Source organism: Zophobas morio, unplaced genomic scaffold (assembly GCF_036711695.1).
Source record: "Zophobas morio isolate AGI-343-1 ecotype UQ-CSIRO unplaced genomic scaffold, CSIRO_AGI_Zmor_V1 ptg000005l, whole genome shotgun sequence".
Classification (NCBI taxonomy): domain Eukaryota; kingdom Metazoa; phylum Arthropoda; class Insecta; order Coleoptera; family Tenebrionidae; genus Zophobas; species Zophobas morio.
The window spans coordinates 5,394,842-5,956,088 of NW_026972110.1; the positions used below are offsets into that span (position 1 = coordinate 5,394,842).

Genomic DNA, 561,247 nt, shown 5'->3' on the forward strand with positions numbered 1-561,247 from the left:
TAGTCGTGTATCAGTTGGTCGCCGTCGTGTGTTCGGTTAACGTCTTTGATGATAGTAAACTTTTACAATTCAGACCGTAATGCTTTATGGTGCGACTGATGGAAAAGCCAAGTTGGCTCGCGAATTGTGAATCGAACGCTTTCTAAATCGCGCGATTCAGTGTGCGCGGACATTTACATCAGTGGTACAGCATCTCTGAGATCATGGTACCTTCAAGCCTCAAACTCACGATCGTGCCCGTGATAGGACCGGAAGAATACTGCAAGTTGAAGAACAAATTTTGGAACGCGTCGAAGAAAAGCCCGACATCAGTACTCGCGGACTTGCAACTGAAGTTGGAGTTTTACAGTTTGTAGTGCATTGTACATTAAAAGAACAAGGCCTACATCCATACCACGTTCAAAAAATTGGTCTAAAGAGTTTAGACAGTACTTCCCTCGCTGTCGGAAACGTGACGACGGCATGCCTATTATGTTTTTTTTCTCATTACATTTTTGTAGCGGAGCATTTTAAAAAACTTGCGATGACGTTATCAACATTTTTGCAAAGACACGTATATCAGTTTGGATAAATGTAGTGTAATACTAAAAAAATAGGGCTAGGCGGTTGAAATTTATGCGCTGCGTATGGATCACGGCAGACCTCAGTGGCTCGCAACCGATGTTACGTATCGCAAAGAAAATTATGAGAAAACTAACGTTAACTGAACGTTACTTGATGATTTTAGAATCCATATCCACGACATAATAATAATAATATTGTAGGAACAACCGTTCCCACAAAATCAGGTGTTCTACCTGAGGCAGGGGCGGCTTGTCCTATGAGGCAGGTGAGGCAGTGCCTCACCAATGAATTTTACGCCTTATTAGGATTTTTATTATTTTATACGGACACATTTCGGCCAATAATTTGTGTCTTTTTTCTAAAATTTTAAAAATAAATATAGAAAATTATATTCTTATTTTTATCTCGGTAGGTACTCGTTGCTCCCTTAATTAAACAGCGCGCTTAAACACTCGGCACAACATGTATTTTGTGACGCGAATGAGGCCGACTCGAAGCTTGCCTCTACAGCATATATAGAAATCATGTTGTTAATAGGCAAGCAACCTGCAATACACTTATAAGCGGTATGAGTTGAAAAAAGACAAAATTGAGGCTAGCCTCATTTCCGTGCTTGCAAAAGAGATGGACAACTATATTATTTGCGCGCGGGGAACGTGCGATTGCAATGCAGTCTGCATTCGCAGGAGTATTCAAAATTAGGCCGTTGATTGTTTTGCCACAAATCTGTGTGTGTATAAATTGATTCAAAATTTCGGTAACAGAATTTTGTCTTAAAAGTGCCTACGTTTGCGTGGGTCGCGTTAGTGCTTTGTGCTTGTCATAATTTGATTTCGGTAATCGTTATTTAAGATTACGAGTAAATCGGAATTTTTCTCTACTAACGTTAAATGACAATGGCAGTTCTGTTTTTTCTACTTTCACGTATGATGATAAATTGTATGTAGTTAAGGAATTAAAACCGCCGGTTCCTGATTTGAGTAAATCGTTAATTGAGCCATAAAAAATTTTTTTAAATAAATCCGTATTTATATTTTATATTTTTTTCATTTTGTTTTTTGTTATAAATCAAATTAGCTTTATTTTATGTTGTATTTGATCTTTTTCGATATGTTTCCTTTAAAGTTTATTTTAATTTTGTTTTTTGTTAGAAGTTATATTAGTTTTTTCTGACCACGCTTCCCTTTCCTTTTGTCCTGTCATTCTCATCCTTTCCTTGCAAGACCTCCTTACACCTTCACGTTGGTTCTTTGTGGACAGTTAAATGAGTTTACAAATTTGTTTATTTGACTAAATAGAAAATATTTAAGTAAACTTGATTTATTTATATTTTAGAGCGTTTTGTGCTGTGCCTCATCAATTTTTCAAGTCATGAGCCGCCCCTGACCTGAGGGCATTCGTAATATTTGTATAAATGTAAATATTTCCTATCCTTCGTTTACCTGCCCTACACTTCTTCATACTTTCTCTTTTCGCTTCTGGAACTTTCTAAACCCTTCTTTACCTACTTCCACCTCTTCAAATCCGAGCTTACCTGTGTACCATTTTAAACACCCTTCCTTCTTCTCCCTGGCACCCTCGAACAGTAAACAACGAAATAAAATCTAAAAACCGTACCGTCGCTTTTAAATCACCAACGATACCCGCAACTGGTGACCCCGACGTGATTGAAAGAAGAAAAAAACGTGAGTATTACCAGTGATCGCGACGAGTATTGTGCGGAATTTCGAGTGAAATAAAAACTATGGCGTCAAACGCGAATTCACCCGCGCCCCTGTCATCAGCCGAGTTGGAAAAATTAACCTGGATGGAAGACACCGTGGCGATCCTCCTACAGAGGCTGGCTGAAATAGAAGTCCCCCAGGTATCGCAGCCCCAGAACCGTTCGCCCTCAGACTCGCGGCAAGAGACATCGTCGCGTTCGCGTTCGCGATCGGGATCCCGTCATCGAACGAAAGGCGACAGCGGTATTTGCTATTACCACTGGCGTTTCGGCGACACGTCAAGAAGATGCGACAAGCCGTGTAGGTACAGTTCCCTACCGGCGGGAAACGCCGAGGGCAGTCGTTAAAGACGGCCATTGACGCCTGCCCCACCACCCCTACAACAACATCGAGCCGTTTATTCGTCACCGAGAGGACAACAGGCAAAAAATTCCTCATCGACACCGGCGCCGATCTCTGTGTGTTCCCGCATGCCCTGCTACCAAAACCGCGTACGAAGTCCGCATATGAACTTTCCGCGGCAAACGGCACCGTCATCGCAACGTACGGAACAATCACGTTGTCGTTGAATTTAGGCTTACGACGCGATTTTACGTGGAGATTTGTTGTCGCGGACGTGGTGAAACCCATTATCGGAGCCGACTTCCTGGCTCACTACGGACTCCTGGTGGACATAAGAAACCAGCGACTACACGATCAAATTACCCAACTCACTTCCATCGGAGAGGTGACTGAGTGTGAGATCCCGTCCGTAAAAACCATCGCCGGAAGTTCACCGTTCCACGAACTCCTCCAACGGTTTCCCGATGTCACACGTCCAGACGGAACCCCTAAGGCGGTGAAACATTCCACCCGCCACCACATCGTAACCACGCCGGGCCCTCCCATTGCGCAACGTCCCCGAAGACTCGCGCCCGACCGACTCCAGGCAGCAAGAAAAGAATTCGACGCCATGGTCCAGCTAGGAATTGCCCGCCCTTCCCAAAGTTCATGGTCTTCACCGCTTCACATGGTGCCCAAAAAGGGCGACGAATGGAGGCCATGCGGAGATTATCGTGCCCTCAACGCGAGAACCTGCCCCGACAGGTACCCGGTGAGGCACATCCAAGATTTTGCGCAATCCTTACACGGCAAAATCATATTTTCAACGATCGATCTGGTACGCGCATTCAACCAGATCCCGGTCGCAGAAGAAGACGTTCCGAAGACTGCCATTACCACCCCATTCGGCTTGTTTGAATTTCAATTCATGACGTTCGGCTTACGTAACGCAGCGCAGACGTTCCAGCGATTCATGGACGAGGTGTTGCAGGGTCTCGATTTTTGCTATGCATACATCGACGACATCCTCGTCGCATCCGCATCACCAGAAGAACACCTCCAGCACTTGGAAACTGTGTTTCAGCGTTTGAGAGAGTACGGCGTCATTATCAATCCCATGAAATGCGTCTTCGGCCAGCCAGAGGTCAAATTTTTAGGATATCTCGTTTCCGGCGCAGGTACACGTCCACTTCCAGAAAAGGTCGAAGCAATCCGCAGCTTCCCGCAGCCAAATACAATAAAAAAGTTGCGTCAGTTCTTGGGTATGTTGAATTTTTTCAGAAGATTCCTACCTAAGGCGGCAGAGACGCAAGCACCTTTGAACGACCTCCTCCAGGGCAACGTCAAAGGAAAAACTCCGGTCAACTGGACACCAGCAACGGTGGCCGCATTCGAGGCGTGCAAGGAGAGCCTCGCCGGAGCCACATTATTGGCACATCCCGAGCCAAACGCACCATTAGCTATTTTTTCGGACGCGTCAGATTTCGCCGTCGGAGCAGTCCTCCAGCAGAAGGTCGACGGTCACTGGCAACCGTTGGACTTCTTTTCCAAAAAACTGAGTCCCACCGAGTCAAACTACGGGGCTTATGATCGAGAACTACTAGCCATTTATATCGCAGTCAAACATTTTAGGCATATGGTAGAGGCGCGGTCTTTCACCATCTACACAGACCACAAGCCAATCACGTATGCCTTTCAGAAGAAGAATACCGAGTCCTCGCCCCGCCAAATACGACACCTGGACTTCATCAGTCAATTCACGACTGACATTCGCCACATAGCAGGGAACGAAAATGTTGTCGCAGATACTCTTTCTCGCATCGAGGCGGTGGAAACCTCGATTGATTTCCAAGCTCTGGCAGCAGCACAACAGCAGGATGAGGAACTCGAGAGATTTCGAACAGGTAATACAGGCCTGCAGCTCAAACTGGTACGAATCCCAGGCTGCGACGTATCGGTACTCTGCGACGTCTCCACGCGAACAGCGCGTCCTTACGTCACCGAGTCATTTCGCCGAGCTGCATTCGAGTCGATTCATCGTCTATCCCATCCAGGCGTTAAAGCCACCGTAAAACTGGTGACGCAACGTTACGTCTGGCCATCGGTCAAATCAGATTGTCGAGAATGGGCCCGCAACTGCGTAGAGTGTCAGCGTTCGAAAATCTCACGCCATGTCTCTTCGCCCATCGGTACATTCTCGCCACCATCAGCGAGGTTTGAGCACGTGCACTTGGACATAGTAATTATGCCACACTCAGAGAGTTATCGTTACTGCCTTACCATGGTAGATCGGTACACCCGCTGGCCAGAAGCCGTACCCATTAGCGACCAGGAAGCAGCAACCGTGGCACGAGCTTTTTACGACACATGGATCGCACGATTCGGCACCCCGCTACGAATAACCACCGACCAAGGTAGACAATTCGAGTCGTACCTATTTAAACAACTAAATTGTTTATTAGGAACCACTCATTTGAGAACTACAGCCTACCACCCCTCAGCCAACGGAATGGTTGAACGCCTACACCGACAGTTAAAAGCGGCAATCATGTGCCACCAGAATAATCGCTGGACTGAAGCCCTATCCACCGTCATGCTCGGCATTCGAGCGGCATGGAAAGAAGACTTCCAGGGTTCCTCCGCGGAGCTCGTATATGGCCAACCTCTCCGCCTGCCCGGTGAATTCCTAGGCATCCCACGCGACGAAAACAGCGCAGACAACAGCACCCCAAACTTCGTCAAAGAGTTACGTCAACACGTGCGTAACTTGAAGCCATGTGAGGGAACACGACATGGAACAAAGAAGACCTTCATTTTTAAAGATCTCGCCACGTCCGAACAAGTTTTTGTACGCCACGACGGTCCCAAGCAGCCGCTTCAACAGCCATACGACGGTCCGTACAGAGTCGTAAGGCGATCGGCGAAAACGTTCGTCGTCAACATCAAAGGTCGAGATGTCACCGTTTCAATAGATCGGCTCAAACCCGCGTACATACTCAGTGACGACACGCCCACGTCAGAGTTTGGCCGCGACACTACGAGGACGACGCCCACAACAGACGAACCAGCGCCCTTCGCAGATCAACCCCACGACGACGACGAGATGCCAGCTTCCACAACGACGAGGACCACGAGGTCAGGAAGACGGGTGCGCTTCCCTGAGCGCCTGCAAAGCGGTTTTTCATAAAAAAAAACACTAGCAGGGGGGTACTGTAGGAACAACCGTTCCCACAAAATCAGGTGTTCTACCTGAGGGCATTCGTAATATTTGTATAAATGTAAATATTTCCTATCCTTCGTTTACCTGCCCTACACTTCTTCATACTTTCTCTTTTCGCTTCTGGAACTTTCTAAACCCTTCTTTACCTACTTCCACCTCTTCAAATCCGAGCTTACCTGTGTACCATTTTAAACACCCTTCCTTCTTCTCCCTGGCACCCTCGAACAGTAAACAACGAAATAAAATCTAAAAACCGTACCGTCGCTTTTAAATCACCAACGATACCCACAACTACGATACCCACAATATTTTTAATAATTTTCAAATGTCGGTCTCGCTGAAAATAAAACTATTTCTGTAAATTATTAAAAATGATGCACAATTGGAAAGTGAGAAGCGAGTAAGGCAAGGATGCACCGGCCGCACTTCAGACGGGTAGATAGGATGAATAAATTTCGACCGCCCAGTTTTATTTATAAAGTACGACGTCCACTTTGCAATTTGACGTTTCCGGGCTAGGCTACCGTGGCAAAGCATAGCAAAAACGCATCTGTGCGTGATGTTCGACGTCCCGCATGCTGTTGAAAGCGCCAAGGTTATCAAAAAAGTTTATGAGTGCAAAAAAATTATTTACAACACATTATCAACGAGAATACATTACATCGGAAGAATGTTACGTAGACATTTGTTTGATTTGAATGAGTTTATCGCCCCAAAACAGATAACTAAAATTATTCATAAGCCTCCATTGAACAAAATAATATTCTGAATGTTATTATTATAATTCTTACCTTCTCATTATTTTATTGTTATAAAGACGAGCGTATTCTCACATTTTCCAGAAAATGGGGTGGCTCGTTCCTAATTTGATCAATAATAAATTGACTGATTCATTCATTTTTTTGAGTCACCTGTTTAAGCAAATCTAAAAAATATTTATGCAGTGATAAATCACATTTATAGACTCATCATACTTTGCACAATGCATATTTAAGATAGCATTTTTTCGGAAAAATTTTGGGGTGGCGTAATCAATTTTTTATCGGGGGATGAGCAAATATATTTTGATGAAAAATTTACCATGCCTATGATAATTTTAAAACATCTCCAAGATTTCAAAGCATTTCGTTTTGTACATAGTTCATGATTAAATCAATAAAATTAATTTACGCATTCATTAATTTTTTTGAGTCACCCTGTATATGCAAATCCAAAAAATATGAATGGAATGATAACTTACAAGTACAGACTCATCATATTTTGTACATTTTAGACAGGATTTATTCGGTAAACTTTTCAGGTGACGTCATCAATTTTTTGGAGGGGACAAGTAAATATATTTTGAATAAAAACTTATCATGCTTATCATAACTGTAAACCATCTGTAAGATTTCAAAACATTCGGTACCAAATTAAATGTCAAAATGTTGCTTCCTAATTTTGATTTTTTTTCCAAAAATCTGGACGTTACGGGTAAAATCTCAATTCGGAGTCATAAACTACATGTGTAAGACTATGTTATCTTATACAATTTAAAACCCATTTACTATGTACATAATGAACGATGTTGAAGTGATGTCATCACATTAGTGGTGGGAATGATTAGGCAAATTTTGGTTAGCGTTTTACCATCTACATGATATTCCTAATATACTTAAATACACAATTTCACAATTATCGGTCCAGTACTTTCGGAGATTATGTGTCTAATAAAAATCCGGGACGGCAGACAGACAGACAGACAGACAGACAGACGCAAACGGGAGATCTATTTCTTCGTCTTCTAGGGGTCATAACAGGTCGAGAAAATGCAAAAGTAGAGAGTCGGCCAACGGACTCGATTACAATACTTCCTTTGCTTACGCTCGGGAAGTAAAAGTGCAAGCTTTGGAGCCCTCTGATTTTCCATGTCGTGCAATTTACTGCGAATGGTTGTTACAGCAGTATCGTGAACGTCCTAACTTTTTAAGTTACATTATGTTTATGGATAAAGCAGGATTCATTCGCAATACTGTTTTCAACAGCCACAACACTCACATTTGGTCCGATGAAAATCCACATGCTCCTCAAGAACTACGTTTTCAGTGACGGTTTTCCATAAATGTGTGATCCGATATCGGTTAGATGAAACAGTTAGTTTATGAAAATCAACAATGTCCATAAACTATCGGAGAGCTTCAACGAGTGGAAGTGGCAGCCACTATACGGTTCGTGGAACTCCCGTAGTTCTTTTACGTATCGGTGCAAACATGTTGTGACGTGCTGACGCCTGTATTGCTAGTCAAGGACAACATTCTCAAGATTTATGGCAAAACGGTAGTAGCATTCTAAATTCCTTTTATTTTTGTTCTAATAAACAATGTGAGATCGTTGTGGGAAGGACCAAACATCCGTCAGGATAAAAAGATGATCACCATGAAGCATTACCAAAAATTGTTCCTTCTCAAGACCACCATTTATTTCTACAACTAATAATCTTTCGCAGTGACCTGTAAGAATGAATGAATACATGAATGAACGAATGATAACCAGCAAAAAGTTGGTTTGCTGTTAACTGAATCTGAAAACGTTTACATCGTTCTTATTCGAACGTTTTTCTACCTACTGTGGTCGATGGTGGTACATGGGGGTTTTGCCCCATTCGATTTTTAATTTGTTTTTTCTATATTTCCACATGTTACAACTATTGCATATATTTCGAAATCATCCTGTAGAATCTTTTGTGTAAAAGCCAATGACCATTGCCTTGATGAGAAAGAGAAACCACAGTCCTTGTAAATAATTCTGGCGGTGTCGGGTGTCGGTCGCTACTTGCCAAGAGATGCAAGGTGGATGCAGGGATGTGCACCTACCAGGGGAACACTAAAGTGATACACTAACTTTTAAAGCTGACAATAAAAGAATTAATATCACAAAAGTATTAACTTCCGTCAAATAATGTTTATTAACCGTCTATTTACGACTAAACATCTGCACAGGGGCGAAATAAGCCAAGTGGAGCACTAGATATTGAAAGTAAGACCAGATCATGGAGGTCGAATACTATCTCCGTGGGCCACATAGAAAATACCTACGTATATTTAGGATATTGTTCTATTATATTCTTACAAAATAAACCCATACGCCGCCCCGGTACGACACCTATTGATTCTAGTATGTACGGCGATGACTCATTGTCGGTGACGTCGGCCGGAGAAAGAGCTGAAAGCGGATGTCACGATGGGTGTTCCAGAACAAGCCTAGAACTGGTGACGGAGACCTTCGAGAAAGACCGCGCGGCTGTTTAAATGAGAACCACCGTCGAGAGCAGTTAGTGTAGTCCAGACAATGGGTGAAGTCTAGGCAAATCCATTCCAGTCGAGTCGGAGTTATTCTGTACATAATCGCTGTGTAATTAGGTGGTCGTGTAAGTTCGAGTTACTAAGAAGTAAATTGTTGAGTATAACCCACGCCGATTTTTAAATACCCGTTCAACGTAACCAGTATTTTATGTATCTATTATCTATGTACCAATTGCAAGCTGACTTGACCACTAATTAATCAATTTCGTTTCACATTGTTTATGACTTTTTTTAAAAGTTGAGTGAAAAGGGCCGCTAAAACAGATCTTGTTGATTATAAAATAAATTGCAAGTGGTTTATTTCGCTCAACTTTCTTTTCTTTTTTTATTGATAATTTTTTTTTCGACTGAAACTGACATAATTATCTATTTTAAGTGTGATGTTCAGGGTAATTCAGCTTAAATGACTCATCTACCCCTTTCTTGTAGGTACTCTAACATTATTCATTTACTTACTCCTTGATTAAAAATTTAATTTTCAAAATCCATAGGAATCCAAGTTTACTTTTCTTTTTTCAAATGTGGGTGCCACTGTCACATACATAAACATAAAATATTTTAAATCTATGATTTGTGGTGTCCCAATTTGAATTAAACATTTCGCACTGAGAAAAAAAAGCAATGACGCGATTAGTCAGTAATATAAATAGGCCACCGTGCATTTTCAGGGGAATGTCAATGTTTGACAATGCGAAATGGCACGTAGATAATTTGAGGGTTCGACCGACTCACGCCTTTTTTGGACGCATCGCTTCACTTCAGTTGTAATTAAGGTTTTTCTAAGCGGAAGTGTGTGAATTTTTCACGATAAGTTTGCAGTCACATCATCGTAATAGGTAACTCGTGTATTTGAATTAATCTATGATATTCAAACGTTGATTTGGAACATTTGATTTGGTTTCATTTCGAAAGCTAGGCAAGTTTTTTTGTAGTTGAGAACTAAGAGGTCTTCAGCTTGTCCAAAATGCACTTGGTCGCAGCTTTTATTTTGTGTCAGGATGCAAGAATAAATCGATTTTTGTCCTCCATATTCTGTGTTTTATTTAAGTGTGCTTTTTCAACTTTGGGTTTCAAGTTGTAGGCCACGACTGCGATAGCGCTGGCGATCGGGCGATAATGTGCAGCACTTCCGCAATGCCGAAGTCTGGTTATCACAGTACTGTGTCACAGTTTGTGTCGAGTTTTTTGGGGGAATAGTCAATGTTAGTGAGAATAATGATGTTTGTTTAATCAGAGATTATAATACTCGTATCTGGTTTAAGTCTGTAAAAGTGTGATTTCAATGTAATTTGGAGCCATTATTAGGATTACAATAAACGCACAAATGTATTGTTGGGTATCTATACTATTGTACAGTATTTTTGAATGTAGTGCCGCGACACCCTTTTTTGTTGGCGCGAAATTCAATCTCAGATAAGTACAGACTGTTTCATAAAATGTAATACAAAAAAAACAGATATCAATTACCACCTAATAAATGTGTATTTATTAAAAACTTCCACATAATAAATGTAACATTACACATACAAAACACATGATGTCAAGAGTTCAACCCTCTCGCCATTCACAACATCCTTCATGTATCCTAAAATAAACATTTTTTAATACTTTAATACCTGTGAGAAAATTTAACTGACTGAAAGTAGCAGTCTCTCAATTGCAGCTGAAACATCGCCAAACGTTGCTACCAGAGCCTGCAAATTAGCTTCTCTGTTAGTGAACCCCATGGCCATTAATTGCTCCAACTGAGCTTGATATTGCTGTTCTGGTGGTAAATTTTGCTGCTGATTCATACCAGCTACCATGCGAGCCATAAATTCGGCAAAGGTGTCTGTTGATGGCGTTGTACTTGGAGTAGTCCCTGCTGTAGTAGTGGTTGTAGTAGTACTAGTCACTGGTTCAGCTGTTGTGGTAGGATTTGTGGGAGGATTTAGCAAATTTGGTGCTGTTTGTCTCAACGTTTCCATGCCCTGCTGTATTTGCATAATTGCGTTAAGTGCCTGTGGATTTGTTAAAACATTTTGCATATCAGGATTCTGCAACTGCTGCAAAAATTGTGGCATCATATTTCGAATCTGTTCTTGTAGAGCTGGGTTTCCTGCTAAAAGAGGATTTTCCTGAAGTAGAGTATTTGCCATATTTGGATCAGCCGAGAGAGCTGCTAACATGGACTGTGTGTATGGTGCTGACAACATATTTTGCATTAAATCCGAATTTTCGAGCATCTGCTGCATAACGCTAGCCATTGATCTATTTTGAGAGCCAGAGTTGGCCTGGCTAGTCCATGGATTTGGTACTGAACGACTGTTCTGCTGATTTGAGCCAGTATTTTCAGCGAGTCCTGCAAATGGATTTTGTGTGAATTGTTCAGTTAAACTGGTCAGCATAGGTTCTTGAATATCTCGATACATTCTTTGTAGTGCATTATATCCTCCTGGAATGCTTTCTAGATTAGCCATTGCACGATCATTGCTTCTGAGCAGCTCTTGATATACAGATGGATTTCGAACTAATTCCATTGTCTGTCGTAAAACTTCTGGATTATTAAGCATGTGATTAATTTCAGGGTTTCGTTCTAATAACTCTTGCATTTGTGGGTTGCTAGTTATCAGTGTTCTCATACGTTCAGGATCACTCATCAAACTTTGAGTTAATGGATTGTCTAAATAAAACTGCAGAAGAGATGGATTGCTTTGGATTTCTCTTTGTAGACGTTGCTGTATCTCAACCAAATTTCCAGAATTCATTCCCATGGAACTTAACCCTACTAAACCACCCAAGTTGCCAAAAGATGCTTGAGCACCATCACCCTGAGGCCGTGTCGATGAACTCTGCACTGGAACTGTCTTAACTACCAAATGAACAGTTAATCCATCTCGAATATTATGCTGCAGTAAAGTATCATGATCTTTTAATATTTTTCCAGCAAAAATCAAATTTAATCGGGTCGGTTCAGCGTTAAATTTCGGTGAGATTAGTTCCTTGAAAGACTTTACGTCTAGAGATTCATCAACTTCAAATATCTCTTTTTGTTTTTGTGACTTCACAGTAATGCTGATTTTCTTTGGGTTCTTGCTTCCTTCTTCATCTTCATCAGGCAACTCCTTTTCAGCGGAGTTACTAGGTTTTTCCGGAGTTTGTGAATCGGTGGGATTTTCGTCAGCCATGAGTGCTAAAGCTTTTCCAAAATTTTGCCTATTCTAACAATTTGCTCGATTTTCACAATACTATCCGCTTTACAAACTTTAGAAACCCTTATTTTGACACATGTCGCTGGAAAATTTAAAAACTTCATTTACTAGGTGAAAGGAGGAAATTTTTTAGGGTAATAATTTTTACCACTGCATTGGACATTTCATGACGCGACAGAATGAGGTTAGGTCGTTGTTGTCAAAACACGAGAAATGTCATGTCATTTAACAGTTGATTATTAAAAAAACAAATATCCACAATAAACTACAATATTCAGCAAGATGAATGGTCAAGCAAAAAGTACTCCAGAATCGCAGCTTCAAAGTCAGTTAATAAACTTCTATCGATGCCAATTTGAAAATAATTTTTTTTTAGTTGCAATTGGAATTTTATTGGAATCCATTGTGGACAAAAGTCAACTTGTATATGAGACTGTGAATGGATCAATACGAAAGTTAGCTGAAAGACATCCAAACCAAGTACTAAACTCATGTTGCTACTTTTGCGAACGTAATCCGAAACCAACAAATGAACATATCTCTTCAATTTTAATGATAATGGAAAAAATTTGTGTTGAACATATCATTGAAATTGATGGTGATACAATCCTTTTAACAATAGATTTTTGTTTGCGGACCATGATAGAAAATATCAATTACGAACCAGTTATTCAAATGCCCGCATCTTGCGTTTTAGTTGCGTTGGGAAGAAAACATCATATTCAGGTTTTAGTAAACTTTTGACTTTTGTGTTATTATAAACAGAAAAATAATTTAGGTAATGGAGAGTTTACTTGGAAAATTAGAAATAGGTGTGTTGCCACATTATATGGTACCACATACTTTGGGAGCTCTAGCAAATGCAAATGCTCATGGTGTTGTTCCTTACCTTAAAAATATCCTTTCAATAATGTTGCCTCTTCTTGGAGGTGTAAAATTTGATCCACTCAAACAGGCCTTTGCTTATGGTAATATAAACATTAGGTGGCACTTGAAATTCTATTTTATAAAATTTTTTAGCTATAGGCAGTTTTTGTGAGGCATTGGTGGAATACACTTCAAACCTCGATCAAGTGCCTGATAATACAATAACCATTGAAAACTTCCAACTGGAAATAGGTATGTCATATGACATTTTGTTTGCATCATGGTTGCAGTCACGTGAACACAGAGTTATTGGAAGTGTCCTTAACGCTTTATCCGCTATTTTCCTTATACTAAGTGTAGAAAAAGTTACTCAGCAGACACCAAGGATTGTTCACACTTTATTAAATGTGTACAAAAAACAAGTAGACGCTTATAACGTTACAAAGTGTCTAGGATCCATTATCCAAAAGGCCGCAAATGTTAATGGAACATTATTGGAACCTCTGCTTCCAAACATATTGCAAGCATTATCCGACTTAGTGTGCGTTTCTCCAGATTATGCACAGCCTGACTTGTTAAGAAACCATTCTGAAGTATTAAGGTGTTATGAGTGTTTTGCTCTACACTTCACTGATAATACAATAGATCAGCTTATTAATCAGTTGAAAAATAATAATGAAAAAGAAAGAATTAAAGCTCTTCTCGTTATTACACATCTCACATCCTATTCTACTGAACATGCCATACAAAGAAGGTTTAAAGACATTATCAAGCATTTGAGTGAAATGTTAAATGATCCAAATATTAGGGTGAAAAAAGCCATAATGAAGATTATTGTTGCTTTTGCATGTAAAGGAGTTCTATTAAACAAAGGTAAAATATGGTGAACCTCCTGCTGAAAATTTGATGTTGGGAATTCACTTTTTTGTAGCATAGAATTACAATTTTAATAGTATTTTTACGTAAAAGTGTGAAATGTGCTTATAACGAGGTATTAGAAGGTAATTGTATTTCAAATTAAGTGCGGTAATGTAACTTATTATTACATTCATTTGGGTGAGATAAGTTAAATTTATCCCATTATCACTGATAAAGTATATTTATTGACCCATGTGTGTATATTATTATTCATTATTATTTGTTATTTTCGAGGTAAAACTGACGTAACTCATCCACATACACTGAGAGATGCCGTTTACTCACAATAAATTTCAAAAGTATAGAAACAGAGGAAGCGTGGTGTGGAGTTTCAGATTTGTTAAAGTATAGGTAAAGAAGCATTATGTAAAAAAAAATAATAAGAATATGAAGAAAAGGGAAAGGAAAACTTTAGATATTAACATTTAATAATAATTTGAAGACTTAAATTTAAAACTTTATTTTTATGCAATCACTGATATTTATGACACACTTCGGAAATTTAGGCATATTTAAATTTTTTTACGTGATACCAGCCTTACCACCATCAAATTTTTCAGCTTTTCTTTATCGATTTACTTCAGTTTTTGATATCTAACAACATTTGTAGAAATAAATCCCGACGGCCCAGACAAATACATGGAATTTCTTTTAAAACTCTGTTGCAAGCCTGGACATGTAAAAAATAATGATGTAGATAGTGGTGAATTATTTGAAATACAAAAATCCGCCGATAATACATTATGTATGTTAAGCACGTCAGTACCAGAATTAGAATCGACTTTATGGCATTTACTTATGCAGTGTTTTCTTGGACCATACTACGATGATGCCATAGTAGTTTTATTACGTTGTTTAACTCATCTAGCTTCTAGAAAATCTACCACTGAAGTTTGTGATGGTGCTTTTATGAGATGTATTACGCTGTTAGCCATCCCTTTACCAGGGTTTAGGGGAACTTTCGTCTTAAATTTTCTTAAAAACATCAAACCGTGCAATGTAGACAGATATAAAGGAGTGTGGGATTCAAAAATCCCTCAACTCGTCAAATACTTGGAACAGAATTACGATAATTTTCATCAGTTGGAGTGGCAAGACTTGGTTTTTGATTTTCTTGGTATACTTCTTGAAGCTGTGAAAGATCAGAAATTTAACGAATCCTTAATTTCGACTGCAAGAAAACAACTCGAAATGTACAATAACAACAGGTAACGGTCTAGTTTTTCTTCTTTTTCTTTTCTTAATGTTTTCTTTGTAGATATATCAACGCTTCTGATCCTTCAGTAAAACAAAGTGAAAAACATTTTCTTTTAAAATGCCTTGCAATGATACTTTGTCATTCTCAAGAAAAAGAAATCATTTTACAAACTTTGGACGATATTCTAGTGAATGCAAAACTAACAGATTATTCTGAATTACACGCTTGCGCAGAAGCTGTTGGAATATGTTCAAGAGTCCACTTGCAGTACGTTTTGGACAAACTGTCGATAATCAGGAAGGATGTTCTATTAAAAAAATCATCGAAATTTTTCCAGTTCTCTTTCATAAAAGATCAGAAACACGAATTAGGAATTGAAAGAGTAAGGTACGTGATAATCGCAAGTTATGCCGAAATTTGTAACGAAGCATCGACTGATAAACTTTTAAAAGTGATAGAATCCGAAATCCTAGATTTCGTGGTTAGTGAGTTAACCAGTGCCAAAGATTTTGCCATAAGGAAAGCCTGTTTACGTGCAATAGGTAGCGTTGCAGATGCGATGCACCCTAATAGAAATACTCTTCATATTCGTATGCTTGACAGAGATAAGGTGTTGCAGTTGGTTTCTTCAGAGATACACTTACATAACGGTCCTGAGTACATTGAATTATTCCCTGTGATATTACCTGTAATAACTTCTTTGGTGCGTTTGCCGTTACCATTGGAGTCAGATCAGCGGTTAAAATTATTGAAGTTGTGTTTTGATAATGTTTACAATGCCTCCGCAATTTATTGTAAAATCACTACAGATAATAACGACAATAATTATTATGGGGATCTAAAATTAGTACCTTTTGTAACTTCAAGTTTTACGAAATTGAACCAATTGGTACAAGAGTTGTTGATGCAGACTTTATCGCCCGCAACTCTTGATGAAATTGTCACTTTACTTGAGCCTTGGTTAGGACGTAGAAAAGCAGAACAGAGGCTCCCTGCAGCGGAAACTTTAAGAATGGTACTTCAGACGTATTTGGACAACATGAAATTTGCGTATGATTGTCCTACGACGTTCAGTCAGACTGGTTTTTTATTGTCTAAAATTGTGCCCAGAAGTACTGATCCAAATAAAAACATTAGGAAGGTGAGTTGTGTGTAGTACATTACGTACCAAAAAAGCAGCACCTAGAATAAGTTTTTTAAATGTTGAGTAACGAGTGTCGCAAATTTTTCGCTTAATTCGATATGTGATAAAAATCAAATTTAATGACATCCTAAACAGTTGGCAATAATTGTGTTGAACTTTTTAAATTTTTAAAATGTCATCAATTTTAGTGTAACATTAATTATATTTTCAAAATTTCGGAGAAATTAGATGAGCCTTTTTGAGATCCTTAATAAAATAAGCTGAGTAATTATTAGAAGTTATTAATTTTTTTTATACCTCTGTATAATTGTTTCTAACTTTTTTTGGTGTTAATAATGTAATTTCACTGTCCTAGTCTAATTAGTTGCACCTTTAATGCATAATTTATCAAAATTCAACAATATCGGTGGACTGCTTCTATGTGGTGCGCTGTTTTTGGCATTTTTTATGATGTATTGTAAATATCATAATGCACTGTTTAATTGAAACAAAACCATTTTAGGTCGCAACTGAGTCCTTGTGTCTTGTTCTCTGCATAGCATCCAGATATGAGGGTCACATGAGAGACCACGACAAACAACTGAGTAATTCTATGCAGCATATTCAACAGCAAATAGATTCTGATGAACCCAAATTGCTCTACAATTTAACAACAGATCTGGCACACATTATATGCGTGAATCTACCACAATTTCAACTAAACCATTTTGTAGATGGTCTAATGGACGCCTTGTTAGATTGTGAAACTTCAAGTTCGACCGGAAGCAGTGTAGTTTTAAACATGACTCTAAAGAGTAAAGGTAGCGAATTGCAAGGTCATGTTCACACTGTAATGGAGAAGTTAATAACCCAACTCGCCAAAATCCATTGTCCTCGAACCAAATCATCTACTTTAAGAAGTATTCTTAATTTCGCGACACATCATTCGAAAACCGTGTGTCAAATTCTTCTTAATCAACCGTTGCCTTTTGATGGATCAATATGTGACTGTTGGGCAGTTCTTTCCACTGATCAAACCCTAGTTTTAGATTTATTTGACAATTTAAAAAAAGTTTTGAAGCAGACACCGCTATATGACGAACAGGGTAACGGAGATATCAGAATAGCGACTCTACCACCGCTGCAAGCCATTCATGCTCTTCACGAACTTCTGAAAAATGTACAACTGAAGGATATCTGTAGACAGCATTTTCCTGAAATTTTTGCGCTATTACTAGTCACATTGGCTTCCTATATTGGCACTTCTGCCCCAGCAATAAAATCGAACAGTGACAAAAAAGAAAAATACGGTTTTGTTTTGAACAGGGAAGCCTATAAATTGAAACCCGCTAAAGTAGCTTTGGAAACTTTGAAATCGTTTTTGCACTGTTGCGATTATACACAGACCGCTGGTTGCTTAATGAATTTGATAAATATAGACTCTACTGAAGACTTGACGACTTTCTTGGATACTACATCGTCTCTTGTTGAGAATATTTGTTCAGAAAATCCGGAATCTTTGTCTTGGCTTGTGGCTTGTTTGGGTCCATATATTAGAGCCGAGCTGGAACCGCAAAGAGTGGCAGTAGTGGTTTTCTTTGCTTTTCTGTTAAAGCAGAAGGCAAACAATCAGACTGTACTTGCAGAAAATCTACTGGAAATGACACTGGATGTGCAAATGGATCAAAGTTGTTTGGTAAGGAAGATTGCTTTGCAGGGATTGGGATTCGCTGCTGAGTGTTTGAATCTGGATTTAGTGTCGAGACATTGTCAACCGATTTTAAGTGTCCTGATGAACAGTCTAGACTACAATAGTATTGGGTGAGTAGTATTAAAGTTATCTTTAATAAATATTTTCTCATACTGATTGCCTAGTTTACATTGAAAATTTGGTTCTGTATGTGTAGTTGTAAATGCATCCTTTGTGAAATTTCAAAATTATGTATTTTGATTTGTTCTAAGATAATACTGTACAAACAATAATAGCTCAGTTTCTTGATACTATTATCAAAAACCGGATGTATAATAAATTTCTTGATAATGAAAAAATATTTATTATACGAAAATACCAAGGATGTTTACAGAAGGCTGAGATTGATATCATTAAGCCTAATTGTGTTAATTTATGTTTAAAAATGTGGTATTTTAATTCGGTTTTTGTGTTTAGGTAAAATATTGGTAATAGAACAGGAAAGTGGCCTTTGTTGCGTAAAAAATTGTTATATTTGCGATATCCTGAGGTGTACTCCTATTTCTGAAGAACACTAGGAAATATGGAGATATTAAAAAATATATGTTCTTTCAAAATAACCGTTTTGGTTTGCTTCTTGAATAAATGCAACAAGAACACTTTGTTTTCATAACCGCCATTACATTTTTATGTCAATGAAAACATAAAATTTTCTAAATGTTTTCATAAAAAAATGTTTTCGTTTCCTTAGTTGAACAAAACTTTGTCGCTATAGATGTCCTTTTTAATTTCAGCAGTAGTATAAATTTTAGGGGCAGTGACATGAAAAAATCTATTTTGGCTGACTATATAACTAAAATACATAAGGAGTTGCTTCAAAGTAATTTTTAAATTTTTGGGTTTTCTAAACTTGCTAGTAGATCGTATCGAATAGAAACGAAAAGGAGTATAGAAACTTTGAGACGGGTTTAGTGTTGAATTAATGTAACAAAAAAATTAGAATATTTTTTATCAAAGTTCATTGTTACTGTTTGTTATTTATATCAATATGAGCTTGCATTTTTTACTTCCCAAGCGTAAGCTAAGGAAGTATAGTAATCGAGTCCATTGGACGAATAGCCACTTTTATATTTTCTCGACGTTTCATGACCCCTACAGTACGAAAAAAGTAATTTTCCGTTTCCGTCTGTTTGTCTGTCTGTCTGGTGTCTGTATCCATTTTTATTAGACACTAATCTCTGAAACTGCTGTACAGATTGTAGTCAAATTTTGTATGTATATTTGAAATATGTAGATGGTTAAATGCTGACCAAAATTTGGCTAATCATCCCCATGAACAATTTGATGACGTCATTTCAAAGAATTCTATGTTTATCTGATTTAATTGTTATTCAACGTTGTAGTCCTATAAGTGTGGTGTACGAATCCGCCTTGAATTTTTCACTAACCGTCCAAATTTTGGCAAAAACGGTATAAAAACATTTTAGCATTAGCGTAAGTTCGATTCCAAGCTTGGTCTTACGTTTATTTTTCTTTTTTTTTCTATTTCTCTCGCATTGTGTATTATCTATGTTTATGACGTCACAACAAATTTTTATTGAAGAAATTATCCTACTTTCTCGAAAACGTGAGAAGACTCTTTATTTAAAATATAAAACCTTCTGGAGGGCGCCAAATGTCTTTTTCGCGGGATCCCAACTGTTTTTTTTTAATATAAAACCTCTAGGGCCCCAAATGTATTTTATTAAGAATGTGAAACCTTCTCGGGGGTTCCAACGGTCTTTTTTAAAAATGTAAAACCTTCTCGGGGGTCCCAATTGTTTTTTTTTTTTTAATGTAAAACCTTCTCAGAAGCACCAAATGTTTTTTAGAATGTGAAACCTTCTCGGGGATCCCAACTGGTTTTTTTTAAGAAGGCGAAACCTTCTCGGGGGCCCTAAGTGTATTTTTTAAGAATGTAAAGCCTTCCTGGGCGCCCCAAATGTCTTGTTTTTAATCTGAAACCTTCTCGGGGGTTCCAACTGTCTTTTTTAACAATATAAAGCCTTGTCGGGGGCGCCAAATGTCTTTTTTAAGAATGTGAAACCTTCTCGGGGACCCCAAATGTCTTTTTTTATGAATGAGAAACCTTGTCGAGGCTCCCAACTGTCCTTTTCTAAAGAAGGCGAGACCTCCTCGGGGGCCCCAAATGTCTTTTTTTAAGAGGGTGAAAACTTCTTTCTTTTATTACACTGTGACCAGTACCTTCTATATTGTTTTTATTCCATAGAGGTTATCACGAAAAAGTAAAATTCTGCAAAATCAAATTTTATAATTTTTCAGAGAAGCAGTATTTGTTGGACTGTACTTCAGAAGCGAAGGAAGTTTGGACGAAATAACTTTCGACCAATTTTTTTAATTCGTTTTTGTGATATTTTCTTCTGAGAAGAATCAAATTTAGTACTACTTGTAACTAACTATATTTATCCAGTAAAACATGATTATCTTTCCAGGAACGAAAGCGATGTAATACTTGAAGGAATGTTAAGTTTTTCCAAACTCCTTACGATGTTAGAGGGTCGTAAATTCAGTACTTGTCAAGTAACGGCAGCTGTAAGAATAAAACCTTTGTTGGACCAAGAAGACGTACTACTAAGAAGAGCTTCCTTTCGCCTTTTGGGTGATTTAGCTGCATCTCTCAGCCCAGATGCAAATATAGAAGCATTTCGAGAGCAGGTTCAAGGCAATTTGATAACATTGATTCTCCACCTATGCGACCCAGATATGCACGTAATAAAAGCTTGCAAGTACACTTTACGTAAAGTAGCAATCTATTTGGAGAGCCCCAAAGTTAATTCAATGATTCAAGAACATTTAATTGACGAGGCAAACTTACACTATGTTGATTTCATTAAAGATCTGATAAAAATTATGGTAATATCAGGTTTTAAACTAAAGTTTCTGAACCTACTAGTTTACTGTTTTAGGCTGAAGAAATGCAAGAATTGTTCAATTTATTTGTTATGACAAGTTTATCATACTTGAAAAGTCCATGGGTTGAAATTCGAAGCAGTGCAGCACTCATGGTGGGTTTACTTTTTTCGCAGCTGAGTGCTGAAAGTAGGCATAGAATATCGTTGGATACAGTTTGTGATAAATTGATGCGATTAATTAGCGATGACCATGAAGAGGTGAGGATGAGGGCGGTACAGGCAATCGCGTACTTATTTTTAGATTAATTATAACTTTTTTATCTCTTTGACAAGATTCCTAGTAGGTAGTACGATGCTAGCATTCCATTTTTATATTTGTGGCGAATTTCACGATCATCATGTTTAAAGTAGACGCAGAGTTCTTCCTAAATTGTGATTGTATTGAATTTACGTCTTTTCATGATCGAATTGAATTTAGGTTTAAAAATAAGTTAAATTTAATTTCATGTTTTCAACGACTTGTTGTACTGCATTGCTAGTCATATCATAATAAACTTATCATGGAATATGTCTAGTGAACGTTAATGAGATTGGTCACGAGTATTTAGATTTACGGTTCCAAGGTTTGAAAATTGAAACCTATTTTTTGTGATACGTTTGAAATATACTATACCTTCTTATATAAGATACTTAACTCAGCAATGTACTAAACAGTAAAATAAAGTTATAAAGCATCAACAAAGAATTTTACTACACATCTGGGCTAGACTACTAGGATTTCTCAATGTTGTACCGTTTAGTAATGGCCTGTGTAACAGAAATGAATGGATGTACAACAGGCATATCGACTTTGGCAAGTGAGACATTGCCACAAAATCGAGGCTTATACCCCGCATATCCGGGTATTGGTGCATCATGTGCAAGTCGTAGTTTATCGTGTTTAATTAGTTCACTGATTTGTTGTTTTGTTTCTTCCGAAACGAGTCCTTTAACTCTGTCAAAGCAAGCACCACATCTTAAAGACGCTGTTAAGTATTAACATAAAAAAATATGGAAACTCACTTCACGGGTGGGTCTTTGTGTTGCCAAAATGTTTTTGTTGGATCAACAGTACTTTTAATTTGTTCATTTTCCCATGCTTTTCCTTTATTGTTAAATGAGTTAGGTAGAGGAGGCAACAGATCAACTTTAAGTTGTACCTGGGAAATGTCCTTTATAAAAATTACCCAAAAACTAACTTTTATTTATACAGGATCACCACTTATTTCCACTGTTGTATTTGGAATGTGTCGTTTTGTAGCTTGAACTTCCGATTCTTGTATTGCTTTCGTCCACTCTGAAGTGTACATGTGATCACATATTAGTTTTCGAATTTCTGGATCCTCAATGTCATCCATGCTTATTGCTGGAGACATGTAAATGCGAGGTCTGGTCTTAATTGCTTCTTCTTTATCGGCACTTTCCGGTATAACCTTATTTATTCCAAACAATTTTTAGCTAACTCAAATCAAAATACTGTGGAAGACTTACTGGTGTGGTAAAAGGTTCATATGGGTTGGTGTGGATAATTTCCTTACGTCTCCAAAGTAAATTAAAAGGAATATGAACATCTGGACGCCAGTGAGTAAATGTTTCATTATCTTGAAATATGTAGTCTCGCTTTGGCTTCCTTTTGTGTCCATCAAGATCATATAGAGTTTTTTTGCAAAGCGATGCAGGGATGTGACTTTCTACTGGCAGTTTTTTATAATCATTTTGGTACGTTGACTGAGGTTTAAAAATATCTAATTTGATTGTGTCGTCGTATTTATTCATTTTAATTAACACTTTTAAGTTTTAATCAAATAATGTAAAAATGTCATTAAAAATTTAATGCCACCTATGTTTACATGTACATTATGCCAAAAAATTCATGCTGTTGTGATGGCCTGATTTAGAGATGTAGTGTCCGATGTCCCTTAGCTCCCGGACCTGTGGAGGGCCGCTTTAGAAAGTAAGAAGGATAAATGAACTGTGACTTCGCTCCATTGTGTCAAGAGATAATGGAGAAATCACATTTCATTTTTCAATCTATATTATTAACGTATCAATTACGTTACATACAATACAGATTGACGAGTTCAAACGAAGTAACAGCTCGTTAAAGTAACACTTGTAACTTAAAAATGTGGTATAAAGAAACACGTAAAAGTACGTAAACGAGCAGGGTTGTGTACCTTGTTAATGTAATTAACGATGAATATGGAATGATTATGCAAACAACGAACGATAATAAATATTGTGAACGCATTCCGCCATTTTTTTCTTATAACGGATGACAATTTTTTGGGTTTTGTTGGGGCAAGTTGTATGCGCAGATCTGCAGGGATATGTATTGCGCAGCTGTTGCCATGTCAAATCACTGCATTTGTGAGTTTATTATGTCTTGTACATTTAAGAAAGTGGTAGAGTGCCAAGCATAACGAAAGGTGACATGGGCGGAGCTTCAGATGCGCGCCTATCTCTTACCAGTGGCGTAACTGATTTATCATAAAATGTAATTAAAGTAATAAATGCTTTGAGGACCCTATTAAACAAAATTCTTCTTGCTAATAAATACAAAGTAACAAAATAAATAAAAATAACTTTAAAAAATAGGAGACACAAAAGGCTGGCACCAGACATACGAAAGACGAAAAGTACGACAAATTAACGGCGCCACTGCCCTATGTTTCCATCCCCCGAGAGCTATGAATAGACTCGACCAACGTAACTTGCTTTACTGCGCAACCCACGTGATGGCCCTTTACGTTTTGATTGTCACTCTACGTTTTTACCTTTTGAGCGTAAGCTAAAGAATTATTGTAATCAAGTCCATCAGACGATTTTTTTCCAAAACTTCTTCACGTAATAGCATAAATTCATTCTGATATTTTATAAGTTCTTTTTAATGAAAATAAAGTACAAGATAATTTCTACTTATAAATTAAATTGCAAGAGCATCACTTTGCACTTCATGATTCAACTGAGTTTGTAAATTCGACAACTTGTCTTTCAGCATCGCTACCCCCATAATGACAATATTTTCAGGCTTCAGAGATCCTGCTGCTTCCACGTTAAAGTAGAATTTATTTGGTTTTAATTCCCAATTAAACTCGGCTTCGTCTGAAAAAAAAAAGTTTGCTGACGTCAAATGTTAAATATTACTTATACACACATTGATCATCATCTAATTCACTGTATTCACTCTTTGGCCATTCATCTGGTTTAGGAAAAAGTGTATGTCTCATCGAATTATCAGGATCATATTCAAACGCCACACCTGCAGTTGGATTCCACTTGGCATGTTCCTTTCCAAACCCTGAAAAATATTTTTGTTACTCCTTATTAATTAATACTAAACACAAACCTTTCTTAGCATATGCTTTAACTTTTAATTCTTGGCCTTTACGTAGCTTAATAATCAAAATTTCATCAGTGTCTCCATATTCAGAAGATTCATCGTCTCTATGTTTTGAAGTAGCGGGTATCACACGTGGATCGCTAGATTTTAAATCTGCAGTTGTAACGTGTCGTGTGTGATCATCTGTGCATTTCACATCCAACGTGAATTCAACACTACACTCATGACAAAAATCAGAGCAAATGCAATCCTACAGATTTTTTAAAACAATTAGATTTCAAATAAAATTTACATACTTACTCTGGGATACTGAAGGCGCTGAACAACATCGTCAGATATAAGGGGTATGAGACCTATTCTATGTGCTAAAAATTCATCACTTAGTACAGTTGAATTGGCTTCTAGTTTTACCCAATCGATGGCCAAAGTTGGTGTCTCCGCAATTAATACGCGACGTATGCTATTTGCAACACTAGAAATGAAATAATGCAAAATGTACTGGCCATTTTATCGAATACTTACCTTAAATCTGTGTCTTCTACATAGAATTTTACGTTATCGTCGGTTAAATCTGTGATGTGAACAGAGGGCTGATTAGCGTACGGCATAGTTTCCTTTCGTAGATGTACTTAAAATTCTATTTTACTGCTATATACACACATAAATATTTGTGGTACAAATCGTTAAAACAGCCGCTGATACAAATTCGTAACAACAAAACTAGGGAAACAAAATCTAACCTCACTCTGTCCCGTCTACGTCCTTTCAATTAAAACTGTGGTGATTTTTGTTACTTACGTTTGTGAACATGTAGCATTTAGTAATTTAATCTGTCACTTGTTGTCACTTGTCATTGTCATAAATGTCATTCGTGTTTGATGTATCGTGGTTTGTTTTTGTCTGAATTGTGATGTGATTATAATAAAATATAATAAAATTAATTCTGCTGGAACATCATACAGAATTAATTCAAGAGATAAACTAAGAAATTGGCGACATTTTTCAGTCCACTGGTATCAGAATATGATGGAAAATGATTCAACAACCCCCTACATCATTCAAATTGATGAGGTAATAAAAATGATTTATTTTTTACGAAGCAATCATTTTCGGCATTCCTCTTTTCGAATTTAGCCTTTCCAGACCATCCATTTATCAGAAGAACTCAATAATCTTGGAATAGAAATTGGTCCAAATACAGAACTTGCCACTTTAAGTATGATAAACAATCCTCAGATTGTGGTGGAATCTACAGAAATTGTACAAGAAACTGCGGAACCTGTTCAACAAAACTTCGGCGTTTTGAACCCAGAAGAACAACCATGTATTGTTCAAATAGTATATCCTCAAGATCTGTGTTTGGGTGTAAGGAAATAAATTGTAATAGTGTGTTGTAACTAACATCGGTTTTGTTGTTAGCCTAAACAAAATGCTGGTAAACGCGGACGGCCAAAGAAGAAGCAAGAGAAAACACAAGTTAGTAATGATGTTATATCTCCTCAGCCAGAAATTAAAAAAGATCCTCCAAAATCAGCAAGAACAAGGTCTGGGCGACTTGTAAAATTACCAAAATACATTGAAAAGGTACTTTGAGCAATCTCAATGTCATGTATCTAAATCACAGTTTTTTTAGGATTTTAAAAAGATTGAAACGACCACGCAACAGCATGATCTGCAGGTATCAGATTTTGAACGATTTGAGGAAAAAGAAAATTCAAAAGTGGAATTTCCTGAAGTTCAGACAAAAAAGCGAGTTATATCAGCCCAGTATAAATGTCCAAAATGTTTTAAAGCATACCTGGGTAAAAACAAGATGATTCAACATTTAAAAAAGTATCCAGATCATGGACCCCTTCCTGAAGGTTATCAAGAATTTAATTTTGATGTTTGGAATTACTTGTTTGATATTACTCAGAAGTGTAAATCAGGGCAGCGTGGTGTAAAATTTTGTGAAGAATTGAGTAATTTGTTACACAATGTGCAACTTTTGAAAAGTGCTCTGTTTAAAACTGTAACAGATAATAAAAATTCTGTACACATAGATAAAGTTTTGGGTAATGCTATAGGTTTACCACCTGGTAAATATAAATTTGATGAAAACGAATTATACAAAGACGTGACAGTTCTCAAACTGATTACAAATAGTGATTTTTTTAAACCAAATGTAAATAAACCGGTTGCTGATAGTACGATAACGAAAAATAAAAATGTTGAGGATGTGCAATTGGAACCTACAGAAACGAAAAAATTGAAACAAGAGTCTCGACAAGCAGATGCAAATTTTGCGTTGGCTAATGACAGTCAACAAAATGAAATTTGTAAACAAGATGATATCAAGAGTGCCAAATCAGATGAAAGTGTATACAATTTTTCTTCAAAGGCTGATCCAGGGGACAACAAACCATTGAAAATAGATGAAAATGAGATCACAGATGGTTTCTCAAAGAAAATGGAAGTAGATAATCAAATGTTATCATCTGATTTGTTAACAGATAACTTATTACTGCAGTCATTACCTAACCCAAGAACCTCTGTAGAAGACCTTATGTTGACTGGTGTTGATAATGGTTCTAATTTATTAGATAACAGTACTAGTTCAGATGAACTTATGAATGTTGATCAGTTTGTAAATGAAAGGTTTAAAAAAATTATTGGACCAGACTTGGAACTTGCTAATACATCCCTAAATTTAGATTTACCAAGTTTGGAACTTTTTCAGTTTCACACAAGTTGATATTAAAGGAGCAATTCACTCAGAGAAATGTGTTTTGAAATAATTAGAACTTTGAAGTACTTACTCTTTAGAAACAAATGTTTTTGGAGCACTTTGGTGTGTGAAACGTTTGTGGATCAGTCCATGTATGACGTCCATCATATGATGCAAAAATATTTTTCACCAAAAGAGTAAGTGCTAACAAACTAGTGTTGATTCAGTTATTTGAAAACAGGTTCTTTGAGAGAATTGCTCCATAATTAATGTAATGATAATAAGTCTTAAATTATCTAGAAGGAACCCCTATAACAGCTTTTTTTGTAAAATATATGAAAGAATATAGTGTCTGTGTTGATGTTACTTAATTTGTAACCAATACTTTAGAAAGTCACCAATAAAATCATTGTGGTATTATACTGTTATGTTTGATGTTAAACATAAAGTACTAAAGAATACTTATTGCAAAGTTAACTTATTCGCACGCTGGTAGCATATTTGCAGGTTTACGTTTGTGATAAAAATATGTATGTAGAAATTATACCTATATAACTAAAACCTAACGTTAAATAAATAATTTTTTCACATAAAAATGAAAAATTACTTTTCATTAATGTTTGGTGTCAATGTTGTGCATTGTGCGATACTTTTCCTAATCTTTTTAGGCTGTGACTGTGACTGGTAAATGCCATAATATTATGGTAATAATGCAATAACAACATTGTCAAAAGAATGAATTCAAATAGCTGCTTACTGAAGAGTCGCACAAAAGATGCTATTTAATATGTAAAATACCTGGTATTTCATCGATAAATTAAAAAAAAAAAAAGCAAATGGAATGCAGTGACGCTCAGATCATTGCTATTGCGACTTAAATTTTGCATAAATTTAAAATATATATAGATTAATAAATAATTTAAATACAAACTGATAAAAAAAAAACGTAATATTGCATATTTGAATAATTTAAATTGCAGCTTTTAACCGGCCGGTAATATTTGACAGATATCTTTAATGGAATTTTTAGGTTATTTTTTAAAGTGCGTGTCTGTGACGTGTAAGGTGGTGCCGCTGTTTTGTATATTTTTCGAAATGAAGAAAGTAAATTAACAGGAAAAATAGCACTGCCAAAATATCGTAAAATAAAAAAGGACGTACGCGAAACTTACTTTGGTATTTCAGTTTCATTATTTTTTTCACTTAACCTCAAAGTAAGCTGATAGCAAAATTTTCAATATTTATCACAAAAAGTCTCAATATTTTTGCAGAACTCAAGATGCTAGGCCTAGGAAAGAAGAGTTCCGTTGGTAACAACACCGAAAAGCAAGAAACTTTATTGACCTTATCGATTTTAACGTTAGCGGCTATTTTGTGTAAGCGGCAGTAATTTTCCTATTACAGTATGATTTATTAATATTATGTAGCTTTCGCCACTAGACTTTTTTCCGTTCTACGTTTTGAAAGTGTAATTCACGAATTTGATCCATACTTTAACTACCGAACAACAAAGTTTCTAGCTGAAGAAGGATTTTATTCTTTTCATAATTGGTTTGACGATCGAGCATGGTATCCTCTCGGCAGAATTATTGGTGGTACGTTAAAAATATGATAGATTTAGATAGTTTTATCTCAAGTGCGGACTTATCTTTAGGTACTATATATCCAGGTCTGATGGTCACGTCAGCTGCTCTTTATCATTTATGCTGGCTTTTAAATATCACAATTGATATTCGAAACGTTTGCGTATTTTTGGCTCCTTTATTTTCGTCTTTCACAACGATAATAACTTACTTGCTGACAAAAGAGGTTAAAAATGCAGGGGCGGGACTTGTTGCTGCAGCAATGGTATCAATTGTACCAGGTTATATCAGCAGATCAGTTGCTGGAAGTTACGACAATGAAGGGATAGCCATTTTTTGTATGCTACTTACATATTACACATGGATTAAAGCTGTTAAAACTGGAACGATTTTGTGGGGGACTTTAGCGGCACTTGCATATTTTTATATGGTAAATAACGAAAGTTTTGCTAAATTATTGGATTTTATGGTTTTATTATAGAGGTACCGAAATTTCTACCAAAAACAATTCTTGAAGTTAGTTAGTTTTATGTGCCATAAAGTCCAAATAGTTGTAGCGTTTTTAATGCAGTGTGATAGAAAATATTTTGAATCATAGTAGGCTTGCGCTAGCGTGCTACATTTGGCATCTCTGACTCATTGATAAATAATATAACACAAAGTAAAAGTAGCGATATTTAACTATCAGTGGAATGTATGTGATGGCAGATATTTTTGAAGTTGTTTTAATTTCATTTTGAAAAGAATTAGAATAATGCTTTATTATAGTGCGCTACTCACAGCCAACTCTCATTCAAAATAGATTCTTCATCTTCAACTTACTTTTACAGGTATCATCTTGGGGAGGATATGTATTTTTAATCAACTTAATCCCACTTCATGTGTTAACACTTATGATAACGGGTCGATTTTCACATAGAATTTATGTAGCTTATAGTACTTTATATTGTGTGGGAACGATATTGTCAATGCAGATATCTTTTGTTGGATTTCAACCTGTACAAAGTTCCGAACATATGCTGGTATGTGTAAAAACCAAAAACCGTACGATTAATTCCAATGTACACACACGTAACCAAGACCAGGCGTTCACACCGAGATATTCACTAAACTAAAATTTGTAAACAGAATATAAGATATCGTATGTTTTTAAAGATTGATTTTTTGATACATATTTAAAAAAAAAATAGTTTAATATTATTTTTTCGCTATTTAAGGTTTTATCACAATTTTATATTACAAATTTTGACAAATTATAATTCCAAAAGTAAAAAAAATCGGGTTTATTCAACATAAAAGTTAAATCTCCGAGGTGGGTTTGTGATTTTTTAAATAAGAAGTCAGACCCCGTTTAAACTAAGCCATGTTATGTTTATTTATCATCAGGGCTCAGCTCAGACACAGGGTGCAGGCCTTGGATTGCGAACATCAAGGCTGAGAATTTACGTTGACGATTATTGTTCTGAAAATTAAAAGGTCATAGTTTTTTTACTTCATCCATAGGTATTAAATTATTAAATATAACGACAAACAAACAAACTAAATACAACCGTAGGAGAACTCTTTCAATTTCCAAAAGAATTATCAGTTCATATTGGCAGATTCGGGAGCTATAAAGAAATCAAACAATGTATAATGTGTATGTGAATAGTTTGATAAATACCAGAAAATTGTGTACGTCTAAGAGTGTACCTCTCATTGTCTTAAATTGTTTGTTTTGGCGTTAGCAAACCCAAGCAGATAGACATATGTTTAAGTTCGTACGATACTCTGGTCACGTGTGTATAAAATGGAATTAATCTGGGGTGGTTATTTCACTCAAAAAAATTTTAGGCGTTGGGTGTCTTTGGATTGTGCCAAATCCATGCTTTTGTTGATTATCTAAGAAGTAAACTGACAAGGAATGATTTTGATGTGCTATTTTCCTTCTTGGTTTATACCGTGGGCATCTTATTTGTTGCTGTTTTTGGAGTACTAACTCTATCTGGCAAAATTTCGCCATGGACAGGACGTTTTTACTCCCTTTTAGATCCATCGTATGCGAAAAACCACATTCCAATCATTGCCAGTGTATCAGAACATCAACCAACGTCTTGGAGCTCGTTTTACTTTGATTTGCAAATCTTAGTTTTCCTCTTCCCCGCAGGACTTTACTTTTGTTTTACTCAGCTCACTGACGCAAACATCTTCATGATTCTTTACGGAGTTACCAGCATCTATTTTGCTGTAGGTGGAATAAAAGAAAATGAAGTAGGAACTCAATTTAACATTTTAGGGGGTTATGGTGCGCCTAATGCTGGTGTTGGCTCCCGTAATGTGTATTCTTAGCGGAATAGCTGTATCCCATTTACTTACAAAGTTCATGAAAAATACGGATTCTGTAAAGCCTACAGATCACAAAAAAAGCAAAAAGCTTGAATCTAACTACGTAATGAAGAATGAAATTTCCTTAGCTTTTGTTGGCGTTATTTGCTTGTTATTGGTTTCTTATACTTTCCATTGTACTTGGGTAACATCTGAAGCATACAGTTCACCGAGTATAGTACTTAGTGCTAGATCACATGATGGAGGACGGATAATATTTGATGATTTTCGTGAAGCGTACTATTGGTTAAAAATGAATACCCCTGAAGATGCAAGAATTATGTCTTGGTGGGATTACGGTTATCAGATAACTGCGATGGCAAATCGGACTATACTTGTGGACAACAATACTTGGAACAACACACATATAAGTCGTGTGGGGCAGGCTATGGCTAGTTCAGAAGAGAAAGCGTATGAAATCATGAGAGAACTAGATGTTGATTACGTTTTAGTAATTTTTGGAGGGTTAACCGGTTATTCGTCAGATGATATAAACAAATTTTTGTGGATGGTTAGAATTGGTAAGTACTTGGCATAGTTTTAGTACGACGTCACTGATCAAATGAAAACAGGGGGAAGCACTGACAGAGGAGCTCATATTAAAGAATGGGATTATTACTCTACCAGTGGAGAATTTAGAGTGGATAAGGAAGGTTCACAAACTTTACTAAACTGCCTCATGTACAAAATGTGTTACTATAGATTTGGTCAGGTCTACACGGAAGGTGAGACTCCATTTTGCATATTTTTTGTGTGAAATTAATTTTTCCTAGGTGGTAAGCCACCTGGTTATGATCGAGTTCGTGGTGCAGAAATTGGTAACAAAGATTTTGAACTGGATGTTTTGGAAGAAGCGTACACTACCGAGCACTGGCTAGTGCGTATATATAAGGTTAAAGATTTGCCTAATAGGGGAGTATAATTATTTTCAGTTGTGAACTTTTAACACTGCTACATTGTTTTTTTTTAATAATTAATAAAAAACGACTGATACAGTTTCATTTGCAATTTCATTTTTTTTAACGTCTAACCCAGTGATATACCGTTGGTGATTTTATAACTACGCATTATCTTCGTATGTATCTTCTGTTTCTTTAACGTACTCATCTCAGTTTTTTATTTTATTTTTTTTAAACAATGCGAAAAGACATGATCACGAAAGCAGCGAAACTAATGTTACGAAATAAACCCATGTAGCGCCTATGGGTTTTCTCGAGGGCTTTCTAGTATGTACGGCGACCGAGCGGCGTTTGACTAAAGAAAAGCCTGGAAGCGGAAGTCGCGATGGGTACTCCAGAAAAACCTCGATCGCGACTCATCTAGAAGGGAACGTATGGGTTTAAATAGAGGCCACCTTAGGGAACGATTCATTCAGTTAATGAGAGAATCCAGTTGCCCCGGAATTATTTCTGTACAGAATCGCTGTGTAATAGTCGTGTGGATCTGAGTTACTGAGAAATAAATTGTTAAGTTTTATCCACGCCGATTGTAATAATTAACGATCATCGTAATACTAATAAAGAGTCCAGAATTGCTTCCATTGAAATGGTATTTTACTAGAGTAACTAAATGGCGAATATTCGTTGTTCTCAGAATGAATCAATGCACGGCAAAGTACGCATATCTGGTTCAAGGTGCTCGTCATTTTACAAACACGACGACGAATACCTTGGCTTTTTGGTATTCGGCAAACATTTACTTGGTGTTCGCTGAATGCCGAATGTTTGGTGCCGCCTTTATACAATTAGATAGTCTGTACAGTTCATAAAATTGTCACGATACTCCATAAAATTGAAAAAGTGCTCAATAATATTTCTACCTTAAATACCCACTTTCTGATCGTGCAGAAAGAAGTTTTTGTGTAGGAATTTGTATGCAACTTCAAATAGTATGTTATTGTCGCAACAAAAGATGGATTATTAGAGGGAGTCCAGTTGTATTAATGTTTGTGATAAATTTTGCAATTTTTTGTGTGCATTCCGATTGAGGGCAGATGGACATTGTGCATAAATACATTGTACCACCGTTTAGTTGTACGGCCTTCGGCCATTCCGACGACATAGGGTAAATCAGCTTTTATTATAGAAAATGAAAGCAAACATCTGAGTTTACCTTTTGGATTACAGAACGTCCCAGCCACATTTCAAAGAATAATAAAGATTAAGAATACAAAATGTGGCGGACTGGAAATTCCTTTCCTAAGGAATCCCAGGGCTTCTGTATTATGATGACTGAAAACGCGAGCTCCGAAATCACTCAAATGTCCTAGCCAAGACCATTTATTACCTTCCACGGCCTCGCGTAAATATACAGCGTGTCATTGAAAGGCACGTACAAAATAAAATCGGCAATTGGTCTCGAACTATGGGTGCTAAAAGTTAAAAAAGGTTCAGGTAAAAATGTTGTTCAAGTTCGTTGTACGCCTCTGATAAAAAGATCATCTTGACAAAAGTTTTATTGTTACAGTTGATAGAATTTACTAAAATAAATTGATTTTACCTATTTATCTTTCAGTTTCAGTAGCGTCTAAAAAGGTTGGATAAGAGTTAATTTCCCCTTATAATTTTGATAACACAAAATAAGTTTTTCAGACTTCTTAGACTTCGCGAAGAACTGTCAATTTTGTTGTACGTACTTTCAATAACACCCTATATTTTCAGTTGCTCCATTTCCGCTCAAAGACGATTACTTTGTTTTACGAATTACGGGTAATGCATTTTTAACAGAATTGGATCTCATTATTCAGTCAGCCTATCTAAGGCCAAGTTAGTCGCGACGCCTAACTCTTCCCTAGATTAACAGGAAGTAGCACCTAGTGCACCCCAAGCCATCTTCTTCTAGTGGTTGAAGAGCATCGAGCTTCTCTGATTAAATTCACTTGCATGCACTGCATGCAGTTGCAGTATTTCCAGTCATTCCGCCAAAAATTAACATGTGAACAAAATTTTGAAAATCCGCGAAAAATTCGAAAAAGCGGCCATGAAGTGTGATCATCAACCAAAATGAAACCCTGCGTTGTGTTTTGAGATGGCGGAATGCGTTCTAATGCAAAATGGTCAACCGCAAAGGTGGAAAAGTGACCTTGAATTAACGACACAAAAATATGGCGTGAATAGTTTTATTAAGTTCTTTCTCTCTTTTTTTTTTAATTGGGCTGTATTTTCAAGCAACAAAAGATCGTGCTTTTCAAGTGCCAGATTACAAATTTCGATCACATAAACACAGCTTGTTCTCAAATGTACGCAATGCTCTAGTTTGCAACTTCTCATCTAAGGGGAATGAAAGGCAATGCCCAAATCATTACAGTGGCGTGTTGGCAGATTTTTATATTTTGGCAGTCGACCAAAAACTGTTTCTTTGCACTAACCATACCTATGCACAACCAAGCCGCGGTGTCCCCACAAGCGTCCGCTATGCCTTCTGTGTTTGCTGATGCCTGCGATAGCTACTTCAAGTTTTATTTCGCAACTATACTCCATCCACCGCGTGATACACGATACTGGTTACCCCCAGCAGAGTTTACCAGAAAGACACCATCCACATATCTTGCGTTGATGGAATCCGGTATTGCGAATAAACAGTCATAAGAATGACAGAAAAAAATTGTCAGTCTAGACGTGGGCTGATTTGCCAATTTGTTATGCTATCTTAACTGTAGTGGACTCAGGCTCTTCATTCGAACAAATGCTTTGAGCATAATATTTTGTTGAAGGTGTTTGCCAGATACATATTTATTAATATTACATACCTAAACTACAACATTTTGAAATGCATGGTAAACCTCTTCGTTGGAAACAGCAGACATTTTGGATTCCGTAGTTCAACTAGTTAGTGGTATATACCTCAAGGATCGGTACGTGGTCAATCTCTTTTGTTAGTTTACAATGGAATTTAAATTTTTCTGCAAGCAGCTCTTACTTTGTAGTGTACGCGGAAGAACTTAAAATTTATAACGACGGTTGCAATAATATTTTACTATAGCAAATGACGTATCAGTTGTCCATCAATGGGTGCAAAAACGGGGTCTACCATTAATAATAGAGGAGTGCATTGTGTGGCGGCTCTGCCAGATTGTTTCTAATTTTGTTTATTGTCCGACTTTTACATGATTTCGATGTCCGAGTATATTAGCGTGTACCCGTCGCAAAAAATATCCCTTAGGTCCTGGATCCGTGAAAGTTCGGGTTAAGGGTAAATCAGCAGTCGACAAGTTCGGTTTTTAGGTGGTCTATTAAAATGTAATAATATAGGTGAAACGGAAGACAACGAGACATCGGAGTATAAAACAAAGCAAAATCTGGATTAAAGTAACTGGATGTAAATACACAAATTATTACGGGCGTGTGGCGTCAAATTTTAAAAATAATTTATACGATGTGAACATTCATCAACAAAATATTTATAAACAAAACTTAACAAAGATTTATGAAAAACAAAAGACCTGGTGTGAAATAAACTTGTGCCAATAGAAATATTATGCGAGGTTAAAACTGTAGAGCATGAAATTTACGTTCAATTAAAATTACACAACAAAGAAAATTACTGAGGTTAAAATTGTGAGTTGGAGAAATATTGTATGAGGTGCAAATTTGCAAAGTTAACAAAATTTACATGAAATTAATATTTGCCACACTTTATCAACGATTCAAGCAAAGAGTTCACATTATGTCAAATTATATCATGATCTAAGTGATTGGTTACTTAAAAAAAAGCAATTTACTTTGAGAGTTTAGAATACCGCGAACTGGTTACTCCAACAGAACACATAATAAACTGACACAAAAATATCCAATCATTGTTGCGAGGAAAAAGCGTCTCGGTGATGTAATTTTATCGTTTTGAGGGAATACCTCGATGATGTGTATTTTAGGGTTGCGAGGAATAAGCCTCGTTGATGTTATCAATCTCTAGCGTTGCGAGGACATGCCTCGATGAAGTAATCAATCTGTAGCGTTGTGAGGGCATGCCCCCGGTGATGTAATCATAATAACGATGATAGCCGCCTAAGGGAAGAAATTATTTTAACTCCCCGCCAGTTTGCAGTATGAATTTTGTTAATTTAACTGCCGTAAATGAACTATTAGCAATCTTGTGCGAAGAATTAAGAAGTGTTATAATGTAATACTTACGCGTATGCATCCAGAAACCTATTCGTAATTTGTTAAACAAAGAGTTATTATTATCCTGACCAAGTGAATTTCATTAAATCTTCTAGTAAGTGGTTTATTTAAATAATCCTGATTGTTAAATTGTATTTGCACTAGCTGAGGATTAAGAAAAACTAACTTGATTGGTGAATTTACAAACAATAAAACAAATTAACAGCACGTGTTCCGCGTTGAACGAAAGTCTGCACTTTTTTTCGATTAAAAGGGCGAAAGAATTAGCCGCGCGGTTTGGGGAAAACTGTATCGTCACAATAGAAGTTACGATTGATTGTCGTTAAACAAAGGCTTACTCCCTTTTATTAACTACCGAACCAACTAATTTAAACTAGCTCTTACCACGTACGTGTTTAGATTCACAAACATACATTCAGACTGACGCTCCACCAACCCTCTAACTAAAATCCCTAGCGCTACCAACTGTCCAACTATCCAGCAAGCGTTACCGTGATTTTTTTTTCTTTCTCAAATTCAAATTATTCAAATGTGATTTCGCGCCGCTGTTAATTAATTTCAGTGCGAAAATTTTGATTTAAATTCGGTCATCACAATGGAAAGACGAGGAGTATTTGTTAATGTACCAACTAAAGAGATGCCCGATCGCTAAACTGAGCGCGTGGATGAGGAAAAAATTTGGGCAGCACCGCATAGAACAGACTGTCCCAGTACGGCACGGGAGGCTGACTACCAACTACAATCCGAAAAAGTTAATCTGACATGGAGTTAAATTAAATACGGCCCCGGCTATTTCAACATCCTATACATTATGCGACGTTTTAAGCCTAATTAAGTAACTAGGGCTGCTATCGCAGTCATCAAAATACTTTACAGTTATTTTATTTGACATACAATTCATTACTTTTTAATGTGTTGTAGTTATAAGCGGGTTTAACAGGTTGCTGCCTTTACATAATCGTATCTTGAATAGCAGCAGGCGCGGATCCAGGGGGGGGGGCAATGGGTGCAATTGCCCCCCCCCTGACACACGACCGAGGTACTTTATTTTGACCAATTTCAAAATTTTGAAATCATATTTCATTTTGTAAATATAGTACAACCTCTATAATCCGAACTCACGATTGTCTCAACACCCAGTAATCCGAACAGAGGCTATTTGAAGTCGATGCCTCTTTAATCCGAACAAAAACTCTGCAATCCGATCTGAACTTGAAAACATGCATCTGCTTCCAAAAATGACGTAAGATCTTTCTGCATATGTTGTATGGAATATTTTTAATTTTTTAAAAATTGCGATATTTCAAAGCACTGAATTAATTAACTAATTCTGGAAAAACGGATGAAGTTATCGGAGACCCGAAATCTACAAGAGAAAGTATTTGGTTAAATTTCGAAAATCGTCTAAAATGGGTCGAAATTTGCATGAGAAAAATTTCATTTTCGAAAAAATTTCCTAAAAGTTCTGAAAAAATTCAGAGATATATATACCGACGTGCTGATTCCAAAAATATACCATGTTTATGGTAACGGAGCAATATTTTCGGAAAATTCGAATTTTTCGAAATTTTTAAAAATTGCGATATTTCAACGATTCTGGAAAAATGGTTTAAGTTATTGAAGAAATGAAGCCAGAAGTGACTTCTGAGGTCCAAAATCTACAAGAAAATATATTTAGTTAAATTTCGAAAATCGTCGAGAATGGGTCGAAATTTGCATAATGGAGGTAATACGAATACATAATGGAAAATTTCATTTTTGAAAAATTCATCTAAAAATTCTGAAAAATTTCAGGGTATAGATCCCGGGGTGTTTATTCCAAAAGATAGCGTGTTTATGGTCACGGAGTACTATTTTTTTAGAATGTATCTATTATCCATTGTAGCTTAAGAATTTTTTTATTTTTGTTTAATAAAATTTAGGTTTATTTCTTGAAGTTTGTTTTCAGTTGTGTATGAAGTTGTTATTCAATTCCGTTTCAGATTTTTGGGAAAATTGTTGATCCGAACAAATCGTTAATCCGAACACACCTTTTTCCCAATTAATTAGGATTATCGAGGTTCTACTGTACACTTTACGTGTCACCCATGTTATGTGAAAATGAGTATACTAGCTAAAATTTTATAAATTTTTTTGTTTAGAACGAATTTCTGGTAGATAGGTAAAATTGCACAAAAATTGCCCCCCCCCTGAACGAAATCCTGTATCCGCCCCTGAATAGCAGTAATAAACAACAATCAGCTGGTAATAAATAATAGTAATAATTAATTGTGAAATAAAGCATCATTCGAAATTTAACAAACATGTCATCGAATCAAGAAAAGTTGCGTGAAAAAATGTTGTACACATGGGTTCGGTGTAAAGATGGTTCTGATCATGGGTGGTAACATGTATTGTGCTGTTATGCTGTTAAGATCTATTTTAAATCACTACCAGATTATCGTATTCTACAAAAAACCGAAAATCTATTAAATTATGAGTTTAAGACCTTAAAATTGATACGGATTGAAATATCGCAACAGCACCAAATTCAGGAAAATTGAGTTTAATATAAATTACCCTTAAAGTAAGAAAAGATTTTGACATGACGTAATCAAATTTTTGGAAGACATAATACATAGATCAATTTCGAAAATCTTAAAATACACCTTAAATGTCAAAATACGGTTCGTAAACTTCGAAAATCGTCTCCAGACAAAGGTGATCCTCTTACAGTTTTTCGTCGTGATAGCGTTTACACTAAAATTAAATTCCCTAGGAAAAATTAATAAGTAAATACATTATTATCATTGAAGAAAACGCTGTAATACAACCGTGGCTGTAACATACATGTGGAATTGATGTACTTCAGGCACAAGGGAAGTTCTGTCTAAACAACTTTACATGGTGTATTTTTTAACAATAGCGCCTTTAATTAGAAAACGTAGTTACTTCAAATTAATTAGTCGGCAAATTTGTTTATGGGTGTTAATTAATGGAACCATAATCTTAATAAGGGATTTACTTAATCTCCTTATACAACCAACAATACCATAAAAAATGATGGTGGTTGTAAAGATCGTTACACGACATGCGTACAAAAATCTCAAATAAATAGTAAGGTTACTAACAACCAAGTGCACTTCGGTTGTGTACGTTTGCGTGTGTCATCCTTGAATTTTAGTGCGGGAAATAAAATCGTATACATAAGAACAACAAAGTGATTCCTTTGAGTTATATAATTTTAATGCCTTGTCTGCTATAAATTCACGACTTGGATGTAAGTATGAGTATGTTTATTATTATAAGTTTTGGCAATGAAAATTTTTAATTCTATGAACAAGCAGTGACTGCTATTTTAATTTTCGTTTATGTAACACTCCTTCATCAGTGATCGCTGAAAGTAATCACAATTAAAGGACCAAACAACACTGATTTTCGTATGCTTATAAGAATTAGGTTAATAAGTATGTTATTGATTCGTTTGAATTATATTCTTATTCATTCTCTTTCGTATTAATAAAACTGCGAATTAAATCTAATGTAGAACCGGTCGGAAACAATGTTTATGCGATAACAGATTAATAATAATGGGCGGTAGTAGGTTTATGTGTGTAATTATGACCGTTATTTGTTTAGTTGATTTTTTTTTCTCTTAAAAATTAACACGTGTTCCTGCATATATTTTTTACCGTTATAGTTTTTAATACTTGTTCCTATAGTCACAAGGCTTATTTTATTTTTGTGTGCATGTAACTAACATATTCTAAATTCAATGTCAAGGACGAATCTGTGAAAATTTGCAGTGACTTTTCGATTTAGCCTTGAAATAAATTCCGGAAATAGCGTGTTGATAAAGAACAATCGGGCCGTTACTTAACCGATGGTACTGACGGGAGTCTCGGCCGATCCTCATTCACAAATACCTGATGCGATATGTATCATGGTTGAAATAATTAAAATTTCAAGGACATGGGTCAAAGATTTTTGCCGACTGTGAGGTTTTAATTACTTGTAAAAACATGACTGTCCACGTATTTTGCAGTTAATGCAAAAATGCGATGCAATTGAACATTGAACATGTATTTGCACTTTTTTTGCGACAAATACATTAATAAAGTACTTAACCATCGAAAAAAAAAGTAGAATTGGTTGTTTTAAAATTACAGTTGGCAATTTTGATAGTTGAACGTTGGATGGATTCGATTTTTGATTGTGATTATTTGATTAGTAGCAATGTAAGCGGATTGACATTTACGGGAAAGATGTTGGAGAAAAGTTGTGCCTTGAGCGATCTGGCAGTGATACTGATCTGACAGATGGTTCAATTTGATTTGGACTGCCTGTATATAAGGCTAGTCCGTGCATTTTACTCTTACGGTGTTTTCAATGCATTTTCAAAATGTAATACCTGCATTAGTAATTGACTTTTTGTTATGAAATTTTAAATATAACCCGTCCACAATTTTCTCTATAGGTATAACGTAAGGGCAGTTTTTATCACCACCTTTGAACAAAAACCATCTTTGTGTCGAGTAAGCTGCTTTTATTGTGTCTCATTTCCGACAAAACGTCTTTATGTTTTCGTTACGATTTATCGAGTTTTGTGAGTTAAAAACATTGGTGATAATCACGTCCCAAAATTTCCAAAAATGATTTAGATATTGATTTTTAAAGATACGTGATGAAATATTTCACCAAAATTTTATGATTTACCATGTGATTTACCACTTAACCACAAATATCATAAACCCTTCCTTGTCAGAGATTTATGATAAACTCCAGTCGATCGTTTCGAGCTTTACAATTACCATTATCCATGAAGGAGTGAACAGCAGTATTCAATAATGTTTTGACAAAAAATTGGTCCAAAATTATTTAGAAAGAACTTGGCTAGTTCCTGAAATACGGGTGAACAAAAACAGCTTCTTTGAAAAAATAAAAACTTTAATTTTGCGAATTTTATTTTTTGATGATAACCCTGTAAAAATTCAGATTGTTAAAGTACAGGTAAAGAAGTATTTTATGAATTAAAATAGTGTACTACTAATAACAGTACTATGTTCTCGGGAAATTTGGATGAGCCATTCTTGATTTAAATTTATAACATAAATTGCCTCATTCATTTTTTTTGAGACAGTATATAATTCCAAAAACAATGCAGACATTGATAAACCACAAGTATAGTCATAATATTTTAGAATTATAGATAGGATTAATTCGGTAATATTTTGTTTTCGTGTTCAAAGCTAACGGAACGGAACAAATCACATTACATAATGGTAAATTATTTGTCGTTGCAATGGAGTAATGTCAGAAAAAATAGTTAGTCAATAAAAAAATAATGCATCCAGAGGTTAATAATTAATTGAGATATAAATGGAAATAAATATCTTCAATTGTTATCACGTGTTGATTGCAATTTTGTCAAAGCTTTTGCCAACTTTATTTACTTGCTCGCTAATTAAATCTACACCGCTAGAACTCACTGTTGGAAAATAATTGCTTTTCTTAATTGGTTTTTATTTCCCGGGCGTAAGCAAAGGAAGTATTGTAATCGAGTCAGTCGGCCGACTCTCTACTTTTGCATTTTCTCGACGTATCATGATCCCTAGAGCATGAAGAAATGGTCTCCCGTTTCCGTCTGTCTGTCTGTCCGTCTGTCTGCCGTCCCGGATTTTTATAGACAGATAATCTCCGAAAGTACTCGACCGATTGTTGTGAAATTTTGTACTTATATTAAGAATATCATGTAGATGGTAAAACGCTCACCAAAATTTGTCTAATCATCCCCACCACTAATGCGATGACGTCACTTCAAAATTGTACATAGTAAATGGGTTTTAAATTGTATAAAATAACATAGTCTTACACATGTAGTTTATGACTCCGAATTGAGATTTTACCTGAAACGTCCAGATTTTTGGAAAAAAAATCAAAATTAGGAAACAACATGTTTACTTAAAAAAAATCGGATTCACATCCCATTTGTAGAGAAAAGTATAATTTACCAAGTGCTTTTTGATTTTCTGCTTTTTTACATTAAAATTTTCAAGTACGTTCTTGCATGGCAGGTAGCGATCGGCAAACCCAATGTAATTTACAACCATTGCGGTTTCTTATCAATAGAGTAGTTGTTGGCTTTTATAACTTGTAATGTAAATTATTTTAATGGTTCTAGAACGTTTATTTCTCAAAATTGTCCGCGCGTTTCGCCAATCATGTTGGCATTTCTGATAATTTAAAAAAAGTTTTTGATTTTTTTACTTTTGGGTTGTTTGTTAATTTTTAACAGTTGGGAACTTAATGTAACTATAAAATGAAAACTGGTTGTTTTCTTTCAATTGGTTCCATTATAGCGAAGTTTTACTCTTTGTTGTTTAAAATTAGCGTCAAGAGGAATATCTATCGTGAGTGAAAATTAATTGTGATCTTGTGTAATTGGTTAGTATGTCGCTACTTTAGAGGTAGCGCTCATTAACCAACACGTCTTCGTAATTTAAAGAACAATTTTATAAAAAGTGAGTCATAACTTTGATTATACTTTTTTGCGTTTTTTTGTACATATACAATGTGACTTAATTGACGTGTACATATATTACTTAAATACGCACAATTTGAAGCAAAGATGTAGTAAAAACTAATTTTTAATTTTCACAAATTGTTAATTTTACCTTTATGTGAACTGTTGAGGATTGTTACAAAATTAATTATAATTAAATAGTTGCATATCTCTGAAGTCGAGTATAACAATAATTACATTATCCAACAGTAAGAAAAATGAAATAGAAAAAGAAAAGTTAGATATCGAGTTTCATACCAAAGTAATGAAAAAATTATGAAAATAAAGCAGTATTTTATTTAACTGGTGAAAATTTTATTTTCATCATGATACTTCAAAATGTGGAAAGTTCGGAGGAAATTCCATCAAAGACTTTATTAACATTAGTATACGAAGGCCACGACAACCAAGGTGCAGTGTTTCTGTTGTAGACCCATGCATGCATAATTTTTGATTATTCAATTCACTAATTTAAAAAGTACATTATTGCATCGTTCGAGGCAAAAGCTTTTTTGCGTAAAACCTGTCCGTTTAAAGTTATTAAGTGCAAATGGGTGGAAAATATCTTTTTTTTTTTAACTATTTTCAACACTTATTGGTTATCCTGGAAATATTTTCACAGTTTTTCAATGTAATTATGACTAAATACAGTTGATCAGTAAGTTGTAACGCGTGTGTACATCATGAAAGAACAGCTTTTGCCTTATGTAACAGTCAGAATTTTTGTGATTAATAGGTGACTTGAAAAAACAGCTCAAAAAGGATTGTACAATAAAAAAAAAGCGGGTGATCGATAAAAATCGTTCTCAAGTTAGCTACTCTGCGTTGTGAATGAGAATGACAGCTTATCCAACTAGAGGACATTTGTTATTGATCATACTTTACAAAAACAATTTTTTAAGCATTTTTAAATATAAGTTGGTCACATAGCACAAGCAATGTTGTTAACACAGCAGAACTTCTGTCATGTTTCTGTTTTATCTCCATGTAAAATCGTCTACAAACTGTTATGACCAAAATTTCATGAAACTCTCGTAGACATATGTTTGCCTAAAAAATCTGCAATTCCGAAGAAGGGGCAGATATGTAAAAAATGTAAAATAATAAATTTAGAAAAGCAGTGTGTCTACCTGTATAAATATATACACAACAATAATATACAGGTTTCTATAAATGATTATATATACAGTGCATCTTTTTTAAAAGTGGCCATAGGGATTCCCATGTTAAATTTTATACCCCATGTTAACTTATGTTTGAGTAAAGATTCAGAGCTGAAATTTTTACTGGATGTAATTTGGGTTATCTTTTGTCGATTTTTATTAAAAGTCATGTTTTAAAATAAAGGATATTTCTTTAAAAAAATTGGTTTAAAGAGTTTAGACAGTACTTCCCTCGCTGTCGGAAACTTGACGACTGCATGCCTATTGTGTTTTTTTTCTCATTACATTTTTGTAGTGGGAATTAAAAAAAAAATGTGATGACGTCATCAACATTTTTGCAAGGACACGTATATCAGTTGGGATAGATGTAGTGTAATACTAAGAATAAAATTATTGTATTCCCAAATTTTCGGGAAAATGAATTGGGTCGTTTTGAATATTGATTTCTTATAATCAATAAAATAACGAAACAATTTACTCACGTATACGGCGCCGGTGTGTAATATCTAGAGAGCGGATTTCTGTCGGGCTAGGCAAGGCCAAACTCGGTACGGCTCGTACGGGATGCGAATTCATTGCGGTTGCGGACTGCACTTCGTTTATTTGAGATTAGAATAACGCTGTTTCGTTGCACTCTGCTGTTAATTCCCGTTCTCATTTACTTAGCCGTTTGATTAATAAATCGTTAATTATATTTATGGAATTAGTACCGATTAAATTCAGTGATTATCTATCACCCGGCGATCCAGCACGTCCCCCCCTATAATCGTGACGTAGCCCGACAGAAATCCGCTGTCTAGTAATATGAGGGGCAACTGAAAATCGTTTATGTATAAACATTCTTAATTTAAGATGACAAGCGTAACAGCATACGTGAGAGTCAAACAGAGAAACTGTAAACAAAACGACCATCGGTTTTATTGCTTCGACTTCCGCTTATTATATAAAACATTGGGTTTTATTTTAATTCTTGACGGTGAAATTCACAATTGGTTGATTATAAACATGTCTATTCCACATTCGTCGATGTAAATAAGCGTGCTACCCTTATGTTTCAACCGAGTTTTTCCTTTAACAAATTTTGTGTCTACCAAATTGGGTTGGTTGGGGTGTAATACTAATAATAAGTGTTGCCTTTAATTTAATCAATAAAATAAATTGACTTCATTAATTTTTTTGAACCACCTCTTAAGAAAATCTAAAAAATATGAATGGAATGATAAATCACAAGTACAAACTCATCATATTTTTTGCATTTTAGATAGGATTTATTCAGCAAAATTTAAGGGTGACGTCATCAATCTTTTTAGGAGGGATGAACAAATACATTTTGAACAAAAGTTTACCATGCTTATAATAACTTTAAAATATTCCCAAGATTTCAAAGCATTCAGTTTTGTAATTCCTGATTAAATCGATAAAATAAATTCACGCATTCATTAATTTTTTTGAGTCACCCTGCATATGCAAATCCAAAAATATAAATGGAATGATAAATCACAAGTACAGACTCATCATATTTTGTACATTCTAGATACGATTTATTCGGCAAACTTTTGAGCTGACGTCATCAGTTTTTTGTAGAAGATAACCAAATATATTTTGACTAAAAATTTATTATGCTCTTTATAACCTTAAAACATCTGCAAGATTTCAAAGCATTCGGTTTTGTAGTTCCTGATTAAATCAATAAAATATATTTACGCATTCATTAATTTTTTTGAGTCACCCTGTATATGCAAATCCAAAAAATATGAATGGAGTGATAAATTACAAGTACAGACTCATCATATTTTTACAGTTTAGATTAGATAGGATTTATTCGGTAAACTTTCGAGCTGACGTCATCAATTTTTTGGAGGGGATAAGCAAATATATTTTGACTAAACATTTATTATGCTCTTTATAACCTTAAAACATCTGCAAGATTTCAAAGCATTCGGTTTTGTAGTTTCTGAGTAAATCAGTAAAATAAATTTACGCATTCATTAATTTTTTTGAGTCACCCTGTATATGCAAATCCAAAAAATATGAATGGAGTGATAGATCACAAGTACAGACCCATCATATTTTGTACATTTTAGATATGATTTATTCCACAAACTTTTGAGCTGACGTCATCAAGTTTTTGGAGGGGATAAGCAAATATTTTTTGACTAAAGATTTATGATGCTCTTTATAGCCTTAAAACATCTGCAACATTTCAAAGCATTCTGGTTAGCAGATTAAAAATTAAATTTCAAAATGTTGTTTTATAATTTTGATTTTTTTTTCCAAAAATCTGGACGTTTCGGGTGAAAAGTCGATTCGGAGTTGTAAACTACATGTGTAGGACTATGTTATTTTATACAATTGAAAACCCATTTACTATGTACAATTTTGAAGTGACGTCATCGCATTAGTGGTGGGGATAATTAGACAAATTTTGGTGAGCGTTTTACCATCTACATGATATTCTTAATATAAGTACAAAATTTCACAACAATCGGTCGAGTACTTTCGGAGATTATCTGTCTAATAAAAATCCGGGACGGCAGACGGACAGACGGACAGACGGACGGACGGACAGACGGACGGACAGACGGACGGACAGACGGACAGACAGACGGAAATGGGAGACCTATTTCTTCGTCTTCTAGGGGTCATGAAAGATCGAGAAAACGTAAAAGTAGAGAGTCGGCCGACGGACTCGATTACAATACTTCCTTTGCTTACGCTCGGGAAGTAAAAATTAAAATATTTGGATATTTTTGTCGCAAATATTGTAGGCAGCCATGTAAAAACAGACATTTACCTGACTTTTCTAAACTTTGATTACTCGTTCGATTACTCTTTTTTTGTGACCGAAATTCGTCAACATGCCGCAGTACAGAATTTAAGAAAAAGTAGAAATAATCACTGATGGATACATTAAAGCCTTATCGACAACAGAGGAACTAGTCAAAATTTTGCTGCAGCATTCCCACATCGTTCCATACCCGGCAAGAGCACATTTTGAAAATTTTATGGCAGATTTGTAAACACAGGTTTTTTCGATCGTGGACATTAAAAACGCAATTTCAGTGAAATTATCTTTTATTATTTTCATTTATGTTTGAATTCCATCATTCTGTTTCTTTTCTAAAAACTGCAATAATAGATATTTATTTTATTAGGAGTTTAAGTGATACTTTATGTGGCGAGTATGGACGATTAAACGCCGAGCGATAGCGAGGCGAATTAAGTCCATACGAGTCACATGAAGGCACTTAAACTCCGAATGAAATACAATATTTTATTTTCAAACGATGAATCTTCTTTTGAAGTGATTATTTCCTATCTTCTTGCTTCACTAAGGAATTGCCTTGATTTCACTTACCATGGTTACTATGGTTGACAACCGCTATGATTTTCACTCCGGCGGAGTATAAATGTTGTATTTATTCGCCGGCGGAGTATAAGTAGTACTTATACGCCGCTCAAAAACGCTGTCATAGAAATGACACTTAAACCCCGGTAAGAGCGTCATATAAGTGTCAGTTATATGACGTTTGAAAATAAAGGTATTTACTTCCTCTTGTCTTGTTAAAGCTCGTTTACTGTCGTCTGAACTAACTCGGTAAATTAGCCTTTACACGCACCCTGCCTGTAAAACGTTACCGTGGCAGCTTTACAGGCACCGTGCCTGTAAAACGTTGTCATGACAGCACCGGAATCAAACACACATTCGCTGCGTTCGCCTTTTTCTTAATCTCACTAATACTGTGCTAATACTAACGTTAAAATCACCTTCAAACTCTTCACCTTCATCGAATTCCACAATTAACAGAGCTCAGAAATAAAATTAAACTATTTAAATTATTAATCGAATTTACAAATTGACAGTCCCGTTATTTTCAAACAATTCAATTTTCCATAGTTACCGGAGCAAACTATGAAAAATGACTATAATTTCTATGACTGTAATTTCAAGTAAAATTTCTAGAGATGCCAAAGTTGTTCATTTTCAGGATTTTCAGCAAGAGGAAGTAAAACGTTGTACGCGGCTCGCTTGCAACTAGCCTTTACTGGGGCTCACCGGATTACAGGACTCGCTCCTACGTCGCTCGCCCTGCAAACATTCCGGCTCGCCCGTAAAGGCTAATTTACTAAGCTTGCCACGTAAATAACTATTAATGGGTCAATTAAAATTAATATAAATTAAATGACAATATAATGACAAGTTAAAATGATAAGTCAGAACCGTTTATGATGTACCAAACATTTTTAATCAAAATCATTTTTATTTTTTAAGCAAAAATTAACAAAGTACTGCAAAAAGTGGTAGCGAAAGTTAAAGTAGAACCCTAAGGCTATTTTCTCCGCAAAAATCAAATTTTTAGTTTCCGAATTTACAATAGTAAATATTATATCTTGCAAATGTTTTAAAGTGATCTTAGGCATAGTAAACAGTTAATCCAAATTTATCCCTTTAATTTTTTAATCATATCAAGAATTTTAGAATCACTATGTTTTCCCGAAAATGTGAGTATGGTATTACATATTTAGTATTACACTCACCTATTCATCACAAAACTTTGTTACGCAAAAACTCACTTCAAAAGACGCATAGCATGCACCTTTACCTGTATTTTAATAAGTCCACACATCACACAATTTTATAATTTTTCGACTGTACTTTATAGGCGAGGGAAGTTCGGTTGAAATAACCTTTGAGCAATTTTTTTGATCCTTTGAACCGGATAGTCATTTTTTGGTCCTTCAAGTCGGATCGTGCAAAGATGGAAAATTATTGTTAGGTAGACAATTTAGTAAAACACATAGAAGGGACTGTTTTTCAAATTTATCATACATTAGAAAATTCATCATTTATAATATCTGGAACTTCTAACTTCAGTGTTTCCGAAGGCTTTATTCTAATGTATCAACTCTAGTTTACTATTTTAAACCCCATATCGTTTATAATAAATGACAAATAAATTACATGCTGAGTCACAATAACGCGTTCCGCGATATCTGGTGATTATATATGTAATTTTATGGATAGTGCCAAATGACATTTAATTCCGATATAGCAAAAAGGGAAAATAGAGTTTAGGTATTTTATAAATCTATATTATCAGTTTCATTTTTATTCCTTTGTTTTAATAATATATCAGACTCGTAATTACGAAAAAGTGACATCATATATATGAATATTACTTTTAATGACCAACCAGTAATTATAATATAACCCTAGTTTTTTGAAAGAAAAACAATTGCTACATATACTCGTAGTCATAACATCTAATAGGTATATTATGTTTTGTTATGCGAAGATTGCCCTTCGTTAACCGTCAGTTTTAAATGACTTTTTATAAAACATCCAAAAAGATAGTTTTGATTTTCATTTCTTCAGCGTAAGCTAAAGAAGTATCGTAATAGGATCCAATCGGCGAATGGCTACTTCCATATTTTCCCGACGTTTCATGACCCCAAGAGTACGAAAAAAAGTTCTCCCGTTTCTGTCTGTCTGTCCGTCCGATAATTTTTGAAACTACCGGAAATATTGTCAAATTCAATAGGAATATTGTGTAGATGGTAAAAAGCTAACCAAAATTAGTCTGATTATCCCCATCAACAATGTGAAGCCGTCATCTCCAAAATTTACAACAGTAAATGTTATTTATATTTATAAAGTAACATATACGACAATATAATTTTAATTAGATATGTACTTTTATTATTCTTTTTTGTCAATTCAAAATCATTTCGGGTATTTAATGACTGCACTTTAATTTGATGTTGAAGTTTGCTTGTACTTTTGTATTTTAGCGCTGATAAAAAATTAAAATTCCACTTTTTATCATTGGTTATATAGGTTAATTGTCATCGGAGATGTCCGATACATTGATGTATGGTCTGATAAAAAAAATCACGAAAATAGAAAATTTAACACAAACTGTCGAATAGTCTTTAATAATAATTATCCTGATGTTGCCAATCTTGTTGACGAAAAGAGTGAACACTTTGTGTTAAGTTTAGCAATTTCGAGGCTTTTTTATTGCTGCGACAAGCAGGTCAAGTTATTAAGTGGATTCCATGAAATTTGTATTGATAAATGTGATAAGTACTCATGTAGGAACAAAATGATTCCGCTTCCTATCAACTACTGATCATTATCTGTGAGTGGAAATCTTTTGAGAAGAAAACATCGATACTGATCATATCCTGTTGTACGGTGTTGTAGTATCGTGTTCTGTTTAACACTATTAAGGCATAAGTGTCAGTTTTGTAATTTAGTAATACATTTACAGTTCGCTGAAAACCAAAATGTTAATAGTCGTCTACTAAGTCGTTAAGGAAAACTGTGTAATAACAAAAATCAGTACTACTTTTTTACTTGGGTTCAAGCTTAAATGAAAAAAAAAAAAACTTGTAGACTTCATCAATTTTAAACGGAGAAAACACGTAATTATTTTTTTTGCTGAGTAATAGTTGCTTCAAGCATTAAAATTTGATTAGCATCGATTTAGTAACAGTTTTATTGTATGAATTTTTTAGCATGCCATTTATGAATTTGCAACTTATACGTATAAAAGAATTAAATGAGATAAAACATAAATTAACTATTAGTAACGATATAGCATTTCATTTACATCTCTATATTTATTTAAATTACAAATACGAGTATTAATTTAAAAAAATGAAACATGATGAAATTTTATAAAACCTAATGTATGTACATATAATAAAAAAATCTGACCTATCTTTGGTAATTTCCGAAATGCATTTCATTCTGAGTAAAGCTGAATACAAACATACATAAATTTCCATATTATAAAGCAATTACCTGGAGTTATTTTCATAAAATCAATAAAGTTCAAGGCGACACCTAATCCTTTTTGATCTATTAATCTGTAATCCAATATCTTAGAATGACCTAATACCAAAAGTATTGTTATCGGAGAACAATTGTTGGTAAGGGGAAAATGAACCAATCAGATCTTACTTTTGGTAAAAAATAACGAAAATCTTAATCTAAAGTAACGTGTTTACCCGTTTATCAATTTTTACCCTCCTCTTGGGTGCTATAAATTTCATTGATAAGTAAAACCGTGCCAGTATTGTATGCGCTTTAAAGGTGGGTAGATTAGATTGGCTTCATACTTTTTATAATAAATTTTTTACTTTGGTTATCTATTAATTTTATATTTTGTTTCAGACGTTTCTGCATGAGGCAGGGGGGTTTTAAAAGTATTCGTTTAATTGGGTTATGGACTCAGGTCTAAAACAAAGCAGGAAACCAAATCCGAGAGAAAATGCTTTCCCTTTATCAGCTGCTACCTTCTGGTAAGTTTTTTTTTTTAAGTTCCTTATTATTTTTTTGAATGAGACTTCTGAAAGTGAATAAAACACTGTAAGGAAATAGTGGAGGACAATACGACGACATTTAAAGTCACTTCCAATCCTGTTAATTTATTTTTGGGGCATTTTTATATTTTTGGAAAGTTAAAAGTTAACAACACGCTAAACTGATCGTTAGCGAACTGGTTAATCGTGCATTTTATTTACATTTTTGGTTATGATTAAGGAAGAAATTTTGATACATTTTTACTCTTACTTTAGGACTTTGTTATTATGTGACAGTGCAAGTAAAAATAAAATAAACGTACTTAACTTATTTATGAAAACAGGAGGGTGTATAGTCAGCGGTTGACATACGGAGCCGAATACACAGAAATTAATTTGCGTGGTTGATAAGCAAAGTGGTATTATCATATTTCATTATCAGATATTTTAATTATTGTTAACTTTGGAAAATGAATGCAATATGCCATTGATATGGGGTATTTCAAGCGTCCTTCAGTAAGTAGGCATCGGCAATTTTTTTATTTATTAAGTGCATATTTGGCAAATATGGTCGAATATTTCGTTGATACACAAAATCTATCTGCATATTTTGTTGATGATTGTGTGTCAACAAGTTGTTTTTGATGTTTCGTAAGTATGTCACTTACGAATTAAGTGGAAATCACAGATGATATCTCCCACGAGTAGCAAATCTAAATAAGTAGAAAACAGTAGCAACACGTGCTTGAATTGTTGTTACACCTATATTATTTGTGTCTAATTTTTAACTGATTCATTTTAGATATGATTAGTGATTAGGGGCAAATTTGATCAATTAATAATTTCGTTTGTTGTTAATTAGTACTACCCAAAAGAATTGAAAATTACAAACGAGTGTGACTTGGTTAATTTTAATTTTCAATGATTGAAGGCAAGTGGGCGAGTAAAATTTCCGTTTGTGTGTGTACCAATAATTGTTATTGTTAAGATATCGGAATTTTCTGAAGTAACCGTTGCACAATAATGTCATTGCACCTTTGTGTTTAAACGTAAACAACCCCTTATCAAATCAATTGTCTTATTTACAAGTACATTGTTGTATGTGTTATTGCTAATAATTTACATATCATACTAAAAGGGATTAAAAAACATTGAACAAAATGTGAGAAGTAAGAAGTATGAACTAGGTAATTAATACAAACTGCTGATATCTTTTATTAGACAGAAGAATCAATACTTAATTTATTCTTCGGACGTCAATATGACATAAATATAAGCACAATTAATTGGAAAAGACAGTTTAGAACACTAATGAAGGTATCGAGTATAATTACGCATGCGATAAAATGTAGTCGTTATGATTTTATTTAGTAATAAAAATCTAATGTTTTCATTAAGTTGAGTATGGGGTAAACTTTGGCTATCATATCGTTCAGTGATCTTCCACTAGTTTTCGAATGGAAAAATCAATAATACCTACTTGTGACTTAATGTGATAAAAATTTTAAGAACTCGAAAGATTTCATTTCGATTTTTTAAAAATGCATATTATTGTTTTTTCTCACTTTTGACCTAAATAATGCGTTACATACCATAAAAAATGTCCTTGTGATTTTTTTTACAAGGTATTGTAAAGTGTAAGCGACTTTATTGTTACATCATCATAATTAACTCGATCATGTTTTCGTAGATTATGTTTCCTAATCTCATGTAATCATTATTGTTGAGGTATTTATAATGTAATTAAGCCCAAATAACACGGCAGGTAAAAATTTCGGTTTATGTTTGGGTGCTCAAGTCAGTTTGAAACCAATATTTTTGTGAATTAAGATATAAAATACTGTCCATAATAATGACTTTTGGATGAACTTAAAATAATTCAAATTGATAATTGAGATTTTTTGCTAAAATAAAAAAAGAATACATTTTAGGAAGTAACTTGTTAGAAAAATGCGTGTGACGTATATCATATAGGATTGTTTTAAATTTTTATTTTTAAGAACTGTGATATGTATGGAACTGCAGTATCAAATTTAGCGTATATTTTCGGAGTTAAATTTAACAGGTATTTAAAAGACCAAAGTAACAAAAATTAATTGATGTGTATGTTTATTTAATTTATCTATTGATATTTATACATTTTTGTTAAAAAAATGCATTATTCAAGATAGTAAATTATCGGACAATGTGAATTATGACATACATGGCAATCGTTAAATAACATCAGTTGAATGTTATAATGATGGTATATTATATTTAATTGTTGGTAATTTACTGTGACAGATAACTGTCTAGTATTGGCTGTGTGATTAAACTGTCAAATCAAACTACGAAAAATAACTAACGTCACGTTTAAAACGCTTATACTGATAAATGATAAATTTCAGAGGACAGCTTTTTTTTGTATGTTATGTGTAATGTGTTTAGTATTAAGTTTTCATTTAAAAATTAATTACATTACATAATTTAGATTAACAGTCTTCAAGAAGTATGAAAGCGTGTTCTATAAATTAACGTTTGTAATTTTTAGAGTGGTTGCACAAAAATATTATATTTATAAGTGCTATATGTATTTTTATTAAAAAATATTAATTAATGTCATGCCCCGAACGAATGAACATCATTTATGACAATCAATTTTGATATGACGGAATTAATTCTACCGGCATTAAAAAGAGTAACTAATGAGCATTTTTTGAATTCAGTTCACGGCGCAATATGATGTAGCACAAAATGTTATCTTTATAAGTGCTATATGTATTTTTGTTAAGAAAATAGTAATTAATACCATGGCTTGAACGATTGGAACATCATTTATGGCGATTAATTTTGTATGACAGGGAATTAATTTTAACGTTATTGCATGTGCAATATATCTTTTTTTGGTGAAGCTAACAGTTTTACATTTTATCATTGGTGATTGTTTTAATAGTCAACTAAATCCTCCGTTTTTTCTTTTTAATTGACATTTGTTAAAACAGTAAATTGCGAGAAAACGCATTAAAAAAAAACATATTTTATTTTAATGTGTAGTATTTTGATATTTTGGTTCTAAGTCAATGTAATAAATACAAATAATAATTAAAAAAATGTACACTGTCTGTGAAATATTTCCCTAATTATCTGCTAGTAGAGTAAACATTAATCGCATTGTAACGATATAGATCGCGCGAGCAACATAATTTGTAACCGAGTCATCCTTGGAATTGAATCCGCATGTCTTCTCTGAAATGATACGTTTAACACTATGTCTAAAGCTACGTCATATAATCGTAATTTGCGGTATTAATCCAGGAAGTGATATTCATTTTACAGTAGGTACGAATGAAATGTTTTGATTTTTGAAATGAGTATTGCGGACGTATGACACAACGGATTGTATTTCTTACTGTACAGTTACCTATCTGACAGAAAAAATTAAATCTAGTTACTTTTTGTTACACGTTGATAGTTTAGTAGTAACTAACTCGCCCGCCAAACGAGAGACTTGTCTGATGATGTTCCTTAGTTCCAGAGATTTAATAAAATTGTAGCATTCCAATGATATGCCAGGAAAATATTAAACAAAATAAATATATTTTAACGCTGTAGTTCTGCATTTTCTATACTGTTTGATGTAGTTGTAATTTTAATTTCTTTTAAGCTCGAACACGAAGTAAAAATTTTGGAGAGTGATGTTCGATTATTTTTAGGTACACGATACCGACTTTCATTCAGGGCTTCAAGCGTGACTTAGAAGAGTCGGACTTGACTGATACCTTACCGGAACATAAGTCAAGTAAATTGGGAAACAAAATGGAAAAAGCTTGGAAAGCAGAAGAAATAAGAGCCGCGAAGGCTAGAAGTAAACCGTCGTTACAAAGAGTACTTTTTAAAGTTTTTGGTTTTGAGTTTGTTTTTTATGGTATTGTTTTAGCCTTGAGTGAAGCTATAAGGTGAGTTGAAACAGGCACTATATAATCATTCTGTATTCGTAAAATCTTTTTCTCATACAGTGGATAATATGAAATAATTTTGGTATTTAGATTGAACCAGCCATTATTTTTGGGAAATCTTCTTGCACACTTTACTCCCAAGAGAAATAATACTTTTCTCACCTCTGGTTTTCAGAACGGTATGACGCAAGAGATAACCGATGGATTCTCACAAAATCAAACTAAGGAGTAAATATTCATATAGTGTGTGAAGTAGTTCGATTAGGTGTAGTTTACTCTTCTCCTGTATTACGAGCCTTCTAGTTTTTTTTTCTTCGCCACTGTAAATAGCTCTTCCCCATCTTTATTTTGCACCCTTTTTATTTTTTTTGTATATATATTTTTAGTTTTGGCACGAAGTATTGCTTTATTTTAGCACCCGAATCTCCGTTATTTGTACATAGTTCCTTGCATGTTTTAAAAAATCAAACTTTAAAAACAATGCAGCTAACAAGTTTTTTCTTTTGTTTTTCCAGAGTTGCTCAGCCGTTAGCTCTAGGACAATTACTTAAATTTTACCAACCAGGCAATACCGAAATTTCACAAACTGATGCCTACTGGTATGCTGCCGGAGTCGTTTTATGTTCCTTGGTGAATATAGCTTTTACCCATCCTTACATGATGGGTGTACAACACCTCGGAATGAAGATGAGAATAGGATGTTGTTCACTTATCTACCGAAAATCTTTGAAATTAAGCAAAACCGCATTGGGACATACAACCGCTGGTCAAGTTGTTAATTTATTGTCCAACGACGTCAATAGATTTGATGTAGCTTTAATCTTTGCTCACCAGTTGTGGGTAGGACCAGTTGAAACCGTCGTGTGTACTTATTTAATGTACTTACAAGTTGGATATTCTGCCGTTATCGGTGTTGGGTTCCTTCTCATGTTCATACCTTTACAAAGTAAGTCGATAATTACAACAAATAACAGCTTGGATCGTAGCATAATGTTCGTGATGAAAGTGTACTGAGTCACGTAACAGGAACTTGATGTTGTCACGTCAAGATAACAGTCGTGGTTTAGCTGAAATTCCTTCAGAATTGTGATATGTACATGCTTCTGCACGATTGTTTCTGAGCACAGAGTAGTAATTTTGAATACCGTGACTGTATTATTATAGGGTCATTACGAAGGGAGGAGGTCAAGTTGAAGTAAATTTAAATAATGCCCGAGAGTTTTGTTTGATTGTTTAATTTCATGGTACCTTAACAGTATTAGAAAGATGGTAAAATACTAACAAATAACTTGTTCCTTAAACCCTCCAAAAAAATAGTGAGGTCATTATATATAGTTTTGCAAAGTCATTTTCGGTTATTCTAAAAATAGTTAGATTTGTATACCAAAATTTTACAATTATTTATCTAGAATGTGTAGATTCTAGTTCGTTAAAGTTTACTTATTCATCTTCAGATGTGTTTTCTAAAAATAAGCGAAGCAACGTTTTCTTAAGATAAACTAGGCGGGAAAAAATCGCAAACGGTTCCTGTAGTTCTCTGGGATTCTAAGAACACTTAAAGCTAATGTTAAAATTTATATCTGAAAAGTATTGTGTCCCCTCACCATAAAAAAATTGATAGCATTGTATTAAGAAATATTTTTTATCGAAAATGTGTTTTGGTGTACCTTTGTTAGTATTTTAGGCATATTCGTTTATTTTTTAGAAGGATTGACACAATACGTGATTATGTCAGTATCGGATCCCCACCAAAAAGTTGTTGACGTGATTTTAAAGACTTTAGAGACAATTTTTGTTAGGGTTTTATCATTTTCGTAACAATTTTAAGAATGGAAAAATTGGTCGAGGTTTATTTAGGCAGAACTTCCCTCGCTCCTGAAGCGTAATACCACCAAATCCCGCTTCTTTGAAAAATAATCAAATTAGATTTGCGATGTTTGTTTTGTATTAACTTCTATAACGTAAAAGCCAGCGGTATAAATAACACCCCCGCAGCCCCAATTGTGCAAATTGCACAAGTACGGGCAATGTAAATATATTTAAAGCAGACAACCAACGGGAATAATAACAAGCTTTAACTTCAACTTGTTTATACATCGGAAGAATGTCCCGTAGAAATTTGTTTGATTTGAATGAGTTTGTTGTTTCAAAACAGACGACTAAAATTATTAATTATGCCACAGTCGAACAGAATGTTCTGAATATTATTATTATTATTCTTATTAAATAAAGACGTGTTATCTCACCTTTTAGAGAAAATGGAGTGATTCGTTCGATGGACTCGATTAGTTCAGAAGTTTCGTACGTTGTTCATGTAATAAAATTTCCAATACAATAAGTAACAGGTGGAAATGAGTGTTCCATGAGCTGTGAAATACTAAAAAAACAGTAAATTGGAGATTTCTTCATATGTTAAATTTTTTTATACAAAAATTGAGTCAGGTACTTATCTTTTGGGTGCTAATTCATGTAACGTTATAAGATGTTGCAATCGTAGTGCGCATTGTGTATTGAGTGTCTCATTTTAAGTGTTATTGTTTTTATAGACGAGTTCTAAATTTTCGGCGATGAAATTTGATTAAGATAAATTGTTCAAAATGAAAAAATTTGTGCAATATTGTATTTTTGTACTTGTTTTTTTTTGCCGTTTTCAAGTGCAAAATTTTGCAAAATAAAATTTATTGAAGAATCTCTATAAATATTAGAGCGTATTTTTTTTTTAATTTTCTTTCTACCATTTTGGACCATTATTTTCCAAGATTTTCTCAATGCAACACGATATTTGTAGTGAGATGTGCAAACGCATTTATTGTTTTCACTACTCATTTATCATTTATGGTGTATGGGTTGGTAGACGTTGAAGGTCTACTTATGTTGACATATTCTCAAAAGCGGGTAGGATAAAAAAATAAAAAGCGGATCCTTAACAAAGAAACGAAAATAAAAAACAACTTAACTGGAAACTGTAAATTTTAAAATCTGCGAATTGTTTTATAGATTTTAAATGTTAATTAAATTCGAGATAAGTTGAAAGTTGGTATGACGTCATACATTGATCTTTTACTACTTAGCGCGAAAGGTGCTAAAGAAATGCGGTTTTCACTGTCCGGGGATATTTTTTATCAATTTTTTGATAAAAACTCAAATTTTGTGATTTTAAATTATCTAATTAAACAAAACATAAATTGTGGGCATTATTCAGATTCACTTTATTTTCTGGCCATGATGATCAGTTACAGAAAGTATTTATGTACAATAGAAAAACGACAACAAAACGACAAAAAATAAAAGAATCTATCTGTAAATCTAACATTAAATCACTACTTTTTCAGTATTTTTGGGGAAAACGATTTCCGTTTTTCGCCTACGAACTGCCTTAAGGACCGATGAGAGAGTTAGACTGATGAACGAAATCATATCCGGGATTCAGGTTATTAAGATGTATGCGTGGGAAAAACCATTCGCTAAGCTAGTGTCACTTGCCAGACGGTAATTCCCCATCGTGTTGTTTCATATAATTTGCACCTAACGGTTTATACTTTTCAGATACGAAATTAAATCCATTCGAATATCCTCTTACATGCGCGGTATTACTCTCTCCTTCATTATGTTTACCACCAGAATGTCAGTTTTTGCAAGCATCTTAGCGTATGTACTTTTCGGCTATGGAATTACCGCAGAGAAAGTGTTTGTTTTGACATCATTTTACAATATTTTACGGCAAACAATGACGGTATTTTTCCCACAAGGGATTGCTCAAATCGCAGAAGCGAGAGTCTCGATAGGTCGCCTGAACAAATTTATGCTTTATGATGAAACGCAGATAGCAAAAGAACTGAAAAAAGATCAACAAGAAAAATCAAAAAAAGGTGACAACACGATTACTAATGGAATAAGCACAACCCCGGTTGGTGAGATCGGGATATTCATGAAAAAAGCAACTGCAAAATGGAGCGAAGGGTCGACTGAAAATACTTTGAATAACATTGATTTGACAGCTACCCCTGGAAAACTGGTAGCTGTAATCGGACCCGTTGGAAGCGGAAAGAGTAGTTTATTTCATGCTATTTTAAAAGAGCTGACTTTATCCGAAGGTAGCCTTAGCGTAAACGGTACTATCAGCTATGCTTCGCAAGAGCCTTGGCTCTTTGCCGGAACTGTCAGACAGAACATTTTGTTTGGTCGCCCCATGGATAAAATGAGATATAAAACTGTGATAAAGAAATGTGCTTTAGAACGGGATTTCACTTTGTTGCCTTATGGAGATAAAACAATTGTGGGTGACAGAGGAGTCTCTCTTAGTGGAGGACAAAGAGCTAGAATTAATCTTGCGAGAGCGGTCTATAAACAAGCAGATATTTACTTATTAGACGATCCATTATCTGCTGTTGATACTCACGTTGGAAAACAATTATTTGAAAACTGTATTGCTGGATACTTGAAAAACAAAACCGTCATTTTAATTACTCATCAACTTCAATATTTGAAAGAAGTAGACCATATTATGTACTTAGATAATGGAAGCGCAAAGGCTCAAGGTAGCTTTAAAGAACTGCAGGCATCAGGTTTAGATTTCACTAAATTACTTGGAGAAACTTCTCAAGAAGATGAAGAAGAGAAAAAGCAAGAAGAATTAATTAGGCAAGGATCGATTAGGAGTATCGAGTCGGTGGAAGGGGAAGCCCCGAAACAAGTAGAAGAACAGAGAAGTAGTGGATCTGTGGGAGCTCACGTGTATTTCGGTTACTTTAAAGCTGGAGGAAATTGCTGTGTTATTTTTATCCTATTTGCCTTATTCATTCTGACTCAGATTTTTGCAAGCTTGTCAGATTACTTCATTACATATTGGTAAGTCAGTTTTTAAATTATGTTTCTGATTTAACTGCAAACTCATTTAGGGTGAATTTGGAACAAGAAGACGCGGAAAATGCTCAAATGGAACAAACAACTCTTTTAGATTCGGACGTAATGAATTTTACAAAACTTGACGTCACTGTGCGAGCCAACGATACCGATACTGATTTTTGGCATTTTTCACGTCAGACGTCTATTATTATTTATTCCGTTATTATAGGCGCACTGATTATAATAACACTAGTACGGTCTATTACGTTCTTCTCTGTTTGTATGAGAGCATCCACAAGACTGCATGACAATATGTTTGCGAGTATAACTCGTGCCACAATGAGATTTTTCAACACGAATAGTGCAGGAAGAATTCTTAATCGATTTTCAAAAGACATGGGTTCGATTGACGAACTTTTAACTTCAGCAATGATAGACTGTTTACAAATTGGCCTTGCACTTCTTGGAATTATAATTGTTGTAGCTATAGTTAGTCCGTGGTTAATGATACCGACAGTAATTGCTGGAATCATATTTTATTTTTTGAGAATCTTTTATATACGCACTAGCAGGAACGTTAAAAGACTGGAAGGAATTAGTAAGTGTTTTAAGTCCGACCAGATCTCTGTGATTAAACTTTTCAATTTACAGCCAGAAGTCCCGTTTTTTCACATTTAAACGCTTCGTTGCAAGGACTAACAACCATCAGGGCCTTTGGTGCTGAGGAAATTTTAGAAAAAGAGTTTGACAATCATCAAGACTTACACAGTTCTGCTTGGTTTAGTTTCATTTCTACGTCAAGAGCCTTTGGATATTCTCTGGATATCGTTTGCATGATTTACATAACATTGGTGACTTTCAGTTTTTTGGTGATAGGAAATGGTAAGTTTATAATTTTGTAAAGTGGCGACTGTAATGTGTTTTTCAGAACAATTTGGAGGAAATGTGGGTCTTGCCATCACCCAAGCTATCGGTTTAACCGGAATGTTCCAATGGGGTATGCGTCAGTCTACAGAACTTGAAAATCAAATGACTTCAGTCGAAAGAGTGTTAGAATACAACAACATAGAACACGAAGGCAGTTTGGAGTCGATTCCTGACAAGAAACCGCCTCCTTCCTGGCCGAGCGAAGGCAAAATCGAATTCGTTAACATATTTTTGCGTTACTTTCTCCAAGATCCACCCGTTTTGAAAAATTTAAGTTTTACTATCCTACCACAAGAGAAAGTTGGTATTGTCGGCCGCACTGGAGCTGGAAAGTCATCCTTAATCAATGCCATTTTCCAACTGACGGAAACAGATGGAGCTATTTTAATTGATGGAATAAATATCACTGAAATAGGATTACATGATTTGAGGTCAAATATTTCTATCATTCCCCAAGAACCTGTACTTTTCTCTGGAACAATGAGGAAAAATCTAGATCCATTTGATGACTATTCTGATGCAGATTTATGGAAGGCTTTGGAAGATGTAGAGTTGAAAGATGCTGTGGCAGATTTAGCAGCTGGTTTAAATTCGAAAATGTCAGAAGGTGGATCTAACTTTAGTGTGGGTCAAAGACAACTCGTTTGTTTGGCAAGAGCTATATTGCGCAACAATAAGATTCTTGTTTTGGATGAAGCTACAGCAAATATTGATCCTCAAACAGATGCTCTTATTCAAACCACGATTAGGAATAAGTTTTCGGATTGTACTGTACTTACGATTGCGCACAGATTGCACACAGTTATGGACTCTGATAAAATATTGGTTATGGATGCTGGTACTATGAAAGAGTTTGGCCATGCTTATAATTTGTTGCAAGATACAGATGGTATTCTCTATGGTATGGTACAACAAACGGGAAAAGCTATGTCCGAAACATTGTACAATGTTGCCAAAGAAAGTTTTAATAAACTACAACAGACATAAAAAAAATACGAAGTTGCCTAATGAAATTTAGTGAGAAATTGAGTCAGGGTTTATCAATCTATGTAAAGCTTATAAAATTATACTTTAATATTTTTGTATTTCTTACATTAAACTTATTTATTTATCTGAATACATTGCTGTTGTAAAATATTGTTTTCATTACCTTCCTGGACGTTATTTAAAATACAACATACCTGGTTATCACAGTACACTTGGTCCATAATTTACAATCAAGAAGTATGTACACTTTCCTCCACTACTTCATTTTTGGTCCAGACACCATCCCCACTGAAGTGGTGTTCTTTTTCAATAAAATATAGAGCTAAATTCAATTTATTTACTTGAGTTAATTTTTTCTTAGTTTGTAATTCATATTGTCTAATTTGTTTAAATGATTTTTTTATCTTTTCCCTGAAATCGTATAATTTAAGTCGTTTTCACTAGACAAAAGAAAAACTTACTTTGGATAGAGTAAAATGCATATTACGCTAAAGATAGAATTATTTGAAAACTTTTCACTCTCTAAGTAGTGGAAAGTATCTTCCATTGCAGTTAAAGGCACCTGCAGGTAGTAAGGATGTTTTTTTAATGTAAATTCAAAATCTTCAATATCTTTCTTAAAGATGCCTTTTAAAAAGGAATAGGTATCAGTGAAACTATTCTCATCTCTTCCTTCTCTAATATGATCATCAAATTTAATGTTGTCAATTCCTGTTTAAACAATAAAATTACACAATACAGAAGCATACTGCATGACTTTTTTACTGGTACATTTTTTCACACTTACCAAGGACACTTACTGTTGCACATTTTAACTGCAATTCTTTCAAAAATGTCAAACGAGATTTTGCACGATTATGATGTACAACAAGTTTGAGAATATTTGGATTGTACAACAGCACTTTAAAGTCAGCCACTCTTTGTAGTTCATTCAAACGGAATTCTACAGTCTCTGGAGAAAGATAGAATATATTCAGTCGTCTCGCTATTGCTTCATCACGAATATTGTGTTTCTACAAAATAATGTTTAGTAAAGACTGGACTTTTCATCTTGATAATCTCCCTCAAATACATACAATCTTATTTCGTTTTATACCTTCAATGTGTCATGTATTTTCTGAACGCTTGAAGCCGTTGTCGTCAGTAGTTTTGGATACATCCTTACTGCTTTCTTAGTAGATACACCTGCCAATACTGGAAATTTTTCTAAAATTTCTTTAAAATTTTTTGGATGGGTATGTAATATATATCCATATTTTAATATCTTTGCAAGTGGAAATCCTAATTCCTCTGCTTGATTAATATTGTCGCAAACATACTTTAAACTTTTTCGTTTGATTTGGGGGTGAATTTTAATGAACCTAAGAATTTCCTCGTCAGTTACTTGTAACCGCCACTCTACAACAGGGTATTTAATAAACAACAGCTACAGTAGTTTATACCTACTTAAATAATGACTTAACACTTTTAAATGAACATGACACCACAACTCTACAGAATCGTCATGATTAATTACAAGATTTTCTGCACGAGGATTTAAATGGGCCATAAAACTTTTTGTAACATTTGTGTTGTGGTCTATAAAACCATGCATTTTTAGTGTACGAACATCTTTTTGAGAAAGGGAGCGAAACCTTCAAAAACTATGCTTTTCAGAACAGTCCAAAAACCACAGAAACGTACATACTTTGATAAGCCTTTAATAGTAATGACTTTAAATCCTCCTTCGATCATGACGTTGTAATATTGATCTAATGTAGACGGATGTGCTCTAAGAATAGACGGGTTTTTTAAAATTTCTTTTTTACTAAAACCAAGTTTTTCGCAAAAATCGACCACTTTGACAATTGTCTCCGTTGGTTTCTCACTTAGCTTTTGCCGTTCTATAAATTCTTTTGCTCTATTCTGATTTAAGCCTTAAAGTAGAAGTAACAGTTCAATTACTTTATTTTTTCAAACTCACCAAAATATTTGGTAAATAGATGATAATTTGTTTCAAAATTTCCAACGAATCTTCTCGTGATTTTTAAGTCAGTTGCACACTTTTTGTATAACAAATTTTGTCCCAGTTTAAACATGATGTCTTTAATATTATTTATTTTTCAAGGTTTTGTTTTTACTACCTATCTTTACTTACATTTTAATAAAGACTTTTTATTTCTAATATCTTTGATTTTACATTTACAGAGGTTATGTTTGCTCAGGTTTTGGTTATGTTGTTTTGATGTCAAATTGTGAAACTTGTCATAGTTGTCAATATACGCATTTTTGTAAAGGTGCATTTACACTTGACGGTTGTCACGTGTCCTTCGGTTTCAAAAAATAAACAAACAAAAAAATTGACGGGCATTGAAAAAACTAATTTGCAGTTGAACTCACAGAACACTTATTTAGGTACTATTGAACTTTGTAAATGTCTTCAATGCAACTATGGTTTTTAATGAATTTTACGCCTTCTGTTCTTAGTTCTTGTAAAGTTAATTGGTTAAAATTAAAGTCACTAGATATATATTTAGTTTTCACACCTGTCTACTACCGTCGTCAGATTTAACATCTGAAATACGTAGGTTATAGAAAATGAAAACTGTCACAAAGTTTATTAATATAAAATAAAACTAATGCAAAATGTTCAAAATGTCTACTTTGATTTACTAAAAAAATTTCTGGAGTTACCGAATTGGAGACAGTTATAATTCTTTCTGTTAGATCTTCTCTAGTACGAATCAGCGTTTTGTATAAGTACAGTAGCGGTCATTTCTACGGAACCACTCGATAAAAAGTCAAGTTGGTAGCCCTGTCATCTAGTACTTTACGCCGAACGCGGTTGGTAGCGGTAGTTGATATGGCAATCGAAACTAGCACAACACGAATGTTTCGGTTGCCCTCAGATATGCCGCACTCTATCCCGTGCAGACTGTATGTTCTGTTCATCTGTTTATTAAAATAAAATATCTACATTGACAATGGGGCCATCTAACCTGTCAAATTTTTGACACATATCTTTTCCCCCAGAAACCCGTCAAGGTCACTTACACCAAACAAATTTTGAAAATTTACACTAGGGAGTGGTTCTATAGAAAAGATCGCGACTTTACGTACCTATTCGTTTTTGTTTATTCCCCACAAAAGAAAATCCAATGGTGTTAAATTAGGACTCCGAATACGCCAATGAAGAACTTCCTCTTAAGATCTTGCACCAGTGTAACGTGATAGGGATGAAATTGATTTGTTTTCATAGTTATACAAACTGATGCCTGTCTTTATGCCAATTTGTCGTAATAAAACTCTTTGACTTGGGTGAGGATTTTCTTAACTGAGATTGTTTTTCTTCATTTATTACTGTTTTAGGTCTTTTTCTAGACTGTTATGCCATTTTTCTCCTATTATTATCTCGAGTAGATACTCGAAAAAATTTATCCGTAGTATTTCTTCTGTGGGGGTAGTGCCGAGTTGGGGCTTACGTCAATTATTATAACTGACGTAAGTCCCGGCCACGGTTGTAGAATAGATAGGTTTGTACACTAATGGCTTGGGATGGCGACGCTTCTTTTCGATCCCTATATCTATGGAAAGGACACATACAGCTAGCGCCTCTACCTTGTCGAGCGGAAATCATTCTAGTTATTTTGGGGATTTTCGTTTACATTGCTTTATGAACAATGCAAAATTTGTAAATGACATTTGATCGGAGTCGATAAGTACGATTTCTTTTATTAATTACATCGGTTATAGACAGATGCCTATAGAGTTCTGTGTCCCTAAAACGTCAAAAACCAGGCGACGCGATCGGCAATTGGCGTCGCTGACCAGGGATATGCAAATGTATGCTAGTGTCTATCTAGTATCTATCTATTCTACAACCGTGGTCCCGGCTGAGCATACAAATTGGCCGCTGCTACGTCATTTCTTCAACGTTTTTCATAAATTACATTTTTTAACTTAATTTAATTTTTGACGTACAATTTTTCTACATAATATGTCATTATTCATTAACACACAAATTTGACTACTAAACCAAAGCAACTGCTTTGGTGAATCGTGCTGTCCTCGAGCCTAAATGTAGAAGACGTAGCCCTTCAAGGTTTATTTTTAGATATTTGACCATATTTTAGTTTACTGCTTAGTGATGAGAGAGATCGAGACTTTGAATATTTCCTATAAACGTCCCTCTTCTATCATAACATCATGATGATTAAAAACTACTAGAAATGACAACTTCGAAGTCGCTTTGCCCTCGTTTTTACGAGGATTCTTCGAATTTTTAGATCGTGTCTAAGGACTAAAAATGAATTCATTGTTATAACTCAGCAATAAAAGATATGGAAAAAGAATAAAAAAGTATCCATTTCCTTTAAAAAAATTGATGACGTCATATGAAAAAAGTATTAAAGAAATGTTTATTCAAAAACATTTGCAGAAATGCGGATAGGGTCCAAAAATAATAAATGTGTGAACCGGTATGTGTTTTCACTTTCCTCAGAAAGAATCCACCTAATCTTTCGATTAAGTATTTCAAAATGACTCAATTAATTTCCTGGAATTTGCGGAACAGAGGAACATTATGATAGTGCTATATTACGTAATTGTATTAAAATTAAAACTGATCAAATAACGACGCCACTACTAAAATATAATAAGTTTTTCCAAAATTTCCTTTGTTTTTATTTGTTGAGAGAGTATTTAGTAATATAGAACATTATACATATCTCATTAATTTGAAACAGAAAAAAAAATGATATGGCCCTTTGAGCACCAGGCCCTAAAATTGTTTTCAACTATACAGAGTGTTCTCTTTTTAAGACGTAACAGACAACTTGTTATTTTCAGTTGAATGCCCTATATATTTTTACATATTTTGATTGAATAACTTCTTCTTGCGCTTTATCATCATAGTTTGTTTTTGAAATTCTGATACGACATTGTTACGATATTCCAATCTTCTTGAAATTTTTCACAAAAAATCGCATTTTTTTTAATCCGTGTTACATTATTTATAATACACATAAAATTGAGTCTTAATGTACACAGTATTTATAAAAAATATATTACAATTTTCATGTACCGATATTTCAGTTTTTTTATATAGAACATCTGTATTTTATTGCTGCACCTTATTATAATTTTTGTTCTTTTTCTTTTTTGTTAAGTATTTTCTATACATAAAGCTTATTGGTTATTGCCAGTTTTTACTTGTTTAAGAGACATACCAACATATTGAAAGAAAGAGAACTAAAAATAGAGTAAGATCCAGTAAGAATAAAATACAGAGTACTATGTTTGAAAAAACTGAAATAACATAATCTAAAAATTGTAAGTTTTAAAGTTTGTTTAAACATTCTGTATGCTACAATTTGATTTAATTGAAATCTTTATTAATATCTCCATAAAATATTGCATGTCTTAAAAATAGCATTATTGCGTTTTTATCTGTGAAGCCTTGCATTGAAATCTAAGAAAACTGGAATAATGTTGCAATGCCGAATCAGAATTTCAAAAATAAATTATGGTTATAAAACCTAGGAAGAGGCGCTAATGGCAATATGTAAACATATATGGGGTGTTTTATTCTGTATTAAAAAAAAAAAACTAAGTTTTGTGTTTTGCCTCAAAAGCAAAAGACTTTGTAGAGTCGAAATAGTTATTTATGCAACAAGTGCAAAAAGTGACTGATTCTTGCACGTAATAATTGTCCGACGAGACCGAAGGTCGAGTTGGACAATACGTCAAGTGCAAGCACACTTTTGCACGTGTTGCATACAACATTTTTTCTACAATCGTGGGTATAATGCACCACTTAATAAAACTGGTGCATTATACCCACTGGAGACTTAAATAAAATTCTACAATAATCAAAAGGTATCAACATGCTGTCTTATGTTAGTTAGTCATGACTACTATGACAACCAAACAATGTTTCCAAAAAAAAAACAATTTGCAAAATAAAATAAAACGGCATAAATAAGTAGTGAGTGAGTTGACCCCAAAATGAGCGATTCGATCGAAAATGAAATTACCGAGATGGCCAATGCGGCAATATTTAATTTATTACCCGAGAAATCCCACAAAACAATATGATCTGACATACAACCGGTTCAAAGAATGGTGTGCGGACAAAAAAACTTGTGCAGTTAACAGAAACCGTGCTTCTGGCTTATTTTTCCAATCGGTCAATGAAGGTAAAGTCTTCTACCCTCTAGTCCGAATATTCCATGATACGTGCTTCCCTTTCGGTGAAAGAAAATATGGATATACATCAAATTTGACGTTGATTAGATTGACATTAGAGTGCAATAAAAATTTTCTTCCACTAGTGCAAGAAAGTGCCACTTTTTGCACTCTAAACCATTGACATATGAGTCATTTTTTACACGATTGTAGAAAAATATTATTATTACGTCGCGTGCAAGAATCAGTCACTTTTTGCACTTGTTGCATAAATAACTATAGTGTACGCTAGACAAAAAATTACACAATTTTATTCTATGACTCTTTTTTCCTATTTATAATAATTAATGAAATATCAAGGACCATGCACTTACTGACTCACCTGTATATGTGAAAAGACATAGTTGTTTCGGCTTATAGAAGAATTAAAACAGAATACCTGAAATATGTTAAATATTGGTTGCCTCACCATGGGCATTCGTGACATACATTCTTCCATTTAGTTTCACCATCTAAGAACTTTCTTCCACTTGGGACTTAGATTAAGTTTTGACTTAGTACACGGGTGCCCATTTTGGTGAGATGCATGAAGTTATAATAAGAGTTACTTGTATAAACTCCATTTTAACTTTATTAGAAAAGAAAAACTGTGTAATGCAGTGTATATAAATATTTTAAACTCTTAAAAGTTTTCTTTTCTAATAAAGTTAATTTTAATATGTGATGATCTAGTGATAGTATATCAGCCACATAAATGCAAAATACATATTTTACAATTGTTGATGTAACTACTTTAGTTTTTACAAAACTTTGAGTTTCCTATTTAGCAAAGACGTTCTTTATAAATCGATATTGGTGTTGGAATAAATTAGAATTCTTGTTATCGTAATCGTTTCCCGTAAGTAGCTACAAGTAGGAAAAGGGAGAAAAATTGTCACTTTAATGTTCATAAATTGGCAGTTGATAGAAAACGAGAAACTAGAATTAAAAATTTTTATTAATGGGATTCATATCAATAATTGGGTATAACAATGAAATCGTTCGAGAAAATCGAATAATGGGTTTAGCTACGGAGGTAAAATCGTAATGTTTACTGTGCTACCTTTGGCACTGCTTAACAAATAATTTAAAAATAAGGACTGTGATATGAAATTGGCAAACATGTTTTTTCTCTATCATAAGATTCGCGTTGATGTTACAAATAAACAAAAGTACATGTAATAAACACGATGGAATAATTATAAATATACCTATATAACAATATAGCAACAAATATTTTAATAACATATTTATATATTCGTAAAATTTGCTTCTATACCAATTATTAAATAATACAATATTTTTGTATGGAAATTGATTTTATCAACAAAAGGTGTATAAATTCTTAATTCGAATACTATCCGTAAGCAATAATGTACAGGTAAAATATCTTAAAGTATTTGGTCTCACTGATGGTGGGTTTTACTTTTTTTTGAGTTCAGCATCTATACGGAAATGTCAACAGATGAAGCAAACTTTGAAAGAATCTACTGCATCTAAAAGACTGCTCTAAAAAAGACTAATTAGCTAAAACTATGGACTAGGACGAGATAAAAGGTGATAATGTGATAAACATGGCAGTAATACTTTCACTTTAGAGCGTCGCAAACGTCCTTGATGCTTTCGGAAAATATGTCAAGCTCTTTAAGCTTAACATGCGTAGTACAGAACGAAAACGTTTTATGCACCGTGTCTTTTGTTCCAGATGTATTTTTGTTTTTACTTGTGTTATATTATTTCGTCACATATTTGAAAAACAAAAAAATTATTATTCTACTTTGGTTATTACAAATCTAGTACTTATTTTTTTTATTTTAGGCACTTTAATCTTTAGTATATTTGTCACAGTTACGATTATCTATTTTATGTTACAAATTAATTCGAATGTGCTTATTACTTGTTTATAAGTATGTAGTTATTTAAAGACATAATAAAGTACCAATTTTTTTAAGTATTGGATTACAGTTATAATTAAGTGCTTCAAACTATCTAGTTGATTAGGGAATTTCATAAATTTATAAACTCATGTTTTAAACAGTTGTATTTCGAATATACAAGCTTTTTATTTACAGAAATTGGTGTAAATAAATATGCAACACACCCAGAAGGTCTGAAACGAGGTCGATGTAGTACGCAATTTAAATTCACACATTTTAAGTATTATCCTGGAGGTTTGTTGTGAAAATAATTACCAGCCATTTAGAAAATAAATGTCTATTGTTGGTTCAAGTTTATATTGTTAGGGAACAGTTCTTCAGAAATTTTGAAAAAAAAAAAACGATAAATCGTAACACAATTTTTTTGTGTTGATAACCGTTTAAACAAGCCAGAGTAAAAGTTAAGAACCTTTAATGGCTTTGGACAATATTTAAACATTGATTTCATTGAATTTACATTCGGGGTCATCGTTGTGTTTTACGTCTTACATTAGCATTTAACAAATAGGGCTCATTTTGAAATGTTGGTGCAAAAGTACAGTGTTGAAGTAGGATTTACAAAAGAAGCATTGTTTAACATTCAGTACTACGTCACATAAGCAATTGTTTGAAATTAATTGCAGATCAGAAAGAATCAAAGATTCAGATGCGCATCATAACTTAGGATAAGTTTGGTCCCTGCACTCGGGCCGCCCTTGTGAAACTGGCATACGAAATCAAAATCGTTATGCCATTTCATAATTTTCTTTTTTACATGCATCCCGTTTAGATCTCATTCATCATAACTGAATTAATTCATTATAGTCTTTGTAATAATTATTATAATTAAAATTGATTAAGGTCATAGTACCATGTTTGTGTAAAGTACACAATGATTATCAGAGGAGCACGCTATATATATACTTCCAACAATTTACATCGAACCTGGTCACATCGCAGTAGAAGCAGTTGGTCTACAATAAAGTTATTGATTATTTTTGTTGTTGTTTTAATTATTGTTAGTTGTGTTAATCAATTTTGTATTATTATGTGTTGTAGGTATGGCTTGTCACACAATAATTTTAACTAAGATTTAAATATTATTGTTGTATTGAAACATCTTTGTTTAGTTTAACAGAATAATTGCGATTTTATCTTTAAGCAAGGTAAAAGAGATATTAATAAAAAAAATTGAAACGTAGGTCATTTTTAAATTATGCAAATATAAATTTATCGAAACCTGTTCCTTGTTGTTTAAGTTTGGGTCGACTTTTTTGATCCATGTAAGTGACTTTTTACATATTTTTGTTATATTTTTAGCAGCCACGAACTAAAAAGTAAAATATAGATCCATTTAAAAAGAAAGTTGTCTTCAACGAAATCCAAGTAGTATTTTACGAAGTTCCTAAATTCCAATTCCAATTCTCACCGACTTTAAAGACTGAATAATGTAAATTATACTTTTTCGTATGCTTTTTCTCGGTTGGTAGGTAATTTTTTTCGTTTTGAATCTTGAAAGTAATTTAGAAATAACGGGTCAAAACACATGATCCCTTTTTATATTATTCAGCACATAGATAAACGGTTTTCGTAAAGATATTTCAGCTTATAATAAATATGTAGACGGAAAAGTTCGGCATATTTAGAAGAACCAAAATTAAATTAAGTTTCCCGCCTGAAGCCATGTAATGGCGATGATTAATTTCAATTTAATTGGATTAACCATTATCTGGGGAGAGAATTATTATTAGAGTCCATAATGATGGTAGGGAACTGAATGGCGGATTTAATGTGTTATAATATTAGAAGCTGACTTCTTAATAAAAATTATCTCGGGACAATATTCTCTTTTACAGCGTCTTCTGCGGAAGTTAATTTAGACGGTTTAATGCATAAACGATTAAAATTTTTAAGAAGGTTTTAAAATTCCTTTAACGGGGATTTTTGACGTCAGTGTTGAATAATTCGGTAGTTTTGTGTGGTGTACAAGGTATGCTACAATTTCGTTTTAATGCATGGACGGGTAAAATTTTTAAGAAGGCGATTTTGAATTATTTTCACGTGTGAGAAGGGCGGGTTTTTGTCGATGTTAAATATTACGAGGAAGTAATATACTGTGTTCCTACATACTTTTCTGTAATAAACTGCGTTCATTTTATTAAAACAATTTAAAGAATACGTTTGCGCTATACAGTATTTTTATATATTTTTTAGTATTCCGTAGCACTTGCAAAAAAAAAGTGGCTGTAAGTTCTCACAAAGTAGTAAGCAGCACATTTGGGATGTAGAAAGTAATATACCCACGAGGCAACAAAAACAAGATTTTTTATCCATTAATGTGGAGTTACAGTTTAATAAGGTTACAAAATCGGTTTTTAGTGGTTTTAAGAAAAAACGTCCTATATTTTTCGGCGTCAGTTGGAAAGTTGCCACTATAGAATATAAAGGATATTTAGGAAAGAGAGTGACGTTACTGGAGATAAATTGGAAACAATATGAAATCAGTGGGTTAATTAATACCTTAAAATGAGTTTAATATTGGCAAAATTGCAGTTTTATACAGTTATTTCTCTGTGACAGTTTGCTAAGGTGGTTACTTCCTTTGGAAAGGTTCTGGAAATATTCCAACAAATCTTTATCTTTAGGTAATGAAAACTTGTGGAATATAAGAATAGAGAACTATTTTCTTTGACACAAGAATTTAAAAGTGGTTGTGAAAGTAAAGTGTTTCTTTTGTGTTTATTCAACAAACAAACTTTTAGAGAGTTCATAAATTATTCGCAGATATTTCTTTTTGACTGCCTACGTATCATTGAAATTTATAATATCTACATATTACAAAGTAGAAAAAATAAGATGGCTAAATTCGCAGAAAACCCAAGAAAGAAACTAGAAACTTACTCATCAATAGTAGGGGCCCCACTTTCGTGAAAGAGTATTAAAGTTCTAAAGTTTTCATTGCAAAATTAGTTTTACTGTATTATTTAAAAAAAAAATATAAAATTTCTTACGGTTTTTTTTGGTAGCCGTTTTTTAGACCGAAATAAACAATAGACCAGTAATTCAGAGCAACTAGGTATTCACGAAATAATTCACTTTTTTTGACACCTGGTATATTTAAAAGTACTGTATCTGTAAACAGACATCTTCGTTTGCTAATACTTGATTACATCTTCATTTCTGATGACAACACTAATTTGGCCAGATAATTCTTATTGGGTTTTTAATGTAATGAAATTGATAACAAAGACATTTTATAAAATTTCTTTGTTGTTTAAATTCATTTCTTAGAAATCTTGTTTTTTTAAGCAAACGTAACTGGAAACTCAGACAAATGAAACTTTGTAGTGACATTAGTTTTCAGTCTTTCTGGGTGTCCCTCGTAGCATTGTTTACAGACTGAGATAAAATATTGTATATTTTAACTGTAGGTAGATTGCAATAAAGGAACGGTTCCAATCCGGTCGCGAAAATAGAGTTCGAGTGTAAATACAGATATTGCTATTTGCTATAAAAAATCATACATAGTTAATACAGATAAAAAACAAAAGGCAGGCCATACTTTTGTTCTACGCGATGTGGACCGATGTAATAACGTGTTCCTCTGAAAACTTTTACACCATTTAATTATGTATAGAAACGCACCGTCGACTGACGCATTTATCGAATATCGATCGAAGCACCATGACAAATATAACACATATGTTTCACTCACAGGGTGGTGTGTACACTAAACTTAGGGAAAATTTACATAAATTTCTGGCAGTTATTTCGTGAACGTCCACCAACAATTTGGCAACAGTAAAAATTTCACTAAAAATCGTTTTTAAATGTCAAGTGGGATGCCGCCGTTACACAATATATTGAACGAACGCGTACGCTGGCGTTCTCAGTATGTGGTAAGGCAGCGCATTTTGTTGTTAAATGATGCTCTCCCTGTTCCTTTCGTTGTCTTCCAGGCTGCTGGTGGACCTGGAGCCGCATATCTGCATCTCGATTTCGGCGAGCCGGTTCTCCAGCTCCCACTGCTGTTGGTTCAGTTTTTCGCTCATCGCCGCGTTCTCCGTTTCCACGGTGTGCAGTCTCTCCCGCAGCCTCTTTATCTCTGATTCCAGCGCTTCGTGCGAGCCAAGAAGAGGCGACGCCGTCCCCGACACCAACTGCGTCATACTGTCGCAGTGCAACGTTGTGCCTGGAATCATGAATAAATTGCCGAATCAGCAGAGCTAAATATTAATTCGAGACATTCACAACTACATTACTTAATGATAACAACGTTGGTGGAAGATGAATTCTTGATAACGTTAACGGTTTCATTTTGCACCCTAGGGAAAACGCAATACAGCATGCTGGCGAATTACGCAGAGGATATTTTTCCTCGTAATTGCTTATTTATTGAGGAGAAAATACATTTGTAACATACTTCTTGCAAACATAAAGATTATTGTTATACATTTTTTAAAACTAATGCCAGAATAATGCAACTAAAATTAACGTAAGACGATTCACATTTATTACAACTTTGCTAAGAAAATAACATTATGATAATATGCTTCATAAGCGAAAAGTTCCGCGGAAAAACCTGGCAAGCAATAAATTTATGCTTTTGAGCTTTTTTGCTAGAAAGATATTCCTCGTTAGTGCCGGTTTTTTAACAGAAATTGCAGCGATGCAATACTGTCTTTTGTTATCAGAAAATAATGTGTTTTGTTATTTATAACTGCCGCAACCCGTAAATAACAAGCGCACACCGCTGATGTCGTTCTAAACGTGGCGTTATAACAATAACAATACGAGAACTGAGAGAGTACTGATTAATCACAACCGAGTGTGTTATAAATGTTAGACGTAAAGATTTCAGTTGCAGTAGTTGCAGCTAAGAGTGAGTTGTGCCGTTGGTTTTTACGTTTTTATGTTTCATAATTAGGGAAGTTAAAATTGTGTTATAAATAATGATGCATATTTTAATTAAACTGTGAGACATTTGCTTTTGCATTTGTACATGAATGAATTCTCTATTCAGCTAAAGTGCTTATGAAAACTGTAAATTAATCATTGGTTTTAATTTGAAAATCAAGATAGATGCCTCATGAGTCCTGATACTATTTTCTAAATAAAATGGAATAGATTGGAGATAACAAGAGAGTTGCTAAATTCTAAATAAAAGCAAAAAGGGTAGGAAAGTTGAATGTAAAAGGATTAACAAATTGACGAGAAGGTTTCCGAGAGGTGGACCCGAGTTAATCGTATAATAACACTGATACCTAACTTAAACAGAATGGATAGTAACGATTATACGACCGATGACACTGTCAAGGGACGACAACGAGAAGATGAAGAGGAGAAGAATTTCCACAAAAGCAAAAAAAAAAAACCACAAAAAACCTCTCAAAAAAGACCAGAATATAAAGAATGGATGAAACGATGAAATTATTTACTAATGAATTGAACCAAAGATGTGATATAAATCAACGATGACATAAGACATAAGAAACAGAAATACGTGGAAAAATAAGAAGGACAAAGGAGGAAAAGGTGAGGGGAGCAGTTAAAGGTTGGATTCACCAGCTTATCAAAAAGATATGGGTAACCGAAAGAATGCCTGAAGGCTACCTATACTAAAAAAAGGCGGTAAGCTACAATGTGTGAACTTCACAGAAACGGCGTTATTGGAAACATGTTACAAAGAATAAGTGCTCTAGAGAAGTACTGCTTAGCTGCTATGAGTACAAGAACGTTTTATATGTTCTTTTTGTGGACTTTAAACAAGTATACGACCTGATTAGCAGTAAACAGACAGAGCTGTAATTACCTCGAAAACTTATCAATCTCGTAAAAATGACCTTGGAGAAAATAAAATTTGTAGAATTAGCTCTTATCATTTCTGTAAGAAATGCGACTTTGTCGAAATAACTATAAACCAAATTTTTGTTAAAAAGTGCAGTCTGAGAGGGCTGTTAGCTTATTAAAATTTTCTAAATATGTGTTGTGTTTTGTGCTCCTTTAATTAATTACATTAATATCAAAGTTATACGGTATGAAATTTGTTATACGTATACAAATAAAAGGATTATTTTCGAAACAGTATCCTAATTAATTAATAGTTTTCCTCGGTAATGGATGAATAAATAAACTTGGAATCATCATCGTTTTACATACTCTTTTTTTCGTTTTTACTTCCCGAGCGTAGCTAAGGAAGTATGTACTGTAATCGAGTCGATCGGGCGTCTGGCTACTTTCATATTTTCTTGTAATGACCCCTAGAGTACGAAAAATGGGTCTTTCGTTTCCGTCTGTCTGTCTATCTGCCTGCCGTCTCTCCGTATTTTTATTAGATAAATAATCTCCGAAACTACTGGACCGATTCTTGTCAAATTTTGTATGTATAGAAGTTATCATAAAAGAAAAACCGCTAAATTAAATTTTATATACAGGGTGCCGCATCCAAGTCTGGACATAGGGAATTAACATGGCAAGTTGGTTTTTATTTTATAATATCTCCCCAGATCACTTTAAAGCTATTACTGAGTGATGCCTTTGTGGAGGTCGAAGGGGGCTATCGGCCAGTATTTTTTTCAAATCGTTGCATCGCGTTCATTTACTGTAAAAAGGTTTTAAAAATCGTATTTTGAAATTCGCGCCCGATCCGAGTTGTCGCGAAATGTTCCGTCGCAAGGTCGAAGTTCGGCGATCGCGTCTTCAGATTAGCCATGCAAAATGCAAATGTCAAAGTGAAATTAGAAATTATTCTCAGAAATCAACGAACAACTGAAACTGATTTATTTTATCCGGTGTGATGATTATTGTAGGACAAATTAAACGGAATAAATGCACAAATTGTTCCATTTATTATTCGTCATAGTGCGCGACCCCGTCAAACGATTCATCTCGAACTACACTCAGGCTGTATCCAAAAAGCCCGAGATGAAGACTTCGAGCAGCTGGTCTTCCTGTAAACCTCATCGACAGCATTCTGACATGTCCTGGGAGTCCCTTCGAGTCCTAGGAAGTATTTGCTGATCTAGCATATTGTCCTACTTCTGAGCATTCAATCCAGATTCGATGAAAAAAGGTGCAATGACATGATGTCTTAGAAGCCCCAGTCACACACTGACAGTTGCACGCCATTGATAACGATGGTCATCGACCACGTGAGGATTGTGTATTGCTCAAATTTGATCGTTCTGACGATTATATCTTCCCTTAAGACAAAAACAAATGTTCCTCAAAAACTCTCCATCAGCCTAGATTTTCTCAAGCGTTCCTTCGTAAAACTCCATACGTGAGTAGTCCTCAGGCTTTAATTTTTTGTCATGATGCTTTTTGAAACTCTTCTATCCCATTTGTTTAAGATCCCTAGAAGACGTCGTGCTCACCTGATAAGAATCAGAGCCAGTGAATTGTTTCTACCACGGATCGTACAGAGCTTGAGATAATCTGATTGGTGCCAATGACACGGCATCCCTTACAACAGTAACTAATTAGTAAAAGTTCTTAAATGCATAATTCAAATTGTGGCGCCAAACATGCACCTGTTAACACCACCTGATTTTATGTAATTTTTATTATCTTTGAAAATAAATGTAACTTTGTTTTGTGAAATATTATTTTTATTTTTGTTGTTGTTAATACAATAAACAAATAAAACAGTAATACAAAAGTTTCTGAATCCCAAAACACATTCGTAATACAGAAAAATATTTTAAAATGTTGATAAGTGAATGTTCTAGATTTCTCTCTCAAAAATTTCTTGTAACGAACATGTTTCCATGCGGCAAAAATTCCATCCCTGCTTAACGAATGTAAAATCAATTGACTTCTAATCTTTGGTGATTCAAAAAAAAGTGTGAAATTTATCCAAATTACCTCCTAATTAAATTAACCGTCGAAGAACAAGCAGGCCCTCTCTTTTTCATGTAATCGCAGCTGCTCGAAGTCTTCATCTCGGGCTTTTTGGATACGGCCTGAGTGTAGTTCGAGATGAATCGTTTGACGGGGTCGCGTACTATGACGAATGAATGGATCAATTTGTGCATTTATTCCGTTTAATTTGTCCTACAATAATCATCACACCGGATAAAATAAATCAGTTTGAGTTGTTCGTTGATTTCTGAGAATAATTTCTAATTTCACTTTGACATTTCGATTTTGCATGGCTAATCTGAAGACGCGATCGCCGAACGTCGACAGTGCGACGGAACATTTCGCGACAACTCGGATCGGGCGCGAATTTCAAAATACGATTTTTAAAACCTTTTTACAGTAAATGAGCGCGATGCAACGATTTGAAAAAATACTGGCCGATAGCCCTCTTCGACCTCCACAAAGCCATCACTCAATAATAGCTTTAAAGTGATCTGGGGAGATATTATAAAATAAAAACTAATTCCCATGTTAATTCCCTATATCCAGACTTGGATGCGGCACCCTGTATTTACCAAAGCGCGGTATTTGTTGGACTGTACTCTAAGCGCGCAGGAAGTTCTGTCGAAATACCCTTCGACCATTTTTTTAAGAATTCTCAAATAAAAATCTATAATTTCAGTATTTCTGACTGTCCGTAAGGATATTTTCAATTAAGATAGTTAACAGAGATTTTTTTCTGAATTTTCCACTACCGTAACTCCCCTTTTATTTTTGAATAAAATTTAGAAACGATTTCGCGCTTGCTATTAAATGAAAACAAATTGTAGTTTCAAATTCTCGTCGTAATGCCCTTCAAACACATGTTTGTATACAAAACAGTTTGTAATTTACAAGTGTACTTTTATGCAGAAAAACCTATTCATGTGATTGATGGGTCGAATAATAAAAACGTTTTCATTCATGAGTGAAAACGGATTTAACTTAGTATCCCATGATATAATTAAAAGAAAGATAAAGATAATAAAATATGGGTTGTACGAAATTTTAAAAATTTTGATTTGACCTTGAATATAATTAATACAAATATTTTGTTAATTGTTTATTTTATACTCTAATGGATGTGCTCTTTTGTAAAATTTATTTAAATAATTCAGGAAAATTATGACGAAGTGTTTGTTCTTCAGTTTACTTTACTTGGTATCTTGGTAAATTTGCTTATTAACAGCATATTAGATGTGTCTTTCGTAACCTGTTTCTATTTGTATGCCAATTTTTATTCGGCAAAATTGTAAGATGACATTATTATTTTTGGGGGTTAATTTTGATATTTACTTATTTTTAGAGTATTGGGTTTTTGCAATTTCAAAGTTAGTTTATAAAATGTTGTTATTCAATTTTGATTTTGTTCTCAAAAATCTGGATGACTAAGGTAAAAACTCAGCATGGAGCAGGAGTATCCTATTTTTAAAATTTAAATGATATTTACTGTTGCAAATTTTGGAGACGACGGCATCCCATTGTTGGTGGGATAACGAGACAATTTTTGGTTAGCGTGTTCTATCATCTATACAGTATTTCTAACATACGCATAAAATTTATCCAGTAGTTTCGGAGATTATCTGTCTAATAAAAACTGATAGAGACAACAGATAGATAGAGAGACAGACAGATAGGCAAATAGGCAGAAACAGGGACACACTTTTTCGTACTCTATGGGTTATAAAACATGGAGATAACTGGAAAGTAGCGATTCGTCAGATGGAAGTATTGCAATAGATATTTACGATATGTGTATCGTAATGCGGAATTTTACGATACGCGATGGAAAAATTGTCCAACGAGCCGAAGGCGAGTTGGATAATCCATCAAGTATCGTAAAGAAACATTACGATACAAATATTGTACAACGTTTTATCTACTTTCAATAATTTTCATAATAATTAACACAGATATTTTTGTAATTTTTTAAATTGTGTTTATGGAGAAAAAATAAGGCGGCTAAATTAGTAACCCTAGTTACTGATTTGTTTACGTTTTTCACAAGCGTTCAGTGAAAGCAATTTATGTGCAAAAATTAGTGATTCAGAGAATAATTTGCCTTCTGATATTGAAGTGGCTGCTCAATCTGCTATCTGCTATCGATACGTTAGTTCCTGGTAAATCTAAAGAACGTTACGAGATAGCGTACAAATATTTTGATGAATGGATGGAAGTTAAGAAAATTGGTGACGTTTCTGAACAAGGTGATGCATTCCTATTTTGCTGAACAAGCAGAGAAGTTAAAACCATCCTCCTTATGGTGACGATATTCCATGTTGCGAACTTGGGTGTTGATTACCAAGAATATTGATATTACTGAATATCATCAAGTTGTGGCTTTCTTCTCGGAAATCAGAAGGTTACCGACCCAGAAAATCGTTTATTTTTTCCAAAGAAGAGATAAATCAATTTATTAAGAAAATGAATGATAAGGATTTTTTATTTATGAAGGCAAATTGCAGCTCATATTAATAAAAAACAATCTCAAATTTATATAGTTTCAGGTTGTTTTAATAGTCGGAGTGTTTGGTGCTTGTCGACACGAGGAGTTGACAAATTTGACGACACGAGAAGTTAGAGCCGAAAAAGAATTTATCAAGATCACCTTACTGAATTCAAAAACTAAAATTATGTGGAATTTGCTATAAGGAGAGGAAATTTTCAGGGAATAATTAACATGTTGCTTGGTCATAGAGGCTGGAAGTCGGATGGCATGGCAGAAGGATATGTTGAAATATCTGTCGAAAATAAGAAAATAATTGCTACGAAAATAATGGGTTCTTCAGTTACTGTGGGTTCAACAAATTAGGTCACGGTGGAGAAGCCCAGCTTCAACATAGGAACAGCGTCTGGAGTTAACTTTATAAATGTTTCAAACTGTGTAATTTATGTTAATAAATGGTTTTGCAACTTTCTTTTCTAAAAGTCACTCTTTACCGCACTAGTGCGGTAATTGTTCCTTTACCGCACTTAGTGCGGTAAAAACTACCATTACAATATCAAAGAAAAACCTGTAATCTGGCACCTTACATAATGAAAGTAGATAAAATATATTACACTGCTTCCTTAGGTTAGGCTCAGGAAGTAAAAGATTATTTCGACAGAACTTTTCTCGTTCATAAAGTACAATAATACATCAAATTCAGCTGTTTAAAAAAATTAAAAGATTTCATTTTGGGAATTTTATTTTTTTATGACAATCATTATAAGTTAAAATAAAGATATATAAGTACGTATGTCATGTTTCAGTAAAGGTAAAGAAACGTGCTATGCATTTGTTTCATGTGAGTTTATTCCATTACAAAATTTTGTGTGACGTATATCAGTTTGGATAGATGCAGTGTAATAATACTAATAAAACTACTGTATTCCCAAATTTTCGGGAAAATAGAGTAAGTAATTTAATCACGTCTGCCATATGTAGCAGTAGAGTTGCAATTGAACTGAAAACCATTTATAAATAATCGTAATTTAAGACAAATAGCGATAGCGCTTGTCGAGATTATATACGTGAGAGTGAAACAGAGAAACTAAACTTAAAGACATTTTCTACGAATTGCAGTAACCGATTTCGATTTTCGTTGTTGTGATTCACACTTTGTTAATTATAACTTGTCTAGGTCTAGGGGAGGTTCAACATCCCGTGCCTCCCACCTAGCTACTGCCCTGTCTAAGGGTCATGAAACGTTGAGAAAATAATTATGAATGTACCGAGTCGCCCGATGTACTCCATTATTATACTTCCTTAGCTTACGCTCATTAAGTAAAAATGGTCTTTCAGTATTAATAAAACGGCTTGAAGTATTTATGTGTATACATCGGAAGAATGTCACGTAGAAATTAGTTTGATTTGTATAAGTTTGTCGTCAGAGGATTAAAATGATTAACTAAGCAAGCCACAATCGAACAAAATGTTCTGAATAATTAATAGTTAATTTGATCAATAAAAAATTAGAGAGTGATTAATTTCACTAAATTCATTTTATCTAATGAAACAAGGAACATATGCCATCCCTGCTGGTTTCAAACCGTTTGTGAAGCAAAAACTCTACCACTAAGCTACACCTGCTACAAGAGCGTTAGGTTTTATATATATTGGTAAAGAAGAAGGCGATTTAAACAATAAAAAAATAGCAATAATAAACAAAATCCAGAGATATTTGTAAAGTACAAGTACAGGATTTTATTATTTCATACAAAATCGGTAATGTTAATTATGCAATATAATGAGAGGACGTCATCAAATTGTTGCTGGAGATGATTATCCACATTTTGGTTAGCGTTTTACCATTTACACGATATTCCTAATACACATATAAAATTTGACAACAATTGGTCCAGTAGTTTCGGGGGTTATCTGTCTAATAAAAATCCGGATATGCGGCAGACAGACAGACAGACTGACAGACAGACGGAAACAGGAAACCTATTTCCTCGTACTGTAGGCGTCGAGAAAACGTAAAAGTAGAGAGTCAGCCCACGGACTCGATTACAATATTTCCTTCGCTTACGCTCGGGAAGTAAGAATTGGAGCTCCATTTCTTAGGTTAGTAGATTAGCATGAATTCTTCACATATAACTAGATTAAGAAAAATAATAAATAGAAAAACTAACACTATACATTTTCATAAGCACATCGTTTTGTTTCTATTTCACCCGGCGCCTCCACCATAACGGTTCTTGTTATTATTTATTATTATTGTCTTTCATCCTCTTTTAGAAAAATTACTAAGATACGTTTAGATGGGAACCCACAACTAAACAAACAATGTGACATTGAATTGGTGATTCGTATGTGGGTGTGTGTTTTCCTAGAAATTGTATATCTACGAGTAATTAATTTGATAAATTCGACTCAAAATATACCACCATCTTCCTAGTGAATATATTTTACTACATCATGATCTTGTTTACTTATATATATATATATATATATACGTGATAACGTATTCTCCTGTGGAAAATTTTTATTGTAGTAAAAGTAAACAGACGTCAGCACGGTCATTAAAAATTTTAGCACACCAAGACTTCTAAGAATTCATTACAAATATCCAAAATAAACTCTAAATTTGATGTTATAATTTGATGCTTTTTAAAGTAACTCCTATGTTTAAGCTGAAAAACGGGACGGATTATTACGCCATATGTAAAGCAACATATCGTACTAGCATTTGAGTGAGATTTATAGAACAATTTTAGAATGACGTCATTAATTTTTGGAACAAGAGAATAGACAAATTTTGTTTAGTGTTTTACAACCTTTGGCTAACTTTAACGTATGTATATAACTTTAAAATTCCAGAGTATCGATTGGTAGTTTTGGTTATTATTAAAATTTTATTAAATTGAGCGATTCTTTAACTTTCGAATCTACTTTTTTTAACGTTCGCTTTGGAATAATAATTCATGTCGTTGATATCACCGATTTTCAACTCTTGTAGGTTAGATATTACTGTTCTGCATTTGGCTGAAGCTACGAAAATAAAATTGTCGTGTGTGTGAAACTCCTTGGTAGACTAGTTTCTAAATTTCATTAATATGATTTTTAATATCGAAATAACGCGTCGCAGAATACCGTTTTGATTGGTATTGTGTGAAGAACTTTACCGAAATTTGAAATACGTAATAAAGTTTTTGGTGGCCCATTATTTAAAAGTTTTCGACAAGCAATAAATTAAGTAAGGGCGAAAATTGTTTTCTCTTCTAGCACACAGTTCATGCAGCTTAGAGAAAATATTCTACTGTTTGAAAGAGTCTAGGATTTCAAATTATTGAACGAGTTGCTGCTGTGTCTTTAATTATATACAGTGTTTGCGTACTCGGATCGTGCACTATCAGCTTACACTGTAACATGATATCTGATGTGTACTCACATCTCACCTCACACTACCAGTCTGTAAAGCTTGGTAAAGCAGGACTGCTGGACTGTGCGGTTAACTGCTTGTTGGCTTTCTAATTTATGGGAGCAAGGCTACTAATTGTTGTTGCTAAAATGATTAACCTCTGTAGACACTTTGCTAGACAAGATAGGAGGTTGGAATACATGCAGTGATAATTATTGAGTGACTGGTGATAGGTATTAGTGGTAATTGCCAATATTTATTTTTAAACAAACTTAAAAAGCAAAGTCGGTTTGGAACATAAGTCTCATTTATTAACTCAAGATGGTTCCGTATTTACGCGTACGATTGAATTTAGCAGGTTTATAATCTTCTTTTCTGCGTACTATTTTTTGAATAATTCCTCATATAATATTTACATGGATTTGTCCTACAAGCATTTTATACAAGTTTGCACTTTCTTCTATGCGAACTAAAAATGGGATATTTATTATATTAAAAGCAAAAACTGGTAATTCTTAGTTTTTCTACAACTGTGATTATTTTATTATTATTATGTCGTAGATGTACTCCCTTAAACTGAAACCATAACCTTTTTGTCACAATTGCCACAATATTAAAGTATGTTCACAGATATTTCCGTTTAATGATATGAAAATAAAAGTCTGAAATACCATAAAACAACAGTAAAATTTATGTTGTGGAAAGACTTAATATTAGCACCAGCATTTTTATCTTAATGATGCAAGCATAAAATTTCGACACATAAATAAAACTGCACGGTTACTAACTAGTATTGTCCTGGTTCTCTTTTACCTGGCTTCACACAATTTATTTAGAATGAATGCGGCCGATAGTTTAAAAGAGTTAAATTGCCAGACTTAATTGTCCTTATAGTTTCCATTCTTTTATCTTTTTGGTTATTATATCACTGTCTATTCTGTTGACATATTAGCCATACTATTTTTTTTCGACAAGGTACAACAAAATTTGCAATTTATCTGAGAACCCATAAAACTAATAGTTCTGAAATTTTGCACTGCTTTACGATGAACGTGTCTGTACCTAGTAAATGTGTAATCACAATTTCTTTTTGTCCTTATGAAAAACCTGATGACGTCATCATAAAATTTTGCAAAGTAAATCTCACTTGAAATTGCAAAATAACATGTCTTTATACTTCTTATTTCTAGCTTATTTTCAGATAAATACAACACGCTATAGAGCATTAAATTTTTAGACTAAGCTATAGAGCTTGTTTTAAAAATTTAATGAGCCAAGAAATGTATTTTATTGATTATATGAAAAATGACTTAAATAGTTTGATGACTGTTAAAGAACTATGCATAACAATTCAGATATTTGTTCCTTCTAACAAGTTGATGATGTCATCACAAAATTTTATTAAGAAAATATCACTTGTGATTTAATAGTCGACCCTTATTATTAGGGTGTTATAAAAAAGTGCCGAATCCAATTTTATAATTTACTAGCTGACCCCGTGAACTTCGTTTCACCTACAATTTAATTTTGAATCTGCAAAACCGAATGCTTTAAAATCTTACAGATGTTTTAAACATATGATAAGCATAATAAATTTTTATTCAAAATATATTTACTTATCCCCTCCAAAAAATTGATGACGTCAGCCCAAAATTTTGCCAAATGAATCCTCTCTAAAATGTCCAAGATAGGATGAGACTATACTTGTGATTTATCATTCCATTCATAATTTTTGGTTTTGCTTATAGGGGGTGTCTCAAAAAAATTAATCACTGAGTCAATTTATTTTATTGATTGAATCAAGAATTGCAAAACTGAATTTTGATATATTGCAGACGTTTTGAAGTTACTGTTTGACATGGTAGGTTTTTAATCAAAATATATCTGTTTATCAAGCCCAAAAACTTGATGACGTCATGTCAAGATTTTGCCGAACAAATCCTATCTAAAATGTGCAAAACATCATCAGTATATTTTCGTAATTTATTATTGCATTCATATTTTTTAGATTTGTTTTTATAGTGACTCCAAAAAATGTATGGATCAGTCAATTTATTTTAGAGAATAACTCAAGAGTTGAAGAAATGACTTCTTTGAGATCTTGCAGACGTTTTAAAATTATTGTAAGCATGGTAAATTGTTAAGAATATTTACTTATTCCCCCCAAAAAATTGATGGAATGGCCCACTCGATTTTCGCAGATAATTTTGGGAATACAATACAGTTATTTTTAGTATTACACTGCACCAATCCAAGGTGGTATACGTGTTGATCGTAAATGTTGATTAGGTCATCACAAAATTGTGTGAAGAAAAGACTCAACTCGAAAATGCTGAATATGTTTCATTATACTTTTGGTGCGAAGGAAGTTCTGTCGAAACAACGTTCGACAAAATTTTTAACAATGGTTGATATAAATAAAACTCAGTAGATGCTCATACTCGAAATACGAAGTATCTACTCGAATATCAAATCAAAATATCTCTAGTTTTTCTAGATGATGCTAATACTTCAGTGGGTAACAGTTGATGCTCAAGTAGTATCTCGATACAACAAAAACGGAAAACAGTGACACTGTTCAACCATCAAGGCAAAAATCGAGTCACCAAAATATCAGTTAGTATGGGGTAGACACCTTGAGTTGGGAATCTCTATAGTCAGTGTTAGAAAGAACGCACTGCACAATTTATGCATAAATAAAAGCTAATTCTCTTACGACTTCAGTTTTAATTTATCGGATTCCGTGATTCCTTCACTCGACAATGTTTAAATTTTGGGAAAATTTTCGAAACGATTGAAGTCGGTTGATCAGAGCTATACATTTGCATGATATAAATTAATAAATTTTAAACATAATTAATATCACTTATAATGTTTAAATATGATAAGCATAAATATATATGATAATTAAACCGAAACTCGTTGTCCTAAAAGCCCGAAATTATTAAAAACAAATCAATTTGTTTAAACATTATTAAATTATCCCCGAAAATGTGCATTTTCCCGGCCAAAACATGAAAAATAATTTTTGCAATCTCATCGTGACGTACGATGACGTCACTGTCACCTGAGCTACCTGTCCGAAGGTCACGTTTCGCGATCCTTTGTGTTCAGTATTAATTTCTGTTTGATGGCGGCAAGATCGTCGCTTCATTTTGGCGTAAAAGTGGAGCGTTTTAGCGAATTTCTACTTTATTATTAATAAATATTACGGAAAATATGTTGTGTTAGTGCTGTGAACGCGAACGAAAATGGATATTTTTCCGAAAAGTACCGAAAACGAGGTAAGTACGACTTCAGTTTTAATTTATCGGATTCCGTGATTCGTTTATTCGACAATGTTTAAGTTTTGGAAAAATTTTCGAAACGATTGAAGTTGGTGGGTCAAAGCTATACATTTTCGCGATATAATTAAATAAAATTTAAACATAATTAATATAATTCATAATGTTTAAATATGATAACTATTAATATATGATAATTAAACCGAAAACCATTTTCCTAAGAACACGAGGTTAGCAAAAACAAATTAGTTTGTTTAAACATTGTTAAATTAACCCCGAAAATGTACAATTTCTGATCTAAAATATGAAAAATAATTTTTGCAATCTCATCGTGACGTACGATGACGTCACTGTCACCTGAGCTACCTGTATAAACGTCACGTTTTTCGGTCCTTTGTGTTCAGTATTAATTTCTATTTGATGGCGGCAAGATCGTCGCTTCATTTTGGCGTAAAAGTGGAACGTTTTAGTGAATTTCTAGTTTATTATTAATACATATTACCGAAAATATGTTGTGTTAGTGCTGTGAACACGAACGAAAATGGATATTTTTCCGAAAAAGACGGAAAACAGGGTAAGTACGACTTCAGTTTTAATTTATCGGATTCCGTGATTCGTTCACTCGACTTGGTTTAAATTTTGGGGACATTTTCGAAACGATTGAAATCGGTTGATCAAAGCTATACATTTTCACGATATAAATAAATAAATTTTAAACATAATTAATATCATTTATAATGTTTAAATATGATAAGCATCAATATACGATAATTAAACCGAAACTCGTTTTCCTACAAACCCGAAATTATTAAAAACAAATCAATTTGTTTAAACAATGTTAAATTATCCCCGAAAATGTGCATTTTCCCGGCCAAAATATGAAAAATAATTTTTGCAGTCTCATGGTGACGTACGATGACGTCAATGTCACGTGAGCTACCTGTATAAAGGTCACGTTTTACGGTCCTTTATGTTTAGTATTAATTTCTGTTTGATGGCGGTAAGATCGTCGCGTCATTTTGGCGTAAAAGTGGAGCGTTTTAGCGAATTTCAATTTTATTATTAATACATATTAAGGAAAATTTGTTGTGTTAGTGCTGTGAACACGGACGAAAATGAATATTTTTCCGAAAAAGACCGAAAACAGGGTAAGTACGACTTCAGTTTTAATTTATCGGATTCCGTGATTCGTTTGGTCGACAATGTTTACATTTTGGATAAATTTTCGAAACGATTGAAGTTGGTGGGTCAAAGCTATACATTTTCGCGATATAATTAAATAAAATTTAAACATAATTAATAGAATTCATAATGTTCAAATATGATAACTATCAATATATGATAATTAAACCGCAATCCATCTTCCTAAGAACACGAGGTTAGCAAAAACAAATTAGTTTGTTTAAACATTGTTAAATTAACCCCGAAAATGTACAATTTCTGATCTAAAATATAAAAAATAATTTTTGCAATCTCATCGTGACGTACGATGATGTCACTGTCACGTGAGCTACCTGATAAAAGGCCAATTTTTCCATCCTGTGTTTAGTTTTGATTCCGGTCTGGTAGCAGCAACACTGGAGCTCCGTTTTGGCTTAAAAGTAGCACGTGTTCGCGAATTTCTAATTTATTGTTAATAAATATTAGCGAAAATGTTTTGTGTTACGTGCTGTGAACACGAAGGAAAGTGGATATTTTTCCAAAAATGCCCGATTTTTTTTGAAATATGTTGTTAATAACATGCATTCAGGACTGATAAAGTAGGGCTTTGGAATATACAAAGTGCAGCGTTCATAATTCACAAAATACCGTATGCATCATTTTTAAACTACGGCGTCCAAATTTACAAAATACGGTGTCCTTCACCCATGCTATCAAACCCTAGTCCTCTTTTTTAATGGCAAGACGCACTCCAGACCTCCTCGTATTGTTTGGTTCTTGCTGGGCAACAGCAACGAGCGAGCAGAGTCATCGCTCTTTGTTGGCAAACGTGGAGAAATTTGTATATTGTAACTTTTGTAATTGAAGCATTTTGTACTGTATATTGTATGTGTTACTAACTTAACTTGGGTCTTGCCAATTTAGCTCCAGTGGTGCAAATGCTTTGTTTTCACGGTGCATTTGCTTGGGTTTTAATTTTGCAACAGTGCATTCTTTGGTTCCGAGACTGAATTCTCCATGTCGTCAGACGCTTTGGCCTGGAGGGGTTCTTTTGGCCCTTAGACGCTGGGTTGCATCGTTCTTTGAGAATGAGGTAAGACGACCTTGGATTTATGCGGCTGCGTTCTCCCTTGGGCGTGTGAGCGCTGCGACCAATAGATTTCGTCCCGAGTTCCATCGGTGTGCTTGCTTGGGTTTTCATTTTGCAACATTCTCAATTTTTGGTGCAATTTCTTCCGGTGGTGTATTGGGTACTAACTTTGCATTTGTATTGTATCTGAATTGTATCTGTATCTGTAGTGTATTCTGTATTGTAGCTAGATTGTAGGTACCTGTATTGTATTTCCGTTGTATTGTACTGTATAACGTTCTATCCCTCATTAACAATTCCTAGCCCTCTCCTTTCCTAGCGAGATCTGCTCCAGACCTTCCCGTGGTTCTTGCTGAGCATCAACTATCGAGGACAGAAAATTCAAATTCAAAACCAGCAAAGTTTCACAAAAATCATGAAAATCGCTCGTTGGTGGCCAACGTGGAGCAAAAGAGACTTTTGTAACTCAACTAACTTTGTTAACTCTATATTCTTAAGGAAAAAAAAATATATTACATTTAATTTATCATTTATAAGGACAAATAGTCATTTGCCACGCCGATGCTCATTTTTAGATTAAAATCTCACAAAACGCGTAAATGTTCAATTTGTGTCCGGGGAGATACAATGTTTGCAAGTAGATACACAGTACATCGGGTAGATGCTCAGGTATATAAGAGTAATAATGAAGTAGGTACTTCGTACTTCGAATATGAGTATCTACTCAGTTTTATTCATACCGTCCAATGTCTCGCTTCAATGTTTGATTATGATGTTGATTATGAGCACAACGCTGATCAACTTCCGTATCCGAATTACTCTTGAAATAAATCATCGCGATTTGCACCTTAGGTAGTTCGTCGCACATTTGATTGACTTCGTGGACTTATGTCAGCTTGTCGTCTTCTCGGCATTGTAATGAACTTCATAAAACGACACAGAATTATTTTCACAGTGAATCAAATCTGTAAATTTTGTCTTGAGAATTTTAAAATATTGAAAACTTCAAATTAAATCCTCGAATAACGGTAAAGTTTGAAGTTTTGTCGAAACCAACAAAGTGAACATCGGTAAATAGAATGGCAGATCAAAATTAATAAGACACTTTCGCAATGTGTAACTAAATTCACTTTAACTAAGACTTTTCTTAAAATAAACGACGTTTTTTTTTTTACGAAAAAACAAAGAACGATTTGAAATGCAATAATACTTTTTTCACAATCGCACGGAAGAAATAGTTTTGTATGACACGTCAGTTAGGCGACAGGTCCGTCAGGAACGCCAACTATTCAAATTCATTCGAAGTGGCGATTCCTATGCAAAATTTTAAATTTTTTTTTATCTTTTAGCCGTCTTATTTTTTATAAATATTCTTACATATAAACCTTCTCCTGACGATAAGGAACACATAAAACACGTAAAAAAAAGAATCGTCCAATTCGGTGCAGTCGTTCTGAAGTTATGGGCGTACATACATTTCGGCGATTCATTTTTATTAATATAGATTAAGTGTGTTCTTTTTATTATTTGTGCTTCAAGGAGGAATAAAGATAACTTCGGATCAATTTTGCTGATAATTATAATTTGAGCTTATTTCAACACACTAAAAAAAGTATTACACAATCGAAAAAAAGTGGTCTAGTAGGTTGTGAAATTTATTTTTAAAACAATGATGTTGATAATCGCAACGCGTTTGCAATTACGGTGAAATAATTGTCAAATAGCTACAATGCCAACATCATTATTTTAAAAATAAATTTGAGGCTTTACTTTGATGATTAAGGAAAGACCGTTTGGTAATAAAATGAAAAAAATAAATATTTTAGTGTAGACAAAATTTTGGCTGAACAAATAGAATTTCAGGGAGGGAGAACAGTACTTTTCAAAATTATTAAGTCTATAGGTTACAAACCAGTATAGTAAACTGTACCTAAATCTTAGGTGAACAAAAACATATCGTTGGAGGTAAAATAACTTTTTTCAGAAAATTTCTTCGAATGCTAATTTCCTATGAAGATGTAACATTTGTGTACATCGATGAAACATGGGTTTACCCAAACGGTTCTTCCATTCGTCGTTGAGTACACGATTCAGATTTGAAAAGTAATCCCAACAAAACTACAAGTGACGTTTCAAGATTTACAATCTTGCGTGCGAGTTGTCATTTGGGTTTGTTATTAAGTTCTAAAAATAATGACAGAGTTTACCATAAACACTTTATCAAAAATTGGGTGGTTAATAAGCTTATTCCTGCTTTGAACAAGTTGCAACAAAAATGTGTGGTGGTAATGGGCAATGTACCATATCATTTGGTGTAGTTGGACAAACCACCCATATTTTGTCGCAGAAAAAGTCAAATGCAAGAGCGGTTGGGTAATCACAGTATTGAATTTCATCAAAATTTTTAGAAAAACAACAATGGGTTATAAGTCAACCTTTTAGAATTAACCAGAAAGACGGTCATGATGTCCTTAGATTACCCCATACCAATGTCAATACAACCTTAATGAAATGGCGCGGGGTTTTTGTAAATGTTACTATAACAAGCACACATATTTTCACCCTTGAGTGTGAATAGTAGCTAGCGGATGGAATTAAATTATTAGTAAGTGAAAATATCTAAAACTCTTAAGTACAGCAGCTAAGATTTACTTGTTTATACTTAGTAAATTTATTATACGGAAAGGTTTTACGCTTGCAGAACACCCATGAAGAAGAAAGGTATGATTCTTGTGAAAATTTACCAATTCCTGTAATTTTTAGTGAACAAAAACTTTGCCAAATTTTGCTTTATTTAATACTTAAATTGTGTTCTCATGGTGGGGTAACAGAATTTTTTGCTGCTGAAATGCACCTAGCATCAATTTTCTAGCAGTAGGTCTTCCATTAATGAATTTATTAGTTGTTACATTCGCCCTTCAGTTAAAAGAAAATAAGTTTTATATAATTAGACTGTAAATTTATGTTCTGAATAATTAATTAGTTTAAAAATAATCTTTCTTGATTATAATGGGTGTCTAATTAAAAATTTGGTCAAGAGACCAGTCTCTACTTTTTTTGTTTTTTTTTTTTCGTATGTCGTAGTGCTTGTCATCGTGTTCGAGACAGTTGTCTTTTCGATGTTAAATTCAGTTTAGAGGTTGTTAATTCACAACAGTCGATGTGACAAGCGGGTGATAGCTTTCAAAATTCATTTCGGAAACGACATACGGAAAGAAACAAAATCTGGTGACCAGACACTCGATATTTAAGCTGGCAAAAAAAATTAAGCTGGCTAAAACAATCCATAATTTTAAATAGATGACAACACAAATCTACGGAAAGAATGTTAGTCTTTCTAGAAACTTTAGCTTACTAATGTTGATTACCAACCAAGTAACCAAGCTTATATATCGAAACTTATCTTTTACATAAATAAAATAAAATAATTAAATTCCATAAACCTCAATAACTTTTTATTTAATAAGCTGTGTATTAAAATGAATACCACACAAGTGAGATATATCATTGAATGTATTTCACATGACAAAAATTGGTGACCTATCTAGTGCATTGGTTCTACAATCAGTTCTGAAGATATTGTATTGATACTGTATTAGGTATGACCTTCGAAATTCGTGTTATGAACTACTAAAATATGAAATACTGCGAGTTCAGGACGTTTTTGAAACTTGAATCGAGTGGGTATAAAACTAAAAAGTCTAAAATCCTTACTGCTGAAGCGATAAAGCAGTTTCTGAATAATGTACCCGATTGACAATATTTTTTCACAAAGGTAAATTTTTGCCTGACTGATTGCTGGAGAAGTAACTTTATAATAATTTTTTGTAGGTTGTAATAATATTTGGTTAGTATTTAAAAAACTGCACATCCAATAATTGTACTTTCATATTAAATAAATAAATTATAAAAAAGACTTTGTACTTATTTCTATAATTTGAAAATATCAAATGAAACGTCTAACTGATTAACCGCAAAATATGTGTAATATGATAATATTTATTTAGTTTCTTCTTTGCCGTTGTAGTCGTAGAAAAAATAAGCTGTACATTTTCGTTGTATAGTACGTAGAGAACTATTTTTTTTTTTCACGGGCGATAAGAACGTTTATTTTTGCTGCACCTGTATTTAGGAATAAATAAACTAGTCAGAATTTCATAAAATTTATCACATGTGGTATTAATGTTGTGAAGTTCATAGAAATGATCCCATTGTGTAGATACGACAAAATTAACTTTCCTAAAGTAAAAATTTTGCGTTGTTACAAATTCAAAATTTTTAAAATAATTATCCGAAGTTGAGAACGAAATATCAAAGGATGGGATGATAATTGTTTTCACTCACTACTGGGTAATCAGACAGCGAAGACTAAATAAATTTACAACGGTGCTGTGTTGATAGAAACTGGAAAAACTTGAGTAATTATTTAATATAACGGTATATATGTTATCCGAATGACTGTTGTGTGAAGAAACACTGAAATCCCCTAGAATTACTGTATGACACGAGTAACTAATGTTCCATTGACATCAAATAATTATCATTTCAATTCGTTTAATATGATTATGAACTGCGTAATAATGCAGCGTTTTAATATGAACGACTATCTGAGGGGCCTATTACATTTGGGGTTCCCTAAATTATTGTTCTGACCTGAACATAAAAAAAGGGTTGCTGCTTGTAGTGCAAAATTCTAGTAGCTCCTCCATGCTATTGGGGTTCCAGTAGATTCTGCCATTTGATTCTTGACTCGGGTCACTCTAGCACGATTTGCCACTGTTCACTCAGGCCACTGAAATGTCCAAATTCGTGGCAACCTAAACCACAATTAACAGTATGTCAGGCTGTTAAAATGTGAGTAACTTGCAGACCGGGTTTGTTGAATGCATTACGAATGATCGGCTAATATGGTTTATTAATTTTGCGTATTGGTTTCACACACATTGGTTTTCATTTTTGTTGTGGTTTACATTACATTTTTTAAAAGTGTCCATAGGGATTCCGTTATTAATTTTATATACCCAATGTTAATTTATTTTAGGGTACAAATCCAGATACAATCATTTGTTCGCAGAGTGTAAGCTTACAGTACAGGTGGTATTATAGCAAAACAAAAGTTTCGTGTGCTTCGGAGGCGAGGAAGATTTAGTCTAAATAACTTAGCTTCATTTCCATCGTTTCTGCCACAAAATGAAAAATATGTCTAAAAAATTAAAAATGATGTTATTTTGGACAAAAAAATAATATTTGCCTTGTTGGAGGTTGTGATATTTTTATTGAAATTCTTACAAACACCAACAAAAAACGAAATGCAATACGCAAATTACCTACACTCTTGGTTCGAAATGTTGTAAGAAGCTAGAAGCAATTATCATTCTTTGTTAGCCTTTAATATTAAAGAATTCGGTTTATTAATGTCGAAGGCTTTAGCCGCCAACAAAAAATGGTTCTATAATTTGATTTTACAACATTCTCAACGAAACGTTAGTTTAGTTTGACACTGAGTGTAGATTTCTCGAATGACTTGGTATTGGCAGTGGCAGTAAACAACATGATGCAAACTGTGTACTTCCGCTATCATTAATGTTAACATCCGAAAATAAAATTTTATCCTTATCAAAAAATTCTGTGACAACAATTCACAAACACCTGCACATTTTAATGCTCGTAAATCATTCTAATGTCCTTTAGGCACAATGAATGTTTCTGAAAGTTTCGTTAAAGCAGAAGATTTTTTTTCTGTAATTACCAAACAGCATATGAGTGTTTTAGTTTATGTGGTTGAGGCAGCTTCCACTTATAAATTTAGTGTATAACTATTATACAGAAATTATATTTCTGAGTTGGATATTATGTCTTTCATATATCCAATTACGGTTTCAACGTTTTTGCAGCTGTATAATACGCCAAATTAAAAAGCTTAGCCGACAGCTTTAACAAAAAAGCAACACTAATTTTGAAAGTTTTAAAGAAAATAAAATTTTAAATGACTACTGTAATACCGATAAAACTAAGCAAATAATTTAACTTTTTCAAGTAGCATTCTTTGATTAGTAGTACATATAACCGATAATGCAATTAATATATGAAGTTTGAAACTACATCGCATAAAAAAATTTTCTTTTAATTTTTACTCAAACTCACGTTAACCTGGGGTGTAAAATTTAACATGGAAATTGTTATGGTCATTTAAAAAATGTACTGTATAGAAATAAGCAATAGCACTTTCAAATAGATGGGATTTAGCTGAAATAAGGTGTGGCGATGGTTTCGAAATATAAAAAAACGTTCCTAAAAAATGTTGTGTTTTATAAGTTACGTTCTGTCACATTTTATAACCAGCTGTAAGCAACAGGTGTGAGTACTTGAGGTCAAATCTTTCGACAAATGTTCGAAGTGACGTCCATTGACTTAATCGCACGCTTCGATTCTACAAACTAATGCTCTTTGAAAACGTCAATAGTATTGGTTATCGGGATGATTTCCGTGGCGACGACGCGGCAAATTCTTCTATTAGTTCAGAAGTAGTTTCAACACGTGATGGATATAATGATGACTGTAAATGGTACGTTGATTTTATGAGTTAAATTTCAATTAAAAATGGTAGGGTACATTTACATAAAAATCTTATCAAATAATCAAATAATATTCAATCTAAATTGATAAGCAATGAGAATAAAAAAGTAAAGTCTAGATATTGCTATGCAGCATTTAAATTCCTTATTAATGTATATGTTTTACTAAATCGGTATTGTTCTGAGGCGAACAGTTGTTGTATACATCTACAGGGGTAAGTGCAGTAAAACATTATTTTAGTCAGACGCTTTTCCAGTAACTTCTTGTTTCATCTTAAACTGTGGGAATAGAAAGTGTCATCGGTAAATTGGATTAAACTTCAAGAGTCTCAGACAAAAAGAACAGATTGTTTAGGGACGAAGATGTTTGTAGCGAAAAATGAGAATTTATGGGATGCAAAGGATTTTATCAACAACAAGATACTAGCTTCTTACATTTTTTTAAATCTTAAGTTTTGTAAACGACACAGTAACCGTGAAAGTACAGATATAAAAAAGAATTGTTGATCAGTTGTGAAAAAGAAAACGTGCAAAATTTATTTTACTATTTTTTTAACGTATTACACCTTTAGCTATATACTGACACGAAAATTATGAATATGGGAAAAGTAGGTTTCAATAGATCATTTCGTGTTAATGTCTTTGGATTATGTTAGTGAAAATGGCAGCTCTCTTGTGTGTATCAGTTGATGTCATCAGATCTTTTCTTCAAAAATGTTTTTTTTATAAGTATTATTTCCAGTTGGTTGATGTTGGTGTTAAATAAATAAAAAAATAGAATATTGTCTATAAAATTTTGTACATATCCAGTGTACAAAGAAACTTGTTTTCCCTGCGGTTAAACCTACAGTTCCGACACTGAACACGTTGGCTCTAACGTGACTAATTTCGAAAGGATTGGCTTGGAGAACCGAACGAAATGGAAGTAACCGTACAATTTTCAAATAAAGGACCCAAATATTTTTCATAAGAATCGAATAGTTGTATATTCGTTTATTGTAAAAAGTAACTAATGTACCGCATAAGGCATTATTAAAAGTTTTATTTCCTACCGTTTTGTGTAAACATTATACAGAACACTCTGTTAATACATCATTATATAAAATTTTGTAAATTTTGGTGATAAGTGAAACAATGTTTCCTTGTTAAGTTTTTAAACTGAATTATAAAGATTTCCACATAAAAAGCACACATTTTGACTTTACTACTTTTAATGCAAAAAAAAACAACGATACTGTAAAACTACATGGAAGCTCTAATAAAATTTTAAATACTGTGCAAAAAATCGTTTGAAGCTAGGATGCTAAAATGTTTGTAGGTTAATGTAATTCTTTGACAAGCTAAACGAAGTATTTTAAGACATCTCTGAACTAATTATTTACTACAGCAATAAACATCACAAAACATATTTTCTTTGCAAAAGAATAACTTTCGTTGATAGAAATGGTAGTACATCAGTAATTCACTGAAGAAAAATTATGCCGAACAGATCAATTTTGTCAAATATTTAACAGCTTGTTAAACAAATCTCAATATAACACACTGCTGTAGTTACAGATGTAGATATACCAAAAATATTGAAAGGCGATTTAAATGTAGACAGCAATCTATCTGAATGTAATAGATTCTTCACAGCCCCAACTACTGCAAATTTATCTTTTACAAACTATGGCAGCTTTAGAGATGTAGGAGCTATAAATCCCAATACTCCGTGGCAATAGTATAAAATCTATGTTTGGGACATCCCCAATGTACCTTTTTGGCTTTATTTCTTTCCACTTTTCATGTATCAAATAAATCTATCTATCTTTTTTGGGGTTTCTAACATAAACTGAAGCGAATACATCTCACTGTGAAACGTATAGCGTAACTACTATAGTGTTTTGTTACAGTCATTGTATCGAAAAATCAGCTCAATAAAATGTGTGACAATTTTAGAATTTTTCATTTTATGCCTTCCATGTAATCTGTATAATCAAATTTTATAATTGTTCTAGCAAAATACATTTATTTAAAATTTTAGTGAAACACTGTGTAACATTGTTTTGTTGATTGTAGACTATTAACACATAAGAATTGGGATCAAAAGGATGATCTTAAAATTTATAGAATAACGTGTTTGTTTACCTATGGTCCAATAATATTCCTTCCCTATTAATTTTACTCATATCGTTGGTTATATATGTATATATAGGCTGAGTCACAAAGCAACGATATCTCATTAGCTACCTATTACAAATAGAAAAAATGTTAAAGAAGGTTAAAGTTGTATACGGTTCATTGAGTAGCACACACTAAAATGATTTTTGATTTTTCACTAGGAATATGGGATTTTATAGATATAGTTATTCCAATTGTCCTCTTGCCAGGTTAAGTTTGACTATAGAGAGTGTTTAAAGATTTTTTTTTAAATACTATAATAAAATTATTTCTTACTCTGTTTTTTATTCTCTTTAGTTTTTGTTAAGAATTTTCTTATCTAAATTAATAGTTTTTGCCAGTTTTCATTTTTTAAGACACACACCAACAGATCAAAACAAAGAGAATAAAAAGCAGGTAAGAAACAATATTAAAATACTATGAACTCTATTTAAAAATCGTAGTATTCTAAATTTTTACATAAATATTCTGTACATTAAAAGGTATAACGTAATTGATACCCTAATAAATCCTGTGAATTTGTTTATCTTTCCACAAAACACTGCAACACCGATATTAAAAATAACAATTTGTTAATTTTTTTACAAACCCATGCATTGCTTAAAAATTTAATGGAAATGGAAATAACGTGCTAACTTCGCAATGGAATTTCAAAAATAAAGTACAGTTATAAAGAAGAGGCCAATTAGAATATGTAAAAATATGTAGGTTGTTCCATTAAAAAAATAAGTTGTTGGTTATGTCTCAACAACGGGAATGTACAGTTGAAAATAATTTTATTGCAAATAGCAAAATTAATGGAGATATCACGACATGAGCGGGTTCAACATTTTTTAGAGCTTTTCATTCAAGAAAAAATACTACCACAATGTTCAATAATGCTATCACAATAATTAATTTGCAACGTACGTATCTATAAAAGACATATTGCTTGTTAAATATATTCACATATACTGTGTCAAAGTTCTCAATTATTACGCTTACCTGATCTTGCATGAGAAGCAGGTGTATGGTGATGACTTCTGCCGCTGCTTGTAGATCCTAGGGGACTATCTGGTACGGGTCTGGGCGGAGATCCCATTAAAGATCTAGGATAAGCTGGTGTATATCCTACGACAGCTGGAGGTACCCACATATCTTCTAGAGGAACTTTACCACGAGATTCCACAAGTCCAGGCGTGGATTGACTGCGACCCATGGCGGCTGTAAATATACATCGTAACTTTTAACAAAATATCGAACTTTGACAAGTAGTTAAAATTATGTGATTTTTATTTCCAAAACAGTTATTTAATCCTACGTAAGAGATCTTTGTAAATATAACTTCGCTTGTGCCAACGCAAATCGGGGAAGTTAGATGCATAAATAAACAGTCGTCATTAAATTATTCAGGTGACGAGCGATTCATTGAACGGGAACCCGGAAATTCTCCGAAATTTTAGCACTTTACACTAGTTGCCATGATGAAATTGGCAATTATTTAAATGCTGTTGACGAGACTTTCAGCTTATATTAAGTGCTGTGTTCATGTAGATAAAACAAGGCAACGGTAGGTGGTGTTTAAACTTTGGGTAATATGGGAAGAATGCACAATTATGATAATAAGTTAAGCTCATATGAGAATGGTTTGGAAGCCATCGCGAAGGTTCTGTTAGTCTAATTCAGATTTATTTTTAATGAGTCTTCTTGTCTCGCATAACTGTTGAGATTTTACGTGATATTAAAGTAGATTAGTGGTATTTTACTTCGGCATATTTTAAATCTAGATAGTGCACAATAAAAGTTGCTTATCTAGAAATGATTGACAATGAAATAATTCCACAAACTCGCGAATATGGGGGAAGTGAAGGATTCTAATCCAAGGCAGGAAAAATTTATAAGATTTGGATTTTAAAGGGTAACTAAATGACGAATCTAAAAGTTCTGGGAGCTTGTATTTAAAAGTTTTCGTATGCAACTAGAAGTTGTTGATCGAATTTGGAGCTTTGCAACGTTTAATTAAATACATAGAATATATAAGTATATGATTAAGAAGAATTAATTTGTCCAGGGGACTTGAAACGAAAATCTTGTGTTAAAAAACTACGATTCATGAGAGTTAGAGTTACCCATAACAACGTTAAAATATAATAAAATATGAAGCCAATAAAACATCTCTAGCCCTATCGAATCAGTCTTTTAAGCTGGCTAATCCTTCGTCACCGGTTCGTTCCACAAATAATTTTTTTATTTACGATTCTGTGGGAAGACACCTCAATAGTGGCGAGGATTATAAAGGCTACTGAAATTTCGTAATCAAGTTTAGTAATAAATCGACGAAAGAACTTTTGCCACACATGAGTGCATAGTATATACCTTATAAATAAATGATAATTACTGTTTTTGTAAAGTTAATGTAGCAGCATTTATTAGGTTTGGCGTATACCGTTGGCTGTAGTTACAGCATAGTTAATTATTATTCGTGATACTATACAGACAACAGCGGTTGATGTAATAAAATTACTGCATGCGAGATTATTTTGCACTGCGCTATTTTGCTGCCTATTTACATTAATATTAGAAATATCTAATAATGTGAGTTTTGCGGCAAGATACTCTATTATTCGGATTAAATAAGTAAGTATGTGGATAACGAATAAGGGGGCAAATGAGAAAAACCAATACTAGGGAATACCATGTTCATTCCAAATTTATTGCTTCCGGAAAGTAAGCTAGGGAAGTGGCTATTTTAATAGTAATGTCTAAGGTAATGTCATTTTTTCTCAATATTTCATATCTTATGTAATATGAACACCTCAGTTTCTTCTCGTTTTTGTAGATTTGTTGGTCATTTTATTAGGCAGATAATTTTCGAAATTACTGACTTATAAAAAAACAATATTTGTGAAGAATGAAATTTAAAAATTTGGAGTGCTCGTTTTGTATATGTAGATGTATTCGTTTTTTTTTCTATTCTAGTTATTTTCTAGTGCAGTAACTGGTATAGTGTTATGTTATACATTTTCAAATGTATGTTTATTTTTGATTATTTATAACAGAACTGTATGTTTTACGCTGGAAACATCTCTATATGGAATAATGGACACTTGTTTTTTTCTGTATACATAGTACACATATCCAGCGAATGTGCAGCCTGCTTAAATGTTTATAAGACTCATTCTCTTTAATTAAAAAAATAATTTAAAATAAATATTTAATTTTCGTTATTTTGTTTTGAAAAGATGTTATTGTACGTAGTTTGATTATACAAAGAAAACGAAATGATAACTAGTGTAATTGTGTGAAAAAGGTCAACGGATCAAAAATTAAAGAAAAGAATATTATAGAAATAGACAAAATAAGAAAAATAAGAATGGGAAAACGCAGAACAGAAAACCGGGTTAATTAAGAACCAACGTTACAAAGAGAGAAAGAATTTAAGGCTAATAGTATGAAAAGCTAAATGTCTAAATGACAAAGTATTAAAAAAAAAATCAGAATCAACGTAGTTTACGTTCCACTACTAGATCAGTTTCGAATGATATTTTCCTTCAAATCCTGAGTCGAGTTTAATTTGTATCGGATTTTGAAAAGTGCGTTAAGTGAGGTAGTTCTATCACCAAGTACGGTAAATCATTGTGAATTAGATAAATAGAATCTTAAATTGAGGTTAACCATTTAAATGTAAAACGGATTGTGACCTCCGAACAGACGCACCCTATTTCTAATCGGAACGAATATAAAAAGTGCTAGAAGTGATAAGACTGATAAGACTTGGCCAGGATATTTGAGCTCTTAACAAATAAAAATTTAACAGAAATGTCAAACGATAATGAACTGATACAAATGATGTACGGAAGAAATTAAGAACCTTAAAACAGGTAACAAACAATTTTTGATCCAAATAAAGTACAAGAGTATATTGAAAACGACCATTAAAGAATTAACAACTGGAACCAGATAAAAAGAAGAAAAAGAAATTGTAATTGTTGGATTAGAAACCGAAGATAAGGGATCTATTAAACACATCAAAGAACAGGTAGAACCTTTTATAAAATAGTGAAAGTCATGAAAGTAGGACGTAAAACAAATATGTGCGGTTAAGCTGGAAAAAATGAAAAAAAAAAATCGAAAAGGTAGAATTTGAGAAAACCGAGTGATCAAATTGTTTACCTTAAGACTAACCTAATTACGACTCAGGGAAGAATTCTTTCTGAAAGGAAAGAAAACACTAAAGACAATAAAGTTAATATGAGATACAAACATGAAAATATTTATTAATGACAAACAGTGAATTTGGGATGAAAAAGATGAGCTGGTAGAAGTAATAAGAAATGGAGATTCAAGTAGCAAGAGAAATTATCTAAAAAACTGGAATAGGGAAAAGGCAACCATAACAAGACAACGACTATGACAAAGAATAGGGACTTGAAAAGATTTTAATAAAATGAGAATGGGTTATATTAAGACAGAAAAAATAGTAATGAGAACTTGGAAGTACGCGGGCTTATATGAAAAAGGAGCAGTTCAAAACTTAATAAAAGAGGCAAAGAAATACATATAACATTGATCTGACCCTTCTGGTGGTTATACAAGAAACACATGTCAAAGAAACATCAACAACACAAACGAATGGTTATATAGTGGCGGGGGAGAAACAGGAAGATAAGGAGTGGACTATTTGGTAACGAATAATTTAAAAGAGAAAGTAATAAAAACCGATTTCAGTCCAGACGTATATTTAGACGTATTTAGAAATGAAAGCTGCACTTCACCAACTGAAGCAAAAATCGAGGATATAAACGACACTTTTAAGAAGAAACAGAAGAAACTTATACAAAATTGAATATTAGAACGATTGGAGTAGTACCTACTCCAATCGTTCTAATATTTAATATATATCTAATTTGTCCAGTTGTCTTCCAAGACATAAATGGACAAATAGGGAGGGAGGCCAGGCTTAAGCAACTGACGAGAGGTCAAAGCTTACAGTAACATGCTAACGACAATGGGAAGAAAATAGTAGAATTTTCAGAAGAGAAGCAACTAAGAATTATGGGTACTAGTTTAAAAAAAGGATATCTTTAAAGGTACATGGATCTTATCAAACGGAAAATATATCAATCAAACTGACCATGTGTTAATTAATACTTTGTAACATCCCACAAAAAAAAACCCTCAAAATATTTGAAATTGGGTAAAATTCGTTATGATGGTCGACGCGCTATCTCCGCCTTCATGTGAAACGAGTTGATTTCTACACCAAGTTATCACATGATGGTCTTGAAATGGCTGACTGAAGTGATTATCATGAACATGGCTAAGAATCATCCTGATTAAATCGTTTCACTCGTTTGGAAGATACGACGCCATAGACAAATACACAAAAGCTTCAAAATTAAAAATTGAGAAAGTGATTATCAAGCATAGTTTTGAACCATCCCTATTAAACTAGTTTTCAAACAAAAAAAAAATGTATTGAAATCTTCCTTTTGGGAGCTACGGTACCACAGGCAGACGCACCTACAGATAAAGGAGTTAAATTATAACACCCCTCTTTCTGCGTGGTCCAAGTTAATGGTCACTTCCTTTCAAGAATAAATTTGAAGCTAAAAACTTGTTAAAAGTAAAACAAAACCGGTTAGACAAAAACAGCACGATGTAACAGAATTACGAAATAGAAAAAAAATACGAAAAAAAAACATACATTTCAAGAAAAGGGGACGATTGTATCCAAAAGATGCTATAGAAGATGAAGGATAAGTACGAACTAGCTGAAGAGAATTCTTTCAGTGAAATATTAAATGGCGATACTGATGAGGAACTATATGAAATAGTGGCCGAAGATAATGAAGAAATAATAAGTAGTGGCCTAGTCAAAGAAGAAGTCAGGGAAATGATAGAAACATTAAAAAATAACAAAAGTGCGACGGAAAATAATATAACTGCAGAATAGATTAAATATGCCGGAGAATATAAATGCACAAACGCTGTATGAAATAATGAGAGATGATCCAGCTGAATGCAATAATTACAAGGGAATGGGTGTAGACTACAAAAGCTTAGCGGCTACTAATAAACGAAAGAAAGGAGAAACAAAGGGAGGCCAAGGAAAAATGGAGAGTACCAGTTATGACAGATCGGAGAGAAAAAGAATTCAAGATTTGGACAATAGCTAAGAATAGAAAATTATGCAGATAAATAACAAAGTTATGCGCCTATAAAGGCTTGGTGATAACCAGTTGCAACATAACTTCACTGAGAGATATAAAAATGCCTTAACTCCGGACTGGGGCCCATTGTCTTATGATTTTGGGGAACCAAAATTTAATCCGAGCTAGTAGAGTCAACAAAGATTTCTTTCTCACAGTGAATTTTAAGTGAGAATAAAATTATCTTGAAGACTCCTCAGAATCGCTAGCAGCTAGATTTCGTGATGACAAGTTACTGGTTTCAGGAATATCAGAATTTTTTTTATAAAAGTCGTGAAGTAGAACTAAGTCAATATTTTATTCCAGGATATTCATGCCTTAATTACCAATCTGGGAACTGATTACAGTAAAGGAAATTAGCTCTAGCAAAAGTCTAGTACAATGGTAAAAGGTTGGGGTCTATTGCAGAACGGCGATGATTGTATCGTAAGAATAGTGAGAATATCCCTATACTCGACATATTTAGGTCTTATAACCATTTTATTTCTCTAAATAAATATATCGTATGAGTCGCAAGAAAAACTTATTTTTCATATTTAGCACTCAAAAATAATACAAAATTAGTCATCAAAAACAGAATACCCCTTACAAAGTTTTATTTTTTGACCCAACCAAAACCTTTATTGGTTAATATACAGAAACAAAAAAAAAACTAAATTGCACCTAAAAGGTTTCTATAAAAAAAATAATAATAATGAAATGCACCTAAAAGGTATCGATTATTATCGTCATTATTGCTCCAACAGGTATTATGATTTTACCTGAATATGGTTAAATGATGAATTAAATTTAATACATTTAACAGGTCTCCAGGATTAGCGTATAATGATGTTCATTCATCGGTTTATGAACAATTCAACTCAAAGTAATACTGTTATGAAATGGAATGTTGAGGGAAATGTGGAAACGAGAGTTAGCCTTTCAGGTGTAATTGAACGTATACAATTTTCCCGCAGTCTTAAGACCTTTTCTTAAATACCATAAAGTGACATATGACGATTAATGTTCCTTGTGATTAATTATTATTTAATAAAATACGGTTTTCTATATGATTTTTTTGTAAAATCTGAAAAATGTTTTTTTAACATTCCAGGACTCTGGTGATGGAAGATTAGAATTTATCCTAGACTATTAAAATAAATTAATAAAACTCATTTAACAATAAATAATCAATGTGTCCAATTTAAAAGTTACAGACTAAAGAGTTAAACCACCTATATATTTTTACAGATTTCAATTCTGCACGAAAAAAGCAGAAACGATATCAGATGTAAGCGTTTTTCATCAGCAGTTTTCAAAACATTTGCATTTTTATAGAAATTTTTTCGTCTAATAATACTTAATTTCAAAAAAAAGTTGTAGAAATATTTCATAACTTTTGCTGGAACACACCGTATGGTTTCAAATTTTTTAAATTAAATGTTTAGTTATCTTTGGATATCTGCTTTGTCTAGAAGATAAATAAAGAAAATTTTGGTTAACATTTTACAATCATCACGATAGCAAGATATAGTTAGTACTTTCGAGAAATTAAACGGGAATTCCCCTGTTCGTATTATAGTTAGAAACTATCAAGCGCCAATACTTATTGCAACTAGGGCCCGGGAAACAAGAAAAAAAAATACACAAGGAGTAATATAAAATTAATAATAAAAGTCTCTCAAAAACAAATTTAGAAATATTGAAAATAAAAAATTGGTGACTATATATCTATAATAATTTACTGTTGTTATCTTCAAAGGTTGAACTAAATCTGACCCAGTCGCATTTATTTCCAATAAAAGTACAACTTACTGTGTGAGTCAGTAAATTTTTGTGTCAAATTAAAGTGCCGATTAATTTGTTCAATACTGTCTCAAGCGATAAATTCAATTCGAGTTATGTAACTTATTTTATCCAATTTCGTTATGAAAGCTAGGTTATTTCAAAATTGTTGACAGTTGTCAAAAGTCAATTTTTTCATGACTGTCACTTCATTTCATAACTCAGTTACGTAATGAGAATTCATTTCATAACTCGTTTAATTGATATGAAATAACTTCCCGGAGGTTCTCCGGGGAAGTTAAAAACTCAAAAGCAATACGTGTTTAGGGTTTATTATTTAAATTAAATACAAGAATGATTAGTGCAAGTACAATTCTTAAAAACAATTTGGCCTGGCTCTTTTGGTGCTTTCAAAATAGGCCAACATTACCTTTTCATTAATTGTGGCAATTGTTGGCACCACTCTTCAAATTTTTGTATGCTCCGTCTTACCTGCCTTTTAATTTACCAATATTAACGAATTTAATGCTACATTAGCACTTTCTTCAACGTCCGAAGGCAATTCACAGTCAGAATCGCTCACTTTACAAAGCCAATTGTCACTTTTGACTTTTGGTTCAAAACAATGATTCACTTGTTTTTCAGACGACTGCCTACTTACCCAATTGTCATATTTATACAGGTTTGTGATAACAAAATTAAAAACGCATTCAAATGGTCAAATTCAACAAAATCGGATAAAATTTTGTACATAATACGTTATGAAATGGGTATTGTTTGACTCGCCTAACTTGCAAAACTCCCTTCGGTCGTTTTGGCAAACTGTTAGGACTCGTCAAACAATATCCCACTTTTCATAACTAATTATGTAAATAACTATTACATTTTTTTACTGAATTTAGAATTATTGAAATATCTATTTTACGACACTTAATGTAAATTTTTGCTGTTTACTTTTTACACTGAAAGTGTAGTGTGTTGTATTAAAATTTAGAATTGGAATATTTCATTTAGCGTGGGAAAATCAACTCTATTGCCGGATTTATAGAGACCAAAAAAAATAGCATTGTAAAATTTATTGAAAAAAAAAATCCATAGAAAAGAACAAAAAATATTTTTGAAAATTAAAATTGAACCCTTTTCCCAACAAATTAATGTTAAAGTATTAAAATATTCCCCTTTATTTAATCTTTCGGTAGGTTCCTTCTATACCACGTTTTTAAAAAGCGGATTTTACCAAAATGTCCAAGAGTATAAGTCATTATTTTAAAGAAATCCCCAGTCGGAATTAACGGTTTTATCTTGCGGATACCAAGAATTTATAAACTCTGTTAGAGAACAGAACGATCGGTTGGTTGAGAGCGATTATAAGAGCTTTATATAGACAGGAAAACCCTCGGGGAGTCTTTTTAGAAATAAGATAAATTGAGATTTTCTTGAACTTTTTATCAATATTCTTTGCAGTAATCAGAAGCATGTGTGTGTAAAAAACCGTAATGATTTTTTTATTGTTGTTCTACTATAATAAAAAAACAAAGAACTAGGTTTGTTTTTATGTAACTCTAAGATTGTTCAGACGGTAGATTGCGGCATTAGCTGCGGGACATATTTTATATTATGCATGAAGTCCAAATTGGAGAGGCAAGGAAAACACTAAGGATTTTCCAAGTTTCATAGAATTATTTAACAATGTGTAACCTACAGCACAATACTTCCGTCATTGTTATATTTATGTTTATTGTGGAAATAAAAAAAAACCGCCGGAGTGGATGCTGCGTCGAAGTTGTTTACGTTAAGAACAGGTTCGCAATGTTCTAGTACTTAAAAAATTTAAAAACTACCCAACCACTTAATCTTAAACAGATAACAACACTCTTTAACACGATTCGCGATGATCGATGAGCTAAAACTCTTTACACAGTAATGAAAGTGCTTGAACAATCCTGGAATTGAGAGGCTGGGTCTAACACTTACCTTTCTCCAGAGGCGCCCTCTTATATTTCTCGAGTCTCTTGACGGCTATAGCTTCCAAACGAACTCTAGCTGCAGGATATTCTTTTAAAACGTCCCACATGTCCTTTTTACTCAATACAAATAAATCGCTGTAACCCACTGATCTCACGCTCGCTGTTCTTCTATTTCCTACGAAATTATTTAAAAGCGTTTAAAACAGTATCATGTTTTTATAGAGCTGTGATTCTTGAAAGAGAATGGAAAGATAAAGGTGGAAAAACATGCCAACATCGACTGTTTAAATGCGTTTTACTGCTGTGTTTCGTGTTTTGACATACAAAACTGATCTTGCTCTAATGTAGAAACACTGACCTTTATGTCTGAGATAAGCGGGATGCTGTCTTGTGTATATTGTGGTCGTACAATTTTACATTAATGATTCTGTGTCTAAAACTTTTGTACTTATTTTAAAAATATTTAACGCAACGCTACTGCCGTGTTTGGATTAAATACTATTTTGCATTGTGCGCTAGTTTTAAAATAAATGTGTCAGAGCTTAACATACTGAAAAAGTTAAATTTGATATGGAAATGCTCCACGATAAACATGACTGATTTTTTTAGGAAGCTGTACTCGTATTAACCCGCACAAAATAGTTAGAAAAATATTTTGTTAAACAAGATGATATTATTCTAACGGAAGTTTTTATACTGAAACTGTTCTGAGGAATTTCAATCTTTTAAATACCTTAAAATAGTTGGACAAGTGCCAGGAGATCCTCCGTAAAAGCTTCGATTAAGAATTTCAAACACGCTTGAGGATGACAGGGTGAAATGCAACAGAGGTGAATTGCAACGTTTAAATTTTCTTTTTATGGATGCAGTTCGATAAGGAATCTCGCATTAGTCGCATTTGTTCAAATTCTCAGAAACTTATATTTAAAAATCTCTCGCATTTCGAAACACCTGAAAGTTTAATTTAACTAGAATCCAACAATTCTGCTTCAAACTATTTTGCGTTAAGTAATTCAGTTCCGGTTTAACACTGGTTTAGTTTAATTATAAACGAATATTCGCCACGGAAATATTTGAGCAATTATATAGCAGTAAAACTAAACGAATAAAAAAAATCATTGAAAAGTACATTATTTGCTTGAACTTATCGAATGTTACATTACTTCACTATGGTCGACAACAATGGAGAACTATTGCTTTAAAATATATAGACATTTAGCTAATACATTCGAGTCACCAAATACTTTTGTTTTCTGGTCAACGAATATAGTGCCTACCGTGCTCATAATCTTTTCACGGTAAATTTTATTTATTGCCTAGTTACAGATGATTTACGATAACGTACCTTATGCGGTCGTTATATCGAATACAGCAAAATATTGTTCAGGATTTGAAAAAGATACAAATAATAAGACAATACAACAGAGGTTAGAGTCGTATTATTTATCCAAAGTTAAAACGAAAACACCCAGTTGAAATGCAATAATTACACAAAGAAGTGAAATTAAGAAATATCATTTAAAAATTTAGGAAGTATTTTTTTGAGTTCGGTTGCCATTTGATTGAAATTAAGTGACAACAGAGCTCTGTATTGAGAAATTATTGTGCTATACAATATTTAATTACTGAAGTAGCTAAAAGGCTTCCCCTCTACAATTGGGATCGTTTTTTCGTTTAAAAGAGAATTGTTGTTTTAAAAATGTTGATGACGCCATAATTGTCCTAATTTAGGTAGCATTTATTCTGAAATTCTCGAAATAAGCCTGTGCAGAAAGTTACTTCACGTGTGTGAGCACTTTTTTCATATTTTATATTTTTATAGAATTTGTTTTCTACTGCGATATTTTATGCACGTGATACAGGGTGTTAATAAATGATTTTCATCTAGTGGGCTATGACAGTCTGTCAATTAGTTGTCAAAATTTGAATCAAATTTTAACGTTTATTTGTTTAAATCACAAAGCATACGGGAAAATCGGTCTAGGACAATTCGGCGCGGCCGACTTGGCGCGGCCAACTTGGCGCGGCCGACTTGGCGCGAGACATTTTGGCGCAAAGCCAACTTGGCGCAGGGACACTTTGGCGCAAGCCATCTTGGCGCGGGCCATCTTGGCGCGAATGAACTCGCACCAAGAAAAATAGATATAAATATACAAAAATTGCATCCGTTGTTAGCATAACCTAATTTTTATAGTCACCAACGCGTGGAGGGGTAATGTCGACTTTTTAATGGACACACGGGCGCTTCGCGCCCGGCACCCCATTATAAACATACTCCTAAACGTGGAACTTCTTGCTCCGTGGATCATTTAGTTACTGGAATTTGTGCGGATGAAATTGTGTATTTGGTTCCCTACACTTGACATAAATAACGGGGTGCCAACCACAGTACGAACAATAACGATTTTTTATATTATATACAGACGTACTCGCGCCAAGATGGCTCGCGCCAAGATGGCTTGCGCCAAAGTGTCCCTGCGCCAAGTTGGCTTTGCGCCAAAATGGCTCGCGCCAAGTCGGCCGCGCCAAGTTGGCCGCGCCAAGTCGGCCGCGCCAAATAGTCCCATTCCGCGGGAAAATGTGGATCAGTGATAAATACCGAGTCTTTAAAATGTGTATATATTTCCATGAACATTATTAATTCATTATTTATTAAAAAAGTGTATTCTTGATGTTTAAAAAATGGACAGATCAGGATTAACGAGCAAAGCGTTTAATATAAACAAGTACAAAAACTACGCGTATACACAACACATAAGTTAAGTGTGTAAGAATTATTAACACAGTTTTACGGAATACATTTAATTATTAAATTTCATTTTTAAATGAACGTGCTTGTTGGCAGTTTATTTCATATTTAAAATGTTAAAATTATTTTTAATCGAATAAATTAGATGAAGGAAGAACTCTTAAATGCGTTTCTTTGTGCTTATTTAATTTCCCTGGTTTCCGTGATGTCCATTCAATAAAATGCTACGCCATCTTTTATTTTTCCGATGTTATGTTCTGCCCGAGGAAAAACCGGGCCAGACTGTCATAAAACAAGTGATGCGAAACAGCTCGTATTATATCTTTTTGTGTAGCGAGATGCATTTAAGAGTTCTCCTTTAAATCAGTTTTTTCACTACTTAGAAAATAATTTGCAAGGGTGGACAAATACAAGCCGGGCAGGATGTCATATTTCATTTCATGCAGAGGTTGAAGTACTGCACCCTCAATTATTTTGGGCCTGCCTGCTGATATTTACCAAGGTGTTTACCTGCCGTGCCCATATTCAGTATAGATATTTCCCCAAAATAACTTCCTGCTTTTAATGTTGCCAGTACCGTTCTACCATTATCGGCGACTACTTGCAGGCGACCTCGGTTCACTATGTACATTTCTTTGCCGACTTCGCCTGAAAGAAAATTGTTAGAATAAGTATAGCTGTCGTCGGTTTCAGACTAAAGGAAGCAAACGCCTAAGGTGCAAAAAGGGGTGTGCAACATTGTGAACAAGAACATATTTTACACTTTATCGTAGTGAAAAAAATAATTAAATAGAATGTTACGGAAACCTATAGGAACACAATCCTGAAAATAATTGCCACATAAACTTCTAATTTTAGCAACCTCTGCAAAGGGAGATCCTATATGAGTTTTTCTTCGTGCGATCTCGTAAAATCTGGAAAACAGGAGGAAAAAACGAACTTCTTGTAGATTTTTCTCCTTATTCAGACTAAACAATAGCGATCATTTTTAAATACTGGCTGAGTAAGTATAAGCAGATTATCCAGTATCATAATTTATTAAATATATGTGATTTTGAAAGTTCTCTACATATCATATCTTCGAACTTTAAAATCGGTTGTGAACTTATTTCTATATAAAGTTTTATTTAGAAATGTTAGATTTTACGTAGTATCTTTTATTTTGCATTTTGCTAACCTCAACGTAATTTGATACATCAGGATATCAAGCAACTGAAAAATTACTAAAATAAATGACAAAATCCACGTTTGTAATTGAAAATCTATAGTTACTCTGTGACATTTCCCAAGGGCAACTGCCAAGGGTATTTTTTCATTATTTACAAGGAGAAGCTATATGTTATTATACAGTATATATTTAGTTATATAAAAAAATATATTAGTAAATTAAAAATTATGGCAGAATGAGCGTCAATTTTTTATTAAACAAACTGTAAAGCCGCTCATGCTATATATCAATCTCAAACTAACATAAAAATATTTTTTGTTATAAAATTGTACAAACTGCCACCCTAAAAACATGGACCAGTGAATTTTACAATTTAAATATAAAGTTTGAAATTAAGATGGACCCAGCTTTTTAAAATATGCCATTTTTACCTCCCAAGCGTAAGCTAAAGAAGTATATTGTAATAGGGTGCATCCGACGTATGCCTACTTTCATGTTTTCTCTACGTTTCATGACACCTAGGATATAAAAAAATAGGTCCCCCGTTTCCATCTGTCTGTCGTCTGTCTTGTAGATAATTTCCGAAATTACTAGGCCGATTGTTGTCAAATTTTATATGTACGAGTAAGTATGTTAGTGATATGGTGTAGATGGTAAAACACTAATTAAAATTTGTCTAATCATCTCCACCAACAATTTGATGACGTCATCTTAAAATTTTACGTGGTAAATGCTATTTAAATTTTTTAAAGAAGTATATTCATGTGCTTCTGGTTTATTATTCCGCTTTAATTTTTATTACGATTATTTACTTTATAAAAAACTGTGTGCAATATTTGGCACGTGTTTTACTTTTCCGATATCTGTCTCGTGCTCGTAACAACCTCGTGGTTGAAGCGTTGGACTTGAGTTCTGCCTGCGTGAGCTGGAATCCCATCATCGTCAACATTTTCTTTCTACTTAAGACATTGAAATTGTTTGAATGTTTGACTTTAGGTGAGAGAGAAGTTCTGTCTAAACAACATTATTAGACGAATTGTTGGTTTGAGTATAACACATTGAAATATTCTAAAATATATGGACTGCGCTGTCATAATTAAAAATTTGTCCTTGCAACACCTAATATAATCAGAATTAACTCAAAAATTAACTTAATAGTTCAAGTTAGGTCTTCCGTTTCCGTCTATCTGTTTGCGGTGTGTCTATGTAGATTTTTATTATACAAATAATCTCTGAAAATTATTAAGCGATTGTTGTTAGGAATATCGTGCGATTTTCTACCTATTCCTGTACTTGTGGTTTATGAATCCGCCGGGCGGCGGATCGTTAGCGTGTCGTGTTCACAAGGTGAAGGTTGTGAGTTCAATTACCTAAGCGGCATTTTTTTTTCTTACACTATGACTAGTATTATCTGTATTGTTTTCACTTCACTTCACTTTACTGTGCTAATAATTATTGTACAAAAGATTCATTTCATTGATTAAATCAGAAACTGCAAAACCGAATGTTTTAAATTCTTGCAGACGTTTTAAGGTTATAATAATAATAATTTATTTGCCCAACGGTAACCCAGTTAGCGGGCAATTATATACAATAAAAGTATTACTAATTGATACAAGGAAAAAAAAACCTAAAAAACATAAACTTAAGTATCCATACACATTTTAATAACCTAATTATATAAAAATATCGCTATACAGTTCATTGGCCTGTCTAGATACTCTAACCATTGGAGAATTCTTTAACAAATTCGTTCTAGACTGAGATAGCACGAAAGTACAAGCATATCTAGCACTTAACCGAGGCACATGAAAGTTGACATATTCCAGAAGCTGAGAACTATCCAGTTTGTTGTGTATCAATTTCCACATAAAACGAGCACCATGAATCTTACGTCTGGCAGAGAGTGATTGTAATTCGTGAGTTTGCAATAAATAGTTGTAGTCAATATTGCGAACAGGATAAGTACCAGAGATTTTAAAACTTAGGAACTTCATAAGCCGACGTTGCACCCTCTCAAGAATAAGTTCATGCCGCAGATAACACGGCGACCAAACCACTGAGGCATACTCCAGTTTGCTCACAATGAACGCAAAGTAGAGCGATTTAATCAACTGTGGATTATCAAAGTACCTGGACACACGCATCAAAAAACCCAAGGATTTAAAAGCAGAAAGCGCCAGATTTTCAATATGTTCGACAAAACTAACTTCGGAGTCAAATAAAATGCCAAGATCTTTAACTTTATTCATTTTTAACAGACTTAGACCGTTTATCGTGTAGTGTGTAGGAAAATTATAGATTTTTCTTGTAAACGTTACATAAAACATTTATCAATATTTAAATTTAGACGATTTAGTAAACACCACTCACGAATCAAGTCAAGATTGTACTGCAAATGCTCTACATCATCACGACCAGCAATTGTTGTATAAATTTTTAGATCATCAGCGTAGGCTAGTTTCTTACAAGTAAGTGACGTGAGAAGATCATTAATAAAAATAATAAATAGTAGGGGTCCCAAGTTGGAACCCTGAGGTACACCAGATGATGCTGTATACGGATTTGATTTATACCCATTGTATAACACATAATTAACTCTGTTGCTTAGGTAAGATTGAATTAATTTCAAAAATCGTGGGGCCATGCCAAAAGAAGAGAGCTTATTGAGTAAGATACCATGATCAACGGTATCAAAGGCACTTGAAAAGTCAGTATACACAACATCTACTTGACCTTTTTTATCAAGTTCCTGAGATATAAATTGGGTAATTGTTGTGAGATTTGTAATAGTGGATCTACCCGACAGGAAACCATGCTGATCAGGCGACAGATATGACCGGGTATTCTTACATAAAGCTGTGTAGATTACTCTTTCAAAAACTTTAGCAAAGTTAGAAAGTGTAGAAATAGGACGATAATTCTGTATGTGAGTTATGTCACCTTTTTTGTGAACAGGTGTAATACGCGTATGCTTCCATATTTCAGGAAAAGTTCCTGTAGCAACTGATAAATTAATAATGACAGTAAGAGGGTATGCTAACACATATCTGGCATCACGCAATAAGAAACTCGGTATTTGATCATCACCTGCGGTGTTTTTATTAGGAAGACTTGACAAGATATCCAAGATAAGCTGTTCTGTAACCATTTGTAAATTAAAAGGTGGACAATAAGAAACAAGATCTTCAGCCACACTAGTATTCTGAAGATAAATACTAGAGAAATGATCGGCAAACGCATTCACTATCTCTAAGGGAGTATCATAGCAAACGTTATTTTTAAACATAGATCCAGGAATTCTGGTGTAGCCTTGTTTGATACGGATGAAGTCAAAAATTTTCTTTGGATTTTTCTTAATCGAGTCTTCCGTTTCTTGCATGTAAGATTTATAGGCTGACGAAATCAGCGATTTAGTTAGCAAACGAAGTCTCTTAAATTCATTAAGAAAATAAATATCTTTTGTATCTCTCCACTTTCGTCTGTAATATAGTTTAAGTTTTAGATATTGTTTGATTTCCTTTGTAAACCATGGGGGATATAATAATTTAGAACTTCTATGATATGGAACCGAATGCTCAAGTACAGAGTTCAAGATTTTGTAAAATTCTTGAGTGGCAAGATTTACCTCAGAAAATTTTTCTAAAACACTCCAATCTACATTTATTAAATCATTATATAATTTGACAAAATTAGCTTTTCGAAAATTAAGTTTACCGTCTTGAGATAGAGGAAAGGTAGTAAATTTCTGTGGAGAAAATACTTCAATATCAATAGCTAAGGCGTGATGATACAAATCTTCCGGAACAAACGGTTGTTGATCTTTGTTTACTTCAATCAGTAGAGGAATGTTTGACAATAGTAAGTCAAGTAATTTATCATGCGAGTTTAAGATTTTGTTGGATTGAATTAATTCTAGTGTATTACAGAAATGAGTAAGTAGTATAGCTTTAGGAGATGATGATTTTGCAGCAAATTCAGGGACATTAAAGTCACCAATTATTAGAACAGGCTTATTGACAAGTAATATTTCCAAATGTTCAAAAAGTAGTTCGCTGTCATTAACAGACAAATCCGGAGGGATATAAACTGATACTAGGAAAAAGGAAAAATTGTCCATAGTACATTTGCAAACAACCAAATCAACCAACGGGATCAATTTTAAGATATAAGTAACATCTAGAGACTCATACTTAATATGTTCACGAAGACCAACAAGGACACCACCCCCATCAGACTTGTGAACAGATGATAAGTTCCTGTCACATCTAATTACACCATATGAGGGTGGAAAGAGCTCCGCACATTTTACCGAATCATTCAGCCAAGACTCTGTTATAATTATAATATCATAAGATAATTGACAACAACTTGTATAAAACATATGAGTTTTAGATCTTAGTCCTCTAGCGTTTTGATAATAGATGTTAAATGATTTTGAAACATTATGGATTTGGTTGGGCTTGTTTAGTTTAAAGACGATGTAGATATTATGCGGGGAATTCCATTTTGGTATTTAATGCGTAAGTTTGTTTCACCATTACCTAAGCGATTATTTAATTCAGCTTTCATATTTTTATAAATCATTAACTGCATTGGAGTACGATCTGTCGAAACTGATATGTTGCTAAATTGTGACGTTCTTAATTTATAAGCATTCCGTAAGGCTACTGAAACTTTATCTACAGACGAGAGCAATATTTTGATAGGGCGACGATTACTTTTAGAGGGATCAAATTTTCCTAAACGGTAAAACGACAAGTTGTCTTCAGTGATGTTTAGAGTTTGAAGAATATTGGGCAGATGGTCTTTATCAGCATTTTCTTGGTCTTTGGCTGATGCACTATTTTCTTCACATCCAAAAATAATAATATTATTCTTACGCTTATCACGTTCTGCAACTTCCTGAATTACTTTTTCTGTATCCAATAACGAAACAGATGGGTTTATAGAAACCTGCCGTTCTTCTGAGTTATTTTTGATGTCAGCAATTTGGGCGGTAAGTTCATCACGTAGTTTTACGATATTTGCATTAAACTCAGCTTGCAATGATGTAATTAATGATTTTATATTCTTAAACTGATGAATACTGCCACTACAATCATTACAAACTATTTTGAGGGAGCGTGATTTGGCACGAGTCATTTTTATGTCGCTTTCAGATAATCCAGTACATGACAAATGAAGTGTCCCTTGGCAGCAATCACAAGGAACACTTGTTTTGGAAGTCCCGATAGGGGCATTGCAATTTAAACAGCTACTCATTATAAATATAGTTGATAAATATATAATATGTTATTATGATATGATATAAGGATAAAGGAAAAAACAAGAACAAGAACAGGGATACACAAGTTTCACACCCAGGGGCCTTTCAGGATGACTTTTAATAACACAAATAGGTAGGCCACGGTCAAGGTGACAGATATAAAGGCAAAGAAGGAAACGAGTCTTATCCGATGTACAAAAACAATTAGGTACTATCAGCTGTTTTAGTAATTCAAGTTATTTGAGTTCAGTTTCCAGTAATTTAATCCACAAGACTAGTACATAAAGATAATGTACCTGGAGAATACAATAAGGGCTTTCCACTGATACCAATTTCAATAATTACGTTTGTGTATCCCACTCAATAATTCACAATTAAACGCAATTAAACGCAGAACATGCACATGCACGGACACTTTCAACGATTTATCGTAAGCATGGTAAATTTATAATCAAAATATATTCTGTTTATCCCCTCCAAGAAATTGATGACGTCATCTCAAAATTTTGCCGTATAAATCCTGAGTCTATACTTGTGACTTATCACTGAATTTATATTTTTTAGAACTATTTATCCCGGGTGAAAAATTAATGAGTGGATAAACTTATTTTATGAGAATTTTTTAGGAATGGATCACTCAATTTTCCCGAAAATTTGGCAATACAATACCGTTATCATTTGCATTTATTGAAATTGATATATCTGTCTTTGCAAAAATGTTGATGACGTCATCGCAAAATTTTGTAAAGGATAACTCATTTGAAATATACCTGTAGGACACTTCTTTACATTTACGTTAACACTACATACATATATTTATTTTAATTTCTAGTTCTCATAAAAAAAATAAAATTCTCAAAATCAAATTTAATAATTTTTTGAAAGAGCTGGATATGTTCTTGTACTTCAGGGGCGAGAGAAGTTCTGTCGAAATAACCTTCGACCATTTTTTTTTAATGTAACGTTTATACGTTAAAATAAAGAGAAGAACGAATTATTAAACTAGAAATAATTTTGAATCTGCAAAGCCGAATGCTTTCAAATTTTGCAGACGTATGAAAATTATCGTCAGCATGGTAATTTTTAATTAAAATAGAAGAGCCTGTTCTGCTGCCATTTTCCAATAGCTAAGGGTTTTCTTCATATAATATTGTTGGGGTTATCAATTTTTCAGTGGGGGAAACAGTTTTAGTACATACAGTGTAACAGAAATATATAACAGTATTGTTTTCCCAGAATCTCGTGAAAATTAGATAAATCATTTTTGATTTCACGTTCATTCTTTTTTTGAAAACAATTCTAAAGAAGAGTGGATTGGAAAAGAACATGTATACAGTGTTAGTCACTAAGCTCTACTTGATTTCTCATTAAGTATTAAAAATATTAAAAACTTAAAGACTAAAGTATAGTTCTTTGAGGCGTACCACATTATTTAGTTTATTTTTTATGGAATACCCTATACATGTCTATATATTCTGATGGACCTCTTCTTAGGCTTTATAAGCACAGTGCACAGTTTATTTTTGCAATTCCGAAGCGACATCTTCACGTTATTCAAATTTTCTTGAATTTTTTAGCAATGGAAAAGTTTAGAAAAGATATTGCAATAGAGTTATTTTTAAAATCTGTGTTACAATAATATGTGAAGAGATAAGTAAAGGTACTCGCTTTGTTGTTGTATAAATAAAACTGAACCTCAATATACAGAGTGTATATAGAAACATTTACACATACCGATATAATGAAACAAAGAAAAAAATTAAAGTAAGATATAGTACTTCATCAAATTAAAAATGAGCCCCTATTTTCTTGAAAATAGATAATGCGCCCGGCGATATTTAATAATGATAAAATAATAATTAAAATTTGCGTTCCCGTGGCGCAGGGATTGGAGGGTGCTATTGACGCCGAAAAGAATCGAGGAATTTTTATGACTTTGTTTATCTAGTTGAAACCTCAAGAAACTCCAGATGTGTTGTTTACAACTTGTCACGTACTTAACAATGACACTTAGTGATTTCGAAAAACTGCACAACAAAAATGTGTCAGTCGTGCAGAGCTGTTACCATTTTATTTAATGTGTTTGCGTGACGAATAATTAGAGCACAACTTCTTGTGCCCTTGTACCTAATTTCAGTTGATTTGTACAACTGGTTCTCAAGATATTTGACCGTTTCCATACATATGTATAAAGGTTATCAGAAAACAAACATTTTTTATATGTTTTTAAAGAAGCAGAATTCGTTGGACTGTACTTCAAGGGCGAGGGAAGTTTTGTCGAAGTAACCTTGGACCAATTTTTTTTAGATCTAATAAGGTATCATGGACGCTTAGCGATTCACCCTGTATATACCTTACTACATATTTTACGTGACATATTTCCTCAAAGTAAATTTTGATTAGATATTATTGTTGTGTTCATGTTCAAATCGTATACACAATTAAATTTGCAGTTTCTAACATATTTAAGTCGCAAAATTTTGTTGAGCAGTTCTAAAATTTTTCCAGAAATATACGTGTATGGCTTAGAAATAAGGATGAACAATAAACCACTTAAACAGAAGCATACTATTTTACACATTTTAAATAGGATTTACTGTATACAGGGTAATCCTAAAGTTCACCTAAGGTTACACTACATATAATTTATCCAGGACTTTAGCAGATTACTTGTTTAATAATATCACCAGTAGACATAGGCAGATGACAAACAAACAGACACACGGAAACCGGAAATTTACTTCTTCATTTTATAAACACGAAACTTCGAAAAAACATGAAATTAGCTTACGCTCGGGAACAAAACATTCTTAATTGATTCTACTAATTTCTTTTCTTCTTCGACGATAACTAAAAGAATGTTTTTTGATTTATGTTTATTTGTCTGCGAACTGTCACAGAAAAATGTTTGTACAATTCTTAAAATGTATCTCAGAAATTGTAAATTTTTGTAGGAGACTTATTAGTCTTTTAATGTACGAAAATTGAGGACGTCTCAGCGGATTTCTGAATAGATCTTTATTGGAAATTACATACGTACTCTTGATTACATTGAAGAGGAAATCAGGTTCGATACTAATAACATGGGACCTGGTTTTATTTATTTTAGGGAGAGAAAGAATGTGCACTTTTTTATGTCGCGCTTTAGGGTGCACGGAAACCTGAAACCGACCCTGCATAACTGAAAATAATAAAATCAATCGAATGCTGTGATATTGGAACATACTTTTATAAGGTTTTGTTTTAGTTATTCCTCAGTTTGATTAGAAACTGAGTAGCAAATCAGTGACATTTACACATTAAGCGGTCAACGTTTTAAGCATAAAGGAGAAATTCATCATAAAGGTTAGCTTTATGTAGTGTTTACTTCAGCAAGGTCATTATAATGTTGTGGTTGTTTTTATTTGCCTTTAGCAACAACGGGTATAACAAGGTTTGAAAATGGGAATTAAAATTGAGTACTCGTGGTGGTATTATTATAATGTGTTTACGGTTATGTAGCACTTGTAGCGTGCGTAAATTTATTGAAGATATAAGTTAACATTTTCCGATTAAAAAGCACCGAGCAGGCAACGTTCGATATTTTCTGTTTAAACTATAACAGAACCAATTGCAATTAACAGAAAATTAGGGACAGTGCAAGTTTTGCATTCTTGATGAAGTGTATAAAATCAAAAAGTACTAAATTATTTAATAAAATTAAATAAATGATTTTATATGTTTACTTTTATAAGTTAAAGGAACTGAAGAAATTTACAGAAAATATATCTTTTTCGCAGGTTGAAGGTTTTGCTCTACACAGAAAAAAATTAATAACATGTATTTGAAAAATAACTTTCTGAAACGATGTCAGCTGTTTTTCAGTGAGAATAAACATATTCACTTTGAAAGGTATCCACAGCCGATGTAACATGACATAAACGTTACTGTGTTTTCTGAATTTCAGGGAAATTGGATGAGCCATGCTTGAAACAATCGATAAACCGAATCGGTTCGTATGGTAGCTTATTTAAAATATCCTGCGTATGCATAGATAAGATTTGTTGAATAATTTTTTGGGATAATGTCATTAGTTTTCCGCAGGAAAAGATTTAATAAATTTTAAAGTTAGATCAATATTAAATCTTTAATGTCGAAATATATTTATTCAGATTTGTGTTACGTAAGAGTCTTTACCTTTTGTAATATCAGTAAGTCGTTTTACTTTAATAATCAATTAATTAATTACGGTAATTATGGAAAAACTTAAGCAAATGATGAACATTTGTGACAAGCGACGAGTGATAATAATCAATTATCATTAAGCACTACAAGTACCATCTTTTATAATCAACTTATAGTTAATCAATAGTTTTGATTAAGAAAATCAATCAGTTCTTGAACAAATTGCATAAGCACTCATATTTGCGTTTAATTCAAAATTAAAAAAGTGAGCTTTAGGAAACAATGGCAAACACTTTTTATGCACTCATTTTTGTTGCGACAGCGTAATAAAGATTTTCTTTCAATAATAAGTTTTATTGAAAAACTTTCTTTGCAGTTTCCTGATTTGTTTTATTTTATGAAATTGCGTCTTGTGCTGATTTAAAAATCAATCCCTCTGAAACTTTGTCGCACGTAATTAAACCTACTATTAACATAAAATAACACAATACCCTGTTGTGTTTAGGTAATTAGAGTAATAAGCGGTTTACCCGGAACACGGTAGAGTATTCTCTACGGTCCCATCAGAAATTCATCTTGGCACAATAGAAGTTATAGCAGAAGTGGAAGTTTATGTTTGTACCCCCATAAATAAAAACGACTATTGACAGCAGTGAATTCTCTGATAAGGCACAAATTAAATATAAATCGAATTAGTTTGTGGTGATTGTTTCTTATTGATAATGTATATATTTATATAATATCAGAAATGAGTAAATATTTCTTCATTAATCTTAGTGAAATTATTCTCTTCTCCAAAAAAAAGCTGGAGTTTGAAAAGTGGCGTGACAGTGGCTGGTTGCATTGTTCGCAGTGTCCCCTAAACTGGCAGTTCACAACATCAGATTCAATCATAGAAGAGTTCGAGGCAATCTTGCCTTATCAAATTTGAGAAGCGGGTGCTCACCCAATTTGTCCGTAAGAAAACCCTGAATCCTTCTGTACTAGTAACCTATAACTACAAACCCATAAATCCTTCGTTCCTCTATCGCAAGATTTTGCTATACAGCAAAAACTTATCTCCGGCAGTGGCGATATCAGTTGGCGCTTGCCACACAAGCAGGCCGTCCTCAATCATAATGAGATATCTCAGAACTAACTGCATCGGATAGTACACACTTCACTTAATTTTTCTTAATATGGCATCTCCTGAGTACAGGGGAAGGCCCCCACGCTCACCTATTGTTCAAAACACATTCCCGAGTAAAGAACAGGCCATAATTACTAACGCTATAGAAGAAACTAAACTGGGTGATTATGTTACTGCTCTGGCCAACATCGTTGATCCCAAAACTATTCTTTTTGCCTCCCGTATGTCCAACAATCGTATATGTATCTACTTTTCGAGCACAAACATTGTTGATGATCTTGTCGCCAATCATTCAAATATTAAAATCAACGACCAAACCTTAAATATTCGGCGCTTAATAACTCCGACTCGCCGCATAATACTCTCTAATGTCTGCCCCTCCATACCCCATGAACTTTTGGAAAACTCTGTGGAACGGCTGGGCTTTAAATTAATGTCTCGTATGGCCTTCTTAAGGGCAGGCATCCCGGGCGATCAGTTTGCTCACATTTTAAGCTTCAGAAGACATGTTTATGTCAGTACGAATGATACAGTAGAGCTTCCATCATCCATACTCATTAACTTCGATGAGACGACTTACCGAATATTCACATCGTATGACGAATTGGTTTGCTTCTCCTGTAAAGTTGCTGGGCACATAGCTAACACATGTCCTAATAACATCCCCCAAGAAACAGCTACCTCGGTTGTCCCAGAAAATTCGCAAGAAGGGCAGATGTCAAGTAACGCAGGCTCTGTCGAAAGTCCGCTCAACCCTCCTAGTCTAGCAAAGGATCCCCTGCCAGCATTAAATACCCTTGCACCTGCTACCTCTGTCTTCCAAAGAATTATGGACACCAGTGATGCAGTTAACACTGTCCCTCAGCCTCCTAACAAACGGGCAGCTGACTCTTTATCTTGGTCGCCAGTGGAAGATATTTCTAGTCCACCTTTCCAAGGCCTCAATGCATCCCAATTAAATACTGCTCCAGAATTTTTAAAACCCACAAGGCCAGCTCAACAGTCCAAAAAAATCAAGAAAAGTTTATCTTCTGATAGTCTAACTTCAGATAATGGAAATTTGAGCAAAATAGCTGAACATCTTCAACCATTGAAACCAATTATGCAAGAGAATCCAGACCAATTCATTTTATCCTACGATCAACTTCAAATCTTTTTGGAAAATGTAACCGGCTCCGCAGACCCAATAGCAGTAGCTAAAGAATTTACTCAAGACATAGCAAAACTAATAGATATGCTTTACCAACTATATCCACATCTGACAAATCGTACGATGAAAACCCGTTTCACTAAGATTCGGAAGAAATTAAACCCACTAGTTAATCCCTCAGATGATGACGGCGAAGCAACCGATTCATCCCAGACATTTTAAGTTTCTCATAGCCCATTCATATTACAATGGAATTTAAACGGGTTTTATACCCGCCTTCCTCAATTGCAAGTTTTAATGTCTGAATGTCGTCCTTCTATCATGTGCTTACAGGAAACTAATTTTAAAAACAACCATTACTACTGCCATAAAGAATATACTTGTTTTTATAAAAACAGATTGCTGAGTTCTATAGCTAGTGGTGGAGTGGCTATATACGTAGATTCTTCCTATCAGGCAATGCAAATTCCACTACAAACTCGTCTTGAGGCGATTGCGATTGAAGTGACACTCAAGCAGTCATTCTCAATCTGTAACATATATTTGTCACCTTCAACGACATTTTCTCTCGAGGAATTAGAAAATATTTATCAGCAACTACCCCACCCGTGCATCATTGTAGGAGACTTCAATGCACATAACATTCTCTGGGGTTCTATCACAACATCTTCAAAAGGCACAATAGTTGAGGACTTCCTTGGCTCCACCAACATGGTCCTTTTAAATACTGGACAGGCCACTAGAATCAACATAGCTACAGGCACTACGTCGGCCTTAGATCTAGCATTTTGTGACCCCTCTTTGGCTCATATATTCAGTTGGAGCCCTTACTCATATCTATATGGAAGTGATCACTTGCCAATTAAGTTGGACCTGCTCTCACAACCTTCAAATCCGAATATTGCAGTTGGTCAGTTTAAGTCTAGATGGAATCTCCTGAGGGCTAATTGGAATGAATATCAAGCTGAAATCGATCAAAATTTAGGGTCGTTAAATACTAACATGAGTCCAGAGAGTGTTCTATCTCAACTCAATCACCTTATAGTCAGTGCCGCTCATAACCATATTGGAAAGACCAAATTAATACCAAGAAAAACTGTCCCTTGGTGGAACGTAGAATGTGCAGAAGCATTGCGAAAAAGCAAAAGAGCCTTCAATGTTTGGAAACGTAAAAAATCACAAGACTCTTTTATTGAATTCAAAAAACTCCGTGCACAAACACGTCTTATCATCAAAAGAGCCAAACAAAACTCCTGGATGAGCTTTGTTTCCACCCTTCACAGCAATACTCCTACCAAGGTAGTATGGGACAGAATTAAACGTATTAAGGGTAATACTTATCAACCGGGTCCTGCGCAGATAATTTCTCACGGTTCTGTTATTGATGACAATCAAGGCATAGCAAATCTTCTTGCACAAAAATTCGAGACGGCCTCAAGCAATGCAAACTGCACCCCCGCCTTTTTATCCCACAAAAACCAAGTGGAATCGTCTTTTGCGCCCCCCCAAATCGATTCAGTCCACCCACTCAACAATATTTTTTCCCTGGAAGAACTAGAGAATGCACTTCAAGCTTGTCCCAATTCTGCTGCAGGTCCAGATGACATACCTTTCATCTTTCTCCAAAATCTTCCTTGCACCGGAAAAGTTATCCTCCTAAATCTTTACAACGACATCTGGACTGGCCATTCCTTTCCTGAGCTCTGGTCAGAAGCTATTATTATTCCAATCTTAAAACCCAACAAACCTAAATTCGATGTTAACTCATACCGGCCCATTTCTCTTACTTGCACAATGTGTAAACTCATGGAGAAAATGATAAACCGGAGACTTGTATGGTATCTAGAAAAGGAACATCTTTTAAACATCCATCAAAGTGGCTTTAGAAAGCTTCGTTCCACAGCCGACAACATTATTAATCTCGAATCTGAAATTCGCGAAGCTTTCGCTAATAGACACAAAGTTCTGGCTGTTTTTTTTTGACATTGAAAAAGCCTATGATATGACTTGGCGGCATAAAATCTTAGACCAACTTCTTCGATGGGAACTCACTGGAAACATTTATTTTTTTTGTTTTTAACTTCTTACACAACCGTACTTTTTCAGTAAGGGTAAACAACACGTTATCGAGAAAAAAGAACTTACAAAACGGCATCCCTCAGGGCTCCGTCCTTAGTGTGACTCTCTTTCTCATAGCAATCAATGATATTCTCAAGGATGTAAACCACCCTGTAAAAGGTGGCCTCTTTGCTGACGATCTCATCCTCTACATAAAAGGAAAGGAACTCCAATCAATAACCAGTCTACTCCAAAGAGCCATACACACTGTCCAGGCCTGGTCCGAAAATAACGGAGTTCGATTTTCAGCCGAAAAAACGAAATGTGTCTGTTTCTCGCAGAAAAGCGGGCAATTACCTCCACCCCTCCAGCTTCAGGGAATAAATCTTGACTATGTTCCTCAAGCCAAGTTCCTAGGAGTGGTTTTTGATCAGCACCTCTCATGGAAACCGCATATAGATCACTTAAAGGCTACCTGTCTAAAAATTGTAGACCTTCTGAAAGTCCTCTCTCATCCTATTTGGGGAGCCGACACCCAAATCCTCCTTCGTATCTACAGAACATTACTACGACCCAAACTTGATTATGGAGCAGTGGCCTACTCAGCATGCAGTCCCAGGCTCCTTACACCTCTAATCACTCTTCAGAATTCTGCATTACGAATAGCCCTTGGGGCCTTCCGCACAAGCCCAGTTATCAGCCTCTATAGCATAGCAAAGGAACCGCCTCTTCTTTTCCGTTTCAAGTACCTTCAGTTATCCTTCGCAGCTAATACCTCTAGAAATCCCAGCAATCCTGTCCTCCAGCATGTATTTACCGATCGCCTGACTATACTATTTGATCGCAAACGACACCTAATCCCACCCATCTCAATTCGCCTTCAACAAGATCTGGTAACTCTCGGAATACCGTCCTTCCCCGCTATTCTTCCATACGAGTTCGCTACACCCCCGCCCTGGCTAATTCCATCTCTTCGACCAGACACCACTCTCCTCCAGTTCACCAAAACTAATACACCCGCTTCAGTGATCCAGACAGAATTTCATACCTTACAAGCAACCTGCTCAGATTCGACTTTTCTATACACGGACGCTTCGAAATCAGTCACAGGCGTCGTCGGTTCAGCCGTCGTTGGGCCTTCCGTACGCCGACTATTACGGCTACCATCTCCAGCTAGTGTGTTCACGGGCGAACTCTACGCTCTCCTCCAAGCCTGCAAGATTATCACCACGATGAGCGCCTCTAAATACTGCATTTGTACCGACTCTTTAGCCAGTCTAAGCGCACTGCGAAATATTTATTCAACCAATCCGTTGATCATGCAAATTTTTGAAGTGTGGACCATGCTCTCCAATAGCGGCAAAACCGTCCGTTTCATCTTTGTTCCATCTCACACTGGCATATCGGGAAACGAAGAAGCTGACAGGGCTGCTAAAGAAGCAGTCGAATCGGAATCTGCCGCAGAAATTTTGTTAGTCCCAGCACCTGACGCCAAAAGTTTATTTAAACAGGCTATCATTCAAAAGTGGCAAACAGACTGGACCTCTACGCCTACAGCATTGCAGCAGATTAAGCCAGAAGTTAACTGTATACTTCCACTTCCGCCAGATCGTCGTGATCAAGTCGTTTTAACGCGGTTGCGATTAGGACACACTCGGCTCATCCATGGATACCTGCTCAACCGCACCTCCCCAGCTACTTGCCAGCAATGCGGATGCCGTCAAACTGTCCAGCATCTCATCTGCGATTGTCCCCACTGGCAAACCCAACGCAACCATTTCCAAATATCACCCAACCTCGCCGAAGCGCTAGGAAGTACCATCCCGAACGTGGTCAACATCCTTCTGTTCCTTAAACATATTAAGCTGTTTGAATGCATATAGAAGGATTTTTCTTTTTACTAAGTGTGTTTTCCCTACCATGTAAGGTTGCTAATGACCTAGCTGTCGATGCGACCAAATGTACAAATAAAAAAAAAAAAAAAAAAAAAAAAAGCTGCATAAAATGTAATCGTTACATTATGGTCATTTAACTGAACGCAATTTTACTCTGTCCATCGTAATAGGAATTCCCCATGCTTTTTAAAATGCATGACACAACGCACTTTGCAGGGACAGAAATTGCAGAATAAACGTCTTTTATGAAATTAATATGTCATGGAAGTTTATTTGACCCTTTAAATCATTTAAACTGGTAAAAAGTGAAAAAAACACCACATTTCCGTTTCATTATTTCGCTGAACATACTATAAAAGCTTAAAATATCTCATTTCATGAATACTTCTTGCGGTGTACGATTTATTCAACTAAATTTTCTATAGTGGGTGCAGGCATTTCCCCCACAATGTACTGTGGTATACTTATTTAAGACATCTGCTTCAGATTAGAAATTTGATTGATTTGGTGATTTACCTTAATATATCAATAAAGAAACGCACAATATAAGAAAATATACGGAAAACCTCGTAACGCTAATTCTCTTACATTATATGGTTTATTTGGTTATTTAAACGAGCAAAACCTAGTTATCCTTATTTCCGTTCTCAGTTTCATTCCTTCGAAAAGGGAGCAGTAAATAGAATGTTTTTTTTATTAGATTGACGAATGCAATTATTTCCGAATGAAAATTCTCAGTTAAGCGGCGCTTGTATGATTTTCGTCTAGTAGTATTAAACTTTTAAGATTAGCCTTTATTTCTTAATTCCAATTTTTAAAAGATTTATTATTATCATATCCAAGATGTGAATGTAGCTAAAGAAGCTATGTTTTGCTATAACTTTTTACTTGTGTGGTTCTTACATAAGGTTAGATTCATAATTTGACAAGTGAAGTCTCAAAAATCGATTAAGAAATTTGTTTGAACAATTTCGACATTGGAACTTTTAATTAATAAAACAGCATAGAAAATAAAGTGAAAAAGTAAGTTGTTCACTTTAAAACATTCAGTTTAAAAGGAAAAACTTTACAGGCATTGATTAATTCCGGATTTTTAAATTTCGCAGATTTTACCCGCTACATTGGCATTCATTGGTCTTTGGCTAGCCTGAGTGCAACTGTCATAGTGCCATGCGTCTGCAGACGTCCAGCTAATAGAAATGGTGTCTTTTGACACTCTTGACAGATACAATTACAACAAAGTCCCTACAGTTATTACTAATACTTATTATAGGAACTTTGCAGTTACAAAGCTAACATTTAGGAAATTTTGTTTCATAAATTTACATCAACAGGTGGTGGATATTTAATTAACAAATAGACTTCAGCTGCCATAGAATATGTGCAGAATATTGTATTATAAATATCAAGATGGATATAAGTTTCATCTGTTTAGCTTGTGTTACAATAAAATATTAACTTTTTTAAAAGATTTTAAGTTTTTTTCATTTTTTAATTTTGAGGTAATTTTGAATGATATTATTTCAGTGACATTTGATATTTAAAGTGACATGTTAAAAATTTCAATTGGAGCATTTCTAATTTTAGACATGTCAAAGCTTTAGTATAGAGAGATTGACAAAAAAAATAGTCAAAGTTGTCTTAGATTAAAATACTTAATTATTTATTAAATTTCTAGTTAGCAGTATTAAAGTTTAAAGTTAAATATCCAACTATTTTTAGAACGTAAAAGGAATGAAACGGAATTAACAATAAACGAAACTTTGATTTACAATGGTGTTGAAAACGTTGTCCATCGTTTTCCAGACATAAGCGGACACGTCTCATTTCCAGTTCTTGAATTCTTCAGGTACGACAAACAGGAAAAATCGAGTTAAGTATGGAGACCCGCTTGACCATAAATTCGTATTAATTATCATTCTGTTATTGTAACATTTGTTGAAAAAATTTAAGGTGTGATTTGCTGTATGAGCAGTTGTATTGTCCTGTTGAAAGAATTCATAGTGTAGTTCTTCTTTATCTAGCTGTTCTACAAATGGTGTAAGAATTTCATTGACATATAAGTGAGAAAAAAAAGTTATATACGTCTTCTTGAAATAGTCACATAAAGACCAAATTTAATTAATTATCAGTGAAAAAGATGTCTAAAATTTCGTCGTTGTTGAGACTGTTCAAAAATCAATTATAATAATAATTTAATAATTTATGCGAGGCTGAAAGACGTTTGGTAGAATTTGGTGATACAGCTGAACTTTATAGAGAAATATTTTCAAGTTCTTTTTTAAAATGAATTGTCGATCCGTATGATAATTGTTGACTGAATTGATGTGGACGGAGTTTCTTCCATAATGTTTCTTACACTTTACATTAAAATTGGGCAATATTAATTTTTTTTGTTTGACATTTAGCTGTTGATAAAAATAAGCAAGGCACACGTTTTACTAAATAAAAGTTAATATTTATTAAGGATCTTTTGCAGAAGACATTGCAAAGTAGAAATGAAAAATAATGGTAGTGAATCTCCTAGTATATGTATTAATTTGAACTTTAAATATTAAAAGTAAGGTTTGTATCAGAAAATTCTATATAGCTTTTAATATCCTTAGTATTACACTGTGAAATGCGTGATGAATCCCCAAAAACGTAATTGTAGATGGCGCCACATAAAGGCTGGATTATTTATTTATTTAACATAGGGAATGTATGACGAGCTGACATGGAATATATGCTTTGGTGTATTTTAGAAGCTGTTTTGAAGTGGTTAGTGCCATTTTACTGTGTTTTCAGTCATGGTGATGGCGCTTTTGTGTAAGCAAAGGGTAAACAATTTAATGAATTAATAATGACGTTATGAGATTATGTTTATAGATTGTTTTCAAATTAGAAATTTATTATTAACAACCGTCTATTTTATTTTAACATAGCTAAAATTGTACAAATGGATGAAATATGAGCAGAATTTGGTGATGGCAAATGCGCCTGTTTCGGCAGGTATGGATACTGCAGATACCAACGTAAAGTAATTTTATTATTGTTCCTATTCTCAAATTTTTCATTAAAGTGGTGATACTTTAAGAGCTTAACACTTCTGAAGAATTTGTAGTGGCAATGCATTGCAAGAAGTTGGAAAACCGTGTCTGTGTAACAAACTACATTGGATATACACGCACAGGTTTTAATTCTTACTATAAAATTCTCCAATAAGAAACCAAGTATAAGTTCGTATTACTCTGTAGGCTGATAGAAAATGTTGATAGGGCCACGGTTCCTTAAAAACGAAGGAAAGAAGAAATCAAGAGCGTACAAAACTATTGAGGAAAGTCACAAAAAGCACAGAAATCAGAAACATTAAAGAACGCAGTGCTATAACATATAAAAAGTAAAAAAATCTCACACAAATGTAACAACAATACAACGGGAAAAGTTGCTATATGTGGCCATATTGTCTGCTGCTGGAATACAATGCTGACTGCATTTTAATGGAGGACAAACAGTATTTAAATTATGACTTCTGTGTGCTTGTGGGACCACAATAGCAGCAACAAAAATGGACGTTTCCAATTCAGAGGGTTATTTGAATTGAAAATGGTGATGTAGAATTTTTTGCCTGGCACGCAATATGCCAATGTGATGAAACAATCAGACTCTATTTTCTTTTTTTTTTATTTCATGCAGGAGCTATTAACATAGAGTCGTGTTTCAATGAATATTTATAAAAAGGATTTTTATTACTTGTAAGCTAGAGGCTTCCTGTATATTTTTATTTGGATTCAGTAACATTTCATTACATAAAATATGTCTAAACTATATTTCTGCATACCTGCTTGAGCGTTTATGGGAAATTGATCAAAATGGAATAAAAGAGATGCTAATTGTACCAAAAACCGTTGAAGATTTTAAAAAGTTGTCACTGTAGCTGTGACAATAACATACGGGATAAATCCTACATGTTTAAAAATAGTAAATGTTATCTCCATATGTATGTATATTAAGTAAACATGGAATGTTTTAGTAAAGGTATTTTTTTTTTGTTTTCGTTACTTTAAATTGTTTCAACTTGAATGTCGTGTCAAACTTTTCGGCACAAGATTTGTTACAATGAAAAACAATTTTTCTTTCTAGGCTTTTCAAATGTGAAGTTCTCTTTCATAAATATTTCCAAAGACACATCTATTACGATTACATTTCGACAAAATTTTGTTGGAACAAGTGTCTGTTTTTTTATAACAAAAGTTGACAATTTTAGAGCAAAACTAAACGAACCATATCACTGGAAATTGGAGAGCTCTTTTTCTTTTTTCTCGGTAAGTGGTTAGCGTGGTGTCTGAGACTGAAACTGATCTGAAAAACTGTGGAACCCTTTTACTCCCTGAGCGTATGTTAAGGAAATAATGTAATCGAGTCCATCGTGCGACTGGTTACTTTCATGATTTCTCGACGTTTTGTGACCCCTAGACTACGAAAAAATAGGTTTCCCGTTTCCGTCTGTCCTAGTGCTTTATGAAGCCGCCTTGATTTTTATGACAATTACTTTATAAAGATATTTTTCATGTAGCTGACATTTTGCTTATGTATCAACCTTGTCATCGAATTGTGTAGACGACGGATTGTCGGAGAAATCGAAGTTAAGGATGTACTGGTAATATGTTTTTTTCATTTGTTATCTGTTTTAAATAGGTATATTTGGCTTTGTCATTGTGTGGATTCCACCGTATTTCTACTTTGCAATGATATTTGAGAGGTAACTTTTCGATGTTTCAATTTTCGTGTTTTCAGGGTTGCTGCAACTGACATAAGTTTTCTGAAATATTGGTCTCTAATGATTTACGTGAAGTTACATTGTGTAAAGATAAGTACGTAAACAACTGCAAATTGTAAACCTAACGCGATGGCAATGTAAAGTGCCTAACAATTAACTGAGATTATATGAGCTTGATTATTAAAGATAAAATAAAAGTATTTACTGCAGTCGTTGGAACAGCATCTCCTGCGTAACATTAACGAGAAACCAGTAACCTATTTGAAAGAACAAACATTCATTATCGGACACATCCTTAAGCAAACTCAATAATACATTCGAAAGTAAAGAAAGTGAAATTAACGTAGTTTACACAGCCTCTAAAAAGTGAAGAAAAAAGAATGAAGGACGGATTTCAGGAATTGTATCCAATTGTATAGCTTTATCAGGAGAATATTAACGGCAAAAATATACGAAATAAAGTCGATAAATCTTCTTTTGGTGCACCCGAACAAAAATTATAATTGTATGTGGGTAGATTTCATAAATCAACCATAGTTGCGAAAGTCACGCAACATAAGGAAAAATGGTAAATAATTTTATTTATGTCATGAAATTGGATTCGAAAAGCTCCAACAAGTCTTTCCCTATTAGTATTGATCATGACCATTTTGGAGTCATTATGATTCATCTCAATAGCCAAGTGGAGCATCATTAAATATTTTCGTTTTTTCGTGAACGAAAATAATTAATAGAGAAAAAATAATTAGAAGTCTTTGGCGTTAATATGAAACAATAACTTGGATAATTACACCGGCGAGTTCATCTAAAAAATACACACCTCGTTAATTGAAGGAGTTATTAATTAAGGTTAAGTCATTGCGACAACCTTTTTTATAAACTTTCAGAATATTTGAAATATGTCTTGAAAATGGTGAAAATCAGTGTTTCTGTGTTTCTGAACTTGACTTGCGTTTGATGTAAGGATTCACCGTTTCCTTAATTTTACTGTTGTCAGCATCTACTTGGAGTCAACTTCTGTTGACCTACAGACCAATCTATTTTTGTAAGTGATCCCTCAAATAGGCTTTTTATTATAAATGTAACCAGAATTATATGTACTAATTCGAGTAAAACGATTTCTTTCAACTTTAATATTACATTAATATTAATCTTAAAGTAAATTTGATTATGATGAAAATATTTTAGTACTGATAATACCACCTGACAAGTTTGAATTTATAATAGTCACAATATAAAAAACGTAAAACAAAGTAAAAAACGATTTAAGCAATGCCACATGTACATCATAACTATTTTTCAAGTATATCTTGCTACTTTGGGACATAAATTTTCGTGACAGTGGTTATTGTTGAGCTTGGTTGTAACCAATCGTAGGATTTGGTAGCAGTTTCTTACAATTTTCTTGTCAAAAAATATACCAAAAAGTATGTCACTTATGAAATCCAGAAAAAATAAATTTTGGGTGGACGTGTGGACGTTGAAGGAGTGTGAGGGATTCCACCAACACTAAACTTAGCCCTCCCCATTTGGATCCATTTTGCCCCCTTGTCGTGTACTGTGTGTGGGTGGGTGTTTTGTGTAGGCTTTGTTATTGCATTAGTTGGCGTGTAATGCAACGCTGTTGATTTACGTTATCGTAACAACATGGGCGTAGGTTATTTTATTTATGATGTTTTACACATAAGGGCTTGCCGAAGGCCCTTCCACCGGAATCCACAGTTTTACGTCAATTTTAACTTAAACAATTTAGAAGTAATACTTCTTGAAAAATACCTACTCATTCAGCGCCTGTCAATTTTAAAAGGGACAATAGATTGAAATTATTTTTTGTATTCAGTGATGTTTTTGTCATTTTTCCATAATAGAGTGTGTATTACTGTTTTGTTATGTAATTTTCATGTTTATTTTTCTGAATAATTTCTTAGCCCAACATTTTTAATTACAACAGCTGAGCGACTGACGTATTTGAAAATATACTCGATATTGAATATGACCATATGATTTTTTTCTACTTTGTCTCCTTCGAAATTAAAGTTAACGAAAACACCTTCCATTTTATGAATCTAACGAAAAGAGTTAAAGTGTAACTACTTTCAAATGAAGCGTTTAAATTAAATTTTCTTTAATTTTTCTATTTGTTCAAAAGAGATAAAAGTAATTGATTAATAACCTTCTCTATCAATTTTTGTCAGTTTATACTTAAGAGACTTATAGTAGCTTAGTCTTACAATATCTAAGTATAAACTTAGTTATTTAGTAAATAAATAACTGACTGATTAGTTTATATAGTTTTTGTAGAAATGTTTCATTCTGAATATTCGATTTCGAAATAATGTGGATCTAACTGTAATTGTTCGCGACATGCATAGTTAACAGGGGGACTAGAGAAAAACATACGGTATTTTGAAAAGCTTCCATTCAAAATGATTAGATTTTATCTTTTTGCTGCTTAAACTAGTGATTAACACAAAACTATTAAAAGAACGAAAAAACGTACACTTATTCTGATTATACAAAAAAAAAAAAAAAAATTGAGTGAGTAGAATTCAAAAAAGGAAGTCATTTCAATCCAATCTAATTTAAATGTTAATAAATCCCATCATTTTCAAGATTAAATTAAAGTGATGGGTAAAGCCATTACCGTTTTAGAGAGACATTTCAGTAGAAACCTGTTCTAAGTTTAGTTGTAGAAAGGAGAAACCTCAAGACATAAACATAAAATGAAAATTATGTTACAACTTTTAAGTATGCATGCACGAAGGAGTTAAACTTTGCAAATTCCTAAATAACATCAAGTAGGGGTTAGTCAATAATCATCACTGTCGTCGTTGTTTTGAAAGTTTGGGAGTCTGTGAATATAATGCTAAACAGATTTACCCACTTTTGATAGATTACTACGTTAGATGAAATATTGAGATATACTGTAGTATAAAATCACCACATGAACGGATCTTATTTTTTATGCATTTACCTTTTCTGCAGATGTAATCCCCGGGGGAGAACAGGACCGGCCTCAACCTCAGCACTAATTCGCAAAGGAATCCGGCTTCCGTGTTCTGAAAAATCTCCACACGCTTAAGTGTATCTAGATGAACGTTGATTGCTATTTCAGCTTTAAGCTTATCTGGAAGACACGATACGGCTCTTTCTTCATCTGAACACTTTTGGGTGAGCCATAGATAATCAAACCATTTAATCACTTTCACCTGTAAATGGTTTGGTACTCTGCGCATTCTCATATACGTTTTCACACCATCCAGTTTCGCTGTAACAAAACAACATGTAATTAACAACCATATTTTACTTTCTGATTCATGCTGGGGATGTAAGCAAAGCAGGGGACTATCCTGAGTATTAATATTAGTTGCAAAATTACTTGATTTTCTCAAGCTTATAAGATCTAAAGAGGTATAAAAATGCAAACATCAGACAAAGCTGGATTGAATTCAAACGATACAAGAGAGCTATAGTCATAAAGGATTATTGGAAGACTGTGGTGTTGGCTTTAGTAAATTAAAATAATATTGATTTTTACAGTGGAGCTATATTGTATTGCATTAATGTAGTAATTTACTGAAACATGAATTTGTTATCATATGAATTTGCAATTCAAATGCGAAACAGCAGTTTTAAGATTATCAAAAACTCCTAATTGTATACTGACAGATGGTGAAGAACTTGGAAAAGAGGGATGCATCGTAAAGCTTTGTTGTTCTCATAAATTAGTCGATCGATTTTCATTAGGTTGAATCCCATAAAGTACACATTCATCTCAAGGACCTTTTCAACAACAATGACAGTGGTATTACAGTGGCATTAACTTGTTAACTTGCTTGGATTCAAAGGCCCCTAATTCCGAAATTAGGGTAATAAAATTTTATAAATGTTTTTTTCAAATGTTTTGAAATAATTTCTAAAGAAACAGTGAATAAAATATTTTGTAAAAAGTTAATCATGCTATGTTAAATGAAATGCTATTAAAATTTATAGAATTACCTGGAATTTGGTTAATTGTAAACGGCTGACAACTAAGATACAGCTAAATATTTTTAAAACTGAAGAGATTAGAATTTTTGATTTGAAGTCAAACTTCAAAAAATTGGAAAGGTTAAGTACGTATTTTAAATCTTTGAAGATTTGGCATATGTGCATTTGCACATGTTTATACATGTGCCGATATTTACCAAATGTTGGTGGTTGACCGTCTGAACCTTTACGGTAGTTTTGTTGTTGTTGTACTGTAGAATCTCGGTTCAAATTGTATTAATAATAAATCGAATTTTTGTTTCTCCAACTTTAATAGGATTTGTCAAAAAAAATGTTTATGTAAGTTACCAAATGTTTATGCCATTAAAAAAAAAATGTTGATGACGTCATTGTACAAAAATGGCTGGTTTCAAAATATAAATTTATCCGTCAAAAACGTTAGTTTAAAAAATTAAATTCGAGAACTTTTCAAGATGGATGTAATTATGTATATGTAAATTTTCACTGCATAAAACCACGAAATATCTTCAACTAAAATCACACACTGTATTTTTAATAAATGAGTGTGCTGTGACTGTTGTTGCCAGCAGTAAAAGGTGTTTTAAACTTATGATAGAACTGCACTGTGGAAGCCAATTTAAAATTCAAAGACATAAAATATATGGGCGTTTGTTTGGCACAACAGCAAAACGAACAAACGATTCTGGAACAAATAATTCTGTCAAGTCCAACCTACACAAAAATACTCAGAAGAAAATTATGATAAAATTGGTCAGTGCAATGCCAGACGAATAACTCAGTAAAGTATTATAAAAAGTTAAAAAAAACTTGCATGCACCTCGTTTGTTGCAGTGATAAATTGACATAAGAACGACACATGAGAACATTTAATGCTTTAAAGTTGAACTAAAGTACTTAGTAGTTAAGCATGTTTGCCTGGGGGCTTCCGAGGTTATATGTAAGATTAGCTGCGACAGTTGCTGCATTTTGTGGTTAACTGTGGAAACTGAAGAGTTTAATTTTGTAAAGATTTTACTTGTGATGCGCTGCCAGCACTGCTAGAAAAATGTATTTTCTCGTGTTTTGTAGCGTTAATTTTCCACTTAACCCATTGATTATATGATGTATTTTCTACTCTAAAAGTTAAAGCATTTTTCATTTATTTTGATTTTGATTAAGATACTGTGCTTAGGCAAACTTTATATGAATTTCTATATGAAATAATATTATAAAATGCTAAAATCTTAAGCTAGTCCGCTAGAGTATAAACTGTAGAATTAATTATAGTACAGCGTCAGTACATACAAGGTGACTGCGAAATACATGCAAAAAAAAAAATGGGGAATAGCTCACAATATGATTATGTCACTGGGTAAAATTCACGGTCCTAAGTAGTAGCAGTGTCTAGAAAAAATTATTTGAAATTCAATGTAAATTGTTGTACGCGCCGCTGGACTGTTTTGTGACCTACATAATTACTACAATGAATGGAACAGAGCGAGTCGGTTAAAGAACCAAAAAAGTTACTTTATCAGGCACTTTTTTAATCGCAACGTGAAAAACACGAAAAGGGCCAGTTAGCATCGAGCGGTCGGTGAAATCGGTTTATGGTGCAGTTTTCCCATGCAGATTGTGTCGATATGGTAATGGGTGCATCAGTGGTACAGCATCTCCGAGATCATGGTACCTTCAACCTCAAACTCACGATCGTGGCCGTGATAGGACAGAAAGAAGAAGTTGGATTTTCACAGCTTGTAGTGCATCCTACATTAAAAGAATACGGCCACATCCATACCATGTTGACAAAGTGCACGGTTTGGAGTCCACTGATTGTTCACGTTGTGTAACTCACTTTTTGTCCGATGGAACTCCACGTAGTCGTCAACAAGTACGATTTCAAGAGACGGTTTTCGATAAATGTGTATCAGTTGGATGAAACAGTTCGTTTGTGGAAATCAACAGTGTCCAGAAATTATCGAAGAGTTTCAACAAGTGAAAGTGACACCCGCTACTCCGGTGTTTTTTTACCTATCAACAAACCTCTTGCGACGCTCTGACGCCTGTATTGCTAGTCAAGGACAACATTTTCAACATTTCTTGTAAAAAGGTAGTAGCATTCTAAGTTGCTCTTATTTCTGTTCCAATAAACAACGTAAAATCGTTGTGACAAGGACCAAACATCCGTCAGAATCAAAATTATCAAAAAACTTTCACACTGACCTTTAACGATGAATGAGTAAATGAATGAACGAATGATAAGCAGCAAAAAGTCGGTTTTACTTTTAATTGAAACTGAAAGTGTTTAGGTCGTTTTTATTCGAACGTTTTTCCAACTCTGTTTACAAGGTGGCTCAGTGCCTTCGTATCGAGGGTGGTTCATGGGGGTTTTGCCCCATTCGATTTTTAATTTCTTTTTTCTATATTTCGGCTCTACTAGGGTGGGGGATGCCGTGGTTAAAATATTTGCACTTATTTCGCAGTCACCCTGTATACTATGATCTATATAATCATAAGCTCATGACATATTTGAAGTCTAGTAGATCTATATTATATTGATTTTTAGTACAGTCGTTTTTTAATTTTTAGTGACATCAATCTAAACAATGTGAGTAATTAGATTGAAATTAACGAAGTAATAATGTTATTTGTTAATGATAATTATGATAACACTACTAGTAAGCGAACTTCAGTATTTGATTTAAATACACTTTTGGATATAAGAACTTGGACAAAGGTCAACACAAAATACGAATGTACCTGAAAAATAAAGTAGCCAACGCAGCAACAGGGTTACGCTCGTGCTCGCAAAGTAAACTAAATTATTTATGTATTCTTCTTATTATTTATTGACGACAAAATTTTGCTTTCCATCAGAGGGAAAATTTACACACATGAACTGTGTTTCTTTCCCTTGTTTTAGTGTACCGAATACGAAAATGTCACTTAGGAAAAGGATAGATTTATGTTCTATTTTTGTTTATTTTATTTATAGTAAACTTGCTGAAATGAAACGGAATTGAAATGGACAGAATAAAATAATTTTTTTACTAGATACTGCGGTTCTGTTAAAACTATTGTTTCTATTGTTCGTTTAACTTAATGATTTGTTTTTATACAATTAATAATATTTTTTAAAATTAAGCACAGGTTTAATTTTTTTATTAATATTTAAGACGAGTTGTAACTATGGAATAACGAAACAATAGTGCTTCAAATTCGCACATTCATAAGGTTTTAAAGCAGACTGCTTTCACATAAGTTCATTTTACGAACCGTCTAAAAAAGTAATGTATTCTTGTTAAAGATCTGTTAACTGAATAAAATTTATAACTTTCAGAAAGATATTCTTTGAACGTGCTAATTGGCAAACGTTCATTTATTGGTCTTTTAACCACACACGAAATATAATTCCGAAAATTAAACTTTCAATAAACGCTTCGTCGTTTATTAAACTGAGGCATTTAAATTTTCGTCTGGTGTTGGCGACTAAAATATCGATTTTCTGAATTCATCTGATAATAAATTGTTTGCTTTTTAATATTTCGGAATGACTGAAAGTAATGTCGAAAATTTTAATTTTCAGAGGTATAATGAAGTTACTCCTGCCTCTCAATATTTGCGTGCATAAGATTGTTAGGACTGAAGTACGTCGACTTAATTGAAAAACGAAATTATATTTAGAATCTTTGTAAACAAGAAGATAATTAGAATTTTTTGGTTTGCATGGTAATTTGATTCGTCGCAGTAAGTTAAAATTAAAATCTGAAATACAGTTAGAGAAGTTTCAACTTGTTACCATTATAATTTAATTTCCCGAAAACGAGACCAAGGCTTGGAAAAAGTTTTACGTAGAGACGCAAACCACTATAATCAGCGAGTGTTTTGAAATCATATTTGCCCAAGTTATTTATTTATACTAAATACTTGTTTCTTTGTATAAGAATAACGGGTGTTCAATTGAAAAATCACTTAGAGAAGGTGTTAAAATTTCATTTGATACAAACGACATGTCTGTTCTTATAACATCCATTTGGCAGAAATATAACCTGTTACATGCTGTATGGTATAAGAATTTTAAAGATTCTTCAATAGAACACCCATTATAAACATTAAATACGCACGGGTACATTTCTTACATGCAGATAGTCTTCTGCTTTATGAAAAGATTGTTTGTTTTTACAATCAAATGTTTTATTCAAATTTATTCAAATTATATACTTACACCTTACTTAGCTTTTGAAATAATCGATCAAATAGATTACCTACCAATTCGTTAAATAGTTGTCTTAAAGGATTCATGACCTTAGTACATATAACTATCAAATTTAATAGGAATAAAAAAAATTTTGGGCATATAACTAATGCTACCGTTACCATAAGTTTTCAGAATTTTAATAAAGTTAAACGAGTTCTTTTTGACATAATAATAATGAATAAAATCGATTCTTGTATACACTTCTTTTATACATTAATTTCTCTGAGTCAAGAAGCATTCTAAAAAATTATAGCACATTATTAAATTAAACATTTTTCAAAATTACTGAAAAGTCATAATATAATTAAACAATAATAATAGGATTCAACAATTATTTATGTAATTTGTGCGAAAATTGGTTTTTCAGCGTATTACAGTTAAGTTTTGCGTAATGCTGCAGTGTTCAAATACGATTCGAGAGATTTAAAGACCCGCGAGTTGACATTTAACATTTTTTATGCAACGAGAGCAATAACAGACTTTTCTAAAACTAATTTATATTTTGATTATATTTTGTCATGTGAATTATAGTGCATTGTTTTTTTAATCTGTTTCATTTTGTATTACTCTAGAAATGTAACAGTTATATGTCCCGAATGTGGCCCGGAAATGCAGAAATTCATACATTTTGATTTTTGATAGGAAACACATGAGAAAATATCTTATGGTTTTTACTATTAGCATCTAAAACGAAATAGTTTGGAGTTTCTAACGGGATGATTATTATTTTTTGTTTAAATAATTTATTAGTAGGCACTGCTACACGTATTTCGGTACACAGTACCGTCTTCAGGCAGAAGAGTTTCCGAAGGTGGCCTCTATTTAAAGCCATACTTCCCTTTTAGAAATTCCGCTTCCAGGCTTTTCTTTAGCGAACGCCGCCCGGCCGATGAGTCATCATCGTCGTACGTACTAGAACCCATAGGCGTCGTACCGGGGCGTCGAATGGGTTTCTTTCGTAACAATATACATATCTTATAGAAGGATTTTTTTAAAGCCAGTGTAATTTAACCTTACCGCTTTCATTTTGTTAGAAACAGAAACACCATTATATGACATTTATAGAACAAAATTGCCATTTACAGGTTATAATAACTATAGTGTCTCACTCATTCGCGAAAACAAACTACGGAATTCGAAGACTTTGAACAACAAAAATATTTATATACATATAGTGTCAAGGAACTGCAATGTCAACATATCATTTTAAAAATAAATTTATATATATATAATATTTTATGATTCTGTGTAAGTTTTATTTAAGTTGTATATCTAACAATAGTTGTAGTAATTAGTTGTAATTATTTTCTGGTTTCGGATCCTATTCGTGAAGTAGGTTGTTACTATAACATTTATTATACAAAACGAATGCATTTTATTTTGTGTCTTTTTGTGATTAAATAATGATAACAGGGTTTTAAACCTTCGCTGATATGAGCAATACTAGTTTGTGTGGAAAGCATTTGAAAAAATCCCGTGGTGTACTTAATCACCGAAATAAAATCATGTTAAGTGGGGAAAGTTACAAATTAATGATTAATGGAGTAATTCGGAAAGACTGGTTGGTAAACGCTCTATCCGTTCTGTGTCTATTCATTCTCTTATCAAAGCATTTGCCACTACTTGAATAAGATTCCTAGCATGTAGAATACAATAATATTCTAGAAGTAGATACAGTTACTGACGAGCCGTCGGAGGACATCTACAAAAACATGAAATATTAAGCATGAAATTAAACAGCTGCCCTTGTTTTAGTAACGACAATCAAACTGCAAACGTTTGTTATTGTTTCGTTATTAAATGTTTGCCAACCGCCACAAAAACTGAATTGGAAACTTTTAATTCTTGTTGTTACTCGTATGTGCAAAAAGGTTGATTACTTTCATTTCAAAAGTATCGGGTTGTTAGGCTGTTGCTTGCTTGAAGGTGCTATTATTACAAAGCAAACCGTTGCTTTAGAGATTGTCCTGAAACATACTTAGATGTTCTCAAGGCACACTTATTAACGAAAGTAAATATAACAATAACAATAACATTCATGATGGTTTTTTATGGTTCAAAATAAGGATTGTAATAGGGTCACCAATATCTAATTTCATGTTTTCACTACGTTTCACAGCTTGTCTAGTACGAAACTGTCGGTCTCCCATTTCCCAGTTTGTTTGCTGTATGTCTGTCTGTCGTAATTTTATTATACAGATTAACTGTTATTTATTTTATATGTCTTTTAGAACGCTATTCCTATATGTAAGACACTAATCAAAGGCTTAATTAGGTAATTTTTAAACAGTTTGCGTCCTTGCTTTATGATATTGTAACAGACATCCTAGCCAAAGTACTTATTAATATTAAAAGCGAACCTAATATATAATTTAAAGCAATAAATAGTTGAAATAAATAACTCCTCTTGCTTTGAATTGAATTTTATGTCAATTTCTAACATGCTGTATGCGGGTGTTAGGTAATATTATCTCATACTCTACTAGCTAATCAAGAAAGTAAATTGTCTTAGAAAGTACGTATAAGGTATTAAAATGGTACAATTAAATTCGTGTTGGGTTTTGGTAAAGTGAAGTTCAAAAGTGTTTTAAAATTGTTTATCATCTAGTATTTTGTGCCATTTTTAAAACTGTCCAAAATCAAATCATCTTTAAGAGAATGGACGAAAAACAAAGACGTTTCTCAAATAGAAAACGGCGAATTATTCTGTAAAACCTGTGGCAAATTGTAAGTATAAATATAAATATTGCACAATTCAAATGGGAAAATTAGTTGTGAAATTTATCCTATAATTTCGCATAATAATATCTATATCAATTTTTGAAAAATAAATTAATAAATAAAATGTGTTGTCATAGATTTCATGCCAAAAATAGTGCCATGTTCTTCAACATGGAAGTACTGACATGCAGAAAACAAATCTTACTAAACATACCTGGCAAACTGTAATTTCCTCATTTCATAGTGAAGATCATAAGAAACATTTTTATGAATTATGCGGTGAATTTGTTGAGGCATAGATACCGTTGAAGAAACTTAACCACAAAACATTGCGCTTATTTTTGGACAGAAACTGCAAAAACAATATTCCTAAGGAATCAACTTTAAGAAAGAACTTGTCACAAGTTTACGATAACATAAGTATTGTGTGATTGCATAGAAATTTAAGATTAGGAAGATCCTAATTTTTGTTATGTTATTTATTTAGTTATTTTACATTGTACTTTTGTAGGTTAATAAAGTTAGAACAGATATTGGGATTCCCGATATTTGGATAGCAATAGATGAGACTACAAATTCTAATGGGCAATACGTTACAAACATTGTAGTGGGAAAATTATCTGTAGAGGCAGCTGGTATACCATATTTACTGGCATCGATTTAAATTAACTTCGACTTCCATTAGTGTTGAAATGGCGTAAATCAATCAGATTAGTTATATTTACCAGTGGACGGTTGCAAAGTTGCATTAACATTGTTGCATAATTAGGGAAAATTGCAACCTTGCTATGTGGTAAGTTAAGTAATGTGATGCAAGGCGAACTTAAATTTGGTTTGTGATCCAATTTCTGAAATTATAATGTTAATTCAAATATATTTTGTCCAACGAAATTCAAATGTGAAGAACTAAAACTGCTACTAATGGACGACACTGCATACATGGTTAAATGTGACAAACATCTGGAAATATTTTATCCAAACTTAATTCATGTAACATGGAATCAATATGAAGATTGCAATGGTTTAATTTGCAACGTAAAGACAGTATTTCTTAAAGCTTACTTGAGGATCCTAGCCTTCCGGGAAGCTTTACCGGATTGTCCATTGCCTCCAGAACCTGTTCCGACAAGATGGGGTTGATGGATTGAAGCGGCAATATGTTATAGCGATAATTTTGACGATATAAAAAAGGTTCATTTATAGCCATTCTTTATTCTGTTTTGTGTGATTCTAAATTAAATAAAACATTTTAGGTTATTTTGGAATTTGACTCCACAGTGTCGAAATGTCTCGCCGATGCTTAGTACTCTTTCCAACAAAAGCATTTCAAATATAATTTAGCTTATATAAAAACCCATTTTACCATCTTAGAAACAAGTATAACTAGATTACAGACTATTGGGTTGGCCTTAATTTAGTCTGTGGATATAGTAGAGCAATTATATAAACGATTGGAAGATACCATGGGGAGAATAGGTGAAATGGAATTTAAAAAGCTGCAAGATACTTTACAAAAAAAATCAAATTTTAAATATTCTCCTTTAACGTCGTGTGTTGTTGAGAGATCCATGTCTAGGTATAAAAATGTCCTAATAGACAAAAGGACAAATTTTTCTGCCAAAAATTTAGAGAAATATCTAATTTGTTATCCAAATTAACGAAGATTAGAATCGCTGATAATCTAAAATAATAAAGTAAATTTAGATCTGAAAGAAAACCAAACGTTGCGTAAAATTTATTTTTCTTAAAACTTGCCTATTTTGCCATTCTCGGACCTAAATCCACCGGGGCTATTTTGATTTTTTTTTTCGTAAAATCCGCTCTTAACTCATCAATTAGCATGATTTCTCACAAATCTTAATCTGGATACTCTGTTTACTGTAGTGAACATAGGTGCTACCGCAGGTTTCATACTAGATAACCCAACCGCTCAGTGTTCTCCTAATAGTTAGACTAGGAATTCTCACACTGATTGCTGCAAGTTCATTACTTGAGTTCGTACAGGTGACTTTTTTTCTCAAAACTTGTTGTCTAAGAAATGGCTCATCTCTAAAAGTTAGTGGTTGTTTTGAACATCGCTTTGGCTTTGACGGTAACATTACCTAACAACCTGCGAATAAATTAATAATGCAGAAACAGGTCTCAGTGCAAGCGAAACAAAGCATTACGTTTAAATTTTCGTCACTATGGATTACAAACGGGAAACATCACACGCACGAACAATTAGGTATACGAAAAATAAACAATTTACTGATGGAAATAAAAACAATAAAATCTGTTCTGACGTCAACGTATAAACAAGTGGGAGTGTCATAAAAAACATTCTCTGTTGCTTTTCATAATTATGGTGATTCTAAAATAAATAGATCGTGTCGAAAATCAGAAATATTTAGTCGAGTTAGTGAAATAATTTTACCTTACAATAATTGTCAGCAACATGTACGGTTTTGATGAAACTTTTTTTAAAATGTTTAATTAAATATATTATTTGAAATCAGAAACATTGCAGAGGATGCGCGTAGACATTTATTTATTATATTGTTTAAAAAATAACAATAAACAAATTTATAAAAAAATGTAGATATTTATTTATGATTTTTTTTTCGTGAAAATAAATGTTCTTTGGATATAAAATTTTCAATTAAAAAATTAATTTTAATTAGTTTAAACTTAAAATATTAATTTGGGAGAAACATTAAATATAGTATTTTTACGGCGAAAGTCAATACATTTCAAAATTTTTATGAACATTTACAATAGAAACGTTGTGTACGTTAATTATTTCGTGTAAACAAATTGAAGGTTCAATTCCAAGCGGGAATAGGAGAATACTGGTCAAACGCTTGGCCAGGTTTCCTCTATTCCAGCTCCAAACGTACTAAGTTAAGTATTCGTATCTTTTTCGAAGTGAACGTGGATATATATTTTGAGGTTATAAAGTGAATTCAATAGTGTTTTTAAAACAAATTTTTAGTGACTAAAATTAACAAAAAATTGAACGATTAACGGAAATGTATATATCAGTACAAAGAAAATTACTTATAACATAATGTGACTTGTTAAATTATTATTATAGTCAGTTATACGCGCCTTTAATGTGTTTACTAATTTCGAATAAAAAGTCAGTATCATAATCTATTATGCTTCAGCATTCGCTTTTATTTTATAGAAATACTTTCGGAATTTATTGTTCCTACGCTCGTCTCAAATGTGAAATATACTTTGTCGTTTTTGAAGTATATTATTACGAAATAAACCCATACGCCTATGGGTTCTAGTATGTACGGCGATGATGAGTCATCGTCGGTGACGGCGGACGAGCGGCGTTCGCTAAAGAAAAGCCTGGAAACGGAAGTTGCGATGGGTATTCCAGAAAGACCTCGATCACGCAACTATGAGTTTAAACAGAGCCCACCTTCGGGAACGAGAATTATTCAGTTAATGAGTCGAGCCCAGTCAAGTTGAGCCGGAATTATTTTGTACATAATCAGTGTGTAATCAGTCGTGTAAATTCGAGTTATTAAGAAATAAATTGTTGAGTTTACCCACGTAAATTTTTAATTAGGATCAACGTCACAATATATATATATATATTTTGACATATTGACTGAATAGTTCTCACAGTTGAGTACTTCAATTTCAGTATTTTTGATTATAGAGTTTTTTTTTTGTGTTTGTGTTAATTTTCCACGTGTAAATTTTCTACATCATGTATTGCGCTTATCATTAAACGAAAAAATATCTGAAATATTTCTTATTTCTTGTTTATTACAAGAATAACAACAACACAAAATTGTACATGCCATTAAAAATTTCGAAACTTATTTTATAACTTATAAATAAAAATGTCTACATTTAAAATTTTAGAATATAGATCGAAATGATCTCCATTTACTTCCTGGCAATAGTAAATACCTACGTTGCACAAAGTTTGCAAATGAATCTGTTAGGATCTTAAGAGGAATATCAACAATCACATTTAATATTTTTTCTTGGAGTTCTTCGATGCTTTGTGGTCTATTAACACAAACTCTATTTTTTACATAACCCCATAGAAAAAAATCAAGTGGGGTTAAATCGAGTGACTTAGCTGGCTACTCAACTGCTCCCCATCGGTGCTATTTTAGTGTTTTATTGAAATATTTTTAAATCTGGATGTAGAATAATTTATCATTTTATTTGCCGTTTTAGTTAAAAAGATACATGTGTTATAATTCTGAATTCAGAAATAAAATCTTCTATTCAAAAATTGACGATTTGACTAGTGGTGCTATTTAAAAAAAATCAAGTTAGCCTTGCGTCTGGAAAACAAATTTTAACAGAATGAGAAAAAATAGAGTTTGGGTATTTTTAAGTATAGTCCAAATTTCATGAAGATCCAACTATTCGTTCTCGAGATATTGAACTGCTTTTATAATTTTTAGCAACCCTGTATACAATATATAACCAACGACTTTTTCCCCTTTGCGTGTGAAGACGGAAAATGGTCGCATTTCGAAAAAATATAAGCATGCCTTTTCAAGTTACCAACTGGAACTGATTATATCTGAACATAAAATTGAGACTGAAACTGTTTTCTCGACGGGACTCAAGCCTCTGCCCCCAGCGGTTGTGTAGACCGCATCGCGCCTCTGATATATTGAAATACTTGCGCGCCATTAGAAAAATACTCCGAGGGTTGTTTCTTTTGATCTCCTGTCAATATTTATGAAGTGGGGTAGATGTTTATAGCGAGTTGGGCAAGAAGTCAATGTCATCGCGTAGCCCAGTTCCCGGAGTATGCGGTATGTGGGACGCGCGATGCTATTTTTAGAACTCCGGAGGCATCGATCGTTGGGGGGGCGGCTTGCGACTATTTCAGGAACATCCCCACTTTGCCCTCTGATGCAACATTACGTTGCACACATCCCTCATCACGTGCTCCACGTTTCGCCCTCGTTGTTCACCTGCAGTTGAGCTTGCGGTTTGCACACCAATAATAACTGTTTGGCTGCTGCGAGTGAGGCCTTCGCTACCGATTTGCTCCCTTAATAGGGGTTGCGTTTTGTGTGATTTTGCCGCATTGCACAACATCCATTTGCGGAAAAATGTCCTTCCGGTGGCGGCGCCGGCTATTGTCGAATTTAATAAAAGCCATTAGGGGATTTAGAATAAATTAAGTACCTTTCTGCGAACTGTTTTCCTGCTTGTACTCCGTTTTCGTATGATATTGTATGCAATATACACTCTTTGGATTTACAGTTAAATCTTATTAAGGATTATTTTATAAATTGCAACTGTAGCACAACTTGAAAACTGCCAGTGTTAACCAACTTACAAGAGTGTAAAGGATTCTGCATTGCCCTTGTTGGTTCAATAACAGACTGTTATATAACAGAATTATAATTCATTAATCAATCCTATAATGAACACTCAAATTTATGATGTATTAGTGATTTAATGGTGGGCATTTACTTATGCCTAGTACCGAGTGACCATTAATGATTGACGCAGATTTTTGTGTTCTGCATTATTGACAGCAATGCAAGTATGTCAGTTCACTGTAGTTCTTAATTTTGATATGAGCAGGCCTAACAAACGTGTTGAGAAGATGGCAGCCACTGACTTGCTGTCACAAATGTCTATTTGACAATGATATCATAAAATTTTAAATATTTTGCTAACCTAAAAAAAAAATACAAACATTTATAGTTACTCGGTATTTGGCGTGATTACTTCATTTAAAAGTTATATTTTTGTCATTAACTCATGCTATTTTAATTCTGTCTTTGTTAGTTTCGAACGCTGGATTAGACGACTAGTTGTGGGATAGATTCATACACTTCCTTTATAGGTAAAAGTTAAAATCTTACGGGATATCTCAAAAAATTAATGAACGAAGTAATATATTTTATTGATTAAATAATAAAAATATTACTATTATTATTACATTGTATCTACCCAGGTTGATATATTTGTTTCCACTAAAGATTTGGAGACGTTTTCACAAATTTTATCAAGACTTTCTCACTCGCTATTTTTTACTTGTAATTTAATAATAATGTATCCATTATTTAATTTAATGGACTTATCATACTCTCTTGTATCTCGGAACTAGCTTTTTTTGCTACTATTAGCACATATTGGGTGTTCAGTCATCAAGTTGTCCTTGATTTTTTGTAAACATTGTGTAGTATACCTCCAATTAACCTAAAATTGAATCGATGACAACTAACAATGTGGAAAAGTACAACTTAATTCCCTTTTTAACTTTCCGAGCATAAGCTAAGGAAGTATTGTAACCGAGTCCATTGGGGACTGCGTATTTTTACATTTTCTCGATATGTCATGATCATGAGTGTCATGACCTCTAGAGTACAAAAACAAACTGTTTAAAGAAAAGGAACGGAAAAAGTATGTTGTAAAAATACAATTTAACTATTATTATTTTTCAGATTTTGCAGTTGTTTTTTATATCAAAAATGTAAAAATGAGCTTTATTTGCTTCACTATTTAGTATTTGTAAACTATCGCAATTTTTCTAAAAAAAAAAAAAAAAAATAATTTTCTGACCAACATTGTTCACTAGTGCAACTTGATTTAAAATTTGACAAAATGAATGAAATCATTTCATGGGTCTGAAAAATAGATGTTTCATTACTTACGTAAGAAAATAAAGTGCAGAAAATGCTTTAAAAAAATATTATTTTACAAAAGCAAATGAAGCGTTTCAAAAGTAGTAAATATTGAACTTTAAAGAGTACTTTACTTTCTCAATTTTGTAGTAAAATAAAAAAAAAGTTTTCGTGAGGAATTTAAAAAAAAATATTTCTTTTCTATCAATTACTTCATGTTAATGGAATAATACACATGCAAAACTCGTTCCTTTATTTATAAATTAAATTCCGCTAATATAGGTTCATAAATAAAAAAAGTTATTCCAGGTGAACCCTTTTATTTAACTCACCTTGTACATGGTAAATGGGTTTTCAAGTATATAAAGTGACAGTGCTAAATGTGTAGTTTGTGAATTCGTGTTGAATTTTTTCCCGAGATATCCAGATTTTTGAAAAAAAAAATTAAAGTTCTATAATAACATTATGCAATTTAATTTTAAATATGCAAACCCGAATGCTTTAAAATGTTCCAGACATTTTAAAGTTATCGGAAATAAGGTAAATTCTTAATCAAAATACATTCGTTCATCCGCTGCAAAAAATTGATGACGTCATCTCAAAGTTTTACCGAATAAATCCTATTTAGAATGTGCAAAATATGATGAGTCTATATTTGTGATTTATCAATGCATATTTTCGAGAATTGCTTATACAGGGTGACTCAAAAAAATTAATGAGTGTGTCAATTTACTTTACTGATTGAATCAGAAACAGGCCCATTTTATTTCCCCTACAATTTGGCAATACAATATTGATATTATTAGTGTTACATTGCACCTATGCAAATAGATATATGTGTCTTTGCAAAAAATGTTGAGGACGTCATCACGAAATTTTGTGAAACTCATTTGAAGCATACTATAACACGCTGCTTTACAATTTCTTTAACATTACATCCATAGCTTTATTTGAATGTATGGTGGTTGTTTAAAAAAAAAATAAATAAAATTTGCAAAATCAAATTTTATACTTTTTCGTAAAAGCTGGAACGGGTAAGCGATATTGTATCGAAATAACCTTCCACCAGTTTTTTTATAATAAAACTTAAGATTTTCAACAACTTGTCAAATGTTAATTATACACTTTTATCAAAAAAAAAACAACGTTAAGTTGATGACTTCAATTGAACATCCGTTATAAGTAATATACAGGTTGGTGGTAAAGTAGAGAAGCAATATATAATTTTGCGGATAGAGAAATGAAGAAATGCGAAAGTATTTCCGAAAGTTTTACTTTCTACTCAAGAGGTTAGTTACATGAATTAGTACAGGGCCTCGGCGGATTGAAGTAGTTTTTTTCACTGGAACCGTACAGAGTGTTCTATAAAATTGACTAACAGATAACATTTGCCCTGTTGGTAAAGATTATTTAATAAACTGCAGAAAACCAGTGCAACAAAAATATTAGAGCTAGTATCCTTGTCCGAAATACGACATATTTTTAATTAAAACGCTTATATCAATAAATCTGTCCATAATAACCGAATTTTATTTCTAGGGATGAATGTAGGTGAGTAATGGGCTAGCTTTGACGTAAATTTGGGTTCAATTTCTTGTTTAACCACTACCGATTTTTGAAATTTTATAGACAATATCAAACATAGTCAGGAATATAGCAAGTTTATTTGTTTATGATGTGTAAAAAAGTATGTGATAAAAAAATTTCTGCTCTGATACACGTTATTTCTTAGCCATACTATATATAACTTTTAAACAAGAGCTGGGGCTGAGCAAAACCGTAAAACGTAAAAGTGTCAAAGCAAAATAATATTTAAAAAATTTCACACGTTAAATAAATCTCTCCACGTCCATTTTTGTCCAAACTACTTTGTACAACAGCAGAATTCCCTGTATAATCTGTGGAAACATCTTTATTATAGAAACTCAGAACTAAGAGAACAATGGATCCAGTGTACTATTTGTGAAAACTGAGCCCATCGACTTTGTATATAGATTAGAACAGGGGGGGTTGATATATGCGACGAATGGAAAGAAGGGATTGAAGAAGAATGAAGATAAGCCTTGATGCTTTTGTGTGTAAGTATGTTTCCGTTTATCCAGGGCTTTGGGCAAAAGGAGGGAATGTCAAGAATTTACTTCAGTTTTTACTTTGTTTATTTTGGTCAGGATATGTTTATGTTCATTATGAACAATTGCACTATATATTTACACGCGTTTTTAACTATCACCCTATTGTCAAAGTATGAAAAATATGGAACGTCGGTTACCGTTGCCCGGTTCTCCCCTACTGTTCAATCAACAGATGAAATATGCTTTAAGTATTTCCAATAAAAACCATTAAACTGTTTAGTTAGTAAGTGACAGGTGATTTTTAGTTCAGTAATTGTATTATACTGAAAATAAATTTTAATATTGAGTCATTTTAAGCTTGAGTTATCAACTAATAAGCTTAGAGTAACCAAAATTTTATGTGAATTGTAACGCAGTCAATAATGACATCCATCACAGATGATTCCTAAACTAGAGAACATTAGTATAATTCTGCTAAATAGTGATGTTATTTTCGACATAAGTTTAATTTATTGCTTTAACGAACCTAGCGCAACGGATTACGTCGAATAATCGCAGGTATTTGAATACGATCTCATTTGTTCTGTTTAATAAGTGTAAATTTTAATACAAAGACATTGTTTTCTATCGATTTCTACCGTCAGCATTTACAAACTGTCAAGCTTAATTATTAAGTTTGCAAACAACGGAAATATTAAAATTTGCAATATCTAGGTAATTAATTCGAAAAATCGGAACCAAAATCGTGATGCATTCATTTTTCATTTTCATTTAAACGTTACTAAGCATTAAGTGCACTTGAACGACATACTAGTTTCCTAGGCGTGTAACCATTTTTCTTCTTTGCTCTTTTCATTCGTGTCACGTTCAACTCGTTCACCTGCATTGGATTACCTGCATTCGAGCCTGTAATTTTCGTGCTACTAACAATATTATTTAACTCTGCACCGTAAACACATTGTTTGATTTAAAGTTTCAACAGGAATTTATTAACTGTGATGTTCCACACTGTATACTACGTTAATTTCCGGCAAAAATGTCCTACCGAAGGAGTTGGCTATTATCGAATTTAATAAAAGCCACTAAGGGATTTAGAATAAATTAAGTACCGCACTGTTAATTGCTGTTTAGTAGTTTCAGTATTAATTTAACTTTATGATTAACGGCGGATCTTGGGAGGTGCTATGTAGACGTCTTAGAGTCATTAGATGTTGCGATTCCATCTCGCAAACTGTTTATTGAATTAACTGGAAATTTGAGCGAGCTGGGCTTTGGTACTTTTGAGAAATATAATCAGTAGTTTTTTATCTTTTGAACAGACTTCCTACAACACCGATATTCCACTCTTTTCTTAGGTAATTTTTTCATATTTTATAATTTATAAGTTTTATAACTGTAGTTTTAGAACTTTCTTCTGCTGCAGTGCAATATTTATTGCGTTGGCTTTTTGCAGTCGTAGGTTAGCAGTTTAATATCTGTCAGAACATTTAATTTTCCTAAAATGTTGTCTGCAACGTTATGAATAATATTGGGTAGTACATATCGATATTTAACAATTGCTGCTGTCATAATTATAAAAAATTGCTCGAACAACTTCCCTCTTTTTTGCAGTACCTACAGCTTCTTTGAAAAATTATAACATTTAATTTAACGCGCGACGTTTGAGTTGTTACAAGCCGAAATCTCCCTGAGTGATCACTGTACGATCGAATAACCTTGCCGGAGCTCCGCTTGTATTAATATATAGGTAAACTTGTTACACAATTGCGATTTTTTTTTTGCGAAAATTGGGATGGGTTTAGGAAAACCTTAAAGTTTATTCATAAACCACAAGTATAAGAGTATGTTATTTTATAAGATTTAACTCTTTCAGGTACGAGAATTTTGCTAAGAAATAAACCCTAGAGGTACAAGAAATTTTTTTATTAAAAAAAACTTTATAAACTATTACGTATTCCTGTTAATACACAAAATATGAGGTAAAAACACTTTTTTTGGTTAATGCCCTAATGGTAAAGACGATATAGGGTTGTATCACCTTTGTACCACCATACGCTTATGACTATAACATTATTTTCTGTGATATGATTGGAAACAATGCTTGGATTTTCCCAGACATAGTGGTACGTTACAAACACTGCATTTCCAGTTAGTTCTTGTATCTTTAACTTTCGTACTGCAGAATGCACATCGTCTTCTTGTAGTACGTGTTGGTTGGTGAGTGCTTTCCGTTAGTCTTATATTCTCAGAAACAAGGGGTTTTTGTTTTTTTATTGGAATGGACAGCTCTACCGGCAAAGACACCTTTTTCACAAGAGTGTAGGCTACGAGACCTTTAATAATCTTTCTTCTAAAATTTTTCATAGTCATTTTTGTGTCAATACCTCGCAATTTGAACAGTATAAAAGCATTTACTACTGCCGCGTCGATAAAGAAGAAAAAAATCCTGTGCCACCATTTGTGACTTTTTCGATTAATACCATAGCAAGTACGCATTTGGTCAAATTTGTCTACAAAATTCATGTTTTTATTGTAATCTGTCAACATTACAGGACAGGGAACTTGTACGAAGCGTCCATCTTTTTCTTTTCTTTTGACTTCAGTACTAACTTCAGGATTATGATAATTAGACAGTAAATGTACTGATCTTTTATCTCGCCATTTCACTGCAGCTAAATTCGTGTTACTAGTAAACCATTGATGATCTCCACGACGTAACTCTTTGTCACATTTAAATGTAGGTAAATATTTTCTGGTGGAATTTACCGTAGCACAAGCATATATGTGAAGATTCCGTAAATCCTGCATCAGAGGAACCGAAGAGAAATAATTGTCAAAATACAGGTTATGATTTTTGTTTGTAATTTCAGAGCATAATGATTTAATTACGCGAGCACCTAAATTTTTTTCCACATCGTTTCCACTTTTACCTGTGTAAATTTCAAAATTCCAACAATAGCCTGTTTGGTCCGCTAACATCCAAACCTTGTAGCCCCTCTTCACTGGGTTTTTAGGCATATACTGTTTAATAGAACTTCTCCCTTTGAACTTAATCATGCCTTCGTCGACAGCTACATTTTGATGAAGGTGCAGACATTTCTTAAAATTAATCTTTAGAGACTCCAAAAATGGTCGTACTTTGTACAGCTTATCAAAATTGTCAGTATCTCGCCTTGGCATTACAGAATTATCATTTAAATGAAGGTGGGATAGAATCCAACCAAACCTGTGCAATGGCATTAGTTTACTGATGTAGGGATCATGAAGATCTGGTAATGTACTCCAGTGATCTCTATAAATCGAATATTTTTTGATGCCCATCAGAAGATTAATTCCCAAAAATGTTTTCATTTCATTTATATCAGTTTTTTTACATGTCTTTCCGGTAGATTGGAACTCTTGTTCTGCGTATAAATTAGTTTGAAATACGAGGTGACCAAGAATATCGTTAGTTACTAATAAATTAAAAAAATCAAATGGTGTTGGTTCAGTCACATCAAGAATAAATTGTGGTAGACCGCAAGGTTCAGTAAATGGAGGTGGTGGTTGAATATTGGTTAAATTTTTCCCCCAAGAAATGTATGTTAAATTTGTTGAATTAGCAAACCGAGATAGGGGAATTAAATCCTCTTCATCCCAATTATCATCTTCATCATCTGTAGCAGACAACACATATTCATTATTGTCAGCTATAACTTCATCGATTTCTTCTTCCGCATCACTATCGTTATCTGAATTAATATCGGAGGGAATAGAAGTACATTCGATATAACTAGATTCCACTTCTTCAAAAAATTCATCTTCTGTCATCCCCACCAAATTGAAGGGCAAAGCTGTTCTTGTGTTCATTATTGTACTGTGGTACAAATAATAAACGCTAAAATTTTGCAAACAAAAAATACATTTTAATACAAATAACTCAACAAATTCTAATCAGATTACCTCAATACGATGTGTCTGAATAAAATTCACCACTGCTAGGACAAGATTGTTCGATAAAAACCAATAAATTTTACCAATAAAGTGAGAGAAAATCACTGCGTGTGCATCGGTATAATCTGCATTTATTGAAACAAGAATAAACGTGAAAACAATAACGGATTGCGCGCCAATTTGAATTTACAGCGTAAACGTATGGTTTGCGCAAGTGGGACGCTTTTTAAACCTATGCAGAGATTCACAAATTCATTTCAAAAGTGTGGTACAATTTGTGTACCATCGTAGCTAATGGGTTAAAAAAAAAAGTGGTTTAATTCTTCGCCCACTGTACCTGAAAGAGTTAAATCCTATTTACTATAAACAATTTTGATGGGACCTCTTTATATTGTTGGTGGGAATGATTTATTACAATCTACATGATATTCCTAAAATACATATAAAATTTGGAAACAAACGGTAAACGGTCTAGTAGTTTCCGAGATTATCTGTTTCATAAAAATCAACACAGACAGACAGACAGACTACGACAGACAGGCAATACACAGCGACAAACAGATAGAAACTAAAGACTTATTTTTTCGTCATTAAACGTTCAAAAAACTGAAAGTAGCCGTTCGGCAGATGGATATTATTACAATTCCTCTTTTTGTAAGATCCCAGTTTTCTGACGTTAACAGTTAACAGTAGTAGTGTAACTGTGTTTGCACATCTATTTCTACGACAATATATGGCAACTAGATAATATATTTCTTTATTTAGATAATTTATATTATTTACAATTAAAACTAATGCAACACATACGAATATAAGTTTTTTATATCATTGTAATCGTAATTTAATGGTATATCAAAATCCTTTAAAAAAATGGTGAAAGATTATTTCCACATAACTTTCCAGACAGTGCAATCCAGCTTTTTCGAAAAATTATAAAATTTGATTTTGCGATTTTTTTTGTTTTTTTGTTTTATGAAAACTCCTACGAGTATAAATTAAAATCTATGTAAGGTTAAAAGTAAATGTAAAGAATCCTCTTACGCGTGTGTTCACAAATGAGTTTTTGCTTTACAAAATTTTGTGATGACGTCATATACATTTTTGCAAGGACATGTGAATCCATTAGGATAGATACAGTGTTATTCTAATAATAGCAGTTACGTATTCAGGAATTGGCTACATACCGAATGGATGGCGTAAAGATTATCTTTATACCTAAGTCAGGCTAACAAGATAACACCTTGGCTAAATCCTTTAGACCAATCAGGTTAACATCATTCTTGTTGAAAACGCTAGAAAACCTAAGCGAAAAAGAGATTCGAGCGGCCGCTTTAACCACACCTCTACATCCGAATCAACATGCCTACACCTCAGGAAGATCCATGGAAACGGGCGTCGATAAAGTTGTGAACCGTATAGTGTGGGCGATGGAGAACAAACCCTCCACCCTCGGAATGTTCTGGGGTATTGAAGGAGTATTCGATAAAACAATCTTCAAAAGCGTAGAACTGGCCCTACAGGAACACAACAATGAGTAGGTGGGTGACTGGTATGCTAAGAAATAGTGAGGTACCTGTCCTATGGGACACTGTCGTCGACAGCATGGTACGATGCCTCAATGATCTTGGCTATCACACATTGAGGTACGCAAATGAGCTAGTCATTTTGCTAACGGGAAAAAACGCAGATACATTATGTCAATTACAAACGTTTCAACTTTCGGACGAAGTCAAATACTTGGGAGTTGTATTGGACTGGCGACTGAACTGTAAGAAGCATTTAGATGAAAAAGTGGAAAAAGCAGGCTCGGATCTCTGGGAGTGTCATAGGGTGGTGGGAATGTCTTGAGGTTTAAACCCCAAAATCGCCTTCTGAATCTACACGGCAATATTCAGACGACCGATGCTGCGCTACGGAGCTTTATTAGTTTGGCGGTCCAGAGTAAAACAAAAAAACAACATACCTACAACTTGAACACATTCAGAGAATGGTGTGACTCAATGCTACAGGAGTAATGAGGACGTCTCTAAGGCTTTATTCTTTGGGAGTATGCAAGGAACGGGGCCGCATAACGAAGCACATCTTGATGGAGGCGTTCAACAAAATACCTCTGTTAAGGATGGATAGTGACCGAATGGACACAAAATTAATATATGTATGAGAAGGCACATAGAGTATCAATGAATGAGTAGTGGTTCAGGAACCGGTATTTACTCCGAACGCACAGATTAGTATATCTCTAGGTACTCATACTGTTGTCTTTCAAACATAATTGATGGGAATAATGCTGGAAGCTAGAATAGTTGCAGAGCTTGAAATCGGCAACAAATCAATACGCATACATGCTGACAGCAAGGCGACACTACTAGCGCTGGACAACGTGTGGTTCGGTCTGGGTTGGAAGTGCAGCCAAACGCTATAGTATGTAACGCACAATAATAGTGTAGAACTTTGTTGGATTAAAGAACACAGTGGCAATGAAGGAAATTAGAGGGCAGATGAGATGGCGAAACGAGCCGCAGACATGCTCTTCTGGGCACCCGAACCGGCAATTACTCCTTCGGTCACCCCCTCGGACGATCTCGTTCAGCAATATACCGATGGACACCATGAGCAGATATGGACGACGTCGAGCAGCAGTCGGCAGAGTAGAGCTTGTATACGCACTTCAGACCGTGAGCTGATGAACTTTTATCTCTCACTTACAAAAGACAAATTGCGTAAACTGGTAGGATTCCTTACAGCACATTACCAGTTTAAGGAACATCTACATACGATGGGGTAATAACAGACCCAATTAGTGGTGGATGCAATGAGGAAGAGGAAATATCTGAGCACATTCTTCGTGAGGGTCCAGTACTAGCAGTAAAGCCATACTAGGCGACATCTGGCTCCCACCCTCTGCATTACTCAAGTACATTCCACAAGTTAGGTGGCTTGACGAGTAGTGGTACTGAAGAACACCTTGGTATGGATCGGGGAACGTACAACGGGCCCAAAAGCGAGGCCCAAGTGCCGACTGACTACGGTCAGCCCCCATATTAGAATCCAGAATACAGATTCATAGAATAGTATTGTATCCCAAATTTTCGGAAAATTGGAGAGAGCCGTCCCTGATTTAATCAATAAAATAAACTGACTCATTCATTAAATTTTTTGTGTCACCCTGTATAAGCAATTCTAAAAAATATGAATGCAATGATGAATTACAAGTACAAACTCATCATATTTTATACTTTTTCGATAAGATTTTTTCGGCAAAATTTTGAGGAGACGTCATCATATTTTTGGAGGAGATAGACAAATATGTTTTGATTATAAATTTACCACGCTTACGATGAATGTAAAACGTCTACAAGATTTCAGAGCATTCGATTCTGCAATTTCTGTTTCAATGAATAAAATAAATTGACTCATACATTTTCTTTGAGTCAGTCTATACATGCAATTCTAAGAAATATAAATAATTGGAAAATGTTGTTATACAATTTTGAATTTTTTTTTTAATATGGTATAAAATAGTATTAGGAATCTAAGCTCTTTTGATTATAGCTCCCAACAAAACCAAATAAGTAATAATTGACATATAAAATCTTTCCTTAAGCATCGGCATCTATTCAAATTGATATACATGTCCTTGCAAAAATGTTGATGATGTTATTACAAAATTTTGTAAAGCATCAACTCATTTGAAACATACAGGTAGCATGCTTAATTAATAATTTTAGTCCTCTGTTTTGAGCAGACAAACTCAACAAACCAATTTATACGTTATAAGCGTGACATTCTTTCTTTCGATGTATAAATATAAAATATGGAAGTTAGGCATGTACGTTGATAATAAAACACTTTTGCCCGTTAGTTATCTGCTTTAAAATATATTTTATATTGTTCGCACGTTTGAGGACCGCGCTCCTTGGAATTTGCGTCCCAGAGGCGCAGAGCGTCATTTACGCTACTGGTTCTTATTTTATAGAGGTATAAATAGGTAAAAAAAAAAAAATAAAATAAAAGAAAGTCCACAAAAATAAATTTTATAATTTTTCAAAGAGGCAGGATTTGTTGAACTGTATTTCAAGTGCGTGGAAGTTCTGTCGGAATACCCTTCGACCGATTTTTATCTCTACTTAAAATTACTAACATCAGTGACGTTATTAAGAAAAGCTTATTTTAATAGTATCCTGATAATAACAGTTTACTCATGCTTTAAAATTGTATACTTACTTTTTATGTTAATGTATTTTATTTAAACACTTCAAAATTCAGAAATTCGATTTTTATTCTAAACAAAGGAAACTTAAACCTCAAGTTAGAAATTCTGGAAATCGTTAGTATTAGTGGTTAGAACCACCATGCGTATTTTGACTTGGTGTACATAATACTCAATGTTACTGTTTTCGTAGCTATTACTGTTTAGGAAATATAAATGTACCCAATAAAATTTTAGTGCCAATAATGAGATGGACAGTAGTACAATGGTAAGGAAGGAATTTGTCGGAAAACATTTAGCAGGCATTCGTTCGCAGGGTCGGATTTGTGCCAATTTAAGAATAAGTAAAATGCCGTGTCACCCGTTTTGTAATATTAAAAATAAAAATTGTGGATATTTTATTCGGACTACGTACTTATGTAAAACTTAGACCTGTATAGATGATTATTTTTATTCATTTCGCACATAAAATTACGTTGATTTTGGTCGGTGAGTAAGGATGTCTTCATCCGGACTTAGACTGTTCTTTTTTCTAACATTTGGTGAACACTTCCATGCGATAACTTTGAGTTGTAAATATGTATTGCCATGTTTCGAATTTTTTTGTGTTCCATGCGATATTTTTTCGTACCCAGCTCTAACGGAAGCTAGAGTTTAATCGTTTTAATATTTTTTTATTCTCTAATGAATGGCTAAAGGTATATATTTTATTTTCTGTGCCTACCTAAACGTAGTAAGTTTCAAACATCGCGTGCACCTTAATTGTGGAATCCACCGGGATGTGTCAGTCGTCCTAAGCGCTAGATGCTTTGTTGTGTATGAAATTGTCAACTTAAAAATTGATTTATCCACTAGTGACATAAATAAATATTTAGTCCTTTGTAAATGAGGTATCTGAGGAAAGTTTTGTAGGAATAAGCCAAGTATTAATATCTGTGTTATATTATGTAATTTGTTATTTGTTTTAACTGATAACGAAAATTATGTATCGAGTTTTTCCAATGCGGTTGCTGTTTTCATTTGGCTTCTTTCGCAGCTCACGTAAGCTAAACGAATTTTTAGTATTTAGTATGTGGGTAATAGTGTTGTTTGAAGTTTAAACGATATAGTAAATACAATTTCCGTTCCTGTGCGGTTTTTAAATTTTCCTAAATTCATGAGACTGGGGTAATAGGTAATAATTAGATTTAACGAACCACACCCTTAATAATGTTGGAAGTTAAAAATTCAATAAACGGGAAACAGGTATCCCAAAGGAGCATAAAATTTTGACGTTAATTGAATTTTTATTTTCGTTTCACAAATATTCAGGATTAAAAAAAGCGTTAAATATCCTTATAATCGTTATATTACATTTAGACTCGAATCTTATAATTTGAGGAAATCGCCAAGTGTATAAAATCGTTACGAACGCGCTGGGGAAGATAAAAATGGTGGGTATTTGGAGTTGTTTTCTGAAATAATCGAGAAATTAAGGAGCCTGTTAATGTTCTCCGCTGAAAAAAGCCTTCATTAAAACGTCGATTTCGTTCGGGGCACAAAGAAAACACTCGAAGCTATGTTATAAAAGAATCGTTTACGTGAATCGCTAGTTAAGTACAATAATGCAATTATTAATTTAATTGGATCGTTTATTTTGATTAATTTTAAAAACAGCGTGGAACGAGTTAATAAATTTTAAGTGAGCGCGGCTGTAAGGTGACATTTTTCACATTCAAGTTTTATTAATTGACCCGTCTTGCGGTTCCATGAGCTTCATTTTTACCACCCAACTGAAAATGGAGGAATGCCTTTGTTCTCGTTCATTCCATCTTTATATAAATTACGCACCTACGCTTTCGTTACCTACTGCAACACCCCTATTTTCGATAGACTAATTAGATTTCCCTAAGCGGAAAAGATTTTGAAGCTTATAAATCTGCATTACCATTCTTGAACCTTCGAATTTTTCTTTATCGATGAGTTTACGTTTACTGCGTCACCCCGATACTGGTAATGTACCGTATAAGAGATAAAACTGCTAAAATTATAAAATAGCCGTCTGTACCACCGAAGCGGAAAAATCTTTGAAAAAATTGTTGCTGGGATTAATCTTTTGAATATGCAGCACTCGGTAACCACTTAATTTAATATTCCGAAAAATAAGGCTGCAATTTTTCACGATCGTTTTAAGGAAACATACCATTATCGTGGTTTTTATGAAATTTATCGAAAATTTTCATTTCTCAAAGATTGTTTCACATATTCGTAAGACGGATTGAAGAATATGGGGGCTTGACTCTGGATTTTCCCAGGGGAAATATTTTATCCCTAGCAACGCACAATTTTGATAAACTCACGATTTTTTAGGCCAAATATCTCGAAGTGCCGCTATTCTGAGTTTCAGTTAACCTGTTTAATTCGGTGTTCGTTTCTATTTATTTCTGCATTTCAACCACTTAAAATCGACACAAATAAAACTGTTAAAGTTGATCTGTGCAAAAACGAACGCTAAACTGCCTTATCCCTAGCACATAACATAAAATTGACACTTCTTGCGTTTCAAGCAAGCGATTCAATTCTTGTAATTATACTAAAGTTTCATTTGAAAATGTCATTACAAATATGTAATTGTTTAATATAGCTATATATTATGTAGAATGTGTTTCAAGAATAATTTAATGTGATTTTACTAATATGTACTCTCTTTACTGAAAACACCACTTGCTCGATGACTTGGTAGGCATGTCCCAGCATGACAAATGCTTTAAAACACTATCTTGCCAAGTATTGTCTTACTTGACAATTATTGTCTTTATTATTTCCCCAGTGGAAGTTAATTATTGTAGTAAGATAATTTTAATGAATATCTAATTTCACGTTTCTTTGACGTGTCAGAGTTTATATATTTAGTACGAAAATGTAGGCTGCTCTGTATATCGATTAGCAATTTTTTCGACGTGAACGACGGATTTCTGCGACCAAAATTTATTTAGTTTCCCTTCTAGAAAGTTAATGCGGTCATCTTAAAAAGAATAAATACTTATTTTTCTATTCCCGTATCTAAAACCTTGTTTAGCGACACTAAACGATAGTTTAATAATCGGTGGCTTTGGGCTCATTAAACACGGGCCAAAGATGCGTTCGGGCTCATTAGTCATGTCTTGAGTGAGTTCGGCAGTTTTCGTGTTTACTAAATCCGAGTTGGCTAAAACAGTCTAAAATCGGGTTACTTTGAAAGTGACATTTATTTATTCTTGTCACTATTTGTTACATTAAACCGGTATCGGACATCGCTCAAAAAAATTCATTGTTTCATACGTGTTAATGAAAGTGGATGCAAACAACACTGAAAATGAAGATATTTTCATTGGCACTCCACGGGAAAGCAAAGAGACAGAACAAACAGCAACTGTAATAAAACTACGGTAAAGGATTTTTGCTTTGTTCGTGTACTTTCGAAAACTTGGATAATTATGGTTTTAATTCGAAGTCGTAGAAAAAGCATAGTATGTACCGTGTTTATAAACTTCTCTAGACACTCGTTTTTTGAATGCTCCATCGTGATTAAATAAACTCGTGTCTAAAAAACCGTTTATAAAATTTGTTACACATACATATGTATATGTATATACGTCGACAAAAGCAACGAGGAAGCGATTTATTTATCAATGATTATTTAAAGTTTTTGAAATTTTAGAAACACAGTGGTTGTTACTGTCAGTACACAATTCAAATCATCCTACTTCTTGTTCTTCCAATTCACAAAATTTTATTAAGAAAATATTATTTACATTTTTATAAATCTTTTTTAATTTTTTATATTGTTCGCATATGATGATTTAAAAATATAGATTTATGAACTAATTTACTGTATTGATGGTCTTGTTTGATTTTATTGAACAGTACTAATGTAACTGATCCTGATCAAAAGTCAATGATGTCTTAAAAAAAGTTTTTCGAAAGATCCATTGCTCTGAAATTTTAATTGTACAGTAAACCCTCGTTAACACGAACCCGTCGGGACCATGATCTTGACCAATTCGTGTTAACCGAATTCGCCATAACCGAAAATCACTTTTTGACATTTTATCACAAATATAACAAAAGCAACTTTTTTAACCTGAATTTGTTTTCGTATTAGATTTCTAACAATGCATAACCCAATTTTTGAATATTATTACTAGTACTACATACATATAAAATTTCATGGATCAATTTTCCTAAACAACTTTGTGAAAAAATTTGACGCAAATGATCCCAACACTATTTTTTTTATTTGAGATCGGGTTTTCAGAATGGTGGACTATGTAGATTTTGGAATGGTGAACTTTTTAGCTACTGCAGTTTGCATTTTCGTTTTAATATCAATGGATTTTTGGCCTCGTTTTGGTTTTTGCTATGCCATTTTGGACGTTAGCACATTGAACAATAAGAACGAACTGATTACAACTCGGTAAACCACACAGAGACATACTTTTGCGTTGTGCTTACTAGATACCCATTAAGATAAAGTAAATCGTATTTGAGCACGATGCAAAGAGTTTGCACTTTTTGTTCGCGTTAACCGAGTGATTTTATATGAGAATTATAACTTGGGGCCGAAAAAGTTGTTCGAGATTCGTATTAACCGAATCTCGTGTAAACCGAATTAAGTTGCATTCGTTTTATAAGTGGACTGTTTGGGACTTTGCTTCCAGTTCGTAATAACGAGGTGTTTGTCTTAACCGAGTTCGAAGTAACGAGGGTTTACTGTATCTTACGAATCTTATACCATTATAAATGCCGGTCAAAATTTTGAATTGAATGTTGTTAAATTCCGCACAAAATTCATAACTCCGTTAATTGACGTTTTCTTAAAATCTTCATTTTTATTTTTAAATTTTTTTTTTATGTAAAAATTTATTTTGTGTAATCAGCCGTTTATGCAGTGACGTCATCAATGATTTTTTACTTCCCGAGCGTAAGGTAAGCAAGTATTGAAATAGAATCTATCTCACGAATGGGTACTTTCATGTTTTCGATGTTTCATGAATCATGACCCCTAGTGTACGAAACAACAGGTATTCCATTTTCGTTTGTCCGTCTGTTTGTCTATCTGTGCGCCGTCTGTCCGCCGTCAGTGTCAATTTGTATTTGACAGATAATTTCCGAAACTACCGAACAGATTGTTGTCACATTTCATATGTTTTAGGAATATCGTGTAGAGGTAAAACGATAACCAAAATTTGTCCAGTCATCCCCAGTGACGCAAACTCAATTTTCGTTGCAACTCATTGTTACATTTTAAAAAATAATATTCCTATACTTGTGGTTTATTAACCCTCCGTGGGTTTTTACCTCAGGTGTCCAAATCTTCCCACAAGAATTCATATTGCTTCGCACCATTTTATATTAGAATAAGAACCCTACCATGTGATGGAATTGACTCATGGACCACCGTTTTTTCCTCGAAAATTAAAGAATACAGTAATGTTACGCTTGCCTATGTTTAATAATATTTAAACACTAATTATTGTAACAACAGGTACTTACCCAAAACAGTATTCAGAACGTTTTGCCCGATTGCAACATAATTATTTATTTTAATCGCCTCCTCCGCTTTGAAGGGATAAAATTATTCAAATTGTATTGACTGCATACTTCAATCTACTGCCGCTTATTCTGGTCAACGTCACATTCCTTCGATGTATAAGCAATCGAAGTTAAGCAGCGATTTAAATATATTTCGTATTGTCGGTACCTCTTCGGACTGCGCTCTACTCCGAGCGGAACACCCAGATTTTTTTGATATTTTCTGATGCAGAATAAAAAAACTACTTTCAGAAATTATCAACATGTTTATTTCTACTGATACAAAAAATACAAAAAAAATCACAAAAAGACACTTAATATTGTAAAATTACGTCATCTTTGAAAATACTAATAAATAACTATTTGGCAGTGATGTAATTGATCAACAAAATGTCTCAATGAATTATGTATCTGTTTTGGCATAGTACGGTTTATTTCTTCAGTTATACATTCTTCTAACTGTTGAAGATTTTTTGGTCGATTTTTATATACTTGACATTTTAAGGAATCCCAAAAGAAAAAATCTAGGCGCGATAGCTCTGTAGAACGGGTTGGCCATTCAATTGCCCCCCTGCGTCTTACCCAGCCTGCGGGAAAGAGTTCGTTCGAATAATCGGGGACATTACGTGTACAATATGGAGGAGTTCCAACCTGTTGGAACCAAAGGTTCGCGTGTGGATGATTAAGTCTGTTTGTATTTGGCAGTGCCGAAACTAGCTATAGGCCGAGTAGGCCCTTGCCTAGGGGCGCCAACGACAAGGGGCGCCAAATTCGTCCAAAAATTATGTTGTATAATTTTGAAAATTTCATTGTACCCTATAAACTTTTATTGGAAATAACGAAATGGACAGTAGTACAATAGCAAGAGATATTGACAAATTAAGTTGTCACGAGCCGATAATCCCCAGATGTTAGAAACCAGAATAATCCAAGTCCGGGCAGGGACCATCGTTATTCGTTACTCATGAACAGAAATGACCATTATTTTATGAGTACAACTACCTGGCAAATGTTCTCAGGCAAATTCGAGTGAACTGGTGTGAGCCATAAATATTCCTTACCATTGTACTACTGTCCGTCTCGTTATCGTCAATAAAATTTTATAGGGTGGAATGAAATTTCCAAAACTATACCAAGAGTTATGTCATATTATTCTTTTTTTATTTTGAACGGAAACTCAGAAACGTGTAACCGGTGCGATAGGTTTTTTAATGTTAATTTTATTTTGAACTTATATAAAATTTATACATATTATATTACCTATACGTATAATCTCGATTTTTTTTCTTTTTTATATTTTATCATAGTATCTGTTTTGCGTAGTTATTAAAAAATATAAATAAAACTGTTCGGTTAAATTGCATTTTTATGTGTAGAGGAGGGGCGCCTAACGCAAATTTCGCCTATACCTAAATATTCTTTGGTTTCGGCAATGGTATTTGGAAAGAGAGCTGCAAGTGCTGGTATAACTTCGTTCCTCAATAAATTTAAATAGTTGGGACCATTTAAGTTTTCCCTTATAAAAAATAGTCTTATTATGTGGTTTCCAACCAGACCAGCTCAGACATTCACTTTTTGAGAACTCACTATATGGCCTTTCACGATCCAGTGAGGGTGTTCGGTTGACCATTAATGAGAATTGTGCCTGTTAGGACCATTAGGATAAAACGTTGCTTCATCAGAAAAGACTATTTAATTCACCACATCAGGCTGGTGATTGATAAATTCTGCCATTATTTCACAAAAACGTAGTCTACGATCTGCATAATCCTCAGTCAACTCAGGCAATATGCATGTTAAAAGATTTCATTTTTTCAGATTTTAAAATTTTGTGAGCACATTTTGGGAGATCTCATGAACTTGTCCCAATTCCGTTGTAGATACGTGATGATTTTCTTGATTGTTAATAAAACATTAATTAGGCTGGTGGCTTCATCGATGCTGTTTTTGGACGTCCACTTCGTGCTAAGTTTTTTACTTGGCAAAATATAATAATAATAATATAATATAATATCTTTATTGTCCAACAGGGTGGCCCTAATGACAGGACAATCTAATATATATGACAAAAAATTAAAATAAACATTCAAGCATAAAATTAACTATTAAAAGAAAATTCAAATTAACAAAATATATCTTCTATATATTTGTCAGCACAACGACACATAGTGAAAACAGGTGCACGGCGTAAGATATTGGTTCTAGCGGTAGGGAGTCGAAAAGTATTTAGATATCTTGATGTAACCCTCGGAACATTAAACTGGACGGCAGATAACAGAAAAGGACAGTCAATTTTGTTGCGTATGAGTTTAGCCAAAAAACTAGCAGCATGTTGATCTCTACGCACTGAGAGAGAAGATATGTTATGCCGTTGTAAAAGACCATTCGTATCTGTTCCTCTATTTGGATACGTCCAATCTAGTTTGAATGACAAAAATTTCAAAAATTTTCTTTGTACTTTATCCAGAACCATATGTTGACACATATATATTGGATACCAAATTAAGGATGCATATTCCAGCTTGCTACGTACATAAACAAAGAAGAGAGTCTTAATTAAATTAATATTACTAAATAGTTTCGAAATCCGCATTACAAATCCCAAAGATTTATTCGCTGCGCTACAAACATTGGTGATATGTTGATCAAAAGTCAATTGGCTGTCAAATGTAACACCAAGATCCTTGAAAGTTGTTTTACGTTCCAAAGGTGTTCCTCCAATCTGATATATAAAATCAAAAAAGTGCTGTGTGCGGAAATAAGCTATAAAGCAACATTTGCTAATATTAATTGTAAGTTTGTTAAAATTACAGCATTCGACAATTTTGATGAGTTGAGCTTGTAGATGAAGAGCATCAGATAACTTTGAAATTTTAGAATACATTTTTAAATCGTCCGCATAAGCTAAAAAACAACATTCTAAGGATTCGAGAAGATCATTAATATATAAATTAAAAAGGAGGGGGCCAAGATTTGACCCTTGAGGGACACCTGAGGTCGAACAAAAAGGCAAAGAAATAAATCCATTATAAAATACATAATTCGTGCGATTAGTCAAGTATGATTTCATCAATTTAAGAAGGGAAGAAGAAAATCCAAGAAATGACTCGTACCTTTCAATTATTGTCCGTACTTTTACTGATGTGACGAACCGGATGACAGTGTTATATAAAGTGCGGACTTCTTCAAAAGAACGTTGACTGTCAGTATATCCACGGATCATTAAGACGTCAATTCCCTCTGATTCTGTAAGTTTTACAGCCATTTTTAAAATTATTAATAAATTAACAACAAAAGATAGTGACATCAATAATACTTGGATATGTCCCGTTTTCAAAGATGACGTCATTTTCCTTACATCAGGTGTTTTTTTTTTTGTGAATTTTTTTAGTTTCTTGCACCATGAGAAATACACAACTTGATAATTTCTGAAAGTAGTTTTGTATTGTGCATTACAAAATGTCAAAGAAATCTGGGGGACCCATAAAAAAAAGTAGCGACAAAAAAAAGGAAAAATCTTGTAATTAAGTATGTTTAATTATATGTATACTATTTCCAGCGATAGATTGGAAAATTTTGAATTCACAATCGCCAATCGGAGAATCCAAAATATACTAACATTATACGGTTAAAGCAGTTACAGAGTTGCAGTTTAAGTTGGCAACCAACGTTCCTTTTCCCGCGCAACGAATTTCCTACGCCTCTATGCCTACGCCAGTCGGCCGGTTTCGTTTAACCATGGCCGACTAGTATAAAGATTATGGCCTGTCCAAGAGGTACGATACGTGTTGCCATCTATTAATAATTACACTTAATAATTTAGCAAAATTTTAATTTGACTTGACATTATGGGACTTCAAAACGTGTAATGGTGGTTTGTTTGGGTATGAATGCCTTTGTGCCTTTCAAAAGGTGTTAATAATTCTTTTGTCGATTTTGAATTATTAATAGATGGCAGCACGTATGGTACCTTTGGCATTCCTTTGGACAGGCCATAATCTTTATATATTTGGATTCATGTATCTTTTGACACACGTGACCGAAGTATCATACAAGCTCAGACAGCACCTGCCATAAGAATCTTTGTTTTAAGGATTACAAAAACGAAGAGCCAGACAAATAGTATGTCTACCGAAATTAGGCCAAATTACGCTCTACGTCAGTTATTCTCTTCCACAAAATTCCTTGAATTAGAAAAAGATAAAATACATAATAAGTGCGTCCACATAGTGCGGCAGGCACTGAGGTAGTCAATCTAGTGACTGTTAATAATTCATCGATTTTTCATCAAACGTCACTGTCATTTTTGGTTTTACTCAGAGTGGTTAATCGCAGTTTTTCGTTGTTCTATTCAACTTTTCTATTCAGTTCTTCGTAAAGTTCGTTGGTTGTTAGGATTGTTGTTTCGTTGTCCTATTTTTTATGTTTTGTTATCTTATTTCTTGTTCGTGTTTGGTCTACAACATGACGGGCAAACGTTTGAGTTCCCGTGCCCAGGACATCGTGTCCAACTTTATAGAGTATGTTACTCTTGAGAAGGAAAACGGTGGTGCTTTAATCTCATTAAATGGTACAGAACGAGTAAGTAAAAACCACTTGAAGGTTCATGGTTAATAATTTCGCTCAAATTTTTAGCGAGTTGCAGATGCTCTAGGCGTTACTCGCCGAACGGTTTCGAAGATTAAAACTCGAAAAGAAAGACTGGGCGTCCTTCCCAGTCCGACAAAATCACGATCCAATCGGAATGCACCGAAACCAAAAGACCTGCCTGAGCCTACACATTTGTGTCATGTTGACGTTATGAACATTGTCATCTTTTTGATTAATTACTACAAAGTAACAGTTATTAGTTCGGACGTTAGCTTTTGGTCACGTGTGTAAAAAGATACATGAATCCAACTATACTAGTCGGCCATGGTTTAACCTGTGTTTTGGACGATTAGCTAATTGACGTTAATTTAAAATTTTGGTTCAAAAAGTTAAAACGTGTGTTTTTTTGCGTTTAGTGTTTATTTTTTTTTACTTGCTTTGATTTGTTAGGTATGATATTATAGACCTTTGTGCTGTTTTTTCTATAGTGGCTGAAGTTTGGACATTTTAGGTTAAGTTTTTTGTGTTAAAAAACGTTTCATATGGACTCCATGGAAAACATTACGAATAAAATTCATAATTACGCAAGAGTGAGTTGTTAATTTATTCTGGGCAATAATTATATACCATTATATTTTGTAGCCCTCTTCAACTCGGTGCAATTTGACTGATCTTGACAACATCGTGGCACAGAAAATGATTGCCAATGCGTATTCATTTTTCAAGAAGGAAAATTTTAATTTAAGATGCCCTACAGACGTTGTTACTTCAATATAAAGTACGTAATGTTACTCGAAGTGTATGTTCCAGTGTAGCTAATATTGTCTGTTGGAAATAAATTGTGTTATTATTAAAAGTAATTTTTTAGTTCAACATTGTTTTCAAATCTACTTATATTTCAAATAAAGCGCCTTTGGTACTACTTTTTATAGCGGTCTATTTGGTGACTTTTCTGTCAGCTAATCTATCGGTGGAAATACTATATATCCAAAGTAAATTTAAAAAAAACAAACCTTTTCAAATAAAAAAGTTATTCGACCGTTCCGGGACTTTATACTAACCCTGTATGTGCAACCAAAAAACTGAAATATGCATACGTTTTTACACAATACGCAGGGTATTCAACATTTATTACGATTTTAAGTGACAATCCAACTCGAAAATTCTTAACCAATGAAATGGCAGAATTGTTTGAAATTTGTCCAATGGCATTCACCGAAAAATTTTTTCAGTGAAAAAACATCCTTCTGTCAGGCAACAACACTGTTTTTCAGCGAAAAAATGTATGTCAAATTAATTTGTCATACATGTCAAATGAACTTTAATAAAAAATGATAATGAAACATACAAAATTACATTTTAAACCGAAATTACTGATTACTGATTAGAATAATAACAATTAAAGGTACAATTGTTATAAATCTTATTTTCCTTTTGATCTTCTTTTTTCTCAATGATTTTGTTGCCACTTTCGACAGCTGTAATATCTATCTTGTCTAAATGTTGTTACAATTTTGTTGTGGTGAGAACTGTCTAGCTGCAAGTAAGGACGGATAGATCCTGCCGAAGAGTGTCCTGTAATTTTTATTAATTGGTGTTCGCCAATTCCAGCTTTTGCAAGTTGACTAACAGCTGTCGAGCGTGCAGAGTGATTTGTGATTTTTTGGCGTTTTGTATTTAATCCCACTTTTTCAGCACTAGTTTTAAGCCATTTACTGAATTCGTTTACATCAACTGGTGAATTTTTGTACCAAGACGATGTTTTCCATGAAGGATTTTCTGCCAAAAATAAACGATCCGTTTTAATGGTCTTGCCTCTCCTTGCCAACATCTTCTCTAAAAGGCTAAAAAAGATTCTTCTAGAAAAATAAAATAAAAATGCTGTTATTGTACCTGACAGGGCACAAATCTGGATTTTCTCTATTCGATATTAACCATTTAGTTTCACATGGCACTCCCTTGCTGAGTCTTGGAAAAAATTGGATTGTATTCATAACGTCCAGTTAGATTACTAGAACTATCAACTTCGGGTTTAAAATAGTGAAGAAGACAATGCGCTCCTTCACCCCCGCGCCATGCTAATTCCTTTGCAGCAATTAAATAAAAATTTTTCTGTAACCCCGAAGGAGTATTTTCGTCCCAATGATTAATCATTTTCTTGTAATTTACTTCGTCAATAGCACATGAACTAATTTTCCTTTTTCCGGGGATAGCCTGCAGCTTTTTGCTTCTGGAGTCTCTAGCTTTACGTGCACTCTCAAAGTCGATATCCATGAATGGATTCATTGTTATATTAAACTTTTTGAAATACAACTGTTGCACCAATTTCGCAGTAGTATTCCAAATTGTTTTAAGAGTAGCTTCTTTGTATTCAGATCCGTCTTTTCTGTTGGCATTAAAGGCATAATCTTCCAAAATACTGGCCACCTCGTTCATTCCGACTGCTTTATTTAGAGGAAACTTCCGTATTTCACAGAATTCTGCTTCCAAATTGAATCTTGCGTCCTTGCAGTTTTTCGGCGCTGACTTTCTTTCACTGCATTTCGAATTTAAAACACAGTCTTGTTACCAAATCTTCCTCCCATAATTAAGAAAATCAACCAGCAGCACACACAAAATTTGATGCTTACAAATTTATTTACGTTTTGCCTTGTTGTTTTGTTACAATTTAGACTAGGTAAGTATGGTTATTCAAGTACTACGCTAACTATAAATTATGTGAATTATTGTCCGTAAAAAGCAAATAAAAATTTTCTCTTTGGATTGTCAAGCCGAATATAACTCGTGATCTGATTTTTTCTGCAAAATTTGTGCGAAAATTAACTCGTAGCTGTTGCTTTTGGAAAATCACACTCTTCTCCTTCGTCGACTCGTGTGATTTTCGTCGCAACAGCTACGGAATAGCTCACGGTACGAGTATGTCACTGTATAAAATCCACGGTCCGAAGTGGTAGCAGTGTCGAGAAAAAATTATTTGAAATTACATATAAATTGTTACACACGCCGCTGGTAGTGTTTCTTGACCTGCATAATTACTGCAATGAATGGCACAGAGCGACGAAGTTTAAGAACCAAAAAAATAGTGCAAAACCTGCAAAAAGACGATAAGGACAGTCGTGCATCAGTTACTTGCCGTAGATGGGTGTGTTCGGTTGTGTTTGACAGTGGTCGACGTGGTAATGCTGTATGGGGTGGAGGATGGGAACTTAAGCTTGGCCCGGGAATTGTGGATCGAACGCTTTCCAAATCGCGCGATTCCGTGTGCGCGAACATTTACGTCAGTGGTACAGCGTCTCCGAGATCATGGTACCTTCGAGCCTCAAACCCACGAGCGTGGCCGTGGTAGGATCGAAAGAATACTGCAGGCGGAAGAACACATTTTGGAACGCGTCGAAGAAGAACCCAAGATCAGCACTCGCCGACTTGCAGCTGAAGTTGGAGTTTCACAGTTTGTAGCGCATCGTACATTAAAAGAACAAGGCCTACATCCATACCACGTTCAAAAAGTGCAAGCATTGGAGCCCGCTGATTTTCCATGTTGTGTAATCTACTGCGAATGGTTGTTACCCAGAGTTTTTTTTACGTATCCGTGAAAACATGTTGCGCCGTGCTGAAACCTGTATTGCGAGTCAAGTACGACATTTTCAACATTTATTGTAAAAAGGTAGTAGTAGTCTAGTTCGTTCTTATTTTTGTTGCAATAAACCATGCGGAATCGTTGTGGCAAGGACCAAACATTCGTCAGAAGCAACAGTCTCCCTGCAGCATTACCAAAAATCGGTCCTTTTTAGGACCACCATTTGTCCTCCAACGAATAATCTTTCGCACTGACCTTTCACGATGAATGAATGCATGAATAAGGGAATCATAAGCAGCAAAAAGTCGGTTTTACTTTTAATTGAAACTGAAAGTGTTTACGTCGTTTTTATTCGAACGTTTTTCCAACTCTGTTTACAAGGTGGCTCAGTGCCTTCGTATCGAGGGTGGTTAATGGGGGTTTTGCCCCATTCGATTTTTAATTTGTTTTTTCTATATTTCGACTCTACTAGGGTGGGGGATGCCGTGGTTAAAATATTTGCATGTATTTCGCAGTCACCCTGTATTTGAAAAAATGTATTCCTATATTGGATAATTTTTTTCTGTTGAAAACATGAAAATATGCACATTTTTGCGAAATATGCGCGTTTTCTCTATACCTATATGTGAACAATGCAGTATGCATTTTGCATAGACACTTCAAAATATTTATAGAACAGAGTGTCTGAATGTTTTTTAATTAAGGCATAAAAACTAATAAAATATAGCATACGGTGTAAGTGTTTATTCTATATCTAAAAACCAGAACTGGAACTGATGATTGCTGACTCTCTTGTACAGATTTTGTTTAAATAAATATGAGTTTTTTATCTGTGTAATTTAAAATGTCACGTTAATGGTAAATCAGTGTATCGTATGTGTTGGAAGATAACTCACTTGTCAGAAAATGTCCAATAATAAGAAGAATGTAATGAAAATTTTGATCTATACTTCTCCATTTGACAAAAACAGTCCCAGTGCACTCGTATGTTTCACCATTCTGAAGTCGAATTTTAATTTACAAAGAGAGCTTTACTTATAGTGACGCTTCCATAAGACTAGTGTATCATTATCTAAATAGAGGTGTTTGAAGTGTGGGTTAGTGTCAGAGAATATTTTAGTATGTAGACAATTTATTAATACAAGAAAATGAAATCTTATATTCCCCAGAGATGTTTCAGGCTTAGGGGCATCGGTTAACAAATTTCGCTTACTGATGCCTGTTTAATAAATTTAATTAAAAGCAGATTGTAGGTACCAGTGCGGCTTTCAACAAATGACAATGCAGCTTCCGCGTTATTGATTTATTACAGGGATTTTTATTTTATTTACGTATACAGGGGACATTCATACATACAATTGAGAAGGAAATCTAAATAATTGAAGGTCCTCTTTTGAGAATATTTCTTACGTTTTAAATTTTATTAAAGTACATTCAGAGGGTCTTTCTTCTGAGAACAAATCTGAATGAAATCTTGGTACGGACCACTGCATTGGAATGAAATGGAGAGCTATGAGTGAAAAAAAGTGAGAAAATTCTGAACACGTAAAAGCTGAAGCTATGTGGGGGAGAGATTACAATTCGGTGGTGCCTTTTTTAGGTTGTTGAATATTAATAAAGGGTTGAAATTAACGGATTTTATCATAAAAAGTAGCAGTAAAAAATGCGATATGTTGCCAACACTGTACAGTAATGGAGGTTAAAAATCGCAATCAATAACGTTGACACAAAATGTGTGGAAGTTTTACTTTAATGAATCGGAATAACAATGATTAATATAAAAAGGGTCAACATGACAAGAGTGCAGTAAATGGAACACTTTAAAGAAATTTTTTATCTAACAAAATAAAATATTCTTTCACGAACCTACATTATACTTGTTGTTATTTTGTTTTGTGTAATTCGAGACTGGTGATTAAAGTTATCGAAGGTAATAATAAAAAATAATGACTGCCATTGTATAGAAATCCCTTATTACGCACTGCTTACTGATAACCAAAAATGCTGCATACCTATTTATGGCAAATACGTACATCTTTGACCATTCTTACTTTAAGAGAGCTCAGACTTTTTTATTTACTTCTAAAAATAAATAAAGCATTGAGGATAACACCATTATCAAGTTCCTTTTTATTATATTCGTATTCGCTTCAAAAGTTTGAAAATTATTGCACGGAAAAATTTCTCTAGAAAAACTCTCGCACATTAGATCGATAATAATTATGACCTCTCTTCATTAAAAGGACACAAAAGTGTTCATTAAAACCTTTACTGTTTTAAATGCAGTGCTATCAAAGCTTAATAAATGGTTTTCCAACGTAATTACTTAGCAAACGAAGGTCATTTACGCTGTAACTTTATGCGGAAAATTTTTCATAAAAGCTCCCTCGTACAGATTCGTTATAATTTTATGAGTGAAATGCAGTATTCATGGAATTCACTTAATATGACGCGTTTATTACTTTAAAGGTCATTTAATTTTATGTATTATAAACTTATATATGATATGTTTCACAAAACACATTGAAATAGAAACCACCTTTAACTTTTAGTATTTTAGGTCAACGAAACTTCAAGAGCAAAGCCAAAAATGTGCTATGGAATTCTTTTTTGTATAGCATTAACGATCCTAATATTTTAAGTAATTTTTAAGTCGGTTTCTGTGTTTCATATTATTTGACGCTATAAATTTAAATTATAATTATGACGTACATTTATTCTAATTTTATGCTGACTAATTTGAATACAATATCCACTTCGACCGGAATACAGCATAGTCACAAATATAACTGTGATCCAGTTTGACTGTTCGGTCCATTTTGACTCGATCATTCGATGTTCACTTAATGAAATTAACCAATTGGGTACACAAAAGCAATTTTTTGTAGGACCATTTATTACCTTCAGATGCTTCATTTGATGGAGTAACTGTTGTGAAAAACACCAAACAATTGTCCAGTTATTTAGTTAAGTTTACGGAACCTTGATTGATTGTTTTGCTGTTCGTCAGTCTCTGTCTGTCTGCACATTTTCTGTTTAGGCTCCAGAATAAAATTAACTTCATCATTCTTAGTCTTCCTGCTACACTAATTATGAGCTTTTGTTGAATGAAATAATGGATTGTAATTGATAATAACTGTTTTTTTCAAGGAAAATAGCAGTAAATCTTTTTCGTTCGTCGACAAATATCAGAAAAGTTTCTTTTCATTGGTTTTGATCTAACTTTTGCGAATGCGTAAGTAAATACAAGGGAAATTTCAATGTAGCCTGAAAAAGAATCTTTATCCTTTAGGGTACGATGGATAAACAACCTTTTAATAGAATCGCACTGGTGACAACGATAGCCATTCAAATGAATCCTCATGCTGACACTGTTGATTTAAGAGTTTTAACAAAACAAGGTTTTTATTCTACAGACTTTTACTTAATTATAATATTGGTGTCGTTAGTTTAATACTTAAGTATATTATCATTGCTGATAGCGGTAGCAAGCATAAGAATAGCCATAACTATCTTGGTAGATATGTGATCGATACATTAATACTGATAGTTTTATATAATTAAATAAAGAAATTTTGTAAACAAATAATCATTTTCGTAAGCAATTATTTTACATCACATATTTTTGTAAGTGTGCTGATGTACAATGAGTGCAAAAAAATTATGCCTAACATTTTTCGAACATACCTACACACAAGTTCATAAAACTATGTACGAAAAATTAGTGAAGCAAATTCTAATTTGGTTTGTAGATCTGGTATATCTTGCTATTAGGTAAACGCAAATTAACTGTCGAGCTTTTCGATTTACAAAAAGAAATAAATAGAAACTCCGCTACACATTTGTGTAAATTTTGCATGCTCGATTTATAGTGACTGTTACAGTTAAAATACACACTTTATACAAGTTACTACGGCAAAATTCAACATTGCTCAAACCACTGACGATACAAATGTAGAACTTGTATTATGCTTTCAGCACCTGAATGAAGTAGTACGTTTTAAAAATACTTTCATATATGCACGATATTTCTGCGACCGGTAACATAAGTTTCTTTTTAAAATAAATGTAAATTTTATTTATTTTTAACCATTCGTATCTACGAATTGCACATGATTTAACTTTTGGACGCAGTAAACTAAATTTATACCCATAAATAAAGGGTGATCAAAAATACTTTTAGCTCTAAGGAGTAAGTGCTCTGAAATGTTTTATGAAACGTGTATTTTATGTTACTTTTTCTACTTCGTACCTTTTTTCCCATTTTAAGATATAAAATTGGAATTTTTAACATTTTGGGGAATTTTGTCGTGAGTGGTGCGCAAAATAATTTGAAGTTTAAATTTTCAATAGTGGCATCCCAAGTGCATGTCAAATTGTCAACAATTTTTATTTTCCCAAGTGTGCCAATGCGCACGAGAGAAAATTAAGAGGCAATTTGATTTGGACGAGTGCATATTTTGCAGATTATTTCATGAAAAAAAAGTACATTTATCTTTGCAAAGTTTTGCATGACAACGTAAACAGTGAAAAGTAAAAATGCATTCCGGCGGGTTTGACGAAAGCTACTGGAGCAAAATCGGTGTGGAAATAAATAGTTTGACTCCAGTTAACATTAAAAAATCAAAATAATCTGCATGGAAGCAATTTGAACATTTTTGTGTGGCAAGAGGGTATGTTTTTCAAAGAAATACAACTGCATCGTAACTCGCTCTGACATTAAAAGATTTCATCTTCAATATGAGAGAGAGATTGGTGGTACAGAATATCTGGAAAACATAATCAAGACACTATGGATCACTGTCGCTAAAGGTCTGCAGTGTAATAGAAAAAATTCCGGGGTCGTCGTCTTCGTCTGTACAAGACAAACAGTTAGAAGGCAATAATTAATTAATTGTACATGTACTAATCATTGTACCCTTTAGAAATCAAACCTAAAAATTTGAAATTAGTTTTATTATTTTATCATTTTCAACTAAATGTCAAATCTGATCACTTTACACTAGTGCAAAATTATCGCTGAAATTCAATTCTTATTGGTCGTCATGCAGAAATGTAAAGATTTCATTGGATTAATTTCTTTGAAGGAAATAGTAACAATAATAAATTATTATTAACAATGTGTGAAGTTGAAGCTGGGCCCAGCAGTATTCAAATCTAGACTTGTATGGTTGCTTCAGAACTCTAGGCCTACTTAGTTGAAACATGTGGCATGGTTAGAGGTGAAAGTAATTTTCAGCAAAATATGATAGCAGGTACCTTATCTGGTATTAATCTAAGCACCTAAGACACATTCAGTATTACGATTAGTGTGCATAATCATTGTATAAATATTTCATGGTAAAATTTAATTAAAAATATCATTTCGTTCTTTTGACGTTTATTTAATATATTACTAGCTACCGGTAAACGTTGTTTTGCCATATAAATTATTTCTAGTGAATATTTTGGTAGTTAAATAAAAAATTAAATTAAAATAAATAAATAAATTATAATTAAATTAAATTACAAATTCTACATAAAAATTTGTAGTACAACAATGATTATATTCAACAGCCAACTTGCAACCCTATTGCGCCTCTGTGGATGAAAGTAAAGATACTAATATCGTTATTAAAAAATGGGGGTTAGTGGTAGAAGTGTGAAAATTTAGGATTATATGTATTTTTTGAAGCCAAATCCTAAAAAAATAAAAATAAGAAATTTTGTCTAAAAAATAAAGAAAACATTTTTTGGGTGGGCCACCCTTTCCACTTAGGGGTATCAAAAATAGTTTACAGTTTATTCTCAGACCTACCGAATATACACAAAAAATTTCATAAAAATCAGTCAAGCCGTTTCGGAGGAGTTCGGTAACAAACACTGTGACACGAGAATTTTATACAGGCTGACTGCGAAATACATGCAAAAAAAAAATGGGGAATAGGCCACAATATGATTATGTCACTGGCAAAAATTCACGGTCCTAAGTGGTAGCAGTGTCTAGAAAAAATTATTTGAAATTAAATGTATATTGTTATACGCGCCGCTGGTAATGTTTCGTGACCTACATAATTACTGCAATGAATGGCAGGCGGCTCGGTTTAAGAACCAAAAAAGTAACTTTATCAGGCACTTTTTTAGTCGCAACGTGAAAAACACGAAAAGGGCCAGTGATTATCGAGGGGTCGTTGAAATCGGTGTATGGTAGAGTTTTCCAATGCAGAGCGTGTCGATATGGTAATTTGTGTGGGCAAACATTTGAATCAGTGGTACAGCATCTCCGAGATCATGGTACCTTCAACCTCAAACTCACGATCGTGGTCGTGATGGGACAGAAAGAAGAAATTGGATTTTCGCAGCTTGTAGTGCATTCTACATTAAAAGAACACGATCACATCCATACCATGTTGACAAAGTGCACGGTTTGGAGCCCGCTGATTGTCCACGTTGTGTAACTCACTTTTTGTCCGATGGAACTCCACATACTCGTCAACAAGTACGATTTCAAGAGACGGTTTTCGAGAAACGCGTATTGGTTGGATGAAACAATTCGTTTGTGGAAATCAACAGTGTTCAGAAATTATCGAAGAGCTTCAAGAAGTGAAAGTGGCAGCCGCTACTCCGGTGTTTTTTTACCTATCAACAAACCTCTTGCGACGCTCTGACGCCTGTATTGCTAGTCAAGGACAACATTTTCAACATTTCTTGTAAAAAGGTAGTAGCATTCTAAGTTGCTCTTATTTCTGTTCCAATAAACAATGTAAAATCGTTGTGACAAGGACCAACCATCCGTCAGAATCAAAATTACCAAAAAACTTTCACACTGACCTTTAACGATGAATGAGTAAATGAATGAACGAATGATAAACAGCAAAAAGTCGGTTTTACTTTTCATTGAAACTGAAAGTGTTTAGGTCGTTTTTATTCCAACGTTTTTCCAATTCTGTTTACAAGGTGGCTCAGTGCCTTCGTATCGAGGGTGGTTCATGGGGGTTTTGCTCATTCGATTTTTAATTTGTTTTTTCTATATTTCGGCTCTACTAGGGTGGGGGATGCCATGGTTAAAATATTTGCAAATATTTCGCAGTCACCCTGTATATTAGAAGATTTGATCGTGACATTGTAATGACTACCATTCTTGATAACATAAATTACACAAGTTTTGTTTAAGCACTCACTTCGGGTGCTTTAATAGCCCGCTTATGAACGCGAAGCTGAAAAATTGTTTAAACTAGTTTAAAATTGTTTGTATGATTATAAAGTACGCAAGTATCTACACTTAAAAATTTTTCAGTTTTCAAGTGCTTATAATTTGCTTTTTTTTTTAAATCTATTGCATCCTAGGGTATAACAATTTCACGCTTTTTAAATTCCAAGAGGGATAAACTGTGTTCCAAAAAATAAAGTTTGCATGCATTTGTAGATCTGATTATTCGATAAATATTTTTTTATTTTTCGCAGCGATAAACGTCTTAATTTTAACGTACGTCACACAGTTCTACAAACTTCGGCAAACATAAACAGGTTGTTTTTCAAATGGCAAACCAATGAATAGAATATTACTGAAAAAACATCTCTAAATCGGTTTATACCGAGTGTTGATAAAGTTTAACACAAAATATGTAATTCCGTTAATTGACGTTTTCTTGGCAAATACTACATTTTTTTACCAATCGTTTTTGCACAGTGACGTCATTAACGATTTTTTTAATAGTAACCCCAACCTTAAATTTTGAAGAAATTCATAAAAAATATCATCTTTTTAAGTATCTTCTCTCGAAAATGTTATCACTTTCGTGCTAAAATGCGGCAGTACCCCATCTTGTTGAACCCAAGTTCGTTGCTTGGGGATATCACAATTTTTGGTTTTGAAAGATAGCTGCAAGAGCGGGAATACGGTCAAAATATGAGAAATCTAAACAGAGCGGCATTAACCTAAATTCTTGTGTCCAATGAAGATTATTTAGCGACTAGTATTGACAATTATGGTGATTTGTTGTTTCGTTTAAAGTAAAGGTACCCTCATCGAAAAGAGAATAATATTTTCGCCGCAACACTGGAAGTTTGTAGGGATGGTATTTTTCTTTTTTATAGAATTTGCTAACAAATACATAGATTTTCTTCAGATGACTGGATCGATTTAATAATGATCGTTATACACTAGTAAAAAATAGCATACAAACGCGTTGAAGACAATAAATTGTTAAAACTGGAATAAAAGGATACGAACGGAAAGTTTGGTAAAAATAAGATTAAGCTCGGATTGAGAAGATGCTTTATTCTTCAGAAGACTCCAGAAGCTCGAAAACTTACTGTCACTAAGCTTACGACAAGAGGAAAAAACACCAACCCATGACTATTGCGTTGGTATTGATTTTGAACAAAGGGACCGTCTATTAAAAGCTAGTTTTTGGCCGAATGTATTGTAGTGCATAGATCTAATTTTATTGTTAATCAAAATCCCGTATGCCTGTAGGAAATATTAATCTAAATATGATTAATACGAACAATAATAAGGTAATTTATATTCCAGCTGTTAAAAATAATGATGTAGTTTTTCACTACGAGGCAATACCGAAAAAATATAAATAATAATACGAAATGTTTAAAAAATAAAATATTACATAGAGGCATTTTTGAAAGATCCTCAACCTATTTGCAGTTATGTTTCCAAACCAGGAAAATTATAACATGCCCAACCAAAGAATTTGGTTTCAATAAAATTCTGCATTTGGTACTTGATGAGAGAATTTCTTGACAACATTTTTGAGAGAAGATAGATAGGGCGATGAGAACCCTTTGAATGACCCGTTTGTTTACCACATTTCATGTCCCTTGATTTTTTTGCGGAGGTATTTAAAATCTGAGGGATATATTAACAGATTAGATAATTTGGACGATTTCACAAACCGAATTCGAATAGAAATGAACAATAGCACTTCAGATACCATTGAACGACTGATACAAAGTGTTTAAACACGTGCTGGTCTTTACCAAATGGTTGATGGATGGCAGCTGGAACATTTACGGAAGTTTTGTTATTGTTGTATTGTAGAATTTCGATTCAAACTGTATTAATAAAATCGAATTTTTGTTTTTTCATGTGTAATAGGATTTTTCTCCAAAAAATGCTCTTCTAAGGTACCAACTTGTTTTTGTACGACCATTTAATTAAGAAAAAGATCTGTCCTAGAATTTTTCAAGAGAACTTTAATTAAAGGAGCTATGAATTTTGATCTGTCTGAGAATTTTTTTAAATATCGTCATCAATTTTTTAGGGGAGATGAATGAATAAAAGCTTGTCAATATTTAATGATCACTAAACAGTGTTAGATAGTGCCAACAGTTTTAAATAAGTCCGGCTTCTCCGGAAAATTATAAAATTTGTTTCTGTAAATTTCTGCCGATTTTAAGAAATATTTTCTTAACAATCACCTTTGTAAATGAGGCAAAAGTATATATTTTTACTTCGCAAGCGTAAGTTAAGGAAGTATAGTAATCAAGTCCATCGGACGAATGGCCACTTTTATTATATTTTCTCCATGTTTCATAACCCCTATAGTACGAAAAAAGTAGTCTCCCGTTTCCGTCCGTCTGTCGGTCTGTCTGTCTGTCTGTCTGTATCCATTTTTATTAGTCACGTAATCTCCGAAACTGCTAGACCGATTGTTGTCAAATTTTGTAGTATTTTAGAAATATAATATCATATAGATTGTTAAATGCTAGCCAAAATTTGGCTGATCATCCCCACCAAAAATTTGATGACGTCATCTCAATGAGCCGTATTTTAAAATGAGTTGAATGTTATACAAAAATATACTCCTATACTGTACGAATCCGCTTTCAGTTTTTTCGCTGAACGTTCAAATTTTCACAAAAACATTTGCAAGGTATAATAACGTTACATTACTAACACAGGACGAGATTATCAGTGGCGCAGTGGCTATATCGGTTGGAAGACGACCTGCGCCGGAACCGTACGATTTGCCGTCGTAGATAATACGCTATGACTACTTTTCTTTTGTGCTTTGACTAGTATTATCCATGCTGATGACGTCATCACAAATTTTTTATTGGCAAATTAAGAATGAGTCACCCCGTTCTCTCTAAAATGTGAAGAACACTCACGTCCTTATTTATTAATGATAAAATAAGAATTATAATATACAGAACATTTTGTTCGATTGTGGTCTAAATAATAATTTTAGTCTTCTTTCGAGAAGACAAACTCATTCAAATGAAGCTAATTTCTATGTGACATTCACTCGATGTCATAAACATAAATAAACACTTGAGCTTCAGATTGCTATTACCTAGTGCTGAATGACAAGGTGTGTTATTTATGCCCCTGGTTTTTCCTTTACAGGGGTTATCACAGAACGAAAATCGTAAAATCAAATTTCATAATTTTTTTAGAGCTGGGTTTCTCGGATTATACTTATAGACTGCGACCAATTTTTTATTGATCAAATTAAGAACCTCATTTTTTAGCTTTGCTTATACAGGGTCACTCAAAAAAATTAATGAATCAGTGAATTTATTTTATTGAATAAATCAAGAATTGCAAAACTGAATACTTTGAAATCTTGCAGACGTTTTAAAGTTATTGTAAGCATTGTAAATTGTTAATCAAAATCTGTCTGTTTATTCACCTCAAAAAAGTGATGACGTCATCTTAAAATTTTGCCGAATAAATTCTACCCAAAATGTGCAAAACATGATGAGTTTTTACTTGTGGTTATCCGGGAAAGTATGTGGTTTCTACATGATGGGGCGCCACCTCATTTTAGCCGTATGATACGGTAATTTTTAATGTTTTATTCCCTGAAAGATGGATCGGACGAGGTGGGGCTCAGCATTGGCCTGCCCGATCTCCCCAATTTGATTCTACTAGATTTTTTCTGTTTAGGTCACATGAAGTCGTTGGTTTATGCAGAAGAGGTCAGAACAGAAGATCACCTTAGGCAACGAATTCATTAAGCCACCAATATCATTCGTGGGGACCCAAAAATGCTCCAACGAGTGTAGGAGCAATGGATCCGTCGTGGCAGTGCTTGTGTCAGAATGAATGGGGCCCATTTTGAGTATTTGATTTAATAAGGTGTAAAAAATAAATAAAATTGCGAACAGTCGTATTTAATTTTCTCTTTTTGATAATATTTATTATTACATAGTGCGGTGGAGACACATAAAGTTCTGACTTAACTATACGTTTTAGAGCCAAATGTTTTTAGGCTTTTAGAATCAAAATAATGCATACCGTAACCTTTTAAAATCTGGCACAATAAACCCCAGTCACCTTGTATAATAAATTTTAGTGTAGATGAATAAATCATAAGTCAAAACAGAGGAAATTGAAATTCATCTGTAAGACTCCACAACAAAAACAACATAATGTTTGTTTCAGTATTTGGGGCACAGAAAAAATTGCTGTAATATTTTTTTAAGATTAGGATATGATTCAGTTTTTAGGTGGCGTGAATCAAGAAATACTTAAAATAACCTTCGCGTTTTGCAAAAACTTCAGACAGGGTGCGTAGTTTCTTACATAAATTGTAAAATTAAATTAAATCTGAAAATAACGACGGCATATTGAACCACCGATAGAGGAGCACGAACACATTTTAATTAAATTAATTAAAAATTAAATTAGACATTCATTAAAATGGCGGAAATAAAAATATGTTCAATTTAGGATACCACTTCAGTAACTAACTAATTACATTTTTTTAGTGACAAAAATTGAAAATTGTATTAGTGGTGAACTGAATGACTGTTATTTGAGTTTCTATTTCAAGGAATGCATTTCAGTCTCTGAATCTTTACTCCATAAATAGATCTGATGATCTGTGTCAAGGATCTTTTAAAAAGCAGAAGGAGAGTTGATTGGATAAAAGCAAGACGGCGCCACTATATTATCCCCTTGCCAATGAGGCAAATAGGGACAGCGGTGAATGAGTGGGAAAATATAACTAGAGGTCGATATCTCATGCTTACGTAGGGGTCATATCTAGAGATGCATTCAGGGTTTTACACGAATACATAAATGCAAGGTATGGTTTATAATGCTGTAAGTTATATCTTGTTGAAGCTGCAAGCAATCATCTATGAGAGTCGTTTTCTGTTTTACACTTGAGAAATTTTTAAATTCGTTATAAATATTCAGTTTAAATTTAGACATAAATCTTGATATAAACGATACAAATATAAATTAAGTTTTTAAAAGTAGTTCGTAATTGAAATCGGAATTTTATCCAAGTTTAGATTTTCATATGAATTGCGAAAATGGATTTATGCATTATGTAATGCTGGAAATTTAATGAATTTATTTATCTAACATTACAATTCATCATTGTCAATTCTTGGTGACTAAACTGATGAGTTTTCGATTAAACGTCAATCAAACGTTAATGATGAAAACAATATATGCGGTGAAAAAAAAGCAACGAAGCTAGGAGCGTTATTTTTAAGTTACTAACGCAGTGAAATAGTCCCCGAGGTAGGTGCTGCCGAGGCGAAGTTACGAATTTTGGACCATCGGGGTTAGCAACCAACCAATATACTTTTACTTGGTTGGAGAAAATTGATTTTCTTCATATACTTACTTCTGTTTACCCACGCACTAATAAAGATAAAAGACTGTATAAGAAAAAGCGGCATCGTAAATTTCCTAGCGCTGTGAAGTTGTGTATGCTATGTGGTTTTATGTAAAAAAGGTGAAATGCCGCTACTACATGACTGTAATTTAAGAATTTCATAGAAAAGATGACTTACTAAAAACCGAAATTAAAGTGTCACTATGCCTTCGTAAAATTGCCAGAAATTTCTTGTAGAACATATTCGATCATTTCCAAGTGAGTGTGCCAAGCATATTTGCTTTGCATATATGTTAGCGTTTATTTATATTCCATTTCTACCATGAACGTAAAGACAAAGCAGAGAAATGTTTCTGAAGATTTAGTGAGCAAAATTTGTTTAGGATTGTTGATTTACCATTTGAATATTGTTTCAACTTCAATATTTAATTTAATACTGAAACAAATATTTGACAGGACATAAAAGCATGGGGCGTATGCATTTCTGGAATTACAACCTTGTATTATCAGCAACAACAATAACTTAGTTATCTGAAGTCAATTATCCTGACATTTTGAATTATGTGATTTTAAATCTTAATGACTTACTTTCCTCTGAACTTGCTTGCCATCTACATCGTAAAAGTGTTATCTATTTTAAACATCTTGAGAATTTCAGGATGCTCTCTCATGTTGAGTGTTTCGCTAAGCTTTACAGTCACCTTTCGAGATACTTTACACCCCTTGGGACCAACTGCCCCTCGATAGACATATAGAAAGGATAGATTGATGTCTTTCTTACACAACGAGACGTTTTTATACCCACATAATGCCTTACATCAGGACGGTCCTTTGGAAATAATAGTCTTCACACTTTATAAAGCTGCTCCCTGTACATGTTTCTCGAAGAAGAAAATGAAATCTGAGAAAGAAATACCTTTGTAGGTGATGAAAACACGTTCCATTTATAAGAAAAATCTACTAACTGACAAATAAACAAGTAGTGATATTATTTATCCTCTACAGTCGACGTGGGATAAATTTGCTTCTTGCATTCGTTTTCGTAACTCCTTGTTGGTGTAAAAATTAAAATTGCGCTGTATCTAATTTCACGTGATACAAAAGACATTTCTTACATCCACGCGAAATTGTTAATATCTGTTAGAAGGAAAGGAGTTATGCTACTTTTATTAAAGAAATAACTGGCCACATTAATAAAAGGGAAAAGTGGATATTTTATGATCAAGCGGAAAACGTAATAAAACTTACTAAATAACTCCAAAGAAAAGAAAACTTTTACTCGTTTATTGCTGTTGTCTTGACATGTAAAAAAACGAGATTAATTTGCATTTACCAAAAAAAAAGCTATTCATCATTTTATTTTCAGCAAAGTTTTTTTATACTTATGTTCTCATTTGTAATGTACGTATTTCTTTGTTTATAGAAAAGGACATTGTCTACTGATTAATGACTACTTAATGTATATACCACCACTAAAACCCCCGGTATAAACGTATAACCAATTTAGAGTGAACTGACACCCTCATTTACGATCGCGTGATCGATGTTCAAACGTTAATTTGTGGCAAAATATTTTTCTTTCACATTTAGACATTCCACCAGGAACATAAGAAGTAAAAACATATAATGGAGAAAAAATTAAATTGAGTTGTCTGAGTTAATTTAATCAATCTAATGGAAGTTTTAGAAAATTGTTACTTTTCTTTTTACCATAGGGGTACTGTAAGCTATTTTTTGAAAACGTATTTACAAAAGAGTGACAAGTTAAAAATAATTCGTTTCTAAATTCATTTCTTTCGTCGGAAAATATTTGTGCGAGTACTTAGTTATTAAAAAGTCTTGGTTCGTATATCCCACGGTTAAGGATCAAAATATTAAAAGAAAATGATTAAAAAAAATGGATCAATGTAGGCCACTCTCCCCTATATCATCTCTTTTTTCACAAAAGCTCATTTAGGTTGTAAAAGTACCACTGCATCACGCTGTTCTCAATACACTAAAGAGTATTTTATGTCCAGAATCATTATAGTCATACTACCACAATAACTTTTCCTGGAAACATGCAAGTCACTTTAATAGATAAAATGTTCCGTCACCTCTCATCTAGAACTGTTGTGGATTGTTGTTATTTTTAGTAAGTATATAATAATATCATGTAACGCTAATTACAATTTTTCTGATAATTTCCACCATTTTGCATTTAAATTTTATAAAATAACACATGCACTTCTGAACTTGTGGTTTATGAATCTGCCTTAATTTTTTGCTTTAGAGACCTATATGTTTGAAATTGTATAACATCTTATAATTAACATTAACAACTGGAAATTGGGTGACAAATCGTTAATCATCTAATCGTTTTGTTGGATAAATCCTATTAGTCTATAGTTGTGAGCTATCAATGCATTCAAGTTTTATAGTTACTTATTGTACAAGGTGACTCAGAAAAGTTATGGAAAGAAGCAAATTATTTTATTGGACAAATCAAGAACTCCTCACCCCATTTTCTTGAAAATTTGACAGTACGGTACTGTTATTAGTAATCCATTGTACCCATCCAAACTGTTTGACGTCATCAGTTTTTTGGGGTTGATAAACGGATATATTTTGATTAAAAGTTGACCGTGCTTACAATAACTTCAAAACGTCTGCAAGATTTCAAAATATTCAGTTTTGCAATTCTTGATTTAATAATAAAATAAATTGACGCAGTCATTTTTTTTTTTTTTGAGACAAATCTAAAAAATGTTAATGCAGTGATAAATCACAAGTATAGACTCATCATATGTATTTTGCACATTTAAGATGGGATTTATTCAGCAAAATTTTGAGGTGACCTCATCAGTTTTTTATGGGGATGAGCAAATACATTTTGATGAAAAATTTACCATGCTTATGATAACTTTAAAACATCTCCAAGATTTCAAAGCATTCGGTTTTGCAGTTCCTGATTAAATCCACAAAATAAATTCACGCTTTCATTAATTTTTTGAATCACCCTGTATAAGCGAATCCAAAAAATATGAATGGAATAATAAACTACAAGTATAGATTCATCATATTTTGGACGTTTTAGATAGGATTTATTCGGCAAAATTTTGAGTTTTTTGCGTAGATTTGGGTACATCTCTTTAGTAAACATAATATGAATATGCAAAAGTCGTTAAACTATTGTTCACTGGCAATAACTGTACTTGTATAAATTTACAATATGTCTGTTATGTGGAACAAATACAGTTAAAAGAACAGAAATTCAATTTGACGAAAATGTTCTATAGCTAACTGGTAATTTTTACATGTTATATACTTCAACGACAAATTTAAAATGTTGAAGCAGGCGCTATCGAAATCGCACCGTCGTTGCTTTTTATTTTAAACACTTTTTTGGTTTTTACAACATAGTTCTAAACTAACAAAAACAGAGGTTAGCGTTAAAGGAACCAAAGGTCTAGAAAAAACTAGAATGCATTAAAAAACTAAGTCTATTTTCTAACGACAGAAACATGACAGAAAATGTTATAATATAATAATTTGTCTGCCTTTCAAGAACGTCATGAAAAGTAATGTTTTTAAATTTTTTTTGTAAATGTTGGTGCAATTTTACTTTACGTACATGATTTATCTACGTAATTACTTTTTATTTGTGCCCAGGAACAGCTTTATCATTGAACCACTAATTTAGGCTATTAATGCTCCAGTTTGAGATTTACTTTAACATTAAATCAACGTTTGCAGTACGTACTATTTATAGATACATACATCAGTTCTCAAAAACAAAAAAAAAGTACAGTATGGACCAATCAAACTAAAGAAGATTAAATCTTTTAAACGTGGAATAAAAAAGACAGAACTGAAATTTTTACAGGATCTAGATTCAAGTGCAATCAACCAAAAATCATAATTTTTTTTTATTCTTCAAAGGCTTCTTTTAGTTTACTCTTCCTATTAATTTTCTATTCACTCATACTCGTAAAGTTCATTATGATTGACAAAGTGTCTACATGTTGGCCTCATAGTGATTAATTAATAAGGAATTACAAAAATCTGTAGAAGCGGCAAGGAAATCACAGTTACTGATCTAAAATTTAATTAAAAAAAAATTAATTTGACTTCACATCGGTTGTAAAGACAGTTTTTATGGAAATTTAAAAAAATGCCAGTTGAATCACTTACAAAAAAAACATCGAATCTAAAATAATTAGATTTAGTGTAGTGTTGTTTTTGACACTTGTATGTATTTGTCGATTCTTTGATATGATAAAAATAATTTGTAAAGTCGCAGACAAAACTTAACGATAAAGAAACGTCATTAGCGTCAATTTTTCAGGAGACTCGTGTATTATAATAATACACATCGGCGTGGTTTTAGCCACAATTAAGTGTGGTAAAAATTTAGGTTAACACCATAATGTCACTTATTATACGTCAACTGAATGTTCATATCCTTATTATATCTGTCTCTTGTGTCACTCTGTTTTGACACTTAAATGCAGTGCCTATAGCTTCAAAATTTTGACAAATCAAGTCTAGGTTGTTATTGTTGTGAATCCACTTTGTCGCCAAGTTTTGTCTGCGCTTTTATTTATTAATTATCTCAGAAACAATTCACCGTTAGTGTGAATCCCTTTTGTTGTTAAGTTTTGTCTGCGATTTTAAGTAGGTATTAATATTTTATATCCAATAAATGAAGGCGTAATAAATAAAAACATCAAAGCGATTTGCTATCTCACTTCATTCAGTAATTAATTAATTGTTGAAAATATTAATCTTCTCTTTTAAAGTTGCTTCTAAATGTATTCATTCCAAAAAAAAATGTTTTTGTTCGTTTAATTAATGCTGCCCTCAAGGGAGTGCTAACAAATCGTTATTTTTTTTTCTTAAATTTGGTAGCACTAAAACGGCTTGTATAAAAAAGTAGCGATTAAAACAATGCCAAAGCGGCGTGCGGCGTAGCAAAAAAATACTGCATCTGACCGACTTCTAAGAGATATTTCCTAAAATTATACAGTGAATTTTCGACATTTACTTCACTTACTTCTAGTTACTTTTAAACTACGCCAAACCTTCTTTATAAAGCAGTCTTTTTAAAAATATTTTTTGAAAAGTATTTATAAATAGTCTTGTTAAAATTTTTTTGGTGTTTCCATTATGAAATATTCTATTCAGTATTTCTAAGGTCGTACTAAGTAAATGGCAATTTTTTTGGTTAATCCAATTTTTTTTTAGAAAGCATTCTAACGTTTACCGGGAAAAAATGTTTTTATGTTTTAAAGAAAATTCCTTTACAGTCAAATGAGGAACAGAAAAAAATGATGCTATTATGTTATGACTATGACTATAATACATTTTTAGTTTAGTGAAATCAAATGTATCCCTAAAGTTAACATAAAAGAAACAGCTAGTTCTACTAATCCGTTTTAACACTGCGAAGGATCGAATATCAACAAAATTTCAATATTTTTCCTTTAACGTTTCCTCAAATACACACAGTACATTTGTATGTATAATCCTCAAGAATCGGCAAAATTTTGGTGCGATCTTCAGTTAAAAATAATCAACTTTCACTCGCTACAGTAAGAAGCTTAGTTCTTGAACGAAAAATGGCTTTTCCCATTTCATTTTTCTTGTGGGGTGTTAAGTGTTTTAAATATTTTTTGCCAGCAGCTACTGCAAAGATTGATGATGACAACTTGTTGCTTTTAAAAATGTTGAATTTATAAATTTAAACCTAGCCACCTGAGACAAATCCTCAGAATTTAACACTTAAGCTTGAAGTCTGAAGCGGCTGATTATCACCAGGAATGGCAGGTAAGAATTATATCAAGCAACATGGATGCATTAATATTTATAACTTAATTAATTTTGAGCCTTTGCTGTTCGTAATTTTAATATGCACCAGTTATTAAAGTCATAAAATATTTGTACGTACAAAGTGAACGTAATTTTATAGATTTATATTTATTAAGAAGTGAAGATGTTATATTAGTTTCAATTTTTTTAATCTACTAAGAACTGCGAATGAGGATAATATAACTTCAGTAGCTTAAATCGAGGAAAGCTAGTTAATGTTGTAGCTGAAAGTGTACTTAACAAAATTAGATTTTGAGATTTTACCAGCACATCCTTTGAGTAAATACATATAGTTTAAAAACGCTGACTTATATTTTACTTGTCTATACTATGCTGTTGTATAACTTTAACTATTTTGACAACTATATTCTAGCATTTAAAACTTGATAGTAAAATATTATTATTCCATCTGTTACATCCAAGAAAATTTACACGAAGTTTGTTTAAAAACATTTTAACTACTTAATTATCATATTTAAGATTATTCGAAGATTTGTTCAGAAAATATGAAAAATATGGTTTAAAAATTTTCTTAAGATGTTTATTATTTATAAATTCTCTACATTTTCTCTACAATTCTCTACAAAACAGCTATGAATCTTCTTGATGTGTTTAAAATTTTCTTTAAATTCTAATATACCTATTTTTTAAATAATATCATTTAGTACCCAATGAAAAACACTACAATGAAGTATGAATTGAATAACATCCGGCACAGTAGTAACAGAAATTAGATAAATTGACTGATTCAGCACACACCATAAATTTTGAAAATTCTGATTACTATTAACAGCGGACGAGTGGCGTAATTTTGAATAAATTAATTAATTACAGAGTCGAGTGTAGATTTAACGCTGTAAACTTCGCCTCATAGAAGATTAATTGTCATAAACCGCTGAATAATTATATAAAATCAATACTCTGACAATAAAGTTTCCTGGCGTTTAACATGTCCATCTGATGTAATGACTAGCCTTATTGTCACAACATGTATCCAGACGTCAATAGATATCAGTTTATGATATAAATACAACGGCTAGGCGACTGCGCTCTCCTCAATATTATATACTGATCCTATGGAATTGTGGAGAGATGTCTGTCACCAAAAGATGTTCTTGATTGACTTTTCATCCAACATAAACGAGGTTAAGTAGAATTTTGGTGAAGGCGTGTGGACATGTGTTGATATGATAGCGTTCGTTGGTGATATCGTTCAGATCCTGAAATTTATATAAAATATTTCACTTTCTGTTTCAGCGATATAAAACAAACTTTACTTTTCTAACGTTTAGGGAAAATTATTGTTAATGAAATAGTTATACAAAATATACTGCAAATTATATAGGAATTTTTTTTATTTTTCATGGCAACGGGGATTTGCGATATCGCAAATCCAACTAGGAATTGTCCTGTCAAATTGCAGTGTTGCTATTTTTTCTAAAAATCTGGACGTCTAGAGTAAAAAATCACGATGTATTGTATCATAAGTGTAGGAGTACGTCATTTTATACAATTTAAATAACATTTACTATGACATATTTTGAGGTGACGTTATCTTATTGTTGGTGCGGATGATTACAACAAGTTTCGTTTGCATTTTACCATTTCCACGATATTTCTAATATATATATCGACACAGACGACAGACGGCAGACAGACAGACGGAAGCGGGAGATCACTGTCATGAAACATCGACAAAACACGAAAATATTCATTCGTCAGATGGACCATATTACAATATTAACTTAAGCTCAGAAACTAAAGAATCGCATTGAAATCGGTTCATACGTTTGGAAAATATTATACGAAAAGAGAGAGAGAGAGAAAGAGAGAATGCTTTACATTTATAACACTACTGGTTTAAATTTAATTAAAAACTTAAAAGTATTGAATATCCCTACAAGGTCTGACCATTTTTCTGTTCTTCTCCAATGATTCTTGACAACAGGGGCTTCACCCCATTACGATATAACTACGATAAGCAACAATCACGGAAACCAAAACTTATAATGGACTGAACCACGTGCAACCGATTCTTCATACGAAACGTTCTACCAAGCTATCCTAGATGTCAGTTATTCATTGGGGTTAAATCCATAAGAAGGTATCATCATTTTATTTCGTGGTTCGATGAAATTAATAGAATTTGATGTTGTAATTTATACATATTTATAATTTAGCTATGTAATTTAGGTAAATATTTTTTAGGTAGCTTTGTAGATTCAAATGTCATTACAAAATGATGGCTAAATTGCTAAATTCATTGCTATAAGACGTAATCTTGTACATAATAAAATTCTATATATTTCGGAGATATTATGTCTAATAAAAATCGGTACAGACGCCGACAGAGAGACATACAGACGGAAACGGGTGACCTATTTTTTTGTACTCTAGGAGTCATGAAACGTCGAAAAAACGCGAAAACATGAAAGTAGCTATTTGCCGGGGGATTCTATTACAATACTTATTTAAGAAATAAAACACTGCATGAGAGGATCGAACCGGTGAAGTAAATACCATACCCCTGAATATGAAAAAAAAATTGTTGCTGGGATGATTGCCATATACAAGATATTCTTGTCCGTACATATAAATAGACAACAATCGGTCCCATACTTTCGGAGATTATCTGTCTAATAAACATCGACCCAGACAACAAACAAATAAACAAACAGACATACAATAGACGGAGACGGGAGACCTATTTTTTCATACGATAGGTGTCATGAAACGTTAAGAAAACATGAAATTAACGGTTCGTCGGATAGAACCTATTCCTATTACAATACTTCCTTAGCATACGCTCAGGAAATAAAGATAACCAAATTAATTTATATCATGTCTTTCGACCCGCCAGTTCCCTCTTTTCTTTGTAGAGACGAAGTTTTCCAGAACTTTGTCATACATTGTTTGAACGGGATATTGGGAAATTTTTCCCTAAATTCATCCTAAGCGAGTATTCCTGCATACCGTTGAAGTTGTGTATATTTCAAATACAACTAAGCCATAAACGGTTCTGTTGTTCCTAATTTCTGTTTTTAATGTAATGATTGTTTCTCCAGGAAGATTAATGGTCATAAGAAAACAGTAAAGTAAGGTTAGAAGGGACGTCTCATGTAGCAGTAAAATTTGAATGCATGTTAAAAATCAGTTCATAAGGATTTGAGCCTTTTTGAGTGTTTATTTCAAATATTTGGTTTACAAAATTATCGGCAATTAAAATTAATTTTGTTAAAATTTTTGACGTAACTTTCAACATAACATTAAACTTATCGTGTGATCAATTGAAAAAGTTATCAAGTTGGCCTTGAATTTTTGTAAACATTGTGAAGTACAGGGTCATTATAAAATACTGTAGTCAACTCACCTATGAAAAACAATTGAAATTTTTCTCGTGCCGCTAATCACCAAAATGATTTCAACTCTTTTGAAATGTCACGAACGTCGAAACAAATCTATCAAATGTGTCAAAAATTGATATGCCAGGTTTGCGATTTAATTTCATTTTAAATAGACACGAAAAGACGCCAGGCCAGAGCATTAAGGGTTGCAGTGTTATCGAGCATTTGTGAACGCCACTGCAATACATTTCAGTTTCAAAAATTGTAAATTGTCAGAAAAACGTTTAAGGGCTTTGTCATGAATTACACCTTGGAAAGTCGATTGGAGTTGAACAGAATAAATCATCTGGTCTGTTTTGCAAAGAAGCAATAATTTTTCAAATAATGAAATCCAAAAAGTGAGGTTAAGTTTGTCGAAACCAATGAACACGGTAATTATTTAAAAAACTACATTTTTATAGGTACCCTGAAGGTAAAAATTGTGAAAAATCACGTAATGGACAATGGCAGAGCAAGTCTTATCACAGTTAACGAACACTATGAGTACCTAATAAGTTTTTGCAGTAAATAATTTTGCCAAAGGTGTGATCCCGCGAAAGTTCTGTTTGTAAATTGTAAGGAATCGTCAAAATATTGGTGCAGACATGGTTTGTGACCGGTGCTTTTCTCTTGAAAAAACACAACTGAAAGCCTTGATCTTCATCCCTACAATAGGTGAAAACTGCTATGTCCAAACATTACCTTCAGCTTTGCAGTTTCTAGATATCTGAAACATGCCAGATCTGCATAACAGGAATGTCAAAGAGGTTCTACCCAAAACACGCCCACATGGCCATCCTAATATCAAGATTTTTCAAAATTTCTATAACAAAAAAGATGAAAAAACCAATAAAATTTCAGGAGCATAGTGTTAAGAGTTCTGTAGATGATTATGAGATCTCTTGAAACAACAGAATGTTTAATAAAGACTTTTAACTTTCCTAATAGTAAAATTACAATTATTACTAAACAGCAAGTTGAAGTAAGTTTTAAATTAAGAGAATGCAAAATGTCGTTAAATCTGGCCATAATTCGCCGTATAGCGTCTTCAAAGATTCTTCATCAATGACAACAGAACATTTCACTAGATACTCGTTTTTAGACGCCTCCACAGAGTACACTCCATCCCCATCCTCATTTAACACCCCATTACGGTAATAGGCATGATGATTGCGCCAAAGAACTAAAAAAATCATTTGTAACACTGACCATAGTTATTCCTCTCTGTTCATTACCTGAGATTATTCCACAATGATCTGTAGTTTTGATAAAAACTGTTTTTTGAGACACTTATTAAAGTTCTAACAAAGGGGAAGACAGCAAAAATGAAAACAAGACAAGTCAATTAACGCACAAAGTGAGGGAAAACGTACCAGTACAAACGAAAAAATTATTGACATCTGACAGAATTTGATGAAGCGTTGAAACAGTGCAGCCGCTAGTGTCAACTAATGTGGCGTTAAAAATAAAAATTCCAATATTAGTGTAATCCTTTCCACAAAACTGAAAAAGGCGGCACAAAATGTCACCAAAATCATGGCCTTCTTCGACTACAATATTTTATAATGACCCTGTATGTCTACATTAACCTAATCGACGAAAGCTGACAACGTGGAAATGTCAATTATATACAACAGTGTGGTTTAATATATTCTTAATGTATTTTCTTCTGTCAAAAAAGCAACCTCAACTTGATTTTTTCAATTGAACACCCGTTATCGTTTTAGAGAATACATACGGGATGACTCGATTACAAATTATGTTGATCGCCGATATTAATAAAATATTTTTAGAAGCATGAGTAAGGAGTCGCGAAGAAATGCAATTAAAATGGAAATCTTATTCTCCAGAACCAAAAAAAGCTATAACGTGCCGGGAAACCTGTAACTGTTACAAGAATCCTACCTTTTTTATTTTTTACGATTTCAACTAGATTGCGTCTACTAACGTATAATTAATGTAATGACTAGTAATGAATAAGTTTTACTAAAAAGAGTCAAAGTGGCTATCATGACGAAGAAGTGAAAACGACTCCAACTGCGCTACGCTTCTAATTAAGGACAATATTTGATGTAGTTTTCACCTTAATCTTGTCGCACAGTAAATGTCAGTTACAGCCATTCGGTATCGTTTAAAATTATAATGCAAGGAATATTTCCATGTCACCAAACTTTACTTTTACATTTTCTGAAGTCAAAAAAAGTAATGGCATAGATATTCGAAGCCTGCAATCCTGTCACTTTTTACATTTTCATTTTTATTTAGATTCCGCTATTCAAACTGTGTAACTATGGGTGAGTTAAGATTCTTTTGAAAACAGTCGCGAGGATAGTGGAGCTGCATTCACTGATTAAAATAATAAATTAGTTTCCCATCCACTCTCATAATTTTGTTAATATATTATAATCTACGACTATTTTGTTATTTTAATTATAAGGCGTGATCATTGATCAACAAAAAACCTCCTCAGTTTGGAGTTAAACGACTATGTTCTAATTCTCGTCATCTGCTGAAATAGCGCGAGATATGAAAAATAGCTTGCTCGTTCAACATCAAACTGGGAGCGTTTTTTATTTTATTTTTTATTTATTGGTTATACGTTACTTGAAGATTATTTTAAATATGGTAAAACACTAAATCCAATTTGCATAATAGTGATCTGATAACTTCCTCTGAAACCACTGTCAAGTAAATCTCACTTTAAACGTCCACCATAAATGCTCAACTTTACCTACGGTTTCCGTCTGTCTGTCGTCCGTCTGTTGGTGATTTAACTAGGGTTCCGAAGCTTCAAAATTGATTACATTGAAATTTGAAATGCACCTTAAGATTGTCATGTGAATCATAAAAATTTAATGAAAATTTGTCTCACCATTCCCTCCAAAAAAATGTGTTTCCGACCTTTTGTTAAATATTTACTTAATTCACGCGTGAAATTTAATTTTTTTTATTTCTATCTAATACTAATAATAACGGTACTGTATTCCTAAATTTTCGGAAAAATAGAGTGAGTCGTTCTTGAATCTTGATTTAATCAATAAAATTAATCATTTCCGCCATGTGAAGTAGCAAAGGTGCAAAAAAGCATAAGTATTCGAAGTATTCGTAATTTAAGACAAATAGCGATAACGTTTGTCGAGATTGTACATGTGAAAATGAAACGAAGAAACTAAACTAATCGACATTTTCTACGAATTTCAATAACTGGATCACAATGTGATAGTCCAAACTTTTTTATTGTATCAACTTATTAATTCGCTTATTAAATAGAACATTGCATTTTATTTTGATTTTCGATGTTGTAATTCGCATTTGGTTAATTATAACTTGTCTAGGTCTAGGGAAGGCAAACATTTCTCCAGACGAGGCTGGCCTCCCCCTAGCTAAAGGACCAAGTTGCTCGATGGCCTAGATTACTGTATTTCTTTCGCTTACGCTTAATAAGTAAAAATTATTTCTTAGCAATAATAACAACGTGAAGTGTTTATGTTTAAAATCTACACGGAGGGCGAACAGACAGACCGAAACCGGATTGTAGAAGACATGACCCATCGAGAAAATATGAAAGTAACCAGCCGCCCGATGGACTCGAATACAATACTTCCTTAGCTTACGCTAATTTTATCAAGAAAATGGTTACTACGTGAAACATTCTCAGCATAGCAACAACTTCTCTGGTTAACTAACAATTTATCCCAACTATTATTGCGAAAATAGAAAAATATATGTAAATTTTCAGAAATTGTAGATATATAGAATCTGCATTTAAGGAACTTCCTTAAAATTTTTGGTGAGACAAATATTTATCAAAAATATGTTTTGAAATGTACTTTTGTGTGTATTTTAATGCATAATTTAAGTTTTTGCATTCGATTATGGAGGATAACCTAGAAAAAGTTAATGCGTTTTTGCAGGAGCGATCCATCTTAATCTGTAAAATTCCACACAGGTTTCTAATTTCCGTGTTTCTAACTATCGCCTATTCGTCAGCGACTTTTTAGAATTCAGTACCAAAGTATTAATATTATTTATGATCGTAGAAACTGCTCATATAACATTCCTGAAATTCTAGAAACACATTTATATCATAATTGCATTGTGGGCGGATTTATGTAGGTATACTTTATCTCATATAAAAATGCTATAACAATAATTATAAAACAAATTTTAAAATTCATTTCACAGAACTTGCCCCCCCTTGGGAAGCGCAGCAACGTCAGACTGTATTTTATTACATTCATTTTTTTTTGTAGGAATATGTACGATATGACAGAATTTATCGTTTATCTCAGAAATCATGGTAACGTTGTTAACCTTAATGAAAACCATTTCTTGGCGCATAATGCGGTGTTTGTTGTAGTATGAAGACAAGGGAAGTTCTACACAGCTTCACAGTTTTGTATATTTTTCTTAAAATAAATATGCTAAATATTAGTGTTACTACCGAGCATCTGTGTTATATCGCATTGTTTCATTTGATAGTTTTTTATTTATATACAGTATAACGAATCAGCGATCGAATTATTTCAAGTTATTCAGATTCCAAGAGATATCTACATCTACTTAAATATTATCTCTTAGATATATGTAATGGTTGCGAATTAAGTAGTTCAAAAATTACTGTAATGCAGTAAGGAGGAGTCATCAAACCAAATAACAAACTTGGTAATAAAATAGCTTAATCACTGATTTCATAATTAATATATCAGATTGTATTTGACACTGGAATGTATTATTTTTACTTAATTTTGCTACGTCTTCTCATCCGAACACACTTCTCTATTTAACTAAGTAGTAGGGCAATGTATTTGTTTCTACGCATAATTTTTAAACTGATCACATCTTCTGAACGACTCTCCTATTTGTCACCAGAGGTCTCCCCAACCTGGCAATTGTAATGTATGTTCGTGCACTTTTCGCACACCTAGCAAAAATTCAGGGCTCACTTCCTTAGCAAATGTACAACAAAACTATTTAGAACCCAGAGCAGCCCTTATGCACTGTAATCTTTTGCGTTAGGTACGGCTTTATATCTTCACATATTAATGCCATTTTTTCTTTTATACTTTCTGTATTTTCTGTTATACTGAGGAAGTCAGTATAATTCTTAACAAAGCAGAGTTGTTACCCATGTTGATTAGGTCATTTTGAAACCAAAATGACCTAGTCAACATGGGTAACAATACCAAAGGATATATTATCTCTTAATTATATATTTAAGACTTAATCCATATATCCTTGCTTTGTTCCCCTTTTTAGCCCAGTCCATCCTCTAGCGTATTCAATGCGACGGGCCAAACATGCCTACGGCAAGCTTATCGGTAATCAACAACATAGAAGAATTGCTAGACTGAAGACTCTGAAGACTGTTTTGAACCCATTTTTTTTTTATTTTGTGGTGTAATTGAACAGGCTTTTTTTTCATTTGGTGCGACACTTGTCAAAATCTGAGTTTTGTCAGTAATTATTGCATTCCTTGCAACACACTTATGGAATGTTCAGTTCTCACCACTCTGCATAAGCTTGACTGATAGAAGATACATATTGTAGATCACATTTCTATCTACCGTCTTTCTTTTAAAGCACCAAACGGACAAATTCAATCAAACACTTGATTTATCTGAATGCCTTCCTTCTCCTACTGCACTCACACTGCAGCTTTTCGCCACCATACAATACAATCACCTGATACAATCACCAGGTTATAGAATATACAGTTTATTAATATATCGTGTATTCATGTTACAGATTATGAAAAATGTGGATTCTAATTTGAGGCTCTAGAAAGTGTAAGAGAAAAGCACTCTCTTCTATTTTCTGCATAGAGCAACTTCCGCAGCTGCTTGTAAAAATCACTGTGTTGAAATTGTTTAGAGCTCTGTAGGACATACATTCGTTCTCAGATCTTGTAAAGTTGTAACATAAGCGTCTTGTATCGGAATTCTCAGGTGTTGTTGCGCATTCTGTTTTAACAAGCGGTTCTATATATATTATAAGTGCATATATTTTCACACTTGCAACAATATTTATTTAAACTCAAAATTGTGCGTGGAAATGAGTTTGTGCGCTATCACCTAGTTAAAAGAAGAAGACTGTTCGGATGAGAAAACTAGCACAATCAAAGTCGAATGTTATAAAATCGTTTCAGCTGTTTAATAAACCCAATTAATTGATCCACACCAGAGCCAATAAAATAAGTAAAATATTGACATTTGGAAGTATCTGTTCACAAGCATGTTAACAAGTTTTTTAAATTATATTTTCCAAACACGTTTTTGGAGAGAATTCTTTGTGCATTTTTGTGCCACAAAAATTTTATGCTAGACAAGTACATAAATATTTACAACATCTAAAATATTTTGTATATATTTTACGCAACAAAGTATAGATGTGTCATAAAACTTTTTTGCTGAAGTTGATCGACATAAAAGCATTGGATCCGCTTAATGGGTATGTGTAGTGCATATATACGCATGCACTATGCATATATGCATTTGTAGTATGAAAAGCTAAATATGTAACTGAATATTCTGTTTGCCTGTCTGTTAAAAAATACATACTAGACAAAAATAGATATTTACGAATTTTAAACGATCAACACCCACAAGACGAACTAAATTTACAATGTCTGTTATTTTAAAATTTATAACGAACTTCGCTTACAAACTACTGGGAGTTTATCCTAGACACATAAAAGTTTGAATTTCTAAAGTTATGGCAGCGTTTTGCATGAATATATTCCAAGTTTTTGTTATTTCTGCAATAAGACGAAGTCATTGGCCAAAGTTTCTGACCTCACCTTTGTGTATAATAATGCAGACGGTGGTCGTGTAGGGGATTGACAAAACAGTTAAACCAACAAACTCAGACATGCCTTTGCTTAAAAAAAGTCATTAGGGTTTGTTGCAACACAACTCTAGGAGTAATTAGTAAGACACGCAACATATGAGGTGAGGCTGTGCTACAATAATATGAAATATAAAAGCGACGTGTAGCTTCTATAAAAACTGACGTTTCACGTTCAAATTGCGGTTCAACTCCATTAGTATTATGTTAGGAAAAAACACGCACTTTGAACGAAATGCGCCAAGCTTTAATGATACCAGGGGAAAGCTATTGTCACACAACTATGTATAAGTAAAATGTCATACATCAACATAAAGGGAGGAGACAATAAATCGGGAAACGAATTTGGAAAACAAAGGCCTACTCACATATTGCCGAGTTATCTGCGAACATTACAGAAATATGATGGTGTAATTGTTAAAGTTGTTGTTTGGGTGCATTTTCATTATTACGACAATAATTGTCGAAATTATAACAACGCCGATTTTTTATAATATAGATTGTTTTCAAATAACTAGCAAATATAATTTTAAAATGAAAATATTCGTTTAATGCAATGTATTGCTTTGGAAAAATATGTATTTTAGATTCTGTAGTTTTACTTTAAAATAAATTTAGTAATGTGTAGAAATTTGTGAGTTAGACAGCGTTAATGTGATTGCATTAATTAACCAATGGTAAAATAACCTAGCATAATTAGGAAAATTATATAAAATGCGACAATTGCCAAAAATAATAAATATGCGTTATTTTATGGTAATTAATAAAAAATAGAAAACACAGTATACTAGCATTTTGGAAAACGTTCTTTAAAAATTTTTAAGTAATTACAGAAGTTGTATTGTATTTTAATAAAATTAAGATGTATATCGACGATGATGTCTATTTCTGTTTATTTTTGAAGAAAACAGGTTTAAAATAGTACCTTTTTGACAAGATGTTCGTAGTTATTTTCCAAATGAAAGAAAATCTTTTTGAATTTTAAACGTAATTTTATATAGCGATTAACGTTTACATGTTGGGCCACCAAAACTGAAAAATGAAAGTCGAGGAAACCAGTGACAGTCTAGTAATGGAAACGTAAATAATATAAAAGGCCGTCAAAGTATTTGTAACTTTTAATATTTAAATTGCTCCCAGTTTTACGTGTTTCACATTTTTATGATAATTATTATTAATTAGTATTAGTTATTCATTAGTATAACACAATAGTTTTAGCTGAAACTGATGAAATAATAATATCTATAATTGTTTGCTTTTCTCAGAAAAAAGGAGCATATAAAAAATGTATAAAAATAGTCTCTGTTTTCTTTTGTAAAAAATAACTAAGAAATTCCAGTACAATTTTTTCTTACATTTTATTAACAAAATAAAAAACGAATTTAATGAAGCTGGCGGAAATTCTATTTTTTTTATACTAGTACTGTAATTTTAGACGTTAGTAGCTTTATTTTTTAGGATGTAATAATTTTAGAATTCTAGTGCTTGTAAACTGATAACCCTGCAAAGCAGTGGATTTGTTTTTTAATATTTTCATTATATATCAGCAAAAATTATTTATCATTAATTTTGTGTCTGTAAAAAGTTTCTGAACGTACAAGTAATTCAAATTATTCTATAATCAATTTTACGATGTATTTGTCATTTATACCAGAATTTAATTAGGACTTTGCATCTAAGGTCTATGTAGGTTTTAACATGTGTTGGATATATGTAAATTTTATTTCAAGTAATAGTTTTTCATAAAACGATACGCAGTTTGGGTTAAAGTTACAAATACATCTGATACTGATGTTGGAGATATAAATTTAAAATTTTTTGGAAGAACTTATGGAGAACTATATTTTTATAACACATAAAAATTACAAGGGTTCAGGGATGACACGAAAAACTAGACATTCAATTTTTTTCGGAATTTAGTTTTACTAAAACATACTGAAGTCTATTTTATTAATCTGAAAGATTGTATTATAAAAATATCAGAAAATTTTGAGAAAATCTGTGTTAAAAGTAGTCTTACATTACATAATTTATTCCAAAATCAAAAATCCATCACCTGTTGAGTTGAGTTTAAAAAACCCTAGTTATATAGTTTAATTATTCTAATAAGACTGGCATTACAAAGCTTTGGAGTTTGTTGTCACGGATTGTCAGTTTGAAATTTAAAAATAGAAAGAAATTGTCATGAATGAATATTCCGTCCTCCATTAATTAAAATGAAATGAACACTTAAATTATTGCACACTAATATAAATTCCTAAAACTGACACTGGCAACGTTGCCATAAGTTGTATTTTCGAAGAAATTGCTGTGTTGATATATTTTTGATTTTCGAATAACATATATGTATGCCCATTTTCATGAATTACAAACTTATTCTAAGATTACTGTATTGTATTTTAATACAGTTGGAATGATCAAAAATTTCTGTAGCCTATTTATTACAAAATTTGTAAAATAATCGAATACATTTTTGATAAAATGTTACACGTAAAGAGTAGTGCAAGATTTGTCTTCATTTTTCAGAAAACCGAAAATGTTACATTAAATTTATACTGTCCCAAAATGGATTTTATTTTGTACATTTCTTTTGCCACAGTTATCTCCAAAGATAGTACATTAGAAGTACTTCTAACACATCAGCAGTGAATTATTTTTGAATTTTGATTTCAGCACCTGAATCTTATTTCAAAATAAATATAAGCAAAAATTGTAGTAAATAGCGTGCGATTGAAAATAAAATGAATTCAAGCATATCCTAAGGTGGCAATAAACAATAATATGGTTGAAGCCCCTATTAAATAGCTTAAATGTATTAAAAAAGCGACAAAAGCTAAGCATTAAAAAAATAGAACCAAATGGATATTTAGTGGATTAATTGTGCACAAGGTCCAAAATGCTGTTTTAGCTTTGGCTGATGAAATCAAGTCTCTCTGAAAATGTAATTATTCATTAGAAATGTATGCTATTTTAAAGACATTTTTTGGCTTCGTTAACGATTACTATTAAAAACAAATGTACTAAAACATTTAACAATTTTGGTACTGACTGATAATTATATAAAAGAACCAAAGGCTACTTATGGATTGAGCTGGATTATGGATTAATTTAACAATCTTGATTCTTGATGCGAAGTTAAAATCCCTCCAGAGTAAGTGGGATGCCAGTGGATGTATTTAAAAAGCGATGTTCCTTTAGTAAATATTAGCAGACCCATGCTTTCTCGTGAATTCCTTTGGTTACTCTCACTGTGCAATTATGAATTCCCCTTTCTTTTCCAACTGCTCTGTTATTGTTTGAATGAGTTTCTTTAATTAAATATCGAAGTTAATAAAAACTAACTACGATTAATTTTTGGCGGTTTTTGTGTATTTTGCAGATGTTAAGTCTATTTCGGGCTCATTTTCAGCTTGACACGAACCTTATAATTTTTATAAGATATTTACTAAACATGTCGCTTTGGAATATTTTAAGATTTTTTTTGTCCTTGAATAATTTTCGGAACGATTTTTTGTTGCAAAGGTACGGGGGGCTAAAAATAAAGTAAAACTCAAAACCGCCATTTCTATCGGAAATAGGCCTATGAGGTGTAGCGAATTTTTTTGGAAGAGTCACTACCAGGGTTCCTAGAAAATGTACCATCGGCAACGGAAATGTAATGTGTTTTATGTGAACAATGGTACACAAGCAAGTGTGGTTGCTCATGAATTTTAAACGAAACATATGGAGATCGCTGGATTGGTCGAGGTGGACCTGACTTATAGCCTCCTCGATCCCCAAACTTAAATGTCTTGGATCTTTATTTATGGGGTCATTTGAAAACATTAGTATACATTACTCCAGTGGAAATGTTTGAGAAACAACCTTGATATTTTTGGAAAAATTCAACAGTCAATGAGAAGATTGTTGCATGCATGCATCTTAGCTGGTGGTAGTCTTTACATGTAATATGAATTAATAAAGTATTGTTATTTTCGAAAAGCTTTTATCGCCCTATGACATCGAAATAAAGCCTCTTTCCGAAAATGATCGAAGGACAAAAAATACTAAAATAACCCAAGGAATAAATCCTTGAATGTTTGCCGCTTGTTTACTAAACATCCTGTATACGTAGTAGTTTAGATTTTTTAGCAAAAAACTTCTTGTGGGACGGGCAGGCAAACCAACAAACAAAATGAGTAGTATTTCTCTTGTGTTTAATAATAATTAATGGATCTTTATTAATAAAGATTCAATAATTATTGATTTTTTTTAAATGATGATAAATACTCGTATTATCTGAGAAATTAAGAATTACATATATTATTATATTTTTGCTGATATATGTGAAAAAAGCACTCTTAACATGAACGCTTACATTCAAATAATATGCTTTTAACAAAAAATAAAAATAGCTGGAAGCTCTTATTTTGAAAACAATATTAAGTATTTGAAGATGAAACTGTAAATAATGAAAATGCACCATCTCAAGTAAGTCAATATGTTTAAAATGCAAATACATTCAGTTTACAGCGACGACACCACACACATTGACAAAAAATGTGCGTAGGCTGGAGTTTCGTATCCCGAAAATACCACAAACCCATATAGTAGAAATTTAATACATTGGGTAGGTGGTTACACCCAAACAACTAACTTTGAAAAGGTGTAATAAAGCTAATCCGTTCGAAATAATTTTTTATTATCCGATTGAACAAAAAGCTTTTTTTCTACTTTTTGTGGGCTTGAGGAAACACCCAGCCGATAGATGATGATGCGATCGAGCGGATGCGGATACGTTCCACAAAGATGCTGATAATTTCACGGCTTTTTTCATATTCAAATTATTCTTTTGTAGATAAGCCAAAGACTGCGACCTTCTCTTTTGTTGTAGATTGGTTTCACTTCGTATTTCAATATGTAAATTGCATATGTGTTGTCGAACTGTAAAAGTTTGTGTTGTAAAATGTAGTTGATATCGTTAGTTTGAAAACCAGAACGAGAAGAAATGTTTTATTCGTATAGCTAGAATGCCAAATAAAAATGTTTTATTCGCTTGTTGAAGTCATCCAGAGAGCACAGCGAAACACTTGTTATGCAATTTGTATTAGTCAAATTGAATCAAACTTCTTACTTCTTGGTTTATTTAAGCGACAGCTAGGGTTATTTTATTCCAAATTACACAATATTTCATACTCAGCGAGTTTTCGCCGGGGAAAAAATTAAGGCTACCTAAAAACATGCTGAAATATACCGACGCTTTTTCATGCTTTTTATGACTCACATAAATTTTAAAATCTCTACACAGTTACATAACTACTCACTGATCTTAGATCCTGCAAAATTTAAGGTAAAATTTCAATCTTTGTTGATAGTAAATTTAATAACGAAAATAAAACCTGAAAAGATTGATTAATATGTATTAAATAAGATGTCTAAATGTACTCACACTATAATGTATTTATGTTTACCTGCAACAATTTTCCAGATAATTAAACTGAACAAATTAGCTTCAGCTAACTATGCTGTACCTTAGGATTCTATTCCTAATTTAATTGTTGAAATCTAGGCAAACTCTAATGCGTAACTCATCATTAAATATAAACATTTAAAAAACACATTAATGGATAACTTTTAAAATTTTTATCTAAATTCAGGTAATTAAAAAAAACATGTGTTACTTGTCACACAAATTTCTGGACTACTCTGGTAATTATTTAATAATGTCCACACTTGTCAGCAAAACAGTGTTCTTTAATACCTAGATCTTGATGAATTTATTAAGTGAAAACTTTAATTATTATTAAGGCTATTTTTAACACTGACAATTTTTTAACCATAGACATACGAGTTATTGAAAAAATTAAATAGGAATAACATTTTTTAATAAAATTTAACAATTTGTAAGTATTAGAACTTTTTTTTTCATTTTTGAAATTTTATTTTTTATGATTTTATTATTTCAACGCTCTACGAGTAGAATTACTCTGTAAATACCATAATATCAACACTGTAGAGCGTACGGTACGTAAGCTTAGGAGTGGAACGTTTGCTTTGTAACTAAAACACGCAGGTTTAATCTCAAGCACCTTTAGATTTTTTATTACTTCAAGAGCGGTTTATTTTAATTTTCCTGAAATGAGAAAAACAAAATACCGCCATGCAGTGTCTGCACTGCACTCCATATATTAAAATTAAATTGCTTGTCCTTACGGGAAATGAATAAATAAAAGCTAAGAAAAATATTTTATAATTTTTATAATGAAACTACGCAGTCGGTTAGATGTACTTACTATAGTATAATATCTTGCAGTTTGCAAAGGGCGAATCAAAAAGTCTGTCTGTCCCTTTCCTCTAGAACTTGATAAAATTTGTAAAATGAAATTTCACAGTTTATCTTGGAACTTGTACAACGAATTTCTTTGATGTTATGTTAAGATACAACACTAAATTAATGATTTCTTGAGACTGACAAAAATTTATTTAACTATTATAGCTCAGTTTTAAGGGTGTGGACAAAATTATGTGACGTAGTATACATAAAGTAAGGGTGACGTTGATTATATTTTCAATTTGAAATTCAAATGAAACAAAAAATTGTAGGTCAACAAAAATATGACATTTTAAGAAAGCAACGTTTTGAGCCCAATGTAAATGTTGACGTTAATTTATTTATTTTTTTGAAAACATACATTAATTCAAAATTGTTTAACACATACGAAAATTGTCGAGTTACAGTGGGGGCCAAAATAAAGTATAGGACACTTTTTTTCCCACGGTAACTTCCAAATTCAATTCAATCCAGTATACAGAACAAAATTTTTTGAAAAAAATTCTTTCAAGACGTGTCTTACTTTATTTTGTAACTGGGAAATGTAGATTTTGTTTTAAGTGAATATTTCCACGCCCTTAAAAAACAACTGTACTCGTAGTTAAATATTTTCTAAAAGTTGTGCTTTGAGATGCAAAGTTTGTAATTTAGAAATATATTTGGATATTATTAAAAGGTTTCAAAAAAGTATTTAAAAATATAATTCCAAAAAAAATGTGCACGACAATGATATCATTAACAAATATTTTTCAATATTTTCAACTCATGTTCAAACTTAAAATCTAAAAGAATTAATCGACAAATTAACTTATTGTATTTATCCGATAAATTGTTTCCAATTTAAACAAATGAATGCATATGTGAATAAAGAGTGGTTTATTTAACTATTCACCGCAATTTCAATGGATTTATTAATTATTCTCTTTATGTGAATATTAAATTTTACGCGAGTGCAAATTAAAACACACAAAAAACATAAATTTATTTTGTCGATATTTTTTAACGAGTACGATCAAAAACCATGCATATTTTGTTAACTAAATCACTGTTATCAGGTGTAAAAAACCACTTATTATAGTTCGTAACAACAGCTCAGTTTATCAAAAAATTGCACAAAAAACATAAATTTATTTTGTCGATATTTTTTAATGAGTACGGTCAAAAACCATGCATATTTTGTTATCTAAATCACTGTTATCAGGTGTAAAAAACCACTTATTATAGTTCGTAACAACAGCTCAGTTTATCAAAAAATTGCACAAAAAACATAAATTTATTTTGTCGATATTTTTTAATGAGTACGGTCAAAAACCATGCATATTTTGTTAACTAAATCACTGTTATCAGGTGTAAAAAACCACTTATTATAGTTCGTAACAACAGCTCTAGTTTATCAAAAAATTGCATTACTTATATTTACTAAACTTCTTATTTTCAGTTGCAAAAAATTTTTGAAATTACAACTGCTAACAAATAGTCCGACAAAATGGTAAGTGAAAATTATTGACTTTTAATAATTTACCTGATGTCATGCATATGACGAAACCAGCAACCTCGATAAAGATTGGTTGCCGCAGTAGGGTAGACCGTAATACTTTCAGTTTTACGGGTTCCGTTTATTTCCCGAGCGAAAGCTTTCGATCTGCTTACAAGAATTTTTCCTAGCTGAAGAGTAATGGTTCAACTGTGATCGGTTCAGCAAATATATAAAAAAAGTAAAATTATTTGCATAGAAATTTTTTCGTTACTGATGCATAACATGCTCCACCCAAGCAGAATGTATTTTTAAGTTTTTCAAGGTGTGATTAATAAGTTGTTTGGCCTTATATTTATAAATATATTTATTAATTCTGACAAGTTCAACGGAACATGTTCCTACGTTCCAAAAACTCCAGGTGAATTGTTTCTGAGATAATTAATAAGTAAAAACGCAGACAAATCGTAGCGACAAAGTGAATTCGCACCAATAACCTACACTTGATTTGTCAAAATTTCGAAGCTTTAGCCACTACACTTAAGTGTCAAAGCACAATGGCACAAGTGAATGGTATAATGTGGATTTGCACATTTGGCGAATAAGTGATATTATGGTGTTAATCTAAATTTTTATCACAATGAATTTTGACCAAACCACGTTTGAATATATAATATGTAATACGAATGTAATGAAAATTTTGAAACAAAAAAAAGTTTTGTCTGCGACTTTAAATCACTTTATTTATAGTTTGTTTTAACCTGTTGCCAAGCAAATTTGAAAATTAAAAGCATATAACACGATCAAGTTATAGGCGAATAAGTACATATTATCTCTTATCGCATATTTTTCAATACAGATTTATTTTTCTTTTGTATATTATTATATATATTTATAACAATATTGCACATTTTAACTCTAATTTTTGATGGAGACAGAAAAGCGTTGGTCAGTGTTTCGTCATCTTCACAATAATTACAATTTAAAAGTAATTAGTTCGGTAGTTTCGAAAATTATATACCTATTAAAATCGATAATAGATGATAGATACAGATGATACGAAAAAGGAAAAAATATAATTAAGATTCTCTCAACACGCCTCGTTACATTATTTCTAGCGCGAATAAATAAAGATTTGCATTTTATTGAAAACAAAATTAAATGAAATCTGTATAAGTGAGTTAATATTACAGCAACAATATTTTGGGTTTGATGTAAAGTAAGTCGTAGGCGTCTCATATTTGCTCCAGTACGTGCAAAATCAGTTTATTACATTGGAAAGTGGGTAGTTTTTCAAGCTCGCTTTTATAAAACGGTGAGCCTAAAACAAAATAAAATCTGTACAAAGGGACTGAACAACGTTTAAAATTTATTTACTAGACCTCTCCAGAAAATTAATAACGTCATCGCATGTAATCTACAATTATGTCAAAAAGTATGAAAATGTGCTATTTAAAATGATGTGTAAGTACGTTAGAGTTATACCTCGAAACAAAACAATTTTATAAACACAACTTAAATTTTTAATAAAGTACTATAGAAGCTAAAAGCAATTAAGCATTTGTTTATAATGCCTTATCTGGCGTGGTATAACACCATATGTATACATTTAAATATTGTAGATCTTCTTAGTGAATTCATCATTACTAGTTTTCTAGAAATTTTTAGTTTTGTTTAACTAGATAATTATGTGTTGATTGTTGTATTTTTACAAGTTTTACTTTTTAGAAAGAAATCTTAAACTGCGGCTAAAAATTCTTAACCTTAGATCTGAAATCTGATGTATGAAAATTTCATTTTACTTTATTTAAAGTTTAGTATTACGTTTACAAAATCAGTGGCAGCTGTATTAACGATGTACCTAACTGAAATTGTAATTAAGACACAGAGTAATTTTCTTCTAATTTGAGCTAAAAGATACTTGAAACTAATTTTCACAATTCGTGCTAGACGTCTAATTAGTTAGTTTCAGCCCGAATCACAGTTATTCTCTGATTAAATATTTGAAACGAGGTTAATACAAATAATTGATGTAGAACAATTTAAATGCAAGACTATAACTAATTCTGAAAAAATACTGAAAATAAAAAGGGGGGATTGTTTACAAGTCGGTTTTGTAGAAGACACGAATTTCTAACATGTAACTACACCATTGGGTAGAGAAAAAGAAATTAGTCATTAGACTTTAAATGTGAAAGGGTCTAAGTGCCAGCATCAGATATATTGAGTTAATGACTGAAAGATATTCGGAGCAGCTTTCTTTTGAATATACAAGAAGTTCAAATTGCATACATGCTTGTGACCTATTTTGAAATTTTCTGTTAATTTTTATCGGACGTTTAATATTGTTGTTGCCATTACTTCAACTATTGACAAGTTGTATTTTTCGAAAACAGATATTGAAATAAACAACCCTTAAAATTAGTTCAGAATAGGTCTAATTCAGCTAATATAAAAAATTTAAGAAGTGCAAAAGGGTCGTAGTACAAATAATTGGAGTGCACCAGCAAATTAAACGACGAAAAAAAAACTTAAAATGCATGATTAAATTTAGGCCTAATAGAAAACACGCAGCATTTTATGAACACCTAACCGAATAAAAAGTTTGCTACTTAGACACTTCCTTAAAATTATAATGTGTTCTGATAAAAGTGTTACAGTGTTGTTCCTTATATTTCTGTTACAATTAATATTATTCTTTGTATGCACATTATTTAAAAATAAATTACTAATATCATAACTTTAAAAACATAGATGTAGTTATAAAATATGGATTTTACTCAACTTTCATATTTTCAATTTGATGGTTTTCAGATGATGCAATAACTTTGAACAATGTGAAACGTATGAGTATTAATTTTTGTTTTTAAACAATTAAAAATTGTCAAAAAGAAAGGCGGTAAATCTGGAAACCTTATTTATTGTGTAATCAAAAATTATTCTATTCTAATCTTGGTCGGACATGAAAATCTGTGTTGGTGCTAGATTCAGGTCAAGCAGAACTTCGAAAATAATTAAGATTATTTTTCTACACTTTGGTTGTTTGTTTTTTTATTACATCCCGCGTGTAAAAGCGGAGAAAGTTTTGTAATAGGGTCCACCGGGAGACTAATTACTTTCGTGATTTCTCGACGTTTCATAACCCCCACAGTACGAAAAAGTGGGCTCCCGTCTCCGCTCTCTGTTTTGTTTTCATTGGGTGCATAACATCATGAGTCTATATTTGGCATTTATCATTGCCTTCATATTTTTAGAATTTTTTATATAGGGTGACTCAAAAAAATTAATGAATGAGTCAATTTATTTTATTGATTAAAGTAGGAACTGCAAAACCGAGTATTGTAAATTTTAACCAATATGTATATGTTTATCCCTCTCTTGATGACATCATCTCAAAATTTTAAAAAGTAAAATCCTATCGCAAATGTGCAAAATATGATATACTTGTAATTTATCATTACTGTCTTCATATTTTTGGAATTGGATATAAAGGATGACTTAAGAAGATTGTGAGTCTGAGCACTCTACTCTCTTTTTTCATTTCATTAAATAAATTTAATAAAATTAGTCACTCCCTAATTTTTTGTTGATCAAATTAAAAACGAGTCAGCCTATTTCCTCGAAAATGTGAGAATACACACATCTTTTTTAATAATGATTAAATAAGAATTTTAATAAATACACTGCGTTTCAAATAAAATGCACCACCTAGAAGGAGTAGGCGTAGAATGTTGAAATTTGGTGGAGAAGACTATTGCACGTAGACAAACATTTGATTAAAATTTCAAAGAAAAAATAAAATGTCTAACACAAGAAATGTTAATAATGTGTTAAAATTCCACGTGCACGAATACAAGACTGTATTCTTCTAGGCATGCTTAAAATGAGATGATCTATTGCCTGCTGGGGTATCTCATTCCAGGCATTTTGAATTTGTTGTAGACATTCTTCCAAAGTCTTTGGAGGATGTGGTAAATTGCGCAGCCTTCTATGCATTAAATCCTAAACATTTTCGATTGTTGATAAATCTGGTGATAGGGCAGACCAGGGTAAGAAGTTGACGTTATTTTCGTCAAACACTCTTTAAGTTAATATGGCCACATGAGGCCACGCATTATCTTGTTCAAAAGATGTTCTTCGACGGTTCGAGAGATAAGGAAAAAGAAATTGATTTAACACGTTAACGATGTAATGCCGGGCATTTAGCGTGCCTGGAATGAACACTAAGGGAGTACTTCAACAGATGTGTATACCATCCCATATCATTACTCCAGGTGTTAGAGCGATATGACATCTCTGTACAAATTCCAGATTTTACCTTTGGCCTCAAGGCCTTCGAACACGTATGCGTCCATCAGAGTGCCACAAACAAGACCTAGACTTGTTCCTAAACATTATGACATTCCACTATTACAGCCATTGCTGCCTGTCTTGGTACCAGTGAAGCCTGGTAGTTTTGTGTTCTTGTGGTAAGGGAAGTTTGCAGTTTGGACGATAAGATCTCAAGCCAAAGGAACGAATTTGGCGGTAGATGGTACTCCTCGGATTCTGTGCCCAATTGCTGTCATCCAGTCCATCCCGACTGATCGTTATGGTTACCAAGGGTACTGAATAACACTTCTTCTTAGCAAATGATCTTCGCGTTCTTGGGTGACTCTGAAACGGTCGGTACCCCTGCGACACATTTGTAGCTCTTCGTTGTTCCATTCTCGACTTGTTCTTAATATCGTAGAATCCGTTGGGCCGAGTCTTCTGGTGATTTCCCGAAATGGTAAACTAGCCTCATGCATCCCAATCATTCGCCCTCTTTCAATAGGTGTTATCTGTTGAAAATTACCTCGTGTGTGAACTCGTAGCATTTTTGCAAGCACAATAATGACAAATGTCAAGTAAAATTGCAAAAGAATCTTACTCAAGTATCTTTAAAACATAATCAAAAAATTAATAAAAATCGAATAACACTCGGTATATTATCTAAACAAGTAGTAGTTTTTCTTTCAAATTTTAATCAATTGTTTGTCTATATGCAACAGTCTTCTCCACCAAATTTCTACATTCTACGCCTACTCCTTCTAGGTGGTGCATTTTATATTTTGCCTTTTTGTTTTTATCATTTTATTAACCATCTTCTAAGTTTCTTGTTATGCAATGATGGATATGTATATATTAAGAAAAAAAAAGGCAATTATAAGCCCCGCCCACCCACCCTATCTCAATTCTGATGTTTTTTTTTATTCGTCGTAAGCCGATTGCAGGAGATTAATTGTAAAATATTTATTTTTTTACAAGAAATTACCATGTGAAATGTGTTTTTAAGTAATCGTGTTATACAAAGGAAACTAAATGTATTTACTTATTAATTAAAAAAGAAAATCAAAAGAGAAGCCCCACCCATCTGTCTTGATCTCAATCGTGATGAATTTTTCATTCGTTCTCAGACCGAAGGGCGGAGCGTAATTGCAAAATCGAGATTTTCCTATACAAATTTACCATTTTAAACAGGTTTTAAGTTTCTTGTTGTGAAAAGATGACTACACATATTAAGAAAAAAAGGAAAAATATAGTTAATGTAATTTATTATAAGATGTTTTGTGACTTTTTTCAAACAGGCCAATTTTGATGTTGAAACGTATTTTTTTATAGAAATCTCCAAGTCAAAAATAACCTCAAAAATGGGCTGAAATGTTAAAAAAAAATGTATTCAGAAGATTTTGTTTGATTGTGGCTTAATTAATAATTTTAATCCTCTGTTTTGAGGAGACAAACTCACTCAAATCAAACTAATTTCTATGTGACGTACTTCCGATGTGTAAACATAAACACTTCAAGTTATTGATGAAAGTCCGTTTTTACTTATTGAGAGTAAGCTAAGGAAGTATAAAAATCGGGTCCACCATTTTTTGCCTCCCCTAATCTTAGACAGGTTATAATTCACTAAATGTGAATTACAAGATCGAAAATTACTAAAATGTAGTTGTTTTATTGAAAAACCGGAAGTCGAAGTAATAAAAAAGGTTGGACTAATGCATTGTGATTCTCATGTGTACAATTTGGACAAGCGTTATCGCTATTTGTCTTAAATTACGAGTACTTATAAATGCTTTTTTTCACTAGCAGCCATGACGCATGCAAATGTCGACTCATTTAGAGGGAGCAAATTCAACTTTTGCGACCACCGGTTCAAAAAGAAAAATTGAGGTTATGTACGCAATGTTTGATGTGATTATTTCTTAAAAAATGAACAAATGTGTGCTACAAACATTACTTGAGTATACGCATGGTAGTTGGTAGACGGTAGAAGATAAAATGATTAACCCAGCGACAAGTATAAACGGTTTTCTTTGTGTTGAAGATTTAGATTAAGTTTGATTAGGAATCAAAACAAAATCATGTTGCGTCAAAAAATTTAACGTTTATTTTTTCAGTTTATTGTCTTATGATTTCTACTAGTGAAAAAAATAGTATATTAACCACGGTTGCAAAGCCACTTCTAGACCTCGCGCTTCAGAGCCCTCGACGCTGCGCGTCTCGGGTTCTAATTTGCGCTCGGTCTAGAATGCTTGGCTCTGCAACCTTGGCTAATAATATACTATTTTCGCTAGCAGCCATGAAGCATGCAAATGTCGACTCATTTAGAGGTAGCAAATTCAACTTTTGCGACCACAGGTTCAAAAAGAAGATTGAGGTTATGTACGCAATACTTGTAGTGAGTATTTCTTGAAAAATGAATAAATGTGTGCTACTAACATTACTTGAGTATACGTATGGTAGTTGGTAGAAGGTAGAAGATAAAATTATTAATTCAGCGACAAGTGTAAACAGTTTTCTTTGTGTTGAAGATTTAGATTAAGTTTGATTAGAGATCAAAACAAAATCATGTTGCGTCAAAAAATTGAACGTTTATTTTTTCAATTTATTGTCTTATGGTTTCTACTAGTGAAAAAAATAGTACATTAACCACGGTTGCAAAGCCACTTCTAGACCTCGCGCTTCAGAGCCCTCGACGCTGCGCGTCTCGGGTTCTAATTTGCGCTCGGTCTAGAATGCTTGGCTTTGCAACCTTGGCTAATAATATACTAATTTTCGCTAGCAGCCATGAAGCATGCAAATGTCGACTCATTTAGAGGTAGCAAATTCAACTTTTGCGACCACGGGTTCAAAAAGAAGATTGAGGTTATGCACGTAACATTTGATGTGATTATTTCTTAAAAAATGAATAAATGTGTACTATTAACATTACTTGAGTATACGCATGGTAGTTGGTAAACGGTGGGAGATGAAATGATTAATTCAGCGACAAGTGTAAACAGTTTTCTTTGTGTTGAAGATTTGGATTAAATTTGATTAGAAATCAAAACAAAATCATGTTGCGTCAAAAAATTGAACGTTTATTTTTTCAATTTATTGTGTTATGGTTTCTACTAGTGAAAAAAATAGTATATTAACCACGGTTGTAAAGCCACTTCTAGACCTCGCGCTTCAGAGCCCTCGACGCTGCGCGTCTCGGGTTCCAATTTGCGCTCGGTCTAGAATGGTTGGCTTTGCAACCTTGGCTAATAATATACTATTATTAAATTGTATCGTTATTTTATTCATTAAATCAAGTTTCAAGAACGACTCACTCCATTTTCCCGAAAATTTGCAGTACTGTTATTACTACTATTACATTGCAGCTATTGAAATAGATGTACGTGTCCTTGCAAAAATGTTGATGACGTCATCATAAAATCTTGTAATGGAGAAACTCACTTGACACAAACGCGTAGTACGCTTCTTTACCTTTACTTGAACATTACATCTCTCATCTTTATTTTAACTGATAAGGGTTATCATAAAAAAATAAAATTCGCAAAATCAAATTTTATAATTTTTCGGAACAACTTGACTTGATGTACTGTAAGTTGTGGAAGATGGAAGTTCCGTCGAAGTAATTTTCGACCAATTTTTTTGTAAGTACGTAATTACAAAATGTTTTAATAAAATGCGGAAATATTGAAACATTTAATACATTATGATTAGTTGTTTTAGAAGAATACAACAATAAATTGTTTAAAAGCTTCAAAATTCAATTCAATATTTTCAGAATATTTTCGTTGGAATCACACTTCCTATAAAATTCTTCAGTACTTTCGTTTAATCTAGATATAGAAAATTTAATCCAGCAACATTAAAATAATTAATAATAATTGTATTTTGGTAAGGAATACTTAAATGTGGTACCATCCACTGCGAATGTGAAAAAAATAGTACTAAATATATTGGACATAATTTGTAATCGAGCCACCCGTTAAATTGAATCCGCATGTTTCCTCTGAAACAATATATTTAACACTACATCTAAAGCTAACTCATATAAAAGTTTTTAACAAAATCTCTCTGTGACTTTAATGACTGTCATATGAAACATCCCTTATAAGGTAGAACCTTAACTTTCTTGTTTTCTTATTTGTTTTGCTTCCTGAAGAGACAATCTTTACATTAAAAATGTTCTTTTCAGAAATTTATTTGCGTATTTCTCTTTTTCCTTAAAAAATGCTGAGTAGTAGGGCCTATATGTATACTTTGAAGGTAATGATGGTAGTAATATTCAATGTAATCCTTTTTAAGTTAACCTAACTTGGGCAAATTCTATACCACAACTTCACGACGATGAAATTGAAGTACGTTATTTTCAACAAGACAGGACCATAGCGGATTCGGGTAGTTTTTTGATAACCGGATCATTGGTCGAAATATAGAATATCTGGCGTCTGTGATCTTGTGGTTTTACTCCTGCAGAGTTTTTTGTGGTGCTATTTAAAGAACAGTATTTATCGAACACCTGCCAATAATTTCGAGTAATGAAGGTGAAGATTAACAGAAAAAATTATTGACATAAACAATAATGCAGGCATATAAACGATAGAGTTAGACGAAGAGCTTATTTATGCGTACAAAAGATGAGCAATATTTTCAGCATTTACTGAAATTTAATTTTATTTATTTAATAAAATTAATGAATCCTTTATGAATTTGCCTTGTAATTTCAAAGTTATTTTATTAAAAATCTTATTAAAAAGTATCCCCTATTTTTGCCTTTATATTTCCGACAAGCTAATTTTTTTCAAGGAAGGATAGATATTTTATTCTCTGGTATGTATTGTTTAAACATTTGTGAGTGAACATTGTATTGTTGTACGTTTTGAAATAATAAGCTATATTATTATTATTATACAACAACAGGAGTAACACCTGACAAAAATGTTCGTTTACGCCATTTTATTTAAATCACACACGATCACGAAGACACGACTAATTTAATCCTCCGACACTAACCTAGCCTTTGGCCTCATAAACCTTTGAATCATTTCTCTTGAGGTGCCTAGCGTTGAAAGTTGAAACGTGCAGCTGTCTGCTCGGAATTCTGATGTGCTACATCGTAAATTAAAATGATTTCTGTTCACCCATAGGGTAAAAGTTAAAAGAAAAAAATATCGAACTGGAAAATCGCTACAAGCTTCGAAATTCGTTTCAAATTTGAATTCCGCCTGTAACTGATTTACATACGTGTCTCTGATTTCAGTTTATGTTTTATTAACTAACTTCTATTCTGATGCATCATATCCGGAAATGCGAGTTGCAATGAAACAACAACTAGCAAAGTAGTTGAATAGGTTTTTGTGTTTCTATGTATGAAATACTCCCGAGGATTATTAGTTGTATGTGGGTAAGGAGCACAGTACATATAATGAAATAGCTCTTATTATCTATTGGTTGTAGCGCAGCCTTGTTTTCATAGCTTATAAGCACGTTTTAATTAACAAGTGTTCTCATTCTCATTAGGGTAGAAATAATTATTGCTAACAGTCCAAACAAACGAACATATGTAACAAGAGTTTTTGTCGTGTTACGACATTTATACCTATCTTATTTGAAAAGTAGTCTTTAAGGGTTTCAAATCAACACATTTGAATTTTCTAAATATTAATTGAAAGCAACACACAGAAAGAAAATCATGTTTGTTAGTAAGACGTACTAGGTTCTGATAAAATGACCATTCCACACAAATAGATCCTCACGTCTTATGTTCATTCTAAAAAAAAAAAACTTCGTCAAAAAAAGATAGTTTGTAAAATTTATCTTCTTGAATTTCTTGTCAGGATCATCTTTACTCCGTATAGACAGAGTACAATTTCTTAGTGGTCATTTTATGCGAGTTATGTCTTTGAAAAACCTCAGCTCGAAGAGATAACTAGGTTAATGATTAACTGAGACATTGTTCAAACCTTTCCTTCAGGGCAACAACTTCATTACTAACATTAAGTCCCAGTAATGATTTGCGTTTGTTTACACCTCCCTTTGTTACAAATCTGTTCACGATACGCCTAATGTATTGAATTAAAGAAGTTTCAGCAAAGTTGTCATGTGGAAACTTTCCCATGTATTTTTGTTTACACGCATTATTACTTCAGTCCCTGTTTTGAAAGACACCTTTTCAATTATAAGACGAATGTGTTTTGTTCACAAAATGACCCATAGTTGATCTCGCTGTTTAAAAAAACACAAATACAAAGAAATCAGTTGGCTATAAAATTAATTAATTTTCGTAATCTTATCTGCGTAGCAACTCTATGCAACAAATCAGTCTTATGGAAGGCTATTTTTATTTTCAAAGTTCAGCGAGAATAAAAATTCAAAATAGGAAATCAGGAAAACAGGCAAACCATTGTAAATCAAGATAACCCTTCGAATTAACGATCGTATTAAAAAACAAAAACCAGAAATAACGCAACACACGAACGCAGAAAAATTAGATTTAATACTAATTTGAGCAATTAAATTAAATTCATTATTTTATTTTGTCATACAAAAATTCCACGTAGCAGTGTATTTTTTTTTTTTTTTTTGAAGAGAATCGACACATTTAACAGCTCTATAATCTGGGTGGAATTTTAAAATGTTAGTGAAAACAACGTTGGAATATGCATTAGTTTGCTAGTTTACAGTTTGTGCGAAACATATTTATCCTATTACTAGCAAAAAATACCAACCATTTATTTTTAAAATGCCAATTAATTGTGTAAACAAATTCATGATCCTCTTCATACCATGTTATCGTTTTTAAATAATTTCATAAGTCTCAAAAATAGATGCTTCATTACTTAGATACGTAAAAGCGTGTTTAAAAAATACAGCGCAGAAAATGCTTTAAGAAAACATTTTAGAAGTAGCAAGTTTATAAATTTATAAACATCATTTTTGACAAAAATGTACTTCACATCCCGGCGGGAGCCAAAATAGTTTACCTCCCGCCGGGAGGTAAAGTGATACTTTATGCCCTTAAATGAGGGAAGAAAGTCACCTTTTCTATATAGTGAGTAGAAAATAGTATATTATTAGCCAAGGTTGCAAAGCCAAGCATTCTAGACCGGGCGCAAATTAGAAGCCGAGACGCGCAGCCTCGAGGGCTCTGAAGCGCGAGGTCTAGAAGTGGCTTTGCAACCGTGGTTAATATACTATTTTTTTCACAAGTAGCCATGAAGCATGCGGACGTCGACTCATTTAGAGGTAGCAAATTCAACTTTTGCGACCATGGGTTCGAAAAGAAGATTGAGAATTAATAAATGTGTGCTATTAACATTACTTGAGTATACGCATGGTAGTTGGTAGACGGTGGGCGATAAAATGATTAATTCAGCGACAAGTGTAAACGGCTTTCTTTGTGTTGAAGATTTATATTAAGTTTGATTAGAAATCAAAACAAAATCATGTTGCGTCAAAAAATTGAACGTTTATTTTTTCAATTTATTGTCTTATGGTTTCTACTAGTGAAAAAAATATTTTATTTTTAAACGTCATATAACTGACACTTATATGACGCTCTTACCGGGGTTTAAGTGTCATTTCTATGACACCGTCTTTGAGCGGCGTATAAGTGCTACTTATACTCCGCCGGCGTATAAATAAAACATTTATACTCCGCCGGAGTATAAATATGTGAAAATCATAGTGGTTATCAACCATAGTAACCATGGTAATTGAAATCAAGGCAATTCCTTAATGAAGCAAGAAGATAGGAAATCATCATTTCAAAAGAAGATTAATCGTTTGAAAATAAAATATTGTATTTCATTCGGAGTTTAAGTGACTTCATGTGACTCGTATGGACTTAATTCGCCTCGCTATCGCTCGGCGTTTAATCGTCCATACTCGACACATAAAGTATCACTTAAACTCCTAATAAAATAAATATCTATTATGTCCGATTGCTCTATAAACGTTACTTTATTTTATAATTTAGCGGCCGTAATGTGGTACTTTATGGTACTAGTACAATAAAGACAACTTTATTTTACACTTGCTTTATTAAAGTTTTCGTGAATACAATCAAACTTACTAACTAAAATAATCTAGGCATGATCGCAATGTTTAATATTTACAACATAACTACTACCAGAAAACGTATATTGGATATTTTCCTTGTCGCATTTCACTGAATTTGTTTCTATTACTGCTTCTGCTTCTATTACTGCTTCTGCTTTTCCACAACTGAACATATCTTCAGCAACATCTTTTTCCGAAAGATTTTTGCTTAGAATTTTTTCCGCAACGTTAATTTTAGCAGTTTCATCAATATACCCCTCCGCTACAGTTGATGAAGGCCAGCCCCCATGTCTTTTCATACGAGGAAAGCTCTGTAGTGAAATACGCCAAAATATTCTCTTCCGACGTTGATTGGACGTTCTTTTTAGAGCACCACTTCCGATAAAGGTTGTAAGTTTCTTCGTATAAATGTCTTGATTTTGATGGTAGTACAGACTCTAACACTCCTAGCAATCTCTGTTATCTCACTTTCTGCTTGGTTCGATGTACTAGCTTGCATTTTTCAACTTTAAACGCAAACAGCAAAAATCAAAATAATTTTCACTTGTGTAAACAGACAATGAGTTACTGTAGTAACAATGAAAAAGTAGACTAGATTTTCAGAAATTTATTTTGCAATTGGTTTTCCTTAATTTTTATTTTTTTAAATTATAATAATTGTTGTAATCAGACATAAAGCCTTGTATGTAACGCGTACATAAACCGGCTTTATTGACGCGCCTTTTTTATCGACTCGGTCGCTACGCTCCCTCGTCTACTAAAATCGGCTTGTCAATAAAGACCTGGTTTATGTACTTGTTACATAAATAGCTATTATGGTACCCTTTAATCGAACGTCTTTCCCATCTTTAATTTGTGACACTTCGACTGTGCCCTCTAAAATATAATAAAAAATCAATTGTCAACAAAGTTAAATGCGTATTAGGCTGCATCAAATGTCTCCAAAATATTTATACAGTGCATCTTTTTTAAAAGTGGCCATAGGGATTCCCATGTTAAATTTTATACCCTATGTTAACTTATGTTTGAGTAAAGATTCAGAGCTGAAATTTTTACTGGATGTAACTTGGGTTATCTTTTGTCGATTTCATTAAAAATCATGTTTTAAATTAAAGGATATTTCTTTGAAAAAATTAAAAGATTAGTATATGTTTGTCGCTAATATTGTAGGCAGCCATGTAAAAACAGACATTTACCTGACGTTTCTAAACTTGATTACTCGTTCAATTACTGGTTTTCAGTAACCGAAATTCGTCAACATGCCGCAGTACACAATTAAAGAAAAAGTAGAAATGGTCACTGATGGATACATTAAAGCCTTATCGATAACAGAGAAACTCCGCAAAATTTTGCTGCAGCATTTCCACATCGTTCCATATCCAGCAAGAGCACATTTTGAAAATTTTGTGGCAGATTTATAAACACAGGTTTTTTCGATCTTTGGCATTAAAAACGCAATTTCAGTGAAATTATCTTTTATTATCTTCATTTATGTTTGAATTCCATCATTCTGTGTCTTTTCTAAAAACTGCACTTAAGCCTAGGTATTTAATGATTAACTCAAAATTATGCTGTCAAAAATGACCAGTTAAAATGATAAGTCAAAACCGTCTATGATGTACCAAACTTTTTTAATAAAAATAATTTTTATTTTTTAAAGCACAAATTAGCAAATTACTGCAAAAAGTGGTAGTGAAAATCAAAGTAGAACCCTAAGGTTATTTTCTCCGCAAAAATCATCTCTGGGTTTTCACCCTAACAAAAGTTAACATGGGGTCTAAAATTTAGCATAGGAATCCCTATGGCCACTTTTAAAAATGATGCACTGTATATGTCAATAATCACATTTATTTTATTATAACATATGTATACGACGAAAGCTTACAAAGCAAGTTCACAAAACACACCAACTATTTAAGGTGGACGCTACCTGAAGATGTTAGACATTCTTGTAGTTTAAGTTAGTTGGGCCTTTTATCTTTAAAGGTAAGAAACAAGTTGCAGTTTGTTTTATGTACAAACTTTTGAATTATTTCGTTGATGCTCCTGATGATTTAAGTCCAACTGAATTGTATGTCTCCGAGTATCAGGAAACAGATGTTTGAAACACAAGGTCGGAAAATGCATGTTTCCGAGTATGAGCGACATTGCGGAGTCCAGAGGCAGTCGCGCAATTTGTTTTAAAGATAAAAAATTATATTAAATTAATAAAAAAAAAACAACACTGCGACATAATGGACAAAAAATTAATGACATTAAAATTAACATAATTAACGTTAAATATTTATTAGGACTTTGCTCTTACTAAAAATAAAAAAACTGGTCAGAGGTTATTTCGACAGAACTTCCCTCGTTCCTGAAGTTTAATAAAACATTCAGCTTTTTCGAAAAATTATAAATTTATCAGAATTTAATTTTTTGGAAGAGAACCCCTCTAAGTTAAAATACAAATATGTATGCCATGTTAAAGTAAAAGTAAAGAATCCTGATACGCGTACCTATTGTTCATAAGAGTTTTTCTTTACAAAATTTTGTGATGACGTCATCAACATTTTTGCAAGGACACGTATATCAATGTGGGTAGGTGCAGTGTAATACTAATAATAATAGCATCGTATTCCTAAATTTTTGGGAAAATAAAACGAACCGTTTCTTATTTAATCAATAAAATAAATTGACTCATTCATTAATTTTTTTTGTGCTACCCTGTACAAGAAATTCAATGATAAATCACAAGTATAGACTCATCATATTTTGCACATTTCGATAGCCTTTACTCGACAAAATTTTGGGACGACGTCATCAATATTTTGGAGGGGATAAACAGAACTATTTTGATTAAAAATTTACCATATACTATAACTTTAAAATGTCTACAAGATTTCAAAAGATTCGATTTAGCAGTTTCTGATTTAATCAATAAAATAAATTAACTCATTCATTAATTTTCGTCACTTTGTGTAAGCAGTTCTAAAAATATGAATGTAATGATAAATTACAAATATAGATTCATTATATTTTGCACATTTTAAATAGGATTTATTTGACAAAATTTTGAAATGAGGTCATCAATTTGGGGGGGGGGGGGCTAAACAAATATATATTGATTAAAGTGTTTACGATTACTTTGAAACGTTTGCAAGATTTAAAAACATTTGGTTTTACAGTTCCTGATTTAATCAATAAAATAAATTGTCTCATTAATTAATTTTTTGAGTTACCTTGTATAAGCAATAATAAAAAGTATCAACCTTATGATATGATAAATAACAAGCTCATCATATTTTGCACATTTTAGACAGGAATTATTCGGGCAAAATTTTGAGATGACGTCATCAATTTTAGGTGGGTAAACAAATATATTTTGATTAAAATGTTTACGATTACATGTGCAAGATTTCAAAGCATTCAGTTTTGCAGATTCAAAAATAAATTTCAAAATGTTATACACAGTTGATTTTTTTTCCAAAAGTCTCCATGTCTCGGATAAAACTTAACACGGATTCATAAACTACATGTGTAGAAATATGTTATACAGTTTAAAACCAACGTACAATTTTGAGGTAGCGTCATCAAACCCGGTACGACTCGTGCGAGATGAAAATTCAGTTCAGATACGGGTTGCACTTCGTTTATTTTAGAATAGTATAACGCTGCTTTGTTGCATTCTGCTTTTAATTCCCGTTGCCATTTATATAGACGTTTTACTAATTGAGTTTTCGGTCATTTTATTTATGGAATAAGTTACGATTAAATTCGCAGATTATCGCCCGCTACTGATTCCCAACTATTCATGCGTCCCCACCTATAATCGTGACGTAGCCCGACAGAAATCTGCTCTCTAATGATTAAACAAAGTTTAGTTAGTGTTTTACCATCTACATGATAGACACATATAAAATTTGACAACAATCTGTCTGGTAGTTTCAGCGATTTATTTGTCTAACAAAAATTGACACAGAGGGCGGACAGACAGATAGACGGAAACGAGAGACTATTTAAAGTATTAGCTTCGCTAAGGATTTATGGTACTCAAGTCCATCGTGCAACTTGCCAGTTTCAGGTTTTCTCGGCGTTTCTTAAAAAGTGGCCTTCCGTTTCCGTCTGGCTGTCGTCTGTCTGTTTGTCTGTCTATCGGTCCATCGGTTTGTCTGTCTGTGTCAATTTTTATTAGATAGACAATCGGCAATCAAATTTGGCTAACCATGCCCACTAACAATTTGATGACAACATCTCAAAGGATTCTAGTTAAAAATGAGTTGGATGTTATACAATAATATACATTAAAATTTTCGCAAAAAAAAACACAAAATATAGTAACGGTAGAATAGTTGTTGCCCGCAGATCCGCTTGCGTGAATTTGACAATTAGGCAGAATATTTTTCAGACTCTGATATAGGGTTAAAGTAAATATTCAGTTCCCTCCTCTGGAAATTCGTCTAACTTAAAAACTCACGGGGCTCCCATACAAACTTTGACTCCCTATTTAACCCGTTTAGGCCTGGAATTTCCAAAAACCCTTTCTTAGTGAATGTCTGCATTACAAAAGGAACCCATTGTCCAAATTTCATGATTCTAACTTTAGCAGTTCAGGCTCTGCGTTGATGAATCAGTCAGTATGTCAGTCAGGACAAACACTTTTATAAGTATAGATTTTACCACTGACACAGGATATAAGCCAGCGTGGAGTGGACACTTAGTTTCGGGCATGTCGACATACGGTTGCAAGTTCGATGCCAAACTTGGCCGTTTCTTTTTTACTTCTCTTGCATTGATGATGTGCTGTGACTATACTATCTATGTTGATAACGTCATAACAAAATTTTGTTATGGAAAAACTCACTTGAAACGGCGGATACATGCTCCTTTATGCTTGCGGCCGCTAATGCTTGGTATTTGACCGTAGCAATCATCAAGTTCTTTAAAGGTACAAACATAAACACTCGAAGTTAAGCATGTTATTATTAAGAGGACATATTTTCCCGTTGGTTATATGCTTTGAATATATTTTACATTGTCCGTAGTTGTACGGACCGCGTCCCCTTGGAATTTGCGCCTCCACGGCATATTGGCGTTGGCACTTACTTTAATAATAATTTTTCAAAGAAGCGGGATTTATTGGACTGCTTCAGGCGCGAGAGAAGTTCTGTCGAAACAAATTTCGACCAATTTTTATTACAGGCATTTAACACAATAACTAAATAATAATTGATACTTTTCTTCTTTTCTAAAAGTATTTGTTTATATCTGTCACTAATTTTTGTACATCTTAAATTCCGGGTATATTCTCTGTATAAAATTCAACTTCTCATAATCATTATGTAAGTAAGATCTGAGCAGTTTGTAACATCAAAATATTGTTCTAGTACAGTTGAAAAAATACTACATACGTATTATAGTCGCTTTCTATATAACTTTATCCCAAACTTCTTAGAAATTTGTGCATGGCTTCATGTTACAATAATAACTGAAGGCTTAAAATATGTAAAGAGTAGAGGTATGAAACTTAAATAGTCATTAAGTTTGTTACATATTTAGTAGGTATAGAAACCAAGAAGTAAAAAGTTATTTGTCGTAATTACATTGACAAGATTTCGCTGTCTTTGTGTAAATTGAAATCGACTTTGTAAAGTTGTTAAATCTCTCGTTAGGATGCAACAGTAGCCGTGACGCTCGACCGCACTAGATATCTTTGTGGAAACGAGCAAGCACGTGACCTCAAGCAGGATCAAGAAAACAAACTTGTACTCACCCTGAAACTCCTTGCGCGCCGCGGAAACTGAGGTTACGATGTTGGCAACGTGACCCAACACTGTGGCGAAGAGCAGGAGACCGAACAACAGCTGGAAGATGACGAAGAGATACTCTCCTTTGTTCCTAGGCCTGGGCAAGTCCCCGATAGTCGTTAACGCTAACGTGCACCAGTAATAACTTTGCAAATAAGCTTTCACGTAGTCCGTACTTTCAGAGTCACTGTACACCCAGTTTTTAGAGCCGAAGCCGTCGTTCTTTAAAATGATATGGAACAGACAGCCGTTCCAGTGAAATATAACTAGGAGGTAGTGGATCAGGCTGGTGGATCTAAACAAGTTTGGATAGTTCGTGTGGCGTTCGGTACGATCCATGAACGCCCAAAAACGATATATTTTCACTAAACGGAACGAACGCAAAATTGAATTGAAACCTACGGATAAGTAGAGAAAGTCCAGAGGCAACAGGCACAAACAGTCTATATAGAATGTGGTGGAGTTCATGTAATGATGCCGCAACTTGGTCGAATCAGTTTGCAGCACTCCGTCTTCTAAATAGCCAGTCCGAAAATGGAACATGATGTCCACCAGGTAAAGGAAGTCTGCGAAGTAATCCAGACAAAACCACACTAGGATAGTGTTGGCTGAAAAAACGATTCATTATTACTACGGTCGCTTCATTCCACTTTCTCTAATTTAAATTAGTTTCATCACAACCTATAACATAAAATCAAAATGTTTATCGAAGGATCACGGTGGTAGAAGTAGAAGGATACTGTATTCTGGATAGCTCTATTTTAAGTTAAAATATTAGTGCTGTGTATACATGTTTCGACACTTTATTTACTACTTAATTAGCTAATACAATTTTAGGTCTACACAAAATTTATACTAGATATGGCTATAGATAATGCTGGGATTGTTTTTTGGTTTACCACGGATATTTCATTCACACTTTAATGAAAAAATATAGCACTAATTTTCAATATATTTTGTGCACTCAAGTAGGAGCACTTTAAAATTCTTGAAGATGTGCAAAATTCTGTTTTAATTATGTAAGTTCAGAATTGTATTTATCGTGTTGCTAAAGAAAAGTTTCCTCATATTTTAGAAATAGTGTATCAATGAATATAAAATTAAGAATTACGCTTAACTATACGAATTCTGTTTACTCTTAGAGAAAATGTAATAGTACAAAAGTTATTTTCTAAGCGCATGTATTAATTTTTAGCATTTCTGATATGTTTTTAACTATTGTAAAATAATATTGATTCAATCGAAATTATTACCTAACTTTAATTTCGTTAGCGAATGTTCTGTTTTGTTTTCGTTTCATAGCTTCTAAAACACGAATTAGTAAGTCTCCCGTCTCCTTCTGCCTGTCGTCTATGGAGGATTTTATTAGTAACCTCGCAAACTACTGGACTGATTGTTACGAAATTTTATAAATCTCACAATGTACAGAATAATATGCTGCGATACTTGCAATTTAGTAATCGTCCACATTCTTAAATTTGAGCTTCCAGGTTTTTGCAAAAAAGTCAATAATTTTACAAAAAAAAAAACAGCACTACAACCAACTTAGAATCACTTGAAGTCCATAGTGTGTTAGTTAATTTTGTGGTAGTTTAACTTAACAACACATTTTCAGGATCTCAGAATCACGAATCTGTACTTATTTTTGCTATACGCCGGCAAACAACTGACGTAGATTCCTTCGGCGCCTCCAACATTTTTACCAAAATTATAAAGTTGTCTAAATCGGCGGTGAAAAATCTTGTAAATTTGGTCAGAATCACAAGTTTGTGCTTATTTTTGCTGCATGATCAAAAACAACTGCAAAAATGCATATTAATATTCACCCGGCGCCTCCACCATTTTAGGAAAATATTAAAAAGGGTCAAATCGGCGCTTAAAGTTGTCCTTATCGGCGGCGAACAGCATCTCTCTTATCGTAAATTTTCCCAGGATTACGAATCTGTGCTTACTTTTGCTGCACCACCACAAACACTGTGAAAAATGCTGTGTTCAACCGGCGCCTCCAATTAAAAAAAATATATTAAAATTGGCCAAATCGACATATAAAATTTGATATATCGGCGCTAAAAGACGTTTTTATAATCGGAAATTCTCTCAGGTACACGAACCGGTGCTTATTTTTGCTGTATGTCCACAAACAACTAAAAAAAAAACACGCAGATTCGTCCGGCGCCTCCACCTTTTTTTTTTCAAATTAAATATGATGTGCTTCCAGGTGCAAAGTTATTTGGGCTTTAATAATGTATTTTGATTGTGATAATGGTTTATAAAGGATTAAAAAAATAATTGATGAATCATTTAATTTTATGGGCTAAATTATAAATAATTTACATAATTTTCCCAAAGTTGTATGAATATAGTACAATACAATACAGAAAAAAAGTAGTGTCACGTTTCATTATTTATCTGAAAAATTTAAGTTGTTTAATTATACTTCGAGAGCGAGGGAAGTTCTATGTAAATTACTTTAAGCCAGTTTTTAAACAATGATTCTAACGGGGTTGTCCTGCCTTTTATTAAATTGATTCAGATTTCAATATCTCTGTTACATGCATAAAATGTGTAAAAATTGAAACGATTGTTAAAATTCAGCTAAATAAAACCACATGAACATCACATTGTACCTTTTTTGATATCAGTTTAACGTTTTTTCTTAAACTGATCAATTGATGTACAAAATACAGGCAAAATCGTTCAAAGAAGTTACTTATTTATCGTATCTCCTATTTCCTCCAGATAAGAATTGAATTACGACATTTGTCACAATGTTGCAAAATTTTTGATTGGAAAGTTTCAAAAATGAGAATAAATCTTTCGTTTAAAACAGTTCCTTATTACGCTTAAATATTATTTAATTGTTTTGTTTATTAGCTGAAATTTTTGTATTTGCTGGTTCTTACTTTAAAAGAAAGGCGTTTTGTATTCCTGCAGTGCTTCTGTAGAAGAGAAAAACAACGTAATATTTATTCCAGAGAGTTTTGCCCAATTCTCTGTAAAAAAACATAGACATGGGAAATCAAGCTTAATGACAAGTTATACCTTTTTGTTATTTCTTCCGACGAGGGGTAGGAGGGAAGATGATTTAAATTTTTATAAAAATAATACCCGATTTATAGATAAAGCGAATCAAAGTTCTCAACGTATCACAGCAATGCAAGAACTCTTACCAGTGGACTTCCCACGAAGATTAGGATTTTGCAATTGGTTTGTGAATATGAACAACAGAAAATTGGCGCCAAAAATAATTTTTAGTGATGGCGTGTGGTTTCATCTCAATGGATACATAAACTCACAAAATATGGGAATTTGGAGTCATGGAAACTCAAATGAATTGGAAAAAATGGTATGTGGGCAGCAGTTACTCAAAGATGAATCATTGGACCACTAATCTTCCAAGGTAAACTATAAAAAATATCTATAACGGTTTTCTCTCATTTTTTTATTAGGTACACTAAATACTGCTAGATATCGGAATGAAATTTTAGAGCCCTTTGTCAACCAGTTATAAGATAATGAATTGTAGAACGGATCCTTTCAACAAGATGGAGGAGCTCCGATTCATTGTACAGTGAACAACTTAAATTTCTTAAGAAACTTCTTTGATTTCCGCATAATTAGTCGAAATACTGAAATCCCTTGGCGTCCTCGTTCCTGTGATTTGACAACTTGTGATTGTTTCTTGTGGCCTCATCTTAAAAACACAATTTTTCAAAAACGGCGGTTGCAAATCTGGAGGACTTACAGCAAAGATTTGGAAAAAATGCCTGTAGATTAATAACAATCCCATTATAATAGAAAATGTTTTCAGAAATTTTGAGAGGAGCGTTTTACGATGCACTGACGCAGAGGACAACATTTTCAACATTTATTGTAATATCAAAACTGTTTTTAATAAAATGTCATTCACTTGGCTTCTACAATCATCTCACTTTTTCATCTAATGAAATTAACGTTTTTCAGTAACTTTGCGTTTTTTGTTACTTTTTTCTATCATATAAAAAAAAACGTCAACTTCCAATTGAATATTCGTTATACTGTACCATGCCGAACATTTTTGGTTCAACTGTAATACCTCTTCAGCAATTTTTATGGTGGAGTTAATACAAATGACAGTTTTAATTGTTTGGTAGAACTACTTTTTTACTTTTAATTGATACAAGTTTCATAGTTTATCTATAATATATTTATTTGTTTTTGAGTGGATAAAATGCGTTTATTCACGTGTATCATACAAGATTTTTTCCAATTTCGCAAAATTTTTCAAAAAATTTATTGTTTAGGTAATCCATACATACATAAATATTAATTGTACTATTACTAATATGATCAACATTTAAAGAAGGTAAATTGCCTAAGCTGCCTGTACTTTCGTCACTTCAAATTCAAAGGATGTTCCTGGACTTTCATTAGGATTGTTTTACAGGAGGTGGACTATCAAGCGTTCTAAATTTTAGTTGAATATCCACACATCCATAGCAACGAAAATTTCAGTGGTAGTGCCAATTTTTAGATTTTTTACTTTATTCGTGTTGTCAATGACAATGTGAATAAAGTGTTGCTATAAACATTTTATTCATCCTTTCGATTAAACTATTGTTTTAATAGCGAGGTTTAACATACAAAATGAACATTTTATTAGTAGAAATTGGAAAAAATATTGAACAATACACGCAAGGTAACGGGTTTTTACTGGCTCCAGAAGATGACAGGCTCGCCTGCGGCTCGCCAGTCATATCCTTCTGTCCGCCAATAAAAACCCTTTCACTATGCTAATAATGTTAAATACTATTTCAATAATACAAATTTTACACAAAAAAATAAAATGAATATTTAATTGGGAAGTTATGATATAAGAAAGTGAGATCCCTTTTGTTAGTGTTTAACTGCTTAGTTATTACTTTTGTACTGATAGCTATGTTATAACATACGTGAATAATTTATATTTTCCTTCGAACAAAGTAGAAAAAGGTGATTATTTTCAATAAAAAATTACTGTAGGTATAGGTACACATACAGTGATTCATAGTGTGATTCTTTAATTTTAGTTTTACAAAGTGACGGGTTCTGGGTAATATAGAAAAACTAACCGCATCACTGAAAGTGATAATCCAAATTATTTAAATTTAATCACCAGCTCTTGAACGAGTGATACGTTGAGTTGCATTAAGTCTTTTGAATACTGCTGTGTCACACTTAACATTGTTTCACCACTAGTACTTATTGTTCGTCGTTGTTTCAATTTTTATGATTATGGGGAACACGAGAAAATTTTGCTACTTCCGAATCAAATAAATAGGATTGATTCCAAACTGGAAGATAGCTAACCTCTTATGATAATTGAAATTTCGTCGAAGATCTCGAACACTGGAAATTCTATAAAATATCACGTGCAGTTTTTTCGCAAAACTATATTTTAACAATGTCACCATAATAGAAACACTTTCAAAAATTAGGTCGTGGCGGTCTTGAACAATTTCAAAATTAAGATCCGATAATAACATGCACTAATTTTCCTCCTAACGGCAATATTGATTTACTTATGTATTAAGCGAAATGTAAATATGGTATAAAATTAAAATGTTATACATATCTGAAGTCGTTAAAACCGTGTGTAAAGTGTGTAAGAATGGCGATGAATAATTTTTGAAATCTTTTAAAAGCTTGTAGAAATAAAACACCACGATAAACTTACCATCAATTTCTCGAAAGGCAAAGCGGTAAATAATGACCCAAAAATTGTAAAGAAACGCTAAGGATACGACCATGGACCAATAGTAGCACAGTCTTCCCGCTGGATCAAAAACGAAAGACCAATTGGCAGACCCTGTACGTAACCTTGAGCTGTACGAGTCTCCTCTTCTAAATCCGTACCGGCTGGAACAGATAAGCCATTCTCAATGCAAAATGCAAAGTTTGGCAAGCAGTGTAAATCCTGCTACCCCGAATGCCAGCCATAAATTGCGCTTTAATGTGAAAGCCTAGCAAATCCCAGGTAGTTACTTACAATTTTATAGATATCATTAAACTTATATTCCACTTAGATTCATTTTAGAACAATATGGAAAGATTTCAGAAATTTATTACCGCGGCCTATCCGCAATCGAGAAAAAACGTTTCTAAAGTTTAAGCGTCAGCAAACGAAGAATAATTGAGGATAAAACTTACCTTTCTGTTCCGTTACAGCTGCTTGTTGAATTGAGATGATTGGTGGAAGGTGGATTAGTCCCGGCCGTGGAACCGGGAGCTGTCCTCCAAGCACCAAGGAGCGGCGCTTCCCCGGAACTGGCTAGGGTTACACTGGTAGGCAATTTCAATCGGCCTCTCAAGTCTTTTCTCCGAGCTTTTCTTGACAGATCCAATTCACTGGCGGCCGAACTAACATTCGCTGCTCTATTGATGTACGCCGTTGAGATGCTATCGTGAGACGATGAAAAGTAACGCTGTTGATGGTAGCTTTGAGGCTGACGGCTCTTTGACATTCCTAGTTTACAACCAACTAAGTCTGCAAATGAATAAAAAAACGCTTTCATTTAGTGGAGACGTTTGTCAAACGAGACAGACTTGTTGCAGTCTTTTACACTGACTCAAACAAAGAATTTAGGAGGGGGTGTGTCTCATTAGAAAGTCTTTTTCTTTGTACTATAATTTTCTTTGTAAGACTTTTTCTATTCACTTCTCTTTACGTTTAATTACGAAGTTACTGGATACTAAAAAGCGCCGTCTGTATATATTTTTTATTCTCGCCAAAGCTAAATGTCCCTAAAGTATGAAGCACGTTAAATATAATGAAATTCAAGTTGGAAATTTTAAAAAATTGTTGATGTTTATTTTTTTGGAGGTTTTGGAGGAACTCTTTAAATTTTATGTTTGTTGAGAGATGCATGTTATAACAACGTAAATTTAAAGTATAAAGCATAACATATTTTTTTACCTTTTATTGTTGTATAAAATAACAACTTTTTCGAAACATAATATTTTGTCAATGATGAAGAAAACTGATGACGTCGCCTCGAAAAATTATCAAATTGAATATTGAAAAACAAACTCCGACAGAAGTTATTATTAATATTATGATCATAACATATTTATTCCCATCAAACAGTATAATGTAATAACACTAATAACGTTCCGAAACTAATTCCAGCTGATAAACATGCCTGGAGAAGTATACGGTATTTGTTGTAGTTTAGAACCGAGGAAAATTTTACAGTTTTTTGAGTACATACAGTAATCGAATCCATCGGATGAGTTACCATTTTCATGTTTTCCCGACGTTTCATGACTCCTAGCGTACGAAAAAAATAATCTCCCGTTTCTCTCTGAAATCTGTGTTTACAAAATATTATGACTCTATACTTGTGGTTTATCACTCACTCATAGCTTCTAAAATTACTTATACAGGGTGAATCAATATATTGAATTGATTAAATCAAGAAGGACTCACTCCATTTTTTAGAAAATTTGGAAATACAGCGTACTGCTATTATTAGTATTACACTACATTTATCCAAATTGCTATGTGTCCTTGCGAAAAGGTTGATGACGTCATCACAAAATTTTATCATGGAAAAAGTTCACTTGAAACAAACGATTTTAGCTTTACTTTAACATTACACACATATCTTTATCCTAACTTATAAGGGCTATCATAAAAAAATGAAATTCGCAAAATCAAATCTTGTAAGTTTTCGAAAAATCTGGATTTTTTGTACTATACTTCAGAGGCGACGGAATTTCTGTTGAAATAACCTCCAACCAATTTTCCCAAATAATATATCAGCCGATTTATTTTATTCATTATGTCCAAAACGTCTATCCCGTGACGATATCAAAGTTGATGATATATTCATCTCTACCGGATAGTACGTAAATAACTTCATTCTATTTTAGAATCATAATCTTGTTTATAAGCACCCAAATGCGGGCATAAATTGGTTTTTATGGCATAAATCAGTCAAAAATTGCTAAGCAACTATTGATTATTCATTTACATTAATTAAATATTCAAACAAGGTTCGATATTCAACATTTTTGTTGAAGTTGAGAAAATATTTCATTAAATCATTCCCTGGCCGACTTATTCAAATTATTCTAAAATTTCTTTTAAATAAATGTTTTTCGCTTCTTCAGTTTGCCTTTTGAAAATCGGATTATTTAACAAATAAACAACGTGGTATACATAATAATATCAAAATAATAGCCACTATGTATTAAAGTTCGCATCGGCACGATTCACACAATCTTGCAGGAAATACTCAATATTTCCTTAAAAATATTTTAGAAACTAAAATAGAATAAAACGTTATATGTACCGCGGGCATAATTGTCGATTATGGCCCTCGGGAAATTAAAAGCCCTCCTCGTCGGGCTTTAAACATTCCCTCGTGCCATAATCTCCCTAATTATGCCCTCTATACATAAATAACTGTTATTGATTTTATATCAATTTTGCTTTTCTTTTTTATCAATAATTTTTTATAGTTTTACTGGCCCAAGCTTTGTAACCATGCAAACGTAATATTAGCATATATAGAGTTCACTGTTATATTTCCACACTTTGTGTTATATTAAAATATAGAATTTACGTTAAAAACAATTGACATTTAACAATAGGCAAACCACGTAGTGTGTTTGCCAAAATAAAATTCTAACATTAGCAAGTATATAGGTAAGTATAATTACAAATTTTTATGTTTTGTGTTCAAATATCGTGGAACTTATGAGTCTGTTGGTTTGGGTCACTTATACGACACATAACATAAAATTAAGTATGCCTGTGCATCATTTAAGACCTCTATATCAAAAGGTGGTCTTTTTCAACGGGTGCAAATTTTGTAGCCGTACTGCAAAAAAAATATCACAGCTGTATCAAATATAAATATCTTCAAATATAGGGTTAACTGGTTATTGTTAAAAAAAGTATAACTATTATAGTTTAAAAAAATTCCCTGATGACTAGCATTAACGTGACTTTAATTGTGTTTTTTTAAACATTATAATATATTATTTTTCTATGTCATTTTGTCAAACGGAATAATTATTATTGCAATATAGCACCTTCAAAAGACCAAATATATGGTTAGCATCGCCATCCCTATTCTACGTGATAGTGATAACACTGAACAGTAGAGAGTGTGCCATAGGATAAGAACCTGTTTTAAACATACACATACTACTGCCTTTGTTTTTAATATTGAGTGAGTATTTTTTTTTTGATATCAATTTTTGTGATTTTGAAATTTTATGACATACCTGATTGTGAAATCGAGATTTATGACACCAAATCAGTAACTGCCAACTGCCACCTTCTCAACCGTTTATTAGCCGTGGTCTTATCAAAACTGACAGGAACTGAGATCCTAGCATTGCAGTGCTACCAGTCATTCAGAATTGCCAACACAAAAATTTACTGCAATCATTAATAGTCAGCCGGTATTTCAAGTGAACAAATGGTCACTTTAAACACTGTATTAGACAATATCAGTGTTTCAAATCTACCAAACATTTACTAAATGAGTTGTATATGCTCTCTAAATGTGTGAATTTTCGTTGTCTATAATATACGGAAACATAAATAAATTTCCCACCAACTTGCCTGAAAAAGTTTTTTAATCTCTTGGTGAGAGAAAAATAAATCGTGTTTAGTTGAACTGTTCCTGGTTTTCTTCTGGAAAAAGAAAATTTTCACATACGTTTTAAAGTAATGTAACAACAACGGAGATTTGTCGCGTTAACTTGAAGATACAGTTAAGAAATGTTCCTAAGTGCATTGAATTGTAATCTGTGATTATTTCTATCGTATGAGATAAAAACTGTTTCATATTATATTTTTTTAGAAAAATTATTCCGATGCTATAAAACTCATATGTGTATTTTTGAAAAATATTGAAACTTTTATGCAAATTCTTTTCTGTTCTTTCGTTCTATTAGAACAACTGTTTGTTGAACTATTTTTAGAAACAATCATCAATTTTTCAAGACGTAGGAAGATTTTTGGAATTTGCATATTTCTTTGAGTTATATGACTCATATGTATCTAAAAATTTGAAGCAATTAAGTGAATGAGTTTTATTACCCCAAATCGTTGAACAATTTAGGGTTTTAATCAAAAATTTGTTACTCACTGATTTACTACAAAAAATTAGAAACTGTTGTTTAAGAAAACAATTTATTTGAAGGAATAAAAATTTTGTCAGCAAAATATTACAATTAAATTAAAACTATTCTTAAAATGATTGCTTTAGATAAGGTCTATTTTCATTTCAACAGTAATGACGGATATTAATATCTACTTAATTTTATACTAAAGCATACGCTAAATTATGATATAGGTACCATGACCAAATTGATCAAAAATAAACGAAAAAGGAAAGAAAGGATTAATTAACCAATAAACAACATAAGATAGTGTTTATTACAAAAAAAATTGAATGAAGTAAATAAAATTTCATGAAAAATATGCTTCCGTTTAAAATTTTGGTTAAAACTATTCTGTATTCTAAATTTAACACAGTAATGCTAGTAAACACTGGTAAGATAATAGCATAGTTATATTTATATTATCTTTATAAGCAGCGTGTATGTACCTGTTCAAGTTTAGAATTTCCTGGCACAAATATCATTATCTTTTATCTTCTCAAGCAACTTACAAGGTAAAATCAAACAAGTAACACAGATTATTTCGTAGAAATTTAAGTTTTTCACTAATACTAACTCAAACACAAATCGACATTCGAAACTGAAAATACCTTTAAAACTTTCAACACATACAGCAGCAGCATACAGGAGGCAGCACACTACAACAGTTTACAATTCGTTTTGCAGATGGTTTGTACTTAGATCCAGTGTTGGTTGGTTTTAATATGTATATTAAAAAAAAAATCACCGTCTTATAGACAGATCTCTACGCTACTTTAGTGTTACTTTTTTATATTTAACGTATTCAATTTATAATTGGGTATGTTTGTATTTTCTTTTGTTCTTCTTTGCTTTCAAGCTCACATGTCGGTGTATATTTACATTTTTTCAGCAGAAAATTGAACAGTTCATTTTATTTTAATGATTACATGTAACGGATATTTATTTTTCTATTTTAAAAACTATCCACCTACCTAATAGACTCTGCCGGGAAACAGATTTGAGGACCCGATGGACACTTTCTGAACTTGTTTTATGGGGGGCACCGGTGGTAGCTGTCGATTGTACGGGTGAACTTACATTCAAACACGTTCCACTACTGCTTAAACGTTCTCCTACCATGCATCCTCCAGTTGTGATAATACCTGAAATAAAAATTACCTAAAGGTAACTGGAAGAATTGCGTTTATACGAGAAAATATAGATGAAGATTAAGATCCAAAAATTGTGGGAACCGTAACATGTTTAATCGACAGACGAAATATATACATTGCACACGTTTTACGTTTTTTATTTATTCTTCTGAATGACCATTATCAACTACTAAAATTATGGTAGCAGATGATTACAATAAAAATGTTTGTAATTGCAAGAAATCAAATATTTTCTAATATCTTACATCTAAAAGTAATAAAGAATGTATAATAGTCAATCTTATCGAGAGAAATTTTGCTACCGTCGTAAATCAAAAATGTAACCCAACTAACTATGGCGCGTCAACATAATGTAACGTTAGGGAAAGCAAATTACCAAACATTTGATAAATCTGAAGCTATTTATTATTCTGTGCTGAATTTCTTCAGTTAAATTTTCTAACCCGTCTACGGTCTTATAGCGTAAAGGACTTGAAAGACAGTAATAAATAATGAACGTGAAATAAATATTACTGTTTTTTATGTTTTTATTTAAATTGCTGAAAGAAATCTTCGATGGCCGTAAATATGCTAATTAAAAAAAAATCTCTATTTTTCTATTTCATTATATGAATCAAGATTGAGTAGGTACTCTTGCTAATAATTTTTATTGTAGCACAAAATGCTATCGTCGCTCTTTCAATCCACACTTTAAAGGCGACAAAACAAGACAACCGCTTTCGTATAATATTAGAACCAAACAATTAACTCTACACAAATGACGTTTTGCAAAATGATAAAGGCCGACTTTATTAATGTGTTCAGGTTTTGCGAGTTTCGCCACAATAAATTCAGTCTCAAGTCTTTGCTGAATTACCCTTCCATATTGGACAATTATAATATTTAAGGAACTAACCGTAACTGTCGAAATAATTTTATTAATAAATTTTGAACCGACCACTAATTATTTAGCTGATAACGTTTTCATTAAATGAAATGCTTACTACTAAATGCCTGAAATTCCGTGTACTGAAATTACATCAGTTAATGACATACATATGTTACAACCAAAGTCTAAAGTAAGTTAGATCATATGAATGTAGCCTTGATGGAAAATGTTAAAATATTGGAGCACTTTACTTAGACCAAGAAATTCAAAATTGTCAGAGCAACTGGATAAAGTAGATTTGAGCCATTTTGATATGGGGACAGTCATAGAAGAAATGATTAAAATTTCAAAAAACCATTAACGTTATCTTACCCTTTTTACCTTTTGAAAACAACGTTTCGTCTAGCAGAATTTTGCTTTGCTAGTTGATTTGCGGTAGTTGTGTAGAAAATTTTAGGGCTATCGCGTAGAAAACAAAGTGAAAAATGCCAAGACGTCGTGAGCTGGTTCATTTTCATCAAATACAGGGAATAGCTGGCTCTCGAGATCTTGTGATTTTACTCCTGTAGTCTTTTTTGGGGCCTTGTTTAAAGAACACTATATTTTATAACGAACATCTAGCAATAAATGAAGAAGGACTTAAGGTTAAGAATAATAGGAGATGTCAACGACACAAACAATAATGCAAATATGTTGAGGAAGTGATCGATGGAATTAAACGAAAAGCTCACTTCTGTTTACAGCGAAATGAGCAACATTTTTAGCATTTACTACTGTAATTTAATCTTATTTATTTAATAAAGTTAATTAATCTTGTATCAATTTTCCGTGTAACTTCGCACTACTTATTTTATTGTATAATTATTATCATTAAAACTAAAAAACACGCTTTTATTTTATATTGTCATCCAAAATATTCATTTTTGTTCCCACGAGTAGCGGACAATTTAACGGTAAATGTCACACACGACTTTTATCACTACTGTCAAAAGTACGATTGCTCTAAATTTTGTGACATTATGGCAAAATTTAGAGAGCATAGTAGACCGCCACGGTCGTACCCGAACTGCGGTTCAAATTTTGCTCAAATATCAGGTAGTTAGGTATAGTGTATTTCAGAACTCCATTCCCTTAAGTCATAAACCGTCCGAAATGTTGACGGATTCCAGGGTTTCTCAACCGTCGGTCGGTTGAGAGATGATAATTGTCCAAAATCACTGCCACAATGGAACAAACGATTTGTTTTGTTATATTAATTGTAAATAGTAAATCAATAAGTTACCTTTAAAAAAATTGCTATCTCAGTTCCTCTTGTACATGTAAATGCAGTACTTCAAAAATTTTAACGTCACTGCTTTAAGCGCTGAGTGAATCGCTATACAACCATGCTGAAAGTACAGTATGGTTTTCTTACTTCAACTTGTTTGCCCTAAACTAAAAGACAAGGACACTCTTAGATTCAACGCTTACCTGCGAAAAGAAGGGAACAGATTGTTTTTTAACAAAAGAAGAGGTTTGTGGCTTAGACGAACGAAGTTATGAAATATACTATACATGGATACTTCTGACCGAATTGTGGCTCGTTCTTGAACTGCAGAGGTTCACTGGGATTATCAAATAAAAAATAATTAAATTTTTGGAAATAATTTTGTAAAATGTATCAGCTACGAATTAGAAAGTGAGTATCGTAATTTTAGTTTATTAGATTGTGTAAGAATCTACAAGCAGTACAATATATTCTTTTGCCTTTTTTTCTTAGTATGTGTAGTTTTTTTTTCACAAAAATAAACATGTTTAAAATGGTAAATTTGTATAGGGAAATATCGATTTTGGAGTTACGCTCCGCCCCTTGGTTTGACAACGAAAGAAAAATTTATTTAAATTGAGATTGAGGAAGGTATGGGTGGGGCTTAATCTTTCGTTTAATTTTTTTCTTAAGAATAACACTTTACAGAAAAACATTTTTAATTTCTGGTAGAGAAATAAGGATTTTGCAATTAAGCTCACGACGAATAAAAAAAATCATCATAATTGAGATAGTGTGGGTGAGCGGGGCTTATATTTTGCCTTTTTTTTAATATACGTAGTCATCTTTTCACAACCGGAAACTTACGGCATGTTTAAAATGGTAAATTTGTATAAAGGAATATCGATTTTGCAATTAGGCTCCGCCCCTCGGTTTGATAACGAATGAAAAATGTATTACTATTGACATAGGGCGGGTGGGCGGGGCTTATATTTTGCGTTTTTTTTTTTAATATACGTAGTCATCTTTTCACAACGAGAAAAATTTAAGAAATTATGTCTTTCGGAACTGCATCACGAGCAATAACATCTAACATCAATACAATTTTGTGTATCAACGGTTCGTTTTTTACACGTAACAGGATCGAAATGTAAACAAAGTGATTTTACTGACAGTAAATTTGAAAATAGATACACATAGTATGTTCATATTATTTACTAATAGTATATTAAAGAACGAGTTTCATAAGGCAAATATTGAGGCACGAATCCAAGTTTATAGAACGAGCGGCGAAGCCGCGAGTTATATAAAGGATGAGTGCCTCAATGGCCTTATGAACGAGTTATTTATACTATTTTTTCTACCGCACACGTTTTTTCCCAAAATTTAATTGAAATTTGCATTTTTTTTAATCTGGGGACTTTTGTCGTGGTTGGTGATGGGTTGGTCTGACACTAACCACGAAATATTTGAGGTTCGAATTTTCACAACAACAATTGTAATTCGAATCAATTCGAGTTTTTGTAATTTAAAATTGGTTAAAATGTCTTGCGAAGAAGTTACGCGTCCGGAAACGTGGGAAATTTTAAGTTTACATTTGCCACTGACATTCACCTGACGTTTCTCGTCATGGCTACCAATCTTACCGATCTAAATTACACCAGATCTATTAAAGAACGCCTTTCCGCTATTAACGAACTGCTGTGACGTCATTTGCGTGCGTTAATAGCTCTATTAGAAAACCAAAAAACGTGGGCGGTAGAAAATTTTTTATTAAGTTCTGGATTCAGAAAGTTGAGTTTTAAATAACAGTGTCCATCACTTACATACCTGATTAAAACAAGACACCAACTAAGATTTTTACCGTAGTTCGTTCAGGGATTATAAGGTAGTTATAAAATTTTGCACTGTAGTTTGGTCACGGATCAGAAATGCACCGCAATTCGGACAGACTAGATCCACTGCTCGATAGTACCAAATTATTGTATTGTTATCCAATTTACACACCGTTGCAAAGTTTCAAATCGATAGGATAATTAGAAGTAGGAAGTAGGTTAAAATGGACTTCCTAGATTTGTTTACATATATGCTATAATATTTATTTTGTAAAAAGTGTCCACCATTTGATAATACGTGCATACTCGTCATATCATGACTTTGTGAGCGACATACCTATTCGACTTAAAGTAAGATATTCAAAAGCAAGTTAATTTTAACATAAACTCAAACGGTACGATAAATAGCAACAAAACAATTCACAAAACTTAAATATTAGTAAAATATAATAAGTGAATTACAAGATCTCTTTTGACCCAAATATCCCAATTTTTGTCTGTTTGTATTGATGTTTACTTGAGGGATTTTCGTAATTTTATTATTACAACTTATACACTGAAGGAACTTTTCTCTCTTGAAGGACTGAAGGACCATCTTATACCTTTGACTTGAAAAACAGTAAAACAGAAATTTTCTTTTTAAATTTCAGTTTATGAATACACCTTCCTGAAGCTTTTAAATAACTATTTTACTAGTTTAAGTCAATTTGAGTAAGTCAGGCAAGTGAAACAGTTGCCTTCTACGTGACGCAAAGTTAGTTTCCTAGATAAGATTATTCCATATTTATGATTGGTGTGCAAAACTAACTGCCGTTCCCAAATTGGAATTGGAGAATAAAAATTAAATCAACAAGAAATGTAAAGAAAGTTAAACTGCATTAAAATTGATCTGCATCAAAAATTTACAGATGGTGAATGTTTAATCTTAAATAATAATAATGGTAATTGCACTTTTAAAAGCTGCAAATTTTAAATAATTGAAAAGTTCACACTTTTTAAATATAGATAAAGATATAATAATATATTTTTTTTGTAGTAACTTAGTAAGGACCTAAGTTCCATTACTACAACAGCGAATTTTCTAAAAATTACACACACACTATGGGCATTTTTATTGACTCTAGTGATTGCAAATAATTATGAACGTACTGTACATATTGGTAGTGGCCTGTTAGTACATAACACATACGTTATAATTATATTTGAAATTTCAGATCTTATTATATAATTGCATGTCCAAACATGTTAAAAATAACTCTTAATACAATCAATACTCCTACTCACACTCCCCATGATACTGGCTGAAATATGTAAATTTCATTTATTGCCACCTACGTCAAAACAGAGCTAATTCGATGAAATTAATGCTATATAATTGTAAAATCAGTATTTTGCATACTAGAACATAAACTCTGGATTATATCTTAAAAATGGGTGTTTTTTATTAGACCGTATCTGTCCACGCGATTTAAATTTTTTTGAACCACGAAATAAATACATAAAATAGCTTTCTACCACTGTGTATCAGTTAAACTAATTTAACAACTGAATAGACACGGTTAAATATTTGATTTAACACACTTTACACTTACTTGCAAAACTATTCCAGAATTTAATCAAAGAAACTTCACAAATTGCTAGGACTGAAAATACCATTTATTTATCTTCGTCACTTTAAAGTTTGCTCTTGTTTGTTACCTGTTGATGCTATTAAATACCGCTTAACGTTTGCTGAAACTTTTGGCAACTTTGGTTTTTTGAGACAAAATAATTTTGACGGGCTACTTCATGAGAGATGTTATCCGTATATATGTATCATACAATACGATTTCTAGAAAATTTTGACACTTATGAAAATGTCGCAGTATGAATAGTTTTTGAAGAAAATACTTTGCAAGATTTTTAATTTTTAAAAATAAACTAGGTTATTTCTCATCGACCTTTGAAAGTTATTTTTTACCAGATAATGAAACAACAACTTGAGGTTTTGTTGCTATAAAATATCATAATAATGATCTTTCTTCAGTTGGTCACCTAGAAGGCGCATTCCTTTGGTTAAGATTTTAGACTTTTTGATAATGCGTAAGTGAAATAATCAAAATGGTCCTGACGAATCTCAGACACACGTGAGAGCTTTCTCAAATATGCATATAACAGTCTTTGTCTTGCATTTTTTGTGCGTAAAGTTGAATAAATCGATTGAAGATTTACTTAACTGACGTGAATTTTGATAGACACGTTCACATCCTTTTCTGATTTAGAGGTATTTCATTGATTTCCAATGCTCCAAAGGGGAGACAGGATATGATAACTTGCGACAACTGGCAGAAAGCAACGCTGAATAATTGTAACCTTTGACATCTATGTGACGCTGCCAACTTTACAATGGTAAATAATAGGTGTCTGAAAACTTGAGAACCACTTTTTATTAGACGTAAGTAGTCTCTCATATTTCTTAGATTTTACAGTCAGTTAAAATTTATCGCAGTTATATATAAGTAAGTAAGATATAAATCGACACTTTTTAGAGACTATGGAATGATTTTAATTTAGCTTTAGTACTGTGTAAGTAATTTACAACATATTTAAGAGGATTAATAATTTTTCTACGCTGTTTTGATTAGATTTTCAAAACAATTATTGATTGTAACAATTTCTGTAGACAGTAGTTTATCAACAGTGTAGTATTCAGCAGTGAACCGAAAACGTAAATTTATAGAATAATGTTATTTTTGTTATTGGTGCACTCGGAGTAAGACTAAAGAGAAATTACGATTACAATTCTATTTTATAACAGAGTAAGTTCATTTCGCATAAGTTACTCCACGTTATTGCATTACTAGACAATAGATAATTAGCGAAATTACGTTGCCTACAACGTATGTTACGTTAACGTACACAATCTCCAATAGGGGCACTGCATGTTCTATGTTTGTATGGATATAACAGTTTTTTCTACGTAATTGTCTATTTAGCGAAACCACGTTCCGTAGAACGTACAGCACGCAAAACGTAGAAAAAACTGTTATATCTATGGAAACATAGAAAATGCAGTGTCCCTGTTGGCGATTCTGTACGTTAAAATACGTTGTAGGGAACGTAATTTCGCTAATTGTCTACTATTGTAGAACTTATTATTTATACGCATTAAAAGTCCTGAGAAAATACGAAAGAAAATTGATCGTCTTCGATCTCACTTTGTAATGGTAATTCGAATTATATTTCTCTGAGAAAACTTTACAAACCTGTAATATCTATTTACGTAACAAGTCAGGAAAGTGGCATTCGTGCCCCGCCGTTGCAACTGCCGAGGAAATTCATGAATAGATACAATCAAGTTTAAGAAGCTTTTGCAAATTGGTGCAGAATCAAGAATTAGAGGAATTACTGATATGCTTCTGGCTTATTTTCCAAAGAAAGCTGAAAATTACAAATCTTTAAGTCAACGTTATCCTTCAAAGAAAAACGCCTTAGCTAATTTCATATTCAACACGAAAATTTCATAACACATCAAAATCGACTACTTAATCCAAAGAGTTCTTGAATTCGGAGGTAAGTGAAAACAATTTTTTATTCAAAAATATCTCAACTGCAACTATTTCATATATTGAGAGGATTTAGAGATGCTTAGTTAATATCATAAGATCTAATGATGATTGTTTAAGGCTACAGGGTAGTTCAGATATTTGCATTACTTGGGATTGCATTAATGAACTCGAAATTAATAAAGATAAATACAGACATCATGAGTACTAGAAAGATCGATAAAATTACTTTTTCAAATCGACAATATGCCGTTACAAAAATGTAACCAATATAGAGATTTAGGAATGACAAGTGATTCTACTTTGTTTGTTGTCCCACATATCGAACAAATGGTTAATAGCTCTATACGAACTGTAGATTTTATTATAAGAAATGGAAAGATGTATTTAATACTAAAGTATTGTTTTATACTTTAGTGAGAAGCAAACTCGAATATTGTTCCATAATTTGGATGCGTCATTATCAAGTTAATATTAACATATTAACCTCATTGAAAATGTTTGTTTATCCACGTATAAATTTAAATTGTATGTTTCTATTAAAAGGTACCATTGTACTTATCATCATTTTAACAGTTCACTAATCGATGTTTAAAACAGTCTAATTCTGTAATACGTGACGATATAGACAAATTGTTTAACAACTATTACAATCCAAAATTTAAATGATAGTTATTAATGTACCAAGAGCGTTATTAGGGTTTTAATGCCTGAGGTCGAATGTGTGCAGCCAAGGGTCTTCCGGCCCGATCGGATATTACTAGTGACAATACGAACTTACTAAAAGACAACTAAACCACAGGGTTTTTTGTTGTTCTTGAAGGAAGTAGTTTTGTTAATATCGTCTTTATAGGACATTATTGCTTACACAAAACTGTACCGACGTCCCTTTGTGTACTCCGGAAATGGAAAGTATAGTGTCAACTCTTTAAAATGTTACCACTATTATTCATCCACCATCATTTAAGTTGTAAGTAAAATTCTTAATGATCATAAAAAGAGTGTCTTATTGAAAACTACACTCTAGACATTAAATTCATCAGTTATCATCGCTCTTTTATAGGAAATGGAAAACAAATTTCGGTTAACACTGCATTAATATATATCACGATATTTTAATCTAATACTCAAGTCGGATGAATACTGTGAAATACTCGGAAATATCCCACACAATTGAAAATATCTAGGATTTTCCCAGTATGTATATAAAAAAAAAGATAATAAAACCAACATCGTGAATTATAGACCATTGTCTGCAATTTTGCAAGTTACTGGAATGTGTTTTATATGCTTGTTTTTCGAGCTATATTCGTAAATGATATCCATTAATCAAGACGGTTTCATTGACGGAGGTTCCGCCGAAACAATTTTAATATCGATAACGCAAATTTTGTGTAATGAGTTAGACAATAATTGTCAGGTTGATGTCATTTATGGAGATTTTTCTAAAGCATTCGACAAAATTAATTATGGACTGTTGTTCAAAAAATTTGAATCCTTTTTTGGTTTTTCGTGTAACTTTTAATAAACATACATAGATGAAATCGTACTTAGACAACCGCCTTCTGTTTGTAGGTTAATCTTTGTCAATCGAAATATTTTATTCAAGAAACCGAAATTTCTCAGGGTTACAACTTGGGACCGTTTTTGTTTGCCGTATTTATTAATTATTTTTATATTTTAGCAGATAATTTAGAGACATTCAAGTGGATTATTTTATAGATGATACTGTCTTTGAAAGACCTCAGAATTCAATATTATTTTTATACAAAACCTCGCATGGACTTCAGGAGGGGATAAAGGTGAAGAGAAATAAACAAATTTTCCGTATCACTAGTCCTGAAACTACCATAGTAATCGGCTCACCACTAGCACGGATGTTGTATAATTATACTGAAATTGAATCTAGTATTGACATACTTTTTAATGTATTGCCATAACTGTGATTTTCTGATAAGAAAATTGTTAGAAGATTTTTTGTAAATACTATTATCTATAAATTTTGTTAATAACTTTCCGGCGTAACATTAAAAATAAATAGTTGTGAGCGGAAAAATTGAAAAACTTTTGGGATGAGAAACTTTGAGGAGAGATAACTCCAGTATTTTCGATCCAACAAAAAGAGACTTATTTATTATTAGGTTTCACACTTATGTTGTAAATAGGTTTTGGAGGGTGATACGACGGTTAGGAAAAAAGGTAGCGCATTAAATTAATTAAAATTCAGTTAGGTAATGGGGAAAAGGAAGATTTATGGGGAATGAAAATGAGATAAGAAGTAACACGGCAAAGATACAAGAGATTTTCTTTTGTTTATCGGCCAAAGAAATGTTTAGTTGCATTAATGGTGCGTGATATTTGTTTCACATTTCTGGGAAGTCTTAGAAATTTGGAAATTTCGCTGTAACTATTTGATTTAATCTTGTGTTATAAATAATATTAACTTTGAAAATTTGCTGAAGAATTCAGCATATGAATTAGACTTTGTACAAGATAAATTTATTTTGTTGAACATTTACGGACTACAGTAAAGAATTTATCTAAAAATGTTAAGTTTCGAAATGCAGAAGATGTGGATTGTGTAGAAATTAAGATAATAAAGGATTTTCGAAATTTGCCGTACGATTTTTTCTGCGCTGCCAACTCAAAATGGATTACCGATTTGTTGTATTTATTTGAAAAGTAGAAGCATCGTATTTACCAAAATTCGAAACTAGTGCTGTTACTTCATCAGATTTTCGATTCCAAATCAGATCCGGATGCGATTTGTATTTTCTTCTGCAAAATTCGTAGTTGAGATCTGAATCCACATTCAGAATTTTGAAGTGGGTTGGAATGCTAGAAACAATAATATGAATCCGGATCCCTACAAGGACTTGAATTGTTTACCATCCATAAATCTTTTGAGAATTACTTTTTTATTAGAGAATTCTGGAGTAGGTTTTGCAGAAACTTTCATTCTCGAAAATCTCGGATATAATCTCGATAAAACGAAAAACGTCGATACGAATCTTTATAAAGTCATATCCACGAACAGTGGAGAGTAGCACACCAGACACCTTTTCTAAACAGCATTTACTATTGACATATTATTGTCTTTCTTAAGAAAAATAAACATGCAGAAACAGTTAATGCGTGTCGACAAAAAATCACATCAGTTCTTGCACTTAATAAAAAAAATAAGAAGCAGAAAAATGCAGACCACTTTTAGTTTGCTTTTTTTTTTCAAATTAAATTTCTACAAAAATAATCAACACCAGTTTTTTGGAGGTCTAAGAAAGTGAAACAGTCGACGTTTCTGCATAGTTTCAACTACAATTGTTTTTGCCCATTTAAGACAGTAAGCCAGTTAGACGTTTTTAGGGTTTTCTTACAACAAGTCAACAAACAGAGCTAAAGCTCTTAGCTCCGTTATTTTAGCAGAATTAATTGCACGGTTATACAACGAAGCAGTATTAAGCGGAAGGCAAGGAGTTTAGGCTTGGAATAAATATTCTTTAGTTTGTTTTATACACTGTTGTATTCATCAGTCTTGAAAAAATAATAGTTTTCTACATAAAAAAAATAACAAAAACATGTTTAAGAAGCATTATGTGCTGAAACACGTCTCAGTCTCTTTTTTAACTGAAAGAAGAAATAGTGCTGTTTTATATTTACCGTGATAAAACGACTTATGTCTGCGGAAGTCTAAACTTTTCAGGTCAAGCCAGCGTATGCTTCAAATTTCAAAGTTAGGTAACTTTGGAGATTACCTACAAATTGCCATTAAAGAATGAGTTTCACATGCATATGCAGAGTTAACAAAATATCAGTAGAACTTGCTCCTCGTTCGTATTTTATGATCTGTGTAAATAAATCTCAAAAAAAACATGAAATTAGAAATTTTGAAAGGTACTACGTACAATATCTGTGTATCTGATTTAGCAGTCCGGGGCTAGCTAATATTCCATTTATATTATCCGAGTATTAATCCTGGTGAAACGCTAAAGCGAACCTCATTACATTATTCAAATTTACCATCTACAATGTTAAACAGAAACTAATTTTTATCGCGCCATATAGAGAGGAACACAAAGGGGACAGACATCGAGTACACAGTCGGTTCATAATAGCAATCTACTTAAAGTCCACAAACCCTCGATTATCCATAGAGGAGTTTCTCAGTTGTAGAGTTGGGAGCACAGTTAGCTGGCCCATTAACCCTTCAACCGTTGCTCTCTCCACTTCAATAATAAGTAGATTTAAGGAGCGATGTTCACGCATATCGTCGCATATGTAATAGTGCTCTAATATGCACGACCACAATAATTACCCAGCTATTAACTATCAACTACAGGTCAGAGAGTATCTGCACCACCGAATTTTCGTTACGCGAGTATGGAAAATTAATGAGAAAATGAACATGTCTGACCGCATCTGACGAGATCAAATTGTTACACAAAGAGCATGATCGTCTTCACATTTTGATTTATGACCATTAACCGCAAACGAGAAGAATAATATGTAGAATTAAGCGTCTCATCCATCCATTCTTCAGTGTAAATTTATTCACGCTGAAATGTCTCTACTATCAAGTTGAAAGTATAATCTAGTTTCAGAGCCATAATTAACATATCCTAGGGATGGTTACGCGAACAATGTATGTAAATTCGACTTCACTATTTACATGAATAAATTTGTAAGTTTAACTTTGAATTTTACATTTTATTTCATCATCTAACAAAAGAACAACATTTCTTTGGTTATTTAAAAATTATGATTAAAATTTCCGACGACGTCGTTCGGGAAAAATATAATTTAATTTACTGCTACATTAGGACGGAAGTCTTAACATTACTGCGGCGCTCACAAACTTTTCCGTTGTGTTGAAAATCAAGCTGTTTCATCAACAGTCCATATATTTTATCACGAATATTGCTTCTTGTTCCATGTTTGGGAAAATTAAAAGCAAGACATTTTTGACGCTTATTTACAATTCCAGGAATTGTTAACTTCGATTAACGTACAACATTTTTTCTCTTTTAGTATTTCCAAAGTGTTCTACGTGTACTTAAAATGTTGCTAATTTTTATTGTCAGGTCCTGGATTGACAGTTTTTAAATGAAGCTATTAGACGCATGTAAAAAAGTCAACGTGTGATGATTTGATGTTAAAAATACGTAATTGTACTAATTTATTAATGCTTCGGTATTTACCAGATTACGTTCGCACTTTCACCTTCTTCCTTTTGTTGTTTGTACTTGTACTTGATAAACGATGTTATTACTAAGACTGATAAAGTCTAAAACTTATCTATTCAAACTTCGAAACAAAAAGAATGAGAATTGAAGATGGATTTGCAAGGTAAAGAGTATCACTAAATAAAAGTAAACAGTTCATTAAAAACAATAATGGAATAATTCAATTTATATGCATAAGAAGTTTCTACATTTTCAAATATTGTGTCAGCATTCGTAATAAAACTTAGCTAATAGAACATGTATTGTCCTACTATAACGAAGTGTAGACAATGTTTATTTAGCTACTTAGTAATTAACAAATTACTAGAGATGTACCGACTGCAGTCGGCCGACTAGTCGGCTTTGTCAAAACCGGTTAAAATTAGTTTAATCGACCGAAAATTGGTGTCAAAGTGTAGATAATCTTCCGCTAGTTGCGATTCTGAAATCGCCGTCACGATATAGGTATGCTCCAATAAACACGCAGAGCGAATTCAAAATTTCCAAAAATTTTCCAAAAAAGTGGTTAAAATTGGTTAAGTATTATATAAACTGCCCTAAATTGTGCTATTCTTTATTTTTGTACTGAGTTACTACAAAAAATTAAATGTTAAAATTATCCAAAAAAATTTAACACATTTTTTGGAAAAAAAAGAAACTTCAGTTATTCCTTTTATTAAAATAAAACAAGTTTTTAAGGTAGTCAGAGAAATAGAATAAAAAAAACCCACTGTCTGTTGCATTTATAAACAGTCGGCCGACTGTAGTCGGCACATCTCTACAAATTACTCATTATTTTCTTTTTTTTCATGCTTGTTTTTTAATGTCGTAAAATATATTTGTTGAGCTATTAAACATACGTTAATTTATGTATAGTCCCTCTTTTTGGATCTGTTCTTGAATGAGAGAATTAGTATATCCTTTCCTGAGGTTAATGTTAATTAAAGTTAGTGTCACACTTGGAAAATAATTAAATTAGGTAGTGGCTTTATCTGTTGTATTTCTTTAATAATATACAGTTTTTTGCTTTTTGGTGGTATCAAATTTTTGAAGAAACCGTATGATAAATAAACGAATTCGTATCCAATTATCCGGACATATCGACACCAAAAATACAACGTTTTTTATTCCTACTATACTTGTTTCAGTTTTCTAGGTGTACGTAAGACAGGGCTTTGTTCAGCTGCCTAACAAAACTTTTTATTTTTCATCAAGACCTTACCTCGTTCTGAAATCAAAACGAAGCCACTCAGACGTGAATACTGCACTTCAGAACAGCGAGTTCGTACTTACATAGTCGTAGTTGTATACGAGACCTATACAAGTAATTTTACCCGCGATGTCAGCAAACATTCCCCCAGGAAACAAAATACAGTTGAAAATGTTGAATCGCTGCGCGAGCGCAAATTTGAGATCTTTATCACCTTAATTCTAGAGCAGACTAATTCGAAAAACGCTACGCTAGTTTCTAAGATTAATTAGTTCTGGATTCATGTATGTATTACAAAAATTATAAAGTTGTTACAAATAAATTTTCCACACGTTTATAACACAACAAATTTCTCATGATGATTGGATGTATTCCGTTTAATATTTCTGTATTAGAATCCGATCAGTGTTTGGTTAGGATAATTATGTCGCTTTCTTATATGTACTACACATCCACTGTGTTCTCAAAATTTGAAGTAAACTGCTAAATTATTTCGTATAATGTGTGGAAATATCCCCTGTACGCATCTTATAAACATTTAACTTTTTTTTTGGATGCTAAACTCAACTTTCTATAGACCACGATAAATTCTATGTCGTCGATATTTTGTACTATCTGTCGCAAAAATTGAAAAATCGCAGAAATTATCAACTTTTGATATAGAAAATACTTAAACTCACGTAAGTTTGAAAAATATTTGAACACCATACTCTTTTATATTGCTCTCGTGGTGGTGGTGTTTTGCTTGAAATAAAGAACAAATTTTCTGTTACGATGTTTGATATGTCAGTATTAGCGAGTAATATTCCATTGATATACATTATTGGATGTAAGATTAATTTATTGGCCTATTCTTTGTAAGTCTTTGTACTTTATTTACCTCCCCAGTTAGCAGTGAATGAATTTGAATTATTTATTAAAATTTTTTGAAACTTTCTATCGACACAAGCTTTGGGTAAAGTACTATTGGTAGGGGATTTTAATGTTTCAGGATTATATTCTAAATTGCATACAGACTCAAAGATATTCTTGATTTGTCAATTTTTAGCTTTTACAGACTCATCTGAAGTTAATAATGTAGTTAATATCAGCAATAACCTTCTAGACTGTACTATCCAATCTGACAGCTGTAAATACCGTGAAACTGGAATACCCTTTTGTAAGGGCTGATATTGAACTCTTATTATCTTCAAATGCGAGATTTCCTATATGTGAAACTAAGAAGACATACAATTTTAAGGTATGTGATTGTCATCAATTATTATATAAGGCTTTGTATGATACGAGTACTGATTGACCTCCTTTGTTTCAGATTAATGATATAAATATGGCATGTTTCCAATTCTACGATATATTAATGAACATTTTTGAGCAACATGTACCTAAATTTGGTGTGAGAAAATAGTATATTACATACCGAGGCGGAAAGTATTCCATTACTGTCGAGAGAACTATAGTTTACCGAGAGGCGCAGCCTCGAGGTGAACTAGTTCTCGAGACATAGGAATGGTACTGTTGCCGAGGTTTGTATGCTATTTTATTCACAATCGTTTTAATTGTAGTTTTAAAATAAAATAAAAATGTCCTAATTTAAAACTTTGATTTCTGTTTAATATGAGTCACTCAGCAGGCGTTGGAAAATACAAAAATTGACATAACTTGACAGTCTTCACCATAAGCTCTCCTTATAGTTATTTATAATCGCTGAATTCCATCTATCATTAATTACACATACGTAACGTTTTAAGGTCGAAAGTGACATTCATTTCCATCTCTTGGGTGGAAAGTGACAGTTACTTTCAGCTCTTGGGTGGAAAGTGACAGATAAGTGACATATGTCACTTTCCACCCTTGAGATTGAAGTGAAGTATGTAATAGCTCACTTCCAAACTTTTAAAAAGTTTGAAAGTTTCACATTACTGACCGATTGTGAATAAAATCTTTTCCTACATGGTTTCCAGGTGACTTAAAAACGTTGATATGAGTAAAGAAAGAGATTTTAAGAATATTAAGAGATACGGTGGGAGCAGGCAACTGTACGATGACTTAAGAGCAAGAATTAAGCGACAGAAGTTCGGTGCTTATTTGGAAAACGTCGAAACCTCTATAATGACTAATCCAAAAGACCTCTAGTCTTATATTCGACGAAAGAAAAATACTACCAAACTTTAGAATTTTGCAAGCTCAAGACCCGTCAATTTGGTACACTACGATTATAAAAACAATTGTCAGATAGAATTTTTGTAAATATAGGAAAACGAGATACTAGCTGTTATAAAGAGATTGTGCGGTGATATCCTATCTGAGCCAGATCAAGTTCCTGCATTTTTAATTTAGGATTGTGCTGCTATATTTATTGGGTCGTTATGTTACCTGTTCAATTTTTCATTGAATAGTTTTCCGTTTCCTCATGTATGGAAGATTTCGAGAATTGTGCCTGTTCTTAAACAAGGTGACCCAGCACTCATTCCTAACTATCGACAGATAGCAATTACCTCTACCTTCTCTAAAGTTTTTTAAGTACTTATATACAATTGTACCTCTCCCATGATCATGCAGTCTCTATCTCAATTTCAGCATGGCTTCATTGATGATAGGTCTACTGTATCTGATTTAGTTCACTTTGCACAATATGATTATTGTTTAGATAATAGATAAAGATAGATAAGTGGGCGTGATGTATGCGGAGCTTACTAAAGCGATTGATCGGATATGTCACGAGATTTTGATTTATAAATTGGATAAGTGGGGTTTTTCAAACAATCTTGTTAGATTTTTTATTTCTTATATTTACCAACGACGGGTGAGGATTGAATATAATGGTTTCTCCTTGAATTTTTTTTTTGCTATTTCCCGTGTTCATCAGGGGTCTGTCCTGGGCCCGTTGCTATTTCTAATCTACATTAATGAGGTTGTCGAAGTCATAAAACATTCCCAGGTTATGTTGTATGCTGATAATGTACAGATTTTTCGTACTATCGTATCATATGATGATTGTTTTAAACTACAAGTGGATATATGCAACTTGCTTCTATGGTGTCACCAAAATAATGTAACAGAGAGAAACGTAAGGTAATGACTTTCACAAAAAATAACATCTATTATAAGTATAAGAGCAATAACCATCCACTGCGAGTGGTTTTTGAACTTAGATTTAGATTTAGTCTCGCTGAACATATGTTTGTATATCCGTGATGGTACAGAAGTCACAAAAGGTATTGAGATTCATTGTAAGGAATTGTTCCGAGGTTAAGAATTTCACTGCTCTAAGAGCTTTATTCATCACTCTTGTTCGCTCCAATCTGGAGTATGCCCCGGTAGTATGGTCGCTATTATATGCTAATCATAGGAACAATATAGAAAAATCCAAAGAAGACTTTTAAAATATCTTTTTTATAGAAAACAAGGTAGATATCCCGTAAAGGGTAGTTAAAACAATATCTTACTGCATAATTTTGATATGCAGTCCCTTGAAATGAGGAGGTGCTTAGCGTCGGCTAGGTTTTGTATCAGGATTGTACAAATTGGCAATATTTCTTTAAAAAAATAATCTAGTATCAGATACTCAACATGGTTTCAGGAAAAATAAAGCTACACATACTGCACTTTCGGTGATAGTGGATTTTATTCATGATGCACTCAATGGGAGGAATGAGGCTGTTGCACTTTTGTTTGATTTAACTCGGACATACGATACGGTTGACCATAACTTTCCGTTAAAGAAGGCTTGGGGAATAAGAGGAGTTGCACATTCATGGATTAGGTCTTATTTGGAAAATCGCACCCAAAGTGTAAATATAGGGAACTGTACATCCAAGGACAGATCTATAAAAGTTGGGGTTCCTCAAGGGTCACTATTAGGACCTATTTTATTTATTATGTTCAGCAACGATTTATCTCTTGCAGGTGGTAAATATGGTAAAATAGTAACCTACGCGGATGATACAAGCATACTTGTATCGAGTGGCGTTGTCAAAAATTTAATTGATAGCTGTAATGTTGAATCTAAACAATTTCATAACTATTATAAAGTGAATGGACTTCATTTGAACAAAAAGAAAACCTGTTATATCCGTTTACTTCCTAAAAATGCTACAATTGATAACAGTCTGCTTCTACGTCTTGATAACTTGTCAATACGATCGACTGAATGTGTAAAAATATTAGGTTTAATTTTTGATTCTAACTGGACTTGGGTGCAAATATTAAGACAAAAGTTTGCTAGTTTCCAAAAGTTGGGCAAATACAAAGTAGCCACAATTTAAGAAATAATGAAAATTTACAAATGAATTTCTCAAGGTTGGAGATTGGTATGCAAAATGTAAATTATATCGGTGTACTCTGCTACAATAAAGTCAGAAAAGTGATCAAGGATTGTGACATAATGAGTATTAGTTTATTTAAGAAAAAGGTTCGTAGCCATTTAAGCAGTGGAGCGTATTATAGCATAGATTTATGAATTTTTTGTGTTCCCAATTTTGACTAGACCTATGTACTGTAGAAGTATTTGTGTCACAATAAACTTAAACTTAAACTTAAATTATAGGGCAAACATTGGCTTGAATTCACCTCTTAATGGGAAAGACCATGAATCGAGGTGCCAGGGTACGTGATGTCCACAACGATCATCAGAGGAATAAAATAAGGGGTTTTAAAAATGATTCTAAGGGCATAGTTGGCCATGGAATTAAAAAAAATCCCCCTTCACTGAAATTATGCCTTATTATGACAGTTTTTACTTGTCATTAATGTCATTCGTAACATGTCATTTAAAATCATCCTTTTTTGTTTTAACGTTTTTCAAGTGTGAATTACAGTAATTCTCGTTTATCCAAGCTCAAAACAACAAATCAGTCGTTTTCAAAACAGTGAAAATGGTTTATTCTGTTGAACAAGACACTTTCATTGTTATATCTTGTTATCGCAATGGGACATTCGTAAACGAAGAGTGTGTGTATCTGTAACCGCCTGTAAGCAAGAATATCTGACCAAATACCGTGGCTTAATAATTTAAAAAACATTGTTAGAAGTTCACATTAGGGATGACAAATATACTGAGCGACAAAAGTAAAAGAACATCAAGAACGAATGATGATTTTGAAATGAAATTTTATATACTCGTAGGCTAAGGGTTGTCAAAATAAGAATTGAGTAGAATTTGAATGATATCTTGTACGGTGAAGAAAAACTTATCATGGTATGTTTGGCTTATTTGATCATTTCCGGCAAGTTATTGTGTTTGACGTGTTTGTTACAAGGACTGGAGTGAGTCGGCGTCTAAATTTTAGGCAACTCTACGACTTAGAGTGGGGCCGAAGAGTGGGTCTTCGTGAAGAGGAATTATCGCGAAATTGTAGCTGGATTAAACAGCACCTTATCATCTATGGAAATTGTTATCACTATCAGGTTTGGTTCCAAGAAGGAACAACACAACGAGCCAGATATCCAGGGCGTTCCCTATAGCTAACAGCACGGCAGGAGCGTCATCAAAGATTGTTAGATATGAGGGGTCACTTTTCGATTACATGTTCAACTGTAGACAAATGGTTTGCAGAAGAAGAAAGACTGGTTCGTAACAACCAAGACCATCCACCCGAAAATAATTTTAATGACATCATTAGGTCAGTGTCTGAACGTGTCTGGAAATATAATCGTACCTACTTCTTTAGTGTACAAGAAAAAAATGTTTTTCGTAAAACTACTGGATCAATAACACTGAAATTCTAATCAATTATTGACAATCCTTAGTCTGTCTATAAAGTTTAATTACAAAATCAGGATTCCTTCATGGTGTTCTTTTAATTGTGATTTAGTATATACCTATGCTAAAATTAACAAAGTTTCATGGAAAAGCAATCTTGTGGAATAATGTGCACTACTTCTTCTGCACGCGATATGATAAGTTTATACTAGGAAGCTGAACGATTTAAATTTGTGCAGTTAGCCTGAGGTGCAACAAGCAAGCAGAGCTCATTTGAAAACATTGTTAATTTCGAAACTTCTAAACTAAAGCTAACTCTAGAAACGTATCATAATTTAACTAATGTAATACCTTGGAATACATCGACGCACGCTCTCGTATTGCAAACATTAATCGAGCATAGTGTTTATAAATTGAATGTAATCATATGATTACATTAATACGCTACACTCAACGTATCTGAAAACTAATTTGTCTTTGTACATAGAAGCAAATCGTTATACCGTTATAGCGTTATGTCATATACAATAATCATTAAGGTTGCACAAATACAAAGGTTGTACAAACGCGTAAATTATTATTTGTGATTTAACAGTAAATTTTTAAAACGCCAGACACTATTTCAGTGTCGTTTGTTGTAAAGTTTTATATTTTTCATATGTATTAACATCTAACGAAATGCTAAACTAGAAGTGGAAAGAAATAATATAATTTTTAACGGAAATTTGCTAGAATATTAGACTAGTACCTATTTTTAACCCTCGACTGAAAAATAGGGGTGTTATAATTTTGACCCTTTTGTCTCTCTCTCTGTGTGTGTCTGTGGCACATTAGTTCCCAAACGGATGAACCAATTTCAATGCGGCTTTTTTTTTCGAAAGCTGGTTCGATCGGAATGGTTTTTAGCTATGTTTGATGGTAATCAGAATCATGTAAGCTAGTTTTAACTTTGAAGCGTTTATCTGTCTGTAGATTTGTCTGTGGTGTCGTAGCTCCCAAACGGATGAACCGATTTCAATACGGTTTCTTTTGTTTGAAAGCCGGTTTAGTCGGAACGTTCTTAGGAGGGTGGTTTTGTGAATAACCCAGTTTGCATCGTTTTGGAGGATGAAAGAAGAAAAAGCAGTAATTGCATATGTAGACTTCAAATACATATATTTCCCATAGATAATTCTTCGTTTGAGAAATAATTGAATATTATATATTGTCAAGTCATGTTTTATAAAAAAAGAAAATTCCTTTTTCAAGGAAAAAGTGCGAAAGAAATCCATGAAAGATTTTTACTACATTGGGAGATTCATATTCTTCTTATGAAGCCATTCGCTTTTGAGTTAATGAGTTCAAACGCAGGAGAACATCCACTGAAGGCACATCACGTTCTGGAGGAGCAAAAACTGCAGTCATAGCAGAAATCATTGACAAAGTCATAATATAGTTTTGGCCAAGAGACGAGTGAAGGTGCCTGAGTTAGCCGAAGCTAGAAGTATCTCAACTTAGACAGTTCATTTCATTAATTTCCACAGCAGTGGTGGAGGAATCAGTTTACCTAATCAATTACAGACTTTTTATTTTTTTGTCGGGGATTTTTAAGTGTTACACTTGTATAAATCAATTTAAATTTATTTTATCGGACAGAACAAAATAATTGTGAACTTACGACAAAAATAAATTTAATAATTTCACAACAAATTCACAGTTGTCACGTTGTAACACTTGGTCATGGCTTCCTAGGCAAGCAACACACGTAACGAATTTAATGTACTTTTTCGTATTCCCGTTTTTTTCTCGTAATCGATGCCCTGGTTTATAATTCAGCTTGACATCGACTATGTTTTGTCACTCTCAGGCTATAATTTCAACTTCATCAACTAAAATGTCACCATAGAATGTCACCCTGATTTGTTTTTGTCAAACTGTTTGTTTTGTAAAAAGGTCTTCGAAAGTGCAAAAAATAGCGTATATACCACGGGATTGAAGTACGATTTAATCCCTCAAGTGGTTATTGCCCTCGCTAACGCTCGGGAAATAATCTCCACTTTCAGGATTAAATCGTACACTTCAGTCCCTTAATACACTGCGTTTCAAATAAAATGCACCACCTAGAAGGAGTAGGCGTAGAATGTTGAAATTTGGTGGAGAAGACTGTTGCATATAGACAAACATTTGATTAAAATTTGAATTAAAAACTACAACTTGTTTAGAAAATATACCGGGTGTTATTCGATTTTTATTAATTTTTTGATTATGTTTTAAAGACACTTGAGTAAGATTCTTTTGCAATTTGACTTGACATTTGTCATGATTGTGCTTGCAAAAATGCTACGAGTTCGCACACGAGGTAATTTTCAACAGATAACACCTATTGAAAGAGGGCGAATTATTGGGTTGTATGAGGCTGGTTTACCATTTCGGGAAATCACCAGAATACTAGGCCCAACGCATTCTACGATATTAAGAACAAGTCGAAAATGGAACAACGAAGAGCAACAAATGCGTCGCAGGAGTACCGACTGTTTCAGAGTCACTCAAGAACGCGAAGATCATTTGCTAAGAAGAAATGTTATTCAATACCCTTGGTAACCATAACGATCAGTCGGGATGGACTGGATGACAGCAATTGGGCACAGAATCCGAGGAGTACCACCTACAGCCAAATTCGTTCCTTTGGCTTGCGATCTTATGGTCCAAACTGTAAACTTCCCTTACCACAAGAACACAAAACTACCAGGCTTAACTGGTACCAACACAGGCAGCAATGGATGTAATAGTGGAATGTCATAATGTTTAGAAACAAGTCTAGGTTTTGTTTGTGGCACTCTGATGGACGCATACGTATTCGAAGGCCTCGAGACCAAACGTAAAATCTGGAATTTGCACAGAGACGTCATACCGCTCTAACACCTGGAGTAATGATATGAGGTGGTATACACATCTGTTGAAGTACCCCCTTAGTGTTCATTCCAGGCACGCTAAATGCCCGGCGTTACATCGATAACGTGTTAAATCAAATTCTTTTTCCTTACCTCTAGAACCGTCGAAGAACATCTTTTCAACAAGATAATGCGTGGCCTCATGTGGCCATATTTAGTTAAAGAGTGTTTGAAGAAAATAATGTCAACATCTTACCCTGGCCTGCCCGATTACCAGATTTATCAACAATCGAACATGTATAGGATGTAATGCATAGAAGGCTGCGCAATTTACCACATCCTCCAAAGACTTTGGAAGAATTGCTACAACAAATTCAAAATGCCTGGAATGAGATACCCCGACAGGCAATAGATCATCTCATTTTAAGCATGCCTAGAAGAATACAGTCTTGTATTCGCGCACGTGAAATTTTATCACATTATTAACATTTCTTGTGTTAGACATTTTATTTTTTCTTTGAAATTTTAATCAAATATTTGTCTATATGAAATAGTCTTCTCCACCAAATTTCAACATTCTACGCCTACTCCTTCTAGGTGGTGCATTTTTTTTGAAACGCAGTGTATATAATATACTACTTTACTTCCCTTACGTAAGCTGCTAGTATAATATTCTGCCAAATTTCACTCGAAATTTACGCTGGAAAGCTTATTAACACGACTCAATGTTTTTAACACGTAAATCCCTATAGCCAGCACTGAAAAAAGGGCCTTGTATTGTATATTATATACTCAATTACAGTGTGCAGAATTAAAAATTTCATCTTCTACTTTGTTCTATTGGCAGTGGGAAATTTATTCATTCAAATTATTGTTAATTAGTTAATTACTAACTTTATGTAATAGATAGGCATATAACGTAGCGCAATGGGAGATCATTTTGATTATTGTAACCTGTACCTGTATCTGCCGTGAATAAAATATGGTCAACATTGTATTCTGGTAAATTTTAAACCATTACAAGCCCAAGGATCAAAATGCCATACTTCGGCGTCGCTGCTATACATACTCGTAAACATTGAACAATAATGAATTAAAATAATAGAAAATTTGACAGATTTCAGTGTTTTAGCACAATAAAAACATATCTCCATTTTTTTTATAGAACACTGCGGCTATTATCAATTATTGTCATTCACCCTAAAAACAGTACACCTTTTTTTTATTTGAACGGTGCTCCAGTAGTGACCAAATCCATCATTAGATATTTACATCAACTTTCCCGTAAATCGTCATAAAACATAGTAAAATAAAAAATAAAACGGTCAATAAACGAAAGATAATGGAAATTATGAAGCATGGTTTATTTAAAACTGCATCAGGAAAGCATAAAATTTCTGATTAAAATCTAAATTACACAAGAATTTTACACATACTCGTTTTCGTTAAAGCAAAATACATTAGTTGACTAAACGTAACCATAAGGATATTACGATAAACATAATATTTTCCGTTTCAATAATAAAGTGGCACTTTAGATTCATACGATAGTACAGAAAAAGTGAAATTTATTTATCCGCCCAAAACGTTTTCCCCGCAAGCCTTTTTTTAACTTAGAGAACAGATAATAATCGTTCGAAGCTAAGTCAGTACTGTAGGGTGGGTGCTCAAGTTACTCGAAGTCACGGGCCCCTATAGTAGCTTGAGTAAGACATGCGGTATGAACGGGCGCATTGTCATGAAGCAATCGAACGCCTCTTGTTAATTTTCTCGGCCGTTTTTCGCAAATACGTTCTCGTAATTTATGCAGTAAGGAAGCATAAATTGTGATCATTTTTTTAGTAGCATATGAAAGACAAGCTTCAGCAAACACAAAAACCATCCTGTCCTTAATATCCTTTGGAGTAATTCCTTCTTTTGCTAAGACATTTATTACCGCTCGATGTTCAATTTTAAACAGGTATGATGAGTCCATAATTTTTCAGAATTTCCTCCTCAAATGTGTCAAAACTAATGGGCAGTGAGGCTTGAAATTTTACACACATACTACTGGGACCCTCTAGTCTTTTATGAGTTGTACAAATTTGCCGACGAGCAATCGCAAATATACCAGGCCGAGAATATTTTACGCTCACCTCGTATTAGACAGAATGCCTAATGCTCCAACCAAGGACTTGTAAGTGTCCATAATTTTCTTAAATAACAAACCTGATAATTCATTTTTGAATATGAAAAACTTTTTGTGAATGACATGGTGGCTTACATGTATTATGAGAAATAATAAATTCTTAATCTATTAACACTAACGTGACGGCTAAGATTACGAAATACATATTTAGTTTTTTTGAGACGTGTTCCATGCGAACAGTAAATTTGAAAGAGAAGTCAATATGCAATCCAAGAAATTTGACGTTATCCAATAACAGGTAGCGATGAAGACATGTTATTTGTATAAACAGAATATTGTGGAGTACTAATTTAAAATTGGTGTACTCCAATTTTTTCATGGTTCAGTGTTAAAGTGACAATTTTATTTAATGAAGTCATTTCAGGAACAACAAGCATGGGACAGTTCTTTCTGGATAGTACTCGATATTACACATGAAGTGTCATTTGCAAATCGCCAAAGATTACGCGTATTAATGAACAGATTTACATAAATTAATAAGGAAGAATGGATCCCAGGGGCATACCCATAGTTTCTCATTGTTTTCACCATCTTGATAAGTTATTACTACTCTTTGGGATCTAGCGGATAAATAAAGAGTTATGAAGTCGAGGGCTACAAATTCCAATACTGTTGGTTATAATATATTTGTACAATCTCTCATATGTTTTAAGCAATCCGAGAAAACACCCGAACTAAATGAATTATTATTATTGGCCGAAGCTAGTGGATCTACGATGAAGGTACTGACATCCCTTAGAATGTTAAAAGAGTGTATCATAACCAGCAGAGTTTTTGACACAGGTGATCATGATCAGTTTATCACACACGCTTTACTTCCAGTTCCTCATTTGAAAATACGAAAAAATTGGACACTGAATTTTTCAAATTCAAATTAAGCTTTTAGAATCTAATTGAATATTTGTTAATAGATCAAGCGGAGGAAAATAATTATTAAAATAATGTATCGACTGCCACTTTAGGATCAGAGACGAGCAAACTCGATTTGAATTTTGAATTGATTGGAACGCAATGTAAATCTATACTTTGTAAATATAACACAATGGTAAATACGACTGTTATAACATAAATTATACCCAAAAGATTAAAAAAAAATAATGCTGGTGTTCCTCCCCAATTATTTCGAATGTTATAGTACGGAACACTGCAGCAGAGAATCTTTTAGTCCTAAATCTCAAACTTTAAGATTCTGAGATTTACAAAGACAAATTTCAATGCATTAAGAGTAAATTTATTATTTTCCGTCTTTTGCACAAAAAAAGAGGTAAAAATAAAACTGAGATAAAGTATGTCCACCAAAGAAAACTTCTCAACAACTTTAAGTTCGTACTGACAAACATCTTAATGTTGTAGTATAGTAATAATATTAATATCAAGGCAGCTTTGTTTGTCTTAATTATAAATGATTTAATACATAAAAAAGTTCTTTTCAGCCCATTAGCTGATCTCAGAGTCATTAGGATTATAGCAACTATAAAATAAGATAGAGAAGGTAAGGATGGTTTCTGTGCAAATATGATCAGAAAAATTTGAATACTTATTTCGTAATAAAACTTCTAGCTATTACATTTTATACTGTTACGATTCGGTATAATATTTTTCTTTTTGATAAAAATCGATATTACAAAATCTGTCCGAACGGTGCCCGAACTCTCACCGAGGTCAACAGATACTCGAGCAAAACCTCAGAACGGACGTTCTACGATGATTTTGGTATTATGGCAACAGATTTTATCTATCTATTAATTATAAAGAATTTAAATATTTTATTGGTTTTTTTAGATGTAACAAAACTCAGATATGCTTAATGTAAGACAGAATTGTGCTCAAATCGCATTAAAACTATATGATAATCTGTACAAGATCTAATTCCAAGTTCGACATTTGACGCCCATCCGACTGAAGCTCAACACTCAAGATGAAACCGAGTAGCATTAAATTTTCTATCTAGAGCGAAAACACAGTTCTATAGTACATTTTAAAAGTAAAACTTCTTTTATTTTGATTTTTGAACGGTTATCAATTATCATACAGACCAATTAACTTTAAAATAAGCTATGTAGTGCTCGATTTGACCCTAACAAACTGAAACACAATACATAGTTTTTAAATTCAAAATATAATCTTATGATATATTTTATCTGATATTTTAGAGTTCTTATAATTCGAATGAACTCAAACTATAGAAGTAGCTGGTTTAAATTGTCGCGTTATTTTTACTGTTATTATTTAAGCACATTCCCTTGGTTCCCTTATTTGGTTTTGCTTAGCAATTAACTCTGCGTTTGAGATCTTAAACATTACTTGATCTTTGCCTCTCTAATAATAAAAATCTTACCTGAATCCAGTTCAGTAAGGGGTCTTAAATAATAATCGTAATTATGATAATATATTTAATGTACATATGTGCATTGGTGTAAATATGCATATCGGGCGAGCAATATAATTTGTAATCCACTCATGCTTGGAATTATGTCTTCTCTGAAATGATATGTTTAACTCTACATATAGAAGGGTTTTTAACAAAATTGATTTTAATTGCCGATAATTTTGTAAACCTAATACATATTTAAAATAGACACTCAAGAAGGCAAAAACTAAGATTTACATTAAAAGCAATTCTTTTCACTACTTTATTTGCGTATTTTGGCAGAAAGCGTTTATTATTAATTGAGTCGTATTTTCGCAAGGAAGAGAAGGTAAACGGTATGTGGTTTTGTACTAGGTTCAAGCGGCTTGAGATTAATTCTGGGAAGAATTTCCCAACAACAAAACGAGACAACTCCAGAGAATATTGGAAGTGTAAGCACACCCTACAACATCCATGGCTCATTTAGAGCATCAAATGGAATTATCATTTATAACTTGCCCAGCAATAATACGACAAGATATGGGCCTTCATGTGTGCAAGAATCACATGAAGTTGATTTTCCAGCTAAGGTTGACTATTATCAATGATTTTTACACATATTTGATGACTGGGTGTTGGAGAAAACCGTTTTTATAGAGAAAAGAAAAAAAACCTGACCTGACCTGACCTGATTTCATTTGAGTGGCTACATTAATTCTTAAAATATGAGAATATGGACCACAGAAAATCCAATTCACGTTTATGTTGAGACTCTACTTCTTCCTCCAAAAACTGGTGTTTGAAACGCAGTTAGTCAACAACAGATAGTAGGGCTTATATTCTTTGAAGACAATCATGGATGTAATAATCATGTGATTAACTGGCTTATTCAACCTAATCCTCTTCAAGGTTACCTAACCTCTGCTAAATATCAGAAAGAAAATTTGATGAAATGGAAATATATTATTTTCAACGTAGCTACAGCGCATTCGGCTAGGACCACAATAGCAATATTAAGGGAATTTTTTATCAACTGAATCATTAGTCAAAATTCAGAGAATATCTGGTCCCCAAGACGTTCCCCCCGCAGACTTCCGTGGAGGCCATATTTAAAGAACGTTATTTATCGAAGTGCATCTGTTAATAAATTGGGGGTATTAACGTTGAGAATAACAGAAGAAATAAATGACATAACAATAATGCAAAGATGTTGAGGAATGTGATCGATGGAGTTCAACGAAGAGCTCATTCAATATTTACTGTAATTTTATTTTATTTATTTGACACGTTCATTGCTCACTATTAATAAAATTAATTAATGTTATACAAATTTTCCTTGTAATTTTAGATTTATTTGATTAAAAATCTTATTAAAAAATGTCCGACATTTTGCTCTTACATTTGACATTCTTTGACATTTATAACCGACATGCTAAATCGTCGGAGGATGCCTCAATTACAAACTATGTAATATACATAATCAATAATTTTACTTTTTACTATATTAAATTTCTCTCTGTGTTATATGAATTTTGAGACTGTTGAAAGAATACCATTAAAAATCGGAGCAGGGCTCTTATGTATAAAAAACAATTAACATATGCGTTCAGTGCCTGAAAATTACCTGCAACTAAGGATAATTTTTGTAACTGTTGGTTACTACTATGAAAACGTTATTCTGTATTTCATGAAAAAAAAGTGGTACATATCCTCGTCCTGTGATTCTTAATAACCTTAATATTTTTCCGCGTTTTTAAAAATCCTGAAATATGTCCTGAAGATGATTTAAGATAATCCAGCCGTTATATTTACTTTATAAAGTGCTGAGTTTCACTTAATTTTAGTTCAAGCGAGTTCAATTCTTTTCCATCACCGTGCTTATAAACTCGAGAGACTACACAAAACGTCTGTCATAAATTTTAACTTTCTTTTGTTCTAGTTGACTTGAGATGGTTGAATTGCTTGCCGCTCATCTTGCACTCACTTTACTTGTGTTTGTAAAATTTTATCTAGATAAAACTTGCCAAGTGTCTTGATAATTAACAAAAAAGCGCACAAAATGTATTAAATCATATTATGTAAGTGACGTGTCTGATACAAAGTAGTCGTCCGCATTGTTACGATTTATTGCAGTTCTCGCTGTCTGCCACACTTCAGGAAACTGATATAATTGTAATGAAATTTACCAGTGGGCATTTTGAATGCCGGCCTTTCAATTATTCAAACTCATTCGCTGTGTACCCAAATCTGAACTTAAGATTTACTTGTATCATTGTGTAGCTGGCGCCTCCACCATAATAGTCGTATCACAGTAAAACAGTGCATTGGAGTGGGACGTTATATTCCAGCCGTTTCGTCCGACTACGACAGAAGTAAAACTTGTCAGAACTAAGAACTGATATTAATCAAGACGCACTGTACTTCCCACACAGACTGCGTGGCAACCCTCACAACAAACCTACGTCGATAAACAAAATAAACAAATAAATTTCTTTGATTTCAGACATTTTTAAAGTAATTACCACGATCTGCTGGATACCAAAGACAACCGATCCGCGCAATTATCATTTGAGTGAGACTTGTTCGTTTAGAAAGTTACCAACTTAAAAATGTTAACAGGATTTGTAATTTTTTTCAAAATAATGAGTTGAGATACGAAACTAAACTGAACTGTTAAATATGACTAAATCGTAAGAATATTCTTTGAAATTACAGTGTTATACAATCTTTGAAAGCCTTTTATTTTGAATAAAATCTTTACTTTCAAATCGGTTGCTTAATGTCAGAGTTGGTCATGATCCGTGGTCATGATCTAAGCAGTTCTCGACTGGTACTAAATGGTGTTTCACAGGGATGCGTTTTGAGGCCTCTATTATTGAATACTTGTACGGCTAACGTCAGAAAGTACCTTGTATCACCTATGCAGACGACGTCTAAATTTGCAACTCGTCTTGGAATCGTAATATGTATATTTGCAAATGATACTGAAGTTGTCGCAAAGTGGAATAAAAAATGGCTGATTCCTCTGAATACTACGAAATATACTAGTGGAGTACATACGAGTAGTATATTTTAGATAAGACTCCATTAGCCGGCGTTTAACAAGAACTTGACTGAACAGATCAGCCATATGGAAGGTATGGTGTATTTTAAGACAAATCTTAAAACAACTGCCAAGGGAAAGGTTTTCACGTAGACTCTACAAAACGATTTTAGTTAGAAATACAAATCTTTTGGAAGGTGGATTAAGACACACAACTGATTACCATACGGTGCTTGGTACTCTTGAATCCGCCTTCGTTATGCCAGAGACGAATAAGAGGAGACACTATTTTAAAGTTTATTAGATTAGCTCTAGTTGTCTGATACATTATGAACATGTTTATATTAAATTCTGAAAGGTGAATTATTAGTATTAATAATAATAATAAACTCATAGAGAAACAGAGAGAGCAACTGTAGAAATATAATGATGTGATGGGGAATACATACTAATTCAATATTCAAAAGCTCAGGCAGTGATACTAAAATCAAGAAAACAAAGATGCAAGTTTTTATTTTCAAATAAGCGCTTTTGTGTATTTTAAAACATCACATTCGCTAGAAAAAGTGGTCACAGCATTTATCAACAGTACAGGAGATTTCTTTCTACAATAATGTTGACACTTTAATGTTTGCTATGACCACAGTACAGAAGTGTCTTTTCATCGATTCTTCGATACGAAGTTTACAAGTTCTTCTATTCATTGAAAATATTTACCCTTGGACACCTATTCCCATGAAAATATCTCCCTCGTTTTTGACAAAATTAATTACAGAAAGTATAAATCGTACACCTGTAATGATGTCATAACTGCAGTAATCCTGCTTGGTTTACAAGTTCAGTACACGAAGCATTGTTTTTAAATTTGTTAATGCTATAGGCCGACCACGAAATTATCACTATATTGTTAAGGAATGGTCATCAAAATAGTGACATATTGCTTGGTGAAACATATTAATTCACTCGAACTAATTTTAGGCGAAATTTTTTTTTTACCAGTGTTGCATATAAAACTGGATTTAATGAAAATCTATATTTACATTTATCAATGTAATAAAAAGATAAAATTTCGCAATATTAAACAGATATTTTCAGTATCATTTATGCAAAAATTAAAAACAACATTTTTGTAGGAGCTCAGGTGAATCTTCTAATGCTAGATACAAAATTCTAGGAGGCTCTAAGTGGCTTAGAATGTATTGCCTGGAATGCTTTTAAAACATTCTCCTCGGTTTCGTGTCTCCAATTTTAACGTATAACCTCAAAACGGTTGTCGAAATATTTTCGGCTGTTCCCTACATGTTTCTTGTAGCGTAGTGGTCTGTCATTTACAGAAACATCTCAATTCGTTGTTAATTTTAAATGTGCTTTAAGATTACAATGACAATTTAATATGTACATATAAATTTGACTACTGAAATAGCTGGGTTTAACTGAAACTGACCAATCGCAGACAGCGTACAAATTCTCAGTGCGACGATATTGCACTCGTGGATTCTCGATAAGTGGCAATACAACAACTGAAAGTGTACGCAATACTTCAAAAGGATCGAAACACTGAGGAAAATTCAACAAACGGAAGTAAAGGTTATTCGATAGAAATTTCACGAGCGGTGGTGCTGTTAAATTCAGTCTTGTTTCTTGAAACATTTTAGGGCAAAAGTAAATTTTTACGAGCTATTTTAGCCCCCATATTCAGCACGTTTCATTTATCTTGCAATAAACTATGCACAAATGACAGTACGCTGAGTTAAGTATTTTTGTTGCATTGTCTTACTGAGTATAACCCTTTATCAGATTCCACTAAGTGGATGACTGTGACTTTAGTCGCAAACAGCAACTTTTTATGAATATAGGGTAAGCTTTTCCTAAAAGGATTTGATCACTCATTGTACTATATACCACAATAACAAAATCCAAATAAAAATTGTCAGGAAGTGTTAGAATTGTCTTTGGAACATTAAATTAATTTAAGTAATTAATCAGTTATACATATTTGCATATTTTCCAAATATAAAAAGCATTTAGGTAAAAGTTAAATCAATAAGCGATGTTTTCGTGTGAGTAAACTATCCAATTTCGACCAGTTATGAAAATTAGTATATTTTTCTGAAACATGTTTTATTGGACTTGAATTCCAGGACATCATATTTAGAGCATAAATGGTGTTCATATTTCAATAAAAGCTAAAAATTAACACTTTTTTGTTGCCCTTTCAACCTAAAATACACAAATCAATAAACTTGTTTTCAAAAACGCTACACAGTAAAAATTTGTTTTCGGATTTGTGTTTAATACAAAACAATCAGACTAAATCACCTCGTTTTAGTACAATGTAGTTTATTTGTTTTATTCAATTTTAACGTTTTTTCACTCTTAGATTTTTAAATCGCTCACAGAGAAATAAAAAACAGTTTCGGGAACATAAACGTTTTGTTCATCAAAATTTTCATATATTTTTTAGCAGTTTTGAAAGGTTTCTGAGGCAGTAAATCGCAAACTTGATTCTTTAGGTTCAATTTATGTAAAATTAAATGTTTAGTTCATTGTGATGTTATTTAGTCAAAACTGAATAGAATATTGTATACAACCAAGCAACTTAAGCTTATTATTCACTCGAAGAACTAGCCCACTCTCTTTCCGGGCTCGTGAGCTAAACGTCCTTCTCGGTAAATAAAAATTTGCTTAACTCCCTTGATGTATAAATAACTATTACACAACGCATGGAAGTACAAGAGTCATAACTACGGTGATTATTAATAAGTAAAGTCGTTTATAATAATATTAATAATAATAATAATAATAATATGTTCTTTATTGTCCAACAGATTTACCACTTACAGGACAATATTAATAACAATGTGTGTTTAACAAAATAAAGTTAAATAAAGAAAATTAACAATAAAAAAAGAAAAAAATATAACAAATTTCTGGGTGTCCCTAACAAAATACATCATTATATACATTATCTACAGCTTTACACATGACATGAATCGGTGAACGTTGTAAAACATTTGTTCTCGCCGTTGGCACTTGAAAACTTGCTTCATATCGTGATGCTAAACGTGGCACATAAAATGGTAATTTGGAAAGTAAAAATGCACAGTCAATCTTATTGTGTATTAACTTATAAGCAAATTTTGCACAGCACATTTCTCTCCTTTGTAATAATGACTTCATATTATGTCGACTTTGTAAATTTTGCTGATCAGTACCAATCTGTGGATAAACTCCATCAATTTTAAATGATAAATATTTTAAAAACCTTCTGTGAATTTTCTCTAAGGCCATAATATGAGATACATAAATAGGGTTCCATACAAGACTTGCATACTCAATTTTACTTAACACATATGCAAAATAAAGTTGTTTAATTAAAGTTAAGTCAGAAAAATGCCTACATGTTCTCATAACAAAACCTAATGATTTATACGCCGATGTGCAAACAACCTCTAGATGTGGAAGAAATGATAATTCGGAATCAAAAGTTACTCCTAGATCCTTCATGCAATTCTTTTGCTTAATAATATAATTTCCCAACACATAGGACGATTGAGTTGAAGTTTTTTTACGGCTGTATTTGACAAGAAAACATTTTTCCTTGTTCAATGGCAACTTAAACATGTCACACCAACTAATCATCAGATTGATATTATTCTGCAAGATATCTACATCAACTGCACTGCCAATGGAGTGATATAGTTTAATATCATCAGCGTATGCAAGGACTGGGCAACTAAATTGTTCGAGTAGATCATTAATAAATAGAATGAATAAAAGAGGACCAAGATTAGAGCCCTGCGGAACTCCGGAATTAACTGAGAATTTATAAGACACATAACCACTATAAGCAACGTAAGATGTTCTGTCTTTTAAATAAGAACGCATTAACAGCAATGAATCCTCCGACAATCCATACAAATCAAGCTTTTGCAGAAGAATACTATGTTGAATTGAATCAAAAGCTCGAGTGAAATCAGTGTAGACTACATCAGCTTGACCTCGAATATCAATTATTTCACTTAAATATTGCGTGATAGTGGCTAAATTACTAACTGTAGACCGACCACTAACGAAGCCATGCTGATAGGGAGAGATATATTTTTTCACATTATTGTAGATTGTTAAATATAGTGATTGTTCAAAAACTTTCGAAAAATTTGGCAATATAGAAATCTGTCTGTAATTTAACACATCTGAACTATCACCTTTCTTCAAAATTGGGCAAATCCAGGCGCATTTCCACTTTGATGGAAAGGTTGAAGTTTTAATGGCAAGGTTGAAAATAAGTGATAATGGTTCCGCAAATGCATATCTACAATCCCGAACAATGAAACTCGGGATTAGATTTTTTTATAATTCACTAGGAGATTATAATCCTAACTCACTAGTAAGTTATAATTTGAACTTATTTAACAATATCTACTCGAAGATTTAGAAATCTTCACATTAGAATGTGTTGGATAAAATTTTATATTAAACTCGTGTATTATGGCCCAAGAAAATTAGTTTCACACGATTTATACGCTGTATAACACACTAGTATAATAAGTAACTGTAAAACCGTTTTAGCAAATAAAGCCTACTTTAAACTTCAAATACCAACATTTAATAACCTTAGCCAACGTCACCGAAACTTTTGGCGGATTAATATTGTATAGTTTTAATCCGCGAAAAAGTAAATGTAGACGACGTCACAAAAAGACTCGTCTCTCGAAGCCGGGATGTTTATAGATAAGATAAATGATAAAAAGAGTGTTTTAACAGTTTAAGTTTCCTGCAGATTTCTTAAGATTTGTTGAAATTAACTTTTCACAACACGACAGTCACTTGCATTACACTGCTTTCTTTCATAGTCAACAGCGTCGTTACTTCATTTACACAATAGCCAATAACACTAAAGGTGGTGGGCAAATGATTAGATTTTGTTCGACTACCAGTAGGAAACTCTTCAAAAAGAGGTATATTTCAGAAACCTTTCACTGCATCATATTATCACATAAGATTAAACGAATCTTTTCCCACAGGCATTAAAATTGTACGTTTACCCTCAATTGGCGATACAAGCCTTCCTCATAGAGCACAATTCCACGGTTGGTTGGTCATAAACTGAAACTTTTAAAAAATCCTAACTACCTTGGCAATATCTTCAGGGACGGCAAGCCTGAACGTTACTTGAAGGAACTTACCGCGTTTCTCATGTTTCTATAAAATCCGTGCCCCTTGAGGATCTTATACGCAAAAAGATTCTGCAGTAACGTTTTTAGCCGACTGGAGAATTAACTATCAATTATTTACAAGATATGCTTGGCTTCGCTGTTGCCTTCCTGCTAACGTTCTGGTTAGTCCTTCACAAATTAACACTGAACTACGTGCGAACAAAATTTTTACAGTCTGGAAACTCTGTCTTCTTTATTTTTATGAGGTGGCTTTCCGCAAGATAAATTTTAAATTAAATTTTCAAATCGTCACCTTAGGATAAATAACTTATGGAATAAAATCAATACCTTAGACGTTAGCAATTTTTTATTAATACAGTAACTTTATTTCTAATTTTTATATGTAAGTAGTTGTGATGACGTTTCGAGTAGATCTATGTTAAAAGTTTATTTCTACCACATATGCATTTTAATAGCTGGCTGCTACGGGATTTGTAAGTGTCAGTAGAATCAAATCAAAAATTAGGAATAAACAACGCAATGTTTTTTTCTGTTTCTGCCATAAAATAGATATTAGAAAGGATTTTTATACTGTGGAGACTGAAAAAGAAAAATGGATTGTGAAAGAGTAGGTTGTGCGCTGGTATTTGAAATTAAATTTTTAAGTTAATCGAATCTGTCAGTCCAGTCTATTCCTGATCGAATATTCAAGCTTAGCTTAAACGTAAAACTCAAGATTCTGCGTAACCTAATGCGACTTCGGCTTTTCTTGTTTACTACTGGAACTATTATGGGCAGCAATTGAAGCTTGCTATCTCAAACAAAGTAGTATAAGGTGTATAAAATTTATGGGACCGCAAAAAAGAAGAAATCGATACCTGATCGTATAGGAAGAATATTTTATAGATAGAAGTATATTAAACGTTTAGAACAATATGTCTATTTCCGAATAAATAGCGGAAGTTAATACATATCGTGTACTGTTCTGGATTATTCTAAGTCTTGTATGAATATCGCGGTGAAAATTGTGTGCGTCAAGTTTTTACTAAAAAGCAATTTATAAGGGCTCTGAAATAGTAAATTGAAAAATTCCAATTACATAATAAACAATTTTGTTTTGGAAAACTATCTTCAACTATTCTTGTGCAATCGGAAGGAGGTCTGTTAATATTGAATTCTATTGCATGACATATAGAAATGTTGCAAAAGACTACATAGACCAATAGGCTGAACGAGAAATAACTTTTAACAGAGTTCGAAATAATTCTAATTTTTCAGCCATAGTTCACATAATTTGGAACTAGGTTCATTAAAAAAAATCGGGTCTATGGGATGGCAGGTTTTAAAAATTAAATAATTATATTAGTGAAATTGTAGAAATTTTCATTTTATCCGAGACATTAAAACAGCTTTAAAAATTATATTTTTGTAGTGTTGTTAACAAAATTAGTTACAATACTTCGCAGAACCAATCTTCAACTTAAAAAGTAGGCTAAGCTCAAGCAGATCTTCAGTATTTTTAAAATTTACAGTTCGTTCACCAAATATATTTTGTTTGTGGTTTTTTTTGTACAATGAAATATGTATTGTTGGTTAGACTTTACTTATAAAACATTAAAAAAACAAAATGAAGAAACTAGGAACGGATCTATATGGCGCAAACGTTTGCACACCACAAGACGAAAGCCCTGTTAGTATTTTAAATTTACGGTTCAAAAAGTTTAGAGAACTGTATCGGTAGCGTTAACTAAGAGTTTGTTAGTTAATGTCAGTATATCATGTTGACACATATAGAGCCGATTTACACAAGCTCAACTAAATAAATATTTGATTGCAATTAAATTTTTAATACGGGATTAAACTACCACGAAACCGACTCTAAGAAAACCAGATGTTGCTAAACATCCCCTGAAATAGGTGATTAACTTAATCTCAATTAAAATATTTATAAACTTGCCCTTAATCATTTAATTCTCACATTTATATCGCAAGTAAGAAAAATATGTCTTATGTATTAGGTACTAAAAAAGCAAGTAACTTATTAATACAGTTACCACCTTGTTTATAATCTATCATGAATGAAAATCCAAAGTGGTCAGAATAGTTTCTAAAAAACGTCTTTTCTTGTAAAAATTCGTGTTAAAATTTTTCCTCATATTCCAAATAAGAATATGTTTTTTAGATCAAAAGTCCTGTTGAAAAAAGTAAAATCTTTAATGTCAGTTGCATTGGCAAACATTTTGTCTATAAATATAATGTTTATAATGCACAACGATTTAATTTGAGGCTACAATTCTAATTTAATGATAACTTCTGCCATAATTCTATTTCCAGATGAACTTTTGATGGTTGAAGTTTATCCACATAATGAACACATGTAATGTTGGGTTGTGCAAAATTAATTACTCCCTGAAATGTTTATATGGATAGTTTCTGTTTTGCCTAGTGTAGAACCTCTACTAAATTTTCACCTTCAAAAATTACGTCATTCGCAGAACCTACGCAGTCCACAGCTAATTTGCACAATATACTGTTTTAATAACTCTGCGGTCATACAACAATTTAAACTCTCACCTTGGTGGAAAATTGCAATTTAATCGTAAACACGTAGGCGATGGTTTGGTTAAAATACCAATATTCCTTGAGTAATATAACGTAACCGCATTTTAAAAACATTTACAAGAAAAAAATTATTGACCACGAAGGAAATCTATGTTGCGGAAAGAATCTTCAACTCAAGTACTCTTAAAATGTTTCTCACAGTGACAAAATTTTCTTTTCGTATGAAACGCGGAGTGAGTTGGGAGATTCAAGATTCGAAGCACATTTCGCTTGTTAGTCTCGTTATCAGAGCATCAATAACAAAATACAGAAGTTTGTTCTATCTGGTAAAGAATCTTTCAATTTAAGCACGAGCTTCTTTATTGCGGGATTAAGTTAAATTCAATTTAATTTATTTTGTATTGATTTCCGCGCCGTTCATTTAAAGGAACATTGAATGTTGTAGTTAAATTCAAGTGCTCGAATTAATTTTCACTATTTTTAGATGATAGGTTATTGAACTATATATGGTTAATTTATAAGCTCAAAATTATTTGATATAAATATATTCGAAGCGTAGATCCATGTGTAATAATAATAATAGTTCATTTTTTAATACTGAATAATAGCATTATAAACAGTCCCTTCATTTGCAAAGTGCAGCTTTTTTACAGCTTTTATTAAATAAAGAAACTCTAACTCCCGCAACTTCACGGAACATTAAGCTCTGAAATCAACGCTGAAAACGTAGAGATTAGGTGCACTTTAAACGTAGATCCACGAAAATATATAGGTAGATTTTAGTGAATATCGTCTCTGCAGAACCCAGCTACACAGTTACAGATTAGTATTTTGAAAATTGGGTAATTGACTGATTTATATTAGTGCTCGAACCTTCTACAACGACGATAAAATCAATATACATATAATGTGTTCATAATTTTTAAGACAAATAGCATACAAATTTGCCATGTTGCGAAATTATGCATAAACAATTTCAACATTGTTCTATATTTAAATTGTGATGTCATTTGAATTAGGTTATTTCGTTCATACACACGACTAATTTATCGTTCAAATTATTGTTTAACTCTACTATTGTTTACTCTCTGAAAATTTTGCGTTTTTTAACACGAGTTGGAAAATATATTACACATTTCTTCGAAACGTCTGTGCTTATCATAATAATACTATTTTTGGTTTTTATTTTAGTTAGTTTTTCTTTATGGAATTCATTGTCTCATTCATCGTCGTCGTTGCTCTTATATGATAATGTTATGGTTTGCGACACAAGCCAACAGCTTGGACAAATTACCCTATCCCAAAGTGTTCAATCACTGTGCAATTTCTACTCTGCTGCACCATCACATTAATTCTGGAAAATTCATTTTAGGAGAAACAGTTTCAATTGTTCAAGCCACCTCATTTCCAGCTACTAAATCGTTAATAATGAAGACAAACGTGTCACAGATTGTGAAGGAAGCATTAAATAACTTTGTCGATAATTATTAAGGAGGTACACAAAGGAACAGAACCGTTGATCTAACGTCAAACTCCACATTAAAGATTTACTGTTTGCACAGGTAATTCAATACTGTACAAGCGCTGAAAAAATCTGACTCTGCAAACAACAAAGGATGTTTATTTTAAGATAAATTCTCTCTTTCGTTAAAACTTCGGTTAAAACCAAAGTGTACGATAAAATTAGAAACGTAATATATTGAACCTGTAGCTGAAAGTTATCATCGTGTTGCTTTAAAGTTTAAAAATTCACAGATTTTCAACTGACAGTACATATCAAGCATTTTCTTATTGGTCAATACTTTATTTAGATCACTTTAGATGAAGTATAATACATATTTTTGTCATGTTAGTACGGCTCCTTCTGGCGCTGTATTGAAAAAAAGTCGTCTCGTAGCTCATGAAATTAATTTTTAAAATAATGATGTTGGTAATTCAGTTAAACCGAGCAAGGAACACGTTGGTGTTGCCAATATCGTTATTTTAAATGTAGATTTCACTGGCTATTAGGACTTTTTTTTCGATCATATGGATTTGGGATATGTATACAGCCTGTTATTGAAAGGTACGTACAAAATAAAATCGGCAATTGGTCTCGAAGTATGGGTGCTAAAAATTAAAAAAAGTTTAGGTAAAAGTGTTCTCCTTTTACAAATAAAAATTATTAAAATTTATGTCCAAATTCGTTGTACGCCTCTGATCACCTTTCGTTTCTATAGCAACATTTAGTCTTGACAAAAATTTTATTGTTACAGTTGCTAGGATTTACTAAAATAAATTAATTTTACCTATTTATCCTTCAGTAGCGTCTAAAAAGGTTGGATAAGGGTTAATTTTTCCCTTATAATTTTGATAACAGAAAATAAGTTTTTCCGACTTCTTAGACTTCGCGAAGAACTGTCCATTTTGTTGTACGTACCTTTCAATAACACCCTGTATATACATTTTACATATGGAAAACCGTTTTATTAAAAATATCTACTTTACATAATTAAAAAAATATTACTAGATATACATATGATAGTATTGCTTGTCCACGTTATATACATATATTAGTAGGCATTCTCTCACTTCTTATCTTTTGTGAAATGAATTTTGCGTCTCTACAGGCTTTTCAAGTGTTTTCTCTTTGGAAGTGAAAATATACATAGGTATTTAAATTACGTAAAAAGTAATAAAACTGTTATTACTTTTCTGACTGAAACCGTAAGAAAATCAAATCTGCATTTAACTTTACATCAATTTCAGCAAAAATAGCAACAAAAATGTATACCAGATAAATGTGCTTTGGACGTTGTAGTACGCTGCGAATGACGCGACGTTATACACTACGATGTCACACTTCATAGTGAAAACTTTCTCAATTGTTGAGTCTTGTATTTCGAAATAATAAAGCCCTCAGAACACGGGGACTTAGTAGATGTCTGATCTTTATTAAGTCTGTACATGATCGTGTAACATAAAAAATTTAGTTGATCAAGGACTGTAACAACCAATTATAAATTTGATAATGCATGTCAAAACAGGTTGAGTTTCACGCAAAACAAGTATTTTTAGTACAAATAGATTTTACTGATGAAAATTATACACACTCAGGGGTAGTATACAAGGTCGTTAAAAAGTATAGAAGCAGTTGAATATCACGAGTACTGTGATGGGCGGTCCCTTTATAGAAATACTCAAATTCTATTTTCTACAATTTTTTCAAATTTTATACTTCATTGTTTTTAATAACACTACCTAAGCAGCAGACTGTCGTCTAATTCACGTCAATTTTTGATCATAACTCGTCGGCGACGTCATTCGCCCAAAAAATCAATTGAAACTGACGAGATTTGTATGACTTACTTCTGACGTCAATGAATGACGTCAAAAGGCCGTCCTTTCTTCGTCATTTTTTATAGATTATATTATCAATTAGATGTGGGTCGTCGTATTCTTTAAAAAGTGGCCTTCATAATGCTTGATTATATTTAGAGCAAAAAACACAACGGCTTAATTACACCAAAGACAAGTTTTTTCATTCTAATAATTTCTAATAAAATAATTATTTCTGAAAACTTTTTTACTCTGGAAGTGTTATTTTGTAAGTACCTGCTTGGCAAATTATAAATAGAACATCTGGGGTTGAGTGAAAAGACCCAACGACACAAACAAAGTCATAAAAATTCTTTGTCCATTGTCCCTAAAACGGGACAAGGTTTTGAAGAATTCCTTCGTCGAATTTTGATTTTATAAAGACGTTTATAAAGTGATGACGGTTACCAAAAAAATTCGAGAGTGATTAATATTCAGTTTTATTAAATTTATTCTTATCCGTATTTACTACACAATACATCAGGTGTTTGGGGTGTGCATTCGGACTTTCCCTTTTTTCGGTATTTATGTTTATTGCACTTCACAGAGAAGCATTCCAATATTTCCAGTTGGTTCTCAACCACCGAAACTTTCTCGTGTATCCGTTACTCACTTCATTTTTAACGCCGTTTTGTGCAAATTTATGCCATTCAGTGTGGGTTGTACTTATTTATAGTAGGTAAGTTAATATCTAATAAAGTAATCATTTTAATTTTTACGTGTTTCTGTTATTTTTGATAAGTGTACGTAGATATCAAAAACAGTTTTTTTCAGATAAGCTGGAAAGACCACCATTAATCACTGAAGATACTCCCATTGATTATGAAGAACTTACGGTGATTGTTTTTGAAAATGAGGCGCTATAAAATATTGCAAAGGTATGTTACTGCAATTTTTTATGAACTAATGCTAATGAACATAATTTTATTTTAGATTTGAAACAAATACAAAACACATGTGCGAAACAAAAGAAATGCTAAAGGAAACGAGTGAAAAAATCTCCAACATGGACACGTCATCAAATCTGACAACTGAAAAAGAAAACAAAAACAGAAATTATGCCGCCAAACCCACACCTAAGCAAATTTTGACGAATTACAAGATTATGTTTGCATATTACAACAAGCAGATTTCTTTGTAAGTTAAAAAAATACAATGAATTCATATATACATATATAACATTAATATTGGATATTATATACCGGTAGATGCCTGTAATACTACGATACTTTTTGGTAACTTACTATTTACACATACACATTTCGCTTCATTGTAAAAAGTATTGACAACGAGATTTTCCTGATAGGCTGTACGTTTTTGTCAATGCAACCATTTTACGATTATCCGTTAGATTCAAGTAAATTTAGCATTTTTAAAATACAGAATTTGTCTTCTGCTTTAAGCTGTAATCCCTTAAATTTAATAATAGTCAAATGCTTGCTATTGCCCATAGATGAAAAAATGATGGCATTTCCATTAATCCATGCACTGTATTGGGTTTTTCTTTTCAGTGCAATAAATTGAGGCAAACTTACAAAACTTAGGTTATTGATATGATTGTTAAAATAGAATTAATTATATATACTGTGGTTTTACAGTGCATTTTCAATAAAGTAACTTCAACAATGCGATTCAATTGTCTTTTCCCTTTATTCTAGTTTTTTTAAAATACTTTTTGTAAATACATTTGTTTGTGTTTTTAAGACTGATCTATATCGTAATTACCTGTATGTAGATTTGTTTGTGTTCTTAGGAGTGGTTTATCTTTAATTTGTTTAATTGACATATTTTTTATTTGTTTATTGCAGTTCATTGTTGGTTGTACAAAATTGTAGTAAATTTAATTTTTTTACACTAATTTGTTTTAACTTTAATTAATATATACTTTGTTTTGGGCTTTACTTGGTGATTATAACGAATTATAATATTTTATTTAAGCTAAACAATATAAAAAAATAAATTTGTTTATTGCATATTTTTTTCTAAAAATCAAAATATAAAAGACGTCTTAAAATGGACAATAAATGCCGTCTCTAGGACGTCAGTAAATCACGTCAATAATTCGTTACAAAATGACGACTCTAAGACGTCAGTACATCACGTCAATAGTTCGTGAGAAAACGACGTCATCTAGACGAGACATTTCACCGTCATTGGTACGTCAATATCACGTGAAATCTTTGGTCACTATGACGTAAATGATGACCATTTATTCACGTGAAAAAGACGACATCATGTTGCCTATATAGCAGTCAAATGTTCGTTTTTAAATGGCGCATTTTTTTATGAATTAAAAAATGTAATGTATGTAGTATTTTATTTTTTCCCAACATGGTATTAAACTGTCAAAATAAAAAACTGAAAATCAGAACATCGTAGCTAGCCTTGACAATACCACCACCTGTCATATTCCGGGCGTAGGACACTTTATTCAAAAATTATACTAGAGTCAAATCATTGTAAAAATGATAGAACTGAGGGTACATAAACTGAAATAAAGCTGTCAGTGTAACAAATTGATGTAAGTGCTGTTTCAAAATAATTTACAAAATATTCTAGGAATAACAATATTCCGATTTAATGATTTTAAATAGTCAATACATTGTTATGAAAGCTTTTTGAAAAATTTGAATAAAAAATTACATTATTGAAAAAAGATCAAATTAACATTTAAAAAAAATAATTTTACAACAAATGTTCGAAATGTGCTCCATTTACGTCCTAGCAATAGTAAATACGTTGCATAAAGTTTTCAAATGAAACTGTTAGAATATTATTGGGAGGAATATCAGCAATCACGTTTAATATTCTTTCTTGTAGTTCTTCGATGCTTTGTGATCTATTAATATATTTTTTTTACATAACCCCACAGAAAAAAGTCAAATGGAGTTAAATCAGATGACCTAGCTGGGTGCTCAACTGTTCCCCTTCGTCCTATCCACCTTCCAGGAAAAGATTCATTCAAGTAATGCCGTACTTGACGTCCGAAGTGAGGTTCCATCTTGTTGGAATCATATGGAGTCTGCAGGTGAATTTGTGTTTTCATAGTTGGGAAATATTTGTCTAAGTCGAGAAATAATATTTTGTTGTAAAAGTTAGAGGTATTTGTCAGACTGTATATGAGTCTCCTCCATCAAGTGTATTAGATCAGTATGGCGATTAACACGCTTATTCACACAAAAAGTCGACTCATCAGAAAATAATAATTGGTTTTTGAAGTTGCCATCCTGATCTAGTCTGTCTGCCATTATTTCGCAAAATTCGATTCTGCGGTCAATCATCCTCACTCAATTCTGATAGTAAATAAATTTTGTATGGATGATATTTTTCCCGGAGTATTTTTTGAAATGAGCCTCTACTCATTCTGGGGTTTAATGCCAACTACTCCAATGAAGTTTTTCAATTTTCAGTTACATCTAACACGATATTAAAAGAGTTCTTCTCATTTGTAATGTAACATTTTTTGGTCTTCTTTGACGATTTCTAAAATTACCAGTTTCGTTAAAACTGCGCAATGTTTTTGAAACCGTCGATCTAGAGACTTGTTCTCGATTGGGATGAGTTTCATTAAAAAGTGCTGCTACTTCAGTATTGCTTCTACGTCTGTGAGCATAGCCTATGAAAACGTAGTATTTTTATTGCAAATGAATTGCAGATTCATATCCATAGGTTTTCAGCATGGAAAGTCTAAATAACTGAATTTGGTCTATTACAGCGCCATCTATCAAGAATCGAAAACAATTTTTCAGACAAAATGTACGTACTTTTTGTGGTAGAATCCAAATCTGCACTAAAAAGTAAGGGTTCGTATTTAAGATTTCAAAGTTACCCTCCGCCCCACTTCCAAGGAGTATGACAAGGGGACTAATTTTATCACCAATATATTTCCCCCACGGAATGATATTGATTCTAAATATTTTTTTGTAGAATCCATATTTTTCAAGATATTTGAAAGTTTCAGGTTAAAAAAAACACCCTGTATATAATAAAATTTACTTAAAAAAATAATTTACAAATTTGTAATTCAGCAAACAAAAGACGTTTTTAATTCTGTGAACATTTTAGTGAGTAAATTCACTTTTTGTATCATTTACAAATTTTACAATTAAATATATTTGTACATTATGAAGAGAAACAGCACATGTCTCTTAGATTTTTCTGTTTTTATTTTATATTTAAAATTGTATAGCAATCACATATAACACTGCTAATTAAACAAAATCTGGCATTAGAAAAACAATCCATTATTATTTTGCAAGAATTCAAGGTAATGTACAATAACTTGCTTTGAGTAAGTAAAACCATTTAGTAAAATATAATGGTGGCAGACTAATTGTGGAGTGTGAATATTTCGCGTTCTTTCTTTTTAATACTGCAACAACCTTTCTTATGTGTCTTTATTGCGTTTACTACACTCCGTTTTATAGCTACTGCCATTTCATTGCTGAGTGAAGTACTGTATTATTTTATTTTTATTGTTGTCCTGTAATTAGGAATTTTTTCCTGTTGGACAATAAAGTATTATTATTATTATTAGTATTACTACTACACATAAATTGCATGAGGTACTGTTATTTATTGTTCTTATGTTTGTTTGTGGCTTTTCTTTTCATTAATCCGAGAAAATTTTTGTAATGCTCATTTAATTAAAACTAATAAAAACGAAACATCATAGCAACAGATTAAATAAATAATGAAATGCTATTTGTTGTGGGTAGATTAGATTTGTTATATCATTCGACTAAAAGCAATATTCCAAACGTAATGAGGGTTCCAATACAACTCCTATCTTATACATCCGACATCAATAAAATTGAAACATCTCTTCAGACAATTTTCTGTTATTTGATTCAGTACAAACCGTAACATCTGCTGTTTCAAAACTGCAACATCCAAACACCAATATAACATTATTAGCAAAATCCAAACAAACAAAATACAGAACTGTGGTTTCTTTCTGTTCTACATAACAGCCAAATTATAAATTGGTTTAAAAAGGGGTACACACACTATTAACCTATTCAGGTCATAGATAAAGAAAAAATTATTTATGTATTAATTAAAAATTCGACATTTATAAATATGGTCTATTTGGAAACATAAAAAACAGGCCTGTAGCATTTGCTGAAAAAATTTAAAAACCTAACGATCTCCTGTGCAAATATATTATGAAAAGATATTAAAAAATTACACACAGCAATTTATGTTGAAACCAAAACCACTGTAAAAAAAGCCAGCATTTCCAAACAAAAGAGCGTCAATACCATTTAGACATGAGATAAGCTTTTTAAAATACATAAATGGAGGACGAATAAATCGTAATCCAATGTATAAAAGAACACTCAACATGAATTCTATGACAATGTCTCCCCCATTTCTGTAATTTTTTATTTAACTTACATTCGAAAAGTACCTGTTGTAAAATATTTCATGTAGAAGATGGCTAATTTCAAGTTTTCTTGAGGCTTCATAACGCCTTAAATATGTCGCTTTCGTTTGTCTGTCGTCTGTCGTTTTTGATGATTTAATAGAGATAATCTTCGTACACACAGGACTAAAAATATTGAGAATATATTGCAGATGATAAAAAGCTACCCAAAACTGGTTTCATCATTTACAGCAAAAACTTGGTAGTATCACCTTTTTATTGTACGTCGACTGTTATTGTTGTATGCTATATAGTACAAATTAAACTAGTGAAATATAAATATTTTGATTACAGTATAGTTACTTATTAATCATTACCTTTTTTTACACATTTCTGACTATTTGAGTAGCTCATCCTCTAAAAATTCATTAACAGTGTAATAGTTATTTATTATACAAGCGGTTAAAGTGAATGTTTAATGAGCGGTCAGTTTAAGGCGAGAGCGGCGTATGCCGCGAGCGCCTTAAGACCGCGAGTTACACATTCATTTTAACCGCGAGTGTAATACAAACTTTTATTCAATTTTGACAACCCCAAGTCCCAAATTGTGAAAAAATTGGTGATTCAAAGTTCACATTCGAGAAACGTCAGAATTGACAGCGACCAAATAAAAGTTTTATATGCGTAGAATTTAGGTTACAATATCAGGTCTGTGTGTGTAGTATGTGACTCTGCCGACGGTGTTTGTTTATTTTAAACAAACTAAAATTATCGAGAAACTGCAAAATCATGCAAGATTCCAACGGCAAAACTTGCTCCCAAAAAGAGCAAATCAGAAAGTGTATCAAAAGTTCCTTAGATGGAACGAGCAGCAAGGCATTGGAGAAATTACAGAAATGGTATAACCATGGTTTTAAAACTGCAAAATAAAAATTTTATTTCGCTAGCGGTTTAAAAATTTTATGGTGCTACCGGATAAACCAAAGCTTTAGTGGCCTACTGACGGCAAAATAAACGTTTGTTTACATGTCAAAATTGAATAAAAGCATTTATCAACTAAAACGGCAAAAAATTGGTCCTAAATTGTTTTAAAGTTAAACATTGCGTAGATACATTTAATTTATTGTAGAATACTATTCCTATGTAATTAGGACTATATTCGTAGCAAGATGTTCTGTGCTTGGGAACCTCCAATAAATTATTGTCCCTAGTTGAATATTCATGATTAAAATTTATTTTCCGAAACTGGGAGATATTTGTTTTAACACATATTAAAATGTAACAAATAATTAGGGATAGTAACGTAAGCATATCCAATTATTTAAAAATATCTTTACAGCTACTTAGTTGTGGCAGTTACTCCTGTGACATATCGTGTGGCTCTCTTTTGCAATTTGAATATTCGTTGTGGTTCAATGCTTACACCCGAGGCCAAAATTCTATATGAGAGTAAAAACCGAATTTGGGCGATGTAATAGCTATTATGGTCGGAGAGCTCATGACACAATTACATAGTAATTTTACCGGGTAGTTTCGATAGAATAAGTATATGCTATATGAGTAAATAATGAACGGTCTGCCTGACCTATCTGGGAACACCAGGTACTGCACATAGAGGAAAGGCGCGAAAAAAATTTGCCAAAAAAGGCAACACAGACATTTCAATAATTGTCTTGGTTTACAATAAAAAAAATAAAAAAGGCCGACAGTCTGGAGGGGGGTTAATTTATAAAAAAAAAACACCGCAAAGTTCTATTTCTAAAAATCGTAAAACAAGTGTTTGATTCACGCTGAAAATTTAATAGCGTGTAATTATTTTATGTCTGACATATTAGTTCACAGTAATATATTAGTTCTGCTGCTTTAATAATATTTTAATAAGCTGTTTTATATATATTTTTCATATAGAGAGCGGACAATATGCAGCAAAATTTTGGGAAATATGATCATATGATATGCATCAAATTTATGCAAATATGCAGTAACTTTCTTAATATATGCAGAGATATGCAGGTGCATATGCTCTAAAAATTAAAAAAAAAACTTAACCGAACTAAATTTATTTACAAATTGTAAAAACAGGTTTCCCTTGCTTATTTTTAATTACAAAAAAATACATAAATCACATTGCAAAGTGTCTAATTAGATCTCGCTAACACATAAATCACATTTTTGAAGATAATATTCTTATACTAAAAAATCAATATAGGTAAACAGAACGAATTAAAAAATAGTAGTACTCGACTATTTAATTACTATTTTGGTAACAATTTATTTTTAAATAATTTTCGAAAAATTCTAACAAAAAGTTTTTCCAGTGATTCTAAAGTATGTATTTGTAAATAGAAAAGATGTAAAAATACTTAGGAAAAGATTTAATCCATAAATTAATTTGAGTTATCTTCGACATACTGACACACCTGTATCGCTTTAAATGTTTTCAATGCAAACTCACGATGAAAAATAATAGTATAACGTCCCTTCAACAACTATAAAACATACCGTTAATACACTTAAGTAACGAACAAAAATATTGGGAATGAACGGTTTTTCCAAAAGTATAGTAAACTCACTTGAGATACACCTAGTAAAATTTTTGACTTAAACGGTTTAAGCCAAACCATCCTCATAAGTCAAACTGGCTATTGTAAGGTTTATGGACCCAAACCGCAAGAATTATTACTGTCTATTGTTGCTATAATAGAGCTATAAAGTTTTACTAGGTATATGTCAACCGAGTTAAGTTATACAATAGCCAGTTTGACTTATAAGGGTAGTTTTACTTAAGCCGCTTAAGCCATAATAGTTTTACTAGGTGTATGTCAAATGAATTTAGTATAATTAGGGCCAGAATTTACCTGGAAGGATGGTTTAACACCCAGTGGTTTCTCCAAACTACCATAAATCCCAAACCTTTCCTAATTATTTGAAGCTCAGGACATTGATCAGGACAATATTTGCAATATGATTCATGAAATTTCGTCTTTCTAGAGAAATGCCGATAGAATGACAATCATTTTTTTTTTTCAAATTAACACAAAAATTGTAAAAAATGCAAAATATGCACCCGTAACGTGAAATATGCAGCAGAAGGCAAATATATGCAAATATGCAATTTTTTTATAGCTGTATTCATTTTTAATTAGCGTGATTCGTTGACATATTAAATATCAAGACTTATATGCAAAAAATAACGGATATGCAAATTTCATAAAATCCGCTCTCTATTCATTACATTCTTTACAGAAAATATTTTCAGCCTGAACTATTTTATCCTATATTTTAATTCTGTTGAAAGAGATTTCTATCCCATTACCAATCTACTTTCTATTTTTGATTTTTTTTTTGTGTTTTCGTTCAATCTAAATAAGAGGAAATGCATTTTCCAAATTATTTATAATGGTGTTATTAAATGCTTCATACTAAAAATCTACATGATGTTTTGAAACGCAGATATCCCAATCAGTATCAGATAATTGACAAAAAATGCAATAGCGCCATTTGTGTATTCAGTTAACTAAAATGATCTGTTAAGTTATACACATAATTATATACCTAATTCTTTAGATAAACATATTTAAAGATTTACGTAATTTATTCGACTGTTTAGAAACCAGTGTTCCGTTGCACAGATAATATCACGTAAGTAATTATCTAGGAAGATTTCTAATTCTTATAACTTATTTCTTAGGCTTTGATAATTTAAATGAACAATAGTAGGATAGTTTGATAATTTTGGTATATTGCTTTTACTAGACATGAATTTTTTCCTGTGATTCGGTTCTCCATTCGGCAAAGCATGTGTTTGGACGCGGCTAGTGGGTAAAGATTGAGAGTTTACCTTATCCTTATCACGTAGTTGATTTAGGGATTGCTTACCGTTGTAAGCACGGGCAGTTTCCATGTGCTTTAATTCCCTGCTTCTACCCTTGTGTGTTTTTGTAAAAAATGGTATTTTCTGATTTTTAGGCCCGACGACCTGCAGTCTTCGTTGAGTATTTCAGGAGTTGGCTTCAAATTTACGTTTAAGTAACTAAGTAGACATTGAACAGTTTCTCAGCAACTTTAAAGGGAAAAGGGCAGTTTTACTCGTATAAATTTGAGACATTTTTTTTTATATATGATTTTTTTTAAACCGTCTACGTCATCGGCATTTTCGATGCTTAATACAAAATTTGAACAAAGAGTTATTTATTGGTTTTCTCGAAGCTCACTTAGCTCCTGTGGCCTAATAATTTATAGTTATTTTATACTTTCTGAACTGGAAAAATTATTTTATTCAATTTTGACATATAAACAAACGTTTATTTTGCCGTCAGTAGGCCACTAAAGCTTTGGTTTATCCGGTAGCACCATAAAATTTTTAAACCGCTAGCGAAATAAAATTTTTATTTTGCTGTTTTAAAACCATGGTTACCATTTCTGTAATTTCTCCAGTGTCTTGCTGCTCTTTCCATCTGAGGAACTTTTGATACACTTTCTGATCTGGTCTTTTCTGGGAGCAAGTTTTGTCGTTAGAATCTTGCATGATTTTGCAATTTGTCGATAATTTTAGTTTGTTTAAAATAAACAAACACCGTCGCCAGAGTCACATACTACACACACACCTGATATTTGTACATTAAATTCTACGCATATAAAACTTTTATTTGGTCGCTGTCAATTCTGACGTTTCTCGAGTCTGAACTTTGAATCACCAATTTTTTCACAATTTGGGACTTGGGGTTGTCAAAATTGAATAAAATTTTGTATTACACTCGCGGTTAAAATGAATGTGTAACTCGCGGTCTTAAGGCGCTCGCGGCATACGCCGCTCTCGCCTTAAACTGACCGCTCATTAAACATTCACTTTAACCGCTTGTATAATAAATAACTATTACAAAGTACGTAACAAATTTCTTTGAAACCCTGGTAACTCAGTTTGTTGTATGAATAAGGTTTGACAGATACTTTAAAATTCAGTTAGAATAAGGCAGGAAAAATAGAGGATAGGACAAAACTATAATAATTATTAAATATCTCGAAAACTGTTTATTAAATTTATCTGAAATTTTGGTAGACTTATAAATAGTATGCAATATTTTCTAATTTCTGAGATTTAATTAAATATTTTTAATGGCCTTATAGTGTCATTCAACGTCATGGAGATGTGTGTTTTTATCTGAAAAAATATTTCTTGATTATAAACCAATTGCCGATGTTCAGATTATTGCGTCAATGTAAATTAACTACTGTTGCTTATTGTTATACGGCAAATTCAGTTTGTGGTAACACAAGGGTAAATTTAATCTACGAATAAAAAAACGGTGAATTTTTCTTTTAATTAATTAAATAAATAAGTAAAATCAAACGTTCGGCAACATTTATTTTTAAACAGATGTTCAAATACTAGCCATTTTCTTAGTTGCAACAACGAATAAATAAGATTTCTAGTGGTCTCAAATTCTAGAAGACACTAGTGTTTCTATTACTGTATGAGCTCCATTAAATTAATGAATCATTTAATGAAAGTTATTTAAGCTTTAGTTTATGCTTAAGAAGTGTTTCGAATTTTTAAATTTCATATTATTAACTGGCAACATTCATTAGTTTTAGTTGTGGTTAAATCGATGTAAAAGTGTTATTATTGTAAATTGTAAACCGTAAAGTTAGTGACATTACAAATACGTTAAAGAAAAGAGTTTCGCATAAACAGAAACTTTTGTTCACCCTCATCTCTTATCATTTTATGTCAAAGCGAAAGCTTATACTCATCGGGAATTAATAAAATCTCAAAAGGAGACATTAAAGAAAGCTTAAAGAAAGGTATCCATATTGCCTAGAATTTTCATAAGGAAATGTTGAAAATGATATATTACTTACAAACCTGACAGTTCACTGGAAAATGAGGATTTTTATCTCGAACCGAATGTTGAAATAATATAAATATTTTAATCTGAAATCCCAAAATATTAATACGCCTTAAAGAGATTTATGAAACCGAATTTCCATGAATATAATAGCCATACATATATCCGTTACTCTCGTTTTTTCCTCACAATGAGACGCTTCGACAAGACAGAAAATTCCAAAATTTGCAATTGTAGAAAGGGAAAAACCTGATACCCAACAAACGTGTGAATTTATTAACACATCCATACAAAAAAGATTAATTACTTAAATTCTGAAGAATTAGAAATTGAATCTAATTTAATTCATTCGCCCTTCAAGAAACATACTTTCAATTTTTTAGTTTTAGTTGTTTTCTATATTGTTTCGTGCTATAAATAAATCAAACGTAGCACTTTCTGGTGTATAGAGACCAGAAAGCAAACTATATCCACATTGGGATGTTGAACATAAAATTTTATAAATTTGTTTTTTATTTTCTCCGTAGAATTTCTAGGTAGTTATAGATTTATTCCGCCTATCCGTCTATCCTCTCATTTATTTCGATGTCTTCTTACCACAGTGATCTCAAAAATGTGGTGCAGTAGTTTATATCATCAGTTCTAGAAACTTTATGCGATACACTTTTGAAACTACTGTGTGTTAAAAAGTAAAATGTGTCAGAAGACTGAACTAAAAAGAGTCAATTTGCCAACTAAAATCTTCAGCTGCTCTTAAACCTTACAAACCTCTTCGTTTTCTCCACATAAAAGACTGACTACCGGCTATGATGGAATTATTTGATCGATGTAACACTTATATATACATAGGTACGTTATTTTTATTGAACAAAAATGTCTATTCAATGGAACCGAGTGGCAATAATGTCATTTTAATAATTTTCCTCCAAAACTTATCAGAATGTAGTCATTTTCAACAATGTTTCGTTTTAAAATCGATATTATAAAAAATGTTTCGTCCTCTTAGCTGCTCATGGATTGATTGAATTCCCTTAAATATTATGAAGCATTGAAAGAAAAAACGAGAGTGGGAGAGATAAGGGTATACACTAAAATAACTAGGTTCCTAATTTAACAACGTTTTGTGGAGACAAACCATCTTGTGATACTTTATTGAAAAGCCCTGATCACGGTTAATGTACCTAAGTGGTTATCATGATTTTTATACACTACATCCCGCTAAAACAAATAAATGAATGATCTACAATTATAACAAATTCATTATACGACTGAAAAACGTTGTAAAAATATATTATCTAAATTTTAAAAACTCAATTTGAAACAAATGGGAAATGATTTGTTATTATTTTAAGTAATTTGGCCATAATTATGTAGTTGTGGTTTCGCTATATTGCCGTCTTTTTTATTTTTCTTACTCTGTTTGTTGTTCTCAGCTACAAAGATTATGCGAACAAGAACATAATACAAGAATATTTCTCGAAAATTGAAGACATGGTGCCAGTGTGTCCACGTAATGTACGAAAATGTTTGTAACTTCTGGGATTTATCAGGGCAGTAAAATCTACCATAAAACAAATTAATTGATCCACCAGGTGCAAATGAACTCTATTTTATTACCTTTTCACGACCCATGGTAAGTTCTACCTTTCAACCGCTTTTATAGCTTTGAATTGCATTCATTTGGCTACTTTATTACACGGTAAATTTCATTTGATCAAACATTTTTAATGAAATCGGCAACTATGTAAGTTTCAGGATCTGTTGCATTACAATATATTCCAAAAGCTTTTTTCTCAAAAAAAACTATTCATTTGTTCCTCACTTGTAAACATCAATTTATCAAGTCACTGTACTGATCTTGAAAATCTATCTTAACTAGCTAGCCTGTAAAAATTTTACTGGCTAGTCAGTAAAATTTTACACCCGTGCTCATATATTTTGTACTATTATAATTTGTGTTTCCAAGGTAATACGTCTAAAGCTTATACGATTTTTTTTTCAAATGTCGAAATTTCTACATTTTTAATGGAAGTACAGTAGACGCCGCTTAATATGATCACGGTTAATGTTATCAACCGCTTAGTGTGATCAAAATGGCTTGGAACGGGCCCACGCAATATCAATGCATTACAGTTTTTCCGTTTATTGTGATCAATATTTCGCTTATTGTGATCAATCTCGCAATTCTTATATAAGCGAGAATTGCTTTTTTGGAGAAGTGAAACGATTGAAACTGGTATTGTGTTTTAATGAATATTCATTGCTTTCAAAAAGTACATTTGCTTATACTACTCACTTTGTAAAATCACAATCAGTGATAGTTTTACGCAATTAGTGCGTTTTCGTCTTTCGAACGAACGAATTTTTTCCGTTTTAAATTTGAGTACTTAAGTAAAAATGAGCAAGTTCAAATGACGAGATGTTAGCTTATCAGAGAAGTTGAAGAACTTAAGACAGTATGATCGCTCCCATGATGGATGAGCCAGCGTAAGGTCGCGGTTACTTTAAAAATTTCTCAGTCCTTACTTAACAAACTTTTATAAGAACCAAAGGAAATCGAGTGTTCCTTTTTCATAATGGTAACCAAAATTTAAAATAAATTCTAACGTTTATGTAAGTACCTTCATCTACAGCATAATAAACACTGTCTTGTTCATGATTTTGTTTTGTTTCGAGTTTTACTGTCTCTGCTGGTGGTTTTCGCTTATTATTATCAGTCGGTTAGTGTGATCAATTTGTCTGAGTCCCAAAGTGATCACATTAAGCGGCGTCCACTGTAGTTTATAATAGTTATTTACAAGTGACGAACAAATACAATCTTCACCAATACACGCAAGCTAACGGGTTTTACTGTCTCTAGCAAGTGACTGATTCGCCTTCGGCTCACCAGTCATATCCTGCTATCCACCAGTAAAAACCTTTTTACCATGCTAATAACGTTAATAGCTATTTATGTTAAACGTAAATAATGCACAACTTTATCGGACGCGCCCCTTTATGACCGAGCGACCTTGCTCGCGAGGCTAATAAAGGGGCAAGTCCTATGAAAGATATTATATTGTTCAGAAAGAAATCCATACGCCACCCCGCTACGACGCCTATGGGCCGTCGAGAGCTTTCTAGTAGGTACGCACGGTAATGACGGGTGACTCATCATTGTTGACGGCGGCTGAGCGGCGTTCGAAAAGCCTGGAAGCGGAAGTCGCAATGGGTATTCGAGAAAGACTTCGATCGCAGAAGAGGTTTCGGGAACGATTATTATTCAGCCAGTTGAGTCAAGAGAGTCGAGTCAACTGATCTTTTTTTTTAATACAACATGGTGATCCATGCACTCAAATGCCTTTGCAAAGTCCAAAGTCTCCGAAACAAACTGTGTTATGCGATTGTCAATCTCTGATTCAAAAAACCATGTTGGTAAGGAGAAATGATATGTTCGATGTTAAATAAATTTGGTTATAGAAACATGAACAAAAAATTTTGCACACACATTTACACACTACAAACATAGGTCGATAGTTATTTATTTGAATCACTTTTTTAAGAATCGGCGTCACACAAGCTTTCTTTCGTATTATGGGAAATTAATTCTTCTTATTTTCAAATTAAGTAAAGTATGTAAAGGTGTAACAAGTGTGCAGGCACAATCTCGTACCCCAAAATTCCGTAGGGCATCAACACCCGAAGTCAAAGTATGTTTGCTTCGTTTTAAAGAACATATAATCACTGTTTCACTTATATGTGATACTGTTACAACTGAACTTGATACATGTTAAATTTTTGGGGTTTATGTATTATTAAAGCCTGTAATAGTGTAGATTTAAAATATTAATGCGTTTACTTGTCAGGGGAATGAATTCTGCATCGTTGAGGTAGACATATCCGGATATTCTAGTTCTGTGCTTTCTATTATTTACAAAGGTCCAAAATGGCTTTAGATCATCAGGAATTGTATTTTCTGTATTAAATTCGTAATTTGTGTAATTTTGCTTTATAAAAAGTTTACATCTCGAGCGATTTTCTTCCTGATAATAATAGTGGTAGTAGAGTGTTTACAAGATTTATATTTAGCACAGATTTAATACGAATGAATTAAATTACATTTGAAGTAAATCGTGGTGGATACCTACCTAAGACCAAGTAAGCGAAGATTTATAACCAAAATTTGGCACAGTGAGATCAAATATTTCATATAACCTGTTGTGAAATGTTCTATCTTACAGTAAAAAGTTTCGAGGTAGTTTATCCAACTGTTTTATGAGACAAAAATTCAATATTATTAACAAGTGAGGTGAACTGCCCACAAGTGATGTAATATCATGTAACAACGTTACTACTACTACATCAAATGACAATACGATTTTTTAAGTTAAATGAGCTCTTAATTTGTGTTCATTTTATTCATACTTTGATGTAAAAGCTGGTACTATACGATAAAACGTAAACGTAAACGTAAAACTCGCGTTGTGAACTGAAAAGCTTCTAGTTTTTTATACGTTTCATGCTATATATAGTCTATAACTATTTTTCAGTGGTGACTGTTAATACAAAAGGTGAAACAATATTAATTCTGAAACATATCGTCAAAGATACAAAATAGTCCATCCATGCAGGCTTTAATAAGAATATTCCTTTTAGTGCTATGACGCAAACGAAAACAAAACACATACAAATGCGGTTGTTAAAAATTGTTAAATACTTACATATAGTAATAGTATACCTACAGTATTAAAAAACGAGCACATTTGTCAGTTAAGTTGATTATTATCTGTCAGCTGGTAAATGTTATTTCTATTCGAAAAAATCAATACTTTAAAGCTTAATATTAAAAAGTCAAATTATTAAAAATTCTTTCATTATTAAGTATATAAGTGGGCAAGACGGCCCATTTTGATACAAAATATTTGGGTGAGTATTTTTTGATATCTTTTTCTAGACATGAAAAAAAACAAAAACAATGATGAACGAAATTTAAAAACAATATAAAATCATGTTTACAATTTCCCTGACTTAAAAAACTTTCCGCACAAGTCTATACACTCGTACGTTCAAGACGGTTACGTAATAAATATGGCAAGTTTATTCCCCAAAGGCATACAGATCCTTAGAATTACATGATATATATAGTTTGCCGATATCAATACCAACAGATTTCAGTTCTAATTAAATTCAGAATATGTTTAGAATAATTACAATTTCACTTCATGCAGAAACACGGCTCCAAGAGAATTTCGACTGCTATAAAATGTCGATTTGAATGAGAGAATGTATTGTTATATTTCACGTCTAATGGTCGCAGATACCGAGTTTGAGTAGAAGCGAGAAATAAAACAGTAATTGTTCATCCTTCGTCATAAAACAACAAGTAGTAAGGTTGGTAGTAAAACGTTAACTAGGTAAACATTGTAGGCATGTTTTTACGATCATCGAATATAAATGTGGAAAGTGTACCTACCTAACCTGCGTTTTTAATTAAATTTTACGTCTGTGTAAAAGAAATATCGTAAAGTTCTACTGACACGATATTCTGCGAATTTTTATTATGGAGAATGTAAAATGGTAATTCGTATGCTGACGCATTATATCCTGCAAACTTTAGCTTATTTGGAGATGAACTAACTTATAAGTATAGATGAGATTGAACTCGTGTGAACCGAAGCGTTCCCGAGTTCATAAAATATAGAAAGTTATTTTACTCAATGGATTTACCGAAATGACACTTTCCTGTATGATACAAATTTCGTCAGATTATATACAGATAGATAAGCCAATATTGGAATTTATGTGCGCTACGAATATAAAATTGCAATAATACAAACCCTAAGGGTTAGCAATATGCTGCTAACCAACACAATCCAATGGTTTCATTTTTTTCTTCACGTGATTCGTCGTTTCTGATTTGACATCAAGTTTTCCACTGAAATCGAACACGGAGATATTCTGTAATTGTATTTTCTAAATTTCACACTCGAATACACTCGTCAGTCACACGAATGCTTTTATTTATTTTTAAAAATAAAATCATATTGAGTGAATTTCAATTTTGTTTCTTCCAGTTTTATTCCGGTGCTTTTAGTGGAAAGTTACTCTAACAAGGTTTATATCAAACGCATCGCTGATGCGGATCCTAATTACGTTCGGAATGAAATCGTACTACATTTTAAACTTTCTGCACCCTTCATGCGGATTTTACCGCAACATTTATCAATAAATGGAAAAAATTGTATAGTTACACTCTCCAAAAAACAAACATTGTATCCTCACAAAAACAATTAGTATTTTTACAGTATTTAATCTTACATATTTAATTCTTTATTATAGTTATTGTGATTAGGTTACTTCATTTTGTTAATGACAGTAGTCGTAGTTGAATCAAAGCTAAATGAACATACTTTAACTTTAAAATCGTTTATAGTATTTAATAATATTATCTTTTCATATAACAAGTATATATCTTTTCGGTCCGACTTTCTAGAACCCTCTCACTGCTTACTAACCCCGTTAAATCTGGCATCGATGTAGATATTAAAAATAAAACTGATTAGCTATATCCATCAAACTATCAAAGTCATGGAGTATTTCTTAAGAGAAAAGTTATTTGCTGAAGATTTTAATTTAAGGACGAACCCAAGGAAAAATTATTTCTTGGATTTCATCGCAGTTTTCCTTTCAAAAAAATTGATCTAAAATTATTTCGACACAACTTTCTTCGCCCCTGACGTATAAAACATTCAGGTTTCTCAAAATATGAAAAAATATGATATTGTAGGTACATATGTCTGCAGCGTTAAAGCAAAGGTAAGGAAGCGTGATACACCTTTGTTTCAAGTGATTTTATCCATTACAAAATTTTGTGATGAGGTCACCAACATTTTTGCAGGGACACGTAAATCTACTGCATTCCCAAATTTTTCGATAAATGGAGTGGGTTCTTAATTTAATCATTGCAATAATTTGTCTCATTCATTCATTTTTTTGGGTCATCTTGTGTAAGTAATCCTAAAATACTATGAGAGCATTGATATATAAAGCACAGGTTTATATTATTTCGCATATTTCAGAGAGGATGTATTCGGCAAAATTTTGAGATGACGTCATCAATTTTTTGCAAGAAAATAAACGAATAAATTTCGATTAACGATTTACCATAACTACAATAACCTTAAAACGTTTGCAAGATTTCAGAGCATTCGGTTTTGCTATTTCAAAGTTAAACCGCAAAATATGGTTATAAAATTTAGATTTTTTTCCCAAAAATGTAGATCTATAAAGTGAAAACTCAACACGGATTCATACCCCACAAATGCAGAAGTATCTTGTTTTATAAAATTAAAAACAAATATGCTATTGTAAATTTTGGAGATGACGTCATCCCTTTGGTGGTGGGGGTGATTAGCCAAATTTTGGTTATCGTTTTACCATCTACATATGTATATCCTTACTACAGTGAAAATTGAAGAAAACACTAACATTTAATATACATTGTTTGACATTACGTCTCATTATTATTTTCATTATTTCATTATTTTCATTAGTAGTTGCACACATGTTTCAGTAGCATTTCTTGGGCTTACCCCAGAAGTTCAGATCACATTGTTAATAATAATGATGATCATCTTTATTCGTATAAATTATGACTAAAAATAATTAATAAATATTTCAAAAACCGTTCCCAAATTTGTGAACCGATATTTTAACATTCCATTGATCCAACACGTTAACGATTAAAAATCACCCACTTGTTTCCTCGAATATCTCACAAACTATTTGATTGTGTGTGGCACGCTTAATTGATCTTTAATTGTCCTAATACTGTTAACATTGTTGGCAAAACGCGTCGGTATTTTGTGGGCAGTTTGGTATTTTTGATCTGTTGTCATGGCTGACAGATTTATTTATTTTTCCTTTTTTGTAGCGGAATGTTTTAATTAACGCTTTTGTAAATACTAATTTTCATTTCTATTTTGTTGTACTAAAACAAACTGGCAAATGTGTACAGTTATTTATAAAAAATTTTATAGGCTCTGCACACTCATGTTTTTTTTTGAAAAATTTGTTTAACGATTTTTTTAAATGGGGTTGCGACCTCGTATCGTTGTACTACTGGCCGCATCTAAAACAATCGACAAAGTAAAAGCAAACAAAGAAATTAAGAATATTATGAACGCGATGCAATATAGAATTTGGCAATTAAGAAGTAGATGTGAACGAAAGCCATATATGCGGAAATTGAACTTTGACATTTTCTTTTCTATGAGTTCTAAAACTCCAAAGAAATGTGAAATAAATATCTAACAGAATGATTCTAAGGTACCATAAAAACCAAAATTCAAATTTTTATGTAGACACTGTCACCGAGTGTGTGAGAATCGAGATGTCAGGTATGGAAGTGTGATTAAACATTTGTTAGTGTCAAATTTGAATGATTACAAAAAAATGCGTTAACATGAGTTGAATGCATCAGTATTTTCTGGTGTAATTCGTTGCCATGTATCCGCAATTTTTTGTATCAATTCGAACTGATTTTTTGGTCGAAAGTGCTCTTAGTGAATTATTTTTACCCTATGACTTCAAATGTTTTCGATTGGGTTCAAATCGGGACTTTTCAACGGCCAAGGTAAGACATTAATTTACTACTCTTTAAAATAATCTTTGATGATTCTTGCACGTTGTATCGTATCCTATAGTTTTTAAGTAATATTAATAAATGATTATTATTTTACATATTATAAACTTATTACTAACTTGTTGAAATGTACAATTAGCTCCCAAAACAGAACTGAAGGCAACATGCATTCATCAAATAGTCGACGATATATCTGGGCATTTAATCTTTCAATCTTACCTACTTATTTTGCTTGAATTAGAAAAAATGTATTCGCAACACAACGATTACTTAACTCTGTTTCTCTAATTCTTCGGCAAGCTGTTTGAAGAAAGCCTGGAAAATTGATTTTTTCCTTATCAGAAACAGCTGTCCGAAAAGGACTTTCTCTTACAAAATTCACTAAAACTTCATCTTCTGCTGCCGATGAAACACTTTTATGTTGAAGTTAGAATTTAAATAGAATACCGGGTGTCTATTAATGACTGAAGTAAATTTTTTTCTTGGCAACTTTGAAATATTGGCAGCAATGTAAATATAGCAGTTCACAATTGTGAATTTTGACAGGAGCGCGTTTAACGCGCTTACAAACCTAATGAGAAAATAACTTGGTGCCCTAAATTTCACTTTGAAAAGCAGGTATGCCATAAAATTTTAAATATGTTGCCAATGTGACAAAAAATCACAATCATTAATAGTTATCGGGTATTATTACGCAAGGATCCATTTATTATTTATTTCTGTATCAAGTAAAGACGTCCCTCCGATTTCTTAGCTTACTCTGATGACAATAATCTTTTTGGTTTGCTTTTTATTACTACGACATACTTATATAAACAATTCGTTGATTTAATCAACATGAAACAGTTATATCCACATGAAGGTTAGCGACGCGAAAATAAGTGGGTAAGCCAAAAACGAGTTAACGAAAATTCAAGAACCATGCAAATATTTTTAGTAAAAAATATTTAAAAATGCTCATTAGAAGTTTAACATTTCCCGTGTTAAATTTGCATTTTACTAAAATCTGTGTCTCGTTAAAGAATCTAGAACAATATTTATGAATTTCGTCAAATTACCATTTAGCAAAATTTCTTATTTTTATATGTATAGATAATTTTCACCAGTTACATTATATGAAAATGTTTAAAATATTACCTAATAAAATTCACATCCTCTCAAAGTTAAATATCGATGAAACAGGACATAATTTGCCTTATTGATGGTACGGTCGTTTTTGTTGTATGCATAATTCATTCATTATGGCATTACAAAATTCCACCATATATATTTAAAACTGTCCTACTGTATACAATGGCTATTGAATAATATCCCATTACAAGAATGAATTAACTTTTATTAAAAATACACCGTCCAATAAAATTAACACAACGTGATAACATTTTATTACACGATATAAAACAAAAAAGTTTTTTATTCATAGTTTTAATTACACAAAACCTGGTTTCAACTAGACTTTCCCTGTACTCTTGGGGTGGCTCTATACACAACGTCCTTCCCTTACAGTTTCTTAGATGAATTAAGAAATTTTGTTCCAAAGTTGTGTTTCATTTTGTGAAACCCTTATATGTTAAAATTAAATAGAGGTGGATTAATAAAGTACAGTCAAAGGAGCATACTATGCTGTATGTTTCAAGTGACAGTTTCTTGGTAAAATTTTATGATAAGTTCATCAGCTTTTGTGGAAGGGAGCAGATACATCATTTCTTTACAACAAAGTATTTTTAAATTAATTAATAAACTTCATTCATTATGTAGATATTGTAAAATATTATGTACCTATGGAAATTCGAAAACTTCCTTCCGTAAAGTGGATTAATAGCATAGAAGCATATTACTTTGCACATTTTAATTAATATGACTTATTAAATAAAATTTTAAGGTAGATCATTTTTGGTGGGTATGCGTGATTAAGTTCTAGTGGGTGTTTTATCATCTGCACGATATTCTTAAATTCATAACAAACTATTTAGTTGTTTGACAGATTATCTGTATAATAAAATCATCTGTTGGTGAGGCAGACGACAAATAGACGAAATCAGGGAACTATCTTTTTCATATTCTGGGGGCAATGAGACAAGGAGAAAATATGAAAGTAGTTATCCGTCAAATTGAAGTTTATTACAATACTTTATTAGCTTACTCTCGTAAAGTAAAGTAAGCAATTATTTTAATGTGGTATTTTCATTTATACCGAAAACCGTATTATTTAAAAACAATTTGATGTTTCCTTTAAACAATATGTGTATCAAAATACAAAATTCCATCAAATTTTTGGGTATCTACAGTTGCCGCCAAAAAATTTCAGACGTCAATGTCATTCAATCGTCAGATAGTGTAAAGCAACCTTTAGATGTTTCTAACCAAAATATTTGACTGTCATTTTTAACTTGTACATTTGACACTTACATGAAGGTAGCTGTAGCCATGGCGGTGCTGTAGCGTCAGGGACGTAACCTGGGGGGGCACAGGCCACCCCAACAAAACCCTGTGCCACCCCTGGTGCCCCCTTAAATTAATTTTAAATTTTAAAAGTAAAGCAAATTCGAAATTTCAGATCAACAGTAAATTTTAGCTATGAGTAATCTTATGTTCTTGTCTTGTAATATAACTCTCTGAGTAAAACGATACTGCTGTGAACCGTTTTGTCGATAACTTTTTTAAGCAATTAGCCGATACAACTGATATGACTTTTTTAAAGGCCCCCTTATTTGAAATTAGTGCCCGGGCTGGGCCCCTCCAAAATAAAAGGCTGGTTACGTGCCTGTATAGCGTAAGCTCAGTGAGTCAGAATTAGTGGACATTCATTGTGGTAATTTTAAAAGAAGTAGAATTTGTTGGCTTCTCTTACCTCTGGTATGTTGGCATGCACATCAAATTTGAATTTTGAAAGTTTGACATTCCAGCTGTCCGAAATAATGACAATAAAGCATAGACTACATTAAAATTTTTGACATGACATAAAAGTGATGTTTGAAATTTTTTGTCGGAAACTGTATATCAACAGGAACTTAAATTTTTAAGCCCAGGTCGATTATTTATTGTTACGTTGAACGGGTGATTAAAATCGGCGTGGGTTAAACTCAACAATTTATTTCTTAGTAACTCAAATTTACATGACTAATTACACAACAATTATGTACAAAATAATTCCGGCTCAACTTGTCTGGATTTTCTCGACACTCGCTGGACTCGACTTGTTAACTCAATTGACTTAATAATAATCGTTCCCGACGGTGGCCTCTATTTAAACCTATACGTTCCTCTCGATGGTTCGAGAACGCCGCTTCGAGGGAATAAATACGTACATACTAGAAGACCCATAGGCGTCGTACCGGGGCGTGTTTCTTTCGTAACATTATATACATTATACATCGTTAATTTATTTTTAGTATCAACCGTAGAGCAAGTTAATGACCTGGGTGTGACTTTTAGCAATATTCTTCTTCTCAATAGTCATACTGAAAATATTGTGAACAAGAGTAGTAAAATACGGGGCTTCCTGTTAAGACAATGCGACGAATTTAGCAATATGAGAACGCTTGTACTACTATATTGTTCCCTTGTACGATCTCTATTGGAGTACGGGTCATTAATTTGGTCTCCTGACGTTAATGTTAAGATACTAAGACTAAAGAATATTCAGAAACGTTTTGATAGATTTTTATGTTTTAAATATAATATTAATTATAGATCTAGTGATTACTGTCATTTACTCTGTTATTTTGGATTATCCGCCTTAAAAATACGTAGAAATATTTTGACCTCTGCTTTATGTTCAAACTGAAAAAAAAAGATGTTTGTAATTGTCCAGGTGTTTCGTCTTTATTTGCATATAATGTTCCTTCGCGGAATCTTAGACATAGTGACTTATTAAATAGATCATCTCATAGGACAAATTATGGAAACAAAAACACAGTAAGTAGATTGATCTCGGTTACTAATGCATACTGTGTAAGTATTGACTTTTTTTCCACAAATATATTAAATTTTAAACGTAATGTGCGATCTGCATTGAATATGTAATTCTCTAGTTGTAATAAGGTAATTTTCCGTAAATAAATGTATTATATTACTATTATTAATAATAATAACAAAAACCTTGAATGCCCAACAGAGATACTCCAATTATAAGACAAGATAAAATACTGCAAATAACAATAGCGAATTTAGCATAACCAAAAATATATGACACTTCAGTTAGAAAAATGCAACAATTATAATAACTATATAAAGCAAATATTAAAATAAACTAAGTGACAAAAATATCGTTATAAATAGAATTGACAATTATCATATAACATTATAATTGGAGGTTAGTCTATCGAAATCGAAAGACATTTCATTGCCCAGAAAAGATTTATTACGGTAAAATATTTAATATATCTTATAATAAGCAGTCTTGCAGGAATACATTTAGTAAATGCAAGATACAACACTACCATCAACAGATCAGTATAAAATTGTATGCTATTTTATACACGCCTAGTAATAAATTAAAATTCCAAATTTGTTGTAATGTACAAAGTTACCAAATAAGAACCAGATCTCATTTTTACCTAAGGTAGATAAACTCAATTAGCCTTTCTTTAAAGAATCACCTATATACATATGCTGGATGTTATTGTACAGCATATTACCTAAATACATATTTCAAAACATTTCAGCCGAAATTTTATTTAAGAAAGGAATAAAATCTTTGTGTCTTCTTGATACATATTTTTATTCCATCTAGGACTATATAACTTTCCTCTCTACAAATGCTTGATTATTGCCATATTTTTTGTTTTTCTTTCTATGTTTGACATGTATATATGTATTTCGATGTATTATTTAAAATCTGACTCTCCAGATTATGTATAAAATCATACGTGCATTTGGCTCAAGTAAACATTTGACATATTAACTTTAAAAGAAGAAACGCTAAAATGCGAACACTTTAAAATTGAAAATAATCGAAAAAAATCGCATGGAGGAAACAAAAGTTGTGGTGTGGCGAAAACTGACGAATTTCGTACATATAATTGTGAAGCTGTTTCAGCTTCAAACGATATTTGAATAGTGGAAGAAGTATCGATCATAAAAAACTTTTTATGATTTATGAATTCCTAACTTTTTCAGATGTCGAACAGTTTTTTAACAAGTAACAAAAGTTAAATCGCTTAAGTTGATATTTTACTCAAAAAAGTTTGACGTTTGTTCTACGGTGTCTCGGAAATTATCACATTAGTATAATATTTTTATACTTTCCAAACTTACACTTTATACAGTAGACTTCACCGAGGACAGCACTTTTCTCCACTTCGAAATTCAATAAATTTTTTTTTTAAATGTGGTTGTTAAATGTTAATGCTGTTAATACACGAGTAGTTTTCAACAAGTGCTTTAAATAGTTTTGTAGTCGTATTAAAAGTTAATTTTATCCGTTTTGTCAATCGTAGAATCTTATTTAGCAAATTTTATGCGTATCCGAAACGTCCAGATTTTTGGAAATAAAATCAAAATTATATAACAACATTTTGCGATTTAATTTTGAATCTGCAAAACCGAATGCTTTGAAATCTTGCAGATCCTTTAAAGTTATCATAAACATGGTACATTTTTAATCAAAACTTTAAATAGGGTTTAATCAGCAAAATTTTGCGGTGACGTCGTCAATTTTGGCGCGGGGATTAGCAAATATATTCCCCTCAAAAAACTGATGACGTAACTTCAAAATTGAGCCGAATAAACCCTATCGAAAATGTGGAAAATGTGATGCCTACTTTATCAAAAAGGGAAGTTCCTTCGAAATAATCTTCGACCATTTTTTTTCTATAGAATTTAGATATTTACGCTAAAGTTTGAATTGATAAAAGATGTAATAAAAAAAAAATTGAGATAATTTCAGTAACTCCAAAAACATTGTCTATTTAACTTAAATATATATTATGTATTTATCATAATTTTATCATATATATGTTGCACACTTTTTGTTTAAAGTAAACAAATTGACTGTATGTAAGAAGTAGTTATTAATGAGTTTTAGTTTATACGTATCTCTGTTTCTAAGCCATAAAAATTCTCCCGTTTCGAACAGGTAAGCATTAAATATCATTCAAATCAACAAATTTCTTTGCACAGCACTTGACATTTCACAAGTTTGTTCCATCATAAATAATAGTTCGAAATTTAGAAACTCAAAGTGAGTCTTTAAAAATGTAGGTATTGATCTTATATATCATTTTTAAGTTGGGAGTTTAATAAGAAACTTTATAATTCGTTAGAACTGGATTTATTGCTGACTAGAAAATGAAAGAGAAAAGTGGATCACAAAAAACCGGAACTAATTTTTCATTTTATTTCATGGTTCGTGCGCTGCGCATAACATTTATATGCTCTTAGTTTATTTTATTTTCGGTGTAATACTGAAAATCACCAATATTGAAAATTGCATAAGTTATTACTTTCTGGATATTTACTTTCAATGACTAGTAGCAAATTTGCTTTAAAAGGTGTAACGGTATACAGCAATAGATAATGGAAATTACAAAACTGAACCCTCTTCCGCATAAAAGCGACATTGTATATTTGATAACCACGGTTGCGTTTATGACAATTTCAGTGTTTAATTTTCTGTAAAAGCTCTTGACGCTTTTATATTTGCGTGGGGCTGCAATATAGTGACACCTCTCAAACATTGCATAAAATATGCCGGCGATAAAACTGATTTATCTGAATATTTCGTTGCGTAAAACAGTGGAATATATCATGTATCACAGTAAATCGAAAGTAAACAAAACTTTTTTCATTCACGTTACACAAACGCCTAATACCCGTAACATCGACAGAAATCGCCGTGATTGAATTTCGCCTAAGGGGAAATAAAATTGTACTAATTTCTGCGTAATCTGGTAAAACAAAAATTTGTTTAACGTCGGTGAAAACAATTTACGTAACAACGCATAGAACGTGTTACAATGCGCGGAAAACTGCGAAATCCTGTTCTTACACAGTAGCACTTAAATATAATCCTTTTTAGTTTCGTGGATTACTTAAGAGTGAATCTGGTGATATGTCATGCTTATTGCGGTAGCGACACCTTGCAGGAAATTGGTTCTATTATTCACTGGAAGAGAGTTTCAGTTGAGACAAATGATTGTACTGAAAGTATTTAGTTTGATTTATGTTGCTAGAAACTTAAAAAAGTTCAATTTTTTATTACCATTCAATGACACTAATTTATTGTTATCCATATTATTATCCATATACCAGCTGACGCAAGCCTTGATATATTTTTTTTAATTGCCTTTTTAAACAATAGGTACGAACATACAAATTTCCTGGCTGCGCAAGTCTATCTGTTTTTTTTTTATCTATTTATTAAGAGGTGATTTTGCGAAACTACTAAATCGACTACATTAAACTTTCAGGTGTACTTTGTTATTTATATGAAGCTTGTTACATTTCTCCCATTGGAAAACAAAGTAAATCTATATAAATAATTTCTACTAGTGTTTTATAATTTATTTAACAATCGTACTAAATGCAAATAATTAGATTTTGTCCTTACCTGGGTTCTCTGTGTGTCAATATAACTACATGTATGCAGTAAGGTAATTTACTTATTTGAACAAGAGGGCCTATTTTAGCTTGACAGTTCACACTGAAAAGCCTTAATTAAATTTGTTATGATGTAAAGCAATGTCTCGGGCAATGTTTTCATTTTAATTAATCATTTTGCCGTAAGTCTCAGTTTTACATTCATCTGCAGCACCATAATATATCAAAAATAATTGATATTCGCTGAATACTTCATCGAATACCTTCTAGGGTAAAAATTTATGATCTGAGCAGTAACCCGTAAGAGAAATTCAATGAATTTTCTGTTTACTTTAACGATCCTCTTTATATAAAACGCTTTTTCATTTTTAATGAAAAGCAGGTTTAAACGAAATTTAGTTACTAGACCAACGCGATGCGGTAATAGATATTCCGTAGACATATTATTTATACGAAAATTATAATAATTAATAGCTACAATATAAGGAGAAAAAGTTTAAAATTTTCATCTTATGAAATAAATAAAAAATACTTTAAATTGTTTGCATGCCCTTAACCATTTCACCTTTTTCAACGTGATAAAAAGATTTAATTAAATGGAATCCCTTTTTGATGACAATAATTAGCTCTAGAGGATTTAAAATACACAAATCTCAAACTGAACACGCCTGAAAACAGTGAAAACTCGTACAATAAAAAGTAAATTTAAGGACTGAAAGCAAACTTTGATCCCTGCTTGCTACGAATTCTATAAAGGGTTAATTGCTTTGCGCTTCTTTCAATAAAATTTAAAACACTGTTTAATGTTTACGCGCTCCCTTTAAGTCTAAATTCGGGTTTAACCAAATATATAGAAACGAAGTGAATATTATAAAAATTTGTAACACACAGTTAGAAACACTGGTTAATAACCCGTGTTTTCCCGCTTACGCATGCCAAAAACTAAATGAAATTAGGGATCCAACATGTTCGAGAACCAGCTTAAATACTTCTCAGATAGAAGAAATAATTACTTACACAGTCCCTCATGGTACGTAAATAGTAACAAACATTAAAAAAAAATGTTGCACAAAAAAGTGACAAGTGAGTCCAAAAAAGTAATTTTGGTAGTTCAGTACAGAAAAGTGACACTTTATGGACGTAATTGGAGACGTAAAAGGACTAGACTTGTAATAGTCGTCTAAAAATAAATATTGTTTTCTATTCTGATTAATTTTGTTTTTTTTTTTTTCGTACGTCGGTAGAAAATTCTAAAATAACAAAAAGAGAAAAGAAAAACGGATCCCTCTTTGTCGAATAAAAACGCGGAAAGAAAAACAGCAGATTAACATTTTACTCAAACGATAATAATTGTATTAGTTTATTTTCAAAGCATTTATAAATTTTAAAACAATACCAACATCACATTCAAATGCAAAAATACAACCAGCGACATTGCATAAATAAATAAAATAAACAGCCTTTTTTCGATTGAATTTTAAATTAAAATTAAAATTTAAAAAATTAATCAAGCGTTGCAAACGGGTCCAATAACTTTAATTGGGTAGTCCTGCCAGGACTGGTTGTCAGCAGTAATATTACATACTGCAGCAAATGTGTCAAAACTTTAAAAAGAAGGGTTAAGAAAAAATGGTTATGTTGTTAATTATAGTTTTGTATGCATATTATTAGCTGAAGTATAAGTAACAAGTACTGCGACAGTAATAAAATAAAACAATAGTTGATTTAAAAATAAAAGTACCTTGTCATACATATTAATTTTTACATATGTATGATGCATATACAACCATGATAGACAATATATAACTTTTTAAAGGAATGAAGAGGTGTAGGTATGGACGATTGTTACACTGCGTACTTTGGTTAAGACTTATTTTAAAATGTTTAAGACAGGGTCATCAATTTTGTAGAGAAATAAGTAAACAAACGAGTTTTCATTAGCATTTTACCATATTCACGACAATCTTAAAATAACGCAAACTTAAAATTTCAGATAAACTGGTACGATAGTTCTTAAATCACCTCTTAGGTATTTGTATAGAAAGAAATGGAAATTTACCTTTTTGTATTTCACGAACTCTGAAACACCAAACAAGCAATTACACACTCCTCAAAATGACTGGAAGTAAAAAAACATGGAATTATCAACATCACAAAAAGATACTTGTTAACTAAATAAAGACTTTTTCGTAAAAAAAGTATTCCTACTTTCTATTAAATTTAACTAACCTGTAAAGAGTATTCTTTGCTATTGTATTTGCACACTTAATATAAATATTATATATCACAAAGGGCGTAACTAAACAGTATTAAAGAAATATAAGAAACTGAGGCAATATGACAAATGAAAACTTGTAAAAAACACTGCATCGTAAAATTAACCAAGATAGCTTTACAAGATATAAACACGATGCAGTTTTAATAGACTTCCAGAATCGTCATCAATCACGCATTCCGACGATTCTTGCGCCGATTTTTTCTTTATATTATGTTTCGGTTGTCACAATCGATATTTCTTTTTAATACTTGGTGCGAAACAATTGTAATCTGGCACGCTAAAGGTCTCCTTTTCTTTTCTTCTAGCGTGTTTTTTGCCACTAAAAGTAATGGAGTGGGATTACCGGTTTTACGGTGGTTAAAACATTTTGCCTGCAGATACGAGTTTAAGCACGTAACTCGACAACTAGATTTGGTAAACGTGGCATACAGCCCCCGTTCCGCTGGTTGTTTAGCTAGTCTTGTCAGTTAAATTGATTGAAATCCAACAGCAAAGAACCATTATTACTTTTGCCCTTTTCCAATGAATTCAGTACTTTCTTGCATCTATAACAGATTTTCGTTTGCTAATTATGATTTTACATTGTAAAAAGCTGTCGCATTAGGTTACTTTACATTTTCTAGAAAATGACGTTTGTATGTTTCCCACAATGCAATTGGATGCACTGACTGTTATATCATTATTAAAAAGACATATCACATCACAACATTATTTACCTTCGCAATGCTGGACTATTTGTATTAATATTTTGCCTCAGTATACAGTAGTAGCATTCACGGAAACTATAACTCCCTACTACAAACTAAACTAACTGGATAACAAGTTTAATTCTTTTTCCTGAAAGTCCAAACTCAGTTATTATGTTAGTCTAATTAAACTTCTTCCTAATCAACCAGAATCCAATTATTTAAAGCTTCGGAGTTGTAACATATAATAGTGATACCAAAAGTAGGGTCTACATTTAAAAAATGTAAGTACGTTATTTTATTGCGCGTTTCAAAGTTGTTCTTAAATTTATATATTTTGAAAAATGGGACATAGTTTTAATTGTCCTTAAAGGGCGAAAGTTTAGTTAAGAACACGTGATTGCCACTTTCGTGCGTCCCCTACACTTCTAACAGATACATTTTTGATATGCTGTACGTAAGAGAAAATGCGTCAAAAAGTAAAATTAATCGTAAGAAGGATACTGAACCTACCGAAGTCCACGGAAAGCCGCCGGGGAAAATATCGTAGAAATCCCTCAAATATTATTTGGTATGATTTATTAGCGTCTCCTACTCCGCAGTTAAATACAAGTATCGGGGAATCAACATAGTTTGTGATCGAGTCGTCCTTGGAAAGGAACTAAAATATCTGTTATTAAACCACACTGACAAGTGTCAAAAAAGACGAATGTAAAAGCAAAAATGACAGACAGGTTTTAATAAGATTTTTAATAAAATAAGGAAAATTGGTACAAGATTAATTAATTTTATTAAGTAAATTAAATTAAGTTACAGTAAATGATAAAAATGTTGCTTATTTTGTTGGAAGCATAAATCAAGAAATACTGGGTTTGGAGATTTACCATTCACTCCCAAAAAGAATTACCAAGATCAGGCTAATCAATAGTTTTAAACTGGAAGCGACTTCTTTTAGAGAATTATTTTTATTCGCTTGATGATTTTTTTAAATGTAATTGTGTATATACAATGGGGGCCAAAATAAAATGGGTCCTTTGCTTTCCCTACTGTAAAAATTATTTGTGCCATACCTTTAGTTTTAACTCATTACTGAGGAGACACACAAAACAAAACAATTTATTATTTTTTTCACAACCGCACATCCACAAAAATGTATCATACGTGTTAAGTCTATTAAAATATCTATGAAAGTCTCTCGTTTTGCCATGAACACTTTTTTTTATCATTAAATCGGGGGTGGCTCCCCCTAAATTTTTCAATACAATTTTGTCGTCGTAAGACAGAGGACGATTTTGTATTAAATATTCAACTAAATTCATTATTTTTATTTAAAATCAAACAATTTTACTCGCGCAAAATGAATCACTACTAGCGGTCACTGTTTCAAATGTGACCCGATTCCAGCCACATACAACGACTAGAGGAGCGGTTGCTATGCGAACGGTGTAAACAAAAAAGTCTAAAGGAGTCATGATTATCCAAAACACAATATATTTAGGTATAAGTTTTGATACATTAGATACAAATGAAGAGAGATAAAAAAATTAGTTTTGATAATTATGACACAAACTTCCAGATAATTTTTTAAATATTGAAAATTACTATTTTGCTATGTCCAGTGTATCTTTAGACGTAATTTTGAGGGGGCACAAGTGTACGTGGCACCAGCCGCCCCTGTAGTTTTGTCATTTTTAACACTGCGGGCGTGCTAAGCACGGTGCTGACACTGGATACAACGTGACAAATATTTTAAACTTCAAACGTCAAAGTGACAATAAAACATAGACTACGTCATAATTTTTAAAATGACAGGAAAATGAGGTCTAAAATTGGTTGGCCCCTGTTGTATTTCTGGGACATACTTTGTCAGAAGTTATATTTCATTACTGAGTAAATACAACGTTTTACAATATTGATGTATCAGTAATTTGGAACACAAACACCCCTTTTTAACTGTTTTTCAGAAATGAGTGATTACAGATCTTAAAAAATATTTTACCGATACTCTTAGAACTAAAAGACAAAATAGAAGATAACTACGATTCATTGTTCCAAATGCATAAAAATATATTAAGATTTTGGTTTCATAAATTCACCTCTATTTAATGTAAAAAATGAAGCGAAAAATAAAACACATTGAGCGCCACTGATATCCGACGCACATCGACGTACTCATTTATTAAAAACGACATGCTGTCGAGAAACTGGAACACAGTCGGCGAGATCTGCTAATTGTGTTAACGATACTCAAATGATACAGGACCCTATAGCATTGATATCCCAGCTTTTTTCTGATAAAAAAGGGTAAACACAGCAAAACCTTGCCAATATTTACCCACAACCGAATCTGCGAACTCAGTTCACATTAATAACAGTGACTCTCAAACGTTTTACCTTCAATACATTCCCTTCAGTCAAGTACAATAAATAAGTACAAAAGTATCTTAAGACTCTTATTACAGTTTCATTTATAGGGGTAATTATTTGTTTCTAGTTGTGAAGTAACTGCTATTTTCTTTCTTTCTGTCTATTGTTAGTGGTTTTACAAGTGGGCAGAGCATAACAGACATGAATACGCCGAGAAACCGAAAGTCGAGGGATATAAGTCCATTTTGGCAACCGTAACAAAATTTTTGTGCTTAACCTTAAGAGTTCAGCAATTTTTTTAGTTTCACTGAATTTCTCGATCTATAATTTTTACATGTATTACACAATTCAGGTACCTAATAAAAATACAATTTTTCATTAACTTAGTAGAATGGGTTTACTTTACCTACAGTTAAATACAGATCTACGCGAGTTAGAACCCTTTTAGTGTTGACTATTTCTTGAGTAAGTCTAGTATAAACACCTTGCTTTTATAACTGTCCTTAAATTTTTGTGCTAATGCCAACAAATACACATAATAAAGCATTTTTCTCGTATTATTAAAAATAATTTTAATGTTTTTGTTTGGTTTATATTGTTCTCTCTTTTAATTCCCAGCACATACCTAAACTTTAGAGACGAACAAAAAAACAATCAATTAATGCCAGTCGAATGAAATTCTATTCAGTAACAATTAATAGTACCTAATGATTTAGATTCTGATACTTTTGCAGTCTACCTGTTCAAGTCTACACTGGACATTTTTGTGAAGGTGATTATAATCTTTCAGCTTAACCTTATAAAGGAGAATCATTAAATGAAATTGTACCTTGTACCTACAGCGAAAGTGCGAGCTGCGAGTTGAGACGACCGATGAAGAAGTGGTGAATATTTTGAAGGACTGGGCATTTAAGATGAAACCAAAAGATGGGTCTGATTACAAAGAAGGTGTTGTGAAAACTATATGGAATTTAAAAAAGTGCTAAACTAACAAAAATATTTTAAAGAGCACAATCGGAATTCAAAGGTTTAGCATTTCAAGAAGCTCGTAAAGCCCACAAAACTAAGAGAAAACAACTTCAGTCTTTTGTTGCCTTAGTGCTCATTCACAATGGGCATAAAGGATAAAGATGTCCTAAGCATTATGCTCATTGTGAACGAATACAAGCATAGAGGACTAAACATAAATTTGTATGCATTAATGCTTTATGCCCATTGTTAATGAGCACTTACTCACCAACCGAGATTAATAAGTGGAAATTTTTTCAGTCAATCGAAATCAAAAGCTGCATTTTTTATGATGATCATTAGTACAGAAATATTATTCATTAAAATCAAGTACACAATTATAACTAGGGCCCGGACTTTAGGTTTTTTGCCTTTTTGTTCCTGTTTAAGGCATTTACATAAAACTTAGATATAAATGTGTTTCGCAAAAAATAACGTTATTTGAGCCTACTTTATAATTGCCTAATTGCCTAAAATGAGAGTATGTGACCTAAAACTAATTTTTGTGACCTAAAACGTTCTAAATTTGCTGTTTTGCGGTAATTTCACGACATGTTTTTGATCTCGACTTCGTCTCGATCAAAAATCTCATGTCTAGAATGTGGAAAAATGTCACTTTTCCTATCTTATTGTACAAATAACTATTTTCATGTTTAAAAAATATTTTTGCAGATAATCGAAATCAAAAGCTGCATTTTTTATGATGATCATTAGTACAGAAATATTATTCATTAAAATCAAGTACACAATTATAACTAGGGCCCGGACTTTAGGTTTTTTGCCTTTTTGTTCCTGTTTAAGGCATTTACATAAAACTTAGATATAAATGTGTTTCGCAAAAAATAACGTTATTTGAGCCTACTTTATAATTGCCTAATTGCCTAAAATGAGAGTATGTGACCTAAAACTAATTTTTGTGACCTAAAACGTTCTAAATTTGCTGTTTTGCGGTAATTTCACGACATGTTTTTGATCTCGACTTCGTCTCGATCAAAAATCTCATGTCTAGAATGTGGAAAAATGTCACTTTTCCTATCTTATTGTACAAATAACTATTTTCATGTTTAAAAAATATTTTTGCAGATAATCGCACATTAATGACATGTGAAAATCTAGAGCGATATATAGTTTGTGATGCGTATGGCCGCTTGAATAAATTATTTATTATATATAGTATTACGAGTATATTCAAAACTTTAAATATATGTATTATGTTAAACAATATAAAGACAAAAAAAAATTGTTTTAGTTGCTTTGAAATTTTGAAGATTTCGGATTTGTTACAACCTATTTGAACCTATTTCAACATTTTTATAACCTAATTTGAAGTTTTTTAAAGCCTATTTTAGGTGCCTTTTTCGTCGTTTTTTGTGACCTAAAATCCGGGCCCTAATTATAACTAATAATTGGTTGCAGATTGCTAAGAATACTTTTATTATCTTGATGAATTAATTTGAATGAAATTGTCTAAATGGAGATGGCGTAACTGTGTTCTGGGTCGTGTACGATTTTTTTACCGAATTTGCCCTCGTGCAATGATTGATCCTCTGAAATTTTTTCTCATGCATTCCAGTAATTTAATTAGGCCCTCGTGTTCCACTCACTAATACATTATTGGAATGCATTAGAAAAAAAGTCCGGAAACAATCATTGCACTTGGGAAATTATAATAAAATTGTGCTAATACCCTGAGAATAAATCTCTATACTCAAAAATGAAATATCGTCACATTTGTGTTAAAAAACATTGTAGTATTTTCAAAGCCTCTATTACGAAGCTAATTGTGGCTGGTTTGGAACTGTTATTGGAAAAAAGTCAGCATTTCAGTTGTCAAGTAAGTCTAAGAATTGTAACAGGGTTTTAACACAAGCACCACTGTTCGTCTAGAGAAAATCTTGATGAACACAGAACACACAAAAACTGGTAGTCGAGCTGAGCTAAAATAAGTAAGATAAAAAGACGGAGACCCAAAAGAACAATGTGAAAAACACGGACGAGCATTTCGAACCGGAACCACAAAGCGGATATTACCGGTTTATCTGTGCCATGTCTCCGCTAGCGGTATGCCTTACTCAACAGGTAAGGCATATAAAATATACACCTGGACAACTAATAAACCCTACCTTGATTTTTCTCTTCTCTTGCGCAGATTAAAAACTCGATGGCTGATTACATGTAAAAGTAACTGTATTGATTTTGTATGAGACGCTTTGACAATCTTGGTGATAAATTCGTGAGAGTGTATGTATGTATTTATATTCAATCATTTAAATCTGACACTCAATTAAATAAAGCATAACGCTTCGGCTTTGTTTAAAATTTTTAGTACGACCTTTACGATTTCTTTATTTAAGCGAACTTTACATTCTCCCGAAACAGACTAATAGTTATTTATATGAGTAGATAGCCATATGCGAGTCGCAAGAAAAAAAAGGTTTGAAAAATATGAGAACTTCCGACGTATTTTATGAACGTGATTTTTTCTTTTGCTTGGCCTGAATATGGACGTGATATTTAGATTTATAACATATATAAAATTATGCTAAATCAAATTCAAAACGGACAACTATAAATGACCAGAAACAGCTTAGTTTGGAAAATGGAATATTAAAAGATTTCTTGACGAACATGACGGATTACAAATTTGTAGGAGCAACAGTTGAGCATAGAAACGCAAAAAAGTAACTTTTCTCAGTACGTCATTCAAGCACGCCGTTGAAACATTTTTGTCAAAGAATAAAAAATTTAACATTTTCAAGTAGTATACAGTAATGAACTCACAACATTCTTAATGCTACTATTAGTGTAAATGTATGTATTGTATCTTAACACACGACATTTTAGCAGGTTCATTAACAGGAAACTTTAAAACTTTTCTGAAAACATTTTCTTTGAATGTCCATCTACAAATTTTTTTAATGTAATAGTAGCATTATTGTGCAGTTTCTGAAATAAATTGTAAAATTGACATGTTCAAACTTAATTTAATGACAAAACCGTACACATTTCAAATAAATCCTTTTGCGATATCATAATTTTTTTGGACGGAATGGACAGATAGTTTCAGAAAATATTTTTTTAAACATTTCCAACAGGCAGACAGACATGAAAGACAACCTACAACTGCAGATACAAAGTTCCATATTGTAAAACATTTGAAATACCAGGAAAACACATCAGATTTTCTTAAAAACGATATATCAATAACAATATTTTTTCTCTTAGCTTTCGTTCAGCGCCGCAGGTTAACAAATTAACAAAATCCTTAATAAAACAATCCTATTGTACAACACACTTTGGGGTTATTTAGACACAAATTCCACCATCTCTTACATTAAATACAATCGAACAAATCAGGTTTATTCGAAAAATTTTAACATTTGATTTTGCAAAATGCTTTTTATTTTATACTAACTCCTATAAGTAAAAAAATATTTAACTTACTTTTACTCAGAGAGCAAAAAAATTTATCGAAGGTTATTTCGATAGAATTTCCCTCGCCTCTGAAATACGGTCCAACGAATCGCGATTCTTTGAAAGATTATAAAAATTGATTTTGCATTTGTTTTTATTATCTCTGCAAATTAAAAAAAATATGACGACGAGAATGACATTCGAACTCTCTAAGCGCGAGCTATTGGTTATAAAAACCACAAACATTATTGTAAAACAATTGTGATTAAAAATCAAGGCTGACTCACAAACCACAAGTGTAGGAGTATATTATTTTACAACATTAAAATAATGTTTAATATTCAAAATTTGAAGAAACGTTGCCAAATTTTAGGTGGGGATGATTAGATAAATTTTGTTAGCGTTTGGCTATCTATATGATATTCTTAATTCACATACAAAATTTGACAACAACTGGTTCAGTATTTTCGTAAATTTTCTGTCTAATAAAAATCGACACACACATACGACAGATAGACGGAGCAGGAGGATCTATTTTTTCATACTCTAGGACTCATGAAATATGACATTAGCCATTCGTCCGATGAATCCTATTATAATAATTTCGCTGATTGCGCTCGGAAAGTAAAAAAGGCTCCAATTTACTGGCCGTCACCCACACAGAGTGCCCAAAATATGGCAGTAACCTCACTTATATGGAATATATTTTGAAGAAGTTAACAATATAAGCTCGTTTTTAATGAATGATTGGTTCAAAGTAAGATTTTTATCACGCTTTTATTAGCTTGGGTTGTATGTATGTATGTAACGGAATCTTTGAGCTTAATTTTCATCGGTTTCTAAAAGTCTGATCATCTTGAAACTTTGCACACGTCTCAAGGATCGATGACAATGCATTAATTTGATAACAGTTTCCCATTATCCTTATTAGGACCGCCAGGATTTATAAATTCTTTTATGGATCCTGTGTAGTGGAGTAAAAGAGATAAAGCTAGCGCGCGATCTGCGCATGCTAATTAATTCCCCAATTTATGAATTTGTCGCAGACTAAAAAATGAAAAATAAATAATAGTTTAAAAAACTAAAAAAACACGCTTTTATTGCTAATCGAACTAAAAACTAGAAAATAATTTTTAATGACAGAGTTTAATATTACAGTAGTAAAAGATCAAACAATCAATCATAATAAATCACCTCAAATTAAAATTATAATAAAATTTAAGTTATTAACAGAATAATTCAATTCAGAGTAAAAAGCGTGGGGTGCATTTTACTGCGGTTCATAACTATCCTCTCATAGATAGTTGCCAATAGAATGATTGTAATATTTAAAATATCAAGCACCCCACGCTTTTTACTCTGAATTGAATTATTCTGTTAATAACTTAAATTTTATTATAATTTTAATTTGAGGTGATTTATTATGATTGATTGTTTGATCTTTTACTACTGTAATATTAAACTCTGTCATTAAAAATTATTTTCTAGTTTTTAGTTCGATTAGCAATAAAAGCGTGTTTTTTTAGTTTTTTAAACTATTATTTATTAACGATAGAATTGTTCAACTCTAAAGTTCTTTTAAGATATGCATTAAATCTAAGTCTGCCACTGTGTACCAGTTACGCCACAATTGCAACATATCAGCCAGAAATGATTTTTTTTTGTTTCATAATACCTCGAGTGAAAAATGTTTCACATATCCGAGAGTATTTGTCAACTGTTTTTTATTAGAACACACTTTGTGTTACAAAACGTGGCTGTAAGAGCACGCGACAAAGTGTTGTGGTTTTAATGGATGCCTTTGTGTGTTTAATAAAAATATGATTTATAAGTTAACATAGGTAAGTGCAGTTTTTTTTTCTTATGGTTGATACAAAAGATTATCGAGTTTTTCAGATTGTCAACAATTGTTTCTTGATTTGTGAATGTTTTTTTTTATCTAGCTAATATTTGGCTACCAATGAACAAAGACAAAGATAAAAATTCCAAATACTACTTTTCCATGAATTACGGTTACTGTTGTTGGAAACGAACATTTTAAATTCTTATTCGCGTTCGTGCCACGGTGACATAAATTAAAGCCGATTTTTTAAGAAATAATATATTTATCTTTGATGTTTTATACATCTGAGTATTCCAGGCCCAATGGATAGACTCTGTCTTACTACAGTGACCTTAGAAATTCTTATTTGCTAAATGCTAACATTGTTCATAACTATGTGTAGTAAGCAACTCTGCTACTGCAATTTCGTACAAACTTATAACACATCTTTGTATATTGCCACAAAAGTTTCGAATGTGATGAGTGTCGATTTCAAAATATTATTCTACAAAAAACAGAAAATATTAATAGGATCAATAGATCGAACAGGAATAGTTCAATAGAAAAAAGAATGTGTTATTATAACTACGAACACACGCATACATCACTTTGAATCCCAGAATTTTAATGGGAAATGAGAAATCTAATAACTAACTAATTGGGAATACTGAGAGTCATCGTCAAGAACAATGATTTTATTTGTTTTTTGTTGTTGAAAATTTTTTCTACATTTTTCATACAATATACAGGATTATTCACGACAAGCTCCTCGCTTAAAAAATTCAAAACGTAACTATAATAATACAATTTCATAGTAGTCTTTGACATTTAGTAGCTATCTCTATTTCTTTAAGTATTGACCCTTTTCCTGTAAGATCGTAAAACTTCCATAGTGACTTTCCGTGCGCACGCATCTTCAAAACCACGTTGGAAATAGTATCCGGCACTACGGCAGCAGAGCAAAGGCCTGTGACAACAAACCGCTTTGACAGAATGCAACCGGAAACACATGCGTAATCTGTTGCCCATTGGTTAATTTTAACTTGGCGCTCCAAAAATCTGACTTCGCCTGCGCGATGTTGTCTCACTCTGTATCATTGGAATTTATATAATATCTACTCACTTTGCTTACAGGAAAAGGGTATGTAGCTCTTTGGTTTTGATAATTATAAAATATAACTGTTGGTGTTATATATGTATTTTCTTTGTTTCATCTTCATATCCCTTATTTCTGTTCACTGAATAAAACTGTTTACGAATTGCTGCTGCTATTGTTTTTAACAATGTAAAATTAATTTTCAATATCTTCCAATGTACCTTCCTAATGATATCCACAGTAACAACATTACCGATGTAAGTAGTTTCATTCTAACGTTCATTTTGTAACAGTATTGCCTATTCTCTTTACCTTAACTTGCTTGTAAAGTGAAATACTGATAACAAATGAAACGATTCCAGACACCTGTGTAGTCAACGTTGGCGTGACTCTGACTTGTATATGTTGCAGTGAAAGCAAAGTTAGGTTTTACTAAAACGTGACGTGAAAGTTAGGGAATAAAAATGTGAAGTTACAAGAATAAGTTTCTTAGCATAGATAATATAATAATAATATTTGTAATAGATAGGCAACTCCTTATACTGACAAAAGGACAGAGAAAGCAGCGGCCTCTGGTGGGCTGTTCCCCAACAAAACCAGGGTTACAGCCTGCTGGGTTTTTATTTTAATTTTTGTTCCACATAATTTTTTTAATAAAACAACATGCATATTTCAGAAAATTAGCTTTAATTTTTTTAATTACAGAATTTATATGTATAATGTTCAACAATGTTCAATGTTTACTCACTTTTTTTTTCTTTTTTCGTAATATTTCTTGGCTGCGATATATATGGCGTCGTGGTTTCGATGGCGGTTTCGTTCATCTTTGCCACTGAGAACTTTATTAATACCAGCGGCCCAATTATAACAAACTAACTCTGTGAATTTTGATATTAGAAATTCTTTGATGTCCCACATATGTTCACAATTATCGTTAAATTCGAAGTTCACATTCATTTTCACAGAATTTTTCAATATTTCATATCCAGATTTTTTGAAGCAATATTTTGGTGTTAGTTTTTGTAGCACGTGATAACAAGAACTTAAACCTATAATAAGCTTCGGAGTACAATATTTCAATTGATTGGGAACCGAATCTTTAAATTCTTTCGCAACAACCAGATCATGCCACTCATTTTTGTTTACTGTTGTTAAATTTTTTTCGCATTTTATGCATGTTTCTATTCCTTTCAATTGTTTAACAACAAAACCACTTACGTAGCCCATGCTAATTTTATCTATATAAGAAAATTCCGGTCCCGGGTTAATCAATAAATTTTCGTCAATTGTTTCTATTTCTTCGGTTTCGTCATCTTCAGATAGGCCTTGCGTTATAAATTGTCTGACGGACGTTAGAATTTCTTCGGAATTATCAATTTCACAATTTGCAGAAATAGAATGAGTGGTAGTTAAATTATTAAATAAAAGAGTTTTAAAATGATTTTTAAATTGGGTAACCGTAGGATTTGTATTTCGAGCTCCTTGTTGACGAATTTGGCCGAAAAAATTTTCTAACGGGTCTTGATTGAAAACCCGAGGCTTAAAAAACGTTAAACCATGACTTTTCAAAATTTTGAAAATTTCTTCGAATCCATTTAAGGTGATTTCCCAATTTTTTAAACTTGGCGGGATAAACTTTTTGCCTCCTTTCTCAAAATGCATATTTCGTAGATTATTTCTCGCGCATTGCCAGAACTTTAAATGTTTGGATCGTTCTGTTACTGCACATCTCAAAAAATTCCTTTTCATGGGCTTTAACACCCTTCCGTTTACACTATCAAACAATTTGTTAAAAAAACTAAGGACCTTAGAAGTGCCAATCGCTTCCTCGTCTAAGCCACTGTCTCCAATTTTTGTCATTAGTCCCAGAACCGATGCAACTGTATGGCTAAAAACTTGTGCAGCACATGAGACCTTCATTTTCCTAATTTTTTTGGGATTAACATGACCCTCGGTAAGTTTTGGCATAGCACGTAGATCGGTCGAACACTTGTCTAGTTGGTATGCTTTCTGGATGTCTGACCATTGCGCACTTAATGGTTCTTTGTCTTGTATTTTCCAAATTAGTTTATATTTTAAGACATTATTGCGAATTCCTTTAAGAAGATGCGGAGGATCATATATGTGGATTATTTTCTGCTCGTTAATTTTAAAAAATTTGATTTTGTCTCCAATTTGAACATTAGTTCCAATAGAAGATTTCATTAAAAAATTAATCACTGCCTGATTATTCGTCCCTTGGTCACTTACTGAGGCTATAATTTTTAATCCTGCGTCTTGACATTGTTTTACAACTTGTTTAATTATTCTCGCCAAATCTATTGTTTTCACCGGACCGCTGGAGAAGGTGTACAGAAGGGGCTGTTTCCATTCCCTTTTTATACCCTTAATCATGAAAACGAGAGCCCTATCAGCAATTTTTTCGCTCTTTTTCTCTCCAAAATCCTCAAACCCTTCAAACTCTTTTGAATGCGTGTTCAACGATATATGTGGTTCTATGGAAATTTCGTCAAACATTAGGACACATAGTTTTTCCTGCTGTTTTAAGCCTTTAACTTTTGCTTTTAAGTTGTCAAATAGTGCCTCATTGTAACCCGCTTTAATCGGTATTCTATTGAGTAAGGCCATTATAGTTTTTTTCGAAGGCATAGGAAATATTTTAGAAAAGAGTTTATATGCTCTGTTACTTTGTTTGTTCAAGATGAGACCCATAATTTTGTCATCCAACGTATATCTTCTACCATTAGGATGCACATCGGCTAATCTAATCTGGGTCTTTACGAAATTTGCAACCGTCCGATTCAAAGGCGCTGTCACCTTTTCAACTAGTTCTTCTTTCGAAATTTTTGTCAATTGCTTTTTTTTATCAAAAATTTTGGTTTTTGTAAGGCGACATACCTTTCTCCTAAGTTTTTTTGTTAAATTGTAAAGTTTTTTTGCTTCTTCAGGAAGCTCTTTGCTGTACGTAACTCCTGCGATTTTTAAGATTTTTGAAGGAACTTCGTTAACCAATGCAGAGCTTGATGATCTTTTTAAAACGCGTCTTTCACTCAAGGATGGAACTGGGATGGAATCGGGACTGATTTGCTCGGAAGCGGGATCATTTATGGGGTCTGCAGTAATAAATAATTGTAGATTCGCCAAAATGTAGTTTTTATTTCACCATGAAAAAGAGAGAAATACGTAAATATGTAAATTTTACCTGCAACCGTGTCTTCTTGAGAAGAAACAGGATCTAAATTTGAATCTGATACAGGAAAATGGAGAGGCAAAAAAAGACTTGGCAACACATCCTTTTTCAGTAACATATTAGACGACCGATCTTCCACAAGAAAATGCCTGTCACAAATACGGTGGGAGCGATACACCAGGTCTGCATTCTTAACATGAAGATCTTTATCTCCGCAAAGCTCAATCCATCGTTCAAAACGGCTTTTGAATTTACGGGGATTTGGAAAGCGATGTCGCGGGGATTGGCGATCATCGCAGGTTACAACGGCACACTTGCGGTACTTCACCATCCTCTAACTGCAATAGTTAATAATAAAATTCCATATCTTCAAATTAAACAAATATTTTTACCTTATAAAGTCCTTAATTGAACGGGGAACAAACAGTAAAACAAGAAACACCAAACAGCAACACAAAACAAGAATAAAGAGAACGCGAACACCAAAAATATATATAAAAGTAACGAAAACAAAACTAACAGAGCAAATTAATCGAAAAACTGTGGCTCAAAGACCAAGATAGCAGAACAGAACGGTTGGGAAAGCACGGGAATCGAGACGATAATTAATTTTTGACGTTTCAAGTTGTCAAAGTAACCGAAGCGCTTTTATTTATTATTTTCATAGATATTGTTTTAAATTTAAAAACATGCCGCCAGCGCCTCTCGTGGACTGTTCCCCGTACTAAAACGCATGCCCATTTCAATCCTTTGAAGTTCCCGCCCCATGTTTCTTAGTCAATGCTAACAATTACTACCGAACGTTAGTAAATGTGTACCTTTCTTCTCTATGATGTTGTCAGTGTGTCAGTGATTGTGAACATAACCTCAAAATCATATTATGTCTATAATTATCACAAATAAAATGTTTTAGTTTTTTTAGCTCTTTGTTCATTGAGTATAGTAGTTTATGTACGTTTTTTGTCATATATTTATTATAAATAAAATTCTTTTGTTTATTTTTTACCTTTTTGGAAATTTACTGCAATTAAAATTGTAGTTTTTGTAATATTTGTATGTTAGTTAATGTTTACCTTTTGAAACCACAATCTCTAGATACCAGTCAACTTTTCCTAGAGAGCATCAGTAAATGTTACAGTTCCTAGGGAAAGCTAACATTTCCTAGTCAAAGCTGTTCATATTATCGAAGCATCGACATTCACTGCATTTCCAGCTTTCCTTGTAACATATGTACTAGAAATAAATAATATTTACTTAATTTATTATTGGATTTCGTTCAATAATCTCTAAATAAATGTATCATTTGTTACTTTTGTTGCAGGCAAGGTTCGACCCATCAAACACGACATGGACCAAAGAAAACACGACTTTCAACTGCGTCTTTAACGAAGCACAGGTCTTTGTCAAAGTATGGGCGCTTTTAACGACAATCTGCTAGTCGGTTGTAGGCGTGCTGAAAATAGTCACAAGAAATTTATTTGAGAGTTTCGCGTATAAACATTACATAGTTTTGTACGAATTATTTTATTGCGGAAAGTATGAAAGTCGTCCAATTATGTGGGGTACATTATATCGATTTACAACAAGACGTTGCTGCTAGAAAACTAGACGAAAAATCAGGCACAGAGCAGCGGGTTTTCACATTTGTCTTTTTCTTCCTTCTTTTATCTAATCACACGACGGCGACAGTGTTACACATCTCAAGGCTTCAAAAATATCACCTGTTTTATCTAAAGTACTATTCAGAATAACATGGGAATCGTCGTTTGTGGAATTGCGACTGTTGCAAATCTTTGTGAACGCCCTAGTGCAACGAAAGTTTTGTTGCGAGTGTAACTTTTTGCCACTACAAATTTATACAGGAATTTTGTTCTAGGAGACGAAAAAATGATTCAATCTTTATTCAATGCATTTTTTCAATAATAAAATGAATTGTTTAGAAGCTCCCTCTTCCGTAGTTACCACTGCCATTCTTGTTGTTTATTGGTTACAACAATTACTGAACAACCAATTTCCAACAAAATAAATCCCAGTGAGGACTTCACCAAAAATTTGGGGAACATACCCTTTGTAAGTGTTCGATCGGTGGAAATAGTCTAAAGAAGATAGAATATACATAAAGAATTTTCCACACTAGACGTCCTATATCTGCGCAGTCTGCGCTTACTGAAGTTCATAAATATTCAACAAATAAATGAGTTGATACACTATGATCAACAAATTTGTGTACGTAAAGTTGCAGACCTGCAAATGAGAGCGAGTAGTGTTGAAAAAACCATTCACGACGGACTGAAATGTAGAAAAGTTTGTGCAAGATGGGTTCCAAGATTGCTTTGTTTAGAACAGAAACAAAGGCGCATTCAAGTTTCTAGTGAACTCCTTAATCGATATGAACAAGAAGAATGTATTTCGAAGAAAAATGGAATGCCGTATTCGATACCAAGAAACACGTAACGCCATTAGATGTAATAATGTTAGCCTTACAAATAGAAAATTAAGCAGATGAATACGTACATATACGAAAGTCGACATTGTTTTACACTTTTTTTTTCCATGAATCAGAGCATCAAAATTTATTTATTAGTTGTAGCAGTTGTTACGCTTTTTTAAAACTTAGTTGATTAGTTGACTCATGTAAAAACGTCGAAAGTGCTAAAAACCATTTGACTGTATGGAATCCACTGAAATAGAAGAACCAACCTCAAACGCCACAAAAAATCTCTCAGAAAAGTACTTTTAGTTTAGTTTGACGAAACATAATGTTGGCGTAAGTAAATATCCAAAAAAACAAAATAGTAGGCAAAAAGTTTCACCCAAGAACAAAATTCTTGAAGCATGCTCAGATAACAAGTATTTTTACTTAGTAAAGTTAAATATTTAGATTTTTAATAATATTACGCATGCAAAAATGATAATTTTTAGGTAATGCTAATGGTATGGCTGGTAGTCCTAGGCGAAACGAATTGTGTAACTTTAAAATTACTGACATACAAAATTTAAAATATTTTGAAACACTATAATCACTTTTTTAGAGAAGACAAATTTTGAGCATTTTGTCATTTTTGTTAAAACCTTACAGCATCGGCTCTATAGTTTCGCAGATGACTGTTTTAAAAAATCAAACACGCCACGACAAAACGAAAACCAGAAACCCTATATTTCCTTAACTGTTGCTCAAAAATTAACGACACCACAAATAAATCTTCAGTATTAAGAAACAAGAACAGAAATTAGAAAACTAATTACTGATAAGTTTAGGTTGACTGTTAAATAGCATAATCAAACATAAATTGTCACACAAATTCGATGCGGCTTTTAACCATACTTATTTAGAAACGTCGTGTGCTCTTTGTAGATTTCAGTGGCCTCGGTACACAATGAAAGTTGGTTCATTATATTTCATTGTAGGATCTCTTCAGTCTTATTATAAGATAGGCTATTGTTTTCTATGTGGGAGGACTCTTGTATAGAGTTTCAAATAACTCACAACCTCGACTTTTTACTGCCGTAAATAAAAATAAAACAATACCAACTAATCACACAAGATTTATACAAAGTTCATTGCAGGCTACACTATCTAAAGATTACGGTCCACAATGACGGCATCTTCGTATCTCAGTGCTGGCCAGAAACCATGCCATGACACTATTAAACTAACTTGTACGTGCTCATATGTTTCTTTTATCTGATTTTTCTAAACATCTCTCTCAAGAAAAGTTTGCTTCTCCCTTCAACCCAAAGTTCTTCGTACACTCCAGAGACACAACGGAATATCTTATTATTTTTCTAGCTCGCGGCGACCACTGACGTCAGCAGCTACATTCCTGACTAGAAAATGCACCAGGGAAAACTCTAAAATAAACTATAAAGCAAAATACAGGAAATTTCATTACAACCGTTGTGTACATCTAAAACACGGTATGTAACTACTTTGTAGTAAGTACAAACCGAAATGTTTCGCTTATCTCGCTGTCGTTGAGGTGTGTCATGGCTTTGTGTTATTTCGCTACAGACTGCAAAACAGACTATCTACAGAAATGTATGCAATGAAATGTAATTTGCAATTTACAAACCGATAAAATTTGAGTATCAATGGATGTGCCGTTTATTGACTGCTAAATTACATTGTAACGCTATAACATCATGATGATGCGCAGCAGCACAGCTGAAACTCTTTAAGGTTTAATCAAATGGTAGCTATGCATTTTTTGAACTTCGGTGTTTTATGAGTAAAATCAAAGATCCAATTTACTGTGATGATGGCATTTTTATTGTACTAGTGTGCAGCAAAGTTGTTCTGCTAATTCTATGTAGGTAGAAGATAAATAGGCATTTCAAATATTCTGCATTAATTCTTAAAAGTACTAATTTTGAAATATTAATTTTTCAGAGGATTTCTGAACTTGGGAAATAAATTAATAATTTACGTATATTTTTTTAAATTTATATTATTGTTTGAAATATTTTCTTATATATTTTTGTTATTCTTATTATTACTACTACTATTTCAAATAAAATTATCCTCTCCATGTTTTCACTATTGTTCTAACTTTTATGACTGTTGATACAGCATAATAAATACAGTTAATCATAGGTGTATAGAACGATAATTTCGAACATTTAAAATATTCTAAAAACTGATTGTTTTGAAAACATTGACAGCGTAACCGGTGACATCAACGAGTATATAGTATAGATTTTAACACGTATTATACAAAATCACGCGTTTTCTAAACACAAGTTATTTATCTGTTTTAAATTTAAAATTTTCAAATCATTCTTAATAATATATTTATAAGAAAATCCACGAATAAAATTACGATTTCGCTTACCACTGTCAAGATATTTGTATAATTTTCCACCAAATCACATTTATGTGTTAATCCGGACGTTAAAATCGCTAGATGGAATTACAATCGATTTGTAGGGTTGGCCCCTGGGGGTTAAACCACCTCAAACATGAAAAAATCCAGACATTACTTGTAACAGAGTGTTTAGAACAAAGATAAACCTTTCTGTGAAAACCTTATCACAATGCATTGATTACAATGTATGTACTATTTACCTCTTCAAGAAATAATCCCTACACGTGACCCATTTTAATACAATTTATGATAAAAGATCGCCATAAGCCATGCAACTATTAAATTAAGTACGGTTGTCAAAAATGTAGCTAACATTTTGGCTTTCGGCTGCTTATTGTCTGTGCAGAATGCAGATTATATCACATCGGTCAGGTTATTACAGTGACAATAGTTTATTTTATATGTATTAATGCATCAAAAAAGAAGAAAATGCCAAACTCTTGTTGATTTCTAATATACCTTAATTACCTTAATTAAACAATGCATGCGTAATTAGATTGTTCTAAAATAATGTAAAAACTATTATCGTAGAATACTAATGCAATAACAGATTTCCTCATAACTAATTATTATTATCAGTTAAAGGTAATCAGTTCTGGAAAAACAGAGCCTGAAAATATTCCAACTGCTAAATATTGGATAGAAACAAAATTCTGGTGCATTAAAAGCTCATTTAAGCTAATGCATATATGCACGTGTGAATTACCTAAAATGTGTTCAAATTGGTAGTATCATAATGCAACACAATGTAATGATATTCTGCTTACACAAATGGTACGCTAATAGCCATAAACAATGTGTCATAATAAGTGAAGTCTTCGAACTAGTGTTCCAATTTTGTACATAGAAAAAGAGTTAGGCAAAGGTCTGGACAGTTTTCCTCTCCACGATTCATTGCACCTGCATTTTTAAAATTTTCAACACCACGAAACACATGAAACATGTCAAAATATTTATTTTCCAAAAATGTTTTGGGTGTGAAAAGAAAATGGGCTAGATGTATCTACTAAAGCGATGTAAGAGGTTGTTTGACTGAACAGTACGAATAAGATAAATGAAAATATTCCTGTAAATAAATCTAGGTTGACGTTTTTCAATGTGAAACAACCCTTGTGCACAGGACAAAGGAACAACAACGCTAAGGAGGTTGGTAGTTGTTATTTTATTTTCACAGGCAGACATGTAGTACATAGATTGCTTTCAATGAACCACTAATAGTCAGGAACACTAATTTTCACTGGTTAGTTTCCATAAACGACAATGTAATGAACACCAATTGCTTGTAACGAGAAGTAGAAGTTGACAACAACAAAAATCCTAAACTTTAAAGGAATTAAAGGACGAAATTAATTTTGAATAAGTTTACATAATTGGGAAACTTCTAATGTGCAATATATTTTTATAACATACATATTTTTTATACTTTTTCAAAGTGTCATCATACCTAATTGCGACCTAATAAATAACAAGCATACAAGATCACCATAATAAGTACCTGTTGTCAAATATTCATTAAATGCCACACTATAGTTCTAAATAATGTGACTGGATTTTACATAAATCTTTTTTGACCACTTGGTGCGCTGTAGTATTATAACGTTTATTTCTCAACCACCGAAACCACACAAAATATTTGTCAACACGTTTCGGCATTACTAGAATTCTAGCTACAACTAAACTGAAATAGAAATTCAGTGGATCTCATTGTGTGGCGATTGAGGTAGAAATATATCTCTGTCCTTCCTACTTTCCGAGTTTTTTAACGGCAGGTACTTTTTTTGTCATTATGGCAATCCTGTAAACTTGTCATTGCAGTTCTATGTTTTGTTAAGAAAGAAGTGTTGCAACGAATCACAGTGTTCCGTTCCGTCCCATGTGACTAGGCTGACTTACAAGTGAGAAAGTTGTAGCTTCTCTCAAATTAACCTCTGTGAACTTTATCGTATTTACTGCTACGGTGCCGAGTTTTAAAGAAAAGCCAGTTTTAGCATCATTTTGAGCTACAATGGCCCAATGTGTACACAGTCGATTCAGTACAAAATTTATACAGTTTTACTTCGTGATTCTCTCTCCAACTGCTGCTACCAGCTACATTTTTTTAACAGGTTCTACACTGGTACCAAGCCTACTAAAATCACTATTCTCATACTATCCTTGTTTAGCACATATGTTAAAATCTTCTCTTTCCACGTCCAGGCACAAGTAATTTGCCATATTTTTTTTAAATAATAGTAATAATAGATCTAGTCACTTTACTTCAAACTAATGTGACTGGGTCTTACATGCGTGCATTTAATGAATATTTGAAACAGAAATATACAATCGGGGCACAAAATCTTGGACGTCAATGTAATTCCACTGTCACAAACTGTAAACTCTTTTATTGTAATCTTACTTTTTTTAGTTTTGTCATTTTTGACTTTACAGACATCCTGACTTTGGATGCGGCGTAACAAATTTTTAAAACTTGAACCGTCAAAATAACAATAAGGCATATACTGTTTATAAGAGGTGACGCGAAATATTTAAAACACCAAAAATATTTTTCACGTGCTTGTCATCTTATAAAATTTTAAAATATTTATGTTCAAATTTAAGAGCAAATAAAATTAAATAGATGGATATTGCAAAGGAAAACTGTGTCAAGAAAATGACGAAAAAGATAATAAATAAAGAAAAAAAAAACAAGAAATATTTCGAGCGGTCAGGAGGATTTCGGAAAAAAACGGTCAGAATTTGGTGAAAGTCTGGAAAGTTCCCAAAAACACAAACGTATAAAATCTGATTTTTTTATCATTGCCTTAAAAAAGTTCTTAATTCAAAATTCATATGTTAAAAAAAAAGAACAAATATTTTACAATTGATATACACTTTTAAATAATGCTAAAGATAAATGGAGTACAAGGGTGAAACATTAACGTTATAATTTATAAGAATTATTTAATAATGAAGTCTCGATAAGATACAAGTATAAAAAAGCTAGGTGCAGAAACGTATTATGTTAACAGAAACATATAACGTTAGCAGAAAAATCTAAAATTTATCAAATCTTTGGAAAAATATATCTAAAAGAATCACTTAGCTCGAATTACTTTGTACAAATGGAAACACTACTGCTTTTTTATTAACTTCAAATGCTGCAAGTTTTTTCTTAATATTTATGACATTATGACATTCGTTAAGCAAACAGAGTCAACGTAAAAATTAGACAGCTAAGACATAAGTGCACAATTATAATACTTATAAAGTGCGTTTGTGCTTGTCTTGTTAACCTTTCGTCAAAATTAATGTTGTACCTCCATTTATTAGAGTGTCACCATATGAAAAGACATCTTCTTTAGGTGGGTGCAGAATCGATAAAAGTAACATTGACATAAATGTGTCAAAAAGAGTGTGTGCTATTTTTACCCATTTTAAAGCAGCCGAATGAGCCTCTAGATATTTTTAAAAGTGATTCAGATGTAAAGTTCCACTTCACCTGCGTCTTTTGTATTGTTTTGTATTTCCCCCAAGGCTACTGTAAATTCATAATATATTTCCCCTTCTCGTAAACGTGTGAATTTTTTCCCAGAACTCATCAAGGAACCTATTTATAAGGGTTAAAATGAAAAATGGGACTTAAATGATATTTTAAATGCACTAAAAAGTATTTTCCTACGTTTTTCACACCAGTAATACCGTATATCATGCTTTTCTGCGTTTCCCACCAAATGTGCTGCTCTACCTCCGATAACAACCTAACTGAAGACTACTTTACATACAAATAAGGGAATTCATCGTTTCCAATTTTCGTCTTAATCTATTACCTACATAAAATTACAGTCAACATTATGGCTCAAGAGTGAAACAGTGTGATTATAGTTACATTCATACCCACTACCTTAAATTAATTGTTTCATTAATTACGAGCCCGATAATCTATTAATCGGAAATCAAATAATCGCATTGCGGCAACTTTGGTCAGGTGTCGATTAAGATCAATAGACTGAAGCCTTTACTTTGAACAGGATTAAATCAATATAATTTATACAGTAGCTGAATAGGGATTAACTCATATTTCAACAGGGGTATATTTTAACGATTTAAAAGCCAAAGTTTGCGAGTGACATCTGTGTTGAAAGTGAATTTAAATAAAAAAGGAAAATTTTAATAAATCTCACATAATGTATACATATATCGTACTTCTAGAAATATATAAAATACGATCTTAAAATGATGAGTAAAAGCATCACTTATTAAATGTCTCATGATGATGAAACGGTTAAATATCTTGAGAACCAATTGTACAAATCACCTGAAATTAGCTATTGGTGTACAAGAAGTTATGCTCTAATTATTCATTAAAAAAAATTTTTTTTGCTTCATTTGTTTTCGAGACGCAAGGCCAACTTGAATTTTTTTAATAGCAATACCATACTTTGTTTCGGATACCTTATTTCAGTTGATTTGTACAACTGATTCTCAAGACATTTAACCGTTTCCATACATTCTAGCGACCTGTGTGTAGATATACCAATCTGCCGTATGTATTTTGAGTTTGTACCACGTCTCTACTTGTATTCGTCAATTTAACTTAAAAACTACAAAATTTTACAAACTCTTATGGTTATCGTAGGCTAACTAAAATTTATCTCTTTATCCACTACAAAAACTTTTGCTAGTTAAATTGTATCTAAAATGTGTAGAAACGGGTCTCTACTTGCAGAGGGTCTCAAAAAAAATTATAGTGGAACATTTTATTTTTATTTTATCAGATTTTCCTATAACCCTGAAAATACAATACTCTTTCACCTAAAACCTCCCTAAATTATGGTATAAATGTTAATTTTCCAGTAAAATCTAACGTAATATGCAGGACTTTCATTAATGTATGATGTCTAATATATCATGCATTTTTAAAATCAGTTGGTACTTCCTGAGCATCACTGCATCAAAAAGCATAATCATAGCAACGCGCGACTTTGACATCAAACGTCAAATTTCAAATTGAACTTGACTATCTGTCAGTGGTACCAAGTTACAAGCAAAATGCATACCCTACTAGATGTCAAACATTAATAAAATAAAAGTTCACAGATATATCAAATTTGAATGATTACGGAACTATCTACTATAAAATTTGTCCTACTTTCTCACTGTTGTAAAACGTACTGAGTTAAATTAGCCAAAGTTATACTTTTTTGTGTTAATTTGTGTTAATTTTACATTTCCTAACAAAAGTAATCACAACAATAAATTAATACTCATAGGTATATAGAATGTTCAAATATAGCACTCTATATACCACTGATTACTTATTAGATACAGAAAAAAAAAGTGTTATACTAAAGTTGTTCACCTCTTTGGTTGCCATATACCAAAATTATTTTCAAATGTACAGAGTGTTCTATTGTTAAGGCGTCACACACAACTTAATTTTTTCAAACAGAATAGCCTACATATTTTTTATAAAGTGATTGGCCCCTTTTTAAACTTCATAACCATAGTTTATTTTCGAAATTCTGACGCGACGTTGTCAAGTTATTGCAATTTTCTTGATTTTTTTTAGTAATCATAAAAAATCGCAACAGGGTTATTTTGAAAATCTAGGTTACAATATTTTGTACAGAGATAAATAAAGATACGCACTTTATTGAGTATGTTGTTGTATCTTATTCTATTTTTGTTGTCTTTCTTTTTTATTAAGTATCTTCTGTATTTGAAGTTGGTAGTTATTGAAATTTTTTACTTTTTTAAGAGACACCGACATATGAGAAGAAAGAGAACTAAAGATAGAATAAGATAGAATAATAAAATACAGGGTTTTCTATTTAAAAAACCTGAATCGATATTTGAAAATTGTAAAGCTTTTTTTGTAAACACTCTACCTTTGTTTATATCTCCATAAAATATTGCAACAGAGATCTTAAAAATAATATTGCAATTTTTTTTTATTATTATTTTAATACATATGTTTAATTAGATTGTAAATTGGATTAATGTAGCAACGTCGCATCAGAGTTTGAAAAATAAGCTACGGTTATAAAGCCTAGAAAAAGGCTAAAAAGAGTATGTAAAAAATATTTGGGGTATTCTATTTAATTTAAACTAAGATGTGCGCTGTACACCGAAAACAAAACACTCTGTATAATCGAAAATATACTATTTCGGTCTGTAATTTTTTTTCTATCGCTATACTAAGATATCGAGGTACACGCGCTTAGTGACTGACGCTGTAATAGATAAATATTGGGAATAAAATAACCCATTATTTTTTTACCGTTTGATCTCGTATTTCACGTAAAAATACTGATTATAATAAGACTAAGTGTGATTGAGTGAATTCTGTTGAAAATATTACAAAGGCCTAAATTTGATTTTTTCTTTTTTTTTCAAAGGAAAGAAATGTTTCGATACTACATGATGAGCAGCGCAACTCAACTCCTTAATTTTTTCTTTTCCCGGGCGCAAACGAAGGATTTGGTGAATGGTAATTCCATGTTTCTCAACATTTCGCAGTTCCTCAAGTATGATAACGCCTATCTATAATAGTCACATCGATAATTTAGGAAGTGCAGAGACTTAAAGTATATACTTCACCTGTGTGATGGGATGTACTTACATATCCTAATAGAGACTTTTCTTAGTTGCTTTGTTGTAGAGATTTCAAACTCAACCATTCAAACTTAGAAGAGATAAAAATTTTATTTCATCTTGTGCATAATGTGATTGATTCTATCGAGATAAGTGAGCAAATTAAATTTAGAGTACCAAATTTTCATGATAGGGGAAAACATACATTTCAGGTTGCATTGCCACAAATGTAGAAATAAGAAATCTCGTATAACCTATATAAAAGACTGATATACATTATGTTACAGTAACATGATATTTTACTTTAGTACAAGGAGTGTCAACGAATCTAGGACGTAGCTTATCTTGCAGTAACACAAGATATCTTGATGGTCTTGTATAGTAACTATAATAATATTATAATATCTGGTTGACCGAGTTTCACTCGGCTCGTTTGGTAGTATTAGATCAGATTAGGACAGATAAATATGCGTATAGTATGCATTTTGAAGTACACGCGCTACTTAAAAATACACATTAAAAAAGAAATTCCATAAGCAGTCTTTGTTTTAAACACTGATAAGTGACATGTAGAGATTAAAGAACAGAAAACTGGAATTATTGTTTGACATCTCATTTGTTACCCAAGTTTTCTCTCTGTCGTTCTTTTTTTTTTCCTAGTTCTCTCTCTCGACTCTAGAAAAAGGTCACAACCACATTCTTACTGCCAGAAGAGTTTCGCATCTGGTGTGGTTAACATACTGAGTTATAGTGCTCTTTTGTGTTATTCCTAATTTCTCAATCTCAACCCTGCTCCCGAAGATGCCATTTACGAAAGTGTGAGAAACGTTGAGCCCAAAAACTCAAATAACACGGTCCCATCCCCGAAAACGATCACATTTTGACACTGACCGTGGAACCTCTGAAATGAATGCTTGACAAAATAATCTCAATTCAACACAGTTTCGTGTGCCTTTTATCCGTTCACTGTTTAGTTTTTGGTAAATTTTCTCACCTCAGGAGGTGAATTTCAACGTCCTCTATACAGTGGAGTATGTTTCGGTACGTACAATTGAAGATAAAAAGGTACGTCAAACGTACTGTCAGACTGTCACCCAAACTTCTCTTATAAAACAATCTCGTGTTCGTGTAGTGTCATCTGATGTTGCCTAGCAACAAATATAATTCACTGCCTGAAAATTGCTGAAAATGCATGAAGCTGTAATTTTTAGAAATTAAAACTATGATGAATCGATTTCTTGACCCAAAAAAACCCCAACCTGTAAATTTCATCGAAATCGCTAGAGCCGTTTTCGAGAAACCCATTATATATATATATATATATATATATATATACAAACTTTGCTCGTTTAATAGTATAAGATTTCATCAACAAACTTTGCAAAAATTTTTGTTAAGTTTATTCAAGAAACGTTTTTATCATTCACTAATTTTTAATATTATAAAAAATAGGTCTGCCTTTTCTCTATCTGTTGTTTATCGTGTGTTAGCGATATTTAAATATATGATAACTAGACTTGTGAAATTTTTAAGTAAAATAATTGAAATTTCGCAACATCGTGCATGTAGAATTTAATTTTGGAAATTTCAAACCGAGCGCTCTGAAATCGTGTAAATCCTTTAAGGTTATCGTACACATTGTAAATCACTAATCAATAGTACCTATATTATTCAATGAGCAGGTAATAATGGAGATTACTCACGAAGATGAGTTTAAACACGAGCCGAATGGCGAGTATGTAATTTATCTGAGTGAATAATCACCATTACCCGCGAGTGGAACACTATACTTCTACGACGATTTAATAGTACATCAAATTTACAAACAAAAATTGTATTCGCAATTTATTATTTAGTCATTTTTGTGACAAAATTAAAAGTAAAATTGGAACAGTTTGTAAAATTTATTGTTGGAAGGTTTTCCTTCGCTGTGGACGACGTGTAGGTACTTGTACGTTCTTGCTTTGACATTATATGGGCCATTTCTTCTTGAACCGTATCGCCAAAGAATTCTTGCGCTGCTGATGACGTAGATGCGCACTGAATCGACTGCATAAGTTTATTTGCCGTATCCCTGGGCCAATGAAGTGGACCGCCACCCACCATGCCTTTTTAATGTCGTAATATCTCCACCCTCGTCCACCAGTATAGTCGCAGAGGATCTTCTGAAGCAATGTCCCGTGTATTTTTCGGAATTCGGTAGATTTAAATATGCGATTATTTGTTTCTCACTCCAAATTTATTTATACCAATTTTTTGTCCCGTACATTTCCCCTTTGGTAATTTAAAACAAAAGAAGCCTGTGCAGCAGCCGGGCGAAGATTAGTATATTTTTTACAAATTTCATAGAATTTATCAGTTACCGTAAATTTTCGAACTATTTTTGTTTTGGTTTAAGGGATGGTTACAAAAAAAAGCAGATCCAATGTCTTTTACAACTTTAACCTGCATCAAGTGTAGTTCGTTTGCTCGACATGATTAAAGCAACTTTAAAAATTGTTTCAATTAATATTTCATTTATAGTCAATAAATGTTTTAACTTCGTCGCAAGATATATGTCGTCTGGTGCTTCGGTGATAAATATGTTTATTTCATGTGAAGTAAACGTTTTTGCTTTGTTTGGTTGAAAACCTTCTCCTTTGCACAATTTAAAGTATGTTGCTATATTAATCCCACTATTTAGATCCATTCTACTTCTTAGCACAGAATAATTCGTCCATAAAGATGACGGTTTGTACTTTTCGGATAGTTCTCTAAAATATGTGAGGAAGACATTTTCAGAGAAGGACTTTACTTTTCTGTTTAATCGCCATGAAGGCCTGGTACACAGCTTGACATTTCCTCCTAGATTTTTCTGGCAACAAGTTTAATGACGTTTGTTTTGTCGCTTTTACTATACTTCAGGCATAATTTCTGAAGCGAGGGTTTATACCACGTCCCCGTGGTTGTGCAATTAATCGCCTAGTTTGAAATTTCGAACCTCATGATTGGCTACGCCTCCCGTGAGTAATAATTACTCACTGACAAGAACCAATAGGAAGAAGCTTTCCAAATTATAGGTACTCACTGGTGTGAGTACCTATAATAATAACATTCGTGAGGAATTTTGCCAACTAAAAACTAATTAATAATCCTTATATTATTCAACAGGAGTAGGAAAAAAAATGTATTTATTCAAAAAACAAATTTGATTACGTGATCTCAAATTTTTCTCATATACCTACATCCTGTTTAAAATATAAACATTACACTGTACCTATCAAAACTGATATTTTGCAGTACTTAAAAGTTGATGTCGTAACAAAATTATGTTAACTAAAACTGATTCTCATCCTGCATCTTTATCTGTAGTTTTTTAAGCTACACTTATTTTTATTTTATTTTGGGGTAGGGCTTATCTCAAAAAATATAAAATTTTGACATTAATTTGTCAATTTTGTTTCCTACTATCTAGTACAAGTCTAGAATTTATTTTTGTTTATCTAAGATATGCCATCTTGTTATTATAATCACTGCAACTTGTTTCCTAGTATGATACGGTACTGTTGATTAATCAGAGTACAGTGTTTTTTTTTTACCAACAAAATATGCATCACTATTCTCAATAACTGTTTACCCAGTTTTGTACTGACCACTGTAATAGGTATTAGCAGCATACAATTTTTAAATTTCTAATTTAGGTTATTTTTGGAATAAAAAGTCATATCGTTGGAAACACCAAACTTTTGTAAACTTCAGAAGTAAATGTTCAGTAATTTTGGTTGAAAATTCTTTATTTAATGCCATAATTACAATGGTTTTCATTGAAAATCAAAAAACTTACATACTATTCAAAAATGGATAACAATGCCATTATTAAGTTGACCGATTTTATGTTAGATGCACCCCGTATGAAAAATAGGTTTCTAAAGCCCAGCCTGCCTAGACTAGAAATTTAGAAAATCGCATGTAATATCGGGCCATCAACTTTATTGTAAGTGAGCCATCCTAGGAATTGAATCAGTATGCCTTCTCTGAAATGATATCTTTAATGCTGCGTCTAAAGTTACGTCATTTAAAAGTTTCTAACAAAACTAAGGCAATTTTCCAACTATGGTTATCTATTGTCAGTAGTTTTTGGACACATTTGATGACCGACTGTTGGAGAAAACTATGTTTACAGACGAAGCCTAGTTTAAATTGAGTGGTTACATTAATTCTCAAAATATGAGAACATGAAGCACAGAAAATCCACAATTAGTCTATGAGCAATAGTAAAGCCTTTATTTATTGAGGGTAATCATGGAAACAATAAGTATGTGATTAAGTAATTCAGTGTAAGCCTTTCCAAGGGAAACTTAACCACTACTAGAAATTCAGCAAGAAATTTTGGCAAATTTTATACCACAACTTCACGATCGGCAGCATCGGCTAGGACCACAAAAGCTATGATACGGACTTTTCTGACAACCGGATCATAAGTCGAAATACAGGGAATTTACCCTCAAGCTCTTGTGTTGAGATCTTTTTCTGTAGCTCTCTTTTAAGGACACGTGTCAACAATTTGGAGCAGTTAAGACTGAAATTAATAAAGGAAATTACAGACAGATAATAACGTGATGTTCAGACATGTGATCCATAAAGTTCGACAAAGTATTCATTCATGTTTACTATTAAATGGGCAACATTTTCAGTACTTATTATAATTTAATTTTATTTGTTTAATAAATTGAATTAATCCTGTACCAATTTTCTTTGTAAGTTCCCACTCATTTTATTAAAAAGCTTATTAAATAAGTGTCTGATTTTTTGATATTTGTCAATGTGGTTTAATCAATGACATTATATATCCTTTCCAAGGATGACTCGATTACACATTATGTTGATCGCCAACATTAGGACTATATTCTATCTGTATTTTTAGTAATAATTACGAAAATCTAACAAAAAAAAACAATGTTCTTATCATATTGAGTGCACAAATAAAACTCGATGAGCATAGGCATACGCTTTAATTTTAGAAATCCTATAAACAATGTATTGTTTTTTCCAAAACGGGAATGACTTCCACCTTTTTAAAGTTAGATATAACCTTAAGTGTACCTACATTTTACAGAAGTAAAATGAACAACATCAAAAAAAGCAAAAGCTTTTTGGGATTAATGATAAGTTTTAAATTGTTAAATTGAAACTATAAATATACAGTAATTTACGGAAAAAAAAAGAAACAAGTGTACTTCTTTTATACTTTTCTACTTGCGACAGTTTTTTTAAGAAAATCTGATCGTAATAAATAATAAGTAAGTTACCTAAGGCAAATAATCTTCCGTTCAAGGTTTAACATTTTTTGACAAATTAAGTTTTAAAACCTGAAAGCTAAAATTTCGTCAATAGATTAATTAGTACGTGTTCTTTCTTTAAATATGATAATATGTCAACAGTGATGACTTGTTGACATTTTTATAAATATGTGTGGATGACAAGATTTGGAACATATTGCTTCAAATATTGCCATATGCTAATTTGCTATATAAAGTAAAATTAAAAATCTTTTTATTTAGTTATAAACAAGTTTTACTTGTTATTGAATAATAAGATGATAATAATAATGTTAATAAAGAAATTTTCATTTGTCATGTCTTGAATAATTTTTATATTCAATTTTATGTTATCATTAAAATTGTTGTTATTTTATGTTTTTAATTAAAATAGTTGACATTATTATTTTTTTCATTATTCCTTTTATTATCGCGGTTCTTCTAAATATTACCTCCGGCAATAATAGGAACACAACGGATGGCAATATAAGGAACACTGTAGTTATTAAACTTTAGAAAATATGCAGCTCTTGTTTGTTTAAGTTCGGGTTAAAAAACACGAACGTATCGTGACAGAACATGAAAAGGGCTATGTTATGACAAAGCAGCACAGTTGTATTGCCTTTACGTAGTATAAAATTAGAATAAAATGATGGCTTCAAGTTCCTGAGAATTTTCACAATTATTAATTATTATTTCAATAGCCCAAATAGGTCTATCATCAGATTGTTACTTCCGGCGATATATGCTCCAGTTACATACCTACAATTTAGGTGTTTTTTTTTAGTCCTAACAGTATTAAGAACATGACAACATATGGCGTAGTTATCTTTATTAGCATTATTGGTTATTCTTAAATTAATACTTAAGTTATTGATCTGTCTATCTGTTTCTAATTTTGCGTTGTTGCCAAAACATTACAGCAAATAAAGTTGCTAGTATTCCACCATTTTCGTACTTAAACACTACTCCCACAACTAATTGTCCATCGCTGGATTCGTCTAAGAAACAATAACCTCACCAGCATTGTAATCAGTCCGACCATTTATCTTCACTTTGATTCCTATGTTTTATTAACACTACCTAACCGGCAATTTGAAATGGATATTTAATGACTTACCCGGGACGAGCCTGGGTCCGTTGATGGTGGATAGTGTAGTTCCACTGCCATACTTGACGTGACAAGGATCGGCGTTGCTGGATACGACAGCGATCTCATCAAGCTCGTGGTTGTCCCCGGGGCCCAAAGCACCACCTCCGCCATGTCCCACCAGCCGCCCGACCGAACTATCATGTGACTGCTTTCGGCCCCGCCAACTCAGCACCAGTCGTTTGGCAGTGGACATCACGCCATGTTCTAGCGTGCCCCAGGGTATGTTGCCCGCCACGTGGATGACTTCCACCAAACAAAATATACCTCAGTGGTCACTAACGGCTCCCTGTCTGCGTCATCATCGACCGGAACGATGAGAACAGACGAGAATGACATCGCGATTTTATTGGCTTGCCAAACGATTTCAGCAGTGCAAGTTTTTTTAAGATCGAAATATTCCTGGCTTTTTTCATTTGACGGGCTGTGTACGAACCTCCTTTCTGATTCGGTTTAATTGACGATTCCATCTGAAACGAAAGCATTTAATTAACTCCTAATGCACCCCAAACACACGTGGCAAGATCAAGCCACATGCATACAGAATGTCCGGTGATCATTACGTCGATCTGCCGGCTGCTGATTGACCGGAAAAAAGTATTCGACTTCTCTTATTCGAGGCATCGTTTTTGAGATATACATTCCCGAAGATTTTTTGTCGTAATTTTCAGACGTACTAATTACTTCAGATTAAATTTTTGTAAATAATATAATTGTACTTTTAGCAAATTTTCCTTGAATTTTAGAAATTAGAAATACACCAGAACAAAAAAAACTTTCTTAAAAGTGACTGACTATAGGAGCAACTTTTAAAGTATTTCAGTTTGTTTGAGTGTTGTGTGAGTATTTTTCGATACACTTACATTTTGTTCGAGTTAAAGAGTTCTCATATCTAACGTTGCTTTCTGCGTATTCATTTTGTTCGCAGAGTATTTTAATTTAAGAAACTTTAGCAACATGATATCTAGTTTAGAGCTGTCAGATCTTACTTATTTCACTCTTTCACGGATATAGCTACCAGTTATTTCAGTCAGGAGGTATCATTTTAAACTTTAATGAACTAAATCTCTTCGGACCAAATTAGGAAAGCACCCAATAGTTATTTACCGTACATCTTGACCAACTACGTCTGACTACGCTTTGATAAGAACTTTTGTTTGACCAATAGAATGTACATATTGATGAAAGATTTTGTTCTACCGTTTACAGCTTTCAGCATCCGAAGGTGACAAACAAACACAAATAAAGTGACGTCATCAACAATTTTCCCAAGACACGTATATCACATTGGTTAGGTGTAGTGTGATACTAATAATAACAGTATTGTATTCCCAAATTTGTGGCATGATTACGATAATCTGAAAATATTTACAAGATTTCAGAACAATTGGTTTTGCAGTTTGAAAGTTATATTGTAAAATATTGTTATTCAGTTCTTAATTTTTTCCAAAAATTCTGAATGTCTAGGATGAAAATTCGACACGGATTCACACACCACAAGTGCAGGAGTATCTTATTTGATGAAATTAAAAAAACTTTTTATTATAAATTTTGATGAGATGACATCCCATTGGTGGTGGGAATAATTAGCTAAACGCTTATAAAAAGGTGTTTGAATTTTTTTTTGAAAATTTTGATACATCGGATAACAACTCAATGCGGCTTCATAAACTACAAGTACAGAAGTGTGTTACTGCAAAAAATTTAAATATGTATTTCCAAAAAAAAAATCAGAGGATGACGTCAAATTCTAGATGAGGATGATTAGCCAAATTTTGCTTAGCGTTTCACCAGCTACATGATATTCCTAATATACATACAAAATTTGATAACAATCAGTTCAGTGTTTTCGGAAACTAACTGTCTAATAAAAATTGACACACATGACAGACAGACGAAAATGGGGGATCACTTTTTTCGTACTCTAAGGATCCTGCAACATGGAGTAAATATGATACTGGCAAGTTGCCCGATAGATTCGATTACTACACTTCCTTAGCTTACGTACGGGAAGTAAAAAAACTCCGTTTAGACTAAACTAATGCTGTAAATTTGCGAAAATTCTTTGGTATAAATTTTTCCCTGCCGACTAAAGCGTGATAGAGTGAACTTTACTACCCCTCCCCCCCCCCCCCCATGCAAACTTGAGGTCATCATCTCAATTAAATTCGCAAATAAATTCGACTTAAAGTATGCAAAATATGATATGAGTCTATACCTACGATTTATCATTGCATTTACATATATTTTTTAGAATTGCTTATAGAGGGTGATAAAAAAATTAATGAAAGAATCAATTTATTTTATTAATTGAATCAGGGACGGTTCATTCCATTTTACATTTTACAGAAAATGCTGTTATTATCACCATTAGAGCGGAAATATCCAAACTGATATACGTGTCCTTGTAAAAATAGTAATGAATTTATCACAAAATTTTGTAAAAAAGAAACTCATTTGAAACATACAGTTAGCACGCTTCTACTTAATACTGAATATACCGCGTGTCTGGAAAATGGCGGATTAACTCTTCAGTACGTTATATACGGGACTTTCAGGAGTCCCAAAAAAATAATAAAAAAATTCTTTACGATGTAGATTACGAAAAAAAACGTGATTTTATAAAAGAAAAATTGGCAACACAGCACACACCTAATGCGTGAATACCTCCGGCTTACTTTCTGGTTTCTTAGTAACGATGGTGACTGAAATCCACCTTCGCTTTATATCAGGCAAACATTGTGGTCAAATGGAATTTTATCAAATTATTACAAAAACAGCACAGCCATATCTTTGTGCATTCTAACTGAAATTGTAATTAAACATGGTCATGGGCGAGAAAAATATTAACTAAAAGTTTTATTACTAGTTATTGTGATAATGAATGAGTTGTTTAGTTGTTGAACGTAGCAAAAGAACCAATTTTAAAATGATTAGAACTCCACCAAAATGTGAGAAGGATTTTTTTAATTATTTTTCCCAGACTCACCAGCTGATTGTTAAGAGCGTAGCGGGGAGTTAATCTGCCATTTTCCAGACACCCGGTATATCGTTATTGTAGGTTAGAAAATAATTTTAGCAATCTCATCGTGACGTACGATGACGTCACTATCACGTGAGCTACCTGAGCAAAGTTCACGTCTTTCGGTCCTTTGTATTCAGTTTTGATTTCTGTCTGGTGGCAGCAACATCGGAACTCCATTTTAGTTTAAAAGCAGCACATGTCCGCGAATTTCTAATTTATTGCTAATAAATATTAGCGAAAATCTTTTACGTTAGTACTGTTAACTAACAAGACGGAAAGTGGATATTTTTCCAAAAATGCGCGAAAACTGAGTACATACGAAATGTGTTATAATTTATCGAGGTCCGTGATTTGTATATTCGACAAATATCAAAAAATTATAAATTATAAATTATCATGACACAGTAAACAATATCTGGTCTGGTGGCAGCAACATCGGAGCATTTGGAGACCCGTTTTGGCTTAAAAGTAGTACGTATTCGTGAATTTCTAATTTGTTATTAATAAATACTAGTGAAAATGTTTTGCCTTACTGCTGTGAACATGAAGGAAAGTGGATATTTTACCAAAAAAGCCCGAAAACAGAGTAAGTACGATTTGAATTTGAATTTATCGGGGTCCGTGACTAGCATATTGGACAAAATAAAAAAATTATAAATTATCATGACACAGTAAACAATATTTAAACATAATTAACATTATTTATACAGTTTAAATGTGATAAGTATTAATAAGTCATAATTAAACAGAAAACCGTTTTCCTACAAACATGAAGTTATTAAAAACAACTCAAAATGTTTAAATTTTGTTTAATTAACACCAACAAAGTGGAATTTTCCTGTCAAAATATGAAAAATAATTTTTGCAATCTCATCGTGCCATACGATGACGTGACTGTCAAATTAGCTACGTGAACAAGGTGGCGTTTTTCGGTCCTTTATGTTCAGTTTTCATTTCGATCTGAGAGCGACAACTTCGGCGTGTCATTTTGGCGTAGAATTAACGGGTTTTCGCGAATTGCTAATTTATTGTTAATCAATCAATTCAGTTTGTTTAAAACATTGTTAAATTAATTGATCACTTCCTAATTTTACCCCGCAATATAAAACTTTATTCTTCTTAAATATTTTTCGTCTCTAGTTTGTAAAAAATCATGTTTCATCTGTTGAGGTATGATCAGGCACCAAATAGATCCGCTTTTTCACACCAGTAGGATTGAGGTAGACAGTGTTGGGGACAGATACTTTTAAAAGTATCTAGATACAGATTGTTTTCGATTTTTTCGAAATGTATCTAGATACACATACAAAATACTTTTTGAAGCTTTGGCGAATAAAATAACTGAAAACATGTTTATGTATTTTTTTATGTATTGTTTAATAAATTTTTTAAAATTAACAACATTTCGAACGTATTGTTACCTAAATTATTTCTTCTTGGTGTGAAAATTTGGTTTCCGCTACTAAACACCCGTTCCACAGGTGCAGAAGAAGGGATTGTGGTATTAAATTTAAAAAATAAACACTTTACTGTAGCATGGTTATTCAACACTGAAAATGTTTTTCTTTTTTCCTGCAAATAGGCCATCGCTTCGCTCTTTGATGTGTCGCAAATTGTGAAATATTTATTATGTACGCTTAAAAAGAATATTTTTTTTGTTTTTATTCCCATATTACAGTATCCAAATTATGTTTGAGTAGGTATATCTAATAATTATCTCCAGCATTAAAATTAATATTTCAAAAGAATACGGGTAATGATTATTCTATGCTGAAGGTCTGTTGTCGGCAACCTGTCATAAATTATTATTTTTCAATATCGGCTTACGATGTTTTTATGACCATGTCCGATAATCGTCTATCCCGGTGCGGCAGGTATATACATTTTAGGACGAATTGCTGGTTCCGTTTAAAAAGGCAAAATAAGTACAATTTCTTAGAAAGGTATTTAAACCCCTTATAGGATTAAAGGCTGCCTGGCAGGCCGGAATCACCAGAGTGCAACTTTAAATTTTCAGATTTTTGTTGAAACTCATTTTATTTTAATCTCGTTTCACGATTTCTGAGAATATATCACGATAAATTATTCTACCGAGGGTTGTAAAAATATTAACTTTATTGCCCAAGATTTACACTTAAACATAATCGACACATTCTAGGGCAAAACGGACCTACCAAGCCCTCCTCGCGTTAGGTCCAACAATATAAAAAGTGAAGAAATGACACATGTGGCAACAGGAAAAAATGCTACATTTGTCTGAAAAATAAAGGTATAAAACAGTAACAAATATGCGATTTATGCGAGAGAAATGTATGTATTGAACATTTGATTAGTCGATTACAGAACTAATTTGTGTTAATTGAAAAAATTAATTATTATGTAACACGCAATTATTATTTTCTAAAAATAATAACATACCTTAAACAAATATTTTTACTATTAAAATTACTCTTATTTAATAACGGAAATACAACCAGCGGGCCTACCGGACCCTGGTTGCTCAGGTACACAGATAAAATGCATTGCCCCAGATAAGGGTAAAACGCAGTGAATAGTGAATTGTGGGTTATGGTTTTTAAAATACCATCTTACCATGGCTTAGATTTATTACCCCTCAGGATTACATTTAAAGATTGTAGTCGGTTTTTTAGTAAAACTAATTTTTAATCTTCGAACGAGCGGTTTTATTAAAATTCTGTTTAGATCCCGTCGTGTCCCATACTGCTTCCTCCTCACTGCTGCCATCTAGTTGTAGCGCCAAATTTGAAATTTTAAATGTAGGTAACCACAAGATGTATAAGTACTGAAGGCTACAATGTAGGAAATGATGGTATTTAAAATATGAAAATTTCCGTGACAGAACACGATTAGTGGACCTCTTGCCTCTATTTTTGTTTATGTGACCTAAATCACCAACACGAAGTATCAAAAATTACTACTAGTATAACTCAACTAATAACTACTGAAAAAAAAGTGAAATAAAAAAATGTATCTGTATCTACGCCATTAATTTTGTATCTAGATACAGATATTTTGTGCTTAAATTCGATTGTATCTAGATACAGATACTAGATACCCAAAAATGTATCTAGATACTTTTATTAGATACAAGTATCTAGATACTGCCCAACACTGGAGATAGATGAATATACGACATCATGAATACAAGATATAACAAAATAGAAAACAAAAAGTCACTATTGACGTCGAGCACAAACGAAATTACCCGTAATTTCACACTAATTATCAAATTTGGATCCTCTTATTGGACAAACCGATCAATACTGATTACTTTGACATTTTTTTAAGCCCGCCACTCACGTTCCAACGCCGGAGTACAATTGTGTTGGATAGACGAAATTGAAGTGTTTTTGAACGTCTGTGCATGCGTTCAAGCAAATCGGTTGGATGTGGACGGTTGGTGAACAAGTCTGTCTGTAGCAGTACAATCGTGTTGTATTGGATGGAAATTTGATCGTGTGTGGACAGTGTACGTTATACAAACTGTGAGAGCAGCTATTAAAGTACATTTTCCTCATTTCGTCGGACATGTTGTCACCACGATCGCAAATTTCTAACTGCAAGGTCGTAACGTGTGTGTGTGTGTACTGCTGCTTTTCAACAGAATTGTGCAGCAGTTGTATCCAATACAATCGTACTGCAAAGTTGGAACGTGAATGGCCGGCTTTAGTTTATCACAAATTCGGCAGTATGCGAATCATTGTTTTATAGGTTATTTTATTTAACTATATTTATTCGGCAAAATTTTAAGCTAACGTCATCAATTTTTTGGAGGGGATTTTGATTAAAAATGTATCCTGCTCATCACAACTTTAAAACATCTGCAAGATTTCAAAGCACTCGGTTTTGCAGATTCAAAATTAAATTGCAAAATGTTGTTTTATAAATTTGACTTTTTTCCAAAAAACTGGACGTTTTAGATAAAAACTCAATACGGCGTCATAAAATGCATGTGCAGGACTATGTTATTTCATACAATTTAAAACCCATTTACTTGTACAATTTTGAAGTGACGTCATTACATTATTGATGGGGACGAGTAGAAAAATTTTGGTTAGCGTTTTACTGTCTACATAATATTCCTAATATCAATACAAATTTGAGAACAAACAGCCCAGTACTTTGGGAGATTTTCTGTCTAATAAAAATGCGACAAGCAGCAGACAGACGGACGGACAGAGGGACAGACAGGCAGACAAACAGACGAAAACGGGAGACCTATTTCTTTGTACTCTAGGGGTGATGAAAGGTCGTGAAAACGTAAAGATTACAATACTTCCTTCACTTACACTCGGGAAGTCGGTAGTAAAAACCGTACAGATCTTAAGTTGGATTCCTAACAAACACCAGAATAACACGCAGATTTATAACGAGAATGTTCAGTCTATTATTTTTCTCCACCAAAAATGATTATAGAAATTGGTTTAAGGTTATTTAGAGGGAACTGAAGTACATTCGAACGAATACAGCGTCTTCGAAAAATAAAAAAAAATAATTTTACGAGGTTTATTTATTTTTTATGACAACCTCTACAAGTTGAAACAAAGATATGTGCACTGCTAAAGTACAAAAAGCAAAGAAGCATTTTTTCTTATGATTAAATAGAGGCCGATGCAACATTACTGCATTCTCAAATTTTCGAGAAAATAGGGTGAAGCATTTCTGATTTAATATGTAAAAAAACTGTGACACATGTGTTAATCGAACCAGCGACATTCGTGTTAGTAATTCAACATTTTTGCGGCACGGCCACCGAGTTTTTTACCACATGTCCCTGCTCTTGCATTGGTAAAAAATGTGATAATGTAATCTGGATCGTTTTGGGAAAATCTGGATGTCCAGGGTAAAAAATCAAGGCGGATTCGTATAGGAATATGATTTTTCCAATAATTTCGAAGATAATCTGTCTAATAATCCGACACAGGCGACAGACAGACAAACGGAAACGGGAGGCCCACTTTTTCGTATTTTAGGGATAATCAAACGTCAAGAAAACGTGAAAGTAGCCAGTCGCTCAAAGGACCATATTGCAATACTTCCTTAGCTTCCGGTGGAGTTGTAAAAACGTTCAATAAATATGGTATTCGAACCTACACGGGCGACAGGACACAAATCCAAGATTCCGACACTTACCCGGCTAAGTGTAATAAGTATATTGCACAAAAAAATAAGTATAGTGATGATAAAATTCAAAATGGACTCGTAAACCACGGTGCAGGAGTATACTACGATGAGGGGACGTCATCAAATTGTTGGTGGAGATGATTAGACAAATTTTGGTTAATATTTCACCATCTGCACGACCTAGTAATTTTGGAGATTATCTATCTAATAAAAATCTACACAAACAGACCACAGACACGACAGACGACAAACAGACGGAAACAGGGGACCTATTTTTTCGTTTTCTAGGTCATGAACCGTCGAGAAAAGCATGAAAGTAATCATTCGCCGGAAAGACCCTATTACAAAACTTCCTTAACTTACGCTCGTAAAAAAAAGACTGACTAAGCTATCACATAATCCAAAATCATGGACCCTTTGCAACAAAATTTTCTAAATACACTGCTGAATAATAAGGCAAATAATTTTTCGCCACCACATAACATGAAACCGGGAATTCACGAAGAATGTTTCTTGGCATAGTTTAGAAGGGTTACATTTAACTTGTTCCCCTATGAAAGCGAGAAATTTACGGTATTCTTGAATTTAGTTTTCTATGTGAAAGAAGATCATTGTTTTTAAACATTTTCTTACTTTTTTTGAGTTATCGAATTAATAATATCTACCGTAAACTATCTAGGATAATTATTACGTGATCGATTTTTCCGTTTAAGGACGTATACAGTAAAGTGGATGATAATCATGATATTAACACTCCTTAGACGTTCGCAAAACTCATTTATGGCATTGATAAATACTATAGAAGAATATAATTCCATCTGGTAAAAAGTAATAAAAAAATGTAAGAAAATGATGGTAATCAGACGATTGCCATTTTCGATCAACGGTCATCATCAATGAGACGAGGCGCTGTTATATTTATAAAGAGAAAATAATAGTGCTAACTTAAACCGAAAGCCATTTTTACTTTCTGTAGAATACTCATCAGTTTTGAGATCGCCTGAACTGTAGAACAAAATACGTACGTGCAACTCTTACTACAGGCAAAAAAAAAACGATAATTTAAATATGATTATTATTATTTATTTTACACATTAATTTAAAATTACTTTAATAAAATCGCATTAAACAAATACATTTCAAAATAAAGAAATTCAAAAATGTACACAACGTTAGCACATGTTACAATTAACTGGTGCATACATTTTTAATTTCATTTAGAAACCTTATAATACGCAACCCGTTTTTTTTAATTTGGTTCCCTATTTCTCTCTCACCAGTTAAAGATGAGCAGTATGAATTTTCCTGGCAAGGTTTAGTATAAACAATCCTTTAACCAAATTTTTGTATAATAAAGGTTTTAAAAGTTATTTACACATCTTCGTCCCGTTTCCATCATTTGTACATAACCAGCTTTAGCAGCTTATTTAAATTAAAATAAAAAACAATTAAAATGTAAAAAAGGGTAAAGTTTCATTAAAAAATATAAAATAAATAACCTGTGCACACCTCGATGCAAACTAATTCAAAGCGTGGTGAAAGCACACTCCACAAAATTACCTGCAAGCCCCTATATTCCACCTACACGTTGTATAGGCAGATAACTCGATATAAGAGGCAACTTTTACCATCGTACTTTACATTATATTGATAAGTAACCATCTGTCTTCTGTCAACAGCCTCAAGTGTATACTTTATAAACGCCTGATGTTGCAGGCATAATTAAAGAATTGAAGAGATATATATCTAATTAAATAACTAATCTTCAAGGTTTATTGAAGTTCCTAACACTTTAGCTCTGTTTTCCATTATGAAAACAGGAATGGTTTTAACTTTAATTAAAATTTGCCAATATTTTAAGAGACTGAGTGTTATTTGAACCGTGCCCGCCATGCGGTTCTCATCCTATTATATGCGTATCGACAATGAATACGAGAGCATCGATCCTTTTCCTCGCTTTAAGCTTTGCTGGCTACCAACCACCAACATACGATTTCCACGAACGGCAGATTTCAAGGCTGTGGAAAAATCTAAACATCCTTTCGGTTACCCGCATATCAAGGACAGATTTATTTTCCCTTTAAATTTATGTTTAAACTTAGCAAAAAAATCCAATCATCCTCTCAATAAATTTGAACAAGACTTAAAAATCTGAAACATCTTTTTTCTTTTCAATTTATTGAAAGGTTTCAACCTGATTTCGGGATCAGTGTGTTGAATTAGTTTTAAAAAAACTCAATGTCCACGCATATCGACAGAGAAATTGCATTGGTACTGAGGGAACCTAATACGTATCGAATTTTTTGATGCAGAAAGTTTTGCCTCATTCTAAAAATTTCCGTACAAATATAATTATATCTTTCTCAACGAGACTGATGATTGCTTCAAAAGCGTTCAAAGTGATAAGTACAAAGTGGTGTAATCTTTACAGAGATGATGACTTTAAATAGTTACACTTATTTTTAACAACAAGGATATTTTCTTCCGCTGAAGAGTTTCTTATTTCTGTCAATAAAATTGACGGTGCATTTTTTTTTCCATATTCAACTCTGTTTAAGTTTATAAATAAGATTTTATAATTGCTATACATTTATACTGACACATCCTATTCCATAACGAATAATTAAGAAACGTTAGTAAGATACAGAAAGAGATATGTCGGTAGTCATTAAGTTGTCATAACTAGATGTAATGATATTAATTTACAAATGTTATGTACATTGTCCCAAATAAAATTCCGCGACGCTATATTCTAAGAATGGATAGAAATATTGAAATTCTGTAAACGCCATTGTTTTTAACTTGAAGCGGGAAGCTTAATTTACTACACTGCATATATGAAGCGTGTTTTTTAATACTTTTTTAACGGATTTTAATAAAGCATTAAATTACGATTACATTGAAAAAACTTATATGTATTGCATTACTTTTAACTGTACATAAATACTATAAAAAATGAGGAAAAATATATCTTGTTGCCATATCTTGTCATAGAAATAGACGTGCAAGCACAATAACACTACTAGTCTTAACATTTAACATTGGACTACAACAATTTGCTTTGCTCGAAAATCGTTCAATTTTTACTTCCCGATCGTAAACCAAGGAGGTATTGTAATAGACTCTATTTTCCAAATGGTTACTTTCATGTTTTTTGGACGTTTCATGCCACTAGAGCACGAAAAAATAGGTCTCTTGTTTCTGCTTGTTTGTCGTCTGTCCATTGTCTGTCTTACTGTCTCGATTTTTATTAAACAAATAATCTCGGAAACTACTAAATCGATTGTTTTCAAATTGTATATATATTTTAGGAATATCGTGTAAATTGTAACACGCTAACCAAAATCATTTCCACCAACAACTTTAAGAGATTCCATTAAAATTGTTCGTAGTAAACAGGACTTAAATCTTATAGAAAAACATACTCCTATATCTGTGGTTTATGAATACGCCTTGGGGTTTACCTAAAGACATCCAAATTTTCGCAAAAAATCGAAATTGTGTAACAACATTATTATATACGCGTACTAATATGTATAAGTGGAGCTCCCGCAAGGATATTCGACAGCGCAAGGGTTACCGTGGGAGATTTTGGACTTGTAACAACGCAAACGTCGCGCGTTCGATTCTATCATAAGGCTTTTTTCTTGCACTGTTACTTTTCAAAGAAACGGGATTTATTTGATTACTTCAGGACGAGGGAAGTTCTATGGAATAACCTTCGACCACTTTTTGAATTCTGAAAAACATCTATGATAAAAATTGGAACGGCAATAGAGGCTCTAGCCAACAATAAGTCCAAATTTAACGCCATATATTTCTTTTATGGTGATACATAAACGATTCGTCATAATTGAATTAAGAGTGTAAAAATTAGGGATATCTCTTTTAAACCGCAGAGTTAAATTAGAAAAAATTAATTTAAATTTATTTAAGCAAAATTTTCCTTGCCCCTATTTAACTGTGATTTCTACGACAAAGTATGAATTTGATTCAACAACTGTCCTTTTTGCTTCCCGAGCGTAAGCAAGTGTGCGTCTGCCGACTCTCTACTTTTACGTTTTTACGAAGAAATAGGTCTCCCGTTACCATCTGTCTGTCCGTCTGTCCGTCTGTCTGTCTGCCGCCCCGGATTTTTATTAGACAGATAATTCCGAAAGTACTCCGATTGTTGTGAAATTTCGTATTTATATTAGGAATATCATGTAGATGGTAAAATGCTAACCAAAATTTTTCTAGTCATCCCCACCAATAATGTGATGACGTCACTTCATAATTGTACATAGTAAATGAGTTTTAAATTGTATAAAATAACATAGTCCTACACATGTAGTTTATGACTCCGAATTGAGTTTTTACCCGAAACGTCCAGATTTTGAAAAAAAAAATCAAAATTATGAAACATTTTGCAATTTAATTTGGGATCTGCAAAACCGAATGCTCTGAAATCCTGCAGATGGTTTACAGTTATAATAAGCATGATACATTTTTAATCAAAATATATTTACTTATCCCCTCCAAAAAATTGATGACGACAGCTCAAAATTTTGCTGAAAAGATCCTATCTTAAATGTACAAAGAATGTTGAGTCTATACTTGCGATTTATCACTGCATTAATATTTTTTAGATTTGCTTATACGGCGTGTGTGAAAAAATTAATAACTGAGTCAATTTATTTTATTGATTAAATCAAGAATTGCAACACTGAATACTTTGAAATCTTGACGTTTTGAAGTTATTGTAAGCATGCATAGATGATGTCAACGTGGTTGGCGAAACGCGTCGACAAATATATTATGTGTTTTCGGTGTTGTGGAAATACACGTTCTATAAAATACAAAATGTTCGAAAAATTATAAATTAAAAAAATTATTTTGCGAATTTTGCTTTTACTTCCTGGGCGTAAGCAAAGAAAGTATTGTAGTCGAGTCTATCGGGGGGGGCGACTGGCTAATTTTATGTTTTGTCGATATTTAATGGCCCATAGAGTATGAAAAATTAGGTCTCGTGGCTCAGTCTTTGTACCGTCTATTCAGATTTTTCTCAGGCAGATAATCTCCAAAACTACCGATTGTATTTTATATGTATGTTAAGAATATCGTGTAGATGGTAAAACTCTAACCAAAATTTGTTCAATCTCCTTATCAATGTTATGACATCTCAAAACTGTTACAATTCAATGAATACAAATTCGCAAAATCAATTTTTTTAATTCTTCGAAGAAGCGGGATTTGTGGCACTGCACTTCGGGGGCGAGGGAAGTCCTGTCGAAATAACTTTCGACCAATTTTTTACGAACGTAATCCATAATATTTTAAAATAAAAATAACTGTAGATTATTAAACTATAGATAAGTAGCATGTTGGTTAAAAATAATAATACTGGGGATAAATACATCAATTTTGATACGTACGTAATTCAAAAGAAAACAATACTGTGAATTTAAAATTTCGGGAAACTTAAGTAGAAACCCTTTTTAAATTTAACAATGTAATAAATAACTTCATTTACTAATTTTTTGACACAACCTGTATAAAAAATTCTGCAAACTATGGATATATTGTTAAACCACAAGTGAATGTGTACGCTATCCTATAATGGTCAAAAAAAATTTACTTAACATGACGTCATAATCATAAGTTTTGAGAAAAGATGAATAGGTAAAGTCTGTTAGCGATTTTTTCTAAATTACATATACAATTTCACAAAACAGCTAAAATAGTTCTATAAGTACAGAACAAATCAACACTTTCTTCAGTATGGATGAAATATTTCATATTAATGTAGTTTTACGGTGTATACAAATGTTGACCTAATAAAATATGAAGAACCAATTTCCTATATAAAACATTGGTCGAAGGTTATTTCGACACAATTTCCTTCGTCCCTGAAGTGCAATAAAACATCCCTCTTTTTCGAAAAATTATAAAATTGATTTTGCGAATTTTATTTTTTATGAGAATCCCTGTACGTTAATATAAAGATATTTATGTAATATTAAAGTAAATGTACGGAAGCGTGCTACGTGCATGTTTCAAGTAAGTTTTTCCTTTACAAAATTTTGTGATGACGTCATACTATTAATAACAGTATTGCATGTATTTCCAAATTTTCTAGAAAATGGAGTGAGCCGTTCCTGATTTAATCAATAAAATAAATCAACTAATTCATTAATTTTTTGAGTCTCCCTGTATAAGCAATTCTAAAAAATATTATACAGTAGTAAAGCACTAGTATCGACTCATCATATTTTGCACATTTTAGGTAGGATTTAATCGGTAAAGTTTTGAGACGACGTCATGAATTTTTGGGGCAAGATAAAGAGATACATTTTGATTAAAAATTCACCCTGCTTACGATAACTGTAAAACGTCTGCACGATTTCAAAGCATTTGGTTTTGCAGTTTCTGATTTAATCAATAAAATAAATCAATCCATTCATTATTTTTTTTGCTTCACCCTGTATGTAACAGTTCTAAAAAATATTAATGCAATAAAAAATCATAGGTATAGGCGAGTATAGACGCATCATATTTTCCACATTTTCGATAGGATTTATTCGGCAAAATTTTGAGATGACGTAATCAGTTTTTAGGAGGTTGTAAACGAATAAATTTTGATTAACGATTTACCATGTTTCCGATAACCTTCAAACTTTCCAAGGTTTCAGAACATGGCAAATGGATGGATTTTAATTAGCGATTCACCATATTTACGATTACTCTCTCGCAAAATTTCAGAGCAGTTGATTTTGTAGTTTCTAAGTTAAATTGTAAAGTGTTATGTACGATGTACAAATTTAGTTTTTTTCCGAAAATCTAGTTGTTGAAAGTAACAAAAGGGGCGTATTAATAAATCATAATTATAGAAATATATTATTTTATAAAATATAAATAGGATTTAGCTAGCACCATTTTGAGACGACGTCATGAAACTGGTGGTAGAGATGATCAGAAAATCTTGATTAGCATTTTACCATCTACACGGTAACTTTTTCATATTCGAGGGGGCATTAAATGTTCAAAAAACAAAACTAGCTTATACTCGGGAAGTAAAAAACGAATGTTATGTTTTATAAAGATTTCAAATAAATGCGTTTTTTTAATAAAATAATTATTAAACTACACCACAAGAAAGGAATTACGTAATATAATATGCTGCTTGAGTGATAAGGTAAAATATCTTCATGGCCCATAAACTAATGCAGACAGGTCACTGATAGACAGACGAAAACGTGAATCTTGCATTTTCGTATTTTACGAATCGTAAAGCGCCAAGTATACATAAAATTAGAAATTCTCCGCAACGACCTTACCTTACCGCTCGGAAAATAAAAGTGTTATGACTTCGCCATCTCCGTTGCCGTTAATCTTTCCAAATGTGATTAGTATTGTTATTTACTGTGAACTCTGTTTGCAAGAGAAACAATTAGCCTTCTAACTTCGATAAATTATTAACATGCAAATGAAGCAGTGTTGATTAACGATCCCTATTTAGTACGTTTTATTGCTGCTGTTTAGCTACCAAAATTAGAAAATATGTCTTCCCGCCGAATCTAATTTCATTTACTCATGAGATGTTTGCTTGTTGAACGTAAAAAGGAAATTGCGAGGACATTAAAAAAATACTTGCACAAGTTTGTGAAAGCTGCTCCGCTAATGAACAAAAACCATTTTTGTAAATTGGTTCCCAAGGAATACTCTTGTCGTCTAATAAAACACTCAACGGGTGGTCGTTTAGAGCGGTACATTTCAGCTCTGTTATTTTAACCAAAACTTATCTAGAATCCATACAGTCACTGCATTTAATATTAGTGTTTCTCGCTGGGGTTTGCACGAACTGCTGTACCACTGATTGTAAACCTCAATGTTTTTGCAAGTTTAAAATTGGGTAAATATTAGACGTGTTCTAAATAAAATCTGTAATTTATGAATTGTGATTAAACTTTTTGTTTGACTCTTTTGATCATGCTGAGTTAACTAGTTGTTTTACGATCTTTACTTTGATACTGAATCGAGCTAATTTTCTTTAATAAATAATAAAAGAAAAAAAGAGTCGTACATTGATTGTTTATACAACCCGCTACAACAAACAAATCTCTGTGAATTTGCGTCTTGATTTTTTGTTAATTTATATTATCTTATTGGATAAATTATGATGATGTCGTAATAACTAAAAGTTCCGTTAAATGATGCAGCTCCAAGTAAGTAATCTGATAAATAATGCATAGTGTGTTTAATATGAGTGCATTTGTTTCTAAGTAAAGAATAAACTATACTAGTCCAATGTGGCTGTTATCAACTTCATTCTTGTATTATTTCCTGCGTCACGTCCACATCATCTCTTATATTTGTTAATAACCCCATCATGATTTACATTTCCATCAAGAAAAAGGCATATCTACGATATTTGGGCGTAACGTAAGAAAAATTGCTGTCAGTAGCCTTCGCAAAACTCTTACCTTCATTTTGTATGCTGATGGAATCGATATTATTTTCTTTAGAAGAGAGGATAAAGATACATTTCCTTTAAGTTGAACTGTTTGAACTGTTGCTTAGCCACAGATTGAAAGTGGTTGTGAAACCCTTGATTTAAATCTTCAATTCTTTTTTACAGAAACGCTTGGAGAAAGTTCAATATTTATTCTTGAAAATGATACAATGAATTCATAAAATTTAAATAGTAGTCCGATGATTAATCTTCTGAAACTTCGAGATAGGTTTCCAACACGTACTTACTTTAAACTAGTCCAGTATTGCAGCTATGCAGCTATATACGAGTATTTAAAACTCATTTAGGTCACAGAAATAAAGATCTCGTTTAAACGTTGTATTCCAAACAAAATGAGAAAACTGTAACTATGCTTCACATACTGTTAGTGCGTTAGTTTCATATAATTGCAGGTTTATGTATATTGTATATATTTAAAATTCTGAACAATAGACCTCCATTCTCTTCAAACTTGAGACGAAAATAGTTGAGCATGGATTCCAGTAATTTATCTGTTTAGAACATTTTGTGACACTGTCGACGTAATGACGACTTCAAATTTTTAAAAATATAATATTGTAAAAATCTAACAATACGTCATAATGACAACTACAAATTTGAGGGATCTGTTTACATCTAAGATTAGTATTCTCCTTTTTCAAATAATATGCCACTTTAATAAATCATTGGAAATTAGATTAAAAGCGACCTCGTTTTTTCACAGCCTGCAGTCTAACAATAAATTTTGAAAGAAATTATTATCAGATAGGTACTTAAAATTGAGTTAAAATTAAATAATAGGAGTATATAATTTCAGCTGCAATGATTTTTTTTTCGTGTATACTTTAGTAAGTATATTATTAAACTTGTGCCTAAATTTTGCATAATAAAAAAAATGAAAATTAATTTTGTTTTGGTTTGAATACTCAAAGTTAATTATATTATCTTGTATTATGATTAAAACACTACAATAAAATATATAGATCTTTAACAAGGGCTACGATTTTATATTCTATTCCTGACATAAGACATTACAGTTTTTAAATATTCTTGCGTTTCTGATTTTAAAACAACAGTTTATTACTTCAGGAGGATAAGCGAAATTAAAAATTTATTTAGTAGGATCATTATGTATCAAATTTTAAGTTTTCTCAATGATTCACAGCTTGTAGAAGACGAAAATATGGGTATCTTGTTTCCGTCTCTCTGTCACCTGACGACGCATTATTATTATTTATTTTTTATTTGATTTTTGTCGAGTTATTCCAAAAAAATTTCTGTAACACTCAGCTAATAATAATTTATTCATCTACTAAACTTAAATGATGAAAAATTATAAATACGGGGTTTCTATAAATGATGATAGGGTCGCAGTAGGTCATGTAAACGTGCCGCCTCTCAGATTTGAATTGTACTAAATGCGCAAGGACGCGTGACGAAGGCGTGCGATTTGTATAACTGGTTGCCTAAATTCTTCATCTTTTTAAAAGATAAAACTAATTCATTACAATAAAAAGAATCAAATTTATTGCGGTTAAACGTCACAGTAAATGTTAAAAAATGTTTGCGGATTCTGCTCAAGTCGTCTGAAACCATGAACAACTTCCTCAGATACTGAAGGTCTTCCACGATATTTCTCTGTGTTGAACAAATCTGTTGATTACATCTTTAATGTAAGTTTCTAACGATGTTTCTTGAATTATTAAATCACGGTATTTGTCCAGATATTCTTGCTTACAAGCGGTTACAGAATACACGAACTCTTCGTTTACGAAGTCTCATTGGGATAATAAGACATAACAATGAAAATGTCTTGTTCAACAAAATAAACTATTTTCACATTGACGCAGTGTCAGATATCATATTAAAACTGACATTTCGTTAGAATTTATGCAGTATACTCAAATGACGAAAAGTCTATGATCTTGATATACACGTTATTCAGCTAAGATGGCCCATTTATATTTTTAAAATAGGCAACCCAAATTACCGATTCCGCCTAAACCTGGATTACAAAAATTGCTTCAAAATTGAATTGTATCTAAGTTTGCTTATAAATGTATAGAAACGTCAGTGACAGAAAAATGCCTATGCATTCTTACGATAACAACGAGAAAACCGACCAATCTTTGTGGCTGGTTTGTGGGTCGAAGTGCATGCTCCAAGTGCAGATGGTTAGAGCGGTTAGGATTAAATTTATTTATTTGTCTAGCCATTGCAATTTGTCCCATAACTCCCATATGAGAATTCCCATTAACTTGTGGAAGAAGTTATACTTCATTTCCCAAGATAGTCGCAGTCTGGTTCCGTTTCCTCTTGTTAGCAGGCCACTTTCTTATGCAACGAATTTTCTAGCCTCTTGGAAATTTTGGGTGTTGGGGCCACGATGTCAGGGTATCTTCGGGCATACAATTATGCTGTACGCCTAGCCTTTTTGTGTCATTCTCCATAACGTGTCCATAACTAAGGATCATATCGGTTTTCTCGTTATTGAATGCATAGGCGTTTTTCTGACACTGACGTTGACTGACGTTTCTATACATTTAGCAAACTTTGATAAAATTTAATTTTGAAACATTTTTTATAATCCAGGTTCAGGTGAAATCGGTATTTTGGGTTGCCTATTTTAAAAACATAAATGGCTCATCTTAGCTGAATTACCCTGTATTATGGTGAGTGATTCACAATTATGTAGATAACACTGATTGTAGGAGATACCCTGAGGAGCTCTTGTTTTGAATTTCTTTATGATTGATTTTAAGTTAACAATTGACGTTTATTTTTAAATTATTGTCAACACCAAACAGACAACTATGTTCAACTTAAAAAATAGTAATAATATCTAAATATCAAAAACTGATATGTAATGGTATTATTTGTTGCCTTGTGCTACCTTTAAGCGAAGAGTTTCTCGTAATTAACCATATACGTAGCAAATTCATTACGGAGATGCAAACTAACCCTAGACCGATAAATTTAGCCTGTGAATAAAGAAACCGCTTAATGATGCTTTAAGTTGATTAAAATAAATATTCAAAACCAATAAATCAGCATTAACAATTTAATCAAGAACAACTTTTATTTTACAATGGATGCACAAAAGTTTCACCACCTACTTCGTGGCAATAATAATAAGGGTATTAAATACATTATATTTACTATGGAAGTGCAATTATGCAACGCAGTCATTTATGAATGTTAGATAGTAAAACAGTAAACAGTAACCAAAATTTGCCTGATCATCCCCATGTACAATTTCATAATCATAACGTCACCTCAGAATTTTGCATTGTAAGTTTATTAAAATTTCATAAAATAATAAACTTCTATATTTGTGGCTTATGAGGCCGTCTTTATTTTTTACATTAGACATCAAGGTTTTTTCTAATGTTATATTAGAAGTTGAAGGAAGCTCTTACTTTATAACTTTATAAAATTAAAGAATGCATCAATTTGTTTTATTTTTACTTCCCGAGCGTAAGCAAAGGAAGTATTGTAATCGAGTCCGTCGGCCGACTCTCTACTTTTACGTTTTCTCGATCTTTCATGACCCCTAGAAGACGAAGAAATAGGTCTCCCATTTCCGTCTGTCTGTCCGTCTGTCCGTCTGTCCGTCTGTCCGTCTGTCCGTCTGTCCGTCTGTCCGTCTGTCCGTCTGTCCGTCCGTCTGTCCGTCTGTCCGTCTGTCCGTCTGTCCGTCTGTTGTCACGGATTTTTATTAGACAGATAATCTCCGAAAGTACTCGACCGATTGTTGTGAAATTTTGTACTTATATTAAGAATATCATGTAGATGGTAAAACGCTAACCAAAATTTCTCGAATCATCCCCACCACTAAAGCGATGACGTCACTTCAAAATTGTACATAGTAAATGGGTTTTCAATTGTATAAAATAGCATAGTCCTACACATGTAGTTTACAACTCTGAATCGACTTTTCACCCGAAACGTCCAGATTTTTGGAAAAAAAATCAAAATTATAAAACAACATTTTGAAATTTATTACTTCCCGAGCGTAAGCAAAGGAAGTATTGTAATCGAGTCCGTCGGCCGACTCTCTACTTTTACGTTTTCTCGATCTTTCATGACCCCTAGAAGACGAAGAAATAGGTCTCCCATTTCCGTTTGTCTGTCCGTCTGTCCGTCTGTCCGTCTGTCCGTCTGTCCGTCTGTCCGTCTGTCCGTCTGTCCGTCTGTCCGTCCGTCTGTCCGTCTGTCCGTCTGTCCGTCTGTCCGTCTGTTGTCACGGATTTTTATTAGACAGATAATCTCCGAAAGTACTCGACCGATTGTTGTGAAATTTTGTACTTATATTAAGAATATCATGTAGATGGTAAAACGCTAACCAAAATTTGTCGAATCATCCCCACCACTAAAGCGATGACGTCACTTCAAAATTGTACATAGTAAATGGGTTTTCAATTGTATAAAATAACATAGTCCTACACATGTAGTTTACAACTCTGAATCGACTTTTCACCCGAAACGTCCAGATTTTTGGAAAAAAAATCAAAATTATAAAACAACATTTTGAAATTTAATTTTTAATCTGCTAACCAGAATGCTTTGAAATGTTGCAGATGTTTTAAGGCTATAAAGAGCATCATAAATCTTTAGTCAAAAAATATTTGCTTATCCCCTCCAAAAACTTGATGACGTCAGCTCAAAAGTTTGTGGAATAAATCATATCTAAAATGTACAAAATATGATGAGTCTGTACTTGTGAACTATCACTCCATTAATATTTTTTGGATTTGCATATACAGGGTGACTCAAAAAAATTAATGAATGCGTAAATATATTTTATTGATTTAATCAGGAACTACAAAACCGAATGCTCTGAAATCTTGCAGATGTTTTAAGGTCATAAAGAGCATAATAAATGTTTAGTCAAAATATATTTGCTTATCCCCTCCAAAAACTTGATGACGTCAGCTCGAAAGTTTGCCGAATAAATCATATCTAAAATGTACAAAATATGATGAGCCTGTACTTGTCATTTATCACTCCATTCATATTTTTTGGATTTGCATATACAGAGTGACTCAAAAAAATTAATGAATGCGTAAATTTATTTTATTGATTTAATCAAGAACTACAAAACCGAATGCTTTGAAATCTTGCAGATGTTTTAAGGTTATAAAGAGCATAATAAATTTTTAGTCAAAATATATTTGGTTATCTTCTACAAAAAACTGATGACGTCAGCTCAAAAGTTTTCCGAATAAATCGTATCTAAAATGTACAAAATATGATGAGTCTGTACTTGTGATTTATCATTCCATTCATATTTTTGGATTTGCATATGCAGGGTGACTCAAAAAAATTAATGAAGGCGTGAATTTATTTTATCGATTTAATCAGGAATTACAAAACCGAATGCTTTGAAATCTTGGGAATATTTTAAAGTTATTATAAGCATGGTAAACTTTTGTTCAAAATGTATTTGTTCATCCCTCCTAAAAAAATTGATGACGTCACCCTTAAATTTTGCTGAATAAATCCTATCTAAAATGCAAAAAATATGATGAGTTTGTACTTGTGATTTATCATTCCATTCATATTTTTTAGATTTTCTTAAGAGGTGGTTCAAAAAAATGAATGAAGTCAATTTATTTTATTGATTAAATTAAAGGCAACACTTATTATTAGTATTACACCCCAACCAACCCAATTTGGTAGACACAAAATTTGTTAAAGGAAAAACTCGGTTGAAACATAAGGGTAGCACGCTTATTTACATCGACTTTAACATTACAGACCTGCATTTGTTTTATGCGTTCACTTGATTCCGCGAATGTGAAATAGACATGTTTATAATCAACCAATTGTGAATTTCACCGTCAAGAATTAAAATAAAACCCAATGTTTTATATAATAAGCGGAAGTCGAAGCAATAAAACCGACGGTCGTTTTGTTTACAGTTTCTGTGTTTGGCTCTCACGTATGCTGTTACGCCTGTCATCTTAAATTAACAATGTTTATACATACACGATTTTCAGTTGCCTCTGATACGTAGGTATACGTGAGTAAATTGTTTCGTTATTTTATTGATTATTACAAATCAATATTCAAACGACCCAATTCATTTTCCCGAAAATTTGAGAATATAATAATTTTATTCTTAGTATTACACTACATCTATCCCAACTGATATACGTGTCCTTGCAAAAATGTTGATGACGTCATCGCAATTTTTTTTTAAATTCCCACTACAAAAATGTAATGAGAAAAAAAACACAATAGGCATGCAGTCGTCAAGTTTCCGACAGCGAGGGAAGTACTGTCTAAACTCTTTAGACCAATTTTTTTAAAATACAGTACCGTTATTATTAGTAGACAGCGGATTTTATGAAATTTGCATATTCGTTATTTTTTGCATATAAGTCTTGGTATTTAATACGTGAACGAATCATGCTAATTAAAAATGAATACAGCTACAAAAAATTGGTCTAAAGAGTTTAGACAGTACTTCCCTCGCTGTCGGAAACTTGACGACTGCATGCCTATTGTGTTTTTTTTCTCATTACATTTTTGTAGTGGGAATTTAAAAAAAAATTGCGATGACGTCATCAACATTTTTGCAAGGACACGTATATCAGTTGGGATAGATGTAGTGTAATACTAAGAATAAAATTATTATATTCTCAAATTTTCGGGAAAATGAATTGGGTCGTTTGAATATTGATTTGTAATAATCAATAAAATAACGAAACAATTTACTCACGTATACCTACGTATCAGAGGCAACTGAAAATCGTGTATGTATAAACATTGTTAATTTAAGATGACAGGCGTAACAGCATACGTGAGAGCCAAACACAGAAACTGTAAACAAAACGACCGTCGGTTTTATTGCTTCGACTTCCGCTTATTATATAAAACATTGGGTTTTATTTTAATTCTTGACGGTGAAATTCACAATTGGTTGATTATAAACATGTCTATTTCACATTCGCGGAATCAAGTGAACGCATAAAACAAATGCAGGTCTGTAATGTTAAAGTCGATGTAAATAAGCGTGCTACCCTTATGTTTCAACCGAGTTTTTCCTTTAACAAATTTTGTGTCTACCAAATTGGGTTGGTTGGGGTGTAATACTAATAATAAGTGTTGCCTTTAATTTAATCAATAAAATAAATTGACTTCATTCATTTTTTTGAACCACCTCTTAAGAAAATCTAAAAAATATGAATGGAATGATAAATCACAAGTACAAACTCATCATATTTTTTGCATTTTAGATAGGATTTATTCAGCAAAATTTAAGGGTGACGTCATCAATTTTTTTAGGAGGGATGAACAAATACATTTTGAACAAAAGTTTACCATGCTTATAATAACTTTAAAATATTCCCAAGATTTCAAAGCATTCGGTTTTGTAATTCCTGATTAAATCGATAAAATAAATTCACGCCTTCATTAATTTTTTTGAGTCACCCTGCATATGCAAATCCAAAAATATGAATGGAATGATAAATCACAAGTACAGACTCATCATATTTTGTACATTTTAGATACGATTTATTCGGAAAACTTTTGAGCTGACGTCATCAGTTTTTTGTAGAAGATAACCAAATATATTTTGACTAAAAATTTATTATGCTCTTTATAACCTTAAAACATCTGCAAGATTTCAAAGCATTCGGTTTTGTAGTTCCTGATTAAATCAATAAAATAAATTTACGCATTCATTAATTTTTTTGAGTCACTCTGTATATGCAAATCCAAAAAATATGAATGGAGTGATAAATGACAAGTACAGGCTCATCATATTTTGTACATTTTAGATATGATTTATTCGGCAAACTTTCGAGCTGACGTCATCAAGTTTTTGGAGGGGATAAGCAAATATATTTTGACTAAACATTTATTATGCTCTTTATGACCTTAAAACATCTGCAAGATTTCAGAGCATTCGGTTTTGTAGTTCCTGATTAAATCAATAAAATATATTTACGCATTCATTAATTTTTTTGAGTCACCCTGTATATGCAAATCCAAAAAATATTAATGGAGTGATAGTTCACAAGTACAGACTCATCATATTTTGTACATTTTAGATATGATTTATTCCACAAACTTTTGAGCTGACGTCATCAAGTTTTTGGAGGGGATAAGCAAATATTTTTTGACTAAAGATTTATGATGCTCTTTATAGCCTTAAAACATCTGCAACATTTCAAAGCATTCTGGTTAGCAGATTAAAAATTAAATTTCAAAATGTTGTTTTATAATTTTGATTTTTTTTCCAAAAATCTGGACGTTTCGGGTGAAAAGTCGATTCAGAGTTGTAAACTACATGTGTAGGACTATGTTATTTTATACAATTGAAAACCCATTTACTATGTACAATTTTGAAGTGACGTCATCGCTTTAGTGGTGGGGATGATTCGACAAATTTTGGTTAGCGTTTTACCATCTACATGATATTCTTAATATAAGTACAAAATTTCACAACAATCGGTCGAGTACTTTCGGAGATTATCTGTCTAATAAAAATCCGTGACAACAGACGGACAGACGGACAGACGGACAGACGGACAGACGGACGGACAGACGGACAGACGGACAGACGGACAGACGGACAGACGGACAGACGGACAGACGGACAGACGGACAGACAGACGGAAATGGGAGACCTATTTCTTCGTCTTCTAGGGGTCATGAAAGATCGAGAAAACGTAAAAGTAGAGAGTCGGCCGACGGACTCGATTACAATACTTCCTTTGCTTACGCTCGGGAAGTAAAAAACAAATTTGTTCTGCTTTTGAGCACTATGCATCCTGATATAATAATTCAAGATAATCGAAAAAAGCTTCTGGATACCATAGCTTATTGCAACTTTACAAAATATGGCGATGATATGGTGTGGCTAGAAAAAATTCGCTCAAAGCCGGAACAAAGACAAGTTATTTATAACATTTTAGACTTGACTGTAAAAAATGCTCATACTTTTGTTCAGGAAGTGATAAAGAAGAAAATAAGCCGACGAAAATTCCTCTTGAAATTGTGAAAAGTACTCGCAGCAAGTGATGTTGGGTCAGGTGAGGTCAAACTAATAAAAATGACCTACTGCGATGGAAGAGTTCACAGGAAAAAGAAAACAATGCGATGCAACTAAATGCCGCAATAAAGCAAACCAAACGCGTGATAGATGCAAAAACACTTTATGCGGAAAATGTAATAAAGTTACAAATTTCTTGTGTGCAAATTGCTTTGAATCATAAGTTTCATTTATGAATTCTACTTTCTAATGTTTATGTTACTGTAATTTAGTTATTTAATTAATTTTAATAAAGTATTTACGCTATTGGCCATGTTTTACTGAAAAAAAAGTACTGCGGTCAAATGACCGCAAGCCGTCCGCAGAGGTATGCGTTAAACGCCGTCTTCCTAGTGTTTAAAGTCTTGCAGATCTTTTAAAGTTATCATGAACATGATAATTTTTTATTCAAAATATATTTGCTTATGATCTCAAAAAACTGATGACGTAACTTTAAAATTTTGCCGAATAAATCCTGTCATAAATGTCCAAAATATGATGAGTCTATACTTGTGATTTATCATTCCGTTCATATTTTTTTGGATTTGCTTATATAAAACTCAAAAACATTATTGCTTAAATCAGGAGCGGCTCACTTCATTTTCTCGAAAATTTGGGAGTACAGTTCTATTATCATTAATATTACACTGCACCAATCCAAATTGATATACGTGTCCTTGCAAAAATGTTGATGACGCTATCACAAAATTGTGTACAGTAAAAACTCATTTGAAACATATGCGTACCACGCTTCTTTACATTTACTTTAACATTACATATCTATGTTTATTTCAGCTTATAGAGGTTCTCATAAAAATAAATAAAATTCGCAACATGAAATTTTATAGTTTTTCGAAAAAGAGGGAAATTCTGTCGACACAACTTTTGACCAATTTTTTAGATTTAACAGACGACCAGACTTTTTTGGATTGATTTTGAAATTTATGTCATGTATGTATGATTTAAGTATACGCTAGATACAATTAATTTTTAATTTCAATCCTCAAAGCTTTAAATTGTTCATAATCATTAGCAGTTTCCAAGCAACTTATTTATTTTTAGTTCCAAAATTCGTTCTTCTGCTTGCAGTATTCTTGATACCATGATCTCCAAGATGCTGTACCACTGTTGTCAATATCCACGCACACGAAATAGGGCGATTTGAGAAGCGCTCAATCCACAATTTGCGGACCAACCTGGCGTTTTCATCAATCACCATAAAGCATTACCATATCAACACGCTCTGAATTGGAAAAATTCACCATTGTCAAAGACGTTAGCCGAACACACGACGGCAACCAACTGATATGAGTGGCCCACCCTTATCTTGCACCTTGCATATCAGTGCGTCACTTTTTTGGTTCTTAATCCTAGTCGTTCTGTGCCATTCACTTAGACCTACTTTGTTATGGTAGGTCAAGTCACCTATACCAATTAGGCACGTGAATTTTGCACAGTGCAATAAATCTTATGGTGAGCCATTCCCCATTTTTTTATTACACAAATTTCAAAATCACCGTGTATAGATAGATAGATGGAAAAAAATGTTTATTTGTGACACACATAAACAAACGAAAAACAAGCGAAACTCGCTAAATAGTGATCCTTGAGAGGCAATACAAAACAAAGGCAACGAAAATTAGAATATTTGTTTAATATTTTTAAGTCTACATCATAAATTTTCAAACATTTAATGTGACATTTAACATCACATGAAAAACATTTGAAAACATTTTACGTAATAGACAATTTCGTTAAGAAAATGTCACTAAAAATAACTCCGCGGCCTTATATCTTGAAAGTAGTAAGCATCAAGTACACTGCAAATATGATATATACAGAGGCGGTCATCTTCAAAATGTCTGTCACTTTGACATTTGAAATTTAAAAAATTGTCACGTCGTATCCATTGTCAACATACCACGGTGTCAAAAATGACAAAACTAAAAAAAAAAGTTACAAACTTAAGGGTATTTCACGTTTTGTGACAGCATAATGGCATTGACATCCAAGATTGTAGATATATGTTGTCGACTCGTAACACAATACTATACTTTTTAAATGGCAACATATATTTTTTTCAGGTGTTTTTGATACATCATTAAATGCAATGGGCAGATTTTAGAGATTACAAAATATTAGTAATTTATTTATTCATCCTCTCTAAAAAATTAATGGCGTCATAGCAAACACGTTTGTTAATGAATTTGCTGCGATATGTATTTTGGTGGAGGCGCCGGGCTACAACTTCGACTTCGACAAATTTCATATACCGCAATAGTAAGAAATAATTTCTATTTCACGTCATTTTTAGCAAAGGTGCTAAAATATTATTGTGTAAAACTATTTCATGTAAAAAATCTTCACCAATTACACACTTTATCAAAAAATTTCTGCCTTTCTCGCTTCAGATAAAATACACATAATTTACGAAGGGATACTTTCATAATATCTTCCTATGATACTTGTCTCCCATGAGAGTGATGAAATTGAGTTTCAGAGGAAGACATAGTATGCCCAAAATCGTTAAACCTGGACAATCAGTATTCCCCAACGTGAATAATAATCTCTCAACAGTCCTACTAAAATTTTGTGGCTCTCGCTGACCATTCACATAATATTAATTATGAAAGTCGTTTACGAACTCAACCCTCAACGGACAGAAAAATATTTTTTATCTGGATTATTTTTTAGATTAAAAAAGTTTCATCTCCTCTGATATGAAAATTTAAGCGAAATATTTTTAGTTACGAAACTTTTTAAATTAGTGTTTTTACAAATTAAGTGAACTATTGTAAATTAATCTAACACAATATAAATATTGCTGTATACGCTTGTCATACACAACACCGACTTTTATAATTTTCAAAAAAAAAAAAATGTAGTGAAACAGTAAACCATAAATTTTCTGTAGGCACATAGCTTACTGATTCTTAAAATGATACAGTATTAATCATGGTTTCAGTTCTCTCTTTCTCTCAACCGTGATCAATACCTCTTGAATATCAGGGCTTATTTTTTCATAACACCATTCGTTATGTGGATTATCACCTTTTTTGGCGAAACTTAATTCATTTTGATGTCTGTAACACCTACTACGACGTTACTGTGTCCTAGAATTTCAGGTATACGAAAAAATGTTTATATAATCGACATTTTCATTGTTGCTGCGAAGTCAATAGCGAACCCTTTGAGCACCTGATATAAAACAAAATTTGTTCTTTGTTTCAATGTTGACGGTTAATTTTAATTATTTATTTTAGTTAATTAAAACCACAATCAACCGTTTTCTTTATTCATAGCCTAAATTTATAGACTTATTAGAGTCTAGTCTCAAATTGAGTTTACGTCTCCGCAAACTGATTTTACTACAGAGCAAAACAATATTTCAGTGACGTTAAATTTGCCATATACTGGCATCAGAAAAATGCCAGTGGAATTTCAAGACAGTGCTCAGAACCTAGGCAAGGTAAATCAGTGTTGGTTAGTGTTGCACTTGCGTTTCTGCTAATTTTGTTATTTTAGGACAACTCCTAAATATATGTTAAAATAAACTAAACGTGGAACCAAAGCCAAAGCCATGCCAAAGCATCATATTATACTGCATATTTATTGTGGAGTTTTATTAAGACGACACGGATTCATAAACTAGGGGAGGATTATGTTATTTTATAAAATTTATATAACATTTACTACTGTAAATTTTGGAGATGACGTCGTCACCTTGGTGGTGGGGATGATCAGACAAATTTTGGGCAGCGTTTGATCATCTGCACGATATTCCTAATATATCTACATACCTATATACAAAATTTGAAAACAACATTTTGGTTTAGAAAATTACGTGTCTAATAAGAATCGACACTGACGGGGAGAGACGGCGGACAGACAAACGGAAACAAGAGACCTACTTTCTCGTATTCTAGGGGTCATGAAACGTCAAGAAAGCATGAAACTGGCAAGTTTCCAGATGGACTCGATTACAATACTTCCTTAGCTTACTCTCGGACAGTAAAAATATCCCAGTTGTGGGAAATAATAACAAATTTACATCGTTAATTCTTAGTCTTTTGGCACTCTTCAATAACATTAAATCCTGTCTGACGTTCTAATACTTTGTGTTAAGAACTGACAAAGATTTTTATGTAATTATTGATAATAACCTAATAAACATGAACCTTCATAATTCCATAAGCAGTTTACTGTTTTAAATCAGTTCAGGAAAATCCGCGTGAGAAGCAGACCTGTTAAAAAGCGTAACACCGTGAAAAGCATTTACCGAAAGCAGAGCACACCATTCGACGCTTCTACCCGTAGCTATCGCAACATTTCCTACATCTTTTAATAGAAAAACCCAGGTCAGCACCTGCTATCACGAGATTTCAACCGTGATCCCACCCTTGCTTCGTATTAATTTTTTGTAGCAATCAAAGCGCATTTTCGCTATAAACAACTGGTTAAATTTTTATTGTTTGCCGGCTCCTTTATTAATCTTTTAATCATAAAATTTTGCGTGAGGCGGAATGAAATGCTTTCACAAGTGTAACTCACAATGAAAGATTTTAACATACTTTTTCATGAATAAAAAAGCAAGCCGCCGGAATTAGTGTTCTTCTGAAGTTTTCGTAATAAAATTAAACTTCCTTCATATATTATGTATATAAAAAATTCTCTGATGTAAAATTACCTCTAACTTTTCAAGAATTATGAAACCAATAAAATGGTGTCCATCGGGTTGGTTATACGCTCGTAGCTATAAACAAGTGTCAAATTTGTTAATTAAATTTGTGTCCAAAGAGTAACAAAAATCGCTATTTATTAAGTAATACTGGACAGTGATATACATCTATTTGCCTCATTTTACTTACAATATAGAAAGAAAAGTAAACAATAAAAGCAATTTACCTGAACTGTATGGTTCATAGAATTTCGCTTTCTCTTTATTCTTTTTCGCAAAATTGCGACTACTAATAATAATAATCAATAACAAATTATTGTTGTCGATTTTGTAAATAAAAACCGGAAGCAATTAAACGTATCATTTTCCCCTGCAGCCCCGAAATGACAACACGGAAATTTTTTTTTATAAATAATGAGCAATAATTGTCAGTTTTATCTAAGATATAGACTTAAACATTACAGCAAGCAAACTGAATATCATATTGATAAAGAAACACACCAGCAAAATCACTGTCATTGACATTCGTAATACAAGCAACTTAATATTATACAATAAAATTTCCAAATGCTTTCAGTTGTCAATGGAAACAAAGTTAATACTAAATGTTTACACAATTTCAATTCTACTTTTGATTATAGCGAATGTTCGTGCTTCTTCCCAAAGAATAATAATTTATTTCACTCAACAAACATACATGTTTTAATATCGTACTGAAAAATTAAAAAAATAAAAATAAAGATATGTGAAAAATATGTTAAGAAATAGTAGATGACATAATTCTGAGTAACAAAAAAACAACTAAATAAGGTATATCAAAAAATAAATGCATAGTTTGTTAAACTATATTAGAAAGGAGCACGCCACACTATAACAACCAAGATTTACTTGAGACGGTCTCGTCAAGTTAAATGGTAAGCTTTTGTTATACAATTTTGAAGTACTTTCCAAAAATCTACATACGTATAAGGTTAAAAATAGAAGACGCACTTTTTCCTATTCCAGGAACTATGAAACCTCAAAGAAACACGGAATTATCCACTCGTCAAAGAGATCCTATTACAATACTTTATTTCGAGAAATAAAATAAAAAAGAAAAGAAATTAAATTATACAGAACGTTCTGGAAATATATTCAGCAAAAAATCTGTGAGAAATTGGCAATAAAGTCAAAATACTCATGGATATGTAGTGAGGTGCAGGGTGCTATTAGTAATAAGAAAAAAATATATCTAAAAATTTGCAGTGCAAGTTTCTCCTACGAAACGAATTTATTACAACACACTCCAATCCCCAATAGTATCAGATTCCTCCCTCCAAAAAACTGATGACGTCATTTTATTCAATCAATTTGTGCGAATTTGGTAATAGAAACATGAGTTCTACGGAATTGTCACTTGAAACAAAGTTTATATCGCAATTTTCTTAATAAGCCTCTGAGGAGCGAAGGTCAGGTTTTTTTAAGATTGCAATACATCTCTGGCAAAGAATCACAATATTAATTAATTCACGTCACTCTTCTTCAGTCAATTTCTTCTTTTTCGCCCTCCAACAAGAGTCGATTTGATAACCATGTCAAGCATTATCTCACTGTTTGAAACTGTTAAATGAAGTCATGTTTGAAAAAAAAAATTCGTGTTACCTAATTCACTATATTGCTCCTTCAAGTACGAAATCTTCGATCTTAAATAGAGTCAGAAATATTCTTTGTATACCAGTTCATCTGAGTTTATTATGCGCACTACTCAAGCATTAATCTATGTAGGTAACATTCTACGAATAATTGGCAGTGTCTTGCTAATTTCTTATAACTTTTAAAGTTATAAAAGAACAATAAAGTTAGCCCGTGGTTGTTTTTAGAATTTAAGGCAACTGGAATTTAAAAAAGTGAGAATACGAGTTTGAGGTTAGTTACAGTTTTTTGTTCATGCTTGTGTACCGTTTAGAATGATCAAATTTCGGTTTATTTGAGTTTCTTAGGGTTAGCCTGAGACGTAGCATTTCGCCGTTTTTATCCTTCGTTATAATGACTTTGATGGTACTGATTGAAACCTAAGGAAAGGATGTGAGATTATACTAAAAGGATAAACTAATTTTATACCGACAAAATTCTGGAAAGTTTTCAAATAGGATTTTTTGATGGGAATCGGGATAAGCCCCTTGCAGCTCACGGAAGCAATTATTAAGAGCTTCCTTAACATATGCCCTTAACAATTTTCTCTTTTTTCTGTCAATAATGATTTGAAAATTTGACGTTTAAAAAACTAACAAAGTGCTAAATGTTTTCAGACATATAAACGTCAACATTAAAAATCCTCAACGAACACATGGAAAACTGGTCTTATGAATGACATAGCTTTTTATTCCAAACCTAACCTAGATCAGAAATTTAAAGAATTGTACATTATAAATTACTGTTGTTATTATTGTAGTAAACAATATAAAATGATGACCACGTTTTCCTTTTCTTTTCATCCCCTGTAAAAAACTAATGACGTCATCGTAATAATTAAATTATTAATTAATTTGTTGTAAAAGGTATACCCCGAGATATAACGTTGTATGTGCTTTGGTAATACATTTTTGTTTTTTAAAAATTGGCATGAACTGTTCATTTTATTAATTAAATCTATGTATACAAAATTAAAACGATTGGAAACGATTAATTTTACTACGGTATAATTAATTCATTTTTTAACAGAACTGTTTTTTCTGAATTCATTGATGTAACACAATCATACTTTCTTTCTGACAGAAATGTCAAAATAAATTATTTTAAATAAGAATAAATAAAAAAGAAAGATGACATAGTTATCGTTTTGGAAATTTCATTGTACAATAGCAAGAGATATTTACAACTTAAGTTGTCGCGTGCCGGTAATTCCCAGATGTTAGAAAGTAGAATAATCCAGGTCCGGACAGGGACCATCGTTACTCATGAACTGAAATGACCACTGGTGTGAACCACAAATATTTCTTACTATTGTACTACTGTCCGTCTCATTATCGTCAATAAAATTTCATAGGGTAGAATGAAATTCCCAAAACTATACCTTCGAAAATAATTTTAATTTCATATGTAAGGTGTTTGTTGCGTGAAACTGAGGGCATAATATACAATTTTTTTCACTAGTAGAAACCAAAAGACAATAAATTGAAAAGATAAACGTTTAATTTTTTGACGCAACATGATTTTGTTTTGATTTCTAATCAAACTTGATCTAAATCTTCAACACCAACAAAACCGTTTACACTTGTGGCTGAATTAATCACTTTATCTTCCACCGTATAGCAACTACCATGCGTATACTCAAGTAATGTTAGCACAAATTTATTCATTTTTAAGAAATAATCACATAACCTCAATCTTCTTTTTGAACCTTGCTCGCAAAAGTTGAACTTTGCTACCTCTAAATAAGTCGACATTTGCATGCTTCATGGTCGCTAGTGAAAAAAGATTTTTTTTGACTAATAATAATAATTAGAGCAAAATTTTTTATACCCCTGTACCTAATTTCAGTTGATTTGTACAATTGGTTCTCAAGATATTTAACCGTTCCCATACATTCTAGCGAGCCTGTATAAGCAGATTATTTAATGGAAAACGAAACTCGATTTTGAAGCGTTCACTCTGTATGCAGTGAGTTCACTCTTAACAGATTTGCAGGCCAATTAAAACTGAAAACATTAGGATTCAATTTACCGTTCACTTCGTTATTTATATAAACACAAACTCATTTTACGGAACTTAAGTGATGTTCGTTGTTAACTAACTGCATTATTTCTTTTTGAAAACTGTGGTGTTAAATTAAACTGTTTGTTTTAAATATTTTAATGAAAATACTTGTAGCGAAAATTTTAAATTGTTGCTTGTTGAACAGGTTGATAACGATAAAATTTCTCTTATCTTCATTTACAATAATTTTGCAACAATTTAATTTTACATTTTAAATTCTATGTCAGTCTATGGTCAGAATAAATCAACTTAAAAGGTATTTGTTTTAATTTCTTACTTTACCTTAGAAGAAGTAGATATGGCATACTGGAAAATTTCCATAAAAGAAATAGGGCAAATCCATTACAAATCAGTGCATGAGCAACCACTTAATATCTATAAAAGCAGTATAGTACACATTGCGATAAAAAGAATGAAAATGTTAAACAATTTTTAAACCAAATTATATACTTATATGGATTTCCACACATTTGTATAAAAATGTGTTTATGCTTCCAGAGCAGTTGAAGCAAGGTCTCTGCATTTTGCAAATACTAGGAAATGGAAATTCAATTTCATAACGTCGTTACCAGCTTAACACGCTGTAGTTTTTTTGAACGTGGTAAATCGCTAAGTGAATCGCTATCCATTTCTTTGGGAAACTTGAACAGGTTATCTGAAAATTTTGTTAAGTAGACTTCCTTTCTAATAACAATAACTGAACCAATATATTATATTGATTAAATCGAAAACAATGTACTAATTTTCTCAAATTTTCGTAACTCAGTTAAACTGCAAGTATTTATCCGCTTTAACATGTTGATAACGTCAACAGAAAATATTGTTGAGAGAATATCATTTCAAACACACCAATATTTTTGTTTTAATATCAATAGACAATAATAATAAATAGATTAAATTTGTAAAGTTTTTAAGAATTTATTTAATGTTGGCTTCCTTACTCGAGTATTGTGCTTAGAATCTAAAAAACAGATATATAAAAGTCTAATAAGTAAGTACAGTAAAAACTATTTTATAGTAACAACAACCCAAAAAATGCAACAGCTTCTAGAGTTCTTACTCTCAGTTTATTTCAAAAGATAATTTTTCTTTTAATTCATAACTGTTGTTTCTGTACTTGAAATTTATTACAGCAAATTTATCACGCTATTTGAATGTACACAAAGCCACATAGCAACCGCTATTCAGTTATTTTCACGTTTGGAGTTGAATAGGTATTGCTGAACGTATGTCGTATCACCACAAGCACTTAAGCTAAAATCAATTTAAATGTCAAAGCAATCTGACGATACCTGAAAACAATAGATGAATTTGTCGAAGCACAACTAAATAATTGTGCACTTGAAGCTTAAGTCAAAGACATTAAAATAGTTATGATTATGAGGTACATTTTCCTAACATCAGTTTGGTATCAATTTTATATAAAATGAAATAAATAAAAATAGTATTAATCAGTTTTAGTTGTAACGGTTTTTAATAATTTTTTACTTCAGACATTGTCATCATCATCAATAAAGATTTTCGTCTAATAGAGTGGCAAATTTATTACATCTTTTCCTTGGTATAGTTTATATTGTTATTAATAAATTAGATATTTTTTTAAGAAAGTAGATATTTACAATTTTCTGTACCAAAAGAAACGTTTAAGACTGCGTATTAGTATATAAGCAAAACAATGTCGACTATTTTAAAATAATAATCAATATTTTAAAAAAATACACAATTTCCTAACAATAACTTTGTCAAAGGAGATATTACATTCTGAAAATGTATTGAAAACCCCATAAGAGCCAAACGCAGCGACTAACCTTTAACAATTTGTAGACGGTTAATCCAATACTGTAATTACTACAGAACTTCGCCTAATTTAGATCAATCATTGAAAACAGATGTCTTTCAATTTCATTTTCAATCATCAATTTTGTGCCGATAGAGCTGGAAAATTTAAATAATTACTCTACTTATCCATGTAAGAACTTCAAAACTTTGTTCATTCTAATAGCATATCACCTGCTATCAAGGAAAGTTGCATATCTTATAGCAAAAGCTGCTTACATTAGCATAGATTTGTAGCAGGTTCCAAAACAAAATTAGAATGTATTGAAAAAATGTTACGTGCTTTCGTTAGTTGGTTATAGAAACCTCGCCACTTTCAATAGTATGATTGATCTGATACTTCCGTAGACATTTATCTCATCATCTTGCAAAAGTACTTAGAGTTATGGAAAGTTCTTAAATGCACCACATGGTAAAATTTGCATTTCCTGTGTAAATCAGATTCTGTGCAAAATTTACAATTTTTTTGTAAATAAATGTCTTAACTACGCTTTCCTAAGTAAGGTAACGAACCTTGATTCATAACTGCACATTATCGTGGATGACAATTTCACTAAAGATCTTTCACTTTTAATTTTCAGCAAAGTATGGAACAGACGCCGGTGTTCTACAAATGCGTGCTAGTGTCAGGCCACTAAATGGATTTCTCGGTGTGGGCGTTCAAGTAACCATCAGATAAGAGGCACAGGCAGACGAACAATAATTTTGAATTTTTAAGTTATTTATTACATGAAAGTGGATGTTATTTACGGTGAACCTCCATATATGCGTAGTTTCTGTTCTTAAGAATAATTATTTTTTAATTGATTTCATAAATTGTAATTTATACAGTAATATAGAAATGTTTACAAAAATTCTTCGCAGTAAATATAAATTACTGCACACACGTAACGTGATAAAAAATATCACCAAAAACTCATTAGTTTCAGCCGTCTTATTCGTCTATTTACTGCTAACAAGTGGGGTTAAATTATACTTTGCTTTGTTCTAAATTATCTCGTTCAAATTTATCATCAATAAAAATCGTTTATAGCAGCTACATATCTATAAATAAAATGTAGGGGACCCCGAGGTTAGTTATAGGGGTTGGGTGTTACGTCCATTTATTTTATTTGATAGATGTCGACACTGTACCCCGTACACTGGTTTGAAAGGTGTTGTAAGTCTAACTTCAGTCGGAATTTGGACGGATTTTGTCAAATAAACAGATCAGAAATGTGACTTTTTTATATATTTCAGCAAAGTGTTGATCTTAAATATTAAATAAATGGTGTTTTTAATTAGTAACCTAGAATCGTTGCATTTATTAGGAATATAATTACAATTTAATTACAATTAAAATTTTCATCGGAATTTTTAGCATATGTTTTAATCAGAAAATGGGCTTATAGAAAGAGTTATATAAAGCTTGATGTACATATAATTATAAAAACCAAACCGTCACATAAACAAAATATTTTTCACCACAGAAGAGATAATACAGTATGTTTTTATAAAATTCCAATGTTTCTCCAAAATGTAACTCTAGCAATATTCAGTTGACAGTAAGAGATGGAAGAATCACAAATATGTCAACTTAACTTCTGTGTGATTATAAAAATAATTGTAATTTCTGTTTTAGCTACCGTCTATTTGTGACTTACTTTCATTTATCACAAAACATGTTTTACTCCCCTTCATATTTAAGAAAATATATTATTTCAAAATTCCATCAACCAATCAAACATGATTTTCTCTACCTATATGTAGAAAAATATATCAAACCAAAAATTCTTACACGTTTTCTTAAATGCAAGGCATTTTTTTCTCTTAATAGACGTTAAAATTGGCTACTTTGCTACAAATATCACTCGAGCTGAAAAATTCAATTCCCTTAAACAATTTCAAACAATTTGGTAATGCGCAATATGGAAATTATAAATATAAATTCCTCTTTCGCAATTAAAACCTTCCACTATATGTCGTGCCATATATTGTGTACAATATTTTTCAAATATTCTTAGTTTTTCTGGACCTAAAAAAGTTCATTTGCGTGTAAGTCTCTTCTGTAGATATACAATGCTATTTAAGAGGCAAAAGGTTTTCAGTTTTAAATATTATGTTAAATTAAATGCAATACCCCATCGCACATTTAATCACAGAACCTCTAAAATTGAAAACGTTTTTATTATAGAAAGTTTTGTTGCTTAAAATTATCTTATTTTTTTATACTTCGCCAAAAACTTTTACAAGAGTGTGTAGTATCAGTCTTCTTTTTGTAGATATCAATAAATTCACTCAGTAATAAAATCGAAAGCAAAGTTCTTCATAATGTATTATTCTAAAGCAGTTATTTGAAAATATAGGCAGCTTAATATTCAAAATGCATTTGTGACTGCAGACTCATAGTAATAAATAACAAAAACCGTAATTTGTTCTGTTGAAATACCATCAACAATATTTTTACAGGAAAAGTGACCAGAATATAAAATCGAAATGAATGAGTAAAGAGTGAAAACCCGTCTGGCTTTTTCCACAGTGAGAGAAAGAGAAGACAAAATTACGCAAAATGCGTAAAACAGTAAATTTTAGAAAAGTCTTTCAAAAATGTAGAATCGTATCTTCCATTGTAATAACTCTACAAAATAATGTAAAATATTAAAGGTTAGAACATAAAACGTGACAAATCCAGCACAAGTAAAAATGACGTAGACACCTGATCGGCGACAAACAAAAACGCAGCGTCAAAAGGGAGTCCCTCGGCACTCATTTGTTTACGTTCCGCAGTGATTGACAATTTTTAAAAGGCACCTACCGAAACCATTCTCAACATATTAGCATAAATTACAACCACAGGTCCGCGTCATGTCAGAGGAATTATTTAACAAGACACTATGAACTAGAACTGTTAGTGTATCAGTTAATCTATCACACGGTTGTCACAAATCAATCATTTCACCCGACTGACACTCACTAGCTGAAGATCTATCTTGCAGATCTCGCCGGCTGAACGCGACCCTGGCAGCAGCCGTGTATCCACTGCGGCGCCGGGCCTCGCGACGCGCACGCTCCAGCTTCCAGCTCTATCTGTATGCCCGGACTCGAGATAAAACCGGGGGGAAAGTCGACGACCAGCCCTTACAGACGACTCTTATCTTACAGACGGAGTATTTACACTGCTTTTCGGCACGCATGCAGCAATTAAATCCATCTCGAAATTTTTTCGGAGCCAGCGAATCGCTCGACCTGAAGCACCGCTCAGATTAACAAATGTTTAATTATGCGCTCCCATTATCGCGTATCGATTTAAAAACATACACCTTCTTCATTTTTCGCGTATCCATTAATCATTATTGTAAAATGTCGGATTATGGAAAGGCGACACATCGGTGGCTGTGTATGAGCAAGTGCTGGTTGAGGGAGAGATCGCTATCTCTGCTCGGGCACGTCGCAACCTTTGAATATGTGACAGATTTTTGTGAATTGACTGTGTGTGATCGTCGATGGTTCACACCGGTTGCTTGTTATCGCGAGAATGATCCCGTGTCAGAACCTTTGATTTATTTTTATAAACATATCTCTTTACGTGTACGACTGGGAGTTCCGATATCCGTAAAAGATTTACCCTGTTTGAACGAGGAAATTTAATTTGAAAATCACGCAACAGATGGGGAAAAAGAAGCGTTTGCGCCTAATGAGCCACCGTCGTTTAATACTCAGTCTATATGTATGCCTATAAAAATGCGTACGAGGTTCCAACACGTCTAACTGTACACCAAAAAAGTTCGAAAGAATTTAGACAGCACTTCCCTCGCAATGAAACGTGACCAATACACCGTCACTGTCAGAGTGTCTTTTTTTCATAGAGATTTCTTCTCAAAGAAATTTATTAGATAGATTAGAGAAAACAAAACTAATTTTTTCATATCACTTTTCATTAAAAAACTAGTCAACTTCTTGCTGAAAATTAAATTAATTCTAATGTGTATCATATAACATAACTACATAACTACTCAAAACTTACTGTGTTCTAGAATTTAAGGTTCCCAGAAATCCTATAGATTTAGATTTAACGCCTTTATTATTGCCACGGAATAAATGGCGAGATCTTTGAGCACCTGCTGTAAAATAAAACTTGCTCTCCGTTTTAATGTCCGTTGTTTCATTTTAGTTATCGAATTCAATTAATCAAAAGTCCCATTAAGCGTTTTCTTTATTGGTAAACTAAATTTATCGATTTTGGATCCAACTTGAGATTTGTCGTGTTAGTTATTATAACAGTCAACAACAGTCTCGAATGTCCTTTAACGCCACTACTTGAAATTAGGGCATTAGTTTATAAGACGCACATTACATGCGTATGACACACCCTTGACTCCAGAAGAACATAAAATTAGTTTCGGTTGCGTTAATTGATTCTTAGAAAAACTAGTTAATCAAGATAAGAATATGGCAAAATCAAACTCGTATAAAAGCGATAAAAGAAAAATCCTTCTAGTTACTTTTGTTGGGAACGTAGGTCGCAGAGAGCCACCAAATATGGGCAGATTTATTGTCATTTGTCACATCTGTCGTTTGGATTCTCCTGTTTCGTTCAGTTGTTTTTGCTTATCAAGTTTGCATCGCATCCAAAGATATTGGAAATACAGCGAAAGTGTGACCAATATATTGCGGGTGAAAGGAGTGAGGCGTCAGGAGTTTGACTGTTTGGTACAGTGGCGACCGGATTCTAGGACTTCTAGGGGCTATGATGAATAAAAATTAAAAAATAAAACTTTCATTGATTTTTAAACAAAATTTGTTTCAAAATGTTGCCATTTGGTTTTGCTGCTTCACAATGCAACCTGATATAAAATACGGTAGTGCACGGCTGTAGAATATAAGGTTGGTACACTGAGGGAAATTTGGTGGAATAAAATTTGGGTGTCCTAGGCGGCTTTGGCGCGCTTTAGATCGTTTCGCCATCTGTGAATTACGATTACACACTAACATCTTTATGAATGAAATTTTCCACTACTGCAATGGCAAATTGACAACTGACAGGCTGCCAAAACTGTCATTCTACTTCTAGTTGATGTATTATGATAGAAATTACTGTTTAAATTGGTTTAACGAGATCGCCAACTCAGAGAGAAACGTACATTTTATACATAACAAACCTCGGCAACCGCAGGTTTGTTCGATATTTCTAGCACTATTGTTTCATGTAAACAATCATTAAACAAGCATCTGCGATGACCAGATAAACACAGATTCCGTCGAAAAACAAGTTGACAATGTACTGGTTAAGAACTTTTCGGTAATTGATTACATTAGCCACCGCGATTTTGCCGAATCCGCCCCCACAAAAACCTCATACAACACCCCTGATCACGTTCCTACCTAACCTTCAAATGTTGTACAAACATTTCTCATAACATTTGAAGAGTAGGAACGCGATCAGGGCAGGGGCGTTGTATGAGGGTTCTGCAAAAACGGTTTCAGAGAAGTCGCATAGTAGCTAGTGTAAACAATGGTCAAAGACGCTTCCAAAAGATTGAACGTTTAACATAAAAATTATTATTAAATGCTTTGATTAAATGTCAAAGTTGTCATTTATGTCGGTACAATCGTGTCCTTTTGATGTGGCAAAAGTTAATGCCTCTAAATACCGTAAGAGGGACCCATTCGATAACGCGCGTCATGGCCAACTGGTACGGAAAGAAATTATTCCACCTACCGGAACGTGAATGAATGAAAGATACTCAACCTATCTATTCTACAGCCGTGCGGTAGTGTAACTCACAAATATAAAAACAGTAATATAAATGATTTTCGAAATATTCGACTAATTCCCTATGTTTGCCGTACCCTGTATACGTGTATCTGTCCTTTTGTAATTAAAATTACAGCATTTACTAAAATTTATTCATAGGAATCAGTGGTTTATCAAAATTTCAAAGAGGTTCGTTACGCACTTTTTAAGATAAACTGTAATTTTTTTTTTGAACATTTACATATTAAATACTAAACTAATAAAATTTAATGCATTTAACGTACTGACTTTATTTTATTGAAGAGGAAAAAGTCGTTGCCATTTCCATAAAAAACCAAAAAACAAATAATCCGTTTCAATTTTGAACATCTATTTGTTCAAATGTCTGGAATCTTACAGTAGAACAGCAAAACTGAGACACCCGCTATAAATTTGTATATGTAAAATATAAGACTAACATTTGGTTTAATGAACACATTCTTCATTTATTATTTTGTTATCATTATATGTATGTAATTCCAAAAAAATATTGTGAAACGACATATTTTTAATAAAATTCATTTAATATTTTTTTAAGTTGACATTAACAAATATCTGTAAGGATCACAATGGAAATTTTATGAAGATTCAATTTAGTGTCTTATCAAGATGTTATATAGCATAAAACAAAATGTAATATGGCAGTTTATAAAAGTTGTATAATTTTTACGATAACCTTTAACCTTACGATGCGTACAGTTAAAAATACGATACACTGTTAAACCACTAATCACGGGACATGTAGTCTAGTAATTTTAATTATTAGTTGCTGACATATACACAAATGAAAAGACGGAACGGAAAACCGACATTTTCGTGTTATACAAACTGTCAAACGCCGATAAAACAGGAAATCATACATACACTTTGTTTACATACGGTCGAGAATTAAAAATACAAATTTAACTACTCTGCGTACAATAATGGTAAAAAAAACAACATCGTCAATAAACATTATCATCAGTTACAAACTATATAATATTTTGTCAAAAGAACTAGCCAACCCCATCATCTCCTTGTCACAATTATGACGCCAATATATAAATACGAAAATAAACACACATTTATTTATCGCCCCTTATTAAGGATGAGCCCATTCACAAATAGGTATATACAGACTAGTTCTAGATCCCTTCTGATGAAACTTTAGACTTCATGAAGTCGAAAGTTTCCTAGTCATGACTCGTTTTTTGATGTCCAGAAAGTTCTAATTCATTTCAACGTCTTCAGAGGTATCGACTCTAGTAAACTGCATCTGCGACTTTTTTTTGATTTGTAGATTTGGTCGCGACTTTGTTTTCGTCAAAACCAATGAACCAATTTTTTTCTTAACCTGTTATTTGACCGTTGCCACCCTGCTATAATAATGGCACTCCACCGGAGAATGCACTCAGTTCCCAGGCATCGATCGCGTCACATACTCTTGGCTGCGTTTCTACCAACCAGCCATTTACGCTGTCAACGCTTATCAGCACTAAACTTTAGAAGCGTTGCCATCAACTCGAATATGATCTTGTTCGATCCAGCCATTGACGCACTTAATCTACACTTTCCACCACCTAGCAGCTGAAATAAATGTTTTGGGTGCTTCTAACAATTTAACTAACTGCCTTAAAAATTCTGCCACCGTAACCAAAAATTCATATTTACTTACAAACCACTTTTAAATCTAACCTATTGCCTACAATTGTCAGAATTTCAGCGTTGTTGATAATAAAATTATCGTAAACTCCCTGTAAAGCCAAACTGAATTGCATTTTATGAAATTTTTAAAAACACTAATATATTTTAGACGCTTAGAGAAAAAAATAGTATAGAGTACACTGCTTTACGGCAAGCATCTAATTACCAAATCCATCTGGAATTTTTTCAGACCTAACGAAATTGCTCAACGTGAAGAACATCTGAAATTCCCAAATGCGGTGCTTAATTATACTCTCTGATTATAACGTATTGATCAAAAACATACACGTTCTTCATCTTTCGCATATCCATTAATCATTATTGTAAAATATCGGATTATGGAGGGACGACACGTCGATGGCTGAGTATGAGCAAGTGTTGGTTGAACCGTTCAATACGTGACAGGTTTTTGTGAACTGACTCTGTGTGATCGTCGATGGTTCACACCAGTTGCTTCTTACCAAAATAATGATGTCGCGTCAAAAGCTTTGTTTATATTCTTTTTAAATGTACGATTGAGAGTTCCGGTATCCTTACAAGATTTACCCTGTTTGAACGAGGAAATTATATTCGAAAATCAGGCAACGTATGGGGAAAGAACGATTTATTACTTACTTTATACACAAATAAAATATATGTCTGGTTTATCATAATTTAAAAAAACAATTTTTTACCATTTCTAAATACTCATATTAGTAACGATATATTAGTCGAAACTATAATGGACGTAACGTCGTCAGCAACAGGTCATCAAAGCTTCAGAAGTACTAAACAAATATTCTATTTTTAATTCCAGATTTTCTGTGCATTTGGAATGGTTCAAATATTACTACAAATGCCCGAGTTCAAGCGAATTTTTACCAACAGGCAATCAAAGCTTAATAATATTTGTCAGAAATATTGCTTTAAGTGAGGTATTAAACTAATCGAATTTATTTATTCGTACATAGGTTGTTTCGCTTTTTGACTCCAGACATTCCCTCTTTATCCAGCAATGACTTTCAGTAATAAACTATTTAATATCGCCTTCAGCGAATTAATCTAAATACTTTTTCTTTTATCGTTATAAACGTAGCGGCTCACTGACTTTCTTTATAATCCGCCTCTTCTCAATCCACGTGGATTTTTCTGTGGTTTCACCCGTGAACTGGCTTTTGTTTTGTTCTTACACTAAATGCGACATTTGAAACAATGCCACGTAATCGTCGATTTTTGTTCACGGTGCTTCCATTAAAGGTCAACTTTGAAGTTCTTATTTTCGCTTCTTATAGTTCTTCTTGCAAACTTTGTGTATAGTGAACTCCCAAACCGACAAGTAATTTCGTCACTCGACAAATTTTAACGTAATAATAAATTTTTCATCAGAATATTGTTTTCCTTTTTTGTTTTTCCTTTCATAGTCTAACTTTTTAGTTTTACTTAATTTATTAACTTAACATGATCCCGTAATTTGGCTCTCTGCTTCCTGTTGTTCTATTTTAACCTAGTTTACTCAAATTCTGTTTTTAGTAGTATTTTCAGAACCTCTTGTGAACAGAGCCTTTAAATTATGCATTTCTTTTTTATTTCTGTTTGGATTAGTTGCTACCATTATAGATTGCTGAGATTTATGTACTAATTTCAATGCAATGTTCTAGAAAATCTTATAGAATTCTACACAATATTTTATTAAAATTTCTTCTTTAACTAGTTTGGAGAGAATTCTAGTACATTGTAATTATTGTAAGTGTATAATCAACACTTTCTAAACTAAATGTTTACAAATTTTGCCATGTATCATATTTCAATTTGTAAGTTAATAATGATAATAATAATAATAATAACGACGTCAGAATACTGTCGAATTCCATTATAGAAGTAAATTTCCTAGTATTATTATATTCAGAAAACAACACTGGTTTACATTTTGCAATATTTGAATATATTGACTGACAAATTCTGTAATCAACAAATATGATAATCTAGGCAGAAGCCTATTCCATTTATTTTGTGAGGCAATATGAATCTGAACATAGAACAAAATAATAGTGTACTTGAAGAAAGATTTTTCCCGCACGCTTATTTTGTTATTAATTGTATTCCAGATCCTCACACCCTTTCTCTTTTAAAAGCCATTACAATGATTTGTTTGTTGATGCGGAAAAAAATGATTATTTTTCACCTAAAATAAATTAACTCTATCTTTGCTCACAAAGCATTGTGATAAAACGAAGGAACAATTACCAACCGGCACTTTATGAACGACTCTTATCTTGCAGCAGACATATTTACATTGCTTTTCAGTTCGCGTTTACCGATTAAATTAGTACTAAAGCTTTTCCCGTACATTTACGTGATGTACATTCGCTAAAAAATTCTCTTTATCATATGTTAGTGCAGCAGTGTGCTTTTTTGGTTGAATTGCTACTTAAAAGCATGAGTCGCCGTTAATTACTGAATGATTTATTAATAATACTTCAAAATTGATTCCCTCGACAAGTTTCGGCAAAAACTATTGTTAAAACTTTAATTCCGCACTTTCAGAATTTCTTTTCTCATATAAAATAAATAACAAAACATTATTACATTTTGCAAAATTTGTTGTAACAATTATTTACAGTTTACGGCTTAACCAAGGCAGCTTTTTATGTCTCTCATCGAAAGCTGACATATGTTACTGTGATAATTCTAATTCTAATACTATTGAAAATGTATCATTATTTTTAACAATTTTATTAAAACTCAATTAGTGACGTTCAATGTAATTTTGTTTGCATCGCAAATGCAATAAAAACACTGGAATCCAAAGGTCTTCTTTTAAGTGAAGCGTAGATATTGCAATTAATTAATTATTATTTAACCGAAATATTTATTGCGTGTTAATTTGATACCACACATTTTTGTAAATTAAGACAAACATCCAAAGCTTGATTTAATTCAAAATTTAGTTTGCTGCAAAACAAAAAGAATACTTACACTTTCAGAATATTCATGAAACACTGAACAATAAAACTTATTTTTTACTTCCAAATCAAACTAAACTTGTTTTTTCATTTACTTTGATTCTGGAAATCTGAATAAGACATGTTTACGATACATCATGAAGCCAGAAAAAAAAACATTTCCACCATGTTGAATGTGAATTACACTGTTATTTATAAAAAGAAAATCCACTTATCCTTGTATTTCAAAAATCAATGATCTAAGTAACGTGCGATCAACAAAAAACTCCCCCAAATTGGCGTTAAATGGGTAAGCTGTCTTTCTTGTCATCCACCACACATAACGAGGAATGAGAAAGACGGCTTGCTCGTATAATGCTAATGTGGGATCTTTTTTAGTTCATCGTACTTTATTATTTACTATATCAAGCAGTAACGTACTGTAGATCTTATATTCTCAATATTCCAAAAAAAAAAATGGATTCTATCATTGTCATATACACCTGCCCAGACGTACTAAAAGTGAATAGTGCAACAAATGAAACACCATTCCCCTTAAAAAAAAAATAACGACAACAGTTAAAGAGACAATTTCTCTGTGCCACTTGCCGCTGTAGACTATCTTCTGTTTTAAAAGCATCAAGGCAATTTTGCTTTTTAATGGAAAGAAAATAATTAGTTTCTGCTAAAAAAGTTACCACGTTTTCCGGTGAAATAAAACCGAGGGAATGTCGTCGACTAGCTCTTAAGGACGACTCTTATCTTACAGAGAACCTATTTACACCGCTCCTCGGCAGGCATTTACCGATTAAATTAATCTCGGAAATTTTTCATATGCTCAACAACAGCGCTCAGCGACCCTTTCCAAAAATTAATCGTTCGGGGCTTCTTCCAACCCCCAAATGTAACAACGGGCTAATTACACGTTTCTTAGCGTCTAAAATAACATTAGGTAGAGCTTTTTTGGTAATAAATACTAATTTTCGCTTGATTAAAAATATTAATGGTTAATACACATGCAGGTGGGTAACAAAAAATAATAACATGTATCCACAGAACGTTGTTTCACCTAAGATTCGTTCTTCTAAACTTTCTCCAGTGAGTAAAATCCAAATAACTGCATACTTATTATGTAATAAAGGATATATTGTAATAATTTTAAAATATCTTTTAAACCAGATTGTTACGGGATTATTTAATATTATTTAAAAATCGGATTAATGTTTAAAAAATGGTCTATGATAATTTTAAGATCGCGCAAGCAACATAATTTGTAATTAACTCCTCCTTGGACATGATTTAGCTTGTCGATGATTAAACCACACTGAAATATGTCAAAAAATGACAAACACTGGCGAACACTTCTAATAAATATCTTGGTTACATCTAGTAGCGGTATGGTTACCTTGAAAAAATTACATTCAGTAAGCCAGTTAATCACACGACTATTATTACTGTGATTCCAAAGAACGGCGCCCTTGGGTTTAAAAACTGTGCGGAACACCCCATGCGTGCAATTGACCAGCGCGGCACGGTGTCGATCACTTAGTTGGCCGACTTACATTGTATTTGAATCACAGTCTTATCGCTTGTTTTTCAGATGCAATACACACCTGTAAATAGGCGTCGAATACTCCTTGGACATCAAGCGCTTGGAAGTGTCGCAGTATTCATTGGTAAAACACCAGATTAGTAAGAAAAATACCTATTTTCTTTAACATTTTAGTTTCTTTTTATTTATATACTGTACATCTGTGTGGAGATTTTTCAGTTTACTTTTCATTTTTACGAATATTATTTTGATTTTTTTATTCCATTTTTAATTCAAGAAGCATTTTGTTTTATTTCTCTTTAATATGGATGAAATATTGTACTGGCATCGCAGTACTATGCTAGAATGGATAGAAGTTTATAACTGTCTATCTATTGTCAATGATAAAAACATAATGTATATTGTAGTATGTCTTCAATAACATTAACATCGCCTCAAAAAGGTGGAATTAAACGACATTTAGAGTCTCAATCGCATTGTCTTCCTCTATGGTAGACACTTTTGACGAGGAACTATGCGAAGCATTTGTGGTAGCAAACATCCCATTGGCAAAACTTAATAACCCAAAATTGAAACACTTTCTTGAAAAATGCACCCACAAACACATACCCGATGAATCTACTTTGAGACGATTTAATTTACCCAAATGTTATTCACGGACAATTAGTGACATTAGAGCTAATTTGTCCGAACAATATATATGGATCTCTACTGATAAAACCGTAGACATTTTAGGACGTTGTATTGTTAATGTCATAGTTAACAATTTACAACCGACGCATCCACAAATTCCCTGTTTACTAGCCACTATAATTGTAGAACATGTAGATGCTGAAACAATAGCTAAAGTGGTTGAAACAAGCATTTCAGAGCTTTTTCAGTCACATGACGATTCACATGTACATAGCAAAGTTCTTTTATTTGTAAGTGATTCTGAGGCATATATGTTGAAAGCAGGTAAATTGTTCTAAATATGTTACATGTAACTTGTGTGACACATGCATTGCATCGAGTAGCGGAATATATTCGCGAACTATTTTTTAATAATAATAATAATAAACGGTTTATTTGCAAACATGTTACAAACCCAATTACAGGAAATCTATAAAAAACAAAAGTAATAAATATTACAAAATAATAGTAAAATTAAATAAAAATATATATATATATATATATATAAAAAGAATTAAAAAGAAAATAATACAATTTCAACTAATTAAATATAAATAAATACATCTTCTAGTTAAATGTTGTTAAGGTGGCGTTTGCAGGTGATGTTAACAATAGAGTTCAAAGAATCGAAATGTATATCGCAAAATTTACATATGTTATTAAATTCATTGCACATCATAACAATAGGCGAATTACATAATACGTTTGTCCTATATGATATATTATAAAACGTTAGGTCTTGACGAGAATGTATACGGGGAACTAAATAGTTGACTTTGTTTACCAGCACTTCACAATCAATCCTATTGTTTACTAAATTAGTTAAAAATTTCATTGCAATTATTATTCGCCGCAGTTGAAGAGGTATAAAGTCAAATCATTATAACAGTGCTGCATGATCATAAGCCCTCTCAGGGTATATACCATCGACAGTGAACCATGGAAACTTCAAAAATTTACGTTTGAACCATATTCTAACTTCGATCTAATAAGTGCATAGTACAAGTTACAGAGAGCTTTAATATCATAAAAATCCTTACAATTTTTGTACACAAATGCATACATTTTATATGCTTTAGCAATAATATCATTAATGTGATCCACAAATCTAGATTTTAAATTAAAATTGATTCCCAAATCTCTGTCCTAATTTTTCCGTTGTAAAATGAATCCTTCGATGTTGTAAGAAAAAGTAATACTGGTATTCTTTCTTATAAAAGACATAACAAGGCATTTATCCTTGTTAAGTGTTAGATTATTCAGTTTACATCAATCAAGTAACGATTAAGATTGTATTGAAGAATCTCACAGTCTCTTGCACTATGAACTTCAATAAACAGTTTAAGATCGTCAGCAAAAGTCAATTTTTCACACGTAATTTCATTATTAACAATGTCATTAATAAATATTATGAATAATAAGGGTCTTAAATTGGACCCCTGTGGGATACCAGAAGTCGGAGAGATGGATTTAGATCGAAAATTACGATATATAACAACTTGCTGTTTGTTCATAAGATATGATTGGAATAATGTGATCAAGGGATCTGAAAAATCATATTGACGTAACTTGTCTAGTAATATGTAATGGTCAATTTTATCAAATGCTTTGCAAAAACCCGTATAAATTGTATCCACTTGACCACGATTATCAATGGATTCAGAAACGAATTGTGCAAAACATGAAAGATTAGTTACAGTAGATCTTTTTTCAACAAATCCATGTTGATAAGGAGTACTAAATGGTTTAACAGTAGAATAAATTTGTTTGTACAATGATTCAAATATTTTAGAAAATTTGCACAACATACTACGAGCCCTAACAACTAAATATTGGGACACCAAAAAATTTTTATAAAAAAATCACCAAACTTTTTAACAAAAATGTAATTTATTTTAGATAATTAAAATTTTAAAATTAATTCGTTTTGCAAAACTGTTAATGTTTAGAGCACAACAAAAACTGATTTCTAACTCAAACAGTGACATAAAACTCTAAAACAACGTAACATTTTGTGACACATAAATATTGGGACACAGCAAATTCAGTGACTGGTCATATCTCCTTTTGCCTTAATAACTGCAGGAATTCTTGCCATCATACTTTCAACTAATTTCCTACAATACACAGGAGTTGTTACTGTATCCTACACTCGCTAAATTTCCTGTTGAAGATTGACAATCGCTTGTCACGGATGATTTCCTAAATATTTTTTTATTTCACGCCATACCGTCTGTATTAGATTAGGATCTGGGCTATTCGATAATCAGGGCAAACATTTATATTATTATTCTTTGTAATAAGTGTTGTAGGTGTGTAACTTGAAGCATCATCCTGTTGAAAAATATAAATATCAACAGGATAGACTGCTTCAGTAGTTGTTAATATTTTTTTACAAAGTCTCTTGATATTTGTTTGAATTTGTAATTTCCCTTCCATGAACGTTGTTAATTGGTTTTTAAATTCCGTTAATAGACATGCACCCCCAAACCATTTTTCCGCTTGCAAACTTGACTCTTTGTTTGAGATAATCCATATTAAAATTCCTTTTTTATTTCAATAACTCTTTTTCGACTATTACCTCACCCAGACATCAAATTTGGACTCAGCGTTATATATCACTTTTCTCCGATTTTTATTTTGGTCATATTAACCGATTTTTCTTGTGGGCAGTTTTTAATTGTGGTTTTACTTTAGCCTAAAATAATATAAATAAATAATAAAGTCCATCAAAGATAGCTTTATTTAAGATTTACAATGTAAAAACCAAGGCCTGATTTGTGTATGCATTCGCGGCAATATTGTCTTGAAAAATTTATTTGGTTATCGCTATTCCAGCAAGTAGTAATTTCTCTTAAAGTACTCCGTCGTCCACTTTTATAAATTTTCATCAGTTGTTGTTGATCACGCGGCTTCACAAGTGGTGGCCTACCGGGAATTTTACCTTTTATTCCGATGGTACCTCTGTCTGTGTAATATTTTACGACATTTACCATCGACGACTAAGCTATTTGGAACAAATCTTCACTTTTTCTTAGCGATTTTCCCTTGAGGTACTGCGAAATTATTATTTTCAGAACTTTTACTAAAACTAGCCCGCCGCTAACTATTTTTTTCTAAATAAAACCAACACTAGCATGAAATGCTACGATCCCTACAATAATGGCAGCATTTACCAGCTACTACGTTTGTATTTCGATGGTATACTTAGCAAATTTTCTCGGGTGTCCCAACATTTAAATGTCAGCAAAAATTGCACATTTTTTAGTTAGGTAACAATTTTTGCGCTCTAAGAAAATTTATTAATTTGCAAAATACCTCACTCTCTGCCAAAATAGATGCCCATGCAAAATTTGCATTTAGTCCAAACGAATTGAATGATATCAAAAATATCTACCGGATTTTTTTGAGAAATTGTCTGTGTCCCAATATTTAGTTGTTAGGGCTCGTAATAGGTTTGTAATTCACAACATAGTAGTCCAGTCAAATTAGCGATCAACCTCGGAATGAGAGATAATAAGCTGAATTTTCGTATATACCTTCATTTTAGCGTTCTAAAAGTTGTCTCAAAAGTCTCATAAAATCTCGTGTCTGCGTCGTAAATTATTCAAGGTCAAAGGTCAAGAAAAACATTATTTTGCAATTATCTCGGTTTCTATTGCTCTAATGATGTTAACACTTATTATCATAATTGTAGAGCACAAAATTTGGGACAAATTTTATTTGAAACATTTTTTGATACACTTAATCGTTTTTGAGATAGAGGGCAGTGGGCGCGCAGCGTTCATCCATACATACTGTAATGCAATCAACCGTGAATATCTGTGAATACTACCTTGAATTTTGAAAAATTTGTATGATTTATCAGTTAATACATTGCATTTAATAACATTTTGCATATTTTCAATACATTTATTTAATGATACTTACCTACTTTGTATAATTAAAAACTCTTTAAATGACATATTTATTGTAGATATATCTTAGGTTAGATTATTATATATCTTAAAGTTATATTAATTTTTTCAAAGTAAATTTTAAGGAAGTTAAACGAGTTAATATATTTTAATTTTATCTTTATTCAGCAGCTGTACATTTCTTACGATTGAAATTGAATTGCAGTGAAAATCTATAAATTTTTAATAATATAAAGAACAAAAGTATCAATTTTCTTCTTCTTCACCGTCATCTTCTGGACGTTCGGGAATTTCTGTTTCATCGTCGTCATCTTCGGTGCCCTGAATTGTTGTTTCCAGACCTTCCAGTTATAATCATGATAGAAAAATAAGTATTTAAAAACTTACACATTTTAAAGATATAAATAAATTGAGATATACAATAAATATTTCATTAAATGAGTTTTTAATTACACAAAGTAGGTAAGTATTATTCTATGAATATATTGAAAATATGTAAAATGTTATTAAATACAATGTATTAATTGATTAATAATACAAATTATTCAAAATTCAAGGTAGTATTCACAGATATTCACGGTTGATTGCATTACAGTACGTATGGACGAGCGCTGCGCGCTCACTGTCCTCTATCTCAAAAACGATTGAGCGCATGAAAAAATATTTCAAATCAAATTTGTTCCAAATTTTGTGCTCTACAATTATAATAATAATTGTTAACATCATTGGAGCAATAGAAACTGAGATAATTGCAAAAAACTGTTTATCTTGACCTTTGACCTTGAATAACTTACGACGCAGACACGAGATTTTATGAGACTTTTGAGACAACTTTTAGAACGCCAAAATTAAGGCGTATACAAAAATTCAGCTTATTGTCTCTCATTCCGAGGTTGATCCCTTTTTTATGCTAAAATGACTGGACTATAGGTCACATCTCCTGATTTAAATACCGGACAGAGACAGATATTATATGTTACCCAATTATGAGGCATTGAACACTGTTTTAAAATGCAGTTGAATATTTTTGAAAGTGGGGTCAGATATTTGCACCATCCAAAAGTAAAAAACCAAGAATACCATCAGGGCTCGCCGTAAAAGAATTTTTAGATGATTTTAAAGCTAAAAGAATATCATTATCTGAAAAGGAATCACAAGAAACAAATAGCTGTGAAGCTAGTTCAAGATTCGTTGATGGGCAGATTCAGAGTAAACACTCTTGAAATAATCAGCAAAAGCATTGACTATCATATCAGGAGAAGATAATTCCGTGTTACTGTAACGCCACATACCCGGAATCCTAGTACCATTTTTTTTTATTTTAAATAAAGGACCAAAACTTTTTTGGGTCATCTGTAATCTTGGTTTCGATCTCCGCAATATATTTCTTATAAGAATTCTCTATAAGGGATTTACAATTAGACCGATGAGATTTGAACAAATTATAGAAATAATTAGATTTGTATTTTTTATATAACATATGAATCTTATCTTTAGTTTTTAAAGCAGTTATTATTACTTTATGAAACCATGGGACATGTTTATGACGACGGATACTATTATATTTAATTTTTGGTACCGCTAAATCAAATATGTGAAATAACTCTTTGTAGAATAACGAACAAATCTGATCAACATTAGAGCAAGAGTCGAGAATGTTCCAATCACAGGACGTTAGTTTTTCATATAGCAGGGAATAATTAGCTTTTTTGAAGTTGTAATGTTCAATGGAATTATTAAGAGGAAAGACCTTAGGGGTTTGATCATTGAGGTTAACTTTTATTAAAAGGGGTGGATGGTGAGCATCAATTTTATTGACAAGAGAAAAGTCAGCGGGTTCAACGAGGCAATTAAGATTAGAAAAGACTAAATCTAGGATTCTTTGGTGACCATTTTGTTCAGATTTGAGTTGAGAAAGATTATTATTAAATGCTTTAAAATTGTTAAGGATGATACTTTGACGATAGGAGTTATTAGCATTAGCACTAAATTCTGCAGCATTAAAATCCCCACAGATTAAGATCTTAACACTTTTGATGAATTGATAGGTACTGATTATGTCAAAGAATAACTCAAAGTCATGCATAAATGAAGGTGAGGTTACATAGACTGCAATAATGATAATACTTTGACCTTTGTGAATAATTTTCACACCTACAACATTAATACTCGTAATAATATTGTTAACATTTGAAAGATCCAAACCAATAGATTGAATTGTGTCACGAACACCAATTAAAACTCCTCCACCACGGGAAACATTCATAATTTGAAAGTCTCTGTCCTGCCTGTAAACTACAAAGTCATTAGGGAAAAGTTCACTATACATTATATCACTGTCTACCCAAGTTTCAGTAATTGCTACAACTTCAATATTCGTATTTAAACAGATGTTATTATAGAAATCCTTAACCTTAGTACGCAATCCTCGGACATTTTGATAAAAACAACAAAGAGGAGATATATTATTTTTATAATGTGGCTTCTGAATGTTTGAACATAATGGATTCTTTATTACAGAATAGGAGTGCAAACTACCAAAATTAAATATAATTGGTTGCTATATGACCAGGCCAAATATGTCCTGTTTTAGATTCGTAATGACTTGTCGTGTATGCACTAGACCTTGAGCACACTTCGAAAATTGTGTGCACGCCTGTGGATTAAAACGGCTTCGCCCTTCTCTGTGATCACCTTTAAAGACTGTAAGCCCTACTATCCGTCGTTGATTAATTGCAACCCAAACACCAGTTTTCTGAGGATGAAGGTGAGTGTCAACATAAACGTGAATTTTCGGTGCTCTATATTCTCATGTTTTGAGAATTAATGTGGCCACTCAATTGAAACCGGGTTTCATATGGGAAAAAGATTGTCTTCAATAGCCGGTCATAAAATGTATCCAAAAACCTTGACAACAGTCAGGAAAATCGGCTTCATGTTGATAATTCTTGCATACATGTTATACAATAAGGAAACAGTACTAAGTAGGGACCAATTTATACAATATTTTAAGTGAAAATAAGTTAATCCCGCATTTAACGGGACGTTTAGCGACGTCTGATTGGCGTAGAGTCGGTCACGTGGTGCTTTAACGGCTTATTAAAAATTTAATCGCAGTCAGATATTTAATAGAGCGCCTGTAAACCGGGTCTTAATGTTTTCGTAATATTGCTCGAAATTACATACAATAATTCCATTTGCTGCGTTAAATACTCGTATGGATGCTAGCGGTCTGCTTCATTACCCTTCCAACATTTCCAATATTTTCTGAAATTCTCTTATCTTACGATCTACCACTTCCCTCCTATTTAAAAAAATACAAAAGTGGAGAGGAGGTTTGTCGGAACTTAGTCACACGTCGTTGTAATGAGTCGCAAAAATAAGCATAGTCAACGATGTTGGAAAATTCTTCCCGGAATTCATCCCAATGTGCTTGAACCGAATACTCCCATATATCGTTTACCTTTCTGCTCCAGTGGGAATGCCATTTCATTTTTTTGAATGAATATGCAAATACTCAAATAAAGTTCTGAAAGGACTATTTTTAACGTAAAGATTATTTCTCCAGGGAGCAACAACAAGGAAGAAAACAAGAAAAGCAAGATTAAAAGTGACGTTTCATATGGCAGTTGTTAAAGTCAATCGAGTTATTAAATTGACCTAAAATTTAAATCCGTTTGTAAGGATTTTGGTTGTTGTCTCTGAAAGTTCCTGTTTCAAATAACTATTAGGTTTACAAAATAATCGGAAATTAATATTATTTTTGCTAAGAACGTCTCTATATCGTAACTTTAACGCAGAATATCTTCTCAGAGATGACATACGGGTCCAATTCCAAGGGAGATTCTGTAAACATATTAGGGTAACTAAAACCCATAAAATTGCTAAACCTGAATTTTGCGTTTACATTTTTTATCACAATGAGAAATTCCAGTTTATCTAAATTTTTTATGGTCTCTAAGCCTACATTTAAAGTTTTAGTCTGATGTTTTTAATGTAATGTATTGCAGTTATTTTCTATATTACATAGTAGATATGTATGTTGCACAGTCGCACTGAAAAGTACACTTCGACATGTCTAAAATTTTGTTTTTGTGAACACCCTCGAAATTGAAGTTGCTAAAATGTTACATAGAGCAGAAAATTTTACCTCCACAAAAGTCAACATTTTATTGCAGCATCAGCTGAATTAATGACACTTAGGAGACGTTTTGGTATTGATAACACGGCAGTCTGCACTTATTCTAACAGAATTGTATGCCCGGTGTCTGTATTAATTCTTCTAGATAGTTTGCAAAATCCCACTATGGCATTCTGCAAAATGATGTAGGAGATTGTTTTGTCAAAAGGTGACAGTGACGTCAAATTTGACATAAAAACCTAATTTAAACTTTACGAATTTTTAAATTTTCAAATAATGCGTCAAAATTCAGTGTGGTACTTTTCAACGCCCGCGATTGGACAGGTTTTATTACGTAAATTGGTGATATTTAAATATTATTTAAAATCTATTACTTGATAAGATCCCGGCGCATCCACCATTTTTCTAAACTTTTAAAAAATTATTTTTCTGTAACTCCCACTCTAATAACGAGTGACTACTAATATTCCTAATTTTTGTTGTCAGGTTAATAGTCATAGTCAGGTGGTATACTTAATATTATTTGACCAGCAAAACTATTATGAAATATTTTATAGCGTCGAAAACTCTTTTACTGCTTTTAGGACTAGATTTAGTTGAAGAAACCACTTTATAAAAATTAAAACGATCAAGTTCATATATATAATCACGTAAATCCAAAATAATAAAGTTGATTTTTTATTAATCTAGCAGATTTGATCAAATAATGTCACATACCTCCGTTTCGATAAAAATATACATCTTCGTTTAAAGCATTGTGAAGATAAAACAATTCAACATCGTATATCTTTCTTAAGTACATATAAAGAGTGTCTATAAATGCTTCCTACATGAGCAATCGTTGAAAAATTTTAATTTTCCTAAATTAAATTTATGTATAGCATAATCCTTCAACACGGATTCCTAAATTACATATGCAGGAGTATATTATTCTTGTAGCGGAGCTTTCAAAGCGCTCCGCTAGTACCCTCTCGAGGGCGCTGTCCTCGGCAGCGCCGGTATCAACCCCACCAAGCTCACCCCCACTGGAACGCACCCCACCTGAAGCAACTTCATTGTGCAGGTACTCCCACGCATCTCAACCCTGCCTATAAAAGGGCCACCGTGACCACTTTTCAGGCAGATACCATTCGTGAGTCGTCAGTTGGAGAGGAAGGTTGTCTGTTCCAGTGGTGAGTTTGCTTTTGCTTGTTTACTTGCTTTTGTGAATTCGCCGCCGTGCTGTGACCCAACGCTCCAGTGAAGTTCACCGAGTTCGCTGCGTTACTGTGCTTTTCAGCGCGCTATCGCTAGCATCCCTTGTGCAACGTTTCGCAACGTTTTCCATCGGCTACGCTGCTTTTTTCAAAGCGATTAGTGGTCGATGTGGCACAAATAATTTCGCAACCACAACACGTCCCAGGCTCTGTCAGTGCCACCATGGCGCAGGCAGGGGCCCCACACGAATCCATGCTGGCCAGGATCTTGGCCATCGTGTCCAGGATGGAGGCTGCCCAGAAGAAACATGCGAAGAGAATTGCGAGGATCGAGAGGGTCGTAGAGGAGTTCTACAGCCCCCCACCGACCTCCACAGAAGAAGAAGAAGAAGAAGACTCCGATGTGGACGTAGCCATGGAGGTCACGTCCGCAGAGGCCCTGTTCGAGGAAGTCCCCCCCGGCAGAGCTGGCGCAAAGAGGCCAGCCACCCCCACCCCCCAGCCAGTCTTCACGACTGGCAATATGTTCTCCGCCCTTAGCGGCGAGGAGCAAGCCCCCACGCCTTCCACTTCGGCCAAAAAGCCGAAGATTGCGTCTCCACCCCCAACCGTGATGCCCAAGCCACCAGCCAAGCCCGCGGCCACGGAGAAGCCAGCCCCATCTGCTGCTGGCAAGAAGCAGCAGGTCAACCCCAAGCCCCAGAGGGCCCCCCTTGCTGCCAAGCAGCAAAAGAAGTCCCAGCTCCAGCCCCCGGCAGGCCCAAGCCGGGACACCGCCAGGGCCAAGCCCGCCACCACCGCCGAGACCACCCCGGTCGTCGACGAGACCCCCGCCGAGCCCCGGCCCGAGCCCCAGGAGGAGACCATGGAGACGGAGGTCCCTGTGGTGACACCACGTCCCCCAACCACCCCGAAGAGCAGGATTCCGCCCATAATCCTGCGGGACGGCCAGAGATGGTCAGAAGTTTCGCGTCGGATGACGGATAACTCCATCCGGTATTCGAAGGCGAAATCCACCCCGGAAGGGGTGCGGATTCAGCCGGTCGAGGTGAGCGACTTCAGAAGCCTGGTAAGACTTCTGGACAATATGAAGGTGCAGTATCACACCTTCACGCTCCCGGAGGAGAAAACTCTCCGCGTCGTCATCCGCGGCATCGCCGTAGGAGTTGCCAGCCAGGAGGTGTTGGAAGACCTGGAGTCTCTGGGTCTCCAACCAATTCAGGTCAGTCGGATGAACCGAAACGACCGCCCGATGCCCCTCGTCCTCGCCGAGATGCCCATGGCCAAGAAGGCCGAAGTCTTCGAGGTGAAGACACTTTGCGGCCTCTCCGTCAAGGTGGAGAAGCCCCACAAGAGGAAGGATGCTGCCCAGTGCCACCGCTGCCAGCGATTCCACCACTCCCAGCGGCACTGCAGGGCCGAACACCGTTGCGTCAAGTGCGGCGCTGATCACCAGACCAGCGACTGCGAGAAGCAACGCAGGCAGCCGGCGAAATGCGCGAATTGTAGCGGGCCACACCCGGCCAGCTACAAGGGGTGTCCCAAGTTCCCCAAACCGCAGCATCAGAAGGCCTCCAAGAAGCCTTCCACATCGTCCAAGACGACCGCCCCCAGGACCGCCGCCCCCAAACGCGGTGCCCTCCCCAAGGCCACCCCAAAACCCAAACCCGCTCCCGTCCCCAAGAAGGTCGCCCTCACGGCTCGCCAACAGGCCGACCTCCAGCTCCAGAAGACCCAACTCATGACCGCCATCGCCGCCGCCAAGGACTCGCAGTCCATGGCGGAGAAAATGGCGGCATTCCTTCCCCTCCTTTTCAAAAATTAGATGGGTAGTACGCCACTAATTGTAAATTCCTTACAGATCGCCTTCTGGAATGCCAATGGACTCCGGAGCGGGCGTTATGAACTCGAAGAGTTCATGGAAGACCGCCAGCTCGATGCCATCCTCATCAACGAGACGAACCTCCTGTGGGACTCCCGAGATCCCAAGATGCCGGGCTACACCCTGCACCGAACGGAACGCCGGGACGGAAACGGGAGAGGAACGGCCATCTACGTAAGAAAAGAGATTAAACACTCTTCTTCTTACGTCCCCGATCTCCGACAACTAGAAGCGACGGCGGTAACCGTTGTGACTGCGAGAGGGCCTCTGCGCCTAATCGCTTGTTACAACAACTCCAACACGCTCCAGGTTGAAGACATCGCTGACCTCGTCGCAGGTGACGAGGCCACCATCGCAGCTGGCGACTTCAACGCCAAGCATTCGGACTGGCACAGCGGCCAGAACAACGCGAACGGAAGGCGCCTCCTAACCTTCCTCCAAAACACCGCGGAAGTAGACGTCATCTCCACCGAAGAACCGACGTTCTACCACCGAGCCCGACCAGATGCACCAGGTGATGTCTTGGACATTGCCCTCGTCAAGAATCTCCGACACGAAGTGGACGTCAACGTCGTCGACGAGCTCCACTCCGACCACCTCCCGGTGATTATGCGCATCGGGAACGAACCCAACGATCCCGCGGCCAACATAATCACGACCACGGACTGGACGAAATTCGCCGAACATATCAAGGGCAACTTTGGTGAGTTTGTAACGAATTTCCAGGACAGCGAGCAAGTCGAAAGAGCAACCCTGGACTACGAAAATCGTATCCGGGCCTCCATCGACGCGACCTCAATTCGACGCCCTGTGCGGCCATTCAAACGGCCCGCGATACCACAGCGTATCGCGAATCTCATCAGGGAAAAGAACAGAGCCAGACGAACAGCACGACGAACTGGAGAACAGGACGACCGGACTGCAGCGAACCGCCTCCAATGGGAAGTCCGGCGAGCACTGCTCAATCTTAGGAACGAGCAGTGGGAACAACGACTAGAATCCCTGAACACCGTGGACGGATCGACCTGGAAAATGGCCAAAGCGCTGAGAAGCGACAAGCGGCCACTTCCACCGATCCACAGCGCGAACAACGGCATCGTCTTCACAGAAGAGGACAAAGCCGCCGCCTTCGCTCACAGTCTGGAGAACCAATGCCAGACGAACATCGACCCTGATGCAGATGACGAGCACCTGGACCTCGTCGAGGAAACCGTCGAAGAAATTCGAATGGCAGAACCCGACGAAGACGACCAGATCCGCGAAGTCCATCCCGACGAAATCCGCGAAATCATCCGACTCCTCAAACCCAGGAAAGCCCCAGGCCCAGATGGCATCCCGAACAAAGCATTGAAGAACCTCTCCGACGAAGCCATCGTCGCACTAGCAGGTATCATTAATGCAATGTTTAAATTCCGAGTTTTTCCAGCTAGGTCGAAAGAAGCCCACGTCATTTTCATCCCGAAACCGGGGAAAAATCACATTTTCCCGGAAAATCATCGACCCATCAGTCTCCTCTCGTCCGTGGGGAAGATCGCTGAACGTGTGATTCGGAAACGGCTAGCTGAGTTCGTCAACGAACGAGGCGTAGTCCCCGATGAACAGTTCGGCTTTCGCCCCCAACACTCAACATCCGAACAACTTCTCCGAGTAGTCGAGTTCGCCGCAAAATCAATTGAATGGAAGCAATTGACTGGCGCGGTGTTTCTCGACGTTGCGAAGGCTTTCGACACCGTCTGGCATGATGGACTTGTTTACAAGCTTCACCAAGCAGGCGTGCCGTTGGCGATGGTGCAGCTCATCCAATCTTTCCTGGATTCCCGCACGTTTAAAGCACGCATTGGGCACGCTTTATCTGCGGAGCATCCAATTAGCGCAGGAGTCCCCCAGGGCTCGGCGCTCTCCCCGCTCCTGTACGCGGTTTTCACCGCGGACATACCCAAATCCCCCCGAACTAGCCTTGCAATCTACGCAGACGACACGGCTATCCTTACGCGCTCCAAAATGCCGCACCTCGTAACCTCCTACTTACAGGAGGCCGTGGATGCGCTGGAGGAGTGGTGCAAACGATGGCTCAGGAAACGTCACGATGTTTAACCGGGTCATCCCTTGGCGGAGCCAAGCAAAATACCTAGGTATCATCGTCGACAAACGGCTGTCAACAAGATAAAGGGTTCGTTGTCTGCGCTGATCGGAAGGCGCAGTAAGGTGTCGATCAGGAACAAGTTGTTGCTGTATCGCGCCATCATTCGCCCCACCATGTCCTATGCTTCAGTGGCCTGGAGCTATGAACCCTCCAAAACCCAATTTCACCGTCTGGAACTCATCCAGACGAAAACTCTCCGACAGGTTTTCCAAGCCCCATGGTTCGTCAGAAACGCCCAACTGCTCCGAGAGGCCAACCTCCCACCGCTGAAGGAGTTCCTGCACGAAGTCGCCCTCCGAGCCTTCAGGAAAGCTGAAGAGCACCCCAACCCCCTGGTGCGAGAAGCCGTCGACTACGAGTTCGACGAGGAAGCCCCCCCCCCCAGTCGCAAGCGGCCCCGTAAGGCGCTGCTTGAAGACCGAATCGGCAAGTAACACCACCTGCCGTCTCCACCGACCGGCCTTTCCCAGCCTTCCCAACTTCCCGACCGCATCGCCTCCAAGGTGTTGCACATCTAACGCCAGCGCATAGCGCATTTTTCTGTTTCAGATCTCCATCGGCCGCAGGACCGCGGGGAAGAGCCGACGATGGGGGCCAACTCCTAGGCAATCAATAGCTCAACCTAGCTCGGTAGCGCAGCTCCCGCTGTCATGGGTGTAAGGGACAATGTCCTGGTACCCGAGCAGAAGAAGGAGGGGTTTTAGGGCGGTAACCATTCCCCCAGTACCACCGTAGGCCGCAGAAGAGGCCAAGAACCATTACGGTGGTCTGCGTAGACATTTCCCCTCCACCAAAAAAAAAAAAAAAATTTTCAGGCAGATGGAACGCCACCATCTCCACCTTAAGGGCTGCACTGTCTCGGTCCCCTTCTGGTGAGCATCGTACAGATGGAACTCCACCATCTCCACCTTAAGGGCTGCACTGTCTCGGTCCCCTTCTGGTGATCACCAGGGCTGCACTGTGTTACGGTCCCCTGCGCCGCTTCGATATTATCACCAGGGCTGCACTGTTTTACGGTCCCCTGCGCTGCTTCGAGATCTTCACCAGGGCTGCACTGTTTTACGGTCCCCTGCGCCGCTTCGAGATTATCACCAGGGCTACACTGTTTTACGGTCCCCTGCGCTGCTTCGAGATCTTCACCAGGGCTGCAATGTTTTACGGTCCCCCTGCGCCGCTTCAACGACGTCATCTCCAGGGTCGCACTCTCTAGGTCCCCTGTGCCGCATCGCCGACGTCGTCATCTCCAGGGTCGCACTCTCCAGGTCCCCTGTGCAGCATCGCCGACGTTGTCATCTCCAGGGTCGCACACTCTAGGTCCCCTGTGCCGTATCGCCGACGTCGTCATCTCCAGGGTCGCACTGTCCAGGTCCCCTGTGCCGCATCGCCGACGTCGTCATCTCCAAGGTCGCACTCTCTAGGTCCCCTGTGCCGTATCGCCGACGTCGTCATCTCCAGGGTTGCACTGTTCAGGTGCCCTGTGCTACTACATACATCGCCGCCGTCATCCCCTACGACGCTCTGAGTCCCAGGAGCCGCCACCATCCCCGACGAGAATTGCCACCACTTCGAGAACCCATACCCTACTTTTGATTTGTATTGTTCTTATTATTAATAAACCGCTGAGCTACCACAATCTGTCGCCCTACCGTGGGGCCTCGAACAAGGAAGGATACCACATTCTCTAAAATTTAAATAACATTTATTTGACAAAATTGTAAGATGGCGTCACCAATTTTAAGGGGGCCATAAATGGATAAATTTTGATAAACGATTTACCATGCTTCCGATAATAAAAGGTTTGCAAGATTTCAGAGCATTCGGTTTCGCCGTTTCAAAGTTATAAATTGTAAAATGTTGTCATACAAATTTGATTTTTTCCAAAAAATCTAGATGCGTAGGGTAAAAACTCAACATGAATTCATAAACTACAAATGAAGGACTATGTTATTTCATAAAATTGATATAACATTTACTAAGTAAAAGTTAGAGATGACGTCACATCATTGTAGGTGGGGATGATCAGACAAATTTTCGTTAGCGTTTTACCATCTACACGACATACAAAATTTGACAACAATCGTGGTTTCGGAGATTGATAAAAATCGAATATTGAAACATTCTCTATTACAGTTTCAAAGAAATAAAAGTGCAATGAAAACCTACATACATACGTAGAAGTTGGCTTTCTACTTTCAAATATTTGTCCAAAAAAGTCTAAAAGCGCCAATAGAGAGGCAAATAGACGACAAAAAAAAGACATAGACAGACGGTACGGGAAACCTCTATTATAGTCTAAGAGCAATGAAACGTCCAGAAAATATGACATTAACCAATCGCCATCTGGAAGACTTGTATCAGGGACTAAATAGACCCTTTTATAACCCAATATTTTTTTAGTTTACGTTCAGGAAGTGAAAACAAATTTCATTTGACACTATAAAAGTTCTGACAAGATCGACCTTTATTTTAGTGGAATTTTTTCATGGATATTATAAAATACATAAAAATGAGTAATGTAATGTTTGTTTATTTTTAAAGCGCAACTAAAAATAAAAGTAGTGTGAACACCTGATTCGAAATGTGGCGACTTTGTCAAATTTCGGTGATAATTTTTTTATTTTATTTTTCCTTAAAGATAATTGTTGAACGTTTTACGCATCATCGTATTTTTAAGTTTCATGAAACAAAAAAATTGCATCGATAACATCCTAACTTTCATCGTACCAACTAAAAAAGTTCAACTTGGTTCCTGGTACCTATTCTAGCCTTTCTTAAATTGCACTTTAGATACCTTCAAGGTAACACCATTATCCTAAAATGAAAATTTTCAGTTTCATCTTACCCCCAAAAAAAGAAAAACATAAAATTGGTTCGAAAGGATTAAGATGATTTTCAGTCAAGGTAATTAGGTACTATTATAGCACATTAAAAAACTTGTCCTTTGAATAAATGTCATTTAGTAATTATTTCACCTTTCCCACAATTATCACAAAATTAGTAGATAATATGTTCTAGTGTCTCGACAGATGTTACGTAAAGTTATTTGTTATCTATGTTTAAATTTCTTAAGATAGCATTTAATAATATATAGTTGATCATGATTACGTACGAACTACAAATTTAAGAAATTTATCGACATTTACTGTAATCCAACCGACGCAGTGCAGGATATAAATCACACGAACTGTCATGATTCTGTAATCTCGAAAATATCCTCTACATGCAGTGTTATAACTTATAAGGTAACAACGGCATAGCTTCATTTTTATTTATTTATTTTTTTTTTTAATCTAAAATCAGTTGAACGTACCCATGTCATTATTTAACACTGAATGAACACAATTATTTAAAATCGGAGGATATGGCTATTAGCACATCTTTTCAATTGCACAGGACACTACCAGTTATTCATAATTTTTTACAGTCTAAATCTGCATAATCTTTCTATAAGAAAGGTTAGAATCTAATCTTAACTACTCCTAAATCTCTACACAAAAGAGATTGCATTAGATTCTACCATGCGAAAATATTTTTTTATGTGCATAATGTACAGTATACCACAATTGTATTGAGTTTTGCCTGAAACGAAAGCTCTGTTTCACGTTTTCAACTTAAAAGTGGATTGTTCCAAGCAATTTTCTTCATTAGGTAGTATAAAGCATTTTGCACTCCGTTGAGAGAACGATATTATTATATTTGCTACAAACTGAAATTGTTTGCCGTTGGCATTAAAACTTTAAAATAATTTAAGCGTATATTCGACTCAAATATAAAAGCACTGTAATTTCAAACAAAATTTAACTTGGCCATGAGTAAATTAAACAAACTACTCATTACTTCTAATTCGGATAGAAATTAGTTATTCGATTTTTAGTCAAACAAAAATTAATAATTAGTTCCTCAAAAATCACTATGCAACAATTATCGTCTTTGTTGGTGATTAATGATTAGTTAAATAAAGTTCATCAGGAATAAAACTACGACCGATATTACAACGCTAGTAATAACACATTTAAATAAAATTTTCGAGAACTGATCGAATAAGTTATTGTAAGATAACTTCCTCGGCATAAACTGACTAATAAATATTAAAATATATAGAGACCACGACTGGAACAATGGAACACCAGCCTTGAAAAGAGAAATAAAGTTTTAATAAGCAGGAAAACTTCATTATTGAGCACTGAGCCATGTCTTCGTCTCTTTGCAGTTGTTAGGGATGTTTACAATGTTATTATCCTTTTGAATGTTGAGTAATTTTAGCCTCTTATTTATTGAGAAGAAAGCACATTTTCTCAACTTAAAATATACTGCCTTTAATTGCATTTTGTTCCTAAGTTTTATATCTAAAAATAAACTGGCAGTTAAAAGGGCACGAAAATACTGGGGGAATAATGACACGAAATTTCAATAAGTAACGTAGAAACATTTTCAGAACGAATTTAATATTTTTAGAGAAGGTTGTCAAAGTCGTGAGTTTACCGATTTTATCTGGCAATCGAAATTTTCATTACATAAGTATTTTAAAAGAAATCAAACATAATGTGATGTTGTGAACATATGTGAGATGCTACATTAAAACAAAAAGTTTCGATACACTACAGAAGTTGAAGTTGTAGAGCAATTAAATACATTGTTTTTTTTTTATTATTTAAGCATGTAATTTTTAACGAAATACATTCCTATTTACTGAGTTTTGTGTTGAAACTTTACACATTTTATAAAATTAGTTTCCTTCATTCATGAAAAGCATCATATAATCGCAAAAATCCTTTTATAGGTTTCTGCGTTTCCGCGTTAATATTACATCCTGTTAAATTTTACTGAACTTTCTTGAAGTAAAATTATATTTTACTCCTTACAAGATAATGATCGAATTCGCACTCGACTTCTCTTTAAATTTAAATATCTTCTGTACGGAAGTGCGAAATTTATCTCATTGTGATATAATCTAAAATTAACTTAAAGTTTCGAGAGAAATGGAAGCTCGTGTATCATACCGTTAATGTGTTTTCTAAAAATAGACAGCCGGTAAATGTGGCAATGACAATGAAAAGAAGAATTATTGTATTTTAGAGAAATTTATAATCCATATACAGTCCTTGCATATACAGATTAATACAAGATTTTCATCTTATCTAAAGGATTATATTTAATACTTTGTAACTACTGTATAGATAAATTATATTACAATAGGGTCCTTTTGAGATTTGTTGGTAATTCCATATGTCACGAGTGTGACAAAGGACGATTTTTTTTCGTATATTAAAAACATTTAGGTGGTTATAGTACACCTAACTCATCACTTGTTGTTTTTGGTTTTAAATGATTTTAATCTGGAAAAAAATCGTCATTTTGTCACACCCGTGACATATGGAAATACCTTGCGTAATAATACAGCTTGTACAATACGAATATGTCCAGTCATTTCCGTCTATCCGTTGTAGCTAAATGTCGCTTCAAATGTAACATCCTCCTTTATCTAAAATTTAATAGCGTTGTTTATACACTGGATTATGATTCATCTTTTATCTGAAATAATAAATGTTTCCACACATGTTGTGCAGAAAATTTCCTTAAATGAACAGGTAAAGAAAGATTTACTGTCAATACCGATATTCTTCTAAATTGTAACCAACGAAATTCGAAACTGTCGACTTAACAACATTCAACTTTAGCAAGTGCACGCGATAACAGTGCAGGCAAGTTTAATTAGTAATTAAAGTACAACGCTGGATTTGTCACAATCGCTGGTCGAGACAATCTATGAAACTACTTTCGGTGTAATTAACTATTTAGATTTAAATAATTGCAAAATATACGTGTCTTTTTATTAACACCTACTCATCATTGCAAGTTTGTTGTCTATAGTACTAGTATTAAAGAACATGACAACAGTTTAGGTAAACCAGAAAATTTTGATTTCTTATTATTAAACTGTCAGTCGATAGCATCCCATAAATGCGATATTCTAGTAACTGACCATCTAAATGTACACCGTGAAGTAAGCTTCATTTGTATAACAGAAACATGGTGTTCATCACGGCATTAGTGCAGTTCACATCTCTGAATATGAACTTGTAAGTTCCTTCTCGAGACTTAATTATAAAGCGGTGGGGTCGGTATATAGTGCAAATCCATCCACCTGATAAAATCTCTAGAGTTAACGAACACTGCCTTGAAAAAGACTTCGAAATATGTGGTATCTCATGGAAAAGCGGTAACATAGCGACAATAATCCTGACGTGTTATAGGTCACCCAAAAGCGATCTCAGTATTTCTTGTGATAAATTGTGTGAAATTTTTGATTTGTTGTATAGATAAAATATTCATTTAATATTGTGCAGAGATTTTAATATAGATCCTGGTAGAGATTATAAAGAATTAAAAAAAATAACGGATATCTTATCTACATATAGCTTAATGGAAAAGGTAAACAAACCTACCCGAGGCAAGTTGAGGATACTGTTGTCGTGGATCATAGAATTGTTTATTTTAAGACAGGTCGAATAAATAAACCTATCAACTCACTTAATCCCAGTGAATATAGGAGAAAATTCAGTGAATCCAGTATTTCAGAATTTCTTCTAGATCTGATCAATAAGGAGTGGTCTATGTATATATAAAGACATCAATGAGGCATTTGATTACTTTCATGATATTTTCTCTCAATAGTTCGAGATATATATGTAGGTATAAATATTATTATAAATATTAAATATATAAAAAACCAAAAAAAAAAAAAACACACACAAAACGTGAGTTAATGATGTTATTAAAAATCTACCATGAAGCTGTGTGAGCTCTTTGTCTTGCGTAAAAATCACAAAGCTTTGCAACCTTTTCATGCAAAAGCAAATTAAATCATTTTAAATTAGTAAGGTAAACCAAGAGAAATTTTTTCAACCGCCAAATTCAAATATCAAATCATATTCCAAAAACAATTTGGAATATTCTTAAACAAAAAACACATAACTAAAAAACACGTGGAGGACCCTCAGAAAGTTGCTAATATCTTCAACTCTTTCTTTCAATATGCACCGACCGCCATAGTCAATCGGATAACATGTGCTACTGACGATAATATGCACATAACTAACACTCAACAATTTATTCTTATTGCCTTTTATTCCAGAAGAATTAATATCCTTACTTTTGGCTAAACTAAAAACCAAAAAATGAAATTAATTTGATGACATCTCACTACTCTTATTAAAGAAAATAGTTTCCATTCTTGCTACCCAGATAACATTTCTTGTTAATTTGTCATTCGAAAGTGATTGTTTTCGCGAAAAAAAGAATTAGTAAATTAATTGCAGTTTACAAAAATAATGATCTCAACGACTTAAAAATTACAGGCAATTATTTCTATGTATAACATCTTGTTTTTCAAAAATATATGTATGAATATTGTTTTCTGTCACGCCTAGATAAACATCTCCAACGAAATACTCTTTTAAATCCAAACCATTTTCATTGTTAATTTCTTGAAAAGTGTGGTTATTCTTGTTAATTATGTTTTTCATAAAATTCAAGAATTGTTACTGATTTTCTTCACAAGAATCTGTCTGTTTCCGAGTTTTCCCCCGGTTGTTTTTTTGCCTTCTGTATTTCTATAGAAATTTCTATTTGTCTTTTTTTTCGGGGAGGGACCCTATTTGTATATAAAACCGCAGACGGGGGCTTTCTGGTCCATTGTGAGCTACCCTCCATAATGTATACAACTTATAGGCGCATCTCAAATATTATGTGACTCCTGAATTTGAAATTCCATGTGTTCTTTCCTAATCCCAACAAGTGCCGGACAAAAACACAAAATGCGCGCACTGGTCTCATCGTAGGCTAACCACATTCTGCATGTGTTATCGGACGCAAGGCCGATAGTGCACATGTGTTTGTTTAGGGTGCTGGCCCGAAGAACAGCTCCTCTACAATTCGGAGATCTTTTCTATAGAGCCTCAGGTAGCTGCGTTTCTCATTAGACCTTTCTAAGAACAGCCCTGAGTGATACACATTCAAGGTGATGTAATTTCATGCACTCTGTGAATGTTTTTAGGCACTTTTAGAAACTGGCAGAGCCGGCTCCGTGCTACAAATCTCCTCTTAGACCTTTACCAAAGCATTGGCCCTTTCCTTTAAAGCCTATGTGTTCCGGTATTCAACTGAGCCCAACTTTTTTGTTGTGCACTGTGATACGTGCTTCCGAGGTTTACGATGCGTAAGCATAGCAAGTATGATATAATTAAAAGTGACATTGCAAGTCAAAGTAAATATGCATAAATAATAAATACTGTATTCGACTGTGACATTCCCAAACAAGATTCGATGTATGCTTGCTAAATTACAAAGCCGTTAGTCAAGCCTGGCTCTCTGTGAAGATACAAATTTGGCTCCCAGGAAGAACGTTCTACATACATTTTGTCACACATTCAATCACAACAAAAATGTTGATCTGTTACTACAACGGGAATTTTGCTATCATGCTCCATATTGAAGATTTGTGTTTTTCCACTGGCCAAAGCTGAGCCTTCTACGGAAACTCGACCTTGCCGTCTCCATTACCGATAGGTAAAAAAGAGTCACGACAACCTGTATTTCCATGGCAGCTGTTGGTGTGGTCCTCATTGCATCTGTTATCATCAGAGAGGCCAAACGTTGTGTTTGGGCCAAAATAATTTTAGCCCAGACTTTCGTCATCGAACCCCACCAAATAACGGCACCGTAGAGGATCATTGGCCGTATCGTACTGATGTATAGCCAATGCAGTGTTAAATCTCAAGATTTTCCCAAGGTTCTTCTGCACGTCCAAAGTGCTGCGATAATTTTCTTCATTTGATTTGTCAAGTGATTCCTCCAGGAAAAAAACTTATAGTGCAGTCAAATGTCTAGGTACTATGCGTACCTGCATATGTTCCCAAAGAGTGTAGGGCGTACATATCGGTCACAACGCCTCGTTGCAAAAATGACAGGGCTAGTTTTACCTTGATTGAAAAACAGGTCATTTAATGTACAGCATTTTTCAATAAGTCCGAGTGTCCTCTGCGTAAGCTTGTTAGTTAGATTGAGATATTGGTGTTTTGCAAGGATAGCTATATCATCAGCATATCCTTGATCATATGCTTCAGCTTCATTTAACGGGAAACTCAAATGCAACCCTGCGTAGCAACTACTTTAATCCATTGCCAACCTTAATAGAAGAGTCCCTAGATATACTTTAGAAAGGGACTCTACTAAATAGATTCGCATTGATTAATCTGACAGACGTCGGATCCCCGCCGCGCTTGATCAAAGATGAAAACATGTATTCAAAAATTTCATTGTCACCTCCACTATATCCAGGAATATCCCAAGTGAGTAAGATCCACCCTCCAACCCCACGTTTGTCGCCGTGACTCAATAGACTTCGACTTTCCTTCTGGTAAACATGTTAGTCTGAATGCAGGGTGGTATTAGTCATAATTCAGTCGTTTCCAACAAATTTCGGGCAAGATGAGCAAATCAGATTCTCATAGATCAATCAAATTCATGTCAATGTCATTTTTTGGAAACGACGATATTAGGTATTTGGTCATGATACAATAAATACTAGGTATGATATTGCGCACGTACGGAGTGGGGGAGTGACGTCACTCGGTGAGTAAACACAGGCATTTCGGGCGTATTCTGCGACGTTTTTCTGTTTTCCACGTATTTTTTAGAAGGTTTAGTGACTGCACGTTATGTTTTAATAATTTTATAAAGTTACAACGTTACGTTGTGACGTTTTTGTGTGTAATAACGATAAACAATCGAGACGTTTTCAAAAAGACATACAATTTTATTCGTTTTCAAGGAACAAGAATGGGTCATTTCTTGTTGTTCGGACTCTTTTATAGTAAAAAATGCAAGAGTGTGTTCATAGCATTTTAGTGAAGACGATTTCGAACGAAATTTGCAACACGTACTTCTGAATTATCTTCTTAAAAAAGGAAAAAAAACTAAAGTCTGGAGATCAGCGAAGCTGGTTAAAGAAACTTGTTCTCGGGATGAAATCGCAGAAATTAAGTAAGTTATTTTACTTGAATATTGATATAAATCAAACAAATTCAGTTAAAAAAATATGTTCCCAAAGAACATCTTATAAACTCAAATCCATAAGGTTGTAACCACTCCCTAGTGTAAATTTTTAAAAATTATTCAGTGTAGTACTCTTTTTTAGCAATTATTTTATATTTTCATTTATTTTTTCCCCTCCTGACATATAAACAAAACATTCACACACGTTTGACATGCCGCGTAACAGTGACTTTACGCACCAAATATCAATTTACCGTCGCTTTACCCCCTTTGGGTGCCAAAGTAACTCAATATGCATTAGCCTGTAGAAGCTCTAATAAAAAAAGTTCTGTATAAATAATAAAAGAAAACATACTAAAACACTACTTTACATCATGTTTTGTTCAATCAAAACTTTTGAATTAGAAAAAATGAATTATTTAAAAACTAAATCACATGGCGCCACCTCGTGACTGTCGGTATTATAGATTCCTTCAGTAAACGTCAAGTCCCGAAACTGTCACTTCATTTCTTGCCATTTCGGAAAATATTTTTAAAATGAAATATTTTTTAAAATAAACTCAATGTCGGGGAAAAAATTGAATACAATTTTCGTGCGTTAGGCATTTTGCAGGTTTCGGTCCCATGCCACCCTCCGCTTCGCGTGGGGGCAAATTAGGACCTCAACTATTATAGCACTGAAACCAATGACGCAAGTGCTGCTTTGAATGATAAAACAGAATCTATAAGTAAATTTGTTGGGTATATTGAACATTTATTGTATTTACTCAAGGAAAGTGCTTTTTTTGAAGAATTACTTTTATGTTTGCACGGTTTTTTTTGCATGATGTATATTTCTTTCTCAAGGGAAAAGATTATTTGAAGACGTATATCCAATATTTAATTATGTTTTTTTACGTAGTACAAATACAGATCAAGATATACAGAGAGAAGATCTAGAAGCAAAAATTGCTTATCTTAAAAAACAAAACGACGAACTTGCAAAAGAAAATCAAGCTATGAAAACAATTTTCACTCCAAGACAAATCATCGAAAAATTGTTAATTAACATGTAGATTACAGTTCAATAGTGCATTGTATTTATTTTTATTGGTTACTTTTTCTTGTCCCCACTTTTTGAAAGTTTAGAACAGAATTTCTAAAGTATTCAAAGTATATTCACGTTGATTGTGCACAATTACCATAACAACAAGTCTGTTAATGATAATCAAATAAAAATCTATAAAAGCCAAAAATGGATACTCCCTCTGCCCGAAAATATGATATACATTTTACAAAATTATTATAATTAACGAGTTATGACCAGCAAATTATAATCAAGTAATTTTATTTGCAACTTGTACATATAATAAATAATAATGGAACATCATATAAATAAATAGTGGACTGAGATGTACGTTCGTTTTTGTTAAAAAAGTGACCAAGAAAATTACTACAATAACAACAAAATAAATCAACACCCGTTGAATTTAAAAAATAAGAGATTATAGAAAAAATAATTAAATTAAATACATTATTTATTATAATAATATATTGTAATAATCTAATTTATTTATTTATTTATTTATTTAAGTATTTAATTTTAATTATAAAATTCCCTATCTTAATAAATCCAAACTTCGTCGTGAGGGAAGGTTACCAACGAGATTAGTATGTCCTCCAGAAGCTCTAAATAAAGTCCCATTGCATATAAATTGAAATCTATTGTCGTTATAAGTGTATTATTAAATAAAGTTACAAATGTATACCATAATTTCGGACGAAAATAAATTTAAAATGTATACCATATTTTCGGACGGAGGGAGTAATTCTGAAGATATTTGCATTTTCAAATAACCTGTGCTCTACTAACGAGAAAAATAGTACTTTTTTAATAATTAACTCCAAATTAAAACCGCACTTTTCTATTGAGTACATGAAAAATAATATTAAACGAGAAATTTTAATTTGTTGCACACAATAGAAATACGTATCAAACTCCGTTAAATTCGTTTTTACAATTTAATTCAGGTAATTCACGTATATTTAGTTTTCAGATTGTTTAATGCAGCATTATAATTATTATATTATAATATAGAGGTTGTACTACACATTTTTTTTAAATACATAACGAATTATAACAATAAAATCAAAAACATTAGCGATTCTTCGTGCTTTTATGTTGAAATTCTTATAGTTCTACTCACCGAGTGACGTCACTGCGCGAACTGGTTTCATTTTGAGCCGCACGAGTGTCATACCTAGAGAATTATTATATCATGGGTATTTGGTATTACTCAGCAACTCTTCCCGAACATGCCTTTCAATCAGTTTTTCCATCGCCTTTAGGAGGAACGACGTTAGACTGATGAGTGTAAACTCTTAGCCTTGCCATACGTATTACGCCCAGATTTAGGGATAAAGACCCTCTTACTTTCCTCCAGCCACTAGGTATGTATCGCAGAACGAGGCAAGCTCTGCAAAGATACAACAGCGGTTTCGTAAGAGATTCTAGTCCTTTTTATAAGTGATCTCAAAAATCTCATTAATGCCCGCTAATTTAAATGGAGCAAAACAGTAAAACTATCTATTCCAAACATTTTATGGGAGGATAAAATATAAATCTACACATTGTAATATTATTTCCTCTGATGGAACAAACTTTAAGACACTGCATACAATAATTATATCCACTTTACCATATAGCATTAGAATGATCCTGCCACATACGGCTGCGGCACACGAGACCATTTGATGGGGTACAAAGGACCGTTTATTAGAACACATATTTTCGAAGAGAATTTATAAAAAACGCAGGCGCTTAGTTAAATCAAAATTAAAAGCTTTATTTATAATAACAAAAAACAAAAAAAAAATACATACATCTGAGTCTTCGGTTAGTTACCTTAGTACCTGCCAAGTTAAATGGGAAAATTTGAGCCGGTTTATCCATACCGTTTCAATCTACTACAGAGTACAGACCCGTAAGTCTGTCTTTGTATTATAATGACGAATTTGCAGTGATCATTTTTCAAAAACTTATTGCGCCAATAAATTGGTCTGAGCTAAGGTAAATAATTAAAGAAAATGAAATAACTGTTGTCCGAAATTTGCTTTGTTTTGTACTTTGTATTGATGATGATTTCTTTGTATGCAATAATCATTAATTAACTTTGTTTCAGGTTACAAATGAAGACATACATTTTTCACCACCATTTAAAGTTCCCTCCACTGATCCTTTCTTTCGAGTTCCATCGACATTAAAAGGAAATCCTTTTCTGATGCATAATACTTTTATGTTCCCTTTTTCGCATTAAACGCCAACTTCTTCTTGTTGTTGTTCTTCTAAGTATTAATTTTCTTCAAAATTCCACTATTTTCTTACTTACGAAGCCAAGGGGTCATCGATCAATAGATCTTTGCTTAAGACAGATCTAAACGACCAGTTCGTGCTCGTCAATGGTCCCTGGAGGACCCCTAGTACTCTAACGGTCCTTTCCCATTTTCCATTAAAACCGAGGATTAATCTTAATTTATACCAACACCTTCAATCAGCCCTCGATGAAATGAGTATTCTGGAACATATGGGTACGATCGAAGTAGCGCCTGTTTTGTCAAATAGGACGCTATGGTCGCTCTGCAAATATTGCAAGTCATGCCCTGATGTTTATGGTCCAACGTGTTAGAAGTAAATCGAAACAACCTTTGGCTTTCTATTTTTCGTATGGTCCTGTTTCTTCCGATAACTTGTAGCTCATACTATTAGATGTTTTTGACAGTTGTAATAATCATGGTCTGAATATGGTAACTGGCATTTCAGACATGAATACTAAGTAATAGCGTCAAGACGTTTAAAAATATGGGAACAACGGAGCCCCAATCTTTCTTCTTACGTAAAGGTAAACGCATGTTTTGCATGTTTGATACTCCTCACTTTATCAAGTGCCTCCGTAACAATTTCCTTAAAACATCTCATCCATGTTCCAGTTTTAATTGGTGAGGAAAATGTATCATAAAAGTGAAATTGGCGACTCAAAATTGTAGCCATTCTTTTACTGCATATATTCACAACTTAATTTCAATTAGTAAGTATATACAAGGTGATTCTTGAATTCATCACAATTTTTTAACCAGTAATAGATCTCAATAAGTGGAATGTTTTTTATAAACACTATTTTTTCAGAAACTTCCTTATTACGGAAATAAATTAAAAAGATTGGAACTGAAAATTTTGTGTGTGCCGATGTAGACTGATACGTGTTCGTGTGATTAGAAATAGGTTGATTATTGCGTTGGTACTGTCTTGGATAATAAATTGATATGTTTAAAGTGACAGTTAAAAGTCATTTATCACGAAAATATACAATTTTTAATTTATGCGAATCAAATTGTAGAAAGCCTACATGGCAAGATATTCTATGGTTTTCAATAGTTTTAGTTCTGTAAATAAAACTCGTTGTTTCAATGACTGCTAGCATCATCAAGTAATGGCGTTAGAGAAAGTCACCAATGGTCATTTGTAAGCAAATGTGAATGTTAAAAAATTGATAAGCATTTTTTTTTAGAACACAACAGATAAAGGCTGTAGAAATGTTTTAAATGTGTAGTTACTTCAGAAGTTTTCCAGAAAATAATAAAAACTTGTTTGAAAAATAATAAATTCTATTTTGTTAAACTTCAAAGTAATTGTTCAAAGTGGAAACCCGCAATTTCTGTGGTGGATCTGTTGGGTCCCCAATCTTGAGTGCAGAGCGGAAAAGAACCATGTTCCCGAAAATGTTGCGTGACATTTACAAAAATCAGTGCACACGATAGAATACGTGCGGGAAAACGATCTTCGTATAAACGTCTTGCAGCGGTTGCATTCCAGTCAACTTTTTTTTAATGATAATAATAATAATCTTTATTGGTGATTTAACAATATACATAGTCTTACATAAGTCAAATTAGCAAAACATAACAGAACACATATCAACTTACAATAACGCAAGCTTTGCAATACTACAGCACCATATCGGTCATTTCTGCAGCGCTGAACATTTTAAACCGAAATTGGATTTAAATTAAAAATTAATTAACTTGTCAGTTTTGTGACAAACCGGAATAATATTGATTAATTTTGTTTTATTACGACGACGAGAAAATATCCGTGTTATGAACAAAAGTTTCAATTATAGGTAATTTTTAGAATAAACGACTCGTTGAAAATGGAATGTGGATTTTTATTCCCTACAAATTTCGGCAAAACATAGAAAAATGTTTACAATTGATGAGATATATTACCGGTTAAAATATTCTGATAAATTTAAGAATCCCATATTATAGTTAGTTATGTTTGTTTATATTAATATAAATATTTTACAATATTAGGTATATCATTTATTATCTCATTTTTCTAAAAACCAAATATTTTGAATGAAAGGTGAAACTTAAATATTTTTTCTACAATCGTGTAAAAAATGACTCATATGTCAATGGTTTGGGGTGCAAAAAGTGGCACTTTCTTCCACTAGTGCAAGAAAATTTTTATGGCACTTTAATGTCAATCTAATCAACGTCAAATTTGATCCATATTTTCTTTCGCCGAAAGGGAAGCACGTATTATGGAATATTCGGACTAGAGGGTAGAAGGCTTTACCTTCGTTGACCGATTGGAAAAATAAGCCAGAAGCACGGTTTCTGTTAACTGCACAACATTTTGGTCCGCACACCATTCTTTGAACCGGTTGTATGTCAGATCATATTGTTTTGTGGGATTTCTCGGACACTAAATTAAATATTTCCGCATTGGCCATCTCGGTAATTTCATTTTCGCTCGAATCGCTCATTTTGGGGTCAACACGGTTCAAAACACTCAATCACTACTTATTTATGGCGTTTTATTTTATTTTGCAAATTGGTTTTTTTGGAAACATTGTTTGGTTGGCATGGTAGTCACAACTAACCAACATAAGACAGCATGATGATACCCTTTGGTTGTTGTAGAATTTTATTTAAGTTTCCAATAAAACTGGTGCATTATACCCACGATTGTAGAAAAAATGTTGTATGCATCAAGTGCAAAAGTGTTCTAGCACTTGACGTATTGTCCAACTCGACCTTCGGTCTCGTCGGACAATTGTTACGTCGCGTGCAAGAATCAGTCACTTTTTGCACTTGTTGCATAAATAACTACTTTATCTTTTTTGCAGTTAGCATGTCCAGTGACAGACTTAGCACAACGCAGCTATTAAAAGGGGCCAATAAGTTGTTTGACAGCTTATTGCACAGAGGGCGGAAAATGGTAAGGAAGTACACTGTGTTCTAACATGGGAATCAAAGCACTGGTCTTTCTGAGAGGAGACGCTTGAAATGATTCCCAAGTGGCAATTCCTTCGCGACAACAGTACTATCTGTTCACCGCCTAATCAAACAGGGTGGCAAGAAATAATAAAGTCCTTCATGATTCGTTCTTCTTGCAGAATCAGTGATACTCCTACAACACCACAATTCACAAGCGGTCCAAAGACACCAGTTGTCTGTGGCATTTCTAAGGGTTACCTGAAGGGAGGCAACAGCGAGGCAGACAACGCGAAACTTTTGAACAACTTCAGTCATTTGTTTACGGGATTACATCAGCAACTTAACCAACCGGGAATGCATGAAAGGACCAGTCTAGTCGTTAACATTAACAGTGTGATAGAAATACCAGCACTTGCAGATGAAATAAAAATAGCTATTTGGGCTGGAAGTCACATTTTCCACAGCTTACATTAGCTACATTGCTAAAAAGCTCTTCGAAAAGTCAAGTTGTAATACTTCCAAGAGCGGGTTAATTACTGAGCCTTCAGCGGAAGACAATTTCAGCATCTATATTTCTATGATGCAGGGGATGTTCAGCACAGAATTGCAACCTGAATTTTGCCTAGCCCAAATGCAGAAAATCTGTTTGAATGGATTTCCTGTGATCCTGGTAGAATATCAATCGCAAAACGTAGGTATTGTTGCTACTGTAGGCAGAGTATATCTTCGATGGTATTCCACTGGTTTCAATCGTAACCGAAACTCCCAAAGAAAAGCTCAAATTGTTCGCAAAAAAACTGAAAAAATTTGGACATTCGTCATAACGGTTTATAGATATTCGGTGTGAGAGATGTCGTTTTTTTAATGGAGTAGTCTGTGCCCCAGCGCATCGTGAACCCAGTGGTGGCAGTTCTGGCACTGAATCCATCCCTCATCTGTCTTCGATTTTTTCTCTCACTTAGGTCTTGGTTATTTTTTCTTTTTACACCTCTAGAATGTGATTTCCTTCCAGTTTCTTTTTCGGTAATTGGTTTTTACTCGTTTAATTCTCCATTTAAACCACATTCTGTGCTAACGGTTCTTCCAACCAGTTTTTTTCCCTTTCTGGGCCAAAATTTTTCCAAGTGTATACACTGAATTAACACTAATTTCATCTATATTGCATATTTGATGTGACTGTAGTTGCGTGACTTGCAGTTAGCACTCTTAGAAGCGCTTATTAAAAAATGGAGGCTACTTTTTTAAATCTAGCTAACCATTCATTCGCTGCCAGCTTCCTCGATTTGTTAAAGGAATGTTGTAGGCCCACATTTCCTGCCAATTCAAAGACCAGTTGACGAGTATCTAACAGAATTATGCTATAGAAACGTTTTTCAATGTCTAAAATGTGCTCAACCAATTGTTTTTCTAATTTTATTCAGCAGCCGCAAAAACTTCAATTAGGAAGCTAGAGATGAACTTCCGGTCTACTCCTCCCCTCCAGTCAAAATCTGCTCAGCAAGTTAATAGGAGGCTTTACTGGGTTGTACTCTTTCATCCCAATTTTTTTTAGCAATTGCCGAATGTAGACTTGCTGGCTTAAGAACATGCCATCATCAGTTTTATACCTAGGATCCCAGAAACATCCACAATTTTAAGTCTGTCATATTAAACTTTTCTTTAAGCTTCTCCTTTACAGTACTGAGACTTCCACAATCATTTGCCGCTAGGATAATGTGATCGACATACAGAAGAAGGTAAATTTCAATGTGGTCAATTGTCTTTATATAAAGGCACTTGTCGTTTTTCGATCTTTTAAACAACAACTTCTTCATACAGGCGTCAAAACGTTCTTCATTAATGTATCCATGCAGGAAGGCATTTTTCACATCGAGCCTTTCGGTCACTAAACACTTTTGATTAGTGACAGCAACGTTTTCATAGTCGTCAGACGATAGATCATCATCGATAGATGCACCCTGAGCAAGTGTGGAAGTGTCATAGTCTTCCAAATACTTTGGTGTAGTTTTCTTTCTGCTGTTTTATCGATGTTCTGGTTCTGGCGTTTCTTCAAAGACTTCTTCAGTGGCTTGGTCGACGTCTTCCTCAATACTTTCTTGGGCAACTTCTTGGATTCAGGCTCCAATTCTATATTTTCATTTATCTCATAGAATGCAAGTTCCTCAGCTATAAACATAGTTTCGTTGAACAAAACATCTCTTCCAAAAACAATCCGTTTCTCCTATGGGCACTAGAGCCTGCAGCCATTTGAACAATACCCCATCATAAAGCAAGTTCTGGTTTGCCACGAAACTCCGGGGACGTACGGTGACGGTGCGGAATTTCGCCAATATCGTACCTCAGTGCCAAGCCCTGGGCTAACTAGTGTCGCTGAAAAGAAACACGTCTGGCCAACCTAGAGTATGAGGTCACCTTCACGCCACCGTCAGCGACGCTGCTCAGGTGCCAGGTCCCTCTTCTGGGCGTGAGCACCGGGGTGGCTCTAAAACCGAAGACACGGATCTGCAGGCAGTCTCGTGAGTGCTCGCGGAAACAAGAACTAAGACTCCGGAATTTTTACAATAATCGGGTTTTTATTCCCTGCCACCAGCTTAATCTTACGGCTAATGTTAAAGTACTTTTACAACGGCAAGAAATACAAAATGTCCTGCACGGTCGTTCCGGGCTCCTGGACGGGTTCCTCCTAGTCCTGGGGGTGGCGACCCTGGGACGGGAAATCGCGTGGAGACGGTACGACGACACGGGAGGGAAGCACGGCAACGGAAACTCAAAAACTTTCGAAAACAGCCACAGCACAGGACCGAGACACTTTTTCCCAGGTCAAGATTCACTTTCTTAAATTCCCCTCTTCCGGCCACGTCGGCGCGGCGATCGCGAATTCGCCCCCAACTCTTGGTAAGCGTCCCGGTTTCCGGTCCGCGAAAATTCACTTCGTTCTGCAGATTCTAGAATCTGGCTTACCTTTATAAGTTCCTTTGGCAGTCGGTGATATGCTATATATCCAAACACATTTAATTTATTCAAATTTGGCTTTTTACCATACCATAGTTCTGTAGGCACCCGACCTTCTAAAGCTAAAGTCAGAGACCTATTTATTAAATACACTGCTGTTAAGATGACTTCGGTCCACAAGTACTTTTTTCCATTTCAGATCCAAGTACATGCACCTCGCCTTTTCCATCAGAGTACGGTTCATTTTTTCCGCAACTCCATCTTGTTGTGTCGTGTACAGTGTTGGGAACAGATACTTTTAAAAGTATCTAGATACAGATTGTTTTCGATTTTTTCGAAATGTATCTAGATACAGATACAAGAAAACAGATACTTTTTGAAGGTTTGGCGAATAAAATAACTGAAAACATGTTTATGTATTTTTTTATGTATTGTTTAATCATTTTTTTTAAATTAACAACATTTCGAACGTATTGTCACCTAAATTATTTCTTCTTGGTGTCAGAATTTGGTTTCCGCTACTAAACACCCGTTCCACAGGTGCAGAAGAAGGGATTGTGGTATTAAATTTAAAAAATAAAGATTTTACTGTAGCATAGTTATTCAAGACTGAAAAATCTTTTCTTTTTTCCTGCAAATAGACCATCGCTTCGCTGTTTGATGTGTCGCAAATTGTGCAATATTTATTACGTACGCTTAAAAAGAATATTTTTTTTGTTTTTATTCCCAGACTACAGTGTTCAAATTATGTTTGAGTATATCTAATAATTATTTTCAGCATTAAAATTAATATTTCAAAAGAATACCGGAAATGATTATTCTGTGCTGAAGGTCTGTTGTCGGCAACCTGTCATAAATTATTATTCTTCAATATCGGCTTACGATGTTTTTATGACCATGTCCGGTAATCGTCTATCCCGGTGTGGCAGGTATATACATTTTAGGAAGAATTGCTGGTTGCGTTTAAGGCAAAATAAGTACAATGTCTTAGAAAGGTATTTAAAACCCCTTAAAGGCTGCCTGGCAGGCCGGAATCACCAGAGTGCAACTTTAAATTTTCAGATTTTTGTTGAAACTCATTTTATTTTAATCTCGTTTCACGATTTCTGAGAATATATCACGATAAATTATTCAACCGAGGGTTGTAAAAATATTAATTTTATTGCCCAAGATTTACACTTAAACATAATCGGCACATTCTAGGGCAAAACGGACCTGCCAAGCCCGCCTCGCGTTAGGTCCAACTATGAAAAAGTGAAGAAATGACACATGTGGCAATAGGAAAAGATGCAACATTTGTCTGAAAAATAAAGGTATAAAACAGTAACAAATATGCGATTTATGCGAGAGAAATGTATGTATTGGACATTCGATTAGTCGATTACAGAACTAATTTGTGCTAATTGAAAAAATTAATCATTATGTAACACGCAATTATTATTTTCTAAAAATAATAACATACCTTAAACAAATATTTTTACTATAAAATTACTCTTATTTAATAACACAAATACAACCAGCGGGCCTACCGGACCCGGATTGCTCAGGTACACAGATAAAATGCATTGCCCCGATAAGAGTGAAACGCAGTGAATAGTGAATTGTGGTTTATGGTTTTTAAAATACCATCTTACCATGGCTTAGATTTATTACCCCTCAGGATTATATTTAAAGATGTATAAGTACTGAAGGCTACAATGTAGGAAATGGTGGTATTTAAAATATGAAAATTTCCGTGACAGAACACTATTAGTGGATCTCTTACCTCTATTTTTGTTTATGTGCCCAAAATCACCAACATGAAGTATCAAAAATTACTACTAGTATAACTCAACTAATAACTACTGAAAAAAAAAGTGAAATAAAAAAATGTATCTGTATCTGCGCCATTAATTTTAAATTCGATTTTATCTAGATACAGATTCTCGATACCCAAAAATGTATCTAGATACTTTATTTAGATACAAGTATCTAGATACTGCCCAACACTGGTCGTGTACCTAATAGTTAATTCGTAATGAATGCCTTTGTTCTTGAAATATTTCATCATTTTACCTGACAGATATTCTCGCCCATTGTCACATCGGAATCTGCGTCTTTTTCTTTTGAGGTAGCTATTCACCATCGCCTCATATTCTTTGAAATGTTCAAAAGCTTCAGACTTTGCATGAGCAGATAAACTACGACAACGTGTGTGTAATCATCGATGAAAGTTAAAACATATATTTTTCCATTATATGCCCCATTTTAAATTGGCCCCATTAAATCACTATGCACAAGTTGCAGTGGTCTAGTTACTCTTGTTCTCGACTGGAGATTTACTTTTTCGTGACCAGTTTTGCCGATCCGATATTTCCCAATCTTTTGTGTTGTAATTCACAGGTTTCTTTAATGACTGGTTTAACAGGAGAACACTCGACATCTAGTGAACTGAAGGCCAATTTATATAGTTTCTCTTCTCATGTGCCACCATGATCACTTTGTTTTTATTGTAAATATTTCCCTTTTCATTTTCGAATACAATTTTCAGACCAAACATTTCCAATTTTCGTACTGACAGTAAATTAAACTCCAAGTTTGGAATAAAAACACATTATTAACGGAAACATGAGTTCTTTGCTCATTTACGATAGCCTTAACAAGAAGATCCTCCGTTTCTCTAGCAATCAAGAATGTGCCTGATCTTGCACTTCTTATTTTGCGAGTGTTCTACAAAAAATCACGACTCTGTCAAATGTTCTGTGCATCCAGAATCCAAATACCATAAGTTATCTGCATGGTCTTGGGTAAGTCCAACAAAGCACAGTTCGGTATTTACTTCACAGACATATGCCTGTTCTCAGTTTTTGCTTCCTGCAATCCGCCTTTTTGTATCCGACCATGCCACAATTAAAACATTTAAATTTTGGACGTGCATTCACCTTTTTTCCCGCTGCAGGCGCTATGAATATAGCTAGGAGTTCTGTTTCCTTCTGAGTCATTCGACGTGCCCCAGATCTCTTGGATTCTTCATCTAGGAGTCTGTTTTTGACAAAGCTGATGACAACGTCTAAATAGCAGTGACCACAGTGTCATATTCAGACAGCATTGTTAACAGCAAATAACACAATCACTTTCTTTGAGGTTCGCTCCAGTTGACCACAGTTGGCGAATTATTTTGTCAAACTTGATGAAGTGTGTATTCATTGAATTTGCTCCTACATTTAGCTCCATTGTCAGAAGATTCTTCCGTAGAATCACCTGCGACGCCATGCTTTTTCTCTCAAATGTTTTCGCAGCGTGAACCACATGTCGTGTGCTGATTGCACCTCTTCTCGTTTTTGTGTAGCTACGTTAAACATTCTTCCTTCTGTTTCTTCTGATCCGCTCTATCCCTTGCCAGAAACTGTACTTTTGTGGTATAATTTTCGCCAAAATAAAAAACCAACATTTTGTACGAATTGCAATAACCGGATCACAATGCCGATGGTCCAGACTTTTTTATTGCTCTAACTACCGCTTATTAAATAAAACATTGCATTTTATTTTCATTTTCGATGTTATAATTTACATTTGGTTAATTATAACTTGTCTAGGTCGAGGGGAGGAAAAAATTTCTCTATAGGAAGCTCAACATCCCCTGGACTTCCCCTAGCTACGGCCTTGTCTAGGGGTCATAAAACGTCGACAAAATATGAAAGTCCTCCATTACTATACGTCCTTAGCTTATGCTCGATAAGTAAAACAACTTGAAAGTGTTTATGTTTACACAGGATAATTATTATTTTATCTGTTCACGCCTGAATCACAGCATAGATATCAATCAGTAGAGACAGCTCGTGTCGGCGCCTTTGTTCTTTCTGACCCGAATTTTAAGTCGTCATGGGTGGTCGTTGCCTAAACTATTCCTAGATGTCGCCACCCAATTTAAAAAGTATCACTTCATTTACAATTTCAAAAATTGATTCGTGTACGCAATATTGCAAACTGTGTAGTTTGCTCAAATCGTATAATCGTGAATCGCAATAAGAAAAAAAAGTCGATATTTAAATTATAAACACGATGATTTGTTACAGTTTTTATTTTATTACTTATACAATTTGACAATTCGCACATTCTTTCCCTGAATACTTGAGGTTTAATTATCATTGTAAAAATAATGTAATAAATACATCTAAAAAGAAAGAGGTTTATTTAATAAAAAATAAATAAATAAAATAAAAATTAAATTACAAAAAGGAAAAAAGTTAATGCTGTCAAATTATTTTGTTTCTATTAATTTTTTCACCTTTGGCATTTGTAAATTTAAAGCTAGCATTTACAAATCCGGAAATGGTACACTTTGTAATGGACCGTAGGTAAAGGAGTATTTTATGAGGACTAAATATTTTTCGAGAATAGACTCTTTTAGTTATTAAAGAAAGTATCCCTCTTATTTATATATGTAGAAAGCTAAAAAAAAGTAGAGAAATAAACAGACAGGCATGATATTGTAATTATGGTAATTACTTTAAACAAGAATAAATATAAAAATAAGAACAGCACCTGTTAAATTGTTTAATAATTTCAAAAATTTTACGAAAAAAACGCATTTTACCTAACAACTTAACCCGTAAGCGTAATATCATATAAAGTAAAATTTTTATTTAAAAAAAATTATTACAAAAAAAAATACATATTTGTCGACTCGCATAAAGTGCAGGTAATTGGTATGGGTCGACGCAGGTAAGAATAATTAAGGAAATCATGAAACCGGAAGTCCATAGGGATTAAGCGAAAAAAGATATTTGACAAAATGTACGGCTTGGGTCATTTTTACCCACGTGCGACTGCTTATGGGTTAAGCAACGTCTCAAAATAAAACTCAAGATTGTGTAGGTCAAAAAAAATATATATATACATGATGAATAAAAAAATTGTTTATTGAGTGAAGGTCTGCTTATATAATTTTTTGTTACGTGTAGTTTGTTTCTTATTATTTTTATATTTAATTTTACCACAACAACGGAATCATATATAATAAATTTTTTATATTTATTTCATAACCACCGTTGTTGTTCGTTTGCGACGACTTTTTAAACAAAAAGTGTGTTATGTTTACTATCTTTTCCAAGAATTCCAAACACGAGGGAGAGAATAAGGCGCACAACAGGGATCCTGTATGAAAATTCATCGGACAAAGATTTTACCTTTTATTGTGAAAATTACATTTTTATACTATTTGTACAATTCTACTGGAAAAGCAGTCTTAAACAAGCAAAACCGGCAAAAATATTGTAACAAAACTGCCAAATTTCAAATATTTTAGACTAAAGTCACTAGATATATAAAGTACCGCAATTGGGCGCCATATTGTGTCCGCGCCAAATTCAAAATAAATAAATAAAAATTAACGGACTCGATACTTGCGTACAAAGCGTAAATGTAGATTTTTTTCAAATAAACATTTATTTATGTTTAAGCGTTATTTGTTCAGTGCACTTAAATGCCATTGATAAACATAAGGGGTGAGTAAAAAATATAGATGAGAAACCTTGCAATACCAGTTTATTAACAAAATTTCGGCCGCAATAGTTTCCTTCCATCTGCTCGCTTTGCTTCGAATTGTTGTTCAGAAAAATGTAACTAAAAGTAAATGGTATTTAACATTGTGCAATTACATATTCAAGCTTTAGCAAATTACTTCGCAAATTCTGGAGTTGTCGTTCAAATCGTCCCGGCCTATTAAATTCTTCCACATCTCTCTTCTAGACCTATTACTAACACCTGCAACAATTTAAATTAGTTGAGAAAACTCAATTGAAAACTTAGTTGTAACCTACCTGTTGGAAGACGAAACAATCGGCTTTTATTTTTACACAAAGGAACAGAACAACTTGTCATTTTAAAATAAAAGTCATAAAACACCACAAAAAAACACAAACAACTTTACAAAAAACACAAACAACTTTGCAAAAAACACAAACAACTTTACAAAAAACACAAACAACTTTGCAAAACAGGACTTACGCCACGAGGTGATGCGTTAAAGAGCGTTTGACAATTAACATTGACGTTTGTCGGTCGCCATATTGTGTCCGAAATATACGTTCTCTCTCTAACACATTGAAACATTCAATTGCGGTACTTTGGTTATCTAGGGACTTTATTTTAGACGTCAGTTGGGCGCCCTCATTCGGTCATAAAGCGAACGACCACCCACGAAAACGGGTCACGAAAAACGGCGAGCCGTCTCTACTGATTGATATCTATGCTGTGCCTGAATACTTTCGTGTAGACAACACATTATACACATCGAAAGCAACTTTGATCAATCTATTAACCCTTTAAATAGTAAATACAACGATACAAAAATCGCACTATGTCATAAATGACAACAAAGACGCCAAGCAACTAATAATAGCAAAATTCAAACAAAATAGAAAGTAATTTATTCAATCTTTAACTAAATATAAAGAAAAGAAAATAAATAAATAGGTAGGTATCCTATGATAAGTGCTCATACATACGTAGTCTAATTAGAATCTCGGGCGTTATAATTATAAAGATCTGTACGACACCACGATCCTTTCGTTCAATTGATCTTCATTTTGAACTGGAACAGCTGAAATCGGCTAGCCTCAAGACGTTAAAAACCGAACTCTGATTAGTCTACATTTGTCTTGCGATTTGCCATTGACTCACGTGAGGATTTTCTTCTATGAATTCAATTAGAGCAGCTTCTTTTTGTGCCGTTGTTACTATACGACGTCTAACTTTAGTTTTCTTAAACTGATCTTGGTTAGAAGAAATTGTATCGCTTGGCAAATAGACGAACGATAGCATCGAAATTTCCATCACACTTTCCCAAAGTTAAAATCATATGGGTTTTTTTCTAAATTCGAAAACATTGTTAGCGAAAGTTGAAAATATGTAATTTGTTATCATTCTGGCCCAATCAATGCCATCTACACGTTATTTATTATTTATAAAAAATTTAAGACAAAGTTGTTTATGGAAAATAAAATGTGTTGCCAATTCAGACTTATCCAGGCGTGAACAGATAAAATAATCACCTATGATAATCACCCTGTACATTGGAAGAATGTCACGTAGAAATTAGTTTGATTTGAATGAGTTCGTCACTTGAAAACAGAGGATTAAAATTGTCTGCCTCGTGTCTGTGAAGCACTATACCACCAAGCTAAACCGCCTATATGAGCGTCACGTTCTATCTTGGTAAAGAATAAGGGGGTTTAAACAATAAAAAAATATAGTAATAATAAACAAAATCAAGATATATTCGTAAACCACAAGTACAGGAGTATATCCAAATTTGGGTTACCGTTTTACCAACTACACGATACTCCTAATATATAAAATTTGACAACAATCCGTCCAGTAGTTTCGGAGATTATCTGTCTAATAAAAATCCAGACAGACGGCAGACAGACAGCTAGACACAGACGGAAACTGGAGACCTATTTCTTGGTAATCTAGGAATCATGAATGGTGGGGACGGCCGACGCACTCGATTACAATACTTCCTTCGCTTACGCTCGGATAGTAAAAAACATTTGTTTTCTTAAAATTGTATTTTTCTTCAACAAAAAACTGCTTCCCTTTTCTTAAATTTCAAGTTTTAGGCCCATAACCAGACAATAATCAGAGCCATTGATAAGAGATATCCTTGGCGGATGCCGATAATGTGGCATCCTGACGATTGTTACTAAAAATCCCTAACTGTACAACTCAAATTGTGGCGCCAAACATGCACATGTCAGCAGAAATTATTTCGTTATTCAGTCTTTACTGGATACATATTTTGGGAATCCCAAATCGTTTAGCCCTTTTTCGAGCCAACAGTTCTTTGTGCTACTCAGCTCATTTATAACACATGTACCACGTTTTTTCTGTCCACGGAAATGCAAATCTTTTCACATAATTTCGCACCACCTGAACATTAAAAAAAAATACTTATCGCTTTTAAAATTGTCGATACACATGAGCATGTTTTTTGAGCGCGTCAATTATACATAGATACATATACTTACAGGATGTTTGCTAAACATGAAGCAGAAATCCAGGGGGCTATTCCTTGGACTATTTTCCGAAATACGTTTTGAGGCGATACAAGTAAAATAAAACTATGCTGTATTGCTCTGGGCGTACGGAGTACATATAGAAATAAGTTTCCATAGTGACTTGGATTTTTATTTATAAGGTCATTTGATAACAGTGGAAAATGAAAATTTGAAAAATCGGATAACTGAGGGATGTAATGTAATAAGGTAATAAGAAACGACTCAGAATTAAAAAAAAAAATCGCCGGTCAGTGAGAAGACTGCATGCACGCATCATAGCTAGTCATAGTAGTCATGCACATTTTCAGCAGTTTTTATAGATTATAAATATTAATGATATGAACTATCACAATGAAACGAGACAAGGAGCCGAATAGTTTTATCACATCAGTTACCCATCTTAAAAAATCGCTTTTTGACACGCTCGCAAAAATTGCAACGAAACTTGTGTGTCTGAAACTTTGAAGTCACACATCCTAATACTGCCATTAATTTGCTTTAAATTTTAATATCTTCCTCCATCGTTTAGTTTTTTTGACCCTGCCTTCTTTAATTGTAACAGTATTAGGTATACATACATACCTTTTAACGATTGGGTTGTTGATATTGAATTTTTAAACATTTTTCAATATGTTCTTGATCTTACAAGAAACAGAGATACAAAATGTTAATATATTCTAACAACGTAGACTCTTAATGAATTGTTCTACATCTCCTTTTAACTTGCGCTTGACAAAACCGGTCCACGAGAAATGAACACATAAGCAATAATAGTTGGAACGTACCAGGGGTGGGATTTTGTTTCTATAACGATAAAATATCGGTACCGATAAAATGTGATCGTCTTTTTCTTTCGCATTTGAAATTTATATTTCCGTCCTTGTCATTTATCGCTTCGTATCGTATTGGTAAAAACAAAATCCCACCCCAGATCCCCATCTGTGAAAGTTTGAAATGTTCCATTGCAAACATTCCGAAAAAATCCTACAAAGCAAAATACAATCCACAATCCAAACACATTTAAATATTCATTTCTCAAAACCATCTAAACATCAATTAACATTTTCGCATATGTATCGGTAATTCCATATGCCACGGGTATAAAAAAAATGAATATTTATTAATTTCATCACAATAAAACATTTAAAAGCGGAAACAGGTAGGTAGGTACTATATAGATTACAGTGGAACATATTATTAATGTAAAACTGTTATAAGTATGACGATAGTTTCGACATAGGAAAATTAATTTGTGCTGCTAAATATGTGCATGAGTCTTGAATTTGAAATTACAGATATGTGACCTCCGTATTTAATGCTATGTACATATGTATAGTTACAATACAACCAACACTCAACCTTTTGTAATGAACTGTTTTTGTTTTTACTAATTTACATAAAAAAACAAAAAAATTATAAGCCCTACACATGGTCCACCCTAAAATTTCATGGTGCTTCTTTTGGCCATTACGTTTCGCCGAAGATGTCAGGAGAACTAAAATCACTGAACGGCACTAAAATAATGATTTGGTGAAATTCATTCTATTAATTTATAAACCGCGATCACTGTTCTTTATCGTCGTCCCATAATGCAGTTTCCAACTCGAATATGAATGAATATAAGGCAATATTAGTTTCAATTTGGCCAACAATAGTCGGTTTTGTCGTTCCTTCAATGAGACGTATCTACCTAAATTTCAGGGTTATATTTATGAAAACAGGTCAACAACATAATTTCCTACTGTTGAAAGTCAACTACATACTGACGTACAAAGTTAAAATTCTATTGCTGTACGTAATCTTTACAAACACCTCAATTAAATTAATTACAACATTACAGAATTAAACAAACCCGTCCCTTTTCATCGTTTACCGCTTGGACATAGGATCTGTAATTTACGGTTTTACGAATTAAGGGATTCAGTTTTTTAGCTTTGGAATTGTAAAATCGTATTAGTATACTAAAATAATGTTCTTACTATTTTATTACCCTTACTTTTCCTCATACTGCCCACTGGAGATTTATGTGTAATTTCCTAGCAGACCCGCAATTTTCAAATATTATATATAGTATCACTTTATCCAGTATTTAAAGGAATACTACAAATTAAATAACCAAACCGTAAGTGCATCTATTTAATTTACAATTTTATGTACATTATAAAAATGTACAGAGTGATATTTACTAACGCCTTAGGACTGAAATGAATAAATCTTTTAAAAATATACATCTAGGCAGCCACCAGCTGCTACACTTTCGATCAAAATAGCTGCAGCTCTTTCACCTGAAGCTCTGATATGATCGATTCCTTTCAGTATTTTTAAGGGAAAAAAATTCTAACAAGATGAAAAGTACAAGAATTGTTGGTATTTCAAGATGAAAGAGTCGCACAACACCACTAGAATGTCTATAATACATTATGGCAAGCAAAATATAGTTAAAGCTTTAACTGGAAGAAAAATTAGAATACAAAATCTAACATTTTTAATATTTAAACAACGTTACATTCTTATCCAGGGGTTTTCTTTTTAACTTAAAAACTAAACTACAGCAAACACACAAACGTTTTATAGAACTTTATCAAACAATAAAAACAACGTTAAGTAAAATGAACAAAGAAAGCGTAATCAAAAAGTGTAGACTGATGACTTCATAAATAATAAAAATTTAGTCTGTTAATAGTTCATATTAAGTCAAATAGGGCATCAGGTAAAGATCACCTGTATGTGATGTTTCTACAGAACTGATTTAAGGCCTCTATTGGCTTTGGACATTTATATATAATATAAAAGATAAACATTAAAATAACTTATTTACAGAAAGAGTAACAATTAAAATTAAAAAATAATTGTACTGAATAAACAAAAACACCCACCAATTGCAAAACCAAATATTCAGTCAAACAAGTTTTAAAAATATTGTTCAAAAATTACTAGTTACAATCATATTAAGAAATTGCATCTGTAAAAGAAGACTAGTACGGACTTATTGCAACATATGCAATCATTATTTTACTTAAAAACAACGACAGCCTGGGTATCCAGTAAGTGGGTGCAAACAATGTATTAACTAACAAAAAAGAAAAACAACAGCAGGTAAAATCTATATAATTTTCTCTTAAAACTTCTAATTATGGAATTAAAACAGACAAAAATGCCCCATAAGCGTGTATAAATATATTTACAAGAGATTTTCCAATGGCACCATTTGATTCCATTTCATATTAACAATTCTGATAGTGATACGATTTTGTTACATTAGATGAATTCTAAAATGAATAAATAATTTTATATTGAGACATTTGATAAAATTAAATATTAATATAAGACCAAATAAATAGGCACTTTGGTCCAGTTTCCTTACAAAATACTTGTAAAAAATCTAATTTTAATATTTAACCAATGTTAACTCAACAATAAATACAAAATGAATGAAATGACACAAATAAGGCTCTCATTATTGCAAAACAGCACCAAGTGGTAAGACGCAATATGCTCGTCATATCTAGAATAAATCCAAGACAATCAATTTGTACAACATTTTGGAATGTATCTTTTGAGCTTCACGTTTTGCCTCAACATCAACTTTTTTCTATAAATATGTACCACAAAGATGACATTTAAAATCCTGCTGCTTAGCTAATCATAAAAATTAAGTACGGTGGTTTGTTTGACCTTAAAGACAATCCGTCACCAACCGCTCAGTATCTATTTTGCAAATTTTGAGAACCCTCAATTGTTATAATCAATGTGATCATAAGCAAATAAGAATTTGTACATGAGCAAATAATGACGAATGATTTCCTTTATAAGAAATCAAAGAGATCTCGTAAACCTTCGTTTGCATCCAAACTGAAGTTGTATTCAGATTGCATTGCCGGCGGTTCCAAGTGTAGAAACGGCTCATTCGAGAAAAATGAGTCGATTGAATACCCTGAAATGAAAACAAGGCAATCAAGAACAAGCTATGTCAGTGAGGATGTTAATACAAATAGAATGATGATTTACGTTATTGAATGTAGTGGCAGGCAGTAGCAAGCAGTTAGCAGATAACCAAACGATGAGCTGAATCCCATGGTGCTACGCAAAACAGCAGCCCACATGAAATTCAGTACAACGTACTGGTAAAGCATCCCAAGGAATGTTTAGCAGAAAAACAACAATGCTCACACAGACAACTGCGAACTGAAGCATGAGTTTAATTAATGAGTTAAGACTGGTTCATGTTAGGTTCGAGAAGCAAGCTGTAAACGCATAGCTAGAACTCTGCCTGTGATGTGAATCATACACACACAGGTCACAGTCAGAATCCCAGAATGCACTTACAAATAAGCACTTGTTAGATATTTTCGATCAATCGCAACTTACATAACACTGATTGTTAGTAACAGCATTTTCTTGCGAGTAGTTGCGATAATATCCTAATTTCAAAAATCACGATCAATTCAAAAAACACTCGGGACAGACACAAAAAGTTAAACAAATTAAAAGCATGTTTTAGAAACATTAATGTCAGAACTTGCCATAGCAGATACCAACACCTGTAAAAAACTGTTCAAAAAAATTAGTAGAAAAATTTGTTAAACAGAGTCCGAAGTATGAAGATTTTTCTTTCCAAGATTTAGGTCGAGAAATATTTGAACATTGAAAAACACCACAAAGGCAACAAGGAACTTTCACACGTGTCCATTTTTAGCAGAATCGGTTAAAAGCAGAAGCTGTAAAGTAACAAACCTGTTTGCGTATTTCCTGGATGCATGGAATAAGGTCCCATCATGGGTCCTAGCACCTCATTATCATTAATAAGGGGTGCCGTCCCCAATTTAGAACTTTGTGTGGAGTCCAAACAAGACGGGTAACCATCCACCAATAAGGGATAGGGGGAAAGTCGTAACGGGTCCATTTCTGCAGCCGCTGGTTCTTGAGATGACGTTAAAACGTTATTATATGTAAATGAATTTTGTACTGATAGAGGTGTACGGGCACTGACTACAGGATCTTTTGTAAAAGATAAGTTCCTGCATATCTGAAATAATAAATTGCATAATAATTATCCACTACATTTACGAGGGTATTTTGATAAACAATTAGCCTAAATTGCACAATACAATTTTTTTTTAATTTGCAAATTGTTTTTTGTTCTACTGTGGCTTAAGAATTTATCAAAATACCCTTGTATAGCCATATGAGTTTATACCATGAAACTACTGTACACAGTAAACTGAGGAAAGTACATTACAATTTCAGCTAGGATGTTGAAACAATCTTTACATTATTATTCAAAAGTGTGCTTTTTAAATTAATCCTCGACTTTGGAGTAAAACATCCACGAAGTCATCCATTTAACCAAAAGCTGAACATTTTTATATATAAAATATGATCATATAATTGAAAATTTGACTTGACACTGTTATAATAAAGTATTAATTATGACCACAAATGAAAATTACAACGTACTGTTATAATTAGATCGCCACTTCCTTCACCCGGTTGTAAAAAACTTTGATAAAATATCGTTTTATCTACTATGTATTAGATTGCTGTTTTCCCAAACAAAATTCTCTCATTGCTAAATCATCGCACCTTTTATTTTGTAATGAAAACAAATTGTCTACTTAATGATAAGTTAAAAATACGGGGGTTTCCAAAACACACCATGTAATCAATTCGACAAAAAAACTTTATAATGAAATTTAAAATGATTTATACTCCTCGTGGTTTCTTTGTTATAGTAAAAAATTATCGGCTTCACCATGAATACTGTTTATTTAGACTTTATGGGGAAACTTAAGATATAATAAAGAATATACATAATGAAACCGATAATTCTTTATTATCTCTAAACTATGTTTAACTCTATTTTTTGTAGAAGTATCCCCAAAGAACGTAAAAACTGACAAATGCAACAGAAAAAATTAAAAATTCAGACACAAAGATTATATCAAATAATACTTCAATTGATTTTTCAAAAAAACAATCAAAGAAAATTCCAAATCTTGTACTTCTGCTTGTTTTGACTTTTTTTCAGTATTGTACCGACAGAGCAATAAAAAGAAGATTTATCTCCAACAGAATTTTCTTGTGAGATTACCATTAATTTGAAATTTTGAATTAAAAATACAAGGATCAAAAACAAACTTTCAAAAATGAATGGCTATCTTTGATCGTGTCTTTTATGGGTCTCTCGGTATAATAACAGGCGTGTTTTGTTCAGGTTACAAACATTTACAATTTCATGGAAATATCGGTAAAACAGATACTATTCGTTTGGGTCAATCTATATTTACACCGTTTCCTCAGCTTACACACTATCAGCTATAGGTCAGCCCATGCTGCAGAGCTGAACCCACATATCCCTTGGTATTTTATCCATGTGGTCTGCGTTTACAGTATAAGGACTAAACTTATTTAGGTCGAATTTGGTGTTTAGGTTGCGGACTAAACATCGCTGTAAACGTATGTCCTTGATAACACAGTGGACAACTCGACAGAGGAGGTATCCAAATGAAGTAAATATGCATGTCTGTCTTTTGTCTTTGTGCATACATTCTGGCCACTTTTCTAAACGGAAATGTTTTGTGTCGCTATGATGGCATTTGTTGTATGTCATTAGTGCCAAACTACATACTACAAGCTACTGCCGTCATTGTCACGGTTAATTTTTCAATGGTATTTTCAGTTATCTTATGAATGTCTTATCACAAATGACATATATTATTATGGTATGGGAAGCACCATCAATTTACGATAACATGAGTACGGCATGTTCAGATAGGTTATACATTCAACACTTCAAAATCGAAAATGTGCAAACTTCAACAAGGAATAACATTGACAACATACATATATTACAAAACCATCACGTCTTAGTAGAAGAGACCGAAAGAAAATTGTTTGAAACTTGAAAATAAAACTTCTGTACCCTAACGAAAACTTACTTCAAAATTCGATGTGTGTACGTCATGTAAAGTTCAAATATAACCGAAATATTCAAAGACAAAATGGATTACAATGTAGTGCAAAACAATTTGCACAAAATTCGACAATATATACGATCAAGGAAATTTAACGAGGAAAAAACCAATTGTGTCGAACTTACTGAAGTTACCCAAAATTATTTCAGCGCCTTAGTCTAGATACGTTAACGTTGTTGGCCGAAATTTTATTAGAAGTGGATGTCACGTGATCTGCGTTGTAAACCAGTTTTCTGGATTGGAACAGGGTATTCTATTCCGAGGGGAGTCGTTGAGTCGCACTCGCATAAATAGTTTTCGAACTATTGCAATAATGTGTGAATGAATGTATGCCAATGATGCTATCCTCTCTCTGGTCGTTCATGGTTATAGAAGCTTCGCGGATTCCGCGAAGTACACCAAGATTACGTATTTTTAAAATAGTTTCGTTAAACAAAATAGCAAACGTTTTTTCTCAAGGTGTGTTATATTAATTCTTTAGAGATCATTGATGTTTTGAACAAGTGGCAAATACATCGTAAGCATACGGACTGCTCTGCTGTGGATGTACGGCGGGTTGCATGCGGGTGAAACTGATACAGGAATCTTCATAAAATAATCGTTATTTCTTCAATTATTTAAAATCAATGAATAACTACAAAAACATAAAATTCTCGATTAGGTAACGACCGGTCCGAACAACGTGCATAGCAAGCTATCAAAATCATCGTTTTTGGGAACGAATGGGAAATGTAACGTTTCGATTGGTCCTTAACAGTTCCTTAATTTTCAGTTCAAAACGCGTAAATTAAACTCGGGATTGTTAAATATAATTCGTTAAGTTCTAATTCTTAAGTATAATTTCATAATTGGTTGGAAACAACTTAATATTTTAAACCGAATTTACTGGTCAAAATTTTTAGGTAACATCAAACTTTTGGTGTAGATATATAAATACACGAATTAGATCTATCCGTCAATTTTTAATTACTACTAACCCCTGTTTTTTGTTGTGGTAGGAATGATACAACAGTGCTTGACGTTTCGGAAGGGGCCCGTTTCCAGCTTCATGAACTTAAAAACAACACTAATCTCAAAAAAATATTAAACAATGTTGTATGAGCGTGCATGCAAGTCGAATAAGTTACCCCCACCGTTGTAGAATAAGATTGGTTGATACACTACCATATATCCGTATATACTTGATCGGCGACACAAATTGCCGATCGCGTAGTCTGGTTTTAGAGGACCAAGGAAACATAATGTGACTCGATCTTAAAATGTGTGGCAAATAGTAACTTTTATGAAATGGAAATATATCTCTGTCCTTACGCTCCGAGTTTTTGACAGTAGGTATTTTTTGCTTCCAAGTATGACAACTGCCACTTTGCTGTTATTTAACTCGAACTAGTATGTTTAATAAACTACCTATTTCAATAAACATTATAAAGTGACAGAAGGAGCAATAGAAGTGAATTTATTACGAAATGGTGCAACAAAAACATGTGTTTTTGGTGACTGTAGAACGAACAGTCGGTATGAAAATTGGCGGTATCAACGACATGACTTTTTAATCCAAAGCCTGTCTAGATTATAAATTTAGAGAATCGCACGATAACAATTGTTATTGATAAAGAATCGCTTAGCTTAGTTTGTAAAACATAACTACCCGCTGTTCAATCAATTCTACTTTTTTCCCTTTAACTGGAAGGCCCCGACATTCAACCACGTTTTTCATTGTATAACACTATAGGCCTAAATTACTTTTTTTTTACAAATTTCTCTCCGTGAACATCAATTTAAGTTAAAACAATTCGCGTGCATTTCCCTGAAGACGCAATGTTTGTTTTGCTTGCCGACTCGATTTCTCTTATGGACTGTAACCATGTCAACAAATTGTCTGCGCAAGCGTACTACAGTTGCAGCCAAAAAATTTCAGACGTCAATGTCATTCAGTCGTCAGATAGTGTAAAGCAGCCTTTAGATGTTTCTAACCTAAATATTTGACAGTCATTTTTAACTTTTACATTTGACACTTACATGAATGCGTAAGCTGGAATTTTGAAAGTTTGACATTCCAGCTGTCCGAAATAATGACAATAAAGCATAGACTACATTAAAATTTTTGACATGACAGAAAAGTAATGTTTGAAATTTTTTGTCGGAAACTGTATATTCGTGAAAAGGTCTATAGGACAGGAGTCAGTTTTGTGACGGGAATAGTTCTTTTCGGTCTGTTGATTCGAAAATTCTGATACAATCTGTCGTAACCTCAGCAAATTTTCTTTGACAGTTCCTACATGGGTGCCGAGCATTTGATAAAAAAAATTACTAGTCTCGCGCTATCTTTTTCTGGCACATTAGGTTCCTCTCTGTCGAACTCCGGACACAGATAATTTGCCGTGCTTTCTAAAAGTAATAATAGATTTAGTGATTTAAGTGAACACGGACTATATGGAGATCTGTTTATGACCGATATAATTAATGAAGAAATCGTACTTATCGACTCGGATCAAATGACATCTAAAAATTTTGTATTGTTAAATCCCCAAAGTAACTATAATGAGTTCTGTACTACACGGTACAAGCGTTAAAAAACCTTTTCCAAAAATTGCAACGTCGCATCGAAATTCCGAAAATAAACTATGGCTATAACGCCTAGAGGTTAATCAGAATATACATGTAAAAATGTATAGGGTATTTATTTGAAAAAACTAAGTTGTTTTATTGTTTAAAAACGGAACCCTGTATAGCCGAAAATAAGTTTAGCATATGGTCCTCAAAGACCTATACAATTTTAGTCTTAAACCTTTTTTTCTATTTCTAATAATTAATAAGATATCGAAAACTCACCCTATGCGTGGTTTTAATATACTTTATTTATTCCAGATTTTACAGACATGATGCAGACGCAAATAAATTCGTCAAATAAAATAATAAATCGCTCACACCGGAGATATTGAAAAAAAGATTACATTTTCATTTGATGTGTTAAAAATGAAATGAACTACATGCGTGTTCACCTTTGTTAGAGTGATAAAATAATGAAGATTTACGACATGACACGGTAAATAAACTTAATATTACAAACTTTATTGTTTGCAGCAAATAAAAATAAATTTATTGTTCTGATTTTTTATTGACACGAACAAAAGATCGATTGTTTATTCGCTAAATTAACTAAACAACAAATTTATGTCTTCATGTCAATGGCTGGTATTTCACGATAACGAAATTATTGAAAAACGAACTTTAAGAATGAAATCACTAAGTACGGATAACAAAACGGAAAAAGAACCTACCAACTATAAGTAATAGAAGACTTACCTGTGAAGAAATTTGTTTGTGCGTAGTTCTAGGACTATCAAGAAGAGGCACAGGCGGAGTAGTCAAATCAAAACTTGGACTGAATTTAAGATCCTTAAGTGGATCCAGAAGTGGTTCAGTCTTTGGCTTGGCAGGTGGAACATACTCTGGACAGAGAAACACCTCGATTTCCCCTGTGTCACTCTTCAACTGAATACTGTACTTCTCGTCTTCCTTGGAAGCCGTTTTAACGGACAAATGAGTGTTCGGCGGGGCTTTGACAACTATAACAGTATTCTGCTTCAACTTTTCTATCGACCTTAAATCCTGATACGTGACAAACCCATTTTTATCGTTACTTAACCCTAAAAGCTGCGCTTCGACGGTATCAATCATCCTATTAAGGACGTTCTCTTGATCCTCAAGATCTTGCAAATCTTTCGTAAGTCTAAGAAATTTTTCGTTGTTTTTCTGGCTAGCCTTCCATTGTATATTATTTTTCGACTTCTTCTCGATAATTCCGATCCCCTCGAGCACGTTCGTAATATCGTATATCCGCCGCTTCTGTACGTTCAGCTGCTGGGACGCCTTGTTCAGGTCCACCACGCCGTTGGGTGAATCCTCCAGAAGAGCCGAGAACTTCTGCGTGAGGAGTCCTAGGGACGTGTCGTATCTTGTATTCTTCTTCGTAGGCGTTGCACGTTTCGGCTTTTTGGGATGAGGCGGCTTAAATTCTTGCTTCAAAGGAACTATTCGGTTTCGTTCGAGTTCTAGGTTAAGTCTGCGTTTGACGGGCGCGATGGCGTTCGGAGTCGCCGACGGAATCAACTGGTTTTGCGGAGTGGCCCCATAGCCATGGTCTAGCAAATGGGGGCTAGTCATGTACTCGGACTTGACGATGTCCATGTCGGGGGTCGAATCGGCCGTCATGGACTGGTACCCCCTGGGGCTCTCCGTGCGACGAAAAGGACGAGGCATTTTTGATGTGTCTACCACAAAAATTAACTCATTAAATTATTACCTACGGTGTTTTACATAGAATTTCTTCGCTTGTAATTTTTTATTAAGATAATAAACTAAACACCTCTACAGTATTAAAAAAAAATACATATATTGCGGTATTCTTATTAATACAATAGGTACATTGAAAAACTATTTTTTAAAACGTTTCTTTTATACACGTTTTTTTTAACGAAATTTTTCTTGTCTAACTGCAAAAATGTCCATCTCCCATTTTTGGTTAACTGTTTGTCAGCTGGCAATTCCATTGAAAGGTAACTTCCAAAACTACTGCTTTGATTAATATCAAATGTTGTAGTGAAAATGTAGAATAGTAAAACACTAACCAAAATTTATCCTTCCCATCTAAAAATTTAACGGCATCATCTCAGAACATTGCTTATCGATCTCATTTGAAATTTATATTAAGTATGTATAGGGACAAAAAATCTGCACAAGTTTCAAACTGGCATAACTTTATTCTTAAATGACGAATTAAAAACGTGATTGTTAACATTTACAACGCCAACTTTAAAGAGCACTATCTGCACCAATCTACTTGCTTTGCGAATTTTTGTTTTAATTTTAAATTTGTGAAAACTGATGTTTTGTCTTTTGATTTTCAGCGACATACATTACTCAATTCTGTATGATTGGAGGCTTTCCACCCAATTCGGAACATTTTTGTCTTTGGGAATAAACTGAATATTTAATTCATTATATGCATCAATATCGTTGACTGCGTAATGATTCAGAAAGACTTCTTCATTTTTGCTTTTGTTCCAATTTTTGTTTTTCTGAGTATTTCGGAGCTGATTTTCGCTTTGAAAGTATGACTTTATTCTCCCTTAATATGTTACTAACATTTTTTTGTCGATTTCAAATTTCTGTCAAATTTTCTTAGTGAAATTCAAAGTTTACTGTGGCTCTGGCTGATTAAGACTTCTCTCTTCTTCGGGGTCATTTTTCTTGCTGACATTCCACTTCCCATCTTTCCATCGAATTCCCATTCTCTAGACTTCTACAAATATTAGGACTTTTTTAAATGCATATGGTCTACATAAAATTCGTCAAACACATTTCGGGGATTATTTTCATTTAAGTGTTCCATTATCACACAAAATATTGAAACTTTCAATAACCAGCCATTTTTCTCAAAGCGGAATTGATCAATGGCGATTTAAAATTTGTGTGAATTTTTTGTCCCCACACCCATATAATATGCTTCTTTATCTGTGATTTTGATTACTATTTTATCCATATTTCTTAATGTTATTCATATGAGTTAAATTAGTAAAACAAAATATTAGATGTCCACCCCTAGTAAGTTACTCGAAATCTAGTAATCATTGAACATCGATTAATGTTTACCTATTTATCCTATTCAAAAATTTAATGACGTCACATGTAAAATTATTAACTTAAGTTTTATTAAAAAGTATGTTCTGGTCTGTTCGCTGATATATTTTTATTTTTTAGAATTGCTCACAATGAGGGTAATGCACAAAACAATTTCTTTCTAAAAGAAAATACAACTGTACCTTTTTTTTTAATTCTAGAAACACGTTATCGATATTAGCGACTACTAGTATATTCCCGCAAAAATAAGATGTCAATTTAAAATTTTCTCCTCAGTATATGTTGAGATGTCCTTGCAACTCGCATTATTTTTTTTATCATTAGACGTAGTTATTGTAAGCAAAAATAAAATTTAAAGAAAAAGATTTCTAAAAGTTGCAACTTCTTTGAAGTTTGACCAGATACCAACATTATTAATTTAATTTAATGATTACGGAACATCCATCAGAATTTAAATATTTGCAAAGAATATACTCCACGATGCTATCTATATTGTTTGTATTTTGGGTAAAGTATATGTTTTATTTTAAGAACTGTTTGTACAGTGCCAATCAATTAATTTCAACCTGAAGCTTACGCCGATAAATTTGGGCAATGGACATAGAAAACAGTTAATTATATCAATATTAAGACAACTTTCACTCTACAGAAGACTCGCAATTTATTTCCTCGCAATAATGAAGACTTCAAATTTTAGGACCCATTAACATCCTGATTAGTTTTATATAGACATCAAATGTAGGTAATATAAGCGTCTAATAAAACTGAGGAAATGCATAATTAAGATGTTCCGAAAAAAGTGTTCTGATACTGTTAGAGACGAAGAATACCTCATGGCGTGCAGGCTACTATTGGTCAAGTTTCCGAAAACGAGAAAGATACTCCTAAACTTTTTTAAATCAATTTTCTGAAATACTTTTTCCACTAACTCAAAATCATAAACGGGCTTCAACGTTATTGCAACGGCTGTTTATACAAATATCTAACACTAAGCAGTGGTTATCGTTGACAGTTTTCTGAAGTACAGTCACTGAAGCATCCTCACCTTTTATTAATTTAGCCAAGTTGGTGAACTTTTTCAATCTTGAAATTTGGTTGACAATATTGATTCTTAAACAAACCTCAATAAGTGTTTCAATCTCGTTAATTTTAAATAGGCTGTTAAAATTTAATAGTAACACATTTCGCAAACAAATTAAATTAATGCTCCAATATGTAGTTTTGAATTAAAGCAGTAAACAATTGAACTAAACGACTCATGTAATTTTATTGGATGTTAATTTTCTTCGGGCTGCAAATAAAAAAAAATCTCAGGTTATTTGGAAATAACTTCCCTCACTTAAAGTAGAGTTGAACAAAAACAGCTTCTTCGGAAAATTATAAAATTTAATTTTGCAATTTTTTTCTGTAACACCTGTAAGTTAAAATATGTGTGGGCTGCTAAAGTACATACAGGTAAAGAAACATGTAATAACAGTATTATTTCTCAAATTTTCGGGAAAATGTCGGGATCGTACCTGGGGCATTTCATAGGTAAAGCGAGCACTCTACAACTGTTCCACATACCGTTTCACTCTGCTTCATATAATGTTTTGTAATGAGGATTAAAGAATAAAAATTATAATAATAAATAAAATTATGAGGAGTATGTTATTTTATAAAATTTAAATAGTTTTACTATGCAAAATATTGACGTGACGTCAACAAATTGTTGGTGAGAAAGATCATTAATCAGACAAATTATGGTCAGCGTTTTATCATCTGCACGATATTCCTAACATACCTATAAAATTTCACAAGAGATAACAGAGAGACGGAAACGGGGACTAATCCTTTTCATACTCTATGGATTATGAAATGTCGCGAAAACATTTAGCGTAGCTATTCGCCGGATGGACTTATTACAATACTTCCTTAGCTTACGATCGGAAAGTGAAAATCAACTATTTTTCTATAGAACAGATTAATGTTCAAATAAAATATACGACACTTATGCAAAATAGAAGTAATACTAAATTTGAATAAAACTACAACTGTCAAAAAGATAGATGATTTCTTTACATACACACTTATTTAATTAGTGAAATAACAAATTCTAAACAGATGCTGTAATAAACAGGAGTGTATCACGATAAATGTAGGAGAGTAGTTTCAGATATGAATTCATAGATTTTCATGGAAATGATTAAGATGTACACCACTGAAAATTGACACATAAGCAACTATCATAGCTATCCTGAAAACAACATGATGCCAAGTTATGTAAGTTATAACAAATTTAATCTTTAATTTTATTATTTTTATTATTACAGAAATCAATAATAACATTATAATATGGTAGTTTAAATGGAGATTTGCATAGAAATAAACCAATTGAGTAACTTTTACTGCGACTGATGTACCGTACTTTGAATTAAAATTGAATAATTATTTTTTGTTATTCATTCATCACGGTGTCCACTTTATTTATATTTTCGTATATGAATAAACTCACTCACTTCGCTGCATTTTTAATAATAAATAAAAGTGTCACGTCTGATTTCTCCATACAAAATTTGAATTAAATTTTGAAAGCGTCATCATTAATTTTTTTATTTATTGGGCATCTGAGACAACTTTACAATCTCGACTGAGATAAGTCAATTTGGAAATGCGATTGATATCTCCTTGGATCTCCCTCCACAATTCTCCTAAAGTGACGTAATGCCAGCATAGTAGTTATATGCGGAAATTAATGTAATTTCATCAATAGTCAACTCAATGGTAATTTGACAGCAAGAAATTGTAGGGAAGTCACTACAAACTAGTTATTACTTGAGTTTAAAAAATGAGGATATGTAAAATATGTAAGTAGCAATACATAGTGGGACGTTTGGTAACTGTACGTCATAAGTGTCACAATAAAATTGATAGTTTCAAAATCATAAGCTAAAATAATCTCTTATCAATATAGTTCACCCCTGAAGAACGTATTTTTTTTTTGTTTTTATATATAAATTTATCCGTCGTGTAAAATTCTGGCTTAGGGTCCTTTCGTGGTTCAAAAAAAAAACCCGCTGCGAATGTATTAACAACAACACCAAAGAAATACCTTCAGCAAAACTCACCTCTACTTCGCGAACGTAAGCCAGCGAGGTATACGTCTCATTTCGTGTCTTCTCAACGTAAATTGTAAAGTGCTAACCAAAATTAATTTATTCATTTTAAGCTACTGATGTTACCACCTCAAAATTTTGGCAACTAAATCTCACTTGAATTTTATATTGGAACTTGCCACTTTATCTATTGTTTAATTAATTATTATCTAAGCATCAACGGGAACCTTCGAACATACAAGTGATAATAAAAAAAAAAATTAAATTTATTGAATGAAATTCTATCATTCATTTTAGAACCTATATAACGAGCTTTTCTGAATTTTTTACAATTCACAAACATTGATTTAACGATTGCAGACATGGATTGAAATTTTCTTTAATATGGTTTTATTACTCTATTGTTCCACCAGAACAGTTATTCTTTATGACTATAGTATCAATACGCTTGAAAAATGTAGTAATACCAGCCTGCATATGTAAGGTTCAAAGCTCGATCCCCCGATTTACATTTTTTATTTTATTCAAAAATATGCTCCGACATGCTAAATGTCCTTTAGTGGCCAGGTAAATTCTGTCCAAACAACTTTACAAGAATTTTTATTTATCAAGTGAAACGAAAAGGTGACGTTTTAGCAAGTTTTGTTGAGATTACGTCAATGTTTGAACTAAATCCTTCCACTTCTTTTACGGTCAAGAATCAGCCACTTCCTGAAATTCTCCTCCACTGAAATTTGCAAAACAACAAGGCTGTGGTTTTTGAATACTGTCAACATTTACATCTAGAGAAATATGTGGGCACCAATAGAACAAATTTCAGTACATCACTTTTACAAAATACAAAAAACAGTAGTCTAAAAAAAAAGACGCCCAAAAATTGGACATTCCAAATGGTGCGAATATAACTTATAATTCGTGAAAAACGTTACTTCAAATCGAATCAAAACAAATACCTTTAATTTTTCATAACCAAATGAAGTTCGCGTAGTTTGATGTTCTTCTGAAAAAATAAAGCTGCTTTAACCGGAAATAACCAAATGTATCTAGGCCCGAATAATCAAGATTTTCTACAAAAATCTACAAAAGCGGCAGCCATTATAAATCTAATGAAATAAATGATAAGCCTAGAAGAGCTAAAGACAGTTCTCGACAAAATAGATCATATCCACGCCATATATAGTGTTACGAAAGAAACCCATACGCCGCCCCGGTACGACTCCTATGGGTTTTAATATATACGGCGATGATAACTCATCGCGGCCGGACGGCGTTCGATGTAGAAGAGCCTGGAGGCGGATGTCGCGACGGGTGTTCGAGAACAAGCCTCGAAGCGATGATGGAGACCTTCGAGAAGGACCGTGTGCCGTACACGGTTTGAACACAAGAGAAAAAAAGCGGTTTGTTTTAAAATAAAATATATTCAGAGTAAATACAACTCATGCCGGTACTGTACTCGCGACAAACAGTGTAGTGTAAAGTAACCTCATTTGACATACACCTGTTACAACTTTTATGACTTAAGCGGCTTAAGCCAAACCACCCTTATAAGTCAAACTGGCTATTGTATTACTTAACTCAGTTCACATCTACATTATGCCAACAATGGACAGGAATAATCTTGCGGTTCGGGTCCACAAAGCTTACAATAGCCAGTTTGACTTATAAGGGTGCTTTGGCTTAAGCCGCTTAAGTCATAAAAGTTTTAACAGGTGTATGTCAAATGAGGTTACTTTATATGAATCTTAAATCATGAATGGTCCGGCACCCTTGGTCCGACATCCTTCTCAGGTACGAAAGGGTGGTAGGTGGTGGGAGCATGTCCCGTGGAAAGCCGTCGGGGGCAGTTAGTGTAGTCCAGACAACGAGAGCTGAATTCAGTTAACTAACAAGTCGAGTCCAACGAATGTCGAAAAAACCCAGTGAATCTTACACCGGAATTCTTTTGTACATAATCGCTCTGTAATTAGTCGTGTAAATCCGAGTTACTACGAAATAAATTGTTCAGTTTACCCACGCCGTTTTTTTTTATCACCGATCAACGTAACACTGGTGTGACAAGTGGGATTTGAGAATAATAACTGGTTTTAGGGCGACTTCCGGATAGATTGGAGAAGAATTCTGAAGAATTTATGCCTGTCGAGATTAGAGCTCAAACTGCAGCAGCAATGGAGGATCATGTAAACCAGATGATGCTATGTTTGCAAAAATGGACGAGAAAGTGAAAGCAAGAAACAAATAAATGAAAGAAGAAATGGGCGCAAGAATGGAAAAAATGGACGTAAGAAACAAAGGAATGAATGCAAAAATGGAAATGATGGACGCAAAAATAGACAAGCAAAAAGACATAATCACCAGAGAAATTCCAAATGGACATAGAAGCAAACAACAATAAAATAACAGAAATTAAAGAACAAATGAAGGAATAGAAATAAATTTGAAGGTTATACAAAATGTCGGAGAAAATGTGGTCTTGATGGATCAAAAAGTAAAAGAGGAAGTCGAAGATCAGCTAAAGAGTGAGTTTGAGAAATCAGTATAGGAATGTATGGAAGATCGAGCGAAAATTATAGAAGATAGAATGGAGATTTAAATGAAGAAATTCGAGAAGTTAATGAAGAATTTAGCAACAACTAGCTCATGTAATGTGACCCACCTATGATGGTCAGACACCGTGGTCATCATACAAAAACCAGTCTGAGGCAGCAGCGACAGCGAATCTTTGGGAAGAAGAACAGAAAGCTGCAGCCTTGGTAATAAACCTTATCTGACGAAGATATAAGCAAATATAGTGCCGTAACTACTGCTCTAGAACTGCGATTTGGGGATAAACATCTAAAGCAAGCTTTTCCCGTCCAATTAAAGACAAGAACACAGAAAGTTGGAGAATCTCTAAAGGAATTTGCGGCAGATGTCAAAAAAACTGGTACGTCTAGCATACTCCGAAGCACCACCGACTATTCAAGAGAGGCTTGCGACAGATACCCTCATAAATGACATTCGCGATGATGAAGGTCTTACAACTATCAAGGTATAAGACATCATCTGATGCCTTGATTCGTGCGCTGGAGGTGGACGCGGCATACAGTTCTTTAAGAACGTGCTACAAAGTCAGCGTAGCAGAAACAAAAAAAAAAAGAAAACAACAAGATAGAGAAGCTGCTAGAAAAATTGTTGCAGCAAATAGATGACCTTCAACTACGGAAGAATGATATGTCTCGTAAGCAAAATATGGAATACTATAGGTGTGGGCGCCAGGGACATCTCAAACGTGATTGTTGTGCTCAATCACCAGTTCCAAGAAAAATCAGACAACAAAGATCTCACCGAATTGTAAAAGAAGCCGGTCTCTGGGGATTGGGTTCGCTGGTAAGAATAAGGCCGCCTGTGAAGTGAAAATAAGAAATTTCACCAAAGGTGGTGGTTTCACTATACCGGGGAAGATTTATGAAAATCCAGCTACAATCACCATCGATACTGGCGCTGAGGTAGCAATTGTACGTAAAGGTCTCGTGAGAGCTGAAGATGTAAAACCTATACCTGAAAGGATCAGATTGAAAAACCGTACCTGGAGAGTTCACGCCGATCATGGGCGAAGCTCTCGTGGCTAGAGTGGAAGATGACTTCATTTTGGGAATGGACTTGATTAGCCGCATTAGACTGACAATTGATCCAGTGAGGGAAGTCCTACGTCTTGGAAATGAAGAGTTCAAGCTGAATCAGCGTTGTACTGAAGCGAAGCCTGCAAGATAGACAGCTTATCAGAACTGCAAACACTGCGACGAAGTTGAGCAGCTGAAAGCACGGTTCAACCGCAAGAAGAAAGCGCTCCTTAGATGGAAAGAAGATGGGATGGAACGACCTGGCTGGTCGGAAATATCAGACGAGTCACCTTCTTTCAAGGCGTTGTGGGCTCAATGGGACTCCTTGCGTGTCGAGAACGGATTGCTTAAGCGAGCCTGGTAAGTCCGGATGGAAGGCATGTCACTATGCAGTTAGTGGTTCCGGCCATTAGAATCAAGGAAGTACACGATGGAGGTTCTGGTGTTCATTTTGGAATCAACAAGATGCTTTCCAAGGTCAGGGAGAGATTCTACTGGGTCTGTTACCGGGAAGACGTCGAGAGCCGTTGCAAGAAGTGTAGAACCTGTGCGGCGGTTAAAGAACTTAAAATTAAGGCGAGAGGGCCGATCCAACCACAGAACGTCGGCTCGCCTTTTGGAAGAACTGCAGGAGAAGTAGCGGGTCCCCTCCCAGTGACCGAAGAAAGGAACAAGGACACGAAGAAGGTCAACGGTTACGACGATGGCTTACAGGAGAAACTTCCGAGTGTTAACGAAATGGTGCGTCACAAGATCCGGGTGGCGAGTGACAGAATGAAAACACGCTACGACCTTAAGTGTAACTCAGAAGAATTCCAGGCAGGAGATTTGATATGGCTTCATAACCCCCGAAGAAGAAATGGTCGTTGCCCGAAATTGTTACTAGACTGGGAAGGTCCATATACGGTCGTGACGAGGATCAAGGATGTCGGTTACCAGATTCGACAAGGGTCGAAAACGGAAATGAAGATTGTAACTTGGGCCGCCTCATGAAGTACGACAGTGACACCGTTGACGTTTCTGATAGGGATGATCAGAACTAAGGAGGGGACAGTGTTATGGGTTCTAATATGTACGGCGATGATGACTCATCGCGGTCGGACGGCGTTCGTCGGAGAAGAGACTGGAAGCGGATGTTGCGACAGGTGTTCGAGAATAAGCATAGAAGCGGCGATGGAGACCTTCAAGAAGGACCGCGCGGCTGTTTAAATGGAAACCACCGTCAGGGGCAGTTAGTGTAGTCCAGACAACGAGAGCTGAATTCAGTTAACAAGTCGAGTCCACCGAGTGTCGAAAAAACCCAGTGATGTTGCGCCGGTATTATTTTGTACATAATTGCTCTGTAATTAGTCGTGTAAATACAAGTTGCTAAGAAATAAATTGCTGAGTTTACCAACGCCGATTTTAAATCACCGATCAACGTAACAATACTATAAATGCAGATGCAGTTCTGGTCATCATCCCACCTAATTAAGCATCCCAGTAATGTTATCAGAGACAATTGTTTCCCACTCTGTAGTATTTGGAAACCGATCTTCTCAACTTTTCCGGAACACCTCGACTCACCCCCAACTCCCTCCGAACCCAGAAACCGTCGATTCCCTTTGATGTAGAGGATATTACTCAGGAAAATAACCCCTTCTCCTACTTATGAATTGCGTTGGCCGAACGACAGCCGATCCGAAAAAAAAATAGTGAACGAAGACTCCTTCTTACAGATAAGAAATGTAAAGTAATGTTTATACCAGCCAAAAGTACCTATTTACTTATTTGTCTTGCTTATACCAGCTACAGAATCGTTTTTAGAACATAGATTTTAGATGTAAAAACAGAAGTTCGAAAATATTGGCTCCCCTAATCAAATTAAACTGGCTATTATTGGCAATCATTTGGCTATTTCGTTTAAAATCATTATTCTGGTTTTTGGGATCAAAACAAGTTTTAAAACATGCTTTATTTGTAACTACAATTATTACACTAGCTTAGAATAAATGTTCAAACACAAGAACAGCTTCAATTTTAACTACAGCGTCAGGCACTTGCAGAATTTGTTTACAGTACAACCTTGCGTTTCAAACTGTTGTACAGTTTTTGCCAAAATTAAAAACCGTTGAAACTTCAATCGACGTCAAAATTGATATCACGAAACACGGAAACATAAACAAATGTCGTCAACATCGTCAATTATTATATTAACATTTGTAGAATCTGAGTTTACTATCTCTCTCTAAAACGTTTTGAAACGCCAAAATCCTTCCAAAATTTCTAATTGAGTATAACCTATCTTTGTTTTCCCCTGTATCAAACTACCGTTTAATACCACGGCGTTGTTAGTTGTATTTTCAGGGCAGAAGCCCGTTTTTAGTCATTTCCACAATTTTTAAATTCCAAACTTTTAACAGTATATTATACAAGAACAGCAATAAGCATGAATCAAAAGCGACTGACATAGTTCATATTCCGGTATGCGAGAAATAAATATAACGAGTGTTCATTAAAAATTGATCAAATTAACTTCGACATTTTGATAGAAGGAAACGCAGCGAAAAATGCATCTGCATGACTAATTCCATAATTGACATTTGACAGTGGTTTCACATTTCTGACAAGCAGAGTTTACCTAATACGCTTTATCCGATTTTCTGTTTATCTCGCTGTTCAGTTTAATTCACAACTAAGCAACGAGAAAACGTTATATTCTTGATGCTATGACGTACAGTATAGAACACAAAGTCTTTCTGGTTCAGAGTTATCGGAATGAGGTTAAAGTTGATGGTGAATGGACTTAATTCGTTGCAGGAATGCATGGAGGAATTTCAACTTGAATCCCCAAATATTGCTATCGACTACGTGCAATCTAAAAAACCTTGGACTGAACGATAAAACTCTTAGCAGAAACTGGTAGCCTTTTGGAAGAAGTAGGCAGTGGGTCGCCCAAAAAACAAACACCTGAAGTTATTGCTCATGCTGAAGAAATAATGGAAGAAACACCAAAAACGTCAATTCGTGAATTACATCAACAAATTAATCTTTCTGTTGGAACTACCCACAAACTTTTACGCAAAGATTTGAAAGTCTATCCTTACCGCATCACAGCAATGCAAAAACTCTTACCAGTGGACTTCTCACGAAGACTAGAGCTTTTCAATTGGTTTGTGAATATGAAGAACAGAATTGGCGCAAAATATGAAAACCCACATGAATTTATTGAAGAACCATTGCAGCCTCAAAAAATTGTTGTGTAGGCAGCAATTACTCAAAGACGAATCATTGGAATAACATTCTTTCAAGGTAAAGTTAAAAAAAAATATCTACAGTGGTTTTTACTCTTATTTTTTATTAGGTACACTAAATGCTCTTAGATATCAAAATGAAATTTTAGGGCCCTTTATCAATCAGTTACACGATGATGAATTGCAGAAGGGATTCTTTCAACAAGATTCCATTGTACAATGGAGAACTTAAATTTCTTAAGAAACTTCTTCGATGACCGCATAATTAGTCGAAAGTTATTTACTGGTCTTTTTGAGGTTTATGTTATTCTAACTATAATACTCTCAGAATTTGAGACAAATTTGATGGATCGTTCTTGAGATAAATAATAACATCCTATTTATGTAAACAAATCTAAAAATAAAGGAACATTTCTGAACTACACTGTAAAGTATATATTTTAGAATGAATTTTTCAATAAAAATTATTTCAAGACGTCATCTGCTTCTTAGAAGGACTAATACATTTCGGTTAATGTATTGTAATGTCAGTATTAGTCAAATTTCAAAAAGTCTATTGTGTAGTTTTACAAAGTGAAGTTAAAAATGAATGTTGAAATGTCTAAGTGCAGGTAGAAGAGAATGTTAAACTATTTACACATTCCATGAAAGCTTTACTTTAGAAAATTTTAAACGAATAAAACCTTTTTGAGTTTAAAATAATTTATTGTAGAACTCTCATTAAATCAATTATGTATTTTAAATTCAAAATGTTATGATTTGTCAAATGTTAATGATGTAGCTTAAACAAGTATCGTTCACATCAATAATTTTTTTTTACATGATTTGGCAGGAAAAAATCTATTTTATCAGGAAAATAATAATTATCCTTTTTCGTCAATGTTACCTGAACATCATTAACGTACGACACGCAGCAAATTTAGCAATCAACTCTTTCTCATGGCCGTACACCTTGATAACCGTTTTCAATATTTTAAAAAGAATTTCAAGATTCTTAAAAAATCGATATACTATACACGTTTTCCCATGTTGTACTTCAAACTCCTCACAAGCAAGTTTATAACTATTTACATCCAGATTGATTATTACTACTGTACCTGTTGGTATTTTTTATAAATGCCAGTGGGGTGCAAGTTTAGCTACAAAATGAGTTGATTTAAAAGTATGGTTCCGTTTAAATAAAAACATCAATATCCCATGTGTCTCGTTATTAAATTAAATAATAAGATAAAGTATGAGACTTTACAGGCTACTGATAAAAAATGATCTAAACAATGTTAATCATACATGTAACTTAAAACTGATATATTTATTATTGTTATTTTACTGATCCCTAATATGTTTTCTTAAAACACGCACCAACTGTTAATATTAACTTTAAAACAAATTACTGAATTTGTTGTAAGGCTGTAAGAGTTTTGAAGTTACAATGTGATGGTATAAAATTATGTACATTACCTTAGACTTAATCGCAATACAATTGTAATTGAACTTCTATGATGAACAACATCTGCTGTATCACTAATACTTTTTAGTTCAAAATGACTCACTGCAAACGAAAGTTTTATTTTTATAAGTATTTCAACTCAAAAACAACACTCAAATTAAATAAAAATGGCTACTTTATGTACATGACTTCTTTTACTATTATTCAAAATAGTTCAGTTCAAAACTAAACAAAATTAAATTCACCTTACAAGACTAGAATTGTCTTAGATACCCCAAGTACATTATTACAACTAAGATAATTATGTATTTAAAATCCCAATTCTATCTATTCAAATTTGGTTCAACGCGAGGTTTGGTATCAACAGAGCTCATTTTCTGGCTCACTCTCCTACCTGGTTCTGTGGCTGTCACCAATAGCGCCATTTTCTGAATTTTTAATAATAATTTTGTGCATATTTTCTTCGCTAAAAAGCCATGTGATCGGTATGGGAATGAAGTTCAGGTCTTCGTCATCATTTAATATTAAAATTCAAAGGCTGGTGTAAGAACGCGTGGAATTCCTAGACTATTGTAACGTTTTAGGAAACCGTATTGACGGCATACGTTAAAAGTACGTCTGATACGAAACAGCTTCGTATTTTATAAAGAATTGGCGGGCATTAATAAAGAATTTTGCGATAATCCGAAAGTCCACACAATCACCGAGGGTTTAAACTAACCTATTCCTACAAATCGCTACGATCAGAAAAACTGACATTCACTAACCCGCGGTTTTTGTTTCCTTAGGAAATGCCCTTTGTACGTGCAAATACTCATTCTTGAATTGCTCAACATTTTCAAAATTCTTTCCCGCAGTTTCATAAATCTTCAACTTTACATTTGCTCGGAGGAAAGTCGTTGGACACTGGATCAGGTGATTTAGACGGTCATTCAAAGTACGATAGCACAATGACATGTGAAATCTAGTGACTATCCAAAGCTCAATAATAAGACAGCGGCATCTTGTCGAAAATAAACATTTTTGGTGCTAGGTTACGAACTTCGTTAATAACACCTCCCATGACTGATTCGATGTGATTCTCAAACATTTTCATGAATAACTGAAGGACCAATAATTTTAGTTCTCGACATACCCACATGTTGATCTCTTTTTAGTATGTTCGTCTATGAAAATAAGAAGACTGCTGTCCTTCAAGTAGCAGCAGTTTTGCCTATTTTAAAAAAGTGGTCATTTGTCCGATGAACTCGATTAAAATACTTCCATAGCTTACGTTCAGGAAGTGAAACCATACATATTAGAAAATACAGGATTGTTGTTTCAGTCATGTCACAAAATTATCTTCGTTCATCATGATCATCCCGTTGTAATGTTACTGTATTTTAAAACGATGAAAACTTCTCCAGTTTTAGCATTCCTTCAAAGGATATTCTTGACATTCCTGCAGTCACACTAAAATACACAATATATGGTGTCAAACTAGGTGCCACTCGTCCCAAAATACGTATTGGTTCATTTCATCAGTGATCTACGTATTATATCTTTTTTTGTTAGCCACCGATCTTATTTTATTTCAGAAAAGTTCCAGGCTATACCTAAATAAAACTGATCGTACATATTTACCGTGCTAACTATGGTGTCCCAGAATTCGCGCCATTCCCGTGAATGACATGTTCCCTGTCCCGAACTGTGCCGTAATTCGCAAAAAGAATTGTCCAGGCTTTAACCGTGTGAGAACTGGAAGGCGATTAAGTTGGCCAATAGAGAGGCTGCTTTTATATCCGAACGTTTCTATGTTCAAAGTTACCTATGCCAAGAACAAAAAATCCGGTAATGCTAAAGTTGAATGAATTTTTTCCGAATCCCCCTCCGTCAACAAAAGGAAACAGAAGTGTGGTTATAAATTTAATCATTTTGACAATTGTTTGTCATAAACTGTCACGAAGTTCATCACTGACCTGAACAGACGCTTCTGCCCCCAAAGATGACTGATTAATGTACACAGAGACGTCAAGGTTTACTTTAAGGCAAGTAGCATGGGACAGAAGTTATTTCTGCTGCCATTCTAGTTAAATTGTGTTTAACTGGGCTGTACATGTCATAAAAGAAGCTGTTTCATTTCATCGTAGGCAAATAATACATTTATTACTATTCGACATCGTGTAGATACCGAAGAGCAGGTATTAGAAGTCATTTTCTTAGAGCCCCGTGAATAATGTGTTGTTCTTTTTAACGAAAAGTAGTGCATTTTCAGAATTCACTATGCATCATATCCCCCTGATATTAAGTTTATCGTTATTTCTAAAAAAGGGTACCACATGTTCATGCAAAGAACGTTATTAAGTGTACTAAAACATAAATATCGCTTTTGATTAATCGGTGCTTATGATTTTCAATAAACAGTATCAATTTTTACCGAACAGCTTTGTTGCTGATACCTCATCTAAGCAACGAAAAAAGAGACGAGACTCCACTTCTCTGGTGTATTGAAATCATAGGTATCTGCTGTGGTGTCAATCATGTGGGGGAGATACTGAAAACGGAGACTTATTCAAGAATAAACTTAATATCAGGGATATGATGCATAGTGAATTCTGAAAATGCTCGTTCGGATATAAAAGCAGCCTCTCTATTGGTCAACTTAATCGCCTTCCAGTTCTCACACGGTTAAAGCCTGGACAATTCTTTTTGCGAATTACGGCACAGTTCGGGACAGGGAACATGTCATTCACGGGAATGGCGCGAATTCTGGGACACCCTGTATAGTTTCTTATTAGTCAAGAGACGAAGTTTCTGGCAGGATGTCTTCTTTTAAACACTCCCACTGTCGTTCTTGCGCACACAATATTAGAAGACAAAAGAAGAAAACGTCTTAAATATCTTAACTCTTTCAGGTTTGTATATACTTCAATGTCTATCTTCATGGTTACAACATGTGAGTATTCAAATTTACATTAGATTTTGTACATGACCGCCTTAAGAAGCTGTCGACTTTATGAGGGACCAAAGCACAAGGGTAGTTTCAAATCTGCTGTTTTAAGTTTATAATACTGTTCTTTGAATTTCAAACAAAATGATTTCGATCAGAATACATCCGATTTATTAATAATTTTTGATCAATATCATTTCGATTCTCATTTTATTATATTTTAAACATTCTAACCTAGAAACTCGAAAAAACTTAAGTAACGAACCTTCAAAGCAGTACATAATTTTAATCCGTAAGACTTAGAAACTTCTAAAAACTTATAATTAAGTTAGCTCAGTTATATATTGGGAGAACGATTCACTATCAATATTCTCATGTAATTAATTTTGAGTTTATTATTGTTATTCTGAATCAAATCGCATTCGTTTGTATGATTTAATCATTTAATGCTCAAGTATAATACACCGAAGTCCGTTTAACACTACAAAAATTTAAAACTACATAAGGAAGACTATGACACACCCAAAGGTAATAAAACATCTGATTATTAACGGTGATTTTCCTTCTTCTCTTAATACCAGTCGAAGTAATCCCAAGTTTAGATATTTAGATGTAGAGCAAAATGGCACACTGAATGACATATCAATTAATAAAACATTAGTTTATCTAAGTGATTTATTATGTACTAGCAGCATATCAAATAAAATACATAATCCATTTTTGAGACATTTCTATATAGGAACGAATTTGTGGCTGAATAATTTCTTCAAGTTATAAAACGATAACCAATTGTAATTTTTTCTTTATTTTTACCACGAGGAACTCGTCAATTCGTGAAGTTCTTGAGAGTCCGTATATTGAAATGAAAGTTGATCAATAATCATTAAGACATTACTTAAAAATGTATGTGCTTGATATAATTTTATTACTACGGATATGTAGCAATGTAATTGAAAACACATTGTTCGCGATTATCCTTGAATCGTTCCCACCCACATCCCACCACTATGATAAGATTTCTGTCCTCGAGTGATGCGAACAACCTGAGCCTCAGTCGAACACTAGTCACAAGTGATGTTTAACACAAGTCAAATACATAAACCAATGCAAACTTCATAATACAAGTCAAAATCTTGGTCGTTCAATTCGAATCAAATCAACTAAATCAATCAGAAACAAGATAATTAAATGAGGAAGTTTAAAAAAGATGTTACAGTTGTTTTACATGCCATTTGTTCGCTTATTTGCGTTGAACGGTACATTTTTCTGTGAGGTAAGAAAAGTCAGGTTATGTACTTCACTTCATTTAGGTTACAACATGCATACTGGATTGTTTTCTTTCGCTATCGCTACTAATCGCTTCTCTGCAGTTGTGTTCCTTTGTATTATTATTTATGGATTTGCCTTATCACGAAAAAACATGAAAAAGGAAGTTTAAACCAATCGCTAAGAGCTTCAAAATAAGTATACGATAGAATAACCATCAGCAACGATTAAGAACATCGAGGTTATTTGAAAATTACACGATAAATCACATTCTAACTTATTCAACAATGAAATTTATTTATACACATATAGTTACAAAAAATCAGTTGTAAATACATTCCTGATCAGTCACAACAGTTTCACAATTTTAATCATTCCGTTATATGTTATATTACACACCGACACCTCTACTTTTCCGTTTTGTACACTATTTATAAGAATTAATTTTTTTTTTAATCAATTATCACTCGAGTTCTAATCATCTCTTTTCTTTTGTATCGGTTTCTTGAAAGGTTCCTGTTCCTTTCCATAACGTAGAAAAAATAATGTAAGTATTGTGCACATCATCGTTTTAAAAATGGCGACGTTCAATATACTACCAACATCTGAACATCAATCATATAACATTATCCCATATCATATACAATAGCGCCGTGTTTTTTTTTTTTTATCTAATGTTACACGCTGCCTCGCTGATCCGTGTTGTTGTTTTCTTCCCCAATGAAATGCCTATTGGTGTTATAGTCATCCTTTCCCGTACTGAATTATTGTAACCTATTGTCGTTGACCTAAGTTCGAGCTTTTTGTTCTGATGAAATATTTTATTGGAATTTGTTAGAAAATTCAGTATAAACGTGCTCAAAAAGTGACGTCACAAACGAACGACTACGTATACCGTCTAGGCATGCAAGGCCTGCATGTAAAAGAAGCCTGACTTGATGTGCATGTGGAGACGATCGCTGTAACACTTGACAATTGGTATTGTAACCTCAGAATGCAAAATCCACGTTTAACGACAACTGAACAAGTGTAAATTGCTTTTGTCTCAAGTAACTGTCAATTTTCAAAGTTGATTTGAAGAAAAGAAGTTATCTTTTGAGAAGAAATTTATTCAAAAAATTTAGACTTCCGCTCGGACGCGTAACCTTAGGCATGCCAAGGTCTTCCTAATACAGAATATGCATGGATTAATGCATAACATTTTAAACAGAATTTACTACGCAAATTTTGAGGTGACAACATCAAACTATTACAGTCAAAGCGTGCGTACATTTCACTGAATATACTTCTAGACAGTGTATACAATTACTAGTCTGCTACTCCAAGCTTCAGTAACAGGAAATTCCACAATTTAGTTTGTTCCTTGTAAATTTATTAAACTCAAAAAATTCCATTATAACTTTTTTTTTACTTTCACCTCACGAAGATATTTTCTAAATTTATACTGCGGGATTTTTTCAATACTTTGTTTACATCGCGTTTTGGTCCATTGCAGGTAAATTGTACTAGTACTTAACACACTCCACACAACAATAAATAATAAATCCCTCTAAAACATCAGTAGAATGTGAGGTTATGTTACCGTGTGTTCTTTGGTGCCCAGTTTGAGTAAGCGGGAATTGTCCATATATCGACTAGTAAAAGTTTACATATTGTCCATTCTGAACACATTTACTGCGCAAAATTCTTGATTTTTAAGGTAAAAAAACTGAAGGATTAATAAACCCCAAATAAAGAGGCGAGACATATTTATTTTATACTGGAATACAATATTTAAACAGAATTACCTAGCAAGGTTTGAGATGACGTCATCAAATTGTTGATGGGGATGAACACCCACATTTTGGTGGCATTTAACCATCTGTACGATAAACTTAAACTACATTCAAAATTCCACAGCAACGATGCAGCAGTTTCGAAGATTTTGTTTAATAAAATCGCCAACCAACAAATATACAACGTTGAGAAAACATGAAATTAACCATTTGTCAAATGAATACTTTTTATTACAATAAGTTCCTAGTTTATGCTCGGGAAATAAAAATAGGCACGTCCGAGCAAATCCAGTTAAGACCTATTTGAATGAATACGCTGTCGTTACAATTGAACAAATACCATGTGATCGGAAAAAATCCTCTGGTAGACCATGAAATTTATTTATAATATGATGATGTTGACAATACCAAGTTGTCCTTTATTTAGTTTGACAGTTATGGTCAAATCACTGTCAAATATCGGGTCAAATAGCTGCGTTGCCAACATCATTATTTTAAAAATTAATTTCGTGGCCGACTAAAGGACTCTTTTTTTCAATTGGGTGGTAGATCAAATATAAAGGATTATTAAATGGAGCAACTTTAAAAAATTTCAAGTATTAATTATTTCGCGCGGATGTGATTTTTATTCTAAATTTATCAAATTATGCGTACTGAAAGAAAACCCCCATATATAAGTTTAGTTTACAAGTGAACAGCAGTATTCAACAATCTGAAATGATCCTTCTGCATGAACTTGGTCGAGTTTTTGTAGGAAATAAATCGACTGAAAAGTGAAATTCAAATGAAATTGAATTGTAGTTATTTTTGTATTTGTTCGTCACTTGGTAGACCCATTGTAGGTCGAGGATGACACATTTGCAACAACGGCAAATGTATGGCTTTTCAATAAAAATAATGTACTAATGTTTATATCCACAACACCGATATTGTCATTAAAGGGTGAACGGTTTGTTTGTAAAACTATCAAGTACAGCTGGCAAAAGAAAGTGAGGTTATACTGGTTAAAATATTGGACATTATGTACGAATGTGTACTTAATTAATAATCCGTATGTATAGAACTGAGCAGAGAAATTTTGTTTTCTCAAGGCGAAAGCGACCTGAAGGGCGGTATTTTAATAGCACGCTGTTCCACGTATAAAAAGTAATTTTCGTGAAAATCGGTGTCGAGATGCTGAACTAAGCTTGTCCTCACAGATACATCTGAGCATTTGCACTATTAATCGATATTTATGTTGTTAAATCATACCGCCGAAGTCGGAGTCTGGACGATCTCTTAAAAAATGCACCATTTAAAACCGTTGGAATGCAAAAGGGAGGGTCCAACGCATCCCGGAACGATCAAAATAACTAACGATTTTTTTCTGGAGCAAAAGCAAAATGGACCCGGCTTTCGCATTCCCGTCCTAGTGTACGACCGGCGGGAAGGGCAGCCGCCCTCAGGAGGGCCAAAGGGGCGCAATTCCAGTGAACATCCACCGAAAATGCACGCTACCCTTCAACCGCCATCACTCTGCAGCAATGCGAAAATACCGGGAATAAAACCAAACTCAGCCCTACCTTAAACCATGGGCCTGCTCCTCCGGAAGTGCCGCACTCTCTTGCAGAACCAAACCGATCTTTCTCAGTTATATCGCGTAAAAAACGACATGTTCCGGAATACTAAACAAAATGGTTTCCAAACCACTTTGTGTAAAGCAGCTGGGTTGGCGGCCACAAACTCGGCCTCAACTAACATCGAGGCTGCCGTAATACTCGATGTTTTGCGGAAATCATGTTCTCTAAAGTGTGATCTTTCACGAGGTGTGGTTGATTTTCGTTGGGAGCTTCTGGTTTTTTCACAAATAAATATCAAAAATGCTTGCACATTTGCTAAGCGTGCACAAGTACGCACTGGTTACAAAACATCTGCCATCTGTACCGGGCATTGGCGCCAAGTAACGCGCCTGCGCACATCGGCTCGTGTCAGATGTTTTAAGAATATTTTCATTTCTTACCTGTGGGATTCTGGAAGAAATTTTGCGTTATTTTTGTGAGGAACGATTGCAGATGCTGGATGTACTTTTCATTTTATTGAATTAGAAGGTAGATGCCCTCGAAAGTTGAAATATTTCTTGCTGGTGTGGTGAATTTTGGGGGATCTTTTGACAGCGACAAGGACAGAGAATGTAAACAAATATGGCAGTTGCAAGGCGGGGGAATCGAAGCATAAATATCCAGATACGGTCCTTATGTCATCGTCTTCCAGGGGGTCGCCTGTCAATTGTTTGTTGTTCATGATGCCGCAAGATGATAGTAGTTGCTTCACTTTTTTATTATACATATATTTAGTACGAAATTACTGTCAAGGTTTTTAAATCATGTACTTGATGTACAGGTTGTTCATGAGAATATTTTTTATATTTAAATTATTCATGACTTCATCGGCAAAAAAAAAACCTGGGACACAATTTAATAACTAGATAATCTTGGAAATTAAAAATCTAAAACTGTAAATTGAATTCTTGTCAAGAAGATATTTTATGACATGTAGTAAGCATATTTTGATTGGCTTTTTAAAATTACAATTTACAATGCTAAAATTTTCAGTGTTCCGGTTTTTTATTTCCACCGATGGTATGTAAGAGCTAACAGCACCAACCAGAAAGTGTACCTACTAACTTATTTGTAAAAAAAAACTGTAAAAACTCACCTCATTTATTTTTCGACATCCAAATGACTAGTTAGAATATAGCAAGCAGATAACAGTTCATCATATAAAATAATTACTACACAAAAATAAAAATAGAGTGAGATTTAAAGTATGGCATAAAAATATAAACAAATAAAAAACCAAGCTCAGTCCCTTTTTCTGTATTCATTGATCGATTAAAGTGAAACTCACGACTGACCAAAGTTTTATCGTTCCAATTCTGCTTTATATTACAGCTTGGATTCAAATGGTGAATGAAAATAACACTTTTAATTGACTTTTGATTTTAGGTTTTAGGGTACTATGATCCAGTACTAGTCCAAAATCTAGATTTTTACACAACATTTTCTTTTAAATGAAACCACATATTTTTTTTATTTCTTTTTTTTGTAAATTTAGTTTGCATAATACAATAAATCAAGATTTTCCAGTAAAAACAATCTGAAATTTCTATTTCACGTTAAAAATGAGTTATTAAGAAAAAACTTCCCTCGTCCCTGAAATATAGTCAAATTTTTTAGATAAACTATAAAATTTGATTTTTGTGAATTATATTTTTTTCTAATAACAGATTACGAACATGTGTGTACGTTTTCGTGAGTTTTTCATAACAAAATTTTGTGATGACGTGATCAACTTTTTAGCAAGAACACATACCAGTTTAGATAGGTAGTACACTTACATTTCCAATTTTTCAGGAAAATGGGATGAGCGGTTTTTGATTTCATCAATAAAATAAACTGCTGTATTGATTCTTTTTTTTGAGTCAGACTATACCGTACCATCTAAAAATTTTCAGATAAAGCGAGGCTGTGATTAAACACGTAAGCTTGTGCTATCCTTACGTGCGCTCATCACGGTCTCCTTTAATCTGAAAAGTTTGGGATCATACGGTATAAGCAATTTCAAAAATATTAATGCATTGATAGACCACAAGCCACAAGTATATAGGCTCATCATATTTTAGACAGTATATATCACGCAAAATTTTGAGACGATGTCATCAAGTTTTTGAGGGGAGTAAACACCCAAATTTTGATTAACGATTTATCGTGCCTACGCCCTACGAAATCCTTAAAATGTTTGTAGTTTTGCAGTTCCTATGTAAAATTGTAAAATGTTAATGTTATCCTAATTAAACTGTTTCACTTTATTTATTAGTAAAAACACTCCATTTCCAATTTATTCGAAATTTTTGTCATATAACCTTACGTAGGGGAATGAAAATAAGTCTATTCATTAAAACAAAAGTCTTAACTGCCCGTAACAATTAAAGTGTCAGTCAGTTTACAATGATCCTATACATACAACTGATACCTAAATTATGGCATGATGTGTTTCCTATATAGTCCAGCAAAAGATAAATGCAAATCACTCCAATTATGAATATTGCCGCTGTAAAATCTCCAGTTGCTTTCGAAGCTGTAGCCTGTGTAAAGCTGTTAAAATGTAAAAATTAGTCGCTACGCTTGTATTTTTCAGGATTGTATTTGTTCTCAAATAAATGCATTCCTAATGCGTACTGGTTTTATTGCAGGTTTTAGTCTAAAGAACTAAATATCCCTCATAAAATAACTGACGGCGTTTGCATTTATCTTTTGCTGGACTTTACATATGTTCTAATTTTGAATTATTTTTGATCACTCATCAGCTTTCTTCAAAGACCTGTCTAGAGTGGGAGGAAAGAAACGCGGGAAAAGTCGAAATCGAACTTCATTAAAAACTTCCTACATAAAATTTGATCAGATGGCGGCGCTCTGATGCACCACGTACGATTACCAGCGTCTCGGGGAAAACCCGTCCCTGGATCTGTAGATGGTTAATCATCGTCATGGAAAAGCTGTTAAAGCTGTTGCAAACACTGAAGTGCACAACAAAAGAATTAGTAGTAAAATACACGTAATAACCCGCCAAAAACTAATTGCTGCTTTGTTTCATACTTGTTTATCAAAATTATGCAATGACACTGAAGAACAAGGATCAGATTGTGTTTGGATAGTGTTATATCTTACCTAGTGTTATTCTCATAATAACAAAAATTGAATAATCTCTGTCTAGAATATAACACCAAATTATAGAATTATTTTGTGTAGCGTAAACTTTCCTCTGATCCTTCAATTATTCCAAAATTATTAAATAATGAAAAAAAAGTCAGTTTTTCCGTAGTCCCCACAAATCATATTCATAAGTAATAAAAATACTGTAACCTATAGAGAATACATATGAAATGTAGCATGCAGTACTTATGTAGTTTCTCGGTTTCTGTTTGTCGTCTGTTGACTGTTTTGTGCTTCTGTTGCTTCTTTTCAAGTGTGCTTTAGAATTAATATGAAAATAATGATGCCCATAATGTCAACCAGAACGTTATACTGCAGTAGTATTATTATTGTTGCAGCCTACTTTAGTTTCCTCCAAAAAGTTGATGACTTAAAAAATATTGATTAAGTAAATCGTTACTAAAAAATATACACTGCGAAGGTGCATTGTTTGCAGCTCAGTATCACTATCAGCGTCTTTGGATTAAGTAAAACAAATTTTTTATTCAATAATTTTAACATCTTAAAACTACTGATTGTCTCTGTCAGTCCTATTGAAACATCACCTGTTGATTTTGCTTAAAATGTGTCAATTGGTAACAGTGGTTGATTGAGAACGGCTTATCATGGTTAAAAAATTGTCTGAATATGAACGTTGCCAAATTTACGATCAACAAGTAGTGTTTCAATAGAAATGACAAAGACTGTACATATGATACCTAAAAAAACATACATATAAATGAATCGAATATCATTCTTTTATCGATTATTCACAGGTGGTTTATCCAGTTTCTTGAAAACGGTACCGTTATGACTACTAGTGCGTAGCACTTATCGAAATTAAAATATGTATTTAGTGTACCAAATAGTTGACGACACCATTAAAAAAAATAATCTTTATTGATAGATCCACTCTAAGAAGTAAATTAAGAATGGTTCTTAGGCAGTATTTTCGATGTGCTTAATAAGCGAGGCAAATGAACTACCACTAATTAGTAACTAGTTATTTGTTGAAAGTGGCATTTTTTTTTTTTGGAATGAGGTGATAAATTTTTCTTGGCGATATATTGATGTTTATACATATGTACAGAATAACACTAGCAATTTTATTGTTCGTTTTTCAAAAAATTTCAAATTAAAAAAATGTTTATTTAATGTTTATATGTACATATACGTTAGTTATGTAGATCAAAAATCAACATGACCATAATACAATGTTCCAGATAAAAATCTGTAGTCTTATATTTTGGCAATGGATAGGAATATTGAAATTCTGTAAACGCCATTGTTTTTAGCTTGAATGGGAAGCTTAGTTTCGTACTTTGAAATATGACGCACATATAACGTTGCCTACATTTTATTAAATTGCAATCTATATTTTTTTACTAGATTTTGATAGATCATTAAGTTCCGATTAAAATTTTATTTTTTATACTCATAAATTTTATTTTATTTAAATTAAAGACCGACGTGTTTTACGTCAATGTAATCGTAATTTAACGATCTATCAAAATCACTTGAAAAATATAAACGTTTAAATTTATCGTGGATATAGAAAGCAAAACAAATTTTTGATAATTTTTCAAAAGAATTCTTTTCGGTTTCGATGATTCAATTTCACTCAACCAAAACTGGTTTGAAATTTATAGCGCATTCACTACGAATCTTTTAACTTTAGGTTAAATTTAAGGCGAACGATTTGATGATTTTTTTCGATTTCGGTGATACAAGTTACACTCGTCTCAAAACTAGTTTTAAATTTAGTGCCGCGTCAAACCGGCCTACGATTACAAAGACCACAGTCTTTGAAGCTCCAACTTTTTAGAAGACAAATATGCACGAAAAATTTGACTACAGGTCATACGGAACGATATATGAATATAATTACGGTACACATTTCTCATAACCAAAAGTAGAATCTATCACCTGTTGCTTTACAAAATTTTAAAAGTTTTGACAATGACACTTCAAAATTTCCTAAATGAACAACCTCTATTTTGGTATCTCAACGTTTTAATCATAATAACAATTCATTGTCACACTTGGTGGTTGATACATATATTGCCATATCTCTTCATTCTGACCAGAGTTGGCTGCAATTGAAAAGTTATATGTTAATTTTAAGTGAGTAAATCTTTTTCTTATAATATACAATAGGTAGATAGTACTGTTAATTTTCAATGATACAAAGTTTAATTTTTTAAGACAAATTAGAAGCTGCATTTCCACTGCTTATCTTATTCATTTAATTATATAACCATAGTGAGGTGCAATGCTATCCAAAATTTGTTTTAATAGAAACATATAGGCATACGGTTAATTTAGTGACGTGTGATTTACCGTTTATGAAAACAGTTATTTTACCACCATTCACTCAAAAACAAATTGATATCAATCCCAAGAAGAATTCGCTTTTACTCTTGCAGCAGTGATTTTGTATTTAAATATAGCTAATAATAATTACAAAAACGTATATTACACTAAAAACGATCAAATTAATATATTATTTTATTTGTCCTCATTTTACTAGGTCTTTTTACGCAAATATTTTACAATCTTTCTGCACTATTTACTATCATGCGGTATTTGTTGAAACACACTGTTCGACAAATCAAAATCTTGACGTGGGCTGTAAATTAAAAGGATGTTTATTTACCTCGGCAAGCACTTGCTGAAAAACGATAGTTTAATAATTACACAAGGATGTTTTGTTGATTTGCGACTGCAATTTATACGTTCCACAAATGGTACAATACTTTCCACGTTAACATTGTTATCTTTGAAACCCTGAAACATATTATTTAGTCCAATTAGAATAAATTTATCCCATTTTAATGCTACTCAAGAATCTGACACGAAGAAGAAATTTAGTCAATATTCTTGAATGAATGAATGAATAATTAAATTTCAATTAGGCATTATTCTGTACTTCTATCGAAGAATTTGTATTTTATTAAAATTTTAAAACAGCCAGTCTTGTAAATAAAAGCCATAAAATTTGCACGTTTTTTCAATATAGTGTATTTATTATTATATCTTATCCATTTTGAGATAGCTTGATCGAATTTTTCTAACAAATTATGGTTAGTGTTTTCCTTATTCGCAACAATCGTAAGGTTCACTCGACATTTATGGATTCGGCATTTTCAAAGATTATCTGTCTAATATTATAATCAGAATCACCGAGTGGAAGTGCTGTGTCGCGTCAAGGAAATATGAAATTTAAGAGATGACTATTGCAGTAATGAATTTTCATTAACAATCGTTCGAAGAGTAAAAGATCATATATTATTAGTTTTTAAATGTTAAGAACAAATTATGTAATTTAACCACATGTTTTAAATGAGGATTTTCACTATCAATTGAGTTATAAATGTAGTCCTAAATTCATAAAGTAGAAAACATATGTTCTGCTTACAAGCTACCATAATAAAATAGTATCGACATGAGTGCGACATAGTTAAAAAATTGTTATAAAAAACACACATTTGTCACTTCAAAATTGTGTGATAACTTTAATTTCGCAGTTAATATCGAATTCCTGTCACCACTAAAATTCGAATAACATCGTTTACAACTTAGGGCATTTATTTGTTTAATGTCCTTTTTTTACTTTTAATGTTTTTAATGGATACGTCAGCTCTGAACTAACAATAATAATCAATTCAGGATTCTGAGAGAATTAAACAGATCTATATAAACAATTTATTTACTTTAAATATTTTCTGGAAACAGTTCTAAAAAATAGAAGTATATTATTATTCAAATGCAACCAATTTCGGTCTCAGGGAACATTTCGATATCACCAACTGTTTGCTCGGTATTGCAGTTTCATCTGTACAAGTATTAGTATCTCAACTACAGTGTTTAAAAGGTCCGTGATATTAATCTTTACGATAAACTGAAACATCTGTTGATGGAAACTCTTTAGACAGTCCACATAAGTAATGTTGAAAATTTGTTGAAAGATTTAATAGTTATGCCATAGACAATATTTATCATCAAAAAACTCTCACATAAAGAGTATACGGTTAAGAAATGAATAAGACAAGTAAGAGATCATATAATGCGACTTATTTCAACAAAAATTAATTATTCTAAGATGGCATCAACTTATTGGTACAGAAAAACCGACAATGTTTGCTTAACGTTTTGCCATCTTTGAAACATAACTGTTTAAAAAATTTTCATGCAAAAATAAGACAACGAAATCAAAAAACTGTAGTGTAGAGCGGCAATGGAAAACACTATAATTGAAAATTCTTGAAAGTCAATATAAAATTTCCCTTACCTGTCGTTAGAAAAATAGGAACACTGGTGATCCGTTGATTCCCGCGAAACTTGTAAATTTTCCACACCTATGTACGTAACTGTTCAAATTTAATTTGATATAACGAATGGTTGTACACCATCAGAAGAATGTGTACACTAACCGACAACACACAAATATAACAAATACACACACACTTTAAGAGACATTAAATGAATTTTTTTGTGTTTAAAAAAGGTCTTATTGTAGCTGGAAATTTCCGCAAACTGAAACTAAATCAAAAATGCACCTATTATCACATCAAAAAGTACGATTTTATCAACATTTGGTTGCTTTGAATTTTTTTTGTCACTGCTGAAGAGTAAGTGTAGGTTTCCTGGAAGTTTCGCCAAGTACTGACCGTTCAAGACGTAAAGAGCACTATTTAAGGTTTTAATGTAAATGACATTACGGTTCAAATGAAAAAAAAAAAAAAAAAAAAAATAAACGCTCATATATTTATTAATTTTATATCTTTTTATATATAACAATACAAATTTAATAAATCACCATTGATTTCCATTTGTTATATCTATTTGTAATTTTTATAACTTTCCGATCAAATTTCATTCACTTTGAACAATGTAGTATTTTTATTGGTGTGTTTTGTAAAGCAAATTCGAATCAGTAACAAGTATTTGTCGTTTTTTTTTAAATCCAGTTCCAGTTCAAAAACACAGTAATAAAATCAATGTTTGTAATTTAATTAACGTTATTTTTACCGTATACAGTTTCTAATAAGCAAAATGAAAAACTAATACAAACCTGTAACACGTACAATACAATAAAAGTTTCTACTTTTTCTTTTCTCAAACGTTTCCTTGTTAATCAATTCACGACTAATCAATTAATCGTATTTATTTGAGTCGGTCTTTATATTTTCCAATTTTTTGTCGAACCAATTGTATTAATTTTACTCTTTTTGTATCTACACGAACAGAGTTTGTTTTTAAAGCACGGAGCTTGGTATTGTTCAATTCTGTGCCGGTACCAGACATTGTTCGTCAGGGAAATCAGTGGTTCCGTTAGAGAAACGCACACGCACTCTTTACTTTACTTTTTCAATTCTCGATTTCAATAAATAGAGGTTTACATAGAAACACAATTATCTACTTACCGTGATCACTCCTGCAGCCAAACAACTTTTCCAGTTCCATCCTGTTCAGAGCACGATTCAAATGTAAAAGCTTATGTGGTTGTAAATATTATAATACCCAATATAACGTAATTAAATGAAACGCTACGCTTGATTCAATAAAGTTTTATTATACTACTGTGGTAAAAAATAATAAAATCGAAATACATTATCGTACATATTAATATTCTAAGTAAACTAACATGCATTCAGTAAACTAAATTTACACATTCATAAAACAGATCGCATAATAATAAATATAATATACAGCCGTAGATCCACAGAGAGCCATATTTTTGTGAACATAAGTGATCCCCGTCCAGCTACTCTACAAGCAGGCATCAGTGCCGCAAAAGTACAATAAAACAACCAGATCGCTCCAATTTAGAATACATAGTTTACAATTTAATTACATAATTCCAAACGGCTCATTTTACAGAATATTTTTACACATGTATTATACAGTTTACAACGTGATAACCAAATGGAATTTACACTTTACACTTGTTTAGTATCTTTACATCAGTCTGAGGCCACATTGCCATCCCAAATTTAATTGGCCATCTTACCTTACTCCCCACCGCTCTATTTTATACTAATAACCATTAATTTCATTAATAGTAAATTTCATTATTCTGTTTCGAGTTACTGTAAAAAAAATCAATCAGGCAAATTAATACTGTCAATCATCCAACGATTGAAGCTGAAAATTTGCTATTAATGAAATTAACGAGTAGAACGATTTTATATGATAAAAATACAATACAAACAATTTCTAAGTACAAAATGGATTATTTTACATTATTACACTATGAGACACTTTACTATATAAATACATGTGACACAATTTAAAAATGATAACATATATACATATCACTAGCGGAAGGGGAGAGATGGTGTACAGTAATCCTTAATAAGTGTACAAGTTACCGACATGGCGTTTGCGTGGCTGTTTGGAAATGTTATGAACGAAACTATATTACATATAATACAAAATGGGTATTCTATGTACACATACCAAAGATGACTGAAGTGTTTTTGTTCTAATACCATTCAAAATTACAAAAAGTTCTATGTACTCTTACAAATATTGAATAATTTTAACACAGATTAGCTCAAAAACACACAATTACACGTAAACAGTCATAAATGCAATAAAATTAATTTAATAATTATTATAATGGAATTTACGAAACTGTACAATTACTATAAATATATTTTATATTTGAATACTTTTATCGAAAAGAAACGTGCTTTCAAATTCTATTTTATTTATTACTAGGTATTATGAACTGTTTAAACTAATGCTACCATATGAGAGAAAATGTATTCGAAACTAGAGTTTTAGTTATTTAAATTAACGACGTCACATTTGAATTATTTCAGAAAAATTAAATCTCTTTTGATGCTATGATCATCAAATGTAGATTTGTTTTTCCTTTCCGAAAAAATTTTAACCGTGAAACTCTACATCAATGTCTAAAGAACTACCTTAAATGCAAGATTGTGTGTACATTAAATGCTCGCAACAAATGCCGTATTGGCTCAAAAAATGTGACGTCATATACGCACGTGTCAATATCTACACTATATAGATACTTTAAATTTGTTCCATTGTTATTTTCAACAATTCGTTTTGAGTTATATCCTCCACACAAAAAAGTTGAGCCAATACGGCTCTTCCTAAAATTTAGTTGCAATTTAAAATTTTAAGCAATTGATCAAAATGTGATCATACAGTTGAAATGTGATAAAAGTGTAATGTGCGGTAATAGAAAAATTTTGATTTGGATGAACTTGAATGATGTCAAATCTATTTCCTGAGGACCTTATCACATTTTTAACGTACTGTTGGGATAATTTGGGGGACACTTAATATTCCTTGGTTTAAACGTTTACTTTTCAAATTTATGTACAGAGTTTTAGGTGGGGAATTTTACAAGACATCCATTTTTCTTCTAAACGAATTTAAAATAAAATTTGAGATTCGTTTCAGAACGCTGTTCTATAATTACACAACTGTTATTACTTTAATAGACACAAATAAACATGCATTATATATGATGAAATTGGTTGCCTTTTGTTTTATAGGCTCACCCTGATGATTAATAACTGGAAATAAATTAAATATTTATAAAGTAACTAAAATGGCGTCTCTAAAGTATTAGCGCATAAAACAAAAGTCAAACAACACAAACGATGAAACTTGATGTAAGACAAATTACATAAATTACAGTTATAATACAGATATTTGTATGTATTCACAATAACATATGAACCTTATAATAAAAAGTCATAATAAAAAAGATACGAAATTAATGATCCATCGATGCAAAAAAAAATAAAGAAACAATACTGGAACCTTGCTGGTGTGTTGAATATTGAACTTAAATTAACACACACAATTGGCCAAAAAATAAAAATATATTTAAAATGGATAATAAACATCGCTCAAATTAAAGCACTCCATTAGTCGGAGGTCCAATAGGACCGAGCTCCCCTCCAATGGAGCCCATAGATCCAGGAGTCTTCATAAAATATTTCTCCAACTTCGCAATTATATGTTTGCCGTAAGTGTACTTTCTCAACGAATTCAGATGAGGCCTGATTTTATGCATCAACACTTTCCGCTGTGTTGGTTCACTCACATCAATCATTTTTTGAACTACGTAATTTGCGTACTGATCTTTCATCATGACATGCAGGGCACTATAAACATAATAATAGTATCAAAATACTGTTATTACCTACTAATTAGCAAAAACTTACTTATCATTAAATCCACAAACTTCCTCAATCAGCAACGCTCTCTCAGCCCTGGTTGCATGTGTAACACACTTTTCGACTACGTTACTGGCAAATTTATGCTGACTTAAAGCTAGAACTTTTCCTCTTACGCTGCTTATCAACTGACCCTTGTCTTCGGGCTTTCCATGTTCTGTAATTTATTATTACAGATATATTAATTAGTAATATATCTCATGTACAAAAAGACTACCAGTCACGGCAGTCAATTCGATTTTAGTCAGGATATAATCAATGCACGAACAATACGGTTTTCAAAACTAACTATGGAAAAAGCTATTGCAATTTATTACAAGGCATTCGAGAAATGCATAACTATTAACATTAAATATTATTATTATGTTTTACCCTACAGTATTTCATATTGTAATTATATGCACGAGATATAACACTGTCTTTTAAAGACGTGATGACATGGTGTGGATAAATTACGATATATTGAGATAGAATTTCATAGGTTAGTTAAAACGTACAATTTTCAAAATTCTTTTTTTATTATTATTTTAATTTGATTCAGTCAAGAGTTTACTCTGGTTTTACTTATTTTTCAAAAAAATTTCATTAGTATTAGTTAAGAGTAAATAAATACAGTATGTCCAAAAGTTTTTGTGTATCAAACATTTTAGTTCCAAAAATTCCAAAATTCGACGCTTTTGGAACAACAAAATTTATAAATCCATATATAACAATCATACAAAAAATTTGCTTCAAATGTAGGGAGTGTATCAAATAGCTCGACTTGTTCATGTGTTTGGGTTCATACTTTTCAAGCAACACACTACTTGAATGTCAGGTGGCTGGTATAACAATGGCAACGAAGCAAAAATTTTGTTTTAGCTTCTAAGATTTTTCAAAAATTTTGAGCAGAGGTCAAAATCCTGACCAGATTGTTCGTGTTTTATTTACTTTTTGCTATTAAGTTAGTTATAAATTTTAGAATCTTCAAGAATTTTGGTCATAAAATTTTGTTGATTGAATTTTCAAAATTAAAAAAAATAAATAAATAAATACATAAATAAAATAAAAAACAGACTTTGATTTTTTTATTCTTCGCACACTGTTATTGTACACAAACGAAGTTTAATACCCTGTTATTTGAGAACAACAAATGCTCGAACAACTTTCCTGATGAAAATGAATTACAAAATGGAGGAGATACGCTCCTGTACAAAGTTTCCAAGTTTGGAATTTATGGTTGTACGGATTAGGGGCTGATATTCTTGAACTCTGAAGCTGTAAAATTATTAATTTATAAACAGTGTGCTTCCAGTGAATATGTGTAACTCAACACAGCTGGTTTTATTTTTTCGTGGCAAATGCCAAACGTTTATTTTTTCAATAAGATGTGTTACGTATAATGTGTTCATGAAGATGTTTTCGAGCATCATTTTATTTACATCCTACGTTGGATGTCTTCGTAGTGTTAATCACGCATTACGGGACACTGCATAAATTCAAGCGAAGAAAATGTTTATCTTTGTAACAAGTGTGGAAGGTAGTGTTTTACGAATACGTTGGTGTAAAGTGTATGAATTCGGAAAATACCTTCATGTTTGTAACAAGAACACTTTTTCTTAAGAATGACCTTTATGACATTTCACGATTAGGAACGTTAAAAATAGATTACGACAACTGGGGTCTTACGCAGGTTCTGCGGTAAATCTGACTAAAATAACGTATGTACAATAAAACGTTTCATACATGCTTGTAGCAATAGGAAATTAACGACTTTGGATTTTTCGTCAAATAAAAAATGATGCATGATCTTTACAGATAAGCAGAAGAAACCTCCACAAAATTTTAGTTCAGAAAACAAAGCTAATGATTGCATTTTTCAATAGATTAACACCGATGAGTCGCTTTCATAGATAAGAACAAACCAATGGTTATATAATTACTGCAAACTTACCCAACACATGCTGGATGACGTAGTTTCCAAACTGGTCCTGGATCAGCTGATCTGTATGCTGGTGTAATTCAGCTAATATGGGTGCAGTTTGCTCAGGTGTGCAGTGTTCTAAAATGCGTTGTATGACTCTACAACCATATGGATGTGTAGACAAAGTGTACACTTGCCCTGAGAATGACTGAATGATGAACTGCAAACGAAAATCCTTAAGTTTCGCTATCGAATAATCAATAAATGTCCATTACCTGTAAAGCATTAGGATCTACGCATTCGATACACTTTTGAACTACATGATTTCCATTTTGATCTTTAACACATTTCAAAACGTGTCCGTCGAGTTCTCGAACTATCTCTTGTTGTTGTTCTGGTGGAATGGATTCGAGAGCTTTCTGAATAACTCGGCAGCCGTACATTTGTAGAGCCAATGGAAGCACGTGTCCTCTAACCTTCTGAGCCAAAGTCGTCTTCTGTTCCGGCGTCCCGAATTCAAAGAATTTCTGTATGACGTAATTGCCAAATACATCAGTCATGAGATTGTACGCTGCCGACAAAATTTCATTGAAAACCATCTGCTTTTCAGTCGCAGATGCGCGCTCCAACTTCTGTTGAATAAAACGAGATCCATGTTGGTCCTGAGAGAACTCCACGATGTGGTTTGCCAAGTCTCTGCAAACAAAAACAGATCTTGGAATCATGTTCTGGCGTAGTCGAAAGGACTTACCTCAATTGTAAATTCGGGTATCTGTTATTTCTAAAGTCCTCGAGCAATCTTGACCTGCCTTGCTGTCCTTTATCTAGCGAACTCGGTACCGTCGATAGTGAGGAATTAATTTTCGTGAATAGCGAATTTGTCGAGCCGAACATAGTATTCGTTGTTAAGCCAGCAGCAACGGAATTTCTGTACTTCGCTTCAGCTCCAGGTGCCGCTGACAGAACGCGGGAAGTCATCAGTCCACCGAGTTGCAGAGGAGCAGACGGTGGCGGCGTCAAGCTTCCTGCCAGAGGGCTTGGACTGCTCCCGATGTTGTATGATGTCGGCCATTTTTGTCTATAATCCAGCGACGGCGAAAATGCCGAAGTGTTGCGATCGAACGAATCACGTCTTCCCGTCGACGTCGTGTTGAGTCCCAGGCCTACAAAATTATCTACATAAAACATTTTAATTTTTCTATTGTCCATTTTATTTCGGCTAAAATATATTTTACAATAAATAAGCTATGCAATGAGGACACTTTCATCAAATTCCTACGAAAATGTTAACCATCCGTTTCATTAATTCTCGCAAAAGACATGTGCAACAATTAATTTTGCATAAAAACGCATCTGCAATTTTTCAAATTACTCAATATGCTACATGTCGAATTTTTACCGCCATAATGTTAATGGTAAGTTATGCAAATTGAGGAAAATATTATCTTAAAATTCCAGGTATAAAAAAAGCAAATATTCACAAGTGATGCAGTTTTAACAACTTTTAAAAATTTGTACATTAAACCATATTGGGTGTCTTGATTTAAAAGTATGTATGTACAATATATGAAAAGTGCCAGCTCAACGACTCAAGTTTCCATGTTAGTATGTAACGGAAGAATGATGTGGACTACATATCCTACCTGTGTGAAGGGACGTAGTTGTAGCGGATGAACCAATATTTCCTAGAGAAGAACTACCAAATGGAGCAGAAGGTGGTGCTGCATGAAGAGGTGGAAACAAACCAGAACCAACACCTTGGGCCACACCTACCCACACCAACCACAGTTAGTAAATACACGCCACAAAAACATACCAAGCTGTTGTATGACAATTATTAATTAATGCTTGCATATTAGATCAACTGTTGATGGGTATGGGAATGTAATTTCCGAGAACATAAAATAATTAACAGCTTTTTTAACACTTGCAAATCAATTTTACAAACAAATGCTGGAAATGTACAGTTTAACTAGTGTTGTATTATGCCGTGTCCTCATCATAACAGATAAACGAAGTTTCATTAGGTTCAATAGTTTTCACTTTTTGGTCATTAAGTTTTGCAAAACAAATTTCTTCAACCAATTTTCGTAGTATATAATTAGTTAAAAAAAAAAAAAAATACTGTGACTTGCTCATAAGAACATCAACGTCAATGTTACAATAATAGGGTTGACAGAACGTGTTATGCAGCCTGGTGAAATTAGCACGCCAGACCCTAAGAAAGTTAATTTTTATGTAGGCAATTTAAGATAACTACTATAAATGAAAACAATAGGCAATGCCACGTAGTATGTAACAATAAATAGTCGACTGTCGAGTACAAACCACTTCTAATTGAAGCATATGAATGTAAATAAATTGTATTACTTTTGGACAAATAACAGCAAGATAAGAAGTTTTAGTGAATGGTATCATTTCCACTTGGTATTCCTAATATTAATATTAATTTATTAATACGATTTTTGAGACATCCTTTGAGATTTCTTGGCGAATCTATATTTACGTATTTTACAACGGATTTTACAGAAATTCAACAGATCATTCCTTAAGTCCCTTTTGGTCTCTCGTTCACATATGTGAAAATGAATTCCTACCATAAACTGCATCAAAATATATTTTCTTACTAAAACGACCACTGATAATTTTAAAAAACGGATTTTGTCGAGTCAATACAATTAATCAAAAATGGTATTGCAATAATAATTTAAAGTTAAAAATAATTTAAACGGAATTTTAATTCAACTGGGAGGTTCTATAGCGTTACTGAAACATTTGCATGTTACCATGCGTAGGAATTTTGTCCCTAGATAAAAATATTAATTTCATACGGGCTATAATCGAAATGCAGTACCGTTTTCTTGGAACAGGCATACGTATACCGAATGTTATCAAAGTTATCGTCTTGTGAAAATAAACCAAGTATATATAAATTTGTCTAGTCAAATAAATTTGAAATTGATTAATTATAAACAGGAACATATTCGTGCGTATTTCACACATTGTATTACAGCATAGACCTATTGTTAACATCGAAAAGTACGAGCAGTTTTTTCTAATTTCAACGAGCTCGATCTTTTAACTATAAATTCGCTACGCAAATGTGGGTATGCATTTACGTATAAGTAAATAATAATTTTTACTTGGCATTTTTTTGTAAACTGATCACCACACGAATGAGTAAAGTAATAAATAAAAGCCTTCGAAATTCTAACCTCAAATTTCAATCGGCAGGCATGTGGGCGAAATAAAAAACTGCTATTGTTAAGAGCAAGAAGTAAAAATAAAGTATCTAGACAAAACTGCAATAACATCGGAATTTTAATTATCTAAAAGAATCGATATATATTTAAAAAATAACTGTGGATATTCCTCAATTCGTCAGCAATTATTTAAGTTGGGGGTTTCTATTTAATGAAAATGTGACATAAAAACATTGCATGCAATGGAAGTATTTTAGTTATCATCATAAAGACCCTACGGAATTAAACTTTTATATTTATTATTATGAGCACGAGACACTAGTCTATTAGCCAAATGTTCTAAGGGGGGTGTTCTGTCTAAGGTTTTATGGCGTTTGAAGTGTTCCCTACTTTATTGAGATATAAAAAAAACATGAAACTGCTGAAACAAAAAAAAAGTAGTTTAATTTAGGTTAATGCAAAACTAACAACGAACTTGTTAGTGTTAAGTAAATATACATAGAAGTCATTTGTAACTGTACGAAGTATGTATACTTAATTTTATTCCAGTAAAACATCAATGTTGTTTACTGTTTACCTTGAACAAATCTAGGCAAAATTAGTAAGATGTTTTAAATAGATTAGACAGTAAATTTAATTTCTACTTCGAAAGTAGAAAGTGACGCTACTAATTATCCACAAAAAAAAACTCGTTTCCAAATAATTCATTATTGATATATTATATGGATTCATCACCTAATTTATGAAAAAATAAGGACTAACGATTAAACTGAAGAAAAAAAAGATCATCAAATTTTCGAATTGAAAATGAAATGTTACCAAAAAAAAAAAAGTAATATTTTTAGTGTCATTAACGTTCCATTGAATCAACACCACATTCCACAGTAAATATGTATGAGCTTTTGTTATTCAAAATGTACATATAGTTCAATTTGATATGTAATTAAATAAAAATAAATGGGAAACAAATTGACACACAATTCAAAGCTGTATCTAGCACATTGATATTCAGTGCGACTTCATCAACACTCCTCGCCTTCTTCAACGAAAACGTAACAATTATTGTGAATAATTTAGTTTTGTTGTTAAATAATAAAGTCACAAATCAATATACAAGCACGTTACTACTTAATCCTTTTTAACGAATGGCAAATTACTTTAGCATACATGGACTGCTAACGAACAAATTTGCAACGTAATCTTATATGTTTTTATTGTTTCCGAAAAAATTGCAGAAAATGACAAAAATCTACAATCAATATCATGTGATCACTGATCACTATACTGGAGAAAACAATTGAACTGAATCGTGGACTGGTTCATATTATTACTGGAGTCTCAAATTCCAACTTCCCTTCTCTAGTGGAACGGGAGATATGAGCGAATGGTTATTATGTGTGTAACCAAGGTCAGAAAGATGTATTTAAAACATTTCCTGATATCAGTCAACCAATTTTGTCACTTGTCAATATGGATCAACCATGAAAGATAAGATTACACACCACATGGACAGCAAACAACTTGGACGAATAATACAGAAAGTAACTTTCGTTAATCTTTTTTAAAAAGCGGTAAATTTGTTTATAAAACTGTTTACTGCTCAACATAGTTGGTTTCTTTGTTAAGCGACTCGTCACAGCACTGTTCAAAAGTTTGTCTGTTTTCTTTAGAATATCAAACACCTATGTAACCACTAACCAAACATTTCATGCAATAAAGTCTCTAAATTTAGAAAAACTGTATAGTAGAGTTAAAATTACATCCACATTTATCGGTCACCATAGATGGTTTCGCCTTTCAACTAACAATGACATGTTCCTGAGGATTTATTTATCGCAAGTTTGACACTTGACGATGATTTTTACCTATGCGTATATTCTTGACAGTCGGAAAGTGCATGACCCGTTCAATTTCGTAGTCGGCATACCGTCTGATGAACTTAAAAATGGTTACGAATGTTTAAAATTAGTAGGAAGCGTAGTTATTTATACTTTATTATTGCGCACTCCGAAAAAAATAAGATAAAAATAATTAATAAGAACTTAATAAACACAACAAAATTTTAATGTAATTGTGTGACTAAATGAGCAAAATCGAAATACGAACAGTGAGAGAAATATGCTCAAGCGGAACCTGTTCTGTTTTACCTTCATACACTGCCAGACAAAAAAACCCGGACACTTATAACTTTACGCTAATGTTTAGTGTTATATATATTTTTTTTGTTTCCACGTTTTAAAATAAAGTTATGTTTTCTGTTCATGAATACCTTAATGTTTTGCTTTGTGAAATATTTTTTACAAAAGTTCGACAAATTGCAGGTAATTACAAAAAATTCGAGTGTCCGGTTTTTTTTTTGTCTGCTAGTGTATTTATTTATTTCATACATTAGTTGTCGGCAGTTTTCGTTGTCAGTTATTTAGCAAGTTCAAATTTTATTTTTAATCTCAAATTGATATCTTCTTACAGGCTGCACCCGTGGACATGGAGAAAAATGTTTTGCTGTATTCACTACTTTTAATAAATATAGAACAATCATCACTTCAGTTTCCCCGTACGACTTTTTTTAATGTTCAGTATGTACCAACCATTATCAACACCAAATTCGTTTTTAAAAACTACTCTCAACTCTATTGTTTTAATATTTTCTTGATTACGAAAAGATTGTTCGTTTGTTTTCATATATACAATGTGATTTAATAGACCCACGACATTATGAAGGATAAAACCAACCAAACCAATGACATATTCAGTCGGATATGTCTTATATAAAAGTGTTAGTATTAATGATGGCCCCCATGAGTTTGTTAGAACAGAGCAACGTAACCCCAAAAATGTGTTTGTTCTTTTTTGTTTTGTTTTAAACTATTACATAATCTGCGCTCTTATCTAGAGAAAGGTACAGATAGATTACGATATTCAAAGAAACTGCAAATACAAATAGCCAGCTCTAACATCCAACAATGTATCAGATGTTTTCGTTTTTTTTTTTTTTTGATAAATTGGTATACAACCAAACTAAAACATGAAGTAGTAAAATATATAAAAACACGAATCAAAAGTGTTAGTGGTTATCGTCCAACTACGCTTCCGTTTGTTAACCTCAAACGAATTTGTATTTTTATTACTGTATAAAACATGAAAAAAATAGAATGTTGGGAGACGGTATCCGGAAGAACACTTTTGACTCTAGTTGTGTATATTATTTATTCAATTTACTATTAAACTTAGCTTTCACCGTATACTAATATCTAATATGAGAGTTATCGTCTGAAAAACAAAGCCTAGAACAATCGGTATATTCTGCTATTGCAGCAATCATTTGAAATATTACATGTTTATTTATCTAAAATCTGCAAACATGCAATAGTATAAATATTTAACTTATTTCGGCTTTCTTAAAAAATGCAAACACCGTGGAGTTATGTATCTGTTTCTAACCCAAGATCACAACTTACAAAATTCACATACAAATATACATAATTAAAAGTGTACAAGCTAAATGAACCTACCTCCTAAAGTCCCACCGTTCACTGAAGTATTCACATTAGCACCATACAAACTCTGGGGTGTACTTGAATACAGGGAAGCACCTGCCGGTGTTTGTCGATTGGCTTGTGGCTGAACAAGTACAGGAGCAGGGCTGACCAAACGCATAGGCGTACCATTTCGCATTGCCGCACCCTGTGCCATAAGGATTGGGGTATTTTGATCATAGTAGGGAACAATGTAACCTCCAGGAACTTGTGGCTGTAAAATAAAAGCACCAGAATTTATTACAACATTTACTTTTAAAATTCAAAGAGACTGTTAATATTAGCCTTAAAATGTGACTCTATACACTGAAGAGTTATGTATGTATGAAAATGTCCGAAATAATTAAATTTACCACTGAATGAACTATAAAATTGGTTTCTTAAGTAACTTCACAGTTACCTTTTAAAATCACTTTGATTTTTCACTTCTGACTCGTGCGACCACAGCTTTCACATTCGACTTGTCTGTGTTAACAAGTTTATTTCGGAAGCGGTAAAAAAGCTGTGATACAATCCACCGGTAACGAAAATCCGAATCTTTATTAATTTGAGTATTATTAGAACGGGAGATTCTAAAAACAAATTTATTTTGGACCATGTCCTCTACACGTGAAGCATGAATAAATTCTTAGAATTAAATGACGATTTCTAAGATTCTTAGTTTAAATTTGGTCGAAAATTAACCACCATAACGGTTCCAGATTGATAATGACACAACCGACTTTTTTCTGGTCCTACTTTACATAAACTTTAGATGAACCCGCTGCCTGCTGCTACCGAAACATTCTCAACACTTCTGTGTAGCAATTTAAGACTTGGTTAGGTAGAATTTCATTTCCACCACAACAGCGAATGATAACAATCATGCCATTTTCACGCAACTTTTTTAATACTATGCAAAAATGAAACGCAAAACTTCAACTGAATTCCAGAGTTCACAAATTTACATTGCAAAGTCAGTTTAGAAAATTTAAATGAAACTACAAACTGCAACATTTGTGTGTTTCTACGAACAGTGTATTACCAGAATTTAATCACAAAACCTCAACAATGTTTGCAATAAGTAACGATTCATAATGACTCAGCGGAAATGACACCAAGTTACTAAGTTACGATCCTATGCTTAAAAACTGTAATAATATAAAAATATTTTTATTCAGTATAACCTTGGCGTACTGATCTGATACCACAATAAAGGAAAATCCGATCAAATAAGTGAAGCATACTTGTCACACAATATGAATTGATCCCTTTATCTGTACATTACAAAATGTTCTAGGAACTGTATCCCCTGTCATATAGTAAATATCGATAGTTATGTACTTGAGTGACGATCTAACTCTTTCAACAGTATCGTCTTATTAATTCCAAAATATTGATCGGCTAGTTTCAATTTATTTTTATTAGAATGCCCAACATATTGAAAAAAGTAGATAATTTCGTCCACTCACTATAGAAAGTAACGATTACATCCCTTTTATAGTAATGAAACTGCAGCTATTTGGTCAGGCATAAAATTAACGCGTACACAGGTAAATATCAAGTATAAAGCTTAGAAAAACATTCTTCAATTCATTCCGTGTAATAGGATCAAGAAATAGATACACAATTAAACGATTTGTGACGCTAATGCGAGTTCAGCGAAAATCTAGACCAACGGAAAGGCAGTACGGTGGTTTGTTGCAGCGCTTCCTTAATGCGTGGATTATACTATGCTTATGTAAAACCTATTCATTACTTTACTTGTATCTTAAATAAAAACTGCATGAATGCTGTTTTAATTTATAAACGAGGAAGCAACATTTGTGCGACTTGAACAAGTATTTTCAAGTTATATCGAGTACACAAATAAAATGTTCTCGTAGAAAAACGTCTGTCAAATATATAAAAAAAAGAATGTATGATGAGATCATTATTTAAAGATGTTTACTGTTAGCAGCAACTGTCTCTTGAGAACGCGTAAAATAAAAATATTATCGGTTATATAGCAAAACGTACTTAAATACATCATAAAGTGATCGGATGCGGATTCTTGGCCTCCTTATTTAAAGGTCCATTTTGTGTAATATAATTTCTAGTTTCAAAATAACACCATCTAACCAAAAATACAACTTTATAAAGAATTTTGTCAAATCGCTACAAAAAACTATAGAAACTAATTAAAAAAATATTTACATCATATAAACATGCGTATGTATGTGAAATAAGTCTGCAGAAGAATATCTTCTATATTCCCATTCGAAAAATATACAATAAAAGCTTTGTATCTTCTCGAAGACATACCAACAATATCCCGCGATAAAATATGACAGCGTCGTTTATTCTCGCGTTCTGACTACACACCTTGATTCCCCGAATACAAAACGCGCAAAAATAACCTCACAATCGTCCCATTCTTCTAATTTACAACTCGAAAATTTTGCATCAAAGACGTGTCGTATTCATATACGTATTCCTTAAATTCATCGTCAGCATGCGTAAGGTATCATCAATATAACGGGCTGTCCCAAAAACAAGAAATTCAACGTTGAAACCGTTATGCAGTATAAATAACACCGTTTCCTTAACTGATCAATAACTAAAATACACATGAGAGCGAGTAAAAAAACTACATGTAGCTTACTTGTACTTGTTGTTGTGCTTCAGCTGTGCCATTTGGAGTAAGAGGTCTTCTGGCTCCATTACTGGCTCCTTGTTGAATTAAATTTGCCGGTGCTGGATACACCCACGGTCCAACACCATAATATTGCGGAACACCGGCGGTAATGAGGTAGGAAGGTTCCTGCTGGTGGTTCAAAACATACGGAGGTTGAGGAAATGCTGCCTGCTGTTGTTGAGCCAGATACTGCTGCTGTTGTTGCTGCAATAACTGTAACTGTGCAGCACTCGGAGTAGCGGCCTGTGTTTGTTGAGATCGGAAGAGTTGCTACAAAAAAAAGCAAATAAATATGCTATTCATCTTGCACAAAATTGGTACTTTCGTACTTTAAAAGGTCAACTTGCCACAAAATAAAAAAAGTATATTTATGATATAGCAAAACAAGGACGGAGTAGACATAATTCACTTCAATGATTTGAGTGTAAATCTTATAATTTTCCACTTCTGATTCTTTGTCTGTAGTACTGCAATTTTTTTAACAGTCGCATTTTCAGACAAATAAGGTGGAATTTTACTTTGAACGCTAACAAATGTCTGCGTAAGAGGTTGCAACATTACCTTGTAGTCGAAGCGGTAAAAATAAACTTTTTGTGACATTATATTATAAACCCACATTTTGATGTACGTACACATGTCGATTTATAATGAATAATCTCGTAACTGCTACTACCTTTAAACAAATACGAAAATAATGGACTCAATTACGCATGTACTTTATCTATACATCATATACTTTTTATCTACATATATACTTAGTTGTTTTAAGGAAATAAACGTCTATGTTGGGCACCGTAGCGATGGAATTAGATGTAATCATGCGAATGTTGATTATTAAAAATTAACGGAACTTCTCGAGTTTATCTTGATGTTCCATATTTAATTAACTCTGAGGAACAGTAAACAGTGTTAGTTTCTTATAGTTTATGTATCAGTTACAAGAACATTCTACAATATACAAAATTAGAAACTAAATAATTCAAACTGTTACAGTGCGTGCGTTATGTCCATTTTGCGCATAAATAACTTCGCACATTACTTATTTTGATTACGTGTCGATTTAAATGAACTGTTTTCATAATTGATCACGTAACTGCAATGGCGACTGCAAGACAATGCTCGTCAAAAGATCAAAAAATAAACTGGATCAATAAGTTTAGTGTCTTCAAATGTATGCCTGCCTCAAGCTTCTATATCGAACCAGCATTAAAACAATGTAAATTCACTTGAGTCGAAAAAAAAAATTCAACACCGTCCAATAAATCACGGAAAGTTCATTCGCCTGACATATTTATTCCAACTCGCAAGGCAGAAGAAATGTGTAAGGTAAACAAGAATTACACAGACAATCCGTACCTACAAGTGTATTAGTTCGTTATAACGGTATCGTGGCCGCAAAGAAATGCTTCCTCATCAACCGGCACAGAGCAATGACTTCGGGGCCTAAATTACCATTCTAGAATGACCAAGTTAAAAGACACTCGAAACCTAATCAGCTATTACGCAATAATTATATGCATACAAAAGTCACTTAATGGAAGTTCAGTTTAAATTGAAAGGAAATAATTTATAGTTCATTACAACTTGCAAGGAGTGATTATGGATCAGAACAATGGCGCCCCTGTTAAGTTTCAAATTTAACCCCGAAGCGAGTCTAAAGCTAGTTTCGGTTGCTGCTACTGTAAATATGCAAGGCTTCGTTTACTTGGGTGATACCACCTACTCCCAGAAAGTCAATAGCACACATTGTCATGTTACTTTTTTGTAATTTCTCGATTTATTTAACATTACTCTGCTACAGACGTTTTATTATGTTTTACTTAAAATATAAGGTACAAACATGGCAAACTTATCGCTTCGCCACCTTTAAAACGGAGACGGAAATCCACAAAATGACGTAAATCTCTCTAAATAAACTTTTTTTCGCATATTTCCCAACAAAGACTTATTATTACTTTTCCTATTCGTGTTCTATTCAACTTACATCTAAAATCAATAAAACTTGAAGTGTTCACAGTTGAAAACTGCAGCCAGTACGGTGCAAACTGAAGAAACTGCTTTATTGTAGAAAAATATAAACTTAATAAAGCAGAACACTACTTTTTTAAAGTATTTTTTCGAGGTGTCGAAATGCGGTTACCTCTAAAATGTCCACTGGCGAATCAAACTTCCGTATTTTACAAGCCAATACGCGGTGGGCGTTGAATTATAAAAAATGTACCGTTTTTTTGCACAGCAGTTTCTAAAAATTTAAATAAAATCTATGTCATATGTTAAAGGGATGTGGTATAATGAATTTTATGCAAAAGAATACTATATAATTTTGTAAATTAAAATTTGCTGAGTGATCTAGAAAGCGTACTCATGAGTACGCTCAATACTAAAGGAAAGTAAAACACACTCTATTACGATGGCAAAATGTCCGAATGAACAAATTAACACACCATGTAAGTACCCAGTGTAATTGTACATACAACGAAATTAGAAAGTTCCAACTAGATCCATGCTAATTTTCATAAACATATTCATGAGCTATAATGTAACTGACAATTGCATTCTTATTTAAAAACAAAAACAAACGCCCACTTGTTCACCCCGGTTGCAGATAAATGAGAAAAGCGGCAAGCTTTGATGGGACTACGGTTAACCACCAGTCGACTAATGGGTGGTTGGTATGGACAGTTAGTTGGCAGTAAACTTTTTCGTTTTGCTAAAAAAAATGCCGATTTTTCCGTTGTTTTCAGGATAAAATACGCACTCAGTACTAGTCTTTTGTCTATTTTTTATACCACTGCATGTCTGGACGGTGGCTGTATTTCTTTTCGTACTACAAAGGGTGATAAATTTTTATTGTCTCGCTACTGGGATCTTGAAAACCATAAAAATAATGAAGTCGTTAAAATTAGAAAAAAGTGGCATTATTGAGCGTTGATTAACCAATTCTATCTCTAATAGATTTAAGTTATAAATATCAACTTTTTGCTTTTCAGATGCAGACTGTGATGTTTTTTTTTTTTATTATTAAATAAATATATTTTATTGATGTATTTGTAGCAACTGGTAATCCAGCGTTACACACATTCACCTACCGTTTATCAAAAATTTATGTTATATATACAAATTACACCAATGTTTCAATTTTTTCATCGTTTGTACATCTATGTATGTCACAAATTTATAAAACATTTTATCCATTATGAAAGCGATTTTTATGTTTATCAACATTATACTTAATCTGATAATTGAATCACAGTAATTTCGAGAAATGTTAGTCTTGTAATTTTAACTAAATGTTACTGTGTTATGTAAATGTTGTTACCGGACGATGTGTATTTTTTTTTTGTATTTACACAAAAATGTAGCATAGTATCCACAACTAACAACACACACATATAAATCTAGTAGGCTCGGATTTTTTTCAAGGCCTATTATTAATTAAATTGTAATAACGGGACTTTCTTAACTGAAACAACCTCGTATAGTTCACGGTTTTTGATACTACAATTGTGAAAACATAACAATTAACCACCCTCTTACCATGTCAGTGTCTGCATTACTAAAATTTGGAGAACTGTGTAACTTTCTTTTTGGTAGAACTGATGAAAACCTAGTCTAAATATTTACGAAAGTTTTTTGAACAAGCATGTTTTTTTCTCTCAGCCACTCAATTAAAGGGTTAATAATATTAATCTGTATCGTTATTTCGAAAACTGTTATATAAAAAACTGACTTATATAATAAGAAATCATGCTAGCTTGTGTGCATTAACCATTAAATTATATTAACATTTTAATAATGTTCAAGTGTGTCCGACATTATAAAAGAAACTCCAAGATCATATTTTATACATCAGTATATCCCGTCTTGTAAAGTTTTTGTGGTATAAGTGTTGAATTTTACGTAACAGTCATTTATATTTGATACTTTGCAATGTTTTTAAGAAAAACAAATCTTCTAAATTCGCCGACATCTACTTTTAACTCGCCTTGCCTCATGATTAAAAAGGAACTTTCTTTCTTATTAACTCCAAGCAAATCGTTTTAAAAACGAATTGTCTAAAAAGTAACCTTGTTCACGTAAATTGGTAAAGTTATTGTATAATACAACCGCGATTTAAACTTGACATTAAAAACCTTGAATGGGTATTGCAAAGCGGTTATTATTTCAAACTTTTATTACTTTCAACTATTGCAAATTTAGGAGATTTAAATTATCCAATCTCTACTGTACGTTTTCCTAAGACAATTCGTGTCCACCGTTTCAAGTTCTTCACGAATTTGGATTATCTAGAACTCAAGACCTACCTAATTGACCTTAATTGCAAGTTTTGTTCATATAAGTAATATAAGTTAAATTTTGGGGAATATTCGTTTGCAATAAGTACTTAATGCAACTTCAAAGACTGAAACTTGATAAATGTGTTTACGTAAAAAGCAGTGGAGTTTCTTCATGCAGATTTTGAGGATCCCTAATCATCAAACACATCTATGCGGAACACAACTCTTGACTGCTTTTCCAACACGAAGCTATTATTAGGTGTGTCGTGAAATCTTTGAAGTCACTTTAAACAATCTGTGATAAATTTGCAACTTCACAGTTAACACAAATGTTCTATTAATAGAATGTAGAATAGAGCTCCAGAATGAGACAATTTTAAAAACAAAAAGTATCATGTTTTAAATAAAATTATGTCAGGGGTAGAAACTTCGTAATAACAGCGATGAACTTGATTGAACTCACGACGAATAACCAGAGGAATAACCAAACAAAGAATAGTATTATACGATGGTAATGACCTGGGTCCGTTATTTCTTCGTGAGTTGCTCCACTTTGCGAGAAAACGGTCTTTGAGAATTTCACGATGTAACATTAACGTCAAGCATGCGTACAATTTTTTTTGTTAAATAACGTCGATACGATTTACTGATTTAACAAATTCTCGTGACGAATTTAACCATCATTACTCAATGGCAAAAGTTTTGAGGTAAAATTAAAAATGGGCAAAGTAAGTATTCAAGAAGCGGAACGATGAACAATAGAATAATTTGTTGAAGCTAGAGGGGCATTGAACTTTTTTAAGTCGAAGACGTAATTTTGGACACATACGAAAGAAAATAAGTAAGTTAAAACATAAAATGAATGTTTTTTGAGCACCTTTTTTTTTTGTAAGAGATCAACTTTTACTTACATCCGTCCGCCAATCTAATTTACTGATGAGATAATTGCCTGATTAATATCTACCAATTTATTCACCGTCACAGATCAGTTGCTCGATTTTCACATTTTAAACGAACGTCATCATGTTCAACATCCGAGTAGGTTACCCGAGTAACACATCATTTTTTTTAAGATGACTCTATTTTCTAAGTAACATCGAACGACCTCTAAACGCAGAGTTAATGTTATGACATATAATTATTAAGTCAGAGATACAAATACATATTAACAACATGTCATAGGCTTCTTTAATATATGTAGAAACAAATCGTTCTTAATAGTAACGACACAATTTATATTCGTACATGGTGTTTCATGTTCAATTGTTTGTAATCGTATTTCTTGTTTATTCGAAATATTTTGAACAATTACTCTCCAAAACTGAGTGATCGATTATTTTGAAATTGTGAATGTACTTCAACATAATCAGAAAGACGGTCAAACACTAACCAACACTTGGTTATTCATCTTCCCTAAAAACTTAACAATCGATGCAGTCAAAGTTTACACTTTATCTGTACATTAAAAAAAAAATTGTTCTGCTACCAATATTAACTGATAGGTTAATTCGCAACCCTCAGGAAATTGATGATGTCAAAATTAAACAGTATGTTCTGACGATGGGTATTGATTATCTTTCAGTATTAGTGCGTACACCTATATTTTCAATATCTTAGAAACTAATTTTTCTGCAATTTTGGGAAAAAACTAAATTGTTAATTAGTATTACACTGCACTATGGAAATTAATTTTTTATCCCTACCACAAAGATGTTGACAGCTCCAAAAATTATTAAATAACTTTACATATTCGTAGTACCTTCATGCATTTTCCAGTAAACTCACACTTAACTTTTAAACTTTGTTTGTAATGAAACAATTGACGTGTTAAGGCTATAATTTTGTTGAAATACACATACCACCCTTTTCATTGTTCAATAGTTACGCAAACAGTTTCATTATTTAAATGAGGTTGCGAAGTTTCAATTAACATACTACTAAGTTATCCTACGCTGTAATATCTGACATAATAAGTAAACACCTTCTGGGGCACTACATCATTTCAAAGACAATGTATATTTTATTAAATAGTACGTACAAGTTAGATATCTTTCAGAGTAATAAGAATGAATTTCAACAATGGCGAACCACATGAGGAAATAAGATGTTCACCTTGGCATTGAAATTTTTACCTTATGAACGAGATTGACAGATTACAACTGGTATTTCGAGTGCTTATCTTTACACTGTAAACACACTGAGTAGAGGAAGTTTCGATCATTGCACAAAAGAATGACTGAAACAAATACCTAGAAATTTATTTAAATATGATGTCTCTTTTCAACCCTCTTTGTATATAACATCAACTCAGTCCACTAGAATTAGACACGTTGCCACCAATAGCCATTGTAGTAAAGTGTGTTACTGTGTTATGAAGGTATTATTACATACTACAATACTTACAACGTGATAATGTCGACAGAATACCTTACAAACCATAGGTTACTCATAATAAAAAGAAATTACTGTTTAAATAATGTTTATGCTGCTCAACGAGTATGAAAATATTTTTAAAACACAAGTATCTAATTATCGTTCGTGTTGTGATCGGATCTGTCTTAAATACGTGTAATTATATTTTTCTTGTACTATTCTGAAATATTTTTCTCGTATTTTTCCCATAAAGTATGTATATATCAAAAAAATTCAATTTTGTGTTTTATATTTTGCAATAAATAACGACGGTGCAGTAGGAACAGACAGAAGCTTTTACAACAAACACTTCAATATGTTTCATAGTAATAAAACTCGAGAGATTTTTTTATTGGTTGATTGAAGTAGGTATCAGCTTTATTATTTGCACAGGAACGTGTATTATCGGTTATCACCAATACCAGTACCATTGTAAATATTTACTTTTTGATTAACACAGAGTGAACACATGGCCAATGGTGCAAGCCGTTAGTCACATGAAAATTCAATTTCCAGCTCCAACAATGGTAACTCAATAAAGGTGATTCTTCTGAACGCTGTCAGATGACTTAACTGTGCCTTATAGCCAGTGAACTGTATACACCGAAAAAACAATGTCGCGTTCTTTGAAAACGAAACCTCGACAAAAAAGGACACTTAAATAATTCCGAAAATAATATCAAGCAAAAACTGTTCTCTGTTTATCCATCATAAACCAACGAAACTTTGTAGTATTAATTTTCAAACCCACGTTTGTTATTCCGTACATGACGGTCCTTACCCTCAAATTTCGTGCAGAATTTGTTTTCCTCTTTCCTAAAAATAGACTTCGGCGTTATAATTTTTTACCGTTTCCAGTTTGTTTTGTGGTACTTTGCATAGAAGTGAAGTCGATCTAATCTCTAGCATGTAACCAACAGACAATAATAGATCACGACAGAAAAGGGTCTCTTGTGTTCGCAAATTTGTCGCAGACTTATACCTCTCAATAAACAGACTGAAATAGAACGGCCAATCACGTAAAGTGTCACTAGTCGTAGTCAATATTTACCTGACGATTGATGACATCACAGACATGTCAGTAATTTATTGATTTCTGAACTCCACACAATAACACGTGAGTTGACGTTACCTTCCCTCATGTTCACGTATTTTGATCAATGTAAAAACTGCACAACGTTTCTAAACTACAGGTTTTCATTTAGAACGAAAATTCATTTGGAGTGTGAAATTATGGTTAGTCAGGTCCAGATTTGTTGAATAAATCGTTGGTATCGTTTTCGTCAACAGGTAAATAAATGTCTAATCCATAAAAACACCTACGTTTATACATTCTTCACTAGAATTTCAAAAACGTCAGATTTTCGTTTATTATTTGATTTGCTGAAGTCGAAGGTCGTCGCATTAAGAATGTTATTTTGGCCGTGAAACTGAAATCATGAATGATGAATAAAAAACACCACGTAACTCTTCTGTAATTCCAAAAGTATTTCTTACAGTAAATTTACATACAAAATTACTTGTAATTTTCTCTTTACTTCGGCATAAAAGAGACGAAATCAATTTGTCGTATTAAACATTTTATTTCAGTTGAGCGTTCTGAACAAAGTCGATTCATATCAGAGTATTATTCTCAAATACTCTAGACCAAAATAGTTAGGTTCTATTTCCTAAGCGTAACAAATGTTGTGTTGGCATTAGTAATGCTTATAAATCAAACGATCACATCCATTTTTAGTGCGTAACTATGATCGTCATCCTAGAGTCTAAGGTCTGTTTTCAAAAAATGCAACAGACTTACTAACTAGATTATATCCAGTTTTCACTCTTCGTAATATGTATCATCGTAGATCAGAAGTTTTCTGAATATAAGTGTACTGTAAATGAATTTAAAGCTTTTTTCAGAATGCAAATAACTTCATCAAAATCAATAACTATTTTTACACAATTTATACAAATATTTGAGTCCAAGTGATAGCGTGTTAAAACAGCGCTCAATGTATCTAGGAGGGGCTGATAGGCGCGTCCACGAAATATTAACGAGAGGCACACCCGAAGCCACCGCTGCGACATAATGGATGAGACGCTAAAGCAAATACCTTTAATAACACAACACATTTACTACGAGCAGTTCCTACTATATAAAAGCATCAACTATATTGATTGGAAGCATCAAAACTGGATTAAATATCCAAATGTAGAAGTCAACATGTAAAATTTTCATAAAGACCACACTTCACACATGTGAAGTAGAGAGGGGTTGGTTCGATCAGATTTAGAGCCAAAATAAATAATTTAATAGAAATACGATTCAATCGATAAGGTTTTATTCTTAAAGATGTAAAATAGTTCCTTGTACGAGAAATTAACATTATTATGCAAATACCAACGCCAATATTAATGAGCCAAAAAAACCTACCAGGAAAAAAAAAAGCAATATAAAAGTGGCTATAATCAAATTATTTTTTAGGAAAGGTTTTGCCATAATAATTGACTATAGGAAAGTAGACTTCTACTTATCTAATAACTAGATACTATAGTCCTTTCCTTACAGCAATAAATAAATCTGGGCCAGGAACATAACCATTCTACGACATCATTTTAAACTGGTGTGTTTTCACCGACGTAAAAGATACAAAAGAAAAGCCCATTAGGAAAAAAAATAAACAAAAAATGGGTGATGGTGAGGGAGATAGAACTAATAAGAAAGTCGGTGAAACATCTGCATTAACAGTAAATGCTGAAGGAAAAAGAAAGGTCGACAGTTTATGCCACAGGCAACGTAGCTAGCCCCAATATAAGCGAAGTTCCGTTAACCATCTCCTCATATGGGAGAATACCGGTTCGAAGAGCGTGTGTTTGTCCGACATCAGAATACTGTTATTATCACAATTATTGATATTACAACAATTTGTTATGTGATTTGCCAAGCCGCTTACATGGATAATTATTTTCAAACATTAACAGATGTCGGTAATCGTGTAGAATATCACATAAATCACAATAAATCTTAAAGCACATTCGATAAATTAAGATTACGAAATTGCTACAATATATCTGATAAACATCCGACGTGAATTGAGGAAATCTTTGGTCGCCACCTGGTTTCACCAACAAAATGAAATATGGTGGCAGCGCCAGATATGAAATAGGTTTAAATCATTTCTACGTTAGAGTCAATAGTTCATCTGCACATGTAGCAAGAAGATTCACCGTCAACTGCGACTATTAAATGCGTCAAATGTAGTTCACATGATCTTCTCTTGGCGACGCTAACACGAATTCCACTTACATTAATTATTTACTCCTCTCACCAAACTAGCAAAGAACGTTATAAATTTTACTCATCAACCTTGTGGATTATTTCGAATAAAATATGTTCGTAAGCAGGTAATTTCTAAAACTAGCTTCAAGTCCATAAACAATTATTTTTATATGTTTTATTTCCGATACTGACAAAAAACTCAATAAAGTATCTGTTAACTCGTAACTTCTAGAAGAATGTATTATTCGTGCCACCATTAAATTATATACCAACGTCAATTGCTTTGGAATAGTTACCAATTAATTGTTACTAACTGTTCCATTCTCCTAAATAAGGTAATTTACGTCCGCATATCAATATCGACCCCTATTGCCAAACATCGTTTAACTTTTATTAGAACAGTTAACCTTCTCACCAGAACATCGTGACGAATAAAGGCACTCTAATTAAATCCTAGACCCCAACACAATCAACTGAGATTAACTTCATAGGGCATTAAAAATACAGTGTCGTAAGCTAATTACAAGCCGACATTACCAATGAAATTAGTTTACATAAAATTCATTACTTAAACAACCTACTGCTTGCTCATTATGGAAACATCTCCGAACATACTGTGATAATATAAAAACTTTTTATCACTCAGTGTTAAACATATGTGCCAACCAGACATTTAACAACACATGTGATCTCAATGACATATTTTTCCGCACATATTCAATATGAATCTAGTAAAAATATGGAAGTATTTTTTAAATGGTCCAGTTACAAAATGTGAAAAATAATATTTTATAAACTCTGGAACAAGTAGGCTAACTTTCTTAATTGCGCTTCTGTTGACCTTGTTCAATTGTGTACGACGTCACCGACTAACGAGCCATGACGTCACATGAGTTTTTAAAACGGAGTGATACAATTTTGAATACGAATATATTGTCGAACGATTTTTAAGTACACTCAATTTAATATTCACAGTTTTCACCGTCTTTTAGATGCTAGAAGTAGGTATTTTTATCTTCAAAAATAACGTTCGCCCGTTTAACCTTTATAAAATTAGATTTTACGAGATTTGTTAAGATTTTAAATGAAATTCGATTGATTTCTTGTGTTCTGTAACGTTAGATTTTGTTGCAAAATCTTCACTTTATCTTTTAACACTATTTGCAATTTTTAATTTATTACATATAATATTCCAAAGCAGTATGTCCACATTGCATGCTTGTATTCCACTAGTACGATTCAGTGATTTACTATGCTCCCTTCCTTTAATCACTGTTATTAAGAATTAAGCCACTATTTTCTAAAAGTCCACTATAAACTCTATTGTGTCAAATCGATAAAAAGTTTCTCACATCTTAATTTTTCATAAATTTTTCAAAGGAATGTATTCTCTCTCTACATTTAACATGGCGATTGCATCTCGCTATTTAATACCTTTAATCGCTAAGAACCAGTTTTACTTCGACACATAAAATATATGTATGCGTAGCTGCAATTTCAAATGTTCTTCCTGTATTATCGTAGATCGTTAAATATCAATAATTTCAATTTGTGGCTACATAAAATGTCCTTTCCTTTAAAATTAGGTGCGGAGAAAAATACTTCTGTTCTACAAAAATAAAATTTTAATAGGATGTTAAAAATATAATTCAACGTTTTCAGAAATAAAATACTTGCGTCTGTCGCTTCTTATTAAACTAACAATAAAGTAGGTCGAGAAAAGAAGATCGTCTAAATACGCAATAATCAGGGATGAAAAATATATCGTATAATAACATAGTTTACAGCCCCGACGCAAACATTTTACGGGTTCATGGAATACTCAGAGTGAACTAACGAATAATAAAAAAGCGCATTTATTAGGGTGTATTCACGGAGGGTTGAAATGTCGTCACTGTCGATATCCCTATTTATTAACCGTCAAATGTTAAAACGTCCGAATTGACCTTTAGAATAAAAGGTCGGATATTACATTACGACTTCTAAATACCTCCAGGCCAAAAAATGACCTAATGTAACTTCTCGATACGTCAGTACAAAAATTTGCCATAAAAAGTGGTTTGTTGTCATAATCCTTCGCGGCAATGTAAATTTGCAAGTCTACTTTGAAACATTTCCTTGACCTTTTAGAGCATCATCCGTATGTAATTTCAGAAAATTATAACTACGGTTCTATCTGATTCATCCTGAGAAAGAATGACACTTACAAGCTGGGCTTTCAAATCCTTTGGGCACACTGGTCCCAGCCACTGATGTACGTTAATGTATCTCTTGGGAAGCATCTTCAAACATGTTGGCGTTTGTCTGTAATCCAGAGGATCTAACAGGGCAGCGGGTGCCTGTATAGGCGAACCGCTATCTTGGAGCACCACCATCGCGTTTAGTGACGTCGCGTACACACAGTCTTAGCACATATCACAAAATAATAAAACACCGTTGTAGAAAACGGAATCAAGCTTTGGTTTGACGGATATGTATAAATAATTTGCGGAAGATATATTTTTATAAATAAGGCTCACATTTGGTCCACTAAGAATGTTGTACTTATATCATTATCACAAGCGAAATTTACTAAAGCTCTTTGGTTCTACCACAGGGAAAAGTACGAAGGCACTTGTTTAGCTCAGAGGGCACTTGATACACAGATGGGTCACTTCATGAGTCAAATCTTTCACGGAAGGATTCAACTTGACATCCTATCACAGTCTGGGGATTTACACGGTCATAGTGCACTAAAATGAAATAAATTACATGAAACGCTGCTGGATTTACGAGCCCGTAGCACGTAGCAGTGAATTAAAGAAACCTCGAGTGTAAACCTAGCTTACTAACTTCGACATAAATCACGGTCAGCCCTACAAGGAACTCGATATCTAAACTTTCACAATGCAACATAGAAGGAACTCATAAGTGAAGTTAAAAGTTTGATTTAACATCTTTTAAAACATTCTGAAAGAAACGCAATTCTTTTGTTATTCGAGGAGAATGCGTCTAACGAAAGCCGAAGCAAATCTTACTGTCCCATTCATCAATCTTAAGAGGATATTACAAAATTTTGCCCATGTTCGATCTCACGACTCCTGCGTACAAAGCACGACCTCCCAAGTACTTATTAATCTAAAAAAAAAAAAATAATAACCAACTATCTTAAAGGAAGTTGATGCTGAAATTTCACAAGTCCCCGTATCATAACACGTATTTCCTTAAGAAACCTCAAAGCGGTAAAAAACGGATGTCCCGTGCGATAACCGAACTGATTATTTGGGTTTAAATATTTATTTAAAACTCGAGACGCTGTAGTTCATATTTACCAAACCTGGTGATTTGTAAAAGGCAAAAAAGCAAGTAAATCAAACAGTTCCTCGGAAAACTGGGAAGTCTTATCGCTCTCGAGGTAATTTCTTACACACTACGAAAACAATGAAATGTCATAGAGCCAACTGATTACTATTAACCCACGTGAACATTTTTTGTACGTATGCGTGTCCACCTTAAATTTTCACCCACATTTTTATGTCAGATAAGTTGCTTCCCAACAAATAACTGATCAATTTAGAATTGATGTTGTGAGCATTCATCTTTCCCAAGAACTGTTCAAATTACTCTAAAATGAATCCAATATACCTGAATGACACTAATTTTCCGACTAAATCAATTCGAGCGAGCCATAAAAGAAATTTTGGCCACCCATTTTCCTCGATTACCAAGAATTTAATGTTTCAAAAATAGGCATCTGCTATCATTACTGGTTGTTATTTAAAACTAATGACTTTTTAAAGTCGAAAATTTGATATTTGGGCACACACAACGCGCGCGCAAACGAAACCATATACACAAACACACACGCACTCTTCTCTAACTCAAAACAACAATGTACGTAAACCGCCACATGTTAAGACACTTCTTCCTTTTAAAATTCAGGACGTGGCCGCCTTTACGACTCATAAAGAAAGACTTATCGGTCATCAACGTTTTTTGATTTCTCGTTTCGACGATCTTGGCCGAGTGAATTATAGCATGATTAGTGTGTCTAAGAAACGGTGTGTTGTGTCATGTCTGTCTGCACACGGTATGCAGAACACCGCCGCGATTACGCTTTACTGCGTCCGCCTGACTGAAAACTAAAGCTTGCCGGATCGCGAGCCGACGACGGCGGCGGTGGTGGTGGTGGTGGTGGTGGTGATGGTGGCGCATTTGCCGCCCCACCACATGAAGAAGACCACGACGAGAGCCGGTCAGCGCACTCTAGGGAGTCGATTTACCTGTGCCGTGTCGTCTATAATGACAACGTGCAGTAGAGTACGGTTAGTTCTTGGTGGCTCGGTCAAAGCACCGTCTACAATAATTGGTACCATTCTTTGCGTTGCGTAACGTGACTTACATAACAATTTTTTTAATGTCAATTTTCTAGGGGAGGAAATACGTTTTTTTAGCATACGAATTCTAAAGACCGAGAAAAGAAAATTGCGTACGTTCTAATCGAAATTAGAGCTATACATTTTAAGCAGTTTTCCTTAATTAGATGACCTACAAGAACAGTACCACGCCTTTCACCTGCTGACCATTTGTGCGGTGTTTGGCGCAAATCTATTGCACACAACAAATACCGTGTCATCTGCGCTCTCGTGTTGTGAAACAAAAAGATCTAGAAAAAGAGATTTACAAAAGCCTATTTACTTTTTTGAAATTCTGTTTTTTCCTCATCATCTCAACTCAATCGTTTAGATTTCTCCAATTTAAATAAATTGGAAAATGCTTGAACTGAAACTTTCAAAACAGACAAAAACGATGAAATAACCACAAAACGTTATACCTTAATGTTAAATAAAGTGTAAACTGTAAACCACATCAGGAAGGAATAACGAACGTCAGTATCAATAAAAGCTCTCATGACGTAACTTTAAAATAAACCAAGTAAAATACTGATTTATGATTGAACGCTTATATTATTCCCCTTAAAGTATTGTGTGTTGCATAATAAAACGGGCGTCGAAGACAATGGTTTATAGAAAACAGCGTTAGCTAGGGTGGGTGATCATCAGCTCCGGAACAGACAAGTCGATTTTAGGTTGTTGTGCGAAATTTTAATAGCTGAAACATTTACTAGTTCAGAAAAAAATACCAACATGCACTTACAATGGAAAGAAAAAAGAAGTTAAAAAAATGTGAAATTATCTTACCACAAATGTAAATGCTAAATTCCCTAAATAAATAAAAATAAATGAAAAATTAACAGAAACTTCTTAAAAGTCAAAACTGTGATAAGAAAACTAATAAATTACTTAGCAGTCGTCTCAACAGTGCTCGTATAAAATCGCTACGATTACTTCTTTTTTAAGTCAATTATATTCGAAATGGTTTAATTGGTCAGTTAAGATGATGTAATTTACTTGATTGTATGATAAACTGTTTACAGATCTAAAACTTCAATTAAGTAAACAAAAATTGTACATAATTAGAAACGCTTGGAGTAAATAACAATAATTAGCCAGATGTAACGTTCGGCTTAACAGTATGACTATGAAAAATGTTACCAACTTTACAGAAAAGGAAAACTGCAGAATTCGATTTATTTTTTAATTATTAGATAATCTCAAATTGACTGGCTAGATAAACCAAGGTGTGCAATATTTATTCACTGTGTTTAGATGAACTTTGAAAACCATTTCCGTCAATTTTATAAAATCAATAATATCCATGATAAAAATTAATACGAATATCTCACACTAGCAATTCTCAGTTTGTTTCAAAAACAGATACATTTCACAATTCAGTCCCAAAAAAAATACGGTTGAAAATAAGTCAGTTACTTGATTTTAACTTTTTTAAATATGATTAAATCTGATTTAAAAATTATCAACAACGCGGTACACTTTTTCATATAATAAAATTAACGTTTTCAATAACTCTGTGTCCACTTTCAATCATATATAAAGATAAAAATTAATAAACACCTGCGTTTTTCACTACCTTTTTTTCCATTAAAAAATCACGCCCACTTGATGACTTTTCAATTAACACCCGTTATACATATATTTTATTTTTAATATGACGTTACTGAATCTACAGTAATTTGCGAAGTGTAAAACCAGCTATCAATCAATTGTATTTTAACAACTATAAATATGTTTCATTTGTCGGTTTTAGTAAATTTCTCCCACGTTTGATTTACAATGTATTTACATTTTAATTAGTTCACATTATTATTAAATATAATAACCATGAAAATTGGATAACGTTCTATATAGAACATTTACAATTTACAAGTTCCTGTGCATCAAACATTTTAAAGTTTTTTTGGTTTTCTAGTTAGCTACACTGAACATTAACATCCTACACATCAAAATGTGGGTTCTCTTATTTGCTTTGGCAATTACATGATTTAAAAAATTTTAAACGCAAAAAAATTGTTTTTACCTTTTGATTGATTTATTTATTTTTTTGATAAAGTTGATTGTGACAAATTTTTTATGGTGATGTATTAACAAAATGTTGAAAAAAGTGATTCAAAATAATCAAATAAAATACCTAAAAGAAATATAGCACTTATGAACTTGAAAATAACATTTTTTGCTTAACAATCTTACAAATTAGTGTAACTTCGTTCAACTTGGTTGAAAAAAGCACGTAAACGCCGGATCCCTTACAAATTAACTTTTTTTTTGGCAGAATCGTACTACTTTTTTTATTTTATGTACTAAAATCGATTACCTTTAATGCAATGAGCAACTGTATTTTTTGTTTTACTACAAATGTGAAATTCTTTTTTTTTGTGTACTTTCACATCGCCTTTTCTAATTTCAAAGGACATTTTGAGAAACAGGCTCGCAGTCATTGTGTGCAGTGAATACAACCAACTACTCAAGAAGCACTGAACTGAACTAAATTTAAAATACGAAAGTGTTTTAGCCACCTACCTAGTAGGAAACTCACTTTTAAGATATTTTGGAAAATATCCACCTGACCAAAGAAAGTGTGAGTACGAATTTTAATTTGGCACACAAAAAAATTAAAGAAGTTTTGATTTTTACTTCCCGGAAGTAAAAGTCGGAAGTGTTGCAACAGTGCCCATTTGAGGAATGGCTAATTTCATGTGTTCTAGATGTTTCATAATTCCAAGAATATGAGGGTTCCCGTTTCCGTCTGTCTCTCGTTTTGGTAACTACTAACCTAAATTTGTCTGATCATCCTCACTAACAATTTGATGACATTCTACAATTTTGCTCGTAGTCAGACTAAAAATTAATTCCAATCTTTCGTCAATCACAAACATCAACTTTCTTTGATACGTATTAGTTTTAGAATGTAATAGCGGACAGATCATTTCGGACATCATTTTTCTGTCATTGCAAAAATTTGAATGTAGTCTAGGCTCTATTGTCATTTTGACGTTCGAAGTTTAAAAGATTTGTCACGTCGAATGCAGTGTTAGCACGTTCTCAATATCAAAAACGACAAAACTAAAATTATAAGGTTACAATATTTAAAGGTGTTTCACACTTTGTAATAGTGGAGTGACATTGATGTCAAAGATTTTCTAGCCGCGACTGTACAAAAAAAAATACACATCTCTTTAACATTAAAATTCCAATTAATTAACAGTGTTATGATCATCTAATGCGGGAAACTGTACTTTAGGCCACAATATTGAAATTTTAGTAAGCTGCTACACAAGTTACAAAAGGCGTTTCAAGCTGCTTTAATTTGCACTTTTGGAAGTGTGAAAAAATAAGTTAAATTCTTTTTAGAAAATCTCTAAACATTAAAGGTAGTCACAGCGAAAAATTGCAATTTAAGTAATCAATATTGACATGAAGAAGTTTTTTTATTGCTAGTTGTGCACAAAAATGTATTCGATGCTGGTCAGTGTTCATTTAAATTTTATTTCGGTCTAGATTATGTGCCACTTTAAAAATTTCAGTTTTCTGAAAGATCCTAAGGCAACATTTCCTCCACTTTTCACACAAAAATTGATGTAATTTCGTTTAAAATGGTGAGTAAGGTCGCTTCAACGTTGCTAGAAAGGATAATCGATTGCCCTGTTCCGTTGTTCAAACGCTCCGACTGATTTTGTTGAAAATGCATTTTGATAGGAATTTTCAGTAAACTGTGGCTTCAATGTTGAACTGTTGAAAGTTTTAAAATTGCAAACGAACAAAAATGCCCAAAATATACGCATTGCGGGACAAGTTAAACTCGTACAGGTCCGTCAGTTTCTAGCACGCTATTATTACCTTCCTGCAAGTGACAAATGCCTTTCCGGAACGGTCATTACACGCGTATATTATTATCTTAATTTGTAATCAACAAAATTATTATTTTCCAAAACACCGTTTTGTTAAACATTAATACTTATCGACTTACTACTTATAGCGTGTAATATTTTCTTATTGTCAGCAATTTTGTAATAACATAAAAGAGATACTAATGTAATACAGAAACGTTCAACTGACATTAAGAAATCTTTTGGTTCTAAATTAAATATGTAGCATTAACTGAGAAGCATTAAGCGCAAAATACATGACACAAATACGCAATCATTAATTTAACTCGGAAGAAAGTGTAACTGCCAAATTTACAATTTCACTTTAATTTTTCCTTGACAATACGAAGCATAGAAAATTTTTGCAAACACAAGTTACATCTCTGAACGCTACAGCGCCTTACAACAATAAAATAACAAAACAAATTCCACAAATTTTACATCATCGACAATGAACGAAGAAACATTTGAAGAACTTAACACGGCATTGTCTATTCTGTTGTTCAAAATGTCAAACATACTCATGCGTAAGCATAAACATCATCTGGTAGGCGCATGTGTTACCAGTCTTAATTACATCGTGTAATAATCTACAAGACCTTGGAAGAAATGAACGCAGACAATGCAGATCGTAGGGTTCGTTAACCGAACAGTTTCGGTTCAGGAAACTCTGAATATGAAGAAAACAGTTCGTAAGAGCTATCATACGGAATGGAAACAACGAAGATTAAAAAAAATTAAACACTCGATGAAAGTGTTATGAGATCATAGAATGATAAATCAGTAATTGGCAAAGTAGAAAGATAATTTTTCTTCGGTAGGTCAATTTTATTATATAAATCGCAATTGTGGAAGTGTACATACATTTCGTTCATAATAATGAAGGAGGGTATTTGTATTCAGAACAGATTAATGACAACTAAACACGATGATGGCTGAAATGTATGCAGAACTTCAGCTTAGTTATCTAACTTACTTATCAAACTACAAACAACGAAAATTGTCGGCGTGTTATTTGTTTTTATAGCGTTTATTTTTGCACAGAATTAAGTGCCCGTATTGATTAAAAACGTAAGACTCGGTGCGTAACAGTGCAGAGCCTAGGTGACTTTCTATTCACAATTAATCGAGTCACGTTAAAATAAGGAGAATAAAATAAATTCGCGGTTAAAACGGTGATCGGAACGCCAAATTGACATTTAATTTTTCACGACGCCGCATGAAATCATGACATGACAAAGCTCAAACAGAACAAAAAGCTCTCAAGCAAAGTTCACGGTGTCCGTATCAGGAAGGGTGAAACACACCCTCATGATCTAAAAAGCTCGTAGGTGCGGCTTCGACGAAAAGGGTGCAGTCGATTCAACCTAATGCGAGCTTTGGGGTTTGACTATGACTGCAAAAGCACGCGACATAGCGTGTGGATCTCTTCACTTCATTACTTGAAAGTCCCAATTAAAATATATCACCCTTTTCTGTAGCGTGGTATCACTAAAATACTCTTACCGCTCTATCGTGCACAACGTCGGAATTGTTATGCATGGTAATATTTGAATGTCTCTTAATTAAAGCAATAGACCTCAATAATCATTTTCCTTGATAACACCGTTATGAAATTCATTTGATTAATTTTATACGTGCTATCTGAAATTTGAGATTTTAACCCGACGAGACAACGTAGCGCGCTCTATTGTAACAAACAACAATGCACCGCAAAGCAATCGCTACTTAAATATTACTTAAATACTACTTACGCAACATTTTTGCACTGATTACCTCTGGTATGTTTATATAATCTTAATGGAGTTCTGAATTGTGATAAAAACACAATTTACTTAAGCATTACATATTTAAATTCGTATTAATGAAAAACAAAGCACGAAAACGTGATTAACTAAACAAAAGACTGACTTATCTATGTTTTTTGACAACCGAAACGTGAGTAGTACAGTTAAGCACAAAAATATATCTGCAATTTTAAATAAGTGAGCGCCCCAGGAATACGTATGGTAGATCATAGCCTAGATGTTTAAAACAGATAAAAATAATATAAATATTATCTATGATTCATTGCTTTCTGCAACTTCTTCGTATCAGAATTATTTTATGGATGTGTAACATGCACTGGTAGCGTATCTGTTCACTTAAATAAATCTGGTATCTTTACAGTGTCTTATATAATATGACAGCATGAACAGCCCAAAGGTTTATTCACGTAAACCAGCTTATGCGTACCTCCAAGTACGTGTATTTATGTGAAAGTTAAATTCTTGACAATGTTACGGATTAAATCACACGCTTAAAGACATAACAAGGAATTAATCGGAATTAATTTTTTATGGTTTTGTGGAAAATTAAGCTGAGCAAACAGACGAGAAAGAGAAGACTGACTGCAAAAACTTCAAAAGATAAAAAACGGCATTCTAACGCAACGCACACCGTACTGAGACGTGACGTGTTCATAATACTTATTTAAATAATTTTCTTCAGTTTTTCATATTTTCATCCTATTCTTGTCATAATAATTTTTTTTCGCGACGAAAGGCAACTGAGAAGATAAAAAATAAATAGTTTAAAACATACAATGTTAGTGATGAAAAAAAAAAGCCTTAAATATTTACAAAACGGTGATGATTGATGTTCACATAAAATATACATTCGTCATTTCGATATTTTTTAACTAAATGCCTTGAAAATCGCAGTTCAGAAGTGAGAAAAGGGCTCATAATCGTTTCCAATCAGTTTACCTTGTGTTGCTTTTTGGTGGCAATTATAGTATACTTATTTATTCGTTCTCCCTAATTTTACCCAGTGTGTTTTTTTTTACTAGTGTGATCACTTTTGCATACTTATAATTGTTATTATTAAATTTTGCGTTTTCTTGGAAAATGACTTTTTATGAAAACAAATATGCATTACAATTCAACCGTGAAATATAAAATAATTAGACAAAAAAGAACACTAATTCCTTCTGCCAAACAATACGAAATCCTTATTTTTTGCTTAGTATCATATTTTAACAAAATCTACTTTAAGAGATTTTTTTTATCAGCACATTCACATCACTTACAACATTAATTCTAGAGTTGTTAGTGGTGCACAACTAAGCATATATCATTGCACAATTTTACACACTATGAAATATTTTAATATAGTTTCCAGATATAAATTTGCGTGTATTTTCGCAAACTACCACAAAAAAGAAAAATGTATTGCAGATGAATATTACTGCCGATGCCGTAGCAACGAATGTGAACGTTGTTATTACCTGAAAATGAAAGTAAGTTGTTGGTTCATTTGTTTTTTGTACTTTAAATGATTTTATGTATAATCTATCATCTATAATAAAGAGAACCAAGTTAGATTCGCTCACGGATCAACGACAGACACTAGTCAATTTATGCTTACGCTAGAGAAACGTTTCCTTTGAGATTCAGATGTATTAAAACAGTAATAATAATAAACTCTGCATTAATGGTCTATTCGGTTGTTAGTTCCACATCCCCGTTTTGCTATAAAATTTATTAACGCAAACACATTGTTGCTTGTGAGCTTAGATACAAGACGAAACCTACCTGTACATCGAAATTATGTTGTTGTTGCTGTAGAACGGCGCTGTCGACTTGATGTTGCTGTGGAGGAGGCGGTGGGTATTGGTGAGGTTGTTGGTCGTACGGAGCAGGTGGAGGTTGTTCAAAATGATCAAATTGTTGATTAACAGATTCGGTTAATGTTACACCCAGATGAGGTGCCAAATGAGGTGGTAAATGATGATGTTGCAAATGTGGCGGTAATTGTTCCTGTGGTTTCATAACAACAACTGTGGGATCTAGCGATATCCCATTTTTCGTAAGTTCTTCTTCCGCTGGTGATGGTTGTCGGCTGCCGGGAGTTCGACTGAAAAAAATAGAACTTAATTTATACTTGCTGAATTATCTTATAGTTAAAGGAAATGGAAAAAACGTAGTCAAATTTTATTAATAACTTCCTAAGCTAATTTGATGGTTCCTTGAACTTAAACTGAAGATTTTTTAAAAAGAAATGTCACATATTTCTCTGGAAAGTAATTTGAAATTCATTCAAACCTCACGGTAACCATTCAATTTTGAAATAAAACATTCCTTCAGTCTGTATTTACTGGATCAAAATTACATTGTTAAATAATGGTCTGTGCAAGTAGTTAACACGGTCCAATTCCGGTTGGTAAATTAGAAGTATCTGTTCTGGATGTTATGTCAGTTCGTTTAGTGAGTCATTTACATAGTCTCAATGTCAGAAGTTACAAAAAAGAAACCTTAGTTCCACCAACCGAAATTTAAAATGCATTACACTCGTTTTTGGAAGTTACTTACGTATAAGATAATTTTCATATTTTAAAAACAACAATTTGTAAAAAATATAATTTTGGGGACGAATTGCAATTTCACTGCAAGTTTCCAATAACAACTACCCCCGCCCCCAACACAAAAAAATAGTTGTGAAAATTTAGATTTACCTTTTTGTTATTTCATTTACAAAAGCTACAATTACAAATTTACGTAATTACGTACATTACCCGCACGTAATAAGTTGCCTACATATATCAACTGCTAACAGTTTAACGTTACACGTCATCGAGAAGCTTTCAAAGTACACCGGCGCATACTTTATTGCTTTCCGAGAAACGTTATTAATTACAACGACCAAAAATAGTTCCTTTTGATTTGGCAAAATAACTATGAACATTAACTAAAACTGCCAGATTGTTAATAACAGTATTTTTCTTCGTGCGATTTTCAGGCGCCACTGAACACAAATCCGCAGCTCATCTTTTTTTAACACAGTGGTAAACTTTTTAAGCAAAAAACTTATTTGTATCTAAAGGATAACTGCATGTCTGAAAAATGGTGGTTCCTTATTATATATTTTGAAACCTTTGCTACTCAATGCAACCTGCAATTTATAAAAAAGTATGTCACAAATTTTATGCAGGCATGAAGTAACGTAAGGCGTACCGTTACTTTTTCACATTTAACGTTTAAAAAAATCCCATTAAAAATGTACTTTTACCAAGAAAATTACAAGAACTATATGTCATTTACTTTCACAATCTGAAATTTATGAAACTTTTAATTCATAGCAGAACGTAAACTTCGAACTAACCTTGTATGTCTGGTCAGAATGTTAAAGGCTAAATAAAATTCGACTAATACTAACTATACACTGAAAAGTTCCTGTACAACTGTCATGGTTAAATTAATGAATCCGTGATTTATGAAAGAAAAATCTAACACGGCGTTACTACTTCTGTAGGTATACACTTCGGCAAAATTCTTATTTAAATTTCACGTTACTACCAACGTTACGTAATTTTTGCAGTGTGCCTAATATTAAACCGATCATTCAAATTCATTCGAAATTAAATAATTTACTACTTTCCTTTCTCCATTCTATAAAGTCGAAAGTTTAAAAGACATGTTCGTTCATTTACTCGTCAATGCCCTTAGCACTGTAGTCAAAATACTTGACGCAAATGTGTAGAATTAAAAAAACCAAATGTTTATTAATAATCAAAACCCACAGCATAATTACTTCCAACAGCGAGCCAAGAATAGAAATGAGAGGGCGCCACATTCCGGCCGGTGTCGAACTTGCCGCAGTTTTCCATAAAATAAACCGTAAATCACCACTAGGTGGCGCTAGCGTTCGCTGAGTGAATTGCGATCATCTGAGCAGAATCGAAGATAAGAGTGGGGAGACCATCACCTTGACAACCGACGAACAAAACATGCACGTGTCATTGACTCGACCCAAGGTAGATTTCAGACCTTGAGCCGAGGAATAACGAACTGGCGTTTGCTCAACTGAACAGATTCAAAGTTTAGCGGAAAGACGGCGAGCAGACGGTTTTGAATTAATGAGTAGGATACATAATGTTCATTGAAAGATGGATTTGGTGATGTGTCATGCGTTGAATGATCTTGAAATTTGTTGTACCAATATTGATTCTTCAGATCACGAAGGTTTAAGCAAACAAGTTTAAAGCATAGTCTTCATAGCAGACATATGCGCAAATCTCTGACGAAATAAATGACAAATTAAAACAATACTTACACCGTTGTCAGCGCTCGTTACCTCACACATTTTAAAAATTCAAGAAGATATGCAGTTCTTATTCTTATTTGCAACAATTTATTTATTTAAGAGTTGAATAAATCAAGATGAAACAAATTTAAAATCTAGGTGGAAATGTTAAACGAACTGATCAGCCGATGTTAACGTTCTTGCACAGTGAAACAATTTTAATATTCAACGACTCATTCATGGTATCAAATACGAATTTTGAGGTAGTTTGAAAATACACTGCCGGAGCAGTTCAATATTGCCTTCACGCCTCTTTTTGTTTTATAATTGCTATAGATGATCATTGTGTTGGATTATCTCTGTAATCTCTTAAGAAATCCTGAAATTTTTATATCTTTCTTTTTTAAAAATTTTGATCACACACAAACTATACAATTTTTTTAAGGTGCACATTGTTGTAAAATCAGTTTTTTTTTTAATACTCGAAAACAAATATAACTAAAAATTCAAATTCTCCCGAAGACTGTACTAGTCCAGAAAGATTCAAATGACAGGTTTGTTTCTATAAACATGTGGGCGTCTACGCAAGAAAATTCTACATACAATTTCTACGAAGCTAAATATAAACGTCCAGAAAAACAAAACAAATCCATGTCGCTAAAATATGGAACAGCCGAGAAGAACGCTATCACTGAACTGCGGACTAAACAAATACAGAAAGTAACAGAAACGCATCTCTAACAAAATAGCACGATATGCAAGTTGTGAAAGAAAACACATAATCCGATCTAAAAGTAATCTAAATCCCCTTTAAAAAAAGTAGATCACACACGACTGCATTTCTGCTAATAATAATTTATTTTTTTCCGTTAAGGAATTAACACGAACTGTGAGTCCTCGCCATATTTTAAGAATTTGCTTACAAATAGAGTGGAAGTATTTTGAGAAGAACACACTAATAAAACGCCGCAGTAGACTAGAGTCCATTTGCAAATTTAGGGTAGTACAGTACACCAAAAAGAACAGTTGTTTACGCATTTGACTCCTCCAATACCCTTCTCAACGAGTAATAGCTTATTAAATGCCTATTTAGGACACCATCCCAAACTTAAGGAGCGTCTCTTTGTTGTATTTGGCCGACATGCTTCTAACAAGCCGGCGTATCTTTAGCGGTATTAATTTAAAATGCTCCTTGTTTGCATACGAAGGGCTTGGAAAAGTCAGAATCATCAAACCACTATTTTAGTTGGAGCACTATACCGTCAGCGATGTACGCCATTCTGCGTCGTATTTCCTTCATGGCTTAACCCAATAATGTGTCGTTTCGTCTTTTCATAGTTTATCAGTGTTTTTTTTGTTTTGCTCATATTTTTAGAACGCTTCTAGTTCAGAACGCGAATGATGCGTTAATGGTCACAGCCTAACTAGCTCAACATGTTCTTCTCATATATTCCACTCTACAAGTCGATCGTGTATTTAGTAGCTCCAACACAGTATTAATACACATTAAAAGGCCATCGTTTATTTGACTCCCACATTTTCTGCGTTAATGAATTTAGAGGTTATGAAAAATTTGCGCACAAAATTGGATGTGACAAATTTTAATTTCACACTCACTTGAAACCCTTCTCATCCTCAGAGACTTGGCCATTTTGAACAGGTTGTCCATTGACTTCTTCTTTTGGGCTTTGTGGTTTATCTTTGTCTTTATCATCAACCAAGTGCAAGGCACGCATTCGAGGTTCCAAACCAATGTTGTCCTTGTTGGTTGGTGAACCACCCAATACATATTCCACCATTTTGACGCCGAGACCGCCGTTGTCTGACCCCCGTGGCGAGAGTATGCTGCCAGTGTCGCCTCCAACGAAGCCTCCTCGTCGACCCATAGCAAGGGAAGCGGAGACTGCATGTTCTGAAAAAAAAAAAAATCAAATTACATGGTTACCAAAAAAACTGTTGACCAAAAAAATGACAAAAAAGAACAGAAGCATAAATTTACTTTAAGGTAATATTAACTGTTGGCAATAAATGTAGTGAAAAGTTTGTAAAACTTACTTTCATTTACAAAAACCAAATATTTCGTGTTAAATCTTGTTCAGTTTTAGGAAAAATAGCATGAGAACATTATATAAGCTGCTAGTGATAGGCTTTACGATCCTATGCAAATGTACTGCAAAAGTGTATGTGACACATTTGCTGTTCACCTAAGATTTACTAACAAGTGGTGTTCTATATTTGTACGAAATTTTATTTGTCTAGGGTTAACTGTTTGGCTGTGGCAGTGAGCCAAAGTGGTTGTTTCCGTTCCACATCTAATGTTATCAGAATTACAATTAACAGACTAATAAATTTTTGTCCATTGGAGAAAACAGGTAACAGAAGTTTTTATATCAATAAGTAGGAGATGTCTGGGGAGAATTCTGTACGTTACAGTGTGACTAACAATAAATCTTTGGAATTCCCGCCCTAATTAAAATGTGTTATAACTTTTATTTACAATACACTTTTTAAAGTTAACCCAATTTCCTGTCAAATATAGTATATCCACTCGTTGTCGTCGAGATAAGTATTTTAAGGTATTAATTGAAAAAGCATGTTCCTTTTGCACGTATCTCCTAACAACACTCAAGTTTAACATTTAAAGACCCATATAGATAAATGAAAACTCGCATCAGGACAGTGAGGTCCAGTATGCTGCAAATATTAACTAAAATTTGCATTCTATAAAATTGGTCTAAAGTTATGGAGATAGAACTTTCCTCTTCTCTAAAATACATTATGTCAGTTAAAGCGTATTTTTAAATAGCAATTTATTACATAATTTTATATGTATAATGCAAGAATATCAACGTTGTCTTAAGACGTTTAGAGTATTACATTTGGTTTCTGAAATGACAAAAAATAATATAAATACGAGAATCTAACAAGGACGTTCACATGAAAAACGAACGTCTACCACCGAGCCAATTAGCGTACATTGTAACAATGTTGTCATTAGTGTATTTAGTTCAAAAACGAAATAATAAAACCATAACAAGAAAAATGCTCAAGTTAGAACTTCCCTCGCTCCTGAAACGTGGTTAATTTTGCATAAGTAGTTCGTACATTTTAGTGAAGATTTACTTATTAATAATTTATACCATAACAAAAAAATAAAATATTAATTATTGTAATACCAAAATTTAAAAGTTGTTTATGTAGGTTCTAATATATTAAATATATGTAAATTGTGAAATTTCATGCTACCAATTTCATTTATTTATTATTATTTTTTACTATAACCGGTACGCGTAGGTTAAAAATATTGATACATTATTAACTACAGATAAAGGAGCATAACAATAAAAATTTCAAGCGAGATTTACTTACCAAAACTTTTAAGTCACCATCAAACTATTTATGGAAGTGAACGGTCAAATTTTGATTATGGCGTGTATCGCCTTCAAGTACATTGAAAACTTCACAGTTATCAGTATAGTAGTTTCGGAGATTATCAGTCTGTTAAAATCATGAACAGACACACAACCTGTTTGCGAGAAATTACACAATTATACTAATTGTGCAAAGGCTAGAAAACGTGAAATTAGACACTCGTCAAAATTACCCTATTAAGTAAAACGCAAACAAATGTATTCCATTTTTTTTTCCTACATCACCAGTACGCAAGACTTTAAATCTTGACCATAAAGCCAAAAACCAAATTAAAATATCACGCTTTTAGGTAGAAATTAACGCTATAAAGACTTTAGTGACTAGGAAAAGAAACAAACTACTTTGGATTAAAATCACAGGTGGATAATTAACTCTCAACAAATAAAATTCTGCACAAGGACAGAACACCACTTGCCCTATGATACCACATTGTGCCACTTCTACAGTTTACTTGCTTAGGATCACAGTTGGGTTCGTGTCAGTATTTAGTTTGATTTCTACGTATTACGACTACTTTAGGCAACGGGAAGTCCACAAAATAAAACTTTAGTGATATCGTAAAATCAAAGCAATACTTCCGGTTTCCCAGTACTAGAAGATAGCTGTGTTTTTTGTTGTTATTATTATTAGGTTAGTGCTTCATTATAGTAACACGAAATTTCAGCATCGCAATTTTTTGGCAAGTTATATTAGATTTGATGTCGATTACTCTCAAACTTCAGCAGTTACAGTGTAATCTCACATACTCCAACTAAAGGAAGAATCGATTTTTCCTTGCCACTTTACAGCAAAATTTATTGATAAAACAATCTTTACCATAGAACAAATTTCGAACTATTGATCGTAAGATTACGAAATTTCCAAACATGCTTGAAAATCTTAATATGCAGAAAATTTCGTTTTATTTTATTTTGGGAAATAAGAAACTTTTTCAAAAATAAAATATCAGTAAAAAGGGCACACTCGTTCAACAAACACAAATGGTCTTCGTTTCCAGCAAAAACCGAAAGTGTTACTGCGGATGTTAGTATTTTCCTAAGCAGATCTTTTTTATTGATTCTTAATAGTGTAATTTGTTGCCCGTGCAAGTATGTAGTTATTTAATCTATTGGTTGAAATGAAGCACCTAGTAAAAATTTGCAAGATGTAACATAACAAATTGGTCCATAAATTAGTTCTAGATCTCTATTCACAATTTGATTTACAATCATCTTTGTAACTAAGAATATATAAAAGCAACTGAATACAAAACTCCACTTCTGAAGAATTAACTGCCACAGCCATGCATGTTTGATACCACAACATTAATTTTGTTTCAGTTCACTTTCAGTTCTTCTGCCCAAAATACAAAATTAACCGATAAAAAGTGACAAGAAAGAAAATAAATCCCCGAGTATGTGTATCTTCCCAACGAAAAACTTCAACTTCTTGGAAAAGAAATCTTAATGTTAAGTCAGAAATCACGATCTTAAATAATTGCAACTCTAGCGATCTCAGAATGGCTTAATAAGCCACAGGTGTAAGAGCACATTTTTGTCATAAAATTTAAACAGGATTTACCTAGCAAAATGTTGAGATGATGCCATCAAACTAATAGTAGGGATGACCAAGACAAATTAGCTGTTACATAATATTCTTAATAGAAACCTACAATTTCGCAACAATCTATTCAATAATTTCGGAGATTATTTGACAAACGACAGATAGGAAAAGGGAAACGCCAAGAAACGATGGGATAAACCATTTCCCAAACGAACCCTATTGCAACACGTCTTTAGCGTATGCTCGGAAGAAAAAATGTAAGCTTTCAGGTTTACCTGCAGAAGCATAACGACGTAGGTACCTTTTGCTGAATATGTATCATTGCATACGCAATTGAGTTTATTTCAAATTATACAGAAAACTCGATTGCGTTGCTTATCTAAATAACCTTTGGAAACTTTTGGTGGTTCGTGCTGCTTTTTTTGCAAATGTGGCTAGAATAACCAGAAAAAGTTTTCGAGAAATGCAACAACTGATCATAATTTTTACTATGATAGATTTTTGAAATCCTAACGTTCAATGTCAACTCAATTGGTATTCCTGTTTTAGCATTTAGCACATAATCGACTGTTCCGACTAATTTCATTAAAAGTGACGATACCGCTAACACAATTTTGTATGGCTGACAAAATCGCTCATTTTAAGGAAGTAATTTGAAATATTTGTTTACACAATAAAATTTACCAACATTGGAACTCTTATTTAGAGACCAATAAAGATTAGATTAAGTCTTCCCAGGAAGCATCACAAACGTTAAAAAATTTGATCTAAGCACAATTCTAGCTTTATTATTCGTAATTGTGTCACTAGTACATGATGGAACAGTATATATTTTTTCTGTCAATAACAAATCACACACTGCACATCCCGTTGCGCTAGTGCATACTTACTCCTGGATATAAATCCCTAAATCAAAACAAATCAACGTCGAAAATCCATAATGTAATATGTGCAGAAGATGTAAGTTTCGATGATCTAAATTTATTATTATTTTTTTTAGAACATAGAGTGCATGCAACGGTAAAAATAAAGATGAGTTGTTAGAAATAAAGGTAACAACTGAATAAGGAATGCTGTTACGTTCTTATTTTAACACAAAAATTTATCATATACCGTGCAACAAATTCAATAAAACGACGGAAGACACGCCAGAAAAACACTCGACATAAAGTGATTTCTATATGAGCTGCACTTTTAAGAGTAAATTTGAAATCTTCTGGTTTTAACATCCAGAATTATAATGTACGTACTGAACGGTAACTCTACTCTCTTGGCAAATATTTTATAAAAGAGTATCTAATGCCACCACATAGTAAAAAAAAAATATCCAAGGTTATTCAGAAAGAACTCCCTCGACAAAGTCCCATTTCTAACACATGTTGCAAAATTTGATTCTGCATATTTATTTTTTGCAATACTCCATTTTGCTTTTGCATGTTACGTTGTATGCTTCAGTTTTAAATAACACAATATAAGATTAGTGACAGCAATATTGCGTATCCCGAATTTCGAGAAAATAGATAAATCGTTGCTGAATTAAACAATAAAATAAACTGTATAAGTAATTCTCACATTCAACACTGAACTGAAAAATTTCAAATTTGTTCCTATGATGCAACTCGTGTTAATACGTTTATACAGACTTAGGTAGTGTCACTGTGAAAAGGCTGAGCTATCTACTAGAATTTTTATGGATAATTAAAAAGGAATTTTGTTTTGATAATTTGTTCAAGTTACAGATTTAACTGTAAATGTGAGGTGCATTAAGGGAAAATCAAAAAAACTTCCAACAAGAAGCCACACTGAAAATCAAGTTAGTTTAATTTTTCCAATTCGAGGATTTTTTTTAATGTAGTCACAAGAGTGACTAATGCTGTGTACAAAACCCATTAGTGTTAAAAAACACAAATATAATAAATTAATTTTAATGAATCACCGTTACTTCACAAAAAATACATTGAATAATTTGCGTGTTTGCTGCCAAGTTCACACTTTTTTAGCATTCAGTGTAAACGGAAATAAAGCTTTTTTATGGGAAGCGAATTTAGAGGCGGAAAAGCTTCACCAGAGAGTATTCAATTTGCACTCGATGTTCAGTTTGTGATGGGCGTGCCGGGCGTCGGCAGCAGTCTCCATGGTCACGTCGGCGTCTGTTACCCTAGCAACTACCCTGGGCAATCCAAATTCAATCAGTCATCGTTGCGAACTATCGCAACGAAAAGCTTCTGTGTAAACCAGGAATCAGATTTTTTTTTAATTCTAATAAATAAATCTAGATTGCTCTCTGGAGACTTAATTATTTGAAATGCTGTAACACAGTGTAGGCTTGCAGTATATTGACTCCGTTGCGGACAATTTACATATACTACTACGTAACGAACATTACGATGTACATCATTTTTGTTATGCATTACAAACATGTTTACAATGTTAGATTTTATTAATTAATCCATTTTCACCTTTGATAAAGCACCACTAACTACGTGTCTCTTCGTTTAAAACTTCATAGACGCCAAAAAATACTTCGAAACTATTATTAATTTGTGAATGAAGAGGCTATATTCATAAGTTTCCCATTTTTTCATCAGTATTTTATATGTTATTCGCAAAATATAGTGCTAGTATTTTCACACAACGAGCGAGCTTTAAGAAGTACATATTTAATAGCACCACATTCATCAACGCGTTCTCTTAATATTTTTAGATCTTATGTTCATTGAAAATTACTTTAAATGTTTACGTGTACTTTAAAATAATAACTTAAACGGTAAAAATTTAATAGTTATTTATTAGTATTTCTTGGACTACATGCACTCAATTCAACGATTCATAAACGAACATTCGAATCACTGAATACCCTTGGTTCCGCCTAAAATCGTACTTCTGGTACGACACGTTGCCGCTGTTGCGCCTATCAACTGACTTTGGCCCTTCTTGCCATAAACCATTCCGCACGATTGTGAAGTTGTCGAGTTGCATTTAAAATTTTGTACGCAACATAGGTACTCGTTTAGCTCTAATAAGAGCCAATTTTGTTGAAAGATTTAAGCAGTCGGCGTTCGTTACTTGTTTTACTTTCTAGTTCGATCGAGTAACGGTACTCATAGAGCTGACAAATACTTTGCTAACGATAGATGTTCGGAGGCTAAAATTCCGCTTTCGTTCTATACTAGCAGGTATTAAAAGGCTATTTTCTATACGTTCCCATATGTGGCGACTTTGTCACACATGTAAACACTCAAACTACTGACCTGACCAGACCGACCACTGTGGAATTTCGGGTGTACTTTACCGCCATTGTGTAAATGATTAATTAAACGCCAACTAAAATCTGTTTGTTCATCCCCCACAAAAATTTGATGGCGTATTCTCAAAATTTTACCAAGGATCCTTACTGGGTACCGTATTTAAATGTTATAAAATAATATGCTTCTTGTATTCTAGATTTCTGAAAAAAAAAATGTAGAAGCAAATATTAAAACTTATTTTACAAAATAAAAAATCGATTGATCTGAAAATCTTGCAAATGTTTTAATTATTTAAACATGATAAATCGCTAATCTAAAGCCATTTTTGTAGTATAAAATAGTGTACAAAATAAGTCGTCTTTAAAAAACAAGTAACTCTCCAAGTAAGTCTCTAACTTTTAAATAAATATTTTTTATGGCGTGATCCACTTTCTGTGATATATGTGCTGTAATCCCTAAAAATCAATGTATTTTGCCAAAATTTAAAAGGATTGTTTTTTGACAACAATAAATAAAAAAATGCATCGCGTTGTTCACTTAACACACTTTGAAATGGAATTTTTGGAAGCATAAATGAAACAAATTTTGAATCTCACGCTAACGTCAGAACACTTAAAATTAAACGGTTGTTAAGTGTCAGAGATTATTTGTCTACTGATTTTAAACAGACAAAAGACAACAGAGGAAAAATATGAACCTCATAGTTTGTATCCTATCAATTGTGATACATGTAATGAATATAAAATTAATCAATTAATGCTCGAAAAGTTTTTGGTTTCCATAAAAAGTTTTCATTGTCCAAATGTTATAATAATACTGTGTTAAAACATAACGCAATTGTCGAATCGAAATCCTAATATGAATGGAAATTTTCTGGCCTATAATTAAGAAAAATAATTCATCTGGCAACCTGTAATATTTTGCTTTTAAACAACTATTATTTGATCATTTAAACAATAAAGTAAAATGTAACCTAAGTATTTTACAAACTAATTATCCAATCCCATTTTAATTAAAACTAATGCTACTGTCAATGTTACTTGATCTTCCAATTGAAATGACACCTTTATATAGTTAATAATTTGGTACCAGAACGGAAACATTTAATGGTTTGTCGTTGCCGGCTGCGGAAATACACTTTAAGGCTGGCGTCTGGTTCGGTTTAGCCCTATACTAAATACATTGAAAACATCGTCGCGGTTTCCGGAGTTGCATTTTAAAAATATGAGATATATCGCTTTAAAAAAATTATATTTCGAATTAACAAACTTCAGTCCAGGGGACCTCCATATTTATATTCATATCTAGTATGCAGTTTTTACAAAAAAAAATTATAAAGTTGAACAACTTTTACATCACATTTTAACCGGCACATTGATGCATTTTTTGACGAAGTGCTGAAGTTTTTTGCATTCTGACATAGGAGGTCCCCTGGGGAAAAGTGTCAGCTTTCTTTTGATACCATTTATAATATTAAAAAATTCACGACTGAGGTAAATAACTCGCGAAAAGTCAAAATCTATTGAAACGAGAAATCGGCATTAAACGCCTGTGATGCAGTAGCAGAATGCAGGTTTACTTAGATTCTGACTTGGTTGGAGATTTCAGTATTTTAAAAATGCAATTCCGGAAACTACGACGATGTTTTCAATGTATTTAGTATTGGGCGAAACCGAACCAGACGCCACCCTTAATACTTATCATTCTAGTATAATTGTTATTGTTCTATAAATGCACGTATTTTTTGTTTACGGACCACATTGTATCTGTTGTGACATACTGTAGGTTGGGAAATGAAATGTGTTTACTTTGTTAGATACGGAAAAGAGAAAAACTATATCATCGTGTGTAACAGCGTTGTATGTTGAGAAATGGTTTTATTTCATGCAAATTTTTAAAAATTAAGAGAAAATATTTTTTAATTTTTAAATTTATCCTTAGCCGAGTTCTATTAAGCATCATGAAAATCCTCAACTGCAAAAATTCAAAATAAAAGATGATCCGTAATATATTAATTTTACGGTTACTTTCGGCGCCTCGGCTGGTGAAAACACTTACCACACACACTACGAAACAGTTCAAAGTTAATTATGGCAAAAACTGTAAACAAAATTTTCCAGACATATCAAAAGCGACAAAAATCAATCTGCATTAATTAGTATCCCCTTTCATTCGCTTGTGAGTGTATTGAATGTAAATTATGGTTAGTCAATAAGCTGAGTAGTCGCTAGAACAACACGGTGACCTTTATTTTTTTAGTAAAAGCCATATGCAGAACGTATTATAGTTCACTATGTCAAAAAACTAATAATGTATAGCTAGCAATGTGACTACTGTTTTTAGATTAAATTCATATTTATGTCATATTCAATATGGAACCTTAAAAATATGGTACATCTTAAAACACTAAAAAATCTACGCGAGAAGCAGTTAACGGTAGTAAAGTTAGGCTTGGCAAACAACAAATCATACAAGCTACGTTTGCAACTTGCTACAGTTTTGTCAACCAGTATCTTTGTAAAAATTACGACCTCTGCTGAAACGTGTTCATTTTACGATGTTGGTGATTGATGGCCTATACGATTTATTATTTTCGAAGCTTGCTTGGCAAACGTACAGCTGTATCAACGACACTTAGAGTGAAGTATCAATAAATGCTGATATGACTAATATTGATCCACATTTTGTAAATAGAATTACAAATTTTGTATTTGTGACTGTGAATACTTCTGGATCTATAATACATAGTTGTTGAAATACTAGGACTTTGAAACTAAATTCTTGATACATATTTTATTGTTAACACAACTTTATCGTAACCGAAATAAAATTAACAATAATTGTTCTAAATAGAGCTAGAAGCGTTTTATGTCAGAATATAAAAGAGTCCGCCCATTTGTATTTTTATCAAAGATGTGGCAAAGTGAAATTTTAAAATGTAGTTATTACGCACTGCAAGTAATCTAATTTTGTTGGGTCCACTGACACAGTGGCAATCCTAAAAAGACAAAATATTGTTAAAAAGAACTCCTAAATAGTTGTGTTTTTATTTTAGATTTTCACAGTGAATTGACGAATGTTCTGGGACAAAAATCTGTGTTGCATTCCTTCAAGAAAATTTCGGGACGCACCGTGGAAGTGTAATAATTTGCATATACATTATTAAAATCGTATTAGCACTCAAGCAATTGGTCAAAGAACTTCCCTCGCCCCTAAAGTACAATCGAACAAACAGTTTCGAAAAATTATAAAATTTAACTTTGAAAGTTTTATTTATTTATTAATTTTTGATGACGAACTTTACGACTTCAAACGAATGTATGTGTGTTAAATTGTTAAAAGCATAGGTAAAATGCATTGTATGCATATGTTTGTAGTACATTTTTCCATACAACAAATTTAAGATTGCGTCATCAACATTTTACCAAGGACACGCGTATCAATCAATGCAATGCAATGCAATGAATAGGTGCATTGTAATCCTATTAATGACAATAGTGAATCTTCAAATTTTTGGGATAATGGAATGGGCAATAAAATAAACCGCCCCATTCATTATTTTTTGAGTAAAAATAAGCAATTCTAAAAAATATGAATGCATTGATAAGCCACAAGTATAGATTCTTAATACTGTGCATATTTTAGATTTATTGGGTAAAATTTTGAGATGACGAATCAACTTTGTTTGGGAGGAGATTAATTAATCAAGGTGGATTCATAAATCACACATGCAGGTACATCTCATTTAATAAAACATTTTTATTAAATAACATTTATTCGCTAAAATTATAAAATGACGTCATCAATTTTTAAGAGCGCCGTAAATGGATAAATCTGGATTAATGATTTACCATGCATCCGGTAACTTTAAAACGTTTGCAAAATTTTACAGTATTCGGTTTTGCAATTTCAGAATGAAATTGTAAAATGTTGTTATGAAGTTTTAATTTCTTTTCCAAAAATCTGGATGCCAAAGGTAAAAACTGAACACGGATTCATAAACTACAGGTGAAGAAGTAGGTTATTTTAAAAAATTTAAATATTATTTGCTATTGTAAAATTTGGAGATGACGTCATATCATTGTTAGTGAGGATGATCTGACAAATTTTGGTCATCTGCACGATATTCCTAATATATGTATCAAATCTGACAACAATCGGTATGGTAGTTTCAATGATTATTTGTGTAATAAAAATCGATAAAGATGGGAGCAGGCGACAGATAGAGAGACGCAAACGAGAGCCCTATTTTTTCGTACTCTAGGAGTCATGAGAAAAAATGAAATTAGCCAGTCGCCCGGTGGACTTGATTACATTACTTCCTTAGCTTACGCTCGGAAAGTAAAGTGTTCTAAACCATTATTAGAACCCTATTTTCTTTAAATTCAATGAAAAAGGAAATACGCTTTCGAAGTAATTGTGTATTTTCAATTATGAACTTTTTAAATGAAACTGTCGTAGCGACAGACCGATATCCAACAATTTCAGAATCTAAAGAAGGTTTAAAGTTCGATTTAAAAAAATACGCTGCTTTTATAATTTACAAGGTTGTGAATTAATGTTATTCTTTACTTACGCGCATGTAACGATTGTATTTATTGTACTGGAAAAAAAAACGTCATCATGTTTCAAGCTTTTAAAACTTACATTGGTTAAAATGAGCTTCCGATCAGTTATATTTACTTTTATTTCAGGAAAAAAGTAGTTATTAATTAGTTAGTTAATGAATTCACTCTACTGATGACCTTTATTGAAATTTGGTAGGTGCCAGTAAAATTGTTTTTATAATGGCAGAATTTATTAAATAAATGTCTGCTAAAAATATGTCCTGAGATACAATATTGTTTGGGTAACGTTTTTAATTTTAAGGGTGGCGTCTGGTTCGGTTTCGCCCAATACTAAATACATTGAAAACATCGTCGTAGTTTCCGGAATTGCATTTTTAAAATACTGAAATCTCCATCCAAGTCAGAATCTAACGAAACCTGCATTCTGCTACCGCATCACAGCTCGTTTAATGCCGATTTCTCGTTTCAATAGATTTTGACTTTTCGCGAGTTATTTACTTCAGTCATGGATTTTTTAATATTATAAATGGTATCAAAAGAAAGCTGACACTTTTCCCCAGGGGACCTCCTATCTCAGAATGCAAAAAACTTCAGCACTTCGTCAAAAAATGCATCAATGTGCCGGTTAAAATGTGATGTAAAAGTTGTTCAACTTTATCTTTTTTTTTTGTAAAAACTGCATACTAGATATGAATATAAATATGGAGGTCCCCTGCACTGAAGTTTGTTAATTCGAAATATAATTTTTTTAAAGCGATATATCTCATATTTTTAAAATGCAACTCCGGAAACCGCGACGATGTTTTCAATGTATTTAGTATAGGGCTAAACCGAACCACACGCCAGCCTTAAGAATTATTCATAGCCGATGTGTTAAAGGAATTAGTGAATGAAGCACTTATTTTATGAATTAAATTTACAATGACTTCTTATCTAATCTTCCCAACATTCTGGACCCACAGTAGAATTAATCCCGTCATTACAAAAAATTATTATATAAAAGTTTATTTAAAAATATCCTTGAAAGTAAGGCCTCACTGTTATTTTAGTAATGCTCTTCTAGTTTTTATAACTGCTTATAGAAGATATCCAAAAATAAAAGTTGTCTGAACCAACCATATGGTAGTAATGCATTATTAAATAAATCTTTATTTAAGAACATGTTCCAACGTACGGAATAAGACTTGCTTCAGGGGCTAAGGAAATTATGTGTCACTAACTACATATCAATTTTTTGGTTTTATGTTATTAATGAAGCACAAAATTGTAGAATGATACTACTCGTAGACATAAAGCTTTAATTAGAGCATGACTGTACACGTTTATGAAGACGGTAGTAACTGGCACTTACTACATTCGTAGGAAATAGTTCGCGACCTTTTACAATTAGTTACACAATCATCGTCTACTGTAATTGTAAAATAAGAATTACCTAAGCTTGGTTTATTAATTTTTAACTTTTTTAACTCTACGACGAAAAATGTAAATAATAAATTATGATAGCTACGACTGTAAATTTAAGATGAGTACTGTTACTTCCACTTTAATTTTTCATTGTACTCTCTCCGTGTATTCCATGTTTTTCTGAGAACAAATGATTTTTAATCTACTAAAAAAAATTCACACCAGTTTTAACCAAAACTTGGATTGCGTATGCTATGTGTCAGTTTTCATAATTCTCTACTCGTATTCACTGATGCTGATGAAACCTAAGATAAAAGAAAATCCTTTGTGGGAGAGTATGTACGCTTCAATGACTACAGCTTTTAATTATTACCTCAAAAATTCAAACAGTGGTCCATAGCTTTTCATTCTAAACATAACTTCAGGCTGCTACTGTCAGTTACATTAAGAGGCTTGGAAATCATGCAAAGTGGCTGACGAAAAAGACCAGTTTTTTACTACACGTACTTACAAACAGATAAGAAGTGTAAAACCGGCTTACAAACATCGAACTGACATTGAATTAAAGATTTTTAAAAGTCAAAATCAACTGAAAATTTCCGCACTCCTCGATATAAAATAAATGCAAAATAATAACCTTTTACACAAGTAATTGGCACTTTTCTTACCTGGTGCTGCCCACGTTGAATCTCTCCATACTTGTTCGTGATTTAGGTGATTTAATGCTAATGATTTTGCGTCTTTTGCTTCGAGACCCCATAACTTTTTTGCTGCAGGAGCAATCTAAAACAAATACGTAAAATTAATAGTATTCCAGTACTTACAACTTTAGGTACAAAACGTAGTAAAAATTAACAAAAGCAAGCAATGTTGTCAAAAGTAAACCCCGTTGGAAATGTTGCGAGTAAATTAAAACTAATGTTGCAATGAGCAACTCATTCTATAATGCAATTATTTTGTTAATATTTTTGGGGAAATAGTTATTAAGAACTATTACCCCACCTTTTCATATGAATTAGACTTGAAGAGGACAAGTCTAAAACTTTCTTAGGTCCGTGACTGTCGAATGGAAATCATACTTTTAGTAAAATGCACACGCTAATAGTAAAGTTTCTGGTCACCCTTGGCAAAAATTAATCTGACAAAAGTATAATTTAAGCTTCAAGACACTTTGACCAAGACCAATGTATAAACTCCATACTACTGTTTATTTGAACATCAGGTATTATTTGTGTATCTCAGCTAGAAACTGAATTATGGATGGACATTTCAGGTACATAATAACAAGTTAATAATAAACTGTTCGTCTACATAATTAAAGTTTGCTGGAATTTTAAAACTACGAGTTATCTTTTGGACAAATAAAAATCTATATTTTTCAAAATAGGCATTTTCTTATTTGTCTTTTAGCCTGTGTTAACATTAAAAATCAGCAAAAAAGAGACGAAAAAGCAACACAAATTTTCACGTTCATAATTCACATTTTCCTGAGAACTAGAATTGATCACTAAAAATGTACTACAAACACGTCCATTTGAACTGGAAATAAAAGTTATTATTAATTATCTAAATTTGTGTAATTAAAAACTGTGATAAAGGTAAACATGTGAATTTTTTTAAAAACTAGACTAACTCCGCTTTAAGCGTTGATAATTTTATCAAAAATTATTCGGTACCTACTACTAATACTAAATAAGTTCATTGCGATTTTATTTATGATCTTGAAAGTGAAAACACTTTGTTTAGTAAAGGAATGTCTAAAAACTTACATAAACTTGAAAATTAATGTGTAGTATGCATAAACTATGCGACATTGACATCCATATGTAATCTGGCTTACATAATGTGCTTTATTATTATTAGTTTAATCATATTTACTTGACTTCCAATGTCAATTTTAATTATATTATATTTACGATGCTTACGCATCACAAAACTAAGCATAGATCGTCCGTCACTACGAGATTTTTTTCATCTGTAATAAACCATGTCTAAAAATCAAACCAACTGTATAACAATATAAAGCAAAAACGAAAATTTAAGGGAACCAGAATACAAGTTAATAATTCATTCAATGAAAGCAAAAAAAAGATATAATCATATAGGACTAGTAAACAACCGAAATTTATTTGACAGTGTTCAAATTACAAAAAACAAAAATTGGTCGGAAGTTATTTCAACAGAACTTCCCTCGCCCCTAAAGTACAATTAAACATATGCAGCATCTTCGAAAAATTATAAAATCTGATTTTGCGAATTATAAAAATTGACAAAAATTGGTCCGGTATTTTCGGAGATTATTTGTCTAACAAAAATTGACGCAGACGGCGCGACGGACAGAGACGGACGGACGAACGGAAACGAGAGATCCATTTTTTCTGACTCTAGAGGTCATGACTCATCAACAAAATATGAAAGCAGCTTACGCTCAGAAAGTAAAAAAAGAAGGGAACAACCCAACAAGCCGCATTTTATCGACTTATTTTCAGGTTATTAGACTAGGGCCCGGTTTACAGAAGCTCAATTAAATATTTAATTGCGATTAAACTTTCAAAACGGCGTAAAAGTACCACGTGACCGACGCTCAGATGACGATATACGCTTCAATAAATGCGTGATTAACTTAAGCTCAGTTAAAATATTGCATAAACTAGTGGCCCTAACCGACTTACTTTGTATATTTCAATAATCATGAAAATCAATGGATGAAATCTCCGTTATCTGCAATAAAAAACGTCCATTCTGGCAACTGATACTGGCCGAAATACGCGACCCCTAATTCACAAGGGGGATAAATTTACAATTTATATAGCGCAACAGATCCGTCATTTTAAGAACGTTAACGGAATAATAAAGCTTTATCGTTTTTTACAAGAAAATTATTCTAGTGAATAATTCTAAAAACTTGAACAAAAACTCCTTCCAGAGGCGCAACAAATCTTTGCAAATTTAGGGTTGTTTATTCCGGCCGGTAAGTATTGCCAGAATGAGACTATTCCTTATTCTATAGGTAATTCTTTTGATGCTGTAAAACGGTATGTTTCTCGTTCGGTCTTCTTCCGCCCTTAAAATAGTAAGAAGTGTGGGCTTTCCTTATCTGCGTCAAAATTGCGTGTAGGACAAAGACAGGAACATTAGATGTCTTAATTGGTACAGTTTTACAACACTTTCTCCACTGATTTTCGTGACTACTAAACTACACAAAGTAAATTTGTTATATACAAATATTCATTACTCACATTTTATTGTCGCCTGTGCAATAAGCCTATTCTGTTTTTATTAGTACTAGTACTAAATAAATACTAGTATGACTAAGGAAGATCATCATTTTTTTATTGTATATAAATTTAAATAATTAGTTCCATAACTGCGGAACAAAGTTAGCAATCGTTAGTGTGGTTAGTTAGTGAACATAAACAGGAAAAACAAAAAATACAAATAATCCATATATTAAACAAAAATAATGTATAACACCTAATACCGTGCTACTAACAAGATTGCTCTTTGGATATTGATCTAGCTTTTTTCTTTTTTCATTCCCGATAACTTGCTTGTCCAACAGCAACTCAAGTATATTTTTTGTTTACCGCATCTTACTATAACATATCACAAAAATACTAGAGCAGGTCAACTCGTTTTTTCGTTTTGCTATTTCTGGCAGTGTTCCATTCGTTTACAAACTTTTTATTATTATTTATTACCATTACATATTTAAGTGGTATTTAAACACTTTCAAATCAAAATACATTCACTGTTAATATTTTGAAATATATTCTTGAAAGGTAGAAAATATTACGGAAGTCAGAAATAGTTAAAGTATCTGAATAATGTCATCTTTGTCAGATTCTTTTTAATAACTAAATAATTTCCTGATATTAAAAAAAAACCTGTTTGGTTTTTGCGCTAATAAATTTTTCTAAAACCATTTTTCCATTACGTAAAATTAAAGCATTTGAAAAGCTATAAAGTAAAAATAAGATAAAGATTTGTAAATGCTAAAAAAATACAACAAAACAATATCGTAATTAAGTAAGTCACATTTCCGATCAGCAATAATAATTCTGGTTAGCGTATAATACAGTCTATAACTTGACTTCCGCCAAATCTATAACATAATCAGTAAGTTTGGAGGATTTTATTACACTTGAACATATTGTAACTTTAAATTTAATGTGCGTATGTCACACGCAATACACACGGAAGAATACAATTTAGCTCATATTTTTTACAAACACTTGATCCAAATAACAACATTTATACAAGTGCTCGACTATGTAGTAATATAACGAAGAGTACATCAATTAATTTTACGAAAGCTTGCCGTAATTTACGTGAAACGCAATCTGGGAAACACTGCTTATATTATGAGTAACAATACTCAAGTTATTTAAGTAACCCCAAAGCAGCAATCCTATTGGATATGACTGAAGTTCACATCCACCTGCCAACTATAGCAAGAAAATACCAGTTTAGAATTCTCTAGTATAGGAGCCATTTTTAACTGAAAATGACACATCGAATGTACGAGTATTTTGCATTTGCAATTTTTCTCCTTCAATTTAAAATTAATCTCATCTTTGCTTCAAAATGAAAATCTCACATAAATTTCAGGATCAGTATTGGGATCGTTCCGCGGATGGAGCGCCATTTAAAACTAGTAATATGTTCACGCTATAATTCAAAATCTAAATGAGGCACGAAGATAATAATCAAAAGCAGAAAAAACACTACAAAATTTATTGATTCCGAAAAAAAAAAACACGAAACGAACAATGTCATGTTAAAATGAAGCAAATAATAAAATGCTCTTTATTCAGATTAACTTTCTAATTTTAATCAAAATTTTGAAACACCAACAATAGAATATTCGAAATCTATATTTTGAAAATGTTACACTTCGACCAATAGTATGAGATTGCAGTAATTTTATAACACCCTTTCATAAATCTAGCAGTAGGTAACTGATAACTTCAAGTTTTGTTTTTTGATTTTTTTTTTATTTTATTAACGTTAACCGTACGCACGTTTACAAAAACGTCACCATAGTGACTCATGTAAATAGCTTATTGTAGGAAATGAAGCCATTAATTTACTGTTTAAGATATTTTTTGCATTCTGTTGTTGCTTTTACGCAAAAAGATCTTACGTTTACGTTACGTTCATGTCACTCTGATTTAAGGCAAATTGTCAAAATGAAAACATGTAGTCCTTACAAATAGGAGTAACAGACCTAGCTTTTAAAGCCACCACAGAACTACCATAAAAGTATAAACTTTTGTCAAATAATGTTTATTATCCTTCTGTTTATGAATAAACACTTACACAGCAGCGGGATGAAGATGAATCTAGCGAAGAGCCATTGAAAATCTAACCAGACCAGGTAGAAAAGACCGGGGAATTATTTTATTATTATTAATTAATTATTATAATGTTTTGTGTTTGTGTATAGTAGTCCCAGAGTGACTTCCTTTGTATGGTCTGCAAACTCTACCGCAAGCCCGATTCGCTTTAATTCGCTGAGAACTTAACCCTTCCACAATAGGATACAGTCGTAGTCACTCTGGGACTACTATACAACTATCAATTTAAACTATTTGTTTCTTATAAACACAATTAAGATTGACCAATATTCATTCTTTTTTTTTTTAATAAGAACATATATATCAAATGAAGCAGAGTTCAGTAATGGTCAAATGTAGTTGGCCCAGAGTAAGTTTGTTTTTAGCACTGCATACAATTGTGGAGGAGTTAATTCCTTCACAATAGCCCAATTTTTGTCCACACCCATATCTTCAGCGAATGAATGCGGATCCGATCCTGAATTTCGAGGTTCTGAAAACCTAAGATGATTTATGGCATGGCTATTTATACTTTCAATAGAGCTCCTAATACTTGCCGTAATTGAGATTACACGCCATAAAAGCGAACTAGCATTTGGAAAAGCATACGCAGGTATAGTCTCCGAAATACTACAAGGTTATATGGCTGTTGTAAAATTTATATGGCTGTTGTAAAATTTGGGTATTGTGAAGACGACAATGGAGCAGTTAATAAAACAAACCCACAATTGTAAATCTTTGTGACTGTTTTAAGTGGATTACCCAGCAGTAGACATCGAGGTGGCAAGGCAATCCTCATTATTAAGTTTAGTGGGGCCATGTAAACTTGTAGTATTTCAGAGACTATAAATAATATACAACGACATTCCGACAACGCGTTGATCTCTTCTATCTAGCTGGGCATTACTTCATACATTCAATACCGCTTCGCTTGACTCATCTTCATCTCGCTCCTGCGTAGGTGTTTATTCATAAATAGAAGTAGTGTAATAAACATTATTTGTCAGAAGTTCATACTTATATTGTAATCCTGTGGCAGCTTTAAAAATTAGATCTACCTCTTTTCCTTGTCAGGAGTATATCACTAACATTTGTTTCGATTTTTCATATTTATTTTCCAAGAAAATTATTTCAACGCATATTTTGAATCCTTTAAAACTGAACACAGCGTAATGCTAATGATACAAGTCTGTTGTGGAAAAGGGTTAACTTTAGGAGAAAATTTTGAACGACCCTAACTGATACCGCACTTTCACATTCAACTCTAAAGCATCATCTTCAAAGAAGCACCAGAAGCCATTCATGACAGGCAGCATATGCCGAAAAAAACTTGGCGTGTATTTTATGAGAATTTGATATTAGATCAGTTTTTTAATAAACGGTTCCTGAAATGCTCGAAAAAGAATAGGAATAAGTCAAATAAAAAATATGAAGTAGCTGATGTCCCCAATCTACAATGTAGATCACATGAATGAGTATTTTATGTCTTAACTAAAACACCGATATGTGAAAGCTAATTAAAAGATGCTTTTAAATTTGCCAAGTTGACACCATTTGATTGATCTGGTCCTCAGCGTGTGATCTTAAAAAATGAATCTAAAAATCATAAAACATCGTCCCGATTTATAAGGCCATCGATATAATAAAGAGAAAGTATAATTTGACATCGTCTGCGAAAAGTAACTTTTCACATGAAGTAATATCTGGCAATAGTATCATCAATAAAATGTAACAGAAAGTGCCGAAAATAGAACTTCGTGATGGTGTTCTTACATATGGTTTGGGAACACACATCGCAAACTCTGCTGTTTAACTCTGGTTTTTGGTGGAAGTATAAAAATTCGATCCCATGGAGCAAAAAACACTTGGGACCATAATGAACGGCCACTTTCGCCTTAATGAAAAAAAGACCAAAAAAAAATTTGCTAACGAGATGTGTTTTACACCAAATCGAAACTATTGATATTTTTGTTTATGTTTCAGTTTTAAGTTGACAAAGATACCACGATCCTAAAAATTTAATGTCTACCGTTTATCGCGACGTATTTGTTCATTTACCTTCAAAAATCAACTAATTGTATTAAACACGCGATTTTGGCGGGAGTAAAACTGAATCCGTTAACAAGGCTTTTCTCCGTCCTTTCCTTCCGTAAGGTGGAAACGGCAGCTCAATATGATTCGAAGTAGTTTTTCACTACCTTTAAAAAATAATAATAATAATAAAAGAATCACAATTCCTGGCGTTTCCTTACAAGTGTAAGAAATGCAACAAAACTGTGAACAATTGTTGGAAAATCTAAGGTAAGTATCCAACAACTTAGGATGTGTGTAAAAAACAAAACTTCCCCTTTGTATGTTAAGCACCAAAATAATTTACAATGCCACCATCCATCCAATACGCCAGGTCTCTCTCTTTTCGAAATAAGCTCGTGTAGTGAGTGGATTTCACTTCTTCCTTAATTCAAAATTTGACCAAAACAAATAAGCTTGACCAAACCTTCGACGGGAAATAAATTATATTGAAGAGCATATTTCAATATAATTATAAAACATAATCATCTCATCGGCAAGAGGGTGGTGAGGTCGCGACCTAAGGGGTCTTTGGCCTAGACCTCGTCGGCCAGCCAGACTGCCGGTCGATACTCGGGCACCGCACCCGTCGCACTGCACCCGCACGTAATAATCGGGCGGCGCCAAACCACCTGCACTACGGCACCGTCGCTGTGACTGTACACCCCTAACGGTATTCCCCCAGTATAATACCAACATGCAAATATTTTTCAATCACTGCAACTTTTTCGTTACTACATTTCAAAGACGCGGCAAATATATTTATTTCCTCACTTTATTCTTTAAAACCACTACCTCGGCATGAAAATAGCTAACAGCAATTTATTGCTTTTGACACTGCGGTGTTTGACTAAAAATTTGAAGTGATTTCCAACAAAACGTAACATTAAAATTCAAAACCAGATCCGCTTTGAACTGTGGGTGTAAAAACCACAAACATCCACTAAAAACATATTTCGGTAAAGGTATTTAACTAATTATGTTATTTGTAGTATTTACTACAAGTTCTGATTGTATTGGTTTGGAACAAAAAATGTATAAAGAATAATCAATGCATATACTTTTGATATTTAAAGTCACTAAAAAAACTTATAATACGTATATGTATAAAGATTGTGAAACGTAATAGATAAGAAAAACATTGAACTTTTTACTGTTGAAGTAACGGTTTGTAATCTCTGCGTCGTTCCTTTCCAAATTAAGCTTAAGATTCTACTCAACAGTTTTTTTTAATATTCTGCATAATCCAGTCAATCCGCATTAAAAACTAGGCAACTGTGCATTTTGAGTGGGCAGCAACTTTTTGTGTTTCGTATAGGAGCCGCCCGTGGGTCTAAAACTGAGTTTTCGGAACTGAGAGCCAGAATCTTGAAAGTAAATGAGTCGACAAAAATTTTGCAAAGAGGAATTTTGTAGGCAACAGCATTACCTATAAAATTTTTATTAGTAACATTTCGACGTAACAGTAATAATAAAAAAGTTATGAGTTATAAACACAAAAATGAAAAACTAATAATGACTGAAATAAAATAATTTTTGTATTTTGAATCCTACAAAAAATTGAATTTTTGCCTTTTTTGAGTATTTCCTTATAAACGATTAGTGTTTAGTTTGTTTTATGATTTGTCAGGGTTGCCAAAGGTGTGAAACTTTTGGATATTGTACTTGGAAAATGTGTTGCCGATGAAAACGTATGATGAGTGTTTAAAAATTCTATAATAAAATTTTGAAATAAAACAAATCTAAAATTTATTACAAGCAGATTTTTTTTTAACTTTCAAAGAATTCTCATGTTCTATGTTAAACCAAACCAATTTAATTGTACAGTTCAATTTTAAACTACTACTCAGTAAGTTTTTACAATTAATCACTATACAAAAAGATTAAATCGAATACACTGAAAGAAAAACTAGAATTTTAAATTTTCCAGAACTTCTGAAAAACATGAAACCAACATCAAGCGAGCATTAAGTGCAACTGAAAACTTCTTTGTGTGTGTTTGTTTGTTCCTACACAGTAAGCCATAATTCGCCCATTAGCCGTCTTAACTTCTTGTCCCATTTCCATTCCCCATAAATCTTCCGTTTCCCCAGAAATTTAATGCTTGTACTTTTTTCTTAACTATCGTTTCACCCTCCCAAATCAGTTTCCAACATAACTTTCAAATTTAGTAAGTAATAATAAATACGTCCTGGTTTTGCAGGATTGAAAATACAAGAGTTATCTCGCTTTAATGTTTTTTTATTTCCTAATTTTTCAAATTTTCCGCTCAGATCTTTTTTATTACTTACACAGGAAGTTATGAATAAAAGTTGTAGGTAGATAATTATAATCTACAAAAAAGCTCCTCATAAATTTTTGTCGGACCCACGGTTGCGGAAATGAATCAAAAAAATTATTGCACCATCAAAATGGAAGCCAAACGACAACCCCCTTAAGCAAGTTTTACAATTACAGTCGTCTCCTCTACAAAACAAAAAAATTGCTGCCTACCCAAAATGCACCGTGAGATGCTGGGTTGACTTTACTAGTACACACTGTATAACTGTAGTGTTTTTTTTTTGCAACATAATTTCGTTACCGTGGTTATGTAGCAAATCCTTAAAATAAAATAAAATTAAAGAAAAAAAATGAAAAGAATGTGTCTATAATTAAGAACAATGATGTATCAAGTAAGCTACAACTTTAAAAGTTTTTTTATATTTCGCGGCAGCTACATCTCCTGATATTAAAAAAAATCTTTAGTTACTTCCACTCAACTTCCCTCGCCTCTGAATTTTAATCAATACCGACTGCATCTCGGGGTATATTTTTCAATAAAAATGTATTTCATAATTCTTCGTTTATGAACTAAAGGTATAATTTATAGTTTATTTTCCCTTAAGAACCGTTGAAGTTTTTCGTAGAAATTAGTAGTTTTTGGGTTACGTTTACTTTGTCAATGAGTTTTTCGCTTTAATATTATTTTTAAATTAACAATGTGAGTAAGAACTTCACAGATGGATAAGAAATACGATGTTCTGGGGGCAAGTTTTGATCTACAATTATGTGTGTAATTTTAATAAACGGTAACTTCCGTTGTTACATTGAAGCTTTTAACACACAAGCTTTTACAAAATTCAGGAACTATTTTCTAGAACTATGAGTTCTTTGCAGATTCTAAATGATACCTAGTTGTCCATAAGGGGATGAAAATATAATTGTAATTGGTGTTAATTTTCTTATATTCGTAATTGTAGGTGTAACAGTAGTTCGATACTGACTAAAATTTGTTTTATTTTATTGCTTGAAAAATGAGAAGCTGACATTTATGGATTAAACAATATACTTACATTCTAGGCATACTTCATATCCATTTAAACTCGAAAATTGTAAAGAACTGTAAGGTGGGTTAATAAATCACATCGCCTATCACCGCCTTTATTTCGTTAAAAATAACGATCCATGAAGGTTTGCAACTATAGTCCCTCGTCATTGTAAACTTCGCCAATGCCGTCACCAAAAAAATGTTCAGAGGCTGATTATTCGAGAACCACTTATCGTATCAAGTTCGCTTTATTAGACATTTGGCATATCCTCAATTTCACTAAATGTGGTCCCTTGAAACAGGTTAATGGCATGGTGACACAATAGAATTATCGCTTTTAAAAGAAGCGGTACTGTTACGAATTGATTTTTTACAAACTAATTAAAAGAGTGAATTATTTTAAGCACATAAGGTAACGTTGGGCATTGCGAAATGCTAAAAAAAGTGTCATTGTCATTGTTATCTGTAAAGTTATGAAAAATTTCTAGAAACCTGCAACAAACAACTCAAACTCACTGAATTGCTTTTTTCGCCATTTACTTCATATACCGTATTTACAAACAACCCTACTTTGAGCCACCAGATTGAATTATTATGGCGCCACCTACATTTACTTTTTTGCGGCTATGCATATAGACTTACGGCTTACTTTAATACGAGTAAAATTGAGGAACTTTTATATTGTGGACATAGCTGAACTGCACGTCAAATATAATGCATATTTAAGAAGTTAACATTATTCGTTAATGCAAGTATGACGTCGTCCAATTTATAGTATTTACAATCTAATTGTCTTTTTTTAAAACCATAAATGTAAAAATATAGAAATCGTACAGAAATCATTCTCATATTTACATTTCCATTTCCATCGCAAAACAGCATTGAAGCTTTACTCGTACGTGTGTGTTTGCCTTTATTTATTACAAAACATTGAACTTTTTCTAATGTAAGCTCTTTTCGGTCTTGTAAGCACGAGTCAGACGTAAACAAAACTTACGGTCCTGCCTCGGTGGTCACCCTGCAATAAGTCGGAATTCATTTCTCTAAGTACATGTAACGCCACTCTTCTATGCCTTTTATACAACCGTAGGCAGACACAAATTAAGTGCTCAACATATATCACACTAACGACTAATTTACAAAAACTAAAACAACAAGAAAAGATTAGTGCACGATGATTTGTAGTTGAGGTTTTGATCGCTAAAACAGAAGCACCAAAAGTTTTGCTTACATCTAGAGCGAGTTTCGAAATCAAAAGTGAGGAAAAATGAAAATACCACCTTGCATACGTGATGTCCCAGTTTTATGTAATGGGCAATCTCTTGCTTGCTGCTAAGCATACTGATCTGAGAGAAAAGCCAAATTTAATGTGCAATTAAATGCAAATTTTGTGTTGTGTTTTAGGTTAGCAACCATTTCAACTATTGTTCATTTACCCGCACATTTATGATAAGCCAATGTCTTTGCTTACACGCTCGCAGTTTTTACCCAACTTCATAGTCACAAGCAGAAATTACCTGAAAACAAAGTGTTGATTCTGTTTTAGCAGTGGAACCCTAGGCATTTATTTTCTTCTCAAAATATAACAATGCTTAATTTGTTGTATTCTGCAAGTTGTCAAGTAAATTCTCTTAAATCAGCAACTATTACATGATAGAAATTTTTGTAAACAATTAAATCATTCAGGCGATAATTTTCTTTATGCTAATAGCGATGATTACGTGCCACACAAGCATATTCACAACTCCCTACTTAAGCGTGGTCACGTTTCCCAAACTACGACTGAATGGAGTTGACTTCGTTTAACTACAATTTTTACATTTTTGAAAAACAATTCTGTGCACATGGTAAGCTTACTGTTTGAAAAATATCACCACACTCTGTTTCATAATTTCCCACATTACACTAGATATTAAGTAAAAAAAAAAAGAAAATCTTTCCATTCCTTTTACGTTATTACGCGTACTGCAGTAACTACATAGAAGGGACATATTTAATACGTATACAGTACTAGATCTAGTAGTAGTAAGATGAGGATTTTCCATGTTAGCAGTCTACTAATACAGCCTTCTCAACGACATTTTCTCATTGAAAATATTGACAAACAAAACTTCCAGATGTTATCTGTAATTACCCCAACTGACAAACTAATGACAAATTAACTCCTCAAAGGCAATAAAATGTGCATCGATAATGAAAAAAACAAAAATATCTTGTAATACGTATTAGAAGTCACGTTTTCACTTATCAAATTGTTTCTATACGGACAAACCATCATCAAATATTTAACAATTCACTATCGTCCATTTAAAAACAAATTTAATATTTATTTTTAAATCGAATATTAGTCAAAATTTCTTTACATTGTTCACTTCCACGAATTATATAAAATGCGTATGAAATCAAAGAGTTAAGTGAAGTAACTATACACAGGTAACTTTTTATAATCAAACGTAAATGTCCATACGATTGAAACACACATGTAACGAATAAAACGAATTTCTCAATTATTTTTTTACAGCTAAAATAAGAATTCTAGTTTACTACAAAAATATTTTACTTATGTCAAGTTTATCAGCCGTTGGTAAACATTGATGCTTATCTACTATGAAAATTACTTGTTACAAAATCGTGTTTCCAAACAATAGATTCTACGTGAAAATAATTAACCAGCCGTTGATGCACTAAAGCGGTATGTACATTCGTAAATATCACTAATACAAAAATATGTAACTGCAACATATATTTTTAAATCTATGATTCTCGTTTGTTCATATCACAAAATCTACGAGGTGTTTATTATTATTTTTTTGTTAGTTTCAAGTTGTAATGTTATTACCAAATAGAGTTCTTTCATCAGTCACTAATAATAATCAATTGCTCTGTAGAGAGCAAACTAGGAGTAGTTTGTCTAACGATCACTATTTTTCTGCAGTCTGAAAATAAATTCTTATATCAACCATGGTTTAGAGTTTAGACTTTATTATATAAACGAACTGTTAAACTAGGTACCGTAATAGAAAAATTACGTTAGAATTTTGGCATACTTTATTTCCAACAAGTTCGTAAAACGTCACTCCTCCATCACAGATCATTTCCAAAGACAGTATTTAGCCTGGTACAAATGAAACCGTGTCTGCAGGTGGATCTCTTTACAACATGGCGATAATGGGAATACTGAACCAAAAACGAAATATTCTGGAAAACAATTATGTGGCAACTTTTCCGTTACTAACGAGTTAACCTGAATTTACAAAATTAAGACTGGCCTGGAGCTAGCGTGCATTTGAAATAAGAAACATTTTTTTAATTAAAGTTTAGCTTTCTGCAGATATTTCCATTTTGTTACACAGGCAGTAAATCTTTGATTCGTTTAACCATATAAATTGCGAATAAAAGGGAGAAAAATGTTACATTATTGACAGGCAATTAATTGCATGCCAAAGTTTGACGGTTTAACGATCCAGGTGCATTAATATGCAGTAAAAGCCTAATTTAATGGTAAGTTAAGGTCTTTTTTTTTTAACTAAAAGCACTAATCACTTCCTTTAAGATGTCACAGACGACCATTTTTTATGCATATGTACACACCTGTTTATGTCAGGGACTACTAACATGTCATATGAGCAAACATTTAAAAACAAAAGAAATGACACAAAAGTTTTATCATTTAATAGGCATTAAGTAGCATAATTTCGATTATGACCACTGGCGTAAATAGCACCTCCCCATGTGCGCAGAGTCCCACAGGTACGGACAATATTAAAAGTATTAAAAGCAGATAACCAACGGGAAGTCATACTTAACTTCGACTTTTTATGTTTATACATCGAAAGAATTCGACTATTAAGCTTTACAGGTGTTGGTTTTTCAGAATAAGCGGCACCACTGATTGTGACACAAGAAATTGATTTTGTCAATGGGGAAAAGGACAGCGACTTACATATTTATGGTGTGAAAATTGTGCTGGTATCCTATTACTTTTTACAATGAGAAGAGAAAGACTCTTTGGGTAGTCGCCTGTGCAGCGGTAGAAATATTACAAATACTCTGCTATTTAATTGTTTGGTAAATTGAATAATTTCTTAGGTTTGTTTGTTTCGCTGTTCTTAATCACATTGATACTGATGGTAAATTATGTGACAAACATGAGGCATAAAAAGTAATGAACAATGTTACTAAAATAAACCAAACATTTTTTTTTTATATTAAAACTAATTAATATTGTAACAAAACTGTTTTTTATGGCCGTATAACGTGGTTTTTCTTAAAAATAAGGAATTTAACTACTTAAAAACACATCTAGTATATTAAACAATTGGCAATTTGTCATACGGAGCCTATTACAATACTTTCCTAGCTTCCTAGCTTACGTTGGAGAAGTAAAAAAACCCGTCACTGGTGGCTCTACTTTTATATGTTACTCACAATTTTTCATTAAACTTAGCTTTCACGACATACCAGTTTCTGGCCTGGGGAACCAAATATGTAACATCTGCTGCAGTTTAACATTTATTCTAAAACTAATATTGTATACAAAATATTTTTATTATTACGGCCTTTGTTATATCGTTCATTTAAAAAATCTGTTTCTTACTCATTGCATACAACGTATCCATCAATAAGTCTGGTATCAAGGGTGGCTCTAGAACGTTTTGTCAATTATTTTTCCGCCTTATCACCTTAAGGTCCATTTTTTACATTTCGAAGCCGCCCTTAGTATCAGAATTATTTATAGGAACGTTGTAGAAAAATGTAAAAGACTGAAAATGTACTTTTAAATAAGAACTATGACATTCATCCTATGCATTTATCATACTTAAACAAAAATCAAATTTGGTTGTTCTAATTTAAACTTCAAAATGGTAACATCCATAAACTCTATCACGTAATGACCACATAAAATGATACATTGCAAGCTAATAAAGTAAGCAGCACAGCAGTTTCTTGTTCCTAATTCCTTTCATGTCAAGAAAATCATCGCATTTTAAACTCTGGGAAGTGTTTGTTTTTATCATTATCACTCCAATTATTAAAATCCAAAATCTTAACAATGCGTTGTATTTTGAAACTAATCCACTGATACATAAACTTATTTATTCTTACTCGTATTTTTTTTTTACATCGTTTCTTAAAAAGAGAACAATCGGCACACAGTTATTGATATACAGCTCCCCCAACTTTCGTTCAAGTACGAGAAAATAAATGTTTGATGGTATTTATCAATGCATAAGGACGTATATAAGAGAAAAAAAATCAATTCATCTCTGAAAGTCGTAAAGAAATGCGGAGTCGTACAACGTGCGAGGAAAGACCCTGGACAAACATAAACAATAGTGAGGCCATCGAACTGGCAACATGGCTCTCCCCACATTAGTTAGCACGGCACACAAAAGTCCTAAAGCGGCAAGTAAAATACACCACTCGAGTCCGTAGCAAATAAACAGACGAATCCGCTCCATCCATAATACCACCAACTATTCACCCCTACCCACCTTGAAAATGGCTACCTGATCACAAACACAGTTCTCTCAAAACCTGTTGCTTCCAATAATCTCATATCTAAAGAATGACAACAAAACAGACCGGTCGTTAGCTAGAAATTGTACAATAATTCCAAAACGGTCAGCTCCGTCACTCAATGACGGAGAACACAACACACCCTCGCTGTTAACATCAAAAAGTAAACAAGCCCCGAACTACGGACGCTTCAAATCTAGTAAAACGCTAATTACCATGTCGGGTCCCATATCTTTCATATCCCTATTAGATGGCACATAACGACATAACCATTGTTTGTACACAGCCAAACACGTTCACTGATCCACTATACACGGCGTCCGGCGTCCCGTACAACCGAATTCATAACACAAGGTGCGGCATTCGGAATTAAACTGAGCTAACAAAGAAACAGAACCATGGGCGCGCTTGCGCCACACTGCAGCAAGTACCTAGACCCCCAAGTTACATACTCGTCGTGCAGGTCCATCGACTACAAACATACCAACATCACACAATAATACGATACTATCATTTAAATAGGATTTGTCTGGATATGACAATCAGATTTACTTCAGACACGTGTTTCTAAAATATTTATATACAATGTTGCACACCACTGTGTTCAAAATTACATACACCTTGGGAGCCGAATCTTTTCTTGTACAAACCCGATTTATACAACACAACAGCGTAACATCACCGTCAGAGACCTTAAATCGCCATTAAAACATCATACTGAGAATAATATTGATGCTACATCAGATGTTATTTTCCGAACAGTATCCGTCAGATGTCAAATTCACTTTAGGTTAGTGACGTTGATACGAATTGGGAAATTTCAGAAACACAATCAAATTACGAAACATTTGTTTTTCTTTCGGTTATAGGACTCAGTATCCGAAAAATAAACTTTTATAAATAAAATGGACCAAATAAAGTTAAGTGTTCAAGAACAGCAAGACAAACCTTAAACTACATTGTAAATTTCAGAAATAACTTAAAACTCTGGTCTTCGAATATAAATCAATCTCTTTAGAATGGATTTTTAATCTATGTATTCCATGTTTCCAATTATATACTAATTTGAACAGGAATTGAAATGGAACAAACTTAAACCACAAATAAAAAAAAAAAAACTGTTTTTACCACCTTTAATATATCTGTACGGAAACTACTTACGTCAATGCATTTAATAATGTACAAACTAAATGTCATAAATGCATTACTTGTCAGGTGAATATTCTTTTAAATACGCTCACAACGTTATAAGTATAATATAAAATTAATGCATGCAATCATTGTATTAAAATTTCGGTACAAACAAGTCAAAAAATAAAGATATATCACTAAAGCGCAAACAATGTTACCATGTTAATAAACATTTGTTTAAGACATCTTCCAGAGGGGGCGAATAAATAAATTTTAATCGTTTTGTCTTCATTAAATCTATTTAATGTCTTGCCAAAATAACAAAATGATTCGTTTCATAGATAAGACGAACTGTAAAATTCACCTTAACTAAAAGATGAATTCCTATTAACGATTTATCATGCCCACGATAACTTTAAAGCGTGCAATCGATTTTGTAGTCTCTAGGTCAAATTACACACTGTTTTTGTAAAATTTAGAAATTATTGTCCAAAAATCTACATCGATAGGGTTCAAAATATGACTGTATTAGTTAAATCATAAGCATCGAGATTTATTAAACTGAGATGATGTCACTAAATTTTTGATGGCATAATCAAACAATTTTGGTTGGCGGTTTGCCATCTTCACTATATTCTTAAAATACACGTAAAATTTCGCAATAATAAAATCGCCAACAAACGACAGACGGAAACGGGCATCTACTTTTTCATATTGCACGAGCCACGAAATGTAGGGAAAACATGAAATTAGCCATTCGCCAAATGAACTTGTAGCAACACTTAAAAATACTTTGAATATAATCTGATCGAAAAAAGCCGTCTAATAAACATCCAAATTAAGTGTTAAAAAATTGTGTCGACAATACCAACGCATTCCTGTCAACTGTCAAATAGCTACAATGCCAACTTCATTATTTTAAAACTAAATTTCATTGCCTACTAAACAACTTTTTTTTCGATCATATCGTACCTCTATTGATAAATATCTCATTAATAAAAAAATATATATGACGCCAGTTATAACTCAAAAGTTAACAACAACAGAACCAAATTAACGCTGTGAAAACGAAAAAATAAAGGCATTAATAAATTTTAAAATTACAGATTTATTAGTTTAAAGGGAATCATGCAAGAATAAAATACTTACTGAATATATTCAATACTTAGAAATTAAATCATTTCCCAATTATACGCGATCAAGTCGCTCTTTTGTTTCGACACTCAACATTTCATATCTCCCAAAGATTTCTCAAATCATCAACTGCATATATTCGAAAGAAAGTAAATAAAGCGTAGAAAATCCAATTTTGTTCTTTTCGCTGGTATATTGATTAAAAATTCCTCTTTTCAATTAAGTAACATTTATCCGTAACATTCAACCGTTTTTAAATTCGGACGATTTATTCTTCTTTAATATCAGTTTTTTGCTTATATATATGCGTACCGAATTAATTTACCATTTCAAAATAATAATTATACACATAAAATTGGCGGCTGGAATTTCTTCAAGTTTAAATGTATATACATGAATTCGAACACTTTTAACAAACTGGCATGTAAGATTTAAACAGTAGAGCCATTGCTGTTGCTTTACTGTCAATGTTTTGTCAATTAAATTACAGTGGTAAAATAGTAACCAATTCCAACTATAAATCAGAATTATTTCAAAAGCACACCAAATGCATTTTTTAGTCGTGGAACCACTTCCGGAAAATAATAATTTATCTCGCGTGCCGAAAAAGATGGCCTTAAAATTTTAGTCACTTAAGCTTAAATTTAATATTTCACCCAACGAAAACTTACTTAGTAATTTAAATAATAATTTCTCCCCTGTGAAATCAAACTTACCTTTTTAATGCTAGAAGGCATCTTTTAATTTAATTTTTATCGCGTTAAACGAGGGAAAAAGCTTAACTTCTACGTGACAGTACGCGTCATGATACTGAAGTTTCTTTTTTTCAACGCTTTATCCAATAATACAAAAAAAGCCTAACCAACTAGAATGCAATCATATAATACCAAATTGTAAAAACCACTTTTTTTTTTTAATCTCGGATAGTCAAAGCCGAAACAGCAATTTTATGTTGTACATACTGTGACACGGGTATATGGTTTATTTCTAAGGTGCATTCTTTTCAACAGATATTGAAATTTAACAATTAAGGTGGTGCTAGGTAGTTTGGTCTGAAAACAAATGAAAATAGAAATTATGCAAACTGGTCAAACCCAAATAATTTTAAAATCACGTTTCAACTAAAATGTTGTAGAGAGCTTTTATGAAGTCTAATTCTTTAAATTTACTTCTAAAGCTCGTTTCGAAACAATATATGTCTAGAACACTACTTAAACAAATCTATTTATATTTAGTAAAAAATTCTTAATAATAGAACTTTTCGAGAAAATGTGACCGACAGATTTTGCAGTCAAATCACCAGTAATATCCCGCCAACAAAAAGACCTTGAATGAAATTCAGTACAATTTAACTAAGAATGTAACATACAAAAATTATTTTATTTAATTCAGGAACGATTATTGAAACTTAATGAATAAAGTACGTGGCCTGTAAATGTTTGTTACTCGAATGGATATCATTGCAGGATTAACCGCAACACATCACCTAGTGGTATTTCTCAATCTGAATTAGTAACTTTAGTCGCTTTACGTGTACTTTAGTTTTGAAGTTTATCTCTTACGATTTAATTACGCCCTATGAGGGATATATATATATTCTTTCTGACTTAGTTTGTTTTTTAAATATTGTTCTTCATCAATACGAATTAACCACGTTGTCTGCTAATTTTTGAGCTGCATCTCTGGTTACTTTAAAAAAAAATAACGTTGTACTCTATTATTCCATATATTTTCTACAATCACTCGTTTCTGGTTTACAATTAAAAAAAAAAGTTGCGGCTTCCCCGTCCCCGCATGCAACCTCAAATGCTATTATTCGGTATTTTTTTCTTGCAAACTATTTGATTCTTCATTCCATCATCTAGTTACTGTAACAATTTCTTTCTTTTTTTTTTTTGTAAGAATTGCGACACTTACTTTCCTTTTTTCAGGTATGACTTGCAGTAATCTTTCGCTTGGTATTTCATGCTTCTCGTGCTTCTATAAATTCTGCACCGGTAAAAGGATTCATCTTGATGTTAAGCTCTTTAAAATATTTTTCTTACAACATTTTACTGACGTTGTTCCATAATATTTGTGTAACACTCCTAATATTTTCCGTTCATTATTTTCGTGGCAATTTCCAGCTTTACAAAATATTTGCCGAATTCATTGCCTCTAAATTGATTACTACGTACTATTACAATATAATCACGCACTTTTTTAAAACCCTCTTCTCTTTCCAGTTTAGAAAAATAACTCGTTTCAAAATTTCAGTGCATTTATGAAAAGGTTATTTACACAAAAAAAATCTCACATTTTTATGGCTCAAAAAATTTGTGCGCACTTCTCTCGCTGTCAAAGTGACCGAATCGTCATAATATGAGATTTTTTAAGTGGATTAAACTATCTATCCAAAATACGAACATTCAGACAGGTTAAACGTTGGATATAGTGTCAAAGGAATAGACAAGATTATTAAGAAAATTCTCAAAATAAAATCTGAGAAAAATACTTGTGCACGCTACGTTTTAGAAAAAATCGCAAACATTTTTATATTTGCATATTTTTTAAGAAAAATAACTCTTACCTCTTCTTGTGTTTTAATTTTGTTTTAGTTTGATTGAAAACGATGTCATCTCGTTTTAAGCATTTTACGTCAAACTGCACTAAAGCGGTATCACAAAAAGAGAACCAATGGATTTCATTACTTTTTAAAAGTGTACTACAGTTTTGAATGTTTGAATTTAAAATATACATATTTTACCTACTCAAGCGGTGATTAGTAGCAAAAAAGCTCTGTATGTAGTTCAGGATTTCAATAAGAAATTAAAACCAACACACGAACAAATTTCATTAGAAGAGATTTTATGCTTGCAGAAATTATAATGAAAACTTTGATCATATACTCAAGAAAGCTTTACTACACGTAGGCGCCAAGAACTTCGTTCCAACCAATGCGTGATTGAGGCGATGCACTAAAATAATCTAATCTGATTGCAAATATATGCAACTACACATATGCAATTCAATTTTTCATGAATGTCATCTGACTAACGTCACAAAATTATATTCAGTCGTATCCACAGCCAAACGCATTGCGCAACAAAATCAATTTTGGCTTTACTTTTCGACAATTTCAACATATTCAATACGTGTAAAACGGCAATATGCAGTAACTCCATTTTTTAAATTGCGGCTTATCAATATCAGTAAAACGCTATGTAACCAAAATAACCCCAATATTTCGTAGAAATAAAAATGTAAGCATTTACAGAAGTTTTCGATTTAAAGAGGGAACAAGTTTGAGGAATACGAGACATGTAATTTATTTCTGCGGAAGCCAAAAGTTTGTTGAATGCTAACCAAATGAATGTATATTAAAAGTTATACTTCAATTTGCGGGAGTTTACAGCTAACAGGTAATTTTTTTAAATAAAAATATTGTGTACATGATACATATTTTTTTTTAATAAAATTATAAGTATCTGAATAAATCCTAATATTTTTTATAGTTTTTAAAAGCGGAATAAGAATGAATGTTACTGTTTTAAAACGTTTTACTCTAAATCGGTAATTTCATATTTAACCGAAAGTACCACAGGTGGAAATAAAAAACTGGGGCACTGAAAATTTTAATATTGTAAATTGGTCTTCAAAAAGCCAATCAAAATAAAAATGTTACGTTGCAATCACATGTCATAAAATGATATTTTCTTGACATGAACTCAACTTACACGTTTTAAATTTCTAATTTTCAAGATTATCTAGTTACCAGTTTTTTGTGTCCACCGATGGTACAGTTAGGGACACGGAATTTCAAACGACCTGTCAATCATAATGACAATAAGGTATAAGACTACAATGTTTTTAAATGTCAGAAAGTTGGTTGTCGTTTGAAATTCCGTGTCCCCAACTGTATATACACGTACTATAACTCTTATTAAACGAAATAAAACGTACGTTTATGAGTAGTTTTTGGGATTATTTTACTCAGAGAATATGGTGGTAGAACTCGGCTATTTAATTACAGTATTGCATGATTTGAAAATTAAAAATTATGTTGGGTGTTACCAGGTCAATACCGTAAGTGTAATTTAATTGTTCACCATTGTAAAATTATCATAAAAACCATAAAAAAGGCCATTAGTATTCGGAAATATAACAATATTAACACTACAATCTTCATTCGACATATATATAATTTATTTTTTAATTCAAAATTTAATGATCCTATTTTGCAAAGATACAATACACCAAGTTTTACAGTTTATATAATTTTACTGTCCTATTGTAGAAATTTAGCGAAAGAACAACCCTACTTATATTCTAATCATCACTATTTCATAACTAGTAGACATTTAGCAATTACAAAATAGACTAGTAAGTCAAGGAACAAGGTTTTAATTGCGTAACTTTATTAGTTTTATTCTACTGTCTGCGTTACCTAAAATGTGAATTTTGTGTGAATTATAGATTCAATATAAATTGCAGAGATTACGTAAGCGTATCCGTATAATTAATTAATTAATAGAATATATTTGGTTCAATACGTTTAAATAAACCGGAAATAATGGACTCTCAAATGTTAATGTAGACATTGTTTAGCCGTGATATTTATCATATTCTTCCAGATAACTCAAATAACACAACAAATGTTAGTGCAACAGTTTAACTGTCACTAAAAAGTACTTTTCTTGATTTGTAAAATTACTGCTTACTGTAGTAAAAGGAATACCAAAACTTCGCAAATTCTATACCGGCCAAAAAACATAACGAATGTAAATTCCTTAAACAAATTTACCCTGTGTCTTAAAAGGTTTGATTTTAGATAAGGGTTTTTTTTTACACGAATTTTGTTATCCTTGTACAAAACTGGTCTTACGAGAATAAAATAAAATTAAAAAATACTTGACATCTGTTTTATTATTCTAGTTGTCCCCACAATGTTCACTTTTATGATGTGATCGCCCCTCCTATGGGTCTGACTATTCGCTCTACTCTTTCAATAAACTCACTGAAAACCTTTCCGGCTTCACTCATTCTTTTCACATACATTTATTGACTATCGATATTTTACAGCAATTTTTTAAGAAAAACATGTTTATCGCAAATTCACTGAAAAATCCAAAAAATTGATATCTATTGTTGATATTTTTCAAATGAACGTGACATGCACTAACACAAGATGACTGCATATCTAAACACTAAATTGTCTATCAAAACCGATTTTATTATTATATATAAAAAATATATATGTACTAACGGAACAACTTATCAGATTTCATAAAAAATATGCACTGTCGGACGTCAAGAAAAAAAACGTCATTGAAATTTTCGCCTCAAGAGGAACATTTGGCAATACAGTGTGTGGGTAGATTGCGTCAAGACTTCCGATGCTTACAATCTATCCAAAAATTACACTTGATAGTGTGTATTTATGGCACCCAAATTACCGACAACGCTGTATTGATTTTTCAAAAGGTTGCTAGACTTTAACCGCGTCCATACTAGCGAAGTTATCTATATCAAATCATGCTAGCGTTTATCAAAGAAATACAACGAAAAATGCGAAAACGCATACTTCTAGTCTGAGGTTCGCAATTAAGACTTACTGCCCATTCACAATGGACATAAGGCATAACAAGTACATAAAGCTTACATAAATACATAAAGTTGAAACGATGGAAAACGCGTACCCCTGTTCACAGTGGACGAACGTAGTTCTTATGCTTATGAACGTTTTATGTAATCCTTGTGTGCGTACACAAAGTTGAAATAAGTTCAACTTTGTGCACGAATTATGTCAAAATTATGTTAAAATCTAGGGACTTTTGAATGCTGCAATTGAATTCCCTTTCACAGTTGGCACTTCGCACTTCACACCTTTGATTATATTATATAAATTATAATGAAAGCTTCACATTGCGAGTCTGTTCTGTACTGCGAGTTGTCAAGTTCGAATATCGTATGAAATTGTAGGTTAGATATTTTGATTGACTCAGTTTGAGGTTAGCCGTTTCTATGTTTAGCCGGCAGTTATTCCGTTCTGCGTTTGCGCAGTTTAACAATTCTTACAGAGTTCACTCTGTCCACTGTGAACGTAGATAAGCATAAGCCAGACACAAACCAAAAACGTAAATTATGTTATGCGCTCGTTCTTATGTCTTATGTCCATTGTGAATGGGCAGTTAATATCAAATCCACACTTAGTATTAGAATTTAATTTCTCAAAGTAGCAGTAAAAATATAACTGCTTGCCAAGAGCGACTTTAGTTACTGTCAAATAAAGTTAGTAACTCTAATACAGTAACACAGTTATAAAAATCGAAGACACGCCATTAACAAAATAATTGTAAAAGTTGATGCCTTGAAAGTCATATACGTATTTGAAAAATTAAATGGGTGAATTACTAAAACTAGAAAAAACAAAAGCTCAAGTTTATGTACAAGAATGGGGCGACTTCTGGCCTATTCTTCAATAATACATAAGAATTTAAAATCAACATTTCAAATTAAATTATTCATATGAAGTTAAATTTTTCTTAAGTCAGTAGCGTGCAAGGATGAAATTTAATTTTATAAACTAAACGATATAAAAAAATTAATTATTGTACTTACTGGTCCTTGTCGCATCTGCATTTGTGGCGTAAGAGGTTGTTGCAAATACTGTGGATGCATGTGCATTCCTCCTGGCATCTGATTGGACAAATATACCAAATGTTCAGAAGGAATTGATTTATTCTGTCCTAAGTCATAAAGTCCAGGCATTGTGGAACTTGCCCCAATATACGACATGCTGTTGGGAGGGGTACCAACTTTATTGTTGACTGGGTACTTCCACTTGTCATGATTCTGAAAAAACATATCATACAATTTGTCAATAAATATCGCTTCAATTGGAAAAAAAATCAGTAAAGAATTTTCAAAAATTAACAAAATGGTCTTCCAGTATCTCTAAGCAGAATAAAAGAAACCTTTTTTGTCATATTTAGGGCCGGTTTATAGAACAGCGAATTAAATATTTAATCCTCGATTAGTTTAACAGAGGATTAAAATGTGGAATATGAGGCCGTGATTGGTTAAAACCTGCACGTTGCCTAGCGACGAACCTCAATTAAAAGTTAATCGCGAATTAACTTTAACTTCGGTTTCTGTAAATTGGGTCTTAATAATTTAATTACTTATAAATTTAAAATCCTCAGCTTGGTGAATTGCAATGAATAGCACTGACAAGATCCTTTGTCACATATGACCACAGTAGCTAACTGTTTAAAATGACACACTAATAAAGCATACAATTTTTTTTGACTAGTGAACATAATAGTTTTGCCATAAATTTCAATGTTCTTCTTTCTGCTACTATAAATGTGATTAAAACATATGTATCAAAACTAATACTTGTTAATCTAAACCCACACTAGTGTAAATTAATTTTTTAAACAAAAAATGATTGCTTATAAAAATAAAATTATAAAAAAAGCATGAATTAATGTTGAATTTAATTCAATGGTAAATCAACACGAACTTTTTGCAACACAGCTCTCCTTGAAAAACAAATATTTAAAGTACGTTGAATTTTTACATAAATTTAAATGCGAGCATCAGAATTAGAAATAATTACCAAAAACACTTACATGGCGAAAATATTACCAAAGTTATTTTTACCCTCTACAGTTCTAATGCTATTCTATAATTACAGCTTTCCGAAAGCGAATTCTACAAACACATTCAAATCAATACGTTAACACTTTCATGAACAATAATCACAGAATAAATAACTTTCATGCAATGATCTTTCATCTCACAGCATATTATTATTTATCAATAAAAACTGTTAATGAAGTAAGTTGGCATTTAAAAGACTCATACAAATAAATACTGGATTCATTACAATAATCAGTAATAACTTTGTATTAACTAAACATCTATGACCAAAACCACTTTTTTTTTTGAATAGTAAATTAATATTCTCTAATAAAATTTACTTGCCGTGTACTTAAAAATGAAATGTTTACCAAACACAAATGTTAAACATTTAATTACTTTTGCTTTTATTTATCTCAGCAGCAGATGTAAATACAATACATCTTTGAATTTTTTTTTATTTTGAATTTATCTTTGTACTCCATACTGCTGATACAACCGATATTTGCTCAGAACTGCAGTGGTTAGAACACTTATTCTTCTGTGTAAAGCTAAGAAAACCGGTCTATACTAACAAACTACAAAATCTCACTCAAGATAAGAAAAGCACAACAAATAAGACACTAACATCAATAATACTGTCGTCTCCAAGAGCCCAACGCAACTGTTTTGGTCCAAATGATGGGAATTCTGGATCTGGTGGTCGTTGGAAAACATAACCAACTGCAGCATCATCTTGAGTGCGCTGAGGCCCTCTGTCCATTTCCGCTTTTACAATTGCATCTCCTTCACCGCTTCCCAGCCACTTCATTGGTGTCACTGCAACAACAATGTTTGATAAGCATTCGAAGTTTAAGATTTTGTGTTTACGATCACCTACAGAAAGGTTGTGGATATGTCAATACCAGTTTATGACTGCAGTATTTTACCGAACTGCCGTTTTGGTATAGTTTGCAAGGACACGTACGTTGCAAAATTACCAGGAATAATCAAACTGATGGACAAACTAAACGCTGAATCATAATATATTTACACAGGATTATGTAGTCCATTTTAAGTTTATCTCTGGTTAATTATTTAGGAACACTGCGCCGTTGAAAACTCAAACTCGGTTTCATGTTACAAATAATTCGTCTTAATTTCATCCGAAATTGTTAAATCATATCTGTAGGAGTTGTTAATTAATTTCATTTTAGGCAAGTCATTTTTATCGAGGTTCGATGGGAGTGGAATGACAGTTGTTTACCAAATGACATTTCAGAATCCCCGGTAACAAACAAATGGCGTTGACATCAACAACACAAAGAAAATCAATTGAAACCATGCAAAAAATAAATAAAACGTCATTAGTTGAGTGAATGAAAGTACCTATTGTTGTTTGATGAGTGCAGTATTCTTCAACAGAGTGTATTTTCTGAAATTTTTGACGTTCCAAGAGTCGGCGTCGGCTTTGTTAAAATTTTCTTAGGAGACACAAACACAATTTTCAATTGAGATTTATACACTATAATCGAATTCACAACACAAAATATTACCACTAACTATACAAGAAACTATTTACAATTTACAAAATGTACAATATTCGCTTATTACGCCATTTATACAGCTTGATTTTAGCAGATTTAAAAATGACAGCAAATTCTGAATAAAACGCTCGCCATTTTAGTTGTCGCCCGCGCACCTCGAAACGACGGTTCATGCGCGGGTAATTTGAATTTCCGCAAACTGAGCAGGAAATCAATCGTAGGGGAGAAACCGCATTTTGAACTCCAGGTATGATAGCACTCTGGTTCAATAACAGTAGTAACACAAAATATAATTCAGTCAGAATTTAAATAAATATAAATAACACTGTATTTCTTTAAGTTTTTATTGCCTTTTTTTATAAAAAAAAGCAACTTAAATTTTACACATTGCAGAAAATCTTTGTAACTCAAATATAATTTACTCTCTGAAAAATGTCTCCAAAGTCGGATAGGATGTATGAAGTTATTCGCACAAGTTACCCTTTCTTCTGTTTATCCTAATTTTGTGACTGTTTTGTTTAGATTAGACTTCTGTATTAAACAAAAATAACATTTTCCGAAATTTATGGTGGGTAGAAAGCGGATTTTTTGAAATTTGCATATCTGTTAAATTTTGCATATAACTGCCCATTCACAATGGACATAAGACATAAGAACGAGCGCATAACATAATTTACGTTTTTGGTTTGTGTCTGGCTTATGCTTATCTACCTGTTCACAGTGGACAGAGTGAACTCTGTAAGAATTGTTAAACTGCGCAAACGCAGAACGGTATAACTCCCGGCTAAACATAGAAACGGCTAACCTCAAACTGAGTTAAAAAAAATATCTAACCTAAAATTTCATACGATATTCGAACTTGACAACTCGCAGTACAGAACAGACTCGCCGTGTGAAGCTTTGATTATAATTTTTATAATATAATCAAAGGTGTGAAGTGCCAAGTGCCAACTGTCAAAGGGAATTCAATAGCAGCATTCAAAAGTCCCTAGATTTTAACATAATTTTGACATAATTCGTGCACAAAGTTGAACTTATTTCAACTTTGTGTACGCACACAAGGATTACATAAAACGTTCATAAGCATAAGAATTACGTTCGTCCACTGTGAACAGGGGTACGCGTTTTCCATAGTTTCAACTTTACGTATTTATGTAAGCTTTATGTACTTGTTATGCCTTATGTCCATTGTGAATGGGCAGTAAGTCTTGATATTTAAAATGTGCACGAATCATGCTAGTTAGATGATTATATAGTCGCCTCACCACTAGGAATCTGAATTCTTATATTATCATTAAAATTTCGATGATTTTTAAAACAAATCCTAATAACAGTTACATAAAAAAAATGGAAATCTTTTAATGCGTCATTTTAATTTCACTGATACGGAACATTATCCATAACCACTGCCACTTATCTATTTAGAATAGCCAAAGCATGATTTAGCTGGCATCCTCCTAATTTTGCTAAAAAAATTAAATACTCATCCTGGGTACTTTTCATCCCGTTTATTAGAGGTCTCATCACGATAAAATTCGGGCATGAAAAACAGCAAATATTTTTCCTCGGTGGGTTTGCAGAATACATCCTACAGGTTAGATGCAAATCACAATGTTGAAAAAGTTTTTTTTCTTCTTGCAGATTGGTGTCGTCATCATTTTTCCAGAAGTAATCTTCAGTCAGTGTTAACAAAATTTGCGAGCAATCCCAGATATAGTTTTTAAGATTGTCAAATTTGTTTGAGCAATATATTATTTTTTTCTAATCAGTAAATTTAAATTTATTAATTGAATTACATAATACAAAGTTATTAACGAGAAGCTCTTCGCCTAAAAAATTCAAAACGCAACCAATAATACAATTAAATAACAGTCTTTGATATTTACTAGCACTATTTGTTTTAAGTAAAACATGGCTGTTTGATATTGATAATTTCCAAATAAACGTCAATTATTATCTTAAAATCAAAATCAAACAATTCAAAACAAGAGTCGTCAGGGTATCACCTGTATGGATAATGTTCTCATTACACCCGTGAAACACTCATCATAGATTGAAATTATATCAGTTTTTTCCTCGTTTGAATACACTGCAACAGTCCTGCAGAAAAGTTAATTTTAACACTGTAGTATCTAACCCTACGTGGTTTTGTGTAACCACTATGTGGTTACACAAAACAAATAACTATGTTTGACTTTTTTTTTAATGGTATGAAATGTCAAATATTGTTTTGAAATTATATATTTGTGGTAGCGTCTTGAATTTTTTAGGAATGGAGCTTCTCGTTATTAAGCCTGGATACATAAATATAACACAAAGCAATAACATATCCTGAAGTTATATTTTCACATAAATTGACCTACTTCTTTACTTTTTTAGATGAAGTTGTAATATATGTTATAAAATGATTTATTAAGTCTTTATTTCCTAAAATAATTGCACTGCTGCTCGAAAATTTTAGTAAAATCAGATTTTCTGAAATATCTTAACATTTTATGGCGTAGGTGGTGTGCAACATCAGCAGTGACAGTGACTGACGATGTATTTGCAGCTTCTGCGAAATAAATAGCAGAATTTAGCATTCGACCTGAATTATTGGTTGCCTATCCACGAGACAGTAAATATTTAAAAAGCTAATTAGAAAGTTATAATTTAAGATTTCTGACCATGGAGAAAATAATATACTCTCCTAAACTATTTTATTCTTTTCCCCATGTTTCTGACAGGCGATGACGAGTAATCACCAGTCATTATAACGAAGCGACAAAATTCACGAAACTTCAACGCTAATAATTTGATGAACAATTACCTTGTTTAAATTACAGGGGAGATGGTCATAGAATAGATCGTTAAAAACCACTACATGGTGTAGTTATGAATTACATCTTTGGTATGCCTGTTTTTGATAAGCGTTTGCGCCCTTCGTAAATATTATTATCATTAAAATGCCAATTGTACCCGGAGAGGACAGAATATATTCATTCTTTCATTATTGCATTCAGAACTTTAGGAACAGTCTGTGTGACAGGCAGTAAAAATTGGTCTAGAGTTAATTAGATAAAACTTCCCTTGCCTCTTAAGTACATTTGAGCAAATATAGCTTCTTTGAAAAAAAAAATATAACACTCTAAGTTAAAATAAAGATATGTGTGGATTCTTAAAGTAGAAAACATGAAAGTAGCCCTAGTATTAGTAGTGGGTCAGGTGGACCCTATTACAATACTTCTTTAGCTTACACTTGGGAAGTAAAAATAAGGCTAGATGAATAAATCTCCAGTAGAGAAACATATCATTTTATTAAAATTTAAAAAGGATTTACCTAGCAAAAATTTGAGATAATAATATCACAGTGATTTTGGAGATGAACCATTACATACTCCTATAATTGTGATTTATGAATCCTTATTGAGTTTTTACCCTAGACATTCAGATTTTGGCAAAAATGTCCAAATTGCATCATCACACTTTATGGCAATACATATATGTAAGACCTGCGTGCCTCTGCAGTAAAAATACTGCGAAGGCCGTAGGTTTAATTGACTTATGGGTCAGAATTTTTTTTTTATTGATCAAATCAAGAACGATTCACCCGATTTTCTCGAAAATTTGAGATTACAGTAATGTTGCACTCGCTTATATTTAATAATAATAAGATAAGAATTAATAATAACTATTTACCCAGAAATAATATTCAGAACGTTTTGCTCCATTGTAGCTTAATTAATAATTTTAGACACCTCTTTTGTTTTAAGGAAATAAAATTATTCAAATTGCTTCTCTTACTCAAGTCAACTAGTTTGCAGTGGCGGCTCGTGACCTTTTGAAATGGGGGACACAATTTGATTGATGAGTTAAATATGAAGATATAAAACAGGTTGTTATTACCAATTAATAGACGAAATTGTGTGACGGAAATAAATACAAAAATACATTCAATAAAAATAAAAAAGGATTTCTCCACATACCTTTTTGCCTTCGGTCAAAATTTTACGTTCATGGTATCTAAAAGTTCATTTTGGACAGTTTTAGGCGTTCCTTTAAAAACCGTTGCGTCTTTCAAATGATCTGATAAAGTCCAATTCAGCCATAAAGTAAATCAGACCTCGGAATGTACCTGGATTTTGTGATTCCCTACTTTCCTCCACAAAATTTTATGCACATTATCAATCGGCGTAATATATGGCGATTTTTGTCGACCCTTGCCTTATGTGCCCGAATATTATTAATATAAGCGGTGTGTAGTTGTTTCCGAATGTCTGTATTACTGAGAAGATTATCCAAGAATATTTATCATACGTATTCGCGCAGAATGAAAGAGTAACTCAATCCTGCCGAGCGTTGTCGGAACGGGACCACAGTCCAGCTGAATTAAGCGGCTAGGACGTGACGTTTCCATGGCAGCGGTGTAAACAACACGTCTAAATCAGCCATGATTCGGTCTCTGTTCCCGGATTTTATCAGCATTTCATCAGATATAACATATCACATATCCAAGACACATCTTTAGATGTAAGGGGATGTAAGTTTTCATACATTTTATACAAGTCGAGTGAGATAAAAAAAATAGTTTTGATAAATATGACACAAATTTCCGGATAATTTTTTAACTATTGAAAATTACTATTTTGGAATGTCCAATGTGTTTGTAGACGTTTTAATTTGGAGGGGGGGCACCAGCCACCCCTGCCAGTTTGTACGTGCTTAATAGTCGCATTCTTTTGATGAATAAAGATTAACAATCGGAGTTAGCATGTTCTGATAATAATATATTTTCCCATTGGTTATCTGCTTTAAATATATATGTATTTAAAAGTATCTTATCTGTGGGCAGAGGCTTGGGGAGTGTTATTTATGCCACTGAATACCATGCGTCTGTACAGTTCACACATATCGTGGTTTTAAGTTATAGAGGTTGTTATAAAAAAATAAATAAACTTAATTCTTTTATAACCAGTTCAGTAATTTCGGACATTACAGATAGATAAACAACTAGGTAGTCACAGAAAACCAAAAATGGAAACATACATTTTCCTATTTTACATAATATGAAGCAAGCAGGCAAGATTAAATTCGTCAAAACGATTCTACTCCAATATTTTCTTTGGTACTGCTGGGGAAAATAAAAGACAGTAAGAATTGCAGAATTTATATTGCTTAGCAGAAAACACGACATCCTGCAAAAGAATTGTTCTGAGTCAAAGAGATGTTTCAAACAGATATTATCCAGTCGCCGACATTAAAGAGAAACACGGTGAGTCTCGCATATACATAAGACTCTCTGTTTCATTTGAAAAGGAAGCGAATAATTATTCAAAAAACAAAAACATAATCTTGAGAACAAGTTGCATAAAGTTAGTGGGTGCATTATATGAAGAATTTCGTTTTCGTGTTAAACAACAATTCCGAGAAAATTGCATATTTATCATAAATTAAGAACGATAAAATTTGCGATTCTGTTACACTAACTAAGTTTATTGTTATCTAATGCCACCATACAAATTCTGGCTCTATATTTATTATTTGAAGCAGAACGTCTTTTACCGACCATAAGTGTCTTTCCGGTGTTAAACATTATCTTGCAATTATTTAGTCTAACAAACAACAGCAAGGTCGATATACGGGTTGATGGCTGCTTAAAGCGTCAACTTCACAAATGTGCAGTAACAATTTAGTCATTACTTTCAATTTTTTTTTTTTTTGCTTTAAACAAAGTCTATTTTTAGTTTTTGGTGTCTTCACACGGATCATCATACTGGACGCGTTTCAAGAATTTTTTCAAATAATGTATTTTTAACCTTTTTGTTACTTCCGTTTAGGACTAAAATAAAAAATATTTAGTACTGCATTTAATTTTGAATTTCACCAACTCCAAATAATATATTTTTTTTGCCGGAGCGATATTTAAAAGAAATATATACAATGCGCGATCAACAAAATTCGCACTAGAACCATTTCAATAGAATTTCTGCTTTCATAATACGATAGTATTTTACACCTAACAACGTACAAAAATGCAGGTTTTTTATTTCCATCTGACCGTAATCTTGTCAACATAAATATATTGTTAACAAGTCTACTAAAAAATGAAATGTGCGTCTAGGCATGTACGTTAGTCGTCTGATACATTATAGATATTTCATCCGCAAAATTCTTAGATACTTATATTAATTTATTTTTTCAAAATTAAAGACGCTGGAACTTTCAAACTAGAGATAAAAATGAAAAATTGTATTAAAGTTATTGTTCATTTCAAGGTATTCTGTTTATATTTTTTCTGCGCTAATTTTGGAACATACTGTACAATAAAAAGATTTTTCGGTTCATAGTTAACTAGTTTGTTGAATCCCCATATAGCATCAACCAATAATAATAATTAATACAAGTAATTTTTCTCGCTTGAGACGTTTTCGATTTTTTTAAAATCTATATTTAGAAATGTTTTGGTAGAAAACATAATTTCTTACAAGAAATATTAATGACTTAAGAAAAATTAAGGATCCACATTATCTGCATTTATTAGACAAAGAAATATGATAATTTAATTTTTCATTTATATAGATTTTTAGTCATTTATGCGACGTGTATGGAAACATACTAGGGATAAACAATACCGAGATTCCGATTCCGGTCAACTCTTGTCCTATATTTGAATACCGGTATTTACAAACAAATGCCGGTATTTCGGTATTTATACAAAAAAATATACAAATCACAATGCAGAAAAACAGTATAAAACCCGTTTGTTCAACTTGTCTTTCAGTTTGTAAGAATTCTACCTTTAATTTTAGACAATAGTTTTTAATATTAATGTACAACATTTTAAGTATAAGTACACGATAAAGACAAGTAACTAAAAACACTGTAATAACTAATTTTGACACGAAATTATGACACAACTTGCCTTCACTTGTTTTTGTTACAATAAGGAACTATTTATCACAGGCAGTTGTAAAGTATCTAGTTATTTATTAGTGTTTAAATGAAGAATCTACGAGTAGCTGTGTGTTCTCTGGCATTATTTTTTTTCCTGCCAAACATTTTGTCCACGATTTTTAACTTATTTTGAGCACAACTTTTTACAAATTCTCCAGAGACGGATGATGATTTTCGTCTACCAGGACTTTTTCATTTTTATAGAATAAACACTTTAGTTGGCAAAAATAGTAATACAGGTACTCATGGGCGCCCATAGAAACTTTTCTCAGGGGGGGGCACCCTGAAATTTTTGTAATATACTCTGTTCTATAAATAATATAATGATACAAATCTTACTATTACATATAAATATATATTTTAATCATCAACTGCATTAATCAAATCTACTCGCAAATAACCCTACAACAACATTATTCTTATTATTACCAAAACAGTGTAAAATATTAAAATTAATAATGTATTAAAATATAAAATTAATCAAAAGCAAATTGCTAATTCCTTTTTTCTTGGCCAAAATCGTCAATTACTCTACCAACAGATGTTTCTTCGGCATTAACTCTCTCTCTCTCTCAAATACTACTGTCAAGGTTTTTTATTTTTACAAAATCCTGCTAATTTTGGATTTCGTCTGATAAATTGTCAGTGGAGTAAAATTCGCCCAACCCTTTAAAGTAACTTGGTTTTAAGTTATGTATATTTTTTGAATGTAAAGAAAATAATGAGTATGATGACACTTTTGTTTCGGAAAATCATGTTGTTAAGGAAAGAATTAAATGATCCAGGTATGGAATAAAAGTGCCTATTATAAAATAATTTTCCATGCTATCTGTGTTGTAGTTCGCACGCCCACTGGCGCAACAGTTCTGGGGCAACCGAAATTTCCACTAGAAGTCGATGGCTACTCTGAAAAACCGCCATCAGTTGTAATAAATATTACACCACTTATTTTATACTTCTTAGTAGCTGAAGTATCATCATCAGTATTTGCAATTTTTCTCTTGAAGAAATTTCGAATATCCATATTTCTCTGTTTCTAAATAAAATATTAATTTTAAAATTTATTCAAGAGTACTTACGCTCGAATTGTGAAATAAAGGAATAATAAAAATTATAATCAATAAAACGTCGGTTCAACAACTGTTCGTCTTTACACGTCACTTCATCATAGATAAAAAGTGAAAACAGAATGAATTTTTGGGCATAAGCAATAAAATGTTTGCTCTTGTAATAACTGTAAAAAGCAAATAACGAAACAACCCATAACCCATAATTCAGTACCGGTTAAAAATGATAGATTTATAATGGTTCCAGGGAAATGTGGGCCAAACAGAGGGTTTCAAAACCAGGTGGTCTGTGTTTGTGTGGCAATAAAATTGAAAGTGTAGGGCATGTACCTACTCTTACAAATGTGCTGAAGTTTAATTTTGACAAATAAAAAAGAAATTGACGCAGAATCTCATGGCGGGCCATCGCCCCCCCCCCTGCCCCCCCTATGGGCGCCCATGCAGGTAGTAACAATATGTTTCCCGGCGACTTGCCACAAAAAAGCGTTAATGTACAGTATGGTTAAGTGCAGAAAGTTTCCTAAAAATCTCAACCAAATCCCAGCCACCATCATTCTCTTTGATAAGGGTCCTGCGTGCTTAGTTTTTTGTTATTGGAACATTTCATATAAAACAACCTACGAGTATATTCTAGACATTTGATATCCCTTCCGCAATTTCCAAAATTTTTAATAAGTCCTCAAATTTGGCAATCTATATATCCATATATTTTCGATTACTAACTGTTTTCCACATACTAATCAGTAATCATAATTAGTTAACTTTTACTTTGTTGGCAAAATACTGTACCTTTCGCTATGGAAATTTATGTAAAAATTTCATACGCCATCCAGAATTTTTCAGAAGTATTGTATAAATCTTTGTTGAGAAAGAATATTTTCGACAAAAAGCAACAAACTTTTTGAAATGCTCATTTAATATGAGATTATAATAATATGCATACTCAAACCATTGACAACAATTTGTTTAGAAAATAAATATACCTACATATATTAATTACTACAATAACTATCTTTACTTTTAAAATCACGGAAACTCATTAACATTTCCTTGACTTTTCAAAGTTCCTGAGAATATATTTCACGTGCAAACCGTATATTTTAGGCGTTGCTCCTATTAATCGGATAGTCTTACGAAGTTGTGTGATAAATAATACTTTCGAATCTTAAAATTTTATACAAAATTGAATATATGAGCAGGCTTGCGTTTATTGAAATGGCAGTAGATTAAGTCTAAAAAAAGAAAATATCGAAAAAGTAGGTCCCCGTTTTCGTTTGTTTGGTGATTTTATTAGACTAGTAATTTCCGTTTGTGTGGATGATAAAACGCTAACCAAAATTTTGTCGCAGACAAAACCCAGTGACAAAGAAACGTCATTTGCGTCAAACTTCATAAGAGACTCGCATATTATAAGTTATACGCAGACGTGGATTTAGCCACAATTAATTAGTGTGGTAAAAATTTAGATTAACACCCTAACGTCATTTACACGTCAAGTGAATGTTCATGTTTTTCAGTTATGTCATTCTGTTTTGACACTTAAATGCTAAATCTTAAAATGTAGGCTTCTCACTTTGTCGCTAAGTTTTGTGTGTCTGTTCTGTAGTTACGAATTATTATTAATCTACACTATTTTTAAGTCCGGGCATCTAAATAAAAAAAAAACATATAGGAGTAAATTGTATAGCAAATTACAATTTACCTTAGAAATTATAAAATCGATTGTGCTGAAATTTTGTGCATG

At 33.1% G+C, this 561,247-nt stretch overlaps 11 protein-coding genes and 2 long non-coding RNA genes across 24 annotated transcripts; 4 read left to right on the forward strand and 9 right to left on the reverse strand.

Moving 5' to 3' along the window:
• Positions 1–10,633: 10,633 nt before the first annotated feature.
• On the reverse strand, positions 10,634–12,479 carry LOC135122470 (ubiquilin-1-like). Its single transcript, XM_064046660.1, has 2 exons — positions 10,808–12,479; positions 10,634–10,755 (listed from the first exon to the last, which is right to left on the reverse strand). Exons 1-2 carry the CDS (start codon positions 12,335–12,337, stop codon positions 10,747–10,749), a joined length of 1,539 nt encoding a protein of 512 aa, XP_063902730.1. The 5' UTR covers positions 12,338–12,479; the 3' UTR covers positions 10,634–10,746.
• A 62-nt stretch (positions 12,480–12,541) lies between these two features.
• LOC135122469 (maestro heat-like repeat-containing protein family member 1) lies at positions 12,542–21,645 on the forward strand. The gene is made up of 9 exons (XM_064046659.1): positions 12,542–12,686; positions 12,738–13,087; positions 13,140–13,329; positions 13,382–14,101; positions 14,757–15,354; positions 15,405–16,485; positions 16,991–18,288; positions 20,650–21,070; positions 21,124–21,645. The coding sequence occupies exons 1-9, from the start codon at positions 12,644–12,646 to the stop codon at positions 21,373–21,375; spliced, it is 4,953 nt and encodes a 1,650-aa protein (XP_063902729.1). The 5' UTR covers positions 12,542–12,643; the 3' UTR covers positions 21,376–21,645.
• Positions 21,646–21,804: 159 nt separating this feature from the next.
• On the reverse strand, positions 21,805–22,932 carry LOC135122472 (uncharacterized). Its single transcript, XM_064046661.1, has 4 exons — positions 22,600–22,932; positions 22,320–22,541; positions 22,132–22,268; positions 21,805–22,084 (listed from the first exon to the last, which is right to left on the reverse strand). Exons 1-4 carry the CDS (start codon positions 22,882–22,884, stop codon positions 21,841–21,843), a joined length of 888 nt encoding a protein of 295 aa, XP_063902731.1. The 5' UTR covers positions 22,885–22,932; the 3' UTR covers positions 21,805–21,840.
• Positions 22,933–23,978: 1,046 nt separating this feature from the next.
• Positions 23,979–25,342, reverse strand: LOC135122474 (DNA-directed RNA polymerase II subunit RPB3). Its single transcript, XM_064046663.1, has 5 exons — positions 24,974–25,342; positions 24,752–24,923; positions 24,458–24,701; positions 24,266–24,409; positions 23,979–24,213 (listed from the first exon to the last, which is right to left on the reverse strand). Exons 1-5 carry the CDS (start codon positions 25,057–25,059, stop codon positions 24,035–24,037), a joined length of 825 nt encoding a protein of 274 aa, XP_063902733.1. The 5' UTR covers positions 25,060–25,342; the 3' UTR covers positions 23,979–24,034.
• Positions 25,327–27,580, forward strand: LOC135122473 (uncharacterized). Its single transcript, XM_064046662.1, has 4 exons — positions 25,327–25,522; positions 25,586–25,816; positions 25,871–26,035; positions 26,085–27,580. The coding sequence occupies exons 1-4, from the start codon at positions 25,475–25,477 to the stop codon at positions 27,183–27,185; spliced, it is 1,545 nt and encodes a 514-aa protein (XP_063902732.1). The 5' UTR covers positions 25,327–25,474; the 3' UTR covers positions 27,186–27,580.
• A 602-nt stretch (positions 27,581–28,182) lies between these two features.
• On the forward strand, positions 28,183–32,106 carry LOC135122475 (dolichyl-diphosphooligosaccharide--protein glycosyltransferase subunit STT3A). Its single transcript, XM_064046664.1, has 9 exons — positions 28,183–28,372; positions 28,430–28,534; positions 28,586–28,753; positions 28,813–29,171; positions 29,572–29,763; positions 30,575–30,967; positions 31,017–31,626; positions 31,678–31,830; positions 31,879–32,106. The coding sequence occupies exons 2-9, from the start codon at positions 28,438–28,440 to the stop codon at positions 32,025–32,027; spliced, it is 2,121 nt and encodes a 706-aa protein (XP_063902734.1). The 5' UTR covers positions 28,183–28,372; positions 28,430–28,437; the 3' UTR covers positions 32,028–32,106.
• A 7,240-nt stretch (positions 32,107–39,346) lies between these two features.
• On the forward strand, positions 39,347–62,082 carry LOC135122476 (probable multidrug resistance-associated protein lethal(2)03659). 2 transcript variants are annotated; one of them, XM_064046665.1, is made up of 10 exons: positions 39,347–39,484; positions 51,113–51,240; positions 54,933–55,175; positions 55,266–55,403; positions 55,691–56,121; positions 58,508–58,664; positions 58,722–60,023; positions 60,074–60,618; positions 60,672–60,902; positions 60,949–62,082. In XM_064046665.1, exons 2-10 carry the CDS (start codon positions 51,164–51,166, stop codon positions 61,932–61,934), a joined length of 4,110 nt encoding a protein of 1,369 aa, XP_063902735.1. In that variant the 5' UTR covers positions 39,347–39,484; positions 51,113–51,163; the 3' UTR covers positions 61,935–62,082. The 2 variants fall into 2 exon arrangements, with proteins under 2 accessions (XP_063902735.1, XP_063902736.1); XM_064046666.1 differs by lacking the exon at positions 55,266–55,403.
• On the reverse strand, positions 62,004–64,302 carry LOC135122477 (transcription termination factor 5, mitochondrial). The gene is made up of 8 exons (XM_064046667.1): positions 64,072–64,302; positions 63,898–64,017; positions 63,622–63,850; positions 63,381–63,568; positions 63,031–63,332; positions 62,722–62,947; positions 62,396–62,645; positions 62,004–62,345 (listed from the first exon to the last, which is right to left on the reverse strand). The coding sequence occupies exons 1-8, from the start codon at positions 64,214–64,216 to the stop codon at positions 62,165–62,167; spliced, it is 1,641 nt and encodes a 546-aa protein (XP_063902737.1). The 5' UTR covers positions 64,217–64,302; the 3' UTR covers positions 62,004–62,164.
• A 4,776-nt stretch (positions 64,303–69,078) lies between these two features.
• LOC135122480 (uncharacterized protein) lies at positions 69,079–380,972 on the reverse strand. Of its 5 annotated transcripts, none has more exons than XM_064046671.1 (12): positions 380,766–380,972; positions 341,986–342,485; positions 239,555–239,725; positions 234,609–234,945; positions 234,136–234,317; positions 228,407–229,048; positions 202,876–202,890; positions 135,310–135,603; positions 111,254–111,391; positions 108,002–108,169; positions 99,057–99,275; positions 69,079–74,246 (listed from the first exon to the last, which is right to left on the reverse strand). In XM_064046671.1, the coding sequence occupies exons 2-12, from the start codon at positions 342,209–342,211 to the stop codon at positions 73,975–73,977; spliced, it is 2,664 nt and encodes an 887-aa protein (XP_063902741.1). In that variant the 5' UTR covers positions 342,212–342,485; positions 380,766–380,972; the 3' UTR covers positions 69,079–73,974. The 5 variants fall into 5 exon arrangements, with proteins under 5 accessions (XP_063902741.1, XP_063902740.1, XP_063902744.1 ...); XM_064046670.1 differs by having other exon boundaries at positions 111,242–111,391; XM_064046674.1 differs by lacking the exon at positions 202,876–202,890.
• Positions 124,581–125,976, reverse strand: LOC135146387 (uncharacterized). The gene is made up of 3 exons (XR_010283801.1): positions 125,769–125,976; positions 125,411–125,465; positions 124,581–125,353 (listed from the first exon to the last, which is right to left on the reverse strand). It is a non-coding gene; the product is annotated as an uncharacterized LOC135146387 (long non-coding RNA).
• Positions 380,973–428,629: 47,657 nt separating the features above from the next.
• Positions 428,630–429,232, reverse strand: LOC135146395 (uncharacterized). The gene is made up of 3 exons (XR_010283806.1): positions 428,922–429,232; positions 428,783–428,865; positions 428,630–428,724 (listed from the first exon to the last, which is right to left on the reverse strand). It is a non-coding gene; the product is annotated as an uncharacterized LOC135146395 (long non-coding RNA).
• Positions 429,233–433,269: 4,037 nt separating this feature from the next.
• LOC135122481 (transcription factor E2F2-like) lies at positions 433,270–463,281 on the reverse strand. Of its 2 annotated transcripts, XM_064046676.1 has the most exons (5): positions 463,123–463,280; positions 462,686–462,954; positions 441,443–442,410; positions 435,897–436,188; positions 433,270–435,096 (listed from the first exon to the last, which is right to left on the reverse strand). In XM_064046676.1, the coding sequence occupies exons 3-5, from the start codon at positions 442,397–442,399 to the stop codon at positions 434,969–434,971; spliced, it is 1,377 nt and encodes a 458-aa protein (XP_063902746.1). In that variant the 5' UTR covers positions 442,400–442,410; positions 462,686–462,954; positions 463,123–463,280; the 3' UTR covers positions 433,270–434,968. The 2 variants fall into 2 exon arrangements, with proteins under 2 accessions (XP_063902746.1, XP_063902747.1); XM_064046677.1 differs by lacking the exon at positions 462,686–462,954 and having other exon boundaries at positions 463,123–463,281.
• An 8,127-nt stretch (positions 463,282–471,408) lies between these two features.
• Positions 471,409–551,645, reverse strand: LOC135122482 (maternal protein pumilio-like). 6 transcript variants are annotated; one of them, XM_064046680.1, is made up of 14 exons: positions 551,346–551,645; positions 550,606–550,796; positions 548,952–549,185; positions 524,519–524,633; positions 511,274–511,568; positions 507,169–507,490; positions 485,344–485,646; positions 482,697–482,934; positions 477,625–477,750; positions 476,733–477,144; positions 476,257–476,677; positions 476,012–476,201; positions 474,067–474,235; positions 471,409–474,006 (listed from the first exon to the last, which is right to left on the reverse strand). In XM_064046680.1, exons 2-14 carry the CDS (start codon positions 550,786–550,788, stop codon positions 473,754–473,756), a joined length of 3,261 nt encoding a protein of 1,086 aa, XP_063902750.1. In that variant the 5' UTR covers positions 550,789–550,796; positions 551,346–551,645; the 3' UTR covers positions 471,409–473,753. The 6 variants fall into 6 exon arrangements, with proteins under 6 accessions (XP_063902750.1, XP_063902748.1, XP_063902749.1 ...); XM_064046678.1 differs by having other exon boundaries at positions 476,733–477,156; XM_064046679.1 differs by lacking the exon at positions 551,346–551,645 and adding an exon at positions 550,858–550,995 and having other exon boundaries at positions 476,733–477,156.
• Positions 551,646–561,247: the final 9,602 nt, after the last annotated feature.

Coding starts and splice junctions, on each gene's coding strand:
- LOC135122470 (XM_064046660.1), bottom strand. CDS start 12,337: ATGGCTGACGAAAATCCCACCGATTCACAAACTCCGGAAAAACCTAGT.
- LOC135122473 (XM_064046662.1), top strand. CDS start 25,475: ATGATGGAAAATGATTCAACAACCCCCTACATCATTCAAATTGATGAG. Junction 25,523..25,585: donor ACATCATTCAAATTGATGAG/GTAATAAAAATG, acceptor TTTCGAATTTAG/CCTTTCCAGACCATCCATTT. Junction 25,817..25,870: donor CTCAAGATCTGTGTTTGGGT/GTAAGGAAATAA, acceptor TTTTGTTGTTAG/CCTAAACAAAATGCTGGTAA.
- LOC135122476 (XM_064046665.1), top strand. CDS start 51,164: ATGGACTCAGGTCTAAAACAAAGCAGGAAACCAAATCCGAGAGAAAAT. Junction 60,024..60,073: donor GATTACTTCATTACATATTG/GTAAGTCAGTTT, acceptor AAACTCATTTAG/GGTGAATTTGGAACAAGAAG. Junction 60,903..60,948: donor TTTTTTGGTGATAGGAAATG/GTAAGTTTATAA, acceptor TGTGTTTTTCAG/AACAATTTGGAGGAAATGTG.
- LOC135122474 (XM_064046663.1), bottom strand. CDS start 25,059: ATGCCGTACGCTAATCAGCCCTCTGTTCACATCACAGATTTAACCGAC. Junction 24,924..24,973: donor GTAGAAGACACAGATTTAAG/GTAAGTATTCGA, acceptor TTTCATTTCTAG/TGTTGCAAATAGCATACGTC. Junction 24,214..24,265: donor TGAATTAGATGATGATCAAT/GTGTGTATAAGT, acceptor TTTTTTTTTCAG/ACGAAGCCGAGTTTAATTGG.
- LOC135122472 (XM_064046661.1), bottom strand. CDS start 22,884: ATGAATAAATACGACGACACAATCAAATTAGATATTTTTAAACCTCAG. Junction 22,542..22,599: donor ATGAACCTTTTACCACACCA/GTAAGTCTTCCA, acceptor GGAATAAATAAG/GTTATACCGGAAAGTGCCGA. Junction 22,269..22,319: donor TGGAAATAAGTGGTGATCCT/GTATAAATAAAA, acceptor GACATTTCCCAG/GTACAACTTAAAGTTGATCT.
- LOC135122482 (XM_064046678.1), bottom strand. CDS start 550,788: ATGAAGTGGCTGGGAAGCGGTGAAGGAGATGCAATTGTAAAAGCGGAA. Junction 477,157..477,624: donor AACTACGTCCCTTCACACAG/GTAGGATATGTA, acceptor TGTTTTATGTAG/ATAATTTTGTAGGCCTGGGA. Junction 476,678..476,732: donor TACCCGAATTTACAATTGAG/GTAAGTCCTTTC, acceptor TTTTGTTTGCAG/AGACTTGGCAAACCACATCG.
- LOC135122475 (XM_064046664.1), top strand. CDS start 28,438: ATGCTAGGCCTAGGAAAGAAGAGTTCCGTTGGTAACAACACCGAAAAG. Junction 29,172..29,571: donor CACTTGCATATTTTTATATG/GTAAATAACGAA, acceptor TTACTTTTACAG/GTATCATCTTGGGGAGGATA. Junction 31,831..31,878: donor TGGTCAGGTCTACACGGAAG/GTGAGACTCCAT, acceptor AATTTTTCCTAG/GTGGTAAGCCACCTGGTTAT.
- LOC135122469 (XM_064046659.1), top strand. CDS start 12,644: ATGAATGGTCAAGCAAAAAGTACTCCAGAATCGCAGCTTCAAA. Junction 16,486..16,990: donor CAAATAAAAACATTAGGAAG/GTGAGTTGTGTG, acceptor AAACCATTTTAG/GTCGCAACTGAGTCCTTGTG. Junction 21,071..21,123: donor AAGATCTGATAAAAATTATG/GTAATATCAGGT, acceptor TTACTGTTTTAG/GCTGAAGAAATGCAAGAATT.
- LOC135122480 (XM_064046670.1), bottom strand. CDS start 342,211: ATGTCCACTGCCAAACGACTGGTGCTGAGTTGGCGGGGCCGAAAGCAG. Junction 234,946..239,554: donor TTCCCGGCAGAGTCTATTAG/GTAGGTGGATAG, acceptor ATTCATTTGCAG/ACTTAGTTGGTTGTAAACTA. Junction 108,170..111,241: donor CACGGCAGGTAAACACCTTG/GTAAATATCAGC, acceptor ATAATTTCGTAG/GAAATAGAAGAACAGCGAGC.
- LOC135122481 (XM_064046677.1), bottom strand. CDS start 442,399: ATGCCTCGTCCTTTTCGTCGCACGGAGAGCCCCAGGGGGTACCAGTCC. Junction 436,189..441,442: donor ACAAACAAATTTCTTCACAG/GTAAGTCTTCTA, acceptor TTATTATTTCAG/ATATGCAGGAACTTATCTTT. Junction 435,097..435,896: donor TCCAGGAAATACGCAAACAG/GTTTGTTACTTT, acceptor TTTTCATTTCAG/GGTATTCAATCGACTCATTT.
- LOC135122477 (XM_064046667.1), bottom strand. CDS start 64,216: ATGCACCTTTACAAAAATGCGTATATTGACAACTATGACAAGTTTCAC. Junction 63,851..63,897: donor TCTATTTACCAAATATTTTG/GTGAGTTTGAAA, acceptor TTCTACTTTAAG/GCTTAAATCAGAATAGAGCA. Junction 62,646..62,721: donor TGCAACAGTAAGTGTCCTTG/GTAAGTGTGAAA, acceptor TTGTTTAAACAG/GAATTGACAACATTAAATTT.